Source organism: Canis lupus, chromosome 13, assembly GCF_011100685.1.
Source record: "Canis lupus familiaris isolate Mischka breed German Shepherd chromosome 13, alternate assembly UU_Cfam_GSD_1.0, whole genome shotgun sequence".
NCBI lineage: Eukaryota > Metazoa > Chordata > Mammalia > Carnivora > Canidae > Canis > Canis lupus.
In genome coordinates, this window is record NC_049234.1 from 23351132 (window position 1) to 23915024 (window position 563893).

Consider the following 563893-nt stretch of genomic DNA (forward strand, 5'->3'; position numbering starts at 1 on the left):
CCTCGGCTGGGACCTTTCATCCTGAGCCCCAGGGGCCCCACTGACATCTCCCCTCCACGGTGCCCACAGAGGCCAGTTTCTGGTCATGGAAGGGAAAGGGAAGCTCTATGCTGCCTCCTCATTGGTAATCTCTAAACCTCGAGGTTCCTCGAGGCCAGGCTTTTGACCAAACAGCCAAAAGTTCTTTCTGGAATTCTTTCCCTTTGCCAAAGCACAGATGTAGCACCATCTGGTTGTCTGCAGGAGGAAGGGGTCATAAGGCGTGGAGAAGCAGGAGCAGGTGCTTGGGGGGGAAATTGGTTGAGAATTCAAATTTACCATATCACACTGTCTTGTCTGCTAAACCAGGAGCTCCTTGGAGGCTGGAACTGTGTGTTCTTGTTTTTGCATTCGAGGCCTGCCTTGGGCCACATTTTGGGTAAGTATTTGTGAAATGAATGGTCATAGATGTGTATGGGAATTCTTTGTTGGACAACGTTCATCACTCACATTGGTAAGGCCTCTACAGATTTGTCCCCATTCCTTTGTTTATGCCTCAAAACAGTCTCAGTAAGGAAAGACAAGCATTGTTATTGCTCTATGGAAACCAGAGAATTGAGAGACTTGTCTAGGGTCCCCTCGCGGGCTAAAAGCAGGGCTGAGACTGAGACCAAAGTTAGCCTGACTCAAGGTCCATGTTCTTTCCATCAAGAGGGAGAGCAGGAAAGGGACAAAGGGTGTGTGCTCTTATCAGAGCCATGGGTCTCCTGTAGCATGCTTATCTGTCCCCTGAAGTCAAGGGCCTTATTTTAGGGTCATATTGAAGCCTGGAGTTGGGGAATAATCTGGAAAAGGATGACAATGTCTGTTGTATATGGAGGGCCCCCACCCACACCCAGGGTAGGTTAGATTTTGTCTACTTAGGCCACAGGCTCCTGGGGACAGTGGAGAGCACAGGGGAGCTGGGACCCCCGGGTAATGCATCACTTGCTCACAGCCACCCATAAGAACCTTCACTATTTTAGCATAAAGCAGTTCTTCAACTTTTTGGCCCCCTATATACATATTCCTACAAATTACTGAGGACCTAAAAGAGCTTTTGTTTATATGGGTTGTGCCTAGCGATATTTGCAATTAACTGAAATTAAAACTGAAGGTTTTAAAAAATGTAGATGTATTAATTTAAAAATAAAGATTTAGGGTAAAGATCATTTTACAGTTTTCGATCTTTAACATGAAAGATGCTTGGTGGTGGTGGTTGTCCAATTTGTCTCCAATGAACAACATCATCTGCCTATCTGTTTGGGAAGTGGGTCCAAACTAAAGAGGCTCAGCACCCTCTTTGGGAGTTAGAGACAGGGACTTGGGAGATCTTGGGCTTAGACACCCCCACCCCCTGCACTGGGGGGATCAGTTATATTTGGAGGGCCCACACCCCTACCTAGGGTGAGTTAGACAGTGTCTACTTGGCCATAGGCTCCCAGGGGCAGTGGAGAGCATGGGGGCACTGGGACCCCTGTCCTGGGATGGTTAGAAGTTTGGAAACACCACCCCTGGTCCCCTGGGCACAGCTGGAGATTAGGAGAAGTTGATTTTCACCCCTAGGAGGTGTCGGAAACTTCCCAGGGTCAGGAGGACAGAGACCATAGTTTGAGGAGGCAGTGGTTAGTTAAGCAGTAGACAAAATGTTCTGACTCTACAGGGAAGAGCTAGAAGTTACAGGGGGCTGGGACTGGTTGGGTCTCAGCTGTGCATCAAGCTGTCTGGCTTCATAGAAGACAGCAGGAGTCTCCACTCGGCTTCTGCATCCCATCTCCTCCAATGCGTTTTTTTCAGTTGAAATATGTGTAGAAAGTCCAGCCTCTTGCAGCTGGGTAGTGGGGAAAGCAAGGAGTGTTCTGATAACCTCTTCAGATAGTTGTGGATATTCTTCCCTGATGCTCCACAAAACTCAACAAGTGGAAGTTTCCCAAAGATTAGTTGCAATGTGGAATCTGAAACTGTATCAATGAAACATTCATACGTTGTTGTATAAAAACCCACTGATGGATCTTACACTTCAAATGGATCTTTGACCCGTGCCAATCTGATTTGCACCACCACCACCACGTACTGGTCAGTTGGATACTTTGAGTTTAGAGTTATGCAGCTCCTCTAAGTATAAGCACATTTCTTTATGCAATTTCAATAAATCGCATTTATTAATATTACCACTGATATTATTGGAAAGTATAGGTATTGGAAAGCTGTCAAGCTCAAAGGAGTAAATTAGCTTTTTTCCTTTTTTTTTCATTCAAAAGCTCTATTTTATCATTAACAGAAAATACTATCGATTGCTTTCCTTTATGTGAGAGCCTCACTTTGCTCATTTGTTAAGAAGCCTATGTCCAAGGCTGAATACCTAGTTTGTCACTCATTCTTTCTATCAAGTACAGATTATATTCTGTTGGAAAAAAAAGAGGATAGTTCAGCTTGCAACCCAAATCACTGTAGAAGCACCATTCCTCTTGCTTTGGTGTACAGCAGAAATGCTTTTTGTATAGTTCCCATTTAATCACAATTTTGGTGTGAAACTGGCTATATTTTCCCTCATGAGTGGATGGGAATGAAGACTACAGTGACAACCAGGACAGGTTGGTGCCACTGCCTTGATTCACACTAAGGTATTGACAGTTTTTCCCACCATTAGTTAAAATGTCAACACAGTGAAAAGGCAAGTAAGGTCTTAGTATTATTTGACCTTGAAGACCCTCTGAAAAGGTCTGAGGCACCTCAGGGGGTTTTTAGGCCATCCTTTGCAGACCATTGACCTCAAGCAACAATTAGTGGTGGAAACTCAGTGTCCACTGGTAGAGAAGAATAATTGTCACTCTTGAAATCAAGAGACTCATGTTTAGTCCCAGCCCTTCTCTGGGCCTCAATTGTATCTTCTGTAAAAGGGGATAATAATATCTTCCTTACAAATTGTTGTGAGAAGTCACGATGACGCCGTAAGAGCACATTGCTGTGGATAAAGCACTGGGGGAATAAAGACTATTTTTTTTTTCAGCGTCTTTGAGTATTCTTGAGGAAGGGAGAAGGTTAGGCCTGTGGTCATAATGCCAAGATAACCGTCTTCTGCGTCCATGTAACCTGAGCTAGAAAGGGAAGGAGCTTGTACTGTCGAGCCCCCTCCAGCAAGTAGAAAGTACCTTGAAGCCTCTTCATTCACCCATCCCTTTGCCACCCACTCCTAGTTCAGGTGGGCCATCAGTTCTGCTCTACATTTCTGTAGTCAGTTTATGCTTCCACTTCCCAACATGACCAAAGCAGACAAACTATGGGTACTAGGGCTAAGCACGGGGTTCTTAGGCTTACACCCAGAGCACAGTCCATAAAAGGAAAAAGTAATGAATTGGACCTCATCAAAATTAAAAACTCTTGCTCTGCATACCAGAAGAAAATATTTGAAGTCACTTATCTGACAAAGGACTTTTGTCTAGAATATGTAAAGAGCTCTCAAAAGTGAACAACAAACTATTAAAAATTTTTTCAAAAAAATAATGAGCAAAAGACAAAAATTTCACTGAAGAGGATATATGGATGGTAAATAAGAACATGAAAACTGTTCAGCAACCTTACCATTAGGAAAATGCAAATTAAAACCACAGTGAGCACTCATGGGTGTGATAGTGCACTTAGTTTAGCACAACGCTGCAGTCGGAGGGAAATGGGACAAAGGTAAGCAGGATTCCTCTGTATTATTTCCTATAACTGCCTGTGAATCTACAAGTACCTTGAAAGAAAAAGGAAAATTTAAAAATAGATGATGTCACAGCCCTGCTCCAAACCTTCCTATCACACCTACAACAAATCTCAACTACTGATCATGTCTCACAATCCTACAGGCTCTGGCCCCCTGCCTCCAATTCCATCTGCTACGATTCTCATCCGTACTCACTCTTTTCTTGGAACACTGGCTTCCTTGTGATTCCTTGAATATTCAGTTCAAGCTTGTTCCTACCTCAGGGCTTTGCATTGAAAGTCCCCTCTACCGCGACCCCCCCTTTCCTTAGATCTTTGACTTTCCCTCATCACTTTGCACTTGATCTTAGCCAAAAGGCCGAGAAGCGATCCCCTCATCACTTTGGTCTTGATCAAATATCAGGTCCTAGGCCTTTCTGGATCCCCACTGTCATTCCTGCCACTTTCCCTGCACTCTGATGGTGTATTTTGTCAATATTTGCTGATTTGTGTATTGTCTAGCTCCTTAGAAGAGGGGAAATGAGGTCCAATGCAGGTGGGGTCCTTGCCTGTCATATTCAGCACTGCATCCCACATACATGGCACATGGTAGGTGCTCAATAAGTTTTGTCGAATGAATGAATGAATGAATGAATATAAAAATGGCAAGTCGACGTATGCAAATGTTTGCTCACCACACATTAATTACTCTGTGTTAAGGCCTCCTTACATTTCTTGCAAAGTAAATCTGCTTAGACAGTAATTCCAGAAAAAAAAAAAAGACCTAGATTTGAGTCCCACCTCTGACACCATTCTGGCTAGGTAAATTTGAGTAAATCACATCAGCTTTTTGAGTCTCAATTTCTTCATCTAAAATTAGGATTGCTTTAGGGGGTCTAGGCGTAAGATCTTGGAAACTCTGCCCCAAACCTGTTCCTCCTCCTGATCACCATCTCAGCACGTGGCACCACCACCCAGCCATGTGCCTGAGCCAGGAAGCCTGGTGAATCAGTTCCTGTACCTTCCTTCTTCCCTGCCCCCCCTACAAACCAGCAGTTGCCAAGTCTTAACTTGTCTACTCATAAATCTCTCCCCCATGTCTCTTCCACCTTTCCCCCTCTTAGCTACTCATCATCTCTTGGCCAAACCATTACAACATCCTACCTAATCGGTCTTTCCCCTTCATCGTCCATACCACTGATGGATTAATTTTTCTACCCTGCAAATCTGATTATGTCAGTACCTTACTCAAAACCCTTGAAATTACTCCCCAGTCCTTTCCAGATAAAGAGCAAATTCCTTACCTTGGCACTGATCTGGCCCCTGCTTATCTCTTAATCCCATTGCTCATCCCTCCCCAGCACTTCCTGTAAACTCTAGCCAAATGCAGAAGCAAGTCTCTCTCAGTCACCTCTGCCTGACTTTAATGCATTGTTCCATCTGTCTGGATGCCCTTCTGTGCTGCCTGACCCCTACAAGATTGTCATGGTTCACTTAGCAGCACCTGGGGGTATCCCTGACCTGCCGATCTGTTCAGTTTCCCGGCCCCATACTTCCATGATAATGCATACACATGCCTAACCCCATCACAGCACCCAGCTTAACACACAGGAGACACCTAATAAATGTTTAGCAAATGAATGACTTATGTTAGACCTTAATAAGAATGTTAAACGTGCAAATCTTTGTATAAGCTGTAATGAGCTGTTCAGGATTTTCTTTTTTCCTCTAGCACTAATTTAAGATAGTTATTTGTAACCTTCTGGAGATAATCTGGATTTGGCCCTTCCTGGGGCAAAGGAATGGACAAGATGACCTCTGAAATCCCCCCACTTCAGATTTCTTCCAGTTCTGAGTGTGATCTTGATTAAACAAGGAAGTCTGGATTCGAAGAGATGTGGGTTTGAATCCCACCCTAGTAGCTGAATGACCTTGAACCTTAACCTCCATGAGGAAAATAATGGGATGTCTACAAAGGGTTGTCATCTGAATTCAACAAAAACCCTGCAGGAAGAGCCCACAGAATAGTGCTTAGCACTTAAGGGTTCAGTAAGTTTTAGTATATCTCCATCTAGTGGTCTTGGCACAAGAACAGAAAGAAAAAAAAATGACAAGGGGCAAGAGGCACTGGGGAGTTACATGGATGAGGAGGAGCAGACGGTATGTGAGGGGTATGAGGTTGGCAGGAAGAACCGCAGCTCCTTCAGTGCAAATGAAGTGGCCTTTCAAGAGCAGAAATGGAAATGGGTAGGAAGGAACTTTGTGGGAGAGGACATCACCATTTATAGGCGAGAACAGCTAAAGTTTAGGGGATTGGGAGGATCTCTGCAGCCAGTGGGTGGATCTGCAGCCACTGAGATATTTTCCGGAGTTAGAGGAAGGGGTAGTCTAGGCCCCCTGATCACCTGTGGCAGTCCTGTCTACAGATCGTTTCCCAGCCCTCCTCCTACCAATGTGTTCCAAGTCAATGCTGAGTCCTGGTTGTGCTGAAGGCAGAGCCCCAGCATGAGGACTAAAAGGGAAATCCAGAATGGTCAGCCAGAGAGCCCTGGCTTTGGAGTCCACACAGCCCGGATTCCATTCTGGGTGAGCCAAAGACCAGACCTGTGTGACACTGGCTGTATCATTGCACTTTTCTGGCCTTCAATTTTCTCATCTGTAATATGGGGATAAAGTACCTACTTTGAAGTCTTTTGAGGTATGAAACAACATAAAGATGAAAAATGCTTAGTACGAAATAGACAACCTAAATTGCAGTTCCCTTTTATCCATCTTGCTGTTCTTTTATTCTTAGCACTTATGACCGAATTTTTTATAAAATGTACTCGTTTATTTTCTGTCTCCCACACTAGAGCATAGACCTCACAAGGAACTTTGTCTAGCATCTTGCTTGCCACTGTAATCTCAACAGCTGGCAGGATCTAGTGATACTGAATAAATGAAGGAATAGATCATATTCCTTTAATTCTTCCCCTAGAATTTAAGCTCCATTATAATGGGAGTGTATCAGTTATCTAGCGCTGCATAACAAATCATCTCCAAACTTAGTGCTTTAAAATAACAAGAATCCTGGTATCTGTGGCTCAGGACCTTCCACATGCCATTGGGGCTGCCATTATCTGAAGGCTTGAGAGAGCCTGGGGAATCCATTTCCAAGGTGGCTCACTCACATGGCTCACAGTTGCTGCCTAGTTGGTTCTTCTTTTGGTTGGGACATTGGTTGGGGCTACATTGACTGTCTTCCTGATATGGCAGCTGGCAATCCAAGGGACCATGGAGGGAGCTGAAAACACTTTTATGATCAAATCTTTTTTTAAAGATTTTATTTATTTTTGAGAGAGAGAGAGAGAGAGAGGCAGAGACACAGGCAGAGGGAGAAGCAGTCTCCAGGCAGGGAGCCTGACGTGGGACTCTATCCTGGGTCTCCAGGATCACACCCCGGGTCAAAGGTGGCACTAAACCTCTGGGCCATCAGTGCTGCCCATGATTGAATCTTCTACTACAGAGCTTTAAAGTCACATAGCCTCACTCCTGCCATATCCTGTGAGTCATATAGTCCAATCTCCATTCAGGTAGGAGGAAACCATATAAGGGCATGAATACTGGAGATGAGGATCGTTGGGGGCCATCTTGGAGGTTGGCTACCACAAGGATAGTTTATTTGTTGGTGTGACACCAGTGCCTGGCACATGGTCGGCATTCAAAGAGCATTGGTTGAATGTGTGAGTGGATGCATGTGTTCCACATGTTCCTGGTTCTAGGCACAGAAAGGGACTCAGGCTCTGCCTTCAAGGAGCTGGCATTCTAGTGGAAGAGACAGACACATAAAGAGACGTAATAATTCTGTGTCTCATAACAGAAGATGGTCTAAAAACTCCAGGGAGACGTGTTCAGTCTCCCGGAGATCAGGTGAGTGGGTGATATGTGGGCTGGGTTCTAAAGGGTGAGTTGGAGGAGGAAGAATGAAAGGAAGGGGGAACAGCATGTGCAAAGGTCCAATAAAGCAAGGGAGAAGGAGCAAAGAGGGTGAAAAGAGAGATGTGTCATCAGAGTCATGTTGATCTCCTTTTCATATGACCCTATTAATGCTTTTGCCCAGAGTTACAGTATATTAGTAATATATTACAACAATATATTGTAATAATAGATACTATTCCAGAGAGTAAGTAATATATAGTAGTAGTAATAGAATAATAATGGTGTGACAAGTAATGAGGGAAGCACCGAGAACACATTGGGAGGTTGTGTGGCCGAGGTCCATTATCTCCCAGCGATGTCGATTCAACATGTAGGCAGTCCCCACCGGAGCCAGGCTCCATGCTAGATGCTGAGAATATGAAGGTGAGTAACACAGGCAGCTAAGGATTAGAGGGTGCAGGGCCAAGGCACATACACAAATTATGGTGATAAGAACCAGAGTAATACAAATTCCTTGAGGCATGTTTGCAACGGCTCAGAGGGCCAAGGGAGGGCACCGTTGTGGCCCTGTGGAAGAAGAATGGAAGGCTGAGATTATCTAAGAGACCAACAAGATGCATTGTCAACAAAGATAGGGCTCCTTGTAGAGACCGGCCCAGGGCTTTTGAGACACCCCTTCTGCGTGCCTCCACGAACCCACAAGAGGCGCAGTCCCGCCCTGCTCACCTGCAGCTGCAGCTGGGGGACAGATGGCCCGGGGGTGGGGGGTTGTGGCAAGGGGAGTCCAGGTGGGCGGCGGGTTCTGGACACCCCTCCCGCCTGCTGGGCTCCCTCAGCTGTGTCAGGCCTCAGGCCCGACAAGTGCAGAAGGAAAACGGGGACAGCATGCAGCCACGGTCCCCAGACCAGCCCCCGACAGCTTGGGCTTAAATTATGACTCAATATTCGTTCTCCGTGGAGTTTCCTCTACATCCTCGGTCCCGAGGAAATGAAAGCACTTCTTCCAGGTTCTCCCCTGGTGCCCACTGCTAAGTGTGCTGCATGGAGGAGCAAGGACGATTGCTCCCTTCTAAAATGAAGGACTTTAAAGCCAGGGACAGTAGCAGATTCGCCCAAGCAGTGAGTTCAGGAGTGAGGCACAGCTTCTGAGGACCAAACGTGGGGCGGGGGAAGGTCCTCGGAAGTGGCCTGGGAAGAGTCCCACAGGAGCTGGCCGGCTGGGAGAAGCCTGGGATGGGCCCCGACCCCACAGGAAAGGGACTGGCCAAAGCCACGGGACACTAGAGCCTGGGCCAGGAGTCCCCACCTGGCTCTCTCCACTGCATCGTGGAGCCGCTCTAGCTTCACAAGACCTTTGGGGGAATTTGAGGAATTTAGAACTCAAAGGACACTGGCTAGCTCTTCCCACCTTTCTTGGTCTTTCTGTTGGCCCGGGGGAGCCATTCCCCAGGCTCCAAAGGCCATCCAGCTCCCTCGGTTCAGTCTCCTGGAGATCAGGCAAGTGGGTGACATTCACACCCAATCAGTATTGCCCACACCACTGAGACAGTGAGAAACACCCTCTCCAGGCAGCCTCAATTAACGAGGCCACCAGCACCCACGGTAAATATCCATATAGCACTAGTGCATGGAGACCCGGCCCCTGCCCTGCCCGCTGGTGGTGAAGTCATAGTGCGTAGCCTGGTTACAGCCAAGCCCAAAGGAGTAGGAGGTCAGTTCTCCAAGGGATTGGGGGCAGGGTGCGAACACACTCTGGAAAGGTTCCATGGGGGGAGGCATGAACCTCCTTTAAGTTGAACTTTGGGAGATGTGTCTGCCACACAGACTGGATGGGGAAAGCATCTTGGAGGAACAAACAACTTGAACGAAGACAAGAACAGTAGGCATGGGTGCTCTGAGCAGTTGTAGGCAGCTCCTCAAAGCTGGAGCCCCAGAGGTCAGGGTGAAGTGTGGTGAGTGATAAATCCAGACAGAGAGGCAGAGCCTAGGTCACAAAGAACCCTGTGACCAAGCTGAAAGTGTGCATTTTGCCCAGAAGGTCAGTATTTGGGGGGAGTCACTGAAAGATTCTAAACCAGAGAGTAACATTGGAGCAGACTTTCCCTTTTAATGGCTGTGTGACCCCAGACAAGATACTTAACCTCTCTGTGTCCCAGTTTCCATATCTCTGAAATGGGGATAATGAAGGTCTTTTTCACATAGTTTTTAGGGAGGTTTCTTAAAAAGATTATGCATGTAAAGAGCTCAGCACAGTAACTCACATACAGTAAATATTCCACAAGTCATAAACTCATCAATGGCACATCTTAGATGACTCTAGTTTCAGGATAGAGAATAAGGTAGAGGGAGCAGACGTGGACCAAAAGGGCCACATGGGAGACTCTTGCCACAGTCTAGGTGTGAAACGGTCATGTCCTGAGCTAGCATGGAGGCACTGGGGGAAGGACAGCACAAGATTGAAGCAGGAGATGTTGAGGACAGAGAACCTTCTGGAATGAGTGGCTCTGGGCGAGTGGGGGTGGTGAGGGAGAAGGAGGAAGTGTGGATTTGCCTGCTAGTCACTGGGATAGAAAATCCAGCTTGGGAGACCAGAGAGGGGAATGATTCAGTGGTTGTTGACATGTGGAGTTTGAGAATGTTCTCTACCCAGGAGGAAGCAGGATAGCTCAGCTGGAGAAAGGTCATCTGAGGAATGGAACTGGGGGTCAGCAGTGTAGAGCTGGCACGGAAGCCATCAGAGGAGACAAGGTGGCTCAGGGGCTGGCTGTAGCCTCCGAGAGAACCCTGCCAGAATATCGAGGGGGTGGGCTGAGGACTCCCCTCACTCCCAACTAGAGCAGGAAATAAAGAGATGACCCTTGAAGTTCTTGGCTCGTCTGCCATTAAGAATGCTGGTTTTCTGTAAATCAAATTTTATTCCCCGTGTCCTAGAAGAGGCTAAAAATAAAAGTGAATAGTAAGCCCTGGACTTGGTCTATTTTCTAAATACAGATCTTCACATCTTGGGTAACAGGACCCCTTTAATGTCTGAAATCTGAAACAGGGCACTTCCCCATCCCATGGTTTTCACCGCATGCCCTCTGCGGTCAAGGTCATCAGAGAAGCACTTCCCCACTCTGCTGAGCCAGAGCATCTGGTCTTTCCAGACCAGACACAAATGCTACCACCTCTACCCACTCTTCCTCTCCCACCCACTCTTCCTCTCCCCCCCACTCTTCTTCTCCACCCCCCCCCCCACTCTTCCTTTTCCACCCAAAACAGCCACCATGGAAATAGTTCTGGATTATATTCCACAGCAAAAGCAAGGAGACATGATTTTTTTGTAATAAAACAAATCTCTTAATCTACCTGACATTAGAATTACCAACAGAGTTAAAAAAAAAAAAAAAAAAAAAAAAGCCCCACCTGGGCCCTTCTCTGCAGCTCTCAGAGTCCCTGGGCAAACTTGCCGTGAGGCCAGGATCAAGAACCTCAGGAACAGTTTCCTCATCTGAGCCGCCTGGTCACTGGTCACTCAGCGTCAGAGACCTGAGTTGGAGAAGGCAGCCCCCAGCTGCACCCCTGCTGTCCCCAAGGCCCTATGAGGGCGCTTCTCTGACCCCGGACCTCATGCCAGTAACCTGCTCTAGCTCCGTTTGCCAGGCCTGAGGGAGCTGGCTAGGGTTAGCTCTCCACATCTTTTCTAGACTACTAATGTCTCAAGTTGTGTGGAAAAGACTATGAGCTAAAGTTTCAGCTCCTTCTTATTCCCAGGTCATTCCTCTGTGATTAAAAACAAAAAAACAAAAAAACCCTCCCAGGAATATTCCTTCTGATTAGAGAGGTTCCCCTCAGTGATCTCTGTTGGACGAGCCTCCGGGACAATTGTCTTGTTTTCTTCTGCCTTGTGAGACAGTTGTCCTGTCCCATCCTCGTCACTATTGACATTTGGGGCCGCATCAATCTTTGCTCTCCTGTCCATTGTAGGGTGTTAGCAGCACCTCCGGCCTCTACCCACTAGGTGCCTGAGACACTACCCCGTTCAGTGTGACAACCGAAAATGTCTCGAGACATGGCCAAATGTCCCCTGGGGGCCCACATTACCCCTGCTGGAGAACAAGTCCTCCAAAGGAATAGTTCATTGAGGGCAGCGTTCAGAGGTAGATCAGAACTTGCCCTCACCTGTGCCCTGTGCCTATGAGGGGAACCCCTCTCCATGCAGTGGCTCATGTGGACAGATGTGGGGGAGAGGGCTCTGTGAGATGGTGATATAGGATGCCCTCCTCCCATTGTCACCCTTCCTTGCTCCCACTCAGGCATGTGGCAGGCCCTGCGTTTGTGTTTCTGAGATATTTGTACCCAGATTTTTATTTCTAAGACTCATTGAAGTGAACATGGTTTGAGTACAAAAGACTTTCCTATGGATTAAGAAGAGATTTCCAGAGACTTCGGCAAGAGGTAAGAGAGATCTCAAGTCTTGGTAGCCTGCCAAGCCTGTGGCTGGAAACAATGCACCAGGAGCCTTGGCCCTGGGCAGGGGCCCACAGGCTCGGCTAAGACCTTGGGTCCCAAGTGTGGCACAGAAGTGGCAGAGACCTTCTGGTCAGAGACCACAGACATCTTGGTGGGGGACTGATGACCAGTAGGACCCTCCAGAAACTGGGATGTCATGTAAGATGCCGGATCCCTGGCACAAACTCTAGAGGACTCGGGGATGAGAAACCAAGAAGGACTGAGGCAGTATGATGTCAAAGACAGAATCAAGTTGATTTGTTGAAAATAAAGAGATGCCGTCATTTCTGGCACTCCTGACTTTCTGGCCTGGGATCTGTACCACAGTGAGTCTAAAGCGCCAAATTAATCATAGCTAATATTTATTGAGTCCTTATTATGTGCCAGACACTCTTTTTCAGCTTGTGAATTGTCTCCTGACTTTCCTCATATTCCTCTTGGTAGGTCCCATTATAACAAGAGATAAGGAATCAGAGACATATTCCAGCTGGATGACTCGCTCAGGACCCAAGTGGTGGATGCAGAATAAGAATAGTAGCAAACACGTATAATGCAGTGTAAGGCACCATACCCTGAACCTTACAAGAATTGATTTAATCCTCACAGCAGCCTAATGAGGTTGGTTTTGTCACCATGCTCATTTGTAGAGAAACAAATGGAGAAAAAGATTAAATAAATTGTCCAAGTCAGCTCAGAGTTGGCAGGCTTGGAATTTAAACTTGGAAACCCTGGCTGCAGAGTTTCTGCATCTAACCACTAAGCCTTGCTTCTGAGACTCCAGGACCCAAGCACGTAACCATACTCTGCTGGATGGGCACCTAGATGTTCACTAGTGACCAAGTAGTGAAATGGGATTTTAGTAGGAACCAAACAAAGGTTAGAACCAAAATGGCTTGTTCATGCTCCAAACAGAAGAATCAGCCAAAGCCGTGAGTTTTTTGTGTTGGCCTAGCTCTGGAATTTATAACTAATGTTGAGCTGAAGACCCAAGACACCCACCCAAGAAGTTATTGGCTTTCCTTATCTCTAAGGTAGGGACACCAGTGCTGCTCGGAGGATTGATGGCTTGAGGAGACCATCGCCTTGTAGTGGGTCTGCTAAGGACATTAATCACCTGGAGAGTGTGGGCAGAAGACGATAGGGAAGGAGGAAAGAAATGATGGAAGAAACTGACAATATTCAACTTGGAGAGGTCTGAGGGGGAACACGGGTGTTTTAAAAAACCCCAAGGATCTGGGGTCAAACCCATCAGGAGCCGTATCCTGTGAGGCTTCAAGGTTTGTTTCCAGCCACCCAGTGTGCTTTGGGCTCATGTTCTCTCAGGGCATGTCCCAGAGCGGGCTCCCCCAAAGCCAGCGAGCAAACTTTGTTTAGACCCTGATTTGAACTAACAGTTAAAGACAGTTGTTGGGGTTTTGTTTTTGTTTTAGATGACAAAGGAATTATACATTTGGACTCAATAGTGCGTGATAGTAACAAATTCACGTTATCTTGAATAGATAGGTGTGAGAGTGACGTCATTCTGTGAGAAAATGCTCTACCCAGGTCCTTGCCCTTGACTCTTTTATTTTTATTTTTTTCCCTTGACTCTTTTAAAAGGATGGCTGTAAGAGTGAAATGGCGTACTATGTGGGGTTTGTGTTACAACTTCAGCAAAAATAGGTTGCACTAGGTAAAACAGGTGTGGTGAAACCAGGTGATGAGAACATTGTTTACTGTATTCTCTAGTTTTGTTCCTGTTTGGAAGCTTTCATCATAAAAAGTAACAAACTTACCCATATAAACTGTCGCCCATGGTTATTTTGACAAGGAACAGAGGTGAGGTGGCTAACTTTCACCCTTGATGAACCTCCTCTAACAGAATCCAGTAGCTGGCACCTGTGGAAAGGTGGAGGTTTGGGCCAGCTCCCTCCTACACTCTTTCTACACTGTGTCAACCTCTCCTGAGGCATCTTTATGAACACATCCCAGGCAAGTCTCGCAACATTCTCAAAAGGGATAGAAATACTTGCTTGTGGATATATACAACAGTGCTCTGTGTGGTAACTTTTGTACAAGAAAGGGGGTAATAAATATAAGTCAACATGCATATGAACACATATAAATCCATACTTATTTATATTTCCCCAACGTAATGAGAATGGTTGTTGTAAAAGAAAGACAGGAGGGCAGCCCGGGTGGCTCAGCGGTTTAGCGCCGCCTTCAGCCCAGGGCGTGATCCTGGAGACCTGGGATCGAGTCCCACATTGGGCTCCCTGCATGGAGCCTGCTCCTCCCTCTGCCTGTGTCTCTGGCTGCTCTCCTTCTCTCTCTTTCTCTATATCTCTCATTAATAAATAAAATCTTTAAAAAAAAAAGATAGGAACAGGCTGGAGACACAACTGAAACTTCTGTGACAGTATTGGTATTAAATATTACATTTTACATGATTTAAAAAAATTAAACTAGGGAAAAAAAACCTACCTGGCTATAAAATTTGACTTTGGGACAATATAAATATTTGATAAATATTAAACAAGTAAAGAGCTCTCTCTAAAACCTGAAAACAAACAAACCTATAGTTAAGTTGCCAGCATAGTCATACAAAAAAAAAATAACTTCAAAAGATGGTAAACTCAATATTGTGACTATATATCCCTAGAGCAGGAGTCTTTAACCTGGGACAGCTCCCACCCCCCCTCCCCCATGAACATTTGGCAATGTCTGGGGACATTTTTGGCCATCACAACTGGAGGGTTGCTACTGGCCTCTAAATGGGGGTAGAGGCTATAATGCACAGTGTGTTCCCATAAAGAGACTTATCCAGCCCCAAATGTAGTGATGGGGTTGGGATATCTTGCCCTAAATGAGTATATTGTAAAGGCAAAAAGAATGAAAAGTTATCTTTTCAAGATCACAATCTCAAATATTCTACTAACAACATTGGGATCACTCTATTTGAAGTGTTTATAGGTATATTGTAAGATAAAGTGGATAAGTGATTATGTTAATGCCATTAGGATTCAAGCTTTGGGGGGCATAGGAGAAAGAGATATAAGAATAAAATCATAGAAATTAAGTTATAATTCTGCATACTTAAATGTTCCCATGTCTAGTGCCTCAGGGCCCCATGGGACATTTCACTGTCAGGGCCTCTCCAGGTGGGCTTCGTGGGCTGCTCACAGCATAGGGGTCTCAAGGGATAGACCATCTCCTTACAGAGTGGCTGGCTGCCTTCCAAGAGGAAGAACCCAGAACCCTTCCAAGAAAGCAAAACCCAGGCCAGTGAAGGGCTGTGCCCGAGGTAGCACAGCATCCCTTGCACTAAATCCCTTTAGCCAAAGCAATCCTTAGGCCTGCCTGGCTTCAGGGAGGTGGCAAAACAACTCTACCACTTGTTGGAGGAGTGGCAAAGTCACAGAGCAGAAGAGTTTTCAGGATGAGAGGTATTGCATGGCCAACTTCTCAAAGCGCAATCAGCCACAGCAAGGCGGTGGAAGAGGATGGAGCAGGACCCAGCTTCCCCACCAGTGGCTACAAATGGGCCTTCTGACTTTAGGAACCTTGAAGAATAGCAAATTCCCAACCTACTTTCCGCCTGATATTAGCTTGCTAAAAACCCTTTAGGGTACAGTGAGTGTCTTTCAGAACTCTGTTACTCCTGATTTCCAGACACAACTGCATTTGCCCCGAGGGTGGTGGGTTGAACCCAGGTTGGGGGACTTAAGATAGGAAGCCCACAGCTGCCTCAGCATTGAAGGGGCCTGGATTTAGGAACCCCTACTCCAGAGGACTGCCTGCTTCTCATGATCTGGATCCTAACGGTGAGGCTGCTTTGGAGGGAGAAGTAAGACATGGCAAGAATCGGGAAAAACATCTCTCCAAGCCTCTCAGCACTTGTACTGCTCCACTGCACCTTCTCGCCCACATCTGCCTCTCACCATCCTACTGGCTGTGGGAGATGTGCCAAAGCACAGGGACGCTAGAGCCAGGCACTCGGGGCAGATAGGCGCAGGAAGCACGAGAGGATGGAGGGGCCCAATTTCAAAACAACAAACATTGTCCAAGGGCTAAATCATTATGACGGCTTCTCCAACATGTGGAGTTGGGCAGCTTTGTGGGCATGGTGCTCATTCGTGCTTGGAAATCTCTAGGGATGAACAGGTGGGTGAAGGGAAAAATCAGTTGGGAGAGAGTGGGATCAGGTGGGAGAGTGGGGGTGGGGTGGGGACTGTGGACAGCAAGTGGGGTCCAGGCCAGAACACTCTCTAGCTGGGCTGGTGCGGAAGACGGTGGCCTCCGCCCTCTCCCACCTCCCTCTGGGGATAAATGATTTTATTGTAACCCTGCTTGCTTTCTGCCAAGCCCAGTTCCTCTCCTCCAGCTGCAGGCCTAACCCCACACCCAGAGGCTCTCAGCTGCCCCGTCAGTGCAAGGACACCAGGATGAGAGACACCGTCTTGGAGAGGGAGGCAAAGAGAAGAGGAGGAGAGGCGAGAGGAACTTTGTTCCCGCTGCGGGCAGGACCAGGGACAGGGCCGTGGGGGGAGCACCACACCCAGGGGGACCACCAACGTGTGGAAGAGGAAATAACGCTTTCTTGTCTCTACGGGATTTCCATCCTGGTCCACCCTGTCCAAAGCAACAGGAGCTCCTGGTAAGGGACAGTGCAAGAGATAACGGCCTGGGTTTTTAACAAATCTCATGAAATGAAACTAAAAGTTAAGCGTGACTTGGTAGTTCTACCAGCTTTGCTAAGCCTTCCAGACCCCTGCTGGGTCTCTGTTATTTTTTTTCTTGCCAAACACAATTTCTTTCCTCTTCTAATAGTACCTCCCTCATTTTGGGTGGAGGGAAGCCATGGCAGGGAAGCCTACTGTTCTGCCCTTTATGTGGTCCTAGCCAGGTCCCCCAGTCATGATGCCCCACACTATGGTGCCAAATGACTCAGGCTAACCAAAGACCTCCATCTCCTGGGCATTAGCGACTGATCCAGGGTAGGCAGGAGACATAAATTGGGGCAATCAGCAACCTCCCTAAGATTTTATGCATGGACACCGGAAGCAATCGTGTGTGTGTTCCTCCTCTAAAATTGGTACTCTGTAGGCTTAGGAATGCTGGTGGAGTTGGCCTGGGTGGGAATAAACCCAGAGCACCACACAGTGGACAGACGGAGAGAGATCTGATGACGCCACGGGAGTCCCCTGCGGGGTAGGGTGAGCGGTCTAAGGAGCTTTAGCAAAAAATAAGACTTTGTCCCCAAGCTTTTCTCAAGCACCACTCTCCAGAGTTCCCTGCCACACGGCAGCAGCAAAGGATGTTGCCTTCCTACCCAAGCCTGTTTGTTCAGGTAGACTCGGGACAACGTAGATTGAGACATCGGAGCTGGGCAGAGCATGGAGGTTAGGAAATAAAGTTTTAGATGAACCTAGGCCAAATCGGATCTTGGCTGTTCTTATTTGAACAAATAGACCTACAGCCTACTTGGGCTTCTTGGGGAAATGTGTTGCCCTGGAAACTACAAGGCTGACTTGCCAAAAAGCCCTTGGCCCAGAGGCAGCTCCACCCCGACACCTGCAGGAAGTGACTGTGACAGTACTGTAGCACCCCCTGCACCAACACACACACACACAAAGGGCGTGAGCCTGGAATGCCATCTCAGGTGGACAAAATATATCCTCCCAAGGGGAGAGTCAATAGCCACAGAGAATGTCAGCCAAGAGAGGTTTCCCTGGGGGACAGAACCAGGATTGCCAGAGTGACTCCTCAAGTGATTCACTGATTGGCAAAAGAAGAAAAGTCTTTTCTGTTCCCACTCGGTGGGATTTGACCATTGCTATGATCACAGAAACGCACATGTCTTTTCTTTGTATTCCTCTTCCAAACGGTTCTTTTATTTTTGCAGGTTTCTTATTCCTACCTAGCATCGTCTATTGGTGTAGAAAAGTTGCAGGAGATCCCCTGTTTCTTTGAGTTGGGTTACCAACAGGAACTACACCTGACTCTAATGGCTTAGCACTCAGGAGTTCCTGGTTTTGAGCTAATCAAAGCATTTGGGATTTGTGGCTTATCTCCCTTGGAGAAGGGGTAAAAGTGTCTAGATGTGAGAAGATGAGGGCCCACAGTAAACATTTGGTGGCTGGAAGAATGGATAGTGTCAGACATGGTTGGGCATCACCCAAGTGCTAGTTTTCCCCTTCTTTTAGAATAATAAGATACTCGATGTTTGTCTGGGCACCTGGCTAGGCTATTTCCAGCCTCCCTTGCTGCCAGTGTGGCCAAGTGCCTGAAAGAAAATAAGCAGAGTGATATAAAGGACTATAGATCAAGCCCTTAAAAGTAGGAAGGGATCAATCTCCCTTCTCTCCTTCCCCTTCTCCCCACCCTGTGGCTGGAATTCAGATGTGCTGGTAAACCCTTTTGGACTATGCAGTCAAGGGGGACTCCAAGGAATGGCTGATTCTGTGCCAGAACTCCCAAACCTACAAACTTTTCAACTCTTGAGGCTTTTATAAATTCATTGACTCTGCCTAAGTCTAGAAATCATATCCTCTAAAAATTATTGTAATACTTGGGAAACTATAAATTGGGAGTAAAGATTAGAACAAAGAGAATAAAGAAACAAATGGAAATTCACAGTATTAGTGCTTGTTTTATACCAGTTTTAGCGGCGCAACTGTAGGCAACTTTTCAGATGGGGCTACACATTAGTAGGGGGAGATCTTTCTCATTCTTACTCTTGCTCTCCCTCTCTCTGTAAAGTTTCTAACAGAATTAGCTAAGGATGCAGAATGTCACCAGAAGTCTGGGGCTAGTAATGGGTAGGAGTAGCTAAACACATCTGTAGTGCAGCCCGTGGGCCCCAGAACTCCTGATAGAAGACAGTCCTTTTGAAAGTAATCTTTAGGGTGGAGGATGGACAGACCCAAGCTCATTCCAGCCCACCACAGCCCCTGTGTGTGTTTTGCTATAGGATTAAGTATTGTCATCCAGGAAGAATTTATGCCAACATACACGCGCAGAATTGAAAATATGCTCATAGACCACCTCCTAGATTCAAGCTACACAGCATGAGTAAGACGCCTTACACGAGAGAAGAAAACAGTGTCTTCCCTCTGGCTTTTCAGTGTCTCAGAAGACCATTTCCCCATAGTGTGATCACCTCTGTAATCAACATGACATTTTGTGCATGTGTTGTCTGCTTCTTAATGTGTTTAGTGCATGTAAGAGAATCTTGTTTATTAGATTCATAGTTTTAATTATTTGTTTGCATTAGATCTTGATTACAAATTTGTAATCGATGTTTAAATGTCCAGGGAAATTTAATGTTAAGTTTTTATGCTTCAGTTGATTATGTGTATATAGCGAATAAATATTTAGATATGGGAATGCTAAATATTAAAGGAAATGTTTTAGAGATTAATGAGGTAGCACATTCATTACATAAAAGACAGGTAAGTTCTTTTCTCTATATTAACAGCCACTTTGATATTAGAGTTGTACCTAGCCAAGAACAGGTGTGATAAAGCCTAGCTAATTAACTTCTGTGGGTCTCAGTTTCCTCATCTCTATAGACTGGGGGTTGGGTTTGATAATGGCTAAAGCTTTCATCCCGAGGATATTGGATTCTTATTGAAATTCAAGAACTGTTTTGTTCATGTTTATACTATATTTTTATCATCCTGGAACAATCAACTGCACAGAGAAATGGAAGTCATATCCTTCATAATGACTTAGACCTCTAGCATGCCTTTCCTTCTTTTATAATATCACAGCTGCCTCTGTGTAAATAGACTGTCAGCATTTTGTCAAGGCACATGTCTCATTGATAGGTTTGCCAGGCACACTTACAATCAAAAACTCAGCCCATCTTGCAGATAATTACCAGCTTCCACACATCTCAGCTGCTGTAGTAAACTTTGATTCTGTGCACCAGCTTCCCACAGCAATGGAAAAAAAAAAAAGGAAAACAAAAAACAGAACTGCCCACTTATGACATTTCCATCACATTTTTACAAAGGCTGAATATTTGAATAGTGTTTCACTGTTTACAGTCCTTTTCTTACAATTACCCTTGTTTTATAGATGAACTCAAACTCGAGAGCCCAAATTGGGCTCCCCAAAATCACACAGCTAGTAACAGCCCAAAGGCTTTTCCATAAACATGCCCCCAGTTTATAGGAACATCTCTGTATCATGTAGGGTTGTCATGAAAGCGAATTTCCACTGGGCTTGAATGTTTTATGCAGGTCTCTGGTTTTATAGAAACAGTGACACTAATCCTAATGCCTTCTCTTCACTGTTAACTCTGGCAAAGGTTGTTTCTAAAGGCTGAACAGAAAAAGAAAAACAAAACTGTGGGCCTAATCAAAGTGTATCAATCAATAAAGAGAACTAAGAGAGGAGCTTCTAAATGTTGGTGCCCTTCTGCCTGCTGTCAGTGCCTGGTGACTAACTCCGCGAGGACGCTATGGAGGAGTGTATTTTTCTTTCCCTTCCAACTGTTAACTGCCGACTGCTAACTGTTAACTGCCCAAGTTTGCTTTGCTGATGTCACGCCTGGCCATGTGACCCACCCTGGCCAATGAAATGTGAGCACAAATGACATGTGCCACATACCAGCAGAAGCTTTGGTACATTTCCGCTCTCTCTCTTTTCCTTCTGTCATGAGACTGGCACATTCTAGATAGAGGCTGTTCCCACTAGCATGGTCCCATAATGAAAAGGATGGGAAAAAAAAAGACGGGGAACAGAATTTCAGCCAACCTATAAAGATTAGGTAATTTGAGGGAGAAATAAACTTTGACTATTGTAAGCCACTGAAATTTGGGGGATCGTTTGTTACTGCAGCACGATTTCCCCTAAGCCGACAGATTCCAGCAATGATGCCATTGCATAGGAAATATCTGTCAACTCCAAGGGGACATGAAGCTCGTCAAGCTGGTACTATTGTTTAAGTATCTTTCCATCCCAGAACCTAGCAGAGGGTCCAGCGTACAGGAGATTGAAAGTGAGTCTTTGATGACTTACTGGCTGGATTAAAGGAAGGATGGATGACTGGGAAAATAGGACAATGATGCTAAGAGCTCGAAATAGAGCACAGATTCCTCAGCATAAAACCCCTGCTCTAGTAAAGCTCATGTGAATACCACTCTTTGCTCTGATCTCATCAATCCCACTGCTCTCCAAATAATCACGTAGGATGTTGCTAGTTCCTCAGACCTTAGTATTCCACCTTCTGTCATCCAACTCTGCATTCCCTAAAACATTGTCTCTGGATCTTGCTATTTGTGTCTCCATGCATCAGCAACTTCTCTTGACTTACCAGTAAAACCTAATAGGAAACAGGATGTCATAGCTGTCTACCTTGTCTCCAACCCCTTGAATATGGCTGCCCCTCTAACCTGCCATGCCCCTCTGTGCTTCTAGAGAAAACCAATCTCAGGCAACAGTTATTGCCTGAAGCGTTCACTAAGAAGACACCGTGATGTTTCTGCTTTCTTTCATTCCCTGCTGTTTTCTGCATGTTTCTGTGGCTGCAGAATAGCATAGTGATTTGAGTACAGTCTCTACAGAATCAGAAAGCGCTTGATCAAATCTTGATTACGCTTTCCGCAGGGCATTAATGCTGTGTGAAACTCTGGAGCTAGAATAGCCCTCCAGGAAAGTCCCAAGTTCAGTGGAGAAAAACTAGCCTTTATATTCCCACAACAAGCTGTCATTGGATGCAGGCTACAGCAGAGAGATCCATGTCTTAGACCTGCTTTTTTCCTCCTCCAAGCCTCTGGTTACATCTGCAGCCTTTCTGCAGAGCAGCTCGTTTGCTGTGACTCTGAGCTCAGAAAACCAGCTGGACCATGGTTTGGGAGCGGGAATATACAAGTGGGAAGGACCAATTTTAAAACTTGTCTTCTTGCTCTTTCTCTAGTTCTGACAGTAGACTGATGCATTTCACCATAATTTGCCATGAAAAACCTGACCCAACGCTTTCAGGACAGATCACTTGTCACCTGGCTATATCATAAAGTCCTTGCAGTATTAGGAACTTTTCATGCCTGGCACCCGCTTCCTAAACTACAACCCAAACAATTCTGCTGTTCCCAGGGGCAGTAGAGGTAGCCATATATCCCACTCTTTCCTGCTGCTCATAACCAATTGCCAGCACCTCTTTCTCCTCTGGATCTGTTCCAAGTCGGAGCTGTCATCTGTAGACTCAACCATTCCCTTTCTCGGAGGAGTGCTGTTGACAGACTATATACAAAACAATGTACCCAAACAGCACAATGCCACGTCTTCTCAATGGTTGGACACTGTGATCTAAAGTTTGTATTTAGGGCAGCCCAGGTGGCTCAGCGGTTTGGCGCCACCTTCAGCCCAGGGCATGATCCTGGAAACCTGGGATGGAGTCCCACGTTGGGCTCTCTGCATGGAGCCTGCTTTTCCCTCTGCCTGTGTCTCTGCCTCTCTCTTTCTGTGTCTCTCATGAACAAATAAATAAGGTCTTTAAAAAAAATAAAGTTTGTATTAAGGTCCTCAGACAGTGCTTTTTTTCTAAGGCAGTTCCACCAAGTTCCCCATGCATGAGGAAGCTCTTCCTGCAAGGGCCCTCAGAGGGGGGCCCCCTTCCTCCCATGCCCCCTCCTGGCACCAGCCTCTTCCCTCGCTCTGTCCTGACTCCCTTTCACAGGCTGCAGCCACTGTGGATATTCTCCTCTGACTGGCAATGGGGTAAGGAGCTCAGGCCATGCTAGTGAACATTGCCTCTGCACAGAAGCTGTGAGGAGTCGTGCCACAGGTTGGGGAGTGGCAAGGGGGCATGGGACAATGAAATGTGAGAGGACATCAAGGGTATGACCAATGGCCTAATACAAGTCTATTTTTTTAAAGATTTTATTTATTCATGAGAGACACAGAGAGAGAGACAGACAGACAGACACAGGCAGAGGGAGAAGCAGGCTCCATGCAGGGAGCCTGATATGGACTCCAGGACCATGCCCTAGGCCGAAGGCAGGCACTAAACCGCTGAGCCACCCAGGGATCCCCACAAGTCTATTCTTATAAAGCTTGTTCAACTTAAATTTCCAGAGACTTCATTGGAAATGTTGATCCATGGCAGTGTTTTTCTGAGGAAACAGAAACAAATGCAAAGGGCAATGCTAGGAAGGGAATTCTATTGACCTTTTAAAAAGATTTCGTTCTGAGAAACATGGAGAAGTCCCAACATGCATGTTGTGTTGTGTGTCTGGCGCTCTGGGGACAGGAAGAAGAAAACTAGGTACATTTCCTGTGGACCAGACCTTGTTCTCAGCACCTTCCACATATTAATCCTCCTCACAACCCTATGAAGTAGGCTCTATTATGATTGTCCCCAATTGCTGATGAGGAAACTGAAGCACACAGGTGTCAAATAGCTTGCCCAAGCATCAGGTTTGTCAGGTGGTTGCAAAGTGGCAAAGCTGGTTTTCACATGATACCACCATTCTGCTACATGGAAAGAAACTTTGAGCACCTGGGTGCTCAATCTCTTAAGTCTCTAATTGAACTCTCAGAAACTCTAGGTAAGTATCATCATCTTCCATTTTACAGACAAAACTGTGACTCAAAAAAACAAAACCACCAAACAAACAACTAAGTGACTTACCAATGTCACAGAGCTAGCAAGCCAGGAATTCTGAGCTGGAATTCCACCTGGTAAGGTGGCTAAGCAATAGAAAGAGATGAGAGATGAGAGGCAGTGGCTGCTTTCGGTACAATTCCTAGTACAGGCTCATGGCAGGAAGTGGAAATGAACCTGTCGGTGCAGACTGCCTTCTGGCTCCAGAGCCTTGGCCAACAGCACTTCTATCTTCGTGCCATGACCTAGTTTTGCTCACCCAGGTCTCTCTATGGCCTACTTCTTTCCTAAGAATTATTTCATAACTTTTGCCAAGTACCTATGACATGCTGAGCACAGCATCCGTGAACTTGGAGATGAAAAAAACCAAACGTTCCTTCAGATGTGTGGAGCAATATTTGCTATCCTGGTAGAAAGGCCAATAGGGAAATTAAGGAGTCTTGAACTTGCCCTTTCCCTTGTCTTCAGGTCGGTTGCCTTTTTACAACAGCTGCCCTCAATCATAGATTATTGGGCCCTGGATCACTGGACCAGCTTTTCAACTGGGCCCTCTGCAGACAGAAAGTTCTACAACCTGTTAGCATTAAGTCTTTTTTTTTTTTTTTAATGATAGTCAGAGAGAGAGAGGGAGAGAGAGAGGCAAAGGAAGAGGGAGAAGCAGGCTCCGTGCACGGGGAGCCCGACGTGGGATTTGATCCCGGGTCTCCTGCACCACCCAGGGATCCCCAGGATTAAGTCTTTTCTTGATCTTGCTGTTAGCATTACATCTTAAGTAGCTCAGGCTGGTTCCCTGTTGCCGATGAAATCCACTGTCCCTGTAGGGTCCAGGGGCTGAAATCAAGGAAAGAGCAAGTTCAGTGTTGGTAAGAGATGTAGAACCGTTATTTAGGCAATGCAATTTAGTGATTTTGAAAGGGCTGAGCCATAAAATGCTGTGATAAAGGGGCTGCCTATGCGACTAAGTGGATATAATTACATGTTAAAGCTTTCTTTCTCTCTCCCTTCATGCTCCTCAAGCCCAAACCTGCTGGTTCTGGTGTTTCCTCCCCACTCCACCCCCTCCCCTCTTTTTTTTTTTTTTTTTTTTTGCAACAGGCCTTGGGCACTTGACTGGTTTTTCTTCCCCTTGGCCAGTCCTCCTACTCTACTCCTTGAGGTTCCTTATCATCATCTCCACCTGATTGCCCCATTCTTCAGAAATAAATCCATGAGGCTTAAGAGTTTTACAGAACATGGGGTTACAAAAACAGCAAATATAGGGAAGATAGACAGTGAACAAATGTCCTACAGACATGGCCCTTTGTTTCTAGCTCCTGGCTCCTTCTCAAATGTTGACTGGAAGTCCCACCAGGCACTATAAAATGCAACCCTGAAGGGGCAGCTCACCCACTGTTCACTCTCCTGACCTGACACCCACCCTGGACAATCTTTTCAACATACAAATCAGAACATATCACCCCTCCCCCTGCCTCCTACCACCACCTCCCTGCAAAACCCTCCCTTGTTGTCCCATTGTGATTAGAGTATCTCCAGGCTCTTTCTCTGGGCCTCCGAGTCTTCCATGACCTCTGCTCCTCCAGCCTCACCTCTACTGCTTTCCTATTCATCCTGTGCTCCAGCTTACTCTGGTCCTCCTGCTGTGCTTTTTGGAGCTTTGCCCTGGCTAGTCTTTCTCCTTAGAACATCCCCATCTACAAAGCTAGCTCCTTCTCATCTTGTGGGTCTCAGCTGAAATGTCACCTCCTCAGAGAGGCCTTCCTGGATCACTTTATCTAATATGGGGACTCCCTCATCCCAGCCATTCTATTCTGTATCATATTTCCCTCTTTTTATTTTCTTCAAAGCACTTAAATATTATCAGACACTGTCTTGCTTAATTCATGTGTTTGTCTCTTGATGGTTTACTTCTACCACTAAGCTAGAAGCTGCATATGAGGGCAAAGACTGTCAGTACCACTCACGGTTGTCCCCCCAGAAACAGTGCATGTATAGGCCCTCAAATATTTGTAAAACAAAGGAACGTATTGTGTTATTTTTGCTGCCACCAGCTGGTTAACTGGACTCACCCTTCATGTCAACTGTCTCCTGTTCCAAGAAGTCATTGTTGACCTTGACCTTTATATCATACACTGGGTTACCTGGACTGCAGTCATTCATTTACTAAGCATCCACATTAGAAGGACATGTGCCAGAAGCTGTGTTAGACAATAATCTCACCAAGTCAAAGGAGCCATGGTACCTGCCTTCTAAAAGTCTCTAATCTACTGGGTAGACAGGCAAGTTAATGAGGGTGATCCGTGCAGGATGGTCTGGTAGAAGAAAAAACATAGACAAGAGGGGTATCTCAACCAGACCAGAGGGTTCTGGTCAAGCTTCTAAGAAATGACTCTTCAGCTAAGTTTAAGAGCTAGAAAGAGAAAGCAGTATATTTTGGTGTGAGGAGTCCCATGGGCTGAAAACTCTGGTGTGGACACGATGTGTGCTGTGTTGACCTAAGCAGACAGTGGGGTCCGGGGAGGGTATGCTGGGCAGGGAGTTTGGGGAACTGGTTCTTGCCTATTCTGCTTCTAATGAGCTGTGGGATCTTGAATAGGTTACTTCCCCTCTGAGTCTCGAATTCTCTCTGGCTGGCATTTAGTGAAACCTGAACTTGTCTTAACATTTCAGACCTTCTATTTAGTCCATAAGTATTCAGTCTCTATGCTCACTGCCCCCTAACACCAATTTACTGGGGGCTCAATTTATGCCCAGCAGAGCATTAAGTATTCTAAAACACAAAATTAATGGAAAATGCAGTCTTTGCTCCGGATGCAGTTGTAATTTGGAGAGGCGAAGAAATAAGCCATAATAGAATTAGGAAAACAAACAAACACACACACACAAACAAACAAACAAACAAAAAAGAATTAGGAAAACAAAACAGTTTAACACATCTCACATCTTTTGCTAATTGTTTCACACATACCTGCCTCATTGTCCCATTTACATGCCAACACCATGAGGGTCAGAGACCCTGTGTTCTAATTCTATTTAATGCAGTCTCCCACTTTCTAGCTGTAAAACAGTGGCCTACTTCTTGTACTTTTCTAAGCTTCCATTTCATTATCTGTAAAATGGGGGAAGTACCAAATGTATAGGGTTGTTTCAAGGAGTAAATGAGCTAGAACATGGGAGGCACATAGCACAGGGCCTGACACCTGGCATGCCCTCAATAATAATTGCATCCTCCATGCTGCTGGACATCGGAATGTGTAACAGTAGAGGTGAAGCATCAAGAACAAGGTTGAAGAATGATTAACGAAGACTGAGACTGCACACCTTCTAGAAGACCCTTGAGTGAGTTTTTTTTTTTAAATAGATTTATTTATTCATGAGAATACACAGGAGAGAGAGAGAGGCAGAGACACAGGCAGAGGGAGAAGCAGGCTCCATGCAGGGAGCCTGATGTGGGACTCGATCCCAGGTCTCCAGGATCAGACCCTGGAGCCACTGAGCCACCCGGGCTGCCCTTGAGTGAGTTTTTAAGGAAGTGAATTAACTGAATTGTTGCTGAGAAATCAGCGGGAACGAAGGTAGGAGGCTCTTGTTATGGTCAGGGTGTCCAGTCCAAGTGCCCAGAAGGTGGGGTCAGTACCGGAATGGAGGTAAGAAGGAGACACTGGTGAGTCAATAGGATCTTGGTGATGATGCTCCTAGTCAAGCACTTTGCTATTTTTCTCTGAAGGATCAGGCTACCAGCATATTTTGACCCTCCCATATTTTGACCTGTTGTACAGGCTAAATTCCAAGTGAGCACAACAGAGGCCGGGGGGCTGCCTGCTTCCACCCAGCCCCACTCATAGGAGAGGCTTAGGCACATCCTACATACTAACTTTCCTGTAATCTTCAAGGGTGTCAAGGTCATGAAAGTCAAGGGAAGAACTATCCCAAGCTAAAGGAGACTGAAGAGGCTTGATAGCTCAATACAGTGTATGATTCTGAACTGGAATCTTCTATTAGGATCACCTACAAAACTTGGGTGAATTCTGAGGACTGGATAGTCTTAACTAACAATGTAAATTTCCTGACTTTAATGTTCAGATTTTGGTTATGTAGAATTACTGACAAGCTGTACTGATGGAGATGAACAATGGTGGTAGCTTGTCTCCAACATGGCTGACTACCATGAATTCCTTCTCCTCTATGTACACCAGCCAGAGGGCATCCTGTTCCTATGCTCCCTTGAACGTGGCTTATGACTGCTTTGAGCAACAGAATGCTACTGAGGTCATGCTACATGGGTTCTGAAGCTGAGTCCTAGGAGGTCTTTTTGCGTCTGCCTGGGTCTCTTAGAACGCTTGCTCTGAGAGAAGCCAACCACTACCTAAGAAGTCTGAGTGCCCAGAAACCACCGTGCCCAAGGAAGCCCAAACTAGGTGCGTATGGGGAGGTTGGGTAGAAAGATACTCTCTGAATGTCATCATCTGAGGCACTTCTAGTGGAAATTGCCCTGCTGAACGCATCAGGGCCTAGAACCCTGAAAGACAGGAATGAATTACGTGAACCATGATGTTTGGGGGTTGTTTGTTACCCATTTATACACAACAAGACAGTAGCTATATTTGAATGGTAATGGAACTATGAATATGTATAAACTTCTTGGTAGTTTTCTCCTTTTTTTACACTAAGCATATGTCAAATTCATAATTAAAGAAATCACTTCTTTCCCCGCAGCACTTGAGTTAAGAGTAGCTTTGCCGAAAGTGTACCCTTCTGAGATATGGCCGTTTTCACTAGATGGAATAAATTATTCACCATGATGTCTATAGCATCCAACACAATGGCTGTCTGTGGTAGGTGCTTAGTAAATATTTATTGAATAATTGATGTATGTAAAAGTACTGAATAAATTCTCCAAGGATGGAAGGCTATTTATTTATGCATTCATTTATTTACTTAGAAGAGATTTATGTTAGTCTGGCATCATATTATTTTCCAAATAGTTCTGTGCTTTCTTTAAAGATACCAAAAAGGGAGGCCACGTGTTGAAGCTATGATTTATTAGGGGTTTTTTATCTACATTTATCTTTTCATGTGAGTTTCCCTCTGCTTCCCTCTGTGACTTTCCCTACTCTCTATGTGGGCATTTTGCCATCATCGTCCTCCTTTAGAACATGCCTAGGCAAAGGCGGCATGAAAAATAGCATTATAAATCTCTTTGGGGGATAAAACTTAAATCAAATACTAACAGCTCAAATTAATCAATATTTAAAAATATTACTCATGACCAAGTAGGATTAATTCCAAGAATACAAGGATAATAAAACATTAGAGAATTTGTTACTCTTGGGGCACCTGGGTGGCTTAGTGGTTGGGTGTCTGCCTTTGGCCGGGGTCGTGATCCTGGGGTCCTGGGTTCGAGTCCCCCATCCAGCTCTCCACGGGGAGCCTGCTATTCCCTCTACCTATGTCTCTGCCTCTCTCTGTCTCTCAGGAATGGATAAATAACATTTTTTTTAAAAAGAAAATTTGTTAATCTTAAGTATGTTTCACAGATCAAAGGAGAAAAAAATACGATCATCCTAGTTTTCACAAAAATTCTTAGTAAACTGGATCTTGAGGAATACTCCCTTAACATAATAAAAATTCATCTTAAATGAACACTTACTGAGATAAGCATAGGCAAGGCACTGGATCAAGTTTTAAGGATTAAATCATTAAAAGAGGCAAGTCCCTGCTCTGGAGAACCTAAAGCATGTACTATTAATCATGAAACGTTATGAGTCTCCTTTTCTGCAGTGGGCCTTCTATCTCACAAGTGGAAATTAATCCAAAGGAAATATTTCAAATCCAGATATTTTCACAATGTTCATTGCTGTACCATATTTAGTAGCAAAGCCTCTCACCCTTAATGATCAACAACAGGGGGATAGTTTTGGAAACTTCTTCATATTAACTCAGTGGAATATTATGCATTCATTCATAAGTTTCATTCAGTAGCTACAGCTCCGTGCCAACAACCTAACACATAGGCTAAATTAATTCAAAGATGTGTCATAATATTGAGCACCATATATGAAGTAAAATTAGTTGTTGCTCTCTCATCCGTGGGGTTCTCTAACTTGTCAATTAGCAGTTGGTTTCTCAACCTTGGTGTTACCCTTTGGATCAGGTGATTCTCTGTTGGTGGCAGCGTTTGCCCTGTGCATAGCACGATGCTTGGCAGCACCCCCTGGCTTCCACCAGCAGGCCAGTAGTACACCGCCTCCTGCTCAGTTTTGACAAACAAAGGCGTCTCCCCACATTGCCAAGTGTCCCCTGGGGGACAAATTTACCTCTGGTCAAGTGTAACCCATAGTCAACATATAAGACAACTTTATAAGAACCTGTATCTAGCGATGCCTGGGTGGCTCAGCTGTTGAGCACCAACCTTTGGCTCAGGGCATGATCCTGGAGGCTGGGATTGAGTCCCACATCGGGGTCCCTGCATGGAGCCTGCTTCATTCTCTGCTTGTGTCTCTGCCTCTCTTTGTGTCTCTCATGAATGAATAAATAAAATCTTTAAAAAAAATTGAAAAAACAACAACAAAATCTATACGTAAATGAATAAAAATTGGGAGAAACAATGAAGGAGCACTTGTAATACTGAGGGAATTCGGGTAATCTCTTTTCTTAAACTTTCGAAATGTTTGAACAGTAAACACAGCCAGTGTCTAAGATGTGCCTTGCAAACAGCCAGATGTAGGACGAGCTCTCAGTATGAGAATACCAGGAATACTTTCTGGCTGTGGCAATTCCCCTGGTGCGCTGATGCGTGGCCCTAATTTCCTTTATGTTTCCCCTGAGTTTCAGCACTCCACCAGAGGCCTCTGCTTGCTGAATGTTTCCTTATATGTGTGCTAGGACCATGGACGTCTGCTGACAGCAGTTCCCAGATGACTCTGTCATTTCTAGTGCACTTGTGATGCCAGCCATGATGGTTAATATTGTGGTCACAGTGGTGGGGCCACATGGTGCCTAGGTGTTTGGTCAAACATTATTCTGAGTGTTTCTGTGAAGATGTTTCTGGATGAGAGTAACATTTAAATCAGTAGACTGAATAAGCAGATTGCCTTCTAATGGGGGTGAAGCCTCATCTACTCGGTCGGAGGCCTGACTGGAACAAAAAAGCTGACCCGCCCCTAAGAGGGAATTTTCCTGCCTGGTAAACTAGAACTAGGATGCTGGTGTTTTCCCTTTCTGGCACTCAAACTGAAACATTGGCTCTTAGGTTTCAGGTTTTTGTACTCAAGACTAGAAGTATGCGTTGTCTCTGCCGGGTGTCCAGCTTGTCTCATCACTCTGTAGACCTTGGGACTTGTCAGCCTTTATAATTGCATGACCAAATTCCTTATAATAATCTCTTTACCTCCCTCCCCTCCCCTTGCTATCGGTTCTTTTCTCTGGAAAACCCTGACTACTACACCAGCAAAGGTTCACCTCCAGTCCCAAGGGCTGGGCCTTTCCAGAGTAGTCCACGACAGGTTGTCACCAAGCTTGGAAGTTCATCGGCATCAAATACAAGGACCCACTATTCTGGTTTCCACATCTAATTCTCAAATGACTTTGACCTTGTTTTGGCACCATGTTGCTTATCCCTACTCAGATCTGACCTTTCTTAATGGGCGAACCCACAGTGACCTCTCCCTTTGATTCTTCTTTTATTCTAAAGACATGATTTTGGCAAACTGTCCACATGTACCCTGGAAACAACTTCAATTTGCTTTTGTACTGATTTCACTTCTCCACTCTTGCTGCTGGAAGCTGATAGAAATCAACAATGCCCTGCCATGTGACTTTAAGAGGCCAGTTCTTTCCTCATTCATCCAACGTTTCTTGGAAATGCAGCAAAAATATACTCTGACAGATGCCTTTGGCTCCCTTGGTGTTTTTGCAAACACAGCTATATAGAGTGGGCTCAGAAAGGGTGGCTCCTGTGATGGGACATTGCTTTACTGTGCTGGTGACAGAGAATGAATGAGACAGGACACAGCACATACTGACACAACCAATCACCTGGCCACATTGCAGCCTTAGGATGCTGATGAGCTTTTGGGGACAGGCCTACTTGCTTCAAGGTTCCAGATATCCGAGTGTTACCAAATATCCAAGTGGCATGGACCAGGAGGGAGTCTAGACTTACAGGCTGAAATTAAGATCCTAGGTTTGGAGATGATGTTCTTAGCAGAACTCAAAGAATTCCGACCAGAGTCATGCTGTTGAAATACACAGGCTGGTTAACAAAGGGACATATACTGAGCCAAAGGTGCTCAGTTTTCTGTGATACCCATTTAATGTAGCTTGTAGGGTATTTGTGAGAATCAAATGAAATAAAAATAATAATAGAAAACACATAGCATTTATTACATGACAGGTACTCATTTAAGAACTTTCCATGTGTGAACTGCCAACAGTGGTAAAAACATTAAAAATGATAAATGCATTCTGCAAAGGAAATGTGCTATTACTAGAAATATAATTCCTATTCATGGTTGTCATGTACTTTTGCATGAGCTTGCACTTACCCAGAAGCAAGCTCTTGCCATAACAGATATCACAGGGACCACTGAGATATTAAAGGGGACCAGGAAACAAAAAATCTAGCCAGCCAGATGGGGCAGATTTCCCCTTCTAGGAAGCCTCATGGCCTCATGCCCATGAAAGAGTCTGTCTTTCCAACAGAAACACATGGACACTGATAATAACACCCAAGCTTCTTGCTGCCCAGCTGTCAGACCATGAATTGCTTGGGTTGTTCTTCCTGACTATTCTCATCAGCCTCCTGCTCTCTGTCCTACAGAAACCATTTCATCTTTCCTCTCTTTCTTCTTTTTTAAAATATTTTATTTTTTTAGTAATATCTATACCAAATGTGGGGTTCGAACTCACAACCCCGAGATCAAGAGTTACATGCTTCTCCAACCGAGTCAGCTAGGCGTCCCTCCTTCCTTTATTCTTGATTACATCTTCCAAGTACTGGCCATATTTCCTGAGCTTTTCGGTCCAAACTAATCAAACACGGTGACACAAAGAGAACTTGGGTCATTACATGACCCAACCAGGTCTGTTTACTGAACGGTGTTGCTCAGGACTGAAGTCACTCACTTTCAAAAGAAGATAAAGATTGATGTCTTCTGCCAAAGAAGCGCAGGTCAGTGTACAGGGAAGGGGGCCTGTCATCTTTACTTCTGCCCTATGATTAAGGTGACTGTTCATCCTGGTTTCCAGTTATTGTCTCAGAATAATTATTCATAGAGCCTCTTTCACTCTCCAAAGTGTCCTGGTTTGGGTGATAAATCACACGGTAACTTTATTGGTGACCCACCAGGGAGTGCTGCATCCAAATGTAGCACAAGACATATTGAAAGTGGGGGCAGGAAGACCAGAGTTTTAAAAACCCTGACTCCAGAGGCACCTGGATGGCTCAGTTGGTTGGGCATCTGACTCTTGATTTGGGCTCAGGTGATGGTCTTGGGGTCCTGGGATCTAGTACTCAGCAGGTGGTATGCTTGTCTCTCTCTCCCTCTGCTCATCCTCCACTCACTCTTGCTTGTTCTCTCTCTCTCAAATAAATAAATCTTAAAAAATAAATAAAAAACCTGACTCCACCACTGGCTCTATGGGCTTAGATAACTCACTTCCCTTTCAGATCCTCAGTTTTCCTATCTGCAAAATAGGCATGGTTCCTGCTTTGTTCTTTTCACAGACAGGTGGTGAGGAATAAGTCTGATATTGGTAGGGAAGTACTTGGTCAGCTTTGCACCAAGAGCAGATGAAAGCTCTTTCTATGATGACAAAATAGACTAGGAGCCCATTATTTCATAGCTTACTAGGAGGGTTTTCCTTTATGCAGATGAAGAGACTCCATTTTATTCTTTTTTTTCCAATATTAAAATTTATTTATGGAAAAGTCATACTAAATATAAAATTTAAATTACATGTAGTCACACGTTTAACAAATAGCATTCATGAAAAGGAATAAAAACACGTAAACCTAAAAATATTCTAGAAAATTTCATGGCAGGTGGACAGCACAGTGAAGATACTCCCTGGTATATATTTGTTAGGTTCCTCAGCTTACAGTGAGAACAGAGGCATTCTTTAATTTTAGTCTCTGGATTTACCCACTACATGTATTTATCAGCAAAATGCTTTCATAGCAAAGAATTTTTTTTTAACTTTATTTGACAGAGAGCACAAGCAAGGGGAATAGCAGAGGGAGAGAGAGTAGACTCCCCACTGAGCAGGGAACACAATGTGGGGCTCAATCCCAGGACCCCTGGATCATGACTTGAGCTGAAGGCAGATACTTAATTGACTGAGCCACCCAGGAGGTCCCATAACAAAGAAATTTCAACGATGGTTAAATTTCTATCTAAAGCCAGTAACATAAGTGTTGAACAAGGTCTGTCACATTGGTTCTACAGAGACCTTATTATCTTTCCACCTTAACTGAAATATTATCTAACTACATTAATTAGTCCCCTGAAAGCTGACCATGAAATTTTTCTTTCATAAAATACATATTTGTTTTCTACTAAAATGAAGTAAAGACATAGATCATACTTGGGCTGCAAGTTGTCCTTGTCTGAGTTACTTAATGTTTCTGCTTCTCAGTTTTTCATCCACAAAAGAAGGTTGGATGATACCTCTATTTCCCAACTGACTTTAGAGTTCTGTTTTTTTTGTTGTTGTTTTGTTTTTAAAGATTGTATTTATTTATTCATGAGAGACACGCAGAGAGAGACAGAGACCTAGGCAGAGGGAGAAGCAGACTCTGCAGGGAGCTGGATGAGGACTGGATATCCGAACCCGGGACCACGCCCTGAGCCAAAGGCAGACCCTCAACTGCTGAGCCACCCAGGCGTCCCTAGAGTTCTGTTAATTCTATAATAAGGAAACAGCAAAATGCTATATGAGACTCCACTTTAGAAAAGAGACTGTCCTAGGTAACAAATGACTTGTTCTGCACTTGCACTTGACACTATACAGATGCCATAATGTAAAGTGCCAGGTTCTTTGTGGATTCTTTCTCCCTCCTTCCCTTTCCCACCCTAATAAAGAATCACTGTGAAATTTATCCCGAAGGAATGTGGTTGATCTTTCTGGACACTGATAAACAAAGAACTTGATGGTCCCAATCTTTTGTGAAGATGCGCATTCTTGGTCACTCAGCTTGGCGTTTCCTTGGACATTTATTCTTTTGTAGCTAAGAAAAGCCCCAGAGCTGATCGCTAAATCTCAGTGACTGAATGCATTGGATATCCCACTAGAATTGTTTTCTAATGCAGAATCCTGTCTTCACCTTTTCACCCATATCCACTTCCCACATTGATGATGGGCAAGGAAGTATGACTTCCTTCCGTGACATGGCATGCTTCCTTGGGGCAGCTCAGCTGAGCCCTAGTGCCTGTTAAACCCATGACTGAGAAGGGGTCACCACTATCCATGCAGCACATTCCCAGGTTTGCTTGCCAGAAACGGGCAGGCACCCAGGGCATCAGCTCTATTTTCTCTATGCACTTCCTGAACAATTAGTGGCCCAATGCCATTAGAGATATCATTTGTTACACCCTAAACTCTGCGAAGGATTTCAAAGGAAGCAACTCGGGAGTGCAGAACAATGAGCAACGAGTCAGAAATGTGCCTGTCCTTAGATCTTCCAGGATATGATTTTATGAAGTCTGTTCTTAGGGTTTCCTCTTCAAGTAGAGGAAATCCAGTGAATGAGTTCAAACGCTTTGAAGATATCCTCTCAAATTAAATTATTTCTTCTTCTTCTCCTTCTTTAGATGTGGAAGGGAGATGAAGAAAAAAGAAAACTCATTCATTCATTCAGCAAATATTTATTGAACTGCCAGGTTCAATGTTTTAGATGCATGGAAGAGAGCAGTGAGCACTGCCTCATAGAGTTGACAGGCTAGTCAGGGAGAAAGACACTAAATGAAGAAACAAGCAACTATAAAACAGAATGTCAGGCAATCATAAGTGACTAGGGTACAATTTCTAGGCAGGGTGGCCAGGGAAGGGAGGAGGGGCACTGGCTTCCTGATCCCAGTCACTACTTTTCTCAATCTAAAGCACTCCAGCTTCAGCCAAAGGGCTTTGTCTGCTTTCAGGAAGCCCCTTCATACAGGAAAAACTCTTTGAGCCCCAAAGCACACCCTTCAGATGTGAGAGGACTTTCAACAATCCTCTCTCAAGACAAGAGCTTGGCAAAGAACGCCAGATTGTCTTGCAGCAAAATCTCATTTTTGAATGTCAACAGCTAAATATTACCCTAGTCTATCTCTTGGCAGTCTCTCAGTGACAAATGATGTTCCCCCAAGCAGATACATGGCTCAGGCGAACTGAGACAAAAGGTAAACTGAACATTTTAAAAGATATCACACCCTCACAATTGCTAAGCTCCTACTGAGTGCTGGGCGCTACGCTAGCCCCTTGCAGAACAAGGGTAAATAAGGTCTGGTGCCCTCTCTCAAAGACAGATATAATAGGGTCATCTATAATATGAAGAGTTGGGACCACACTGGTGTTTCTCTAGAGGATGCTATGTGCATTTAGGACAGGACACTTTTTTAGTGTGCAGAATCTGCCATCCTACACTTTGTAGGGCACTCAGCATTCCTGTTCTGTGCTGCCCTAGTTTGCCGGGGGTTTCTGTAATGAAATACCACAGACGACGTGGCTTAACCATCACAAATTTGTTTCTCACAGGTCTGGAGACTGCAAGTCCAAGACCAAGGTGTCAACAGGTGTGGTTTCTCCTGTAGGCCCCCCTCCTGGGCTTGTAGATGGCTCTCTTTTTGTTGTGTCATCACATGCCTTTTCTCTGTGCTTGTGCATCCCTGGCATCTCTTCCTCTTCCTATAAGGAGATCAGGCCTGTTGGTTTGATTTCCATTCATATGACCTCACATAACCTGAATTACTTCTTTAAAGGAAGGTCCTTAATGTCCCTTAAAGGAAATATGCTTCCAAATACAGTCACATTGTGGGGTTAGGACTTCATACAGGAAATTTAGGGGGATACGTTCCATCCATAGTACTTGCCCATTACCCTCTGGTCACATTAACCAAAGGAACCAAGGATAGTCAAAAAGTCCAGCTTATTCTCAAATGTGTCCTACAACTCAAAGAGGACTTCCTGTTCTGATGTTCTACAATATCGAGAATTTCCACATTTACCTTAAATAGTTACAAAGGCCTGTTTGCCTGTCAATTTGGGCTATCATTTTTTTGATAGCATTTTTTGGCAGCTAAGACAGTCCTCTAAGGGAAGTGCTTTCTTCCCTGACTCCAATGGAAATCCAATGCATTAGTTTTATCAGGGATGATAATCCTATCTCTTTTAGAGCTAGCCCAAAGCACTATGCTATCGGGGATGGGCAGATACACTCAGAGCTCTTATTTATAGAATGCCTGCCTAGATGGGCTCCATTGTTCACAAGTGACTATCATAAAAATCAGTAACATTCTGTTCTGAGGTCTAATGAGAAAAGGATTTAATGAGAAATTTAGAGGGGAGATGGGTCTCAGGGGAACTGAAAGCTGAGTTCTAGATAAAAGAAGAAAATAGAGGGGCACCTGAGTGGCTCAGCCGGTGAAGTGTCTGACTCTGGATTTCGGCTCAGGTCTTGATCTCAGGGTTGTGAGATCTAGCCCTGCATCAGGCTTCATGCTCAGTCCAGAGTCTGCTTGTGATTCTCTTTCTCTGTTTCCTTCTGCCCTTTCCCACCCCTAAAATAAATAAAATCTTTAAAAGAAAAAGAAGAAGAAAATAGAGCATGATCCCCCTGCCAAATTGCAATTATATTAAATTATTACATTATTAAATTTAAATAAAATAAAATTATATTAAATTATTATTACATTAACCAGGAGTCTTTTTGCATGTGATTTCCATATTAACACAAGCCCCACGTACTCAGTATTACAGTGCCAAGCATAGTCATATGAACCTTCCATATATGCTCTCATTTGGTTTAATATTGTTGAAAGGGCATTACAACAGATAGATATTTCTTCAGCTCTTCACTCTTCCTCAATACCCCTACCAAACCTCAAATTTCCAAATGGTGTCTTTCTCATCCAGGTTCCTGTATAATTTGAGGCCAGTTTTGTAGGTTTTGATGGCTCTGTGATTCTGAGAACTGGATCTGGCCCCAAGAACTAGAATTCTTCTCTATAGCCAGGAATGAGGTCTACCCAGTCTTGTGTTTTAGTCTTCTGGAGGAAGGTTTACAGCAGGGTGGGTGCCAAGATGAGGACATTTAAAGACAACTAACCTTAGAGAAAAATCTGTGTCCAAGGAGGAGAAGTGACCCCTAGTCTCTCTTCCTCTGTGGAGTAAGAGACAATAGTCTCTCTTCCTCTGGTAATTAATTCCAAATGATTCACATTAGAGAGAATCCATAATCCTCATAATCCTCTGTTATATCCAGCTTTATTCTTGTTAAACCTAATTGGTACAATAGCACTTAATGTTTGCATCAAGACTCTGAGATTACACAGGATTTGGTCACTGCAGTCACTTATATTTTGCGACACTCTCCAAACAGCTGTCTCTAGGGCCACCTGCTGACACAGTTTAGAATCCTGAGCGTTTAATATGACTAAGGAAAGATCCATCCAGAGCTATTAGGAGAGAGGCACAATCTAGGCTCTGCTCTGTTGGTCCCCTTGATTTGACTAGAATCCAATCATCCTGGACATTTCTTCCTCCTCCCAACCTCTACACCCAGTCTCCCACCTACCTTTGAAAAAGATGTTAGACTCTCCGTGGTATCAGTTCCAACACAGGCAAACCTATGCATCATGGATGGATGGCTCTTGGACCTCTGATTCTTTTGGTGCTCTGTGTCAGTCCATACTTTCTCTCTAAGCCAAGTCTCTGCTCTGTTTGACTCCATCCTGGAGGCACTAAGTGCAAAGATCCGAGGATTTGTGATTGTTGCAGTAACATTTCTCTGTATACACCCCCAGGCCAAGTAATAGAGGGAGAATTGGAAAGGAAGATGATGAAGAGAAGACAAGGAGCCAGAGATCTGCTGAAAGCACCAGAAAGCCTACCACTGAAAGTCATGAAAATAATTCTCAGAACTCTGGGGAAGATGGGTATCGCCCACACCTCGGCAAGTTACTGAGGCTTAGGGAAATCCAATTTCTTTGTAAAGGGTCATAGATCTTGTAGGTGAGGCAAATAATTTGCTGATTAGGACATCACACTGCCCCTCACAACTTGGCCTTGCAGCACCTGCCAATTAGTGATTTCATCATTCTAACCATCTTCCCTTTTAAAATGCAAATACCCTCGCAAAGAATAAAACCCGACAACTGACAATTTCGTGCAAGCTGTTACGATCACATCATCAGCTCAGTACTATACTGGTCAGCTCAAATAGAAGAACACCATAACAAAATGCCACAGACTGGGATGGATTAAACAACAGACATTTATTTTCCCGTAGTTCTGGAGCCTGGAAGTCAGATCAGGGCACCAGCATGGTGGGCTTCTGGTGAGAGCTCTCTCCCTGGCTTGTTGGGACAGCTGCCTTCCAACTGTGTCCTCACATGGTGGGGAGAGAGAATAAGATCTTTGTGCTCTACTCTTACAAGGGTACTAATAACCCCATTATAAGGACCCCACTCTCATGACCACCTCTAAACGTCATTGCCTCCCAAAGGCCCTATGGCCAAATACCAATACATTAAGGGTTAGGGCTTCGACATATGAATTTTGAGGGGATGTAACTCCATTTACAGCAAGTACCAAGCCCCTTTCTTAGACACAGGAGAATTTTTGGGCTGCTTAACCTATCCCAGTACCGCCTGCTTTAGACATTTCTTAAGTGAATAATAAAGTCCTTATGGTTTAAACAACTATAAGTAAGGTAGTCTGTAATGTGAAGCTGAAAACACTCCCAGAGAACCCAAGTAGGGACAGTTGCAACTGAGTGACATGGATGCCTGGAAACAACCGTGGTGGGGAAGGGCAGAGGCTCCCTCTGCTAGTGCCCTGTATTAGCCAGCCAGGGGTGAGGGCAAACTATCCCAACCCCTGCTCATGAGGGCCCTCTCAGGAAGTCAATAGTGAAACATTTGTTGAATAAATGCATGAAAGAACAACAACAACAACAACAAAACCAAGGGAAATGGAAGGAGAAATAAAAGGACTTGATGAATTTTTCCCAGCTCTGCAATAGGAAATACCCCAATTGCCTTCCAAACTTTGTATCCTAGGAGTTTATTAAAGCATTCAATATCCATTGGCTCCTACTCTGTGCTATGTGCTTGGAAAGTCAGAATGAGATGGGATTCTGTGCTCAGCTCACCTGCTACCCTGGGGGTCAGATATCTACACAGCCTACTACAATATAAGGATGCAATACAATTGAGCAATACATTTTGCTCATCTGATGAGCAAATTCACTCATTTATTCATTCTTAAATCCAGTCTCAGATGTGAAATGGAAGGCAAAAACCCAAGGGGAGGTTTGCTTGTGGCTGGAGGCTGACTACAGCTTCTTCTATCCACCCTACTGAGGACTTGTTCATAAGAGTTGTCTGCTTTGGGTGCAAAGGTCCAGGATTTTAGACTTCTGCCTCAGTCATTGTAGTGGGCTGCCTTGGAAGAGTGTGACTTTGGGAGAGGCTGTTCTCTGCAAGTGAGGCAATCCCTGAGGGGGGCTGACAGCTGAGAGCTCTCTGCTCATAGCACTCCCAGAAGTTGGACAACAAGGCTTTTCTATTTATTTTTTCTTAAGGGGGAGGAGAGAGAAAGGGCAGAAGGAGATGGAGAGAGAGAATCTTCAGCAGGCTCCATGCCCAGCTCGGAGCCTGACATAGGGGTGAATCTCACAACCCTGAGATCATGACCTGAGCCAAAATCAAGAGTTGGACACTTCACTGACTGAGCCCTAACAAGTCTTTTCCTAAAAGGGAATCTGAGTGACGCATTTCTGTGTTCATCAGTCATGAACAAGGGGTCTGGCTTCTCTGACCTATTTCCTATCATTGTTCATCTCACCTGTTTTGCTCTTACTGTTTCTTGAGCATGTCAGGCACATTCCCATCTCAAGGTCTTTTCCCTTCCTGTTCCTCTGTCTTAATTGCTCCTCCCTTAGATAACGGTATGGAGTTTGCTTTCTCTTCCTTCAGATTTCTGCTGAAGTATCTCCTTATCTGAGAGAACATTCATGACCACCCTAAATAATACACCTTCCTCCGCATGGGGGGGGGGCGGGGAGAAATATAGATAAATAGACATGGTTGTGTTGCTTATTGATGGACACTCCCACACTATTTTGTGTACTGTTAAATCCTCAGTGCCTAAGACTATACAGTAATAGGCATATAGTAGGCTCTCAACAAATATTTGTTAGAGTCAGATACTGTGCTAGGATCTAAGATAGAAAGGTGAGCAAAAACAGCGATGAACTCTGCCCTCATGGATCTTGACAAAATAACAATCATGCAAGTAAATATAAAGTTGCAGTCATAGATGGGCTAAAATGGAGAGAAATGCGGTGCTAAAAGGGCATATAAAGGGGATTTGACCCTGTCAGGAAGGACGTGGAGAGCTTTGTGAGGAAGTGATATATGAGCTGAAGTCTAAAGGATGGATAGGCTTTGACTAGATGAAGAAAGGTGACAGATTCAAATCTATCTTTGCAAAAGATCACTCTGAACTCATTGGAGAGATTGGATGAGAAAGGGCAATGATGGCCATCTGTAGGATTGTTAGTGTGCTACAGAAATCTTACAGGTGAGGGTGATGGTTGTCTGAATTGAGGGTGGCCCAAGTGGTTGGAAGAAGTATCTGGATTTGAGAATTCTGTGTGAAGTATATAACAGAGGAGGCTTATGGATTTTTTAACAATATTTATTTATTCATGAGAGACAGAGAGAGGCAGAGACACAGGCAGAGGAAGAAGCCGGCTCCCTTGTGGGGTGCCTGATGTGGGACTCAATCTCAGAACCCTGGGATTATGACCTGAACCAAAGGCAGACACTCAATCACCGAGCCACCCAGGTGCCCTGAGGCTTATGGATTATATATGGGAGGTCAAGGAAAAGGGAGGTGACAAAATGGGCTTCTGGTCTTCTGTACAACTAGTTAGAGGATTGGGAGAGAATATTGGAAGAGGAACAGGTTTATTTTGTGTTTGTATCTATATATGGGAGAAGAAAGTGAGAGAGAAGATCTTGACTTTTGACATTTTGATTTTGACGTGTTACTGAGACCTCTAAGATAAGGTGTCAAGTAGAGCATTGGTGATAAGAGTGAAGAGCTCAGAAATGTAGCCTGGGCTGGAGATACAACTTTGTGAGTTGTCTGAATAGGTGGTGTTTTAAGATGTAGAAGTGAATAAGGTTGCCCAGACAGAGGATATTTCAGGTTAAGAGAGAGGTCCTGGGATGGCGTTGAGGAACATCAACATTTTGAGAAGCCTGGGCTTGCAAAAGTGACTGTTGGGACTACTAAAGTGCTGGAGGACAAGGATGATGTAGTGTCACTTCAAAATAGTGTCTCTATTATCACCATATATAAGATACACCAATGTCTTGGGGTGGTTCAGTTGGTTGAGAGGTTGAGCATCTGACTCTTGATTTTGGCTGAGGTCCTGATCTCAGGCTCCTGAGAATGAACCCCAAGGTGGGCTCCAGGCACCGTGGGGAGTCTGCTTGTCTCCCTCTCCCTCTGCCCCTCTCTCTCTAAAATAAATAAAACAAATCTTAAAAAAAAATGATACACTGATGTTGTACGTCCATGTTGTTTTCTAAAAGTCTTCGTTTATTTTAACAGTAAGAATATAATATAGGGTAAAAGATAACTAAAGATTAACAAGACTCTGTTAAAATGAAAGTGTTTCCCGAAGAAAATAATCCTCAGCACTAAAGATTAACAAGACTCTGTTAAAATGAAAGTGTTTCCCGAAGAAAATAATCCTCAGCATTCCTGAAGGAGGATCTAGGAACTGAAAAATACCAACACAAAGGTCAGTGGTGATCTTAGTGATTTATTGCTTTTCGTGCAGGAGACATGAGTTAAAACTTCAGTAGGAAGCCATGAAATGGAAACATTGTGTGGGGGGGGAGGGGGGGGCGGGGAGCCCAAGAACTATTTTGGGATGGAAATGGTAGAACTGAAAGGTTAGTTGTCCGTGTAAGGATTCCAAGAAATTGGGAAGGAGAGTGAGTCCCAGTAAAGGGCTCGTTTTGAATGTGGACCAGCCCTCCGTGGTGACAGGAGGGGACAGTGGCTGGGGCGCAGACCTAAGTACACTTGTAGGCTCGATATGGGGGAGATGAAGGGATTGCCTTGCATTTTCTCTGTAATGAAAGACCAGAGGTTTAAATCCTTCTCCTTGTAAACTAATCGTTTTGTGCGTGGGTGGATGCGTTAGCTGTCCAACTGTTGCACAGAGAGCTAAATACATACTCCCGTTCACAGCGGTGGCAGTGGCAACCACAGGAGCTTAATTCATTTTTCTTGTCCTGGTGACGTTAAAGCGAACGATGCCCTGATGGCAAGGGAAAGTATTCGCTCCAATCGGGCCCCTAGTCTAAGGCGCCTGACAGGCGTGAGGCGTGAGAATCAAGTGGACAGACGTCAGACAGCGGAGGGAACGACATCCACCTGCCCGCTCCTTCTGGTCCAGGACCCGAAGAGTTAAGGCCAACGAGACCTGGCCATCCCTGCTTCCTAGAGGGGCCCCGGCGGAGCCTTGCGGGGGGCGGCTAGAGGGGCTTCCGGTTTCTGTCTTCCGGGCCCGAGAGTTTAGGACCCCGGGTTGGTGGGGTCAGAAGGAGCTGGGGGCTCCTTGCTCCGGGACGGCTGGGCCTGCTGGGGTGCTGGGCGCCTCGTGTGGCCCCCGGAACAGTGAGTCCCTTCTCGGGGGGAAGGGAGCCAAGGGCTGCGGGCTGGAGGAGTGGCCGCTGCACCACGCAGACCGCCGTTTCGGCCCGCAGAGGGGTCGCGCGGTGCGAGGGGCCGAGGGCCAGCGGCTCTCCCCTCCCCCCACCCCCGTCGCCCCCCCGCGCCCCCCCTCGACCCTTAAAGGAGCTTGTCGGCTGAAGAGCATCTGGCCTCCTGGACCTGCACCCCCGCGGGGCGCCCCAGCCTCTGCCACCTGCCCACGGTTCCTAAAGCTGAGCTTCAGGCCGTGCATTTTCTCGGGAAGACTTTCTTATCCTAAGCACCTCTCTGCAGGGCGACATCTCAGGGACGGCCCTGCAATACCATTTGTGGCCTGAGTTTGCTACCGTTTTGCTGAGCCAGTGGTCCTGAGCCCCCCCCCCCCCCCCCCCCCCCAACTACCAAAGTTAAGCCTTTCTGAGCAGGAAAATTGCTGCACGGGGCTCTGTTACTCTGACTTGTACTTCGTTTGTAAAGACTCGGTTGGAGCTAGATAACTCAGATAGCAAAACATAGTGCTCCCTGTGAACAATTTTCCTTTTTTTTTTTTTTTTTTTGCCCCTTTTAGGTATGTGGGGCGCCCCCCCTCCCCAAACGCTAGGGCTGTTTGTAATTTAGACTAGTTCTATCTTTTCCTGTAACATCCGTAGTTGCTGCGGGTGCTTAGGGAATGCCAGTTCCGTTTGGTATCACGTCTATAGATGCAAATCTTTTTTTTTTTTTTTTAAATCCAGTTAATGTTTTCCAAAATAAAGGTCCTCTTTGAGATTTATTTGCGGTTTATTTAGGCTTATGTCCAGCTCCGCTTCCTGCTCTGGTTTACTGCAGTGGATTAGAGTGTGAAAGTCCGCATCCGAACAGGCTTGGGACTGAAGTCGGCTCTGCTACTTTCTGGTTGTGTGACGTTGGGAAAGTTTCTTAATGTCTTTTTTCATCTACGTGCGGGTAATTGGTCATAGACCTCCAAGGGCTATTGTAAAAATCAAATGAGAAATATGTGTATTTAGCTCACTTCCTGGCACATAATAGGCAGTGGTAAAGTGAAAGTTACACCTTTTAAAATATTCTTCCAAAACCAGATTTTTTTTGTTTGTTTTCCATGTGTGCCTGTGTACATCCTTATTTGAGGCTCTTGTTTTTCCCAAATAATGCTGTTCTCTATATCCTGAAATGGATTGCAATTACACATATACCTACTTTCCAGTGATAGATCAGCCCCTAATAGTAGGTCAAAAATTGTAATTGGCTCCAGAAGATGAAGTGTAGCCTAAAAGGGGTATTGTGATTATAATAGACAAAGAGTCAAGGAAGAGCTCCCTCATTAGCTTCCCTTTTACATTTAGGGGCTATCGGCTATAATCATTCTAGCTCTGCTTTATCCTATCCTTTTTCTTTTTCCTTTCTTTTCTTTTTTTTTTTACTGGTTATATAAATTCTAACTTTCTTTTGAAATTGAAGTTCAAATGTTTCATCCTCTGTCAAGGGTCAGTTTATTCTTTCTAAACAGGGTGCTTTCTCTTTAGCTTCTTCTTATACTCTCATATCCCTTTTCTTTTTCTTTTTAATGGTGTTATTGTTACCTTTCCCAAAAAATAACCTTGGTGTTTTCAATTAAAAGTGTTTCTAAGTAAACAATGAGTATTAGTGTTTATTCTGTTTTTGAAGTTTGTGCCTCAGACTTGAATGTTAAGATTTAATTTTTTATTGTTATTTCCTTAGAAGAAGTAAATTGGGTTAACCCTTAATGCAGAACACTTGCATCTGAGATAAGATTTCTTTCCAAAAAGACTTATAAAGACCATGTTTCTTTTTTTCAGTCTGGTGCACAAAACATTTTGTGCCTCTGGTTGTTAGGTTGCAATGGTTGGGGAGGAGAAAGAATACATTTTAGCCAAGGTCCCAAGCATAACCTGTTTCCTTCCACAGGGTTTCTGATCCCCACCTTGGCTGTGACCACTGATGGAGCAAGAGCAAAAACTGTTGGTCTCAGATTCTAGTGGCTTCCAGGAGAGGGAGAGTTTGAAAAGCCCTTTTACAGGTGAGGGATCAAGAAGATTATCTGAATCCACTGGAAATTCAATGTAAGATGTGCCATGGAGTGCTATAGGTTGTGTAGAAAGAACAGGAAATTTGAATGGGACAAACTAATTTGATTCCTGCTCTGTTGCTTACAAGCTTTGTTAACTTTTATAACCTCAATTTTCTTATCTTTAAGAAAAATAAATATCTCATATTTTTTAGGATTAATGAGATACTATATGCCAAGCTATTGTTCTTAATAAATAGTAGGTATCATTGTTATTTCCGTATTTTCTCAGATTTTAAGTAAAGTATTGCCAAGTTTTCACTTTAGAATGTGTCTTACTCAGTTTCTCCCCTACTCAGATCCCCTTTTTTAAGTCTTCTAGAATAAAGCTTAATGTTTTTAGATCAGTAATCCCCTTTGGCAATTGCTGACAGCTGTTTAAATACTTCCTTACTGTTATTAAGCACAGAAAAATTCACCTGCTTCTAATCAACAGTAGAAAAAGTAAAACTAGCTTTAAACACTTTTTTTAATATAAAAGAATTTTTAAGTTTTTACTTTGTTATTCCCTCCCTTCCACTGCAATTCAGAATTTCTTTCCCTGGTAGAGACTAGGGAATATGTTTAGAATATTTGTTTATTCTTACAGGAGGTGAAAGTAAGAATAATTTGGAAACTGTTCAACACCATAACTCCAAGGCAGAGAAAGAGAAAGCCTCAAAATGGTCTAAAGGAGATGGTCTGCAAAATTGTAAGCATGAGGATACAAAAGAAATTCCATTGACATGGTCCCAAGGAAATGAGATCTGGTGTAATGATTCCTATGAGAATGATGGCAAGTCAGAGAATCAGGGAAATTCTAAAGGAAAAGAAGAAAAACCCAGTCACGGGGGATGGGACCCAGGAGAACACTGCAGTGCCTCTGTCCAGCAGAATTCGACCTTCAAAGACAAACCCTATAAATGTTCTGAATGTTGGAAAAGCTTCAACAACAGTTCCCATTTGCGTATTCACCAGAGGACCCACTCAGGAGAAAAACCTTATAAATGCTCTGAGTGTGGGAAATGCTTCAGTAACAGCTCTCACCTGATTCAACATCTGCGAACACACACAGGAGAGAAGCCCTACCAGTGTGCTGAATGTGGGAAAAGCTTCAGCAATACCTCCCATCTAATTATCCATGAGAGGACTCACACGGGAGAGAAACCCTATAAATGTCCTGAGTGTGGAAAGAGCTTTAGTAGCAGCTCCCACCTTATTCAGCACCACAGATCACATACTGGTGAAAAACCATATGAATGTCCTGTTTGTGGGAAATGCTTCAGCCACAGTTATGTCCTGATAGAACATCAGAGGATTCACACTGGAGAAAAACCTTATAAGTGCCCTGACTGTGGAAAGAGTTTTAGTCAGAGTTCTAGCCTGATTCGCCACCAGCGGACACACACAGGCGAGAAACCCTACAAGTGTTTTGAGTGTGGAAAAAGCTTTGGTTGTAATTCGACTCTCATAAAGCATCAGCGAATTCATACTGGAGAAAAACCATATCAGTGTACAGAATGCGGGAAGAGTTTCAGTCGAAGTTCCAACCTAATCACACACCGGAAAACCCATGCAGGAGGAAAGCCCTATGAAAGTTCTGAATACGAAGAAAGTTTGAGTCAGAACTGTAGTGTGATAGAAGACTGCAGAATCCAGCCTGGGGAGAAGCCATACAAATGTTGCGAATGTGGAAAGCGTTTTGGCCTCAGCTCCCATCTTATTAGACATCAGAGAACACACACGGGAGAAAAACCTTACAGGTGTTCAGAGTGTTGGAAGACTTTTAGTCAGAGCTCCACCCTGGTGATTCACCAAAGGACACACACAGGAGAGAGACCTTACAAGTGTCCTGAGTGTGGTGAGTGCTTCAGTCAGAGCTTTAATCTTATCAGGCACCGGAGAACTCACATGGGAGAAAAACCTTACAAATGCAGTGACTGTGATAAATGCTTCAGCAGAAGTGCCTATCTCAATCAGCATAGGAAAACTCACATAGAAAAGTCTTTCGAGTCTCCTGAAGTTGAAGCTTTTCCTCATGGGTGGACTTGGAAAAACTGTCCAGCGGAAATAGCCCTCATCTCTTTTTCGGTCCCAAACCCATCTTCCTCTTGAGTCCCAAAGCCTGTTTATTTATTTATTTTTTCCTTTTCTTAGTGGACCATTACAATTAAGGTGTTGCTGCGAAGTTTCTTTGGTGTGTTTGCCATAATGTCTGAAAAAAGTTAACCTCCCAGGTTAGAGAATGTGAAGGCCCTGGTCCCCTGTTCATTACATCTGCCCAGTGAGAGATGCTGCCAATGAATGAGAAGAAATGTTTTTTGATTAAGGTAAAATTGGAATAGTTTGAAAGGAAAATACAAAGAGAATTCCTGGAAATAAGGACATCTGAGAGCTTGAACCTGAGCTAGTCGTTGAATTTCCCTATTTCCTCTTGCCTGATTGGGTGGCAATAATTTGTTACTGGCCTCAGGGATTTATCCAGAGAAAGATTCTTTTTGAACAATTAATGTGAGTTCTTGGCTGTTTTGGTAGCTCTTAAGAAAAGACTCAGTTTTTTATTTTTTAAAAGATTTTATTTATTCTTGAGAGACACAGAAAGGCAGAGACACAGGCAGAGGGAGAAGCAGGCTTCATGCAGGGAGCCTACGTGGGGCTCGATCCGGGTGTCCAGGATCACGCCCTGGGCTGAAGGTGGCGCTAAACTGCTGAGCCATCCAGGCTGCCCAAGACTCAGTCTTTTTTTTTTTTTTTTAAGATTTTGTTTATTTATTCATGAGACACAGAGAGGCAGAGGGAGAAGCAGGCTTCATGGAGGGAGCCTGACATGGGACTCGATTCCGGGTCTCCAGGATCATGCCCTGGGCTGAAGACGGTGCTAAACTGCTGGGCCACCCGGGCTGCCCAAGACTCAGTTTTTAAATGCATTTTTATTTGCTGAAAATAAACCATTGGATTTAGAACTGTATTGTCTAATACAATAGTCACTAGCCACATGTGGATATTTAAGTAAATTTATATGAAGATCATATGAAATTTAAAATCTGGTTCCTTAGTTGCCCTAACCACTCAAGCACTCAAGAGCCACACATACCTGGTGGCTGCTGCTGTATGGGATAGCATATAAAGTTCCTTCTTTTAAGATTATTACTCTTTTTAAAAAGATTTTGTTTATTTATTAATGAGACGCAGAGAGAGAGGCAGAGATATAGGCAGAGGTAGAAGCAGGCTCCCTGCAGGGAGCCCGATGTGGGATCTGATCCCAGGGTTATCACACTCTGAGCCGAAGGCAGTTTTCAACCACCAAGCCACCCAGGCATTCCTCAAGATGATTATTCTTGGCATACTCATAAAGATTTCTTATAAGACTGTAGGAAATGTGCTATGAGGTTTCTGCTCTCCAAGAGGAATTGCAACGTAGAGTGGAAATGGGATAGAGGTACTTGGTCAAGAGATTGGCCCATCCTAATGCTTGTATGTCTTATGTTCAGCTGTCTTGGTAATCTAGTGATATGATCCCATGGTCTTGGCCAAAACCAGATTAAGAGGTAGAATTCTTGAATTCTGTTTTAAGAATTTTTGACCAATAGTCTTTTCCCCTTAGTTTTCTCATTACATAATTCTTGGTTAGATCAGATCCTGGGTTCTTTTTCTAATAATTAACCCTCTGCATCTGAGCCATGTGCAGGGACAGTTTGCTATTGAGATTCCTTAGTTCCAGTCTTGATGGTTTTCTTTTGCCTCCTGACTTACCGGGTGTGTGGATCTTACCGGTGTGTGGATCTTTGTCCAGTGGGAATGAGGATTTGTCAAGCATTAAGTTATTTCCTATGCTCTTAGCCCCTATTTTTTCCTGCCAGTGCAAGGAGTAGATGTGTAGCGAGGTTGAGACTCCTGAATTGCTCAGGATTTCTAGTCTCATTTTTGAATTCAAACTATATTTTATGAAGACTATGTGGAAATACAGATTAGGAATGTAGAGCCAGAAAGGGTTCATTAGAGTTGCTGCAAAGGGCTGTAGCTGGCAGATAACTGAATTGCATGGGGAATATTTCTTTTTTCATGATCGTAGTATGCCTGATACTGGTGAGGCAGTTACGTCATTTTGTATTGTTACAGGATTGAAAAGTAAAGCAAAAGTTAACAAAAGACTTAAGAAGCATTTGGGGTGATTTTCTGCTTTTGAAAAGAAGGAAAACATAATTGGGTGGCATTGGCTTTTATGTGACCCTCACCTAGGCTGCTTTTTACCTTTGTATGTTAGGAAGGATTGTCCAAATTATCTTCAATTGTACTATCTGAGGACAATTGTTTTCAGTAACTTTTTACCACAGACAACTAAGAGTCTGATTACTGTTTGATAATTAAATTTGGGCATTTGCTATTGAGGCCAAAATTCAGTGGCAAGGCAGGAGCTATTGGGGTGGTGTACCATCATCAACCACAGTATGTGTGGCAAGTGGCCACTCTACCTGCTTCTTCATCTGTAAAGCAGGGATAATGGCTGTCTCATGGGGTTCTGTAAAGATTAAATAAATGTTTGCAAAGCAGCTAGCACAGTACTTATGTCTAAATACACGGTAATTGGTTTTTATTGATTGAAATAAGTTGAAAAATGTCCTCCCCATATTTGCAGAAGTAGCAGTACTACCCCAACTTAGTCCTACTTGTGAATTCTTTATGACCAACTTCAGGAACTCTGCAGAATAAGGCTCAAAAATCACATAACTATATAGGGTTTCAAGTTTGCAAGCTTTTGAAAACCCATTTATTTTATTTGGCTAATTGGATTTTTTGTCATTCTTAAAGGATTCAGTTTAAGTCAGGAAAGAACAAAATAGCAAATTCAACTTAAGTTAATTCCTGTCTGAAGAGACTAACAACAGGTATAATTTATATCCTATCAGCATCACCTACTCTATGTATTATAATTGGCCATGATTACAAAAAACCTGTTTCACAAACCTCAATGTCTATAAACATCTATGTCTATAGAATCATATATGTTCACATTTTAGATGGGTTAAGGTAGGCTCCATGAGTAAAATGATTTAGTAAGCATTATTGTCTCTTTAGATTGAAAACTAAGAAAACAGAAGAGAGATTTTTCACTTATGAGGAGAACATAATAGTCAATAATATTTGATGCTTTTGCCTCAATTTCATTGATCAGCAGGTAGATTTTCTTATTTAGCTCCCCAAGAAGTAAATATTCTGTATTCTTTATTTTTCTTGCCAGCACAAAGAATAAAGCATTCTTTTTTAAAAAAAGATTTTGTTTATTTATTTGAGAGAGAGAGAGGGAGCACGAGCAGGGGGAGGGGCAGAGGGAGAAGCAGACTCCCCATGAACAGGGAGCCTGATGTGGGGCTCAATCCCAAGCCCCTGGGATCATGACCTAAGCTGTAGGCGAATGCTTAACCCACTGAGCCACCCAGGCCCCCAGTAAAGCATTCTTATTTAAGTGATTTGTTTCATAGTTTCTTTTTAACTAAAGGGAAGACTCATATCTTTTTTTCCTACTCAGAGAAGAGGCTTATATTTTTTTCCCTTCAGTAGAATGAGGAAATCCATGTCAATGCATATACTCACAAACGTAGTGGTAAATTCACTCCCTACCTGCTGTAGAGTCTACCAGAAGGCATGCAAACAGTGAGTTTCTTATCCTAGTACCTGAGGTGAAGATTTGCTCCCATCATTCCAAGTCATCCAAGTTAGATCTACCAAATGCGTCTTTTCCTTAGTGCTGTATGAATTTCCTCATTGATGGTGAGAGGTAGTGGAATATGGTTTGTGACTATTGCCCCTCATACATTAGTCCAGCATGTTCATCTTTGACAGTCTCACTTTCTGAAATCATGGTAGTGACAAAACTGTTATTGTTTCTTGATTCTGTATTTGAGTTTATATAATTCCTTTCAAGCAGTATAGTCGGTCATTCATTCAAAAAAATTTACCCGATGCCTAATATGTGTTTAGCAGAAGTTCAAATGACCTTGGGAGGGACAAATGTAAGTAAAGACAGGAAAATTGTGCAGCTTTTCAGATGACTGACATCTTGCCAACTTCTGAACTATAATTTATGCTGAACCCTCTGTCTTCAAATCTAATAATTTGATAATCCAGGAAGCTAGAAATCACAGTATATTAAAATGGGTTAGGTTTGCTCTGTGAAAACACAAGCTTAGTGAAGTTAGACACAGTGCTTTGCACATAGTGGTTCTCAGTAGTTACGGAGTGGATGTCCAATGCTCACATGTTTTAAGCTAATGCCCAAGAGTATGCTCTTCCAGCATATGCCTTCCCATTAGACTGTCAGTTCCTTGAGTGTAGAGAACACTACATCTGAAACTAATGATGTACTATATGTTGGCTAATTGAATTTAAATAAAATTTTTTTTTTAAAAAAGAACTACTTGGACTTTTCCTCCTGGGTCGCAGGCACAATTACAGTAGATGGCGCTAGAAGCTGCTCTAAGATCTAGGGTAGTGATAATGATGCCCAAAATTGTGAAGTACTAGGAGGAAAAATGGTTGGGAAAAGGGCTGGCTACTTAGTGCAGTACCTCCCGTCACCTGATTCAGAGAATGCACCCCAAATCTAGGAGATGAAGGTAAATTCAGGTTTGGCAAGTGGTTGAATACCTTTTTGTTTGTAAAATTGATGTCGTAAAAAAAGCACACTGGAAGCTTACAAAAATACCAGGTGACACCACTCAGAAGACTAGAATCCTCATCCTGCCCATCCTACTGCCAGCCACAATTCAGTGAAAAACTTGTATTGTCAGCTGCAGGGATCGATGTTTTACTGCCACACTGTTGGGGGGTGGGGTAGTGGAGAAATGTAAGGTGTGGTCATTACCATCACCAGAGGCTACACCTGGTCACTCCTACTAATTCTTCAAACCTCAGCTTAAGCATAACTTCTGGTAGGCCTTCCTTGACCTCCAGGTTACTTTATATCTTCTTACCCTCCGATACATTTACTTGCTCTTTTTTTTTTTTTGGATGCATAGCACATCCTTAATTACTTGTATGCTACTGTCTTCTCCATTAAACTCTGAACCCCCAAATGACAGGTACTGTGTCTTCTTGGTGCAGTGCTCTACTCCTAACACCAAGCACAGTGCCTGACACAAAGTAGACACTTGATATGTGTTTATTCCATTGAACTACCTTGATGTATATACTGTGGCTTTATGAGCAGTATTCAAGAAGAAAAAGAAAATGACAACAAAGGTTCAAATTCCAACTAGAATTTACAAAAGATTAAGCACCAAGGGGATGCAGAACAATTAAATGACTGGCATTAAAAATCTTTATGGACTGGGTGAACGGTGAGCAAGTAACTCTTGAACATTTTGATATAATATGTGACAAAAACATTAATGGAAAAGGAATTGCTCAGTTTGTACCAAAAAAAATATAAAATGAAGAAAATTGACAATTTTAAATCGGTGACTGCTATGGCACAGAGGTGGAGTTACAAAGAGAGATGATTGGTCTGGGTCTTTTTTTTTTTTATTAAGATTTTATTTATTTATGAAAGAGAGACACAGGCAGAGGGAGAAGCAGGCCCCATGCAGGGACCCTGATGTGGGACTCAATCCCGGGTCCCCAGGATCAGGGGCTAAACCACTGAGCCACCCAGGGATCCCTGGTCTGGGTCTTTAACAATGGATAATTGAAGAAGGGAGGCCAAGGCTTTTCCTTGAATTGAGAATGTCACTTGAAAAGGCCTAAGTCCAGTCCTGACGTGCCAAATTAGGGTAATAGGGAGAGCAGAGGCATCAGTGCAAGATCAGATACGTTCTTTGTTTTAAGGTAACTAGATCTTTGTATGGGGTGAAAAAAATGCATTCTAGCCAGACAATCCCAGATTCCTGAACCAGATTTTCTTTCTTTCTTTTTCTCTTCTCTTCTCTTCTCTTCTCTTCTCTTCTCTTCTCTTCTCTTCTCTTCTCTTCTCTTCTCTTCTCTTCTTCTCTTCTCTTCTCTCTTTCAGAGAGAGAGCACACCAGCAGGGGGGCAGAAGGAGAGAGAATCCTTAGCCAACTCCACATTGAGCACAGAGCCCAACATAGGCCTCTGTCTCACAACCATGGGATCATGACCTGAGCTGACACCAAGAGGCTTTAAGGCAGCACCACCCAAGTGCCTCTGACCCAGATTCTCTGAGCTTGGATTCCAGCTCTGCTACTTACTAGCTGTGTGACCACTTTTCTGTGTATCAGTTTCCTTATCTGTAGAATGGGGTTAAAAACAGTACCTTCCTCATAGTGTGATTGTGAGGACAAAAAGAGCTAATCTATGAAAAAAGGCATTGAGAATGCTGACTATACTCTTAACTCTTGTCATGATTACAAAGTATTTTTTCAAAACAAATCTAAAGGCTCAGTTGGTTAAGCATCTGCCTTCGGCTCAGGTCATGATCCCAGGGTCCTGGGATTGGAGCCCCACTTTGAGCTCAGCTTGCTTCTCCCTCTCTCTCTATCCCTCTCCCCCACTGCCCACGTGTGTTTTCTCTTGCTAGCTCTGCTCTTTCTCTCTCTCAAATAAATCATCTTTAAAAAAAAATCTAACATGGTGCTTTATTAAAAATTATACATCCTGATAAAGTTTTTCCAAATGATAGTAGGCTGATTAACCTTTATCAAATCTGTTAGTGTAAGAATTCACTACACTAAATTCACTACACGAACAGAAAAAATATACATATATATCAGTATATGCTTAAAAAGATTTGATTTTTTAAAATGGAGAAATTATAACCATCCTCTTTAAGATTGAAACATTAGAAATAATCCTACTAAAATCAAGAATCATAACGGAAAACCTGATATCCCCAGCACTCTTCAGTATTGTGCTTCAGATCCTCATCAGTATAACAATATGAGAAAAATAATCAAGAGGCATAAATATTAGAAAGTAAGCCAATTCTAGGTCTACCTGTACTCAAATCTCCTAAAATAGCTCATGCTATGCTCTGATTCACAGGTGGCCTGATCCCTGCAGGCTGTGTTTCTCAAACTTGCTTTTCTTTTTTATTTTTATTTTTTTTTTTTTATTTTTATTTTTTTTTCAAACTTGCTTTTCAAATGGTGTCTAGCCAATAAGTGAGAAGCCCCTAGTGGGAGGTTGGGCCCTGGGGGGAAGAGAAGACTCGATATTTCTCCTACTTCCTCTTGGCCTCCTACAGCTTCATGGCTGCAGCTGTCTCCAGCATGACTCCTACTCCCACCAGACAGGTCCACCAGGCTTCCGGTTTCTTTGGAGTCACCTGGTCTCCAAAGTCTCCTTACACTGCTTCTTCCCAATTACAAAGTATTTTTCATGGACTTTCTCTATAGTTTATTACTTTCTGCCAGTTAGTGGCTGATTTGTGTCATATTTCATTGCATTTGCTTCAGGACTGAGTGGCAGATATTTGTTTTGTTTTTTAAGATTTTATTTATTCATAGAGACAGAGAGAGAGGGGCGGAGACACAGGCAGAGGGAGAAGCAGGATCCATACAGGAAGCCTGACGTGGGACTCGATCCCGGGTCTTCAGGATCACACCCCAGGCTGCAGGCAGCACTAAACCGGTGCACCACCTGCGCTGCCCAGATATTTGTTTTTGAATGAGTGGAGCCATGCCAAGATTTAAACATCCTTGTGATCGTTACCTACTTAATAAGAAAAGAAAAATCCTCCTATGCTAATTCCAAGTACGGGGTAGTCCAGTAACATCCTGGTGATACTGTATTCTCATCTGTTAAGAGTCAGCTGCTCAAGCCTTCCATTAGCAATATAGGAACCAACAAGCAGTTTATTGGATAATTTAGCTTTAAGAAAACTATTTCCCACACGTCAAATTGTGTGGGAAAATTTGATGTAAATTTTAAATTTGATGTGTATTTCAAACAGGCAAATTTGTGGATTCCAGTGAGGATTGTTGTCAGGGAAAGAATTAAAGTCTTGATTTTATAATGGAGGAATGTTAAAGCAGTGATAATTTTAACAAAGAATATTGAGGAACACAAGATTTGGAGACCAGGAGCTTAACTTGATTTCATCAGGTATCAGCTGTGATCTGGCCAAGCCACTTCACCTAAGTTTCATTTTTGTTATTTGGGGGTTAGATGATGCCTGTGAAAGTATTTAGACACAATTATTTTTATCAGCAAGTAAGACATTTATTTGGGGTGAAAAATGAGGACAGATGCCATACTCCTTTTTTCCCAAGGTTTTAGTTTTTTGAGAGCGAGCAGGGGCCGGGGGAGGGGCAGAGGAGCCCCCCCTGAGGCTGGACCCCAGAGTCCTGACATCATGACCTGAGCCTGAGACAGACCCTTAACCCACTAAGCACCCGGGTGCACCGCCGATACCACACTTTTTTTTTTTTTTAAGATTTATTTATTCATGAGAGACACACACACACACACACACACACACACACACACAGAGTGAGAGAGAGGCAGAGGCCCAGGCAGAGGGAGAAGCAGGCTCCACGCAGGGGGCCCGACGTGGGGCTCGATCCCGGGTCTCCCGGGCCAGGCCCCGGGCTGCAGGCGGCGCTCAGCCGCTGCGCACGCAGGGATCCCCGACACCCCACTTTCTTAAACGCAGTGAGGTGTTAGAGGATGTAAGGATTCGACCTCACGGAAGCGGTTGCCCGCTCCCCCTAAAGGCTGACTGGCCTTTGTCTCGTCCGAGGTCACAAAGCAGGTGAGTGGCCGCCAGAGCCGGCAGGTTTCCAGTTTCTCGTCACTTGGCCTTCCCTCCCACTAGCCACCACCATCACCCTTCATCCTCCGGCCCGTCCCGGGTGCCGGACGCAGGTGTGCGGGGAGCGTGCCGGGTGCTGCGGGCGCCGGAGCCCAGCCGCGGCCCTGGCGGGAGAGGCCCCGGGCCCCGGGCCGGATCCGAACCAGCCTGTGCTCGGCGCAGCCCTGGGAATCCGAGGGGCCCCCGGTTTCCTAGCCAGGGCCGCCTCTCGTCCTCCCGTTTTCGTTCCCCTCGAACGCGCGTCCTGGACACGGTCCGGGGAGGGAAGCGCTGCCCGCGGCGCCTCCGATCCGAGCCGCGGCTCCGGGCGCAGCACAGAGCACCGCTGACTCCGGCCGAGGGGGCCAGGGGCCGCGGCGCGATGCGCGTCGTGGGGCGCGGGGGACCCGCCCGCCCTCTCCTCCCCGCCTTCCTCCCCACACGCGTCTGCCCGACTCGTTCTTGCCCACGTCCGGCCCGACGCGTCACGTCCCGCTGCCCTGTGCGGTCCCGCTCCCGGACCCCGCTCCGCCAACGCCCGCGGGACGGACGGCACCGCCTCCGCTCAGGCGGCGGCTCCGGGGGGCGAGGCGGCCGGGGCCGGGGCCGGGGCCGGGGCCGGGGCCGGGGCAACCCACCGACGGGCCCAGGGCAGGGCGCCACCGCCCCCCGCGCCCCGCGCCCCGCGCCCCACGCCCCCACCCCACACCACGCAACATCGCCCTAGCGCCTCACCCGGCGACGCCGCGCGGGCCGCGCCGCCCGCCATTGGCCAAACGCGACATAGCGCCATCTCGGCCTACCGCGCGGCGCGCGCCCGGATTGGTCGGCGGCGGCGGTGGGCGGGGCGGGTGGCCGGCGCCCCGCCCCCTGGTCCTCGCCTGGGCGGAGCCCCGCGGCCGTCCCGTGGCGCGGCGGGCCGAGGGTGGGCGGCGGTTACTCTGGTTACCGCCCAAGCGCCGCGCGGGATGCTGGCGGGGAGGCCGTCCGGAGCCGCCGCCGCCGCCGCCGCCGCCCGCTGAGCCAGCTCCCTGGACGCCGCCGTTGCCCCGCGGGGAGACTGAGGCGCGGAGCGGGAGGCGCGGGGGCCGTGACCCGGGGCGTCTGCGGGGCGGGGGCGGGCGCGGGCGCGGGCGCGGGCGCTCCCAGCCTCGGCGCGGGGCGGTGTCTCTCCGCGCTCCCCCCCGGCCAGGCCGCGCCCAGACGTCTCCCCTCCGCGTCCGCCTGCCGAGGGGCACCTGCTGCAGGTGAGCGAGGACAGTCTCCGGCCCGGCGAGCGCACGTCGCCCGCGGAGACGCCGGCGGTAGGTGACCCGGGGACGCCCGTCCGCCAGGAGGAGACCCATGGATTGGCGGCAGGACGGGGGTCTGGTCGGGGGCTGCGGGAGCAGGCGGTTTTTCAGCACTGCCTGGTAAGTCCGGACGACTCTGCCCCCTTGACATGCTCTCACACCAGCCCGCTGCGATTTCGTAGATTCCGCGGATTTGGGTCGTTACCCTGCGACGGTGCTTGCTGGACCCCGGCCGCTTCCTCCTCCTGCTTTTGGTGGCACGTTCTGGGGAGCACCTCGGATCGCCAGAACCCTACAAAGAAAAAGGAGGATCTCCGCTTTGACCCCGGGGCACCGGCGGAGGCTCCGAGCCATGTGGACCTTCTTGGGCATTGCCACTTTCACGTACTTTTACAAGAAATGCGGAGACTTCGTGTCTTTCGCCAACAAGGAGCTGCTGCTGTGCGTGCTGGTGTTCCTGTCCCTGGGCCTGGTGCTCTCCTACCGCTGCCGCTACCGGAGCGGGGCCCTCCTGGGGCGCCAGCGGAGCGGCTCCCAGTTCGCGCTCTTCTCAGATATTCTGTCGGCCTTGCCTTTCATTGGCTTCTTCTGGGCCAAGTCACCCCCGGGATCAGAGGATAAAGAGCAGCCTGCGTCTAGGAGGGTAGGTGGAATTTTAAGTGGGCAAACGAGCAGAGCGTGTTCTTTTAAAATTAGGATTGGGGATCGATCGCTCAGATGTGAATTTTCCTCTTCTCTCCAGGCCAATAGGCGACAATTTAGATACTCTGCTACGAATCCCCATTTAATTGTCATGTTTTTTTTTTTTTTGTTTTGTTTGTTTGTTTCTGTTTTTGTAAGCTCTTGACTCTTCTGGGCTTCGTCCTTGCCACCGGTAGGAGTGAAGGAGAAGCTTCATTTCAGTTAGTGTTGGTTGAGCCAGTGCTAAGTGGAATTGATTTGGTTATGAATATAGATTTGGTTATGAAAGGGGAAATGTTAGAATTTCATTTTGAAGGCAGACGGAATCACTTTCTGCCATTGGGGAAAAAAATGTTTTACTTAAATCCTTGGGTAAGGATCTTATGTGTACCTGGGGAGAAAGAAAGCGGCTGCAGGTTAAGCCCACTGCTTATAGATGACAGCTAGCTATGGCGAGTAACAGAGCAATTCGAAAGGCTAGTGGAGTAAAAAGCAGTTCATTTTATTAAAGTCGTGGGCAAAAATCCCCTCCTCTCCCGATGCCTGTGGGGCATTGAGGAAATCTATGTAGCAATGCCCTGAATCGTGTCGATAATTGAGTAAGGTCCACAGTTTGGTCATGTTCCTAATTCTGAGGCTAATCTTTAATCACATGTGAAATTATGCCTCCTGCAAAGACAGCAGAGGAGGACAATAGTAGGTGAGAGGGAGAAGAGGTCTGGCTTCAAAGCCAGAATATTTAGGGCCTGTTCGCTTTTCCCAAGAGCACCAGAAGATTTTAAGCAGGGGAGTAACAATACCTGATTTTAACTTTTTATTTATTTATTTACTTAATTTTAATTTTTACTTTTTAAGATTTTTATTTTTATTTATTTTATTCATAGAGAGAGAAGCAGAGATACAGGCAGAGGGAGAAGCAGGCTACACACAGGGAGCCCGACGTGGGACTCGATCCTGGGTCTTTAGGATCACACCCCGGGCTGAAGGTGTGATCTTCATACCGGGCTGCGCCACTGGGGCTGCCCTAATTTTCACTTTTTTAAATAATTTATTTATTAGAGAGAGAGAGAGAGAGAGAAAACACAAGCGGGGGGAGGGGTAGAGGCAAAGGGAGAGGGAGAAGCAGGCCCCTGCCCCCTTGAGCAGGAAGCCTGATGTGGGGCTTGATCCCAGGACCCTGGGATCATGACCTGAACTGAAGGCAGACGTTTAATCAACCCAGGCCCCCTGATTTTAACTATTTTATATTATTTTTTAAAGAATTAATTAATTACTTAATTAATTTATGAGAGACCAAGAGAGAGAGGTAGAGACATAGGCAGAAGGAGCGGCTGGCTTCCCACAGGGAGCATGATCAGAACTCTGTCCCAAGACCCCAGGATCATGACCTGAGCCAAAGGCAGGCGCTCAACTGTTGAGTCACCCAGTCTCCCCTGATTTTAACTTTTTAAAAAGAGCATTTCCAGTTGGTATGTGGAGAGTGGATTGCAGGGCCACGAGAATGGGAGCAGGGCTCTCAGGTGAGAGACTACAATAGGAGGCCAAGTGAGGGGTGGTAGTGATTTGGAGTTTGGGTGAGTGGCCTAAGAAAGTAGTTTACTCCTGGAAGGTTCTAGACCTGCATTATTTTACTGTATCCACAGTACAGATTAGTAAGGCCTATAGAAGGGAGGACTTGATTGATAAGTTTTGCTCCACCAACTTCTGGCTGTAAGACCTTTGGCAAGACCTTTGTTTCTATAAGAATCAGTTACCTCTTCTATTAGATGAGGATGGCACCAGTCTTGCTGTTAGTTGAGGAATTAATTTAATGTGGTCTGTAACTGACAGATAAAAAGTAGCTATTATTTGTCTAAAGGTAATGTAGACCTTTAAAGCAATCTTTTGACTAGTGCTTTGAGCAGCAATAATGCTGAGTATGGCTTGGAGCAGTGGCAAAGTAGGGAGAGGGAATCTTTAATCTCAGTTTGGAATCTTTAGTGTTGTCTCAAGTACCTAGGACACCAAACACTAGTATAGGTGGCTGGAATGTGATTACATCATGTGATGTTGAGACATTTTTGGGAAGGGAAAATTCGATTGCCAGCAATCAATGGTTGGTTTAAATGCCTCAGGCTTTCTGCTTACTCCTAAATACCAGGGAGGTGATAGACTGCATTGAGCACTGAGTTCCTATTAGTGCCTCTCCTGACCATTCTCTGGATGACTGAACTAACTCAGGTGCCCCTTTCAGGATTGTGTGTGTGTAACAGGGAAAACTTAGGAAGAAGAACTAATAATAAGTGGCTAAGATGACAAAAAGGGCTTATCTTGCTCCCAGAACAGTATTTTAAGTATAGTCAGTTATTCTGGCCATCAAGAAATACTTACGGGAAGTATTCTCTTGGTAAAGGACAAAAAGATCATTTCTCTAAGAGAAATTATAAAAAATGGAATGGACAAGCCCCCAGTCCCCGTAGAGTAAAGGAAGACCAAAGTCCCTATAGAGTTAAAGAAAGAGTAAAATCACAGAGAATCAAAGTTCTAAAAGATTTTAGGTTTTATTTCCTTCCTTTTTGTCTGAGGTCTTTTATTAAAGTCCCTTCAACATGGCATTTGGGCCTATCTTAATCATAGCGGTGTGTGTGTGTGGGGAGACCCCAAGGAAGATTGTTCCTTGAAATTCTGTATCTGAAATGTCTTTATATTTGTCAATCCACATACCAAGAACAAATACTTATTTCAAACCTGAATTACTCATGTTAAAAAACCCAACAAGCAGTGTTATTCTCAGTGGACATAGATCTCTCAAAACAGGACTTTTTCATCTTCTTATGAATAAAGTTTTCATTGTCAGCCCAACTCGTAATAGGTTTGATGTTTATTCCTAAATGAACCAACTGTCTGAGTAGGCTTTCTTAGAGTGTCAAAATGGCGCAAATTAAATATGTTCTCATATGGGTTTTTTTTTTTTTTTTAAGATTTTATTTATTCATTAGAATACACAGAGAGGAGACAGAGAGAGAGAGAGAGAGAGAGAGAGAGAGAGAGGCAGAGACACAGGCAGAGAAAGAAGCAGGCTCTATGCAGGGAGCCCGACGTGGGACTCCAGGATCGCGCCCTGGGCTGAAGGCAGCGCTAAAGCGCTGAGCCACCCGGGCTGCCCATGTTCTTATATGTTAAAGACTTAAATGTGAACAGGTCCAATCCTAAGGGACAGAATGAGTTATTTTGTCCTTTCAGAATTTTCTTGAGTTAAATAATTCTCAATTAATAGATTAATAGCCAGTATTTGACAGTCTTTTTGTTACATAAAAGTGATTTTAGGGTAAGATAGGTTTTTCAGATGAAAATCCAGAAGGAGAAAATAAAAATAAATATGGAAACATGTAAAAAGCGCTGAATAGTTTGCAACATGAAGTTGAAATAGAAGCTGTGTGTGATCTGCATCTGGTAGGTGTCTGGTATGTATTTGAAGACTTGAGTAATTAATGATAGAATTTTCCCTATAATAAGTCTTTGGAGCACCTTGTAAACATTATTTATATTTAGCTTGGTATGGTCTGTCTAACTGCATTTTCTAAATATATGTGGAAAATATATTTAATTTTATTGGGATATTATACATTGTAAATTTATTTTTAATTATACATTTTAAATGTTATTTAACTGAATATTTTGATATGCTTGGTTTTATATATGATCTGGATTTAAAAACAGCAGTGCATTTGGTTTGATAGTGTTTGGGATGTAGCTTTTGCCTAAGATGGGTAAGTCCAGAGTGTCTATATAGTAGTACCATGATTTAAGGATAGCAAATGTGGATATATAATTAACATTTTTTTTTAAATAGCACAAAAAAGGAACCAGTATTTCAGAAACAACCTTAATAGGAGCAGCTGCCTCTTCAATACCTTCTCAAAATGACCCAGAAGTTATCATTGTGGGATCTGGTGTACTTGGCTCTGCTTTGGCAGCCGTGCTTTCCAGAGATGGAAGAAAAGTGACAGTGATTGAGAGAGATTTAAAGGAGCCCGACCGGATAGTTGGAGAATTTCTGCAGCCAGGTGGTTACCGTGTCCTTGAAGACCTGGGTCTTAAAGGTAGGTTCATACTAATTTTGGAGGAGTTATGTAGTATAAGCAAGCACTTTTCACTTTAGACTATCCTATAACTGGTAAAAAGAGAATTCCAATTTATTTACATTTCTAAAAGTTACTGTTTACCAACAAATCTGCATGGAAATGAGAGCAAAGGAGAAAATAAGCATTTAGTGTATGAGGAGATACAATGAAGTGGCTACAAAATAGAAATGGTCAAAATTAAGATTGGAAAACCAGAATGAGGTCATGAAATTTAGTGAAAGGTGAAGTACAAAAAAAAAAAAAAAAAGAAAGGTGAAGTACATATTATTGGTGAAGTACATATTATGTCCCTTGTATAGAATCTTTTATTTAAGCATCATCTGTTAAACCAATGATTTTTAAGCACTGACTATTCATTTAGGGAATACTTACTCACTGTCTACTTTGTGTGAGGTGCTGGACTTGGTACCGAGGATATACTGGTGAACAAGACTGATTCATTGGTCGCTCTTAAGGAGCTTGCTTGGCTCATGTGGTAGGGAAGGTAATATAGGAAGTATGAGCCTTGATTCTGGAACTAGATTACCTGGGTTTGAATACCCACCCAGGCACTAAAAAAGCTGTATAACCTTGGCTAGGTTATTCATCCTACTGTCTACCAGTTTCTTCATCTGTAAAATGGGCATTTCATGTGAGTCCTGGCCTCATAGATTATTATGAGGATGAAACAAATTCATATACAGAAAGCATTCAGAACAGCATCTGGTATATAGTGGGCACTATGTAAATGTTTGCTGTTTTATACAAGGAGCTGAAAAGGTGAGCAGTCTAGCTAGGAAGTGTTAGGTGATGAGGAAAGGAGAATGGCTTGAGGTTAAAGTTGGAGAGATAGGCGGTAGCACATCATGGAGGGCTTTGCAGTCAGTGGAGCAGGAGTGTGACATGACCTGGCTTATGCCTGTATAAAATGGCTTCAGACCTTTGACATCTACTCAAAATAACAGACACATTTTACATCCTGACCCAGCACACACAGACATATATAAATTTGACGGAAATTCATTTCATTTTACTTTTTAAATACTTGTCACCCAAGTACATGATTCACAAGTTGGAATTCATTTCATAATTTACCATTGACTCACACCCTGTAGTTTTAAAAGTCATGTGGACCTAGGGTGGTGGATAGACTCTGAGATTGTGGCAGTGGGGTAGCAGGAATCAATGCAGAGTCCATTACAAACTCATTGCTAAGTCCAAGTGATAGATGATGGTGGTTTGGGCTGGTGTGGTGGCAGAGGATATAAAGAGAAGTGGACAGATTGATGTTCAAATTAAGAGACAGAAATGGCGTGACTTACTAAGGGATTGGTGTGAGATAACGAGGGAGGAAGGCAGTATTTTTTTTTTTTTTTCTTTTTCGGGATGGGAGAAGGCAGTATTAAAAATCATTCTGAGGTTTTGTTTGAACAGCTGGTAGATGGTGGTATCATTTGGTGATAAGAAGATCCAGAGAGGAATGGGCATTGTGGATAGTTTGTGGGACATGTTGAGATATCCAAGTGGAGAAGTTAAGTTGCATATATGAATCTTGATTGCAGAGGAGTGGTTTGGACTGGCTGGAATTAGACATTTCAGAGGTGTCAGCATATTTGTTGAAGTTAAAAGCCACAACAATGATGGAGAGAACACATAGGGAGAAAAGAGAAGACAGAGTAAACCAAGTCCTGGGAAACTGATATATAAAGATCAAGCATTTAATCCAAGAGAGAATGTTTCTAGTAGGAGGGAATGAGTATATGTCAAGAAAGGGAAGGACAGCTATGCTGTGGTTTGCTAATGAAGCTCAGGTTAGATGAACATAGAAGAATGATTTGGCAATTTGGAGGTTGCTTGTGACAGTGACAAGATGTTTTAGCAGAGTTACGGGGATAAAACCCAGAGGGAAATGACTGGGGTTAAAAACATTTGAGATCAGAAAAACACTCGAGTGTTTAGGAAATAGGGCAATAATGAGATGTAGGTGTGAGGATAAAGAAGGTGTATTTTGGGAGCGCCTGGGTGGCTCAGTTGGTTAATTGATTGGTGTGACTCTTTATTTCGGCTCAGGTCATGATCTCAGGGTTGTGCAGACACAAATTCTTTGAGGAGTGGGGAGGAGGATAGTGTTGACTGTAGTAGTATGAGTGAAGGGGAGAATAGGTAAAGAATGGTTAGATCACAGGGGTGCTGAATCCATGGGATTTTATAGCCCGCTATATGGTTTTGGCTTATGTTCAAAGGGAAGCCATTGGAGAATATTAAGAAGAGGAGTTATTCCATCTCACATTTTAGAAGTGTGATTAAAAATATTATTTAGAAATAATTATGTTACTCTGTAGAAAAAAGAGTAGATCATAAAGTGGCAAAGACAAGCAGGGGGACATGTCAAGAGGCTATTGCAGAATCAGAGTTGATGGCTTAGAACAGGATCATAGCAGTAGAGAGGTGGGAAGCGGTTATGTTCTGGAAACCCCTTCCAAAGGAAGAGTCATTTGGACTTGCTGATGAATCAGGTGTTAGGTATGAGAGAAAGAGGAGTCATGGTATTTACACAAGACTAGACATTACCAGGCCACGTCCAGACCTGATCCCTGTGGTACTCAGATGTGTAGAGATGAGTGTGGTGAGTGGGAGTCAGAAAGCTGGGACCGAGGAAGAGCAGTCAGTGAGGAGGAAAAGCAAAAGCACACAGGGCTGAGGACCGAAGTGGAGAGAGTATTTTATGAAGAAAGGAAGTTCCATCTCCGTCTTTTTAGGTTTCTTAACCACCACCTTACATGAGAGGTTCACTTGAGACAGATGGGGCAATACCCTGAGACAAGATTTTGTTACTCTTAGAGTTGAACATCAGGCAACCGGAAATGCTCTCCAACTAATGACCATACATAGAATCATTTAGAGATCTGATTTCAAGGGACATCACCAAGGTTGTGGTAATAAGCCTTAGTAGATTTTTATATGTAGTTTATGCAAGAGTAAGGAGAGCCTCTAAAGTATTTTAGCCAGTCCACATACCATGAATACCCTTAATAGCAAAAATAAGAGTCCTTATTAGCATTCATTTTTACTATTAATTTCCCCTGAAGTATGATGAGATGTGGATAATAGAAACACTTGGAATAGTTACTTTTTGGAGTATGGATTTTTAATATAATATATACTGCTCCTTCCTGAGTATGAGTTTTTATTTTTAAATTTTTAAAAATATTTTATTTATTTAGGGAGTATAGGAGCAGGGGGGAAGGGAGAGAGAGAATCCCAAGTAGACCACGCTAAGCGTGAAACCTGATGCGGGGCTTGATCTCAGGGCCCTGAGATCATACTTGAGCTGAAATCAAGAGTTGGGTGCTTAACTGACTGGGCTACCCAGGTGCCCCCTGAATGTAAGTTTTTAATAATTGATTGCCCTATGGCTTAAGCTTAATATCTAGAATTCTTAAAATTAACACATTATAATTTAAATGCTATATTTTAGAATGAGTCATAATATCTAGTAGTTTGACTTTAAAGTTGCTTTCCATCCTTAGCAGAGGCAGTTTTTTAGGTTTTTTTTGTTGTTGTTAGTTTTGTTTTTTCTTTAACTTGCCTCCTTATAGCGACTAATGCTGCATTTTTTTTAAATGTAGGAAGTGTTTTCCATGTCTTTTTTTTTTTTTTTAAGATTTTATTTATTCATGAGAGACAGAGAGAGAGGGAGAGAGGCAAAGACACAGGCAGAGGGAGAAGCAGGCTCTATGCAGGGAGCCTGACATGGGACTCGATCCCGGGAATCCAGGATCAGGCCCTGGGCCAAAGGCAGGTGCTAAACTACTGAGCCACCCAGGGATCCCCTTTCCATGTCATTTTATCTGATATATTGACCAGTAGTCTGATGTCATAAGTGTGGAGCTTTATGATTAATAGATAGTGAAAGCTGTAAGTTATGTCACTGGCTTCAAAGTTATTAACATCTAGTATTCATGAAGCATGAATTTCATTGAAATGTAGGATACTGTCTTCTTGTCTGCTTAAGAAAGTAAAAGTATTCTAAGTCTGCCGTATTTGATTTTATCAATGAGGTTGAGATAGGAAGAGATGTAAAGAAATCTTAAATTAGACCTTTTTTTTTTTAAAAAAAAGATTTTATTTATTCATGAGAATACACACACATGCACAGAGAGAGAGAGAGAGAGAGAGAGAGAGAGAGAGGCAGAGACACAGGCAGAGGGAGAAGCAAGCTCCATCCAGGGAAACTGATGTGGAACTCGATCCAGGGTCTCCAGGATCACGCCCTGGGCTGAAGGTGGTACTAAACCACTGAGCCACCCAGGCTGCCCGTAGACCTTCTTTATATACTTATCTTAAGATAGTTAATTAACCCAAGGGAAAATTTTGCTGTGCCACTACTATATGTTTTATATTTTCTGATGTGTTCTAAAATTGGCCAGTTTAAACATTTCAAGTACTTCTGTATTATAGTTATGGGTTAAGAAAAACTCAGCAGCTGAACAAAGAATTATAGAAATACCAGATGGGCTTCAAATATCTAGGTTGGAAAAGATTGGCAATTTCCTGAGATCCAAATTAAATATTACTGCCAATTGGCAGCTTTTAGGATATCTGTGTACTTTTCCCTGACTGAATTTTAACTGTAATAATTTAAGAACCATAATAAAAAACTAGTTTTGTTTCTGGGTCAGATGTATGACAGTATTCATCCAGGTTGTCCCTGCCTGGATTTTAAGTGCAATTAAAAAACATATCAGAAAACTAATTTATTTTGATCTTAGCCTAGATGTGTGACAGAACTGTTTATGAAGATTTTCTTTCATCTATTTCTTTCATTCTTCTAATGTACTTCATCTTAATATATTAACCACTATGATTTTAGGCCTATGTATAGTATCTTCTCAGTTGATACTTCATAATGTACTCTTTCTAACTTAGATTAATATTTAAGTTGTTTTCAGTTTTTTTTTTTTTAAGATTCTATTCATTTATTCATGAGAGACACACAGATAGAGAGAGAGAGAGGCAGAGACATAGGCAGAGGGAGAAGCAGGGAGCCCGACGTGGGACTCAATCCCAGGTCTCCAGGATCCTGGGTAGCGCCAAACTGCTGAGCCACCTGGGCTGCTCTTTTCAGTTATTCTTAATTAGAGATAACACTATACTGAACATACTCTTTCATATAACTTTAAAAATTATTAAAAATTACAAATTAGATCTTTAGGATGAGCAGTAGATGAATTTACAAGACTAAGATTATTACATCAAAGGATGGGAACTTCTTGGTTTTTGATAATTATTGCTACAGTTACTTTCTTAAAATGTTTTTATAGTATGACCAGTAAAATCTGCATTTATCAGTTTTATTATAATATCACTGGCAATTTTGATAGATTCAGTATCTTACTATTTTAATTTATTTCATTGATATTTTTAAATTAGGTTTTGAACATTTTTCCTGCTATGTTCAATATTTCCGTGTTGCTTTATATGAATCACCCATAAGCTTTTCACTTGTTATTACTAGGGTCTTAATACTTTTCCTATGGAATTTAATGAATACATTTTATATATAAATATTAACCTTTTTGGAGTATTACAGATTTGCTAAGAAGGTGTCTTCTAGACACATTAAGAATTCTGAAATAGGGGCACCTGGGTGGCTCAGCGGTTTAGCGCTGCCTTCAGCCCAGAGCGTGGTCTCAGAGTCCTGGGATCGATTCCCGAATTGGGGTCCCTGCATGGAGCCTGCTTCTCCCTCTTCCTGTGTTTCTGCCTCTCTCTCTCTCTTTCTGTCTCTCATGAATAAATAAAATCTAAAAAAAAAAAAAGATTTCTGAAATAGCTTTATTAATGTCCAGTTGTCAAAATGGTTTCATCGCATTGTGAAGACAGAGACTCATTTTTGATGGCTGCTTGTCCTCTGGTGCCTCATACAACCCTGGGCATGTCAACAAAATTGACTTTTTTGAACTGAACTGTTTTGCAGATGCAGTGGAAGATATTGATGCCCAGGTGGTAGATGGCTACATAATCCATGATCAGGATAGCAAATCAGAGGTTCAGATTCCTTACCCTGTGTCAGAAAACAGTCAGGTGCGGAGTGGAAGAGCTTTCCATCATGGAAGATTCATCATGGGTCTCCGGAAAGCAGCTATGGCAGAGCCCAAGTAAGACTACTTGGATATATAATGTTAGAAAGACGCATTTAAACGTGGCCCTTGCACAAATATGGTCTTGTCAATTGTCATTGATATTTGGGTATGGGCTGGAACGTAGGTGTACTAAACAGTAAGGTAGAAGAACGTTAGATCTTCAGTGCCTTTGTCAAGAATATCATATAGAGGATTTCTGTTTGAAGGACACAGAACTATTGAGATTTTTCCTTTGGCTAAATGCATTGTGCAGTTTTGTTTTTATGTTGTGGGACTTTGGAGGATGCAGTTATAACTGAAGTCTAAGTCCTTTGCCTGTTTTGGGAGTTGGGGTTTGTGCTTATGGTATTTCCTGTTAAAAGAACAGAGGATTTCTTTCCTCTTAATTATTAACTTCTATTTGCCCCTAGTCTTTAGGCACTATAATTGAGGAAGTTTAACACATGAGAACCCTCATGTCTTTGACAAAGGCTTAAGTGTTGAGAAAGCAAGTGAAGAAGTAAGTGGACTTACCTTGGGACTGAGCTTTCTACGTTCATGGTAGAAACATGGGAAAATACACAAAAATAGAAGATTGTAAAAATTACCCATGATTCTTCTGACTAGAAGTAATTATTCAGTACTCTGAATAATTTGGTGGATAAACTCCCAAAATCAGTATTTTCCCATTTGTGTATACATTTGTGTGGTGCCTAAAGTTTTTCTGCATGTATTTTTTTAATTAATTGAGGTAAAAATCTCATGTTACTTTAAAAAAATCATTACGTTAGTATATATATGTATTCAATTTCAAGAAGTTAGGAAATGAAAACCACACTTACTTCATTCCAGACCTTCTATATGTACATGTCTGTACACGTGTGTGTGGTTTACATGGGTAAACTGGAGATAAGGAATAAGGAATTTATTATTCCCTTTTTAAATTGTTCAAGTGTGCTACTGCATGCTATATTTCTGTTTATCTTTTAGTACAAAGTTCATTGAAGGCATCGTGCTACAATTATTGGAAGAAGATGATGCTGTGATGGGAGTTCAATACAGGGATAAAGAAACCGGGGACGTCAAGGTGAGAGATAGCAAATGTTAGCTCTTCCTAAGAGACGTTTTTCCTTCTTTTTCTCCTACTCCTTTGAAAAGTAGGCCCACCAATTTATTCATCTGATAGCCTGAGTTCTAAGTGAGCCATCTGCAGCAGAGTAGATTTCAGATGGCAACACGTTGCAGACATGCACCACTAGATCAGTAGTATTTTTAAAAAATATTTTACTTATTTATTCATGAGAGACACACAGAGAGGGAGGCAGAGATATAGGCAGAGGGAGAAGCAGGCTCCATATGGGGAGCCTGATGCTGAACTTGATCCCAGGACTCTGGGATCATGACCTGAGCCAAAGGCAGATGCTCAACCACTGAGTCACCAAGGTGCCCCTAGATCAGCAGTGTTAAAGATTGAAAGGAGAAATATACACTTGCAGAGAAGCAGAGGGGACCTGGAAGGTGAAAAAAGGAAGGGTTCAACATGAATGAAATGATTAGGATAAAATAAATAATTGTTTTAATCTGAAAGGAGGAAGTAAGAATCCCCGCAGAAATAGAGTAAAATAGTTGCTAGTACATGCTCACGCTGGTTTAGTAAGAATAGAGAAAGTGAAAGGCTAATCTGTTGGTTCTCCTGGGCTGATCCCTAGGGTCACCACCTAGAAACTCTGATGGGGGTGACTGCAGGGTAATATGGACGCGTATATCCATTCATACAAAATTTCTTTTAAACCCTAGCCACTGAGTGAAAACACCATGTAAAGTTAGAAGATTCTAGGATAAACAGTGGAGTCATCCTTGGACTTTGTGATGAGATTCAGTGTTCTGTGGTCCACACTTGCTTTGTAGTTGTTCATCATTAATCCCAGATGGTTTGGATGATAGTGCTTCCAAAGCAGACAGTCCATCTCTAGAGAGTGGTCATTCATTAACCTGAGGCCAGTAGCAGCTTCTTCTTTAGTGTTATCTTCTGTAATGTCCAATAAAATATGTGAATATTTTCCAAGAACGCACATTTATTTATTTATTTATTTATTTATTTATTTATTTATTTATTTATTTTATTTTTAAAGATTTTATTTATTTATTCATGAGAGAGAGAGAGAGAGAGAGAGAGAGATACACACACACAGGCAGAGGGAGAAGCAGGCTCCATGCAGGAAGCCTGATGCGAGACTTGATCCCAGGACTCCAGGATCACGCCCTGGGCCAAAGGCAGGCGCTAAACCACTGAGCCACCCAGGGATCCCCAAGAACGCACATTTTAAAAGAATGGTCCTTTTACTGTTTATTTCTGGCTGTTTAGCTGAGTGTTGTTTATCTTTGTTGTAGGAACTCCATGCTCCATTGACTGTTGTTGCAGATGGACTTTTTTCCAAGTTCAGGAAAAACCTGATCTCCAATAAAGTTTCGGTTTCGTCTCATTTTGTTGGCTTTCTCATGAAGGTACTAGAGAAATGTAATGGTAGAAAAATGACAGCAACTTGAAATTTGAAAATTATTAAAATATTTTGTTTTATTTCGTTTTCTTCTAGAATGCACCACAGTTTAAGGCAAATCATGCTGAACTTATTTTGACTAATCCGAGTCCAGTTCTCATCTATCAGATTTCATCTAATGAAACTCGAGTACTTGTTGACATCCGAGGAGAAATGCCCAGGAACTTAAGAGAATACATGGCTGAAAAAATTTACCCACAATTACCTGGTAAGAAATAGGATTTCATGCACACTGTAATCTGTAGTCTGAAAGCAAACATCACAAAAGGCTGTCCATCTCCAGTTCTCACAAAAGCTGGGTCTAAACTAGGTCAGAGAGAAGAAAGGCAGGTAAAAAGTGTACCCCATCGGTCAGGTGTTCTGGAGCTGAGCTGTTTAACTACCACATACAGAAATCTCCAAATTAAAAGAAAATAGTTTCTTTCTTTCTTTAGTTTTTAAATTGTGACTCAGAACAAAACTCAATTATATTTACAGGAATATGGAAATATTCGGCACTCAACAAGGTAGAATTCACAATGTTTTGCAATGAATCTAAAAAAGTTACTAGACAAACACTATTTTTGATGAGGAGAAAAATCAATTAATCTATTAAAACCAATCCATATTTCTTAAAAGTTAGGGACGGAGAAGATATTAAAAATACCGTATCACACCACTTTTTTAAAAAGATTCAAATTGAGCTTTTCGAAATGAAAATCACAGTGCTTAAGTTGAGAAATGTACCAGTGGGATCAATGACAGATTAGACATTGAATAAGAAGAGATCCATGGGTTTAAAGGCATACCAATAGAAATGATGCAAAATGAAGCAAAGTAAAGAGTTTTGTTTTGTTAAGAAAATAGTTTCAATAGAATTTTATATATTAATTTAAATCATTGTTTTCAGAATAATTATTAGTGTTGGGAAAGATGGCACTTTTTAAAGGTAGTCTGGATAGTGGAAGGTCTCTGAATCCTTGAACTGTCTCTCCTACTTCATTACTTTTGCGCTTGCTTTTTGGAGAAACTGTAGCTACCATTGATTGAATATCTACTGTAAGGAACCTTCCAAACATAATTTCATTTATCTACACAGTCACCCTCTGAGGTAGGGTTTATCATTATCCCAGTTTTATTGATGAGCAAACTAGGAGTCAGGAAGACCCTCTAAGGATAAACTCTTAGCCAGTGGTGGAGTCAAGGTCGAGGCCAGGCATGTCGGGCACCGTGAGCGATCTTCAAGATCAGTTTTAGTTTGGAATTGAATACAGAAAGTCTTCGTGAGATTTCAGACATATTTGTAAAAACACTCCTAAAAATTACTTTCTGGCATTTTCTTTTTTGAGAACGGGAAGATGTAAGTTAAAGTAAAAATTTAAGATATTAATTAAAATATTAAGCATATTGATAAAATTGAGGGGGAACCCTGCTTGCCAGTTATGATGTGATTGTAGTAATAGGAAACTGTCTTTGGTAGGAGTATATTTTGTTTAAAAATTGTTTCTTTTTCAAGAAGTTTTTTTTTAATCTAAGTGAACATACTCTGTTTAATAACAGAATATTAAGAAGTATGAAGGTATACATGGACAAACTTAGATTTCTTTTTTTTAAAGATTTTATATATTTATTTAGAGATTGAGAGAGAACGTGCGAGCAAGGTGGGGAGGGGCAAAGGGAGAAGGAGTCTTAAGCAGACTGTGCTGAGCGAAGAGCCTAATGTGGGGCTCCATCTCATGACCCTGAAATCACAACCTGAGCCAAAACCAAGAGTTGGATGCTTAACTGACTGAGCCACCCAGATGCCCCAAACTTAGATTTTTAATAATGATATTTTCAACATTTCAAATCATTTGCACTTCAGCCATTTTTGAAGCTTTCAGAGGAAAAATGACTTATTCACATTTAAGAAAAATAATATATTTTTAGCGTTTTTTTCTTTTGTTGTAGATTGCTTTTCCTAATCTAGAGGTTTAGAACAGACTGCTCTGAGATCATGGTGGGAAACCATTTATAGGTTTATATTAATCTTTTTAGGTTATTGAAATTCTCCTTGTAGGAATGGAATAATTTCAGCTTAGGCATTCTGTTCCTGTATTCCCAGATTACATTGGGAACTGTATAAAAAGACATTTCTTTTTCTTTTCTTTTCTTTTCTTTTCTTTTCTTTTCTTTTCTTTTCTTTTCTTTTCTTTTCTTTTCTTTTCTCTTTCTTCTTTCGTTCTTTCTTCTTTTCTTCCTTCCTTCCTTCCTTCCTTCCTTCCTTCCTTCCTTCCTTCCTTCCTTCCTTCCTTCCTTCCTTCCTTCCTTTCTTCCTATTTATTCATGAGAGACACAGAGATAGAGGCAGAGAAGGAGGCTCCTCACAGGGAGCCAATATGGGACTCGATCCCAGATCCCGGGGTCAGGCCCTGAGCCAAAGGCAGACACTCAACCGCTTAGCCAGCCAGGGGTCCCATATTTTGTTTTCTATATGACTTAGAAGCAAAGAACTTTAAAACTAGGGAGTATCTCAGAGATTAACTCTTCGCAGCATTTCATATTATAGATGAAGAAACTGAATCTCAGAAAGGTAGAGCTCTCTACAACTTACATTTTTTTCTGCCATACGTATCCACCTGCTGTTTGTGGACTGCTAGTATATTTATTATTCCCAGAATATGGTGGTGAAGGTAAATTAAGTGTTAAATATGATCTCATCTCCTCTGGATTTGCTTCACTCTTCTTAGCTTTTTTGTTCATCCAGCTGTCTGTGTATCTATTTACATTAAATTTTTCTCAGATTCCTTAGCATGAATAACTAGGTTCTTAATGAACAATTGTAGTAATAAAATAATTAGTTCTTGATTTATCACAAGGCATATGTAATATGTATAGGACATATATTATTATATGTAACATACAATAGAAGGTATTTTATACTTGATAAGAACATGTGACAATTAGAAATTGAAAGTTTATAAACCATTTATTTGGTGGGGTGGGATTTATTGCAGATCACCTCAAAGAACCGTTCCTGGAAGCCATTCAGAATTCTCGTTTGAGATCTATGCCAGCAAGTTTTCTTCCTTCTTCACCAGTGAACAAACGAGGTATTATTTTATTGGGGTGATTTTGTAAAGGGTGTCCTACGTATTCAACTTTAATATTCCAAATGTAACGTGATAGAATGTATGCTACTGGGAATCATATGTGGGACAGAGAATTGGTTACTGTGTATGAACACATTACTAACACCAAAATTAGATTTATGATGTCTTTGTTATTTAATATTGACTGTATGTCATTAGACTTGTTATTGGGGCTATAACGGTTAAGTGTAGTCCTAAATATATGGAAGGTAATTTTCCTTTTTTTTTTTTTTTTTCAAAAGATTTTATTTATTTGAGAGAGAACACAAGCGGGGAGGAGGGGCAAAGAGAGAGGGAGAAGTAGACTCCCCGCTGAGCAGGGAGCCTGATACTGGGCTGCATCCCAGGACCCCGAGATCATGACCTGAGCAAAAGGCAGATGCTTAAGTGGCTGAGCCACCCAGGTGCCCCTAGAGAAGGCAATTTTCTAGTTGAGGGGTATAAACTGGTAATTTCAGAACAGTGTTGATAAATGCTGTAGTAAAAGCCCACTCATGGTACCACGAGATTCACTGTGAAGGACAGTATACACGGCAGGGAGGGGAGCTTGTGAACTATGGGGTGACTGGGGAAGACATGTCTCAGGAAATAAAACTGGAGTTGGGACATGAGGGATTAGTGGGAGTTCACTAGGTGGAGTGAAATGAGGGACTTCTAGGTAGAAAGAATAATATCTGCAAAGGCCAGGATGGCTGAGAGATGGCAGCGTTTTCAGAGAAGTCCAGTGGTTTCCTAAGGCTGGAGCACAGGATAGGTGTCAGAGGGGTAGTAGAAAGGTAACGTATTTATTTAAAGCTTAGTTTTAATCTTGTAAGCAGTGGAAAGTCATTGAAAAGTTTTTTTTTTTTTAATATGATGGCTTTATTGAGATGTAATTCACAAATCATATAGCTCACCCATTAAAGTTTACGGGTCATTAGTTTTTCTTTTTATTTATTTATTTATTAAAAGATTTTATTTATTTATTCATGAGAGACACAGAAAGAGAGGCAGAGGGAGAGGGAGAAGCAGGCTCCATGCGGGGAGCCCGATGTGGGACTTGATCCCGGGTCTCCAAGATCACACCCTGAGCTGAAGGCAGATGATGGCTCAACCTCTGTGCCACCCAGGGATCTCATAGTTTTTAGTATATTCATAGATACATGCAACCATCACCACAGTCAATTTTAGAACCTTTATATCACCCCAAAAAGAAACCCTGTACCCGTCAGCAATCACCGCTCATTTTCTCCCAACTCCTAGCCCCAGGCATCCACTAATTTGCTTTTTGTATGTATAGATTTGCCTATCCTGGACATTTCCTATGAATGCAATCAGGGGATCCTTTGTAATTGGCTTCTTTGAGGTTCATCCATGTTGTAGAATGTCCTTCATTTGTTTTTGTGACCAAGTAGTATTCCATGTGTGGAAATACTACATTTTAACTATCCTAATTCATCAATTAATAGATATTTGGTTTGTTTCCACTTTTTGTTATTATGAACAATGCTGCTGTGAACATCTGTGTATGAGTTTTTGTGTGGATTTAATACTCACTTTTTTTTGGGTATAACTGTTTAACTCTTTGAAGAACTGTCAAACCAATTTCCAAAGGGGCTGCCCCATTTTACCTTCTCATTAACAATGTATGAGGGTTCCAATTTCTACACATCCTCACTAACTTTATTTATTTATTTATTTATTTATTTATTTATTTATACCAACATTTGTTATTATGTGTCTTTTTGCCCATACCCATTCTAGCAGTTGTAAAGTAACATTTCATTGTGATTTTGATTTGTATTTCTCTGATGGATAATAATGCTGAAAATCTATTCATGTGCATATTGGACATTTGTATTTCTTCTTTGGAGAAATGTCCATTCAGATTGTACATTTTTTAATTGGTCAAATTAAAAAAAACTTTTATTGTTGAGTTCTAAGAGTTCTTTATATATTCTAGACATAAACCCCTTATCAGATAAATGATCTGCAAAAACTTCTCTCATTCCATGGGATTGTCTTTTCACTTCCTTGAAGATGTCCACTGAAGTTTTTAATTTTCATGAAGTCCAGTTTATCTGTTTGGGTTTTTTTTGTCAGTTCTGCTCTTGATGTCAAAAGTCTTTGCCCAATCCAATGTCACAAAAATTTACTCCTGTATTTCCTTCTAAGTGCTTTATAGTTTTAGCCATTGCATTAAGGTATTTGATCCATTTTGAGTCATATTTTGTGTATGATGTGAATAAGGGGTTTAACTTCATTTGTATATGGATATCCAGTTGTCCCAGTACCATTTGTTGAAATGACAGTTCTTTCCCCATTGAAGTGTATTGGAATTCTTGTCAAATTAATTTTACTGTAAATGTAGTAAGAAAATGTATTTTTTCAACAATATTTTGTAGTTTCAGAGTATTTTACATCCCTTTTGTTAAACTTACTTCCAAGTATCTTATTCCTTTTCATGCTATTGTAAATAGACTTTTCTTAATTTCATTGTAAGAATCTTTATTGCTAATTATAGAAGTACAGTTGATTTTTGTATATTTATCTTGTATCGTGAAACCTTGCTGACCTCATTTATTAGTTTCTAATAGTTCATTGAAAAGTTTTAAATAAGATAGTGGCATGACTAGATTTTTATTTTAGAGATCTTACTCTGATATGTTGTGGAAGATGGTTTGGAGGACGGGTCAGGCTAAAGCTTATATTAAGGCTATGAATTGTTCCATGAAATGGTGATATAAGATTCAAACTCAGGTTGTGGCAATGGAAATGGAAGGAATGGAATCGTGTGCTCTATAGGATGTGGGATGCATGCAACTTGGTAACTCATTGGCTATTGTAGTAAGGGAGAGTGAGTTCTCTTGATGGGTTTCAGGTTTCAGGGTTAGGTAATTTTGCCAGCTATTTGCTAATATTGGAAATATAGGAAAAGGAATGTAAGTTTAGGGAAGTGTGTAGGAAGAGGTGAGGAGTTCACTTTTGGACATGTTGGGTATGAAGTGCCGGTAAGGCATTGCGTAGATATGTATAAATACCACTGGAAATGTGGGTGTGGAACTCCAAAGAGAGGTCTGAATGGGAGCTGTCGGTATACTGTTGTTCCTGCACATAAGCAGATTGAATTTGCTATGGAAAAACATGTGTAATAAACTACTAATCATATAAATAAATGAACACAGAGCAGAATAAAGAAGCCAATGCCAAATTGATATAAACAACATGCCAACAATAATTGGTGGGATTAGAAATGTTCTATGGAGAAGGAGGAAAAAAAGCTATTTGTAGTTTGTGTTTTTTAAATGAAGATATTAGAGTAATACATAAAAAATTTGAATTAATATTTAGAAGCTTCCTTTTTACAATATTTATTATATGTATTGTATAATTAGTTACAAATATAGTATATTGGGACATTGCAGAAAATTATCCATAATTTTGCCACCTTAACGTTATTATTATGGTTCTCTATTTCCCTTTCCGATTAAATTAAATAAATGCTTTGCTGAAATGTCCCTGTAAGTGTTGGGTCATTAACCACGCTGACAGTGGCCTGGGAATCTTAGGCAGCAAATATTGCTGACCTCTTCATTTTTTCTCTTGTGGGAGACTCGCTTTTTATGCCCCCAATTTTTTTTTTTTCGTGAAAGAGGCCTTATAAATATTTTGGCATTGTTTGATTTAAACTTAGATTCACATGTGACTTTCATGAGGGCAGGGACCGTGTTCTTGTTCTTACCGATCCCCAGTATCTGGGACATAGTCATTAATAAATATTAATTGAATTTTTGTCTCAACAGATTGTCGTCATGATTTGCTCCCTTGTATTTTCACGTTATTTTCTAGTTCACATTCATAATGTGTATAAATTTACAGAATTTTTTTGTCTTAAGGGATGCATCCAAGATGATGTCATAATCTAAATTCTCTCTTTCATTACAGGTGTTCTTCTTTTGGGAGATGCTTATAATATGAGGCATCCTCTTACCGGAGGAGGAATGACTGTTGTTTTTAAAGATCTAAAACTATGGAGAAAATTGCTAAAGAGTATCCCTGACCTTTATGACGATGCAGCTGTTTTCCAGGTAAGATATTAAATTATTCTTTGTCAAAAATGTCTCAGTGGATCTCTTTCTGAATCTAAGAGGAATGGGGACTTCTGGGGGGAGATCTGTACTTAGGAACCTGGTTCTTAGGCAGTCTTGTTCAGGTGTAAAGAACCTGTGGACCTGTGCAACCCATGAATCTTACAGAATTTCTAAATTTCTGTTTGAATATCATGTAACGTTGGGTTGCATGGACTGCTTTGCTTATAATGATAGTATATTTAGCTTCAGAGTCATGGAACTCATTCTTCTGGAGATCTTTTGTGTGTATATGTGAATGATAAACATAAGGCATAATTGTTTATAGATGGTGCTCAGGATAAACATCAGTTTGAGGGGATTATAAACATTAATTTATGCTTTCCCCCCAACCATGTAATAAGTGATCTTATTCCTTTTTAGGCCAAAAAATCATTCTATTGGGAGAGGAAAACATCTCATTCCTTTGTTGTGAATATCCTTGCTCAGGCTCTTTATGAATTATTTTCTGCCAAGGATGGTAAGTATAGATATTTTTTAATGAAAACTACCAAACTGCAGATTTTAAGCCCAGGAAGGGAACTTAATTATAAACAAGTTAGTGATTAGGCCAGAAATAGAAATGTTTCTCGAGTCTGCTAACTCCCAAGTGGTGGCCCTTTGTAACTCCCTCCTTGAGCAAGACTTTCAACCTCTAATCATCATATATTCACCACTTTGTGCGGAAGCATTAGAAAACCTTCCTAGCACTTCTTCAATGATGTATCTTTATTAATTCCTCTGGTGCAAATCAGCTCATGCATATCCACAAATGCACAAAGTTGTGATGGAGGATCTTTCTGGCCATGAATTAAAATGTAATATAGTTGTTAATCTTTCTCTTCCTGAACACTAGTTTCAATTTCTGTTCAAAGTAGTATTTTATAAAATGAGTATAAGCTGCAGAACAGGTTTAGATTTTATCTCCTATTAAAATACACAAGTAGCAGAATGCATCTACCTTTTACTCACCTGAAATGTTCCCATGCTTTTGTTTTTGTTTCCATATTGTAAAGTGATGATGGTCAGTCTGTATATTAAGGAAAATATGACTTAGCAAAAGCAGTATTAGAAATGGAGGAAGAGGCGATCGTGCCACCTCCCAACCCCAGCAATGTAGAGATTAGTTAATGAGACTGGACGTTTAGGTTTTCGGGAATAAATGTAACTCCAGTCCTGTTATTTCAGATATTTATAACAAAGCTACTTCTGTGAACTGGCCAGGGTCCTAGTGGTCTATGCTTTGGTGGCTTCAGTACAAAAGATAATATATTACAAATACCTTCTGTATGCATTATTCTTGATAAAAGAAAAAAAAACCCAACTCATTGTGATTTGCCAGTCAAACCTCTCTTGCTAATTGCCATGGGTGGATGGGTAAATAAAAAGACAAGAACCAAGTTTTGAGTTTTTCTAAGTCCTTCTTTTTAAGCTTTTCTTAAACTCTTGATTTTCTTACGTTTCAAATTTCAATCTGCCAACGTACAACTTAAAGAATGTTATGAAAGACTAGAGGAAGTTTATTGGAGTAAGTTTACCTATTACATCCTTTTAAAAATCTGTTCTAAAGAAAAATCTAGGTATACCTGAAAAGAACATTTATTCCAACTAAAAAAATTGTTAGGTGATAATACTATGTTGTGAGGGTTTAATGAGTCACTCTGAAAACCCATACAGATCTAAGGCATTGTTAATATTGACAGCTCTTCTTTTTACTTGATAATTTACTGCTCAGAGATGTAGGTTGAATATCTTAGAGACTGGGAATTTGGTTTCTAGAATTGTGTTCTTATGACAAAAAGAATTCACAAAATATTTGCATCACTTAATGAATTTACAACAGTCAAGGAAATAACTTTTAAACAACTTTTTAAACAACTTTCTTCCAAATTTTATTTTAGATTCCCTACATCAACTAAGAAAAGCCTGTTTTCTTTATTTCAAACTTGGTGGCGAATGTGTTGCTGGTCCTGTTGGGCTGCTTTCTGTGTAAGTTGCTTTAATGACACAGAGGAACCAGATCTGATTTTCTTTGGAACGCTGTTTATAATTTACTGCAAGTCTTTCCTCCCTTCTACATTTTGTCACTTTTCTATCCATTAGACTCCCAATCAGAAGGTAGCTCAGAGAAATGAAAAGCGCAACATTTAGCCCTGTGTTTTACTTCTGGGAGAACAGTCCTGATTAAAATAGGAGCTGGTTTTTTGCTGGTGGGTTTAACCACATGATCTGATCCATGGGGGCCATGGATTGTCAAGGAATTTGTATTTAAAATGTACTTCAATTAGGGTGCAGGGACTTGTGAAACTCACTCGTGGTTTTGACAGTGCAGACATTTGTAGAATTATTCTTGAAAAGTCTGCGCAGTAAATTTCTCTAAGTCAGGTCTGTTCATAATTACCTATAATCTGAATGTCAATTCTGTTACATTTTGAAAAACCTAATACTCCCACAGATTAGGCCATCCAGGTCCTTCTGACCAAGATGTCAAGATTAGTGAAAGAATACAGCTCCATACGTGCAGTTTATGTCGACCAGGCTAAGAAGAGTTCTAAGGGCTTTTTGTTGTCTAAGAACATTTACTTGTCCCTGCTATCAGAATCAGAGCGCAGAGGAGTCCTCAATTCTAGAGGAGTCCTTCCTCTAGAATGTAGAATATGTGTTTAGCTTTATAGATGGGACATAATTAGAACCTTTCTATGAGTACATTTTATTTTTATTTTTATTTTTTTTTTTCTATGAGTACATTTTAATTGCTGGGTCTTACTAATACATGTTTTTTTTTTTTTTTTTTCTATTACAGCCTGTCTCCTAACCCTCTCATTTTAATCGGACACTTCTTTGCTGTGGCCCTCTATGCCACATATTTCTGCTTTAAATCGGAACCTTGGATTACAAAACCCCGAGCCATTTTCAGTAGTGGTGCTGTATTGTACAAAGCATGTTCTGTAATCTTTCCTCTGATTTACTCGGAAATTAAGTACCTGGTCAATTAAGCTTACAGGGGAACCATTTGCAAATGAATATTTTGAACTCGCCAAGTCCTAAGAGACTTTTGGAAGAGGATGTACATAGCATAGAACTATCCCACTTCTAAAGTGGAAACTCTCGGACCAAGATTGGGGTTAATTTGTTTTTGAAGTTTTTTGTATATAAACATGTAAATACATACTTTGCAATTTAAAATGAAGGGTAAAATAGACACTTAAATGATTGTTATCCTAGATTAGTGCTAACACTGAGGAATTACAGTTTTTCTTTTGAATTTAGTAGCTGGGAGGAGTCATTGTGGGACTTACAAATAAAGTGAAGAATGAACTCTCATGTCTTTTTGTCTTTCGCGGACTTGATGAAAGTTTCACGATCCTGGGAAGGAAAACCAAAGCAGAGGGTGGAGAATGCGGAGGGAAGCCTGTTCTGTGAAATAATGTGTTGGGGAAGTTCCCTTAAAATCTCTGGACTTTATTTTCCTCATGTATCCACCGAGGCAACTTGATAAAATTCTCTTCTGAGTTCTTTGAATATACCCCTTTCCTACAGGAACGCAATCAGGGCTTTGTAAGTTCTACTCTAGAATATGAATTAGCCAGGCTAGGCTTATTTCAAGAAACAGTGGATGAACAAATTTGCACTCGTAATATCTGGCCTAATGCTTAGAAATCAGAATTCACTGGGTTTTAGTACATTTGAAGAGATTATGGACATCAGAAAGGTATCAAGGAATTTCAGTAAATCCCCAGGTACCACTAAAGGTGCTCCCCCTGAAAGAGCAATAAAACATACCCTGGAATGTTAAGTAACTTCTTCAGGTTATAATGATAAGGGCCAAAGGACTCAAAAATTTCTCTTTATCCCCTTGTAAGGTCTCTCCATTGACGACTGGTCAGTGGCCAAATCACTCGTGGCATCAGTCACCTACATCATTTGCCTCCTTTTAGCAGCACATGGTAGACGCATTTGTTTGGTTCTGTGAAAGTCCCCTCTAGGGTATCCCACACTTTTCTGGTTAAAATCTCACTTTCTTAGATTTGGCCTTTTTAGCAGCTGGCTTTCTTTGGGGGCCACTTCCACAGCCAAAGATCTCACTTCATGCAGTTACTGATTACAAGTGGAGAATAGCAAGATAATTTTGAGATGTGGCTGGAGGATGGCCAGGGACCGACTGGCTAAGTTTTCATGCCGTGCTGGCCTTCTCGGGGGCAATGCTTCTGAACTCATGTGTTGGGCAGCGATTTGCTTTTAAAATTCTGTGCTCGGCCTTGACTAGGCCAGGCTGCTGGGGTGGGGCTCAGGTTGCTGAGGGAGGGAGGAAAGGATGGAAGGAGCAGCTGAAGTCGGAATGAAGAAGGATGCTGGGAATGCCCCGGGGTCTCTGTGACCGGACGAGCACAGTGAGCCTCAGTCACCAAGAAACTTCCACGCGTGGTCCATGGACTGCGTGGTCTCTGTGTTTGCTACTGGTCCAGCTATTGCCACGTGCCTGCCAGCCTCTGGGGGGTGCACCCACGGGACCTATCCGATTCACCTCTTACCTTCCAGAGAACTTTTCTTTTTTACAGGATGAATATACGGATGAATATACAACTTTGTAATCAAACGCAGAAGGACAACTTTGGGTACTGGCAGTACTATTTTACTGAAAATCCAGAGTCGCACAAATAGTTCTTTAGAACACAAAACTAAATGATTTATACGTAACAATTACATTCAGCATTTATAAGAGGCAGTACAAAAGTGTGTTCTGCTTCTACATGATACAAATCGCATATAATACCATGATTGAAACCATTACATTAACTAGGGCCGTGAGATGCATCTTACTGAGAATATCCCATGTTTCTCACCACTGAGGGGGGAACAATGCAGTTCTGTGAGCAGCTGAGTCTCTTCGCTTCTAAATTCATTTTAGTAATGGGAAGATTTAAGGGCCATCCTTTGACTGAAGGAGCAGATGTCAAAAAAAAAAAATTACAGGACTGTTCTGAATTCATCAAAAATGAAATTAGGCACATGTGCTTCGGCAACCTAAAGAAATGAAACAGGAGCGTTAAGTGATTGCTAGCAGGAGAATTCGGAACGAATTCAGAATTCTACAAACGAAAGTTAAATGAAAATATCCTTTGGAGCAAGGCGAGTGACAGGCAAGGGCTGGATGCAGAGGTGAGTGGGCCACTCCATGAACTGCTGGCCTGTATTTCTGCTGTTCCTCACCCCGGGGTCAGATTTCCTGGCACTGCTGAGCAGAGGGGCTGCAGGGGCTGCGATGCAGCGCTCTCCACCTCCACACCTGCCGAAAGCCCGGGGCTCACAGGCACTTGGGTCTGCGGGGAACGTGTGTGCCCCTGGGAAGTGCCAACAGATCAGCTCAGCTCACTTCACAGTTGTGAAGTGTGATGACCAAAGAACAGCAAATGACAGGCTAGAGAGCAAAGAGGAGGGTGGGCCTCCAAAGCATGCCACCCTCCTTGCCTGCTCTTGGGGAAGCCCTGAGGGGGTGTGGAGGAGGGCGAATGGGAGAATGCAGGGCCACGGCACCTCCAACTGCTAGAAATGGGCAGTTTTTCAAAGCGACGTTTAATTTTTTTTTTCCGATTATGAAATACCACCTGCTATTTAGAGGAAATTTAGCAAATGCAGAGGAATGTAAAAAAAGAAATAATCTGTCAATCCCTTATAGAAAACAAACTGATACTTGAATAAATGAAATTACTTTATAATGAGTCCCTCTAGTTTGCACATGTGCGCACACTCAAAATCAGGATCACATTAAAAAAAACAAACTAGGATCACATAACCTTGTATCTTTTACCTCTGCTAAGTCTTACAAACATCCTTGCACATATATCTTGTGACCTTGCGCTCATATATCCAGCAGATATTCTAGGCGGTTGAACTGCTGGGAACAGGTGAGTTTATCCGAAGGTTTTTGTTGTTGTTTTTTAAAGATTTTATTTATTTATTCATGAGAGACAGAGAGAGAGGCAGAGACACAGGCAGAGGGAGAAGCAGGCTCCATGCAGGAGCTCGTTGTGGGACTCAACCCCAGGACTCCAGGATCATGCCCTGGGCCGAAGGTGGCACTAAACTGCTGAGCAACCGGGCTGCCCTTTTTTTTTTTTTTTTAAATAAAGCCAAATTGCCCTCCCATAGGATAAACAATCCACACTACCATTGACAGTACTCAGAAGTCCTGTTTCTCCAAACCCTTCCAGGCAGTGCGAACTCAACATTTAACTTTTTTACCAACTGGAATGAAAAACTGGATTAGTGGAAACAGGAATTTTTCTGTTATTTTGATTTGTGACACTTGAGGCTTGACACTTAAGGCTGAATATTTTTACAAATGTTTATTTGCTATTTGTATTTCTTTTCCTGAAAGCTACCTGTTACTATCCCTTGCCCAGTTTTGTTTTTTCTATTGGGTTGGTTCTTTTTCTTACTGATCTAAAAGAACATGCTATAAATCAAGAAAACCAGTCCTTTGTTAATAGTTTCCCCAATTTTGTTTTTAAATTAAGAGACATTTGACAGAACTGTTTAGTTACATTCAGCATTCTTAAGAGATCAAACCTCTAAATTTTCTTTATGATTTCCTCCTTTGGATGTTTACATAGAAATTTCTGAGAGCTGATACATATTTGTGTAAAATTTCTGAATTTATTGGTTCCATTTTCCATATGATCTGTAATTTATTTTGATACATGGAAGATGTGAAGAGACTAGCTGGCTGATTTTTAACCACATAGTGAACTAACTATGCCAGCACTACTGACTAAAATATTTCCTTTCTTCCCTCATTTGATAGGCTACTTTTCCTCATATGCAACTGTATGTGCCAGGATTTGTTCTTAGACTACATATTCTGGTCTACTGATCCATCCATTGGGTTTCATACTAGTATTACACTATTTTCATTTTTGTAGTTTTACAATATTTTAAAATATTTGATATGTTTTTAATATCTTATTTTTATTTCTTAAAGATTTATTTATTAATGAGAGAGACAGAGAGGCAGAGGCAGAGGCAGAGGGAGAAGCAGGCTCCATGCAGGGAGTCTGATGTGGGGCTCGATCCCGGGACCCGGGGATCACAACCTGAGCCGAAGGCAGATGCTTAACCACTGAGCTACCCAGGTGTCCCTAATATCTTCTTTTAAAAAAAATCCTACATTTGGCCTGAGTTCTTTAAAATTTTCAAAAATTTTCTCGTCCCTCAAGGTAAAAAAATTATCTAGGATTTTGATCACAGCTGTAATAATTCTTGAAATAATAAGAACTCCTATTTGAGGTACTATTTGAGTTTCCGCATTCAGAGAGATGGACTTCGAATTTTTATAGTTTTTTCTAAATTATTTTTTCTAAACTGCGTTTCTTATAGAGATTATTATTCCTGGCTATATTATTTATATGTTAATTCTGTGAATGGGATATTTTTCACATATTTTTGAATGGTTATTAGTGTTGTTTACCTTGTACATTGTCTAATCTGCTTTTCTATATGCTTATTATTTTAATAGTTTTCCACATGATTCTAGTGGAACTTCAAGGAAGACAATTACATCCTCAATAAATAATACAAATTTGTCTTCCTTTCTTTATGCATTTTTAAATGGTCACTTCTTGTTTTATTGCCTTGAACCTGTACGACAAAACTAGCAGTGACAGTCAGTATGGCCGTGTTACTGTAATAGTGCTGATTTTAATGGGAATGCTGCTAGTTAATTTTTAATACATCGGCTTTCATTATAAAAAAGTATCTTTGATCCCTAACATACTAATTAAAAAAAATCAGAATGGCTTTTCAGAAGCTATCAAAACTCTTTTATATTTTAGTATCAAGCTCTGTACTTTGAGCTAAAAACTTACCAAAGTGGAATTACTAGTGAAACAGGAAAAGGAAAGAATACCTTAGAAGGTAAAACAAAGCCATTATCGGAAACCCTGGTCAAATATAATTTTAGGTGTGGTGTGAACACAATCAAACTTGCTGTGGGAACCAGGTTTTTGTGGACAGGAAAAAAACCAAACACAAAATTATTTCCCTGCCCTGGCCACTTCTGTCCTGGACTGCCCATCTGAACTGCTCTGGAACCAGGACCAGGACCAGGACTGGGTGAGTGGCTCACAGGAGGAGGCCGTGGTAGACTGAGAAGAGTGGGGAAATGGTGTGAGTTGGGCTTGTGAAGCACAGGGTGAAGGGAGGCGCCCTCGCCGTGGGGCGGAGCAGGGGCTTGGGGCTGGGAGCATCCACTGGGACTAGCTAGCGACTCCACTCCTAATGAGGCCAGGGCCACGCATAATGCCATCTTTTTACAACAAGGGCTTTAGTAATGTTCTTTATCGCTTACCCTCCTAGGTAGCTTTGTGTACCGAACATAATCCTCCAGAAACAGAAGGGCGCCCACAACATCTGCAGGCATTTCAGGTATCTTCTGGCTGGAACGGAGAACAATCTGGATCAGTTAACGGCTTTGCACATGCTAGACCTCAGTCAAAATACTGAAAGACTAAGTAAATGACAGATTACTAAGTGAAGTCAAGGGAGAAACAAATCTCTAGAACATCCTCTTGATTCCTATCATCATCCTGCCGGCAGGTCTTTAGAACATGATCTAGAAGATAAAGCCTGCGGCAAATGATTTGCATGGGCCTCCACGACGTAGCACCCACCGGGTGTCCAGCCTCCTGTCTCTCACCCCCTCGGCACTTCATGACTCAATAGCTCACAGGTCCCCGAAGAGGCCACACCTCCCCATGCCACTGGTCTCTGCAGCTACATCTTGCTCTGCCTGTGCGGTTGAAAGTAAACTTCTAGGCATCTTTCCAGTTCCAGGTTCTGCCTCCCTTGGAAGTCCTCCCTGACTCCTCTGGGCAGGTGGCCTTTTCCTGTGTTATTACTATACTTAGGATCTTCCCCCTAGGCTCTCAAATTTTCAGTTGTCCATATGCTGGTTTCCTTGAAAGCCTGAGTCATGTCTTTATTTTCTGTTTGCAGCATGTGATTGCACCTGCACATTACTATATATTTGAAGGTCGAATAAATACAGCATCTAGTGACTTTCCATATGGGATCCTACTCACTTGTCCATTCACACAGCTGTGTTACCATGCACTGACCTAGAGCTGGGAACGCAGCAAAGTACACAACAGTCTTCTTACGGAGCGCACATTCCTACTGCACACCGGAAGGAGTTTTTAACACAACTATTTCCAATTTAGGTAAAGATTGGCATTTTCTGATTAACAAAGGATTTCATGGAACTGGATTACTGATCTATTTCCCTAATGATTCCTTAGGTCACTTCCCTTGGCCGAATCAGGAACACGGAGCTGCAGCCTGGCACCTGTCTCCTGATGACCTCTGTCAGGGTCCCCAGAAGCATGCGGCTCGAGAGCCACACTTCGTAGCCAGTAGTGAAGAAGAGCCAGGAAGAGGACTTGCCAACTCTTGAAGGATGGGGAGCTACGGCTGGGGGGGCCATGAGTGGAGGTTTCTTCCCAGTCATGCTGTACTCCCCCGAACTGCAGCCCATGGCTGCCTCTTCGTGGTCCAGAGCCAGAGGCACTAGGTTTTTAGGTGCCTGCTGCCTTTCTCTGCAACCGATCTCATTTTGTAATTGCTGTGATTTTGCTTCAGAGACTTCCCTATCCTTCTGAGCTACCTTCTATTTTTCAAGTGTTAAAAAAGTCTGCTGTTTGAACCAAGCCTCACCACATGTTCTAGTGAAAACATCCAGTGTCTGTTGTTTGGTCCATTAACTAAGATGGGGAAGAATGAGCCTGACTGAGGCTCTTGGGAAAAAGATGCGAGGATTTAAGAATTTGAGATCCCTAGGAGCCACGTGTGTACGCCAGAGGTTAGGAACCTAGTCCTGCGATTTCAGCTGCATGGCTCTCCACCCAGGACCCAGCGGTCCGCTCCAGGGGTCAGCTGCTTTTAGAGTCTCAGTACAAGCTTGGGAAATATTAAGATGGTCAATGGCAAACTGGAGCCCCAGGGAGAAGTCACAGACATGGTGAGCAGCCACAGCAGAGTGACCAGGAGCACGTGGACGCAGCCCATCTAAAGAGAAAGAAGCCCTAAGGCAACAACCTGACGTTCACAATGTGGGGTGAAGCAAAGGAAGGAGGCTGCATTTATTCTAATTGCAGGGCACCGAGGAAGGCACATGAGTGACATCTCAGAGACGGGAAGAGATTCTCTGTTTGTCACAATCAGCAACCCTCCCGTGACGAGCATGCTTCCAGCAGCATTCGGTGCTGTCCGGAGAGGTGACGGTGCCTCATGGGTGGGTGGATCCCTGCAGAGGCTGAAGGACTCCTGCCGGGGGTCCCTGAAATCCCATCTGGGGAGAGCTGCTTTGTGAGGCCCTGGAAGGTCATTCTCATTAGTCTTTAAGTTATGGTGACAAAAGTGACCAAGTGGTAATCTTCCAGACTTTGGATGTGCAACATGCCAGAGGAATTTATTTAGGGGCCTGATCCTTTAGGGTGACAGAGAAGGAGGCTCAGGACTCAGCACCTCATGCACATAACTTCTTTTTCTATCCTAGAAAAGCCACACTTTGGGGGCAGGGCAGAAAAAACAGTTTATGAGCATTTGTATCTAGTAGGAACTTCTGTGTGATTTCTGTTTCCTCATAGGCCGTGACCTCAGGCCTTGCCCGGGCTCTGACACGGGCGTGCCCCCTGACTCTAGCTGATGGGTATGGGGCCAGCCCACGCCAGTGGCCCCCCGGAGGGCTCGGGCTCCCTGAGCTCTGAGCACAGCACCCAGGACAGCAGAGGAACAGGCCTGCACTCTCTTCTCCGCGGGGGCAGCTAACCCTGGTCACGACTTCCTCATTCTTGCCAAATCACTGTGGAGTGCATTGAGGGGGCTCCCCCAGCAGGGGAGCTAAGTGAGGGGAAGGGTACCTTTAGTTGCTGCAATCAAGGTGGGCCCTGAATTGCTTCACACAGCAGGGGAAGCAGCCAGGTTCCGTCTCTAGTAGGGAGATGATAAGAGGACTTTGGGATGCAAGGTGCACAGCCCACCCTATAACATTTAACTAATTCCTTTTATTCTGGGCTGGCCTTCGGTACCTTGTACACTGCTCCACTGTGGAGCGGATGAACTGGCCAATGAGCGCCAGGAACTGCTCTGTGTACCGGGAATGGAACTGCTTCAGCAGGGTGAGCAACCCCAGGACGAGCGGCGGCCAGTCCACAGGGTCAGCAGGTTTCCGGCAGACCATTCCTGTGGGGAGCGACAAATTAGGAACCAGGCCACCAAGTGAAGCGCTGGCCTTTGGCAATGTTTGTGACTGTCACAATGTTTGGGGACCGGACCATCCCTGGCAGACGACTATCTAGGAGGGAATAACAACTCTGGACTACAGTGTGAATCAGGCCCAGGACGGGTAGAGGCTTCCAGTGGTCTGATGCAACATTAATAAAATGGTGATTGATTTTTATAATCACCATGTGCTGAGCAGGGAGCTTAACCGTGGGGCTCGATTCTGGGACCCTGGGATCATGACCTGAGCCAAAAGCAGACACTTAACCGACTCAACCACCCAGGCGCCCCTCTTATTACTTTTCATACCACACACCACTTGTGAGAATGGGATGGTAACCACAAGAAGTTTCTCTCACACCACAATCAGCTACTTGGACATTAAAGAACCAAGAGAAACAATGACCCTGCACATTTTACAAGTTGGTTAATCTTTGGAACTTAAGGGTGGCGTAGCCTTGGCTAATGGTAAATGAATGCACTGTCTACACTGCATGAAGGGATGCTGTACTTCACAGGGCCAAACAAGTGCCTTTTATTGACATGAATTTGACTAAGGAGAGACCTCACAGGTGACACAGCATTCTTCAAACAAAGAGCTGTTTGATTGGCTGTTAATCCGTCCCTGTGTTACTGTGACTTATTGCAAGGAATGTCACACGGTACCTAGGTTTTTGTTGTACTGAAGTTTTGGCAGCTGCGCGATCAAAAATAGGAAGTTGACAACAGGAAAGTAGGGTAAGCGCTTTGTTGTTATGTATATCTGCAAAGAGAAAGGAAAGAAAAATTGATAGTTTCTTCCCAATGCCCAATACCTCAGAACTGCATGTTCAAATGGAAGCTTCCATTTTTATTTCAATGTGCTCTTCGGACTACCGAAAACAAGGATGGCTCCATTAATTTGCCCCCTGCAGAGTTGGATTTAACACCACTGCCTCCTGCAATCCTAGGTACCTATATAAAAAATGAGCCCTTCTGGGAAGGGAGCAATTTTGCTTAGACATTAGCAGTTACTGTCCTCTGGAATCTTCTTGATGTGGTCCACAAAGGGAGAGGGAAACTGGTGATGAGCAAGAATGGGACGGAAAGCAAGATGCAGTCACTTCCAGCAAGAGCTGCAGGGAGAGGCTTGGGCGGTGGGGGGTGGGGGTGGAGGGAAAGAGCAGGGCAGGACCAAAGAAGGAAAGATCCACACAGCAGTGAGTGGGATTGCCCAGGTAGCAAGCAAGCAGCTGTGTGTCTCGTTTGTCATCTGCCTCCTCTTGTGCAATGTCAAGGAGCAGGCTAGTGACTCACTAGCTCCAGTGCAGACAGTATGGTCAGGACATACCTGGCCACGTCCTGCCCTCCCTGCTTCCCTCCCTCAGTTTCTGGGAGGCAGGGCAGCACTCTGGCTGGGAGCCCCAGCTCTGCTCAGACTGCCTGGCTCCGGCACTTCTAGCCTGGAGCCCTGGGGAAGTCATCAGCTCTGAGCCTCACTCATAAAATGTTCATCCCGGGACGAACGTGACACAATGGCACGTTTCATGGGGAGGCGGAGACCAGATGACCTCACCCATAGTCCTGGTAACTGTGCTTGGCCTGGGGTGGGCACTCAAAATGTTCGCTGCTATTCAGCTTCATCATCCTTTGTCCCAAACCCAGGAGATCATACCGATTTCCTATTTTACAGATTTTATTTATTTTTTTAATTTTTATTTATTATTATTATTTTTTTGTTTTTATTTTTATTTTATTTTACAGATTTTAGAAAGGTAATGAGGGTCCAGGGTAACAGCCTATCATCAAAGTCCTCGGTATTTCTGCATCAAAACCTGAATATTCACAGAAGTACAGCCAGCCTTATGTCAGTGCGGGACGAGGCCTGCCACCAAATGAGACCCGGCATCCGCTTGTGAAAATACTTTCAGCTCTCAGAGGTTTCTGGCGGGGGGAATCGCAGAAGAGAGTCTGCGGCCCTAGATGATGGGTGTGATTACCGTCAGCCAAGAGGGAAGCATCTTTGGGCACCAAGGATCAATGCCATAACTTAGCAGCAGTTCAAATACGAAACCCCAGACAAACCTAAAACCGATCTCCTACAGATGAGAGTACTTCTCACTTCCTAAGGAGCTGTGGCAAACACTGAATCACCCGACTGCCCCGGCCCGAATCAGGCAGGGGAGGGGTGATCATCCCATTACTTGCGGGAAGCTAGAACGCAGGTGGGGGGAATGCAGGTTCTAGGGTTAGAACCCAGGCTCTCCCAATGTTTTAGCAAGTGATCTGCCACCTGCACCAAATCTCCACGGGTACCACTCATCATCTCCCATCACTCGGCCTGTCCCACAACCTCGCCCCTCCCACCTCGTGGCTCTGCCCCGCACCCCGTGGCCCCTCCCCTCCCCCACCCCGCCCCGCCCCTTCCACCACATGGCCCCTCCCCTCCCACCATGTGACCCCCTCCACCACATAGCTCCGCCCTCCACCCCGTGGCCCCACCCCTCCCACCACCCTGCTCCATAGTTTGGTCGCTGACCTTGTTCAGTGGGTTGTGGATGCCAGCCGCCTCCAGATAGGCTGTGATTTCATACAAGAGCGTGTTGTCTTCTTTGGGGTAAGGAAGCGAAGGGTCCTGATAGTGGGCTTCAATATCTGCCAGGAGAGCCCTAAGTGAAGAAAGACAAGACACCACAGAACAGGGATCACCGTCAGGGATGAACGCAATTCATACAACAGTTAACACAGGCTACGATATGATCCTTCTGGGCCTCGGTTTCATCTGTAAAATGAGAGCTTGATCCTTCGAACTCTCCATTTCCGTGCCTGTGATTGGCTATTTAAAAGTGGAAAAACTGACCTAGAATTATTTTATCTTTTGGAGTTCACCCAAATCAAATGCTTGCATCATTCCAATTTTTATGAATTGACTGAACCATATTCAATAACTGCTCTGTCAATAGCGTGGACTTACTGACCAGCAAGAACAAGATTATTTATGTGGAAGCAGAGGCTGGGAATGAGAGCAGGTTGCTGGTGAGATGGAGGATGTGACTTTGCTCCAGGATGTGTGCCCACATTCACTCCTGGTAATTAGTACAGTTCGAACTGCCCTCTGGATGATCAGTGACTCAGTCCTGCAGAAATTCAGGCATGGATTTTGGTAATAAATGCTTTCTCAATCTGTACAAGGACTTAACATAATGTCTGATGTGTACTAAGTGACCAATATATGTTGACTGAATAAATGAATCCATCAATAATGAGTGAGTGAGAGAGAGACAGACAGACAAAGACCAAGGGACAAGGCTGAAGAAAGAGGCTTATAAAGACAGACTTGATTATCCCTGGGAAGGCAGCTATCAATTCAGAGAGTCTCCTTACCCAAAAAGAACATAAAAGACTAAATACTGAAGAAATTAGGGTTCTGATCGATAAGGAACAATCCAGGCCCCTGGGTGGTATTTCAGATGCTGGCACTCACTTATTGAGATTCTCCAGAGCGGCTGCCAGATGTTTGGAGTCAAACCGACATGAATAATTGAGTTCATTGGCAATCTGTTGTCTCAGAATCTGCATCTGTCCGACCTGTGAACAAGCAAGAGGAAGACCAGCTCGAACATACAGCGCTTCCAAGTGATGGTGAGGAGGCAGATACAAAGATGACAGTGTTTTACTGGAAGGGTCACAACATTTTAAGGATTTCCTGGACTAGTTCCATGGCTAAGACCAGCGTCATCCCTGATGGAGCACAAGGGACCCCGTAAGGAACGTCTGGATTAGGTCCAGTATGCCAACCTCAAATATCCCCAAAGTCTGATATTTTACAAAGTTAGAAGAAAAGAGAGGCCTTTTCTAAGAGAGAAAGAAAAAAAATCTTATTTAGATAAAAAGAGCTTGTAACAGTTAAAAGTCTTAACCTCAAATATGTTACTTCTGATCACTATTCTTACTAGGTTTTATTCCATTTATGTGTTATTCCATTTATGTGAAAAAAATAAAATCCAAAAAAATGTTCTCATAAGAAACTTTTCATTAGTACAAAAATATTATTATTTAAAAATGAAAAAAAAAATAAAAAAATAAATAAAAATGAAACCAGGGCAAGGCCAGAAAATAGTGGGTTCCCTAAGACAACTCAATAATGTGCTTCCAACCTTTTATTTGGCCCATGTACTCCTTGTTTAATTCTAGATACTCTATGTCCAGGATTCCCTCGAAATACCAGTCTAGGAGTAGAAGCAGAGATATAGGCGGTTTAACCTAACCTGCTGTTCTTTAGAACATATTCAATCTCAGTGACCAACGTTTTCTCTTTGGTTCTCATTTCCTACGAGCCATTAATAAGATTCTGGAGGCTGACCAGCCTGGGAGGTGGTGCACTCATTCTACTATTTTCCTGTCTAGAGTGACCTCTGGATTGTCTTTCTCCATTTCTGTTGAGTTGCACTGACCAGTACACCAGCCACAGCCGCAGGTGGCTCTTTACATTTAAACTGATTAAAATGAATAAAATTTAAAATTCGGTTTCTCATTCCCACAGGCCACATCCTAAATGCTCAGGAACTACATGTGGCTAGTGGCTACCATCAAATAGCACAGAATAACAGAAATCACTGGTCCAGATTAGCAAAAGACAAAAGGACAAATATGTCCTTGAGGCTTCATGTAGAGATCACCGACTTAGACAAATACTTGGTTATTACTGAATTACCAGCAATTACAACTCACAGAGGTCTGTCATAGTCCCTGGGGAACCCCTTCGAAGCCTCCCTATAAGTTCCCACAGAGCTGAGGCTCAGGTCTGTCCAACCTCAGGTAATCCTCTACTCCTCCTAAAGGGTTTTCCAACACTTGGAAACTTAGTCTGAGAAGCTCTCAATATTTGGAAATCATGTGGCTAAGGGACTGTCAGACATATCTAACAAGAGGACATCCAGCCGAGTCAAAAGGTCTGTGTTACCTAGTCTAAGTTAACTAAAAAAATCACTACAATTATGGGAAATATATTGTGAATCTGGCAGGGGCACCATTAGTACTCTCTCAATGAACAATATAATTGGAAACAAGAGAATGGAATGTCCCCATATTCCCACAGCTGCTTAGGCTTTTCCTGTGGTAGGTGATATTTTTATTTTTATTTATTTATTTATTTTAAAGATTTTGTTTATTCATTCATAGAGACACAGAGAGAGAGAAGGAGAGGCAGAGACACAGAAAGAGAACCAGGCTCCATGGTTGATCCCGGGTCTCTGGGATCACACCCCAGGCTGCAGGCGGCGCTAAACCGCTGTGCCACCGGGGCTGCCCTAGGTGATATTTTTAAGTGTGAACTGGATTTCTGCCAGGAAACCTACTCTTTCCTACTAGACTGTAAGTGGGCTTTCTGAGGAAGCAGCTAGAGCTCCCTTTGTCCCTGTGTCTCACAGTAAGTGACGATGCTTTGCACAGAACGAGCATTCAACAAAGCATTGTTGTCTTGGATCATCACATGATGAGAGAAAGACACACAGAAGACACAGAGGGTCCCTGGAAGTGACTCCACAATGTGAAGGCAGGAAAGCAGACAAGTGAATTCTAAAGTCACTGAGATTTCCATCCAACAAGTTAAATCGTCTCATTGTACTTTCTTACTCATTTCTCTTTTTAAAAAATAATTATTTATTTATTTATTCATGAGAGAGAGAGAGAGAGAGAGAGAGAGAGAGAGAGAGAAAGGCAGGCAGAGACACAGGCAGAGGGAGAAGCAGGCTCCATGCCGGGAGCCTGATGCGAGACTCAATCCCAGGACTCCAGGATCACGCCCCGGGCCAAAGGCAGGCACTAAACTGCTGAGCCACCCAGGGATCCCTTCTTACTTATTTCTAAAGACGACAGTGTTCTATCCATGGTGTAAGGATAACTTACGTCCCAGAGAACTTGGCTTTCTAAAATCTGTGCAGACCCAAGGCGAGACAGAGACAAATGTCCTGTTCTAACACCTACTTGCACCAGTTCAGAGTTGTACACTGATAGAGCAGTTCATTAAATGAACTTATGTCAAGATGGAGACCACTGAGGGAGGAAGATTTCCATTTCTTTGTGTGAAAGCACTTCTTGCCCGAAGTCAGTTTAAAAAGAAATGTTCTCAAAAAAAAAGAAAGAAAAAAAAAAAAAAAAAAAAAGAAACCTTCTCTTTGGTGACAGGAGGCCAATCAATGAAAACCAGACAAGAAGAGCTCCAGAAAGGACAATAAAGGACAAGTGAATTTAGAAATAACAATAAACTGAAGTGCTGTATTTTTGCTCTGATGACAAAGGAAAGAAGTGTGGCTTTCCTTGGATAGCAAGGTTGTAAGAAAATAATAATTTAAAAAACATTGTATTGATTATCATCCTCTCTCCCACAACATACCTTCATGATAGCCTCGAGATAAGCTGTCCAAATCTTCTGTGTTTTGGCAATGGCGGAAAAATAAATTTTATTCGAGTTTGCTGAAAGGGTAAAATATAATTTTCTGTTTAGTAAAAATGGAAAAGCTAGTGTTACCTTCATCTCAGGGTACTTTCAGAACACTTACCTACTATGCTTTTTAGGGGGCTGACAGCATTCATGAGGGTTTTCAAAGTATCCTGTACAGTTCTGTCTCTCAGGATAATTTTCTGAAACATACTGAGGAAATTCTAAAACAAGAAGACACAATCAAGGAACCAAACATAGTGAATAAAATGAATAATGCTCCAGTTAACTGAAGTGCTATATAGAACACAGCCTAAGTCATAAAACGCTATCAAGGATGACAGTGAGGCAGTAACTTCTGGTTCCTGTTAGAAACATCCTCCCGCTTGGAGAGAGTCTCAACTTCCTCACATGAAACTCCCCAGACCAGTCTACACAAAAAAATACTATGCTAGCCAAAGAAATTCTAGTTTATCCTCAGTTCTCATCTACCTAAAAAGAAGCATATATGTATGGCTGGTGTAGGCATAGGAAAGCATGAATGGAAAGCTAACTGATCTCCTCTCATTTCTCCCAGGGAAGCAGGAACCACACATCAAAACCCAAATGCTCACCTGTAGCTCTTTGACGATCATAAAGCACAGAAGCCTGTCTAACCCATTCAGACCAAAAGTCCCCAAGGTGGTTTGGATTTCTGAGAAGAGGCGGCTGCTTGTCACTTCTTGGTGAGTTTTCATATCGTACCAAGTGTTCAGCTGGTCAATGTGACAGGTCATTCTAAAAGAAAAACAAAAACTCAAAAGTCAAAAGCAGGTCAGAATTAATTCATCCTGAGGAGACGTGGGACGCAACAGGATTTGGGCATCAGACATGAGGAACAATGGCTACACGATCTGTTTAATAACCTCTGCATCTAGGCACCTAGTATATCTCACAGTGAATGCCCAAAGGGCCAGGAGGGCCAAATTCAGTGCAATCACTTTTTCCTGCCCTATGCCAGGTGACCAGTTTGACTAATTCATTTCCACTGGGTCGGGCTGTTCTTTGGAGTCGAGCAGAGAGGAGACAGAGCTGAGTTTTCTCTCCACAGGGTCTTTAGATTCCCAGAGACCAGGCAGTAAGAGTCTTGTTTCATTTCCATTTTGTTTTTCTTTTTTAAAAATTTTATTTATTTAATCATGAGAGACAGAGAGAGAGAGAGAGAGAGAGAGAGAGAGGCAGAGACACAGGCAGAGGGCGAAGCAGGCTCCATGCAGGGAGCGTGACGTGGGACTTGATCCCAGGAATCCAGGATCAGGCCCTGGGCTGAAGGTGGTGCTAAACCGCTGAGCCACCCAGGCTGCCCTTCACTTCCATTTTGATAAGAAAGGAACTTAGAGTCCTGCTGACCTAGTGAAATTTGTGACTATGACAACAAAGCCATTTCCTCTTTCCTCCTGGGTCTGGTCACCAATTAATGATTTTCAGACTCAAAAGTGTGCTGACAGCAATGATAACCACAACATTTACTGAGCACCTCTTAGGTGTCAGGTCCTGTGCTAAGAACTTTTTCTTTTCATCCTCATCATGGCTTAATATCCAAGCTGTGTGACCCTCATTTTACAGATGAAATAACTTAGTGAGGCCTGATTCTAACACCATATCCTTAACCACCATTTTACTGGTTTTCAAATGCTGGCAGAGGGTCCTTAAATCACTGGTAAAGTGTGTTAAAAATATATGCCCAGGGCCCATTCCTGGGGTTTGACTGGGCAGGTATAGGGTGGAAACCCAGGCTCTGAAATTCCAGTACACTCCACAGATGAATAGGCCCCCAATTCTAGGAACTAGGACATCTTTTTACTGAAAGAAAGCTTGGGAGGAAAGGCTTACATTTGGAAAGACCAAGATTTCCAGAAAGTGCATTCCACTTTTAAGCTTCAAAGTGTCCTGCCCCTATCACCCAGTGCTGGCACTCTGAATGTGTCGCCAGTGTCTCCCAATGTAGATGAATAAATCATTATTATGACGTGGAGATCCCAAACCCAATGCTTAATCCTTTCTGCAAGTCTTAATGTGGCACTAGGTGGAGAGTCTTCTAGAAGGGCTTCAGTGACCCACCCATGGGTACCAAGAAAGCAGGAGTTATAAAAAATTTTGGATCATTTACTCTTTTTGGTCCGTGAGTCATAGATAGAACTCATTTGTGCTTGAATTTTTGGAAGACGTTCATATATAGTGTGTCAAGTTGTGTAATTTCTGAGACCAAATAAGCTAGAATCTGAAGGCAGTACAGAAGAGCTGTGTCATAAGGACATTCAACTTACATAAATTCAACCATGCACACACTGCTGGACAGAGAAAGAAGAAAAGGAATCTTTTCCTGGGAAACCTCACCAGCCATTCCCCTCAGTGAGCATGTGCACGGGTATAAATATGAGTCGGCTCTTCCCTCAGTTGGACTTAGTACCCCTAACCTTAGTTGCCTCATCAGAAGCTCAAGTCAGAAAAAGGAAGAAAACCAGACACAATGAGAGAAGCAGCATGCAAGTCTCTCCCATGGGGCTCATGTAAAATATTCCTAGGGTGGTTTTCATTATATGAGATTTTCAACCATCTGACCAGATAGGAACTGTAATCCACTGTGTGCAAAGCTACACAGCTTGCCCTTGAATGGCTCAGTGTTTAAGAGTCCGGCTCTGGGGTCAGAGGGCTGGTGCCTGTCGTGGAGCTACCATTAAGACCCAGAGCTTGGACAAGCGACTGAGAAGTCGTGTGCAAGAGAAGTGCTAGAAAAGCAGATGGGTGTGGAGATAATCTTCAAAGGTCAGGATCTGACAAGTGGAAGGTTTGGTGCCTGCAATGGGGCAGTGTGCCACAGTTATACAGGTAAAGATGAGCAATTTATAATAAAAAAAAGTTTTAATATACCAAGGAGTCCACAGGCCCAAGTAAATAGAACATTAGCTAGGAAGCAAGAGGAGCATAAAACTAAAAGGTGGCTGAACAGACCTTAGATTTATTTTAATCTCTATTTTCTTGGACTGAGGTCCTCTCAGTCACACTGGGGAAAATACCCAGTCTCAAAAAAAGTGACTCTAAGAAACCCATTAGAGTGGATCCAAGTGTGGTAGGAACAAGGGTGTGATCTAAGGAAAATGTTCAGAGACTCCTATTGACCACAGTTGGTCAAGGCCCAATGGAATTCAGATACACCTACTTTGGATCTGTGATCCTCAAGATTTCTCTGCAGAGTCGACCAATAAATGTTACAGACTCATCCACAGGAGGAAACTTTGGTATTGGAATATGGGTAGACTGGTACATACTCTGCCAATCCTGAATCTAGAAACGAAACAAAACCAAACCAGAAGTATTTAGTACAGTTAGCCCTTGAACAACATGGGGGCCAGGGCACTGACCCCCACACAGTTAAAAATCCACATATAACTTTTGACTTCCTTAAAACTTTACTAATTAGTAGCTTGTTGTTTACTAGAACAGCCTTAACAATAACAATCAATTAGCACATATTTTGTATATATTTTTTAAAATTTTATTTACTTATTTGAGGAGGGGGGGCAGGAGAGAGCAGGAGAGCACAAGCATTGCAGAGGGAGAAGCGGGCTGCCCATCTGGCAGGGAGCCCGATGCGGGACTCGATCTCAGGATCCTGGGATCATGGCCTGCATCAACAGCAGCTGCTTAACCAACTGAGCCACCTGGGTGCCCTGTATATGTAGTATATACTGATTTGTACAATACCATAAGCTAGAGAAAAATGTTAAGAAAATCATACGGAAGAGAAAATATATTTTACAGTATCACACTTTGTCTACTGGAAAGAAATGTATAAATGGACCCGTGAGTTCAAACCTGTTGCTGTTCAAGGGTCCACTGTACATTTTTGATAAGATAACATAGTTAATCTTTTTCTATGTAGTTTTATAAATATAATGCTGCATGAACAGTGACAATAAAGGATCCTTGGGTTTGAAGAGGAAACACTTAAAAGTGCATTAATAACTCCCAGAAATGCCACATGTAACATTTATAAAAAAAAGATATATTTGTGATGAGTGAAGTGACTGAGAAATGAGAAGAGACACAGGGATTTTCTGGCTTTTTTTGTCTTCCAAGTTCACATGTATCAATGTAATGATAAAATTCCAAAATATATAAGGCTGGAGGATACTTATTCTATTAAGAATGCCACCTGAGGAATGCCTGGGTGGCTCAGCAGTTTAGCAACTGCCTTCGGTCCAGGGTGTGATCCTGGAGTCCCAGGATTGAGTCCCACATCAGGCTCCCTGCATGGAGCCTGTTTCTCCCTCTGCCTGTGTCTCTGCTTCTCTGTCTCTCTGTCTCTCTCATGAATAAATAGATAGAATCTTTAAAAGAAAAAAAAAAAAAGAATGCCACCTGAACCTTGTGAGTTCCCTAATTAAAAACTTACTCCTTGTTAAGTATTGACTAAAATCAAGCTTGTCAGTCATGGCACTTAAGAATCTGGTGTTCAAACAACCCCATTAACAACAGGACAAAGGACTTGAGTAGACCTTTCTCCAAAGACATCCAAATGGTAATGAGCACGTGAAAAGATGCTCAACATGATTAGTCATTAGGGAACTGCAAATCAAAACCACAATGAGGGGATCCCTGGGTAGCTCAATGGTTTAGTGCCTGTCTTCCGCCCAGGGTGTGATCCTGGAGTCCTGGGATTGAGTCCCATATCAGGCTCCCTGCATGGAGCCTGCTTCTCCCTCTGCCTCTGCCTCTGTCTCTCTCATGAATAAATAAAATCTAAAAACAAAAACAAAAACAAAAAAAACAAGCCCATAATGAGATACCACTTCAATCTACTAGGATGGTTATAACTGGTTTTTGAAAAGCAAAATAATAAGTGGTGGCAAGGACATGAAGAATTAGAACCCTCAGACATTACTGGAGGAAATGAAAAATGGTGCAGGCACTATGGCAAAGAGTCTGGTGGTTCATCTGTAATTGAAACCTAGAAATACCACATGATCCAGCAATTCCGCCCTTTAGCACATACTCCAGTCAGGCCAACCGAACTCTCAAGCCTTCTGAACTCCAGATCACTTGAGTTATACCATTTACAACAAGCAGCTTCTTTCTCTAGTCATTCAGTTATTTCTCCCTCTCCCTTAGGATGGTAAACTCCCAGAGGTCAGGTGTCATACACATTTTTCTGCAACCCTCATGGCTCCTGAGGGTACTCTGAAGGTATTCATGTCTATCTAATGCATACTGACTTTTACTATTTAAAGAAACTTTCTTGTTGGCATTTCTGAGGTTCAGAGCATGTATTTTATTTTTAAAGATTTATTTATTTATTTTATAGAGAGAGTGAGTGAGAAAGATCGTAGGGACAGAGGGAGAGGGAGAGAGAATCTGAAGCAGAATCCACACTGAACATGGAGCCTGATGCAGGGCTTGATCTTACCACCCTGAGATCACAACCTGAGCCAAAATCAAGAGTTTGGATGTTTAACTGTGCCACCCAGGTCCCCCTTGGGGCATGTATTTTAAATGTCAGAACAATAAATGTAGTCAAGAATTTTAAAGATTTAATTAGATACCTTTGTTCTTAAGAAGTTATTACACTCTTGTTCCACGTTATAATTTATAATACGAGAAACTTCTTCCTGCCAAATCTTCAGACCATAAATGTTGACATAGTCCTGTATGTACTCAAAAGAGCGATGGAATCCATCCATGGTGGCCCCCAACTCTTTCAGCTTGGGCATCAATTCACTTGGCTGTGCAAAAGGAGAAATACAAATCTATTACATTGGAGTAGGTGGTCAACTCCAATATCTCTGTTAGACTTTATTTTTTTATAAATTTATTTTTTATTGGTGTTCAATTTGCCAATATATAGAATAACACACAGTGCTCATTCCATCAAGTGCCCCCCTCAGTGCCCATCACCCAGTCACCCCCACCCCCCGCCCACCTCCCCTTCCACCAGCCCTAGTTCATTTCCCAGAGTTAGGAGTCTCTCGTGTTCTGTCTCCCTTTCTGATATTTCCCACTCATTTTTTCTCCTTTCCCCTTTATTCCCTTTCACTATTTTTTACATTCCCCAAATGAATGAAACCATATAATGTTTGTCCTTCTCTGATTGACTTATTTCACTCTCTGCTAGACTTTAAATGAGACCCATACTGTGTGTGAGACCACAGTGATAGCTGAAGACAGCTTTGGAAATGCTCATTTCTACCTCAACGAGTATGACTGGCAACTTTTGTCAGACATTCAGCAAAGAAGAGGTTTCATTCATTTGGGAAGGAAGTCTCATATGAAAGACTATAAAAAAATGAAAGTTGAAGATTTCTCTCACGTCATTTGATGAATATATCTAACCTGAAAATACTTAAAATATTTTAAATTGAATTTACTGGGGTCAAAGTACCCTAGATATAAATTTTAGGCCCATTTTTTTTTCCTCCTGAGAAAAATGAACATATTCTCTAACAGATCAAGGAAAATAAGAAATGACAGGCTTTATAGTTCCTATGTGCCTTGGGGTTTACGAATTCTAACTTTAAGAAGAAGAAGTAACTCTGGATCACAGTCATCAGTTCAGTTCTTAAACTTGGGGATCAACAGGTAAAGGAAAGGATGGGTTCTGGAAAGGATTTTCTGATCATACAAACAGATTACAATATTGGATCAAAGAACACATTGGTCAATTGTACTGAACATCATGCATTAGATATCTGTTAGGAGGAAAGGTCTTGCTCATGATAGTTAAAAATAGTGTGCTTGTCCATTATGCAAGCTGGACAGAGAGACAGGACAGACCCCTTCGGTCATCTGATACCTTGGCTCGGGGGTTGAAGATCAATCCCCTATGAAGAGCGAAAGCAACACGTTTAACTAGCTCCTTCCTTATTCCATCTTCCAGTAACTGTTTGGGATCCACCTGAGTGCAAATCAAAAAGCAATAAATGACAATGAGGAAAAGCGGAGGCATGAAGAAATCCAAAGGAAAAGTTGGTTTCCAGATGGTGGACCCCTTTCCTACCCCATTTCTCAATAACTGAGACTTTCTCCTTTCCTGTCCCTTTGATCATGTGCAGCCTGGAAAGAATGATTAAACCTGTAACTCTTTAGGACTTGGTTGACCTCAGTAAAATTCATGCTAATTTTACATGACATTCCAAAGACTGTGGGTATGAAAAGTTTTAAATTGCTGCTTATTTTTAATCATTTCATTAAAAGTAAAAAGTGCCTTTTCTCCGCATCAAGAGGAGGGTTGGAATGATGGGCCTGCCCTTGAATTGAGCGCACACCTTTCTTCCCAATGTTATCTCAGGGCATCTACACCCCCATGAGCAAACTCAAGCTTGTGGTCGGACAGATTTAACAATTCTCTTTTCTTTCAGCATTCTTGGAATGCTGCTTGTAATTAGGGAGATAAAATGGGAAAGCAAATCTGCTATCTGACGCTGTAAGCTTATTTGGCTGGTTCTTTTTTTCTGTAATGAGAAAGCACTTGTTATTCTAAAAGTCAATCTCCTACCAAATCCATAAAACATCAGATAGTTTGACATAATCCTTTGAATGCCCTGAGACTTGTCTCTTGTACTTTTAATATGTGCAACAAACCATTATTTTGAAAAGTCATAAAGACAAATGGATGGGGTCCACCTAGGTTTGATTACATCTAAACTTCAAGAATGACAACTGCAATGAAAGTTGCATGAAATACAAAAGCTAGAGAAACGTGTCGAGCTACATCATGATTGTGCCATCAGCAAAATCCAGACTGGAAAAACAACAGGTCAACAGCTGTGGGTTCCTCACCAGATAAACTGTAAGGAGAGAAACCTGAAGAATAAAAAAGGCTAGGGGCGCCTGGGTGGCTCAGTGGTTGAGCATCTGCCTTTGGCTCAGGTTGTGATCCTGGGGTCCTGGGATTGAGTCCCGCATGGGGATCCCCATGGGGAGACTGCCTCTCCCTCTGCCTATGTCTGCCTCTCTTTCTGTGTCTTTCATGAATAAATAAATAAAATCTTCTTAAAAAAAGACTTAAAAGGGATTCCTGGGTGGCGCAGCGGTTTAGCGCCTGCCTTTGGCCCAGGGCGCGATCCTGGAGACCTGGGATCGAATCCCACGTCGGGCTCCTGATGCATGGAGCCTGCTTCTCCCTCTGCCTGTGTCTCTGCCTCTCTCTCTCTCTCTCTCTGTGTGACTATCATAAATAAATAAAAATGTAAAAAAAAGGCTTAAAAGATATATTTTAAACATTTCTTTCTTTTTAAAGATCTATTTATTTATTTTAGAGAGTACGAGTAGGGAGTAGGAGCAGAGGGAAAGAGTCCTCAAGCAGACTCCCCACTGAGCATGGAGCCTGAAACGGGCTCAATTCCACCACCCAGGAGATCATGACCTGAGCTAAAACCAAGAGTTGGATGCTTAACTGAATGAGCCATCCAGGTGCACCTAACATATTTTTTTTTTAATGTAGTGTCCAGAGATTTACTTTTGGATAATAAAACTCTACACAGGGAAACTGAGATTAGGTCAGGGCACAGGAGGAGGGTCCTGGGGTAGGACCTGGGAAACTGTATTTCTTGACTTGGATGGTGGTTGTAATAACCCATTAAACTGCACAAGTGTTTCTACAGCTCTCAGTATCTGTGCCCTTTTTTACAATAACAAATTATAACTAGATGAATAATCGATGAGGGGGAAAAAATCAAAAAGTAACATGAAGCTTCCAAGAACATCTTAGAGAAAGCCTCCTTCCCACAGCCTCTTCCCTCACACTTCTGTCCTCTTCTGAAGTTAACAGTTAACAGTTTTCATATGGATCCTCCAGACCTTTCCCCATGAATTTGTATACATAAATATTATCCTTAATACATATCTAATTTAAAGAATCTAAATAGGACTATAATATGTACATACACACAAACACACACACATTGTTTTGTAATTTAACAAAGTTTTAAGGTTTTAGAAATCTTCCAGTGGTGGCTGCATGGGTGGCTCAGTTGGTTAAGTGTCTGCCTTCAACTCAGGTCATGATCCCAGAGTATTAGGATCAAGTCCTATATTGGGCTCCCTGCTCTGTGGTGAGTCTGCTTCTCCCTCTCTCTCTGCCTACCACTCCCCCTGTTTGTGCTCTCTCTGTCAAATAAATAAATAAAATCATAAAAAAAAAATCTTTCAGTGGCAAATGCTTTCTAAATGGCAGCAGAGGAATCTACAGTAGGAACGCACCATGATATGTTTAAACATTCTCTTAGTGATAAATGTTTGGATTATTTTATTCTTTTAAATTTTTTATCTATTATTTTATTTCCTTATTATTCTATCTTAAGTAGGCTCCATGCTGAGCTTGAACTTACCACCCTGAGATCAAGACTTAGGCTGAGATTAAGAGTTGGATGCTTAATGGACTGAGCCCAGGCACCCCTCTATTATTTTTAAAATATTTTTTTTGGCTACCTCTAACAATGAACATTTACACATACATGTCTGTGTAAATCTTATTTGTTTTCAGTCATATGGATTAAAGTCAACTTATACTTTCTTTTTAAGTAGGCTCCACACCCAAGGGCCTCAACTTATACTTTTTATAAGTGTCTGAAACAGATGCTTAACATTTGAGGGTTAAAGACTAGTGAGGGCCACAGGATCCCTTACAGAAAGCTATGAGTGGTTAGACTAGCAGAGATAGTCTACTGGGTTGAGTGTGGTCAAGGTGGTATTTCCTCTGCTCTCATCTGAAAGGCTATGGCAAAAGATTTGCATTTTTTTTCTATTTTTTTTTAAAGATTTTATTTATTACTTATGAGAGACACACAAAGCAAGGCAGAGACATAGGCAGAGGGAGAGGCAGACTCCCTGCAGGGAGCCCAATGTGGCACTCGATCCCAGGACCCTGGGATCATGACCTGACCCAGAGGCAGATGTTCAACCACTGAGCCACCCAGGTGCCCTAAATCTGCATTTTTCTTAAGCAGGCTTTCCTTTGATAATTATTGTTAATTATTAGGTTTTACTACATCCTTCTTGTACTGGTCATTTTGCATGTAAGATGCTTAATCTGGTCCTAGGATTTATCACCACTTTATAGATTAGTAAGAAATGATAACCTGCATGTGTACTCTCTGCATATCAACTGAATTAAACTGGCATCAGGCCTAAAGCATACTGCATAGATTTTATTAGTATTCTAGGGGCACAATGGTATTTCAGCATACTCACAGAAAAAACACACTAAATTTCCATTCCTATTTAGGTTCATTTCCTATATTTTCTTGGATTTTATTAACACAAATGTTAATCTGGCAATTCAATAGATAAGCATTTTTTTTAAATAAGAAATACGTAGTATCTGCTGATGTCAGATAAATGAAAAATAAAAGCACCAGGAACCTTGTGAATGGGCACATCACTAGTCACCATAGGATTACAAATTAAAACAACATTGAAATAACACTTTCTACTCTTTGGGAGAGCAAAAATTGGAATGTGGATAATAACAAGTATTGGTAAAAATGTGGGTAAGACATTTTGTGAAACACTTATTTCAGAAGGCAATCTGGTGGCATTGAGAGAAATTAAGAATAGGCACACCTTAAGACCCAGTGATCCACTCCTGGGGAGGCAGATTTCAGAGAAATTCTTGCACAAGTGTACAGTAGGGACATATTCAGAGATGCTTATGATAATGGGGAATGTTAGGATGAAAACAGACAATATGGGTGTTTGTGCCTTGGTGAATGGTTAAGTAAAATGTAAAATTCTATGCAGTAGTAAGAAGGTAACCAATTACCCAACTCAGAGACATAAATAAATTCTCAAAGTGATAACTAGTGAGAAGGATTGGAAAAAGAATGGGCTTTAGAGCACAATAGGATGCAGAGAAATCAAACATGCACACATCAAGTAACACCTCATGCTTAAAATACAGATACCTCTTTGGGGACAGAAATTGAACATAGAGAGCAGGTGCCACTGGGGATGGGAATGGCTGTGGGCATCCAGAGGAGAAAGAAAAGCATGCATCCTTGATGACAATGGCTAGACAATAGTAATGCCATAGGATTATCTCGGCTCTCTGCACCTGAGATGTAATATAAAAATACTAGAAGGAAAGAAGGTGGGAGAGACTGAGCCAGCTGTTTGGCCAAAGGAGTTGAATCATTTTGTTTTGTTATTACAAAAAATTCAATAATACGGATTTTTCTTAGATTTAAGTAACTCTTGGATATGGGTGAAAGATCAGGATTATAATGCTCTCTCTCTCTTCCTCCATCAAGAAGTGAGTAAAGTGAAGACCAAGAGCTAATTGTGAAACAGCAAGGGACACAAGATGACAATGTCATTCCCTGTTCCCTATGGGAGAACCACCACAGTAATCCAAACTAGCAGTCTAATCAGGTGGACCAGGACGAAAGCCATACCTTGATGATGCCGACCAAAGTTGTCTTCATCATTAAGATGCCTTCAGTAAAAATGGAAATAGCATGAGTAAGCTTGGCAACCTTTAACAAAGAGAAAGAAGTTAATGAAGTACTTCAGATAAAAGATCCATCGTTTCCACAGAAAGTGAAAATTGGCTGATAGTCCTGGAATGAACCAGGACAGCACGAGTGATGTGTCCTGGTCAGAAATGAGGCACTGTGATGGAACCGAGAGACCACGGTTCGACACACTGGGAACGGGGTCAGCAGACATTAAATTGTTCTTTAGATGCTGACCAATCATTTCCCCCTCTTCAGGCCTCAGTTTCTCATGCATAAAAAGCAGGGTTCCATGAGATCGATGGTCCTTTCCCCGTAGAAAAGGCTCATCAAGACTCTAACAGAGTAATCTCCCCTTTACTGCCTTCTACTTCTTTTTCCCCAGCAACATAAGGAGACACTGATAAGGTAGACCAATGCTATATTTTTGAGTGAGAATAAATACATAAATTTGAAGCTGAATGTCAAAATTCCTGATGTCATTTCTAGAGTTGTGTCAGAGGATGTAAAATTGACACTGGCATGATGTGAAGACAGTGGAGTTCATATTGTCAATTTCCACTTGATTTCACTTCTTCACATCTTTTAAGTTCAAGGGGAAAGAAAAGCAGAGGTATTTGGGAAGAACCACCCCCAAGGCTGCTTAACTATTGAGTGGGCTTAAAAGTCTGGCTGGAGGAAATGGTTAGGTTAATGGAACCCAGATTACTTTGAGCCACTGATTTGATGTACAAACCAGGAACCTGAATGAGAAAAGTCTGGGCAATCTTTAGCCCAAAAAGAAGATAGGCTGATTCTCCAGGACTGTTCGGGAGAAAAGTGACCAGGTGAGTTCCACTTCCTCTGAGAACACTTGGTGAGGCCTGGAATAACACCGGGACAAGGTAATGAATAAAGGCATGGCTACGCTAACATGGCACAAGCAGTTATCCCTGAGAGTAGGAAGAAACAAATCAGAATTGGTCTGCTGGTCCTAGGGATACAGCCGGCAACGCAGACTTGTGGCGCGTCATGGGTTGGGTGTTAAATATCAAAAGGCAGAAGTCAAAAGGACACGCCACCTCGTATCGTGGGCCAAGCTGAGCGTAGTCCCTTAGCTTGTCTTTGTCCAGGCGGGTCGGTACCTCAATGATATCATGGGTTTGAAGCTTTATGATCTTGAGAAGAGAAGTAAACATGCTTTCTGGAATGATCTGCAAAACCTTCAGTAAAAGAGAAAAGAGGAAAAACAGTTGAATATCTCTTTTTATTTTTCTTAGCAGATAAATGCTCAGATGGCAGTAAGACAGCCCCCAGAGTGTGCAAGCAGCCATTTGTCTACAGGAAGAGACAATAAGGGATTTCACGAGAGCTCTTTTAGTAATCTGCTCTCAGGCACACGGCTAAGTTCCTAAGTTATTTATTAAGCATTAACTGCTCACAGGATAGAAGGTTAATAATCGTCACACAGAGAGGTAGCAAAAAGGTGTATCTTTCCTACATTACAAACTTTTAAAAGATCGAGGATCAGAGGTGTTAAGTAACATGGCTGTAGAGCACTCAATTAGTGTGTGACACAAGTAAATTGTGAACACTGGTCTGTTTGGCTCCACGCTGTACCATATGTTCTTGAAACAGGACCAAAATTCCTCTAAAAATTTTAAGTTCTAACGAGGAGATGCTGGATCTAGATATAGCTCTTTTACCAACTAGCTCTGTGACTTTGTAGAAGCCAATATCTCTCGTTTTGTTTCTATACTTATACTTCATATAAGTGGGGGGTTAATACCACCAATATTTAGGAAAAAAACAGTGTAAAAGTTCCTTGGGAGTGAAAACACCTGCATATCCACAGGACCAGTAAGAGTAAGTTTAGGTTCAGTTACTGCAAATTTCTGGAATCAAGTTAAGAAGAAAGGAAGGGAGGGACACCTGGGTGGCTCAGTGTTGAGCATCTGCCTTCAGCTCAGGGCGTGATCTCGGGATCCTGGGATCAAGTCCCACATCTGGCTCCCCACAGGGAGCTGGCTTTGCCCTCTGCCTATGTTTTTGCCTCTCTCTGTCTCTCATGAATTAATAAATAAAACCTTAAAAAAAAAAAAAAAGGATGAGGGAAGGGAACATGTGTATACTTTTTATAGGGTCCCAAGCACCTTTTTGGTCTTTGAAGAGCAGTTAGTCTGCCAACAAAATCAGTATCACCTTGATGCATTTCTTACCTTTCTCACATAGGACACCAGTTCACCAGAGTAATATTGAGACACACTGAGAAGATCAGGACTATTTGCTTGATTAATTCGAAGAAGGGGAAGATCTAGGGCAGAGGCAAGCTGAAAGAAGAGTAGCTATGTTTGTTTCTCCATTTCAAAAAGTCCTACAAATCTCACTTCCCCAAAAGAGTAACATGTAACAGAGCTCCTGGGTTCTAACCAAGAGAAAACAGCAACCACTGAACTTCATCAAAGTCATTGACAGTTTCTGACAACGATACAGTTTTAAAAAATAACAGTCATCAGATATAGCAGTGGTTCTCAAACTGTGGTCCTCAGACCAGCAGCATCAGCATCACCTGGGAACTTGTTACAGATGCCAGTTCTTGAGCCCCACGGGAAAGGTCCTTAATCAGAAACTCTGGGGGCTGACGCCCAGCAATCTGTGTTGTAATAGGCCTCCCAGGTGATTCTGGTGCCCTTCAAGTTTGAGAGCCACTATGCTATGGAAGACAGCTACTCTTTATGGGTGTCAGACACTAGGATGGATGGATTACTGTACTGACTCCAATCTAAGACGTCCTGGCATGTACAAAGAGCCAATATTTTATGTACGACTCAGAAAAAAAAAAGAGAAAAAAAATGCTGATGACTGAGCTTTGATACGCTGTCAATTATAAAATCCATCCCCAATTACAGAGATTTTTAAATAGGAAAGAAAGTGCACCTAAGAACTGATATATAAGGTAACTCTGTCTTTAGACACTGAGTCAATTATTTGCTCATTTATCTCGATCTGAAATTACCTTGAGAGCAAGGGCCATACTTGTGTTGTTCACCACTATTCCCTAATCTTTAGAGGAAATCCTAGTTTACAGCAGAGGCTCAACAAGAATTTTTTCAATGAGAAAGTAAAAGGACTTAATTCACATCTAGAGAAAAAAGGACCCATATATTTCATATATTTGTAAAACTATAAAAACTTATTTTAAAAATTAAAACTATTTTCTGGAAGACATCCAACTTACATTAATTGAAACTTCAAATATGCATGGCATCTTTTGAAACTGTGCTCTCATGGAAAAACTCCTAACAATTTTCAGTCTATAAAAATGACCTTTCTCAAAGAATGAAATTGTGGGCTGAATTAATGCATGAGGGAATAATGAAGACCAATTCTTCCCTAGAGCCTGAGAATGTGATCTGTTCTTTGCTTACCTTCAGGAATGTAGCTCTGAGTTTAGTGACCATGGATGGGTTTACCCTTATGCTCTCTTGCATGATATCTGTGAAACTGTAAAGAGAGATCAATGCTAAGGAAACATCCATCCAGTGGCCTTCATCGAGGCGAAATGTTAGGCTGGCCATCTTACCTGTCAATTAATTGCCAAGCAAAAGAAAGGTCCCCAACGATCTGCATAGTGATCAGGACCTCCTCTTTAATGTTAATAGTTCGGATCATTTGATGAAGAAACTTGCGAGTATCAGCAAGAAACTGACATACTTGCAGATTTGACTCCAACTGGTGAAATTCCTGAACCTATGTCACATAAATACATTTAATTAAAAACTTCTGAATGGCTTGTATGGTGTTCCTTTTCCCTGAAAACACTTCAAAAAAGGCACAGCACTTGCTAAGAATTTCTTGGCAAAATTGCTATTTCAAATGATAATTTTAGAAACGTATGAGCCAAGTCATAATGTAATGCACAGGTTTCTAGGATTAGAAAATGTTCTACTCTTTTTACTGTGTACATATATGACAGAATGAGTGCATACTTCCATCTTCCATTTTAGCGTCAATAAACACGTATTAGAAAATCCTCAATTCTGAAGATTTGTAGGTTTGCTAAAAAAACAGAGTAAGTCATATCACAACCAGGGTGTTGGCATTTGTACATTATTCAGTTCTTTTGTTGGATTCCTTAAAACAAAATAATGGTTCTCCAGTGTCCTGAAGTTTTAATGTATCTAATTCAAGGTGCCTGGGCCATTGTCAAAATAAATATCACAAATGATAACAAGCACCTGACATTTACAAAGTTGTTTATGAGCACAATAGGAATAGTATAAGTCGGATTGTTGTCCGGGAAAACTGACACACCAACAATGGAGTACTGTTTTGTGTTGTCACTAATAGTGACCATAAAACCTTTCAGAAAAAAAAAAAAAAGCCTATAAGAAAGTATGCCAAAAATGTATTATTTATATCTTTAAAGACATATATTATACCAGTTAGACAGTTCCAAGTAAGTATGGATGATCTTTTAAATAGTTGATGGCTATTGCTTTTTTTTTTTATCATGCTTTTATTTTTCATTTTAAACCTAGTTAAGCATACAATTAAAATTTCAAGAGTGGGAAAATATACTAAGTCTTCTTTGAATCTGAGTAGATAATATTTGAGTAGATAAAAAACAAACGTTTTTGATGGAAAAGAAAACCCCACTTACAAGCATTTGATCATTATACAACATGGTTATTGCTGTGTATTCCGTTATAGTTTTAACCCCGAAACTCCTCCCCGATCTAGAATAGGTGCCTACAATGCAGTGCTGTTTTAGCTTTTGCTGCCTTATCACAATTTCCCCGATGTTTCTATATTGTCTTCATAATTGTCTTATCACAATTTCCCCGATGTTTCTATATTGTCTTCATAATTATTTTTCTAAGACTACATGTTTCTGTAAGTGGAAATGTCATCGTTTTTGTTGGCATTCTCTTCATGCTGATCAGTTCATTATTTGCCCAATTTTAGGGATACTGGATATAAGATTACAGTGATCAGAGTTTGCTTTTTGTTGCTTCTGATGAAATATTCTTTCAGATATATTTCCAGGACCAGATTGCTCGGTGGGTCGGAAAGTCTGATTCATGATCCAAGCATTGGCGTTTACAAAGGGTTTTCTTACCTCCTCCAAAGCTTGTATGAGCTGTACTGTTTTCCTGCCAGCAGCAGTTGAATCATCGTGATTTAAAGACAGGATTTGTTTTGAGATCTCTCTGAACCAAGCTTGTAGGTTTTCTATGAACACAGAAACAAGGAGAGACTGCTGAGATCCCAGAATTCCCATAGCTGTGGCTTTGGATTTATTCAGTAACCCTTTACAAATCTAGGTCTTATTCACAGAGCTCTCTCTGTGTCCCTGACATCGCCCTCGGGGATTCTCCACAAGATAACCACCAAAATGCTTTGGGCATGTGACCTGATAGAAGAGATGGAACTTTCTAGTCAGTGGCTAAGTCTAATACCTGGCAGGAAAAGCCTAAGGGCCCAAGTACATGGCTGTGAATGCAAGTGTGCAATGGTGGGCATGGGGGCCGTGAGGACACAGATGGGACACAGAGTGACTGGAAAGGGTTTTCTGGAGAAATGAGGATGGGTCAAGGTCTGCATAGGCAGAGAGAGGCACAGGGATAGCTTGTCCCTAGGGACATGGGCGGAAGCTTCAGGAAAAAATTACAATGGCATATCTCGGAGGGCAATGAGGGGCAGCACAAGTGTGAAGTAGGGGTTTGAACAGCTGAGGGTGTGTGTTTGCATTCACAAACCACTGGAGAAAAAGCACCAGCATGCCTTGAGGCCCCCTCACTGGGGCAGGCAAAGCTCTTAGCTCGTCTCACTGAATCTTCACAACAATTTATGGAGGCAGGAATGAGAAGGCGTTTCTCAGATCAGCTGATGCCCAGAGCGGGGAAGGATCCAGGCAGGGTCACACAGTTAAATGGCAGAGCCAGGCTTTTCTCAACTGTCTGGCCAGGTTCAGAGGCTTTGCTCTTTTACTTCACCAAATGGATTCCTTAAAGTTTGTTTTTTGTTTGTTTGATCCATCCGTGGGATGATTTCACTTGATAAGTACTTCAGGGCTTATAATCGAAGTTATTTCAAGAACTGGGATGAGGAACATTAGTAGTAATTTTAAAGTTGTTGTTTTTGTTTTCGATTTTGTTTCTGTAGAGTGACAGCTATGGAGTAGCGAAAGTACACAGGGTTCAGAGTCTGAGGTGCCAAGTTTGATCTAGGCTCTGAACCTTTGTTACCTTCATCAAGTGACTCCCTTTTACAGCTTCGAGTTCTTTATATGTAAAATAAGAATACAGATCCTTATCTCACAGCATTGTAAGGCTCAAACGAGAAATATTTGTGGAAGTATATCCTAAGCTGAAATATGCTATAGAGCCAGATAAAGTATAAAATACTGTTTTGAATGACCTTGGAAAGGATGCAGGGATTTATAAGAACCTAAAAGTGATTAGCACAAAGATGAATGTGCCTGATTCTCAAAAACTAATCTGGCTGCATTGTTATAGGTGGTTCCTTGTTTTCTAGACATAATGTAGTGAACTGCAAAACATGTTGCCAATTTTTATCACATGACTAAAAACACAAGTTTTCCCACTAGGAATATAAAGTAATCTGGAAATATATTTTAGGCCAACCATTCAGCATCAAATAAGTCAAGAAAAGCCAAATATAGTAATCACAATATCATATTGATTAAAAATACTAGTTTTTTAAAACAAAAAGCTATACTATTAACCTTTTTATAAACAAAAAGCTGTACTATTCTACTGTATAATTAGCCTTTCCAGAAATGAATTTCGCAGTTAAACATCAGGCATTAAAAAGATAACCTGTAGGCAGCGCGGGTGGCTCAGGGTTTAGCGCCGCTTTCAGCCCAAGGTGTAATCCTGGAGACCCAGGATCGAGTCCCACATCAGGTTCCCTGCATGGAGCCTGCTTCTCCCTCTACCTGTGTCTCTGCCTCTCTCTTTCTCTCTGTCTCTCATGAATAAATAAATAAAATCTTAAAAAAATAAAAATAAAAAATAAAAAGATAACTTGTGATCTTAAAATTCAGAATGATCATTCAGGGACATTTTGAAAGGTTTCTTGCTATTTAAATTTTAAGTGACACCATAATTTTCCTACAGATAAAATATCCTCAAAGAAGCAAAAATGCTCAACATTGCTTAGCATCAGGGAAATACAAACCAAAACTATAATGAGATTACCACCTCACACCAGTCAGAATGACTAAAATTAATAAGTTAGGAACAGTTGTTGGGAGAATGCAGAGAAAAAGGAATTCTCGTACACTCTTGGTGGGACTGCAAGCTGGTGAGGCCACTCTGGAAAACAGTATGGAGGTTCCTCAAAAAAGTTGAAAATAGAGCTACCCTATGACCTAGCAATTATACTACTATGTATTTACCCCAAAGATACAAATGTAGTGATCTGAAAGGGCACATGCATCCCAATGTTTATAGCTGCAATGCCCACAATAGCCAAATTAGGGAAAGAGCCCAGATGTCCATGAACATATGAATGAATAAAGAAGATACAGTATATATACGGTAGAATACTACTCAGCCATCAAAAAATGAAATCTTCCCATTTGCAACGATGTGGATGGAACTACAGGATATTATGCTAAGCAAAATAAGTCCATTAGAGAAAGACAATTATCATATGATCTCACTCATATGTGGAATTTAAGAAACAAAACAGGAGAGCATGGGGAAGAGGAGAAAAATAAAACAAGACAAAATCAGAGAGGGAGACAAACTCTGAGAGACTCTTAATCATAGGAAACAAACTGAGAGTCATGGGAGGGTGGGGATGGGGAGATGGGGTAACTGGGTGATGGGCATGAAGGAGGGTATACATGATGCAATGAGGATTGATGAATCACTGACCTCCACCTCTGAAACCAATACATATATGGTAATTGAATTTAAATTAAAAAAATACTTGCTAATTTATATTATAATTATGAAAAGAAAAGACAGAATCCCTATATAACATTTCACAGTAACATTTCATCATAAGTGTGTTTACTATTTTTTCCTGGTAATTATATTATTACATAATTATTAACAGAATGTCTCTTAATGATAATTATGCTTTTGTGTTAACTATTTACCAAAATGTGTAAAAACTGTGCATTACACAAAATCTGGTTAAATGCTAAAAAAACAGAATTAATATTAAAGACTTGAGCAATGTTGTTTCAAAAAATCTGCAGGTCCCCTCTTCTGCCACTAGATGGCAGGCGCACCAGGGAAAAAGCAGCACACAATTCGAAGATCAGAATCTTGCAGATCCTTTCTGTTAATAATAGTAATGTTCTTGAATGAAGTATCCTCAGAAGATCAGGACAGCTAGGTCCTTTTCTCCCTACCTTTAAATGCACACAAGCTAACACACCAGTGGTGCACCCTCCCATCACAGGCACCATAGTGATACTCTGGTAAGGGTAGAGGATGAATTATGACCCTATGGACTGTGAACCAGAGTATAACAACCCCTGTAGCCTAATCTCATACTTCGAAAGTCCAGAGAGGCTATGAAGATTGCCCAAGGGAGCATAGCTACAGGCAGCTAGAACTAAGCTTCAGATTTTCATCAGCAACCTCCCAGTGTCTAATGATGACAACGTAAGGGCTTTTTACTCTGCTGCTTCCCAGTAATTTGTGTGTACATTTCCAATACACCAATATTTCGTCTTCGGCAATTACCATTTTTTTCCACCCGAGTGAGGGGTTTCACTCCCGAAAAGACATCAGCAAGCTCCGTCATCCGCTCTGAACTCTCCTTCTTGTAATGCTCCCATTTGGCTTGCTTTTCTGAAAGCATTTGCTTGAACATCTGTTGAAAGAGACAGAAGAGATTTACTTACTTAAGAGGAATTTCAGATCAGGCAGTTTACCAAGAAAGCCTGAGTGAAACCCAATTTATTATAAAAATACATGCCTAAAAGCAATAGGACCCTGATGTCATCTCTTGAGCCATACTACTTTGTACAAACTGGGGGGCAAAGCTAGACCATTGCTAAGACAGTGGTTCTCAAACCAAATGCACATAAGCATCACCTGGATGGCTTTAAACTTCTCAGATTCCCAAGGCCCACCCTCGAAGATTCTGGTTCAGGTCTTGCGTAGACCCAGGAATCAGCATTTTTAATGTGACATGAAATTTGGCGGCCACCACTCTAAGGTCCTTTTCTAAGTACCAATTTCTGGAGTTGTATCTATTTTAAGGTCAGAGAAGGTTGAGCATTATCCTGTCTGATGAGTGAAGAATGAACTAAATTACAGAGTTCTTTCTTTTTGATCACACAGTTGATCTGTTTATTAATGCACTTCTTCATAAAATTAAAACCCTACAAAGGGTTGGGCAGAGGAGGAAATGTGTATCTCAAGGTTTTGTTTTGCTTTCCCTCGAAACAAAATTTAGAAACATACTTAAGGTATGTCACAAAAGTACGGACTTTATTTCATCGGGCTCTCTTAAGAGGCAAATAGGAGAGTATACTGATTTTTCTTTTAAGAAATTCTTCATTCCTCAGCATTAAAATGAATTTTAAAAGATGAAGACTTCATTGCAGATGAAAGGATCAAGACTGGTGGAATTCTGTGGGGCCATAAGAAATGGAATCTTAGTGATCAAGCAGGGATGATTAAGCAATGAAGAGTAACAGGATGAGGAATAGTCAGAATTATTTATAGAGTCTGTCCTATCTTTTTGAATGCCTGGGATCAATCAATGCCATGTGACAAAGCAGCAGTGACAAAAATAACCCTGTGAGGCCTTCATCAAGACCAAAAGGCTTGAAGCCCTTGAAACACTCATTCCCAGGTTGAACTCACAGGCTTCTTAACCTTGTAAGACAGAATTTGCAATAGAGGATGGTCCTTAAAGGAGATGCACCTTTATATAAAGATTAGAAGCAATATGGGTCCAATTAGTGTGTTTAGAGCAGAATCAGAAGGTGATTCTAGAAAATCTGATTCTGATTTTTTTAGAATCACCTTCTGACTGGGGTGGGGGGTAGGTTAACAAGCTGAGCTGAAGTGTAAGACATTAATTTTCATCTTTGTTCTGCTCAATGTATTGGGTAGCTGATTTTTTTCTTTCTACTGGATCTTCATCTTTTGAAGATCTTTAACAAGTTGAATCTTCTTTTCCCTCTCTTGGGACAGACAGAAGGAAGCTGCCTGTTCTATTCCAACAGATCCCCAAAGATTAATGATTAGAGATGCCGATGTGGTCAGGCATATGACCCACGCCTGTCCTGCTTTCCATGCAGCAACACTGAGCTACAAAACTCTTGGATAACTGGTGCTCTGGTCCACGATCCTCACTGGACTGAGTGCATTGATTCCTCGGGGGCGACTCTCACTTGCCTCTGAAGTTTGCTTTGACCAATAAATAAGATGCCTGGTTCCTGCTCTCGGATCTTTCTTCGTTTCTCACCTTGGCTTAATCTGTCTCTCTTCCTCACTGTACTGAGAGCTCCTTGGTGGTAGGGAAGGGACATGCCTTGTTCATTTTTGAATTCCTAGCACCTAAGCTGGGAACAGAGCAGGTATTCAATAATGATTTGCTATTCAGAGGGAAAACACTAACAGTATTAGAGAGATCAAAAAGGGGTAGTGTCTCTCTGATCTTAGAAAATGATACCCACACAAGTCACTGAGAACACTCGGCACATGCATTAGCATGACGTTGATAATCAGCATGTACTTTTCCTGAGCTACTTAGTGGGGGAACACAGTGTCCTCGCATACCTAGAAGATAAAGAAACATCTAGCATACCACACTGACCAGACTGAGGTGAGGCGAAGATCAGTTTGGAATGGGCCACTCTATATAAACAGCCAGTTCCTGGGCCTACCTCATCCAAATCCTCCAAAGATACTGGTTACAGAACTCAGGCATTCCTGGGTATCTACCATTTTTCTTATGGCCATAGGGCACCCCCCCCCCTTTTTTTTTTAGCCCTAAGACTAGCCAACCTCAGAATTTCTTGAGGGAATCTGAAATCCTTAAAATCCTTAAGTCTACCTTATGTAACTGCAAATCCTCCACCCTACTTAAAAGCCCTTTCAAACAGGTATCATGGCTTTTCAGATGAGAAGACTGAAATCCTAAAGGCCAGGCCTGCCCTAGTTCCTGCCTACCTTTTGACTTCATTTCATACCACTTTATCTCGTTCTCTCCTCTCTAACCAACTGGTCCTTCTGGTCCTTGCTGTTCTCTCCACAAGAGGACCTGGACATGATCTGCCCTCTCTGGCATGTCTCCATAACGCTCTTGACCTTTGCCTTAGCTAACTCTGACAGGCCCCTTCTTCAGATCCCTTCAGAAGCTCTTGTGTCTCTTCTCAGGGAAGTCAGGGACAGCATCTTTGATTTTAGGTACTCAGAGAACTGTGTTCCTTCCGTTAGAGCATGTACTGCAGTTCATATTTACATTTTCCTTAGTGCAATTCTCTGATTCATGCTCACATTCCTCACTAGATCGCCACCTCCACAGCCACTTTCCTCAGCACTGTATCCCCACTGGCAGTCTGACACTAAATGCCTGTTAAATGTTAAATCCTGTCCTTTTTGTGTAAGAACTATTTCAGCGAGAATCTATAGCCTGAATCAGTGACACAGTTACTGAATCCTAATCCTTTAAAAAAATTTTCCAGCATAAAAACACTTAAGATATTGGTGATTATTTCTTCAAGAGTTTTACCTCTTTGAGTATAAACTCAAATTGTGCAGTATCCAACAGCAACTGAAAGAGGATCTTGGGATTGTACCTAGAGTCTGTTAGAATCTGGTCCTTGATTTGACGAAGGCGTTTGTTGTTTGGGTCACAGGCTAGAAGGGGAAGAAAAGAAAAGAGATCCCAGCTTATTAAATGTGTAGAAAACATGAAATATAAGATGAATTCTGAAAAACTTTCCTTCATCTTAAGCATTCACAAATAAGCAAAAATATATATCAATATGATAAAATTATATCTATGTCATGAAATAAGTACATTGAACTTTTAAATATGACAATTGGATCTGACACAGAATGTGATTCATGACATACTATTGAAGGAAAAATAGGAAGCTGCAGAACGTTCCAATTTTGTAGGCATTCCGGGGTTGTTAATTCTCAACTGTGCAATATGGATGGTCAGAGCCTTCTGACACCATTCCATCAATGGGCAGCCTCCTTATCTCCTGTCTGGAGTTGCTATTGGTTTAGGCATTGTTCTCTGCCATTCAGGGCGGGCCATTCTCAGCTTTCGAGACTGCTCTCAGAAAGGCCTGTTTGCAAGCTGGCACATCTGGGAACTTGCATTTTGGGAGCTGCTATCATTTCAAAAACTAGTAAGAATGGGCCACTCTGCCTTAACTGTATGCACAACATGGTTTATGACGAACACCTGCTTTCCTTCCAGGAGGCTGGAATTCTGGTACATGCCAGGCAGAGGCTGCTTATGATCAGCCCGCAATAAAAACCCTGGACGTGGAGTTTCTAAGGAGCTTCCTGATTGGCAACACTTCACACATGCTGTTGCAATTCACTGCTGGGAGAATTAAACATCCAGTGGGACTCATCAGGAGAGGACCCCTGGAAGTTTGTGCCTGGTTTCCTCCAGACTTCATCCCATGTGACTTTTCCCTTTGCTGATTTTGCTCCCTATCCTTTGGCTGTAATAAATCACAGCCTCAAGTACTAGTACATGCTGTGTCTTCCTAGGAAGCAGTCATAACTACGGTGCTCTTGGGGGCTCTTGACACAACAGGGTGACAGTATTACCCACACACGGACACGGCACCTCCAAGCAGGAAGAACCAGACCTGGGAGCATTCTGTTCCTTGTAAAGGCCTGAGGGCATGGCAGACACTCAGAGCTTCCTCAATTATTTACTACTACCAAGGCCCAGAGAAATTCTGGCAACCAGGCCAAGGTGATAAAATTAGGCAGGAATGGACCTAGGGGCAAAACATCTAATATCCTGAGTCCCCTGCTTTTTGGTATTTCAGTTCTAGTGAAGCTTGCAGATGGCCATTTTCTATATTGATTTCTAAGAAATTCCATCATGAGGAGACTCATGACATCCTGGAGAAGGGCTCAGTTTTCATGGGAAACTTCAGGGCGGATTTATTACACATTCTTTACAACTATCCAGGAAGAGATCTATGAACTGGTGACCTTGACCCAGTGACAGTTTTTTCAGCTTCGTATCTGCCTATCAAACAAAAAAACTCAAACAGGCCGAAGAGTTCCACTTGTTTTGTATTCATTCTGATTTAACAAAAAACCTTCCAATTTAATGTGCTTTTTTTTTTTTTTAAGATTTTATTTATTTATTCATGAGAGACACAGAGAGAGCGAGAGGCAGAGACATAGGCAGAGGGAGAAGCAGGCTCCATGCACCGGGAGCCCGATGTGGGACTCAATCCCGGGACTCCAGAATCATGTCCTGGGCCAAAGGCAGGAGCTAAACTGCTGAGCCACCCAGGGATCCCCCGTGCTTTCATTTTTGGATAGGGAATAGCACCGTGCATTAATAATTAATTCCTTGGGATAAACCAGCTGTGGTTCCAGCGCTCTCAGGGCCTGAGTCCGTCTCCAACATCTGACCTGAGAGAATGCAGACTCAGAGAACTAAGGGGACAGATCTTAAAAACCTGGTAGCCTCAGGGTCAAACTTCAGGACCCAGGCAGGCCTGAATGCCCAGGGAATGTTGGCTATGAGCGTGTTTCTGCAGAAGCTGCAAGACACTGTGGAAGCATCCAAAGCCTGGGCGAAATGCCTCCAGCAGATCTATAGGAGGGGATAGAAAGAACAGGGATTCCTTCCTGCACATCATGACTGAAAAACCGTAAGAGCTAAAATAAGCAGTTACTTTTCCCACAAGGGACTCATAATCAGATAGGTAAATCATTTGTTTCTGGTAAATTATGACCTTGTGTAATCACGTCAGACAATTGCCAGGCACAAAAATGGAAAACAGATGTGGCTGACGAGAAATGCACAGAACACAGTCGGTTGTCCCCGCAAGGGTGCAGATCCGGGAGACTCCTGCCTTCCAGAACGCAGGCGTAGAGGTCAGGCGCGGTCACAGGGAAGATGATGATGAGGTTGAGTCACTAGGGACCGGCAGTCGGTTTTATGACAGGATAAAGTGAGGGCCTGAGTTGTTTACATGCTTGAGAATGTAAGACTTCAGTGAAAAGATTAAGCACTGAGTCAGTGCAGCAAAATCCTCAAATTAGAAGTGGAGTTTATGCAAAAAAAAAATGTGGCTAACTAAAACCAGATCTGTTAGATAATCCAATGGCAGGCATGGTATTTGTGCTGTAAATCCTAAGTTGGAGAGGGACGCAGGCAAAAAAGCAGAATGAAAAAAACAAACAAACTAGAAAGCAGTATTTTTGAGAAAGATTTAGTAGCTGGAGATTTCTAGTATGAAGAGAGAAGGCTGAGAAGAAAGTCCATGTATTTTCAAAGATACAGAGAATGAAGAAGTCCACCTGCTGTCTTCACCACTGACTCCCAGGACATGGAACCAGATGGAAGCTAGAGGGAAGAACATCTTCTCTGGAAGAGGTGGGATATGGGCTACTGTGTTACCATGGAAGACTGCCGAATAATCTGGAGTGGGCAGTTGTTTTTAGAGACAAAGCCTTATCCGAAAGCACGAGTGTTAAAAGCAGTACCTGTCTCAGGGTCGCTCTCAAGCAAAGTTTGCTGACAAAAAACAAAAAGCAACGGGGCTGCTAATGACACACCCCTTAGCGGGAAGTGCATGTGCTCTGGATAAGTGACATCATTAGTGAATCAACATTGATTTGCCCTTTATAAGTACAAGGAATTATGTCAGCTCTGAGCAAGCTGAGGTTCATCCAACATACTTATTTCTATTAAACCAGGAGTTTTTATTTTATTTTAAAAAAGATTTTATTTATTTATTCATGAGGGACACAGAAGAGACATAGGCAGAGGAAGAAACAGGCCCTCTGTGGCCCTGTGGGGAGCCTGACATAGGACTTGATCCCAGAACCCTGGGATCATGACCTGAGCCAAAGGCAGATGCTCAACCACTGAGCCACCCAGGTGCCCCAAACCAGGGGTTTTTAGGACCCTGTGGAGGCATTTCCTACAACTTGTGTTGTAGGAAACAACTGAACTTGCCGGCCCATAGCATCTCCAAGAGGACTGCGGGCCACAAGAGGTTAGACCCAATCTACCATTAGGCACTCTGGTTTAGCCTGTTCATCAACTCTTTTATGTACTTCCAAATTTATACTTTCTTCTCTATCACTTCCCCAGTCTAGAATATTTTACTTCAAAATCTGGGGCCAGTTCACCCCTGCATCCTGTGTGGAGCTTTTTCCAACCACCTTCACATCTCTACCCCAAGCAACATTTCTCTCCTGCTCTGGACTCAAATCCCACCAAGTGTCTGTTTGGTACATCTGGCTCTTATTTCCTGGATTGGCTCTCATATTTGTTTCTTGGTGTAACCAATCACCACAAACTTAATGGCTTAAAAAGACACAAATGTATTATCTTATAGTCCCAGAGATGAGAAATCTGAAGTGGGTCACACTAGGCTAAAATCAAGGAGTCAGCGACATGTGCTCCTTCTGGAGGCTCTGGAGGAAATCCTGTTTTCTTAACTTTTCCAGCATTTGTATTCCTTGGCTTGTGGCCCCATTCCATCTTTAAAGCCAACAATGGCCTGCTGAGCCTTTTTCATGGTGCTACCTCTCTAGTTCTGACTCTTTTGCTTCCCTCTTCCTGATTTAAGGACCCTTGTAATTATGCTCGACCCATTAGGTTAATCCCAGGCAATCTAATCTGACAAAGTGGTTATTCAGGTGGGCTGTTGACTTGTCCAAATGGACACAAAAATGGCCAACTTAAAAAGCAACTTGATTCTCAGGGTGCCTGGGTGGCTCAGTTGGTTGGGTGTCCGACTCTTGCTTTTGGCTCAGGTCATGATCTCATGGTCGTGAGATCCATGTCAGGCTCTGAGCTCAGCGAGGAGTCAGCTGTAGATTTTCTCCCTCTTCTTCCTTTCCCCATCCTTCTCCTCCTCTCTCTCTCAAATAAATAAATAAATCTAAAAAAAAAAAAAATAGCAACTTGATTTTCTTTCAAAGCCTAAACCATTTTTGCATCATGGAGCATATCTTAATTCTGAAAGTGTTTATATGGAGCCATGCAGATGGGCACACCTTCTGCACATTACCTGAGTCTGCTGTGTGAAGCATCAGCCATCGGATAGCAACGTTGCAGTCTCTCAGGCAGTTCAGAAGCCTTGGGATATTGTCCAGAACCATCTCCTCCCTTAAATAACCTTCTTTCAGAAATTGTTGTACTTGAGCGTGTACTCTTTCACTGACAGTAGCATATCTGCTTGACTTTTAAAATTGAAAAAACAGAACTTGATCCACATTTTCCAAAAGAAAAAATGATATTCTTTGAAAACAAATCACATACAGATGAACCCCTTGACAAATAATATTTCCATAAGATACGAATAACGTATGGAACATAGTTGGTAAGGCTCAAAGACAAGTGGTTTATTGGACATTTTTGAAAAGAACATTGGACTTAGAACCAAAAGAATCCTAAGTCCTACCTCTCTCTAGCTATGTTTGGATACTGATGTGAATTTGCACTTAATCTATCCCTACTGCTTCCTTCAAATGTCAACTGGAGAATTGGATCAAGTGGTTCTTGGGGCCCCTTCTATTCTTAACTTGGATGGAAAAGAAAGATAAAGACAAAAGCTCAACTGCCTATTCTTCCCATAATTTTGACAAAGGAGGCACAGCAGAAATACCCAGAAGAGACTTCTATAGGCAGATGAAAGCACAACAAAAATATGCCTCAGTAGATCAAAAGTGAATTTTCAAATCAGTCTTTTGGGAATTTGGTCATTCTGCTTTCCCTGAAGCAAGAATTAAATGTTAAACATCATTAGCCTAGTCAGGTTAATTTAAAACTATCACAGGTGCTTTGCTTCATCAGAGGACCCTGAAGACCTTCTTAAAATGGCCAAGGAGAAGACGCAAATTTGGAAAGTAATTTTAGTAATGAAAAATTAATGCTCTGATGCCAGGAAGTATTGGAAGCACTGCTTTCTCTAATATATTTCTAGGAGCCATGCCAAAGTTGAAATTATTTTGTGCATTATTTATGGAATTCAATTTACTTGAATAAAACATGCTGAAGTTCTTTGAGTCAATATTGTTGTATCTGGATTGGAACCTCAGAAACTCAGTCAGCCAGGCTGAGGAAGATAACTGTTTAGAAATGTCAAGGATACTGCCCAAAAAAGAGATTTTTTTTTTTAATTGCTCTATTTACTTAGGAATTTCCTTCTGCCTTGTGTTCTTACCCGAAGAGACAGAATATAGTCATTTAAACTTTAAGGAGATGAATGTCCCCAGTCTTGTTGCTTCTTTCACACATCAGAGATGACAAATTTAAATTACAATGACAGGACATACTGTGTACATTCAGTTACCATCCTCAATATTCATTCTACTAATGAAAACATTAATATTCCAGCTACTGGTGGAAGCCATTCTGTCCACAAGGACATGGTCCTTAGCAAGAATAAATGAAGTCAATTGGGGTCATGTGACATACTGATTTGTCTTAGGATGTTGAATCTTAGGACCCAAGTCTCCCACTTATATATACCATTTAAGTTACAAATTTATAATTACCTATCTTATTAGGATACACAAAATTTGCCTTTCGTGAATCACCATACTTACAATGTCAGTGTGGACAGTTTCCAAATGCCTTGGGGACTCTCATTTCCTACCCTATAAAACAGGCTTGCAGCTGTTAGAGAATCCTTCTGCATTGGCCAGCACCTACCTGTTCTCTGACGTTTGAAAGGTCCAGGGTATTGTTTAAAGCAGTTTTTGCAGCTTTATATGGTTCCCAAGCATCTGCTAGATTAACCGTGATCCCCATGTAAATACTAATTACCTGAAAGAGGACACATTCATCCGGTATGTTAAATACCTACTCACTTGGACACAAACTTACAGAAGACACTGCCCACTCCTTCCAGTTCAAACTCCATTGTAATGAAAAACCTGGATTGGCCAGAGATGTAAGCATTCTTTCTTAGGGGCTCAGGCAAGGTTGACAGAAAAGCAGACTAGAGCAGTGGTTTTCTCAAGTGTTTTCATGAACTCAGGCTTTCTGCAACTAAAAGTTACTGAAAACCCCAAAGGACTTTTTTTTTCCCCTAATGGGGTTATGCCTGTTGACGTTGATCATATTACACACTACAACTGAGACATTTCAAAAACTATTTAATTCACTTCAAATGACAATAATAAACCCACTATGCGCCTACAGAAAACATTTTTCACAAAAGAGATCAGACTAGAGGCTTCCCAAAAAGTTTTCTGAGAAGAGTGGCATCTCTTTTCTGTTTCTTTGAGTCCCTGTGATGGACTTCTACTCATGTCTGCAGTCGGTTTGCTCCAGTACTGTTTGTCTCGGGGCCCCTGGAAGTGCAAACTTGGGAAAGGATGAGAGGAGAAGGCACAGAGCACCCTGGTGTTACTAAAAATCCAATTTTATTTCACTGACCCTGGGCACGAGCCTTGGGGACTCTTAGGGTTCCCCAGTTCACATGAGAATCCACCAACTAACACAAACAAAGCATTTTTTGGTGGTTCTTCACCCACCTGCTTCAGTCTGTAGAAAATTGGGATTATCTGTCCCTTGAAATTTTGCTACAAGTTGCCTGAGAGATCCTGCGGTCCTGGGGATCCTCTCCCTTCTTGGTAGGAGAGGGTAAGCAGGAAGGTTGGATCCCCAGCTCCATTTCTGTAACAGTCACTGGGCTCGTCATGCTTCCTTTTTCTTCTTGAATCAAATTTGGTATTTATATTTTTGAGAAAAATCTCCAGTTCTTCAGAGTTTTGGCAGATATTGGCACAAAGTTGTTTAGAAGTTTTCTTACAACTTTAAAAGTTCTTTGTTGTATCTTACATCTGCTTTTTCAATCTTAATATATTTAAACTTGCCTTCAGTCTCTCTCTCTCTCTCTCTCTCTCTGGTGGGTCTTGCTAAATTATCTATTTTTTTACTCTTCAAAAAACCAGCCTTTGTTGTATTGATCTTCTTGCTCATTCCCTTTTTGTCCGGTTCAGTACATTACTGCTCCTATAGTTATTGACTTCCTTTCACTTGCTTTCCTAGCTTCTTAAGTTCAATATTTAACTTTTTTTTTTTTTTTAAGATTTTTTGTTTGTTTTAAAGATTTTATTTATTTAACACAGAGAGTGAACACAAGCAGGGAGCCCAATGTAGGTCTCACAGGACTCGATCCCAGGACCCTGGGATCATGACCGAAGCCGAAGGCAGATGCTTCACCAACTGAGCCACCCAGGTGCCCCCTTCTTTAAGATTTTAAGTCATCTCTACACCCAACGTGGGGCTTCAACCCACAACCGGAAGATCAAGAGTCGCACACTCCACTGACTAAATCAACCAGGCACCCTCTAACTCATTTATTTTGAATTATTCTTGTTTTTTAAATAAACAACTTTAAGATTGTACCTTTACCTGGAAGAACAGTTTTAGTCATTCCCACGAGCTTTGTAGTATTTCAATGTTGTGTGATTCTATGTATTTCTTCATTTACTTTGTGATTTCCTCTTGAACACAAAAGTTATTGGGGAGTATATGTTTTTTACCAAACATTTAAAAATATCTTTTAAGTGTTGGCTTCTAATTTAATCATGCTACACTAAGAGAATATAGTCTATAGACTAACATTGTTTTCTTTATAAACTTTACTGACTTTATGATCTGATGTTAACCGAGTTTCATATATATCCTTTCAAATACACATGGAACATCTATTATGGATTTCTGAAAGAGCAGGGCTACCCATAGAAAAAGGTATATTAAAATTTCCCATCATGGTTACGGTTTCATCAATTTTTACATGTTATTTTGTTTTTGCTTTATATATTTTGAGTATTTCACTGGGTTTTAATTTATGAATTGACCTTGGATGATTCTGTTTAAAATATATATGATCCCTCTTTATCCCTATTAGTGTTTTTCTTTAAAATTCTCTGTGGTGTGATATTAATATTTTCTTACTGGCTTTTTTTTTTTAAGATTTTATTTATTCATTCATGATAGTCACACAGAGAGAGACAGAGAGGCAGAGACACAGGCAGAGGGAGAAGCAGGCTCCATGCAGGGAGCCCGACGCGGGATTCAATCCCGGGTTTCCAGGATTGTGCCCTGGGCCAAAGGCAGGCGCCAAACCGCTGCGCCACCCAGAGATCCCCTTACTAGCTTTTCATTGGCTGGCATCTGCCTGGAAATCTGTCTCTCTTTTTAATAAAAAGATATTTACTTACTTACTTACTTACTTACTTTACTTATTTATTTATTTGAGAGAGAGAGCAAGCCTTTTATTTATTTATTTGAGAGAGAGAGCAAGCCTGCACAAGCAGAGGGAAGGGTAAAGGAGGAGGGAGACAGAGGACTCTGTGTTGAGCATGGAGCCCCACACAGGGCCAGATCTCATGACCCTGAGATCAGACCTGAGCTGAAACCAAAGGTCAGATACCTAAACAACTGAGCCACCCAGACGCCCCTAATTCTTTTATTTTTAGTGTGCCAGGGGTGGTTTTTAGGAGTGTATCTTGTAGCATATAACTGGATTGTGACTTTCCTGAACACTGAAAGTGTTTCTCTTCCTTACCATAGCACCTAATAAGCACTATGGTCAAAACTCTTTATTAAGCTTAGGCAAATGAAACCCAGACTGTCAGAGTTTTCCTCCTGGTTGCTCAGGTCCTAGCTCATAAGCATGATGTGTTCGTGGATAGGAAGCATCATCTCCTCACTGTGGGTTGTTCTTCCTACAGCTCCCTGATCACAGTCTGTGATTCAAGGGCCAGTAAGAAGTGAAACAGAATCTACTACCTGAGAATAGGATCCAATTCATTGTACTTTATTAAAACCTGTGTACAAAGAGAACATCTCATCTACATTGAGTATGTTAAGTCAGCTTTATTCTTTTTAAGAATCGATATTTTTGGGTGAACAATGTTTAAAAAGGCACAAGCATATCCCTGCAGTAATATAAACCTTCATAGCTCCATCAATATTAGCATACAGGTAGATGAAACTCTATCGAAGTAAAATTCCTGTTACTAAAATAAAGATTAATTCTGCAAGCTTAGAGTCATGAAAGAGGAATGAATAAAGAAATACTTATGAAACAGGTACAATCTCAGCAACTAAAACAAGATACATTAAAACACAGCTTTCCCTTGACAGTACTCATTTTGGAAAAATAAACTATGGGTTCTTCAGGAAGTTTTACTGACTTACTTCCTTCATGTTATGATTTATAAGATTCTCAACATACTTATAGCAGCTTTACTGAAGTGACTTTACATCTCATTATTTACAATATTAAGACCCCTAGGCTAAAGGCCAAAAGAACAGAAAAACTGGTTCCCTAATAAGGTTATTACAGAGGAAAAAAAGACTAATAGTAATACTTGCCCAATTATCTGGAAAGTACTTATCCACAATCTCTCTCATTTTTGCTTGGTGGGTATGAAGAATGGAAGGCTCGAAGTAGAGGATCACGTACAACATGGCAGCTTGAGTCGCCAGGGCTGTGCTGCGGTGTTCTGGCAAAGGATATGCAGAAACCTGCAAAGTACATACAACACCTCAAAGAGGCAGCTGTTGGTGACACGTGAATTTTCACATGTGCTGGTAAACTGATCTAGTTCTAGGACATATCGGTCTCCCAACTGGGGGTCCTGGACACTGGGAGCAATTCTCAGAAGGCCACATCGCAAGGAATACAACTATCAAGGGCCTGCCAGCCTACTGCTAACCACACAGTATTCTCTTCCTTCCTGCCCTTGACTCTGCTGAAATATGAAGTCTTTTCCTTAAAAAAAAAAAATAAATAAATAAACTGCTTTAACCCCATGTGTCCTGCTAGTTGTCTACCTCTGTGTCTTTCTATCACAGACGACCTCTCAGAGCTGATGGACCCCACACCCAACTGCCATTTTCTCACTTCCCGTTTATTCTACAACTTACTGAAACTTAGCCTGCCCCATCACCTGGAGTCTCAAGTCTCTCATCACCTCACAGTCACACCATTCAGTAGCCTCTTTTTTCACACCCTCCTTTTGTTTCCCTCTCCTTTAGTTTCCCAGACTCCACTCTCTCCTGTCTTTAGGTGCTGGTATGTCCCACGGGCTCCACTGCTTCATGGGTTAGGAACCTGGCTGCACATAGTGCGTATCACCTCGAGGACCACAAACAGAAAGGGAAGACATTGCTACGAGAACAGACAAGTGATGTGGCAGGAAATCTGCAGGCAGGAATGTGGCCAGGCCACAGGAAGGGTGTGCATCTGCGAACCAGAGAGCCTTCATCATTTCCTCCTGCTGATGTGCCCCTGCCCTCTCTCCCCAGACTGTTCTCCTTACACTGGACAGAATGAAGCTGCCCCAGACTCCAAATTTTGCATGTTGTGAGTAAAGCCACGTCCAGATATTGTTTCTTGGGCCCAATTTCAAATTATCGGGTGAGAGGGAATCTGATCCATCTTGGGTCAAGATGTCCAATCAGCCATGATCAGGGATGGGGGAGGTATATCATAGAGTGGGGTGGACACACAGCACAACCATGGCTTAAGCCCAGTGTTAATAAAGGTCAGGGGGCAAGGAGAAAACGAAAACACCTTGCCTTAAGACACAGACAAAATAGACCACATAGGAAGCAGAAGGGGCAAACAGAGGCAGTGAGGAAATAGCATGACCTTTGAAGTCATACAGACCTAAGTTCAAATTATGGTTCTGTTACCTAGTTACGTGGCCTTGTAAAAATAAACTCCCTAAGCCTTATTTTTCTCAACAGCCATGAGGATAATGTTGCCTACTTTGTAGGACTGTTCTGAGGAAAGAGAAAATGGTTTATGGAAAAACCTACTATGATTCTGGTAGATACTGAATTCTCAATAAATGGTAACAAATATTATGAAGACCCAGTATCTGCAGGTAGTTTCTGATTTTGAGCTGTTTTAAAAAAAAACACAAAAACATCTTTTATTTATACTTAATGTATTAATAAAGAAAACTAACAGGCTATCTAAAGAACTGTACAGAGCAGCTGTGCTCTGTGATTAAATGATACCTGGTTATTACAGGTCCAGTTCCTTATTCTAGTAAGAAAAATATATAGTACACAAAATTATGTTTGTTTTCTTAAGATATTTATTTTTAAGTAATCTCTATACCAACATGAAGCTTGAACTCACAACCCTAAGGTCAAGAGTCATATGCTCTGAGCCTGTAAGGTGCCCCTAAAATTATGCTTTCTTCAGGAAAATGAGTTAAATGATAATTTCCTTTTTTATTGTCTTAAGTCAGTGAATGATACACATACTGGAGAGAAAAGTGATGCATCTGGAAGTTACAGGGACCTCAGAGCTCTATGTAGGCTGTCTTTTTGCCTACACTGCCTTCACACCCCCTTCACCACCACAGCAATCTTGCTGCCTGTTGGATGCTCTATGGCACCCTCTGTTTCCCCTAAGCTAAGTCACCTTGCTTTACTTTAGTTATGTCTCCTTTCTTCAGCTACAAGCTCATCACTGGCAGGGGCCACAGCCTGCCTTCATCAGCAACGGACCCCAGCACCCAGCTCGTGGACAGGTTTCTAACACACACTCAGTAACTCTTCCTTGAGTGAATGACTGACAGAATGGATCTTTTTTCCAAATATAGATCAAATACCATCTTCTCCCTGAAATCTCTATTTCTGTCCAAATTATTGACTCTTTCCTCTACCATTCCATAGTACAGCCCCCCAAAATTTGAAAATTTTTAGTTGCTTTTATTCTTTTGAGGAAGAGAGAATGGAAGGAGTAATTGAGGAGGGGGGTAAAATCAATCTTTGAAACTACTAAAGATCTTGATAGATTTAACCCCCACCTGGTTGTAAATATCATCGGATCTCAGTCGACCAATGACCATACTGATGAAGGCTTCGTTGATGGGCACTCTCTGGAAATAAGTCTCAGGGTAGTTGGGTGGTCTTTTGGCTCCTGGTTGGCTAGAATAACCTGTACTTCGGAGCAGCTTACAAATATCATCCATATTTGAATCAGCAGAAGATCGAGCGGCACTGAGCCATGTTCAGAATGGGAAATAAAGGGCCAGACAAACTGCACGTTAGAAACTCAAAAATAAAAAAAATAATAAAAAAAAGAATTTCATTATAACTTGACTTGATGTAGTTTCAGATAAGACTTTTGGTCAATTTATATCCCTAAGATTCACAATTACATTTTCAAAAGCCCTGTCATAGCAAACTTATAAGATGTGTTCATATATATATATATAGTTAGTTAGTTAGTTCTATCTTAAAGTCCAGAATCCCTTTTCTAAACTCCCTAGGGCTAGATTTGTTTCAGATTACAGCATTCTTCAGATATAGTAAATTATTAGGGTATGTACAATATAACCCTCTGGTAGGGTCTCATTTGGCATTGCATTGCATGATCAATACACGTTAACATTTCTGCAGTGAAACTTATGATGATCAGGCAAGGGAGATAAATAAGGACCATCTAGAGCCTTGCATCTGCTCTAATTAGGTTTTGACTCCAGATGATTTCAGATTAGATCAGGCTTTGCTGCCCAGGGAATTACTATGTGGATGTACGTGTGAGTACTTATGCATGTATTTTTTTTTTTTTTAGAGCTCTTTGGATTTCAGAGTTGCAGATAAAAAAATATGAACCAGCACCAACATTTCAGGAGTTAAAAAATAATTTTAAAAGATGACATCAACTTCAAGTGGGATATGTAATAACTGGTTCTACAGAGATTTAATAAAAAAATATGCGGTTTTTGGGGTGGTGTGGAGAAGTAATCCCTCAGAGAGACTCAAAGAAGCTAGACTTGAGGATGACCTTCTATTTGATGTAAGAATCTTCTTTCCTACAACTCTGTCTTGCCATTGTTCAGTGTCACTTTAGTAATGGATGCTCACATTCTAATGAATTAGCTGTTGTACCCAGCAGAACAAAGCCGGATTGTCAAAGCTGGGCTTGATAAACAAACTTTTTTTCTCTCCTTCTTTACTGTTTTTGTTTTTTCAGGTACTTTTGGAAATACGGATAAGGCCAAATTTAAAGTTCATTTTTAAAAACATGGATGTTCAAACAGCTCATGGTCAAACCGATGTGAATGAGTTACATGTGCTGGTGAACACTCTCCTCACATAATTAAGGAAACAGGCTAGTTGAGTAACCTGAGATGAAATTTACTGCTGAGGAGGCAGCAGTACCAGCTGTTCCTGAAAACATGATGTCTCCAACAATCCCTCTCTGTTGAGATCTGCTCCTTTGCCTTATTTATTTTATCCTACTTTGTAAGTTTAAGAATGTTAATTCTGGTCTGTGCATCTTTAGCTCACGTTCCTAACTGATTCCTGCTTATCAACTGTTTCTTCCCTGAACCTGGACTATTTCTAACATTGATCTTGTATCCAGATTTTTGACTCATTAATTCAACAAACTGAAACTTGTGTGGTAGATACTGGAATTACAGAGCTTTAAGGTGGCTTCTGATTTAAAGACTCTACTTCTTGAAGTCACAGCTCTGTGCAGACATTTAGAACACAATTGTGATACGCACTGTTGTCTTGTTTTTGTTTCCACATATATATGGGTGAGAATTCACTTCCAATCTAACCCAGAGTGATACCTTTTCAAAGTCATCAACCTAAAAATGACAACTGAAAATGTATTCATTTCCCTACATCTGCCATGGAGTAATATTTAAAAACTTAGAAAAAGAACAACGTTCATTAGACTTCCAAAATTCCCAAATTTATCTTTAAGGTAAAGGAAATTCAGATTCCTTTTTTTAGAAAAATGAGGTACCATTGTGGACATGATAATCTGTATATCTCTAATAATCTATGATTATTAGAGGCTCCTTTACATATAACATATAGAGTATATGACACAATGAATTACGGTGATGATATATAATATAGGGTAATCACTACATTTCTACACTATGTTCAGAAGAGATAAGAATCACATACTATTCATTCTAGATCATATTGCTGCTATTCACAGTACAAGTAGTATGGAAACCTACACTGCATTTTACCAATAGCAGTGTTTTTGGAGGGTGCAGTCATAGCCCCGGGATACCTGTATCGATAGTAAGAGACCAGCATTCTTTCTCTGACTTCTCCTTCAATCTTTTGGTCGATAACCAGCAGCATAACTCCATATAAGTACAGCGCTTCACACTATGAAGAGAGGAAGAAGGTGGCCAAACTCACAGGAGTATACGTTCTTATGGAATAAAGTTGATGAGGGTTAAAAAGAGTCACTTTGTTCCCCTTCCTCCTAAAAGCTTTATATTATAAGGAGAATGCAGGTTTCCCCAAAGGGTTCTCACCTTCTGTACAGAATGGGCTTTGAAAAGTATATGTGAAATAAATTTTAATTTGCAGTGATTACCTTTTAGTTGGTCTATTTCTGACGTTTGGCTTGGGACCCCAAATGGAGTCCCTCTAAATCTTTTACTTATTTAAAAATATTTCTTGGGCGATTATTATATACTAGTTTCTAAGGCTACATTATCTGGGATGCAAAAGATAAAGAAGATAGGACTGTTATACTGAGGAAGCACATAACCTCCACATGATCTCTACTTGTATTTCTGTTCAAAGTCTACCACGTTCTAAATTCAGATACTGTCCATTGGAAGAAGATAACTGTCAGTTTATTTTGCTTCTCTTTAAAGTAGGGTACTTTGCATGTCTTTGGGACTTACAAGAAAACAAGTGATGCTGAGCTTGACATTCTTGACTTTCTATTTTAAATAGTTACTATTACTTACTAGAAGTTGTTTTCCATCTTCATTGAGAAGCACAGTTTCTAAAGTTTGCTGAATATAAACACCTTCATTGAGATCATCTAGATATCTAGAAATGAAACCCCAGAGCAAGTTATTCATTCTAAAGAAAACCTGAACACCTTTGAAGAAGGAATGTAAAGATTTTTAAAAGATAAGGCAAGATACCAGGCATTCTGGCCTTCAAATCATTTGTGGCCCTTTGTGCTCTTAAAAATGGGCTTGTGAGCTGGAACTCATAGCGATTAGGAACACAGTAGCCAAATACTGGCTACTCCAAGTAAAAGGAATAGTCCCTACTCTTGATCTATGAATTACAAATAACTTAGGAGTATATAGGCTATAAAAACATGGAACAGTTAGTTTAAAAAGCCGTTAAGTAGTGAATTCTTAAGGGCTGAAAGGAAGAGAATACTGGGTAGTTAAGGATAAGAAGGAAGGCTACGGTACCAATGCTATAAAAATAAGCTGCTTTCTCTCCACTTCTCATATATAAGATACTAAAATATGATAAGCTTACAGGATTGGAAGCTATATGGCTTAATATGTAAAACAATTTGATGGCTGCCAGAAGGTAGAAGGATGGGGGGATGGCCAAGTGAGTGAAGGGGAGTGGGAGGTACAGGCTTCCAGTTATGGGATGAGTAAGTCCTGAGAGTGAAAGGTACAGCACAGGGAATTTAGCAGTGATAGCGTGATAGTGCGGCATGGGGCAGATGGTAGCTACACTTGTGGTGAGCACAGCATACAGAGTCATCAAATCACTATGTTATATACCTGAAAATAATGAAACATTGTGTATCAATTATATGAAGGTGAAAACAAAGAAGAAAGCAAGCCATGTGACTTCGTACAAACCAAGATTATACTACTTCACAAGAGCAGGAAAGCATAATAAAACTCTAAAATACTTAGGATGACTAGTGCCATGGGAAGGAAAAGACAGTTCTGCGGGGTAGAAGTGGATAGATTATGCAGTAACTCAGAAAGATGCACATGTTCTAGCATGTGTCTTTTCCATTATTTACTATCAGAGTAAGCTATTGCTGAGTTAATCAATACCTGTTTAAGTCTACAATATATTTATGCACACTTTGAAATGCTAAATAAAATCTGGTCACAATTTCTATGTTGTTTTCACGAAATTCTTCATCTAAATCCTGTAGCTCCGGCTTAGCTTCCAGCTTGCTTTCCCATAATTCTGGACCCTGAGAAGAAAAACACATTTATATGAACTGTCAATAAAAGCCTACTTGTGGGCAACAATTTCTAAATAGTCTTTTAAAAATTTGCTCTTATGCCTTCAGAGGATATCAAAAATTGAGAGCAGAGCAATAGAAAGTAATGAAGATAAGAAAAGCCTAGATGTAAAATCCTTTTGAAAGAAATGAACTTGAACTGTAACCACAATTAACATGCTTTTAAGTGTGGGGTACTTTGTTATGAAATACATTATTCCAAAGTCATCTTTTTAAAGTTTGATTATATTACATTAGGGCTTCCACACAATACCTTTATATTATTTTCAAGTTAGTTAGCAGGTATTAAATTTGGTTTCCTCTTTAACTCTTTCTCCATGATTACTTCACCTTGCAGCGTCTCATGGTTTCTAGAGAAAGCATGCTTTTGTAGACAAGACAGTGGTAAAAGTGCTATAGAGGAAGATTACCTTAAAATAGCTGAAATCAAATATGATATCTCCATATTTCTGTTGATCGGCTCGGTCTTTTAACCTGAACACAGCAGGAATAAACTCAGAAAGCCTCAAAAGTTCAGCAATGATGGCATTGCCACAGGAAACAATCCTTAGGATTGCTTGGCCACAGAGGTTATTCTCAGCTAGAAAGTCCAACATGGTGAGGATGATGTACTACTCTCAGTGCCAGTAGGAATGTTTCACTGGCTTCAAAGCTGGGGTCTGTAAATCATTAGATGAAACCACGTCTGCTGACAGATTGGCTGCTCCATGAAAGAACCTGTATCCCAAAAGAAAAGTATAAAAATCTCCATTCTTAAAGGGAGCACATGTAACAGTACATATTTTTCTCCCAAACTCACTTTTTAAAAAATAAAAACAAACAATGAGGGGTGCCTGGCTGGCTTAGTTATTTAAGTGTCTGCCTTTGGCTCTGGTCATGAGCCCAGGGGTCTGGGATTGAGCCCCACATTGGGTTCCCCACTCAGCAGGGAATCTGCTTGTCCCTCTGCTTCTACCCCTCACCCTTCACCTGTGCTTCCTCTCTCTTGCTCTGTACTCTCTCTCCAATAAATAAACTTAACAAAAAAAAAGTGTTTCTCATGTCAAGTATAGGAGGCCCTTGTTATCAGGGCTAATACATGCCTGAGAAATCCTATTGGGAGACTCTAAAGTAAGGACAAGTATTTCATGCTAAGCCATGGAAAAGTTTTGATTAGAAAGGTATCTTGAAATGGTATCATTAAAATTTATGAAAGTAAATTTCATACCTAACAACATCTAGTGTAAAAGTGCAATAACTATGTCCTCATTCAAAGGACAAACCAAGAATGAGTCAAACATGGATTTCACCGAATTGTGAGTTTGATAATACAGTATCTTGTACTTCATAGCTGACTTTTATAGCATGATATTAGAAAAAGGTAATTTTTGCAAAAAACGTTCACAGCAGCATTTATTTTCCCAAAAGCTTCTTCCAACTCTTTTTCAAATCGTTATCTTCGGAAGTGTTAATTTTCTCATCATCTTTCTTATATTTCTCTCCTCTAATTGTTCATTTAGCTAGGTCATCGTGGTCAACTTCATGGAAGCCTGGATTATTTTTCAGCGTCATGAAGGCCTGTATACCTCCCAACATTTGCATTTCGCACTGGCACTGTGTTCTATCAACATGACATTAAGAAGACTGAACAACAAAAATAAGAATTCAACCCACTAGACCCTTTAGGACACAAATATCTGAATGAGAAGAACTAATCGTATAAGCGGTCAGCTCATTAAAATTTTTACATCAATGCCAACTTTTTCGTAAATATGTAATCTAGCTGTAGGGACTCAGATAGTGAACGATGAAACAATGAGGATGTCGCTGCACACAAAAACAGAATGTGGGAAGACTTTTGACAGAAGGCTTCCTTTGTAGCCCTAACAAAACATTCCCCAACCCTTGCCACATATATTCAGAGTTTGCTCATGTCAAGCTACCTAGTGTAGCTATCTAATACCTGGAAACTTTGTATAGCCCTTCAAGGTTTTCTTTTTTCCTTCTGTACGTCTCTTAGAATTGATTAAATACTTAGAAACGTATTAATTTACTGGCATGCTGTCGACTCCTCAGCAAGAATTTCCTCCTTCCTCTTCCTTTCTTCCTACAGAGGTGGAAACAAGTGGATCCTTATTTTTCCATGGCCCCTGAAGTGAGGTTAGACATGTGACTCAGTGTCAACCAATCAGATATAAAGAGGAAGTCTATGGTAGACCTCACAGGAAATATATTGTTTTTCCTCTTGCTATAAGGAGAGAAGCATATGAAGAGAAATTTCTCTATCTTTCCTCTGGCTATCCCTCTCCTTCTTGCCTTTGAATGTGGTCCCATGAACATATCTTGCCTGAAATACAAGATGACAAGCTAAAAGAAAAAAAGCCAAAAACCTGCAGATTGTGGTTTGGAAGGAATTTAGAAAAAATCTAAATTCTTTTTTTAAAAAGATTTTGTTTATTCATGAGAGACACACAGAGAGAGGCAAAGACACAGGCAGAGAGAGAACAAGCTCCATGCAGGGAGCCCAATGTGGGACTCCATCCCGGGAATCCAGGATCATGCGCTGGGCCGAAGGCAGACGCTTAATTGCTGAGCCACCCAGGCGTCCCAAGAATCTAAATTCTTGTTGATGTTATTGACTCATTGATTCAACTGTGGCACTTCCTGCCTCTGTAATCCTTGTAAAATGAGCTATTTTTATGATTTATTTACTGCTAGTTGGCTTTTGGATTCTTTACAGAATCCTACTGGTATAGATTCATTAATTCAACAAATATGTACCCAGTGCCTATTATGCGTCAAGCACTGTTTTAGGACCTGAGGATATTGCAGCAAACAAAACTAAGTTCTGGCTCTCATAAAGCCTGCATACTACTAGGAGTGGGGAAGAGATAATAAATAAATGCATTATGTATCAGGCTGTGATCATTGCTGTGAAGAAAAAGCATGATAAAGAGATGGAGTGTGTGTTGTTTTACAGCCTCTGTGATAAGATGTTTGAGCAGGGACCAGAAGGAAGTAAGGAAGCAAGCAGTAAGGGTATTTGAGTGTGGTCAGCAGCCCCTAGGACAGTTCCCAGTGACCTCCATCTCCTTGTTCATGCCCTGTGTATGAACCCTTTCCTTGAGGGTGACTTACCGACTCCTAAAGAACACAATAAGGCAGATGGAAAAGATATTACTTCTGAGGTTGGATCACAAAAAATGGTGACTTCTGGCTGGGGCATCCTTCCTAGCTAGTTTGTTCTGGGGGAAGCAAGCTGTCATGTTGTGAGTGTACCCTGTGATGAGGGAGTGAGAGGCTTGCCAACAACCACTTGAATGAGCTTGAAAATAGAACTACACACAACCCCAGTTGAGCCTTCAGATAAGACAACTTCTATTCACAGCCAGGCTGCAACCTCCTAAGAGCCCCTGAGCCAAAGGCACCTAGCTAAGCTACATCATAGGTTCCTGACCACAGAAACTATTAGCCAAAAAAATTTTTTTTGTCTTAAATTACTAGGTTTTGGGGCAGTCTGTTATTTTACAATCAGTAATGATCTGGGAGGAGGGCATTCCAGGAAGTGTTTAAATTAAATGCAAAGGCCACAGGGCAGCAGCAATGTGCTAGATGTGAAGGAATAGCCAAGTGGCTGATGTGGCTGGAACAGAGTGAGCAAGTGAGAGAAGCACAGATCAAAGGAAGTAGATGGGGTTGGTCCAAGAGCAGGGATTGCTGAGAAACCACTACAGTTGTTTAGAACTTTGTTTTATAAGGAGATCTTTAATACACATTAAGGATTAAATTATTAACAAGTCTTTTCGTTTTCTCATAATGTTTACTCATTAAGCCACATTGATCTCTAATAGGCTGAATTTCAGATCATCTCATTCCATTTTTTTTTTTTTTAAGGAAACTCTACCCCCAGTGTGGGGCTCAAACTCACCCTGAGATTATCAGCCACATGCTCTACTGTCTGAGCCAGCCAGGCACCCCAATTTCATTCCATTTTTTTTTGCACTGAAATGGTCTAGTTGGGAAAATGAGACAAGGAGAGGAGGAAAATAATGGCAAATGGACAAAACAACAACAACAAGTCACTGAATTCCTCTGAAGATCCAGGTCTAAGTAGGATGAAACTCAAGACACAACTGCAAGGTGAGCAAGCTACGTTTAACTGGTGTAACTGCTCCCAGATTTTGGATCCCAATATAGGATTGACAATGGGACCATGGAGAAAGTATCTTAAGCAAAACATTACCTGCCTTCTTCTCCTTACCTCACCCACCAAAACCCGCCCCCCCCCCCAAAACAAAACAAAACAAAAAACAAAAAAGAGATACACTCAGCTCCGGCACGCAGAGAGTCAAGTTAGCTTAGGCTTGGAATAATGACATAAGTGAAGACTTTTGTGTGTTTACCCCTTATTTTAATCCTTAAATCCTTACGTTGTAGGCAACATTTAAAATATTATTTGGTTAGAGTATTTGGTAGATAACCCATTGTTGGTTGAGAAACTTGCCCTAAAGAACAGAATCTAAAACCAACATTAAAGATGCCTAATCATGTTGCAGCGCTCTCAGAATCAGGTGGTTTCATAAGGTGCTAATACTTAGTTGAGATTTAAAACGAATGAGACCCAGATAAACACTGTAGATGAACCTATATCAAATCTTCCATTTAGTGGTTCTCTTGGTGCTAGAGACGAAGGAAACTCATAAAGACCAGTTTTCTCAATATAGGCTGTATTACTATCTGGCATGAAATGAAACCAGAGATCCCACTCGATTTCCTACTCTTCCTTTACAAGGCACCCCAAAAAGCAGCTGTTAACTTATTTTTAAGAATTTTGGCATGGAACTGTGGTTTTCAGTTTGGAAGGTAGCCCCAGACAAAAGACAACAACGTGTTTCAAGAACGCAGCATGGCATCACCATCATACCAATTACCCAACAGGTACAGAACTGAATTCTGAAGGAAATTAAATTGTCCTGGGACAAACCACACAAACCTGTGTGCCCTACTCAGAGGACAAAAGAAGTCTTTTTTTTTTTTTTTAATCCTTTCATAAAACCTCGGTTCCATAAAGAAGGAAGCACTGGGCTCCACCTATCCATGACCGGGAACAAAACAGAATGGTTGTTGATCAAAATAAAAGTGACAAATCTCTTCCAGGCAAGTTCGGAAATGGGCCTGATCTCTCTAGCCCCATTCATAAATCCTGGAAGACGGGAGAACGAAAAACGGGAGGCGTTCCTGGTTATGCGCAGAAGCAGGAAGACCTCTCCCTCCCTTGTCACGACCCCAAGTATCTCTGTTGGAGGAAACTCCGTGCACTTGGAATCCGGCTCCATTACCGGCACCGTGACTTGATTTATGTTTTCAACCGTGCGCCACAAACCTGTCGGGACCCTCGGAACTATTTTCCAAAATGCAAAGAACTTCGGCACCGGCGTGCCGCAGGTGAGGGAACTTGGGTGCAGAGAGGAGCAATGACTGGCTCAAGTTCGGAACCCACGGCGGAGCTAGAATTCAAACCCGGGTCTAGCAGACTCTCAAAGCCCTCGCCGAGCACCCCGTGTTCTCGAGAGCAGGGGGAGGATTAACGCCGCCCGCCCGGCGCGGCTCCTGGAAACTTGGAGGGGTCAGAGGCGGGCCAACAGCTGAGTGTCCGCGGCGGGGAGAACCACGGCCCCGAGAGGAGGTGGGAGAGCTGCGGCTGCAGCGCCGCCCCAGGCAGGCCCTCAGCCCTCCAAGCCCGACTCCCCGTCCACGCCGCACCTTCCGCCCGCGCGGCCCTGCGCGGGGCCGGGGCCCCGGAGAGCGCATCCCGCCCTCACTCACCTGTCACCCCGGCCGCGCCAGGGCGCACGTGCGGGGCCGGCGAGCGCGGGCGGGGTCGGCACGCGGGTGCCCGGCCTCCCCTCCCCGCACGACGACCCCTCCGGCCGCAGCCCCCGATCGCCAGCCGGCGGGACCCCGGCTTCCGCCTGTGGCGCCCGTGGCAGTCACATGACCAGAGGGGGCGGGAGCAGGGCGGGGCGTCATGTGACCGCTGGCCGGCGACGGCTGATGACGCTCGAGCCCGCGCTCGCGGTTTCAGCGACTGGGGAAGGGAGTTGAGGAAGGAGTTGGGGTCCGGGCGTGGGCGGTCCGGGTGCTGCCAGACCGAGCCGGGGCGCGCCTCCAGGTAAGGCGGAAGCGGGGGGTGGCGAGGGCGAGGGTGGCGACAGGTGTCGCCTCCCCGTGGGGCGCCCCGCGGGTGCCCTGAGCTGGGGTCTGTCCGCCCGGGCTGTGGTCCTGGCACTGCACGCCGAGCACGGAGGCTTGGGCAGGCTGCCCCCTCCCCGAGGCGCCGTCTCTCCATCCTCCCACCCGAGTGGGGGAAAAGTTCACGGTTCCTGCTGCAGATTCGTGTGCTTTGAGCTGTCTTTAAAAGCAGGGCCTCGGACGGGAGGTCTAAATGAGCTCCCTGGGCCTCAGTTTCCTTTTCTATAATTGGTTGTGAGCATCAGCGGTCCTGAGAAAGTAGCGCCAAGGGCATCAGTTTGTGGCGCACTGTGGGGGGCCTCGAAAGGGTGGTTGCTGGGGATCCCCGGGGGGCCCAGCGGTTTAGCGCCGCCTGCAGCCCAGGGTGTGATCCTGGAGACCCGGGGTCGAGTCCCAGGTCGGGCCCCCTGCGTGGGACCCGCTTCTCCCTCTGCCTGGGTCTCTGCCTCTCTCGCTGTGTCTCTCATGAATAAAGAAGTAGAATCTTAAAAAAAAAAAAAAAGAAAAAAAACCAAGAAAGGGCGGTTGCTGTTCCTGTCGTCACTCTCCTCCGTTCTTTGATCGCCTCTTTCGTACGAGGAGCTGTCTTATGTGCTAGCAGAACGTGTCAGGGTTGTGGTTTAAGCTGCTCCCGGGGTGAAGGAGTGGCTGCCGGGTGAACAAATAGCTGTGATGAGTTTTACGAAGAAGTGTGTGTGTGAGGGAGAGGGGGCATAGTAGTAGCATGAGGGAGGGAACGAGCAATTGCTCGTATAGGTAAGAGACGGTTTCATAAGGAAAGACGTACCCTTGCATCTTGAAAAAGGAGCTGTAGCTCTGGCTGGACTTGCATAGGCCCCGTGGTTTGAAGGACGTTTGGCAGAGTGTCTATAAATTGTTAGCTCTGGGTCTACCACCCTGCTGTAAGGAGAGAGGAGACGGGGGAAACAATATTTTCAAGTCAGCTGATAAGTGACCCTGCCTGAAGTGAATCAGACTTGCTGTGGTCTGAATATTTATGTTTTTCTGCGCCCCCCCCCCCGCCCCTTCATATGTTGAAATCCTAATGCCGTTGTGATATAGTATTAGGAAGTGGGGCCTTTGAGAGGTGCTTAGGTGATGAGGGTGGAGCCCTCATGAATGGAATTAGTGCCTTTGTAAAAGGCTCCTGAGAGCTCCCTCCCTTGCACCTTCTACCTTGTGATGACAAAGGGTGAGAGGGCTTGGGGGCTCTGAACGAGGTAGAGGGCCTTCACCGGAATGGGACCCTGCTGGCACCTTGACCTTGGACTTCCCAGCCTCCAGAACTCCAGGCATCAATTTCTGTTGTTTGTAAGCTACCCAATCTGGTATTTTGTTGCAGCAGCCTGAATGGCCTAAGACAAGGCTCGGTATGGGAAGGGAAAATAACATGCGTGGGAAAAACTCAGGAAATATATATATATATATATATATATATATATATATATATATATATATGATTTTTATTTAGTTATGAGAGACACAGAGAGAGGCAGAGACATAGGCAGAGGGAGAAGCAGGCTCCATGCAAGGAGCCTGATGTGAGACTCGATCCCGGGTCTCTAGGATCGTGCCCTGGGCTGAAGGCAGGTGCTAAACCGCTGGGCCACCTGGGTTGCCAGGAAACCTTGCTTTAATCTTTCTTGGAAACTGTAGGTACAGGGAACAAAGAGATTATTGTTACTAGGGAAGGCTTCAAGAGGAGGTTGATTTAAACCAAGGTTTCATGATGGACATTTTGGGCCAGATGATTCTTTAGGGGGGTGGGGTTGTCCTGTGAATTATGTACTTAGCTGTTCTTAGCGGGAGAGAGAGAGAGAAGAGTGTGTCTACTCCATCCATTCTCTTTGCTTCTCAATCCAAATCTTTTTCCTGAAAATACTCCAGAATTACAGAAGGAAGTTTCCCTCGGCTCTCTGCAAGCGTAGAGTTTCATTAGAGTAATGTGAATTTTGCATGCACATAATAAGGATAGCTACTATGTGGGAGACACTCATCACTTATCCTGTATTGTATTATTCCTTATATACGTTGTGTGTTTTGTCCATTCCAGGTGCTATTAAAAAATAGCATAGACGGGTGGCTTAAAGAACAGAAATTTATTTTCAGTTTTGGAGACCAGAAGTCAAGAGATTAGGGTGCCGGCATGGCTGGGTACTGGTAAGAGGCCTCTTTTTCGCTCTCATCAGCCCCCTTCTTACTATGTCCTTATTGGGTGGAGAGAGCGAGCTCAGGTGTCTCTTCCTCTTCTAATAAGGACATTAATTCCTTCCTGAAATTAGGCTCTACCTTCAGGACATCTAAACCTAATTATCTCCCAAAGATCTCGGGTCCAAGTACCACACAATGGGGGTTAGGCTCTCAACAATGATTTTGGGAGGAGATGCAGTTATCTCAGTGTTCTCCATACTTGTTTGATTCTGAGAATCCTCTGCAGCGATTCATAAAAATACAGGTTTCCCCGGAGTGTCCACTAGGGACTCGGGTTAGTAGGTCTGAGATAGCACTTACATATACATCTATATTTTCAATAAGCATTTCAACTGACTCCTAAGATCAGGCAAGTTATAGAAAATTATGAAACTTAATTTATACAATAATGCTGTGAGATAGATACGATTATTTCCATTTTATACAAGAACAAATTGAAGCTAGAGAAAGTAAGCAACTTGACCTATATTGTGCAGTTCTAAGTGGCGTGCATGGAACAGAATTTCCAGGCATCTCTGTCCTGTGTCCAATCTCTTAAGCGCCACTCCGTATTGTGTACAGTGTTAAAATGATGAAGTTGATGTTAATATTTGCTTCCACTTTTAAAGATTTATATGTTGGACATTATCCTGCGTGTTTCATTGTACACCTTATTTCATTCAGTTCTCACAGTAATCCTTGGGGTAGGCACTGGATGATTCCTGTTTTAGGAAGGGAAAAATGAAACACCAAGAGGTTAAATAATTTGCCTCAAGTCATTCAGTTACCTAAGTGGCAAAATTAGGTTTTGAACTCAGTCTGGTTCTAGAAGCTGCATACATGACCTCTACTCCATATTGCCCCTCTATTTTACTCTATAATGTAGAGAAATTCTGCTTTTATTGACACAGAATATAAAATCTAACCAAGTCTATAAATCTGTTAGAACCCAGAGGACTGTCAGGAATATGTGTAATATATATATATAATATAGATTTTTAAATTTATATTTGTATATATACAGTTTTCAGAATTCAGTATGCCTATGTTAGATAAGTTAAAAATTACAAGTTTCGAAGTTCTCCCTGTTAAACTGTTTTATTACTACTATTTCCAGTTTTTGGGAAAAGGCATCATATGAGTAGTCTGCTTTTTCTAACTCCTTTATGTTTTAGCTTTTTAAGAACTGTGCTGTTGTTGAATTCTTTAGGGAACCGAGGAATATTTTACCCAAGGGAGGGTATTCTCTCCCCTTTGAAAAATGAAAACACTTAGCTTCCCCATGTACTAAGTGCATCTGTGCACAGATGACAGCACAGTGCTTTGGTGGCCTCTCCAGGAGTATGGAATGTATATAATAGTGTGGCACTTGTGGGCCATTAGATACTTTCATATGGATGTTTATAGTAGTGTTATTTTCCTATGCAGTACTAATCCTGACTCCTAAATCTTATTTCACTGTGTTTGAAAACTTAGGTAATAATTTCAAGATGCCCGGACGTTCCAGTTCAAGTTCAGGTTCAACTGGTTTTATATCCTTCAGTGGTATAGAATCTGCTCTCTCCTCTTTGAAAAACTTCCAATCCTGTATCAGCTCTGGAATGGACACAGCTTCTAGTGTTGCCTTGGATCTTGTGGAAACTCAGAGTAAGTAACAAAATTTACTTCTTTTGTGTCTGCTTTTCGGATAACCCTGTGCAGAGGCATTATTCTAGGGATGTGAGATAATGCTCACCTTTCAAATGTTCTTGGGACAGTCATTTAATCCCTCTGGGCATCTGTTTTCTCATCTTGTTCTATATACTGTATAACGATGTACTGAGGATGAAATGAGATTGACTCATTCATGTGTCTTCAAATAGTTATGTATCAGTAGAAACGGCACTAGAAGCGTACAGGCTAAAACATGAAGGTTCCTGATGTGAAGGAGAGTGTGCAGTCCAAAGTGTGTGACATTAGTGAAGGTATGCAATAAGGTATGCAAATGCATTAATAACAGAGTTACAATAAAGTTGTTTTGCAGTAGTTTAACTCTGTTCATGCTTGATTGCCCAGTAAACAGACAGACTAGCTTATGCTAGGGGTGCCAGCAAAGGAAGGCTTCTACCAAAATAGAAAAATTCCATTTTGATGAACTATTAACATTTTTCAATCAGAAGATTTAGAAAGATGCTAATTTGCTTTCTTTGGATTGGGGTTGTTTTTATTTTATATGTGTATGGAGGCAGGGGAGCAACAGTATTTTTGTGTTGTTTTTAATATCACTGGTTTTCAGTGATTTGATTGTGATGTGCCTTTGTGCGATTTTGTCTATGCCACCCAGTGTTCTTTAAGCTTTATGAATTTGTGGGCTTACAGGTTTGATCAAATTTAGAAAAATTTCTGCCACTTTTTCTTTTTTTTCTTTTTTTGTAATTTATTTTGAGAAAACGCATGCAAGCGGGGAAGGGACAGAGGGCGAGGCAATCTCAAGCAGACTCCACACTGAGTGTGGAGCCTAATTTGGGGCTTGATCCCACAACCCTAAGGTCATGACTTGAGCTGAAATTGAGAGTTGGATCCTCAACTGACTGAGCCACGCAGGCGCCCCTGCCACTATTTCTTCAGATAGTTTTTAAGTCCCTCCCCTCCTCTCTTCTTCTGGGACTCCAATTATATGTATATTGGACAGCTTGATCATGTCTCGTAAATCACTGAGGCTTGGTTGATTTTTTTTCATGTCTTATTTTCTGCCTGGCTTCAATTTTAATACTGTTTGTTGCCGTGTCTTCAGGTTCATTGATCTTGTCTTGTTAATTCTGTGAAATGAATTTTAAATTCAGATACTAGATTTTTCAGCTCTAGACATAAAAAGTTTAAATGGAATCTTCTATTTCTCTCCATTATGTTCATGTTTTTCTCTATATTCTTGAGTATATGGAGCGTATTCATAATAGCTGTTTTAACATCCTGATCTGCTAATTCTGTCATTTCTGTCTGTTGCTGCTTCTTCACGTGGACATTGTGTGTATTATGTTGTTGAGTGCCTTTTTTTTTTTTTAATTTATTCATGAGAGAGACGGAGACATAGGCAGAGGGAGAAGCAGGCTTCTTTTGGGGAGTCTGATGCGGGACTTGATCCCCGGACCCTGCGATCACAACCTGCGCTGAAGGCAGACGCTCAACCACTGAGCCACCCAGGTGCCCTGAGTGTTTAGATTTGGTGTCTTCCAATAAAGAATTATGGCATTTGTTTTGGCAGGCATCAAAATAATTTGTGGATTAGGCTAATCCTTTCCAGGCTCGCTGTTAAACTGTGTTAGTGAGGGTCAAGTTCAGTATCGATTTATTTTAGGGCCAATTTAGCCTTTTTACAAAGTTTGGCCTTTCTGCATCTCTGTTGATTGCCCAGAGAGTTTGCTGAGATAGCTCCACTCTGCTGGATGGAATCGGAAGGTCTTCCAGTGCTGTGTGAATTCTGGGAATGATCACTTTACAGCTTCCACCAGTTGTTCCTCAGCAGTTTAGGACTTGGGGGAGCTCTGCAGATTTTTAGAGGACTCTCTGCATATCTCCTTCCTGGTGCTCTGTCTTAAAAACTCCTGTAATCTTAGCTTCCCTGAACTCCAGTCTCTGCCTCGTGGGTCCTTCAAGACTTTCATTCTCTGCTTGGATTCCTCCTCCATTGTGCACAGAGGCAGGCAATTGCAGGACTTACCTAACTTGTTTTTCCCTTTCTGCAGGACTCATGGTTCTGCTCTTGCCTATTGTCTCACTGTCTGAAAGCAGCTGTCTCATTTATTTTGTCTGGCTTTCTAGTCGTCACTGCAGGAGGGCCAGTTCCATACCAGTTGTTCATTCATGGCCAACAGCAGAAGTCACCCATAATTTTTAGTGGGTCACCTCTCAAGGTCTTAACCCTTCCTGGCCTGATCTGCAGTCTATTATTTTTATCTTTGGCTTTGGTAGGTGACCTGGAGAAAAATCATAATAGGATCTTAAGCCATAAGAGAGAAGAGCTGGAACATAAACTAGTTGATTATGTTGTTGGACAGCAGTGAATGGATTGGGAGAAATTAAAGTGCCGAAGAGCACGTGGGAAAGGCCTGAATCATCTTCATAGCAGAAATATTCCCTTTTCCTTTTGGCCTTATAGGATTACCACCCTTTCTGTTTACCTTTTGGGTTATCCAGTTTCATCACAAATTAAAATGAGCTTTGTTTAAAAGAGATGGTAGTGATCACTTAGGTATTACTTTCTCACTTTGTACTGCATTTCTCTTGTTGCTACATTATTAAATTGGTGGTAAAGGGGATGCTTGTTCCCTAGAACTTGGAAGGATGTGCATTGTTTTGTTTACTGGTGGTTGCATATTCCTGTACCAGGTTGCTGTCTCTATTCAACTTCCAGCTCATTTGAAGTGATCACCTTTCCCTGCTTTCCCTGGGGCTGCTCTTACTGAGTTATGTTACGGTATGTAGTGTCTAGGCAATTAGACTTTTACTGCTACCATGTCTATTTTTTTTTTCTCTAAATGTGTTGGTATTCTGGGAATACTTTCTTGTTTACCTAATTGGAGAATGAAATTTATTACCTTAGATTTTTCAGGGGCTTATTTTTCAGATTTTTATTTAAAAAATTTTTTTTAAAGATTTTATTTATTCATGAGAGATACAGAGAGACTGAGGCAGAGACATAGGCAGAGGGAGAAACAGGCTCCCTGTGGGGAGCCTGATGTGGGACTCGATCCCGGGACCATAACCTGAACCAAAGGCAGATACTCAACCACTGAGCCACCCATGCGTCCCATTTTTCAGATTTTTAAATTTATTATATACTTTTGTGCTTTCTGAGGTGGAAGTACTGACTTATTTTACCATAACTGTTGTTGTGATTATCATCTTTAGGCAATTAAATTTTCATAAGCCCTTTAAGTTTAAATAAAATTGAGGAATGGCCGTGTTCTAAAACATTAATGAACCTCAGGTTGTGGCCTCTCCTTATGCCTCTGTGCCAGTAAAGGAAAGGTTTGAAAATAAGAGTTTTGTTAGAAACTCATCCTATTAAGGGCAGTTGTTCTTAAAATGTTAAAATTAAATAGTTGGTCTCTGTATATTAAAGTAATATTTTAAAAGTACAAAATCAAAACTAATCAATAGAGCTAGTGTTTGAACTTCCTTTATATATTTAGGCCACCTGCATTCATGCCTGTAATGTTACTTATCGTAGTAGAGGCTTGGGTTTGCAAGGCTAGCTTTTCAGAGTTGATTTTCTCCTTCCTACACGATAGGTTTACAGTTTGAGCCACAGAGTAAGGGATGACACTTAATTGTGATGGTGTGGACCAGTGGCCCTACTAGTCTTTTGATCCAGTTTTTGTTTTAACTTCAAATATGTAACCCTTTAATTTTGAGTAAATAGATACCTACTAAAATTCAGAGGTCTTTTTTTTTTTCTTTCAAAGAAGGGCATACTATAAGACTGAATTTAAAGAAATGCAGACTTGTAGATAAATTATGGGGCTGCTCTTACTGAACCCTAGGAGTTTTAAGTTGCTATTAGATAAACAAGTTCTCCTCTAAGACCTAAATAGAAAATAAACAATTTAGCAAGGCCTCATCAGATCTGCTTTTCTCCTGATTATAAGTGCACAAGGCACATATATACAGTGGACTTTTCTGTGGCGTCTTTCATCATTAGGGTAGACGACTCTTAACTTACAAAATCATCAATATTCAGTGACTCAGTCAGTTAAGTGTCTGACTCTTGATCTCATCTCAGGTCATGATCTTTGGGGTCCTGGGATAGAGTCCCATGTCAGCTCTGTGCTGAGTGGGAAGTCTGCTTGAGGATTATCTCTCTGTCTCCCTCTGCCCCTGCCCCAGCTCATGCACACACTTGCACACTCCTTTTCTATCAAATAAATAATTTTTTTAAAAAAGCCATATCTTTAAAAATCACCAATATTTTACCTCCTTGGCTTTTCATGTGTTCCCAGATGAACCCTACCCCCACTTAAGATATAGTAACATGCCATATCCTGATGTCCTGAAACAGTTGGTGTCTTTTCTTTGTTTTGTGGGGTGTTTTTTGCATTTATATCATATTTTGCTTTGTTAATATGTCTGATCTTCCCTTTGAACCTGGTCTCCTAGGGACAGAGACTTCAGGATGCTCATCTGACGTTTTCAGAGGTTTGATGTCTTGTCAGGTGTTGAATGTATATAAATTAGTTAATAAGTGTCTTTGAAGACTCTTCTCCAATACAGATATTTGGATCCACTCTGTAGAAAATTAAATTGTTTTCCAAAATTCGAAATTGATCACTTCTGTTAATTTGTAGGCCTAATTTTTTTTTTAGGACTTTGCATTTAATTTCTGTGTAAGAGCTAATTAATCCAATGGTTCTCAAACCTGAGAGTGCATCGGAACCACTTGGAGGTCTTGTTGAAACAAGATTGTGGGACCCCCTCCCCCCCACCACCAGCGTTTCAGTTGGTCTGTTGAGCCCAAGAATTTGCATTTCTAACAAGTTACCAGGTGATGCTGATGTTGCTGCAGGTCCACTAGAACCAGACTTTGAGAACCTTGGTCTAATCCTCATTTTCCTATTCAGCAGGAAACATACACCGCTAGGTGGCACCAGAATACTCCTTATGAGGCAACCATCAACCTTAGCCCTCTCTGTTGAATGCAGAGTTCAGAATTGTGCAAAAGGAACAATCACTAAATTGTTGGAATTTTGTAGCCTAGAGCCCGAGTTATTCTGTATATCTAAAAAAACAAACATATGTTGACTGTATCAGGACAGAGAAACTATAGGACTATTAAGGTTACATTTTAAGGTGAACTCTTCCGGTAATGAGAAATAATCAACCGCGTGTTTCCATTACCTTCGTTTTCAATTATGTGAGTTACTCATTTCCTTCCTTCCTTCCTTCCTTCCTTCCTTCCTTCCTTCCTTCCTTCCTTCCTTCCTTCCTTCCTTCCTTCCTTCCTTCCTTCTTTCTTTCTTTTTTTAAGATTTTACTTATTTATTTATGAGAGACAGAGAGACGGAGGCAGAGGGAGAGGCAGGCTCTGCAGGGAGCCTGTTGTGGGGCTCCATCCCAGGACCCCAGGATCGGGGCCTGAGCCAAAGGCAGACGCTTAACCACTGAGCCACCCAGGTGTCAGGTTACTCATTTTCATTTACTAGTGGTAGATGTTGATCCTGTCACAAGATAGAAATATATACTGCAGCTTTATTATTTATTATTCTAAGATAGTGGATCTTGATTTTGTTGTTGATTACATTTGAAAACCACTCTAAGAAGGTTTACACATTTTCTTCACATAAATAGGTCAGTTTGTCCTACTAGAGAGCTAATTGTGTTTGGGACAGTTATAGGGGGTTAAAAGGTAGGAAATGTGCTTTTCTTTCCTATCGGCTTCCTCAGGCAGAAAGTTGAGAGGTTTCCTTTTTAAGAGCTGAGGAGAGGAAACTTTGGGCAATTGTTTGCCTTGCCTTACCTCTTGTGGCCCTGCGTTCTCACCCCATAAATTTCCAACCATCCCAACACCTCCAGATTTTCTTTACTCCATTGACTGTAACAACCTGAAAGTTGGCATGGTTTCTCCACATGATGGAATGTGTTGGAAATGATTGCTTGCTCTGCTCTCTTGTTTGCTAAGCTCTCCTATTCACAATGGGATGTCACTTTCTGAAATAGTAAATGAGTCATATTTTAGTTTTTAAACAATATAGTATCTGAATACTGACTTCTAGACTCTTGAGAATAATCTTTCTGTTGATTATCATTTTTGTTTTTTTTTTAATCTCGAGCAAAGATGAGTTAGGTTTTAGTGACCAGTGTATGAAAATGACTAATACAGAAGAAAACTGAGTTGGAATCACTTGATCAGAATTAAAAATTAGACTAGCATTTTATGATGTATCTTTGATCATTGGAAAGAATTAAGGCTAGTTTAATATTAGGCAGAGATGACAACTCAAGGCAAAAGTACAGCAGATTTTAGGATCGATTTTTAAAACCTCAGTTTCCTTTTTAGAAAATAAACTTTTGTCGGTAGCAAGCAGAAAGGAGCTTTTATTAGGTTGGTTATTAACAGTTGAAATCAATTTGATTATTTTAGAGAGGATTATTTATCATTCAGACCTATATCTCCTCTCTGTACTTTACAGCTAAAGTTATATATTTGTGTTTTACATAAATGTGAAGTTTGCCACACTGTCCCATAAAAATACAATGTGAATTGCATGTGAAATTTAAATTTTTCTATTATCCTCATAAAAGATAGAATTTACTGTTAGTAATATTTTATTTAATTCTGTATGTCTAAAATATTATTTCAACATGTAATCAGTATAAAAATTGAGTTCGTTTTTACATTTTTATTTTTGTACACAAGTTCAGAATCCTTCAGTTCATCTCATTCTGGCAACCAGCCGTGTTTCATAGCCACATGTGGCAGATGGCTGCTGTAATAGGCAGCAGCAGGTATCCGAGGAGAGCAAGAATCTGTAAGGGTAGTTACATCAACTAGTTTTGCAGCTTTTTAGTAGTTTTGGGAACTATTCAAATCAAACCAGTTGGTAAAACGAGGTAATACCATTTACTGATTTTGTGTGTGCCTGCTTGTCGCTCCTCTACCACTGGTATGATTGGTATTTTAAGTTCTTCCCCAGATTGTTTAACCAGCTTAAAATTGCTTACTTCTGGAGATCCTATTAATATTTGATGCTGTTTGAAATGTCATATGCTGATTTGACTCCATTCCTACAGTACTTTGATATTTTGTAGCTAATGTGGTAAATTAGTTTCTTATGGTATTGGGCAAGCCAGAAAGGTCAAGCCTCTTAACTGCAGCAGCCAGAATCCTTTAGTTGCTGTAAACAATTAGGCCTGTCAGCAATTGACCTTGGAAATGCTAATTTGCTTGTCCCTGGGTGCTGCTTCCAGAGACAGGCTTTCTCTTAGTTCTCTTAGGAGATGGGAGTTAAAAACTCAAGTTTGGAGAAGTACTAAAGCACTGGGCTAGCTCCACCCACGCCTGCTTTTTTTTTTTTTTTTTTTAAGATTTTATTTATTTATTCACAAAAGACACAGAGAGAGAGAAAGGCAGTGACACAGGCCGAAGAGGGAGAGGCAGGCTCCATGCAGGGAGCCCTATGTGGGACTCGATCCCGGGACTCCACACCTACTTTTTGCTTGGTATTGACCAAGTTCCTTGCAAGAATTTCTTTGAAGACCTTGTAGAATTACGTCTAGACTGACATTGAGAGGGAGCTTCATTGACTTGACTGCCCTTTCCCTTCATTCTATGGCACCATTTGCCATAATAATGGTTGATTAAGAATGATTCCGTCACTGTTTCATTATATTTCTGAAGTTTATTGAAAAAGGACCTGGGAGGCATCTTTTATCAACCCCTTTGGTTTTGTATTTATTACTGCTCTTGTAGTGTCAGATCCAGAAGAAGGTAGCTGAAAAGTAAAGAGAAACAAATGTTAGTTGGAAAAGTTATACCCAGTGAGAAGTTATAGGCAGTAGTCAGTAGATAGAGGAGGTGGAGAGAAAATATTTGTAAAATCTAGAGTTACTGTCTTTAAACTGGTGGTGGCAGCAGTGGTGGGTTTTACTTTAAGACAAAGATTTAGGTTTCCTTTTCTTGGGGCAGTGCTCAGGCGAAGTGATTTTTCTCCCTCTCCTGTACAATGCTGATTCAAAACAGTTACTTGAGTTTGGTTGGTTTTCACTTTTTTTAGCTTAATTGTTAGCACTTTATGTTGATCAATCACCAATTATTTATTGGCTCATGCCCTTAAGAAGCTAATAATTGAATTAGCAGATAAGACAAATACATGTAAGGATAAGGAGAGCTTCATAGTAGTAAATGATTTGTTCGCAATGAGATTATGAGCGTATCTGTCCCAGTCATGACTTTTTACATTATGACCTAGCAGTCTGATTTTATATCCAGTAGGCATATGTCTTTCGTAGACTGTACTTATTAGGCAACTTAATAATAGTGGACACAGTGCTTTTTGTGGACCAGCTGTGTTCTACATGCCTTATGGGTGTTCATTCATCTAATCTTTACAACAATGCTATAGGGTAGGTAGGTAACATAATTCATGACTGTTTAACATATGTGTACACTGAGCCTTGAGGTTGACCAAGGACTATGTACCGTTCTCTGAAAGGGTTAATTTATCACAACAACCTATTTCAGATTGGGAATAACACATTTTAATTATTTCTTTCATATTCTCAATCCGTTGTTGCTTTTTTTTCTTTTAAAGATTTTATTATTTATTCATGAGAGAGGGAGAGAGGCAGAGACGTAGGCAGAGACACAGGCAGAGGGAGAAGCAAGCTCCATGCAGGGAGCCCGATGTGGGACTTGATCCCGGGTGTCCAGGATCACGCCCGAAGGTGGCGCTAAACCACTGAGCCACCCCAGCTGCCCTCAATCCATTCCTATGTGACTTACCCCTTCACAATTGCAGGAAGCTTTGAGATAAGTCCTCTTATCTACTCAAGTATTGCAGATGCCTGTGCTCGTTGTAGAGACAGGCCCTATTTTACTGGGCTGTGTCACCATTGTACCTGAAGATGAGAGTTTTCATTAAAACAATTTGGAGAGTCCATTCTGTGCTAATTCTCATTATTGACTTACAAGGTTCTCTTACTGAGCTTACTAAAAAAAGTTTTTCCTAGGACTGTATTTATAAATCTTGATGACAATGGATTGTCTCTAGATCATCCTTGTTTGATCATGTCTCGAGCCATGACCAAACCATCTGGCATTTACTCTCTGCAAATAGTAGCTATTAATTTCTATGCCCATTTTAAACCATAGAGCATAGTTTACAAGAATGTTCATGATGTCACTGGCTACACCCCTCTTCGTATTCGGTCTGTGCCAGAGACTGACTGGATTTAGTTCCACGAGTATGCTCTGTCAAGCCTCCTTGCTAGCCAAGCCTCCTTGTGTTCACATGACTTCCTCTCCCTGTTGACTGCTTAGAGGGCATCTATTCGTCTTTCAAGGGCAAGCTTAAGTATTCTCATTTTTCTGCAGATATTCTCCTACCCAGGCCAAACTGATCTCTTTGGTTTCTCTGTGTTGGCCAAGCATTCATCCATCAAAACAATAGAGCTCTTCTTTGCATTTAATTATTTATAAAGTCTATACTCCTACCACTAGATATGGGAATTTGAAAAAGTCAGTTAAGAACATCCTGTTTCCTAATCAAGTTATGGCTTTCTGTCTGTGTTGCAGCTACCCAGTTCTGCCATAAACAATAATAAATGAACAGATGTTGACCAGTAGCAGGCTATACTTTACTGACTGACCCCTGGTCTAGACAACAGTCAATTTGTGATAGTCTCTTTTCATATATATGAGGTGAAAAATGAGTTAAATTTTACACAATCAGGGGATCCCTGGGTAGCTCGGCGGTTTGGCACCCTGTGGCCCAGGGTGTGGTCCTGGAGTCCCGGGATCGAGTCCCGAGTCGGGCTCCTGGCATGGAGGCTGCTTCTCCCTCTGCCTGTGTCTCTGCCTCTCTCTCTCTCTCTCTCTCTCTCTCTCTGTCTATTATGAATAAATAAATAAATAAATCTTAATTTTTTTTTTTTTTTTTTTTTTTACACAATCAAAACGAAGAAGTGAGACCTGAAAAGGCATTGTGGAGAAAACAGCAGAAATGTTCTTGCAAGTAACTTTTTTTTTTTTTCTTGGCTAATTCATTAAATCACTGGTAGGAAGTAATTTCTAATTTCACATAAAAGCATAATGTGAGCCTTGATAGCTTCAATATCAAGGTACTATATATATGTGTATGTATATATACATGTATATTCTGTATATATACATATATATCATGTGAAAAATCTACTTGTAAAGGTTTTCAAATCTTGTATGTCCATATCAAAGTGCATGTACTTAATTATATTTTAATTTTCTCCTTTCCAAGGGCCATTTGTTTTGTTTTAAAGTTCCATAGATATTTACTAAGTACCTGTTATCTGACAAACACTATGCTAGAAATACAAAGATAGGAAGATACCCCTCAACAGATTTCTAGATCTTGTTACAGATATTTTCTTTCTTAGTAATCCCATGAAAATGAAGTCAACATGTGACAGATGAGAGAGCTGAAGCTCAGGGCGGGTTAAGAGATGTGCCTGAAGTCACAAAGTTTAGTTTGGCTAGATGGTACTCAAATCCAAGACAGCTTCTGTTATGTGTGCGTTCGCCTGCACACACACACCTACACACTGTCATTCTTGTGTATGCCCTCATGTCCTCAGCCAGTCCTAATTGCCTTTATATCTATAGTTATTAGGTTTGGTGCCATAAATAAAGAATCCCTCATTATAAGATACAGTTAAACTGTAGTGAAATTTATTTCAGTAACTTAGGGTTTATCACCTTAAATTCACCTTAATGGAATTTTACTCATTCTAGCTTAGTTTTCTTTTTCATCCTTCCTAGTTAATCACCCCTCTGATCTCCATTAGCTTTTTTGTCCTTTTGTTTGGTGACTTTTTAAAAATAACAGCTTTATTGAGATACAATTCAGGTACAACATAGTTCAAGCATTTAAAGTGTGTAACTTAGTGGTTTTTAATATATTCACAGATACTTTAATTTTAGAACATTTTCATCAACTCTAAAAAAAGGAACTCTAGTACCTTTTACTGTCACCTATCTCTGTCTCCCCATTCTCCTCAGCCCTAAAAAGCCACTAATCTTTCTTCCTCAGACCTGCCTATTCTGGATACTTAAAGTAAATGTAATCATATATTACATGGCCTTAGGGATTGGCTTCCATCACTTAACATGATGTTTTCAAGGTTCATCCATGTTCTAGTATGTATCAATACTTCATCCCTTTTTGCATTCATCCACTGATGAACATTGGATGATTATTATTAATAATTATCTGGATATTGTTAAGAAATCCTGCAAAGATTTGTCTATAAGTTGGTATCTCATTGTGGGTTTGATTTGCATTTCCCTGGTGACTAATGATGTGAAGCATCTTTTGAACTTACTGGCCACTTGTATGTTTCTTTGGAGAAATGTCTATTCAGATTCAGTGCCCACCTTTTTTTTTTTTTTTCAGGGCCCATTTTCAAATTGAGTTATTTCTGTTTATATTTTTGAGTTATAAGTGTTCTTAATATGTTCTAGATACAAATTCATTATCAAAAACATGATTTGCAAATTTTTTCTTCATTATTTGGGTCATCTTTTTATTTTCTTGGTAGTGTTCTTTGAAGCATAGATGTTTTTAATTTTTATGAAGTCCCAATTGTCTACTTTTTCTTCTGTTGCTTGTGCTTTTGGTGTCAAACCTAAGGACCCATTTCTGAATCAAAGGTCATGCAAATTTATCCCTATTTTCTTTTCTAAGAATTTTATAAGTTAGCTGTCACATTTGGATCCATTCTGAGTTAATCTGTAGTTTGAATTAAGGGTCCAGTTTCATTCTTTTGCATATGGCTATCCAGTTGTCCCAGCACCATTCTTTCCCCAGAGATCTTGATACTTTGATCTTTTACCCAATGATCTTGGTACTGGCTGGCAAATCAGTAGACCATAGACACAGTTTATTTTGGGTTCTCAGTTCTGTTCCATTGATGAAATTCTATCTACCTAGCTTTATGCCAGTACCACCCTGTTTTCTTGCTTTGGAGTTAGTTTTGAAATTAGAAAGTGTAGTCCTCAAATTTTGTTCTTCTTTTTAAAGATTGTTTTGGGTATTTGGGATCTCTTGTAATTCTGTGTGAATTTTAAGATCAGCATGACAGTTTCTACAAAGAAGCCAGCTGGGATTCTCATAGGGTTGCATGAATTATAGATTAATTTAGAGAGTGTTACTATCTTAACGATATTAACAGATCTTTTGATCCATGACCATAGAAATTTTTTAACATTTATTTAGATCTTGAATTTCTTTCAAGATCTGATCAAAACAGTGTTTTCAGAGTATTAATTTTATACTTCTTTATTAATTTCAAAACATTTCGGTTTTTTGATGCTATTATAAATAATTGTTTTCTTAGTTTTTTTAGATTGTTTATTGCAATTAAATACACTTGATTTTTATCTGTTGATCTTGCATCTTCCAGCCTTGCTGAACTCTCTTAATAATGCTTAAAATTTCTTTAGTAGATTCCTTAGGATTTCCTATATACAAGATCATGCCATCTGTGGGTAGACATAGGTTTATTTCTTTCTTTCCAATCTATTTGCCTTTTGTTTATTTTTCTTGCATAATTACCCTGGCTAGAACCTGCAGTATGATGTTAAGTAGAAGTGGCAAGAACGGACATCTTTATCTTGTTCCTGATCTTAGGGCAAAAGCATCCTGTCTTTTCATCAAGCATAGCATTTGCCAGAGAAAGCTCTTCCTCCTGCAGTTTCCATCTAGCACCCTCTATGGGGAAAGCTTAACATTATGCTGACTGTAAGAAGAAATGCTTAAAGCAATTTCATCCATTATCACAGAGTATGTATCAAAAAATGAATTTTGACCTGAAAGGCAATAAATTGATTAACTGGCACAGCACAGAAATAAGCAAGTGAAATAAAGTTTTAAAGGTGCTGTGAAAGAAACCTGTTTCAGGAAACAATGGGGTGAGGGCACCATGGAGGTAATAGTCCATACTAGCTGAGGACTTTTAGGAGAAATTTCATACAGGAGATGTTGACAAAAAGATGAGTAAGTATTTCCTGTGGAGTGGGAGAGGGTATTTCTGAGGGAAGCAAACATGAGAAGAGGTGTGAAGAGCATGGTGTGAAGATCTGTAAAGCCTCTGAGGTTTTACCTCCCTTTCAAGCTAACAAGATAGTCTACCACAGTTTCATGGATGCTGGCAGAAGACAGGAGACTCCCAGATCATAGACAAAGGTCTTTCTTACTTGTTGGTACACATCAAGTGGTGGAAATATTGTGTTTCCATAGGTTTGCCTTGCTAACTCCCAAGTCCTTACAGGGTTGATATGGAAGGGTCCAGGGTGATCCTGTAGTCTGTGTCATGACTGAGGACCCTTGAGCTCCAGGAACCCAGAGTTTTATAATGGGCAATAAACATCCCCAACTTTTGGCCCTAGAGGAAGACATTATCTTTAATACACATCCCTCTGCTCTGGAGGAATACACTGACTCAGTCTTCTAAAGCTTTGTGCATGATACAGATATCTTGAAAAGATAGTCTAGAACAAAAGGGTAACGAGTTAGTGTCTCTGCTTGCAAGACACACAGATGTGATGAGACCCCTAAAGAGTTGATTCCCAACACCTGACAGATTCAGGGAGCTGCCAGGGCTTTAGGTGGAAGATCAGCTTTGATTTGGGCCTTTCTAGTATTTTCAGCACCACTTATGGCTCAGCACTTAGTCCAGCACTGTGTAGTACATCTCTCAATGTAGCAAAGCTGTGGTTGCTGCTGGGTTCCCTTCTTCTTTCCCTTTTTGGGCCAAATTAGGGCAGCACAGTGCTTTGGTTGGCCAGCCAGAGTAACTTAGGACTTTAAGAACCAGTTCTGGAATCAAGTAACCTGGGTTCAAACCCAGCTCTGGCAGTTATTAGCCTTGTGACTTTAAGTAAGTTTTGGTTTCTTCACTTGTAAAACGGGGATAGTATTGTAAAATAGCAACTGGTATCTGATGAATATTTAACTATGTGCCTGCATACACGTGTTTCTCACTTTCACCTTATTTAAGGTTGACATAAGAGTTAATACATATAAAACGCTCTCCGCTATGCTTACTTAGCACATAGTAGTCACATTTTATTGCTCAGTTATTTTGCTTTTGTTAATAATTGGGCCTCTTGCAGGTGAGAGACAGATCCTTAAGAGCTCTTGGTGTAGATTTAGTACTATACAAAATTAGAATCGTACAGATAGCCATGAGTTAAAAATGCAAGTTCTGCTTTCTACTAGCTGTGTTGGTTTGAACCAATTACTTTAGATCTTCAGCTTCCTTTTCACTGCATGTAAAATATGGACAGTGTCTTCTTTTCGTGGTTGTTCCTATTTTGAAACACTTTATGTGCTTTGTTTACCTTGGCTGGTCAGCCTGTAAACTCTTGCTTTGGTAATAAAGAGAATTAGTGGAAAACCACCTTAAAGTGTATGCCTCAAGGTTAGGATGGGGAATGGCACTGACAGTGTGTGGAGTGAGTGCTGTGTGTGTGTGTATGTGTGTGTGTGTGTGTGTGTGTGTGTAGGGAAGGGTGGGCATTACCTCCCTAATAGGAAAATGACATTTCTGATAGGTTTAAGAAGCAGAAATAAGTTCTAGTTTTAGAAAATTAGTATAGGATTTAATTTCAAGCGAAAAGGATCAGAGTTCCTATGGGGCAGTCTAAAATAGACATTTTAACTAGTTAACAAAGAGAGATTATGTAATGTGTTACATAGAAGATGCAGTTTTTGTCAGTGTTCTCTATTCTCTTGAAATAGAGTCTTCCAGAGTTTCTTGGTAGTTCTGGAATTTCTCAAATTTGAAAGAATTACCCTGTATCTGCCTTTTCTTTGTTCTCTCAATGCTGATAAGCTTATGAGAGTGTCTGGATCTTGACCGGAACTTAATAATAATGAAATTGGTAGTGTTGTTATCTGCAACTTGTTTTAAATTTTATAATTTCTGGAGTACACTGTGCACCTGTGTTTAGATACTTAATAATTGCGAAGCAGAAAACAAATAGTTGTTCCTGTAAGAAACCCTGCTGGCTTCACACATCACATCCTTGTAATACCTAGAAACCTCTTGGACCCAAATCATATGAGACATGACCATGCAGGGTCTAAGAGGTATCTCAAATGCTCAACTATGCAGTAGTTTCTTTCCTTTTCCTCTTTTAGTTTTTGGTTAACTAATCATATGTTCCAGTAATTTACTTTTCACTCAGATGTTTAACAAATATTTGCATATTCACTCCAAGAATATTGATTTTGCTTCTCATCCTTACCACTCTTGGCCATATTATCAGTGGGGAAACCTGTCAGAATATGAGCATAATTCTTTACATAATCTGCCCCTCACATTTTAATATAGTTACAACACAAGGAGACCAAGTGACTGCTATGTGAACAGAGATTTTAACCTACTTTTGTTCTGTATTTATTTAATGGTTTTGGTTGAGCCTAGTTGTGTCCTTGGGAATAGATTTCTCAAAAGAACCTTGAGGAGATATATTTGCTAAAATTTGATACCATCTTTTAGAGTTTAACAGGTGACTTCTTTTTTTCATCAAGAACACATTTTAAATCTAGATTTGAAAAAGAAAAATGAAGTTTAAAATATAGGATGGGTGTGCATTACAGGTATTGCATATTTCTCATGTGCAGTAGTAACTGTTCTCCAGTGATGCCACCTTGTAAGTCCTCCCATCACAGTATTTGCATGGTGTTCCTCACATCAAGATATGGAGCTTATTGGGGTAATTTGTTAAGTACCAATAGATGAAATTGGTACCAGGAATGAGATTTCAACCCATAATGACATGTGCTCATATTGCTGTGAAACAGACTGTCTTAACCTAACACTTAATGTGTTTGAAAGCCACAAACTTTTTTTTTAAGGTTCCATGATTCTCAGTGGGTTGACTGAACTGGGCTGAGAGGCTCTTCCATTCCCAAGTCATATAGTTAAGATGGTGGCCACTTATTTAGAGGTATTGCCTGGGTTGAAACTTGCAGGGTAGCTCACTTACATCGTTGGCAATTGATGCTGACTATTGACTGGATACTCAACTGGAGTTGTCGATCAGAGCCTGAGAAGTCTCTCCATGTGGTTTGGGTTTCTCCCAGCATAGTAGCTGTTTTAAAAGGAAGGAAGCGGAAGCTGCCAGATCTGTTAAAACCTGGGCTCTCAAGTTCCCAGAAGATCACTTCCAGTGTTCAGTTTTTTAAATCCATCACAGGGCTATTCTTTATCATGGATAAAGAAAATAGAGTCTATCTCTCACGGAGGAAGTAGCATTCACATAGGGATCAAAGAATTAATACCACCTGAACTTGTTATTGGAAATACAGCAGTGACTAAAATAGACATGGCCACTGGGTACTGAACAGAGCCTGGAGAGAATTAAGAAAGTATCAGAATGGGGTGAGCTCTCATAAGTCAAATTAATGAATTTGGACTTTAGGGCAGTAAGAAGCTATTAAAAAGTTTTAAAAATAGGAATAAGATCATTTATATTTTGCATTAATTCTGTGGATATAATATGGAGAATGGCTTCATAGGAACAAGTGTGGAAGTAGGCCACCCAATTGGGAGGCCGTTGCACTCCATCCTCTGGCATTAGATAATAGTGACTTGGGCTTGGACTAGGAAGGTGAACTGGGTGATTAGTAGTAGACTTTTTTTTTTTTTTTAAGATTTTATTATCAGAGAGAGTGTGTTAGTGCATGTGTACACATGCAAGTAGGAGGAAGGTACAGAGGGAGAGGAAGAGAGAGAATCTCAAGCAGACTCAGTGCTAAGTACAGAGCTCAACAGGGACTTGATCTCAGGACTCTGAGATCATGACCTAAGCTGAAATCAAGAATCAAATGCTTAACTGACTGAGCCACCCAGGCACCTCAAGAAATAGATTCTTAAGAGACAATAGAGAAATAATTAATGCAGCTTGATGATTTATTGAGTATGAAAATTGAGAGAAAGGAAGAAATCAGTGATGTTATTCAAGTTTCTGTCTTATGCATCCATATTAATAGAGACCTTGCACTGTCCACCAATCCATTCACTTACTCTTTGGACGCCAGTTACATATAAGACAGTTTCAGAATTATTAACGTGTACCCGCATGACAAAAAGCTTCATCAGCTAGTATGCAGTGCCTAGGTACAGGTCTTTAGCCTTTAGTCTTACAGTTTTCACTCAAAACATTGTTTAAGATTACTTAGGTCTGTTCCCCCTCTCTCTGCAATGAGGTCAACTCAAACATTTGTAATAAGGCTATATTTCTTTGTTATAGTCTGCATTCTGTCCTCCATCCCTGATCCCTGATTGTTGCTTTGTTCTTACTGCTTTATATACATTAACATTTTTGCGAGTTAAATTTACATGTTTTTTTTTTTCAGACTTTATTGATTTAGAGAGAGAATGTGTGAATGAGAGCACAAATAGTAGGGAGGGTCAGAGGGAGAGGGAGAAGCAGACTCCCTGCTGAGCAGGGAGCCCGATGCAATGCAGGGCTCAATCCTGGGACCCTGAGATCGTTACCTAAGCCAAAGGCAGATGCTTAACCAACTGAGCCACCCAGGTGCCCCTGTATGGGTTTTGACACTGTGTAATCTCTCTTTGAAAATGTGCCCTATAATGAGAATAGGCTGTGATGTCTGCTGGTGGCAGTGTTGGAAGTGTAACACTGTGCTGAGACCAGGACTATGAATGAAGCCATGATCAGGTTTATAGCTCAGCAATCAGGGTTCATGAATCTTCTGTTTTTAAAGGTCAAGAATAGCCCTTGTATCAGGAACTTTCATTAGTCATGGGTTTGTTGGGGTTTAGAGGAGTAGTAGATCTTATAGGTGCAATAGGTAGCCACAGTGAGTTCTGAAATGGAAAAAAATGCTTAGAGATTGTAGGAACTTGAAGGAAGAGATTCCTTCTCTTTGAAACTCCTGCAGAAATGTTTCTTAAACTGCAGCCCTCCCTCAACAACCTGCCTTAGAAACATCTGGGAGGTTTATTTAAAAATTGCAGACTTGGAGCTTCTGGAAGCAGAGCCCAAGAATCAGCATTTTAAACAAATCTCCTAAGCAGTTCTTGGTACATTCAGAAGTCCGAGAACCCTTGCCTCTATAATGAATGGTGAGATGACTTGCACCAACCAGGTGGATCCTTGTGTATTTATTAAATTGAATTGCACTTTTGTTCTGATAACTTCTGATTAGAGGGCTGACTTAGCAAGTAATACTAATAAAAATCCTAATGCCTACTGAGTGTGTATTCTGTGCTAAGTGCTCTTTGTCGATTAGCTCAATTAATTTGTGTGAAAGAGATACTATTATCATTTTCTCTTAACAAAAGATTGATGTAAAAAAAAGTAAAATTGAGAAAGTTTAGATAACTCGCCCAAGATCACAAAGGTTCTTCAATGGTAGGTGCAGGATTCAAAGCCAGGCATTCTGCCTCCAAAGTCCATGTTATTTATGACATTGTGAAATCTTTGCCGTTGGGGGTTCATACTGTGTATCCCCATAGTCTCAGATAAATAAACCAATCTTAGGGATAAGAGACTTGAAATCACACTAACTTTGCAGTGCTTTCACAACTTAAAGTTTGTGTGTGTTCATATTTTACTGTATTCAGCTCTCTAAGGAGTAGTAATAGTATAGTGATGATGTTCTTGAGTCCTACAGAGAGGCATGTTTCTTAAGACAATTTTAAATGATTAAAAACAAGTACAACATTTAAAGAAGGTTTGCCTATGTCACATTAATGAAAAACTACAGTACCCTAGAGCATAAGGGTAAGAGCACAGATTTTTAAAAAAAATTTTTATTTATTTATTCATGAGAGCCAGAGAGAGAGAGGCAGAGACATAGGCAGAGGGAGAAGCAGGCTCCATGCAGGGAGCTTGATGTGGGGCTCGATCCCAGGACTCCAGGATCACGTCCTGGGCTGAAGGCAGATGCGCAACTGCTGAGCCACCCAGGGATCCCTAAGAGCACAGATTTATAGACCTTTAAACTTGAAATGGCCTATTCAGGTCATCTACTCCAGCTCCCTCCTACAAATAAGGGAACTGAGCCCCAGAAAACTCTAAATCTCTGAGCAATATCGTCAGCCCCAGATGTCCTGATTTGGTCCAAACCATTTCCGCTTTCATTCTGCTTCTATCTTAGGTCTCTTTATGAAACAATTAAAATTTATAACTGGAGTGATTTTAAAAATCCATTCCATTTCGATGAACCTAATTAAAAGTTGTACAGATATTCACTGGAGGATGACAATTTGTAGCTGAAATTAGAAGCAAATCTATTCTGGTAAATTTGGAAGGAATGTTGGGTGCAGTTGCAAAAATAGATGTGAGTAAATGACTTAGGATATTTAAGTGGAAAAGTTTGTTTTAAAACAAAGGCTTTTGTAGAATGCATTATTTATGGGATCTTAGATTTAGTTTTGGTTTTCTAGCTTTTTAAAAGGCCTAAAATAATTCAAGAGTATAAAAATAGGAAAACAGCTGGTTGAGTTCTAGATTCCTTGAAAATGTGGATGTGAAGTAAACGGTTCCTCTTGGTCTTAAAATACTGTGGATTCAGAAAGAATCTCAGAGAAAAGGCAATCTATGATTTAAACTTTAAAACATACATTAAAATAGTGGATCTCCAATTTTACCATGCTTCAGAATCACTTAGAGGACTTGTTAAGATACAGATTGCTGTTAACCACCCCAGAGTTTCGGATCCCATTGTTTGGTGGAGGGCCTGAGAGCTTGCATTTCTAGCAAGTTCCCAGGTGGTGCTAATGTACCTGGTCTGGTGACCACACTTTGAGAACTACTGGATTGGAGAAAACAAATTATAATAAAAAGCAATCATAATTTTGTGAGGTAATTATAGACTAAGAACTGGTTTCTTTGATATCTGCTACATAAAAAATTTCTGTTGACTCATGTTTTCATACTTTATAGTAACAATAAAACCATGATGACACTGAGAGACTTTATGATATTTGAAGTCCCTTCTGAGTCATTATGATAAGATGAAATTATATTAAACGTGGCCTATATACTATGTGGTAGAATGTGCTTTTTTGGTAGTAATAGTTGTCTGGAAATTAGGAATCTGCATCTGGAATACGTTAGGGTAGCCCCCTCCACATCCTCATCACTTGATATGGCAGTCGTCTTTAATAAGTACGCAGTGGTATTATATGGTGTTTTAATTTGCATTTCCCTACTGATCAGTAATGTTAAATACCTTTTTGTCAGCTTATTTGGCATTTACCTCTTTGGTGAAGTATTATTCAAATCTTGTTCCCACTTGTTACAGCATTTTATGATTTTATGATTATTGGATTTTGAGAATACATATATGTATATATTCTGAATACAGTTTTTTGTGAGATTTGGGATTTGTGAGTATTTTCTCCCACTCTGTGCTCTTAACAGATTTGGAGGAACAGAAGTTTTAAATTTTGTTGATATCTAATTTATCAATTTATTGGCTTGTGCTTTTAGTGCTGTATTTAAGAACTCTTTTCTTAACCCAAGATCTCAAAGGTTTTCTACATAATTTTTCCCCTGAAGTTTTATAGTTTTAGGTGTTACATTTAGATTTGTGACCCATTTTGACTAAATGTTTGTGTTTGGCTCAAGATATGGATCAAAGGTGTTCTATTTTGTTCTGCTTATGATAGCCAATTGTACCAGCAACTTGTTGAAAAGACTATTCTTTCTTCACTGAATTGCCTTAGCTCCTTTGTCAAATCAGTTGTCTGTATACATCTATTTGTATTTCTGGACTCTGTTTTGGTCTTTTGATCTGTTTGTCTGTACCCCAACACCACCCTATTTGGATTACTGAAGCTTTATGGTAACTCTTGAAACTGAGTAGTGTTGGGCCTCCAACTTGGTCATTTTCAAGGTTGTTTTGCCTATTCTAAGTCCTTTGCATTTTCCGTATGAATTTTAGAATCTGTGTCAATTCTACAAAAAAAAAAAAAAAGTCAGGTGAGATTTTGATTGGTATTGTGTGCCCTGCAGCCTGCAAACACTCTCAAGACAGTAAGAGGGGGACAGTCACAGGTTTCACCTCATGTTTCCTATCACTCTAGTTCCTCTTCTTGCATGACGTCTAGTGTCTTGCAAACCGTTATTTATTTATTTTCAGTTTGAATATTTTTGTTTCAAGCAGGAGAGTAAATTTGGTCCCTGTTATGCAGTTTTGGCCAGAAGTCGTTTTTGTAGGTTTTTGACAAATAAGAGAGTAGCCTCAGATTTGTTCTTGGGCATTGGTAACAGCATGGAAGAAGCATTGGAGGGAAAAAAGGATGAAAAAGGAAATCACTAAGGAAACAAATCAGTAATTTGAGGAAGAAATAATAAGGATTGAAATTAAGGAGGCTGTGGAAAGGGAGGCAAGGAGAGAATAGTTGACTTGAGTGGGCTGAATTGATGGAACTGGTGAGTTGTTAGATCAGGAAGTTGCTAGGAGGGAGGAGGGGTCTAAGGTGACTTCAGGGTTTGGGTTTTGCATGTGGTTTAGTTCGCTTTGGGTGCTGAGACTGTGTACCTATATGTGGGATGTGATTGATTGGTACCTCCCATTTTATAAATAGTGCCATAGTGTTACAGAACCAGTTAGTTACTCATTGAATATTAATAGTTCTTTATTTCTTACTTTGCACTTCATTATAAGTGTCATCCAGAAACAAATATTAGTGGGGGATAATTCCCATTACCAAAGTAGTTTACTTTCCCCAACAGAGTTCTGTGAGCCATTTCTAGTAGATTTAACTGTTTATGGATCATTATTTCTTTGTTAAAGAAGATACAGGTTTTTTAAAGAAGGCAAGAGAAACAATATGGGGAATCACTAATGATTTAAGTCAGAGTTATGAAAATAAAACATCTTAGAAGTGGTAAGATATGTAATGAGAAAAAGAATTCTAAGATCTCAAGAACTTGCATTATGTGTAGGTACAAATATAAGGAAGCACACAGTATCAGGATGGTTATAATGTTTGTGGTAAATTATGATAAATTTATTTTCTGGAGCTGTCAGTGATTTCAGTTTTAACAGATTGATCTGCCATTGTTTTTGTGAAATCAAATTTCTTTATTTTTATTTGAGTCTAGTTGACACAATGTTAGTCTCAGGTGTACAATAAAGTGACCTGACAAGTTTTACGTTATGCCATGTTCACTACAAATCAACTTTATTTTATTTTTCTGAAAATAACAAGCATAGGAATTATCCTCTGACAGGAATGTGACATACAGTTTTTGTGATTGTGCCTCTCTTTCCTTAAAGAAATGTTTCTCAGAACAGATTACTTTAGACCAACATTTGAGAGGTAAATAACAGATTATCATTCTTGTCATCGTAGATCTTAAAATCTAATTTCATATCAGATCTCCTCAAGCTTATTTTTTAATACTTTTTTTTTTTAAAGTGGCTCCACACCTAGTGTGGAACCTGATGGAGGCTTGAACTCAAATCCTGAGATCAAGACCTGAGCTGAACTCGAGTTGGATGCTTCACGACTGAGCCACCCAGGCACCCCTCAAACTTACTTTTATATTTTTGAGGACTTAATTTCTATTTAGTTAAGGTGTTTAATTAAATTTATATTTTAAAGTAGGCTGACCCCATTTGAGATTTTTTTTCCTGATATAAATTTATTTAAAATGAGTACAGAGGTAGGCTGGTCTATGGCATTTGCTATCCACATGTAAGCAAAAGATCATTAACCTTCTTTTTTTTTTTTTGATCTCATTTTTGAACTTGATTACCCTAGTTCCTCTTCACTCATGACACCCCCGCCTTTTTTTAATTGTGGTGACTTCCCAGGTACAGTAGGGATGCTTTTTAGTCTAATATGAATAGATCTTAGAAAGGCATTTGGCAAAGTCTTATGACATGGAGAAATGGGTTATGCCCACAGGGTGATGATTATTGAGATAGTTAGAAGAATGGATTCTGTTATTTAATAGACCCAAATTTGAATGTTCCCTCTACAGCTCATTGACTATATAACCTTGGTTCAGGGTACTTAAACCCTCTGAGCCCATTCTTTTGTTCTATCACATGGGGGTAATGATGGTGTCTCCTTCACAGAGTTATTAGAAGGATTGAGTGAAATGATGTGTATAAATGGCTTAGCATAGTGTCGGGTACACAGTGAGTGCTCAATAAATGTTATTATTTAATTTCTTGAAAGAAAACTAATAACCCATTATCGCAGCAGTACACATGCACTAATAGTGTTATCATAGCCTTCATTGGTTAACCTGTGGCTGTAATTGTTTTTAATTTCTGGAGTCCATCTGTAAAAGGGACACTAGCAAATGAAGCATGGTTAAATGAAGGCAGGTCGGCTGGGTTGAATGAATTTGGTGATCATTATTTATCCTGGAGAAGCAAAGACTCACGGATAGGGAATATTAAAAGCCACCTTCAGATCTTTGAAAAAGTATTATCTGGAAGAGTTGACTGTTTCTGTGTGACTCCCTAAGTAGCTTTTCTGCAGCCCTGCTGTTGAGAACTAGGATTCAAGCCCTAATTCTGATATTGGGGTATGACTTCAGTGGAAGCACTTAACCTCTGAGCCTCAATTTCCTCAGCCATATAAAACAGAGTAAGATCACTCTATATGGAGGTTATGAAGTGTAAATAAGTTAATGTGTGTAAAAGAGCAATTCAAATTTATTGTTCTCACTGCCTAGAATTGTTCTAGGGTGGTGATGAATCAGCTCTCTTTTTGGAAGGGCTCTAATAATTAGAACTGTTTGGCAGAGAACAAGCTTTCCCACCATACCAAGAGCTAAACAAAGGCATGATAGTCATATCAGGGCTTTTTAGAAATTTTTGCATGGAGTGGAAATTTGTATAAGCTGTTTGAGAAAAGGTACAGGGTTTACCTTGTTTGCTGCTCTGTCCAGGCCACCCAGCAGTGTGTCAGACATCTACATGCTCAGTGCTTGGTAAATATTTATTCAAGGAGTGAATGGAAGTTCCCCTCTAACAGCCATATTGTATTCCTTGTTTAGCATCTCTCCTTTCTTGTTTTTAATATATTCATGTTGTTTTCCCTGGTATATTGGTTTGCCTTAATTTCTGTTGTTCTTTTTAAAAGTGAGTGCCTTATATATAGACTATTTCCATGGAATGAGAACCTCGTTATACAAGGTTCTTGTATAAGAACCTTGTATACAAGGTTGCTTCTGGGGAGGGAGTTTGGGGATTGGAGACACCGCATTATTATAGTGTTTGAATTTTTCAGCTGTGTGTTTAATTAACTTCTCAACTATATGCTTTATTAATTTTTAAAAATAGATGAGATGATCCCATGATTTACTAAGTAGTAGTTTAAGTAAAATACAAGATTTGTATTGAAGCATACTGGAAAGCACACTCAGTTAACAGCAAAATAGGCTCTATTTATTAAGAGTCTACAGTGTTTAAGACATCATATTGGGTGCTTTACCTAGGTTCTCATTTAATTTGCTCAATAATCACATGAGGTTTAAGTCTCACTTCAAACCAGGTTAAAGCCAGGCTCTGTCCCTTAAGCCTCCTGGGCCTTCCAGCCTCACATTTTAGCTAGAATTTGGACACCATGAAGGGCTTGAAGACCAAGGAGAAATAGCAGTCACTGAAATTACATTGACTAGAAATGCTCATATATATATTACTTGCTGCCTTGAGTTGACTATTTCTTCGAGTCTGCCAGGGATTAAATAAGAAGAAATGGGCAAGAAGGGTATAGAAAAAGAGTTTAAGTCATATAGAAGACAGACTTGACCTTGAAGATTCAAGGCCTTATAATAGGCAACCAAAAAAGGTCTGTGAGTATGTTTTAAAATGATAGCTACCCATAGCTGGGATTCATAGTGCTTTTGATGACTTGTGGAGACTAGATTGTATCTACAGACTATTTCTATGATTTTGTGGACTTAATCCTTCATAGAATTTATTTCAGGCAATATTTTAAGTTACCTTTACCATGGTGGTTTATGGAATATTAACTATGTATTCTAAGGAAATACCTGTCTATATAATGAAAGATGGTCTCTATTACTCTGGTGTAGAACTCTTTAAGTCAATTTTATTTTCCCTCTTTCTTACAAGAAGGTAATGTTTAGGAGAATTCTTTTATCTAGAGAACTGGTCATTTATTACTCCATGACTTTTGCATGAGTGGATTATTTGCTTCTGTGTAGTAAGTCAGACCCACATACCGTGCTACTTTAAAGTTAGACCTGAGGTCAGTTCCTGTGTGACCTGGGGCATATGATTTAACCTCTATGAGTATCAGTTTCCTTATCGAATTATGTTTAATAGCTCCTAATTCACATTGTTGTACCGAAGGATAGAATGAGTAGTATGTTCAAAGTGCCTGGCACATTGTCAATTTTCGGTGAAGATTTGTTCTTTTTTTAAAATCTATACCTTTCTCCTCTTTTCTTCTCCTCAGTATTTTTGAGAATTTAAACTCAAAGTCAGCCTCCGTAGAAAGGGGTGAAAGCATTCGTTTAGCCTCTCCTTCGGTCTGGTGAACATCTGGTACACACATACTCATCTTTCAAGATCAAGTACACGTGTATCTCCTCACCTGTTAAACCTTTCCTACCTTCTGTGGGCAGGAGTAGCTGCTCCTAGCTTAAAAGCATTTTCCCCCTTGCCTGGCACATAATAAGGCCTCAAGCATATACTAATAAGTAAATGGGTTTCTGGACATTAATTGGTCAGGGGAGGCTTACAGAGCTTCTCATTGAGCACTGCAGTTTTGTGAGTTTGAGTGCTTTGTTCTCAAGTTAGAAAAACCACTGCGTTAAGGAGGGGACCTTCACTTGATACCTTTTGGTTTAAGGGTAGAATGCTTTCAGCATTTAGACTAATTCCATTTGCAGAGTAGTTTTCCATGCTGCAGTAATTATAATGACAGAATCTTGTTTGTGCTTACTGTGGGCCGCCCTGTGCTGACCATTTTGTCTGTGTTTTCTCATTTTGTTCTGTATTGGCTTTATGAGTTACTGTGCCCATTACACAGAGGAGGAAACTAATACAGTGACTACTCAAAGACCACATAGCTAGCAAGTAATAGAGCCTAGATTTGAATGTAATCTGACTCTAGAGCTGGCTTTTTGAATTACTGTATTATACAACTTCCTTTTGTATTATTGACAAGAAAATTGTATAGACGAGTAAAGAGGATTATAAAGGTCAATATTTCTTGAAGATTTCCCCCATATTCACTGCATTTATAGTCATGTACCAGTTTGTGCCCTACACTGTTCTGCTCTTCACTGTTATTTCAGTGGATTATAGTTATAGTATGTGGATTCAGTTTTAACTTTTCCTCCACACTAATATGTGGGGAGGAATAATTATGGCTAAAGTACAGTGTAGGGAGAAGTAACAAGTTTCTATTAAATATTGCTCAAGCAGTGAGTAAGTCATTAAATTTGACTCCTGATGAATATTAAATGATTGCTTAATACTAGGCTACCAGGAAAAACATACACACACACCCACTCAAAGAGGTGGGTGTGTATGTAGGTATATGTTACTAGAGATAGTTGGAGCTGTATTTTAAGAGAGGAATGGGTTTGGTTTAGTTTTGTATTTTGGTCCTTTTTTGTGGAGGGAGGGAAAGGTATGATTTATACTGTCATTTGTTTCAATTCATCCAGAAAGAAGAAATTTCTTGTTTGTAAAATACAGACAAATCACTGAGGAGATTAGGAAGAGATTTCTGTTTTAGAAAGTAAAAATCTCTCTATTCCAGGTCCCATCTGTTCTAGGAAATTTAAAATCCAATCAGGCGATTCCCTGCCTCATTTTCTTCTCCTGCTCCTTGCCAAAACAGACATATGTACTTTATGGCATGGATATTTATCAGATCCTTCTGGGTGTGTGATTCATGTTGAATTGGAGTCAGCAACCCCATAAGAACACTAAATGGCTGCTTTGTCTTAGACCAGCATTTTATTGATAAAATATATCAACTATATGTAATTGGTATTGTTCCTGTTCAGACATGCCTGTATATGACTTTGTAGAATAAAAAAACACCCGGTTCTGCAATTTTTATTTGTTTAGGACAAAATTGGAAACAACTTGGCCTATACAGTTGAATCAGGAACAAAAAGTTGGAAGGGAAAAGTAGATGAAATTTGTCTTAAGGGCGTGCCCCCCAACACACACATTCACATGTGTCCTAGTTGTAAAGGTAGAGAAGTTTTATGGACCTATAAGGCATGAAGCATTTGGTCCCATTCTGGAGATTAGGGAGGATTCTGGAAAGGGAATCTGTGGCTGAGATCATAGAGAACAGCAGAGCAAAGCAAAAAGACATCTGGTAGTGTAGAGAGGTAGTACAGAGATGTGTATGGACATGCTAGGGGAAAGAGGAGGGAGAGTGCCTTCTTTTTCATGTCTGTTTCACTGAAGACAGTTCTACTGAGGACCTGGGGCGGGTGGGCTGCTGAGAGTACTGCTTGGCTCTAGGTACTACATGTGCTTGGCCCTGTTTCAGCTATGTTTCCCAAACCTCAGGGCTGGGCCTTGGGGGAAGAGACTTTATTTTTCTCAAGCACATAAGCCTTAGGCTGCAGCTCTAGGCAGCTGTGGCTAGGGAGGGGCCTTATTTAGAATAGTTGGTCTAAAGGCTACATCCCTTAGCTGTATCACTTACCTTCCTCTTTTTTGCCAAACTGGTTGCTGGTTTTAACAAGAGCTTGATTGGTTTCCTGACCATGTCCACCTGAACTTGGAGAAGCCAAGATAAAGAATCTTCTCCCCCATTTTTAATCTTGACCTAAAATGCCATTATATTGAGCAAATAATATGTGAAGAGACCCTAGACAATCTTGGAAATCACCCTGGGTGATAAACTCTCATGAGTCCATGCTGTGCTCTGTAAAAATTACCATATTGCTACAGGCGTATTACCTATATCTTCTGGTCATAAATAGAGGACTTGCCATTTGTCTTACGTGAGTCTACATCTATAAAAATAGCTAGTTTGTCATCCTCCATTTCTTTCTCAGACCTATCTTTTCACCTCATTTTGCCCTGGTCTTTCATATTCAAGACAACTGGCATTGATTGTTACTATTTTGCTTTTATAACTTGTTCCTACCATCACCTTTCTCTCATTGAAGCCTCATGAATTTTAAGTTGCAGTGATTGCAACACGAAATCACCCATTTCTTCTCAGTGTTGTACAGATCATGTAACTTTAATGCCTTATTCAACACTTCAAACAGGGAATAGTAATAGTTATAATATTGCTGTTAGTGCATTTTGACATTGAGTAACAGATGACGTGTCTAATGAATAGCATGGCTGCTTAGATTGCATAATTATAGGTTTGCTTGACTTTAGGAAAATTATACGCAGTCCAACTGCATCCATTCAGACACTATTTTATAAAAATGTCAGAACACTTCAGTCTAAAAAGAAGTCGTCCTTCAGTGTGACTATCATTATTTTTGTAAGGTTTGCCACTGAACAGGAAAAAGAAAGATGAAAGAGAGACTGTCTTTTAAACATGGGTTTAATTCTATGGCCCTTTCTGGTCTAAATAACATTTTTAAAGTTCTTTGGGTACCATTAGCAGTCCCCAGTGTTCGAGATGGGGCTGACCAAGATCCCTGGGTATAGACCTGGAGATATGAAGGAAGAGAGCCCTGGTATTGGCATACTTACAGAAACTTATAATTTTGTAATGTAAATCAGAGATTATCTGTGCCTTCTAGACTTGATTTGCAGGGGCAAGGGTAGGGGGATTTATTTAAGCTAGTTACTGTGCTTTTAGGAAGTTTCCTAATTAGTGTGCTATATGTGTTACACAGGCCTTGCAGACTCCCCAAGCTCTCCATGAGACTTCTTTATGTATTTATTGGCTTGTAAGTGAATGTTCAAGTATGTCACTTAGGTTCATTTGATTAATACAAGCAAAGGTTGATTGTAATAAATGCTTATTGAGTGGCACATTGAAGAAATGTGAATATTCATAGATCCTCCAGACCCCACTGGGGGAAGGCAGTCAGAGGCATTGACGCTAGAAATGGTTTTGATACTGGCTCCACTGAGAAGTATCTCTGCAATTCGAAGACTTCCCCTTGAACATGTCTCTGCTACTGCGTTTGCGTGGCTGTACTTCCATTTCTGTGGCCTAGCAGCCAGAATCAATTTCCTTAATCAGTTTCCTCTATGTAAGGAATCTGGAAAAGCTTTTGTGGGACCCAGTCTGATAGCATTTGAGTGGCATTACCTAGTGTCTTAGGTAGAATGGATCACATGGGGCTGAGATGTTGGAGCTGGGGGCCAAGACTTTTCACCACTGAGGGTTTGTTCCCTGGATATTCATGGAGGAGTTGGAGCTGGTTGTCCTTCTTGTCACGTTTGTGCACCTGTTAGCACAGGCGGGCAAGTTTGCAAACTTTGTCACTAAAAAGCCTGACTTGGCAACCTCACTGTGCCACTCACTGCTCTGTAGCACAAAGAGCAGCTTCCTTCAGCTGCTCAGTTTTTCCCTTCTCATAGGTGAAGTGCAGATAAAAAAGTTGCTGTGAGGTTTGCTGTAAATGATGTGCTCAGTATAATCTTGGCACAGTATAAAGTGCTTACTAATTATTAGCTATAGCTGTTATTGTTATATATTTCTTTTTCATTGTCGTTACTGCTTTCCATGCTTTGTCAGCTGCATCAGTCTCCTGTAATGCCAGGCTTTTGTGGTACAGTAATAATTTTCTCTCTGGGATTGTCATTCTGTGAATTTTAACATTATTTGTGTGCTTCCCTCCCCTCACCTCCCTTACCCCCACGTGCTGGTGCCAACCTTTTTCTGATGGAAGAATCACCATGAAAATATAGTAGACAAATGAGTTTATCTCACATGACTTCATTACACTTTAATTCAGTAGGATATCTGAGGCAGGACAAACTTACAGTTCAGTGAAAGTTTAATTTTCAAATTTATCAAATAATGCCATGTGAGAACATTGAGGGAAGAGATGCTGTAATTCTTCATTGGATTCCAAGAACACTAAAGCAGCATTTTTGCCCTCAACTGGGTTAAAATCTGTTTGGAGAAATGAGACAAATGCATACAAGAAGACAAGACTGTTTATGGTTGCAGGTGCCAAAGTATCAAGTACAGCTGTTAAAGATAAATTAAGTGAAGGAGATCTTTCTCAGTGGGTATGGTTTAAAAGTAGGTAGGGCTTGAGCTCAGCCCTTGAAGGATGTATAGGATTTAGTTTGGTGTAGATTGTTAGGAAGTTTTCCTGCACTAGTGGGGGAATTTTGGTGGTGGGATTCTGTACTATGCAGTAAAGGAGCAAGGAACCTTGGGCTGGTCAGTCCCTCTTCAACACCCCCCTCCTACCCCTGCTTTCTCTGTGCTCATTCCTAGTTCCTCTTGAATCTTTCGGGGACTTATTTGGCCTGTTTGCCTTTTTCGTGCCACACCGTGCTCCTTCCTCACCTCGATTGTTTTGTAGGGCCAGACACCAATTCACTATGCCTTCCATGGCCAGGTGCTTCTGAAACATAAATACAAATCACTGTTTTAAAAGACATTAGATCACAGTAGGGAAGTAAGAGTTAACAAGAACAGAAAGAGTCACCAAAAGAATCTTAAAATAGCTGTAGCAGGTTGCTCCTTGACAGGGATGTTCTCATGGCCTTTCTTCCAGATTCCTTTTGCTATGGGGCTCCTTCTCATGCTTAGGTCTCTGGCCTCAAGCCCTTTTCTGCTGTGGACTGAGACACTGACGTTAGCCAGAAATTATCTGACTGGGCTCACCTCCAGGTGGGGTGTGAGTCTCCGTTCCTCTCCCGGACTAGCTTCCTGATCTTTTCTAGTGTTTTCCCTCTCGCCTCGGGCTGCACTGTTCATGTTTAGGTCCTTCAGCTAAGCATTCTGGGGCCCTGGAGCCTTAGCTGAGGCTGCAGGAAGCCACAGATGGTTTCCAAAGATTCTTGCCTTAGGCTTCATGCCATCAAACCTGACCCAGCCAGTCACTCATTTTCTCCTTCGCAGGCAAGGTCTCCTTGGCCTTGTAATTCGAAGTTGCCATCTGGTTCAAGTCTTGCTAACATCCTTGGGACCTTGATAATGAATACCATGATCCCATTTATTTTATTTTGCAAACTCTCTCATAGCATTTTTAATGTCAAAAGCACGTTTTTATGTGCCTTCAAAAATAAACTTGTTTAATTCCATAGGAAGATTGCCAACACTGTATTGATTTCCACTGATTAATTAAATACAGAAAAATGCCTGCCTTTATATAAGTCATAAACCATCATATTCGGATATAAATTGCTTAAAATTCCCTTTCTGATCATCAAGTAATTAATATGATTTTTAACAAACTATTGATATCTACATAGCAGATACATGTTGCTATATCAGCAACACCTAAACAGCTTGTCTCCCTTGTTAACATTTGGACATTTTCACGACATGGACCTGTGATTGACACTCTTGACAGTTTTATTTGGAATGTGGCTTGGGTCCTTTCTCACACACTATTTTGTTAAAAATGTTATATTTAATTTGGGGAATGTAAATACAAATTTTTCTTATGAAAATACTGCCCCCTTCCCCTTCCTCAAAAGCAAAAAACTTTATATTGGGATACACACACACACACACACACACACACACTCTGTGAAGTGTGAAGTCTGGGTGTTATAAGCCAAGAGACATTCTACTAGAAGCAGGTTAATCCAGGAGATATTTTCTGAAATGTGTTTATAATGAAGTCCAGGAAAATCCCTTTCAAAACCTAAATGTAAATGTATTTTATATTATTTCTTGACTTTGGGATGATCTGTTGTATCCTGCGGAGTAGACAAGAAATCCTGACATTTGTCTGAGCTAAGGTATTTGAATGGAGAATATTTGAGTGTGTGCATTCCCAGGTGACTTACTCAGCTTTATTTTTCATTCAGCTTTTTAAATAAAATTTGTATTATTTTGTGTTCCTGATCTCCTGATCTATTAAATTGTACGTTTAGAGCTTGAAAATAGTTTAAAAACACTTAAAAACACTACCTCGCCTTTCCAATCCGCTAATACTCTTTATCGTCTCCTGTTAAGCCGGAGTATTTTAATTTTTAATTCAATTTAATTTTTTTAGTATTTTATTTTTTAGACATAGTAAGCATAATTGTTTCATTCTCTAATTGATTGATAACTCCAGTATTGGAAACATTTGTGGATCTGTGTCTGCTGATTCTTACTCTTGATGTTTGTTTTCTTGTATTTTTTTTAGGGTTTGTAAGGTTTTTCTGTTGATTTTGTTTTACCTTTCCTCCTCTAATCTCATTCTCCTTCACGATTATTTGTGCAGATGAGCAGAGGCCTAGGATGGTCTTCTTCAGAGGGGAGTACCTAGGGGTACTTCTAGGGGGAAACCAGCTCACACCAACATCAGAACTGAGGTTCCCCGGACCACTCAGGTGACGGGAACCCAGGCTGAACATCCTTCTGAAAGCCTTGTGGCCACAGGTTTTCAGAACCAGCTTTATTTTCTTTCTCTCTTACCTCTTCTCTGCCCAGTTGCCAAGGCCAACCCCACTGCAGCCTGGAGGAGCAGAGCGGCATTACTTTGGTTCCTCTGTATTCTGACGAGTAAAGACCCAGCTGGGGTGGGGGCTGGGGGATGGGGGGGGGGGTGAGTTGTATGAGACTATGGTGTTCTGGCCCTGTTTTTCTTTTTCTGTTTTTGCTAGGTTTGTCCCTGATTGCTTCTGTCCCGTAACTCTCTTGTTTTTAAGGAGTTTTCTTTCTTCCTTTCTTCTTTTCCTCCTTCCTTCCCTCTTTTCCTTCCTCCCTCCCTCCCTCCCTCCCTTCCTTGTACCTTCTACTTTAGCTGTTTTTGTGGTTTTCAGTAGAATTGGTACACGTAACCTAACCTACTAGAAATGGAAATCTTTCTTATTTGATCTTTAATAATCCCGTGAGGTGCACGTGCAGATACATAGCTGGGCTGCTTTAACTGAAAAGGAAACGGAGGCCGAGTGAAGTGTAGTGGCTGATTTACAATCACACAACTAAGTGGCATAGCTTAGAACTCCTAAGTCTGAGTCTTCTTCTTTTTTTTTTTCCACTCCAGCCTTTGAGCTTTCTTCGACTGGGTGTATTCTCAGAATTTTGAATGAAGCAGGCCTATGTTAAGGAAGTCTTTAAAAAAATCTGTAATACCTTTTATAAAATTGTTTAGATCATAGACTGGTAAGGATGATATTGGAGCAATTTTTTTCCAGAGATGGCATTTTAAATGGAAAACAGTAATTACTTTCTTTTTCTTTCAGCTGAAGTGAGTAGTGAATACAGTATGGACAAGGCAATGGTTGAATTGGCCATGATGGATCGGGAACTAAACCATTATGTAAAGGCTGTTCAATCTGCAATAAGTCATGTAAGTTTATACCACTCACCTGGTAATATTTGGTTATAACTACTGACCTGAACACAGAAGCACATCATCAAAATTCTTCTCTAACTGTTAATAGTTCCTTATCATTACTGTGGCCACTGTTAATTTCATCTTAATTAAGACGTTTATAGAAAAGGAATCTTAAGTATTTTCCCAGCTGGGCCACCTAGGTTTATTTAGAGTATTATGCCTATTTTAGATTTTCTTGCTTTCCCCCCCACCCCCACTTTGGTCTTGAAATCTTTTTTTTTTTTTTTTTAAGATTTTATTTATTTATTCATGAGAGACAGAGAGAGAGAGAGAGAGAAAAACGCAGAGACACAGGCAGAGGGAGAAGCAGCCTCCATGCAGGGAGCCCGACGTGGGACTCGATCCCGGGTCTCCAGGATCACGCCCTGGACTGAAGGCAGCGCTAAACCACTGAACGCTAAACCAAGACCTGGGCTGCCGGGTCTTGAAATCTTTAGTGTAAGCAAGCTCCCTTCGAATGTGAGATTTTTATAAAATGCTAAAAAATTGCATAGAACATGTTTTTATCATGTTTACTGCAGCATACAGTTTAGACCGGCTTAGTTACTCATTCTCCAGCTTTAACTAATATGCAGCTATTGCAAAATTCATAGAATCAGATAATAGGGGAGAGTTTTAGAGCAAGTTGAAAAATAAAGAAGGCTGACATTTTGGTTTTTCCAGAAGCCGAACTTATCTTTGTTGACTCCAGCTGTCACAGAAACAACACATAAGGCAGCAAAGGTGGGAACATAGCGACATCCTTTTCAGCAGTACCAGGTTGAGTAAGAAATGAGCAATATGATTGCAGTAATATTTCTGAGAAGTCCTTTGTCCTCTGAGCAATGGAAACTCCCCTTTGAACTGATTTCAGATACCTGTGTAATAGGGTGTCTTATACTTCTGGTTTCTTTATTTGCCTTTTCTTACTTCTATCTCTGGGAAAGTTCCAAAAATCAAGTCTTTTATAAGATTGGCTACTATTCAGTGGAAGATAAATTTTTAAAAATGGCTTATTAATTAAGCCATACTTAAATGAGCATTACATAATTATATGTTCACAGATGAAGTTCTTCTGTGTTTTTCAAAAACAATTTAATTTTTTTCCTTTTTTAATGGTTAGTATTTATTAAGTGTAGTATTTGTGACTTAAGAATGTCTGCTTATATCCAAGAAGTAGTAGACTTGTTCAGCTTGTAAAAGTCTGATTTTCTTACCACTGTGGCTGTTAGTCCTGGGACTGTGAATATTCCTTCCATAGGAAAAATGTGAAAGTGATCTCATCACGTTGGGTCATTTGAAAGTGGATAACAGAAAGCACTTAGACCAGAGGTTTTCAACTCCTGCTGACCTTCAGAACCAGCCTGTCCTTATTCTAATGAGATTCTGATTTCATTTCTGGAGCAGGATTAGGGCACCAGTCTTTTTTAAAAACTCATTCTAATATGTGTCCAGGGTTGGAGACGACTGACTTAAAAAAACACTTAAAGTGTGTTTGCTACCAAGATCAGAGTTAGGCCTCTTACATAGATTAATCCTGCTTTGACCCTTACATTCTATGGAGGTTATTTGATAGGCCTTTCTATCTTTAACTTTGATGTTGTGCAGATGTAATTGCACAGTGTACATTAGAGATAAGAAAACAGATTTGGGAAGTTAAAAAACTTTATGTGAATTTTTTCTCTATTAAACTCTAGGATTCACAGATGTTTAAGGTACTTTTACCTAAAGAATGGACCTCTTCCCCCTTCAAAAAACCAAGTCACTTATGAAAAAAAAGATAAACACTCCCCCATATTCAGTAGTTAATAGCATTTTTTTCTTTCTTAAGACCTCATCCCATTATCCCAACCCTACTAAATAGGAAAGACTGTACTTTGAGTTTTACCCTACTTTTTAGCCCTAACTTTACACTACAGACTATGGAGCAAGTTGGATTTAGTGATTCTGATCTTTCATAAGAGGAGAAAACATGTTTATTGTCTTTCTGATGCAAAGTTATGCCCTCTATATAAGCTTGATACAAGACCAAGAATAGCAAATCATAATTGTATGAGGTTTCTAAGACCTGAAACCATGTAGGGGCATAGCAGGGATAGGACATTGTGAATATATAAGATAACTGGGTTTTTGCAAACTCCAACTTCCAAACATATTCCTTAAAAAGGTGGAACAAGATCTTTCTTAAAGGCAAGTAGTACTTCCATTACTATAATGTTTGCCAAAATTCTGATCCACCTTGTGGTCTCTTTATGAATTTTCATATAGTCATAGAAAGTTGAAAGTTTTTAATCATCACAGAGCATTAGTGAGGACTGTGTAATAAATGTCTCTCTCCTACTCTCACCTTCACAGGATTCTGAAGGTCATACACCTCTGAAAAGGTTTTAGAAGTTTACTTTGGAACCTTAGAGGTGTGGATCCATTTACCAGCAATCTCTGGGAAGTTCCTTTGGCATGCAGCAGAAGCTCTCAGATTGCCTCTCTTTGTCCTCTGAGAAAATAGAACTACTATATTCTACAGTGCCTGAAGATTTTATTTAGAATTGGTATTTCTTTCAGGGCTCTGCAACTTAAAAAAAAAAATTAAGACTTTGTCCCAGCTAGTTTGTAAAGGGGATATTATGCTGTGATCCCTAAAAAAAAATTCGCAGTCTGTAAGTGATACGTTAAAACCTTCAGCATAGTATACCTGTCACAACTCTTTAGAATATTTCGTGTCATACCACAGAGGGTTGTGTATGAACCCTTTGGAGACTTACAGTTATGAACTACACACATGATGGAAGTGCTTTGAAATCTATAAAATGGCACACAGACACACAACAATACAGTTACCTCTTTTATCACTGTGACTACCAGGGCAAAACTTCTTAGTTTCATACTGAGAACAGTGATGTTCTGAACATTATGCTTGATGACCTAATGTTTTTTCCCCTGATTTCTAAGCTTTTATTATTTGAGTATATTGAAGGGGCACCATTGTTCTCATTGTTCTCAAAAAGGGGCTTCTTTGTTTTCATACAGTCATTGAGTAAATATTTACTAAATAACCTGGGTGCCAGTACTTCTAGGTGCAAGACATAGGTAGTCACCAAAGCCTACATGACCACCACTTTCAGGATGTCTGGAGTCTAGAGAAAGAGACGAGCATTTAACAAAGAGCAATACAGGTCTTATTCAATGACTTGTGGTGTGTACAACAAAGGGAAAATCAAGCATTCAAGGAGAGTTAATAATTTGGGGGGCATAATACTGCTTGGGGGGGGGGGCTGCTGGTTGGGGCACTCCTTCCTGAAGAAGTGGTGTTCAAACTAGGATGAAAGTCAAATGAGCCTCAGCATGAGGATCATGATATGTAACTTCTCTGTCTCTGTCTCTGTGACTTCTACATGAAATGAAAGCATCTTTTTATTGGTTGTGTTACTGTTAGAGTTTCAGACAATTTGAAAAACTAGGCCGGAGAAAGCCTGCTTTTATATATAGAAAGCTTAAAATAGGGATCCCTGGGTGGCGCAGCGGTTTGGCGCCTGCCTTTGGCCCAGGGCGTGATCCTGGAGACTCCGGATCGAATCCCACATCGGGCTCCCGGTGCGTGGAGCCTGCTTCTCCCTCTGCCTGTGTCTCTGCCTCTCTCTCTCTCTCTCTCTGTCTCTGTGACTATCATAAATAAATAAAAATTAAAAAAAATTAGAAAGCTTAAAATATGCAGAGTAGTTGAGTAACCTATGTAAGGCTGGTCAGTGATTCATTCATTCACAGTAAGTACCTACTATGTGCCAGAAACTGTGAGTAGTAATGCAAGTCATGGCAGGAATTGATTTAACAATCATTTTATTACTGATGTTCTGCTTCTCAAGCCATTTGATGAGTCAAGCAGGAGATGGCTCTCAAAATGAAACTTTGAATTGGTATTGAATGAACAGTGGTAATACTGTGTGTTTCTGTACTTGTGTGTTTTAGTGTGTATGTGATTGGTTAAAATTAAACCTGTAGTCCCATCTTAGGACTTCAGATTCCAGAGGATAGGTATCAGTTTAGTTCAAGAAATCTTCAAATCCATTTTCAGGTATGTGTTTGTCCAAATAAGAGATGATAAAAAGTCTAACCACTGTCATGGGGGTGGTCCTTGCAACTTTGTTATCACCTTAATTTTGGTGAAAAAGGATCAGCACTATGAAGCTGAATGATAAATGTTCCTAATAGGCTCAGATTAGTTCCTCACATTATTAGCAGTCGGGGATAAAATATGCATCCTGTGTGCTTTCTGATGAGCAGTCCAGTCCTAAAGCTTAGCAGAAGTACTACGGTATAAGATTCACATTATACAAAAAAAAAAAAAAAAAAAAGATTCACATTATACTTTGGTGCTAATTTTTTTGTCATGATGCTTAATTAAATAATTTCACTTTAACAAATTTTAAATCTTTGTCAGATTTTACCTGTATAATGTTCTTTTAGTAGATGCTGCTTCCATGTGTTAATTTATTGGAAAATCAGATTATTTGTATTTTCCTCACTTTACTACTACTTTCTTTTGTGCTACGTGCATCTTATAGATTGTGTAGGATTTTTAAAGTATTTATTTATTAAAGATTTTATTTATTTATTCATGAGAGACAGAGAGAGAGAGAGAGAGAGAGGCAGAGACATAGGCAGAGAGAAAAGCAGGCTCCACACGGGGAGCCCGATGCGGGACTCAATCCTGGGACTCCAGGATCACGCCTTGGGCCAAAGGCAGGCACTCAATCTCTGAGCCACCCAGGTGTCCCAATTTTTAAAGTATTTAAATTTGATTGCTACCAGGTATTTGTCTTTGTTTTCCTAAGTCATTTATTTTATAGCAATTCGTACCTGGGGAGGGAAATTATTTTTGTTAACTGAACAGGAGCAACTAAGTGCCAGATTGGTCTATTTGTGTTGTTCCTTATAAATCTCTTCATGGATATGCCCTGTGTACTGTGGTTTTTACATGATAAGCTAACCTGAACATTTAATCTGCCCTTTCAAACTAACTTGGTAAGAGTTAGAAGAGTAGAAATGTACCCCACGTAAGCTGTTGAAACCAACACAATCTTAGGTATAATAAAAGAACAAGGTGGGTCAAAGGTATAGCTTACCTCAGCCTTCTCATTATGCAACTACATGGTTTGGAATGGTTTTTGACATATCACTTCCCTATGGTTTCTCACCCTTCACCCTTCATCAATTGGCAAGCTTTGCCTTTTGTAAATTATGAAGTTATCTTAACATCCACTACTTTAACAGGAAATCATATGAGGTATCTTGCAAGTTGGGAGTTACTATTTTAGTGTAACCAGATTTGGGGAGCATTTCTCCTTTAGAAAGTGAATGTTTTATAGTATTTGAAGGAAGTTTCAGGCCAGAGGATGTAATTTATTAGATATGATCCTCTACAGACTGAATGTAAACAGGTATTCCACATGGTGAGTCATTGACAAGGGGGAAAAAGGGAAGTTAGTTTGGGGGTTAAAAACTTTGGTGACAGAAGATTCCTGAGCTTGAGAGAAATTAGTGTTGTCAGCAGAATAGCAAGAGGTGAGAGATGATTGTGGAAATAGTGAAAATCTCTTGGAGCCATTTAGGAAAGTACTGGAAAAGACCCACTTCTCTACTCCCTGTCCTCCACACTTGACATAACAAGATGGCACATGGTCTTTTACCACCTTTCTTGTCAAAGGTTTCTTAATGCTTCATATGAACCTTTTTGTCTATAGGAATGTTGTCCAGGTGTGGGAATTAAGCAGTTAAAAAAAAAAAAGTTGACTAGGTATTCACTCTTCAGCCACTTGACCTAGAATGTGTCTGTTTCTGGGGTTACTGGCAATTAATTTCTATGTAGTGCTTTTAGAACTCCCTGTGCAGTTATTCCCAAATTAAGGTTGTGTTTGGTAAGCATTTTGTCTAATACACAGAGTAGTCAGGTGTGGATATAGTATTTCACTAACTGAGTTGCTTCTGTAGGGAAGAACCCAGATGTAAATCTTCTAGGTCACCGAGTAATATAGCTGCTCATAGGTGAACATTCTGCTCTGTGTTATGAGACCAGTTTTCATGGGTGGTTTATAGAAATCCATCTTAGAGTTTTGTAGGTATTAAATGTTGGATTTTAGTCAGAATTATAAAATGTTTACACTCTCCTGAGACTTAATGTGTCTCTAGTGCAGCATTTTCAAAAGTTTCCTCCTTAATACTGATTAATCAGGATGTGAATAAGTATAATAGGAAAAAAGGATTTTGTGGTCAAATAAGTTTGGGGAATGCTTGATTAAAAGAATTTCCTTAAAGACTCCAAAGCCTTTAATATGCTTTTATGCACTGTGATTTTCCAAAGGAAGTACATTTAGTAATTTCTTAAACTTCTTTAACTAGAAAATCTCTTTGAGGGAAGGACTGACATTGCACCAAACCCGCTTTGGGAACTACTTCTAAATTCTCCACATTCGATGTTACAGAAGAGGCTGAGATAGGCCCAGCTGTTTGTGGTAGTTTCTGTGGCATCCACAGAACTTGGGAGTACATCAGACTCCCTGTCTGAAGTTCAGAAATAGGCCTAGGAGGTGTTTTTCTGTAGATCAGGAGAGGCCCAGGCCTCTGAAAAAACTATGAATTATTCCAATGGTGGAAAAGAGGAAGGAAAAGTTTTTGAAAATATGCAGTGATTGCTTGTCTGTCAGAGTCTGAAGTAAACAAGACCCCTGTGTGGAGTGTTGATTCAGGATTGAGGAGGGAAGGAAATGTTCTCAAGGAAAGGAAGAGAGGAGGGTACAGAATAGGCATGAGGGACCCAGTGGCAATGTGGGCAGCAAAAGCATACAGACACTGAAAGGCCTGGCTCACCACAACACTCCAGACACTGAACGCTTGGGCCTCAGTGGCCCCTGGCAGTCGTGGCAGCTCATTACTTGTGTTATTTAAATGATGTGGGTGTTCTTTAATATAGCCAGCTCCTGTTAATTTCAGACATTAAGCGTGGTCCATATATATAGTGTCAAACCCTTATTTTAGATAGTCACTTTAGCTCCTTTCTTATCAAACTTTTCTCCATAATTGTTAAGTATGAAAAATAGAGCTGGGATTTAGGCCTTCCCCAATTACCCGGCAGTGGTGCTAGTGGGCAGCTGAAGAGAGGCCGGGAACTAGATTGAATGGGGGATTGGATCACCAAATGTTAGTAAAGCTTACTGTAAAATGAATGCATTTTCAAAGTGTGGCATTGAAAGCAGTTGTTTATTAATCTTGCAGTTAAGTTTTTCAGTTCCCGCCAGCAGTGTGCTTGGTCTAATGAAGATACAAAAGCCTCTTGACATGGATATACAAAATAGCTACAAAATAATATTTACAGTGAAATTGGCCAACATATACTTAAGAAATTTAGAGTAAGAGCATAAAGACCTTTGCTTAAATTCTGGCTTTTCTCCACTCTAGCCCTGAGCCTTGGTTTCTTCTTAAAGTGGGGGTGGTAGTAGAGGTTGTAGAGTTCTGGCAATGATGGAAAATGATAGCAGGAGAGCGCCTGGAATAGGGGTACTAATTTCTAACATTTCCCAGAGCATTCTGTAAAGGAGAAGTCATTTTCTTTGATCAAATTTAAATGGCATCTAACAGGGAATTTTGAGTTAAAATTCAGAGAGGAGATGAGACAGTAGAAAACCACTGGGAAAGGCCAGAGATAATGTTTCCTCAGAGGCTGAAGGCAAGGCCTCTCTCCTTAGAAGGGGTCTTGTGGTGAGAGGAACAGAGTGGATATTGAGGGGAGCTTAGTCCTCATGATGGTGTGACCAGGAAGTGTTGGGTAGACTTGGGGGGATGGGGTCCATGTGGATGCTAGCAAGCAGCATGGCATTGGCCAGCTGGATTTGAAGTTCCCTGGCCATTAAGTATAGTCAATATCTGTAGCAACGAGAAAGAGATTGAACCCTTTGACAAAAGTTAGTTAGTGGTGACCTGAGGGGGGTTCCTACTAGAACTTAAGAATGAGACAACTGAGTAAAAAGCTTGGTAATTCAGTAACCAAAAATTACCTAAAGATATCAGCAAGATAGTGCAATAAATAGCATAATTATATATCCATGCACACAGAGAAATAGTCCTTGAGCTACATTTCCATCTTTAAGTAATTTGTGTTTACTTTGTTAGTAGCACCCACTTGAAAAAATAGCAGGAGAGGAAAATGCTTTGGATTTATTGCTCTGATGTGTCAAATGCAAGTTGTCGGCTATATTTCAAACGTGTGATCCCCATAAGTTGTTGACAAGTGAGAGAATAGAAAGAGGATGGGTGGAGAGAATATAAATAAATGGGTTTATTTTTTCAAGCCCTATGTAAATTTGCGATTGTATTGGTACGGAAAAGCTCTTTTGTCCTTAAGTGGAGCCAATGCCCAGTGAACTGTCACTGAGAGAAAACTTTTTATTCTGTTTCTCTTTTAAAGCATTAAGCTTCTGGCAGTAATGGCACTGTATTCTTCATTCTTTTGTGTTCTGGCCAACCTGATATTTTAACCACTGGAGCTTTTTGAATTTCATTTCTTTCTGGGCTGCTTTTCTTTTCTTTTTTTTTTTAAGGAAAATTTATGTCACATAATACAGCATTCTTTAAAACAGTGAAAATCCTTGTGTTCGTTTCTTATGGGCTAGAGTAATGCAGTCAATTGTCATGAACAGTTTCTAATTATTCTGCATTTCATCTTTAAAAAAAAAAAAGATGATTCATTTTAGGGAGTGAGAGAGAGTATGGGTGGGCGGAGAGACAGGGGGAGAGAGAATCCTGAGATATCCTTCCCAGAGCACAGAACTCACTCACAGGGCTCAGTCCCAGGACTTTGAGATCACAACCTGAGGCTAAACCTAGAGTCTGCTCCCTAACTGACTGAGCCACCCAGGCACTCCCTATGCTTTATTTCATCTTAAAGAAGTCATTTAATTATCTTCTAATAGAAAGTGATATTTAGAAAGACTGAATCACCGTTACTTAAAATTGGACACAATAACCAGAACTAGTGTAATATGATGACATCATACAATTACTCTCTGTATGTCCTTGACTAGTTTGCTTTCTGCCTTCTTCCCTTCTGCTGCCAGCCAGGGTCTCATGTGCTTCAGTGGCTGTCTTCTCGTTGCCTCAGCTGTCTGTGGTTCTTGGAATGGTAGTGGCACCAAGGAACAAACCCTCTCTACCCGTCACAGTACTCTCTGCCACCCCGAGGTTTACTTTAGCCCCCAACAGGTAACAGAAGCCAAAAACATCACGTAAGTTAGGAACTTTAAATTGACTACATCCTGGGTATGCTTAGAGCATCCTTCTTGTAAAATCAGAAATTAAAGTTGATGTGTAAAGTGGCTAACACCATGTTTTAAAAAGCCCCAGCAGAAACATCGAATGCTCACGGTTTTCTTAGAAGAAATTCTTAAGATATGACTTAAAGCGCCTATAAATAATTTAGATGACTATAGGCTACCACATTTTCTAGAATGCTAATGGAATTGCTCTGCGGAAGTAGGGAATTCAGGTGTTTTGCCTTCGTAGTGTAAAATGTGTGCAATCCCATTACAATGGTAAATTGTTTGATGTTAATTGAATTATTGAAGTTTCTTCAGCACTTACCTACTCAATAGCTGTGTGACCTTCAACAGGCTTGCCACAATAGCTCAGTAGTATGTGTCCCTTCCTATCTCAGTATTTTCTCGATTATACACTGAGATACCGTCTGTGAAAGCACTGGAGAGGGAAGAGGGCCGTATAAAGGCATGGTCTTGGCATTCTGTCCTTGTTAACTTTTAATTTCTTTTTCTTACCATAGAAACACCCACTACATGGTAGTTTAAGTTAGTGAGCTCTTCTAAGCCACCAAATGGTGGCTGATATTAATGGTGAGGGGTCACTTATGTCTTGTTCTCTCACGCTTATTTTCCCATACCACAGCTTAAACTGGAAAGAAAAATGTGTAAGTTTTACATTCACTTTTTGTCCTTAATTTAGTCATCTTTTTGGTAAATGTTTATTTCTGTCTCCCCTCCCCGCCCACTTCCCAAGAGTTTTGCATAAATCTCTTGTAACAGTTCAACAAGTGACTCATGTAGATGGGCCTCACTCAGTCCCTGAGTCACTTCATTATGAAACACTTAAAGTTGAATATCTATATATAACAATGAGGAAATAATTTAAAACAATTTATAATTTCTGATCTGATCGTTTTAGTGACTAACTCATCAGGCAACAATGAAGAAGGAAATTAATGAAAATTCACAAAGCCAGACAAAATTAGTCTAAAGATCAAGTCTAAATAAATCATAATCACCTTTACTTCCTTCTCCCCCTTTCCTGAGCAGTTGGTGTTTGATTGATAAGAGCGTTGGGCTGGGAAATAAAGATCTGGCTTTTAGTCCTCATTCTGCCATGAAGTGACCTTGGAAAATCAGGCTAATTCTGTACTCCAGCTTCTTTATTTCTAAAGTCAGAGTGATAATAGTATTTGTCCTGCATACCTCACTGAACAGTGGTGAATAAAATAAATTATAAACAGGAATGTGTTATGGACTCCCTCCCTCCACAAACACAGTGAAAGGTAGTCCTGTAAGTTATTACATCCTGACAGCTCCCATTTGACATTTTCATGTCCAAATGGCCACAGGGGATGAAAGAGCAAAGGATACTTCCTGATTCTGCCAAAAAGGTTGGGAAGGGAAGGGAGTCCCTGTTAGCTCTTAGAGCTGGGAAGAGGAAGATAGAGTCCAAGTGTTTGGATTTCGGAATTGAATCATGTAATACCGTCTCCTATATAAATAATGTTCAGTGGCTAGGGTTCCAGTCTAGGCACATTTTCAAAAATGTTTTAATCATAAATAGTTAATTGTGATCCAAATTCATAAAATTATAACAAAGCCCATCTGTAGTATGGTATCATTTTGTGTTTAAAATGTTCTAAAAGATTTAGCCTAGGTCTGGACAATAATGAATTTATTTCTCTTTTGGCTTTCCTGAATATTTGATATTTGCCCAGGACTATTGATGGTTTGCTTAAACCAGATTTGGAAATGTCCCCTGGTCAGTCCCCTGGCCCTTTGACTAACAGTCTGAGACAAATTTCCTTTGCCCCAAGTGAGGGGTGAGAAGCCCTCTGGGCTCCTTGACCTCTTTAATAATCACAACAACCTTCCAACTAAGAAAGGTAGATGTGATAGACTCTGAGCCGCAGGGAGGTTAAGGGACATGTTCAAGTCATGTGGTTATTCTCAAGAAGTTATTCTGAACCTCGGTGTTTTTCTTTTTGTTTAAATTTTATTTATTTACGTAATCTCTACACCCCATGGGGCTTGAACTCAGGAACCTCAAGATTAAGAGCTGCATGTTTCTTTGATGAAGCCAGCCAGATGCCTCTGAAACTTGGTGTTCTGATCTGTAATTCAAGGCTCTTGTCCGGCCTCAAGACAGATGGAGTTCCCTGAGTTTCTTTGAGCTGTAGATTTCTTTTGGGAGTAAGAATGCTTTTGTCTAGCATCCTTTATAAAATACGCTTCTGGTCTTACACCTGTCTTATTACCAAGTTCCTAAAGGTAAAAGTTTGGGACATTTCGTCAAAATAAGAAGTGACTCTTCACATTGATTCAATGTGCATAAGGGAGAGGAGTTCTGTTAGTAATGAAGAACTGCTTGAGGAAAAGAATATTGTTATATGGAACTGTTGTATCAGAAAAAAAGAGCTTTTAGAAGGGTCCATAATACTGAACCAGTATTATGGACCCTTCTAAAACTTTTTGTCTGTGTTGTAATTTGAAAGTGGCAGTGGTGTGACTATGAAGGAATTTTAGGGATCTGAAATAAAAATGAAGTAAATCTTTTTTTCCAATTTTTATAGATACTTTGTCCTTTCAGTCCTTTCCATAACAAAAGTATACCTAGCCGACATTTCTCTAGTGCTTGTTCTTGTGCCACTTAGTGTTCTGTTGTGTTAACACAGGCTAGGTAACTTTTTTTTTTTCTTCTTGCCAGGTTAGCCTATAGATTTGTTCATGATTAATTTTTTTTATAGTTTTTTTTTATTTATTTATTTATTTTTTTAATTTTTTTTTATTTATGATAGTCACAGAGAGAGAGAGAGAGGCAGAGACACAGGCAGAGGGAGAAGCAGGCTCCATGCACCGGGAGCCCGATGTGGGATTCGATCCCGGGTCTCCAGGATCGCGCCCTGGGCCAAAGGCAGGCGCTAAACCGCTGCGCCACCCAGGGATCCCTTTTTTTTTTTTTTTTTTTTTTTAAGAAGCACTGAGGGAGATATGTCTCCACAGTCAGTGTGAGGCATTTTATGGACCATGCAAAGAATGGTCACTGGGTAGTGGTAAGACATTGCAGTTAGAATTGGAACACCCAGCCTCATCCTTGCTTCCTCACTGCCTGACGGTATGACACCAGACTAGTGACTTGTCTTGAAACCCTCAGTTTCCGTATCTGTAAAAAGAGGGTAACACCTCATAGGGCTATAACAAGGATTAAATGAGATAATGTAGGAAAAATGCTTCATGCCTTCGCAGGAAGTGAGGTTTCACATAGTAGGCATTCAGAAAATATTACTTGGCTCTTTCAACCTCCATGCACAAAGTGGTTGTGTGAAATCAAATTGGGAAACAGTATGAAAGCTGTTTTAGAAATGTTTAAATACCATCTCAATGTAAGGAGGTATTTTTTTCCATTGACTACTCCCTTCTTTAGCACTTTGAGGGCAAAACATGAGAATCAATGAAAATAAGTTATGGCTAGAAGATCTGGATTTTACAAACTGGCCACCAAGTCTGGGAATTTAGGTGAACACACAATACATAGCTTAATTATATAATATTACCTGCATTAGGAAATAGTATTATCTGTGTTTTCAGACTTGGTGGCTACCCCTTAGCCTCAGTTCTGTCCCCTATTAGGTGTTTGTTTCAAGGAAGTTAGTTAATCTCTGAACATTGAGAATCAGATTATTGTAAACTATTCTAAAAAAGTATTATATAGACTATGAAGCATCTGACTTTTTTTGTCTTGGTTATTTTAATTTTCCTGAGTATAGTGTCTTTTTTTTTATTAGGTTTGTGATGGATAGAATTCATTTTCATTTAGTCAGGAGACTTCCCTCATAGGAGATGAATTGGAAGGCAAAAGCAATTTGATAGCTTTAGTACTGGGAGGTAATTTCAAATATTAAGAGGCCATATTAATTATAGAGAAGACAGCCTCAGAGAATTTGATAGGCTGCTAGACCGGAGTGAATGGAACAGGTAAGGATAAGGAGCATTAATGCACTACTGGAGTATTAGTAATTCCATAGTCTTTATTGTGTTGGGTGAGATGTGATAACTCAGAGAAAGATCCAGCTTCATATCCATGGATAGCCCTCATTCCATGCTGTAGATACGTGATATGGTACAAAGACAAGGGATTTGAAGTCAGACATCCTATTTACCAGAATATTTGTGGTAATTAAGGATGTTAGAGGTTATGGCTTTAGAGGAGAAAGGCAGTATTTCTGGAATAGATATTTTGCCTACTTTTTAGTTCCTACAGCCATATTAAATAGGTTTTCTGATGTATACTTAGCAAGAACAGAAGGAAAAAAACAACTGGCATTTGCCTTTCTTTTAGGTGATAACAGAAATGGTGAATTTGTTCTCTCAGTTATTAAGATCCTCTCTAGCTCATGGAGGATGTGACCGGAAGAACCCAGAGAAGACGTGGAGCATGACTCACTCTCCAGTGGTTCCAGCTGTTAAAAGCTGGTCTCCCTGGTTCTGAATGCTCAGAAAGAAAGCACTTCCATCAAACTTAGCATTCTCTGTTCTCCTGTCAAGTGTGCCTTCTTCAGGAGGGCTAACACCAAGTACGTGTAGGTATCTCCTCCACCTACTGCCTCCCCTCCACACACTCACACAAACGCTAGAGCGAGGAATGCTTCTTTCATTGTTTAGATTCTAAAGCAGGGTGCCTCTTTACCACCAGAGCGCCCCGGTATCACCACCTACTGCTCAGGTTTATAGAAAAGGGGAGTTTATCCAAATGTGTGTGAGAAAAATTGAGATCCTTGATAATTAGGGCTTTTCCAGGAACTTTGAATTTGATGGATGTAACACAGAATAAGCAGTTAGGGAAGGGCATATAATATAGGCTTCGTGTGTTGAGGGTTGCATTGAAAGAATTACAAAGTCAATCTCAAAGCAAAGAGGCTATGAAAGAAAATAGTATGGAAATGGTTATCATATGGAAGAAAAATCAGTGAATTCTTCACAATGTTTCTTACAAGAGAAATGCAAGTGTTGGAGATGTTTTTTTCAGTTGTAGCTGTCCCCACATCTCTGAGGAGGTGAGAGCAAGGAAGGGTTTACCTTAATCCTTGATAGGAAAGCTTTTGCCACCTAGGAAACTTCTCTGTGACTCTGTGTCGAAACTAACTTGAAAGTCCATTTGGTGGTCAGAGGTCTCCTTAATCATGTAGTTAGAATGTTTCATTTGATAAACATTACCTGGCTTATCATTTCAAAAACTGTTAGAAGAATTTTTGAACTCACTAATTGATAGATTTAATCTCCCTGGGACATTTATTTATCTCTGTGCATCCTGCTCATGAATTTATGCTGCCCTTCTTAAGAACATAGCCTCCAGATTACAAATTCCTGATAATTTTAATAGAAGGCTGCAAAAACATGGATCTTTGTGTAAACTCTAAAATAAAGTGGCCAGGTCCCTTTGGCAGGCTCATGGGAATGACTGCATTCTCAGCTGCCTTGAGAAGGGAGAGAAGAGGCAAACCTCAGGAGGGGGTGGAAGAAAAGGGAAAAGACTTACTCTCTTCTGCCGCTTGCTCTTTTTTCAAACTGCACATGGGACTTCATGGTCACTGGTTCCACTGCTTCATGTTTCCCAGCTCCGCTCTCTCTGTTACCACGACCTGACCTGCATGGCAATAAAAATAGTGCCTAGCACTTGGTAGGCATCACCTCATATCCTCACGGCAACCTGTACGGCAGCTAATGTAATGTCCCTGGGGAGGTGAGGGAGCTAAGGCTGACAGTTAGGTGACCTGCTCCAGGTTACACACCCTGCGAAAAGCCCAGTAGCTGTTGGTGGGTTGTTTTCTTACTTGGTTTCTCTGCCGTTGATAACACCCTTCTGCCCAACCTCCCCTTATGAAAACACATAACACTTCTGTTTTTTCTTCTAGCTGCTGGCCACTCCTCCATGGTCCCTTTGGTGAACCCTACTTATGTCTCTCCACCCAGTAAATCTTTGTATTCCTACCCGTTCTTCGACCCTGTTCTCTTCCTGGGAGATGGCTTCTAGCTTCTAGTTTCTAGCTTGCATCGCTGTCTTCATTCGGCTGAGGCCCAAATCCTTATTTCCAAGCCTGGGCTCTCATCCCAGAGCCATACTGACACCCCCACTCAGTGCATACATACCCTTTAAATTCAGCAGGCATCAGGGAGGACATTTCCTGGTGATTTCCTTCTGGGGTGCTAGAATTTGGTAGCTGGCGATACCATCCACTTAGCTTCCCACACCGGAAAGCTGGTGGTCATCCTTCCTCCACTGAGCTCCTCGCAGCATGTGCTCCATCACCAGGCTTGACCAGCTAGCTCTCAAGTAATTTGATGGCCTTATCCCCATCTCATGCCCTAAGTCTCCCATGGCGCGTTTGCTGTAGTGTTTTGCTCCCTTCCATTGTTTTCTGTCGTGTAGCCCAAGTGATGTTTCTAAATTATAAATTTTCATTATTTTGCCTGCTCTTTATGCAACTTTATTTGCTTCACTTATTATTCCTTATTACTCTCAGAATTAAATTCAAACATCTTTACCTGGCATGTACCCCCCGCTTACACCAGAGTACATATTTACTCTGTAGGCTGTCTCCCCTCACTCACACAAATGCTAGAGCAAGGAATACTTCTTACATTGTTTAGATTCTAAATCTAAAGATTACATTGTTTAGATTCTACTGCACCCTTTGCCACCAGAGCACCCTGGTATCACCATCCACCACTGAGTTTTATAGAAAAGGGGAGTTTATAAACAGCAGGCGGAAGAGATAGGTACTTGGTGTTACCAACTCTTTTGTCTCACCTTTTACCATTTTTATGTAGTTTTTGGAATGTTCCCGTGTCTCTGGCCTCAGTACACACTACTCTTTCTACTGGAGGTGCTCTTCTCTCACTTTGACATAGCTAGCCCCTTCCTACCCTTGACGAACTTTAATCATTTTGTTCATCTGCTGCTGTCAGCCTAATCCACACCACCATGAGCCTTGTGTAAATTATTGCAGTGGCCTGCTTCTATTTGGTCTCCTGCTTCCCGTTCTTCCTCCCTAAAATCTGTTCTCATCATAATAGCCCGAGTGATCCTTTAAACAGAAAATCAGATCTTCTCACTCCTGCCCAAACTTCCCCACCTCTCTTAGAATAAAGGTTATTTAGGCCACACCCTGGCCTCTTTGACCTCTGCTCTCCCTCCATCATTACTTCTCACCTCATCTGCTTTTACTTTGCTTCAGTCTCTTTTTTCAAATGTCATTTTCTCAGTGAAGCCGCCTCTGACTGTCCATCACAGATGAGCTCACCTACTCCACCTTGTTTAATTGTTTTCCATAGGTAGCACTCATTATCATCTAGTTATTTTGCTTACTGATTTTCCCAACTAGAATGTAAACTCCATGAGGTCAGGGACTTGATCTCTTTACTACTGTATCCCAGCATCTAGAGCAGTGCACAGCCCTTAGTGAGCACTCGGTAAGTATTTTGTGAAGTCTACAGTAGTAGTTAAGTCATGGACTTAGACGTTTAACAGACCTGCCAGTACAGTGAGTCCCACCCCTGACACTGGCGAGCTCTTTGACTACTCCAAGTTAGATTACTCCTTAGCCTCAGTTTCCTAATCTGTAATGTAGGGATGTGTTAGTTCTTACCTTTCTGGTTGTTTGTTTGGAGGGGGATTAACTAAAATAAGTCATGTGAGGTGCTTAGCTCAGTACCTTGCCCAAAGTAAACTGTAAAGGAAGAGCAGTTGCTGCTCTTGACACTGCTACTGATTCTTACCTAGTGACATTTAGTTGCTTTTCACTTGTCCATCTCTTCCCCCAGATTTTAAATTGAGCTGAAGATTAAACTTGCCTTTATAATAATAATGATAGCATGGTGGAGGGTAGAGGGGATTAATTGAAGGTGGTCAGAAGTACCAACTTTAAGATAATAGATAAATAAGTTCTGGGGATGTAATGTAAAGTAGTAAGAACAATGACAGCATGGGGGTAACAATACTGGTAATAGTGACAGTAGCAGTATAATTTGAGTGCTTCCTGAGTGCTAGGAAGTATTCTGTAAATTATCACTTTCTGTTAGAACTTTGAACAGAATGTAGAAATGTTCTACTGCACTGTCCAGAAAAGTAGCCACTCGCTACTGGCATTTAAAATGTTACAGTGTAACTGAGGAACTAAATTTTAAATTTTATTTAATTTTAATTTAGATTTAAATAACCACATGTGGGGGTGCCTGGGTGGCTCGGTCGGTTAAGGGTCTGACTCTTGATTGTGGGTCAGGTCATGATCCTCAGGGTCTATGATAGAGCCCTCAAGCCTCCATGCTTAGCGGGACGTCTGTTGGAGGATTCTCGCTCTCTCTTTCCTCCCCTCCCTCATCTTCAATAAGTAAATCTTTAAACAAACGAACACCTGTGGCTAGTGGCTGCTGTATTTGAATTTCAAAGCTCCAAATTCTTTAAATATAATAATTAATTTAATATTCATGACATCCTCTGGCTTGGGTAGAGTGTAGATGAGGAAATTGAGTTTCTGAGTAACTTGCCCAAGATCACACAGCTATTGGGAGACAGAGCTGAGATTTGAAGGTCAGATCTCTAGGTAATTTGGTTCCCGAGGCTCTGCTGGCACTGCACCTCCTTCATGTCATTCTCAAGAATTGAAGTTCCACAGGGCAAGGGCCAACATGACATCTGTGTTCTTCCTGCAAAGGAGGCTGAGAAAACAAATTTCTGGTTCCTCCCCCTGTGAGGAATCTTTCATAAGGTGGGAGATTCCCCAAACATAGGAAAAGTGTTCAAAAGGTTCTAGACCAGTGAGTTTGGCTGCTCAATCTCTGAGTACACTTTTCTACCAGACTTAAATTTGCAAACAGTGGGAACAGTAACAAAATGTGCCCTACTAACATATTGCAGATCTTTCTTTCCCCAAAAGGTGGAACTATCAAACATCTTATTAGTTACCGTTTCCAAGACAAGGATATTTAGGTCATGCTTATTTTTTTTATTGTTCCTGTTCTGTTATAGTACTTCAACTTTTTATAAAATATAAGAAGAGGAAAGGGAGAAATTAGTTAAAACCATAAGCATGTATATGTCAAATTAAGGAAGAGACGTGTGGATACTTCGGTCTTAGCTTTTGCCGTTGGTCCTGAACCCGTAGGTGGAATTTTTAACTCTTTTTCTCCACAACCTGTTCCATGTTCTCTTTGTCCTCAGCCAACTCTCAGATGATTGTAGATTTTTATCTGACTGGAACACCTTGACTTTCATTCCTGGAGTATCTGTGTTCTTGATGGTCCTGCCTGTAGGGAGTTATTTCTGACTTCCATTATCCTTTACCATTAGAAGTGGCAAAATCAGGAGGTCTTTCAGGTTCTTGATGCACACCTCCCTTTTCTCACTCTGGAGCAGCTGTCCTTGTTACCCTTGACAATCAGGATTCATTGCTCTAGTCAGTTCTGTAACCTCATTTTTTGTCTGTCTTTTTGGTGTCACGAGGAGCTCAAAATTGCTAGGTTGCAGTTTAAGCTTCCAGATCAGTGGAGGCTTTGTTGAGTCCCTTGGTGAAATCATTCTTCTCTTGGGTACTGAAGACTGTTAAACCAGCAGAACTAGAGCTGCAGCCGTGGGGAGAAAAATGCAAGTTGGTCATTAGGTCTGATGACAGGGAGGAGAAATGTGTACTTGTCCCTTTGCTTCCTGGCCCATGTGTTCTGGCTACCGGAGAAAGAATGTCCTATATTATTCACTGGTTACAGGCATCCTATGGGACATTCCTCTAACTTCATGAGGTGTTGTCTCCCATATAGCACTGACACTGAATTTCCAGTAAAGGATTTAGCATTCTGGAAGATCATCTTTCTGGATAATGGAGTACTTTGGTAAGATCAGAAATCCCATTAGCATCAACCCATTGCTGTACTTTTTTCACTGCAAAATCTTGAGTTAAGTACCATAAAGATAAATAGGTATTTAGTAATTCTGTGGATGACAGAGGCATGGCAGACAGGAACAGCAATTTCAAATTCAGAATAAGTGTCTTTTCATATAAGAACTAACAAAAGACTGCTAAAGATTGAGGGTACATGTGTGCAATCAAGTATGTCTTCATAAAATGGAATATAAGTTCATTCCGAGCTGTTACTTGGAGGCACAAGCAAAGCAAAATTAAGTTGAAAGGGGATTTGAGTGAATTCAAACCATTGGTCATTGACTCAGTGTGATTAGCATCAGATACATTTCCTTCACAGGGCTTATCACAGTTGGTGATAGTGTATTTGACAGTTTGGATAATGCTGGTTTCCTCCACTAGACCTCAAACCCCATGAGAACAGCAAGAGTGCAGGTTAGTCTGTTCACTGTCACATCTCCAATGCCAGCTCAGTGCATGTGTGTGATAGGCATTCAGTAAATATTTATTGAATGGATGAATAAGAAGTAATACATGTTTCCATGAATTCTGCCAAAACAAAGCAAAAAAAAAAAAAAAAAACTCGAGGCAAAATCAGTAGGTTGGTTCCCCAGCATCCCCCATACAGGAATCTAATGCTGTATTCTGTATAAATAAATAAGTGATTCCTGTTGGTCATAGTTTTTTAGTGGGAATGGTGCCATGAGAAATTTATTGGAGTAATTTTCAACAGCATAAATGTTTAGTAACAGATGCACATACATGGCAAGTTGCCTCATTCAGCTGCCATCTGTTAAACAACTACTCTAGCAGGACTGGTCCATTAGAACTAGACCAATAGTACTCTCACACATGTTTATTTTCAAAATTTTTCTGAAAGCCTTGAAGAAGGAGAGGTGTTTCCATGTCTGGTAGGCAGCTGCTCAATAATGGCATATTGCAACACCTTGGCAAACTGTGAAGTCCATTTGATGTGTCATAATGCTCAACAAGGAAGTATTCTCTCTTAAGTGTTTTGTCAGAAGTCAAACTAAATAATGGCACTAGGAAACTCACTCAACTACAAATAATTGGGTCCAACAGAGTTCACTGTGGATTGTGCAATTGACAACAGAAACTGGCATGAGCTGAAGGCTATAATCCATGCCGGTCATCATTAGTGTGTGTGATACAGGCCAAAGACAGTATAGTAAACTCAGTAGAAAATATAGTTTGTCTCCATATGTACATGCAATTAGATTTTGCCCAGTGAAAGCGTAATGATTCTTGGCCTGGACATGCCTTTCAATAAAAATGTTACCAAGCTTTTTTGTATATAAAGGTGGAGACAGTGTTGGCCTATATAAACTTACCTTGTGCATGACCAGTTAGGTTGGTGGTGTGTCATAAATGTGGGCCAGCTTCCATAAATGTCTCAGTGCTTAGTATAATGCCTGGTACCCAGTTGGGACTTAGTAAATATTTGTTAAATGAATGTTCTAGGATCAATCGAGGCAATTGATTCTGGATCAGTTGGATTGGATTGGATTGGATTCCCAGCATGAAAGCAGGTCCTGTAGCTTAGATCAAGCTGAACATGAAGTAAGAGCTTGGAGTACTTAGTGTACTGAGCAGAACACGTAAAATTGCTTATCACTGCTGTGTGCCCATAATAAACTTCTAGGGTTGTGTGATTTCCAAAATGTAAATCATTAGGTATGTATTATTTTCGGAGCCAAACATATAACAGTGGTTGTTTTAGAGAATAAATCCATCTGAGTCTTGGTTTAGTTACAAGAATGACTAATTTTATACTAGATTCTCACATGATTCAAAGTGTGTGAATGACTCAGCCCATTAATATCCTTAGCTCCTGTGATCTCCCCTCCTAGTGAAATGATAGCTATACGGCAATAATGATTATTGGAGGAGGAGAAGACCTTGACTTTGCCCTAGGGCAATAAAATGACATACCTTGAGTAATTGCATATGTATACAACACTACTTGAAAGAAATGAGGTATAATATGTTGAAAATGACACGGGTAAGGACCAAATTCTGCCTTTTGTTTCAACCAAAGTCCCTTTCCCTAAAACAAATCCATTTCTTTGTAGATAAAGAGCCACCCGAGGCCCAAGTTAGTTGTTGACAGCTCACTGATTGCCTTCTCCTTGCTGACACAAAGAAATATTGCAGGCACAAGAGCTCTGGGCCCCAATTCAGTGGAATTCCACATTCACGAATGATTTTGAGCTAAAACGGAGCACTTGGAGAGCCTATGGAATGTTGGGGTATTTGTGTGTGTTTTCCCTATTATTGTTCCATCTTTTTGAAACAATGAATTGAACAAAGGTCTGGATATTTTAGAGTCTCTCTGCTTTTGCTAAAGTCCCCAGTGACCCAGTCCTCAAGTCCAGAGCACACTTCTCAATCCTTATGTAGCTTGACTTCTTTGTAGCATCTGACAGATCTTGAAATTCCTTCCTGGACTTTTGGGGTATTTTCTTTTGTTTGTCTTCTTAACGCTTGTCCTTTTTCTTTTTAGACTCCTCTAGCTGCCCCATAAATATGATATACTCCATTGGTCCTTCTTGGTTTCTATTTAGTCTTCTTGGTAATCCCATTCATTTCCATGGTTTCTACTAAAATCTACACAGTGATTCCTCAATGTGGATGTTTTCCAGCCAGGCTGCTGAGCTGCAGACCTATATATCCAGGCACCCTAAAGATAAGTGTGTGATGACAGCAACAACCTCAGCTACTCATTGTTGAATATTCTCTGCGGCCTATAGCTCATGCCTTGTTGCTTCATTCCATCTCTTTCTCAGCAAAACTCTGGCAGATACCATTAGCATTTTCTGTTAAGAAGTGAGGAAACTAAGGTTAGATGCATTTAGGAACTTTTCTGAGCTCATTCAGTGAGGAGTAGAGCCTCATTTTTAATCTCAAGGGTAGAGCCTACATTTTTCATCATAAATACTTTGGGTTAGCACATCAAAATGGAATCCTTTACTTTCCCCTCTCGTTTTTGTTATTTTTTTCCATTATTCTCTGTCCTGCTTGAAAGGACCATATTTTTATCCCTCAAGTAGAAATCTGGGAGTTTCACTGGACCCCCAAATATTGTGGATCACAGAAGTACTTTTATTTTTATGTCTTAAACTACCTCCTTTGCATTGAATAGAAGTTTCAAACTCATGGACTTTTAGTCTGATATATTGTTTGGACTATGCATTGTTTTAAAAACTAGAAAATGTGTCACAAAAAAATCTAGATTTCTAATTTTTCTTTAAAACTTGGACTTGCTCTTTACATGGCCACAGTCATCTGGAGCTGTGTAGCAGCTTCCTCTCACCTGGGGCTTGTACTGTCTACTTTACCATGGTCTTCACCACTTCCTGTTGTCCTCTTATTGGGGTTTCCTCAGATCTTTGTCCAGCCCTGTAGGCATTCATGACACCTGGTAAAAACTGTTGTTGTGCTTTCCCAGCTGGTCTTCCTTCCTCTCTAGCTTTTGCCCTAGTACTTAAATGATTTTCTTTAATGAAATCTGTCACTCCCTTTCTCTTAGCATTTTTTTTTAAAGGTTTTTTTTTTTAATTTTTTAATTTTTTATTTATTTATGATAGTCACAGAGAGAGAGAGAGAGGCAGAGACACAGGCAGAGGGAGAAGCAGGCTCCATGCACCGGGAGCCCGACGTGGGATTCGATCCTGTCTCTTAGCATTTTTGATTTATGTTTCCCCACTGGCTCCTTCTTCTTAGTCCACAACCATGGTCAAGGTTGTATGCTAAAGGTAAAAGGAAAAAAATAAAGAATTTTAACATCCACTATATGCCAGAGTGAAATACAAACATGATTTAATTAAGTCTTCACAGCCCTGAAGTGGGTGTTTCTAATTCCTAATTAAGAGGTAAGAGAGGGCTGCCTGGGTGGCTCAGTCAATTAAGTGTCTGCCTTCGGCTCAGATCATGATCCCACAGTATCAGGGTCGAGCCTTGCATCAGGCTCCGTGCTCAGCAGGGAGTCTCCTTCCTCTGACCTCCCCTTCTTGTGCTCTCTCTTTTTCTCTATCTTCAAATAAATAAAATCTTTAAAAAATAAATAAATAAAAAGAGATAAGAGAAATCCAGGACCTGGAAGGATTGTCCCAAGGTCCATACATAGGGTGGTTCCAGATCTATCTGATTGCAGGGTCCTTTTTCTTCCATAATGTCACCTTGATTTCAAGCTCTTCTTATACTCTGTGCAAACAAATGAGTCTCTCTTTCCCATGATCTGCTCCCATCTCTCTCTTCCTTTGCTGCCAAACTTTAATCATCTGTTAACACAAAACTGCTGTAGTCTCTTCTCTCATCCCAGTACGGTATAATCTGGCAGCCCCATAAGTTCACTTGTTCCTCAACATCTTTTGAGCACCTGCTGTACAACAGGAAGTACACTAGATGCTAGGCAAATAGTCTGTCCCTGAGAGAAGCTTCAGAAGCAAGTGGGTTGAGACAGGTAACTAGTTCCACTGCCGTCTACACAGTACCTAGTCATGAAATCAGTCTCCTTTTAGAGTTCTCATGGATCATTTTCCCAAAGGACAAGCACCTCTATTAAGGAAATTTTCTCTTTATCTTTCTTCTGTGGCATTCCTCACCCTTGGTTTTCTTCTTTGATTCTTTTAGAGTTCATTTTGCATCTCTTTTCTTTCTTTTCCCATCTTCTCATTTTGAATGTCTTTCCTGCTGTGTACTAGATCTCTTTAAAGTCCTATTTCATAAATTTATTAATGTGTATGTGCTGAATTGTGTTCTCCCAAAATGCATATGTTGAAGTCTTGATCCCCAGTACCTTAGAATATGATGGTTTTGGAGATAGGGTTTTTAAAGAGGTAATTAAGTTAAAATTAAGTCCTTGAGATGGGTCTCGATCTGTTAGGACTGCTGTTCTTATAAGAAAAGGGAATTTGGACACAGACACATAGAAGGAAGACCATGTGATGACATAAGGAGAAGATGGCCAAAGACTTCCAACCTCCAGATCTGTACAAAAAATATTTTCTATTGCTTAAACTACCTCTGGTTCATTGTTGTGATAGCCTTTTAGCAAACTGATACACCCTGTGTCTTTTAATTTGGTTAGGTTTTAAGTCCTGTATATAGGGACTTTATCCTTGAGAAAGGGATGGACTGAGGATCCAATAAAATCTCTTCTCTGATCTCAGATTTCTTGGGAGTATTTTAAATTTGTCCTGGGGAAAGAGGGCCTTCCTTACCCTTTTCAGACTAGATAGCATTCACGATCAGCTACCCAAAGAATGTTTTTTTCTTCTCATTTTGGGATTATAGATCTTATTTCTCTTGAAGATACAAACAGAGCAAGATTCCATTAAAAATATCATTAAGCCCCATTTATTGCATTGATTTAAACAGATAAGGAGTTTAATATTTTCCAGGCTCTTATTTTAATAGCTAGAGTACAGTAAGTTCTCTGTGTCATGCATAGTTGTACCACCCGCAGCATCACATTTCTAGAGAAGATACGTGCCGCAATGAATTCATGTGCTTTGCACAGTTCTTTTGAGGATCTGTCCTTGGGGGAAAAGATTATCTCTGAATCACTAAATTTGGTTTATTCAGGTTTTCCTAGTCCTATTTCAGGTTGCCATGTTGTCAGCCTCAAAATACCTGTCCTTTCTGCATTTCTTCCACCCCACGTTCCAGACAGCTCCTCAGCAGTGGTGGTAATGAAGCTAGGGAAATGAAGTATATCTGAGTGGGTTAGAGACTTTATTGGAAAAGAACTTTTATGTTTACTGATCATCTACTCAGGTCTGCTCTGATTGCCTCAGATTAAATAATAATTTCAGCCCCATTAAAAACCTTGAAAAGGTTCACCTTTATACCTGCCTGTAAAATCACCATTAACATCTCAGGTGGATCTGAGTCAATTTTATTTTATAAATCCAGAATGAGAGGCTATAATTCTTTTGTGAGATCTTGTCATTTATTTATTTATTTATTTATTTTGAGATCTTGTCATTTATTTGCTGTATCTAATCTGAACTTCATGCTACAATCTTGAACTTGTTTCATCTTGTTCTATCCATGGTAGAGGTGAGGATAGCTAGTCACCATGTGTAACAGCTCTTATTCTTGAGACATGAGGCATTATTACTAAATTACCTCTCTACCTTCTCTTTTCGAAACTGAGCTTTATTGGTTCCTTAGCCTTACAGGACTTATTTATAATTTTTAATTACATATAAGATGTGTCATTAAAGCCTCTCCATATTTTTCACAACTCTCTTTGATGATGGATCCACCACTGGTTGAATATCAACCATACAGTGAGAAGATAGTTTCTACACTCAGTACTATAAATACACATGTAGGCATTTTGGTTTTGTGCTTAGTTTTCGTTTTTGATTTAGCTAATTAAAATCTATAGCTGTTAAACAAAAGAAGATGATATAATTCTTCTTTCCATGACAAAATATTATTGAAACATAAATTGCAGGTCATCTTTTGACTTCACATGCATTGATACTCAGATTCAAAGAGATAAGAAATACATTCCATTGACTGGAACCAAATGCAAGAATTTTCTGTATCTATATTGCAGTCTTAACATTGCCTTCAACCAACTGGATTATAGTAAACAAGTCATTTAATTCTTTCTATATAATTTTATTTATGAAACTGAGGAAGGTAGACATCAAGATTGGAAGACCTCTAAGTTGTCCTCCAGCTCAGAGATTATATACTTGACTAATGACAGGAAGTCGATCAATTGTGGATTTGAATGGGAAAGTATATTTGGAGCATGTAAGAGAATTCACTTGAAATATATAAAGCACATACACTGAATATTACCTACTACATGCCAGGTGCTGGCAAACACAGTGATAAATCATTTTTCAAAGAGTGTATTTTATGAGGGAAAAGAAACATGTACAAATAAATGCAGTTGACTATTACAGGGGCTGTGATAGATTCTGTGTTAAGGCGTGTTGGGACACGAGGGAGAGTTTGGTGAATTTTGCTTGGGTGGCAGCAGCATCAGGAAAAGGCCAGTGATCAAGGGGCCAAATATGAAGGCCCGAGGAAGAGCAATTACAGTGATGTGGGGGTAAGGTGCACAGGGGCTGGGGAGCAGCCTGATGGCTGTGGCTACAGTTTGAGGTTGAGGAAGTGGGAACAGTGGGTAGAGATGATTTTTTCCAAGCAGCTAGACAACAAAGAGAAAAGAACTGGGGAGGGTGGGCAGGGATTAGAGGAGGTTGTTTATTGTTCAATTTGGGAGTAAAGAGCCAATGTAGAGGTTTTAGGGGAAAAAGCTTCTCGAGGGGAAAGTTTGTTTTGACAGAGGTTAAGAAGATGAAATTAAGAATGAATTTGAGGGGATCCCTGGGTGGCTCAGTGGTTTACTGCCTGCCTTTGGCCGAGGGAGTGATCCTGGGGTCCCAGGATCAAGTCCCACATCAGGCTCCCTGCATGGAGTCTGCTTCTCCCTCTGCCTGTGTCTCTGTCTCTGTCTCTCTCTCTCTTTGTATATCTCATGAATAAGTAAATACAATCTTTAAAAAATTAAAAAAAAGAATGAACTTGAAAGCAAGGTTGAGTGTGGAAAGAAAAACACAGATGGGACAGATACGGTGATAGAGCAAACCCAGTAAAGTGTTAATTGGGGGCACCTAGGAGGCAGGTGAATGGCAAAATACAATTCTTACAAGAGCTTTATTTTTTATGATAAAATATTGGGAGGAACAAAAGGAATATAGATTGAGAATTTAGCTTTGAACAGAACAGGGAACTCATTCCTAATTGTGGCAGCAGAGGGTGAAGTTCAAGATTAAAGCCTCAACTTTTTGATGAAGTAGCAGTCCACTCTCCCCTGCTGGGGCAGAGAGCGGAGCAGAGGAGCGAGCCCTGGGGAGAATGAAGGCTGGAATCTCCACTTGGGTAGTAGGAGAGGGGACTGAGCAGACTTGGCAAAAAGGAGGAAGCCACGAGGCTCAAGTTCCGTTGAAGGTGGAGGGCACAGGGTTGTGCTGGTGTGAGATGTTTCCCTAGTAGCTGTCAGGAGACAGCAAGTTAATAGGGCACTGGGGCGTGGGTTTAAGAAAAGTGATGAGTAGACGGGTCGAATGGCTCCCCCCACTGTTTACCAGCAGCCTGTTCTGGAACAAGTCTCAACCTCTCTGGTTCTGTCGGGATTCTGTTTTCTACCTCACTGTGTTTTTTTTATTTGAATGAAATGAGGTAAAAATAATGTTAAAAAAACGGTGTCATTGTTAACATTGAACTGAGACCAATGTTTTGTCTTCCTCAGGTAAAAGAAGAACGTCCAGAAAAAATACCAGACCTAAAATTGTTAGTGGAGAAGAAATTTTTGGCTTTACAGAATAAGAATTGTGATGCAGACTTTCAAAATAATGCAAAATTTGTACAGTTTAAACAACAGCTGAAAGAACTAAAGAAGCAATGTAAGTCTGCATGCTTTGCTTTGGTTGGCCTTTTTGAAATTAGGGAACTGACCTGATAAACAGCCCCAGAAAACTGATTTTTAGAAAGTTTGCCTCTCTGCTTGGCTTGATCCTCTTTCTAAATTGCTTTTAATTGTTGTTGCAATTCTGTATTTTGTCTAACTTTTGGTTCAAATCAGCCTGTCCATTTCTGAAAGCCAACAGTTTCCACAAAGTGCTAAGAAAATTTCCCAGCGGTTCGATAAAGTGACACTGTATTGTTCCACTGCTGGAGAGGGGGAGTTGGGAAATTAAAATGGAACTATTTTATTAAAATAGCAATGGTATTTTACATTTTAAACTGCTGTGCCACACTTTTAAAATGATCAGTCTGAATTCTGGTTTTGCTGCCTTTTGAGTAGTAGCAGCAGTGTTTTCTCAAACTAGTTTTCTCTTCTCAAATATGGACCAGGATCTTCTGGATCCCTTTGGTCTTTTGTGGTAGCATAAATTCCAGGTGATTGTGATTGTGATTCGAACATAATTTTGATTTAAAAATGAGACTGGGAAAGATGATTCATTACACGGAAAAATTTTTGTAGACAGTATTTGACAGTAGATCTTTTCTCCACGGTGAAGTACATCCATCCTTACCTTTCCTCTTTTTTTCTGCATAATCCACAGAACAATTTAATATAATTTTGATAGTTTTTACATTAGCACAAGTTGTCATTCTTCTAGGCTCCCGACTCTTATTCCTTAAAGAATTGGGTAGTGAAGGAAAGAACTTTTTTGTAGACTTCAATTTCTCATCATCTTCATTTGCATACTCGTGGAGCACTGTCTTATTAGATGTAAATTTCCTTCATGTCCTTATTTGTCCTTAGTGTAAGGATTCATATTTTGAAATAAGCTTTCTTTTAAATATAAGCATTTTCTTTAAATTGATGCTGAGGTCTCAAAAAACGACTGAGGAAGCAGCTCTACTTTTGTCTATTTTACAAGTAACTTAAGTTTCACAATTTGGAATGTTTTGCAATCACGATGAGACTTTTGCTTTTACGTGGATTTAAACAGTAAGCATTTTCTCCACGTTTTCGTCTATTTTTTGTTCTTCTTTGAACATCACAGCTACCAAAATCCTTCTAATATAAATTACATCGTCCCCCTACATGGGTGATAATTCTCCAAACAGGTAATATAATAATTTGCTAGTGTCTTTCTGATTTAAAGGCGCTAGTGAATTTCAGTTTTGATGTGGGCCAGACCAGCTAAATGTATTTTGGTTTTCTACTCACAGCCAGTAATGACAAATTATGGCAGATTTAGCATCTAATCATAATTCTTGATTTTTCAAAAGATACTCGATAGTATAGGTTGAAGGATAAATATCCAAAAATATGTATTTCTTCTACTTTTGTTATTGTTTACAAAGTTATTATTCTGTAAGAGAAAGCTTATAAAGGCTTTTAGAATTATATACTTAAAAAAAGAATTATATACTTAAGAGGAAACACTTTTGTATTAAGGATATATAATTCAACAAAATGACAAATGTAGGAATCATAGTTGTTAATTTCTTTAATGTTCTAGAAAATGATCAGGAGTGAGGGGTTTGAGACAGTTTCCCCAGGCCAGCAATACTACACATCATTTGGATAGACAGTTAAACTTTATCACAAAGTAATTTTATATTGAAAGAAATGCTTCCTTATATAGGGTTTCCCTATATATGGTAACACTGGAATTAAGACAACTTTCCCTTTTTGTTTCTCCTAAAATATGCTTTTAAAAAGTTTTTAAATCTCTAATGTCAGAACAAGCAAAATATTATATGCCCTCTTAAAATGCTCTTTAAGGCACATGTACTTTACTTGCAAGATACAGTGTTTATTACATTATTAGTACTGTCAAACTAGTACCATGTATGATGGATTTTACTGCTTTAGATGTAGCATTGCTGAGGATGCTGATTAGCATCGGGAGCCCACAATTGAAGTGAGCCAAGTTGAAGGGACTAGGATTTATACAGGAGCCAGTGATTGTTTGTTTTGAAATATGTTCTAAAGGCAAGGAATTACTTTTTTTTTTTTTTTTTTTTTAAGATTGGAAACCAGAAGCCAGAGAGAGATTCTTGCTTCTTGGTACCTATTTTGGCAAAATAGAAGCTGAAACAGTTTTAAGGCCTGTGTGTATCAGAAAGGTTCTTTCATAAAAATCACCACCACGCTCTCACCAACTTTATTTACACACACATAAACTGCATGGGATTAAATTTTGCCGAATCAGAATCTAATCACAGAAGTGCTGGGAAGCTCTTTGGTGGGGAGAAGCCAAGTGGGGGATTGAAATCAGGTGGTCTGAGGAAGTGGCCTGCATGCTGCCTCCACGCACCCTGCCATAGGAGTAAGTTAACTCAGCTGTGGCTCAGCAGCTGGCTCTCCCAACTATTTGGTCTTCAAGATCCCTTTACATTTTTAAAATTTACTGAGGGCCTCCAGAGAGGTTTTTTTTACATGGGCTGTGGCTATTGACATTTATCACATTAGAAATCAAAACTGTGAGAAATTTTAAAAATACGAATCCATTTTAAAAATCAATAATAAACCCCATACATGTTACCATAAAGAGGATTATGAAATACAACTACGTGTTTTCCAAACATAAAGAAAAACTAGGGAGAAGTGTGACATTGTTTTCCATTTTTGTAAATCTCTTTAATTTCTGGCTTAATAGAAGGCAGCTGGATCCTCATATTTTCTTCTGTGCTCAGTCTGTTGTGGTACATTGTTTTGCTGGATGTCTACAAAGAAATTCTGGCCGCACACATAGGTAGTTGGACTTGCTGAAAGGATCTTGCAGACCACCCGAGTTTCGCATTTTGAGAACCAGAGATTTAGGCCAGAGATCAGTAAACTAGAGCCTGTGGGCCAAGTGCAGCCTGCCTCTTTTGTTTCTCTATGGCCTAAAAGCCAAGAATGGGGTTTTTTTTTTTTCCCATTTTTTAAGTTGTCTGGGGAAAAGTTAGGAGAAGGGGATAGTATTTTGTGATGTGTAAAAATTCTATAAAATTCAGAATTCACTGTCCAAAATAAAGTTTTATTGGAATGTAGATACACTCATCTGTTTCCTCATTTCTGTGTGTGCTTTACACTAATGGCAGAGTTGAGTAGTTCTATCAGAGACCATCTGGCAAAAAAAGCTTTTAATATTTGCTATCTGGCTCTTTACAGAAAAGTTTGCTGACCTTTGGGCTAAACCATAATCAGAAGCAAGGACAGTTTTTTGTTTTTTTGTTTTTTTGACTTTAGATTTCTTTTCCATAAATACTATACATTTGTTTTAGGTACATTCAGAACACTCTGAGTGACTGCTGTATATATGAATCATTGTGTTTGGTGCTCCAAGATAAATAAAAGGCAGAGTCCCTGTACTTGAGAAAGACAATAAATACATACATGAAATAATGGAGAACCATCAATAAATCAAAAGCAAAGAAAAATGCAAGAAACAACCATTATACAATATAGGAGAGGGTCAGAATGGGAAAATGCAGCTTTTATTTGTAGCTGATACTGCCAATCAATGGATAGGGGCTGCGTAGAGCTATATGTTCAGAAAGATTCAGAGGCTGGGTTCAGGCCCAGCAAGGTAGAGTGTGCTGAAGGATTATGAAGTGTGCTGAAGGGATAATACGAATACCTGGTATTTGCTTAGAATATAAATATAACAGGTATGTTGTACTCATTTGAAGCTATGATTACTCAAAAGGCAACATACTTAAGTTGCATACAGTAATTTTTTTAATAGTTGTTTATGTCTTATGGATATTACCAGCCATTAGATACAACTTCTTTGAACAGTTTACTGATTCCTGGTCTAAACCACAATCAGAAACAAGGGCAGGTTTTTGGTTTGGGTTTTGTTTTGTTTTAAGGTTTTTCCATAAATACCATACCTGGGGACCTGTTTGCTGTATACAAGAGATATTATGTCTGTTGCAGCTTCCCAAGATTATTACCAAGATCAAATGAGACAGTGCAAACTTTGAAAGCCTGCTTGAGATTTTGGTTATTACTGAGAAAGGGCCTGTAGTGGCAAGAACATGAGCTTAGCAGCCGGAAGACCCGGGTTTGAGTCACCTACTGTCTGTATAGCCTGGTTTCCCTGCCGGTGCCCATTTTTCTTAGTTGTAATTCTCAGAGGAGTACAAATCAAGATTGAAGATTATTTTTACACATGGTGGCAGTGATGATAACTGAGTTAAGGAACAATTCCAGAGAAAAGGATTCCATTCCCCTAAATGGGAATCGTGTTCTTAACTTAACTCAAGTTGTGAAACCAACAATATGATTTGGTTTAAGGCAGATGTAATAACCATACTTCCTTAGATAAAGTGATTGTAATTTAGCCCAACAATATGTTCAGGTAATGTCTCTCTTCTTTGACTGTTTTACTTTAACTGTCTTCACTGTGCCAACTCATGGCTTCCTGCACTTTAGCATCAGGAGAACTTAATGAGAATGTGTAGATAGCCCTGAATGGACACTTTCTCAAGTCATCAAGCAGTCGTTCTCCTATACTTTATTTGTTCACCGATTACATAATTAGCAGGTTGGAGAAGTTTCAGGGCAGGTCAGCAAGGCAGAAATTGACATTAGACAGTAACTTGATATTCAGAAACCTTTGAAATATAAGGGCTTCACTTTGTGATCAAAAATAGAATTGACTGAATCTGTGATCTTTAGTATTAAAATAATCTAATATGAAATGTAATTTTGTTGGCACATTTAAATGCTTAGAGTAAGGATAAGCGCTTTTTTTTAATGCTAATCTGAAGACTTAGCAGAAATTTAGACCATGTATTTAGGTCACATAGGGAATACATAGGATATAAGATATGGACATAATTGAATCCACAAATGAACTTAGAAATCCACTTTCAGTCCTGGTGATATTTTATACTGTAATTTCATAATTATCTGGACTCCCAAATCATCAACTCTGTACCTTCATTTTAAGCACACTTCATTTAAATATCAAAACTGATAGGCTAGGGATTGACCATTTACTTAGCAAAAGGTGTCCCTCCAGCCATTAAATAGAGAGCTCCTCAGGGAACATTAGAATACCTTCACTTACAAATATTCTTAGTGGGTTGCTTTCCCTTTCCTTCAACACCCATTTAAAACCACAGTGCAGTTCCACAAAGGTAGATATTTTGATGTTTTGTTTACTGCTCTAGTCCCAGTCCTTAAACTCCAGTCTGATGTCTAAGCACAGAGCATCTACAGCATAGCTTCTTGATGATCACAGGAATCTTCAGGAGAACTGTCATATACTTGAGAGCTTATCCTCTATCTCAAGGAGACATCTGCCACCCATGCCTGTCCCTTGTTGCTGTGAAGAGGCATGGAACCCACTGTGGCCAGATCTTCAGGTTCTTTTGGGAAATGCAGAAATCTAGCTGATTATTTTTCCATTACTATATTTTTAAAACACTATGCAAATAAAACTGTCAGCTTGTGACGTTTGGTTTTACTTTCTCATAATACCATTTTTCTCAGTGCCTTGTTTAGGCACTTGATGAGGAATATCAGCATTAATTTGGCCAATTAACAGACTATGATTTCTTCAGAGAAATGGGTAGTCTTGCTTTCAGGATACTCCAGACTAAGGCCAGGTTGTGCATTTCATATCATTTGGGAGTGGGTTCTGTTGCAAAGCAGATGGAGATTTTGTGGTGAGGGGCTGGGTGTGGAAACCCCTCACCCAGATGTATATAAGCAGTAGGGTTATAGAGAAGACTAGCACCTTCGAAGGTTGATAGAGGGCATATGTGAGTGTTGAAACCTGAAAGGAAAGAGATGAGGAAGAAGCAAAGGTGGTGCCAAGAGGGAAAATGTTTGGCTGTGCCTAGAAATATGTTGAGTGCATTTCATCTGGGCATAGTGTTGACCAGCCTGACTTAATCCTGATACTCTTCAGCACATGAATCTCTTTGTCATATGATATAACGTCTATCCAAACAATGTGCATTGCTGGCCTGCAATTAACTCAAAGCCCAAGACCCTTCAAGGCAGGAATGATTTTGTAATCATCCCTATATTCCTTTTGTTACTCACATAATCAGAGTTCGGTTAATATTTATAGAACAGAATTATTCAACTAGATAAAGAGGGTCAGAACCTAGTTAAGGCTTTCTGATGATTAAACTCATGCATCATGAGTAAAGGAGAGAAGAGGAAAATTAGCATTCATAGCATTGGGATTTAAAAATCAGCATAGGTTAACCATTTCTATTGTCTTTGAAAATCCTTTCACTTGCTCAGAAATCCAGCAAATAATTTAGTGTGTATAACCCTTTATATGTTGGTACAAATGCATGGTATATATAATACTACACAGTTTTTAGTGGCACAGTAGCATCATGCTTAGGAATTAAGTAAGTATGGCTCACTTTAAATGTGACTGCTTAGAACATTTATTAAAACTTAAGTTTGTTGGCTCTTCTGCAGGTAGTTTTATCATCTCTGTGACCCTCAGTTGATTTTCATGTTTTCCTTGATGATGATCAAGCCATCACCATTTACTTGCAGATGACCATTAATTGTTGGGAAATGCTAAAAATCATAAGTTTCACAACAGAGATTGACTTTTTTTCAATTGGATCACATCCCCAGCATGAAGGGTTACACTTACTGAATGAGATTTGGGTCCTATGCAAATTTTTTATTCCTGTATGTCTGCCTCCTTCTCTCTTCCTCTTCTCTGAGTCAGTGTCTCTGACTCTTTTCTATTTGTCTCTCCTCTCTTCTGCTTTCTTTGTGTTTCCCACCCATGTATCTTCTCTTTCCCGGACATCCTTAACTCACATCAGCAAAGCTAAATGGTACCATTCCCATCTTCATGATGAAGCAGCTTCAGAGAGGGTAAGTGACATGCCCAAGGTTGCAAAGCCAGAAAACAGTGGAACCAGAAGAGAGGAGGTGCCAGGGATAAAAAGAGAGCATTACAGACAGGTGTAGCTGTCCCACCTCTTCTAACTCATAAATTTGTTACTTCCTAGGAATTTTCACGTGTCAGGGCAGATTTGCAGTACCAAATAAATTGAATAAGTGAAGAAGAAAAAAGGTTAAGAAAATTAGATCCATTCTGTTGTGTTTTAATCAGAGCATTAAGCTATCAGGGAGCTGTTGGGCCGTGAGAACTGCCCTTTATGTGGAGCAATAAAGACACTACCATCTGTTCTTCTTTCACCTTAGATTTGCCCTAGTCCTCTTAGGAAATAGTAAAAGTGATGACCAGGCTTCATATAGTGCCTAGTGTATATGATACTTAATGAATGCTTGTTGAATTAATGCATGACTACAAGCATTGTTTGAGTGCCCACCTATGCATAGGATATGCTACCTGCCATACTTTCTCTACATTACTATTTATTTCTTACCCTTCAAGATAACAACCCATTTTATAGATTAGAAAGTATGCAAATAAAGGTGGTATAGCTTCCCTAAGCTCATAAATGCTGAAATTTAGATCCTGGTTTGGGTGACATCAGAGCTTATGTTCTTTTCCCTGCATACCACACCAGCTCTTTGAAACACACCTATTTGGTCTTCTTTTCTCTCAAATCAACCATTTCATTCTTGACTTGATTTCTCATAAGACTGTTAAGTAGTGAACCGTTTGTTAAACCTCCCAGGTCATAGATCTACACTGATATACTCTGATGACACTGGGGGAATCTGTTTCATCCAGCCAAGAGTGAATCTCTTGGTTGGTCACTTCTATGTAAAAATCAGAGAGTAGAAATTGTACCAGACATTATATAGTAGTTTATTTATGTGTGCCTCGTTTTGCCTTCAAACTATCCCCTAGAGAAACACATACTTGAAGTGAGACTCACAGAAGGTAAGTGGCTTACTTGAGCTCACAAAGTTACAGATTGAGACTCCAAACTGGGTGCCACTCTTCCAGATCCCATGGTTTTGGCAATACATTGAGGAAACAGTGACTAAGAATGCCATTTCCAGTGTGAATACTTGCTGTTATGGCAGAGAGGAGGAGGGTATTTACTGTAATTACAAGTTTAGAACAAATTCCATGAAATTTATTTCAAGCATAACAACAGTAATCCCATGCCTGTACATCACCTCTCCTAATCTTCACAACATCCATATGCGAGAGCGGAATGCACAAAAAACGTAGGCTCTGTTTTTAGCACACTGAATCCCGGAGGTGGCATATTTACCCAGTGTCTCACAGTCAGGAGGTCACAAGGCTAACAGTTATGTTCCCGGGGAAAGGGGCAGCTTTAGGATGAGAGATGGCTATAATTAAAGTTATTAGGAGAGAAAGGTTCAGTTATCAAGGGCAAAATGAGTCAGCTGCAAGTTTAAACACAAACTGTGAGCCATGGGTGTTTCTCTCCTGGTGGCTTATTTTGAGAGAGTGTGATGCCATTGGTGCTCAGAAAGCAATCTGAACCTAGAGTAGGAAAATCAAATCATGTGTCCTGGGGACGATGTAGATCATACTTAAGAAAATAATTATCTTGTCAAGTTCCTAATTCCTGAGGTTGCAATGATTTCAGTTTTATAATAATAAGATGCATGTAATGAGTGGCCCTTCGTAATCAACACCGCCCCCCAAGTTTTAGCCTCCGGCAGTGACTATTCTGTGCTTTTAATTTTTTTTCTCTATAGTTTTAATTTTTGTTGTATAAATGGATGTTATACATATATGTATGTATATAACATATATAATGTTATATACATGGATGGAATCATACAGTATACAGCTATCTAAGTGGCTTCTTTCATGGAGCAGAATGCATTTGAGATTCATCCATAGTGTTGTTAATATGGGTAGTTCATTGCATTGTGTGTTATGAGTACTATTCTACTGTATGGATGTATCATAGTTTATCCACTCACCAGCTGAAGGGCATTTCAGTTGTTTCCAGCTTGGGGCCATTATAAATCAGGCTGCTGTAAACATTCCTGTGCAGATTTTAATGTGATTATAAATTTTCATTTCTCTTGGATTGCCAGCTAGTCTGGTAAGTACATGTTTAACTTATGAGAAACGGACAGACTCTTCTAACCTGGCGTACAGTACTGTTTTCCCAGCAGCAGTGTGTGAGAGTGGGAGTTGATGTGCATCCTCATCAGCACTTGTGTTATTGTGGTTTTGTTTTTAATTTTAGCCATTATAGTAAGTATGTAGTGGTATCTCCTTATGGATTTAATTTATGTTTTTCTAATGACCAGTGATGTTGAGCATGAAGTTCCTTTTATATGTAAATTTTAAATATTTTTTTCATGTTTTCCTATCCATGTATCTCTTACATTTATTCTTTAATTCAAGAAACGTTGTAGATGATATACAGCAGTTATTCTTCCATTGGGCTCCCCGCCCTCCCCATCAGGGTCACCTGGATGTTAAAAGTGTGTGTTTTCAGGCACCACTCCAGACCTAGGGCATCTGACTCTCTGGGGGTGGGACCTTCTGGGTCTCCTGTATACCAGAGTTTGAGAACTATTGGTTTACAGAAGTGGCACTCACCTATTGCTGGGTTTCAAATGTGAACTTTAAAAAAAAAAATCCAAGTTCTGTCCCCACCCTCAGAGATTTAGATTTAGTTGGTGTCTGGTGGGGCTCTCTAGGCATTTCTTTCTAAGCTCTCCAGGTAATGCTAATGTACGGTCAGGGTTGAAAATAACTCTTCTATTAAAGGTTGCTTAACCAGGCACTCTAGAGGGTACAAACCTGACATATTTCCAGATCTCGTGCAGCTTATTACCTACAAGGGAAGAGCATATGTGCACAGCATAAATTATAAGCACCTACCTACAGGTTACTTAGTAATTACCTAACGAATTAGATTGCACTTGGTCTCTTGAGTTTGAATATAAACTAACTTTATTCTTCTATATCTGAGAGCCTCATTTTTATAGTCCATGTTATACTTCATTTTCATTTGTTCAAGTGTTTATTGAGTGTACTGAGAATGCCTCAGTGAATAAAATATACAAGTCCTTGTGCGCATGGAGTTTACAGTCTGACCTTTGGTACCTACCCATCATCTGCTTATATTCTTAATAGCTCTAAAAGGTATCTATTCATATGTGTAGTTGATAGCCTTAAATAATGATTATATTTGTGTATTTGTCATAGTTAAGTACTGTCCTTGTATTTGTTAAAATTCATATTAGTCCTATTTTCTTGATAACTTCTAAACTCATTTATCTCATCACCTATGTATGTTGATAACAGTGTTTTTTGTTTTTTGTTTTTAAGATTTTATTTATTTATTCATGAGAGAGAGAGGCGGGGGGTGGGGGCAGAGACACAGGCAGAGGGAGAAGCAGGCTCCATGCAGGGAGCCTGACGTGGGACTCGATCCTGGGTCTCCAGGATCAGGCCCTGGGTGGAAGGTGGTGCTAAACCGCTGAGCCACCCGGTCTTCCCAAAAACAGTGTTAAGGATGGAAACTGTCTAACCCATGGAAAGATCCTAGAATTTGGAATCAAAATACAGATTCAGATTCTTGCACAACCAAGTAATTAGTTTGTGCTTTTGATCAAATCAATGGAATTTTACTTTTTCTGTAAAATGTGGGTAATAATCTTCTTAGCCCACAGAGTCGGTTAAGGATGAAATCATATTTTAAAATGAAAAGTGAAAGTGATTTATCAGCTGTACAGTAGTCTGCATACATTAGTTACCTGATCTTCTTTAGCCTGTTTAAAGGCATTTACTTCAATAATTTTTTAAAGGATATACATTTTTTTTAGGATATACATTTTATGTTATTAGCAATTGGCATAAATTTTTGAGTGCAAGGGAATAAGCTTAGGGTGTTTTAGTCATTTTGTTAAAGTGTTGAGTTTAAGTGAATGATCAAATTGCTAGAATATCATGTAATTAAGTAATACTGACAAGGATATGAACAAAAAACATGTTGATAAGGTAACTATTCATTTTTCAGTACAATATTGGTTTTGGCAGCCTTTCTTGATAGGGAAGCAGAGAGGGAAATGTCAGAAAGAGCACTGTTCACATAATGAACCATCCTGTGTCCAGTAAAATCTATTCATCATGAGCAAATATAATGGAGCATGTGTTATAGACCTACAGCTGTCCCTGTGTGCTGCATGGGCTTTTCATATGTTAGGGATTCTCCTGTATATACATTAGATTTAACTGTAGAAAATTGGCTCTGCTGTTTGAGCCAACCTACATAGTTAGCTTTTTCTTTTTTAATAAATCACCCAGTGACTTACTTCAAATTATGTTTTTTTGTTTTTTGTTTTTTTAGTAAACAGTTATCTCCTATTTGCAGAGCCCTGTGGTAGGTTCAAGGAACACAGGAAAATAATTAATGTTTAGGAGTGCGAGGAAAAGGAAACTGGCCACCTGCGATTGCAAGGTCCTAGAGCTTGACATGCAGACTTTGGAGAAGAAACAACAGAGTGAGATGGAAGGTTGATGGAAATTGTTTAGAGTAGAGTTTTCCCAAAATAAATGCAGTCAGTTTATTTAAAAAAAATAAAATAAAATAATAAAGATCCCAGGGTCAGATGAGTCAGTCAATTTTCTTTACTATGGGATTCCTTAGTCTTGCAGTTTGGTTAGAATGTCAATCTTATGCAATTTGGTTAGAATGTGGATTGAGTGAGAGAAGGCACTTGTCTGCCTCAATTGATCCTGTCTACAGGGCCTAGAACAGCCCCTGGCATGGGACCAGTGCTTCCTATGAATTGGGGAAATGAATGATGGACTAAGAAGGGAGTTAAAAGTTAGTTCCTGGAACCTTTTTTTTTCTCCAGGGGACAAATATTCCATAACAGATGCTGTGACACACGCTAGTCCTAGAATGAGACGATGGGATAAGGTGTGGTGTCCCTTTTCACCAAGATTGTTCTAGCACACCCTGGTGACAACCATGCTCTGCGTCCAAAGTGTGGCTGCCAATTGGCTGGAGGTGTTCTAGACTTTCTGGCAACTTTCCTCGCCCCCTTTAACCATTAGGTGCTTACTGGTGGAAAGTACTTTCTTTCTCTCTCTTTGGGCATTGGGGGTACTATTATTTGACTTCGTTTCAGTTGTGTAAAGCAGGAAACTTCCCAAGTTAGACTCCAATGATTTTAATTCCTTCCCCAACCATCAACCCTAACAACCTTCCTCTCCTGTTATGTGGTAGCATTTACTTCCCTCCTCACACGTTATTAGGCTGACAGTGCTTCTTACCATGGGTAATGTAGAGCAAAGAAAATAACAATAGTAGTTTCTTTAGGTAAATTTTCTTTCTGCTTCAGAGCAGGGTGGTTTTGTGTTACAATTACCAGAAATGAAAAATTGACTTCTACAGAAAGAGAACCAGGAATTACCGGTCAGGTAACAAGATGTGCTGGCTAGTTCCATTCCCAAAAACCTCTGCCAATCTCTCCATTTCTTTTTGCTCCCACTGCTCCTGCTCCTCTATTTCCAATTTCACTGTCAGCCTCCCACATTCTCCCTGCTTCGACGCCTCCCTCCAGTTTCCGCCAGACTGATGGATCATTCTAAGATATGGGTCATGGTTGTTTGCCACATGCCCTTCCTTTCAGACTCCCCTAGCCTTCCAGAATAAAAAGACCCTTCTGGCAGGTTTCTGTTCACTTTCTCATCACTCTGCTCTCTAGCCCTTTGATCTGGATACTTGTAATTTCCAGAGGGTATTGTGTTCTCTTTCACCTGTGGACTTTCACACTTGTTGATCTCTTTGTGGCATATTCTGCTTTCTCCCCGTCTGTCTCTCTCTCTCATCACTTGTAGGACAAACCATCTTTCTGCCTAAATGCAGATACCCCTGACCTTGGGGTGGGATGAGGGGGGCCTTCCCCAAGGTAAGATGGAGTGCACATCTATAACATGGGACCTTTAAAGAAGTTTTAATCTGAAGGATATCTAATGTTAAACATTAGGAAGATTAGGATGTGCAGTTGTTTGCAAGAAGAGGAATTTGAAGGAAAGTTTATGGTGGCTTTGAAGTATGCTCATGATTTGTTTAAGTAGTGTGCAGAGTGGAAGCCAATACTAAAAGACCCAATTTATAACTTGGTATTTGAAGAGGCATTAATAATGCTATCCTTTAAAATGAAATACTCCCATATGCACTGCTCTTGGTGGTGGTACATGCCAGCACAGACATACTTGACTGAAATACATTAACTTTCTCATCTTGATTGACTCATTTGACCTGAATAGCAAGTTCCCCCATAACCCCACCTCTAAAAGTAGAAAGTGTATTATTATGTTTTCAAAATTCCAAGCTTTGAGAAGCGGTGAGCCATTCTTCATGTTTACTCTGATAGTCATTGGCCTACAGCTGAATTCTGATAATTGCATGGGCTGGAGGCTGCAGGTCAACATTGGAGAAGAGGAGGTCCTGAAGGAGTAGAGGGTTGGGAGAAGGATTTTAGAATTATAGGTTATACATATCAACATTGTAGTTAGTAAAGCATACCAAATATAGCCGAGGATCAGGCAAAGCTTTGATAATGCAATGATAATTTAAGAAAACTAGTCAGCTGAATATTGAAAGTACAGAATGTGTGTCAAGATTCCTTAAAATGTTTTACTAGTGATCGTTCTTTTGGGAATCAAGTTTACTAAAATAATCCAAAATGCAAATGCTTTATGTACAAAGATACTGAAGCTCTTGAGATTTGTAGAAATTAAAAAAGTAAAATGTTTAGAAAATGCCTTATCGTAAAATGTTAAATTAAAAAAAATATTTATCCTGGAGATAGGGGTGGAGGGGCAGGGGGGAAAAGGAGAGAGTCTCAAGCAGACTTTGTGCTGCGTGCAGAGCCTGACACGGGGTTCAGTCCCATGACCCCGAGATTACAACCTGATTATTTAATCATAATTAGAATGTTAAGAGTATTTAAAAATAAAATATTACACATATAGGAATGATTTGCATTGGCTATACAGTTCAAACTGCTATGGAATAGATATTAATATTGTGATACCATGTGAGTGTTCAGTATTAAATTAAATGGTGGTGAGCTAGCTTTTGTTGTGGAACACACTACCCCAAAACTTAGTGACTTAAAATGACCACTTATTTGGTTTGTGATTCTGTAGATTGGCCATTTGGACTGGATTTAGCTGGGTGAATCTGCTGCTGCTCCAGCTAGGCTCACTCCCACATCTGCAGTCAGCTGCCTGATTGGCTTGGAGCTTCTTGGCCTAGGGCATCCTCAGCTGTGAAACTTGCCTCCTCCATGTGGTCTCATCCTCCAGCATGCCAGTTCAGGTTTGTTCACATAGTGGCAGAAGCGAAATAAGAGCCTCAGGACAGAAGCAGAAGGTCTGTTGAGGTCTCAGCTCGGAAATTGCACAGTGTGACTATTGGCTAAACCAGTCAGTCACAAGGCAGCTCAGATTGAGGGGTGGGAGAAGAGACTCGCCTCTTGATGGGAAGAGGCGGAAGTACCATGGCCAGATTTACAGTCTACAGCACCAGTTCATATTTGTTCATTTTGAATACTCAGATATCAGATTTTAACTACTGAAACAGCATTGGCGCTGTGTGTGTGTGTGTGCGCGTGCGTGTGTGTGTGTGTGTGTTACTAACCGCCTCTTCTTAATATGCAACCCTCAAAATCAAGGGGTATTTGAAGTAACCTCACTTTTGTGAGTCATCTGTTTGATCAGGGACATGTTTATTCAGATACCAAGCAACTGAAGAGATAATTTAATGTAAGTAAAACTAGACTGTAACTGGTTTACTTATATAGTACTTGTTGAATATCTTTGCATGGCTTGTTAGTGCCTAGCACTGGGGTAGGTATTTATGAACAGAGAAAAAAGAAACATGGCATAAACTTTCAAGTTTATATTCTTATAGGATGAGCAAAATTTATATCCATTCAGTCCATTCAATCCAACAAGTATTTATTATTAATGTGTCAAGGACTGGGCTTTAATCAAAGATAGTACACAGATGGATATGACTTAGCCTCTTCAGTGGAGCAGAGAAACAGATACTTAAAACCACTGTAATTCAAAGCGAAATAATAAGTTCCAGGAGAGAAATATAAACTGAGCGCTATTGAATTAGAAAAAGAATAAGAGGCACATGATCAACTGCCAGGATGTGTGATTCATATAATTAACACCTGAGAAGGAGAGATCTTTGAAACCACAGGTGATGGCTTCATAGAGAAAATGAGTTTTGAACGAGACTTTGAAGAAGAGGTAGAATTTGAATAAGTGGAGAGGTGAAAATCCTACTCAATTTAGGACTGAGTTGTATTTTCCCAAGAAGGTAATTATTTAATTAAAGACCGAGCCTTTTAAAGTGGCAAATATTAAAGAGCATGAGATAATACTGTAGAAGACTGTAGAAAACATCATGCTGGGAAGATGGCTGGCAAATTTTTTCCCTCTGATGGTGCCAAGGTTTCATCTTTTTTTTTTTTTTTTTTATCAGATATTTGTGTCAGTTGGTTGGAAAATTGAGTAGGTAATATTTATTTTCTTTCACAAGGGCACTGAGCATTTTCGTTTTAATTAAATAGCACTCTCTGTTGTGCTATATTGGTTTAAAAAATAGAAACAAATATTCTGTGCTCCTGTTCACAAGGAAATCCAAAATTAACAAAAGTAAGGAAACCCCCATTGAGTAATGTCAGCTGGTACTTTCTACAAGTGTGTCCAGATCTGTGTAAGAGCTAAGCTGGTAGAAAGAAATTGGGGAGATTCCTTTCTTAACTTTGACAGGTAAATTTGCTTTTCAATCTTTCTGTTCTCATTTGTCCTATTTAAACAATGGAAACTATTTCGAGAAGGATTGAATAAAATGCATTTTTTAAAGAATTTTATTTATTCATGAGAGACACAGAGAGAGGCAGAGACATAGGCAGAGAAGCTGGCTCCATGCAGGAAGCCTGATACGGGACTTGATCCCTGGACTCTGGGATCATGCCTAAGCCAAAGGCAGATGCTTAACTGCTGAGCCACCCAGGTGTCCCAGTATTTCACTGTTTAAATGTCATTTACAGTATATGAATCCCACTAGCTAGTCTGTCACTGCTTTTCTCCTCAGGTCTTTATCTCTGGAACTCCTACTCTCCTCTCTTTGTTTTGCATTTTCCTCAGAGAGCTCATTGAGGACAAAGGCTGAGCCTCACTGAGTTTTATGACCTCAATATCTTGCAGAATTCCTGGCTTATAATAGACATTCAATGTGTGGCTAGATGACGTCGTACACTCATACTTCATGCCTGGTTAATAGGGAGGTACTCTAATAGAACTGTGGAAAGGGGAGTAGCTTTCAGTGTTTGCATAACGTTCGTCTCTCTTGAGCCACTTTACTTTGCAGACAAAAACTGGCTGCTTCTTGTTACTCTCTTCCTCTCCAGTGTGGCCCATAGGGCACCTCCCAGCCTTCCTGGCCACCTCCCTCTCTGTCTACTCAAGGCTGATCCCATTCAGAGCGCCTTCCATGGGAAATCTTTGTAACCCACTTCTGCTCAAGATAGCCTTTCTGTAGCATTTTTTACACACACACACACACACACACACACACACACACACACACATTCCTTGCCCCTCTTTAAAGTTGTTCTCTTTTTGATTGGGTAATATATCCAGGTAGTATAAAATTCACAAAGTACATAAGACTATGTAGTGAAAAGTAGGGTCTTTGCGTCCCTGAAGGCAGTTAGAGTTACCTGTTTCTTTTGTATCCCTGTAGAAATAGCTGTGTGTGTCTGTGTGTCTCAACAGTAGCAGGTTAGCCATACTGTTCTACTTTGCTTTTTTCACTTAAATATTTTGGATATCTTTTCACATCACTACAAATAGTACTTCATTATTCTTTTTAATGGCTACATGGTAACTCATAATTTTTAACCAGTTCCCTGATGATGAGGATAATTGACTATTACCCACAATCCTGCAATAAATAGTCTTACACTATACAGACAGAATTCCACACAAGTAGGCCTATATCTGTAAGAAAAATGCTGGCGAAATTGCTGAGTCAAAGCCCATGTGAATTTTTTAATTGTACTATGGAGGACAAATTGCCCTACATAAAGATTATATTAATTGTTGAAGTCCCATCAACAGGTGTGGGAGAGCCTGTTTACTACATACTGGCCAACTCAAGTTTAACTAAAACCTTTTGGGTCTTTGCCACTTACATGTTCCTGATAAACTGTTCTTACTCTCTTTCCTGTCGTGTGTTGTCCTTTAGAACACTTCCGCTGATCTCCCTTATGTTATCAGTTCTTTGCAATTTCAGATAATATGATATTCTCATGGACTCTATATTCCTTAACTTTCAGGAGAGTTCTTGTTTCTGATGTTTGTCCCATGGGCATGTGCCTGCCACTCTCAAATTTTGGTGTAAATAATATGGTCACTCTAAAGCATTTTGCATTGTTTCCCCGCTGTTACTTCCACGTCACAGTGCCCTGTGAATGTTTATGGATTGTCTTAAGTGGGCAGACTCTATCTGTGTATGTCATTTTGAAGAAAATGGAGTTATGGCTTTCTAAATATTTTACACTGGTTCCTGCCTTTGTGTTAAATATTTTAGATAACGTTAGCCTTTGTTACTGTATATATGACTCTCAGTGCTCAAACCCAGCCTATTTGATATTGACTTTTTTTTAATTTAAAAATTTTTTTAAATAATTTAAAAATTATTTTGAGAGCAAGCACATGCAGAGAGGCAGAGGGAGAAGTAGACTCCTTGCCAAGCAGGGAGCCTAATGCAGGGCTCAATCCCAGGCCCCTGGGATCATGACCTGAACCAAAGGCAGATGCTTAACCGACTGACCCACACAGGTACCCTCGCTATTGACTTTTACCTTGTTAGAGATGCTAACACTTTCACTTAAAGATACTGATATGGTTTTATGGCTTGTGTCCTTCCTAGTAGGCCTAGATAAAACCTTTCTGGGTCTATTTTGCAGAGCTTGGTGAGAAGGTGGGAAGAATCTTTTTGGATAGTGAGGAAACTCAGGGTCTTGGCCATGCTAACAGGGTGCCCTGCAGAGCTGAGATGGTGAGAGTCAGGCAGCTATGCAGGGAGCCCTCATTCATAACCAGGCTACTGTCACCTCTCTCGACAGCAAGATGAGAAGAACAGAATGGGCAGCAAAGTTTTTAGGCTGAAATATTTGAGGGGAGGGAGGATTCAACTTAGTGGTTCCATATTAAACCATTGAAGATCACTGCAAAAGTATGAATTATTTTGACATGCTGTAGGTTTGGGAAGATGGACCAGGTGAAGAGACACAGTAGGCTAGCAAGTACTGATTCACAGAATCTAAATACTTCTTTTATTAAAATAACATTTCTAACCATGGGGTTTCAGTTGCATACTTGAGTATGCACCACACAAAGCAACTGGTTGAAGAAGGGAGGCTTGGTTAAATGCTAGCCTGTGTTGTTATCCAAGGCCTGTACCCAGTGTGCTTTTTTCTGACTCATCTAAGTTAAATGCAAGGGTAGTCAAACAGAGGCTTTGTTCCAGTCACCGCATGTCATAGACTTAATGTCTAACATTCTCTGATCTATTAAAAAAATCTTAAGATCAGTGTGTAATAGTATTTCTGATAATAATATTTCTGATCCAAAAATTACATTTAGCAGTATATAATAACAACTGGGTCATAGCTCTCTTGTAGAAAATGACAAGAGGAAAGAAAAGAACTTAGTCGGCTTTGTAAGAGTATGCCCCTTTCTGAGAAAGGAATTTTGGATGTTTGTGCTCCCCCCGCCCTTTTTTTCTTTTTAAAAAACTTATTCTCTCCCACTTGATTTTCCCTTTGAGGAGACTGGAAGTAAAATGAATCAGCCCCTAGAAGAATGTCCTCTGCATTCGTACAGTTGGTTGTCTGCATTTCCATATTCTACATGTCTACATTGTCTATATGAAACCAGTCATGTTACTAATTACATTCTCACTTGGCCAAAGGGTTAGCTGTTCTGAAATGGGATTTGAATGCCCATATCTTTCATAGGCCTAAGCTTGTCTCTGGTATTTTAATAAATAAACATTTTTACAGAGTGATTCAGCTCAAATTAATGTCATATATAGGAGAATCTACATAAGGCACTCATACTTACCCTTTCTTGTTTCTCTCTCTCAGTCTCTCTCTATCTCTGTCTCTGTCTCTCTGTCTCTCTCTCTCAGTGTTCCAAATCACACAAAGGTCTGGAAGTCCACAGGCCATATTAGCCTGAAATGTGAGTTTTCTTTGGCTCACACAATGTTGAGATTTGTTGTTTTTTCAATGCAGTTGAAAAACTGCATAGGTAGGAGTTGTGCTTCTCATTTAATGCCTTTCTGACCATTAGCTTTTGTTCTCTGTCTAGTTATACTTTCACTGTCTTTCCCTGGTAGGCATCCACTTTTATAGTTGTTGCTTTACATTTAAGACACCCTGTGAACATAGAATAAGCACAGGAGATTAGGAGGTAGAATAAAATTCTGCCCCTAAGAGCTTTATAGAGAAGCATTTCACATTGAATAAAGAACTCTTAAAAAAAAAAAAAAGAACTCTTTTATTTCTGTTTTAATAAATGTTTTTTAGTATTATCATGTCATACCAGTATCATCCCCTCCCACACTCCTCAGATTTAATTACTATTAGGCTGGGCTGGGCCTTAGAGCGAGATAAATACAAGGTTGGTAGAGAGAATTAGGGAACCGTATCAAGGTTTAGAGTACCAAGGGTCAGTAGTAGGCCAGTCTACTTCCAGCCAGAATATACACAAATAATGAGGTCAAGACAAGTCACAGGTCATAGCAAAGTAGAAAGACTGGGGAATAGTAATAGCATCCTGGGCCTGTAGGGCAACAGAATGCAGAACTGGGGCCTCCATGAACTAGTATGAGATTAGAAAGGCAGGCAAGGAGCCTGAGTGGTCGGGGCTCAGGGTCCCAGATAAGGAAGAAAGTCTCTGGGGAAACAGTACAGGGCACCACAGAACAACCTCCTTTGTTTAGATCTTTCTTTTTTAGTTTACAGACTTTGGTTTTTAGAGAAGTTTCAGGTTTGCAGAATAATTGAGTGGATAATAGATTTCTAACATGCTTTCCTCCCACCATTTTCCTATTTCAAACATCTTGCATATGAGTGTGGTGTATTTGTTATAATTGATGAAACAATATTGATAGAGCACTGGTAACTGAAGTCCATCATTTATATGGGTGTTCACTCTTTTGCTAATAGTATGGTGGGGTTTTTTGTGGTAAAATGTAACATTCACCATCTCAACTGTTTTTCAATGTTCAGTTCAGTGACATGTAGTACACTCGCATTGTTACACCCACACTACCACCATCCATCTCTAGCACTTTTTTATGATCCTGCACTGAAACTCTGTGCCCACAGAACAGTCACTCTGCAGCCCCACCCCCAGCCCCTGATAACCACTGTTTTATTCTATGTCTCTGTATATGACTCTTGGAAGTACCTCATTCATACAAGTGGAGTTAAATAATATTTGTCCTTTTGTATCTGGCTTATTTCACTTAGCACAGTGTCTTCAAGGTTCATCCGTGTAGTAGCATGTGTCAGAATTCTCTTCCTTTTAAGGCTGAATAAATACTCCATTGTATTTTGTTTATCCATTCATCTGTCAGTAGACACTCGGGTGCTTCTCCCTCATGGCTATAATGCTGCTAATGAAGATTGGTATATACAAACCTGTTTGAGTCCCTACTTTGAATTTTTTACACCCAGAAGTGGAATTACTGGGTCAAATGGTTTGTGGGTTTTTGACTAATGCAGAATGTCATGTATGCACTATTATAATATGTAGAATAATTTCACTGCCCTGAAAATCTCATGCTTGAACTATTCATTCCTCCCCATCTTTGCCTTTGCTTAGATTTTATTATGTTCCTTCTGTGGAGATTTAAATACTGTTTATACTCCACTAAGGTAAGTTTTCAGGTAAAGATGAGGAGGATCTTAGAGCTATTAGTAGATGTAATGAAACAGTGATCAAGGGACTCAGCAGAAAATTCTGATAAATTATAGTCCTTTGGGCTTTCAGATTTTGAAGTTTATCTATGCAATAAACATAAGGTAACAAATACAGAGCTTTAGAATGTGTTGGTCTTATATATTTATTTTAAAAGCTTTTATTTATTTATTCATGAGAGACACACACAGAGAGGCAGAGACACATGCAGAGGGAGAAGCAGGCTCCCTGCAAGGAGCCCAATGCAGGACTTGATCCTAGACTCCGGGGTCATGCCCTTAGCCAAAGGCCAGCCGCTCAACTGCTGAGCCACCCAGGTGTCCCAGAATGCCTGGGTTTTAAATTCAGTATTTGTGGGTATACAGTTTTGTATTTCATCTGTTTGTTCCACAAAGCTTTATTAAGCACTTACTATATGCCACACCCTGGGCTAGATGTCATTCAAGAAAGTTAGAGACTATTTTTAAGAGCTTCTACCTTATGCACCAAGGAACCCTTTTGCACTTGTTCTCCCAGAAACATGTATTGTGTTTTGGAAGATGTCATTATGTAACTATACTTGTGCTAGGCTTTCCCAGTTCATTGAAAATAGCTTTTGAACCTCCGCAATAATTTTTAGGGAGTCCTATTAGTTCTAGATGTCTTCAGAAGAACACTGGTCGGCTTTTATGCAGAGCGTGATTAGGTAGTGTGACCGTCTGTGTGCCCTGTTCTGCCATTACAGCTGTATCAAGGTACTTTATGTGGCTGTTTTCCAGACTTAGCATGCTCACATTACCATTTCTCTATCTTCTCCAGTTGCTTGCTGACCTAGCCTTTTCCCCTATACTTCCTTTGTGCCAGTGACCATTTACATGTAAAAAACATAATGGGATAGAACATGAAGAGAAGAGAAAGCTCCCTCCTTTGGGAAGCTGTGTTCCTGAAATCAGGGGGCTCCATGCCTTTTTCACTGTACTTCCTTATCAGAGGTAGCATATGCTTTCTGATATTTTGTATATTCATACATGTTCTGCATGCAGTCTGTACTTATGTGAAGCCTAATTTTTGTTTCATTTTTTGGATAAAAGTTATCTTTAAATAGAAATTCTAAGATGTTACATGCCACAGTGCATGCATTCTACTTTGAAAACCTATGCTGAGATAACTAGTTTAATATTTTCTGCTGAGAAAAATACCTCACCACTGCGTATGACTGTAGCATAGAGTCTATAGATAGTGCCAAGGAATCTAAAAGCTATAAATAGACAGGTCCATTTCATTAGGGGAAAGTCCTAGCATCTATTTCTAATTCACTGTGCTACTGAAGTTTTACTCTATGTGCATTTATAATAGAAATAGCATATTCTGAAAAATTGATATGGTTTTAGATCAGATGGCAGCCATTCATCTCCCACAACCAGTATTTTTTGGAGACCTTCAGAGTGGTCACATTACCATATTACTGGACTCTGACCATTCACCGTACACGATACTATATGATGATTCCATTTGACATCTGTAGTCCACGTTTTTTCTGTTTTTGCTAGATACTTTTTAAGCATTTTAGTCTCCTGTGGCTATACTATCAGAGAAATGACTCCTAATACAGAGCCAAATGAAATCCATGAACAGCAATCCACTGAAGTTACTTCAATGGCACAGGCTTTTAAATGAATCATTAATGGTATATACTCTATGTATTTGCTATTTGGTCTCGGGAGGGTCGATAGACAGAAGGAGATAGAAGAATAGCCTAAGTTGCATTTAGTGTTTCCAGTGTTCCAAAGCCTGGATATAAATGAAAGATGATCATTTCTATTTAACTTATCTGGCTGGATTCCTGTGCCTAATGGCTGCATATATACCATAAACACTGTGGAGAAGCAGCCATGGAAACACTTGTTTTCTTGTTGGGCTAAATTTACTCTGGGTTGAATATTAACACAGTGCCTGGCAGTACTTTAAAAGCAAAAATAGCTTAAGCGTGACTCACTCTGAGTCATTTACTGCTAGTGCTGCTATACTGCCTAGAGCTTGACATTGAACAAGTTGGCAGCCTGTATTGCTACATTTTTTCTAGGAACTCTGAACAGATTTCATTCTTGTGAATTCGCTTGTGCAACGATATTAAATAGAGTAATATGTTTATTTTGTTTCAAAGTCAAATGAATTTGAGAATGGTGAAACTGAAGTATTTTTCTTGGGCTTTCTGGAAAAGCAAGATTCTCAGAATTCTCCTGTGGTTAAAAGACTTACTTTATCTTATAAAGAATTAATAAAATGTCATGAAGGTTTTGTTTCAGATGCTTGGGCTTTTCTGATCAAAAACCTCATATTTCCTGAAAATTATTATAAAAAAAGAGCTTAGTAGTACTATCAAGTAGGATTCATTAGTTTTCTGACATTACCTGACAAGATGGAAACATGCCATCCTAAAAACTTTCTTTCTTCTTCTTCTTCTTCTTCTTCTTCTTCTTCTTTTTTTTTTTTAATACGATGAGGCATGTAACATAGCCTGCCTTGTAGTTAAGTTGGGTGTATGACTTGTAAAGTCCTCTCTTGTTATTAAAGGTTATATAATGGGAAGTTCATTGGTTTTGAAAGGCAGACCAAACCCACCCACGGGATTTCTATTGGCCCTTTAAATAAATGTAATTGCATGCCTTTCCCTGAGTAACCCGTGTGGCTGAAGAGGGAGTGAGCAGCTTGTTGGCTGACTGTAGAAAAACCTATGAAGGATCAGTTGGTCTCCTCTGGGCTGGGGTCAGGAATGGCTGAGAATCTAAAAGTATATACATGAGGATAGTTTTCCCATGGTGTTGCAATCTTTTATTTTAACATGTTTTTGTGTTTAGTTTTTGGAGTTGCCTAACAGTATAATTTCAATTGAGGCTTAGTTTCAACTCTTTTATTATAAACTGTGGGAACATGATTTTTTTTTTCTATTTAAAGGCACTATCATTTTGCCTTAGGATTTCAGTGATTTATAAAGAAAGTTTTCCTATGACAGCCTAAAACCAAAATGAGCCTAACCTAATGCTAGATATTATTTTGAAATTGTTTTACCATAAAATTCTTACATTGGAAGATGTAACTCTGGCAGAGAATTTCAACATAGTTGCATAAATTGTGTTTCATATTACAACTTGTTCTCTACTTGACTTCATTGAAATTAATAAAAGGACTCTTTCAGAAGGATCTGGTGAGTTAGCATCATTATTTAAAAAAAAAAAGCGAAGAACTTACTCATAATGTATCCTGTGTTGCTAAGTTTTCAAAGTTAGTGATCTCAGCCACACCCTGAGCCCTTTCAGAAGACTGAAATCCACTTATTCATTTGTACTGGCTTATTAAAATTTTCTTCCCAATAAAGTAAAAAGTAAAAAGAGTGGAGATTGATATGAATCTTCCCTGAGATATTTGGTGATTTCATGAAAACCTAACGTTTGAAAATTGAGTTGCTGCCAAGTCTTGAATGTAAAACGTAGTTCCTTATTCTGTGGTTAGAGAGGCCCTTTAAAGCAGGGCTTTCTGACTTGGGCACTGTGGGTGCTAAAAATATCCCCAAGGTGCTTTTTGCATCCCAAAGGGGTACCATCATCCTGCCTTAGATCCAGAGGAGAGAATGCCAGGTCCTGCCATAACATTCCCCTGAGTTGTGGTCATACTGACTGTCTGCTGCTGCATTTTGGAGATCTATAAATGAGTTATTTGTATGGCTTGAAAATTAACTCAAGATTTAGTTAACCAACACTTTTCAGGTTGTAAACAGAGAAGTCTAGTCTAAATGAATCTCAATATAGCTTAGTAGCCAGTCTGTTATTACAGCAGTTAAGTCAGTGTGTCTTGTCCATAGGAATGTGTGAAGATAACCTAAAGACTTCATGCAGGGCTCAGCATATAGTATGTATTCAATAAAAGCCCATTAAATCTAAATTTGCTTCTATGGCCAGTATTTCAACTGCTCTCCTTAATTTGGTCGGTCAAGCTTGGTTCCTTTCCTCTCATTCATTTCTCTACTGAAACATTTATTGAGCTCTTATTATATGCCAGAAACTTGTAAGATAGTTGAAATAAAAAATTAAAAAGCCTTCAAGAAATACAGTCTTCACTTGGAGAGGCAGATAGGCAAATTATTAAATACATTCCTCATATGCTTTTTTTTTTTTTAAGTCTAGGTTCAAGGATGTCATGACCTTCAGTAGTAACATTTCAAAAAACAAACAAACCAACAGCAACTTTTGACTTTTGACATTCTTTGACATAGTATACTAGGTCTGTTCAGGGTACTGTGAAGTGTAGGTGGTAGCATCAGTCCCATTTTACAAAGGAAGATATTGAGGCTCATAGAGCGTGAGCAGTTTGCCCAACTTCATATTCATGATTCAGACCCAGGAAGTCTGGTTGCAGAGTCCATGCCATTACCCATTACATAAACTGCCTCTTGTTGATTGACGTTACTGAAGAAAAAGAAAGAACTCTTAGAATAAGTAAGAGAAAATGGGAGATCAGGACACAAGTGATAATGGGATCTCTTTTGTGGAGCATTCAATTTTTTTTTTTTTTTTAATGAGTGATTATTTTGGAGTACTTTTGCTAAAATCCGTGTTGCTAAAACAAAGTGCCTTCGTAAGTAGGCTAATTCCGAGAGTGATTTACCACATACCCAGCATATCTTTCTTAGGCTATATGTGCTAATCCCTAAAATGAGCTGAGTCTGAGGACTTAATGTTCTTTCACATGACCTCAGAGACTAAAATGAGCTATTAACCCAGTGCTGCCATTCAGAGAGCAGGGCTCAGAAACAGCTCAGCTAAAAGGAGAGCTTTCCTTCAGTGGAAGGCAGTGCGCCTTGTCTCATCTTGTGGCTCTTTTAAGTTCTCTGACAACCTCTTTCTGCCCTTTCAACTTTGTTCACCTCTAACCCAACATTTTTTTTTTTTTTTTAATGGTCACCACTACTAAACAGTTATTCAGACCCTGCTGCTCTTGTTTCTTCCTTGGCTCTGTCCAGGCTTCCAATAGCTGCTGCAGCAGCAGCAGCAGCAGCAGCAGAAGTGAAAGCCCTGTGCCCATATCCTGCAGGTGGGGCAACCCCCTGAAGCAGGGCCCAAAGGGACAGTGAGCAAAGACGCTTCTCCAGGGAGATCCCCTGTCATTTTTTTCTGTTTCATTGTGTGCTTTGGAGGACCTTTGTTTTTATTTGGTAGGGTATTTTTAAATTTCTTGGCCTTTTTTTAAGGAAGTGTTTCATGGGAGCAAATTGTACTTGCTGAATGAAGCTATCTACAAGGACATTGCAGTTTTCACCTCCTTCCTGCAGCCCAGCATGGGGCCATTGAAAATTAACTCAAGATTAGGCAAATTATCATTCTGCTTGGTGAGTAGGAAGCAGCAGAGAGAATGCATTTCCAGATACACTATTAGTGAGGTTTTTTTTTTTTTAATTTTCAAATAATCATTTCCTGAAGATGAATTTTAATAGACTTGTTACAGCTTAATCAAAGAGTATCATTGCATCTGAAGTTGCCTTCACTTAGCACCCACATATGTAACACTTAGTAATTATTTACACTTTTGATTCATTACAAACTTGAGATTTGTTTAAAAAAAAAGTGCATATGATTTTCTTCAAGAAAATGAGAATCAAATATTTTGTCTTGAGCCTCTTTGCACATTAAACTAGCATCTTGATAATTGAGATGATGCACTGTGGAAAGAAATGCAGTTCTACCTTGAGGGCATTGTGACTTTTGACTAAATATTCTTGTGCCGCAGCCCTTGCTGTGAACTTCTTTTAAACATGTCTAATCCTGACATTCTAAAATAACATTTTATAAACCACCGGAAAGATAAGGTGACCATACAATTATCAGATGGTGAATTCTAATCATGGGACATTCGCATGGGTCATCTGTAATTGAAGACTGCATCCTTTGTAATTGACTATAGTGCAAGTAAGGACGTGGAGACGGCCGGCAACAGAAAGGAGAGGAGTGAACGGCTGCTTCCTTGGCCCTGAGCCCACTCGTATCTGTAGCTGGGATCAGTTTTAGATCTCATCCTTTTTTTTTTTTTATTTTATTAATATCTTTCACAGAAAGAGAACACACAAGCCCAAACAGAGGCAGAGGGAGAAACAGACTCCCCACTGAGTAGGGAGTCCATTGTGGGGCTGGATCCCAGGACCCTGAGATATCATGATCTGAGCCAAAGGCAGACGCTCAACCAACTGAACCCCCAGGTGCCCCTAGATCTCATACTTGATGCTTGGAGGCCTTGGGGGTTTGGAAAACCAGTTTGATCATTTCAGGCAGCTCTAGATTATTGTTTTCTGAGGTTTTCACTTCCTGACTCTGGAGGATGGAGTGCCGTGTGTCATAGAGGGAATGGGGGTTACTCTTGAGAATAAAAATGTAGCTTTGGATATGAGGTTGGGGTGGGAGGAGAAAATTTGTGGGGAAGATAAAGGAGAGGAAGAGACAACTTTCCCTCTCCCCCTTTTTCCTCCCTGTTTGAGAGTCTGGTTATTTCTGCTTTCTCCCTTGGCTTCCTCTTCTCAGCCCCTTCGATGGCACTGTGCTTCAAAACTTGTTCTCTCCCCCTTCTCTCTTCTTTGTGTCCCCACCCCTATCACCTTCTTTCAATGGCCCATCCCACTTCACAGGGGGGTCCACCAGTCGGTGCCACATTCACAGCATGGCTGGTGCAGTCTGAAATACCTTTGGGCACTCAGGGTCTTTTTCAGCCTTTGCCACCCAGCAAGCTTAGCCAGACTTTTAGGTTCCCTTTGAGTCAGGGCAAGCCCCTGTACTCATCCTCATCTGTCTTCCAGTCTGGCAGACAGTCTCCAGATCCACGGGACATGAGATAGGAGAGGACCTGCCAGATCCTGGACATTGGTAGTAGAGATTGCATAAATAATGTCAGTGTCTGTTCTGCAGGTAACAGTAAGAAAATAAGGGGTTTTTCCCTGATTTGTGGATGGGTTAACTACAGCTCAGAGAGAACAAATGACCCGGCTGCCAAGTGGCAGAGCTGGAAACACCAGCTAAGCCCCTGTCCAGACCTAGTGCTTTGCTCTACCAAATAACTAGTCAAATGCTTATTTGTTCTACTTTCTGTTTACAATTAAGGAAGACTTTTCTTAGCATCTTCTTCTAAACTATGGCATTAATTTTTTATTTTTAATGTCTACCTGAATATATTCAGATTAATATTAATAATCAGGAAATCTTTTACTAGACTAGTAAGCCTCTTAAGTATTTGCAAATCTGATTAAGCTTTAATTAGAATTTCTTTATAGTCAATCTTTTTTTTTTTTTTTAAGATTTTATTTATGTATTCATGAAAGAGGCAGAGACATAGCAGAGGGAGAAGCAGCCTCCCTGCAGGGAGCCCGGTGCAGGACTCAATCCCAGGACCCTGGGATCACTCCCTGAGCCAAAGGCAGATGCTCAACCACTGAGCCAGCTACCCAGGTGCCCCTATATTCAATCTTTTTTTTTTTAATAAAGATTTTATTTATTCATGAGAAATATAGAAAGGCAGAGACACAGGCAGAGGGAGAAGCAGGCTCCCTGTGGGGAGCCCGATGTGGGATTTGATCCCAGGACCCCCGGATGACGATCTGAGCCATAGGCAGACGCTCAACCACCGAGCCACCAGGCATCCCTATATTCAATCTTTCTAAAATTACTTTGCTAACTATATAATTGTGTATATTGTAGAAAATTCAGATAATATGGGGGACAAAAAACTAAACACCTAGTCTCTCACGACTCAGAGATAGCCATGTAGTAACATCTTCTGTATTTCCTTAGTCTTTTTTCCTATAAAATATAAATACAGTTGCAATATTGAGATCAGCCCTGTGTCTTGATTATTTCACTCTGTATAGTGTAAGCTGATTAAATATTTGAAAACATGATTTTAAGATGATGCCTAATATTCCATTTTATTAAGGTATTGTGATTGTCCCTCTTTAAATCATACCTCTATTAATATTCACTGATAGACAATCAGTTGATAATAATGGATATTATCATTTTTTAAAGTCAGTTTGGTAGTTTAAAAATAGTATTTTATGCATTGAGTCTACACTATCAAAAGGCACCGTTTTTAGGTCATTTCTTTGTTTTAAATTTATATATTGTAAAGATTAAATAACAGTATATTTTTCAGGGAGAAGTTGTTTTCTAAAACTTACTTCAAAAGTTGGAACAAGTGATTGGTGTTTTGTTCTGGTAAAAATTTACTCCTTTTGAAAGTGTTTTGATACATCTATTTGTTCAATCAGCAGACATTTATTAAATTCTTTCCTATACAAAGTGTTAATTGCTGAGAATAAAAAGAAGAAAAGCATGCTTTCTGCCTTTAAGAAGCTTGTAATTTATGCAGGTAACATATACGTAAACATAATTTTGTGTTTAACATAAATAATGGTAATAGTATGACTCTGAGAAATGAATACTAAAGTGAAGCTGCAAGCAGCTTGCAGGGAGAATACAAAGGAAAAGTGGTTAATTCTGATCAGGGGAATAAAGGGAAGACTTCCTGGAAGAGTTGACATTTGAGCCGGGCCTTGAGGCATGAGTAGAATTTCTCTCCCACAGAGAAAGCAGCAAAGGGCATGTGAGGCTGGGAGTATAGTATAATCAGACCCACAGGTGGCTGGGAGTGCATGTCATACTGAAGAAAGCAAATGTTCCACAGGGGTTGGTGTGGAATGCGCCAGGATGGGGGTGGGGGTGGGGGGTGGGGCGTATGAGAATGAGGCAGGGGGCAATAATAGCAAATAAACCTAGAGCTAGTAGAGGGTCAAACAGTTGATGCACAATTTGTGTGTACCTGGCTCTGTGCTACATTCCTTCCCATCTGTAATCTCATTTGATTTACATAACAGTTTTGTGAGCTATTAATAACCCCATTCAAACATGGAAATAAAAGCTCAGAAAGCCTCAGTAATTCTCCTTCGCCCCCCGGTCACAAAGCTTGTAAGAGGCAGGACCAAAACTCAAATGTAGGCCTGAAGTTCATGCTTTTTTGCTGTTTTTCTTTTTTTTTTTCATGGCTCTACTTAAGAGATAAGTATAGAAAGCTCTAAAAACTATGTGAGGTGTTTGTGGGCATTGCTGTTTTTTTGATGAGTGATAATTATCTGACTAGTGAAGATAATATCTTGACTAGTGAAGACAGAGTGAAAGGTGAGTTGGAAAGAGATACTGCAAGAAATGAGACGAGACTGACAACTATGACAGAAATCCAAGCAAGATGTGGCGAGTCTGACTACCGCAGTGGCAGTGGGAATGAAAATGCAAACACGGGGAAAAGAGATTTGGAGGGAGAATTTAAGCTCTGGGGAGGCTGGTGATCTAAAGGCATTGAGGAGGCTGAGATTAGGTCATGGGCTCAACTTGGTGGGTTTTTGTTTTTGTTTTTTTTTTTTTTAATTTATTCATGAGAGACACACAGAGAGAGAGGCAGAGACACAGGCAGAGGGAGAAGCAGGCTCCATACAAGGAGCCCAATGTGGGACTCAATCCCGGGTCCCCAGGATCACACCCTGGGCTGCAGACGGCACTAAACCGCTGCGCCACCGGGGCTGCCCTGTTTTTGTTTTAATCACACACCTCTTTAGTAGTTAAATACTTTTCAGTCTGTATCCAGTACAGAAATTTTACTATTTTATTTTATTCTCCTTTTCAGTGGATTTTCTTGTGCCTATCCATTTTAGAGCTCACTGGAATTAATTAAGAAGAATGTGTATTCGGGAAGGTTGGTAGGGAGAAAAGTTAGCAAATGAGAGTTTCATTTTGGATACACTGAGTTTGAGGTGCCTAAAGGAATGCAGTCATTTGGAGATGTTTCATCAAAGTCAGAAGTGAGTAGTGAAGATTTTAGGAAGTAAAATCATACCAAGCTTATGTTCTAAATGAAATTCAGATTTATCCTCAAAACAGAGCCCAGTAAATTTTTTTCCTAGTTCTATTTTCTGTATAAGAATGATTATATATTAAAGTTAGGAGTCTGTTTTATATTATTTTTAGCTACATATCTTTGGTTGATTGTTTTAGTGTTTTATCATTTGATTCTCCACTAAATATTTACAGATTTTTGAAAATTGTATCCTTGGTGGTCTAAAGAGTCAGTATTCTTAAAATAACTCTTTTGTGTAGTCTAAAACAGGAAAATCTTTTTTTAAGACCTTGTAGATTGTAACTCATTCGCCTATTCAGACTTCCTTAAAATATTCAAAGGTATCAAGCCTAAACATGTCTTCCAAACAAGGAGATTCATCCAAAGATTAGAATGTCTTTATAAATGGCTTATGCTTTTCAGTAACTTTCTCAAAAGTATAATTTTTATTTCCTTCTGGCTAGTCCTCTGTTACTGAGTGAATACCTATAAAGCCTAGCTCAAAATACTTTCCATTTATTAAGACCCTACAATTACATGATTAAAGGCACAGATGCTGGTTGGTGTTTTGGGGGTGGCTTAGTTTGGTTTGATTTTAATTAAGAATGCTAGTTTTTTCAATCTTCAGCCAACAAAATCTTTTATCCTTAATATTCAAAGCATATTTCCCCTTGGGGAAGTGGGGATGAAAAACAGCCGTAGTTCCTCCAAATCTCCTGAAGTTCAGTTAACTTTCTTCCTTTTGTCTATTTCCTATTCAGCATCAATATCAGTGTTCTTGATGAATATTTATTGACTACCCAGTGAATAGTGGTGCCATTGTAAGTTGATCACATGCTGATGTGGGAAAGCACCTTTTCTTTTTTAATATTTAATGAATAAAAGGCACAAAGAATTTAACAGACTAGGTCAAATTCACAAAAAGAGTCTTTGGTGCACTTGGGGAAGTAGATTCTCAAAACACCTACGTTAAAAATGGTAGCATTCCTATTGGAAGAAATGGCATGGCTAACTGAAGTTGATGGGTCTCCTTGATCTTGCCCCTGTCTGTCTTAGACAGCAGAGGGCAGCAGCATGAGATACTAGTTCTCCTGGAGCCATCAGCTTTTACTAGCTAGCTCTTTCCTTCACTGAGCTCTGCACACACCAGGTACAGCTGCCCTGCAAGGACAGCAGATATTTGAGACTCTGAGGTAGAGGATTAAAACACTGAACAAAATCACAGTGTAGATGGATAGTTCATAAAAATGACAGTATCAGATTTTACATTCTAACACACATAATCCTGGTCTCTTGCTTTTTCTAGAGCACTTTTGAGAGAACAGATATTTAGGACTGTTAGTCATAGAATAAACCTTACAGTCTCAGGATGTTTATAGTGTTTAACAGGTAGAGGCAGGATGAGCCAATCTACAGGAAGTGCTGCCACAGTGAGGATTTAGTAAATATGAAATGAATGATTGCTGACATCCCTTCAAGAAAACAGCTTGTTTCCATAGCTGATCTGGACTCACAATGTATTGCTGTTTTGTATTTGGACAGCCTAAAACAGCAGTTATTGTAAAAAAAAAAAAAAAAAAAAACCAACAAAGTGACTAAGGCATCTCAAGACCTTTGTTCTAGTTCTGCCACCTTAATATTGTTAAGTGCTGGGGATCCATGGGTGGCTCATCGGTTTGGCCCCTGCCTTTGGTCCAGGGCGTGATCCTGGGGTCCCGGGATGGAGTCCCACATCAGGCTCCCTGCGTGGAGCCTGCTTCTCCCTCTGCCTGTATCTCTGCCTTTCTGTCTGTGTCTCTCATGAATAAATAAATAAAATTTTATATATATATATATATATATATATATATATATATATATACACATACACACACACACACACATATTGTTAAGTGCTCACAGAACAACCTCTTGAAAGCTTTTTCTCATTCCTTGGAGTAAAGTTTGTATTTCCTTTTGTGTTATCTCCAAACTCTGATCATAACATTCTGCACACTGTATGTCACAACCCACTAGTGAATAATGACATCATCGTAAAAGGTTATGACCAGCATTTTATTGTAAAAGAAAAGATAGTGAACAGGGTAGATTAGAAAATACCACATGCATCATGCATAGGAAGAGTGTCATTTCATAAAACTTGCATTCATTTAAACATAAGTTCTATACACTAGGTTGTAAGGTAAAATGTATTTCTTACTGCAGATCATGGTTAAAAATTTTTTTAAAAACACTTCATTGTAGTATGTATCACATCTTCATGTCATTCTGTGTGTAAATCTGTCCCCTCTACTAGACTATGTACCTCTTGAAAGAAGGAATCACATTTTCACAATTTGTCTCTTAATTCCTAATACCTACAATAGATCTGCCTGACATATACAAGGTGTTCAGTAAATGTTTGTGGAATGAATGAATGAGTGCATAAATGAAAATCACTTAATTCCTCTGAGCCTCATACTTCTTTTTCACGAATTAGAATGTTAACCACCAGATCTCACAATGTTATTGTGAAGATCAGTTAGGAGATAATGTATGTGAAAATACTTTATACAAGTGTTATGAGCATAATCAGCTTATTGTCTAGCATAATTTTTGTTGTTGGGCAGATAAGCCTCAGGAACTCTGGAAATCTTAACACAGTGTTCTCAAGATGGCATTTTTTTTTGTTGTTCTGTTATAATACTATGATGGGCCTTTTTAGATACAGAGTTAGACAGTCTTGAAAAATTGGTTGTATGCCTTTTTTAAACTTTTTATCATGAAATGTTCAACATACAAAGTAGGTACGGTGGGGGGGATTTTTTTCCTCTACCCTTCTAGTTTCTTTGGGCTGGTATATTTATTAAATTGAGTAAGATTAACAGGAGAATGAAAGGTTTAAACAGGAGAAGAACAAATTTAATTGCATAGGTAGAGGAGCCCCAGAAAGTCATGAGAGGCTCAGACACAGGCAGTTAAGGCTTATATATCATCCTGAGCCAAAGAGAAGGTACCAGGAGTCTGAGGCTTCAAGGGAGAGGAAGACAAATTCATAGGGAGATGGAAGAGCCGATGTTTGGTAAACAAATGTTTGTCATACTTTGCAGAGACTGTGGGACACAGAGAGGACTTTGAACAAGTAGGCTGTATCAGCTCCCCTCAGCTTACCCCACCTAGCTCACACTCTTTGTAGTTCTCTCTGGTGATAGTTCTCTTCCGGGACCAGGCCCTCTATTTAAATTGTTAGAGTCAGTTAAGTGGGAGGTAAAAAGCTGACTCTTCTAGGCCTTGATTGTCTTCAGCTCAAAATAATCCCCATGCCATAGTGGCACATTTCAGAGAGGCTCAGTCTGAAGGCACAGTAGAAGATAGACTACTGTGTACTCATCCTACCTTTCACAAACAGTTGACTATTTATAGCCAATTTTGTTTATCTTCATCCTCTCCTACCTTTCCTTCCCATCTTACTGTGAAAGAATAATGGATTTCTTTTCTCCTCCTCCTTCCCCCCCCCCCCACTTTTTTTTTTTAACCTTTTCAAGTATGTAGAACTTTTTCTTTTCTTTCTTTTTTTAAAGATTTCCTTATTTGGGGGAGAGAAAGAGAGAAAATATGAGTGCATCGGGGAAAGACAGAGGGAAAGAAGTGCCCAAGCAAACTCTCCACTGAGTGTGGAACCTGATGCGGGGCTCAATCTCACAACCCTGAGATGACCTGAGCCAAAACTAAGAGCCAGACACTTAACTGACTGAGCCACCCAGGCACCCCTAAAGTATGTAGAACTTTTCTTAACAGTCTTTTAAATGAGTTGTTCTCTGACAGGAACTAGCAGGTAAACAAGATATATTATTTCCCAAGATTTTCATATGATGGTGACCAAGTATATTGCAAAACATGATCACATTCCAGAGTTGTAACTAGTTCTGGAGGCTCAGTTACACAATTGCCAACTTTGTCATCTTTTGCAAAGATGTGACCTTACAGAAAAGCAGAGTCTGAAGTGCGATAGATTACTTTTTAGCTTTTTAAATTTTTCTTTTATGTCATGTAATAGTCCTCAAGCCTTTGACTTTTAGCGAGGCAACAAAGTATAACCAACTGAGACTTCTGGAATATTGTAAAGCTCTAATAAACTCTGTTTTAAGCCTACAGCCAGGGTTGTAACATGGACCTCAGAAGTCATAGTCCACTTAGAAGAAAAGATTTTTTTTTTAAAGATTTTATTTATTCATTAGAGACAGAGAGAGAGACAGAGAGACAGAGAGAGAGACAGAGAGAGGCAGAGACATAGGCAGAGGGAAAAGCAGGCTTCCTGTGTGGAGCCTGATGTGGGACTTGATCCCAGGATCCCAGGATCATGACCTGAGCCAAAGGCAGATGCTCAACCACTAAGCCATGCAGGCATCCCAAAGAAAAGAATTTTTAAAATACTATAAATAAAACTAAAATTTAAGAATTTTAAAATAGCACTTATGTTGTTATTTTTTTATTGATCTTTTTTTGGTTTCATAATTTTGTGATTCAGGCCTTAATATGATATAAATACAAATAATTTTAAACTGTAAAGATGTTTAATTCTACCAAATATTTTACGTATGAATTATGTGGAATTTTTCTTCCTGAAAAGTCAGAAGCTCATTTTCATTTTTAATAAGATACTGCTAAGTTTTGCCCATTGCAATAGATAAGTAGCCAGTGACTTTGCATGTCTCCATTGTCTTGAGGTTTTTAATGTATCCTTGAAATTTTTTTCCAAAATAAAATAAATATAAGTATACTTTATTTTAAAATATTTCAAGACATATTTGTACTAATGTAAGGAGGTTACCCCAAACCCAAGTGGGATGGGTTGTGGGTCAGGAGTGCCAGATTGAGGAGGTGAAAGTCATGTGGTATGAGTGTCCTGATTCCATAGATGTTATAGATCACCAATCTGGGTAGATTTCTGTTTGGGATATTACCATTCCACCAGATTCCCCTGCTGGAAACCTAGAAATCATCTTTTCCTCTTTCATTCCCTTCATCTAAGAAATAGATCCCTATAGGTTATTTATTTAGAAAAAAATCTCTGTCTTTATCTTTTATATTTTTCATTCTTTAAAGACTATTTATTCCAGAGGAGGGGAGGGGGACAGAAGGAGAGGGAGAGAGAATCCTCAAGCAGACTCCCTGTTGAGCACGGAGCCTAACACTGGGCTTGATCCCACAAGCCTGGGATTGTAACCTGAGCCAAAATCTAGAGTCAGCCACCCAGGCACCTCTGGTTTTATCCTTTTCATTCCTGTGACTAGGGCATCCGTTCTGACCTTTTCAACGTACATCTGAACTATAATAATAGTTGAGAAGAAATGAACTAATATTTTGTGACCATGCCATTTTATGTGCATTTAATCCCTAACAAACCTGAAAGGCAGAATAATTATCCACATATTTCAGGTTGTGAAAACTGGCCAAACTCTTATGTTTTATGTTGCTAAGGAATCTCCTTGCCCTGAGTCTATCTGCCCCTGTTGTTCATTCTGTACCAAAATATCATGCTAATCTCCCTAAAAATTTAACTCTTGCCTAATAAATCTTAAATTGCTGATCAATCACCTTACAGATTACTAGGGATTTTTCACATTTGATTTCATTCTGCACAAACTGTTCCATGAAGTTAGTATTATCTTATATTACTACCTTGTTGAAGTAACCTGTTATAACTTCTGTTTCAGATCAAACCAGCGATAAACTCTTAGTATTGATGACATTTCACTCTTTGTGCTATCGCTCTACCACGTCCATTTTATTGTATCTCTCAGTGTAAACTGGAGTTAGTTTTAGCCAGACGAGCTTCCTTATGGTCCTCCTTAGTTACCATTCTCATCTCTTCCCTAACATCTGTTCAGACACAGCTCTTGTCCATGTCACCCGCTTCCCCTCAACCCTGTCCTCTCTGAATTCTCCAAGCCCTATGGGGCCCATTTCAAGTCCTACCTTTTTTTTTTTTTTTTTTTAATTTTATTTACTTATTTGAGAGAGAGAGCACAAGCAAGGAGGAAAGGCAGAGGGAGAGAGAGAAGCAACCTCCCCGCTGAGGAGGGAGCCCGATGCTGAAGGCAGACACTTAACTGACTGAGCCACCCAGGTGCCCCAAATCCTACCTTTATGAAGAAACTTTCTTCAGTAATTTATGTCTTCCCGTCTGTTTTTTCTTCTTGATTTCCTTTGTCAGTTATGTTTACCCTTGAATGTAATTTAAAATTTTCTCCCTTAACTATAAAAGTAATACATTGCTTCATGTAAAAATAATTACATAGGGTATTTAAAAGTGAAAAGATAACTCCTGGTTTCCCAAACCCAGTTCATATAAGGAACCACTGTTACATGTCTTTATAGTCATATTTCTGTGCATAAACAAGAATGTGTGTGGCATGTAGACACACACACACACACACACACACCTATTTACACATGTGAGAGATACATACAGATAGATCCATTTTCTACACAGACACCATCCTACAACTTTCTTTTTTCACTTGACAATAGATCTTGGAAATCTTTAAATGTTGGTGAGTGGAAGTGATTTCATTTAAACATATTGCTTTATTTCTTCGTTGTTTTAGGTCAGATCATTTTATGCATCTACATTCTTATCTATCTTTAAAAAAGGAAACCAACAACCCCTCAAGAGCAGGAGTAATCATATTCATTTTCATGTCCATCCTTTGCTCTTTGCTCCTCGTTGCATTTATTGCATATTTCACTGTGCTGTGGAAAATTGAGACTGTTTGCTTCTCATAACCCCTAAGGATTAGGATCTAGTAGGTCAGAATCTACATTTATAAGTACAACTGTAACACAGGAAGAAATTGAAAAGTGGCTTAGATTTCTGTTACTGGAAATACGGCCCATCGGGTTATTTGAATGATCCTTTTGCTGAAAACCATCCAAACTGTTGAATATGTATAAGAAAACATCCTCAGAGCAGCAGAGAGCTGAAAATCAAAGGAAATGTAAGGAACAGTGAGAGTCTATGGGGGCTTTAAGAACCAAGGTGCTGTAGCCCTGAGGGCATTTGCCAGTACATGCAAATTTGAGCTTTGCCTGCCTTATAGGTAGTAGAACTGTACAGAAAGCTAGAAAATGATTAACATAAAATTCAGCATGATGATTTGGTGGGGGGATGGATGCAGGGAGTTTCTAGGGTACTTGGGATTTTCTATTTATTGACCTGGTGGGAGATCTCCAGGGAAATTTAGTTTCTAAATAGCATATTTTTTTGTATAATTTTCTATATACATGTTATTATAATTGACAACAAAGAATTAAATGTAGAAGAACAAGTTATAAAACAATATATATAGTATGATCTGTGTGTATATAACATAAATGGATGTGTGCATGTGTATTACATAAATGGGATGTGTAATATATGTTTTGCATGTTGATATAATAAATATATAAATTTATGTTTACTGTACATGTATAAGTACATATGTTTGGGACTGCAAGTGCGTGCGCATGAGCGTATGTGTGTGTGTTTTACATATATATAGAAAGGATCTAGAAGAGTATTGACCAAACTACTGAGGGCAACCTTGAAAGGTAGAATGGGGTGGGGAAGTAGAAAGGAAGGAACCTATACTCTGTGCTTCACTGTTGTTAAATTTTAAGTAATCATTGTTATTTAGGATTTTTTTTTCTTTTTTTAAAATCAGACTTACTGAAAGATGTGGCTTCTGTCTCTGCCCATAAATATAAAAAGTACTGCCACTGCCATGCTTCATACCTTTGGCACAGCACCCTTTTTTTTTTCCAACACTTACCTTGTTCTTTTGCTAGACTGGAGCTCTTAAAGGGAACAAGACAGTGTTGTGCTTATCTTTATATTTCTTGTACCTTAAAAAAGAGCAAAAGTCTGTAAGCATCCAGTAGATACAACATTTCTTTAGAGGCTCTTTTGAATATTACTTTGTACCTGGGACAGCAGTGAGCATAAAGTTGGCACAGTGAATACAGGTTGATTTGAATTTAACTGACACTTTGTGGAACCTGTAGGCAAATGTGGAGTCCCCCATGTGGTGCCCCTTTTGATCTCAGAAAGCAGGAAAATGAAAATATTCTCTGAAATTAAACTAAGAAATGAACATCTAATAGATTAAATCCAAGAGAGCCAGTGTGATCCTAAGAAACATAAAGACTGCTTGGACAGTAAGATTTGACTATCTTTCAGGGTACTGGCATCTTAAAAATACCCAAACATATAAAATTTCCATCAGAAGAGCATTTTCTCTGTCTCTAAAACAGAGAAAAAGAAAAGCAATCAGTTTGATTGTTGTGATACCCAACAAAGCAGTGTCTGACCAGTAGTACCTGCCAGGTTGAGGCAAGCATCCAGCCTGCCTGGCAGGCAGATAATCCTGTTGTAGAAAGCTGCAGAGCTTCATGCTATTTTGTGCTGGAATCCTGTGTAATTAACTCCACTTGCTCTGCTTCCATGCCCACCAAGCTTCCTTCTGGTAATTTGCCTTCCCAAGGAGATAATTCACTATCAGGCTGATGGACATTCAGTAGCCTGATTGTTCTGTTGTTCACTGTAAATAATAAAGTCGCCTTTTTTTGTTGTTTTTTTATACATCAGTGTCTTGTGAGTTTTGTTAGCATGAGTCTGCATTCCTGGGTCCAAAGAGACGGGTATCAGAGTCTATGAGGCTCATCAAGGTAAATGCTACCTTGAGGGCATCTGTTGGAGCGGACTGCTGGATTTCCCAGGTGATGCCCATCCATGTCATCATGCTTCATGTTGCCTTTCCATTCCACACGTCACCAGAATAATTCTTCCCAGAAGTAACCTATTAAGAACATCTTCATAATGTGCACATTTCAATTAGAGAGTATCAAATATTATCTCATTGAGGGTAGACTCCTTTCTTTTGGGTGAGTATTACTTGTTTGGTGGCAAAGTTCACACCTGTATAGAGGGATGGAGTATATATTGTAGATGCCATATCATGAGGATCTCTGACGACTCATTTCCAATTCTGGCTTCTCAGCCTCTTCTGGCTTCACTCTGGCTCTCATCTCATTGTCCACATTGATCCTGGCATCATTCTCAAGTCACCTCCTAATCTGGGTCTCTCTTGCAGCAGCGAAACCTAAAGAAGATGGAGGACACAATGAGGTCGACAAGATTAAGGATAAGGATGCACGTAGAGCAGGCAATGAACGAGGTTATAGAATTTTTTTCTTCCGTTCTCATCTTTCTCTCTTTCTTCAAAACAGCCCCAGTAGCATTTGAAAGCATTTCCAATCACACACGCTGCTATGGGAAAAATACAGCACAGGTTCCCAGTGACATGTTCAGCTCATCTATGAATATAACGGAACTCAGACCGGATTTCAATAAATTGTTAACAGCAATTTCTTGCTAAGACGGATATCAAAGTAGATAACAGGGCAAAACCTATTACAAGTCTTAAGTGAATTCCGGAATTTTTCTCTACGTGAATACTACCTCAAATATGACACTGTCAGATGGGAGGGGACTTTACTAAGTTACAGTTTTCCCCTTTCTTCTGTTCTTCCCCTTTCACCCCAGCTTCCAGCCAGAATAACTGACCACTGAATCTCACTATAAATTTATCAGGAATTTACCCAGAGCAATCCTCAGTTGTCACTACTATTTAAAATAATATATTTTTATGAGAGAATTAAAACCTCACAGAAATTCCAGATAGATTAAAATAGAATCTTAAAAAGATGTTTTTGTAGACTTGGTTTTTAAACCCCCCCTTTTTTTTTAACATTCACAATTTTGTTCATTTCTACAATTGGAGCTCTGCAGCAGAATTAGACACTATTGGATTATTAGTATGTATAATAAATTCATGAGACCCTTATCTGTACATCATGACAGAGCTGTTCTTGTGTGTTGACATTAAATGATATGGGGCTGTGTTGCTAGACAGGTAGCTGTGGACCATTCCTGATTACCTAGATGCTAATTAATTAATGAATTCATGAGTTCTTTTGGCCCAGTTCACCAAATGGGCTTTCATTTTCTTTGGATGAAAGATGATGTTCATGAGGACAGGGTCCAGTTTCCATCCCCCTGTAAGCAAGGTTTGTTTCACAGCCAGAGACATCTTAGATGTAAGAGCAGTAGCCACTCTATGGACTCCACAGTAATGAAAGTTAGCCAGGTGGCATTAGAACACAAAACAACCAAGCCTATCACCATTCTGAGTTACCTGTCCTACCTTTGTGGATTAGTACAACCTCTTAGACGAAAGTTAGCATTTTCAAAAGCAAACCTGGGAGTATTATATGCTGATGTGAGAAGTTACCAAAAAAAGAAAGATCATATCCCCTTCCTTTATTAAATGTTTAATTAAATGGGGAGAGGATGCATATGGTCCACATTTATTTAAAGAACAAAAAACAACTTTCAAAACTACTTTTATTTTTCAGAATTTACATACATCTTATTTCACCAAAGTGACTGGTATGTTATCAAGATTCCTACAAATAGGGAAGTACATAAACTGTACTGTGAATAAAGGAGTAGAGTGAGCCAGGGAAAGAGGGCCCCCTGAGAAATAATGAGTGTGTGACCCTCTCTTCCTGCCCCTCCTTTGTCATAAGCCCTGCCTCTTCCTTTTTCTCTTTCCTTCTGCTGACGGTCAGAGTCTAGATAGAGATTCACTAGCCAGAACTGAAAAGACAACCTGGTTGTGGAACAGAACGTCCCTGAATTTGGGTAGCATTATGGCAAGCTGAAGTTTGCAGTTTTCAAAATTAATACACATCTCTTCAGATACTGGCATGCCTTTTTTATGGAAGCCCCCCTTTCACACACTGACGGCATGAGGACCCTGTGTAAAATGGCCAAGGAGTTAGAAGTTTCTTTTCTCTCTGAGTTCTTTTCTGGCATGTGCTTTCATTCAGCTCTTCTGCAGCCTTCTGACTCTCTGACTCTTGTCCCTTTGCAGTAAAAGTTTACCCTACAGCTCGATGTTTTGAGGTCAATCCCTGTGTTTGTCTGTATGTTGTGTGCACGTTATCTACGTTGTTTTTGTTAGTTTGTAATACGCTCTAGAATCATTCTAATAAGCGTTTCTTGAATTTCTAGGATTGACTGTTCAGACAGTCTAAAAATTACCCTCAACAAATGCATATACACATAAAATATTGGGCACAATTCTCTGGTATCCATGCACTTCTAAGGTCTGTTTATGGATCTCAACTGGATTCAGAATCCCTCTCCCATGATGGAATTCCAAAGATCTCTACTTTCGTGGTCATTTGTGGGATTTGAAAATACATTCATTCACCAGATATGCATTAAATGCCTACTCTGTGCCAGAATTATGCAGGGCACGGAGATACTGTGAAAAGGATAGTGACCCACCCATCAAAATTTCCAGTGTAGTTGAGGAGACAGACAAACAGACAATTACAATACAGAATAGATGCAGTAGTAGGGGAAATATGGGATACTTGGGGAACACATCAGATGAATATTTAATTCAGCTTTGGGGCATCAAGAAATTCTCCTTACAATGATACCTGGATTATTCTCCCAAGTAGAAGGAATGCTGTGTACAAAGCCAAGGACATTATTGACTTGTATGTCATGTTGAGAAATTCAGATTTGATTTTAAAAGGCCTTAAGTTGAGAGGATAAAAACTGGTATGCGAGGAAGATAAGTGACTATAGCCTGGAAAGAATGAGTTGGGAGAAGCAGGATTGGAGGCTGGCAGACTTTAGCAGTAAGCCAGGCAGACAATAATAGTGATTTTAACTAAAGTACTGACTATGGATGAAAGGAAGAGGATGAGCAGAAAGAAAATGAATTGGAAACCACAGAATTTAGTGATTGACTGCATTCATTCCTTCAACAAATATTTGTGGTGCTGCTGGGTATTAGGGACCTCTTCTTTTTTTTTGCTGGCCACCCATGAGCCCTTTGATTCATGATTCCGTTTAGCGAGGGTGTGAAGATTAATATGTAAGCTCAGGTTACCATCTTGAACCAGGAGCCTCTCCAGTACATCCTGATGAATGATAGTGAAGTAGACGAGACACTATCTTTGTCCTCAAGTCTAGTGGTGATGACTTCTAGGCTTCTGGAGCAGACAGCTCGGTGGATGATGGTGCTATTCACCAGAGATGGAACAGATGAGTCTCAGACCAAAGTCCCTGGGCAGGAGAAGTACTTCCTCAAGCTGTAAATGCCCCTCCGGAGATTTCAGGATATCCCTGTAGTTGAGAGTCACCGTGCTTAATGACAGATGTTGCTGATGGGAGGAAATTTCTATATAAACAGTATTCAGAGAGGGGCCAGAGAATCACTGATAGAGATGATAGGAAGAGTATGTAGAATGAGAGGAGGGGCCTGAGGTTTGGACCTGCCAAAACTATGGAGAAAGAAGAGGAATTTGATGAGAAAGCCAAAGAGTATAAAGAATGTAAAGGATGTTCCAAGATGGAGCCCAAGAGACAGAAGGGAGGAATAGCATCGTGGCAGCAACAGTCAGCTTCAGGATGTACTGGATAGACTTCTGGTTCAAGATGGTAACCTGAGCTTACACATTAAACCTCACATGTTCACCACCGCTTTAGCTAAAAGGAATCATGAATCTTCACATCAAAAGGCTCAGAGGTGGCTAATGAAATTTTATGCTCTGTGAATTATATTTCAATAAAGCAGGTATTAAAAAGAATGATGAAAAATTCTCTTTCAAATTTATACTTTAAAAATGTATTTAAGTATCCAGATGTGTGGAGGTGGGATAGGATGGAGTGAGGGAGATGTCCACAAAAGAAGGAGAATAAATTTGTACCCAGTTACCTACTAACATCATATGTGAAAAGCAGTGGAGACGCACGTTAGACATTAGAGGGACTGTGCTGTTACTCAGATTTTACAGCCAGCTGAGGCATCATTTCTTGAAAGAGCAACAAAAAGATCATCTTTGACATTGAACAGCTTGCAAAGCATCCCATTCATGTACTTGTCCCGGAAAACAAAAATGCACAGAGATCTAGAGCCAACCAAATAATTAGAATAAAGAGCCCAATAGGGGAAGAAATCATAATAGAGTATTTTTTTAGTGGTATGAAATTACTTATGAATAATAGTTGTTAATACAGGCATAAGCCATAATGCTAACAATAAATAATTCCTCAAAAAAATTAATATAAAAGACCAATAATAACGAGAACCCACAATTATAAAATGCATCAACAGTTTGGCAGGCAGAAGGAAGGTGGACTTCAAGGAGCCTCAGTGGTGTCTTACTGTTGGCTTCTGTAAAGAAATAGAGGTTGAAGAAAATTCTAAGTTAAGCAGTACTAGTGTGGAAACGGGTTGAAAATTTTCTTAATTGGCTAAGGGACAGGAGAAGGTGATAAGGAGAAAACAATTTGGAAGCATAAAAAGCAAAATATAGCTTAAATTCAAACAACATATTCATTACCACACAATAACTCCCTGATTCTGTCAGAAGACAAGTATTCAAATTAATTTTTTTTTAAAATCCAACCATAATATGATCCAGAGTCACACTTCTAAAAAAAAAAAAAAAAAAGAGTATATAACCGTAGATGCAGAGATTTTGTAAAAAATGTATTTGAAAAAATATATTTGATAGGGTAATATTTTTAACCCTAAGACAATAAATTTAACCTACAAAATTAATGACCAGAAATAATTTTTTTTAACAAATTGACTCTAAATGGCTAAAATTGACAAGAATAAGATTAAAAGAAAGACTCCCCCCCCCCCAAAAAAAAGTACAAATTCTACACATATTTCTCAGTAAATTCTGTCAAATCTTAAAGGAGCAGGTATTTCCTGTGCTTTCTAATCTACTTCAAAGCATGGAAAAATATGGAAAATGTTCCTGTTTATTTTATGAAGCTAGAATGGCTATGACCAAATTTTGTGTTTTTTCTTTCTCTTCAAAGTTAAGAACATGTCACTTACGACTAAAGGTTTGAAATCAGCAGTCAAATATTAGCAAATGAGATCTAGGAGCATATTGAAAGAAGTGGAAAATATGATCAGTTCGGATTTGTTTCAGTAACATAGCATTTGCTTGTCATTAGAAAATCAGTTGTATAGTAATCACATTGAGGGACCCAAAGAGGAAAGCCTTTTTCCTTCCTGTGAGCCAAGCAGTACTCTGGTGATCCATCAGTGAACCAAAGTAACCAACTCCCTTTCTTTGTGAAACTTATTTTCAGTGGGAGAACAACAATAAGTAGATAAAACCTTGTATGTGCTTAGTGTAACAGTTGACATATGATCAATTTCAAATCAGTAGGGAAAAGTTGGCCTATTCCAGAAAAATTTTTGGAACCATTGGCTAATGTTTTATGACTCTATTTTAAATCCCAAGTTTATAATTTACATTAAAATATATTCCAGATGAATTGAATTCAGTGTTAAAAATTGAAATGAAACTGTGGGAAGAGATAAACAGTGACTACTTATACTACATTACATTCTGTTAGACCTTTTCAATCATGTCAGAAGTAAAAGTGCTTGGAAAGATTTATGACCTGAAGGATAATGTTGCATCGCTTCAGTACAGTAAGGACAAAAACAGCTCCTTCAAACTTGCAAACATTTAGCAAAGCATGACATGTTTGTAAGATTTATTTGAAGGTTTCATCTGGGAAGAACTGAAATATCCAGGGGTCTACCCAACATCATTACTTGATACATAAGTCCAGCTGTACCAGTAAGACCAACGTTTCTGGAGTGCTTCCTGTGTGCTAGATAGCATCCTGATGCTTTGCCTATAGTCCTCAAAACAGTCATCTGAATTAGTTACAGGTAGAATTTTACGAATTTTACAGGTAAGGCTCACAGGCACAGAAAGGTCTCTAGCTTGCTCTAGGCACCCAGCTCATAATTGGCAGAGCTGGGATTCAAACCCACTCTGGTGCCAGAGTCCATTATCCTAACCCTTATGTGGTACCAAACATATCTCTTAATTTTCTGACTTACTAAAGTTCTCAAAAAACAGGTTTCTGAAGATGAATTCAAGGAGGGGAGAAATTTAACTTAATCTATCCTAGTAAATTTGGGTGATGGCTTCCCAAATCAGCTTAAAGATCCCATGGGAGCCTGTGAAGGATGCTTTTTTCACCTACATCCAGTCTGTGAGAAGATCTTTGTGAGGAGTGTTTGGAATTCAGATTTCATTCAGTTGCCAAAATAACTCCCAGAAAAATCACCCTGAAGAATTTTTGAGTAAAATATTTCCCTGTTTACCCCAAAGCAAATGAATGGACTTTAAATGTCACTCCTTTCATCAAGATGTATTTGCAAGGCTGATTTTTCTCCCATTTGTGATCCTGAAAGTAAGGCAGTGTGCTCCATGTGGCCTGTATGCCCTTCTCTTTCCCACACCACTAAGGCTAGGAGGCAGAAGATTGCATCAAGCAAGAAAACTCAGTGCTTATGAAGCAACACTTTTAAGCAAATCTCACCCCCCCCCCCAATATCTGCCATTGTTTATTTTAAGTATGGGATTTTTAAGTTTTTTTAAAGGTGGCATATACTTTAAAAACACCAAGGAAACTCTGTCTACACGTGTACTTATATTGGTGTGGGAATGTTACGATGTTCAGAAGGTATTTTTCAAAAACAGCACACCTTTCTGTATCCTCCTAGATCTTCCTAGCCCTCTTATTTTAATTAACTTTAAACGGACAGAAATGCTGTTACAGTCTCATGATGCCGTTGAATTTCTAATTATCCTTCTGTTTTTAAAAATAAGTTTAATGTTTCTCTGTTAGTAGGAAATGTGGAAATGTTCATAGCGTAAAATATCTATTACTTCCTTTTTAAGTGGGTACTTATTAATGAAAAATACCCCAATTTTTTTCACTTTTATTCTCACGAATTCAGGTTTGTCTGAAATTATTATAGCTCTTATTTCTTTTGATTTTCATTTATTTTGTCATGTCTCTTTCAGCCATTTATTTTTATATTTTAAATCAATCTGAATCCTGATATGAGACTTATGTTGACAGCTGATAACAATGTTGATTATAACATTAATATTAGCCTACATATACTAAGTGTATATGTATGTTACAATAAAACAGCATGTACAATATCTCATTCTTATAAAATATAATACATCTATGATAATGCCATATGGAAAAGAATCTAAAGGGATATATATACACAGCTATTAAGAGTGGTTACCTTTGATGGTGAGACTACCAGTGATTTACATTTTTCTTTATATGTATATTCAAATTTTAATAGTAAAAATGTTTTATTTCCATAAGTTAAAAGTTAAAATAATTAGCAGTGGAATAAAATAGTCAGCTAGAGGACAAAATAGACAAATGTCAGTAGCTAACCTCTATACCAGCCATACCGTTTAGAAAGTATAATGGTGGGAGGGACAAAATAAACAAGCAAATAATCTTATTCTCAATAGTGACATAATACATAAAATGCCCAGAAATGAATTTAAGAAACATTTAAGCAAACAAATTTTCCCGAGAGATTTGACATGGTGGAAAATTATATTACGGGCTTCAATAGGAAGATGTGATTTTTTTTTTTTTTTTTTTTTTTTTTTTTGCCAGTGCAAAGAGAAGAAACTTCAGTCTTTCACACAATGCAAGGGCTGATAGTTCTTTGAGTAGAATCAGTAGCATTTGGTGCCCAAGTAGATAAGGAGCTCAAGGAAGTACTAGGCAACAATGCTATTTCCAAATTTCCAGCTGAAGCTGTACAGAAGACAACAGTTATTGAGAGCCTGTTATGTGTTGACATTGTGATAGTTATTTTAATTAATTAGCTGATTTCATCTTTACCACTACTTGAAAGTTATTAACCCCACTTTTCAGATAAAGAAACTGGCTTTTTAAGCAATGACAAATCAGTTGCCTCAGAGCTGACAGGGACAAAGTGTCAGAGCTAAGATTTGAACTTAGGCCTATGGTCTAAAGTCTTTTTTTCCCTACAGAATACTACACTATACCTTCACTACAAGACAAAGACCCCAGAAGGAGAAGCAGACTTGGGTTAGGACACTGAATTTAAGAAGGATTTTTGTTTGTTTGTTTTACTATTTACTTAATCTCTGATCTGTTATAAGGGATTTTTCAATGTCTCAGATGTTATATTGGATAAAAAGTAGTAGCTGCATAAACATTGGGTAGGCAGTACAAATCATGTTCTAAATATCCCTCATGGTTTGTCTTGTAAAAGCAGCATCCCATCTGACTTCTCTTATAGAATTGCTAAATTAATATGCCCTTCCTCCAGATTACCTAAAATGAAGTCATCTAGGCAGTCTGATTTACAAGGTAATTATTGCATGTAGGAAATTACATTTCCTAAATGTTCCACCATACAAGAAGAATCCTGAGGAAAAAGTTCACTTTTGGGGAGAAAACTGTTTGTACTTTCTTGGTAAAATGCTACGATGTATTCAGTTAATTGACAAATCCCACCATTTTTTTTTAAAGATTATCTATTGTTTTAGAAGCTTCTCAGAAAACCTAGAAGAGATTAAATATTTTCAGGTCCATTTAAGTGTGTGCTTCTAAAGCTATAATTAGGTATCTCTCTGAATTCAGCAAATTAATTTATTATTAGTTTTTTATTTAGTCCAGATTTACCTTTTGGAATTTGGTTTACAATCTGATCCTTACTAATGTCAAATTATTTCACTTCCTTTAGTTTTAATAATTACATTTAATAATTCAAACTCAGATACCTCTGTTCACATTCATGATTCAGTTGTGTGTAAAGATGTGTGATTACTAAGGTCTTATGCATTCTTTCATACTCTAATGGCTAGATGCGTGTCAGTGCATAGTATTTGAGTCATCAGTGTGCCACAAAACATTTTACCAAGACATGTAGTGCATCATCAAATAATTAAATTACAACTATAGCTGTAAAAGGGGCCCAATTTGTAAAAGTAAGTAACGTCTGCTTTAAAAAGGAAAGGAAAGGCTAAGGAAGTAAATAGTATGTACTTCCTATACATAACAAATTCTGAATCATTGTTATTTTTTATATAACTGAAACATAGATTCTTTGCTGTTTTTTATCTGTGTGCCTCAGATTTTGTTTGTTTGTGTTTTATTTGGCAAAATGAAGGGTGTAATTAGCTCATAAAATCCTCTTTTTTAAGATTTTCTTTCTTTCTTTCTTTCTTTCTTTCTTTCTTTCTTTCTTTCTTTCTTTCTTTCTTTCTTTCTTCCTTTCCTTCCTTTCCTTCCTTCCTTCTTTCTTTCTTTTCTTTTCTTTTCTTTTCTTTTCTTTTCTTTTCTTTTCTTTTCTTTTCTTTTCTTTTCTTTTCTTTTCTTTTCTTTTCTTTTCTTTTCTTCTTTTCTTTTCTTCAATTGAGGGGAGGGAGAGGGACAAGCAGACTGCAGGCTGAGCATGAAGCACGACCCGGGGCTCCATCTCATGATTCTGGGATCATGACCTAAGCCGAAATCTATCAAGAGTCCAATGTTTAACTGACTGAACCTCCCCAAACCCTCCCATTTCTAAAATGCTGTGCGACTTTAACCCTTAATTTCCTTTGGAGCTTAATCCATTTACTAATCAATGTGGCTGACTTGTCTGGAATAGAATCTCTGTGATACAAATGACTGATGGAGACCAAAGTTCTGTGTAGACAGTAGTCCAGGAATGAACCCATTCACTCAGCACATCCGTGCCATATCTGTGCATCCTAGAAGAGCTCACACACCCCAGTAGAGAAAGGTGAAGGTTTTAAAATAAGGCTCCCAAAATTCTTTGACACTCCTCTCATCACTTGATGGAACATCACCCTCTCCCCTTGAATCTGGACTCTGTGCTCCTCCAAAAGGAGACTATGGCAGAGGTCTAATCAGTTTCTACTTAGAAACTACCAGTTTCTGGGCATAGGCCTTAAGAAACAAGCAGCTTCTACTTCCTATTCTTGGGAATACTTGCACTTGGAACTTAGCTACCACACTATGGAAGAAGCCTAAACTGCCATGTGGAAAGACGCAGGCAGAGAGGTTAACAGCCAGCACCTGCTTGTCAGCACAGGGAGTGAGTCATCTTGGAAGTAGATTTTCCAGCTCTGGGAGAGCTGTACCAGCTGACACTGTGTGGAGCAGAGACAAGCCATGCGCACTGAGCCCTGCCCAAATTGCAGATTCCTGAGCAAAATAAGTGGCTATTGTGTTAGCCCACAAAGTTGTGTCACCAGAGCAAGGAGATAGTCACATAAACAAGCAATCTTAAAGCATTGTAGAATTATGATGGCAATGGTATGTACTGGGTATCACAAGAACACTGAGGAGAGGCAGCTAATCTTCAGATTCAGACAAGTGAACTGAGTCTTGAGTAAGAGACAAGTGGAGGGAGCAAGGGTGAGATGTTCTGGACAGAAGGAACAAGTATAATCAAAAGCAGAGGCAGGAAGCAGCATGATGTGCATGAGAAATTAGGAGCACTTAGGAGTTGCTGGAGCATAAAGCCGGAGATATGAAGTAATGATTGATCTAACCAGAGACAGCAGGGTTTGAGTCCTGGAGGTCCTTGAATGCCAAGTGGAGGTATATTGTAGTCAGACAGTTGGATGTTTTTGTTATGGTCACAGGTATTATTGGATGGAGCAATCTGATCCCATTTGTGTTTTAGATCCTTCATCTGACTGTGGGGAAAGTGGATTTTGAGGGTGTTAAAACTGGAAGCAGGAAGATCAGTTAGTTAGATGACCATTGTGGTAGTTCAGGCCAGGACAATGAGGGCCTGAATTAATTGCAGTGATGGAGAGCAGAAAACGAAAATACATTCGAGAAATATTAGGGGGGTTAAGAGGAAAGCATTTAGGTGGTAATAGAAAATATTTAGTAACTAACTGGGGAGAAAGGGCAAAGTGAAAGAAGACTTAGATTTCTAGTTGGTGACTGGCTCGATGCTAGTACCACCAGAAGGGAGCAAAAAAAGAGTAGAAGTAAAAAATGAGAGGAAATTTAAGATATAAATAAACAAAAAAAGATATAAATAAACATTTGGGACAAGTATTGTCACAAAAGTGACAACTAGAATTATTACTGGATCAGTTCTCCAAGGAGAAGAATGAGAAGAGGTTGGAAGATAAAATTCTGGGAATAGGACCCTGACATTTAAAAGATGGCCAAAGGAGAAGAAACCCATAAAAGAGATGGAAAAGAAAGATGCAAGAAGTTCCAGGAGAACCAAGAAGGAGTTGTCTTGGGAACCAAAAAAGTAGTTTCAAGTAGGCAGTAAATCCTTTATGTCAAATGGAAACAACCAGGCCAGTAAAATAGGCATAGATGAGAAGTCATTTCTGACTTTAGACAAAGCCAGGTCCCAATGGACAAGTGAGTGGGAGGGTAGGAAGTATATACAGATGAAACAACCACTGGAATGGAGACTAGCTGGAGAAGAGCACAGAGCATGAGAAGGTGGGGTAGGTGGGAAATATGTAAATACTTTTATAATCCAAGCTATTCATGGCAGTAGAAGGAAGAGGTTGAAGAGAAGAATAAGAAGATAGGATTCATGCAATAACATTCACTTGGAGACAGAAGGGTATGGAGCCAAGGGCAGTCCTTTGAGATTGGAGGAATGTAGTAAGGATGGTTATAGTTGTACATAATTTTATAGGAGTGGGTCAGGAAATTGAAGATCATAGTTGATGGACTTAATTTTTTTCTGTGAAATAGATTTGTCCACTGAGAAAAGGGAGCAGAGCAGGATTAATAGTTGTACTGAAGAGAGTGATTTGTTTAGAATAATGTTTTAGAGAATTGGAAACAAAGACTGTCTTACAATAGGCAAGAGGGATTGATAGGAGACCCTGAAGGCCCAGTTGATGTTGAAAACCATAGTTTTGTACTAGTAACTGTCTGCATAGTCATTTGATTTTATCCAGGAGAATGCCCTCCCCCTCTCCCCCTTTAACAGGCTCCATTGGCAGAAGTGAGGAAAAATATGTGGTCTCAACTATGATCTTCAGTTTCCACAGAGAAGGAAGCAGGGCCTCCAGGAAGAACGACGTTTTATTTACAGCAATGAGATTGAGCACTCTGGGTAAAGCTGGGGAATGATTTGCTTTGGGGTTTTTGTTTTGTTTTTCTTCTTTTTATAATGACATCAGGGTTCCCAGTGGCAATATAGAAAAGATCTGAAAAGGAATCAAGAATGAGAAAAGCCACAGATGAGAAAATGCCAAGGAGTGAGAGGTTGGGGTAAAGGAGAGAGGTTGGGGATGTGCAGTGGTGATGTGATTTCCTTTGATTTGGTGGCCAGAGGGTTATTTGTGACTTGGTTGGAACAGAATACCTGACATATCTTTTATATGAGGCATTATAGTGACACAACTGACCAGTGGTCCCAACCAACTTCTGGCCTTCTTACAGAGCTTTGTAAAGAGAAAGTGAGAGTCCTGTACCCCCCAGGGACAGACTTCCGATATTCATAGTAACATTGTGGAACCTGATTGAGATGAGGGCTCCGCTCCCTCTGGGCAAGGGCTGCCACAGGCGTTGCAGTAGGGTGCCAAGGGCCTTGGTTAGGTTTCCACAAATTAGGGAACAGCAGCATTTCACTCCTTGCTGCTCTTGCTCCTCTCACAAATTTAACAGTAATGATCCATGAAAATACAGGTTATATTAATACAGGCTTTGTCATTTGTAAATGGATGCCTTCAACAACTGATAGAAAGGGTAGATAATATTATTCCAATTTAACAGACTAGAAAGTGAATCTCTGGGGTTAAGTTCATACTGGTTGTAAGTGGCTGAAATAAAAATAGAAATCAGATCTTGTAACTTTTCACTTTTTTCAGTAATGCCACACTGCAGTTATGGAGCTAAACCTACACTGGGCTTAACTAAACCAACCTCATCTGTTAGAGATGAAGCGACGGAGTCAGCACCTGGTAAAGTGGAAAACAAACACACACACACACAGATGCCACAGGTTGGGTATTCTGGGAAGCCAGTTCTGAGCTAGAGATTGGGATGTAGAAGTCTGCTAGGGAGTGCTCTTGGGATCAACACTTGTGGAAGGGAAGGGAAAGGAAGGAAAGCAGGTTTGGGCAGGGGGAAGTCAAACTGATGATCCAGTCCCAACCAGAAGCATCAGCAGACTCTGCAGGGAGTTCTGAAGATGGATGGCCCTTCAGAGCTGTTCCTAAGTTGAGAACATAAGACCAGACCTTTATATCTCTTTGACCAGCCATCAGATGCCAGTCATTCCCAGAAGGAGCATGGTTTCGGGCAAGGTGACTCCTTAACTAAAGTGGTCTCCAAAGGGGGCTGAGCAGAGAATTTGCTGCCAGAAGCATCCTGGCTATTTGATTCCTGAGGAGCATCTGGAAGGCACCTCACAGTGTCTGCCATGGTGGACTCAAGGTTAACTTATCTGGACACGGTTTTAAATCATGGCACTGCCACCTCCTAGCCACTCGGTAAGCTAGTTTTGTTACACAGGTTCTGGGTAAGGATTCTTTAAGCCTCTGGATCCTCTACTGTAAAATAGGAAGAATTACGTGAGAACTAAGCCTTCGTTTCCTTATTTATAAAACAGAAATAATAATTGTACTATCCTTTGGGGAAAGTTGAGAGGATTCAGCAAGATCATAAAGTTCCCAGAGTAACCATCACTTTCAGAAAATTAGTTGTTATTGTTATACCATATGTAAAGTGTCTAGTTGAGTGCCAGATACATAATATTTGCCATGAAAGTTGCTCAATAAATAATTGATTAAAAATGTTCCAGAAAGTGTCAGCAGCTTCCTGGAGGCCAAAGTCAGTGTCAAAACCAAAGCTCGAATGCATCCTACTACACTAGTCTCTGGTTTGGATTTCAAATCAAGGAATGTGGGAAGAGATTTCTCTGTGGAAGTCAGAGTAGGTAGTGGAAAGGAGCGGGCCTCCACATGTGACTTCACCTGGGAGAGTCTGACTCTTTGGGCTAAGTCACTGGTGTTAGCACAATCTGAAAAAGCGTTTTTCAGAATAGAACCAAGAGGATAAAATTAAAGATGAAGTCATCTGACTAGCAGGACTCCATCAAAACAGCACTGTAGCAAAAACAGTGATTACAGTTTGGGACAGGTTGCTTTGATTCATTGGAGCTAAGTATGATATATATATCTGCGTATATATATAACATATGACTGACTTTTGTGCATCTCCACCATTTCTAGTGGTTTTCCTCAGCATATCTGGATTCTAGTCCTGCTGGCTCCTTCACTTCTTAGATGTTGAACCAGGGATAATTCACTCTTTCTGGGCTTGAATTTCTTTTCTAAAATGAAGATTTGGATCTTGGTGAGCCACTTCCTCTTCTAGCATGGTTTAATTCTTTAATTTCCACTATACCCTACAGCACAGCTATTTTAAGACAAAACATGAGCACACCATCCCACAGATAAAGGATTGTATTCTGTGTGTGCAGAGGAGCACAGTGTGTTGAACAGAGCCCATAGAGAAAATTATTCAGTAGCTCTGGAAAAGAAAATCCTGATGTTTATATTTCATTGAAGAAGGAGAGAAAATCATGGTTTTGTGAATCAACCAAAGTACTCCATAGTGATCACAGAATCATGTTCTTACCTGTGTTTTTCTGTGGAATTATCCAGATTCATCCTGCGACATTTATTGGCAGTCACTTTTGTGCTGGATCATGTGCAGAGCCAGTTTATGCAGGCTGAACCCCAACTTTATTCACCCAGGGAACTTCACTTAAATATTCAAATGCAGTCTAGATCCAATGTCCTAAGGCTTTTGTTGTTTATGGAAGCATCTGGTTTTTACTTTTTTAGTTTGGTTTCTGTGTCTATTAGTCTTCTTATGCAACTGGGTTTATGACTTGAGTGGCTTTTGAAATACCAGCAACTAAACTTTCACTGGAGATTTATCACACATAAGGCATTTTAATATAACTCTTATTAGTATCTTTAATTCTGGGAATTTAATCAATACTTAACTCTTTTAAATTTTTACTTGCCTGAACCACTATATTTTTTTTTTTTCAGAACAGATACTTAGTTCTTATTTTATGAAACCAAGGAATTTAAAGCTGAGCTTTGAAGATAGATCAGGGAAAAACATCTACTTTGGTTTAAAGCTGGCCAGGTAAGGCAGTTATAAAAGCCATTTAGGAACTTGCGAAAAGCATTTGTGAAGTCAGTTTTTTGCAATTTTATGAAAGCTGTCATCTGTATACCTAAAGTGTGAATCAAACCTTCCTTTAGCCTTGTCAGTCACTTATTCATCCATTCATTATTATTCATCTATTCATTGTTCACTTATTAACTCACCAGATGTTGCTCTAGATATTGGGGTAACAGAGATAAATAAGAAAGCCAGAGCTGGCTGTGTGCCCGTTCTGTGCCAGGCACTTTGAAACTTGGGAGCCCAATGCTAATAGCTACATAGGCTGGCATAATAGGATGAGTATGACAACTGGAGTCCAGTTGTTTCCTTAAACTCACTGGTAACCTGTCTGACTTTAAGCGAGACCAATTCTGTGACTGGTTCCTCATCTCTGAAATAATTTTGCTCACCCTACTTACATCATAGCTTTGATAGAATCAAATGAATTAGTAATTTTGAAAGAAATTTGAAAATTGGCATTACTTAAAGACAAATGATTGTGGCAGTGGTTTTGACCATTATGTTGCCTCTTTGGACAGGATTAAGGATGAATCTATTTTTATTGTTCTCTTGCACTAGATCTGTGCGTTTCTGATGGACAGACTTAACCATTTTTTCCATATGTACAACCATGTTACCTCCCATCCATGGGGCAGAGACTTGCTAGTGATGTAGCTGGGGGATTGATATCTATAGCTGGTAAAACTTATTTCAAAAATATTATTCCAGCCACATATTGCATTAAGTCATTAAGTATGGGTTCGGTGTCCAAACTAAGTGGGCAGAGAGAAGCCTAAGGGATTGAGTTGGCATCTGTCTTCAAAGTGGCCAAATAGAAATCTTGCCTTAATTGCAGTGTCTTAAGGATCTGTACAGAGATGTCCAGTTGGCCCTATAATGTTTCCAGCATCCCTTTCTTTTAGATATTGGAATGCCCATGTATCCCTTTTGGATCATTTTGCAGAGCATCTTAGGAGGAAAGTAAAAAAAAAAAAAAAAAAAATTACTTCCAGTTTCATGTTTGATGTGCTGCTAGGTTTTAGGTCTATCATGCTGATGGGATGGAGTATGAACCTTGTCTCAGATGAGACAAGAGGTCCAGTCTTTTCTAAATCAAACCCAGTAATGGACTAACTCAAGAATTACTCTCATATACCAGCTCTAGATTACAGAGAGATTATTGTGTTCTATTCATTGCTATCTCCGAGTGCCTAGAAAAGTGCCAAATGACTGGCTCACTAAAAATGTTTTAAATAGGGCAGCCCGGGTGGCTCAGCGGTTTAGTGCTGCCTTCGGCCCAGGGCATGATCCTGGAGACCCGGGATTGAGTCCCACGTCGAGCTCCCAGGATGGAACCTGCTTCTCCCTCTGCCTGTGTCTCTGCTTCTCTCTCTCTCTGTGACTATCATAAATAAATAAAAATTAAAAGAAAAAAATTTAAAAAAATGTTTTGAATAAATAAAAGCCTTAGTCTACCATATAGAGTTCTTCTGATACTGTGATAATCCCAGATGGCTTCTTGAAAACAGAGGCTATTCATCTTGATTCATCTCAAGATGTCCAGTGTCTGGCACATAATTGATGTTCTGGGTTTTTGTCAAATGAACACATAGATAAGCATAACTAGGACTATGATGGATACCCCATGATGAGGATCTCCAGATCTCTCCTTAGAGTAGACCCTAAAAGAGAAAGTGACTTATTCCCAGGAAGTCTGAAGCACCAACCCAAAGTGCCCTGCTACATTTGTGAAGTTTCATTGAAGTTTCCTTGTTCTGTTTTCTTTCATAAGTTTTTGTTTTGTTGAGCTATGGTATGATTGACACACAATGTTACATTAGTCTCAAGGGTACAACATAGTGATTCAACAGCTCTACATAATGCTTTGCTCACCTCAAGTATAGCCACCATCTGTCACCATGCCATGCTATTACAAACCATTGACTGTATTCCTTGTGCTGCACCTTTTATTCTCGTGACTTACTCATTCCATTACTGGAAGCCTGTATCTCCCTCTTCCATTCACCAATTTTGCCCGTCCTCCCACTCCCCTCCCCTCTGGCAACCATCAGTCTGTATTTATGGATCTGTTTCTGTTTTTTTGTTTGTTCCATTTCGTTTTTTAGATTTCATATGTAAATATAATCATATAGTACTTGTCTTTCTCTGACTTATTTCACTTAGTATAATATCCTCTAGGTCCATTTATGTTGTCACAAACATCAAGAGCTCATTCTTTTTTATTGCTGAGTAACATTCCATTGTTTATATATGTATATACCACATCATCTTTATCTGTCCACCTATCAATGGACATTTGGGTTGCTTCCATGTCTTGGTTATTGTAAATAATGCTACAGTAAACAAAGAGGTGCATATATCTTTTCAAATTAGTGTTTTGTTTTCTTTGGGTAAATACCCAATACTGGAATTACTGGATCCTGTGGTATTTCTATTTTTAATTTTTTGAGGAGCCTCCATATTGTTTTTCACTATAATTCCACCAGTTTGCATTCCTGCCAGTGGTGCACAGGGTTCCTTTTGCGCCACATCCTCACCAACGCTTGTGATTCCTTGTCTTTCCGAATGTACCCATTCCAACAGGTATAATAAAATGGTATCTTGTGGTTTTGATTTACATTTCCCTCAAGATTAGTGATGTTGAGCATCTTCTTAGGTCTTTTGGCCTGGAGTTTCTTTTCTGATCTTTGCTGTTTTATTTTAGATTTTGTGCTCTGTTCTTATTCCTTTCAAAAAATAATCCTCAAGAGAATAGATAACATTGATATTCCAAGAAGATACCTTGGGTGTCTCCTCTGCCAAGTCCCATCCGTGTCTGTTGCACCCAGTGACACTTGTCCGTGGGGCATGGCACAGAACAGGGCAAGTGCAGGCTGTTCTTGCTGTTCTGTTCTTGCCACTTCAGAACTTCGTAAGAGACTAAAAGGCCCAGAGAGAATTGGCACAGGAAAGAAAAGAGAAGTGAGACAACCAGCCATGTTACTTTCTGAGAGTTTTATTACACCATCTCTCTGCCTCATTGATTCTTCCAAGTCTTCCTAAAGCAATAATAATACTAAAAAATGTCCTTACTTCTTCCTCCAGTACCTTGACATTTGTAAGCATCTCATTTGATCTTCCCAACAACTCTGTGAAAGTGATTTTGTTTGTTTTCAGTGTTACTTTTACACAAATGACAAATCTCAGACCAGGAGGAGGGCTGGAACGAGGGTGAAGGGACTGCCAAAAACTCAGTAATCAGGATAAATAACATTTTGTGCAATATTTACACAAAATTTACAGGATCTGACAGGGCCAGGATTAAGGTAAGGCATATGGTGTGAAGTATGAAGTAAGTGCAGGATTGGTGTCACAATTGAAAATTCTACTTTGTTCATCATGGATTTGGGGGGGGGCATTAATTTTGATGTTTGGAATATCGCATTAAAATATGGTTTGTTCTGATTGGTGAATTTCTCTGTAGCCTCTTCAGTTTGCCCCTGAGGCCACTGCCTCAGTCACCTCCCCCTGGATCCATCCAGCCTGCCTCCCAGATAGATGCCCTGGGTCATACACCTGTAGGTAGCAGAGCCTGCCCTGGAAACAAGGCTTTCTGCCTCTTTCTGACCCACCATGCCCCCACTCAAAACGCCTAATTATCTTTGTGAACATCTATTGGTCTATTATTGTTTTTTAAATCTTTAAATTTTCTTATGCTTTTTTACCCTGTTATTTGAGAGTCTCTGTATTACCCTCACGGTGAGCTTTCCACATATTTTTTTCAGTAAATGGCTCTTAGGTACCCTCTCTTGTTTTTAAGTTATTTGACTTCTAAACATTTCTGGATGAATCTTATCTCAAGGGCATACTTTGAAATTGCTACCTTGCTTAGAGCTAAATTCTGCGATACAAATTAAGAACCTCTGAGTATAGCTAATTCTTTTTTTTGTTTTTTTTTTTTAAGAAAGAGATAAAGCAGGGGGCAGAGAGAAAGAGAATCTTAAGCAGGCTCAACCCCAGTGCAGAACCCAATACGGGGCTCGATCTCACAATCCTGTGACCATGACCTGAGCCAAAACCAAGAGTCGGACGCTTACCCAGCTGATCAACCCAAAGCACCCCAAGGATAGCTAATTCTGCATGAGCTGGAGGAGAGAGACTTTATTTTTTAAACACCCTCAAATTGTACAATTAAACACCCTCAAATTGTAGTGATTAGAATAGCAACTAGGAATTTAGCATCATGTCCCATAAACTCAAAATTCCTACAGACTTTGCTCTTTAGTGAAGATTCTTAGATAATGAGAACAGTCCATGAGTAAGAATTAAAAGCACTGCCCATGTTCACTTTCTATGGCAGGAGGGTGCATAGGACTATATGGAAGTATAGATGATCTTTTTCTGTGAAGATTTTGTTTTTCTAAAGCGTCCTGCTTAGAAAATTAGTTGGTCTTGCTATCTAGTTGGGAAAAACAAACCAATTTCTTTGTACTTGGCCTTACTTCTCAATAATTTACAAGCATCCCTGAGAATGCCAGGTCCAGTATACTTGTTGTTGGTGGGGTCAGCAGGTGAGTGGCAAACAGACAAAGTACTGGCAGTTTGAGATTAAAAATGGAAGGTTAAAGAAAAGACAGCAGTAATAGACTTAGGAGTGTTTTGTGGTGATTTTGTTTTTTGGGTTTTTTTTTTTTTTTTTTTTTGCACGTAAAGGTAAGTCTTACCAGAGGTAAAGAGAGTTGAGGGCAAGGAAACATACCTTTGAATTACTTATGCACTGGTGTCTATTGAGAAGGAGGAGTGATGTTAGGAGTTACTGTGGCCCTGGGAATTTCATCAGGTAAGAACTCCGATTTATAAATAAAGGCAGTGAACATTTGATTTGAGGACCAGATGAGCATGTTTTCTTTGTTGCCTTACTCTAGTGAGCACAAACGTGTATAGGGGCTTCTATCCATGGGGTATTTTTATGAGAGATTGTGAGAAGTAAGACTATAATGTCAGGGCCAAACTGCTGAGGGAGTGGAATGCTGAGCTGGGAAATTGATGTCTTAAAAGTGATAACCAGGGAATCCCTGGGTGGCCCAGCAGTTTAGCACCTGCCTTCGGCCCGGGGCGTGATCCTGGAGTCCCGGGATCGAATCCCACATCAGGCTCCCTGCATGGAGCCTGCTTCTGCCTCCCTCTCTCTCTCTCTCTCTCTCTCTGTCTCTCATGAATAAATAAATAAAAATCTTAAAAAAGTGATAACCAAAACTATAGGAAGCTTTTGATATAAACCAAAGTGGATACCAAGAAAAGTTTATATATACAAACAGTTTAATCTGGTAGCATTATGAAGGCAAGAGAAGAAACTGGAGACAGGGACGGTACTGATTTGTATGTTAAAAACAAGAAGTATTTTGAGCACTATTTTTGGTTGATTCAATTAGAAGGGTAAGGAAATGTGAGATAAGTGGCAGAGGAAATTGGCATTTGTCACCAGGCCTTATATTGGTTATTAGAAGGAAAGAGAAGGGACCTCAAGGTTTTATCATGGATGTCCAAGAAAACAGTCAATCTTTACCAACAAATACAAAAGGAACTGATTGGCAGTGAAGGAGAAGATGGTGTATTAAGTTCCACATACGGAATGAGCCATTAAACTATGCCTTCCGAGGGGATCCCTGGGTGGCTCAGCAGTTTAGCGCCTGCCTTTGGCCCAGGGCGTGATCTGGGAGTCCCGGGATCTAGTCCCACATTGCTCCCTGCATGGAGCCTGCTTCTCCCTCTGCCTGTGTCTCTGCCTCTCTCTGTGTGTGTGTCTCTCATGAATAAGTAAATAAAATCTTAAAAAAAAAAAAAAAAAAAACCTATGCCTTCGGTTGTTGGAGATGCAGACCTGGGACTGAGAGAAAGACGAAGGCTAAAAATAATTATTTGGAAGTTGCCCACTGATATAATGTTGAAGTTTTAGCAGGAACAACAGAGGGCTGAGATGCACACACACCCATTGGCTAGAAAGAGGAGGAAACCGTGTAGGAGGTGGTCTGTGATGGAAGAGGTACAAGATCCCAAAGTAGGGTAGGAGCCAAGGGAGGAAATGATTTCGGGAGTGGTGTGGCCAGCAGTGCCAGAGCCTGCAGATGAAAACCAATGAGTAATCACAAGAGTAGTCTTGAGCTTAGAAAATAAAAATTGAAATCCAAGAAGAGGAAGGGTGCCAAGAAGTTAGAAGCTAAAATAAGAGGTGATCCTATCAGAAGACCATTGGGTGAGCTTTTTTTTTTTTTAATTTTTTTTTATTTATGATAGTCACACACAGAGAGAGGGGCAGAGACACAGGCAGAGAGAGAAGCAGGCTTCATGCACCGGGAGCCCAACGTGGGATTCAATCCCGGGTCTCCAGGATCGCGCCCTGGGCCAAAGGCAGGCGCCAAACCGCTGCACCACCCAGGGATCCCTGGGTGAGCTTTAAATGAAGTTAACTTGATTGGGACGCCTGGGTGGCTCAGCGGTTGAGCATCTGCCTTCGGCTCAGGGCCTGATCCCGGCATCTGGAATCCAGTCCTGCATCGGGCTCCCTGCAGAGAGCCTGCTTCTCCCTCTGCCTATGTTTCTGCCTCTCTATCTCTCTCTCTCTCTCTGTCTCTCATGAATAAATAAATAAATAAATCTTTTTTTAAAAATGAAGTTAACTCAATAGATGACATTTAAATCGCTGGTGTTTTATCAATTTCAAAGATTTTTTTTTATATAACTGGTAGATTCTTGGGAAGAGATCTTTTGTATTTCCACAAAATACGAGCTTCTTTTACAAAGACTATCTTTGGTCATTCCCCAAAATAGATTAATATTAATTTGGCTCTTTTACTTTGAGTAAGAGAAGCTGGTTTACCTGTGGCTGACTTGCTTTTATGTGGACATATAGCATTCCAGAGCAAGGAAGTAAGATGCTGTTTTCTTTCATTTTTTTTTTCTATCTGTGGAGCAAACAAAACCATACCATCCTAATATGGCATTCTTCCATATTTCGCTCACTGTTTGATTAATTTATTTCCTGTCCCTGACATAACTTTGGAAGAGGAGGTTTTTTACAGCAAGAGTTCTGATAGATGTGAATATTCCATGATCACAGCTTTCTACAAAATCATTAACACTCTTGTTTTATGCTTTGAGTGTTTACTACTTGGCAGTAGTTCATGGAATCTGACTGTATCTAAGAGCTGAAAGGCAAACTTGAATCACTTGGGTCCGCATTACAAAGTATAAGTTAATTCACTTGGGTCTTAATAACAAGACATCCTGAATTAGTTACTGTCGTCATCATCTATAGTTAAAAACAATCACGTTAATTGATCAAGAGTCTTTTACCAAGCTGAGAGCGCAACAAAATAAGTTAGCATAACTGGTTAACCTGTGCACGGGAAGCCTTTGTTAATGCATTCTGTCATTCGCTTAACATTTATTGAGTAAATAGACACTTTATGCCAAGCTGAAGGAAATGCCAGTCACTACCCTTAGGGCCCCTCAGGACTGGTATCTTTACAAAGAACAAATATTTCAATATGATGCAGTAGTAGATGTTAAGTAACAGTAAGCAGAGGGAGAAGAGAAAGTGTGAGGAGAGCATGATAAAGAGAGAAGTAAAAAATGAAGTTGGAAACAGTATATGGGAGACAGTTTATGCAAATCTTTGTCACTTGCTAAAGAATATGAATTTTATCCTGAAAGCACTGGTGTACATTGAATTGTTTTAAACAGAAGCAAATCATGATCTGCATCATGTTACATTTTGGGCAGAATGGCAGATTTAAGGAGAAGGGAACACTGAAGGCAGGAAGACTTTTTAAGGTACTAGTAAGGTGGTCATGGAGAGAAGGAATTCGAGAGATATTTGGGAGGTAGCAGCAACCGGCTGAATGGAAAAAAAATAGGAGGGAGAAAAAGAGACAGGACAGAGTCAAGGACAAGTTTGCAGCCAAAATACCCAGGGAATGGGGAGTGAGGGGTGGAAGAAGGGTCAGCCTTTGGCTATCTCTCCTGTGAGAGATTACAGAAGCTGAGTCATCCAAGGCTGATTCAGTCCCGGACATGAATCCTTACCTGTTCATCTTTGAAACCAAGCATGAAATAAATGGCTTTTGGCCTCTCTGAAACTGAGACCTTTGGAACAGTGCTGAATAGGTATGAATCCGGTTTCAGAGGCAGGAGCCTCTGAGTTTCTACATCAGGGTTCTGGAGGATGCATCCTTGCTTCTATTGCAGTAGGATACCCGTCCCATAGTGGTTTTCACTCGTCCTTTTTAGCAACTCTGTAATCCTCTGTTTTAACAGTTCACCCTGATAATGGTTATTATACTTACTACTTCATAACTTCAAAAAACCCAACAACATTGAGTAATTAGTCTGCATAATATACCTGTGTGTTAGTAGGTGATTATTGCCCCATTTTCCAGATGGGCAAACCCAGTGAGAGACTCAGTGAGCCACCTGCCTGAGGCTGCACGGCCTCATATTGACAGAGCTGGATTCTATATCTGCATTACCTTTATCTTATCACACCCATACTCTGTGCTCATTGTCAGTCTTAACTTATTAGATCACGTTTACCATTTCACTTACTCAGAAATCTCAGCATTCAGATACAGAAAAGGGCAGGCAAGATACAGGAAGGAGTGAAAGTGGCCAAATGACTCAGCCCTGCCTATGTGGAGGCGGGGAGGGGCCAGGAATAGGAATATAAGCAAGTCTTAACTCCAGTGTCTCCAGGGAAGGAATGCCCACTTTCCAATGGAGCAGTGACATCATTTCAGCCAACAGACCAGCCAGTCATTATGTCAGGGAGTCTCCTATGGCACTTTGGTGCAAACTGAACACTATACCCAGCAGTAAGAAAACGATTATTATAGAAATTGCCTCTGTGTGTATATATATATGTCTATGTATATGTTTTATATGTATATATAAAAATATATGGCTGTGTGGTATGATGCATAGAGAATTGACTTTGGACCTACACAGACCTGGGTTGAAATGCCTTCCAAGAGGGAGCTGGGTGACATTGGCTGGCTCCTTCTCCCACGGCTGTGTGGGAAAAGATCAGATGGTGACGTATGTCACCATTCCAGAGTGCAGACTGACAATTACTGCTCCATACACAGTTGCTGTTAATTTTATTCCCAAAGACAAGATGTAGTGCTGGAAGAGCCCTCTGACTTTTCTGCTAAATGACAAGAGCAGGTAAATTCAACTTTTGAGGAATTTACAGACTCTGATGAAAGGAGCCATTGAAACATTTCAATATTGAGTCAACGAGATGGGGTATCACCCCTGGTCTGCTGACAAATATGGGAAGGTAACTTCAGTAGGCCAGTCATCAGCGTGTGCCTTCCAAAACATTATAGTCATGTTACAGTAAACTTTTTATATTTGTTGCGTCACAAAGATTTATTGAAGCGATAAAAGTTATTATGGAAAACAGTGTGCAGTAACTATGGTAACAGTTATTTGATCTCTCAGTAATTAGCTAAGCATTTCGTTGCACAATACTTTCACAATGCCTTCCTGGTTAGTTCATTAAACAAAATTAGCTTTTGTTTCAACTGCCTTCCTACAGCGTCTCAAATTTGATTTTAGTTCAAAAGAATTGGAAAAGTGTATTTTAAAACTACCTTTCTGACTTCCAGCTTAGGGACCTATTTTGAGGTTGCAACTGGTTTTTATTTCATTCCTTCTTTAGACCACAGTATGATCGTGATTCCTCAGATGATCCTCCAAAGTGTGTCTCAGCTTAGTTGAGTGGGCTTAGAAATGAACAGGGTAGAGTTGGAGACGGGTTTCTTATTTCTGGCTCCCTTCCTGGCTCAGATTGCAGATTGAGGTCAGCTGATAGCTTTCCTGTGGCTTAGTTCCTATACCTGTGAAATTGGGTTGCTGAATTATAAATCTGAGAATCCTAAGATCTCATTAGTGGGGTCATTTCTGAAGGATATTTTGCAGTCTCCTGATGGTTCCTGCAGGGGACCTCCTGCAGCTGGTCCGTGCCCAGGTTTTCCAAAGCACCCCGTTCCAGGTGCCTCCTCTGCCTCATTCAGTATAACTCATGCTACGTTCAGGTACCTCTCCTTTTTCAAGGTGGAATGCGTTATAGATGATTCACCTCAGTGATGATGTCATTCTCCAAGGACTTCCAGAGCTCTTGAGACAAGGGTGTCTCAAACTGTGTTTAAGAAAGGCGTATCAGCTGTACACCCCCTCCCCACCCACCTCCACTATAAAGGTGAAGCTGAACCCATACATACTGTTTGGTAGATGGGAGGTCCTAACTATAAGGGAAGGCTTCAAGCATTCAAGATTGCAAAACAGAAAAATACTGAAAATGAAACAAAAAAATGTTTCAACTTACTTACTAAAAATGAGGCGGTTCTAAAGTAAGTTAGCAAAAGAGGATTTTTTAAAATTCAGTGCAAGTTCTTGTATTTATTTCATTTTAATTCCTGTTAATTTAGTGATTTTAAGTTCACTTAAGTTTTTAAAGACAGTACTAGCTTTTAAAAACTAGTTGGCTTTCTGATCTGTGAGTCAAGCACTTCTCTCGATTCACTGGATGTCACCTACCAGTTTTCAGTTGGGCAGGTGTTTACATATGGGCCATAACATTTCCAGTTTCCTGCATATTTATTTGCCTGATTAGATTGTTTTCTATGTAGGATAAAGGCTTGTTTAGTTTCACTGACTAGGGTTAAAAGAGAGGAAGGCAAATCATAAGCGTCTCCTAACAATAGAGAACAAACTCAGGGTTGAGGGAGGGAGGTGGGTGGTGGATGGGTTAAATGGGTGATGGGTGTTGAGGGCACTTATGATGAGCACTGGGTTTTGCATGGAAGTGATGAATCACTGAATTCTCCTGAAACCAATATTACATGGTATGTTCACTAACTAGAATTTAAATAAAAGCTGGAAACAAAAAGAATCTAACGATAAGAATCTATTTTGTTCTTGATTGGCTAAAAAAACGTTAAGACCAATCTGAAGAAAATAAAAATAACAACAAGCAGAATAAGTTATCATAGGTGACCTCATCACCTGACTCATTCCCCCACCCCCCCCCCCCCACCCCCACCCCCACCATCTTCCTCATTCCTGCCGCAATCCTATATGATTTTGGCATCTTCACTGAAAAGGCCCCTAAAACTCTTCACACTTAACTTCTCTTCCACATACTCTTCCCTTCTTCATAGAAGAATGTTTTTCTTTTACTGCATTTGGAAAAAAAAAAAAAATCGATGTTTTTTGCTGCAACTCTCATTGAGGCTTCTGTGAAACTTTCCCCAATTTCTCCCTCACGTCATCCTCTGTTCCCTAAGTCTCTCATGTCATTTGTGCCTAATTCTTGGGTACACTTAGTATAATTTGTGGTTAAAAATGATCTTCCCAATGAGCTGTGAACTCCACCAGCAGAGTTCCACTCTGTATTTCTCCCTGTATCTTTCTGCATAACATACAAGACCATGCCCATGGACAGCCAGCCAGCCAGCCAAACCAGTGGTTTCTCATCTCACCACTCCCTGACTTCTTAATTCTAGGCATTTGTCATTTTTATTTGCTGCCCAGCCCAGCCACACTGGATATTTACCTTCTAACTCCTTCCTTTTCTGTAGACCTACACAATTTCCTATGTATGGACCACCACCACCCCAACCCACTGTTACTTTCAGGAAAAGAGGAAGATAAGTACTGTTAATTGAGTACCCAATGTGTTTTAGGTACTTTACAGTGTATTTTAGTCATTCCCACAACCCTATGAGGTAAGTATTAATAACATGAGAAACTAAGGTTCAGAAAGATTAAATGGCACAAGAAGCTAATAATTGCAAGAGCTGTAATTTGAACACGGGACTCTGCCTCCAAAATGCAACCTTTTTCATTTTCCCAGTTCGTTGGCTCCATTTTCATGACTCAGCCTAACATGAATTCCACACTAAGCCAATTCATTAAAGCAGTCACCACCACCCTATGTTCCTCTGATCTCTTGGCCTTCTGCTGGGTCATTAGTCATAGGTCTGTGTCCCCCACTGGGTCTTCTGTCCTGCTCTTGTGCTCTAGGTGTGTGCTGAGGAAATGACACAGATTCTTCCAGATGTGACTCTTTACAAAGACAGTGCTTAATTTTGTGTAGACAGAGATTGCCCAATCTGCTGCTCACGTATCACCCCTAACTAACCCCTACAGTGTCTGTGATGGACATTGACATTTATGAGTTCATTTTCAATCTGGCCTTCCAGGAAGCCATTACCAATGATGAGAATTGCTAAAATAGATACAACCTGTTTGCCACTCTGCTCTACCCCCTACCTTGCTGTTGCTCTGTGGTTTTCCTACTCTTTGTTAGACTTAACCACTGAAGAGTAACAACTCCCTAAAACCTTCTTCCTCATTCCTGAAAAACTGAATGACTGGTTGCTCTCTTGACACACCTTTGCTTTTGCTCACATTGATTCTTCTATGTGGCCCACCTTCCTCCTATCACTGTAGAGTACTTAGTTATAGAATAGTCTCTATTATATATGTTTCATGAAGGCAAACTGGTGTGCATTGTCCTTCATTGTAGAGACAGTGCCTGGTAGAGTGTCTGACACATGGTAGAAGCTCATTTAAATAAAGGAAGGAAGGAAAAATGGAGGATGCATTCGACACAGGTAGTGTACTACAAAGGTAGTGTACCTTTGTTTATTTGATTCCTTACCCAGTGAAGTGAGTAATAGTATGCCAATTACAGATGAGCAAATGAAGCTTATGGTTACTCTACAAGTAAATGGACCTGCTCAAATGCTGTCTCTTCTGGAAAGCCTTTTATTATCCCTTCTGCCATGACCATAGCACTGCACAACTGTGGGAGACACCATTCACGTAGACGACAGTGTGAACGATGACCCCTGCCCCTGGTGTTGGTGCAGTTTGGTGGCTCTGGTGACAGCTTCCTCCTCCATGTTTTCATGGTACCTGAGGTCTTACAACAGTTTTCACACCTTGCCTTATGTGCTGTATGAAGATCCTATTTCCCCTCCCTTCCCGTTATGAATTCCTGGAGAGGAGAGAAAGTGCTTTCTTCGTCTATGTCTCGTGTTAGACCTATGCAAATTGATTGTGGAATGGCCATAAATTGTGTCTGCTGTTTTACTAAGTTGGAGCCTCTGAGACATGGATTGTCTCAGTATGTTTGATGTGATGTTGGGGCTTGGGCTCCGAAAATTAAATGTACTTGATATCTTTAAGATTGTCTGGGTTCTCAGTACTGTAGCCCAAGAAATGTTTGCTGGATATTAATTGATTGTAGTTAGATAATGATGCTCTTTATTGTTCTTATGGAGGGGAGGAAGCATGGATGTTTTGTTATTCTTTTATTTTATTACTTTTTTATAAATTTATTTTTTATTGGTGTTCAATTTGCCAACATATAGAATAACACCCAGTGCTCATCCCATCAAGTGCCACCCTCAGTGCCCATCACCCAGTCACCCCCACCCCCCGCCCACCTCCCCTTCCACCACCCCTAGTTCGTTTCCCAGAGTTAGGAGTCTCTCATGTTCTGTCTCCCTTTCTGATATTTCCCACTCATTTTTTCTCCTTTCCCCTTTATTCCCTTTCACTATTTTTTATATTCCCCAAATGAATGAGACCATATAATGTTTGTCCTTCTCCAATTGACTTACTTCACTCAGCATAATACCCTCCAGTTCCATCCATGTTGAAGCAAATGGTGGATATTTGTTGTTTCTAATGGCTGAGGAATATTCCATTGTATACATAGACCACAGCTTCTTTATCCATTCATCTTTCGATGGACACCGAGGCTCCTTCCACAGTTTGGCTATTGTGGACATTCCTGCTATAAACATCGGGGTGCAGGTGTCCCGGCGTTTCACTGCATCTGTATCTTTGGGGTAAATCCCCAGCAGTGCAATTGCTGGGTCGTAGGGCAGGTCTATTTTTCACTCTTTGAGGAACCTCCACACAGTTTTCCAGAGTGGCTGCACCAGTTCACATTCCCACCAACAGTGTAAGAGGGTTCCCTTTTCTCCGCATCCTCTCCAACATTTGTTGTTTCCTGCCTTGTTAATTTTCTCCATTCTCACTGGTGTGAGGTGTGAGGTGGTATCTCATTGTGGATTTGATTTGTATTTCCCTGATGGCAAGTGATGCAGAGCATTTTCTCATGTGCTTGTTGGCCATGTCTATGTCTTCCTCTGTGAGATTTCTCTTCATGTCTTTTGCCCATTTCATGATTGGATTGTTTGTTTCTTTGCTGTTGAGTTTAATAAGTTCTTTATAGATCTTGGAAACTAGCCCTTTACCTGATATGTCATTTGCAAATATCTTCTCCCATTCTGTAGGTTGTCTTTTAGTTTTGTTGATTGTTTCTTTTGCTGTGCAAAAGCTTCAGAAAAAAAGAGTGAAGGGAATTCCCCCCACTTAGGCAGAATAAGTGCCACATTCCTATGGAGACGTTGAGCAATTTTCGGGGCCCTCGGGTGGTACCAGGAAGAGTGTCTTGAATGCTCTGTCTTGGCTCTACTCTCAGGTTTACTTGCTACCCTGTCTCGTTCCTTTCGAGGATAGGCAGTTGGGGGCGGCACAGAAGGGAGAACAAAGTGCTAGAGCAGATGAAGCAAAGAGATGCCATGGCTAGGCCCTGGGAACTGTGCAGGAGCAAAGGAAGGCAGCCTTTCCATTGTTTGCTTTCCCGAGGCATGCCAGAACTGACCTTTCCACTTGCCCTTTACCTTGGGGGTGACTCAAAGTGCTGAACCATTGTTTTAAGTACTGATTATGCAGTGATCATGTGAACAATATGGAAGAGGTATTTCCTCAGCAATAAGCTTTGAACATTTAAAAGTTAGGTAGATTTTTGGTATGTTTTTGCTTCATTGAGGAATTCCCCTACCATCTTTTTCTTTTTTTTTTTTTTTTTTTTGATGTTCTTCTGTTTTTTGTTATGCCATGTAAAATTGGAGTCCCAGAAGCCGATTTGCTTTAACCTGTTCAAAAACTGCCAGAGACCTTATAGCTTTCACGAGTTGTGTATCATGTTGGTAGGCCAGTGCCACTGAAGGCTCTTACCTAATATTGTCTCCCTACTACCCACCTAGCAAGGATCTGGCTCACAGTGAGAACTTGGATGGGATTAAAAATGAGGCACACTCAGCTGGAGATCAGAGCCATAGTCAAAGGTGAAAATGTAAAGCATATTAACTATATTATGTGTTTGTATAGTTGTTATAATACATTAACTCTAATCACCATGGGGGAGTTTTGTTTTGTTTTGTTTTTTAAATAAGTAGATTCAGGTGATCTATCATCTCTAAGAGTTTAGAATTGCTGGTTAAGTACATATGGATTTTTCAAAGGAAATCATCAAAAAGGACATTCCACTCTTATTACAAAGCTATTTTAGGGGTAAATATTTTGATAGATGTGGTTCAGCGCACCTGGGAGCTGAGACATGGTTGAGCCCCAGGCAGTTAGCACAGATGGAGCCCTGAGATATATCAAGGGTTGTTTTTTGTTGTCACCCCCTCCCCACCCCTATATAGTGCGAATGGTTGATTGTGGCAGCATGAACATTAACATTTTCTACGCCACTGCCAGAAGAATAACTTCCTTGTGAAAACTAGTCTTACTATTTAAGAATGATAATGACCATGCTGACTTCTCACAAATAAATTTGTAATGGTGTATGTTAGGATACAAGCATTTTGTTAAATAAGAGTACTAATTAGAATCAAGTCACTAAATTAGTGTTAAGTAAAGGTCTGCTTAGACTTGTAGCAGATACAAGGTGAGTGTTTGGGGTTGGGGCATTTGCTGGTCATAAGGCAAAAAGAATGCATTAAGATGGGAAGATCGCTACTTTGATTTTTCTCCTTTTTTTGAAGAGTTGAGGCCCTACACAGACTTAAGACATAACTTATAATTTATTAAAATAATCAAGGACATCATCCAACTTTGTTGTTAGGAAATAAGCATGCACTTTTAAAACATTGGCTGCTTACCATCCTTGCCTATCTTCTTAGATAGGTTATATTAAGTGACATTTAAAAATTATTACACTTTTTCCTCTTTTGAGCTGAAGTCCTGTCTTCCATCAGCCTTAAAAAGTCTGTCCTTATGCAGGTGGCATTATTAGCAGAGGAATGACAAAGTAAAACCCAGCAGCCTTTGGTACTCTTCATCAATTAGCAAGAAATGGCTGGGATTGTATAACAATGAGCTTGTATTTTATTTGTCATTGTCTGTTTTCCTGGTGGAGCATAAGTTCCTTGAGGGCAGGAACCATCCTTCTGTCCTTCCTCATCTAGAGAGTATTTAATAAATGTTGAAGGATTCATTGCTAAGAAAGCGACAATTTTCTTTAATACCCCAAAGCTGTCAGCAAATGGTAAAGTTTTTGTTTTTGTTTTTGTTTTTTATAAGAAACCAGCAAGATGTCTTTATTAGCAACACAAGCAGGAGCTGTGGGGATGTGAGCTAGTTAAAGGAGTTCCACTGCCTCCGGCCTGCTTTTTGCTGGAAGCTGGTTCATTATAAACTCAGTCTTGTGTTTCTGCTAGAGGAAAATAGGTCCAAATATTCCCTCAGAGAGAGCCTGCATAAATTCAACAACTGAATTTGATTTTCCAAAGTGTGTTTCTAAACTGAGGAAATGTCCTTTTAAAACCATTTACCTAAAATGTTCTGTGATTGCAACATCTGCTAAGCCTATTATGTTCTTTTATTAAACAGTTTTATTGTTCTGTGTGCAAACTGCTTATTTGAAGCAATAAAGCCGAGTTGATTGCAGACTTTCTAACAAGTAAGAATTATTTTTTTAACAGTGAAAGAAACTGCGTATTTCCCATCACACATAGCATTAAAAAAAAATCCTATTCAGAAATGATCCCATTAACTTTATTTTTAAGTCTCTATTTGAATTATAGCTGATTATAATATAAAAAGTTACTGGATATGTTATTCTGGCAATACTTTTGACCCCTTACAGGTTTTTAGTTTTTTGCTTGGGACCCACCCAGATAGGAAAAAGCCCTTAAATGTCTGTAGATTATTTAAGGCATAGGATTCAACAGCAATCCACTGACTAATTGAGGAAATATTTTTCTTCATTACAAAATCCAAAATTTCAGTCATGACAAATCCCATTTTATACCAGTGTAGTTCATCTTTGACTATATTTGGATTATATAAACCTGTTTAATTTAATAATTGAAGACTTCTCTCAAATGCATATTGGCCTCTCTGCTTGCTGTGCTGCAGACCTGTATAGCACAGCTGCAGAGACCACAGAATTTTTCAGAAAGAAAACACTGCTCACCTGCCCAGTCAGCAAATGCAAATATCAACTTTTTGCTTACATCCTTGTGATAATTATGACCAGATTAAGATGGCTTTTTAAGAAAGATTCAGTGTTTTGCCCCATCTGTGTAGTACACAGCAAAACAACAGTATGGATCATTTGACCTGCATCCAGTGAAGGGATGCTGGCCTGGTTTGTAATTTTTGTGGTGGTGCTTAAAGCTGGGGACATTCTAGATTTGGAGACAACTAAACCAGGTTGAGTGAGCAATCAGTTTATTTTGTCATCTGAGGCAAAACAAAATCTCATCACTGAATGAATAAAATGTACTATACGGCCAGCCTGGCAGAGTCAACTGTTGGGTTAAAGCAATGATTCAAGAATCTTAGGATGTTGAGATGTACTTCCAAATATTCTTCTTCCCTTCCCTTCCCTTCCCTTCCCTCTATGTAGCTTTATAGTTTGCAAGCTCAGAATCTAATAGGGGCCAAGAAGGAAAGTAAATAGATATGACTGGTCCCATTGTAATTGGTTAGCTAGCAAGCAGATGCCCCATCTAGGGTCACGTGTTCCAATTTTTCTTGAGAAACTGGAAATTTGGATTTTTTAATGACATCTCTTAATGTTTAAATGTATTGGCTATTGATTAGAAACTTAAAGGCCATGCGTAGCTGAGTAAAACCAATCTACAGAATACATGTAGTTGGTCTCACTCCTTGAATCAAGAGTCATGACTTACCTTTTGATTTCAGGCTTTTGTCTCTTAATTTTAAACTGCAGCTATAACCTTGAGAAAATCTATATTTCAGTCTGTGTTGATGAAGACTCGGTAATTTCCATTGAGTTCCACTGACACACAGCTGCTGTGAATCATCTATATGTAATACAAGTGTACTTGGGCACTGGCGATAAAGCTATGCAGTCTATGCCCTCAAAGTATCTGTGGGCCATACAAGAGCAAAATGCCCTGACACCAGTGATTTGTGTCATATGTGACTGGCAGCTCCAGTGAAGAGCCATACTAGGCAACCCTAGACTTCTTGCAAATATCTCCTCCCCCTGAATTATGGCTGGAAACTGTAATGGTAGCAGCTGTCTATCCGGCATAATTGTTGAAAGAGCAAGTGAGAAAGCAAACTGCCTGAATTAGAATCTTGATTGTCTTCCTGACTGTTGTGTGACCTTTGGCAGATTATGTAACCTCACTGTGGTCTCACTTTCCACATCTGTGAGTGGAGATCATCATAATATCTACATTACAGAGTTATTATGATGATGGAATAAGATAACCTTATAGGTGGGGCTCTTTGCTCGATGCCCAACACACAGTAAATGTGCAGTACTGATTCACCACTGCTGCTACTGTTGTATTTGATTCAGAAAGCACTGAACTAAGAATCAAGAGAAATGGGTTTAGGCACCCATTCTGCCTCTTAGTAGCTATGACCTACTGGAAATCACTTAGCCTCTGTGAACATCAGTGAGATTCAGTTAATATGAAGATGAAGTGTAATTAAGTATTATAACACATAAAGAGATGCACAGATGAAAATTGCAGTTTGATGGTGGGGGCGGGCTATCAACATAACCACCTGGAGGAGGCACGCAGCCCTCGGGACACGGCACAGTTAACCTGTCAGCCACTGGGGAGGAACCTGAGGCCAGTATGCTCCTCTCTTGGTTTCTTCCACTCAGGCACACTGGGCCACAGCACAGTGTTAGAATAGTATTGGCTTTAAAATGACAAAAATACAAATTCACAGTGAAAATTTGACTTTTGGGTGCTCTCACTTTATTTAAAAAAAAAATACACCCTAAAGAGAGAAGACTTTCTTAATTTTATTTGCCTTGCTTTCGAAAAGGTCCCTGCTGTGGCTAAGACTCAGAGTGGCATGCCAATGCAGAGCCACGACTGTGGCCCACTGTGGGCACAAGAGGTTCTAGCAAGCGGCCTCAGATCTTGAGACCATCCAGTACATGAGTCCTTGTTTTAGAAATGAGGAAACAACTAGAGACATTCCAGCCTTGCCTGGTACCATTGAACCAGTGGCTGCCCGCAAGATACTTAGATTTGGGTGTTTTCAGGATTTCCAGCTGTTTCTTCTAACTTCCCACATGTTTGAAGACAGGTCATTCAAATCTGTTTTGGTATCTTTAAATCACTTAGGGAAAAATAATATAGTGGATATGGAAGTACTTAACAGAGTTCCTGTGCAGTGCTTGATCAATAGTCCTTGAATCTGAATCCAAAGAAAGGACTTTATTCTGTGATAATATTAGAATAAGTACTAACAACAACAAGATAATGTGTAGTGCCACAGTCCAGGGAGAACTTTATTTTTGTTTTGCGGGAAAAAATAACTTAATGCAACCAAATGAAAACAGATTGATCAAAACAATGAAAACTCTGATTCCTGTCTTTGAGCTTGGGGAAAGAGGGCCTAATTTGTACATATTCTTTTTATATCTAATGTAGCTAAATTGACTCAGAGATGACACCTGTGTAACTTATTTTTTAAAAAACCTTACTAAAATCCACGTCTCAGTAAGATTCTAGGAAAGAATTAGCAGCAGCTGTCCTCACATCTGCTTGAATGATGCAGTGTGAAAGGGATTCTAAATATAGTTGGGATTTGAGGCAAATGTACTTCTATGCTGTACTACAAAGTATCAATGGAACTAGATCTGAAGGAGCTTATCATTAAAATCACCTAAAACTAAAATGGTATGGTTTGCTCTGGCAAGCAACAAATATTTACCTTAAGCCATCTTTGTTAGCAAACTTGAAATATAGCTGGTCCGTTCCCACTTGCCAGATGGAGAGAAAGCTTATACAGAGCTTAGAGGAGTAAAATAAGTCACATCAGCACAAAAAAGTGGCTTTTTTTTTTTTTTAATAAGAAGCCTCCGTCCACTCGGTAGCTCAGAAATGGCTTTTTTCTATTTTCATCAGTTCCTGAATTTCATAGCACCTGAGTCAGTTCTCAACATCCACTCCTCCTTCCCTCTTTCCCCTCCACCTTTCCTGCCCTTTCCACCCCCCCTTCCTTCTTTCTTTCAACAAAATTATTATTAAATTATTTCTTAAATACACACTCTGTGCTAGATACTTGATTATACCCAGGGATCCCAACAAAAATAGGATCGACATAGTTTTTATTCTCAGAGTTTTAAAGTTCAAGTAGCATAATAGATTTTAAAATTTATATATTTTTTGCTTTCAACTAACATCTCTTTTTAAATTCAATTTCATTAAAGTTTTTTTAAGATTTATTTATTTTAGAGAGTGTGTACACATATACACGGGGACAGGGAGGGACAGAGGGAGAGGCAGAGAGAAACACAAGCAGGCTCTGCACTGAACATCGAGCCCAATGCGAGGCTTGATCTCAGAACCCCTAAGATAACAACGTGATCGGAAACCAAGACTCGATCACTCAACCGACTGCACCACCCAGGCACCCCATCAAGTGGCGTAATAGATTTTATACTTTAAACATGTATGTTTAGTTAACACTGCACCTGTAAAGCTCTCAGTGAGTTTCAACAAATAACAGCTGGATGTGAAAACAAGCTTCTGTGAATCCTACAACAACAGACCCAATATAACAGCTACCATTTCTTGAGCACTTACAATATGCCAGGATTTATCCACACACACATTCACGTGTGTGAATGCATACTTACACAGATGCAAACATGGTGTATGTAATCATTGTAACATTCTAAAGGTAGATGTTGTCATTCTCAATTTACAGATGAGGAAACTGAAGCTCAGTGAAATTGGGTTGTCTAAGGTTACATGGCTAATAAGTGGCTGAGGCATGATTCGAACTCGGATTTTCTTAACTCAGACTTGAGCCCTTAACCATGAGGATGTACCTGGGAGTCCTATATGTATAGTCTCCATCGTGCATTGCCTCACACTACTTCGAGGGATGGTGCCATGAGCAGCCCCAGTTTCCCCAGGCTCCAGTGCCTGGGATAACTCATTTGTATTCCCCTCTCAACACGTGACCCTCTGGCTCCTCAGGATTGCACGACTACCAGAAAATTCAAAGGAGTTAGTTATCAGTGAAAGCTGAAGATCTTTGCTTTAACACTTTCCTTTGTATTTACAATGGTAACCACAACAAAAACTATGTACAAGCAGTCTCTTCTAGCTTTTCCCAACTTTCTGAGACTTAAAATAACACCTTAATGTTTGCATCATGCACCATATATTTGCATCGAGCATTATATCTTACAAAGCACTTTCACGTCTGTGAACTTGCTCCAGCCTCACAATCTAGTCTGTAGCATGAATCACTTTGCTCCATTTTGTAAGTGAAGAAACTAAGGCCTACAGCAACAAAGTTGCCCAAAGCCAGTAGCACATCTCTAACAAACCTGTGACTCAAACTCAAATCTGACTCCCTTTCAGCCTCAGAAAGTCATATTTGTGCAGTGATTGTAATCCCATGGACTGAGGGGTCTGTTCTGTTGTTGGTTACAGATTCGGGAGATGCAGATGAGGGGATGAACCTTCTCTAATCTCATGGGGTTTTACTAAGCAAGTCAGAAACCTTCAGGGTTAATAAGATACGGAATTTGTCTCCTGTTCCCTGGTGTTGCTCCAAGCCCAACACCACTGCTTCCTGCCTGCTACTACTACTTTCCAGAGATACTTGGCCTTGGGATGCATATTGCTTGACAACTCTCCTGGCTAGAGATGATTAGAAGTGAAAACTTGTTAAAGTAGGTTACCTCAGGGGCACCTGGGTGGCTCAGTTGGTTGAGCCTCCAACCCTTGATTTCAGCTCAGGACATGATCTCAGGGTCCAGGGATCAAGCCCCTGTGTTGAGCTCCATACTCAACAGGGAGTCTGCTTGAGATTCTCTCCCTCTGCTGCTCCACCTACACATGCACTCTCTTTCTCTCTCATAAATAAATAAATAAAATCTTTTTTTATAGGATAAAGCAAATTACCTCATTAGGACAGCTTTCTCCAGGACCATTTCCTTGAGTTATGTCCTCTCACCAATATCATTAGTCTTTCCATATCTGCTGGCTTTCCTTTCAGCCTGGAAACCCACTCAAGTGTTTCCATCTTTTCCTTTAAAAGTATTGATAATGAAGAGAGAGAGAGAGAGAGAGAGACCTGCATCAACTGATGCCTCTTCTCTCACTTCCCCTTTTTTCTGCAGCCTTCTTAAAAGAGTGGTCTGAATACCCAGGGACCGTGTCCTTTCTTCCATTCACTCCTTCATCATGGCAGCCTGATTTTTCCACTGCTCCAATGAACCCTCTCTGGACGGTCTCCAGTGATCTGCAAATCGCAAAATTTTTCAGTCTGTATCTTAGCCAAGTATCTCTGCTTCATTTAAAATGGACTACTGGGGACACCTGGTTGGCTTAGCGGATGAGTGTCTGCCTTTGGCTCAGGGCATGATCCCAGGGTCCGGGAATCAGGCTCCCTGTGAGGAGTCTGCTTCTCCCTCTGCCTGTGTCTCTGCCTCTCTCTGTGTGTCTCTCATGAATGAATTTTTAAGAATCTTTAAAAATAAATAAAATAAAATAGACTACTGAATGCTCCTAGAAACTCACTGCTCCCCACTTCAGCTCCTTTGTGAGCTTCTACTATTTTTCAAGGATTCTGCTTCTAGCCAATTGGCCTCTTTTTACACTGGTTTTCTCCTTTTTTCATTTTAGTCATCAGAACTTCAACTTCCACCCCCTGTTTGTGCTGCTGAGCGAGATCCCTAGCCATAATCCTATTTTTTTGTGTGTGGAGTTTTTTTGTTTTTACTTTTTTACACAGCTCTTCAATTCTGTTTTGTTTTGTCGCAAGTTTTTATTTAAATTCTAGTTACTGGGCAGCCCAGGTGGCTCAGCGGTTTAGCACTGCCTTCAGCCCAGGGCGTGATCCTGGAGACCTGGGATCAAGTCCCACATCGGGCTCCCTGCATGGAGCCTGCTTCTCCCTCTGCCTGTGTTTCTGCCTCTCTCTCTCTCATCTCTGTGTTTCTCATGAATAAATAAATAAAATCTTTAAAAATAAATAAATAAATAAATTATAGTTACTTAACATATAGTGTGTAATACTGATTTTAGGGTACAATTTAGTTTTGCTTTTTTTTTTTTTTTTTAAGATTTTGTTTATTCATGAGAGACACAGAGAGAAAGAGGCAGAGACACAGGCCGAGGGAGAAGCAGGCTCCCTACAAGAAGCCTGATGTGGGACTCGATCCCGGATCCCAGGATCACACCCTGGGCCAGAGGCAGATGCCCAACCACTGAGCCACCCAGGAGTCCCTAGAGTACAATTTAGTAGTTCATCACTTACATGTAACACCCAGTGCTCATCACAAGTGCCTTCCTTATATGCATCACCCATCTAGCACATCCCCTACCCATCTCCCTTCAGAAACCCTGTTTGTTCACTATCATTAAGAGGCTATTTCTTGGTTTGCCTCTCTTTTCCCCCCATGTTCATTTATTTTGTTTCTTAAATTCCACTTAAGAGTTAAGTCATATGGTATTTATCTTTCTCTGATTTGTTTCACTTAGTGTAATGTACTCTAGCTCCATCCATGTCGTTACAAATGGCAAGATTTCATTCTTTTCACTGGCTGAGTAATATTCCATTGTACATATACCACATCTTCTTTATCCATTCCTCAGTCAATAGGCACTTGGGCTCTTTCCATAACTTGGCTATTATTGATAATGCAGCTATAAATACCAGGATGTGTGTACCCCTTCGAATCAATATTTCTGCATCTTTTGGGCAAATACCTCATAATGTGATTGCTGGGTCATAGGGTAGTTCTGTTTTTAACTTTCTGAGGAACCTTCGTCTGTTTTCCAGAGTGGCTGCACCAGGCCATAATCCTGTTCTTATTACTTCTCTTTCCACTTGGATGTGGCTGCGCTATAGTTTCAACATGACCTTTTTTCCTTCCAAAATTAGTTCTTCCTTTTGCAATCTCTGTCTAAGTTATTGGATCATCCACTCAAATGAAAAACCTGGAGTCATAATGGACTAACCCCCTCCTTTGCCCTTCGTCATCCCATTTCAATTATATTGCTTCTTAGCTATTTCTCAAATCTGTCCTCTCCCTGTACCCTGCTCCTTTTTCCTGCCTATTGTTAACTTATGTTTTCCCCTGTTCTAAAATGCCTCTCTCACTGTTGTTATTGTGCACATGGCTAGTGTGTTCTTATTCATTCTTAAAGACTCATTTCGGGTTTAATTGTCCCTTGATTTATATACAAGTGTCCTCTTTAACCCTCTCCAGATGCCACATATTTGCCTTCCCCACTAGGCTGAGCTTCTTTAGGAAAGTACTGTTCCCTAGTCTTACTCAATCTGTGTACTCCCAGGGACTAAAAAAAAGTACCTAAAACTTACTAAGTTCTCAATAAATATTTGTTGAGTTGAATCAGAATTTCTAGAGTTATCAGAACACATGAAAAGCTTTGGAAACAGGAGCTTTAGAGGAAAATATAGGCAATTCTCCAAAGCATCTTGTTCGCACAGCTGTTTTACTGGATATTAACATGTAGACCCTCTTCTGCCTCACACAGTGGCCATGCACCTGAGCATTATATGCTCCTTTCTCATCAGATCTGTGTCTGCCTCTGCTCTTACTCTGCCTACCTCCTGCTGATTCTCTAGGACTCAGCCCAAAGGCTTACCTCAGGATAGATTAGATGCCTCTCATCCGTACTGGTATCTCTGGCATGGCACTTATCAGAGCATGGCATGACCGTTTCCTGTTTCCTGTCTGTCTTTTCCAGTAAACGGGGCTCTTTTAGGACAGAGACCAGGTCTTACTCCCCTTACATCCACAGTGCCTGACATATCTGTGAGGAATAAAGAAGAAATACGCTTTAAAAAGTAGCAGATGTTTATGGGTGTACTGTTACAGAAATCTCTAGAGTATATCAACTATAAAGCTTAAGTAGAAATGTAACATAAATATTAATGTGAAGCTTAAGTTCCTTTTCTTGAGTAGGACCTTAAAGCCACGTATTTTAGGTGTGTTCAGATTCTGATGGCTCCAGTTAACAGTTGTTAATCAGACTAGCCGATCAATTTACTGAGCTGAAATCAAAGCTTCCATTATCAAAGCCTTTTTGTTTATGAATACAAACACAGCATTGATGTTTATAAGAAGAATTAGTTTCTTCCCTGAATGTTAACTAGCCACAAAAGATGGTGTACACATGTGATAGTGTTTTTCACAGAGTTTAAAGAATGTTGGCCTTTGATGTTCTGCCCTTGAATAGAAATGAGTCTGCATTATAAAATCACCAGTGAGGAAACATGGAAACTTCTAGGCAAGCACCTGAGAAGCATTGCTAGTTTCCCAAGTATTAAAATCCAACAGATGCAATGTTTATAACCTAGGGGGGGAAAGCTACATTTTTTGGTGATAGTACATATGTCTTACACTATGAAAATGAGTGAGATTAAGTAGAATTGTTAATAATTCATATCAAATAGAAATGTCTTATTTAAGACATGATGGAAAACATAAGACACTAACAAAAAAGGTTTAGGGGAAAAAAAGAGAGAGAAAAGCTATAAAATACAGGTGTCTCATGAGAAAAGAGATTTGAACCAGCATATGAAATGGGCTTTCAGGTCTTTCTCAGACTATAAAATCTCTCATCTTTACTTCTTTCCATGACTTGCTTCTTTTGTCTCTGTCTTTACACTTGTGTTCTCAGTTTCCCCGGCCATCTGGCAGGAGATGACCACTGCGTAGCACTCTAGGTTATAGATCCTCTTTCAGTTCAACTAAAGAGCTCAGACTAAATTAGAATCTCTTAGTTCCAATTCCATTGTCAGAAGAGAGAAGTTGGTTGATGCAACATAGGTCAGATAGGTCAGTAGTCCACTGTGGTCCAAGCAATTGTGGTGAGGGGACAGAGCCAGGTGATATAAATATGGTTACATTCACACACGTATAAATGCAAAAGAGACAGTTCTCAGGTAGGTTGAACCACCATGAGCTGGACAGACAGCCCACTACCACCTAAAACCAGGGACACATGAAGTGAAAAGTACAACGTATGATTTATCCCGGTATATATTATTTATAGGCTTATTGTCTGTTTCCTCCACCTAACTATAGGCACCTTGAAGCTAGATACCATACCTTATTTATCTTTAATTCCTTAGTATCTGGAGCAGTGCCTCACAATAGGCATTCAGTAAATATTTATTGGATGAACAGAAACAGATATAAGCTCTGCCTTCCTGGGAATTACAGTCTGGTAATGAAAGCAGTCAGTTAACAAGTATATGTTTTATAGCTATAATTGTAGTGAATACTAAAAGCATTTTTAAAAGATGAGAGAAAGGAGGAGTTACTGAGTAAGAATAGAAACTTTCAGAAGGTAGTTGATGGCATTAAAATGCAAGGTAGCTGTATTGACTTTGATTATTCATCCCAAGAGCCTGGAGATAGTAATCATAAAAGATTCCTCCATTCCATTTATAAATTGAATACCAAAAAATTGATTTATATTAAATACATGAGCTACTAAAAGATTACTATAAAGAGCTACCTGAAAATTATAAATTAATGTAATTCATGTGTACTGGTATCTTTTAATTTTTATCTGACAGTTTTAAATTGGCTGACTTCTAGCCCAGAGCTTGATGTAATTATAAAATAATTCTCTGAGATAGTGAATGATGAATTAAGTGCACAGTAGCAGATATACTTTGCCCAGCTCTGCAAAGAGATCTGGATTGAGATTACAAATAACACAATGCAAAACACATGTTCTCTGAAAAGGAATGTGGCAAGATCAGATGGTTCACCAGGATGTGTTTCGTCAGTACAATGGAAAGGATGTATCCAGTGATCTTGGTGATAGTAAAAAAAAGACTAAAGGCAAAAGGATTTAAGAAATGTGTTTCATTTGGGGCGCCTGGGTGGCTCAGCCGGTTAAGCATTCTACTCTTGGTTTCGGCTCAGGTCATGATCTCAGGGTTGTGAGATTGGGCTCCATGTCAGGCCCCACATCAGGCTACGCTGCGCTCAATGGGGAGTCTACCTGGGGATTCTACTCACACACCTATGCTCTCGCTCTCAAATAAATAAATCTTAAAAAAAAAAATGTGTTTCATGAGTGTACTTGTTGCCAATATGTAGCAGAGATAGAAGTATTCTAGGAGCAACCCAGATCACCTAACCAATAATCAACAAAGCTTTGACCTAGCTATATTCATTAGAGTAAGTAACAGGAGCTTCTGTATAAACAACCCCCAAACCCCAAAACACCAGAGGCTTATTACTGTGTATTTTTCCCTACACAAAGTCCAATGCAGATAGGAAAGGAGGGGGTGAGGTCTGCTCTATAAAGTTATTCAAGGACCCAGGCTCCTTCAGTCTTGTGGCTTTCTCCTCCTGTGTTACAGGGAAGGCTGGGAAAAAGGTATAGTTAGAGGGAAGAAGAGAATGTGCATATGTAAGTATACTATCTCTACCACGCTAGCAGTACATAGATTCGAGAAGCTGTGGGAAGGGAAATATTGTATAAAAGGCCTTTGTTTTCAAAAGAATTTTGTTGATAAAATTTGAAATGATTTCACACAAGTTGTCTTTCAAAAAAAAGTTTCCATTCCAAAAATGGAATTTAGGAAATGTCTCTCAGAAGCCTCTTACTACTGGTAATATTGCTGACCTCTACAAACCTCCTGTGATTCCCTGTCAGTGATGGAAAGTCCACAAGAAAACTAAGAGCATACAGATTCTGAAAATTACTGGTCTCTGATCCCAGAGGTGATAGTTCTTTTCCTCTCATACGTATCAAAGAGTACCCTCCTCTCCTCCGAGAGGGTTCTGCAACATGAAAAACAAAATTTAAATGTTGGTAGGCTGTATTTGTCGAACACTTCCTTTAGTCTAGAGTCGCATTTCCCAACCAGGAATTGAGGAAAGAGTATATTTTTTATAGGTTTTACTTCAATTTGTCCCAGTGGGCCTGGTTTATATCTGATAACATGTGATCCTCTCTAATAACAATGGCTGTCTATGCCTGAGATCTGTGTTAGGGATTCGTGTAAGTTCTACTACACTGATGGCTTTTACCACTGAGTATATATATATATTCATATTCCAGGCACATCCTTCCAAGTGTTCTGCACCCTCACAGAAATCTCAGTAGTGTGTGTTAGTATTATCCTCATTTTACAGGTGGTGAAACAGAGATGGTACAGAAGCATCTGTGCTCTGAGGTACAGAGATGCCATAAAACTTGCACCAAGGTTGAGCAGCTAATAATGCATAGCAGAGGTTGAATTTAAACCTAGGCAGACTAGCTCTAGAAGTCATCCTCCTCAACACCAAGCTATATGTAGTCTAACAAACCAAGGGACCACCTGGGGATTCCCTGGCGTTAAATATCAGAGAAACAGAATGCTGCCTTCCTTGTACTCTCCAGGATCTTGTCAATTAATCCACATGAGAAGTAACTCCTGCCCAGGAATTTTCAGATTTTATCAAGGGAGATACACACAGGGCAGTTGAAGAGCATGAATCTTATTGTTGTAACCAGAACTAAGATTTGAGGAACATAATTGCATTTCAGATGGCCCAGATTGAGTTTGGCAAGTAGCTGTTAGTTTCTGATCAGCTGTCCCCAAACAGGGCAAAGTATTTTTGGTTTGATTTTAATTACTGACTCTAGTTGGTTATTTTTGGACATGTATTAAATTGAATGGAATAAATAAGTGAGCATCTACTATGTGGAAAACTCCATGCTACTTACTATAGGGAATACAGAATACAAACAAGAGGAAAATTTAATCATCAGTGTACTGATTAGTGGAAATAGGATTATATCAAACACTAGTGAGGTCGCTGAAACTCTGGAAGACCCTTCTTTAGTTCTTGAGCCTTTAGCTGATAGGTCACACACTGAATGTTGTGAAGGAGGATGGCATTAGGATCCCCAAAGAAGCAGTCCTTGCTTTAGTTAAGTGATCCCATTTCCTTCTATCTCATGTGTTAATATCCCTTTTCATAACTACTTTATTGAGATATAATTCACATACCATAGAGTTCACCCATTAATAGGGCACAATGAATGGTTTTTAATATATTTACAAAGTTCTATAACCTTAACTGCAGTCAATTTTAGGATACTTTCAAAGAGAACCCTATATCCATTTGCATTCCTTTCCTATCTACCTCCCCCCCCCCCTCCCGTAACCACTAATCTACTTTCTGTCTCTGGATTTGTTTATACTGGACATTTCGTGTAAATATGCATATGTGCTCTTTTGTAACTGGCTTCTTTCACTTAGCATGTTTTCAAGTTCATCCATGTTGCCGCATGTACCAGAACTTCATTCTTTTTCATCCTGAATAACATGCCATTGTATGGATATACCACATTTTATTTGAGTTGTGTCTGTGTTTTGGCTGTTATTAATAATTCTGCTATAAACATTTGTATACAGGTGGGCATATGTTTTCATTTTCATTTCTTGTGGTATTTGTCTGAGAGTGCAGTTGCTGGGTCATTTGGTAACTCTATGTTTATCCTTTTTAGGAACTGCCAGACTGTTTTCCAAAGCGACTGCGCCATTTTACATTCCCACCAGCAGTGTGTGAGGGTTCCAATTGCTCCACGTCCTCGCCGACACTTGTTATTATCTGTCTCTTTGATTGTAGCCATCCTAGTGGGTGTGAAGTGGTATCTCATTGTTTTGATATGCATTTCCCTGATGGATTAATATTGTAATATTTATTTTGCCAACCTAAATCAACAGCTTCGCTCTTATACTTCCTTAAGCACAAAATGGAAAGAAACTGTCTTACTTTACTGGGTTGACTTTCTCAAACAAACCATAGTTCTGTACAACAAGACAAATGTCGCTACGAGGTTAGAGTTATACCTGAAAGAACACCAAGTAGACTGACATGGAGTTAAGATTATGGACTCATCTGGGAAATTTGTTTTGCAGCATGAATTCATTCACAGTGTTCTGAGGCCTTTATCTAAGCTACTCGAGTACTATTATGCGACATTTACTGGATAATCCAGACCGCACTTGGGTTAAATCGACAGAGTGATGTCACCCAGTAAACACTTGAAAGTGGAGATGTGTGTCTCTTCTAGTTCTATCAGTTGAGATTAGCCATGGTTCACAGCACAGCGAGCTTTTTCTCCTCTGTGATCCATCAATCTGTGTCTTGTCCTGGGCCAATAATCTGTCACCTGAAACTACTTAAAATAGGTTGGACTTTCTTAAATGCCGCGTTGCTGTGATGACTTCGGGTTTTGGCTGCAGAAGAGAAAGCACTTTTAATGACTTTTGTTTGCCTCCAATATATCCCTTGTTTCCAGGACAAGCTGTGTGATTTTTAGCTCCCTCGCTTATATACCTAGAATTTATTCTGTACCAGCTGTACCTTCCATCTTTTTCCCTTGCGGAGGCTTCCAGTGTGCTTCTCTTTGTGTTTCTGTCAAGGGAAGAGAAAGATCTGGGGCTTAGAAGAGGTGTCAGAGTTCCACCATCTTGATTACACCAGCTAGCAAGTGTGTACAAAGGGCCTGCACAAAAAGCCGTTTGGTGAGAAAAGGAGAAAATAAAAAGTTGATCAGAATTCAGAGGATGTTTTCTTCAGAGAAAGTCTCAAGATCTAGAGAACATCCCTCAAAGGAGACCCTAATGGTAGACTGGTCATCCTCCCTGACCCACAGAGAGAATGCCCACCCAGATCCATGGCCTCTACACCTCTGTCTCCAGTAAGCCCAGCTTTGAGAAGGTCTGGGAGGGGTGAAGTAAAGAAGGAGAAAGAAGAGTGGATAATTAATCCCTTCATGATATATCATCATATGTTCTGCCTTCTTTACTCCTTTCAATATGTATTTATATAGCTAAGTTTGGCAGGGATGGGGGGAGGTGGTATTGTTGGAAGAATCAGTTAGGTTTATGGGAAGAGCTTGAATTTTGTCTCTCCAAAAGAGAGGGTAGGTAATAACTTTATACATTTACAGAACTGGTTTTGATTGGGTTTTTTGTTTTTTGTTTTGTTTTTTGCTTCAGTAAATTATTTTGAACATTCTGTTAACTAAAATATTATTTTGGTTATCACTTCATGACTCAGTGATCATTGTTGCCTCTAACAAAGATCCTAAACTACTGTACAACCCTGACACATGTGCCTTTAAATTCATCAAAGAAGAACTCAATGGTATTTACTAAAATATTAGTAAGAATTATAGTTCATATTCTTATTTTTGTAAAATGATTAGCCCTTCAGTAATAATTAGAAAAAAATCATAATTAGCCCTTACTGAGCAATGACTGTGTAGGACATTGACTAATAGCTTTGCATTGGTTATCTCGCTTCATAATTCTTTCTCTAGACCTTTGGAATAGGTACTGTTATTATCCCCATCCTATAACCTGAGATTTAATGACATTTAGCACTTGCCTTATCCGGAGCTTACACCCTTAGCCCCACAGGCAAACAACCTTCCTTGTGTATGTGGCATACCTAATGCATAGCCCCGCCTCTCCTCTATCCTCTCACAAATGAGAAATAGAGGAGTGGTAGGACACAGAATATGGATGACAAAATGAATGCATGAGAGTTAGCACACTTCAACGAGCAGAGCAAATTAAGTTTTGCTGTGGTAGAGTTTTTACTTTTATTTTTGTCATGGTAGTTTTTGTTAAAGCTTTTAAGGTTTCCTTTTCCTCCTTCTTACTCTTGCACAGAAACATGAGGCAGAAACTGCTGAGGAAAGGCCCCAGGCTGATTATTCCTGTAGGAAAATGGCCAAGATGTATATTCCATGGACCAACAATGAATCAGAGATGTTGCTTGTTCTTTTCTGTTAAGAAATCAGAATAAAGAAAATTGCTTATACCAGTTTTCCTTCAGAAAACCAAACACCTCTGATGACTTATTTATCATAGAAGATGGAATATATTTAGAAATCCAGGAAGTATTTGCTTTCTCATCGCAAGGATAAAGTTATTCATAGTCACTTGTTCAACTAAATTGCTCTTAATCACTTCCCCGGCCATTTTACTGTGAGATATCCCCAAACCAGTGAATGAATTCATATCACACACACACAGTGCCTACATGCCCATCTTTCACAGCCTCTGTATCATACTTCTCATGCCTTTTGTCAAGGTAAGTGTCTGAGTGTAATGTAACGAAAGGCAGGTAGTTCTAAATGATGGAGGTGATATCAGTCATTAACATTTTTTTTGTGTCCTTTAATGCCTGCGCTAACACGAACACTTCCTCCTGGCCTGAAACACAGTGAAAACTGGGGTGAGATCTTGATTCACAGACATGTGTCATTTGCTGACAATATGCAAAGCAATTACGCTTGGAGATACTACTGTGTGCGCTTCATAATATTAACCCTTGATGTGGAAGAAAAAGCCTAGGCTTTGAAGTTGGATAAGAACAAAATAATGCTGACTGGATGCCAGGCACTTTATATAAGTGAACTCATTAATTCTGACCACAGCCCTCTGAAGTGCATACTGCTAATATCTCCATTTGACGGAGGAAAAGATTGAGTCACAGAGTTAAGAAACTTGCTCAGTATTACCCGGCCAGTAAGGGTCGGAGCCAACAACTGAAACCAGGCAATCTGGCTGCAGAGAACCTGCTGTCTCTCCCTTGGCTACACTGACTCAGCCAGAGCTTCAAATCCTGCAACTGCACTTGATTAGCCAGGCAATGCAGGGCATTTCCTTGAACTGCCTTTCCTTTCGTTTCCTCGTCTGTAAAATGGGCAAGGTTATTATGAGAATTAAAATGGAATACCACTGAATATGACCAGTAGTTCTCAACATCTGTGCTTCTTTCCTTTTTTTGTTTAAATTTAGGCCCCATCCGAACCTCTGATTCATTTAAATACTTTGTGGTATGTGGTTTGTTGTCACCGATTTGAGACTTATGTCGACGTTGCTTCAGAATAGGCAGGTTTTTTTTTTAATTAATCTTCTTGATAACTACAAAATTCAGTACAGCATTAAGTCAGCATTGATAGGATTAAGTTTGGGGTGATATTAAAGAGTCTGACTTCATAAATCCCATAGGGGTTGTTTCTCAGATACTTCAAATGCACTCTGTTACCTCTTTTATTGCTGAAATATTTATCTGCGTGCATGCTCAAGGCAGCACATTTCATGAATAGCTGATGCTAGTAAAAAGGAATGTGTTGTTATTCTCTCTGTATGTGCTGTTTCTTTACTGAGACCCAGTGGACTATTCTAAAAGTAGACTCTCAAAAATATTAATAGCATCACCTACAAACATTGTACATTTTTAAATCTGTACACAGTGGGACTCAAGAGGTTATAAATATTCTGGTTGATACCGGCTTTCTTATCATTACATGTGTTGGCTGAATCAAAAGGAGGTAATTTGTCATCGTGCAGTGCTTCCTTTCTCTTTCAAAGAGAAAGGAAGAGGCTTATGGAAAATGTAACGACTCCTTTAATACATATATTTCGCAAGAAATAGAGGTGACTAATTTCACTGAGAATAGTTGGTGAGCTTTTGAGTGTATGGCAAGAGAATACCATGCAGTTTGAGGACTGTGACTCTGATTACATAATTTTGGCTTTCTTAAACTGGAACCTGGTCACTTTAAGGGCTATGCCATTTACTTCTCAGTCTGAGTCAGACCACAGATGACAGGGCAGATTCGGAGATCTAAGAGGTTGTATTACCTCAGTAGGGTGGTTATGTTCCATTCAACAGTCATCTGTTGAGCACCTCTCATTCACTAGGCTTTGGGGATACAAACACACAATGGACACTGTTCCTGCCTTCCAGTCTGTGGTCTGTAGGGCACTAGGAAGACACAGGGTGCTTTGAGAGAGGAGATCACCTAATCTAGCCTGAGAGTGCGAGGCAGGAGATTGATGGAGGGGCTGTCTAGGAAGGCTTCCTGGTGGGAAGAATGCTGAGATGAGTCTTACAGGATGGATTGATGTGAGCAAGGTAAAGTAGGGATGGGAGGGCATTCCAGCTCGTGTCTGTATCCTCTTGAGCAGTTTTTTAATCATCCTACCTAACCAGCAGCAGCAGCAGCAGTAGCAGTTCCAAGTAATGTCCTGTCTGACCCACTGACTTCAAATCTATTATTATTTGTTCAAGAAAAGATTCATTTCTGTGTCTTAATGATTAGCTGGTTCTGTGAGATACAAGTTCTAAGGGAAACAACAATAACAAAACAAAACTGGGGTGTTTCTGCACTTGCCATGCCTTACCCATTTGGCCTGACCTCCTCCATCATCACTTGAACAGGATTGACTAGGGAGTGTGCTGGAACCCCAGGAGCATGGGCTGGTGAGAGAGCAGGTCCCTGGGGAAAATCCCCAGCCTGTAAAGCTGGCATTCAAAGGGGAGTGGGGGACATAAAATCAGTGACAGTTGGATAGTAAGCAGCATCCAGAGTAGTCATCAACGCTGCAGGTTATTTCCTGGCCAAAAGTTATAGTCTGGCTCGTGATACCCAGCCTGCATCACGTACTAGCTTTTTTTTCTCTAAAATGAGGACTAATAATAGTACCTCACTATACCACCCAGCAGCAGGGTGGAGGGTGGAGTTAGGATTCAAGTTACTAATTTAGGAAAAACCCTTGAAAGTATCTGTTAGCTGTTAGGGGGCAGAGTCCCAGGTCACTTAGGAGACCCAAACACATCAAGACCTCTGCCACGAGTGAAGTACTTAGCACAGAACTCCCAATCCTCCGAGAGGTATCTGTTTACCACACAAGCCAACTTACCCATTGAGCACTCATTCAACGTGTATTTAGTGCATGTCTCCTATTTGCCAGGCACTGGGGAAGAATTAGGTAGAACAATGGGTCTATATGAAGGTCCTAGTATAGGAGTGTGCTTGGCGGGTTCCAGGGACAGCAAAGAGGTCCATATGGAATGAATAAGAGGTAGAAGAGGAAGAGATGAGATCAGAGAAGTAACAGGGGGCAGATCTTGCAGCGCCTTCTAGATCATAGGCCATTGTGAGGACTTTGGCTTTTACTTTGATGTCACTATGGGGTGAGAATTGAGAGAGGAATCCTAACAACTATTGCTGATGTTTGAGCTTATAGAATATAGCAGGCACTGTGCTAAGTGCTTGACCTGTGTTATCTGACTTAATCAGATACAAAAAGTAGATTAGAGCAATGGTAGAAAGCAAATGACACTGTCCCCAGGCCTTGGGAGCTTGCCTGTGTATTCAAACCCAGATGGTATTACATTGTAATATAGTGAATATAGGCAATGTGTTTGCCACCAGATTGATTGTAGCAAGACTAATTTTAGACTCGTCCACACCACAAGAGCACTCTGAGGAACTGGGTACAATCTCGGTGCGTGTGCTTCTGAAGGACTCTGGAAATCAGGGACAAAGAATCTAGGTGGATGGGGCCCACCACACAAATGTTTTTTCCTAAGCTGGTAGACACAGGATCAAAGCTCAGGCTTCTTGCATCTTCTGTTTTTGCCAATGGACACATTAAATGTGCAAACTCCTTCCGCATTTAAAGACCCTCCCATGTTGCTGGGTGCTTTTTAAGGGCAGAGAATCAAAGCCCAAAATACCGAAGGTTCAATTTCCTGTCCCTGACCACACTGAGCCAGAAATGAGGCAGCTTTCAGAGCAGCTGTCCCCACCCATGAACCTGCAGTTCAGTTTTGACTCAGGAGCCTGTGGGAACTGTTGTACTCCTTACTCTGCAAGATGTTCTCAAACCCCAACATCAGCTTGATAATTTGTTTTGCAGGATCAAATAAGGACCTAACTGATCATCTTAGTTCATATTCAACTAATTTGAAATGTGTACTGACTGGTAGCAAAACTGAACTGTAAGATAAAGACGAGAGGGTCTTAATTTTTTTCCCACATGCTTGTAAATGAGCTGCCTGTTGGCTGCAGTGTACAATGCTGCATGCTAAGAATGTGAGGTCAAGTAGTCTCTGACCCCCCTTGTTTGGGGGTCCCGGTCATTTGCAGATACTTTGGGTATACCCTAAGCACTCTGTTAGCCAGATACTCTGCTTACTAGACACGGACCCAAGTGCACATACTCTGCAAAAGTGGCGTGAGGAAAAGACCACTGTTAAATAGTGTGGGTGTTGCATGCCGGCTAGTTCTTCATCCTGCATCAGTTAAAGAAACAGCATTCTTTCCAACACCGAAAGAAATACTGGCTGCGTTCAGCCTCCACTGGGAGGTTGTCTTTGATTTATACGGGATTTTCATTTTATGCTTTGACTTTACTGTATATTCTTTAAGTAAGATGTGAGCTCATTGTACTGCCAGATGTACAGGCTAGAGTTAAACCAGCTTGTGAACTCCAGGCTCTGACTGATTGAGGCTCAGGTGAATTTTTTTTGACTAATCACTAGCCTCATTTTTTTTAATCTATAAGACAAGGATGATTATATTTATTTCTTTGACATTGCTGCAGTGAAGTCGGGTGGCGGGGAGAGGGAAGATCCTGATGAGTTATTTATCATAATAAGTGGTAGTTCCCACTCCATGCCTAACAAGCAGTAGATTTTACCTGTGGGAGCTATGGCAGGTATTTTATTTAGGCCAAGAGGTACCATGATTGATGGAGGTTTAAACAGAGAGGACTTTGGTGTCACTGTGACGTACAGGCTGAAGTATAGGGAGACCAGAAACCCAGAAAGGAACTAGCCAGCGGTGACAGTGGTTTAGATCAAGACAAAGGCGAGAATGAAAGATGCCATGGGTTCAGAGAGGAGGAGCCAGCCCACTGGAGGAGTTTGACCAGTAGAATGGGCAGAGTTTTGAGGGACTGTTTGAATTGAGGCTGTGGAATTATCATCAGAAGTAGAGGAAGGTTTTGAGTTTTTCTGCTGAGATTGGGTAGATGGAGATAATGAATTCTGATAGAATCAATCAGAAAAGGCCCTTTTTACTGCAGGCTGACACTGCATACCTGGTACAGAGCTCAAGAATTTAATATAGTTTTGTTTTTTTTTAATGGACAGGACAGCTCTATGGGGTAATATCTGGGCCATTCTACTATTATAAAATCTTGAACAAAGAGAAGCCCCATGTCATATGCAGGGCCAGCCCAGTGTCTCCCTAGGATCTGAACATGGATTTATCTGACTCCTCTGAGGCCTCACTTCAAACTACAGCAGGAAATAAGACCTCACTCTGGAAAAGGGGAAGTGGAGTAGGGTCGGGAGGGTGAAGATAAAGCTTAGTTCTGGAAATGTTGTTCACCATGAGTTCACCTCATTTATGTAAGGCAGTTGGAGATATCTTGAGGACGGTTGGAAAATCGGACCTGTAGCTCAGGGGAGTGGCTGGGGGGAGATACGCAAATGTGGGTGGTGGTGTCCTATAGTTGATGTAGGGGAGCAAATGCGATCACCCAGCAAGGCACATAGAGCTAAAGAGAAACACACTGGGTAAAGGAAGGTTCAAAAGTTCATGCTCTAAACTCCTGGTTTAGGAGTTTGGAAACACTCAGATAGCTATATGCAACAGCCTTTTTCCTGACCAAAGCATTGCATTGTGGTTTGGTATATAAATTTGCATGGCATTTCATCAGTGACATATTGAGTGCTCAGATTGTGTCACTACAAGCACTACACAGAGCTTGTAGTCTTATGGTGAGCCCTGAGTTTAGAAAGTGATCAGACCATATAACAAGCCATTATCAATTACAGCATGGGCTTCAGTGTCGTTACAGGGTGCTCTTTTAGGGTCCTCTGTAAGACTGGCTCCAAAGCCAGACTACAGAGTCAATAGCAAGGGAATTAGGATCACAGGTCATAATACGGAATAAGTTTACATTTTAAAATAACAATTCCTGGGCTCCCAAATCACCGTAGATTATATCTGTAGAGGAATGCCAGAGAATGATTGTAAGACAAAGGGAGATCATCCATACTTAAATTAATTTGGTTATGGTTCATGCAGGTGGCTGGGATTTCTAAGAGTAGAAGGCAAAAATTAAGTACACTGCAGATAACTTCTGCATGCCCCTGAGGAGGCTGAGGTACCATCTCAAAGTCAATCCCACACAGACATTTTGTTCTCAAGTGTTGCAACTTTTTTTTTTTTCAGTTAAGCACCAAAGAAGTGGTTGGCTTGCCTTGAGGAACCAGATTATAAGAAAAGAAAAACTCTTATCTTTTAAGAGTTGCGCTCCACCCAGTTAAGAGTGTGCACTATACAGCAAGGGAGATTTGTGGAGAGCTGAGAAACAGCTCTTCCCTGTCTCCCACCCCTTCCCCTTCTGGGACCCCACTGTGCATTTCAATTCCATCTCCTTGTCTCTCTTGCTCTCTGTTCCCCACAATGAGTATGCTTGAGTCTATAGGGATAATGGGGTGATACAGCTCCACTCACTATACCAAATACTTGAGCCAGACGTACATACTGAAATTTCTTAAATTTCTTTTCGCCCTGAATGCATAACTGCTCCAAGACCTGCATAAAATGTGAAAGCAGCACATTTCTCTTTTACTAACCATCAGAACAGGAAATTTCCAAGCCTTCATGTTGTACAGCTAGTAGCCCAGTCTCAAATTATGGCTTTTACCTTGATAGTCAATGTTCTGAGAGGTGGTCTAGCTTTGTGGTTAAGAGCAGAGGCCCTGGAGCGAGACTGTCTACGATTCAGTTCATATTCCCCCAGTCATTAACTGTGTGACTTGCGCAAAATATTTAACCTCTCTGTGTTTCCGTTTCCACATAGGTAACACACAGAACACGGAGGTAATAATAGTACCTGCAGCCTTAGGATTTGTGAGGAATAAACAAGTTAATACATGTAAACACTTAGAATGGTATCTTGTATGTGTGTGTGACTTAATATATATATACATATATATTAAGCAGTCTGTAAAGATTAGGTATTAGTGCTAACACTTGATTATGCCAGGGAATGAAAAAACATGTCAAGATGGTAGCCAGGCCAGTGAGGACAGAGTTCCCCAGCCTACTCTAAATCAGTCATAGGTCGGCTCTCCTTTCACTTAGCTTGGAGGGAAGAGCCTGGCATTTGTCGCCTCTTCCTCTTTGAACACTGAGGATCACTGATCTGTGGTAGAACCGAGTGAGTTCTCAGTACTCAAGCCCCATAACCAGAGACAAGGAAATTTCTATACTTTAAGACAGAAACCCCCTTCTTTCCCAACACATGTGCAATGGCTATGTTTAGAAATCCAGTATGGGAAAGAGAGCTGAAAGTGTGCTGAGTGGCGTGATGCCTTGTGTGTGATAAGGAAGGTAGACAGGCAGCCAAATTGTTGTCTCCATTCGGTGATCTGTTGTCAGATCAGAGGGGGATCTGATTGTTTTCTCTGTAGCTAAACTTCTCCACCAGGTAATCGGAAGACCTTGGTTGACACATCTCTTGGGCTCACTTGTCTCTAGCAAGCAGTGAAGAACAAACCCTGGATTTTTAACTAGGTGGCATGAGTTCCAGTCTAGAATCAGCTGCTCAGACCTCAGGTTGTGATGCCATTGAACATCTCTCCCACCAGCCACCTTCCCCAACTTGCCCTGGTGACTTCCTGACTCCCAACCTCCTTCCAGCAGGAAGCTGCAAAGTTGTAGACTGAATATTATTACTAGAATAAAGTCGTCAAGTGCTTCGACTTACTCCTAGAACCCCACACAGTAGCATTATAACGGGCTTTTGGACCAAGCAACAGTATCATTTACTCCCTTGGAGGATGTGTCAGATCCTGTTGCTTTTTAACAGCTTAAGGGTTGAAAACCATTACTGTGATCACGGAGGTCAGACACCAGAGTCTGTGAACTGGATCCAGCCCACAGATGTGGTTGTATATACATATGTCAGTTAGTTGCAACATAAAAAAAATTGGGAGATTTCACATAACGATCTGCATTTCCAACTTCTCGTCATAAAAACACAAGATCTGACAACCCTGGGGCTTCCCTCCTCCTCATGTGGAATAGTCTGCCGGGGGGAGGGGGCAGTGCCTCTTGGCCCCTCCACTTTGCTGGGGCCTCCCCACCCCCTGGCCCACTTCCTCTCCGTGTGCTCATTTCCTAGCCCCAGAGGCATTGGAGTTTATAAATCTCTTCAAGCCTGGTGCTATTTTCTTTATAGTAGAATCCCAAAGGAAAAGTGAAAATTCTTCTCATTAGACTCCATGACCTCAATTGAACAAGATGCTAAATACTGAGTCCCAGGCCTTTGCTCTCTGAGGTAAGAGGAAAAAATCCCAAATAAAGCATTCTTTGTGTAATTTATTTCAAAAGTTACACAGTTGAAAATTATCCTCACCTGATGTTTTCCTGAATCAGAGAACAGCCTTTTTCCTTTGACCTTTTTCATGGTAGCATTTTATGCTATTCTGGTTGCTGCCAGTAATACAGGCAAAACAAGTCAAAGATGAACCCTCTGGCCTTGTCCTTCATCAACTACTTTTGGCTGCTGAGAGATTTGGGGTTGTAGGCTATATCTGGAAGGGAGCACGAAGATCTACAGGGGAAATAGATGGCATAGAGCTGAGAACTGAGTCATGGAGCCAGATGCTACAAAGGTACGTTGTGCAGAAGTAGTTGTAAATTGCTTGTACTGGGGAGCTACTGGACTCTCTCCTTCTGAGCTGCATAGCCAGCCTGTCCCCAGCCTCTGTAATCCCCTGACTCAGACTACTATAGTTGGTGGTATCTGCCCAGCTCTAATTCTCCCTTCTTTGTACCATTTCTTTATTCTGAAGATGGAAGGAGGAGGTCATTCCTTTTACCAGCGCAGCGGCCAGCCACCTGAGGGCGAGCTGAGTGTGATAACTTGAGGTCAGCCTGTGGCAGTCCAGAAAAGAATTGGGTAGTGAATGTACAGAGTGTAGTTAGTACTATGTAAAAGTTTCATCAGTTTACAGAGATTCAGTAAACACTTTGGGGGCTTTGGATAGAAAGCCATCTATGTATATTATTCATTCCATTGTCATGGTTGTATCAGTTTACCATGGAAGTGTTTCAGTCATTTGTTCAAATTCCCACGACTCCAGTTTCACAGAAGGTCATGGAATCCTCAATTGAAAAGTTTTTCATAGCTTTGGTGGGTCTGAAATTTCAGAGTATTGAGCAAGGCCTATGCTGAGCGAGAGCATGATCTAATAAGACCGGACTGTCAAAACAAGAAGCACCCTGCTGTGGTCACCAGGTTTTGAAGAAGGAAGTGTTAAAGCTCTATGGAGAGGACCTCAGAAAGATAATAAAACACATGAGGTTGGAAGCTGGTTTCTTTTCCCTTCTTCCTGTGACAGGTGGGACATTAGCCTATTTAAGCAAGGCGCTAAGGCAGAATGAGGTGTGGTTGAACTGAGACAATAGATGCTATCTTTCTTTTGGGAAACTCTAATCAGAAAACACTTGAAACTTCTGGCTAGGATCCCAAAGGGTCCTCGGAGGGGAAACTAGCTCCAAAATGGCAAAGTAGAGACGATACATCATCAGTTAATAACTCAGATGAGTTAGCCAGGAGTGACAGTTTGATTCCTAGCCTGCCAGCTGTGAGGTTTGAGGCAAGTTATTTAACCTTCCTCCCCCTCAGTATTTTTATCCCTAAAAATGGGAATTGGAACATTATGGAATTGTCATAGGGATGAAAGGAGATAACATGTGGAGTATTCTTGGAGCAGTACCTAGTATCTACTAGCAAGTGCTATCAGGTTAAATGGAAATGCACAGTCACTTGTTTGGATATTCAGTATAGTTTTCAAACTAACCACTAATATCAGAGATAGTGTTATTTCTAAGCTTTCCATGATTCCATTTAAATCCTCAAGCCTGTAAAGTCTCTCTACTCAATCTTCTGTATATCTGCCAGTATCTCATTCCCTCTCTGCAGATTTTTACTATCTCAGGCAGTGCTATTCTGATGAATAAATGCTTACGTGAAGTGAAGGAAGGTTTAGGCTGATTCTGGGATGAGTCACTGAGATCTCTTTCAGCCTTCTGGAGCTTTTGTTGTTGTTTTCTACTCATTTACTGAAGATGATGGTTTTTGCATCATACCTACTGCTGAATTACAATGTAACGATTAACGAGATATGTTTATGAAATGCCTTGTGTTTGTAATCACTTGTAATAAAGCATTAACAAAGACTGTAGTTTATTGATGAATTTTATATAGACTACAAGGGGGAAAACCCAGGTCTCGTGGATGGTGATCTCATTTTTAATATGTTACATAATTACTACAATTGAAACCTAATTGACTTTACCAGATAAATTGGGGGTCAGAGTTACATCCTGGTAGTTACTACCTTCAAGCTGTTTCTTGAAGTAGCTGGGGCTGGGAGGAGGATTTCTTCTGGGGATCCTATTGCAGTGTTTGTCTTTGCCCACCTGCGGAGAACTTTGATCCTTGTACCCACAGCTAGAGGCAGAAGCAAATCATTTCTTTCCTCTACCAAATAATAGAAATCACAAAGAAAAGTGCTCTCGTCAGTTCTGGATAGAATTAGACACCAAATAAGAATTCCCTTTAGCTAAGTTCTTTGCTTCATTTAAAGCCTAGAATCTTTGTAGAAGTCTCGTTGGGGGGGAAGGAGGTGGGATGTGGAGAGGAGTTCACAGATTGTTTGATGTTTCATTTTTCCCATAAAATCTCCAAAGAAGGGAATCTGACTGCACCTTGGACTGTCAGGAACACAGACAATAGAACTAGTTCATTTGCTCTAACATAGTTTATGATGTCACTAGAAATTCTTGATAAAATTGTCAGCATGAGTATGCCATTCAATTAATAAACCATGCTTTATTCATGGTATGTTGTGCAATATGTCAGCATTTCCCCTTTCTTTCCTGTAAATTGTAACTTTTCTGATGATTAGCATTTAAAGTCTTTTCCTGATTAAGGAATTGTCAGCTGAAATCATCAGAGATTTCCCCATAGCTATTTTGAAAGAAATCTGAAGAATTTAATGTGTTGCTTGGAAATTAAGAAATTTGGAATTGTTCATGTGAATCTAAATGGTGCAATAGAATCAGGACATGATTGTTTTCCTTAAAAAAAAATATATATAATGATAGAGTCACAGAGGGAATAGTAACAACGTTAGAAATAAAGTCTAAAACATTTAATAAACTGCAGTGTCTCTGTCCTGTGCTTTTCAATCAAAAGATATATCTGTTACCTTTTAGGAGCTAAACTGAAATAGAAATAGTGTAAAATTTCAGATGCTTGGAAAGTTTTTTTTTTTTTAATTTGATGTCTTGATTACTCAGTTAACAGAAAACCTTTTTTGTTTTGTTTTAAAGAATTGTTAGAAAAGCTTCTGCAGTACGAATCCATGTTGCAGTCATAGTGCCACCAGAACAAGAATGGTGCACCACGGTAGTAGAGAATATACTAACAGGGTAAACGGCAAGAGAGATCCATTTTAGGTGTAAGGGTTATGTAATGAACTTTCTGCCCAGTGGCAGGATGGAGTAAGGGAAGTAGGAGATGGCTGGTTGGTATGATAGATACTGTTTGAGAAGAGCTGTTTGATACTGTTTAAGATACTGTTTGAGAAGAGGGTCTCAAGGGAGACCCCTCAGAAGAAGTGACCTTTCAACTGAACCGGAAGGAACCAGCAGGGAAGAGCTCAAATACACAGGAAAGGAGACCACACATATGCAAAGGCCCTGGGGCTGGAGTGAATTGCTGTGCAGGAAACAAGCAGGCAGTTGTAGCTAGAGCATAAGGCAGGAGTGGTGGGATAGGACCTGAAAGGTAGGAAGGGACAGCTCAGATAAAAGTCTGTTACAGAGAGATGAAAATTAGCAGGTGGGTGCATTTCATGAAAGCTTCCTAGTGTGTTTCAAAATTCTCCCCACTCAAAAAATGGCAGGGGAAAACCACTTTGAAGAAATAGTTAGGGCCTGTATGCCAAGGCTGACCCAGCTGCAAGCTCCAGATTTGTATTCAATGACAGGCTGTGTACTCAACGATAAGTAACAGGACCTTACCATTTGCCAGCTAACACCCTTCTTGTTGTCACCTTACACATAAACTAAGGACACTGAGACATCCTCAAAAGTGATTATCTTGTGGTTAGTCCCCTGCCTGCACCCTCAGCCCCAGCATAGCAGTCTCCTAATGCCCCATATTCCTTCGTGGACAGTGTGACACTGGTAGCAAGTCTGGTGACAAAGGAGAAGGAGGGGAAAAAATGCACAACTTTCCTTTCCTTCTCTCAACAGGTAAGAGAAATTGGTTTTGCAGGACAAAATGAAAAATCTAAGGAAGCCCAAATGATAGAGCTGAGATCCCGTCTGCCAGCTATTACACTGAAATAGTGGTAGAAAAGTGGTCATGCTTTCTTTCTTACTGTTACCCCCAACCACTAAGTCGTCCTGGGCAGCCCCGTGTGACCAACTCCAGGCTCCACAGCATTTCCAAGATAGTCATTTAGAATCATGGGAAGTAAAAACGACAGGTATCAGGTATTCAAAAGCATGAGGGGTTCAAGGACTGGGAATCAAATAGGGTAGCAAACATGCAGAGATCTGAATTGCATGTACATAGATGATTTATTCATCATAATTTAGCAATGAGAAGAAAAGTCTTTAATGCCTAAGTGGATATTGAAACAGCGGGCTAATTCCTCCCTGCCACTAAAAAGCTTATAGCGATCCCATAAGTCAGTAATGTGCTTTGCCAGGTTTGTAGTTTCCTTTCAAGAAGCCTTGCATTTTTCAACACTCATCCCCTCACTGACAATAACCAGACCTAGGTGGTGGTTGTCTGCCAGTTATCTTTTTCACATCTGAAGAAGTGGTACTGTGGTCTGGCAATAGCTTTCTTCTGTAATAGTAAGCAGTGTGTAGAGACCTACGGCTTTCATTCAGGCTATCAAGTTCATTCATTGTGCTCCAGGCCTGAACAGTGTGCCCACTGTTAGTGATACTGCAATTAAATCAGATGCTATGGGATACCTGGGTGGCTCAGTGGTTGCGTCTGCCTTTGGCTCAGGGCGTGGTCTTGGGGTCCTGGGATCAAGCCCCTCCTCAGGCTACCTGCAGGGAGCCTGCTTCTCCCTCTGCCTATGTCTCTGCCTCTCTGTGTGTGTGTCTCTCATGAATAAATAAAAATTTTTTAAATAAATTAATTAAATCAGATGCTAGGTGGAGTCTAGTGGGAAAAGGGGCAGAGCAGGAGAGGTACAGTAATAGTAAACTGTAAACAAAGTATGTGAAGGCAGAGGGAGAGCAACTGATTCAAGAGAGGGATCCAGGAGGGACTCAAAGGAGTAACTAGACTCCCATTGAATGGTTTAAAGGAAGGAGATAGAATTAGGCACAGAGAATCACATGAGCCACAACAGACACAGAAGAATGACCATGCATGACTTTTTTCATGTGATTAGACTTTTCTTCTTTTTCCTTTTTGAGTAGTATGTGTGTATGTTTGTGTGCACATGTGCACACATGTGTGCTGGGAACAGGTGGAAGGAGAGTTACAGGGATGGGTAAGGATATGTGGAATAGAATAGGGAATGTGAAGCTCCATGTATTGAATCAGTAACATATGAGCTTTAGAGTCAGAAATACCTGGACAATGGCGATTCCGTTCCCTCTGTGCTCACAGACACCATAGGAAAACTTCTGTCTGGTCACTCTGAGGATGAAATGAGGTGCACCATAGCACCATCAGGGGCTGTCCTTGGAGTCTGCTAGGCCTGTGTTCAAACTGCTCTGCCTTCTTGTGATACCTAAGTAATTCTGCATATTCCCAAATCTCCTGTTTTCTCCCTTATAAATTAGGAATGATACTACCTTGCTCACCGGCTTGTGAGGATTCAATGAGCTCATTCATGAGAAGTGTGTATTAGGACCGTCTAGGTACATGAGAAGCAATAAATGTTAGGTCTCCTCCTCCTTCTTCATCATCACATATCATAGACCCTCAGTGAAGGCTAGTTCCTTCCCCCTAAAGGAAAATGATACTTTTGAGATTTTTTTTTAAGTCCCTCAATAATTTCTTCATTAACTATGCCAAAAGAACCTGAGAGAAAACTTGACCTTTTTCAACAGTCATATTTTCCAAGGAGGGATCTTCCATTCAGGCCTCACTGCATCCATTTTTTCCTTTTCTGGGCAGTAGCCTCATCTTGTCAAATGCCAGAGGATGACAAATGCCATCCCCAGGCAAGTACATGAACAGCATACCCTCCTCCTGAATTCTGTCTTCTAATTTGAGGTAGCTTATACACAGTTTTCCTACCTTCAACAGCACATGCTTAAGCTCAGTACTGTGGAGGGCATATGGCCCAAAGCTCAAGTGACTAACTCCCTTGTTAGGGAAAATAAAACTTAGGCAACAATATGAAGAAAGTATGTAACAAGGTACAAAGTCTATTCTAAGTATATTTATGGCACTAGCAGTAAATACATTGGTCATCCAGTGGAGGGAGAATTTGCTGGAGTTTTCAGGGGAGGCTCCAGGCTTTAGGAACCAGCTTATAACCAACCAACATGTCTTAGAATAACTCTTGCTTTTGGTTTCATATCATCCCTCCACCTTTCCAGCAAACTCTAAAGATCAGTCCATTCTAGGAAAAATAAGGCCTTGATTTAAAGCCAGTAGTTCCCCCAAAGATTCCTTTTTTATATCTCTGCTTTCCTTCATACTTTGAAATTCTCCCTTATTAAATAAACTGGATTCATAAGTACAAATTTTGTGAAGTAAGTCAATCGGAGAAAGACAAACTTTATATGTTCTCATTCATTTGGGGAATATAAATAATAGTGAAAGGGAATATAAGGGAAGGGAGAAGAAATGTGTGGGAAATATCAGAAAGGGAGACAGAACATAAAGACTCCTAACTCTGGGAAATGAACTAGGGGTGGTGGAAGGGGAGGAGGGCGGGCAGGTGGGGGTGAATGGGTGACGGGCACTGAGGGGGGCACTTGACGGGATGAGCACTGGGTGTTATTCTGTATGTTGGTAAATTGAACACCAAAAAAAAATAAATTATTATAAAAAAACAAGTACAAATTTTTATCTTCCATGTTTTATTAATCAAAAAAGTTGCCCATCAGAGATCTTGATCAGCATAAGTTACATGAACTCATTGTAGCAACACTATTACCTAACTTCAGTTTATAGGAAAAAAAGAAACTACATTATCTCACTTAGTAATTAATGAATTTAGTATATAAATTCCTATTACTATCATGTACATATATACTCCAGAAAATATGCAAAACCCAAAGGTCACAGAGGAAAAGGTTGATAACTTAGACTACATACAAAATTTAAAAACTATTCATGGCAAAAAACAAACACCCTGAGGAAAGTCAAAAACCAAAACCATTAGCCGAACAGGGTGGGAGGAGTTGTAATTCAAATGTTAGAGAGTTAATGTCCTACACCAATTCTTACAAATCAATAGGAAAATGAAAAACCAATTTTCTAAAAATGCAAAGGACGAACATAGTTAGTTCCAGAAAAAACAGTGCCCATCACCACTAAGCATGTAACAAGATGTTTAATCGAAACATCTTACAAAAGAAATGAAAATAAAATAACCTTTTTTACCTATCAAAGTGGTAAAGATGTACACATTTGATGATACTTAGTGTTATAGAATATATGGAGAAGTAGGCATTCTCAAAAACTGTTAGTAAGAGTATTGATCTGTAAAATTTTTTTGGAGGGCAATTTGGCAAAATCACTTGTGTTTAAAATGCACCTATCCTTCAGTCTAACAGTGACACCTTAAATAATTTATTCAATAGATATATCCACATATTGACCAGAGGTATATATGCAGTGATGTTTACTGCAGCATCTATTATATCAGTCAGAACTAGAAGCAAAACTTCAGCTTCTGATCAAGATGAAGTAACAGGGACCACATTTAACTTCCACCTAAAACCTTAAAAAAAAAAAAAAAACGGAGTGGGTGGGGAGAGAAGAAACAAAACAGGATCATAGGGGAAGAGAGGAAAATATAAAACAAGACAAATCAAGGAGGGAGAAAAACTATAAGAGACTCTTAACTGTAGGAAACAAACTGAGGGTTACTAGAGAGGTAGGGGGTGGGGGTACTGGGTAACTGGATGATGAACATTAAGGAGAACACATGATATAATGAGCACTGGGTATTGTATAAGACTGATGAGTCACTGACTTCTACCTCTGTAACCAGTAATACATTATGTATTAATTAACTGAATTTAAATAAAAATTTTTAAAAAGGACAAAATGTAGGAAACAATAGTACTCAAGACATTGGATATCATGCATCAGAAGGCAATCATCTTTGAAGACAGGAAACAAAATGAGCCCCATGATTGCTCTAGCTAACTGCCTAGGGTAATCCCCAGGCCACAGTATAGGGAGGTGGAACATAGGCAGATTCTTATGGTCTCCTGATTGGAAGAGATGTACCTAGGAGTTCAGGAAGCCAAGATGGCTAGAGTAAAATGGAGAGCTGCACAAAGACAGAAATCTGGAGAGCTAAGGAGGTCTCCCTGGGGTATTGAGTTGAGTACAGATGAGGGCATTCATGTAAGGAAATGATGCAAGGCCAGAGCAAGAACATTCTCAAGGATTAGAGAGAACAGTGCCTGAAACTCACAGAGGGATGGAAATGGTGTCCTCAACAGCCAGAAAGGAAAAAATTACATAATTAAGGGGTGTTAGTTACTAAGTCTTGCCTCAGTAGTGGAGAAAAATTAATCATAGATTAAACGCAGCTCTGGTCACCCTGAACAAATCTTAAAAGCAAGACCCAAAAGGATCAAACTGTTTCCAATTAATTTAACTGCATCCCAGAGCAAAACATAAGAATGTTTACAAGAAGACAAAAATAAACATCACCCCACAATGCCTGGCATCCAATCAAAAATTACCAGTCAAGCATAGTAGTAGGAAAATACAACCCATGAAGGGGGAAAAAATCGATCCATTGAAACTGAACCCATAATGAGGGGAAAATCCATTGAAATTGAACTGAACAGATAGAAAAATAAGTAAGCAAGGTCATTAAAACAGTTGTTATGACTACATTCCATATGTTCAGAAAGCTAGAGGAGAGACTGCCCCTGTTAAGTAGAGACATGGAAGATATATATGTAGTTATATATTTATAATTTTTATGTATTAATATATAAATATATAATATTTACTATATGTTAATATGTATTAAATATAATAATATGTTTTATATGAAAATTATAAATATATATTTAAAAAGAGGAAGCCTACAATGGCTCAGATTTAAAAGAATGGGATTAGCAACTGCATAGACATCACAGAAGAAAAGACTAATGAACTGGATGACATTACAATTAAAAAACTATACACAATGAGATACAAAAAAAAAAAAAAAAAAAACAGGGCACTAGTGATGAGGGACAACTTCAAGCGGTAAAATATTTGTGTCACTAAAATTCCCAAAGAAGAGGAGAGAGAGGGGAAGACTGAAAAAAATATTTAAAGAGGTAATGGCAGAAAATATCCCAAATTTGATGAAATCTGTGAACCCACTGATCCAAATTCAACAAACCTCAAGTACAAAAATCAGGAAAAAAACAACACCAAAGCACATTATAATCAAATTGCTTAAAACAAATGATAAAGAGAAAAATCTTAAAAGCAACCAGAAGAGCAAAAGACATGTTACATACAAAGTAAAAAAAAAAAAAAAAAAGTTAAGATGACAGATATTCATAAAAAATAATGCAAACTAAACAAAAATAATAATAATGCAAAATAGGAAATAGAGTAAAATCTTTAAAGTACTGAAAGGGGAAAACTATTAATCTACAATTCTATATCCAGGAGATATATTATGTGGGGTTGTTTTTTTTTTAAGATGAGATCAAGGATTTTTCAGACCTCCAAAGTGTGAAAACTCATCACTTACAAACCTGCATTGCAAGAAATGTTAAAGGAAATTCTTCAAGGAGGAAGAAAATGTATAGCTGAATCTACACAAAGAAATAAAGAGCGCTATACATGATAACTAATATAGGTGTATATGAGGATCTTGTCCAATTATTTTAACCTCCTTAGATCATTGACTTTTTTAAGGCAGAAATAACAAATTTTATATCAGATACAGAAGTAAAATATATGACATAACACAGAGGCCAAGAGGGGAGAAATGGAAGTATACTATTTTAAATCTTTTATATACAAAGTAGTATATTACCACTTGAATGTAAACCGTGAGAAGTGAGATATGTACTGTGTCATCTAAAACAATCACTAAATACCACAACAAAGGATTATAGCTAATAAGCCTACAAAGAAGATACATAACAAATATTTAGTTAATCCAGTGGTTACTAGGCCAAAAAGAAAGAAAACAAGAAGTAAAGAACAGATGGGACAAATAAAAAACAAATAACAGGATGGTAGATTTGAACCCAGCCATATTGTACTCATTAAATGTAAGTGGTCTAAACATAGTAGGTGAGGGGCAGCCCGGGTGGCCCAGAGGGTTAGCGCCACCTTCAACCCAGGGCGTGATCCTGGGGACCCAGGATCAAGTCCCACGTCCGCCTCCCTGCGTGGAGCCTGCTTCTCCCTCTGCCTGTGTCTCTGCCTCTGTGTGTGTGTATGTGTGTCTGTCGTGAATAAATAAATAAAATCTTTAAAAATAATAATAATAGATAATAATAAATATAGTAGGTGAAAGGGATTATCAGACTGGATATAAAAACAAGGTCTAAAAAAAAAAACAAGGTTTATTATATGCTTCCTATAAGAAACCAACTTTATTTTTTTTTTAAAGATTTTATTTATTTATTCTTTTTTTTAAAATTTTTATTTATTTATGATAGTCACAGAGAGAGAAAGAGAGAGAGGCAGAGACATAGGCAGAGGGAGAAGCAGGCTCCATGCACCGGAAGCCCGATGTGGGATTCGATCCCGGGTCTCCAGGATCGCGCCCTGGGCCAAAGGCAGGCGCCAAACCGCTGCGCCACCCAGGGATCCCAAGAAACCAACTTTAAATATAAAGACACAGACTAAAAGTAAAAGAATGGAAGCACATGCTGACACTAATTAAAAAAAAAAAAAGCTGAAGTGACTAAATCAATTTCAGAGCAAAGAATATTACGAGGAATAAAGAGGGTAATTTTACAATAATAAAAGGATCAACTTATCCACAGGATGTATATTGATGTATCGAATAACAAAGCTTCAAAAATCATGAAACAAAAACTAATATAACTACAAAGAAAAAACATCTATGATTATAGACAGATTTCAACAGCTAATAGGCAAGTATTCAGAAAATCAGGATATAGAAAACTTGAATAAAACCATCTCTAATCTTCACCTAATTGAAATTTATAGAACTTTTGACCTACTGACAGCAGAATGTGTATTCTTTTAAGATGCATTTGCAGCATTTACTAAAAGACCACTTTCTGGGCAATGAAACATTTCTCAGTCAATTTAAAGGATTCAAATAATATCTGGTGACAGAGTTCTGATTTCAATTAGAATTTAATTAAAAAAAAGTTAACAGAAAGATACCTGAAAATTTTCCAAATATTTGGAAATTAATTTCTTCTCTCTCTTTTTTTTTTTTTTAAAGATTTTATTCATTCTTGAGAGTCACAGAAAGAGAGGCAAAGACATAGAGGGAGAAGCAGGCTCCTGCAGGGAGCCTAATGCAGGACTCAATCCCAGAACCCCAGGATCACCACCTGAGTCAAAGGCAGATGCTCAACCATTGAGCCACCCCTGCACCCCAAAACTAAATACTTTTAAGTAGCCTGTTGGCAAAGAGAAAGCAAAGGGGAAATTTAAAATTATTTTGAAAACTAAATGAAAATAAAAATACAGCATATCAAAATGTATGAAGTGCAGCTAAAGGGATACTTAAAGAGAAATTCATAGCATTAAATACGTGCACATATTAGAAAAGAAGGAAGTCTTGAATCAGTCACCTCAGCTTCCAGCCTAAGAACTGGAAAAAGAGAGTAAATGAAATCCAGAGTAAGCAGATGAAAAGAGAATTAAAGATTAGACTGGAAATTAGTCAAATAGAAATCAGAAAATCAGTAGAAAAAGCCAAAAAGCAGGCTGTTTGAGATGATCAATACAATTGATAAGCCTCTAGCCAAGACTCAGAAGAAAAATGAAAAAAAAAAAAGAAAGAAAGAAAGATTACTCTAATTACCAGTATCTGTTAGTGAAAGAAGTTACATCAGTATAGGTCCTACACAGATTCATGACAGGTATCATGAATTAATATTATGAACAACTGTTTGCCAGTAAACTTGGCATAGATGAGGTGGACAAATTCCTTTAAAGGCTCAAACTACCTAAGATTGCTTAAGAAGAAATCAATAACCTAAATTGTGCTTTATCTATTAAAGAAAATAAACTGTAGTTAAAAACACTTCCTACAAAGAAAACTCCAGGTCCAGATGGCTTCAAGGTGAATTCAACTAAATATTAAGGAAGAAATAATACCAATTAAACAGAAACTTTTACAGAAAATAGAAGAGAAAATTAACCAATGCATTCTATAAAGCCAGCATTACCCTGATAGTGAAACTAAAGTTAATATAAGATCACAAACCCATATCCCTCACAAGTATAGGCGCAAAAAACAAATTTTTAGCAAATGGAATCCAAATATATATAAAAATATAATAATACATCATGACCAAGTGGGGTTTAGTTCAGGCATATAAGATTAATTTAGCATTTGAAAATTGATCAGTGTAATTCATCATATTGACAAACCAAGAAGTCATATGATCATCTCATAGATGCATTAAAAGTATTTGACAAAATCCAATATTGATTCTTCTATTAAGTTTTTAAAATTATAATTCCAGTATAGTTAACACAGTGTTATGTTAGTTTCAGGTATATAATATATGATTCAACAATTCCATATATCACCCAGTGCTCATCATGACAAATACACTCCTTAATCCCCATCACCTATTTCCCCCATTCCCCCACCCACCTCCCCTCTGGTAACAATCAGTTTGTTCTCTATCATTAAGAGTCTGTTTCTTGGTTTGTCTCTCTCTTTTCTTCTCTGCTTCTCATTTGGTTTGTTTCTTAAATTCCACCTATGAGTGAAATCATACAGTAATTGTCTTTCTCTGTCCAACTTATTTCATTTAGCATACCCTCTAGATCCATCCATGTTGCAAATGGCAAGATTTTGTTCTTTTTATGGTTGTGTAATATTCCGTGGTATATATACACCACATCTTCTTTGTCCTCGCATCTGTCAATGCACACTTGGGCTGCTTCCATAATTTGGATATTATAAATAATGCTGCAATAAGCATAGGGATCCATATATCCTTTGAATTAGTGTTTTTGTATTTTTTGAGTAAATACCCAATTGTGTGATTACTAGATCATGCAGTAGTTCTAACTTTTTACTCCATATTGTTTTCCACAGTGGCTGTGCCGGCAACAGTGCCAGAGGGTTCCTTTTCCTCCACATTCTCACTAACGTTTATCGTTCCTTTGTTTTTTTATTTTAGCCATTCTGACAGGTATGAGGTGATACTCATTGTAGTTTTGATTTGCATTTTCCTGATGATGAATGATGTTAAGTGTCTTTTCATGTGTCTCATGGCCATCTGTATGTCTTTTTTGGAGAAATGTGTGTTCATGTCTTCTGCCCATATTTTAATTGCATTATTTCTTTTTTGAGTGTTGAGTTGTATAAGTTTTTTTAGATTTTTGGATACTAACCTTTTATTGGATATGTCATTTGCAAATATCTTCTCCCATTCTGTAGGTTGCCTTTTAGTTCTGTTGATTGTTTCCTTCACTGTGCAGAAGCTTTTTATTTTGATGTAGTCCCAATAGTTTATTTCTGCTTTTATTTCCCTTGCCTTAGGAAACATATCTAGAAAAATACTGCTATGGTCAATGTCAGAGACCTTACTGCCTGTGCCCTCTTGTACGATTTTTATGGTTTCAGGTCTCCTGTTTAGGTCTCCAATATTGATTCCTGATAAAAACTCTCAGCAAACTGAGAAGAGAATTTCTTAAAACTAATAATGGATGTTTATGAAAACCTATAACTAACATCATACTTAAGGGTGAAAAACTGAAAGCTTGTCCTGAGAAAACAAGCAAGAGCATCATCTATTCTCACCACGATATTTAGCATTGCACTGAGGATTCTAACAAGTGCAATAAGACAAGAAAAATCTTTAAAAGCATCTAGATTAGAAAGATGCAGATTACATGATCATCTGTACAAAAAAAAAAATCCCAACTTACAAAAAAAGCTACCAGAACTAATAAATGAGTTTAGCAAATTTGCAGATACAAAATCAATAAAAATCAATTGTTTTCATACCAGCAACAAACCATGAAAGACTGAAATTTTTCAGTGCCATTCATAATATCAGAATGAGATACCTATGAAAAATATGACAGAAAAAAAGAAAAAAGAAAAATATGACAGAAGATGTGCAAGGAATGGACATTAAGCACTACAAAATATTGCTGAGAGAAATCAAAGAGGACTTAAATAAATGGAGAGATATATCATGGACTACTTGTTATACTTAAGATATTATTTCTCACCAAATTGATCTGCTGATTCCAGCGACCCCAATCAAAATCCCAATGAGTTTTTTTTTTTAATATGGCTACTAACAAGTTTATTCTGTAACCATATGGGAATGCAAAGGACCTAGAGCAGCCAAATAACTTTGAAGAAGGACAAAATTTGAGAATGTCTCTGCCTGACTTCCAGACTTGTAAAGACTGTAAAGTAAGCAAGTCAGTATGGTAAGATAGACACAGTTAGACAGATTAATGGAACATGAAAGAATCCAGAAATAGATCCTTAAATAAGCAGCCAATTAATTTTCGAAAAAGGTGCAAAGACGGTTCTGTGCTTCTCCACAAACATGTAAAAACAATTCAGTGGAGAATTGTTTCTCAACAGATGGTCGTATCGCAATTGGATATCCATATATTTAAAAAATAAACCTGATCCAAATTTCACTCCATCTATAAAAATTCAAAATGGGTCGGAGATCTGAATGTAAAACCTAAAGCAGTAGAGAAATCCTCCTGGAAGAAAACAGGAGAAACTGACATTGGTTTAGGCAAAGATTTCTTAGATACAGCACAAAGAAATAAACCCCGAAAAAAAATTGTAAGACTTTATCAAACTTTCTGCTCTTTAAAAGATACTCTTGGGATGCCTGGGTGGTTCAACGATTGAGCATTTGTCTTTGGCTCCGGGCATGATCCGGGAGTCCCAGGGATCAAGTCCCACATCGGGATCCTTGCATGGAGCCTGCTGCTCTCTCTGCCTATGTCTCTGCCTCTCTCTCTGTCTCTCATAACTAAATAAATAAAATCTTTAAAAAAAAAAAAAAGACACTCTTAGCAAAATGAGAGGACTAGTGACAGACTGATATATGTTATTTGCAAATCATGAATCTAATAAAGAACTTATATCCAGAATGCAAAAAGAACTCTTAAAGCTCAATAGTAAGAGAATAATGCAGTAAAAAAAAAAAAAAAATAGAAAAAGAAGAGAAGATATGGAAATGGACCAAAAATATTGAAGTGAATAGATATTTAAAATAACAGAAACAGGTGACAAATAAGCACAAGTAAAGATTCTCAACCTCTTTAGTCATTAAGGAAATGCAGATTAAAACCATAATGAAATACCACTATACACACTTATTAGAGTGGCTGAAATTTAAAACAAAACAAAACTGACTGACCGTACCAAGTGTGGTAGCAGGGATATGGAGTAGCTCATCCACAGCTGTTGGGAATGTCAAAAGATACAACCTCAGAAAGCTAGTTCAACAGTTTCTTTAAAAATTAAACATATACTTACCACATGACCCATCCATCCGATTCCTAGGTATTACACAAAAGCATTGGAAGCATCTGTCCATACAAAAACTTCTACTGCACAGATATTCCTAGCAGCTTCCTTTATAATTGTTCAAAGCTGGAATCAATCCACATGTCCATCAACTGATGAATAGATAAACACTGTATCTGTAGAGTATCATACCAGGTAGAAAAAAAAAAAAAAAAAGCAGGAACAAAATTGTTGATACCTGTAGCAAGGAGATAGACTCCAAAAAAAGGCCATGTAAGATACGGATTTCTATGTAAAATTCTTTGCATGCATTGACCTAAAGTGTCAGAAAACAGATCAGTCATTGCCTGGGGGAGGGTCAGGGGAGCAGTAAGGTATGCAAAGAAAGGATTATCCAGGGCACATGGAAGCTTTGAAGATGATTGATATGCCCACTCTCTTAATTGTGCTGATGCTCTCATGGCTGCATACACACATCCAATTAATCAGATTATACACTTGAAATGTTAGTTCATTGTAGGTCAGTTATACCTCCATAAAATAGGGGTCAGAAAGCTACTTAAATGTTCATTATTAGGGGATTAATTAAATGAATTCTGGATGCCTATAAAAGAGATTAAGCAGCTATTTTTAAAAATGAAGTATCCTCTATGTGCCAACATGAAATGATTCCCCAGATATATTATTAGATGTAAAAAGCAAGGTGTAGAACAGTATATATTAACATGTCCCTTTCTGAGTAAAAAATAGACATTGTATATGTGTGTGTGTACATACATGATATTCAATATATAGAGAGTATGTATATACAAGTACATGCACTTACATGTATGTATAGTGCGTGCCTCTGTGTGTGTGTGTGTGTGTGTGTGTGTGTGTGTGTACGTAGAGGATTTCTTGAAGAATACACAAGAACCTAACAGTAATTTCTGAGGATTGGGATTGTGGGTTTGTGGACAAGGGAGCAAGGCTTTTACTTCTCATTTTACTCACTTCTTGTGAATTTTTTTAACCATATGCATGCACAGTTCTTTTTTTAAGTATGAAAAGAAAATCCTGGTTTAAAAAGATGGAAAGAGAAGGAAAGACAAAAACAAGTGTTGTCCATTGAAATAATAATCTGGTTTGTTTTTCATTCTTTTCAATCATTATAGAATATCATTTTGTGGGGAGATTTTAAAGATTATTCTAGGTTAAGCAATTGAAATTGAAATCTATGGGTTTGCCCCAAATAACTAAAATATTTTATGCCTCTCTTCTTGATCAGATTGAAGTAAGAGAGTACTATTTTTCAAAAGGCCTTATAAATTGAGCTAAAAAAGTTTTGATAGTATATGAGAGCTACTGTCGTATTACAAGAGAGTAAGCATGGAACTAAGGAGGTGAGAAGTATTTTACATACAAGTATTGGGCACAGAATGTAAAGAAATAAAAGGTGTTGAAAGGAAGATTTCTTTGGGAATATTAATAGACTTGAGTTTGTGACCTGTAGGACCCCATTTCTCCATTATGGTATGAGTGACCACAAAATATATGTGTGTAATTGTTCAAGGATTTAAAGGCAAAATCATTTTTAGGTAACTAATTATCATAGGGATTATCATGACTGGGTTTGCAAAGATTTTCAATCTCTCTAAGTAGGTCTGAGTGGATTAATGACTAGATAATCTGGCAATCTGGAGTCTTTTGGGATTAGTATGTATCGAAGAGCTCCTCCTTATTAAAAGATTGCCATATTCAAGAATTAGAGCATTGTGGGTAAGGTTTTCCAGCACAAGGGAAAACATTTCGTTAAACCGTTTGCTTTAGGGGGATTAATTTTTAAGGAAACAGCACCTGGCATTTTTTCCAAGTTGGACAGTGACTTTTAAGAATCAGACATCACACCTATTTTTAGTTATCACATTGAAACTGACTGTCAGAATCATGTCTACAAGTAGTATATGCTAAACCTGGTTGTAGGAACCTTCAGGGTGTCTTTAGAAGAGATGCCTAAATTATTTACAAGATCATGCATTAGTGCAAGGTGGAGCTAAGTATAATCAGTATATTCCCCCGTTAAGGATCAATTTCCATGCCCATCACATCTGCTTCTAGTAAAAAGAAGTGTATAAAAGCATGTGCAGAGCTATGGACGTGTAAATGACTGAGCATCTTGAGGCCCGGGCAGGACTGGGTTTGGAGCCAGGCACCAAGAGTATTTCAGTACACATTTTCAATGGAGAAAATGTGTACACTGGGCCCTGCTGGTTTGGGAACTTGATTCCCTGCCAAGCCAGAGGTGGGTGATGAGTAGTTCTCTTGTGAGAGCCCAACTCAGGGATTTTCAAAACGTGGTCTTGAGGATCCTTATGATTCAGAGACTGGTGCACAAAATCCCGACCTCACTGTTTGGTTTCTAGCATGAATCAGTGATAGGATATCCATCCTCGGTGTTTCATCAGGAATAGTGTCAGCCTGTCCATCAATTCTAGTCAACTGGCTTTCCATTTTCTGGTGTTTTGTTTTTTTTTGTTTTTGTTTTTTAATGGCAGGGTGTTATCATCTTAAAATGCTAAAGCTGGAAATAATATCTCAGGTCACCCAGCCCCAACCTCTCATAGATGATGAGGAAACATCTGGTTGCTGTCTCAGTGGGACCCAGCATCAGATCTCCTGGCTCAAGCTCAGTGCCTTCTCGAACGCCCACATGCTCTTGCCCCTCAGTCTGCAGACCAAAGATGTGTGAGGTGCACTGTCCAAACCCATCCAAGACTGAGCTGTGAGTCTAGATCCAAAGAAAAACACCCGAATCCTGCTGCAGTGACATCAGGGCAGGCGTCCTACCTCAGTGACACCCCCACCTAGGACACTTGAACTGAAGTAGCACAAGGCCGGCCTGACCTCAGTCCACAACAGGGCGCCCTTTCATAATAGGACAGTAATTAAGGTGTTGTTCTTGGACATATTTAAAAACCTGATGCAGCCCTGCTGTCGCATGCCCTGGCTCATTCAATCTGGGGATGGCAGCCGCTTTGCTGCAGGAGCCTGTGTCCCCTATAGGAGTAGGGCTGGCCATGTCAGCTTGGCTCTTCCTTCAAAGTTGCCACAAAACCTTTGATTTGCCATTGTGTGTGGTTTTTTTTTTTTTTTTTTTTTTTTTTATATCCTGTTTCCTTTCTTTTTGGTTAATAAGAACATTTCCTTTTGAACAAATACTTTGTTTACATTTGGGGTTAGGTGTTCATGTGGATTTTTACTTGGATCCACATCTACCTTTGATTGCAGACAGCTCACTGCTAGATGATCTAATTGTCCAGCAACACACCTCTGGCTTGTCCTGATAGCCCTGGACAAACTCTGGAAGTCTGGTGGCCCTTCTTTATCTTCTGGTCACTTCATAGTAGAAGCTGGGAGCGAGGGTGGCCTCTGGGACCATATGTGTGAGCTGTGTGTCGTTGGGTAAACGTACCTCTCTGCGCCTCAGTTTCTTTGTCTGGAAAATGGGTATAATATTTGTAACCTGCCTCATAGAGTTAAAGCAAGACACGCTGTGAATTGGGCTAATTTCCACAGAGTGTTCACTTACCACAGGGTCTGGAAACATAGTGAGCACTCACTAAAATGATGGGTTGCAGTGGTCCTGATGGTAGTGATGTTAGTAGTAAGAATGTTTGTTACTGCTTTTGTTACTGCTACTTCAATCTGGGCCTGTCCAGATACTTCAATCTGGGCCTGTCCAGAACTGTCACTATCAGGAACTTTTGACCTCTGACCTGGCCTGCGAGGTTGGGGCTTAGAGCTGAAAGTAGGGGAGGGACTTAGGAATGGGGTGCTGAAAAAAAAGGAATGGGGTGCTGAAAGGCAGCTCTAAGTGTTCAGAGCATGTGGCTTTCAGACCAGTGGAAATAAAGCTTCTCATGATGAGAGGAGAAAACAGAACTAGCTTTTGATCCACTATAAAGAAGTGTGGAAATCTATACCACCACCCATCCTCAAACCTCAGGGAGGAGGCAAGCCTCAGAAAAATACAGATCAAAAAAAAAAAAAAGAAAAGAAAAGAAAAGAAAAATACAGATCAACTCTAAAGGTCTGAGGAGTTTATGGGTGGAATGGTAAGCTGTCATCCAAAAAGCTCTAAATTCAGTGCCACATCTAGTGGTTCATTTCTGAAGCCTCATGTGCGTAGCAAGTGCTACAGAAAACCGAATGTAGCTCTAACCCTTCAGAATTGCCCATCCCAACAAGAAGGTACAGTTGACTTGGGAATCTGTGAGTCACAGATTTGGATGAGCAGGGGGCACCCTGACACTGGATCCAGTGAGCCGCGGCCTCACCTCTTCCCAGGGCCCGTGTGCCAAGTGCACAGTTTGCACCAGATGACCCCAGGCTCTTTTCAGGTGTAATGTGATACTGAGTCCACTCAAAGAGAAGGCCAAACCTTGTTCCCTTCATGCATCGAGTTTTTGTGTTTGTACATAATCTATGGAAGAGGTGGTAAATGTCATATATGAAGGAGAAAGGTGCTGGGGCTCCTGGCTGGCTCAGCCATTGGAGCCTATGACTCTTGATCTCAGGATCATGAGTTCCAGCCCCATGTTGGGTGTAGAGAGTACTTTAAAAAAAAAAAAAAAAAGAGAAAGGTTCTCACAGTTCTGAACAAGTTATTAGATTTCTCTATTTCCTCACCTACAAAGCAGTTATCAGGCCCCGGGGCCCTCCCTCAAAGGGGGTGCCCATGAATATCAGGTAGTAAACAGATCGTAAAACACTGTGTAAATGTCAAGTGCTGTGTAATAGGAAAGAGTAACCTCAAGTGAGGTAGGAAAATTCAGCAACCGATGAAAACTATAAATTCTCTACTTCTAACATTTAAAAAAATACGTATTTTCTTTACTTTTTAACAAAAAACAATTGAGCTCCTATTATACACTTTTTTTAAAAGGGTTTATTTATTTGAGTGAGAGAGAGAGAGAGCACAAGCAGGGGGAGCAGCAGAGGGCAAGGGAGAAACAGACTTCCCGCTCAGTGGGGAGCCCGATGTGGGGCCTGATCCTAGGACCCTGAGATCACGACCAAGCCAAAGGCAGACCCTCCAGCAACTGAGCCACCCAAGTGCCCCTATACACTTTAATTAATGCTTTATAATAGCACAGACTGAGGACTACCTTCAAAATAAGACCACATTGTAAGAACGCACTTCACTGTTTGAGAATCAAATTTTCCTGCAAGGAATTTAAGACAAGCTTGCAGTATTTCAGATTCCAATCAACAGCAGAGTTGCAGTTGCAGTGGATACGATGGCCCACTATTTGCAATCACAAATTCATTTGCAGGGATAAAATTTAGAAAGTTCATGGGCGCCTGGGTGGCTCAGTTGGTTAAGTGTCCAATTCTTGGTTTTGGCTCAGTTCTGGATCTCAGGGTCCTGGGATCCAGCCTGCATTGGGCTCCCCACTGAGGGGGAAATCTGCTTCTCCTTCCCTCCCTGCACCTCCCCCTGCTTGCACTCTCTCTTTCTCAAATAAATAAATAAATAAATAAATAAATCTTTTTTAAAAATTCAGAAAGTTCAGAGAACAGTAGAGGAAATCTAGTCTCCAAGGTGCCTCTTACAAGCTTCAGTCAATACAGCCTTTGCAAGGGTGAGCAAGAGTTCTGTACCCATTTGTTTGGTACCTTTCTCTAAGGAGATCAGAGTTGCTTTGTGGACATAAACTGTTTAATCTCACAGCATCCTCGCCTTGTGAGTAGCTCCTATCATCCTCACTCTGCTGATATGGAACCCACAACCAGATAGGAAAACTGACTTTTCAAGGGCCCAAACACAGCAAATCAACATCAAGAATGGGAGTTGGAGTCCAGTTTTCTCAGTTATATTTATTAGCCTCTTCCCGTTTGCCAAAATTCCCCTAAATAGAGCACATTTGAGAATTCCGTAAAGGACATCCTTTTGTTTCCAATTCACAGAGTCTTCCAAAATTGGCAAACTTGCTGAGCTTTGTTATTGCCTGTTTGGTTTTCTAGAAATTTTGGCATTAGGTGCATTAGATATTAAGGTCGTGTTTGTAATATTGCATGATTTCTGGAGACAAACATACCTGCGTTTGTTTAGCTCTGTGCACTTAGGTTTTAGTAAGATGTCAGTAATAGTACTTGCAACAGGGATGCCTGGGTGGCTCAGAGGTTGAGTGTCTGCCTTTGGCTTAGGGTGGGATTCTGGGATCCTGGATCAAGTCCCACATCAGGCTCCCTGTGAGGAACTTGCTTCTCCCTCTGCCTATGTCTCTGCCTCTCTCTGTGTGTCTCATGAACAACAAAAAAGCATTATAAAAAAAAAAAAAAGTACTTGCAGCAGAGTCGTGTCAATGAAAGGAAGCAATATGTGTGAATGCCTAGTGTAGGGCCTAGCACACACAGTGAGCTTTCAATAGACGAGAACTCTTGTGTTACACAAGCAAACAGGTTCTTAGGTGGCTGCTTCTCTTGTTCCTAAGACTTTTTTTTTTTAAGATTTTATTTATTTATTCATGAGAGACACATAGAAAGAGGCAGAGACATAGAGGGAGAAGCAGCTCCCTGCGGGAAGCCCAATGTGGAACTCGATCCCAGGACTCCAGGATCACAACCTGAGCCAAAGGCAGCCGCTCAACCACTGAGCCACCCAGGCCTCCCAACTTGTTCATAAGACTTTAACTGAATCTTTAAGCTCGGGTCAAGCAAAGCCAAGTATATTATAGATTTTCTTTTTAAAGGAAGCTTTGCAAATGGCTGTATAGCAAGGCTACTGCCTTGACCCCTTCTCATCATTGCCCGATGTTCGGTTACAAGAAGCTTGTTCAGGGGGGAGTTCCCACACTTTCACTTGGATTTCTATCAAAATAAGATTACCTCTTTCTTGCCCTGGAAGTCGTATGAACCAACCTTTGATTTCAAAATTCTTTGGGTTCTCATGAATGTGCTAAGCTACCATGCAATATGCTTGGAAATAGTCCAGTTTGGGTTCTCCTCAAGAGGGAGCAAAGACGACAATCTAATGGGATCTGGAACTGAGAAGGGACAATGTTGTCTGAGTGAGACATGGAACTGCAACTCTGGTGTCAGGCACTTATTGCTGCCCTCATTCTCATATTGGGGGCTGGGAGCTGGGGAGGTACATATACAGAAAATAGAGTCCTGGCCCCACTCCAGACCTATAGAATAAGAATCTCAAAGAAATAAATGAATGAAGGAAGGAATTTTCAAGAGTGGACCTGAGAATGCAGATTTGTTTCTAATATAGTTTTCCTGGTGGTGTTGATGCCTTGCCAGGCTTGGGAACTGCTGCCCAAGGCCATTTTCCAGATGAGGAAAATGAGGCCTGAAAAGGGCTTCCTCCAAGATCACACACATGGTTAATGGCAGAGGCTGGCCTGGGACTCACATCTCCTCACTGTCACTCCTTGGTTTTTTCCACTACGCCCTCAGGCCCCTGAGTCCACTGTTGACTCAGGAGAAACGGATGAGGCTGTCTGTTGTCTGTACTTTCTCATCTGTATTCTAGAGATAAAAACTCCTGACCTTAAAGGGCCATTGTGAGGTTACATTAGTTAAAGGGTGTTCAGTTCACTTCGTTCTTAGAGTCTGTTCTTTAGACAACTGAAAGGGTGCTAAATTAAGCCATTTTGCAGAGAGGTCTGAGTCATCTGGTGGCAGCTGTCTGTGCCTCACTGGAGGTGCTTTGATCATTGTCATCTAAATGCATGCGTTAAGTACTGTCTGTAGCACAGCGAGTGCTCCAGGCTGTGCTAAGTGAGTTACCCAGATAATGGTCTCTGCCCTTGAGAAGAGCCTCCGAGGGTAAGGGACCTAAAAGGTATCGCAGCAGCAACACAACAGTGATGGGCAGAGGAGAGAGGGGACCAGTGTATACCACATTCAGAGAATCACTGCATTCAGAGAATCTCACCTTCCAGGCTAGAAGGAGCTCGGAGAGACCCAGTCTACCTCCCTGGCTTAGAGAATTTGAAATGCTTTGGCTCTGGTCACATAGTGAGTTGGGAGCAGGTTTCCTGATCGGGCCAGAGTTCTTCCTCCCTCCCCATGCTGGAGTAGAATTATTTTTCTCAAAGGTCGGAATCTAACCATGTCCATTATATTTAGTCAGAAAAGGTTTTACTTGGGAGTTCGCATTTCAAAGATATATTTTTTTGTTGGTTCGTTGCTTTATTTGAGCATGGGGTGGGGGGCAAAGGGAGAGGGAGAAGCAGGTTCTCTACTGAGCAAGGGGCCCAATGCAAGGCACCATCCCAGTACCCTAAGATCATGACCTGAGCCAAAGGCAGATGCTTAACCTACTGAGCCACCCAGGTACCCCTTCAAAGACATCTAGAAATAAGGCTGTTAGAGGTAAGGATGTGGCCTAGAGAGTGGTGAGCAGGGTGTCCTTGAGAGGATTTGGCCAAAAAAGACTATGAAATATCTTGAAGCAACCTAGAAGAAAGTCTTGAAGCAGTGGATGAAGTTCTTGAACATGTTTTGTCCTGCAGAGGAGGTCATGATATGGGATCTCGAAAGGGAGGCCAACCCTTCAAAACGATCACTGGTGTAAGGACTGGGAAGGGGCATGACGGAGCTACTGGCTGGCAGGAGGTAGCTCCCAAGGGTTAAGAAAACACTTCGTCCTCATTTCTTGACTGCTGCCATGTGCCAAGCCCCGTGGTTAGCATTCTACGTAAAACATTCCTATCCTCCAAGCAGCCCTTCCAGACAGGTGGTGTTTTCCCATTTGCAGATGAAATAATAGAGAGGCACTGAGGGAGGCAGGATTTGAATCCATGCTGTCTCTCCATGAGGCAACTAAAATCTTCCCTTTTTCTCTGTAAGTAAGCAAAGAGAGGAGCAAAATGAGGACTATTCCACAGGCCAGGGGGGCTGGAGAGCCGGTGGGGAGGGGGCCACACAAGCTCTGGCAGTCATCCAAATTATGATCAAGAAAGGACAAGTGGAAAATGACCAGAGATCGCTTATTTGGTAGATCATTGACATGGTGACGTGACCCAGTGAAAACGAAAAGAGGAAGGCTCAGAAAAGAAAGATAAGCATATGCCATGTATAAAAAGAGTTACTAATGATTTAGGGTGTTTAAGTATTGAGAACCAGGTATTGCTTCACCAAAGGGGAAAGTTCAAAGTAGGTAGGTAGGTTGATGTGCCATCTACACAGATAATGTGGTGGCACTGGGGGAGATAGATCCTCAGAAAACATCATTTATGGCTCCGTGTGTGCTGACGGTCTAGCAAGAAAATAAACAGCCAAGACTAGGAAAATAACCAGCTGGGCGAGGCCATATATTATCACACAGCACCTGGTAGCCCAGGGAGGAGGACAGAGAAAGTTAAGGATGGCGGGACCCCAAAGCCAGCAGGAATGGGTCACTGAAATGGTTTTGAAGAAGATACAAAAGACAGAATTGAAGCAGAAAGCAAAAGCAGACACATCCAATATCTTAGAATATAGGGAACAGGAGCTGTTCAGTGCTTTATTGTGGGCTGAGTACATGAAATAATCAATGACTTGATTAAATTAAAGTCGGCACTCAGTTCAATACTCAGTCCTTAGAACAGTCCCATTTTACAGATGAGGAAACTAAGGCTCATGGATCTTAGTGGTGACTTGCCAGAGGTCAGACAGCAGCGGTAAGCAGGACTTTCCCCAGGTATGGCTCTGAGCTCCAGCCCCTTCTGCACTGCACATGGCCTCAGTCAGAAGCAGGGTGGGGGGCAGAGGGGACGTCTGGTCACATGCACATGCAGTGGAAGGCTGGTAAGGATCAGCATGGACTCAGAGCAGTGAGAAGGATACTGGTGGTCCTTGTTGAGTGAAACCACTGTGGAGCAAAAATGGGAGAAGCAGCCCACCAGGGAATTCACATGGTCAGTAATACAGTTTCATTGGCCACAGATGACGTTTTACCATCTGGAACATGGAGGATTAAATATTAGCTGCATGCAGGTTGCTCTTCTGGGGGATGAGAGTTCCTCGTTTGAAAATTCTTTGTAAGCCACATGTTAGTCTACTTGGGACTATGTTGGGCTTCCAGGTTGGTGCATCTTTAAATAGTAGTTCCAAGAAAAACACTGGCTCCAGTGTGTGGTTTCTTTCATATTTTTCAACTGTCGGTCCTGCTGACAACATAGACATTTACACCAGCAAGTCACCTGGAAGCTAAGGGAACCGTCTGCCCCGATTACTACCATGATTTGGCCATCTACATACAGTGCTATCCCCACCTCTGATCTTCTTGCCCTTTTCAGTGACCGATGGACCAGTTAATATTTGTAAGATGATGAGTTTGCATGGATTGCAACTAGTTCCTACAAGCCTTTGAAAACATAATCATAATTTAGATAAATGGGGTTAGTCTATATGAGGGTTTTGCGATAATGAGGAATGAAAAGAACAGGCAACTGTTTTGCTGTAAGGTAAGAGTCCATGGCTCAGTAAGATGTTTGCTTCATCTCACTGGGAAAGCATATTCCAGCCACCGATTTAATTTCTGTTACTGTTGCTGACTTGCAACCATCCTCTTCCTTTAAGTGAATGACGGGTCTGAACATAATTCTTCTTTGTAGTCCATTGACTCTTGTAAAATAACGCCGTGATTATAAGGTTTCCTGAACACAGTTTTCAAAATGTTAGTAATAACCACATTGCACCTACCTGCTATACTTGGGTGACCATCTCTGTTGCTCAATTTATACTTAAGATTGGTCATAGTGAAACATGTTTTCATCACTTGAAATCCAAATTTTATTTGCTAGGTTATTATTGGCCATATATTTCTGTAGCGTAAATCAGATGTTGTGCAAGTTTGGTTTGCAAATAGATCGACTCTTAAAAGCACAAGTTAGCCTTCAGATCAGTGTGAGAAGTCATTTGAGTTGATGACCTCAATATTCAATAAAACCTTTTTTTGTTTATTTGTTTAAACATAGTCTGATTCCTCTGTGGGTAAAACTCTGATAGATTGTAAGAATGAAGGGTTTAAAACTGGAATAGGTTTTTGAGACTACAGAGTCTACCCTCCCTCCTATTCTTATCCCCTTATTTATCAGGTAGTAGAGAGAACAAGGTCAAAAACAATATATAAGTGGCACAACCTCCCAGGTCACTTAGTTGATTGGTGGCAGAGGTGGGAACTTCCAGTCATTCCCATGCACTTTCCACCAAAGGGCTCTTTTCTTATAATTGGCAAACAGTTGACTTGGAGCCATTGTGTCTTTCTACCCTAGATGTTGGTTGAAAAAAAATTTACCTATTATATAAAAGCTCTTGAAAATACTTCTTATACAATCAGATCAACAGAACCCAAAAGTTTCTTCCTGCCAAATTTCCCAAAGTCCCCTTTGCTTGACTTTTCTTCTCTCTTTTCCTCTGAAAAGCCACGTCCCCTTTGCACTTAGGAATAAGGAATCTTACTTGTTCTGACAGCAATGTGCAAACATCTATTGCATCAAAATTCCCAAGCGGAGTTAAAAACCAATGGTCCTTCTCTGAATTTCATTAGCAATGGCAGCAAACATTCCATCAGAGTCTCAGAAGCAATACAGAAAAGAAAGAAAAATCAAGTTAGCAATTATATAGTTAATATTGTACAAGATGAAAGCCTGCATTATAAAATCCTGAGTGTCGTAAACTCCTTTTAAATCTGCCTGTGGGCTGTCTGTCCTTTCAAAATACAATGTCTGTAGTCAGTAGTAGAATTGTAATAAATGTATTACAGGAGTAATAGAGTATGTAGGGTGAAATTGCATGTTTATAGAAAAGGTTTGTTGATTAGGATCGGATCAGACCATCACAGTGCTTAAGACATCTTCGGATCTGAAATCAGACCAAAGGTTTTTAAAGGATTCTCTTTATAGCTCTAGCCCTGCATTTATAGTTGATATGAAGGACAAGGACGAGCCAACAAACTGGGGAGGGCACAGAGCACCTCATCACCAGACATGACTTACCCTGAGATCTTGTTAAAAATATTACATGTTCATAATTCACATACAGAGAGGATAAATTTCCAAAAGTGCCCTGACACCTTGCTGCTGCAGAAGGGTCTCAGCTTAGCAGCATCTGTGTCATTCAGATCTGCCTGTGTCCCATCCGCTCCCAGTTTCCTCTCCCCCCGGTGTTCCTGAGCCCACACTGAGTTGTCCAAATTGCACCTTAATCTCTTGCCTGTGGACCTGGCAGGAGCTCCCCACCCTGCTGAGCATTGCTTTTTCTCCTCTGGAGCCCATGCCTGAAGCTCACAGAACGTAGCCCACCGGATTTGAATGGCACTTTCTATCTCAGCAATAGACGGTGAGCCCCTTAGATCATGGGTTCTGTCCTACTGACCTTGGTGTGCACAGGGCCCACCACGCACGGTGGACATCACTCAGTGGTGGCAGGTGGGTGGCTGGCGGAGGAAGCAAGCAGACAAGCCCCCTGCATAGCACACCTTTGAAGAGGCATTTACATAGTAAGAATACTGGGAAAATACCAAGTAATATTAGAACACCTGACTCTAAAATGCTTTTCTTGGGATGCCTTCAGCTCAGGGTGTGATCCCGGGTCCAGGGATCAAGTCCCGCATCAGACTCCCTGCCTGGTTCTCCCTCTGCCTATGTCTCTGCCTGCCTCTCTCTCTCTCTCTCTCTCTCTCTCTCTCTCTCTCTCGCCCTCCCCCCCCCCATTAATAAATAAGTAAAATAACTTTTCTTGGGGCACCTGGGTGGCTCAGTGGTTGAACATCTGCCTTTGGCTTGGGGCATGATCCCCAGGTCCTGGGATGGAGTCCCTCGTCTGGCTCCCCACAGGGAAGCCCGCTTCTCCCTCTGCCTATGTCTCTTCCTCTGTGTGTCTCTCATGAATAAATAAATTTTTTTAATCTAAAAAAAATTAAGAAATAAAATGCTTTTCTGGCTTAATTTTTCACCTTGTTCAGAGCTCCAGGTTTCAGCTACCCAACTGCTCTGAGGATGGTACTAGATGTCATTATGAAACTGGGGTTCAACTTTGAAAGCTAATGCTCCTTCCCGCTGACTGATGGTGATGAGGCTAAATTGGCGTCTTTGTATGAGTTCCGAAAAATCCAGTAACTGAACTCGTTCTGGAAAGTAAGAGAAAACAAGCCCTATCTTTAGTATTCCCTTTTAGTTAGATCCCCTCTGTAAATCCCTTGTAAACTGAAGCATGTCTGACTCTATTCCATTCTTCTTACTTGTTCTTGTGTTGCCAGTTTTGATCTCCTTAGATGTTGAATCATATTTCTGGAATGAAATAGTCATAGGCCTTTTTATCATTTGCTATTTTACTATTTAATTTAGAAGAGAGAACAGAGTGATAAAATTAGATACAAGAGGCCTCTGTGTGTCATCAAGTAACCTAGTCTCTTGGTAACAAAAATAAAATTCCCTCTCAATAATTTCTAGCTCATTTTGAACCAACTTCGTTCAGATGAATGGCCTCCGGTCTGTGTGAAGACTACAGGAAACACCTCTCCCCCAGTGGGCCCAACAGCGTCTTTCCTGACAATGAACATTTTCCTTTCCTTAATTTCATTCCATTGCGCCTTGTGATGACCCCTATAATTAGTGTGCTCATTACCTCCCCTACATAATTTCTCTGCCTCCTTGATGTGTTCTGAGGCTGCCTCCTTTATTCGCTCTTGAATCCCCTGCTACCTTTTCCCTGGGGAGGCTCATGGTCAAGGATGTCAGAGTGAGAGTCTTCTCCAGTCACCCAACAAGTAGCCCCACCGTGGTTTTCTTTTGTTTTCTGTTTTTTAGGATTTTATTTATTTGAGAGAGAGAAAGAGAGAGAGAGAGAGATCGCAAGTTGGGGGTGGGGGGAAAGAGCAGAGGGGGAGGGAGAAACAGACTCCCCACCAAGAAGGAAGCCTGATGTGGGGCTCAATCCCAGGACCCCGAGATCATGACCTGAGCCAAAGACAGATGCTTAACCAACTGAGCCACCCAGGTGCCCCTTCTTTTGTCTTAAGAGACCTTTTTAGCTGAAGAAGAAAATTGTAGTCAGAGAAATGGAACAGCCATCACATAGGTTTGTCCTGCAATGTTGGGGAGGATACAAGCCACTCTTCGGTGGTCTCTCACCACTCACCCCCGATCTAGATTAGACCCCCCACTCCAGGCAGGAGGGTGTGGCTGTAAGCCAGCAGCAGCATCCTCAGCTCAGAAAGGGAGTTGTTTGAGATCTTTGTATTTTCCTGTCGAGTTTGTAAAGCAAGTCCCGAGAGCTTTCATTTCTCTTCTTACTCTTCTTCCTTCCTTCCTTTGTCTTGTCACTGCTGGCCACTCTCTTCGTTCACTCACTTTAATGCAATCTTCTGGAGCTTATGAATGGATTGTGGGTTGTACACAGGAGTGCAAAGACTTGCTCCCCACCCCTCCACGGGCTTTGAAAGTGAAAACCAAGATCATCCAGTCACCCTGCTTTGTGCTTTCAGAAACGATCTCCTTACGTAAGGTGTTTTTGTTACTGTCTTGATGCATTATTAGGGTTTTTTTTTTCCTCTAATGAGGGCAAAACATTTTATCTCATCTTCACTCTGTCCTAATAAATAGACATCAAGAGCGATAGTCTGCAGGAAATTTAACACCTATCCTTCAATTGATGACAGAGCCAAGTGATACCTACCTCTGGACTTGACCCACCGTCCTGAAGTCCAAGCCTTACAGAACTCCTCTCTAGGTTGTGCATAGAAACCCTTCTCTGCAGAAGAGCTAGGCAGTGAGCAGAATGATTTTTAAGCCACCAAGGGCCCCTTAAGATTGGATTTCGTGTCCTGACACAGCCCCTCCCATGCACCACGAACTAGGGATGCAGAGATGAACAGAAGTGGTCCTCGTTTCTGAGTTGTTTATGGATCAGTGGGAGAGACAGTGGCGTAAACAGATAATTACCGATGATGTGTAAATGTCTGGGGTGGGGGGCTTGGGGGCCTCTGAGTGAGAAGACTCCCCAGAGGAAGGCAATGTCCCTAGTAGAACACTCTCCTGGGCTGCTCCTCAGTTCTCTGCGCTCCTCTGTGGCTCGGCCTACATTCATAGACACCACAGCTACTGTGCATCCTGCTTCTGCCTCCCTGTCATGCTCCCCCTTATTTTTTAATTAAGATTTTACTTATTTATTCATGAGAGACACACAGAGAAAGGGGCAGAGACATAGGCAGAGGAAGAAGCAGGAACCTGATGCTGGACTCGATCCCAGGACCCCGAGATCATTCCCTGAGCTAAAGGCAGACACTCAACCACTGAGCCACCCAGGTGTCCCCCTGTCATGCTCCCTCTTGTCACCTGCCCTGGAGGATGTGAGCTCTGGGTGAGAAAGCAAGTCTGTCCCTCTTGACACTTTGGGTGTGGATAAGGAAAAGAGTCAATGTTCCATGCTAAGCATTCTGTCAAGTGCTATGAATGTCATGAAGGAGGAAGTTTTAAAAGTGTGATTTCTTCATGTTTACAAAATGAACAAATGACTCAGATGTATTGTACACACTCACAAGAGCTATGTCCTAAGCTGATCCTGATTTTGAAGTCATGTCTTCCTTTGCATGTGGGAAAGGTTGGAAAGTGGGTGGAAAGTGAAGGGGGGTGGGTGGAGTGGGAGGAAGGAAGCCTTACAGACCAGCCTTGGTGCTAGGGTATGGTAGCGGAGGTGCCTGTCCTTGGGCCCTGTGGTATTGAGGATTTCCCACATCCCTTAGCTTCTTCCTTCTTGTCTTGTCTTCTTCTCTCCCTTTCCCTCCCTCCCCACCTTCTTCCTCCTCTTCTTTCTCCCTTTCTCTCCCTCTCTCTCCATCTCATTTTACTTCTTTCCACTTGGCAGCCTTTTTTTTTTTTGGTATGTTTTCTGTTAGACTAACTTCAGACAAGACCCTGAAAACTAAAAACAGATGTCCAGGCCGACCAGAGCGTCTATGGATTCATTACTGTTGGAAGCTTGGGTAGCCCTGCCCTGATTGGCTCTGAGCACTCTGCAAGCTGCGGAGCTGAGCTACATTTGGGTGGCTTCGCTGACTTTTGTTGCTGACAGCATTGTTAAGCCTCACTAGATTTGGACCCTCAGGCTCTGACCTTTTTAAATTTCTTCCATACTGAGTGCACTTTGGGGATCATTCTCCTTTCTTTCTTTCTTTCTTTCTTTCTTTCTTTCTTTCTTTCTTTCTTTCTTTTTTTTTTTAACATGACTACATTGTGCCATCACAATGAAGAATCTTTAAATGTATCAAAAATAAATATTGATATCCTCATCAAAGGCAAGTAAAAAGGGGGCATCTGGGTGGCTCAGTCAGTGAAGCATCTGCCTTTGGCTCAGGTCATCATCTCAGGATCCTGGGATCAAGCCCCACATTGGGCTCCCTGCTCAGTAGGGAGTCTGCTTCTCCCTCTGCCCCTCCCCCTACTCATGCTCACTCTCGCTTGCTCTCTCTCTCTCACTCTCTCCACCAAATAAATAAAATCTTTATTTAAAAAAAAAATGTTGGGATGCCTGAATGGCTCAGAGGTTGAGTGCCTGCCTTTGGCTCAGGGCGTGATCATGGCGTCCCGGGATCGAGTGTCACATCAGGTTCCCTGAGAGGAGCCTGCTTCTCCCTCTGCCTATGTCTCTGCTTCTCTATGTGTCTCTCATGAATAAATAAATCAAATCTTTAAAAATAAATAAATAAATAAATAAATAATAGTAAAATAAATCTTTTAAAAATGCAAGTGGTAAGAAAAAGTAAGCATATTTAATTATCACCAAGATTCTGTGGCATTTTGTAATGACCACGCTGAGTAATCCTGTGGAGTCAGGTATGTGACCCAACTCTAGGCCCGGTCTCACTTAGTGACACAAGAGCTTCCCTTTCTGAGCTTTATCGCTAAATGGATGGCTTCAGTGGCTCTTTACCTTCTATCCTTGGGGGGATAAAAATGTGTCATTTAATTTTAAGAAACTTTATAAAACAAAGTACGGTATTAGCACTAGCTTTATTCTACATTAAAGCCTTCTGTTCTATTCAGGTATTTTGTTATTGTTTTGTCTGGAGCTCTGAAATGAGAGGCCATGGGGAAAAGATATGATAGAAATTAAATTGCGATGTATTGCCTTGTAGGGGAGCAGACAAGTTTGAGATAGTATAAATGTTAGGATAATACATCTAGAAAATACTAGGGCTAGAAATGGTGTCATAGTCCCTGTGTTACCCAAAACTGAAACTCTGCAGTTTTAAAGTTGAGCAAGGATAAATTCTAAAGTTCCTTTTTTTAATGTTATGATCTCTGGACTTGATTTCATAATTTGTTTCAGTTTGACAAATCAAATAAACATCCGTCCCATCCCCATTGCTGTCAGCCCTACTTATACGTATTACTTGGTCTCATGAAGAGTGCTGGATATGGAAAGGAAGAGCTAGATAATTATTCTTCAGAAATCTTAGCTATCCCCATTGATCCCTGTACCGTCAGCTCACAGGTACAGTAGTTAATATCAACTGGACACAATGGGCTACAGTATTTTGTCATTTTCTTTCAGTCTTTTGTCTATATCCCCTTTTAAAAAAGTAATCAATCAATCAGGGCTCCTGGGTGGCTCAGTCGGTTAAGAGGCTGCCTTTGGCTTAGGTCATGATCCCAGGATCCTGGGATCGAGCCCCACATTGGGCTCCCTGCTTGATGCGCAGCCTGCTTCTCCCTCTCTACCACTTGTGCTCTCTCTCTCTCTCAAGTAAATAAATAAAATATTTTCTTAAAAAAGTAATTAAGCATACTACATATACAGTTTGGATCTCATTTTTTCCACCTCATGTTATAACATAAGTGTTTTCCGATGGTGAAGATTGTTTGCAATTACTATCAGATCTTGTGAGTAGTGATGCCATAGTTCACTTAAATTTAGTCTGCCAGATAAGGAGATTTCCCCAGTGTTTCTGTTATAAGAACTGCTCTACTGGAACATCACTGCACATACACTCTGCCCGACCTGGGTAAGCTCAACAAATGCAAGATAATTTTCACATTTTTGATGACTGATTATCATACTTTCCTATCAGTGTAGATGGCTTAGAGCAAATAGAACCAGAACCGATCTAAAGGCATAACGTGGAATAATTCATTTCTTGGAATATGACCTCTATCAGCTTGCATTTTGGTAATTTGCTTTTGCACAGAATCGGAGCAGAAAATGTAGAGTGGCATGATTCTAGGCAGTGTCACTTGGCTCCCTTCTAGAAAATTAGTAATTCAATCAAGAACCACGTTGTCTTATTCCACAATATTAGCCTTCAAAACAGTCTTCTTCACTGCTTTCATCTTATCAATTTCTATGTAACGATAGTCAAAGCATTCTCTTGTTTTAGCAACCATTCACTGAACATATTTATTAAGTTTTTGCACCTTGCTTGGCTCATTGAGACAGAGTTCCATCCCTTAAAGGGATTCAGTGTGAAAGGAAGATAGAGAAGGAAACAAATGATCACAGTATGTACGAAGACACTAGGGAAGCTGAAGGAGGGATCACCTTTGTGTTGGGACTTCACCAAGGAAATACTTGCATTGAGTATTGAAGAGTGGTCAGAAGTAGATCAGTGAAGGGCTAGCAGATGCGCAGAACAGCATGACAAGTGTGGGCAGTCACTGGTTTGGGGTGGACATGCGGATGCGACAGAGGTGGGTTGCAGAAGGAGACCAAGATGCTTTGGACCAGCTGATGAAGTCTTGCCACATTTAAGAGTCCATGGTTTTAGAAAGATAACTACCTGGAGTAGGGGGACTAGACTGGGGAGAGGCTGAGGCAGAAAGACGAATAAAGAATAGAGAACTTTTTGCCATATTCTAAATAAGAAATGGCTAGGGGCTTGAATTAGGACAGCTGCACTGGGAATCCCTGGGTGGCTCAGCGGTTTAGTGCCTGCCTTCGGCCCAGGACGTGATCCTGGAGACCTGGGATCTAGTCCCACGTCAGGCTCCCTGCATGGAGCCTGCTTATCCCTCTGCCTGTGTCTCTGCCTCTCTCTCTCTCTCTCTGTGTCTCTCATGAATAAATAAAATCTTTTGGAGAAAAAAAAAAAGGACAGCTGCACTGAGAATGGAGGGGAGGAGACGGAGTGAAGTTAGTGTAAAGACAGAGATAGGAAAGGATACACACAAACAAATCGCACATACCGTCTTAGGTGCCTGGATGAGTGATATTTCCAGCCCTCTAAAATAAGAATACATAGGATGAGCCCGAATGAGATTTCTCGCCTTCTGATTTGCGCTTGCTTTGTACTCTACCATGGATCTAAATAACTAAGAGTTGTAGACCCTCTCAGTGCCGACAAGTCAGGGTTTCCCTATCCTTTGGTTTTCTAGTTAATCGCCCAGAACAAAGAAATAGAATATGTGTGTTAGATTCCCTGCTCTTTCTTGGTAACCTAGAGAAGATCATTAAACCTTATCCTATACAAAGCCATAAATCCAAGTACAAAGTTTGAGGAAATTTTCAGTATTTATTGGCTTGAGATGGATACTGTATGACCAGATCTTGACTGATTGATTTTTGCCCCACCAATGCAATGCAATAGGTTCTGTTATTTTAAAACCTTCATTTTTTTGTGTGTGTGGGATGCCTGGGTGGCTGGCTAGGTTGGTTAAGCTTCTGACTTCAGCTCAAGTCATGATCTCAAGGTCCTGGGACAAGTCTACTTGTCACTCTGCTCCCCACCACCCCCCTTTCAAATAAATAAAATCTTTTAAAAAAAATAATAAAACCTTCCTATTTGACATGACATATTTTGACGAAATAAATGGAGGCAAATTAATACATGATGTCAGCTGAAGACAAAGGATATGTCTGAAATAAGAGTAGGTAAATTAACAAGTACATGATAATGTGGAAGGGTCCATCTTAATAGTGTCAGCTCATTTGGAAGAAATAATCTGAAACTGTTCATTCAGTTTACTTTCAAGATCTTGAGAGAGTGTGTTGAAAGAGTCATGGAAGTGAAAACGGACAGCAAATTGAAGATGTTGATAGTGCTGTGTCAGCTAATTACGAGTGAGCTCATTTAGGCCTCACTCTGTCCTGGGCCATGGAAAGATTTATCCCATTTAGAACCCTGGATTGAACAGTCATGTCGTTTCTCTCTGGGTGATTCCATAGCACATGATTTTTACTTAATTGAGCATATATGTTGCACACATGCACTTCATGCTAGCTCTATGAAATTCTGAATAATAATATTAATAATCATAACAGTATTTACTGTCACCTATTTGCCAGATACTATTCTAAGAACTTCCCTTTTTTATTTTTTTAAAGATTTTCTTTATTTGAGAGAGGTGGGAAGAGAGAGCATAAGCAGGGAGGAGAGGGAGAAACAGGCTCCCCACTAAGCAGGGAGCCCAGTGCAGGACTCAGTTTCAGGACCCTGGGATCATGACCCAAGCCAAAGGCAGACACTTAACCAACTGAGCCACCCAGGCAACCCTCATTCTAAGAACTCTTCATAGATTAACTCATTTAATCCTCATACAGCTCCATGAAGCAGGTATGATTATTGGTTCCATTCGACAGCCGAGAAGACCGAAGCAAAGAAAAGATAAAGTAACTTGCCTAAGAACACCCAGCTAATAAAGTGATACAACTAGGATTTGAACCCAGGCAGGCCATCTCCAGCGCCCATGTTCCTAATTACAGTAGTTCCCACTTCTTACCACACCTCCCAGCAGAAGAACCTAGCTTGGTCATCACTTTGTCTGGAGGTTCTTCTTCATTCTTCAACCCCCTTTGGAGAGCCACCGGATTACTTGTGTACTTTGTTCAAAACACACTTATAATTTCACATTTATTATTATTACATTCATTGTACAAAATGTTTAGTATTTGCAGTGGTCTCTCCTATCACACCTGATCTTAATCCTCTTTGCATCTACACCTGGCATTTGTATGGTGTTTGGCACAGAGCAGGTGTTCAATAATGCACCATGAGTTGAGTCAGCTTGACTTGAACACACAGCAGTTCTCCTCAAGGAGCTTTCTGGAAAACAATTCCTATCTACTTGAAACAACTGAATAATGAAGAAGTTTTAGCTAAGAATACAGTACAGACAGCAGGTGTTACCGGATTTCAAAGGAGACTGGCTGCAGGGACTGTGTTGGATTGGGTTGGATTGGATAGCTTCTCCGAGTACATGGAATCTGAGATGAGTATAGATGACAGCTCTGAAAAGGAAGAACATTGATTAGAATGTTGACCTGGGGTGGCTGTGAATGAAAGGCTCACATTTAAGGAGGCAGCAGAATTGCATCAGAGATAGAGGTTGAAAGAGCCTTCTCAGTGACGCAGATCAGTATTGAGCTCCTTAGAGAGCCCAGACCTGTTCTCTCCTAGAAGCTGCTCCCCCACAGTATCTTGTATATGCATAATCCTCATCAGACTGTTTTGCACTCTATACACATAGTCCTATGTGACTGAGCTCCCTGAGGGCAAGGACTGTTTTTTGCCCATACCAAGGACAGTACCTCACACACACTAGTGACTAAAATAATAATAATGGCAGTAACAATTTCCAATTATTGAAGTATGTAACATTAATTATAATAAATAAATATATATGTATACACATAATGAATAACATTTATTGGATCCTTATTGTGTTCTAGCCAGTGTTCTGATTGAATTGTATTCATTCAGTCTTTGTTGAATCTTGCCATCCTGTGAAAGTTATGACATCTTGGAAATCTTTAATTATGTAAGCCCTTTCTGGTCATGATCTGCATCTTTTGTTTTAAGATTTTATTTACTTATTCATGAGAGACACAGAGAGGCAGAGACATAGGCAGAGGGAGAAGCGGGGTTCCTGCAGGGAGCCCGATACAGGACTCGATCCCAGGACCTCAGGATCATGCCCTGAGCCAAAGGCAGACACTCAACTGCTGAGCCACCCAGGTGCCCTCATGATCTGTATCTTATTTCTGCAAAACTGGCACACACAGCAGAGCCAGAGACTATTGGAAACTAGGAATCCGTGTGTTCAGTGGCAAGTTGGCCCAGCCAAACAGCTAGCATTCAGGGCAGCCCAGCAGTCTCAGAAAGAAACTGAGATACAATGCTGGACAAACAACTCTATAGGGGAGGGGACCACAAAACAACACACACAAACACACACACACGCTGCTCCTAAATTCCAAGCCAAAGTGACTGAGCCTGCTGACATCTTTTTCTGCTTAGAGTCTCAGCCCCAGTTCCCAGGTGGGGCCACTCCTGACCCAGCTATAGGTTACTGTGTGGGAGAAATAGTCAGAAATTGCAGAATTGCAATCAGGAAATGCAAAAGCAGTTTGAAGCTCTGTAGTGACTGAGCTATACTGCTTCAAACTTGGAATCTGTGTTCTTTTGCACATTAGGGGAGGCCCCCAAATCTTCCCTGTACCAGCTCAGCCTCTCCAAATAGGCTGTACTAGAATAGTGCAAGTAAAAGAAACTGGACAGTGCAATAGGCATCTCAAGCAGGCAGTAAATATTTGTAAAGTATTTTCTTCATATGTTACCAACGTTCAAGAGAAAAGAACTTTTAGTAAAATGTTCAGGCTTAATTGAAAAAGCACACAGTAATCAACTTTTATTCCCAGCTGGCATAAAACTGTCTTACTGGTAGCCAAATTTGGGATGCCTGAAGACAGACAAATGACTAATACTAGGGCTGTGTGTGGCCAGGACCAAATGTATTTTCTGACCACAAGACCATGTCTGGACTCTCCTTTATAATTACCACACGGCCTACTATAATTGTAAAACTTATATTTACTTCCTGCCTTTGACATGTAATTCAGGGTCCGGGGCTGCACCCCAAGCTAGAGTGAAGTCCTCTCTGTTATTTGCTGAAAAGCTATCAAATCATCATTGTGCAAGGATGCGTGTGTGTGTGTGTATCTATGTGTTGCCACGTCTGTTAAATCCGTTCAGTACATCCTTGTGAAAAATATGCCCACTCTTGCCTTGTCAGATGAAGCGCTTTACTAATCAGATGTTTATTGAACACCTCCTCCTACATACCAAGGACATTTAGACTCTAGGAAACACCCGTGAGCAAGACAACCAAGTCCCTGCTTTCCGGGAAGAGAATGGGGAGGGCAAGGGAGTGAAGGAGGGAGATGGAGAAAGCTGTGCGTAAAGATTGGTGCCCTGTGGAGTCACAGCCTCACAAGTGAGTAATGTGACAGCAAGCCTGGGTGGCCCCTTGCAGCCTGGGACATCTGAGAAGGCCTCTCCAGAGAGATAACGCTTAAATTAACATTTCAAAATGACAAGGAGTAGGAAAAGCAAAGATCAGGAGAAAGAACATTCCAGTCGTGTTAGTGTAAAGGCCCAAAGACAGCCTGGATAGTGGCACGTTCCAGAAACAGAAAAGACCAGTCGGAGTGGAGCACGGTGGGGGTGGGGGTGGGGGGAAGACTGGTCAGGGAGGTTGGCTGTGAGCACTGCTGTGAGAAGCACATGGGAGCATCACGACCCTTGTCAAAGCAGAGATTCTAGGTAGGAGGCTACCGCAGAGGTCTGGGCAGGAGGCCATAGTGGTTTGGATATGGTAAAACTCGAGAGAAGGGGCTAGATTTACTAGATTTAGATTTAGGGACTATCGTTTAGAACCAGTCAACAGAACATGCCAATGGTTTCAGATGTGAAGAACGAAGGAAAATGAGTGATTAAGAATAAATCCAAAAGTCTTGGCTTGAGCAAGCATCTAGAAGGATGACGGCCGATTGGAGACAATAAAGGCAGAGGCCTTTAGCTCTTCATTACCAGTCGTAACTAGCTGACCATGAACCCACATCTCGGGGTTCAACAGATGCCCTCACCACCCCCTAACTTTACATCACAGGAAAATATTCATAGACTTCTAGAATTCTGTAATTGTATACTTGGTTATCACTTCAAGCATTTCCATGGTTTCTCTTTCCTCTTCCCGTTCATTTCATGACATCTGAAGAAATCACGACCAAGTTACTAACTCATACCCTGACACATCCCTTATGGGGACTATGGAAACATTAGTTCCTGTCTGCACTTCCTCCCTCAGCCCATTGCTTGGGTGCCCTGGGCCCAGGCCGGGACGGGAGGGCATATTTGAGATTTGCCCACCAGGTCACAAGGTGACAGCCAACCAGGTACTTCCTTTTTTTTTTTTTTTTTTTTTTTTTAAGATTTCATTTATTTATTCATGAGAGGCACAGAGAGAGAGGTAGAGACACAGGCAGAGGGAGAAGCAGGCTCCCTATGGGGAGCCTGATGTGGGATTCAGTGCCAGGACCCCAGGATCATGACCTGAGCCAAAGGCAGACACTCAACTACTGCCACCACCCCCGGGGACCATGTACTTCTAACAACATACCCTGAGTGTGTATATGGAACCCAGTATGACTCATTTTCTTGTGTTTCACTTTATGACAAGGAAAACTTTTGTGATCTCTTTAATAATGACTAAGTTGCTTTAATCCACTTACTTCTTTATTATAAGATCGCTATTTCCTACTTTTGCCTTAAAACTATTGTGGGGCTTAAGTTTTCCAGTCTATACAAGAGGAATAATAATAGCAGAGTTGTTCTTCAGGGATATTTTTGTGAGGATGAAATGCAATAATGTATATAAAATGCTCAGTACAGTGGCTGCTGTGTAGCAGTCAGTAAACCTGAGGTGTTATTATTAATAACATAATAATCTGGAGGAAAGGGTGGCTCCCAGAACCGACACACTGGTTTTTGTGTTCAGACTAATCAGACCAAGAAATTAGACCTAAATTTACTAAACCCCTGCCTAACTTCGAACAAAATCTGTAATGTCTTTAGATTTCAGATTTCTCAGATGTACAAGACAATTAAGGATAGATAACCTCAGGGTTTTTTTTTTAGATTTTTATTTATTCATAAGAGACACAGAGAAAGAGGCAGAGACATAGACAGAAGGAAAGCCAGCTCCCTGCAGGGAGCCTGATCCGGGACTCCATCCCAGGACCCCAGGGATCACGCCCTGGGCCGAAGGCAGATGCTCAACCACTGAGTCACCCAGGCGTCCCAGATAACCTCAGTTTTAAAACTTATGTGGTTCTACTTAGGTGATCTATATTCTTCTCTCCAATCTTCCTTTTATGAAGCTTATCAAGAGGTTTTATCTTTGGATCAACTAAACAAGTGTGACTGATATTTACTGCCAGATGTGACCTTTTGTTAGCACATCGTAGATCCCAACATTAATATCACTTTCTATAAATATAGGTTTCGGGTGAGGAAATGTTCTATCTCAAGAGGTTTAGCTGTTGAGGATCTTTCTCTTTTTAGACTCTCGGTCCGTGGACTATTACTCACTGTTGGCATTCTTCCTCCGTCTTACTTCTGTTACCTTCTTTCATGATCACGGATGTTGAAAGCCACCTACAGGTTCTGAGTTCCCCACTCCTCCCTCCCTAGTGGTCGGCATTGCGTTTCCCTTGTGCTTTGCTGCTTCCTCTACCTTTTCAAATTTAAAAATAGAAAATAAGAAACAAACCCACAGCCTTTCACATTGGCTGAACTCTGTTATTCATCTACCAGATTTTCTGGTGAATTCCACAGTATCACATATACAGTCAGATTTCTGCCATCAGGGAAAAAAAAATCTGCCATGAGTTCAGGATAAACCCTGTAAGAATGGACAAAGAGAGACCCTAATTTTGACTGTCAAACACACAGTAAGAAATTACCAGGAGCCACCCACAGAAGGAGGCTTTAGAAGAATTAAAGAGACAGAATGCTCTTAGCCTGGCTGACTTGGCTCCTTGTCCAACCTTCCTGAGCCATGGTGAGCAACCACTGGGCTGATGAAGGATCCTCGAGGAGTCTATCTAACTCTTGCTCTGTGTATACCAAAGACAGGTCCTGGGAAGTCCCTAAACTCTTCACAGGCCCCATCCCACATCACAGTAAGCATACTAAAATATGGCAACCTCCACATTAAATATACTTTTATTGCTGACATAAAATTTTGAAAAATATCTTTAGAGTTTGGCTTTGGAAATAGGTTGGCTACAAGTAACTTATAGTTGGCTATTCATTTATCAGCATGTCTCTTTGCTTCCCTGGGAATTATTAAGTTCAATCCTAACTCCAGCCTACATATGGCTTTCAAATGAAATATTTTTGATTACCAAGTCAGCAATCAATGAAGTTAGCATAATATTTTGTTGACCTTTGGCATTTATTAATTCTGTTTCGTAGTTATCCTATTCTGAAGCCAACAAATGACTTTCGAAGTCTCAGACAGATTTCTACAGGTCCTTGAAAAGCCAGAAAGCCCCAGGTACTGTACCTGAGTGGCCAGTGCTCTGCCTGAGAGGTCTCCACTCCTGCCTTCTTCAAGGAATGAGAGCTTTGAGGGATGTTTCTCTAGGAAAACACAACAAGCTGACATACAAATAACAGTAGTCTGCTAAAACAAGGTGAAACCCCTACCAAAAAAAAAAAAAAAACAGAGTAATTAGGAGCAGAATGCCTGGGGGCCAGCTATTAGTTGACTGGGTGACCCTGAACTAGCACTCTGTGGCCCTTTCCCTGCCCCCAGTAGGACAGACACTCCATCTGGCCAAGGTGGGAGGCCAGGGCTGTCAGTTCTAGGAACTGAAACATGTGCAGAACCATCTGAACCTGAGACAGGGGTTTTCCTCCCACGTTAAAAACAAAGCAGTTTTTAATGTCAATGTTATTTTGCCAGAATGAAAGGAGGAAGGGAAGAGAGAAGAGTGGAAGGACAGGAAAGGGGGGGCAGGAAAGAGAGGAAGGAAGACACTGTCAACATTTGCTTTTAAAAAGCTATTGATCTTTGATGTTTGCACAAAAGGACATCTCCCTTCCCTGGAAATAAAGGCTTTCACGGAGCTACTCAGTCTCATTATCCCATTCAGAAACCATCCATCATCTGTTTGCCCTCAGTGAGGAGCAAGTTGTGATGAAATAAAAAAGAACGGAGATTTCAGAATCAAATGGGCTATCCAAAACCTTTACCATGCACGGGCTCAGCAGTTCTCAAAGTGTGGGACCCCTAGGGTTCTCTGAGAGCCTTTTTGGGTACCTATGAGGCCCAAACTATCTTCCTAACAATAGTAAGGTGTCACTAGTCTTTTTCACTCTCTTTCCATAAGTGTACTTTTTCCAGAGGCTACGTGACGTATTATCACAACAGACTGGATGGATATACAGATATCAAAATCCAACTATCTTCTTATTTAAAGATTTATGTATTTATGTATGTATTTATTTATTTGTTTATAGAGAAAGAGAGAGTACGGGGAGGGGTAAAGGCAGAGGGAGAGAGAGAGAATCTCAAGCAGACTTCCTGCTGAGCATGGAGCCCAACACAGAGCTCAATCTCAGGACCCAGAGATCACGACCTGAGCCGAAATCAAGTGTTGGATGCTAAACTGACTGAGCCACCCAGGTGCCCCTCAAAATCCAACTATCTTCTATTAAGCCAAACAGTAAAGAAGAGTTTCAAAGATATAAAAACAAGGCCATTTTTATCTCTTTTTTGTTGTTCTGGAAAATATGATTACTCTTAGTTTTTTAGATATCATTTATGTTAACATTTAATAATGGAGGTGGTTTTTTTTTTTTTTTTAAGTTTTATTAATCTAAGTAATCTCTCTACCCATCATGGGGTTTGAACTCATAACCGTGAAAATTAAGAGTCATATGTCCTCCAACTGAGCTGGCCCAGGTGCCCCTGGAGTTATTTGTGTTCTGTTTTGTTTTGAAAATTTTATTTTTAAGTAATCACTCACCCAACATGGGGCTCAAACTCAACAATCCTGAGATCAAGAATCAGATACTCTACCGAATGAACCAGCCAGGTACCCCAGGAGTAGTAGTATTTTTTTAAAGATTTTATATATTTATTCATGAGACACAGGCAGAGGGAGAAGCAGGCTCCATGCAGGGAGCCCAATGTAGGACTCAATCCGAGGATACCAGGATCATGCCCTGAGCCAAAGGCAGACACCCAACCACTGAGTCACCCAGGTGCCCCAGCATTTTTTTTTTTAATGAATTGGTTAATGCATATTTTTTAAATCCTCAGTCTTAATGTCTGCGATGGCAAATATCGATAAACCATAACCCAAACAAGTTTTTTGGGGTCCTTAATATCTACAAGTAGTAAAGTGTTCCAAGACCAAAAAGTTTGAGAACCCCAGAGCTAGCTAACGTAATTACCATTTATTTAATGTTTCCTCGTGCCAGGGACTGTGCAAACATGCTGCATTTTTCATCTCTTTTACTCTCTCTTTTAAAATTTGCAACAAAGCTGTAAAGTAGAGGCTTTACGAAAAAAGCATCTTGCTAGTCCAAGGTCTCACAGCTGGAAATGAAAGAGATAACTGGGCGCTTCTGACTCCACAGCCACAGTCTTGATTACTGGATAGTATTCCCTCACAAAGTAATTCTTTGAAAAAGTTATCTCACTGCTCTGAGTCGGTTCCCTTATCAAAAATGGGGAGAATCGGGAATCCCCGGGTGGCTCAGTGGTTTAGTGTCTGCCTTCGGCCCAGGGTGTGATCCCAGAGTCCCGGGATCGAGTCCCACATCGGGCTCCCTGCATGGAGCTGCTTCTCCCTCTGCCTGTGTCTCTGCCTCTCTCTCTCTGTGTGTGTGTGTCTCTCATGAATAAATAAATAAAATCTTTAAAATTAAAAAAAAAATGGGCAGAATCCATCCTACCCTGCAGGATTTTCTTAAGAGAAGAGTTAACATGCATCTAACTGCCTAGCAAGGTTGCCTACCACCCAACAGACCCCGAGAAAGCAGTAACCTCCTTCCTTCCATTCCTTCCTTCCATTCCCTGCTGTCCTTGGCACAGTGTTAGACCAACGAGGCTCAGCGATTTCCCTTCTTCCCTCTAGATGGTCTTCAAGCCGACAGAGAGGCTGATGGGACAGAAGGAGTTGATGAAGACATGATTGTGACCCAAAGTCAGACCAATTTCATCTGCCCCATTACTCAGGTACTGTCGCCTTCCTCCTTTCCGGAAAGACCAAGCAATCCGCTTTATAGAGGCAAAAGACTCCTGTTTGCTTTCTAACTCGATTCCCCATCTAGGGTAAGGAGGCAGGAAAGGAAAGTGATGAGGTCCAGGAGGATATGGGGGAGGTTCCCGGGCTGGCAAGACTGAAGTCCACCATGCCCCATGGGAGGGGTGGGGTGCGGTGGGATGGGGGGTGTCAAGCAATTCCTGGCTCACAGGCCAGCTGACATGGGTGCCCACCTGCATTTGCCTCCGTGGCCGTCTGCCCCCACAATGATCTAAAGCCACGAGACTGCGAGGTTGAACACAGGAAGCCCCCAGATGAGGAAAAAAACAGTTCCAAATAATTGGTGACTTGGAGAAGTTACTGGAAGTGGATCATTATCATTCCTGAAAGCTGAATGTCTCCTTGATTGCAGGTGGAAATGAAGAAGCCGGTGAAAAATAAAGTGTGTGGCCACACCTATGAGGAGGAAGCCATTGTACGCATGATTGAGTCCAAGCACAGGCGGAAGAAAAAGGCCTGGTGAGTTGGCGCCGGAAGGGAAGTGAGCCTTTCCAGTGGTGGTCATGCCAGAGGAAAAGACACCTCCATGGCCCCCCTAAAGCCCATTCACCTCCCTCAGTGTAAACACAGAAGCTGGCTTTCTGGAAAAACAATCCACCACGGGAAGATGAGTAGTCTGCTCAGGAAGAAGCTGAAGCCACTTGAGCCACACCTTCGATGAAACAGGAGAAAAAGGAATTGGGTGGAAGTTGCATCATTGAATAATAGGAATATTCATGAAATTGCGTGATAGCCTGAAAAAAGAATTAGGGAAAACTGTGATACTAAAAGATTTCTTTTTTCCCTTCTGTATCTACTTTTACACAAGAAGGAATGGCTTTTTTTTTTGTTTGTTTTGTTTTGTTTTGTTTTGTTTGCCATCCTGTATTACAGGTAATTTGTTTAAAACATTCTGAGATAAGATTTGTATCCAGAGGTCTTGGTCAAGATTGAATAGTCAGGGGAAACCTTGCATCTCTTTAATTATTTAAACAACTTTCCCAAAGGGTCAAGTAAATGTGTGCATCACTTCAATGAGAAATTTTTTTTTCCATTGGAACGTTTGGAGAATCTTCCTTTTACGTATATTTTCTATTTATTTCCACCTCCTTCACACACACACACCCCAACTTGCACATTCCCACCCCCGTGGCACACAACTTTGGAGGACCGTGGCTCTGTTCCTGTGATAATGTGGAATCCTTGGGTTGGCTAGACTCAGTATAATTCAGTTTGGCATTTCTTGTGCTCTTATCGCACATTTGTCGTAGGAATGGAATTGCAGGTGTGACCAGTTCTCAATGGACTTCTGATAACAGCCACTTTGATGTGTGGCTCACTTCTCCATCCCCCAGAAATTTGCTGGTCCAGACCCAGAATTGGAATTCCCCACCACTCCTCCTGTGGGCGTGGACTTAGAGATAGGGCTTTGGAGGCAGTAGATATCTTGATGGTCATTCAGTCAAGTCATTTACCCTATTTATTCCAAAAGAATGCCCTTGTGGTCGCAGAATTAAGAGTGTTCAAGTACATTTTTTTCTGTTTTGAGTCCCAGCTCACAGTTGAGATGTTGTATTTCCCTAGTGAAACGTCCATTTTCCTTGTGGATATAATTTCCTTTGTTTCTGGACTTCTAAGCCTTTCCTTTTCTTCTTTTTTTCCTGTGCTCTTTCTCTGAAAAACCACCTTTTCATTTGTGAAAAGGGATAATAGCTAAGAATAGATATTCCCCAATAGTTCTGTTTCACAGCTCTTACTTTTCTTAAAGTTTGCCATAGTCTCCCAGAGTCAGATTTGGAAAAAGCAGGCACTGATAACAAAGCACATTTCTCACCAGTTCCAGGATGGCGATAGTGACTCCAAGAACAGGGTCGCATGTAAATGGATCTTCTTAGTTACATATTTGACTTTCTAAGTGTCCTGTGGCTTTTTTGAATTGTACGTGCTATTTGGAAGCACACACGTAACATGTCATTTAGAAAATTTTCTTTTTTCTGTCTCATTTCTATTACATGAGCGCAGATTCTGCAAACTGCAAATTTTCATAGGTTGATAACAATTAAGTCCAAGTGGATGAAGTATGGGAGGTTCGCAGAGAAGGTAGTGTTTTTCCTGCACCTTGAAAAAAATGAGAAGAATTTCAGAGAATGATGAAGAGTCCTTTTAGCCTACAGGCTCGCTCCATTCAGAGCCTGTTCTGCTTGGTGGTCAGAGGTCAGTAACAGTTGGGGTTACTGTGTGTTAGCAGGAGAATAGAAGGATGCTGTAGACAATAACAGTAAGGAGAGTGGCGTAAAGATTCATTATAGAGATGTTAAATGTCATGATTTTATTAATTTCCTCATCTATAAGTTGATGATAATGATTGTCATTGCCTCCCTGGTATGTTTGAAATTTGATTAAGATGTATGTGAAGTACTTTCAAGTCCCTGGCACATGGTAAAACTCGGTAAACAGTACCCCCACCACCACCACCCTCATTTTTGCCACCATTATTCTATAGGCATGAGACAACATTGCAGGGTTTTGAGGGAATAAGGTGAGTCCAACTGGAGGTTAGGAAGTTACTCCAATACAATTCAAGAGATGGATTAATAAGGCATGAGGTGACGACGTCAGTGAGGAAGGGTTTGCAGGAGATTAAGTTACAGATGATGGGAGCCTGACTGAGGCAAGAGTCATAGGCAGAAGGGAAGAATGACGGCCCTTGTGGAGGCACAGCTGGCAGGGTTTGGCAACTGAGGGCTGAAGGGAGGAAGAAGGAGTGGAGGATGACTAGCACTTGTAAACCGAATGTCCAAAAGGGTAGCAGGATTGTTAGCCAACAGAGAGGGCAGGAGCAACAAACACGTGTAGGGAGGATGCTGAGAGAGGCACAGCTGGGCTCGTGCTAAGCGTGGGGTCCTAGCAACACAGCCATTTGGAAGTATCCAGGAGACGCAGGAAATGTGGGGTGTCAAACCCGGCAGAGAGCTATGAGCTCAAGATGTCATGGAGAGGTTATTGGTAGAGGAGTCAGATCTACTCGCCTGCCCCACAGGGGCAGCTCTGGACAGCAGGTGGCAGCCAGTCTGAGAGCCACCAAGGACGGGACTGCGGCCTGGCCCCCGCCTCAGGGCCCCACGTGGACCCCCAGAAAGACATTCCACTCATTAAAGAGAAGGCACTCAGAGGAAGAAGACCCCAATGAAGCCATCTGAGGTGTAGCCCAGCAAGACAGGAAGAAAGAAAGGGGAGTTGCGGATCACGGGAGCATCGGGGTGGTGGGCACAGCCCTGAAGCCAGGCCGCATTTGGCAGCGGGTTACATACCTCAGGCCTCTTCATCAGCTACGCCGGAGCTTCCTGACTGAGTAGCAAGTAGTGTCATTCCCCATGATGCATGTGCACTAGATGAGCAGTTCTGGGTCCCCTTTGTTTAAACACGCCTGTGACACATCCAGTTTGAGAACTCTCGGTTCTGCTTCCTAGATGGTTCTAGTTACGTTCTGTCAGACGGGAGCTCCAGGTACGTTGCATTACTCGGTGCTGACTGGATCTTCCTGTCTGTGCTGCGGTCGCCGCGAAGATCTCTCTCCCGTGGATTGAGTCAGGATAAAACTGTGGAGACTTCAGCCCTCACCAGACACAGCAGTTAAAACAACGTCCCGGATAGTTGGGCTGTGCGCTTTCTCCCTAACAGAGCCGCCTTATGGCCGCCATATTAACAAGGCATCTCCAGTGTCCCACGGCCATGCCGTTCCTTTTTTGCTGAGGAATGGGAACCGTGTTTAACAAACAGTCCTATTGAACGGCCTGGGAAGGAAAATGAAGTCAAGTAGGAGTGTGTCATTGAAGAGCGGAGCGCCAGGACTGTGCCCACAGCCCCCATTTCACTCTTGGCCAACCGGCCATCTAGTCTCTCAGAGCCTCCATGGCTTCATCCGCGGAGTAGAAATAACAGCAGCATCTCACGGGACCTTAGGACTAAAGAAACGGGGAAATTCCAACTGAGGCCCAGACCAGCACATTTCTTGGCAGTGGAGAAGCAAACCACTTAAGAGGAAAGCTCCTTTGGAACTCCAGAACGCTAAACAAATCCCAGCAGGGTCAGAAAGGTCAGGGCTGTCCGTGTTGTTATTACTTACCTCACCGCTTCGTGACACGTTATTTTAGACTCAGAGGAGGGAGGACAGAGTTACTCAGCGTGTTTAGGTACGATGGCGATCCAGCCCACTCAGACTTCCAGAGGTATCTACAGACCTCCTCCTAAAGCAGGATTGGACCTTGGAATTCTTGGGACCCAGATCCAGGAGCTCACAAGACTCAGAATCTTGTACTTTTGAGCTGAGGCTGAGGCCAAGGTTCCCTGCAGCCTTGTGGGCCCCCTGAGACCCAGGCTGCCCTTGTTCAGCAGACACTGTCAACACTTGCTTGCTGCTCCGGTGGAAGGCTCTTCCCTACCAGTGACCTGAGTTGAGGACCCAGCCTCTCCTCAAGGCCGGTGGGTCTGACTCCTGCACAGCAGTGACTCGAGAGCTTAGGATTGGGTATTGCCACACCTAACTTGCTCACCAGGATGTCCTGGGGATTAATGCACTAATGCTTATACAGAGCGCTATTTCTCCGGAGGAGGAGTGCCCTGATTCAGTATCATGTCATCAGTGCCCTGTCTTATCCTTTGTAGCTTAAAAACCTGGGTTGGTTGGTTTGAGATCAGGTGAGAAGCAAGGTTCTCCCTCTGCTCCCGGAGCAACCTCTCTTCCAGGAAGTCTTCTGTAGCACCGTGTGCACCGTAGCATGCCCATGGCCCGCCAGCGTCATCGGTGGGGCTGCCTCCCCTCCACGGGGGCTTCTTGGGAGCAGAAACTGCACATTGTAGCACCTGAGCCAGCTCCTCGACCCGTCACACATTGTCCTCCTTACTTCTCACAACGACCCTACGTTCTATGTCATCTTTACGGCAGAAGAGACTGGGGTACACGGAATTAAAGCCACTTGCCCAGAGGGTCACAGCCAAGGGGACTGAGCCCACATCTCTTTCACTCTTGAGGCTGTATTTGTGTCAAGAGGCCATCAGCTCCCCTAAGGAGGAGTTTGTGGTTAAAGCCTCTGTCCCCAGAGTTGATCCCTTAAGCAAGGCAGACTTCTTTGTTCGACACAGGCCACCCTGGGCTCCATCCTGCTGCCCCATTGTGAGGCATGAGCCTGCAGGCTCAGCACTGAGTGTGGTTGACCCCATCAGACATCCTCAGAGCCCTCGCACGCCGACAGGGCCGCTGACATCACCAGGAAGTCCTCCCCACCTCGGTCCCCACTTCCCCTTCCACGCTTATTCACTGTCTGGCTGTCGGTGCTGAAGACTGGGTCCTAGGGAGGGGGGAGCACTCCAGACTTGCCATCACAGTGCATGCTCACCGAGTGACAAATACAAAGTGAAGGTGACCCCAGCGCATGTCATCCCAGGAACCTACACTGCGTTGCATTTCCGTGTCACAGAAGTTGAAGAGATGAAAGATGCCCTTTCTAAAGTCACAAAAGTCTCCATTTCCTCCTCATAAGCTCATTTATTTATTTTCACAATTAAAGAAATGAATCCCTTGAGAAACCAGTGTGAGACATTTCTCGGGCACCTCCGGTCCTTACCCCAACACAAAGCCAAACCGTCAGAAGGGTGCGTGGTTGGACAGACCACCTGATCCTCCTTCCTGCGAGGGCCTTTTTAGAACCAGATTTTAATCCACATACCTGCACATTTCAGCATTTTAAACGTGAATATTGTCAGCAAGCCTATTATCCATTACAGTGACGAATGCCCTCCTTTATAAAGATGCCTTGGTCCAGAAAGCACAGCCAAGAGGACAGTTCTCCCTCATGAAGAACGGTTGGGCTTCCTACCACTGGACAAATCAGAGTTCCCATGATCAACCTTCTTCCCCTTCTGGTTTCTATCTGTTGTCTTCTATTTGTTATTTTTTATCTTGTCTTATAGCTGTTATTATTATTATATATATTTTTTTGGTCTTAATATACCTGTGCTGTTTGGAGAGTTTTCTCAGATCACTGGGCCGGAGCTCTGTGTGGGCAGGAATCTAAATTTGTATTTCACAGTTGGACGCTCAGAACCCAGCACAGGGCCAATCACACAGAAGGTCAAGTGCGTGCACAAGTGTGTGGATGGGTACATGGGGTAAATGCAAGATACAGACAGATGAGCAGCTTTAAAATGTATCAGAAGAGTGATGACCAGGGACGCTAGTCACAGGAGATAGGGAAGGGGACGCGATGCCTGTAGCCCTGGGAAATAAGGGTCCTGCCTCTACTTCAAACCCGAGGGGAGTAGGGGCTCGGGAAAGTAACATTTGTCACCTCTGTTCTCACAAGTAGCCAAGAGGCGTTGGCCATATTCAGAACCAGGTCACCCTAACTGCCAGACGCTGGGCACTGTACCCTACCCAAGTCTGTTTCACGCTGAGAAGAAATCAGGTGACTTCACCCAGCCCACTGCCTTCAGAGGAGACCACATCTAACAGAGCCGTGGCTTTGAGTACCTCCCCCCCAACCCGTGGGTGACTCACGCTGATTTCTTCAGCCACAGCTTTCCTCTGAGTCTCCACCAGCCCACGCAGTCTCTCCACTGGGAGGACTGGTGGGCATTTCAGAGGGAACACAGACCAACCGGAGCCCTGACTCCATCCCTGGCATGACTTGGCTGGCTGCTCCCTGTGGAGATGAAGGGCAAACTCTGATGATGCTCCACTGTGCCCCTGGCCCAGCAGCGCATCCTAGAGGTCCTGTTTCCGCCTCCCCCCTGAAGCCGACCACTGCCACCAGCCTCCCCCCTGCGGCCCTGTGCCCCGGACCTTGGGCCCTCCTGCCTTCCCTGCTTCCACTCTGCCTGCCTTCTGCATTCAGCAGCCAGAGCCAGATTTTCTAAACAACAGAATCGCACCCCTCCCCTATCTCCAGCCCTCCAGGGTGTTCTCTTCATACTTAAAATCTGAGGTGGGGGTGGGGGGATGGGGGAGAAGAATGGGGGGACTGGATGGCCCAGCAGTTGAGCATCTGCCTCCGGCTCAGGGCGGGATCCGGGCTCCTGGGATCGAGTCCCGCATTGGGCTCCCTGCATGGAGCCTGCTTCTCCCTCTGCCTGAGTCTCTGCCTCTCTCTCTCTATGTCTCTGATGAATAAATAAATAAATCTTTAGAAATAATAAATAAATAAATAAATAAATAAATAAATAAATAAATAATAATAAATACTTGCCTGTGAGGGAAGTTTATGCTGAAGGCATCAAAGCTAAGTGATCTTCTTATTGTTTACAGTTGCCCCAAAATTGGCTGTAGCCACACCGATGTGAGAATGTCTGATCTCATCCAGGATGAAGCACTTAGAAGGGCCATTGAGAACCACAACAAGAAGAAAAATCGCCACTCCGAGTAGGAAAAACGCACCTACCTACAGGGATGTCCGCAGCCTACCTCCTACCCCAGCCATCTGGAGAGAGCAGTGCTCATCCAAGCACTTCGACTGGCTGCATAGCATACTTTGTTGGGGTAACACTTGAAGGTTTTAAGTGTAATTGGAAGCATTTTTCTATGTCACAACAAAAATCCAAGCATATTATATTGTTTATTTTTGAGTGTTCTATAATTTTAAATAAAATTTTGATTATCTGCAGTGGCTCCTATCTGTGCACCTCCCAGGGTGTAAATTGTTCCAGCGGTGCGAGCATAGTGGTGGTGCCAGGACTTTCTAATATTTCGGGCTGTTTTTTATTATAGTTTTAACTAAACAATGTCTTTCAAAGGAAATTGAACGGGGAAACTGTAGAAACCCCCCAGCTGCAAGCATTTTCTTCATAAATGATAGCACGGGGTAATAAAGCAGAGCCAGTTTACTTACCTATATTTGCTTTGTGTATTGACAGTTCCAAATATGTAAATGGTTTTATTTGTCATTCTGACTGACCGGCACAGAATGCTCCAGTTAACAGGCTTATCAGTGCAATGATAGTTGGTGCCCATAATGGAAACTTCACGACAGCCCTCTGAGAGCCTAAAGTGTCATCAGAAGCAACCACATCCTGGCGGTCTCTGTCTTACTCCGTGGCTCTCTGCAAGTGGCTTCATGCTCCTGGGCCTTGGAGTCTTCAACCGTGAAATAAAGATGTTGAGCAAGATATTCTCTAATGTCTTTTCAGCCCCAAAAGTCTGTGGACTTAGGACCAGCCAGGTCTTTAAATTGAATATCTTTGAATATATTCTAATTGTGTGAAGAGTGCTAATCTATTAAATAATCTCCCATAGCAACCTTTTACCAACTTTTTTTTTAAGATTTTATTCATGATAGACACAGAGAGAGAGAGAGTCAGAGAGAGAGAGAGAGAGAGGCAGAGACACAGGCAGAGGGAGAAGCAGGCTCCATGCAGGAAGCCTGACGTGGGACTCAATCCCGGGTCTCCAGGATCACGCCCTGGGCCAAAGGCAGGCGCTAAACCACTGAGCCACCCAGGGATCCCCCCAACTATTTAATTAAACCTGACGAAGCATACCCTGACTACACTAGGAAGCCAAGGAGAACTAACAATAGCTAACATTTATTGAGCACTTATTGTGTACCAGGTGCTATTCCACACACTTTACATATATATGTTGACTCCCATAATCCTAACTTCCTGATGAGAAAGGTGCAATTGTTATTCCCTCTTTACAGATGAGTAAAATGAGGCACAGAGGGGCAAAATAACCCATGGAAAGCCACAGAGCTCGTAAATGGCTGAGCTGGGACAGGACCTCAGGTAGCTTAGTCTCAGTCTGAATTCTTAATCCTGTACTCTCCTCCTCCCTATTGTTTAGATCTAAAAATATACTCAAAGTGCACATTTTAAAGATGAAACTTCTCTAAATAAACAAAAGAAGTTCATTAAAATGCTGGAAACAAATGAAGTTGACATCTACTAGGGAGAGAAGGCCATGAAATAATATATATTTGAGTTTTTAAAAGCAGAGTCAAGGGCAGCCTGGGTGGCTCAGCAGTTTAGTGCCGCCTTCAGCCCAGGGCATGATCCTGGAGTCCTGGGATCGAGTCCCACGTCAGGCTTCCTGCATGGAGCCTGCTTCTCCCTCTGCTGGTGTCTCTACCTCTCTCTCTGTGTCTCTCAGGAGTGAATGAATAAATAAATATAAATAAATAAATAAAAGCAGAGTCTAAGAGGTGCCTGGGTGACTCAGCTCAGGTCATGATCTCAGGCTCCTGGGATCGAGCCCTGTGTCAGGCTCTGCTTCTCCCTGTCTCTACCCTTCCTTTCCTACTGTGTGTGTGCTCTCTCTCTCTCTCTCTCAACTAAATAAATCTTAAAAAAAAAAAAAAAAAAAAAAAAAGAAAAGCATAGTCTAAAATGACAGAGTTCATTTTGAAAACATTTTCTTGGAACTCAGAAAGTAGGGTGACATTCATTTGTCTACAAACTAAGTCAATTTGAATTTCTTAAGATGCTTCATCTGAATCAGACTTCCTGAGGAAATGATTATGTTTAAGCCAGAACAAACATAACTTTTCATGGAATGTGGTCCTTTTGTGAAATACTTTGTTTCCTAAACAGATAGCGAGGAACATGAAATACTTACCCAAGATTGGATTTGTGTTTCCCCCCACTCTTTCTAAAGAGAATTCCGGAATATTGGTGTAGACACCAGTATCAGCTAGAAAAAGGCAAAATAACACCATTCCGCTGTGGAAATGGTACAGCCTTTGTATCCTATAGGGTTTTCTTCCTTCTTTAGTTTTCAGAAGCTGTGGTTCATGACTTTGTCTAGCCAATTAAAGATTTGGAAGTTTTATATAGAATTTATTTTCATTGAAAACTTACCTTTTGGTTGTCATTATCAGTCTGGCATATTTGTTAGATTTCTGTTACAGGAGCTTCCCCAAAAAGTGAAGCCTTTTCTTCAAATGAAGTTTGTTTGTTGAAAGGGGGGCAGCTGGAGTCAGAGAGGAGTTTCCACCCTCTTCTGCCCAGGGCAGTCCCAGAGTCCTGAGATTACGCAAGACCCCACAAGTGACAGTTGAAAAACCCTACTAGACTCTGTAACTAAATCAATTTTTTTTTCCCAGATAGGATTGATTTAAGACTTGGAAATCATACCCACAAGACACTTTTTTAAAAATGCTATTTCCTTTAAAAGAGCCTTCCATTAAGTTTAAGATACTCCTACAAACTCCAAAAGATAAGATAATTTATCTGTCGCCTTATATAGAACTTCAAACCTGGAGGGTCCAGCTTAAAGCAGCTCCTGTAGCCAGTTCCGCTCCCCGCTGAACACTCCCCTCCTGAGCTGGAGGGTTTTGGGTTTTTGTTTTTATTTTAAAGGTTTTCTTTCTTTATTCATGAGAGACACAGAGAGAGAGGCAGAGACACAGGCAGAGGGAGCCCAATGTGGAACTCGATTCCAGGACCCCGGGGATCATGCCCTGAGCTGAGCTGAAGGCAGATGCTCATCCACTGAGCCATCCAGGCACCCCCCCACCACTCCCCCTCACCTCCCCACCCCCCACCCTCCCCGGGGCTGAAGCTTTATATGAGCACAGAAAACAATCGCAGGACGGGCAGGCTCCAAGCCCTCTATGAACTGGTCTCTGGCTACACAGTAGGCTCGCATCTAAGTGACTCAAATGTACCCGCTAAGTTAATCCTCCCTACAACCCTAGGAAGCAGTTATCACTGCCCCTATTTTACAGATGGGGAAACCAAGGCCCAGAGTCATGAAGTCGTTTGCCCGGGGTCACTGGCTTGTGGGTGGTAGAGCCCATGTTGGAACAGAACAGTGAGGGGCACCTGGGGGGCTCTGTGGATGAGCACCTGCCTCCAGCTCAGGGCGTGACCCCGGGGTCCCGGGATCCAGTCCTGCATTGGGCTCCCCGCAGGGAGCCTGCTTCTCCCTCTGCCTGCGTCTCTGCCTCTCTCTGCATCTTTCATGAATAAATAAATAAAATGTAAAAAAAAAAAAAAAAAAAGGGGGGAGCAGAATAGTGAGTGCAGAGGCAGCCCTCGGACACGAGGCTCGGGCCCCGGGCGGCAGAGGGCACAGAAACCATCAGACCTGCACTTCTCTCCCGTCTTCCTATTCCCATTACTGAGACCAGTGTTTCCGGCTCGCAGACTCCCATCCTGCCTTCCCCAGGCCCCCCTGCAAACACCTGCCAAGTCTGGGCCCTCGCTCCCTGTTCCCTGACCTCCCATCTCCCCCCCTTGCCATATTCACCTACTGGAAAACCAATGGGGTCTTCTCACATCCTCCCCAAAAACGTTCCTGTTCTCAGGAATGAGGCTCAGGCCTGGCACTCCAGATCCTGCCACAGACCAGCTCCACTCCCCTTGCCGCCAGATGCCCGGGTGTCCCCAGTGCTCAGGTCCTCCTCCCTGGCAGGGTTTCCTCCAGTACGGGCTCACCCTAGTACTCCTGGCTGGCACACACAGGCCACCTTGGGTGAGTCGCTCTGTCCTCTGGGCCTCAGAGTTTGGGGTGCACTGAAAGATTGGGACTTCTCCCCAAGGGTTCTGCAAACTCTAAGACTCTGCATCATATGTTCAATGACTAGGTCCTAAGGGAAGGAAAACAGGCTGACGTGGAAAGTAGTATATATTTGAACCAAATGTGTCCATTGCCTCTTCAACTATCCAACACTTTAAGGCCCCCTTGATGCCATGTCCTGTGTTACTCTCTGTATATACAAAAATCTCCCCTCCGGGGGGCTTACGGTCTCCTTGGGGCAGACAGATATTCGAAAAACAAATTCCATAAAAGGTTATGCAAGTGCCATATCTAGGGGACAGTGGCACAAAGCTAGGAAATACAGGAAAATTCTTGAGTAACCCAAAACTGTGTTTTAGGAAATCGGGTAACGAGATTCAAAACAAGTCTGTGAAACATGATTGGGAGAATAGGGAGTGAGTCATGAGGGTTTTATTGGAAATCCATGATGTTGGGGGATCTGCCGACCAGCTCATGTCAGACTCGGGGGAACGGACCAGCCTCTGACAAGGGGGCCGTTAACACAGAGCCCAGGAGCCCTCACCACGCTTAGGGAAATGCAAACCGGTGCAGCCACTCTGCAAAGTGACTTTTTAAAAAAGTGTTGAACATAGACTCACTGCACAACCCAGCAAATCTACTCCTAGGTATCTACCCAAGAGAAGTCAAAACATGTTTACGCAAAGACTTGTGTATGAGCGTTCATAAGCAGCATGACTTTTAATAGCAAAAATGTGGAAGCAATCCAAAGGTCCAGCTGGTGAAGGGAGAAACAAGACTGGGACTTGGTACAGTGGGATACCACCTGGCGATCAGAAGGGATGAGATACTTAGGAACTCGTGCTGTGACGCGGCTGGACATGATGCCAGGTGAAAAAAAGCCAAAGAGCATATTGTGTCTGAATTAATTTCATTCTATGAGATGTCCCAGAAGAGACCAATCCATAGGGGCAGAAAGTGGTGGCCTGGGCCTGGGGGTGGAAACGGGGAGTAATTTGCACAAGGGATCACTTTGGGGTGAGGGATGTGTTCTAAGACTGGATCGCAGGGGTGCCTGGGCGGCTCAGTCTGTTAAGCATCTGCCTTGAGCTCAAGTCCTGATCCCAGGGATCCAGCCCTGCATTGGGCTTCCTGCTTGGTGGGGAGTCTGCTTCTGCTTGTGCACTTTCTCTCTCGATCTCTCTCTCTCTCTCAAATGAATAAATAAAATCTTTTTTTTAAAAAAAGCCAGATTGTACAATTCTGGATTTACTAAATGTCCCTGAATTCAAACAGGTGAATTTTATGGCATATAAATGATACAAACAAGCCAAGTGGGGATTGCTTTACAGGACAAGGAGGAGAGAGCTTTCTTCGTGGTCATTCAGAGAGAGCAAGCAGCTGCACGAGAGAGTGAGCGCTTGATGCCCTAAATTCAACCCGTATCCATATTCTCGGAAGTGTTTTTGAAGCTTAATCTTAAAGATTAGAGTGAAATAAGAGTTCTATTCAAGCCTCAATCCCTAATCACAGGATTAAAAGTAGCAATTACTAAAGAACTGTTAAGGGACGCCTGGCAGGCTTGTCGGTAGAACACACAACCCTTGATATCAGCCAAGGTCGTGAGTTCAAGCCCCACATTGGCTGTGGAGCCTCCTTGAAAAAATAAAGAACTGTTAAGGGTTAATGAGAAGATAAGATTAAATCGTGTCTGGTAGCTCTAACACACTTAATTTTACCTATTTTTAAAAATATTTTATTTACTTATTCATGAGAGACACACAGAGAGAGAGGCAGAGACATAAGCAGAAGGAAAAGCAAGCTCCCTGCAAGGAGGCCGATGTGGGACTCCATCCCAGGACCCCAGGATCACGCCCTGGGCTGAAGGCAGACGCTAAAGCGCCAAACCACCCAGGCATCCCTACCTATTTCTATTTTTTACGTCCCAACTGTACATGCATTTTATATGCAATGATCACTAATAGTCACTAAAAGTTCTAATTAACTTCCTTTTTTTTTTTTTTTTTTTAAGTATAATGGAGTGAAACATTCTGGCCATTTCTTTTCTCTGTTCACCCTGCTATTGAGAAGGAAGAAATTCAGTGATGACCTCATAATCATTCAGCAGTGGGCAGAACAACCCCATATAACCATATCATAAACATTTATGACCACAGAAAGGAACATTTAGTGGGGATTTTTCTAATGAACAAATGCAGAATTGGTCTTAAAACAAAAACAAAAAGAAAAAGCAAGATACAATTAAGAAAGGAGTCGACCCAAGGACCACCCTTCGTCATAAACAGAATACAAACCAGAAGCGCAGTGCCGTTAAGAAAGGAGTCAGCATGCTGCTGGAATGTACTGGAAACGCTGTCATTCACGGTCAGGGCAGTCAGGCCAGGAGGCTCTGGGTGGGGGCCCCAGCTGAGTTTCGAGGCTGCTGATGGTCACCACAGTTCACAAAGAATGTAGAGACTCTGATGAGCCCAGAGAAGAGCAAAAACAAGGCTGAGGATGATGAAACATGGACACTATCCTGAAAGGAATTAAGGATGTTTTTGCCACAGAGAAAAGACTGAGACTTCTGTTTTGTACAAAACATGGGACTCTGAGGAAGACACCACATGGCAATTGGCAGGGCTAATTAGAGGATCTCCGATGCTCAGAACACTTATTGTTAGCGCTTAGCACAGGGCTCTCATCTGGGAAACCATGGGCCCCCAGGGGATGATGGATAAAATTCAGGTTTATGAATCCATATGGGGGAAAAATTACATCTTTACTTTTACTAATTGCATTTCCTACAATTATAAATGTAGGCAACACTCTACAGTCGAATTCATGGGACCTGTGGTTTTATCACCAGTAAAAATGATCAGTATTTTCATGTTGCGTTCCTGTTGCGGTAGAGATAAATTTACAGTCACCTCTTTTAAGATATAGTGCATAGTTCCCTGCTGGCAATGATGGACTAACCGAAATGGGATTTGCCCTCTCACCTTTTTTTTTTTTTTTTTTAAGATTTTATTTATTTATTTGAGAGAGACGGAGAGCACGAGCAGAGGGGAGGGCAGAGGGAGAAGGAAAGTCCTCGCTGAGCAGGGAGCCCGACGTGGGGATTTGATCCCAGGACCCTGAGACCATGACCTGAGCCGAAGGCAGATCCTTAACGGACTGAGCCACCCAGGTGCCCCCCTCTGATCTTTAACAACTAAAAATCTGGACCACATACACGAAAAGGTGGTTTTCAGACATTGGACAATAGGACATCGGACACTGCCCTTGCTTAGTGCCTGGAGGGTTCCCAGGAGGGTCCCAGGGACCTAGCGGGTGCCTGGTGGGCAGTCTGAATCGAGGTAGAGTTGAGGGTTCAGGGAAGTAGGATTTGCAGAGCAGAGGACCAGAAAGGAGACAGCTGCCCAGAGGGGGAGCTCTGGAGATGTGCAGAGGGTCCCCCTGGAGTCCTCAGCTGGGTTGTCACCAGCTCGAGCCAGTGAGGAAACTTTCTGAGGCCAGGAAAGAACATTCCATATCAGAGGGAACACATAAATATGAACTTACACAGGCCCTATAATGTTCCTTCTCCCACCAGCCGGAGTGGGGCAATGTTAGCCCTGGGCTAAAGAATGTTCTCGATCTGTGTAACAATACCTGGCAGCATGGAAGCAGCACAGACGATATGTGAATGAATGATAGTGGCTGTGTTCCAATAAAACTGTATTTACGGAAACTGAAATTTTAATTTAATATAATCTTCACATGCCACAAAATACTATTCTTTTTTCCCCCAATACCCTTCACCGAAATGAAAGATAAGATCCTACACCACTGAGGGGCTCAGTCAGTTAAACATCCTACTCTCAGTTTCAGCGCAGGTCATGACCCCAGGGTCCCAGGGTGGAGCCCTGCATTAGGCTCCAGGCTCAGTGCACAGTCAGAGTCTGCTTGACCATCTCCCTCCCCCTCTGCCTCCCCATCCACATCTGGATCGTGCATATTTCCTATGCATCAAGGTTTGGCAGAATGAGCTCCAGGAACACCTTTATCAGACACTCTGAAGAGCTTGTTAAAATGCAGATGCCCAGGCCCCACTCCAGACCCACTGAGTCAGAATCCTGGGAGGTGGATCCACAGCGATCTGCATTTTAACCATTTTTCCAGCTGATTGAGTCACACTCCGTGTGAAGACTCTATGCACACGGCATGCAAACAAAAGCCCAAATAAGGGGCAGCTGGGTGGCTCGGTGGGTTGGGTGTCTGCCTTTGGTCATGGACCCAGGGTTCTGAGCTCGAGCTCCGAGTCAGGCTCCCTGCTCAGCGGAGACTCTGCTTCTCCCTCTGCCTCTGACTCTCCACCCCCACCCATACTCTTTCTCTGTTCTCTCTCAAATGAATAAATAAATAAATAAATAAATAAATAAATAAATAAATAAATAAATAAATATCTTTAAAAAAAAAAAAGAAAATCCCAAATAAATGAATGTTGAGGGATCCCTGGGTGGCGCAGCGGTTTGGCGCCTGCCTTTGGCCCAGGGCGCGGTCCTGGAGACCCGGGATCGAATCCCACGTCGGGCTCCCGGTGCATGGAGCCTGCTTCTCCCTCTGCCTGTGTCTCTGCCTCTCTCTCTCTCTCACTGTGTGCCTATCATAAATAAAAAAAAAAAAAATTAAAAAAAAAATGAATGTTGAGTTCATAAAGCAAAGCAGAACACACACACACACACACACAACACACTAGAATTACAGCTGTCTAAATACCATATTCTTTTTTTCAAAAATTTTTAAAGATTTTATTTATTCATGAAAGACAGACAGAGAGAAAGAGAGAGAGAAACAGACACAGGCAGAGGGAGAAGCAGGCTCCATGCAGGGAGCCCCATGTGGGACTTGATCCCGAGTCTCCAGGATCACACCCTGGGCTGCAGGCGGCGCTAAACCGCTAAGCCACCTGGGCTGCCCTAAATACCATATTCTTAGGTCAAAGTTCCAAAAGATCTTAGGTAAATCAAAGAATTACACATATTTTCTTTTCTTTTCTTTTTCTTTTAACAATATTCTGATGAGTCAAAAACCTGGTGACCCACTTCATCCCAATTCCACTCATCATTCCCTCCCCACCTTTTCAGATTTCACTTCATGGATTACTTTTAATTACCCCGTTTGGCAGCATCTCTTCATCTCCAATCCCCCCAGGGCCTCGGATAGGCTAAAGTCTCAATTAAAACAAACCATGAGAATACAAAACCTCTCATGCACCTTTCCCTTTCCAAAAGTTCGTACACATCGAAAGCATGAAGATGGACTAGTGTGATTCCCGAGAGAGATCTCTCACAATTCTCCCCCTCAGCTGGATCTAGGTTCAGTTGATCTTTTTGGCATAAATACTGGATTCCCTAAGAAAGTAGTGTTTCTGAAACTCCAGTGGTTCAAACTCCCTCATAAGAGTTTTTGCCATATTGACTTGTGGCCTGTGTTATTATTTGCCTAGTTTTTTACTTTCATCAAGTCACCTTTAAAAAAAAAAAATGTTAAGCCTTCTCCTAAATAATAACATACATGAAATTACATAATTACATGAAATTACAGGTTAGATGTGCTAAGTATATTTTAAGCATATTAAAGTAAATATGTAATTACTAAAATAAAAGAAATAGATGTTCTTGAGGCACCTACAATCCTCTTGGGTGGCCTTTTGGGAAACTCCTTCATGGTGTCCTGCTAGGGGTCCAGGCCAGCACCCAGAGCCTTCCCACACTCACCAGGTTCTCTTAAGTCCCTCCCTCCACACGCTGCCAGCACTAAAATAAAGAAGTCCCTTGAGAGTGCATGGACACTAGTATAAAGCTTTGGCTATTAATCATCAAGGCACACCCACCCACCCACCCACTGTGGTTGGGATTTCAGCATGGACTGGCAGAAAGGACAGGCCCCCCCCCCAAAAAAAAAAAAAAAAAAAAAGAAAGAAAGGACAGGCCTAGCAGGGGGGGTTGTGCTGACCAACGATCCCAGTTTCACTTGGGAAGTGTGAGCCGGGGAATATTTCTGAGCCTGTGGGGCTGCCCGTCCTGGTCCACGCCCACAGAGCTCAACCAGGCATTCCTCTTCTCCCCTGGGTCAGTAACTGTGAGCTCAGCAGCATGTCCCATCTGTTTCCTTGAGGCAGGTGACACCCTTGTCAGCCATGGGAGCTTCCTAAGGGAGAAGCCAGCTCTTGGCACTGGGAACACTTGCATTCTACAAATCGATTTTTCCTGCAGGTCTGTGTTTGCCTTTGAGGCAGTGTCATGCATCTAACCGCGTGTCCAAGGTGACTATTTTATGCCAGCAAAAGAAAACAAGCTTCACACCTCACCAAGCTAAAGGTGAGGCGACAGCTGGCTGCCGGTTCATGATTCACCCAAGTGGATACTGAACCACAGGCGTGAAAGGGGCTGTCGCCCAGGGCACATATCAAGTCACAGATGAGAACCCAGGTTTGGCTACTTGGACAGGGACGAGGGATTGCAACATGTTTTTAGCTAACCTCAGCTCTGCAGAGCCGGGCACTCCGGGAGTAAGGTTTAGGGAAGTCAAGCGTCCTCCAGTGCTTTTCCCAGAACAGCTGGGCATGTCAGAAGACACGAGTTCCAATTTCACTCTCTTTCTTACTAGCTCTGTGACCTGAGGTGACTCCATTAACTTCCCTGCACCTCTGCAACCTCTCACCTGTGAAGAGGAGGGATTACCCCCTCCTCTGCATGCCTCCTGGAGCTGTCCAGACCCAGGGGGACATCACCTGCGGAAGGCATTGAGCCCTAATAGCAGAAAAGGCCTGCTGGACGTCTCAGCTCCTGTCCCTGCTTTCGAGGCGATTGCATTTCATTTGAAGAAGCGTGAAGAATGCCTGGGAGTTAAATAACACGAAGAATCGACCGAAGTCAGAGTGGGCTACCTTGGGGATGCGCGGCGGCGGGAGGAACCGGGTTTGAGGGTGGGGCAGTTCATTCTCCTGAAATATATATTCACATCTTTACAATTAATTTAGTCTTTTCCAGAGACGATCGCACAAAGGTGAACTACGCTACTAGGTCAACGAGGCAGGCACGGTCTTTTAGGAGGGGGGAGGAATGAGAGGGGTGACAGTGGTCAGAAAAGATTTTGTTGCATGGAGAAACTTGCGTTGGGCCAGGCAGAGACCGATTTGGGTAAATGGGAGGGAGCAGAGCCATTGTCCCAGGGGACCAGCATGAGCAAAGGTCCTGAGGCCAGTCCGCAGAGGGGCAGTCAGGAAGACGGGAACCCAGATTCATACTGGGGATTCACACGCACAGGGACACACTGGTTGCCAGGTCAGTGTGTACTTACTGTCTGAGTATGCAAGGTCTGTAGAAAATACTAGAAATGTTAGCACTTGTTTCATTTAAGAGACAATGGAGGAAGAAAACTCTCAGATTTATAGAGCTGTGGGGTGCGGGGAGGGGGGGGCAAAACCATAAGCAGAAAGACCCAGGGAGAGTTAAACCACAGAAAATGTAGAAAGAAGCTGTGCTCAGGGATTTAATAAAATTTCCACATCTTCAAAGTGCACTGGGTGGGGTCTGGGAAGTGAAAGATGGAGTCATTTGTATCATCCTTTTCTTCCCCAGGAAGCCAACCCAGAGCCACTGTAAATGTGGGCTTTGGCTGAAGGAGGAAGCAACGGGCCAGCCGCACGTGTGCAGGGGCGACCGACCTCTCCCGGCCCGGCCCAAGCTGCTTTGCAGGAGAGGCACTTGGGGCTCCAGACTGACAGCTTCCCACCTTCCCTCCCAGACTGCCAGGGGACGCAGGGTGGAGGGCTGGCCTTCTGGGCGCCCCCAACTCCAGAGCCCCGAGAGACGCACCTGGGGCCAGTCCCTGGCCCCTCGCAGCCTTGGGCCTCCGTCCCCGGACAGGGTCTCTTGCACCTGGGGTCGTGGTGGGCAGGGTGACAAAATGAGCCCAGGCCTCGGTCAGGGCACCACTGTCTGGGCCCTTGTTCACAGCACGAAGCAGCAGCCTGGATGCGGCCGGGGCCATGAGAGCAGGTTCCTGGGGGGAGAGAGTGCTCCCTCTGTCAGGTGCCCCTGCAAGCGGCCTCTCATCTGGGCCTCCTGGACTCCCGGCCTCACCAGGTGACTGTGAGACTCAGAGAGGGATGCCGGGCCTAGCTGGCCTGGGAGCCGCCCCCACGCGGGCTGCGGGAAAGGGCTCCCGTTCCCAGGAGTCCCACCCACAGATTTACCAGCACACTCGTGCCCCACGTGTGTGAGGTTTATGCCAGTAGCTCAACCAACGCCATCACTTTGGTTGTGCAAATCCGTCCTCTGAATTCGAACAGGCAGTGGTGGGAATTCGTGTTTTCGCACACGTGCGTGCGCACATGGCTGTGAAAACACCTGCCCTGCCTAGAGCCCGTCTACTCTTGCAAAGGCTAAAGCAGGTGTGCCCGAGAGAACTGGCAGCAACGATCCCAAATCCAAGGGTTTAAACCCCAGCTTTGCCCCTGGCTAGAGACGTCCTTGGGCCTCTCTGCATCCTTCAGCCTCAGTTTGCTCATCTGTAAAATGGGGGCCCACTGGGAGGATGAGGGAGAGAGGGGACGCGGAGTCTGAAGGCAGGACCCCGTGAGTAGGAGCCACTAGCAGTTTCATCCCATAAACACACTGGTGTGCCCAGCATCTAGGCTCGAGGGGACGCAGACAAGAAGCGAGGGGAAATCCACGATGAACAGACGAGCAAATGCAAGGGTGTGGGTGGGGAGAAGGGCCGAGGAGAAAAATCCAGCAGGCGGGAGAAAGAGTAGACGGTGCAAATACAGTGCAAATATGGTGCAAATACGGTGCAAATACGGTAATGGGTGTGGGAGGAGGTGATGCTGGCAGAAGGCTGTTCAGGCCAAGACCTGAAGGGGAGAGGAGCCCTGGCCAAACGCATAGGAGGGAGAACCCCCACCCCCCCAATGCTGCTGCTGTCCCCTCTGGGCCCCCATTCCCACAGGGGTTGGGGGAGGCCGGGCTCTGCTCTGGGCTCTTCCCAGAGGGGCTTTGTCTTAGGCCGTATTTTATTCCACACACTCCCAGGACCCAGATTCTTCCGAAGATGCCCCTGGTCTCGGCCCAGCCCCAGCGGCCCCCTCCGTCCCCAGCTGCTGTTCTGTCCATGCGCTGGCCCGTCAGCCTCTAGGTTGCCCGTCCCCCTGCCTCCCCCAGAGCATGGATGCAAGTGGGTGCAGAGGAGTCTTCTCCCATCTAGAAGGAGAGCTTCTAGGTGGTGATCCCGTGCCTGCGGAAGCCAACAACTAATGCACTTGTGCGTCACAAGGGACTTCTGGAGGTGGGTTCCTGGTGTCCTAAGTTGGAACATTCCACAGAACAGTGAAGGACACAGGGAGGGTGCAGAGCAACCTTCGACCTTGCCGTGGCTGGATGGTGCTCCTGACACACCCTGCCCAGGACCCAAGCGCTCATTTCCCCAGCTGCCAAGGGCGTTGGCTGCTGAGAGGTCCAGCTGGGCCTCTCTGCCTTCCCCAGGGGCGCCTCCAAACAATGACCGCTGGCTGGGGGGTCACCACCGCGCCAACTCTTTAGGGCCACGCCAGCCCCAGAGCTGAGATAGGCTGAGGCGTCTGTTGTGGCTGCATCGCAGATCAATGTCTTAATCTGCTTCCTTTCCCCCCACCCCTCCCCAGGTGCTGTCCCCAGGAGCACTCTCCCCTCACCCCTCCCCAGGTGCTGTCCCCAGGAGCACTCCCCACACACCTCCATGCAAATTTCCATCTCGAAAACTGTTTTCAGGGAACCGGACACAAAGGAAAACCTATATTTCAGAACTGCCACCTACACTGCACATCAACTCCATCAAGTGCGGCCTCACCTGGGAGCCCCTGTGACTGTCATCACGCACCTGGGAGAGGGCATCCAGAGGGAAGAGAGAGAGTCAAGGCCATCACTCCTCCTGGTGGAGATGTGGACCTCAGGATTTCCAGGCTGGAAATGTTCTCATTCTTTCTGGCAGTTTTACCCAAGGCTTGGCAGCCTTCGCCATCTGGAAGTTCTTTCTTACTTCAAACTGGAATCCTTCCTTCTGTGATGTAGCTCCACTTCCTCTCCCCTTTCCTCCATGGAGCTGTATTCTTGCCAAGAAGGAAAGTTAAAAGGGAACAGAGACATATGGTTTTCCTATTAAGACTGACGCCCACATTTAGGAGGAGAGAGGAAAGCGTTCAAATTAGGGCAACGGAAATACATTTGCATGGCACCAACACTTGGAATCGTTGTTTTAAAAAGGTTAACCAAAACAATGAGTGCCTCTTTTTGTCCAGCTTATTAACTTTTTAGAGAATTAAGCAGATACTGGAGACCCTTCCTCAGAGGCAGGGTAGCCTGGAGAGCCCTGGGTTTGCAGTCCTGACACCTTGCAGTCAAAAGCTGGTTACTACCACCTGCCAGCAGGGCCACACCGGCAGTGTGACCACGGGGAGTGCTCTTCGCCTTTGAGGCCCCCTTGTCCTCCTGCCTCTGTCACAGGGTTATTGAGAGTTAATGTGAGGATGTGAGAAAGCCCAGTAAGCCGTGAAGCCTGGTTGTAGCGTGAATATCCAAGACTGACATCCCTCAGATTTCCTGAGCAACTACCAGGTGCGGATCCCACCATAGTTCTTCTTCTTGACAAATCGACAAACGGACACAAAATTCATATGGGAATGCAAAGGACCTAAAACCACCAAATGACTTTGAAAAAGAACAAAGTTGGAGAGCTAGCAGCTACCTGGTTTCAAGTCCTGTGATGGAGCCCAAGTGGTCAGGTGGGTGTGGTTTTGGCATAATGATAGACAAATCGTCGAGAAATGGGCCTACACATATAGGGTTAACTGATTTTTTTTTCCCCACAAAGGTGCAAAGGCAGCTCTGTGGAGAAAAGATGGGCTATTAATAAATGATGCTAGGACATTTGGATATCCCGTATGCTAAAAAAATTGAGCTTGGACCATACCATGTGCCGGATACAAAATTTAACACAAAACAGATTGTATGCATAAATGCAAAACCTAAAGCTCTGAAATTTCTAGAATATAAAACATAGGAGGGAAACCCTGTGACCTTGGATTAGACAAAGATTCTCAGATGTGACTTCAAAAGCGTAACCCATCAAATAAGTGCATTAATTGAACTTCGTCAAAATTTTAAAACTTCTGCCTCTTAAAAGTTGCTATTAAGAGACACGGATAAGCTGGGCAGCCAGGGTGGCTCAGCGGTTTAGCGCCGCCTTCGGCCCAGGGTGGGATCCTGGGGGCCCGGGATCGAGTCCCACGTCGGGCTCCCTGCATGGAGCCTGCTTCTCCCTCTGCCTGTGTCTCTGCGCGCCCGCCTCTCTGTGTGTCTCTCATGAATAAATAAATAAAATCTTTTAAAAAAAAAAGAGACAGATAAGCTAAGTTACAGGTTGGAGAAAATATTTGCAAATCTGAAAAAGGACTTGCATCCATTAGATATAAAGAGCTCTCAAAACTCAAAAATAAGAAAATACGCAACACACATGTTAAAAAATGGGCGAAAGATTTGAACGGACACTATCTTTGCCAGCAAAAGATGCCAAGCGAGCACCTTGAAAGATGCTCAATGTCATCAATCATTAGAGAAATGCAAATTAAAACCACAGTGAGAGATCATGACACATATTTCAAAATGGCTGTGGTAAACCAATGTTTGTGTTCCCATAAATTCATATGTTGAAGACCTAATTCCTGGCGTGATGGTTTTTGGAGGTGGGGTCTTTGGGAAATGATTTAAGTTAGAGGAGGTCACATGAGAATGGAGCCCCAATGTGGGATTGGTGCCCCATTAAGGGGATGAAGAGACCTTTGCTTGCCCCTTCATCTCCCCTCCCCCACCTCCCAACCAGGTGAGGACACAGAAGGTGTCAGTCTGCAAACCAGAGAGTCCTTACCAGAACTGGACCGTGCTGGCACCCTAATCTCAGACTTCCAGCCTCGGGAAATATAAGAAAATAAATTTCTTTCTTTTTTTCTTTCTTTCTTTCTTTCTTTCTTTCTTTCTTTCTTTCTTTCTTTCTTTCTTTCTTTCTTTTCTTTTTTTTTTTTTTTAGTATATGTGCAGCCGAAGTGAGCACTTTTTTTTTTTTTTTTTTTTTTTAAGAAAATAAATTTCTGGGGCAGCCCGGGTGGCTCAGCGGTTTAACACCGCCTTCAGCCCAGGGCCTGATCCTGGAGACCCGGGATCGAGTCCCGCATCAGGCTCCCTGCATGGAGCCTGCTTCTCCCTCTGCCTGTGTCTCTGCCTCTCTCTCTCTGTGTGTCTCTCATGAATGAATAAATTAAAAATCTTTAAAAAAAATTCATTAATTAAAAAAAAAAGAAAAGAAATTTCTTATGCTCTCTTCTTTGTTTATACCGCCCAGTCTGTGCCATTTTTTATGGCAGCCTGAGCAGATTATGACAATGGCTAAAAGTAAAGACTGCTGATACCAAGTGGTGTCAGGGAAGTCGTGACTGGAACATTCATACACTGCGAGAATATAAATGATACAACCTATTTGGAAAACACGTTAGCAGTTTCTTACAAAGTTCAGTTATACCTGCCATGATCCACCCATTCACCTCCTAGGAATCTACCCAAGAGAAATGAAAACATATGCCCACACAAAGACTTGTAAACAAATAGTCACAGCAACTTTATCTGTAATAACCACAAACTGGAAACAACCCTACTCTCCATCAACATGTGAATGGATAAACAATCTACGGTACTTCTGTCACACGGAGTACCAGGCCCAGACCAAGGCTGGGGTCCTCTGGGCAGTGGGTTGAGTGCCCAGCACCCAGGGTGGAGGCTTACAGGTTCCAAATGGGCCAAATGATCTAGAACTGGCCCAATCCTGCACAACTGGACCCTCGGTGACTGCCCAGGCCCTAGAGCAGAGGTGGCAGCCAGTGAGGGGTCTCAAGCATGGCTCTGAGGGCTAACCTGGCCACTACTTTTCCTATGACCTCAAGCTGATCCCTGAATCCTTCTGGACCAACAGAAATACGTTTCCAACTTCAACTTAACTTCCTCTGGAATTCCCCCTTGACCCCTGACCCTCCCATCAAAATTTTCTCACTCTGGGCTGTGTCTGCCTTGTTATCCAGTTGCTCCATAAGGGTAGCTACCTGTTTCTTCACCAGTGTCCCTAGCAGTTGGGACACAGTAAGTGTTCAGGACATGTTTGCCAAGTGATCAAAAACATCTGTTATTGCTAGGCACTTGGCATACGACAGCTTATTTAATTTTCTAAACAATTCTGCAGCCTGGGCTTAATCATCCCCATTTTGGAGATGAGAACACTGAGGTGGGGGGAAATGACTTAAGGGATTCAGACCCACAGGGTTATAAAGAGGTGGTGCTGGAATTAGAACCCGGCTCATTAGACTCTGAAGCTCCTGAGTTTGCTGTCACACTAGGCTTCCCAGCCTCTAGTGAGGGGACGACTTTGCCTGACCTTTCCCCCTCACCACCGGACCTCATGAGACCGAGCCTACAGAGAGCTTGGCAAGGCTCCCTTTGCTCCTAGCAATGTTGCTTCTGAGAGGGCTTTGTGGACGATGAGACGATGAGCTCACTATGCTGAGTGGAATGTGTCAGGCTGGTGGCTGGCCTGTGGCCTCTAGTTCACCTGACTGGCTCATGGTTGGGGTGTGTCACCTCTGAGCCTCGTTGGGTTTCTTGTAGGTTCCCACGGAGATCGGCCTCCTCTGGGAGGCATCTGATGCTGCCTTTCCTCCCTGACCAGGCGACGACTCCACTCACTCTTCCCAAGGCCTCAGCCTTCAGCCCAACCGGATCACTCAGGGGAAGTCAGAGCTCGTAATTATTTGACTAATCCTCATGTGGCAACACACTGGAGGTTGTTTTTTTAGTACAAGGCAGGGCCCAAGTGAGAGCTTTTCTCCCTGCAGCCTTGCCTTGTCTGGGTCTGCAGGCAGGGAGCAAGGCGCCTCCTTCCCTGGAGCCCAGAGCTGTGGAAATGTGGTGCTGGCTCTCCCAACCCCGGGACCCCATAGCAATCTGTGCATCATCAATCTCCTGGGGCTGCTGTAACAAATTACCATAGAACTAGGGGCTTCAAACAATAGAAATGTATTTTCTCACCAAAAGTCCAAAATCAAGGGCCTATCGGGATGATCCAGGATAAGCTCATCTCAAGATGCTTAGTAACATCTGCAAAGACCCTTTTTCTAAATAAGGTCACATTCACAGATTCTCAGTGAGCAAATGTTTTTTTTTGGGGGGGGGAGTCACCATTCAGCCCCTACACCCCAGAAGTTGCCTCTGCCAGCACCAAATACTGGCAAGACACTTCTCTCCTTGCTAGATGCCTCTGCCATGTGTCCTTTCCTCTCCATCCCAGGAACCACTGTCCTATTCAGGCCCTCTCTTCTATTGCTGGGACTAGTGTAGTAGACTTCTAACCTGCTCCACTTTCAGCTTTCATTCTTTTTACTGCTCCAGAGTGAGTTTGCTAACCACCAAAACAACCTGTATCGTTCCTGCCTCAGATGCTTCAAAAGAGTAAGTCCAGTCTCCTGGGTGTGGTGTTTGAGGCCCTGACCAGCTGCTCAGCTCCTTGTCCCAGTCTCAGCCCATACCTTCCACCAGATCCACCAACACTGTAAGACCTTTAAACAGACTGTCAAAATAAATAAATAAATAAATAAACAGACGGTCCTCTCATTTTGAAATGCCTTTTGCTCATGCTCATTGTTCATTTCCCAGCCCACCGGCCAGAACTTCTGGGAAGTCACCCTGCCATGTGTCCTGAGCGCCTTCCCCAACCCCAACACTTGTCACTCACCAGTGTTGTTCACTGACATGCCCAGGGCCTCCTTCAATAGAGTTGGAGCTCCTTGAGGGTCAGGGTGGCACAGCCTTTCCCTTTGTGGTCACCATCATGCCCAGCACAGAGCTCAGCACATAGCATGTGCTGGATAAGGTTCACCGTGTGAATGGCCAAGTACATTGGCTTCATTCTGACAGCCTGTCCCCGCTCCTCCCCAAGCCCACTTTTCTTAAAGTCATAGAAATTGAGCTCCTACAATGCACAGTGGAGTATGTTGAAAAGCTTGGCTTTTGAAATTGGTTGTAATGTTAAGGAAAGCCTTTCTTGGCTTTCCACTCATGCTCTGTACAACTTGGGCAGGTCACTGGGTTTTTTGGAGTCTCTATTTCCTCATCTGAAAACTGATTTTTATCTCCCTCAAAACAGTAGCTGTGTAAACATAGTGACGATTGGGCCCAGAAATTCTTCTCCTATGTATCTCCCAAGAGAAATGTGGCCACCAAAAAACTTGCACATGAATCCTCCTAGCAGCCGTGTTCCTAACAGGCAAATGGTGGAAAGAACCCGAAGGCCCATCCAAGGATGAATGGATGCACAAAATGTGGTGAATCCACACAATAGACGATTACGGAGCAATGGAACCGAATGAAGGACTGGTTCACACCATGACCTGATGAACTTTGAAGACGTTATGTTAAGGAAAAGAAAGCAGCCACAAAAGATTGCGTATTATATGATTCCGTTTATGCGGAATTCCCGGAATAGGCAAATCTATGAAGGCCCAAATAGAGTAGTGGTTCTGTGGGGCCCGGAGGGCATGGAGGGAGTGGTGGAGGGGTAGGGGTGGTATCTAACGGGTATGGGGTTTCTTTGGGGGATGATGTAATTGCTCCAAAATGGACTGGCGTGATGGTTGTGTGACCCTCTGAACCATTGCATTATGCACTTCGAAGGGTGAACTCCATGGTATGTGAATTCTATCTCAACAAGACTCTTCCAGAAATAACAAACAGTGGCAATGAACAGAAGGGTCAGGGGTGAGGCTCTGGAATCTGTCAAATGGATCTGAGTTTAAATCCCAGCTCCAGGGCAGCTGTGGTGGCCTAGTGGTTTAGCACTGCCTTCAGCCCAGGGTGTGATCCTGGAGACCCGAGATCGAGTCCCGCGTGGGGCTCCCTGCATGGAGCCTGCTTCTCTCTCTGCCTCTCTCTCTCTCTCTGTGTCTCTCATGAATAAATAAATAATTTTTAAAAATAATAAATAAATAAACCCCTGCTCCAGCACTAAGCAGACATGTGAGCTCGAGGAATATGAATTAACTTTTCAGAACTTCAGTGTTGTCACCTATAAAATGGAGACAATCCACATACCACCTTCCAGGGCTGTTTAGGGGATCAGTTAGATGAGGCTCAGAACACAGAAAGGGAACCCCGGAGAGGGGCTTATTACTAGCCCACTCTGGGTCATCAGGGACCCGGCAGCGCCTGGTCGAAGGGAGGGCTTGGCGGGTGCTCAGAGGTGTGGGCTCCTCCTCAGTTCTGGGCAGTGGGCCTCACCTCCTCAGGTAGCAGGTGGGTTCGCCCCGAGTGCCCAGCCCCACCTCTGCGGCCCCTCGTCCATCGTCCCAGGGTGGTGCCCACCATCCAGAGGCAAGGCGGCCCTGGCTGCGGCCCACTTCTTCCCTTGATGCCTTAGCTCAGGTGGGCGTCCTCAAGGATGCTGTGTGGGCATCGGGACACCTCGGATGCAGGGAGTTCATCGCTCACCGTGGTGTCCACACCCCTGTTGCAGCCCCTGCCCGAGGGGCTGAGCCCGCTCCCCCCGCGGACCCCCGCCAGTTCTGTCCACTGGGCCGTGAGCAGAGAGCGGGGGAGCCCCTGCCACTGCGAACACACAGCACCCCCCAAACCGAGACACCCCCCCCCCCACTTGTCTGTGCTCCTGGTGTCCCTCGTTCATTCCCCAGCTCCTCGCTGAGCGCTGACTGCCCGTGGAGATCAGCAGGTGCTGCCCCAGATCCCCAGCAGCACTCGGAGCTGCTCATCCCCCTTTCACCGGACTTCAGGATTTCCAAGAGATCTTTTTTAAAAGGCATGATGTGGGCACCTGGGGGCTCAGTGCTTGGGCGTCTGCCTTCAGCTCAGGGCGTGATTCCAGGGTCCTGGGATCGAGCCTTGCATCGGGCTCCCTGCATGGAGCCTGCTTCTCCCTCTGCCTGGGTCTCTGCGTGTCTCTCTCTCTCTCTGTCTTTCTGTCTTTCATGAATAAATAAATTAAAATCTTTAAACAATAATAAAAAGCACGATGTTCTCTCTGCATTATTAAAAGTATTTTTATTTGGGACGCCTGGATGGCTCAGTGGTTGAGTTTCTGCCTTTGGCCCAGAGTGTGATCCTAGAGTCCCAGGATCTAGTCCCACATCTGGCTCCCTGCATGGAGCCTGCTTCTTTTTTTTAAAAAAAGATTTTATTTTTACTTATTCATGAGAGACACAGAGAGAAACAGAGGCAGAGACACAGGCAGAGGGAGAGGGAGAAGCAGGCTCCATGCAGGGAGGCTGACATGGGACTCGATCCAGGGTCTCCAGGGTCAGGGCTGGGCCCAAAGCAGCACTAAACCATTGAGCCACCGGGGCTGCCCCTGGAGTCTGCTTCTCCCTCTGCCTGTGTCTCTGCCTCTCTCTCTGTGTCTCTCATGAATAAATAAATAAAATCTTAAAAAAAAAAAAAAAAAAATAAATAAATAAATAAATAAATAAATCTTTTTAAAATTTATTTGAGCAATCCCTACACCCAGTGTAGGGTTCGAACTCGCACCCCCGAGATCAAGGGTCATGTGCTGTTCCACCTGAGCCAGCCAGACGCCTCTCTAACGCTCAGGGAAACAAACACACACACATGTGAAAATGAAGATGAGCCCTTCAGGCACCACCTCCAATCAGGTGGAGGAGCCCTGGTGGACACAAGTGCCCCCTCTGGGGAGCTGCCCCTCCCCTGGGCTGTCCCTCCTCTGGGTCCTCAGGGACTCCCTGAGCACCCACCCACCCGCCCGCAGGCTGCAGTGAGTGTGCCCGTGGGCCAGGAAGCTGGGGGCTCCGCACAGCCCCCCACCCTGCCTTCACCCGGGCTTCCCAGCACCAGGAAGGGGTTTGCATCTCGAGTCCCGCCTTTGGACACAGTCTTTACAATGTGCTGCCCTTGGGACACCTGGGGGGCTCCGTGGTTAAGCGTCTGCCTTCGGCCCAGGGCATGATCCCGGGGTCCTGGGATTGAGTCCCGCATCGGGCTCCCCGCAGGGAGCCTGCTTCTCCCTCTGCCTGGGTCTCTGCCTCTCTTTCTCTGTGTGTCTCTCATGAATAAATAAATAAAATCTTAAAAAAAAAAATAAATAAAATGTGCTGCCCTCCCATTAGAGTCCGGGTCTCCTCCGTTGGGCCCCTGCTCCTGCATCTCACCTGCCCCCCTCGGTTCTCTGGAGCTCTGTGAACTTCTCAAGGGGCCCCCTCCTCTGCACCCCCCGCCAAGCCAGTGTCACGGCCTTGATGGGCCCCGGGCTTCCGGCTGGCGGGCCTCTTACAGCGGCTCCCTGGGGACCTCCGGGTCTCCCACAGCCCTCTGCCTTCCTGGCCTCCCAGAAGGTGACCGGAGTTAGTCCTGGACTCACAGGGCCGGCATCCACCCCTCCCCACCGCCTGGCCCCCAGGGCCCCTCGGATCCCCAGCCCCCGCCCCATTGCCTCCACTTCTCCTCGCCCTCAGCAAACTGCCCAGCACCCGGAGCCCCAGTGCCTCCGAGCCTCTGCTCGGGCTGAGCCCTCTGCCTAGAATACCCTTAACTGGGCTGCATCCAGAACGCAGCTCAGCTGCCCCCTCCACCAGGAAGCCTTCCCTGACCTCACCCCCACCTACACCTATCTCAGCTGGGTTTTATTAGGTGGCCCTGCTCTGTGCTTCCACGGCCCCCTGCTCCTCTCCACGCTCTGCTGAGCTTGTCTCAAATGACTCCGGGGTCCTGACTGTGCCCAGTCAGCGTCTACACCCCAGAGTCTGGTACGTATGTTGGCGGCACCCAGTAACTCTTTGAAGTGAGCAGACTTTTTGCAAGGCCCCAAGACTGTGGCAGGAAGCAGGTTGTCACCACGGGCCAGCAGAGGTACGCTGGGGCCAGCTGGGAAGAGAGTGTTTCCAGGGCCGGGGAGGGCGGTGGGGGGGGTGCGGGTGAGGGGAGCTTCTCACATCCTTAGCAGGGGGTGGAAATGGCTTTGGGTGCATGTAGGAAATGTGACTAATATGCGGGTTCCACGCTGCTCCCCCCTCCAGCCCCAGCACCCTTGCATCTCCGCTTACCCAGGTCCAGCTGCAGGGGCCGGGCCGGAGCGCACCTTCCCACATGGGTGCTTGGAGGGACCAGATTCCCAGTTTTGCATGTTCTCACAAACGTCCATGGTGCTTAGAATATCCGTTCTGCCTCGGTCTGAGGCAATGGAGCCCATGCTTCACCACGGAGGCCTCGTGAGGGTGGCGGGGAAAAGGGCAGGGGAAGGGATTTCGAGAGGCTCCGCCGTGTGGTCAGCTCGGTTCCCATGACGCTCTATGTGGGTCTTGGGGCAGATAAACATCTGCAAGAGGAGTCCCGACCGTGAGCACGTCTTCGAGCAATGAGCTGAAAACTTGTCACCTCTTTCCTCAGTTCATCCTCACAAAGGGGCCCCAGGAGGTGGGTGACCTTGGCTCACTTTGGATTCACAAAACTGAATCATTGAGGCTGAATCAGCTTCCCTGGGAGAAGGTGGGAGACGAGACAGGGCTGTTTGACTTCGACTGTGTTCGTTCTCATACGCTCTCCAAATAAATAATGGTAATAGCATAAGCTTGTTTTTTTTTTCTTTGGGATTTTGTTTATTTATTTTGAGAGAGAGAACTTGAGCAGGGACAGAGGTAGAGGCAGGAGAGAGAGAATCCCAAGCAGACGCCCCACTGAGCGTGGAGCCCGACGCAGGGCTCGATCCGGTGACCCTGAGATCATGACCTGAGCTGAAATCAAGAGTCGGACGCTCAGCTGACTGAGCCCCCCAGACACCCCCAATAATAACATAATCTTGTCAAAATGCACAGACCGGCATAGACATAGGGGAAGAAGCAAAGAGCGGGCTCTGATGTTGAAGAGCTGTGTATCCCCCCAGAAATCTGAAAGAACCACCCAGCCCTCCTCCACCCCAAACGTATGTGGCCTACATGGCTGTCCGGAACCTTCTCGCACCAACCAGGCTGGACCTCCCCTTTGAGGCTGGACCTCCTTTAGGTGTGCAGGAAGCTTCTGTGGCTCAGGTTGTGGGTCATGGGGGTCATCTCCAGGGTGGGATCCCGTGGGATTCACATGGCATGGGGGAGCTAGCCCAGGGTGCTCTTTTCCTGGGCCCCTGGTGCACCTACCGCTAAATGGGCAAGCCCTTTTAGATTGCTGAACCTCCATTTCTGTATCTGTGAAAAGGTGGGTAGAACCATCTGCTGCACCCACCTCGGGGTGTGGAGGTGATGAGGCTCCCTGGCCAGGAGGTGTGGGAAAGCCCTCGGCGGACCACCAAGGGGGAGGCTCCAAGCCCTGAATGCCCTTCCTGGTCTCAGGAAGGTTTCCCTAGAAATGGAGTAATGGGCCATCACTTAAGGAAGGGCAAAGTCCCAATGCCCTTATAGGGGATTCAGAACACAGTTAATTAGGGAAATATGTAACTCATTCGGAGGACGCCTGCCCCACCCTCTGTCACCCTGAACAATTCCCAGGTTGCTGAGCAATTGCTGGGACTCTGAACCACTTGGGGCTGGGGAGCCCTGTGCTCGATCAGCCACAAAAAGCCAGACCGGCTTCTCCATGTGGCCCAGGAGACAAAGCCTGGAGCCTAGGATACTTATGGGGGCCCGCAGAAAGGGTTCAATTTTCATTTCTTCTGAAATTAGAACAAAGGGGAATATAATAATAATGCATATGTAATAATGAACCCAGCCTCACTGTGTCCATCGTTATACCAATGTAACCGTAAAAGATAATATCCATCTGTCTATCTATCGTCTATCTCTCAATCTCAAGGAGGCAGGGGCTCATGGAGGTAAATGCACTGAGGATCCAGGAAAGTCCCAACGTGCCCCTTGGGGTGACTTTTTTTTTTTTCAGCAGAAGTCTGACTCCCCCCCCCCCAAAAAAAAGTCTGACTCCACTATCTGTTCTGAGGAAGGACATGTGCATGAGGAGGGACCACCCGTCACCGATGTGAGCACGTGTGATTTTAAATGATCTAAAGCTTGTGTCTCTAAAAAGTGCAGAGAAACAGGGAGGGATGGGTGCCTGGGTGGCTCAATCCGTTTATCATCTGTGTTGGGCTCAAGTCATGATTCCAGGGTCCTGAGTTCAAGTCCCACTTCGAGCTCTCTGCTCAGAAGGGAATCTGCTTCTTTGCTTCTTCCCCTCCCTCTGCCTGGTGCTCTCTTTCTCAAATAAATAAATAAAATATTCTTTAAAAATATTTTTTAAAAAAAGAAACAGGGGAGATGAATGTTAATATTATATTTTATTTAACCCAGTGGATCCCAGATATTAACAAGTCAACACCTGATCAATGTAAAAATTATTAATGAGCTATTTTACATTCTCTTATTCATAAGAAATCTTTGACATAGGTGAGTATTTTACACCGATAGCACCTCTATATTTGGACCAGCCCCGTTTCGCATGTTCGACAGCCTCTTACGGCTACTTGCTACTGTATTGGACAGCACAGACCTAGGCTAGCATTTCTGAATGTTTGGATTTCCCTAGCCAGGAAATATTTCCCTCACAATTGTGGAGGCAATATTGCCAAATTTCTATTTGGTTAAAAAAGATGTTTAAAAAAATAAAAAAGCTGCCACCATCTGTTGTCATCACATCATCCCAAGAGAAAGGTCTTAAGCTGCTCCAAAGTATAGAAAGGATATAATCTCAGATAAAGGGTATCTTTAAATTGAACACACTTATCTCTAAGGGAAACTTAATGTGCTCTGGACATTTTTCTCATTTTGCCACACATAATAGAACATTTCACTCTGCTCCTGAAACCACAGGTCTCGTCCCTTGGCCCTTAGAATCAGCTGGAAGAAGCTCTAATGGTATTTTTTTTTTAAAGATTTTATTTATTTATTTGACGGAGAGAGAGCAAGAGCACACAAGCAGGGGAAGCGACAGGCAGAGGGAGAGGGAGAAGCAGGCTCTCCCCTGAGCAGGGAGCCCAATGTGGGGCTCAATGTAGGGCCCTCATGACCTGAGCTGAAGGCAGATAGATGCTTAACCCATCTCACCCATTGAACCACCAGGTGCCCCAGCTCTAATGGTAGTGATGCCTTGTTCTAGATGGGGGCAGGCATAGGTATTTAAACAACTTCTCCTCTGAGTTCAGGCTTCACATTGGGTGTAGAGATTACTTAAAAATAAAATCTTGGGGGCACCTGGGTGGCTCAGTGGTTGATCGTCTGCCTTCAGCTCAAGTCATGATCCTGGGGTCCTGGGATTGAGCCCCACGTGGAGCTCCTCGCTCAGCAGGGAGCCTGCTTCTCTCTCTCTGCCTCTGCCTGCTGCCTCTCCTGCTCATGATCTCTCTCAAATATATAAATAAAATCTTTAAAAAAATAAATAATAAGTAAATAAATAAATAAATAATCTTAAAATAAATTGGGAGGTGCCTATCTGGCTCAGTCAGAGGAGCTTGGGCTCTTGATCTCGGGGTTGTGAGCTGGAGCCCTATGTTGAGTGTAGGTGTAAGATTGCTTAAAAATAAAATCTTAAAAAAAAAAATCTCCCCCCCACCTTCCCCCACTCCCACCAAGTAATTGTAATACGTACTTTGAGCGGAAGACTGCTCCTATAGTTTGAAATGAAACCCATTTCTTTCAGAGATAGGGAAAGTAGTTTAAGAGAGGGGAAGAGAGTCAGGGCCAGCGCAAGGGAGGAGGCCCAGGACTGCCAGACACCCCAGCCAAAGCCTCCTCCCCAAACATTTACCCACCCAACAAGGGAAGAAGGAATCGGGGCAAGGCTGGAGGGGTGGGGGGGTGGAGGGGTGGGGGACGAGGAGGGGCTGCCTGGGTCCTCAGAGCAGTAGCTTTAAGGGAGCCAGCTGCTGAGCTCAAGGTCAGCGGGCTGAGCAAAGAGGCAAGAAGACAGCGCTCTTCTGCAGAAGTAGAAAATCCTGACACAGCACAGCCCACTAACCCCCACCTTGAACACCTAAGTGCCTTTGTTCCCAGGATCTCTTCTGGCTCAGTGGTGACTGTGCGACAGAGGGATGGAGCAGCCCTCTGCCAGGGCACCTTGGCTGTGGCTTGAAATAAAAAAGAAGTTGGGGAACCCCTTGCCACTGGCCTGCAGTGACCTTGAGCAGGTCACTTAACCCCTGTGGGTGGGTTCCCGAGTCCGGGAGTTCTTGGGAGACAGAAGCCATGAAGGAAAGTGCTAACCAGAGCCAGGCAGGAGGTAACTTCAGGGGGTGACAGCTATGATGATGTGCGTTATTTTACAAACATGGCTCATTAGGTGCCAGGTACTGTTTTAAGACTTTTATAAACATCAAACTCATTCAATCCTCATTGCAACCCCCTGAGATGAGCACTTCTGTTGTCCTCATCTTATAGATGGGGAAACTGAGACACAGAGTGGTTCAACCGGTCGCTGTGGACACACAGCACAGGACGGCTAAGTCATGTTCCAACATAGGCAGGACTCTAACACCCGCCCTCCTCAGTGCTCCCTGCAGCTCCCCACACTCTTTCCTCCCCTGCTTGACTCCCCCTTGGGCTCTCCCTGAGTGCAGTGACACCCCCGGGGAACGAGGCCAGAAGAGGGTGAAGGGGCAGGGCCTGGGAGAATAGGTAAGATGCCAGGTAAGATGCCAGGTGCCCCAGGGCCACCATCCCAGGCCATGTCCTAGCACTCAGCGTCAGTGGAAGGTCGGTGCTTTATGTCACTTTGCAGAAGAGCCAAGAGAAGTGAACGCTCTTGTCCCGCAGGCTGAGCTGCTGTGGGGCAGAGCTCACTAGACCTGCTTGGAAAGCGCTGCCCAGGCCTGGGGCTCACCTGGGGCTCTGGGGAAGGTGGGCCTGCCTTTCTCTGCTCACCCCTCCCACCCGAGGTACTGCCACCAATGCACCTGGCAGGGCTGCACGCTGTGGGGACGGAGGACAGCAGACAGGGTCTGTGCTTCGTGGGGCACCAGTGCCGCTCCCATGCAAGAGCTGGCCCCATTCTGCTGCTGCTGGCCAGGAGCCCTCCCTCCTTCCTCCCTCCCTCCTTCTTTCCAAGCACCCCCCATTCCATGGAAGCCTGCCTGCTTTCATCCCTCCTTCCCTTCCTTCCTCTTTCTCCCTCCTTTTTAACTTGTTTCCTTCTCTCTACCCATCATTTCATTTAACCTTCCTTCCTTCCTTCCTTCCTTCCTTCCTTCCTTCCTTCCTTCCTTCCTTCCTTCCTTCCTTCCTTCCCCTTTTCTTAGCAACAAAGGATGGCTGGGGTACACGGTAATGAAATACATATGGTTGCTGGCCTGCAGGCACCCGTGGTCTAGTGGGGTGGGGGTGGGGGAAGGGGCGGGCACTAAGGAGATAACTGCACAAATAATTTTCCTGTGACCATCAGTGATATAAAGGAAACACGACTGAATGCTGGGAGCAGGAGTAACAGAGTGACCCAGCTAATTCAGTTCTGGGGTTCAGGGAAGGTGTGTCTGGGGAGGGTACATTTGGGCTAAAATCTGAACAATGGGTGGGAGTTGGTGGAGAGAAGAAACGAGATGGGTGGTGAGCAAGAGGCTTTTGGAAGAGGATTTAGCATGTGTGCAAAGGCCCCGGGGACAGAAAGCCTCTGCCACTTTTATATAGAGAAAAAGGCGTGGTTGGAACAGGATGAGGAGATGAGGTTTCAGTAGGCAGGGGCAGGGCCAAGCTGCCTTGGAAGGGTTTGGATTTTATTACCTAAGGATTTTATATATATATTTTTTAAGATTTTATTTATTTATTCATGAGAGACGCAGAGAGAGAGGCAAAGACACAGGCAGAGGCAGAAGCAGGCTCCCTGCGAGGAGCCCGATGCGGGACTCGATCCCTGGACCCGGGATCACTCAGCCGCTGAGCCCCCGGGGTCCCAGGATTGTGCGTGTTTTGGTGATGCTCTCGGGAGTAGCGCTGGGCCCCCCCGGGGAGCCCCCTGAGCCATGGGCCGCTGAGGCCGGCCAGGCACGCGGCCTTCACACTTGGTCCCTGTCCCCCGGAGGGTGCACCGACTGGCTCAAGGCTGCCCCTGCCCTGGGAGCCTGGGCCACGCGGGCCTGCCTGTGGGATCAGGCTGCGGGGCAGCTGCAAACCTGGACTTGGTCATCTGGGCCCCAAGCGCAGCCCCACGGCCCGTCCCCTTGTCCCCCTTGTCCCCCTTGTCCCCCTTGTCCCCCGGATCTCCGGTCGCAAGGCACCCTCTGGTAACCCTGCCTGCCGCCTCCTGTTTCCCGGGTCCCCGCCTCTGCCCACGGAAGCCTCGCCTCGACCCGAGCACCCCACTCCCGCTCGGCTGCCCTGGGTCTGCACCGGGTGTGCTCAGAATCTGGGTGCAGGGCACCCCGAGGCCGCTCTCTTGTGTCTGCCCCAGGGTTGGCACTCGCCTGTGTCCCACGCGGGGACAGCGTGGAGGGCCTACAGTCGGCCCAGTGTGGCCTGAGTCACCCTCAGCCTCCCCGCCGCCCCTTCGGGGAAGCGCGTGCACACCCCACATCCTGCCCAGCCGGCCTGGGAAGGGACAAGAGAGGCAGCAGGGCCCGGATGAAAGGCTTTGTGCTCAGATGGACATGACACAGTGGGGCCAGCCCTGACCCGTCACTTCCCCGCTGTGTGGCCCTTGGCCATCTCTCCGAGCAGGCTCAGGGGGGCAGGGAGCAGTGAGCCCCCCTTGCAGGGCTCTGGGAGGCCTGAGGGCCCCCATGCCTGCCCATGGCCTGCCCCAGCCGGGGGACCCCTGCCAGGAAGGCCCCACAGACAGTGGCCAACAGGACGGCAGTGGGAGGGCATTCGGAGCCCCTGCTCTGCAGATGGAGGAGGTCATCCGATGGCCCAGGGGCCTCTGGGAATGTTCTCAATGCCCCCCTCCCCCCGCCCAAATTCAAGGGACCCAGAGGAAGCAATGGCTGCTCTGGGGTAAGTGACTGAGGCCCCCAGGCACTGCCCTTGCCAGGGATGGAACCTGCCCGAAGCGCATGAAACCACCAGGCAAGGGGACTCCATGGGCTGGTCCGAAGGCAAAGGGGAAAGAGGCCTCCTCGCGGGAAATCCCTGCCCTAGCCCCCAAAGACATGTGCAGAAGTGTCCCCCTGCCATCTCCCCAGGCTGTCCGCAGTCACCCCAGTTCCCTGCAGCAGCCACCCACCCTGGCCCCGCCAGCGTCACCTCTTGTTGGGGGGACACTCTCCCTGGGGCAAAGACAGCTAAACCTCACCTCAGAGGGTCTATTTTGTGGGGGAAGACTTAGTTTGCTCCTTCTGGTAGGCTCAGGATGCTGGAAGGAAGGAGAAGCTGGCAAGAAGGTGGGCAAAGTCCATTTTTGAGCAGTTCAATTAAAAGTATTCACGCAGGGGCGCCTGGGTGGCTCAGTCAGTTAAGCATCTGACTCTTGATCTCAGCTCAGGTTTTGATCTCAGGGTTGTGAGTTCAAGCCCTGCATTGGCCTCCATGCTGGCGTTAAAAAAAAAAAAAAGCATTTATCGAAAACCTATGTCTATTTCTCTTTTCTTGTTTGGACAACTCTGCAACAAGCCCATTTTGCAGAAGAGAAAACTGAGGCTTAGGATGAAGAACTCGCAGTGGAGAACTTGGGCTGGCCTCTGGCGTGCCCTACTCTAATGCTGACGGCAAAACGCAGCTCTAGCTTCAATCTCAATGAAACGACGAGACAAAACAAAGACAAAACCTAAAGCTCATATTTGGCTGAGTTGTCCCTTGGGAACCCTGGTAAATTATAAGCCATCCTGCTTCTGGGCTCTAGCGAAGCTGTCCCCTCACCTCGAATTCCTTCCCAAACCGGGAAAATCCTACCTAGAGCCTCCCGGTTTGTCCTTAGGTATCTTTTTCTCTCCAAAGAAGCCTCTGGAAGAAGCGGCAAGTTGCATCATCTGAATTTGGAAACTCTCTCTTCCCCAACATATCGTTGAGAAGCTGGTGGAAGGTCTCAGAACTCTTTGGGCTCGCAGCTGCCCCCCTCACCCCCCGACGCTGAGTGCTCCTTAAAGGCTGACAGTGTTGGGACACGGTTGGCATCACATCCAAGCCCGGTGGCCCAAGGGTGGCAAGACGAGCAGTGTCCACCTGCCCTCCAGCCTCCCAGTGCCTTCTCCTTCCTGAGCAGGCGACTTGCTCTGTGTCCCAGCAGCCGAGGATGCTGGCAGGTACAGAAGCTGGCAATCACCAGGCCTGGGCCGGGGCCCGAGTCCTGCCAGTCCTAAGCTGAGTGACCGTACCAGTCTTGCATGACCTCCCTAGGGCCTCAGTGTTCTCCTCGGGAAAATGGGTATCAGAGCCCTTGGCCTGCCCAAGCCCACATTCAGGTGGAGTGAATCCATGGGGTGAATGAGAACCGTCTCCCCAGCTCTGCCCCTGGGGCTCCACCCCGCTGCTGACACCTCTCTAAGCACCCATGGCAGCACCAGTATGATGTAAAGACAGCAGGCTCCTGCCGCTTTGTGAAAACTGGATTATCAAAGTCCCCCATCAAAGCTGAGAGGAGCCCCCCCAGCAGACAAATCAGTGGAAACCCTCAGTTTGCACAGAGGGGGGAGGACACGCCCCTGCCCAGCCTGTGGGCCTTCTATGCCCTCCATCATTCCCGCTTCCCTCAGCAACCCAGTGAGGGAGGCAGGCCAAGGGCTCTGATACCCATTTTCCCGAGGAGAACACTGAGGCCCTAGGGAGGTCATGCAAGACTGGTACGGTCGCTCAGCTTAGGACTGGCAGGACTCGGGCCCCGGCCCGGGCCTGGTGATTGCCAGCTTCTGTACCTGCCAGCATCCTCGGCTGCTGGGACACAGAGCAAGTCACCTGCTCAGGAAGGAGAAGGCGCTGAGGGGCTGGAGGGCAGGTGGACACTGCTCGTCCTGCCAGCCTCGGGCCATGGCCCCTTCTCCAGTCTGGGCCCCTGATGACCCCCTTTTACTGAGCTCCTGGGACAACTGAGTTTTTGCCCTTCACTTGAGTTTCCATGCTCTAGGGCCTCCTGCAAGCTGGACACAAGGACGTCCACCGGAGTACTAATGACATGGAATAATGAATGACGTATGGGACCCCCAGGGTGGCTCAGTGGTTGAGCACCTGCCTTCGGCTCAGGCCGTGATCCTGGAGTCCCGGGATCGAGTCCCTCGTCGGGCTCCCTGCAGGTAGCCTGCTTCTCCCTTTGCCTCTGCCTCTCTCTCTCTCTCTGTGTCTCTCATGAATAAATAAATAAAATCTTAAAAAAAATAAAAATAAAAGTTAAAAATTAAATAAATAAAATCTTTAAAAAAAAAAAGGCTCGCCTGGCAGACTGCCCTTGAGTGATGTCCTGATTCCTTCGTGTTAGCTCCTCAACGAGTTGGTAGGTTTACAAGAAAGTTTTTATTATAAAATATTTCATATAGATTCGCACCCAGGGAATGATATAACCCGTTTAGAACTATTGCCGTGTAGCCTTCTAATCTCTCTACTTTTTTCTTTTTAAGGGATAAAAATTAGCGCTCCAGCTACATTCCCATCTCCTCCCCTTCTCCTCCCATGTTTACGTCCTTTTACTACTACCTGTTATGTTTCCATAAGCAATTTATGCCATCGTTTTATGATTTGCAATTCACATCAGTGATGTCCTACACCGCACATTATTTTGCACCTTGCTCTTTTCACTGAAGATGTGTTCATGAATTATTCACGTTGATGTGTAAGGACCTGGTTCATTATTCTAATTACTATAAATGGGCCCACCATATAAGGAGTTTCTTTACCCTCTTCTGTTGGACTGTTGCTTCTGCTTTACGCACTTCTAAAAATAGGATTGCAGTGAAAATCCTTGTCCAGGCCTTCCTTGTCCACGGAGGAGAGTTTCTCCAGGGGCTGGTGGCCTCCGTGAGCACAGGGTTTATACCACCTTCCCCTATACCAGCCCTGCCCAGAAATGGGCACAGGGCAGATCCTTGATATTTGGGTGTATATTTGTGAGTGAACCCTATGCCTTCAGGACCCCCCGACCTTTGCTAACGGCCTACTCAGCTCCTACTCCCGTTTCCTGGCTAAGGGAGCGTGCCCGCCAAGTGGCAGATCGCTGTTGGCCTAAACCAGGCAGGATAATCCTGTTGCTGCCTCCCCGACTCCCCACGCAGCCCAGTTCTGGTCACTGAGCTTGAAGGGATGTCTTTTGGAAAGTCTCTGGGGAAGCTCTGATCCACTTTAATCGATTAAATGGGGCTCTGAGAGTGTCTGCAAAGACAGGCACAATGAGATCTCCTGTGCACACCTTTGCGATGTGACCCTCTGCTCCTCCATGAAGAGGGGATCTATTACTGACCTCTGTGACTGGCCTTGGGGCTTGCTTTGTTTGACCAAAACGGAGAGCAGGTGACTTTGTGGGACTTCCAAGCCTTTGAACTTCCAAGAACGTTGAAGTCAACTCCCGTCCTCTTGCTAGTCTGAAAGCACCATGCAAGGACGCCCGGGCTGGCCTCCTCAAGCAGGGGCTGGCGAACGTTCTTTGTAAAGGGCCAGAGAGTAAATAAATATTCTAGGCTTTGTGGGTCATCCGGTGTCCATGACAGCTACCCTGCCGCTGCGGCACGGAAGCAGACATAGATAATATGGGAATAAATGGGCAGCTAGGTTCCAGTACATCTTTATAAAATCATTCAGTGGGACCGTAGAGAATGAAAGAGCATCAGAAGGAGATAGTTTGCTCTTGCTGCTGCAACAGGACACCACAAATGTAGTTTAGCACAGATTTATTATCATCCAGTTCTGGAGTGATCCAAAATGGGTCTCAATGGGGTAGAATCAACGTGTTGGCAGGATTCGATCTTTCTGGAAATTTTAAGGAAGAGTCCATTCCTTGGCTCTTCCAACTTGTAGGGGCCACCCACACTCCTTGGCTAGTGGTCCTCTTTCAGCAATGCCATCACTCTGGCCTCTGCCTGTGTCATCGCATCTCCAGCAGCAGCAGCAGCAAGTAGCCGACATGTGAGTGAGGCTGTCTTCAACAACAGAGTCGCTGCTGAGCCATCACCTGACTGCTGTCCCATGAGGGAGCCCAGTAGACCAGTAGAAGAACTGCCACCTGCCAGCCCAGACTCTGACCCTGACTCATGAACTAATAAATAATTGTTTTGAGTCACTAAATTATTTTTTTAGGATTTTATTTATTTATCTGAAAGAGAGAGAGAGAGAGAGCATGCATGATCAGAGGGAGGAGGAAGGGGCAGTGGGCGAGGGTAAAAAGCAGACTCCTTGCTGAGCAGGGAGCCTGATGCGAGGTTTCAATCCCAGGCCCCCGAGATCATGACCTGAGCTGAAGACAGACGCTTAACCGACAGAACCACCCAGGAGCCCCCAAGTCACTAAATTCACGGTGGTATTTTATGCAACAGTGAATGATCGAATGATACAGGAATAGATGCGAATAGCGCCACTATTCTGGGCCCTTCTCTTACTTTTCTGCCTTGAGAGTAGTTGCGATTATCTGGAGCTGTAGCAGCCGTTTGGCAACCTTGAGGGAAAGCAAACAGAATCATGATATGATTGGCTTTGATATCACTGTGCTGCCAAAATAACAAGTTTTTGTTCAGGTTTGAATTTCTTCTTATGTGAGACAATAAACCCCCATTTATTATAATGCTTTAATTCTAGTTATTTTCAAACTGAAGATTTTCTAATGAGGGTGATACGTGGAATTGTTAAATCGTCATATGGTACACCTGAAACGAATATTACACTGTATGTTAGTTAACTCACCGGAATTTAAATAAAAACTTAAAAAAAAAAAAAAGAAGAAGAAGAAGAACTTCCAATGAATACACAGCATGTTGCCAGGCCTCGGAGGCTGCTGGGAAAGGCCTGGGGACAGCCGAGCATTGAGAAGACAGAAATGCTGTTTGACCTGGTCATGTTCTGTTTCCTGTCCCGGGCCTCATGTGGCATCAGCAGAACGACCAGGGGACATGCTTGCGGGGGGGGAGAGCGCGTGGACAGGGCCCAGAGGAGGAATGCTCGCTCGAAAGGCACTTGGGCCCAGCCTCACTGATAAGACTTGGAGCTCCTGTCCCTTTGCCATGTCTTCTGTGAAGAGGGGTGACTCATGGCAGTTATGAAACCCTGAGGCCCGTGTGTATTTACATTTTGCCCTTTCACTACTCTGCCCAGGAAGGTTTCCAGCTTGAGGTAGTTCTCCCAAGGGAATCGTTGCTGGAACCAGGAGTGGCTGGGAGGACACAGCGCTTGACTCATAGGGAAGAGTTGAAAGAGCACACAGGTGAAGGCCAGGTGGTTGCTTCAGTGAAAAACATCCCAAAGCAGGCCCAGGGCCAGCCTGGGTCCCCTTCTCCTGCACCTTCCTTCTTTCTAGAAGGTTCCAATTCAATCTGTGTAGAAAATCCCCCATACTTCCTTATACAGACGCACACACACTCACAGACACACACATAGACTCATACACACAGACTCACCACACACATACAGACACACACATAGACATACACAGACTCGTACACAGGCACGCAGAGACACACAGAGACACACACAGACTCATACACACAGACTCACACACACACACAGACACAGAGATACACAGACTCATACACAGGTACACAGAGACACAGACACACACTCACAGACACAGAGACACGCATAGACACACACAGACACACACACAGAGACACACATACAGAATCATAGACACACACAGGCACCCAGAGACACACACAGACTCATACACACAGACACAGAGACACACACAGACACACACAGACACACACATAGACACATACACAGACTCATACACATACACAGAACCCCCCCCCCCCAGGAATGTGCTCTCTTTTAATTGTCAAAAGCTCTTTTCTTCTGCATTTTGAAGGTGGTACTAATGGCTAATGTTTATTGACTGCTTACCATAACCCAGGCCTGTGCCAAGAGCCTTACTTGCATTAGCAAAGAAAATTCTCACAGGAAGCCGTAGGTAGGGTTTTTAAATGCTCATTTGACAGACAAGGAAACTGAATACAGAGAGATGTGAATGCAGAGACTTGTCCAAGGTCATATGGGCTGTAAGCCATGCAGCCGGATGAAAAATCAGGCGTTCTGGCTCTGGAGCTCAAACTCTCCTCTCTTTTTTAAAGATTTATTTATTTACTCATGAGAGACACAGACAGAGGGAGAAGCAGGCTCCCTGCAGGGAGCCCGGTGTGGGACTCGATCCCAGGACCCCGGGATCATGCCCTGAGCCAAAGGCAGACGCTCAACCACTGAGCCACCCAGGGGCCCCAGATCGCAAACTCTTAACCACAACCCCACCTCGCCTGCAGAGGAAGAAAGTCAGGCTCAGAGAAGTTAAGTGACCTGCCAGATGTTGCAGGGTCCTGATGTGCCCTTGGGTCAGTCTGGCCACGAGGTTCCTTGTTCTTGCTCCCTCGCTGAGGCGTCTGTTGCCTCTGAACCCACTTGACAGCACCCCTTGTCCCCAGCATAGGCCCCCATCTGTGGTGAAGTGAGCCCCAGACCAGGAGTGTGAAGGTCAGATCTGTGCCTCATTTCTGTCCTTTACTCATTCCGTGACCTTGGGCAAAACAGTTTTGTCATCTGTAAATGGAGACTTGGGTTGGCCCCTCCCAGCCGAGAGGATTTTGTTGATCAAATGCAGTTAGGGGTGTGGACAAGCTGGATCAACTGTGGGGTTGTTGGTGGTGTTCTTGTTGCTTTTCTAACACCCAGCCTCAGGATAACTGTTCTCTGGACTAGCATTTGACCTGCAGGGCCTTGTTCTGGCAGCTAGGTGACTTTGGGGTTTCCTGCTGCTGCTCAAAATCACCACCCTCCATAAAATGCTCAGGGATGCAAGGGTTTAGCAATGGTTATTGCGTCAGGAAAACTCACTGAATAGCCCCATTCTATCCTCTTCCCCGCCCAGGTGCTGGCTGGGAGGCCAACAGGAGGTAGAGCACCCAGGGGGAAGGATAGGTATTTCCTTTCCCACCACCCAGAAGGGCCTGTGGCAGGGACGGTGGGACCTCGGGTCTATCCCAAATGCCCCCTGCGAAGTGCTTAGTCCTCTGGGAGATATGAGGAGAATCAGGAAGCCAAAGCCAGACTGTGGAGTGGGGGAGTCGGGGTTGGCAGGAATGGATTGGGCCGCAGCCCTCCACCCCCACCCCACCCCAAGGAGCTCGAAGTCCTCCCTTGCCGCTAATCAGCTGTAACCCAGGGTGAGTTGCACACCCTCCCTGAGCCAGATGGGAGCCATAATTCAGCCCAATCCCATAGGGAGGTCACTGTGCACACGGACCTGCACTTTTTAAATTTAGTCTTGGGTAAAGGGTTAGCCACGACTGTGGTTGTTACTACTCCATGACTCTGTCTGGCCTGGTGGACCCCAGATCACTGTGGAAAATCCATGGCTTCAGTCACTTGGGTCCTGCCACCATGACCTTGAAACAGTTCCTCTGACCTCCGTGAACCTCCTTTTTGGGGACGGAACTACACCCACCAAGCCTGTGGGGGCAGTGGTGTGAATTCAATGAGAAAATGGGTCTGCAGGACCCAGCCCAGTGCCTGGTGCAGAGGAAGTGCCCATCAATGGTGGCCTTTATTACGACTCGGGCTTGGACAGGACCCTGAGGGAAGCCGAGCTTCTGGGAACAGAGGAAGGATTGTGCCGAGGTGAATGGGGGAGGGGGCCCGGGGCGGTGAGCGTCCTCGCCCTCCTAGGCCGGCCAGCCCTGCTTGCACTCTCCTCTTTAGGGTGGCATTTATTCTCACAGCCTGGGAACAGCGAAGGAGAGGGACCCTTCCAGGATGTGGCACCCTTGGACTTTTCCCATGCCCTCTGTTCCTATCCAGGGGCTGGCAACACATCTGTAACCCTATCCTACCCCACGAATCATTTTCCCACAATCATTTGGGATGTGGACTCTCAGATGATTGTCACCCCTGAAGGCAAGGGGTGGGTGCCCCCAAGCAGAAGTGTGCCGGGGCTGCCAGGGTGGGCCTCTCTTCCCCGTTCCATGCTCAGCGATCTCCTGCGGGTTCTTGAGAATGGTACTTACATCATGGAGATCAACAAATATAACAACCCAGCACCGATGGTCACAGGTTTACCAGCACCCCACTGTCCCCCAAGAACTTGGAAATGAGGTTGTTAGAATTAAAGCAGGATGGTCATCATTGGTGGAGACCAGAGGACAGACCCATGCAACCCCCCAACTCCTAGCAAGGTCAACTGGGGGGTGATGGTATTTCGGTGGGCAGGAATCTAGTCCAACAGTTGGCCTGATGTCTATTTGGAGAAAGACAGGAATGGGCTGGTGTGAGCAGAAAGGGAGCCGGTCAGAGAAGAAGCATCGGGCAGCGTCCATGGGGTGAGGGGCAGCCGTACCGACTCTCACAGGTGTTGCCAGCTGACTGCCCAGCGTCCATCCCATGGACTTCCTTCTCCAGAACCCCACTTCCCTCTCCCATGCAGCTGCGCGCTGCACTGACTGCACGCCAGGGGTGGCCTGGTCTGATCTAGTCCAATTATCGGCCGTATCAGCCAGCTAGGGCTGCCATAGCAAGACACCACAGACTGGGTACCTCAAACAATGGAAATTTATTTTCTTATGGTTCTGGAAGCCAGCAGTCCAAGATCAAAGTGCTGGCAGGGTTGGTTTCTTTTGAAACTTCTCTTTGGCCTCCAGATGGTCACCATGTCCTCACAGGGTTGTCCCTTGGAATGTTTGTTATCTATGTCCTAATCTCCTCTTCCTAAAGGACACCAGCCATACTGAATTAGGATCCACCCATGTGACTTCATTTTAACTTAATTACCTCTTTAAAGGCCCTGTCTCCCCAGAGAGTCACGGTCGGTCGTAGGTACTGGGAGTTATGGTTTCAACATGTGAATTTGGAGGTAACACAATCCAGCCCATAGCATCGGTCATTGGTTAGGGCATGGGCATGTGACCCACATCTGGCCAATGGTAAGAGAAGATGACCACTGGGGGTGGCGAAGGGGCCTCTGAGGAAGCTGGCTTTCCCCCTCAAGGCTAGCACAGGGAGAGATGCTTTCTTCTGCCTTTGACCATTGTCCTACTGGGGTGTGGCATCTGCGTCTGCTGCAGTGTGCTGAGGCCAGCCTGGGGGTGGAGCCAACACGGGGGCTAGGGACATGGAACTAACTCTCCATGGTTGAGTTGGTGAATCAGCCAACCTTGGAATCTGCCCCAAATCGTCCGTTGGGTTTAAGATGATGCAAGTCGAGGTTTTGGTTACACCTGCAAACCTCCTGATTGCTGTCTAAAGCAGAGATGGCCAGGGATCCACCTACGTCCCCTCTTTCCATCAACCTGTGCACGGCTGGACACATTCCCCAGCTTCTCCGGATGTTGGGGGTGGCCTTGGGACCAAACACTCACCAGTGTGAGAGAATGTGAAGGGGAGTGGAGGGCACATGTGCCATTTCCGGGCTGAAGTGGGTGTGCCTCCTTCGCGCCCTCCCTGCTTCCAGCCAGCCGGAACCTGATGGGGCTGAGCCCAGGAACCCCATGTGGTTGAGGCGTAGGAACCCCAACAGGGAGAGAGCCCGTATCTCTAAATTTTGCCAGCCGAGAAACTCCTCAGCTCAGGAGGGGACAGGGGAGAGAAACAAGACCCTGCAGTCCTTTGTGGTCTCGTGTCCACTGTCATTGTCATAGCGGCAGAGCTGTGCCCTGACTACCATCCTTGCTCTGTGAGCGGGGAGGGAGTTTTGCCAGAACAAACTTGATGACCAATGTTTCCTCAAGAAGACTTTCCCTCTAGGGTCAGAGATGGCTTCCAGCTACCGGCCTGAAATAGACTTCTTCCTATCTGCCAAGTCCCCTTTGTGGATCCCGTTAGTGTCCGCAGCTTTCCGATAATGTGGCTTCCTGTGGGTGGCTCATCTGGGCGAAGCGAATGTTTTCATTGATCTGCTGATGCATCCATCCTGGTCTCTGGATGCCTGCTGCTACCCACGTCACTCTCACACAGCAAGTTCTGGGAACCCTGCCCCAGTGGATCTGTCCCTGCTGGGGACCCACACGCTGCAAGGACAGCGTCGGCTTCCAGGGTCTGGTCTACACGGGGCCTTCTGGCACAACTGACCCTTCCCCCTCCTGTGTGTCCCTCTTCTAGTATTTACTTCACTCTGCTCATGTTCAGTGCTCTGCAACACGGCCTTCCTCACCGTTCTGCTGGGAGTTCGCTGGGGACAGGGCTGCTCCCTACTTCCGACCTCTAAGATGACACTGGGCACACAGGAGGAGCTCAGTAAACCTGGGCCCCCTGATGAGCAACTCTGGCCAAGGACAAAGACCCCCTTCTAGAGCCCTAGGCCAGGTTCGTCCCAATGTACAGAGCAGGAGCACTCTTCCAAGGGTTAGAGCAAGTTTTGATAAATGGAATTGTGTTTTACATGAGCTAGGTAAGGCCTCCCCTCCGAAACCTACAGGTGAGGCCTTTTGTGATCTCATCCCACCATTTAAGCAGAGGCACTTACTCTGTAGTTTGTTTGTTTTGAAGATTTTATTTATTCATGAGAGACACAGAGAGAGAGGCAGAGACATAGGCAGAGGGAGAAGCAGGCTCCTCGCTGGGAGCCCGATGTGGGACTCGATCCTGGACCTCGGGATCATGCCCTGAGCTGAAGGCAGACACTCACCTGCTGAGCGTCCTTACTCTATAGTTTCTTAAAGAGAAGGAATGAGGACAGAGAGAAAGAGAGAGAGAGAGAGAGAGAGCGAGCACGAAAGCGCCCGAGGAAGGATGTGGAGAGAAGGAACAAGAGGAGCACAAGTGCCCTGACGTGGGCACCCTTGGGTGTGAGTCCTGGCTGCCATCTTTCTAGCTGTGTGATCTTGGGTAAGTTCCTTAGCTTCTCTGATCCTCTCTTCCCTCAGCTGACAAATGGAGGTGATAATACGGATTTGTAGGGCTGTTGTGAGGATCAATGAGATAATGTTTGCAGAGCACGGTGGTGACAGAGAGTGGGCATCATGAGCGCAGGTGGCTTCCCTTCCCCAAAGAAGCAAATCGTCTCTGACCAGGCATCCTCCCCAGGAAGGAGGTTGCCTGAACCCGCAGACAACTACCCCTCAGCAATCTTTCACAGGGCGCCAGACTGTTGTCTACCAGATTTATGTAAAGTGAGTTATGGTATCTGTGCCAACTGCTTGTCAGCTGTCCCTGCAGCCCCAGTTCCTCAGATCAGAGAAGAGATGTCCATGCTGAGAGCAGGGGGGCCAGAGCCAGCGGGGCCAGGAGTGGGGTGCGGCCCACCATGGCCTCCCTGATGACTGGCCTTCCAACCTCTCCGCGATTCCCATTCCCAGGAACTGGCCATGAAGATGTGCCGCAGCAGCTGGTGACCTGATGGGATGTGCCCCCAGACCACTCTACCCTTCGGATCACAGTCTGCAACCATCCATCCTCGGGAGCCTTGCAGAAGAGCCGCAGATCTAGAGGATGTTTTTGCTCTTGTTTTTATTTTTTAAGCGGAAAGCCCGGAATCTGAACAGTCCTGTGCACAGGGCCAGCTTCCTTTGAGAATGAAGGGAGACGGGCTTGGCTGGCTTCCACCACGGGCTAGTTCACGCTGAGTGAGGGGAAATGGTATGTTCGAAGAGGCAAGGTGAATTACTGCAGACCTCAGATTAGATCACGGCCCGTTAGGAACTTTTTTTTTCATAAAAAAGAAAAAGCAGGCTGTAGGATACGTATGTATGTACGCGTGTGTGTATATAGATCTTTGTATGCATATTTTTAATACACAGATTTGTATATATAGTTTATATATATGTATATATATTTTTATTTTATTATTTTATTTTTTTTAAAGAATTTATTTATTCATTCATGAGAGACACAGAGAGAGAGGCAGAGACTCAGGCAGAGGGAGGAGAAGCAGGCTCCATGCAGGGAGCACCATGTAGGACTCGATCCGGGGACTCTGGGACCATGCCCTGAGCTGAAGGCAAATTCCCAACTGCTGAGCCACCCAGGTGTCTATATTTATATATAGATATATATATAGATATATGTTTATGTTTTGGGATGATTCACTGGTGAGGCAAAGTAGTAAGGTCTGAGCACAGGGGCCTCCCCAAGTTCTGAGAGATGCTCCAGGGACTGTGGGCCAATGATGTGAGTGTTGAGAAAATGCTTCTGTTCCCATCAGCAGAGCTTACCCTGATCCTGGCAGAAGATAAGAAAGAGTCTCTGAGGGATTCCTGGGTGGCGCAGCAGTTTGGCGCCTGCCTTTGGCCCAGGGTGCGATCCTGGAGACCCGGGATTGAATCCCACGTCGGGCTCCCGGTGCATGGAGCCTGCTTCTCCCTCTGCCTGTGTCTCTGCCTCTTCTCTCTCTCTCTCTCTCTCTCTCTCTCTGTGACTATCATAAATAAATAAAAATTAAAAAAAAAAAAAAAAAAAGAAAGAGTCTCTGATCACATGGTCGTGAAACCTGGCCTGCACTCTGCTGGCTGAGCCCTCTGCCCAGGTGTGGGGTGGCGCCCATCCGGAGGTCAGGGCATCCTTTTCTAGTTAGCATCTACAGGTGTCCTGCGGGCAGGCGGGGCCCTGCCTTATAGATGTCCTGATTTATATGGGACGGTTCCAGAATGTTGTTCTAGTCATCTACTGCTGTGTAACAACCCGCCCTAAAACTAAGGGGGTTAACAATTCTGTAGATCAAGAATTCAGAAAGGGACACAGTGGGCATGGCTCTTGATGTTCTGGGGGCCTCGGCTGGGAAGGCATGGATGACCGAGGCTGGAGGATCACCCTCAAGGTGGCTTCCTCGCTTACCTGTCTGGCAGCTCCGCTGGGTCTGTCAACTGGAAGGCGTACTGTCCTCAGGGAGACAGAATTACTATTATTATTTTTTAAAGATTTTATTTGTTTATTTGAGAGAGAGAGACAGAGCACAAAGGGAGAGGGAGAGAGAGAAGCAGACTCCTTGCTGAGCAGGGAGCCCAACGCAAGGCTCGATCCCAGGACCCTGAGATCATGACCTGAGCTGAAGGCAGACGCTTAACAGACCGAGCCACCCAAGTGCCCCAATTCATAGCTGGCCACACAGGGCTCCTGTTGCCAGGGTCCCAGTGAGCAAAGCAGGTGCTGTGTGACCTTATATTAGAGGCCTCAGAGAGGCATTTTCACCATACCTGATTGGTCAAAGCAGTCATCAACCTGCTCAGATTTGAGACTCTCTGCCTCTTAAGGGGAAAAGTAGCGGAGAAGTTGCAGTGACACTTTTCAAACTGCCACAGTAGTCTTCGGGGCTGGGCGGATGGGAAGAAAGTGGGGCAGCCATCATATCTAGACTACCCCGCTCCCTCTAGATTGGGGACATCTGCTTCTAGGCTCCAAACCCCTCTCTTTTCTGCCTTCTGGGGTGTAGGAGGGTGTCTCATGGGAATAGAGGACCTCAGGGGAGCATTTCTGAAGAAGCAAACTCAAAGGCCTCCGGGGGCCAGGCTGCTAATGTAAATGTGAGTTGGCAAATATTCTACAAAAAAGGAGTAGTGGGGACTGTGGTGAACTAGCCAGGGCACGCCACACTCCCCGGAGAGGCATCACCACTGCAGTGGCCTCTCACAAAACATGGCTGCGGATGGGATCTGGCCTGTGAGCTCCTGGCTTGTGACTCCTAGCCATAAATAAAAGAATCAGAGAGGGGTAAGGCCTCAGAGATCATCAGAGCAGTGATTTTCAAACTTGTTCTCTCTAAAGCAGTGGAAAACTTTCCTCAAATAAGATCTTACAGAAGAAGCATGATGTAGAACACCTGATAAAAACTGGAACGGGTAGCCTGGAATCCCACATCGGCTCCTGTTCGCTTCCTAAGGTGCCAACCTGGAGCCCAAGGGTTCCAAGGAACCCAGTTTGAAAACCACCAGTTTACATCTTCAGGCAAGATAGGAGAAAAGCGAGGCCCAAGGAAGGGAAGAGACCTGCCCAGATTCATACTGGGAGTTAGTGGTAGAGATTATTTTGAATGTCAAACAAGAAATTAGTTCAAGGTCTAGTATATGGAAGGAGATTCGTAAATGTTTATTTTTTGCCTGGCTCCATGCCCAGCATGGAGCTCAGTGTGGGGCTTAAACTCACAACCCTGAGATCAAGACCTGAGCTGAGATCAAGAGTCAGATGCTTAACCAGCTAAGCCACCCAGGCACCCTGGGCTCTTGTCTTAAGCACTAATACTATCTTCCTTAGATGTGTCCTGATTTTTTGTTGCTGTTCATTTGTTGAGAAATTAGGCTCAGGGAGCATAATGCATCCTGTGTGTCGCTGTGAAGCCTCATGTACCATGAAGCAGGGTGTCTCAGCTCCAAGACTTTCCCAGCATTTTGGAATGGCAGCATGCTGAGCACGTTCCCAATATCGCTGCCAGACACTTACCTGGGCATGAATGAAAATGAATCAAGCCTGAGCTCATGATTAGTCCAATCTTGTCCAGAAAAATCAATACAGGTTTCCCCATATTACGTAATATGTGAGTTCCTGAAAAGTTGGACATAAATCAATTTTTTTCCCCAGTTCAACATGTCCTGAGCATCTGGTGTCAGCTGGGTGTTGTGCTGAGAGGCTAGGTGTGTGCACACGCACAGCCATGATTCTTGCTTCAAGGTTCCTACGTTTTTACCAGCCACATAAAAATACACCAAAGGAGCTTGCTAATGGCATCATGTGGTAAACCCTTCTACAAAATGGGAGGAAGTCCTTCCTAATTAACATTATTTATTTACAAATATTTGTATTTGTAAACTTGGCTTTTTAAAAAAGATTTTATTTATTTATTTGACAGAAAGAGAGAGTGAGAACAGAAGCAGGGGAGTAGCAGGCAGAGGGAGAGGGAGAAGCAGACTCCCTGCTGAGCAGAGAGCCCCACACGGGACTCGATCCCGGGACCCTGAGATCAAGACCTGAGCCGAAGGCAGACGCTCAGCCAACTGAGCCACCCAGGCGCCCCAATTTGGATTTTCAGGGTAAAGGCCTTTTACAGTTCTGGCATATGGTGAACCTTTCATGAGTATTTGTTGACGAAAGGAACACAGTTCAAAGTCAAGGAATACCCATACTTGATAATCACATTCGTGGGTGGGAAGATACCTCAAAGGTACTTTTCACATACTGGTACCTGTTTGTTTCCATAAGAACCTCACTGAGGAGGAAAAGGAAGCCTTTATAATGCCATTTCAAAGGTAAGATAACTGAGGCCCCATAATGAGCGTCCTCAAATCAGTGTCTGAGAAAAGTCTGATGGAAGTTCTGTCCAGACTCTGCCAGCAGAGAAAGCCCCAGCAATGAAATCAAGACAACTTTAGCTCACTTCTCCCCTCGGCTGACCTGATCTCAGCCCCACCAAGGGCACAGGTCTATCCTTCCAGCCGTATGGGCTGGAGGCCCCGAAAGCTTAAGCCCCCCTTTTTCCCCGCCAACCACCACATCCTGTTGCTTTCCAGGGCTGGGCATTCAACTCTGAAACCTGAGCCCTACTCTGCAGCCCCCATCTCTGCCCAAAAGCCTGTTCTCCACCACGCCACCCTCCCTGTGGGTGACCCTCTGCCCTTGAGTACGGTTATCTGGTTGACGCTTACTCAACGCCTCCTTTACAACGGACACTGGGCTGAGGACTGGAGATCTACTGCCCGGTAGAAGACGGTCTCTGCCACCTGGGAACACAGGTGCGTGGAAGGTGCCACGAAAGCAGGCTGGATGGGGGACTCAACAGCACCCAGGAGGACCTTCAAATCTGACTGTGGTCCTGAGGGAAATTGGAGTGGGGTTTTGAAGGATGAATAGAAACTTCTCAGATTGGCAGGGGCCGTGGAGGGATTTAGTGAGAGGAACCGGCACAGGCACAAATGCAGAGGTAGGAATCTACAGGGCCTGTTTGGGACCCTGGCAGGAGCAGACAAGGGGAGAGTGGAGGTAAGGTAAGGAAACAAAAAAGGTGTGGCTGGAAGGGGAAATGGGGCCCATTTGAACACTACGGTCTTTGACTTTTATCTGGGGGGGGGGTCCCTGCAAAGTTTTAGGCCAGAGCCTGATATGATCAAATTCAAATATTAGGGAAAGTACTCTGGTAGGTGTGCAGGGAATCGATGAGGAGATAAAGGACACATTTTGTTTTGTAGACACTGTATCAGGACCTGACAGGCACGCTGGCAGAGTGGGTGCTCACTGTTTGTCCAAGAAGTGAATGAAGGACCCAGTAAGTAGGCAGCTTACTGCAGAAATCCCGGGGAAGGTCCTGCCTGAAGATCCTGAGAGTGGAGAGGAGGGGATGGACGTGGGGAAAATATGGGGTTTATCTCCATGGGGGTGCAACAGGCCAGGAGGCTCCACGAAACAGATGAACGGTGGAGAATTAGTTACAAAGGGATGGGGAGAACAGAAACAGAACAACATGGTTTGTCTGTGTTGGGGGGGGTGGGGAGGCAACCCAGAGATTAGCAACCTCAGGAACTGCCCCCCCTCACCCCCCTCCCCACCGCCAAGGGCTGGAGGGACGAAAATGGTGTCCTTTGATCCCAGGAGCCAGAGTCCCTATAGTAAACCGGGATTGTGAAGAGGGAGGGGTGCCAAGGTTCCTGAAGAAGCAGAGTCAGAGATGGAGACTAGCCTGCAGGGGGGCTTATCAGGGAATGCTCTGGAAGGGAGGGGAATGAAGAGGATTGGGCAGGGGGAAGAGCTGGGCTGAGTGCAGTGCAGTCTCAAGGACGACATCAGGTGGGACGCCTTTGGCCCAAGGCGTGATCCTGGAGTCCTGGGCTCAAGTCCCACGTTGGGCTCCCTGCATGGAGCCTGCTTCTCCTTCTGCCTGTGTTTCCGCCTATCTGTGTCTCTCATGAATTTAAAAAAAAAAAAAATGGCCTTAGGTGTGCCTAGATGGGAGGTCTGAAGCTGAGATGTCCTTCAAATTCCAAGGAGGGGTGAGGGCTCTGGGACAGGGAAGCTGGACCCGTTATCATCCAGCCACCGGATGATCACCTGCCGCTGGATACAGACCTCCTGGGAAGGGAGTGTGACCTCAGACTGGGCAGCTCTTCTCGGTCAAGGCAATTTTCAAAAAGGGCTCCCAAAATGCAATCCTGGCAACTGGAGGAATAAATCCTTGGGTCCAGAAGGGGGAATCTGGCCTCACAGCGTCCCAATAGTTGGGGCTGGAGCCGCAGAAGAGCCCCAGCCCCAGTGCCCCAAGCAAGGAGAAAGGGAAGCAGTCTCAACTCCCCACCTTCCCATCTCCCTCTAGGGCCTTCCACTGGGAAACTAGGCTGGAAGCCAGTGGGCAAGAGAGCATGGGAAACAGTTTACCAGGGGCAGCCCCAGAGAGCCGGGCAGAGAGGATGGGGGAATGGCTCTGAGAGGTCTAGGATGGCCCCAGAGACTGGCTGTGGGGAATGGGAAAAGGGCAGATTCAAGGGGAAAGGAGTGCCCGGGAGGGCGGGTGGGGTGGGTGGTGGTGGTGCCTTTGTCTCGGAAGACAGTGAGGGGAGTGTACCCCGGGGATGGAGGTGCTGATGGCTCATGTTGGGTTTGCCATCTGAGTGCAGATGTCCAGCTGGCAGCTCAGTGGATCTTAAATACTGGCACAGAATACCCCGAAAGCAGGCAAACCTAAGGTAGGCTCTGGCCTGGCCACAGGACCGAGTGCAACCTTCCCGCATGCCAATGGAGTCCTTCACGACTTCTGCAGGCTCAGCTCCCACCAACCTTGCAAGCCCTTTGGCCTGAGCCAACCTTGCTTCCCCTGCTACCCACCATTCATCCCCCCTCCCCCAACTCCCCCCAGCAAAGATCTCACAATCCCACACATCCCCCAGGACAAATGCTGCCTTCTAGCTGGCACTCCTCCCTAGCCCTCTTTTCTCCCAGACTCTAATCTCTCCCTTGAGTCCCCAAGAGCGCTTAAGAGCCCGAAAGCTCCACTACTCACTAGCTATTGGACTCCAGCAAGGAACGTACATCTCTGAAGTCTTCTTCCATGAAATGGGGCAAAAACAAAAAACAAAACAAAACAAAAAAACCCCACAGGCTGGTTGTAAAACCAAAGCAAAGTATTATGTGTAAAGAGCTGAGAACAGTGCCTGACACGTCATAGTCCTCAATTAATGTTAGCAATTATTATTCACATTTTCATCTTCTAATCCCCAGCATCTGGCCTTCAATAGATGCATAATTAGTGTTTGTGGAATACATGGAGACTGAAGACGTAAGAGGACTTATCCTTGGGGCTCACCCTCGTTTTAGAAAATTCAGTGTTTAGCAGGAGGGGAAGAGGCTCTCTGCAATAGTTACCTACGTTGGGTGTCCCGAGACTTCAAACTGACCCAGCTCTCTCAAGAAAAAGGACAGATTTTTAAGTTCCTTTCCCAGGGGAGGTTTTCCGCTGCAGGGTCTGGCACACATTTCGTGCTCACCCAAATCACGTTGCACGAATGTAGGCACACAAGCTGGCAGGGGCGCCCGGGTGTAGGCAGCATCACAGGCGCTGGCCAGGGGTGACTCTACTCCCCTGCCCGCCCCCCACGGAGCCGGGGCTGGCCCCGGGGCCCCAGACCCTGCCGCGCGTGCGGAGGCCGGGGAGGGGGCAGCAATCCGGCGGCAGCCACGTGGGCCCCTTCCGCCAGCTCCCCACATCCTTTGTTTCCCACCGGCCCCGGGCTCAGGAAGCTCTTTCTGCGAGTCACCGCGAAGGGGCGGCCGGGGAGCCTGGAGAAGCTATTTCCGTGCAATCCGGGAGGGCGGCAGGCGCGGGAGGGGCGTGGAGGTGGAGGCAGCGCAGAAGGCCCCGTGTTTGCTTTTATTTCATCCAACAGAAGGTTCTATTTGTGGAAGCGAACAGACGCTGGGGATTAGAGCCGGGAGGGGGAAGGAAAAGGGGGAAAAAAAAAAAAAAGCCACATCCACTACCACGCACAGGTCTTCCCCGGAACTACCGCGTGGGGGTGAATGACTGATTCTGGAATCCATCACCGTCCCTACCCTCCCTTCCTCCGGCTGCAGCCGGGCCCGGGAGGCGCCCACGGCCGCAGCCGGAGGTCTCCAGGCGCGGGGCGGTGGAGGGATCCCCGGGGCGGCCGGCGCGACCGTCCCGCCGCAGCCCGCGCCCCGCCGAGCCCCGTGGCGCGCGCCCGCAGCCCATTGTGCTCGGGGTGAATGGGGAGCGCGCACCAATCGGCGGCCGCCTCTCCCCGCGCGGCCCCGCCCCCGCCCCCGCCCCCGCCCGCTTCCCCGGACCCTGACGTCACGGGAACTCTTCCTCCGCCCCCTCCCGGCTGGGGGAGCCGCGCCGCCGGCCTGCGGGAGGGCGCGCGCCGCCTCCGGCCCGTCCCAGCCCGTCCCAGCCCGTCCCAGCCCGGCGCACCACCTGCGCCCACCTGCGTCCCACCTGCGTCCAGCCCGTCCCAGCCCGTCCCAGCCTGCGTCCCAGCCCGTCCCAGCCCGGCGCACCACCTGCGCCGGAGCGCGCGCAACCCCGAGCATCCCCGGCCTCCCGGCCGCCCCCGGTGCCCCCGCCGCCGCGGCCCCGCCTCCTCTCCCCGCCCCCCGGCCCCCGCCTCCTCCCTCCGCGTCGGTGACTGCTCGCCGGGCGGCGGGGCCCGAGTCGTCGCAGCCACCTCATTGCTCAACCCGGCTTCCAACTGTTTACACGGCCCGGCCTGTGAGTGTGTGTGTGTATACAGCGTGAGTCACCGAGAGGCGGAGGAGGTGGAGGAAAAGGAGAAGGAGGAGTGCACTGGCCGGGATCGCTGCGGCGCACACACTCGCTCGCTCACTCACGCTCAGCCGCTCGCTCACTCGCACGCCGGGAGCCCCGGGGCGCGCAGGACCCCGAGCGCCGCGGGAAAGTTGCTCGGGCTTCCTCTCCGGGACCCCGCGCTCGGGAAGGGCATCGGCCCCGCGGCTCCGCCGAGCCTGCGGAATCCTGCCCTCGCGGCTCGGGACGTCCGCAACACCCGGCGCCGCCGCCGCCGCCGCCGCCGCCGCCGCCGCCGCCTCCGCCTCCGGGACTGTCGGCGGCCTCGGCAACAATAGCGGCGGCCGCCCCCGGCCAGGCGCCCCGAGCCGCCGCCCGCCGAGGTCCCGGGACCGCAGCCGGCCTCTGCCTCCCGCCCCCGGACGCGCGGCCGGCGTGCTTCCCGCGTGCAGCGCCAGCTCCCGGGAGCCGCTGCTGCCTGCCCCGGGGGGCCGAGCCGAGCTCCGTCCGCAAAGCCCACCCCGCCGGCTGGAGGAGGTCGCGGCGCCCGCGCCGAGCCCGGCCCGGCCCGGGACGGGATGCGGGTCGGTCCCGTGCGCTCGGCCATGAGCGGCGCCTCGCAGCCCCGCGGCCCGGCCCTGCTGCTCCCGGCCGCCCGGGGCGCCCCGGCCAAACGCCTGCTGGACGCGGACGACGCGGCGGCCGTGGCGGCCAAGTGCCCGCGCCTCTCCGAGTGCTCGAGCCCCCCGGACTACCTCAGCCCCCCCGGCTCGCCCTGCAGCCCGCAGCCGCCGCCCGCCGTTCCGGGAGCCGGCGGCGGCTGCGGGAGCGCGCCGGGGCCCAGCCGCATCGCCGACTACCTGCTGCTGCCGCTGGCGGAGCGCGAGCATGTGTCCCGGGCGCTGTGCATCCACACCGGCCGCGAGCTGCGCTGCAAGGTAGGCGCCCGGGGGGGCGGGGGCGCGGGGGCCCGCCCAGGTGCTCGGGGTCTCGCCCGCCGGCGCCGGGGGCCTCCGGGGCCACCTGCGGCGACTTGAGCGTGGCAGCGGGCTCTGGGCCAGCTTCGTCCGCCCCTTGGGGGATTTCGGCTGGAGAGGCGCGGCGGGGGCTCGGCGGGCAAGAGGAGGCGCGGTGGGTGCTCAGAGGCCGTGCCTCCGTGACCTGCCCTTAGCGCCCGGCGTAGCGCCCGGCGTCCCAAATAAGTTGTGGGATTGACATGGATCCCAGGGCCCAGCCATTCCCCTGCTCTCGTTCCCCCGGCTTCCCCCGCCCCCCGTCCTGGAAGGACGCCCTGCAGTGGGTGTCCTCCGCGGAGCTCGGAGCAGCCGGCAGCTGTTGCCGGGGCTGCGAGGCACCTGGGCCGGGCTGTGGGTGGTGAGGGGGGCGGGGGGCAGGTGGGAAGACCGTGCCGGGCTCGGGTCTTGGGGATCCCGGCCCCAGCCCGCGCCGGGAGGAGAACCCCGTCCTCCGCAGGGAGCGGTCTGAGGTGGGCTCCCCGGCGGCCCGGGGCCTTCGCCCGGCGCAGAAATGTTGGGAAGCCCACACCGGCTAGGAACCCTCGCTGCCGCCCAGCTCTCTCTTTTCCGGCCCGCGGTTTTTCTTTTGAACATGAGAGATTCCGTTCCGGGGCAGATAGGGCTCCTAGGAGCAGGATCCTCCGCGTGCACCCCCGGCCCCGACGTCCCCCACGAGCCTCGGGGCTGCTCCTTTTCAAGCGAGAGACGGGGTCACCCCTCCGTTAAAGTGGCTCTCGGGTTTTCCGCAACTCACCTGAACTCCACCCGCCTCCCCCTCCCTAGGCTCGCTGCTGCCACCTACTGTCCGACGGGAATGAAATTTCCAAGGCGGGCTCCAGCCCGGTGCACGGGGAGGGGGAATCCTTTCTTCCCGGGCGCTGGGGCGCCGGGGCTCAGAGCGGTTTGGGGAAGATGGGGGGTGGGGGGGGGGGGGGGGGGGGCGGAGCGGCTCAGAGATTCATCTAGCCGGGGCCGGGGCAGCCAGGCCTCAGAGGTGGGGTGGGTCTGGCCATTGTGCAACCCCTTCCAGTTCCTCTGAGCAGATAATAGCTGAATCCAGATGGTGACAGCCCATGTGTCACCGTTTCCAGTTGAGTCTAGGATATGAGTAACCGGACTAAACAAAAGGCCCTTAAAGAGACCAGCTAGCTTCTGAGAGGAGAGACTACCCATTTCCCTGGTGAAGGTGGAGGGTGGGAGCTCTGTGCCCCCCACCCCCCCACCTCGGGGTGGGGTGGTGCTGGAGATAAACAAACAAATGTAAAAACCATACAGAACATCCCATATCCTGTGCTAATTTTAACTCAAGGCCGTTTCTACCTGAGTCAGACTGTATAGGCAGGTTGTTTAAGGCTCTGTTGTCACAGTCTTTCTGCGAGTCATCTGTTCCTTCTGACTAATGACAGATCTGCATGTTCCCCAGCCCCTGCTTCCACTCGGAGGCTGCAGAGTCACCACATTCTGTGCTCTCTGTGGTGAGAGCTTTGGGTCTGCAGGGGGTCATGCATTTTCAGCTCCTGGAGATCCCGGGAGGGGTGGGGGGGTGGGGCTTCCTGCAGCTACTTGCAGCAGCCCCCACCTGCAAACAAGGAAGGGCCACATAGGGTGCGAGCTTTAGGGCTCAGCCCCCGTGAAAGGAGGCGACATATATAGAAGACAGCTCTTTTAAACCATCCGTAGAGTAACCCAGTGGGCATCTGCTAGCCAGAGCCCTCTATGTTGCTGGTTTGGGGTGTTAGAGGCAGCTGAGGCTTCTTGCATAAGGTGTGGGGTGGTGGTGGTGGTGCAGAGATAAATGAAGGGAGCCGTACTGTCAACCCAAGGCCGAAGGCCGAGAGCTGCAGTCCGGCATTCAGGAGGCAGCCTCTGCTTTTCTAGCTTCCTAAATGGGGTCACCGTCTCTCTGCAGGTGTTTCCTATTAAACACTACCAGGACAAAATCAGGCCTTACATCCAGCTGCCGTCACACAGGAACATCACTGGCATTGTGGAAGTGATCCTTGGGGAAACCAAGGCCTATGTCTTCTTTGAGAAGGACTTTGGGGACATGCACTCCTATGTGCGAAGCCGGAAGAGGCTGCGGGAAGAGGAGGCTGCCCGGCTCTTCAAGCAGATTGTTTCCGCCGTTGCCCACTGCCATCAGTCGGCCATCGTGCTCGGGGACCTGAAACTTAGGAAATTCGTCTTCTCCACGGAGGAGAGGTGAGCAGCCTTCGCAGCTCCTCCTGTGGCCTTGCGGGGCAGGTTAAGCGGTTAGGTACAGAGTGTTGGTTCGCATCAGAGCCAAGGGCTCGGTTGTCCCAGAATGAGTATTTAGAAAGGCCGCTCCCCAGGAGCCACGGCCAAGGATGGCTTATTCTGCACTGTCGTGGATGTGGCCCCGGGACACCTTGGTGCTTCTTTCTGTGGGATGTCACATGATGACAGGATGCCCTCCCCACTTCCACTCCAGGATCAAGTTTATCCCCATTGTTATCAGAAAGGTCAGTTCTTCTCGGGTAACAGATGGTCAGTCCGGCCTCACCGCATTGACTCCTAAAGGAAGTTTTCAAATCCTGGCTTCTACCAAGCGGGGAGCTTTTTAATTTTTTTTTTTTTTTTGTACCTAAAAAGTATGACAGAGCTAAACTGTTGGATTAGCCCTATTCTGCTCTCCTCCTTTGTACCCTACTCCTGTTCCACTTTGGGCTGGCCCCCAGTACTGCTCTTCACATTCTCTGATGACTTTTCAGACCTCTTGTTTGGATACATCTTGAGAAAGTAGCCACATTGAATAATAAATGGATGTTGGCTGGAATTGGTTCCTAAATATAGATGGTGACTTTCCCTCATAAAGGACAAGATGAGCTTGATAAGAGAATAACGAGACGCTAGGATTCAGAGTTGAGGTTTCAGGCAAGGGAATTCAGGAAGCCGCGGGGAATAGACCTTACTTGACTTTAAGAGGTGGGCCGGATCTCTTCTGGAAAGATAAGGAGGGAAAAACCCCCTGTAGAATTGTGGAGGGGTGTGTATTATTTTGTTGCAGTTATTTGTGTGTGTGTGGGGGGGCTGCCCCCAGCTGTGCATTTTTACCCTTGCCTCCAGATCCGTAGGAAAGAGTACAGGGTTGAGTTGCCATAAAGCATAGCTTTATATCTGACCTTGCAAAACTTATTGGAACATAACCGATTAGCAAAGAAAAGCAAAGTATTTGCAATGGAGAAGTTTCCAATTCCTGGAACATGCTCCTTTGATATGTTGATGTATTTTCTGAAACATGCCTTACACACCTCCTTTACTAGCTTTTGAAATCCGCATTGCACAGGCGAATGTCATGTGCACGGGGTTTGGCAACCCGAGGGTTAAGCAATGGCAGGCTGACGCTAGCCGGGGAACCAGCACAGGTGCAGGGTTTTAGTACTACAGCAGCCAATCAGGGGCAGACAGTGTGGGTTGAGTCATATTTTCCGTTTACAGAACCAATGGGTATTTTACATAACGACGGGGAGGTCAGGCTGAGGACATACGAAGTTAGCACATGTATACTACACTCCAGGGAACAGGAAGGCAGGAAGAAAAAAAAAAAAAAACACAACCAGACCTTTGAGAGGAAAAGAAATTGACCCATTAGCCAGCACCAAATGTTTGCCTTTGACTTCACAACAAGTGACTTACTGAAACAGGGCTATTTCAGAGAAGCAGGGAGGGGCACGGTCTGCCACCAGATGATAGAGGTTCCCCACAAGGCTCTGGGCTTTGGGGGACCCATGACCTATGGGTAGGTGCGTCTGAATAAGGAGGCACCTGCAGCTTCAGAAGAGAGCCTCTGCCTAAAGATTTTTTTCAGAGCCCCATATAGAAGATAAGCCCCCCCATGAAGGAGATAAACCCCCCATGAAGGAGATAAACCCCCCCCCATGTAGAAGATAACCCCCCATGTAGGAGATAACCCCCCCATGTAGGGGATAAAACCCCCCATGTAGAAGATAAACCCTCTATGTAGAAGATAAACCCCCCCATGTAGGAGATAGCCCCCCATGTGGAAGATAAACCTCCACAAAGAAGAAATAGGTTCAGGTGTCGATGTGCCATCCGTGGGTACGGATGTTCGGAGGCCCCGCATCCTTCAAATCCACCAGCCACTTCTGATTGCCCGTATAACCTCCAGGTCCCGGCTAAGTGTTCTTTGCAATGAAACACCCCAATAAATGTAATTAACATTCCTGGCACCTTTCCCGTCACGGTTATCGTGCCCTGGGCTCAGGTAGACAGAGTTCCCTGTGTGTGTCTATCACGCAGGCGTGAGCAGGAGTGCTGACAACGTGAGCATGATAGCCTTGACTCTGGGCCTCGTGTTCTGTAATGCGGAAGGGGGGCCCATGTAGCCCCAGCAGTCAGTGGCACGAGAAGAAGATGGGCCTGTAGGATGCTCAGCTCCCCCCCCCCCCCCACCGCCCCAGAAGGAGGGATATACTGTTCTTCCCTGACAGCTTCTGTATAAAAATGTCAGCATTCCCCTGAGACAAGCTCCCACTTCTGCAATGTGAACTTTGTAAGTTGTGTAACCCTATTAGGATATCTCTTCTAAGCTCTAGCCTAATGAATAGTATTTGGGGCTTTGCATCATACCCTCCGCCCCAGGCGCTCTTGATACTTTGCGAATGTTTATTGCAGTTTGTATTGGTTTGTGAAATCCTGAGTCCTGGGTGGTTGCAGGGCCCTGCTTAGTGGATGAAGGGGTAAATGGCATTCCTTGGGCCTTTGCTTTTAGTGCCTGTGGGTGCTGTTATAGAGGAGGCTTTGTTTTTTCATAGCAGCCGATCTGGAAGTAATAGCTTGTTTCCTCTCCTGCAGAAGCCAGCTCAGACTGGAAAGTCTAGAAGACACACACATAATCAAGGGGGAAGACGATGCTCTGTCAGACAAGCACGGCTGCCCGGCCTACGTGAGCCCTGAGATTCTGAACACCACGGGGACCTACTCCGGAAAGGCGGCAGACGTTTGGAGCCTAGGGGTGATGCTCTACACCCTTTTGGTGGGACGATACCCCTTCCATGACTCAGATCCCAGTGCCCTCTTCTCCAAAATCCGACGTGGACAGTTCTGCATTCCTGACCACATTTCCCCCAAAGCCAGGTGCCTCATTCGCAGCCTCCTGAGACGGGAGCCCTCCGAGAGACTCACTGCCCCGGAGATCTTACTCCATCCCTGGTTTGAGTCTGTCTTGGAACCTGGATACGTTGACTCAGAAATGGGAACTTCAGACCAGATTGTTCCAGACTACCAAGAGGACAGTGACATTAGTTCCTTCTTCTGCTAATCCCCAAACCTCAGAAACCTCATAATTCTCACACATGGCATTTCCATTTCTAAAGATGGACAGGCCTTTCGGCGTGGTGCCAACCAGATACGTGATGGCGTAAAGCTGGTAGCTGCTGAACTCGACGTGGCACCCCCTCTTACCTGTTGTGACGAGTGACTGTATTGATCTGAGCAGCACACATTCGGATCGATCGGCCGCCCTGCAAAGTCGTTTCCCTTCTCAACGAACCCTGGCCGGCTGTCTCGAACCCTGGCCCGCTGTCTCGCTGTCAGATGGGGCGGGGCGGGGGTGGGGGTTCCTGCATCTTCAGGGGTGGCAAAGAGTATGGATATCCTACAGCGTGTGGCCAAGTGAAATGGACGTGAACATTTTAAAGGGAGAGGAAGTGAGTCGCACAGTGGCGTTTTGGGCAATAACCATATTTTAACAGGGTGACAAATCACGTTGGCCAATAAACCTGCCATCTTTGACCTTGTCTCTGGGAGCTAGACTGTCGCTCCCCCGGCTTCTCTCTTGGAAAGTTCTTGGTTTGGTTTGGTTTAATACGCACCCTTCCTTCACACTCACCTCTCCCAGTGACCCTGCGCCCCCGTCGTCGTCGGAGCGGACTTTTTGAGGAGCAGAGGAGCCTGCACCACGAACCCAGACGCTCTCCTCCATTTCCTGCCAAGACCTCATTTGCACTAATGCCTTCCTTCTGACCTTGAAACGGCTCCTTCTCTGCTCTCCAAGCACTTACCAGCTAACCGTGGAGAAGTATCACAAAAGATTTGAACTCCTGGCTGTTTCAGAAACTCTGAGCTCAGACTGAGGGACTTGGAGATTGTTTAAAGTCAATTTGAGCACTTGGAAACCGTTAGCTCTGTTGGGTCAGCAGTTTACCCTTTGTTCCCAAGACCATCTCAGGGTGGAACATTCTGTCTAGGAGGAGAAAGATAAGGAGAGGCCCTCCACGCCTCTCCCGAGAGTGAATGTCAAACATCTCTGTGCTTTAAGAGAAAGTGAATTTTGGATAGGCTTAGATGATTCTCAGACCCACTTCCAGGATTGTACTTTAACCCCTCATGGGTATGGTCTGCCTCTGGCATTTGTGTGTGCGGCTGCATTTTGCATGATGGGTTGTTCGTATTTCAAATTTGGCGTGGTTTACGAATACATCTCTATGATCGACATCTAGAGTGAAAGGGCCCCAAATCTTTAAAGTCGGGAGAGACTTTAATGTAGTCCAACCTTTGTCCTCTTTCTGCCACCTCCCAAAGCAGAAATCCTCCCCGGCCCCTCCTCCCTTCAGCCTCCTTCAGGTGGGAATGCAGCACCTGCTTGAATGCTTCCAGAGATGGGGAGCTCACTACCTACAAAAGCTAGAGCTTAACAGAGAAAACCAACTCGCATTAAAATCCAAGAACCCATGAAATACCAGTAAGTGTCTCAGTACTGAAATCAGGTGGTTAAACGGGTAAACCAAACATACTGTATTTTGAACAATGGCACAAAAAAGCAGGCAGTCATCTTTTAAGGGCTACGCCTAGGCAAACAACTAACATGCATTGTGAGAATGCTGTGTATACCTCACGTACTGTGTACTTTGTATATATATTTTACCTTTTATACCTATTGTCCGATACTACGTTTTTGTCGTTTTGGCTCTGAGGCTTGTTTTGTTGTCTGTGTCTGTCTGAATAACCTGCGTGTCTAAAGCCACGTGAAATGTGAATGATTATCGGCAATATGACCTTGACAGAATCATGGGACTCGGAGAAGAGGGAGGACAGAGGCCCTCTGTCATATTCAACGCGCTCGTGGTTGCTCGACTGTTGTATCTGTGATACATTACCCGGCGGAGGACTCCTGGGCTGGCTGGGGCTTCTGCCGGGAAAGCTCGAAACACTAGATCCTTCCTGTACATGTGTATATACGTGAACAGTGAGACGACCGTTTCTGACTTGTAGAGAAATTTTAATAAATCTGGTTTCGTAAATAGGCGCAGTGAATTTCTTCGGAGTCCAGTCTGCCTCTGCCTTGTGCCGTCTCATGTGGGGGATGCAAAGGTCCCCGGCCTCCGGGTTTGGAATATCACAGGGAAACCCAGAAGCAAACATGATGTTGATGATGATGATGATGATGATGATGATGATGATTATGTATGACCTTTGGAAGGGTTGAGCCCATTCACTTTTTTCCACTGAAGTGGGCAAATTCATTCTGATGGGTGAAGCCAGCTTGGTGAAATGAGGTTGGTGAGGGCTGCAGGTTGGTGCAAAGCTGAGAAACATGTGGAGAGAAGCAATGGAACAAACCCTCCAGCTCTGGGTCTTTTTTAGGTCAGGGACCCTTGAGAATTTGATGAAAGCTATGGCCACTTAGAATAGGGGACTCAGGCAAATCCCACAGAATTTTGTTACAGTTAGAAGTCTGCATGTGTCCCTGAGGGCATCCGGGGCTTCCTGCTGAGAATGAGGTTCCCCCACCCTCCCCACCCTGTGTTAGATTTAATTAAAAAGGCTAATTGAGGCATTTCCTTCTGTCCCTGTAAGTGGAAATAAAGGAAGGAAAAACTAAAGCGACATTATTTTGAATCACAAAGGTAAAGAGAAAGCAAGGATTTTGATATAATTAGGTTTATAGCTTCACGGTTACATCAGAATCTATTCTAAGCCAAGTAAATTAGCATCGAGAGTGATTTTAAAAAAACCCTTTACATTGTCAAGTGTAACGAATATACAGAAAAATGCACAGAAGAGTGTTCAGCTCTGAATTTTCACAAAGCCAACCCTGGAAGGCACTGGCATGACCAGCAGCAGGATCCAGAATGCAAAACACTGCCAGGATCCCGGGACCGGCCTCGGGTCCCTTCCCGGCCCTGTCTGACACCCCCTCCGAGGGTCACTCCCGTGGGGGAGAATTTTAACTCCTTTTCACGGTAAAAATTAGAATGGAATAAATCAACTCTGGGTTTAAATGAAGAGGCAGACAGAAGTCCCAGATGACACAACTGCCTTTTTCTAGGACTCAGGCTGAGGTCACCCAGGAAAGCAGACCTATGACACCAAAGTAAATTGCAACTCAGGCCTTGTGACCCAGGACTTTAAAAGAAATGGAAAAAAGCACATCAGAAGCAGCTGGGTGGGTGGGGGTGGGTGGGGGTGGGGGTGGGGATGGTCAAAATGCCGGAGCAGCTTAGAAACCGGGGAAGCTGGGGGTTGGTCTAGGGTCATCCCACGAATAGAACTCTTAAGGCCCGAAGTTCCTGGGACCTCAGAATATGCAATGTCGTGTCCCCTTGTTCCAACGCATCTGGGCGAGGCTCCACGTAACTCCTTGGGCATACTGAAGGCTAATACTTTGGACTTCACTGAGCTTTTTAATCTAAGGATTTCAAAACACTTTGCAAGCAATTAAGGTTACAACACCTCTTAGTACTGTTGTTACATGCACCAAATGGAGAGAGATATGGGTCAGGATTGGCTGGGATGGCATGTGATGCCACAGATACATAAATGTAATCTCTTCCAAGGTAGGAGCAAATCTGGGGCAATTTCACCCAGTTACATTCTAGAAGTTTGGAACGAGGGTGTGTGAGCCTTTGGCTGGAAAGTTGATCGCTTCTATTTCCCGTTGTGTCCTCAACCTATTTGTCATTGGAGTAAATCATGCAAGTAATACCTCGATAACCTTGTATTCATAGCATACTTTCTAGAAGTTTTACTCTTTCCCTCCCCGCTCCCCCTCTTCTCTTCAGAGCAGCTGAGTGAATCTGGCAAGCCAGATATTATTTGCTCCATTTTGTAGATGAGAAAACGGAGTCGCAGGTGTCTTTCAGTAGCTACTCAGGGGTAAGCTGCTTGGAGCTGGGACTTGAACTCGGGTCTTTAGACTCCTTGCTCGGTGTTGTCTTTTGTGTCTGCACACTGCAGCACAAAGGCTTCCGGCAGATGGTGATTGGAGAAGGTGGTTTGAGATAAATACAAACACTGAGCCTTTGTCCCAGTTAACCTCTTAGAAAAGACCCAGTACCTCAGTCATAAAGGTGGGAGCATTACGCAAGATGAGAGAGAGAGAGACGACTGAATAAACACCGTGCCCCCACCATGTGCCAGGCACCACAGACCCTTGGGAAACGGTTGAACCCAGCTAGCAGTCCTAGCTGCATGGGGTCAGGGACTGTGATAGTAGTACTCACCCCCTGGTTCCCCAGCACCCTGCACAGTGCTTACCACAAGGAGGGCGTCCAGTGCCAACATGGATGGATGGATGGATGGATGGATGGATGGATGGGTGGATGGATGGATGGATGGGTGGATGCGTGGATGGGTGGGTGGATGGGTGGATGGATGGATGGGTGGGTGGGTGGATGGGTGGATGGGTGGATGGATGGATGGGTGGGTGGGTGGATGGGTGGATGGGTGGATGGATGGATGGGTGGGTGGGTAGATGTCTTCCAGCAGCTCAGAGAGCCACAAGCAAGAAAACAGAAAGCTTGTGACGGAGGTCTCTGCCACCGTGGTTCTTATTCATCTTTCAACGGGAGTCATATTCCTTGATGGATTTCTTCTTCGGTCCCTTCCGCTGCCGTTCTGGGAAAACAGCATGATGCTGCGATTCTGTGCAAATAAGTCCCATAGCCATCTTCCTCGGACTGACCGTGCGTGGGGCTAGTCTTGTGCTTCCTTTTAAAACAGCGCAGCACGCTGCATGGGTTCCTTGTCTAATTCCATCCTGGGCAAAGAGGGGCATTGCGGGAATGAAGATTATGGAATCGGCTGGTCAACAGGCCTTTGGCTGGGAAAAAGAAAGCAAGGGTTTAGTGAATCACCACACCCCCAAAAAAGAGAAGAACAGGATGTCATTATCAACTGCGCCGAGCCGCCCCTAGCAGGTTTTCTGTAATGACCCCAACTACAGTCAAGGACTTAGCAGTTCCTAGAAGAGGTACAAGGGCAGGATGTAGCCAACACCCCACCTCGGTCTTCCTGGAGGTGTTATGGCACGGACCTCATTCTATCTTCTCAGCATCCCTGCGAGGTGGGTGATTTGTTCCCATTGAACAGATGTGGCTGCTGAGGCCCAGACACTGGACTGTCCGCCCAAGGGCCCGCAGTGAGTGGGGAGAGGGGCGGACTCCAACACCGGCCTGGTAACTGCAGGTCTTGGTCCGGTCCTGTCCTGTGCTTGGCAGATTGGGTCTGGTGCGCTAGACCAGCGACACAGTGTCTTCTTTTTGGAGCTGGCATTTTGCTGGGACAGTTTTTTGCCGGAAAGTATCAAGTGTGCTGGGTTAGTCCCAGTTCCAGGCTATGGTTTCTACCAGCTGAGATGTATCAACAGAGGGCTCGGGGTACACTGCGAGCCAGGTGGAGTGCGTCCCATGAATTAGCGAAGGATTACCTCCCGCACCCCTATAAAGGAGTATGGCCATTCTCCCCTTTTGACAGACGGGGAGCTGAGCTGGAGGTTCAGAGAAGGTAAGGGATTGGCCCAAAGTCACACAGCACAGCTTTCATTTGCTAATTAACACACCCAGAGCCCTTAAGGCCTATTGTCCTTTTGTTTTTAGAACTGGGAGGGCACTTTTTAAACTTTCTAAACTCTTTATTTAGTCTTAAATGCTGTGTGGTATCCTGGAACAGGAAAAAAAAAGATGTTAATGGGAAAATGAGTGAAAGCTAAACACGGTCTGGCGTTTAATTGATAATAATGTGCCAGTGTGGGTTTCTTCCGTTGTGACAAATTTACCACGGAAATGCAGGGTGGCAACATTGGAGCAAACTTGACTGAGGAACTCTGTACTATCTTGGCAACTTTTTCTGTGAATCTAAAATTATTCCAAAATTATAAGCCTATTTTTTAAAGATTTTATTTATAATAAAATAAAATCTTTATTAAAGATTAAATCTTTAATAAAATCTTTACTTATTTATTCATGAGAGACAGAGGCAGAGGCAGAAGCAGGCTTCCTGCGGGGAGCCCCATGTGGGACTCGATCCCAGGACCCCAGGATCACGACCTGAGCCCAAGGCAGATGCTCAACCGCTGAGCCATCCAGATGCCCCCAAATTACAAGCTTATTAATAAAACATTAAGCCCATGCTGCCCCCACTTTCAGCCAGGGGAAATCAAGGCTGAGACCTGGAAGCCACAGGCAGAGAGCAGCAAGGACACTGGGGACCCAGCCTCCCCAGGCCCTGCTGCTTGGGGTGCTGGCTGGCTGTGCTGTGTGTGACCTTCCAGAATGTGTCTAGAGCAGAATGAGGTGAATGTGAGCTGTTTCCATGGAACAGGTCAGAGACTTTTCTTGCCATGGGACTTGACATTTTGAAAAAAAAAAATCAATGTCTAGGTCTGACCTTTAGACCAAGTGACTACACAAGTGTCTCTGTCCGTTTCCTCATCTGGTCGTGGCTCTGGGTCAGCCAGCCACGGAGCCAGTCTGGGGCTGGGCCCGTCCACCTTGAACTTGAATTGCACACCTCATTAGCTCGAGGACGGCGGGAGCCAGTCGGGGGATTATCCGTGCAAGGGAGGCTTGCCCTCTGTTGGAAGAGGAAGGCCCGTGGGGCTCGGGGCTCCGGGACGCTCCAGACACATTTCTCATCCAGGCCCTGAGTCCAGAGGGTGTCTGGTGGCTGGGAGGTGAGGACCCAGTGGACCGGCTCCCTGCCTCCCCCTGAGACGGTTCCTCACTCTGTGCCCTGCACCCCTGGGCAGGTGCCGCAGGCCGGCAAGCAGCTTAGCCCAGTGTCACCCCCCATGTGACAGATGGGGAAGCCACCCTGGGGAAGGAGAAAGGACAGCCCCTTCACAGTTGAGGCTGGTCTTGTATCTGGAAACTTCTTTCTCCATAGCCCGTTTAGGGTTGGTTTCCTGAGTTCCTGCCAATGAGCATCTTTCTTACTTCTTCGCTGGGGAAGTGAATCTGTAGATGACATTTCCCCGGCAGCCCCCCAACACTCAGGATTTCTCAGACACATTGTTCCATGGCCGGTGCCTGCTGCAAACACAGAAAAGGAAAAAAAAAAAAAAAAAAAAAGGAAAGGAAAAATGTACAGAGGATGTAGTGTTTGCCCAACCCTGCTGTTGCGCTTTATAAGCACCTGCCCAATTTCATTCTTAGGACAACTCTGTGGGGCAGACATTCTAATTTGTCCCATCTTAGAGGTGAGTACGTGAAAGCCCAGAGAGGTTAAGTAACTTGCTCAAGGGCACACAGGTAGTGAATGGGATTTGAACATGAGGAGCCTCACTCTAAAGAATATGTCTTTAACATGTGGGTGACCCGCTGCCCCTGTTTTGGCAGGGGTCAATATTTTATTTATATTTTGTTCCTTTTATATTTTATTCTCACCATGAAAGTCCAGGCATGCCGGTGTGCCCTGCCCTCCCTTGAGGGAAAATGCTTTGCTTTTGACACTTAAAAGTTTGAACTTCAGGGTTAGAGGGACCTGGGAGCAAATCCTAGCTCTGTAGCTAATCAGCTTTAGGAAGGAGACAAGTCACCTGACCTCTCCCTGCCTCGGTTGTAGCAACAACGGAAATAGCACTGGGAACACGTCCTCCAAAAGCTGTGGCAGTGAAGGTTCTGGGAAGTAACGCGTGTCCAGGGCCAGCCCCAAGGTGCCACACAGCTGGCTTGAAAGTCAGGCAAAATCACTTCGAAGTGGAAAGAACCCAGGCGGGGACGTCAGACAGACCTGGATTTGGATCCCAGCCTAGCTACTTATTTGCTCTGTGACCTTCAGCAAATTGCAAAACCTCTCTGACCCAGAATTTCCTCATCCATAAAATGGTACATAACAATAAGTGTTTTGCAGAGCTGCAGATCTGCAGGCAGGCTTGGTGATAAATCACACCAAGGAGCTGGTCTGGGATTGCAGTCAGAGATTACAGTGTTCCTCTTGTCATTCTTAAGCACTTCCTCCTCCCTCCTTTGTCTTCCCTGCTCTTTCCCTTCTGGTTTGCATGCTGGCCAAAGTCAGAGTGTTGACTGTTCTGAGGGAACAGCTTGAAGGGGAGGGTCAATGGCTGGGAACAGGGCCCAGGGGGTCAGCCTTCCCACCACCTCCTACCTGGGAACCTGCTGATGTTGACCCTAGTACCCTAGTCAATTCAGGAGCAAGCAGTCTGACTTCTCTGACCTTGTCCAGAAACTCACCCTGGGTGGGGTGCTGGGGGTGGGGTTAGGGGGCAGGGTGGTAGGGGGTGGGGGGTACATGACTTGCAATGGCCACTTTGCAGATACTGCCTTGATTCCCAAAACAGAAGTCTCACTGGGATCCCACAAGGAGAGATAGGATTAAAAAAATTAACACATGGCCAGTTTCTGCTGAAACAAGGGGGAGCCTATCGGGTGGCAAGGAGAGGAGCCTGGAGTCACAGAGGCCCAGGGTTTAACGTGTGGCCCGAGGACTTAACCCCGGTCCCAGCCTCAGTTACCTTGTTTGAGAAATGGGTTTAGTAAGAATTCTCAATTCCTGAGACTGTGTCGTTGAAATGAGATCTTTCCTGTCAAGCATTTCCCTGACATATACAAAATACTCAACAAATGTTGGCTGCCGATAATCGGTGTCCAAGATGGTCAAAAGTGGTAAGTCAGTCCGTCAGAAGAATGTACTAAACAGTGCTTCCCATGACTGGGCGTGGAGGACCCCGTGAAGATACAGATTCTGTTCCTTGGGGCTGGAGCGGGGCCTGAGAATCTGCATTTCCGACCAGTCTCAGGTGGAGTCTATGCTGCTAGCTCACCAACCACAATCAGGGGAGCATGGGGTTGAAACCCATTTGCAAATGGAGACCTGTTAGGGCTCAGGTAAGATGAGCCAATTTCTGAAAGCGGGTCCAATTTGGGGTAAATCTGGGCAAAGGGGGGTGGAAAGAAAGTACTAGTTAACAGCTGCTCGGCATTGAGTGTGTTGAATGAATTATCCTTGGGATCATCACAGCATCGCTGAGGGATGGTCTTGTGTCCACCGTACAGGAGGGGGAACTGGCACTCGTCCAGTGTGCGAAGTCCCCAAAAGATGGGACTGAGATCTGGCCTTGCGTCTGATTGCCTCCAATCCATCACCGAACCTGTCTCTCTGTACCTCAGAGGTAAAGACAGGAGCCTGAGAACACAGCCGAGACAATCCTACACAAGCCACGTCCTCCCTCTCGACCTCAGTTTCCCTGTTGGCAGAGAGTGGCCTGGGCGTAAATGACCCCTAGCCCTACCCCTCCCCTCCGCCCTACCTCCTGTTGGAAGAGTTTATCTGTCCGTGGGTGCTCCAGTCTTGCTCAGCATTCCCTTGGCTGCGTCCCCATTTCTCTTCCTAACTTGGTGCTAATGTTCTAATTGCAGACATATCGATGTCACCCGTCCACTTAGGAACACTGGCAGGGCTGCTGGACACGGGCATCTTCCTCAAAGCAGGCCAAGCAATGTAGCGGTAACCAGAATAAACTTAGCACCTGGTCCAGAAAGAACATTCTTCTACACCCCAGAGATGAGCCTCTAGGCGTCCGCAGGTAGAGAAGGCCACTTGCGTCAACTTGAAGTCATGTGGGATCTAGTTTCACCTGGAGCACAGGCTCGGAGTCTTAACCCTATAGGGCCTGAGTGCCAGAGAGACTGGTTTGAACCTACACACGGAGAGACAGGCAGACAGGCCTAGGTTCCCCAGGCAGAAGGAGGGGTGCTCCCATATACCCCCCGGGCTCATAGAGAACTGGGCAGGATTTCAGAAGAGCATGTTGGCCAGAGCTCAAGTCTCTGCATTCCAACCTTGGGGTAGGTCATTGGGCAAGTTATTTATTCTCTTTGATCCTCAGTTTCCCCGTCTGTAAAATAAGGCAGATGTTGGTAGCTGTCTGCTGGGGTTCTGGTGGGAATTAAATGAACTAATACAGGGGTGCCTGGGTGGCTCAGCCAGTTAAGCCTCTGACTCTTGGTTTCAGCTCAGGTCATGATCTCAGGGTCATGAGATTGAGCCTCGTGTTGGGCTCTGTGCTCAGCATGGAATCCACTTGAGATTTTCTCTCCTTCTCCCCCTGCCCTTTCCCTACTTGCACATGCACACTCATTCTCTGACTCTAAATAAATAATCTTAAAAAACAAATAGGTGAATGAGCTAATAATACATGCAAACCATCCCATGCAGGCCATCCCCATAAATGTGAAATCTGTTAAGAGTAGTGACTTCTCTCTTCTACTTATTATTGGATACCCAGTATCTGGAACAGTGCCTCGCACATGATAAATGTTTACAGGTATTTATGCAACGACTGAATTAGGGAGCCTCTAGAGTATTGGTTTTCAAACTGTGTTCTGAGGAACCCCAGTGTATCTAGGGCCACTAAATGGTGAGATGGAGGGAGTGTGAGAGAAAAACTAGAAGAGGAACCAGCATCATCCTGCTCCCTTCCCTTGCTCAGATTCCTCTCTGATTTATATGTTATATATGTGGTTTTCTGGGTAAAATTTTACTTGGAGTAGGATTTTTGCAGCTGAAAAATAGTTAAGAACATTATTAATACCAAAAATTTATTTCCTAGACCACCTACCTTAGATTGTCCTGGGTGAGTGTTAGAATACTGTTTCCCTGACCCCACACATAATCTACTGAGTCATATTTTCTGGGGAAGGAGCATGCATTTTTAATCAGTTTCTTTAAGCATTCCTATTCATGCTAACATTTGAAAAACACACATCTGAATCATTTTACAAGTGGGGGAAATGAGGCCTTGTTAGGTAAGGTGCCTGGCTCAGGATCTCGAGGGCAATGTTGGAAGGGCTGGTGTAAAGGTGTCTTAACCCCTAGACCAGTAGTCTTTCTAGGCCACAGCTTCTATGATCCTAAGACAGGCAAGCTCCTTGTGGGCCCAGGTGATGAGAGGGGTTGCGGGAGGGAGACAGGAACCTGGTCAACACTTTCTTGGCCTTGGGGTGACCATCCGCCTCTGGGAGCTTGGGCTTTGCCCACACATGCCCCAGGGTGGACACTCAGTAGATGTTGGCCTAATGGAAGAAGCGAGTGAAAGAATGACATTTTTTTAGGGAGACATGTAAACAAATGGTATATGATATGATAGCAAGAAGTACTAAGCTATGGAAAGAAAATAAAACTAGGTAAGGGATAGAGAGTGATACGTTGAAGAACTATTTTAGATCATTTAGATGCTGTTTTGGAGAAAAGGCCTCTTCTAAGGAGGTGACATTTGCATAGAGACCAGAGGAATGTGGGAGATGGAGTTGTCTGATGGAAGGTAAAGGGGACAGCAAGTGCAAAGGCCTGGAGACAGGAAAGTGCTTGGTGTGCTTGAGGACCCACAAGGATCGTTTGAGGCTGACATGAGACCATGTGGGAGAATTTCTTGGGACAGTGCCTGCTGCACTTTGGCTGTTGCTATTATTAATGTCATTTTATCCTCATGATGTGAAGGACAAGTACCATCAGGTGTACCTTTATTTTGCGTTATTCTATTTTCCATTATTTAAAAAATCATATTCATGAAGATATAATATCCCTATAGTAAAATTCACCTTTGTCTAGTGAAGAGGTGGGTGAGATGTGCCAAATGCTTCCATTTGTCAAGCAAGTGGATATCCAACATCAGATGTCAAACGTTTCCTTCACAAAAAGTTCCCTTGTGTCCTTGGTAGCAAGTCTCCTTATTTACCCACAGCCTCTAGCCATCACTGATCTAATTTCTATATCTAGAGTTTGGGAATTATATGGATATCATCTTTGTGTCTGTGTCCTTTCACTTAGTAGAATGCTTTTGAGATTCCTCTGTGCAGTTGTACGTATACCAGTGTGTTCTTTTTTTATTGCTGAGTAATATTCCATTATATGGATATACCACACAGTGTTTATCCTTTCACTGGTTGAAGGACAACTGGGTTGTTTCCATTTTGGCTTTATGAGTAAAGCTGCCAGATCTTTGTGTGGATACATGTTTCCATTTCTCTTGGGTAAATACCTGGAAGTGGTTTTGAGGGATCATATGTTGAACTTGATATGATATCACTTAATTCATATTTTAGCCATTCTGGTAGATGTGTCCTGATATCTCCTTAAGGTTCTAGATTCCATTTTCCTAATGACTAATGAGGCCCAGCATCTTTTCCTGTGCTTGTCGGCTACCTCCATCTCTTCTTTGGTGATGTCTCTGCTCAAATATTTGGCCTACTGCTCAATTGGGATGTTTGTTTTCTTACTGAGTTGTGGGAAATTTTTTTATATTCCAGATGCAAGTTCTTTATCTAAGAAACATTTTGCAAATAGTTTTTCCTTGTCTATGACTTGTCTTTTCATGTTCTTGAAGAGTACCTTTTGAGGAGGTGAAGTTTTACATTAAGAAATTAAAAATTCCAGTATAATCAATATACAGTGTTATATTACTTTCAAGTGTACAATATTGTGACTCAACAATTCTACGCAGGACTTGATGTTCATCATGATAAAGTGTACTCTTCATCCCATCACCTATTTCCCTCATCCTCCCACCCACCTCCCCTCTGATAACCATCAGTTTGTTCTCCTTAGCTGAGAGTCTGATTTTTTGTTTGTCTGGATAAAGAAGATGTGAGATACACACACGTATACATATATACATGTACATATACATATATACATACACGCACATATACACACATACATATATATACTCATACACACATGTGTGCTTGTATGTGTGTATAGATATATATAATGGAGTATTATTTGACTGCAAAAATAAATGAAATCTTGCCATTTGTAACAACATGGACGCATCCAGAGGGTATGATGCTGAGTGAAATAAGTCATTCAGAGAAAGACAAATGCCATATGCTTTCACTCATATGTGGAATTTAAGAAACAAGACAAATGAACAAAGAAAAAAGTTTCACATTTTTGTTAAGCCCAATTTCCTTCTTTTTCCCTTACGGTTTACCTATTTTCTGTTGTAAGAAAAGTTTTGCCTAATCCAATGCTGCAAAGACTGTATCTATCCTACATTTACTTTTTTTTTATAAAAGCTTTAGAGTTTTAGGTTTTATATTCAGGTCAATGATCTATTTTGAGGCCTTGAGTTAACTTTTATATGTGATATGAGCTGGGATTTGAGATATATGTATATATATATATATATACATATATCTCAAACCTACTGTATATATATATTAATGTCCAATTGTTCCAGGAATATTTGTTGAAAGATCTATTTTATCGTTAACAAGATAGGAAGAAGGGATAGGGCTTGGCCAACTGTTCCGTATAGAATAGAATTTCCAATCCATTATGAGAGATGGCAGAGAAGGGGTGGAGGCACAGATTGGGAGAAGCCTCACGACAGAAATGGAGCTCTAAGTGGCCCACCAAGTGGCCCGGATGGCAATGAACAGTCAACGTCTCCATGATGAAACCACCAGTGCCAAAGTGGGGTACAGGCTGGCCCGGGAGGTGCCTGGTGGGGTGTTTCTCTTGGTGTTCTCAGAGATTTGTACTCGTCTTGCGTAAACTGCAGATTAGGAAAGCATTAGGTAACGAGAGGGTGGCCAGAGCATATTACACACCAGGCTGGCATGGGGCCACGGAATGCAGCCTGCAGGGATGGCCTTGCCTAGCAAATCAAATACAGCCGGAGCCAGGACGGGGATGGCTTCCTCTCTCCCTGCTGTAGCCAGAAGGGAGGTACTGCTGGGTCTGGCTGGTGTCTGGAGCTTCCGTAGAGCCTCCCAGCCTCTGCAAGTGGCAGTGGTGAAGGACACTGGGAGCCCCTGGGAGTGCCACCACGAATGCCACTTTCAGAAGGAGAGTGTTGCAGAGATTTTCCCCAGAGGCAAGTTAGTGACATAAAATTCATTCTAGTCCTCCTGCCCCCCCACCTCCCAAGCCCCCACCTTGCCTGCTTTTCCCCAGGGTCGCTTAGATGTTGACCCTAGCTGCCCTGACCCAGGGACTGGGGAGGGACTTCACAGGAAACTGCTTTTTTCCAGCTTAGTCCAGCTGTGGCTCACATGTTCCTTGACATTTACTATGAGTGCACGTAACCTCTCATTTGTCGGACCCAGACATACTCCCTGGGTGCTTCCATTCAAACTGCAGAAGTCATGAATTCAACACGTATTAAAGGCAGAAAGGAAGTGATCTTTGTTGGGGTCTCTTCTGTGCCGGTTGCTATGCCAGGGTCTCCAGCCATTATTGGATTTGTTCCCATTGCAACTCGGTGAGAGTGAGATGAGCGTCCTTGTTCCTAAGGTAGGAATTGGGGCTCAGAGAGGTAAAGTAACTTATCCGAGGTTGCACAGCTAGCAAGTGTCGGAGGCAAGGTGTGAACTTGAGACTGTCAACTCCACTTTCACTGATCATGATCAGTGATCATATGATCATTTCACTGATCAACTGTCTGATTGATCCAACCGACACCCATGGCTTCAACTACTCATGCAGCCACACACACGCCAGAGCTCTGCTGCGGGGTGTGGGGGGTCCCGGAAGGGAATGAGCTGCAGCGTCTAACCGCAGAAGCTTACGGTCTGCAAATGGGTGAACAGCAGCCACTATGGTCCTGCGATAATGCAGACAGTGCCCCGGGTCTCCAGAGGGGCCGGGTGGCACCTGTGAAGGAAGTGGCATGTTGCGAGGGGTCTTCAAGGTCAGAGGACTGTGCTCTGCGGACGTCAGTGCTGGGGAGGGAGGTGCTGCAGCCAGGGAACAGTGGTGCCCAGCATTATTCTGTGCCCAGCCGTGTTATACTTTGCAAGCATTGACTCATTTCATCCTTGCCACAGTCCAAGAGCTGGATACTATTACCATCCTTATTCCTCTGAGGCCCAGGAAGCTTCAGGAACTTGCCAGCGGTGACATGGCTGATAGATGACAGAGTCAAGCTCTGGAGGGGAAGTGAAATCAGCCAGAGTGTTCTGTTTGCGGGGGCAGCAGAGCAGAGAGTCAGATTGAAAGGATAGGTTGGGGCTAGCTCAAAGGAAGTTCATATGCCAGGCCGAGGAGGCTGGCTTTTGTCCTGTGGCCTTGCTGAACTCCGGGAAGTTTTTGGGCAGGGAGGCATGTTGGCAGACCTGCGTTTAGGCAGATGGCTTTGGCAGAAGGGCTGGAGATGCACCAGATTGATCGGGAGAGGAGGCCAAGATTGTGGGTGCGAGATGGGTTAGGGGGCTGCCGTCCTTGCCCCTGAGGGCGCTGAGGGCGAGGCCTGCGCAGGGTCAGGCAGTGGGGCAGTAGACAGGCCACAGACTGGGGGCTCGCATGCAGTAAGGTATTCAGTGGGAAATGGATGAGCTGCGATGCATGCCCAAACCCAAAGGAAAGGTGAAAGGGCGCAGTGTGGATGTCCATGCAAATGTCACAAGAATCTGGGACCTGGAGGTCAGAACTCTGTGGGCTGGGCAGGTTGGAGGCAGCTCCAGGACAGAGGAGGGAAGTGGGATCTTCCTGGAAACTGAGCAGATGGAAGGAGGGAGCCAAGTACGGCGCCTGCTTTGAGGAGGGAAGAGTGTGGCCAGAGGCTGAGAGGCCGAGTCCACAAGGGCCGGTGTGTCCTTACTTCTCTGGGATTTTCTCAGGGGGAGGAGGATAGCAGGGGCCCTACTGCCTCCATACCTGGAAAAGGAAATTTGGCTCAAATGGTAAAGCCTACTGTTCCCAGAGGAAAGGCCTCTCCAGCTCAGAGCTCAGCTTCCAGCTCCGGGTCTGTACATCTAGCTCCGTCTGTGTGTCCATGCTCTCCACCTGGATGATCAACCATCTCACGCCAGCCTTGGAGGGCCCAAAGCTACAAGCATCATCATCCAACCTAATGCTTCTCCCACTTCCAAGTTCCCTATCTTGGTGAGATGCCCATTTCAGCCTCGTTGGTTGCTCAACACAAAACCCTGGGAGTCATTTTGGAGTCTGCTTTTCCATAATTCCCCATTTGTTCAGTGTCCACCCACTCATTCAAAGTCCTGTTTCTTCTGCTTCCCAGTTGTCTCCGGTGTTAACCATTCAACACACACTTTGTTGGTCACTCAGCACATATTTATGAGAACCCACTGTGTGCCAGGTAATGGGCACAGAGCAGTGAACCACAGAAAAATCTCCGTCCTGTGGAGCGAACATCCCAGTTGGCTCCATTTTCTCAGAGCCATAGCCAACTCCGCGGTTCAGGCCTTTCTTGTGTCTTGCCTGGGCTTTGACCACATTTTTGTTGTTGTACTTCCTGTCTCTGGCCTTGACTCCCTACAAGTTGTGCTATATAGTTTTTCTATGTCGAAAATTGTGATCATATCATTCTCCTGCTTAATCCTGCAATGATTCCCCAGTGCCCGTAAGAAGAAAGCGAGACTCTCTCCCCTGACATAGCGGGTCCCTCATGATGTGATGTGGCCCCTGCAAACCTCTCAACTGCCCAAGTACCTGGCCTGTCCTCGGCCATCTGTTCTATCTTGTCGCTGTGACTTTGTACCTGTTGCTCCCTCTCTACGGAACATATTTCTCCTCCTCCTGGAAAACTCCTGCTTATGTTCCAAAGCTCAGAACAAATGTCTTCTCTACTTGAAAGCTTTCCCTGATATCTCCAGGCAGAGTCAAGAGCCTCCTCCTCTGCATTCTTGTATCTTCCTGTTCATCTCTATTTTCTTTGTGCACTGGAAGTGTCTGGCCTGGAGACAGGCTAGGACTGGGCTCTGTCCACCGCTGACAGCTAGAGCATGGGGAAAGGAAAGCCTGGCGCATGGTGGGTGTTCTGATACTGTTTGCTGAATAAATGAATGAATGAATGAGTGAATCAGTGACTAGGACACTCTGTTCCAGCTACCAGGATTAGGTCTGGGTAAGGGAGATGACCCATAGTCAGGTGCTGAGGGAACTGTGGGTGAGGGAGGCAGGACACGCAGGTTGGGACAGAGACAGAGCCGGTGACAGTGGGAAGCCGTGTGGTGTTGGAGGATGAGCACTGGCCTCCAATTCCTAAGCCCCAAGTCTTCCTCTTTCTGCCTGCGTGCCTTTGGCCAAGTTACTCGACTGTCCTTATATTATTATGATCATCGCGGTGAAATATATGTGACCTAAAATTTACCGTCATAACCAGTTTTACTTGTACACTTCAGTGGCAGTCACTACCTTGACCATCACCACCACCCATCTCCAGGATGTTTTTACAATCTTCCCAAACTGAAACTGTACCCATGGAAGCACTAAGTCCCCATTGTCCTCCTCCCCCAGTCTCTGGGAGCCACCATTCTACCTTCCGTCTCCGTGCATTGGTTGCTCCAAGTACCTCACAGAAGTGGGATCGCTCAGTATTTGTCTCTTCATGCCTGGTTTATTTTACTCAGCACGATTTCTTCCAGATTCTTCCATGTATCAACCCCATTTTGTTTATCCATTCATCTGTCAACGAACACTTGGGTTGCTTCTACGCTTTGGCTGTTGTGAACCATGCGGCTATGAACATTGGCGTGTAGCTATTGGTTTGAGTCCCTGCTTTCGTATCTTCTGGATATATACCCTGACGTGGACTTGCTGGATCAGAGAGCAAGTCTGTGTTCAACCACCATACTGTTCTCCACAGTGGCTACACCGTGTTGTATTTTTACCAGCAACGCATGAGGGTTTCCGCTGTCTCGATGGCCTCAGCTGCCCGCTGGGGATACTGCTACCTGCCTGCGTCACACGGTCCACAGGCATGTTTTGAAGATGAAATGAAACTATGCTTGGAGAGCATTTGCTGGATTTTTGTTCTTGTGCCCACATATGGAAGATGCGTGGTCCCCAGGGAAGCAGCTGGCACCTGTGGGCATTTCCTTACCTGCCAGGAGACACATTGCCTGCTGGTGACTTGGAAGGGGGACTTGTCTTCTGAAGACAGCAGGCTCCTTCCCTTTTCTACAGGAGCAGTGACCACAGGAGGACTTTCTACCTTGGGGCCACATAAACCTATGTGCTCCAGGCCAAATTTTTTTTTTAAGATTTTATTTATTTATTCATGAGAGACAGAGAGAGAGAGGCAGAGACACAGGCAGAGGGAGACACAGGTTCCCTGCAGGGAGCCTGATGCAGGGACTCGATCCCCAGATCATGCCCTGAGCCAAAGGCAGACGCCCAACCGCTGAGCCACCCAGGCATCCTGCTCCAGGCCAAATTAAAGAACTCTCAGTCTTGCTTCATTCATCAAGCCTCAAGGGCGTGATGCCAACCGAGGGAGTGTGGCTGTGGCTAGTGTTTAGTGCTCCCTTGCAGAGGCTATCATTTTAGTGGCAGATGCAGTCCATTTGCAATTATTACTGCCCCTCTTTCAGCAAGATTGCAGGTCCTAATGCTCAGCAATATTCCCCAAAGTGGCTGCCACTATCCAGGTGGGTTCCAGAGTGAAGCAGAACAGAAGAGCAGCCAATCTGTGCTGGACGCGCAGGGTGGAATGAGAAATAAACCTGTGTTATTGAGAATTGGGTCTGTTTGTTATTGCAGCATAACCCAGCCCATCCTGACTAATACATCAGCAAACAGTTTATCCTAGTGGTGAGCAAAGTGCTGGGAAGGACATGAATAGTGTTTTATGGGAACCTAGAGGAGGGGAGGTGGGGAGAAAGATTAACCCTGTAGGGAGAGGTCTCTGATGGCTTCTACTTTTAATCTTGTACTCATTTACTCCTTCTAATAACTTTGTGAGGCAAAATTATTATCCTCATTTTTCCGGTAAGGAGCTTTCAGCTCAGAGATGTTAAATTTCTCAGAGACTTTCAGCTTGTCTCGAATGGAGATAGCACTCAGATTTAGGTCTCTTTGATACCTACTTTCTGGATTTTTTGTGTTAATGGTAGCTGAAACTTAGGTGGCACTTTTTCTGAGCAAGTGTCTGATGATGCTCTAAGAGCTGGGAATGAATAAACTCAGTTAATTAACCCTTATATCAGCCCTATGGTAGGTATATTATAATCCATTTTATGGATAAGGAAACAGACGAACTGCCCTTGCCCCATGTCACACAGTTGGCATTTAAAGCCCAGAAGTCTGGGTCCAGAGTTCATGCTCAGCTTGGTTCTTCTTCCATGTTTACGGGAGAGACAGACGAGCACCCAGTAACTCTTCACTCTGTGCTCTGTCTGGTTGATCCAACCAACACCCATGGCTTCAACCACACTACATTCTAACTGTTAATTTAGCACAAAATCTTAAAATTATTATGCTTAGCCTGCAGTGGGCTCCTCGCAGGGAGCCCGCTTCTCCGTCTGCCTCTGTCTCTTCCTTTCTCTCTCTCTCTCTGTGTCTCATAAATGAATAAATGAAATCTTGAAAAAAAAAGGAAGTGTACACTTAAAAACAAATGCATTTGATTGATGTAACTGATTTCTCAATAAAGGTGACTTTTATTTTATTTTATTTATTTATTTTTAAAGATTTTATTTATTTATTCATGAGAGACAGAGAGAGAAAGAGAGAGAGAGAGAAGCAGAGACATAGGCAGAGGGAGAAGCAGGCTCCATGCAGGGAGCCCGACGTGGGACTTGATCCCGGGTCTCCAGGATCAGGCCCTGGGCTGACAGCAATGCTAGACCGCTGAGCCACCCGAGCTGCCCTAAAGGTGACTTTCAAAGAAGCCTCTGCTCAGGGGATCTGGCTGGGGGAAGCCTTGAGCGCCTCTGCTCTCTACCTTAGCACTCCCCACCCTGTATTTTCATGGTCTGTTTTCTGGTTTATGTCTGGTGCTTGACTTTGAGCTTCCTGGGTCTTTTCTCACAATCTAAACATCTTCTAGCACAGCAGAAGATACTCCCTGGACACTCAAGACATATTTTTCTGATGAGTTATTAATGACTTGTCAAAGTAATGGGGCCACCATTAAGAAATCTTTCCTTGCCTTTAAGATAAGATTCAGGACCCAAATCACTAGGACTGGAAAAACCTCTAACCTGAATGCCACAGGCTGTATCAGACTTCAGTTAACCATCTTTCTGGTCCAAAAAGAGGTGGAGCCAAAGGGTGCAGATGGCTCCTGACCACCTACCATTGCACCTGGAACAAACCCTGAGCAGAAATTCTCTGTTACTATCACACCCTCATCCCTTTATTGGCTCACCTGTCTACCATGCATCCTAGGATATAACTATAAGCCCCGGGAGGGAAGGGATCATGTTTGTCTCTCTCATGGGTATTTCTCAACGCTTGGCACGCAATGACATCGCCATAGTTTTTTTACATGACTAACTTGTCAAGTTTGGATACCTAGCATAGGCAAATTGTTAGTTTGTGACTAAAAATATCAGAATCATTTTGATTTTTGAAATAATGAAATAGGGGACAGGATGGGCATGGATCATTTCCTCGAACTGCCCCCCACTGTCTTTAGCTGTAAATGGAGGTCTGGCATTTCAGGGGAAGAAACACAACGCAGGTGAAATCTCTGTTGTGTTAGGCTTGATGAGCTGGTACATTGTGGAGGGGTGGTGAGTGGGACAAGGTTGTTGACATTTTGAAGAATGCAGTGATTTTTATATATAAAAAAAAAAAACCACAACTTTATTTTTAAAAATAGTTTTTGGGTTGCAGAAAATTGCAAAGATAGTACAGAGTTCCCATATACTGTGCAGCCAGTTTTCCCTAGTATTAGAATGGCACTTCTTTTCTTTCTTTGTTTCTTTATAATTAATGAATTAATATACCAATATAATGGTATATTATTAATAACTAAGACTCATAGTTTATTTAGATTTCCTTAGTTCTTGTCTAATGCCCTTTTATTATTCTAGGATTCCTTCGAGAATAGTCCATTATATTTCATGATGTGGCTCCTTGAGCTCCTCTTGGCTGTGATAGTTTCTTGGATAGCTACCCGGGTGGCTCTGTCGATAAACGTCCAACTCTTGACAGTCTTAAGGAGTATTGGGCTGCTATTTTGTAGAATGTTCCTCAGGTGGGATTTGTCTGATGGTTCTTACATGATTAGTCTGGAGTTATGCTCTAGGGAGGGAAACCTTGGAGGTAAAGAGTTACATTTATTTTTAAGATCTAAATTCAGTTAGTACAGATGAAAATGTGTTGTGATTGGCATTATATGATTGCAAAATGGCCATGCTTAAGGGGTAAGACCTGAACCCATGATGGAAACAAAAACCATCATAGAACCATGTTTTCTGCACCGAATTTCATCCTCCCCTCTGACTCCAAGCCAATAATTACTGCAATTTCTGGATCTTGATAATCCTTACTAAATGGAATCAAACTGACTCAGAAAGAGCCAGGAAGCTGGTGTACTTCCCCCCTCTGAGACTGGCCTCTTTCTGCTTCAGTGTTTCCTTCCTGAACAAATCATCTTAGCATCAGAGGTAGGGAAATGATTCTGTTTTCAAGGGTCTGCCCCACCAGGGAGCCCCTCACTCTCTCCCTCCAATCCTCACGTATCTGTTAATTCTCTGTGATGTTCTGGGAGCTAAGCTAAGCTGGAAAGGTGGTAGACACAGGGCTCATAAGTCCCAGGGAAGTGAATATGTCCCTGGGACACTGTGATCCAACAGAGAGGAGTCCATTCTTTTTGGTTTATGTGAAGCTTGCCAATCAAATGTAGTTGGGCAATGTAGGTTGCCCTATAAAGGAGATATTAGGGACACCTGGGTGGCTTAGTTGGTTGGATGTCTGACTTCGGCTCAGGTCATGATCTCAGGGTCCTGAGATCAAGTCCCGTATCAGGCTCTTCATTCAGTAGGGAGTCAGCTTCTCCTTCTCCCTCTGCCCCTCCCTCTGCTCGCTCTCTCTCAAATAAATAAAATCTTAAGGAAAAAAAAAAGGAGCATAATAATTGTTGGGATGGTTTCCACCTGTCAGCAGGTTTTAGCAAGGACAGTCTTTCCCCAGAGGTGACTTTTCCCTTTCAAGTTCTGCCTATGTGAGGGTAAATGGTTTGCTCTGTACCCAGACTGGCCTGTGGGAGGTAACCCAGCTAATCCGGAGGCTGTGCTGTGTTTTACCAACCTCTAATCCTTAAATCCTTGGCTCTTTTCCCCGACACTTATGTGAAACCAACCTCTTGAGTGGGCAGGGTGGTGCTTTGCAAAGTGCTTTGAATCTTGAGCTCGAAGGCTTGGGTCTAGTTTAATATTCATGAAAATTGCCTCTATTTGGGGGATATTTATGAAAAGGCAGCTCTTATACTAAATGTCTATGTGCATCGTCTCATTCAATCTCTAAACAGTATGAGATAATAATCATACTAATGATTATTACTAATTATTGAGTATTTATTTTTGAGATAATTATAATATTCTTATTTTATGTCACTTGTTTTAATTTTTTCCTAGTTTTATTGAGAAATACTTTACTTACATCAATGCATAAGTTTAAGGCATATAGCATGATAGTTTAACTTCTATATACTGTGAAATGATCACCACGGTAGGCTCAGCTAACATCTATCTCCTCATAAAGATAGAATAGGAAGCACTGGGGCACCTGGGTGGCTCAGTTGGCAAGCATCCAACTCTTGATTTCGGCTCAGGTCATGATCTCAGTCTCCTAGGATTAAGCTCTACCTTGGGTTCCACGCTCAGAGGGGAGTCTGCTTGTGGATTCTCTCTCTCTCCCTCTGCTCCTCCCCTGCTTGTGCACATACACTTTCTCTCTTTCTCAAAATAAATGAATCTTAAAAAAAAAAAAAAAAGAATATTGAGCACTTATGTGCCAGGGCTGATTTAAAGAGCTTGCCATTGGGATGCTTGGGTGGCTCAATGGTTGGACGTCTGCCTTCAGCTCAGGTCATGATCCCAAGGTCCCGGGATTGGGTCCCACATCCGGCTCCCTGCATGGAGCCTGCTTCTCCCTCTGCCTATGTCTCTGCTTCTCTCTCTGTGTCTGTCATGAAAAAATAAATAAATAAAATCTTTAAAAAAATAAGAGCTTGCGATGGATTACCTCATTTCGTTATTACAACAACCCTCCAAGTGTGTAAGTCTCAAGCATGGAACTGGATTAGTTTTTACTCACTTGACCACCCACCACCTAGATTAAGATACAGAGCATCTCGCAGAAGGCTCCCTTGTGTCCCATCCCAGTTATTACCATCTTCTCCCCAACCTCAAGTAACCACTCTTTTAACTTCTAGCCTGCACGTGAGTCTGGCCCATTGAATAAGTAAGTAAGTAAATAAATAAAATTTTATTAAGGTGAGAGTCGCATAACAAAATTAACCATTTTATTTGTTTGTTTATTTTTAAAGATTTTTATTGCTAAGTAATCTCTACACCCAAGATGAGGCTTGAACTCACAACCCCGAGATCAAGAGTCGCATGCTCTACTGACTGAGCCAGTCAGGCGCCACCCCCACCTCCTTAACTGTTTTAAAATAAACAGTGTAGTGGTATTTAGTACATTCTCAGTGTTATGCAACCATCACCTCTGTCTAGTTCCAAAGCGTTTTCAGCACCCTACAAGAAAACCCCAGACTCGTTAAGCAGTTGGACTGTTTTTGAACATCAAATAAATGAATCATCCAGTGTGGGCCTTTGCGTCTGGCTTCTTTCTCTCCACGTTTGTTTGTGAGCATTACCCACGTCGTGTGCGCGGTGGGTACCACTGTCCTTCCCATTTTACGGATGGGGAAAGTTAAGGCACAGAGATATTAAATAACCTGCCCAGAGTCCTTCAACAGGCAAGCTGGTTGAGCTGTGACGCCTGGCAGGGTGGCCCTGGGACCTTGTTCCCGGAAGGCGCTCCATCCTGCAGAAGAGGAAGGGAGCTCCAAGGAGCCAGCGAGTGAGCAAGCTGAAGGCAGCCGGCTAAGATTTCAGAGAGATTCCTGACTGCAAAGCCCAAGCAGTTGGCCATCAGGCATTTCCCCCTCGACTAACTGTGTGACTTGGGGCCTTTTTCTGGGTGGAGAGCCCTAGTAGACCATGAGGTGCCATACAAACGCAGTGGTCGGGGTATGGTTGACTCTGATAGCTCCTGTTCTTTGGGAAACTGGCAGGGGCCGGATGGGCCCTTGGGGAGACCTGGCACTGCTTGGGCGTGGGGGTGGGGCAGGGGCCGGTGGGAGCCCAGCCCTCCTGTTCTCTCTGTTTGTACAGCTTTAGTATTTCCTGTGCTTTGCTCCATCCAGAATGATCACATCAGACGTCCTACAATCCAGGGTTTCTGCGTTTAAGGAAGGTCCCCCAATGGAGTAGCCCTTCCCAGCCTCGTGGCCGAGCACATGCCTCCTCTGGACAGCCCCAGCTGGAGGTCTACAGGTGGGCCTTAGCACTAAGGAAATCAGTCCTCTGTTACTCCAGGAGTCAGATTAGGGGAAAAAAGAAAATCACGTGGCCAGACGTGGAACAGATATGCTGTCTGAGGGGCTGGCGCTTTGTTGAATGGTCCCCATCGACCGCCCAGTGTCAGAAAGCAGGTTGTTGTCTTCGGTAGCAATGACTTTATAGTTTCAAACCTATGAATGAATGAGAAGTAAGGTCACCTCGTGGAATGTCCTAGTGCTGAGGAGCAGCTCTTGTCCCTGCCGGGTGCTGGGATTTGCATGGAAGTCTGAGCTTCCCTCTCCGAGTGGGAGCTGTTCTGCGTGTACCCCAGCAGAAAGGGACGTGGGGCGGGTGTCCTGATGGTACAGCCCTCCTATCCCTTTAGGCGTCACGTCTTCTCCTCTAGCCTCGTTTAAATCCCAAGGTTTCCCTTTCCAGATGGCTTCTAAGGGGGCAAATAAAAAGAATGTTCCAGAATGCTCTGCTGGCCCAGGGATGATTTGTCAGAGCAGTTTCCTGGATTACGGCCTCTTCCCCATCAGCAAATCATGTGAAACGAAATCCTGTCAGCTGTAAACCCTGAATGTGGGAAAAAGAGCTGACACACAGGACTCGTTTTCGTAAAGTTGACATTTCTCATGAATAGCAAATTCCTGAGTGTGGGCAGTTGACCAAGGCCAGGAATTCTCATTAGCTGGTGATAATCAGGCATGACTCGGACTGCGGAACACAGCTGGGAGGAGAGGTCATCCGTGTGGGCAGGGACGACCCACAGCTGATAATTGAGCACGATCCAGCCAGAGTGGTGGCTAAAATCCTGAAGTGCTCTGTGTGGCCTAGTAATGCTCCCCTCCTCCCCAGCAGAGCTATGCTCTCTTGGGGACCCCTGCCACCCCTCCAGGGGTAGTGTTGACCGGGGGTAAAAAGGCCTTCCAGACCAAGTCCAGAAGGGGTCTGACCCTGGTGTGGATGAATCGTGGCAAACTGGTGGGAAAAGAAATGACATTCCTCCCCTGGCTCTGGGGCAACTGTTCTTCCCCTTGGCCCTGCAGAGACACAGGCCCCCGCCCCAGCCTTCTTCCTGCTTCCTGAGACCACGACCTCTTTGGAGTTGAAGGGCATCTAGGAAATGAGTTAAGCTGATTGTTTCCCATTCAGGAGCCCGGTGCCACTCCTCGTACATCCACACTCCTCAAACAGCCAGCATTAGCTATTTCTTTTCCCTACCCTCACCTCTGGAGCATTTCCTGGTTTTCCCAAACAACATTAGTCACTTCCTTCTCTTCTGTTCCCAAGACACTTCCAAGCCATCATCTCTCTGTGATGCAACTTTATTTTATGAGCACTGTGATGTTCTCTTATGGACACAGGAAAGCCCGTGAACCTTTCTTTTTCTTTTTCTTTTTCTTTTTCTTTTTCTTTTTCTTTTTCTTTTTCTTTTTCTTTTTCTTTTTCTTTTTCTTTTTCTTTTCCTTTTTCTTTTTCTTTTTCTTTTTCTTTTTCTTTTTCTTTTCTTTTTCTTTTCCTTTTCCTTTTTCTTTTTCTTTCTCTTTTTCTTTTTCTGCTTTGCCTACCGGGAAGCTCAGCCCGGATTCGCAGCTTCTCACAGTCGAGTGATTCACGTGAGCTTGGTGAGTTGACTTCCTCCTGGCTTCATCTTATGGTCAGTATTTCTTTCCTCCATTTCTTTCTTTATATATATTTGGAGTATAGCCACCTCTGTGACTCACTTCAAAATAAAAAATATATGGTTTTTTTTTTTTTGCATTTTCAATTTTAATGAGGTGAAATTTACCTAAATAAAATGCATCCGTTTTAAGTATACAGTTTGATGAGTTTCACAAATGTATACACCCATGTAACTACCACCATAACGATGCCATGAAACACACTTCTATCACCCCAACATTCTCTTGTCCGGTCCCAGCTACCACTGATATGCTCTCAGCCACTAGACATCAGATCCACCTTTTTCTAGAGTTCCGTATAAATGGAATCATATAGTGAGTGGTCTTTTGCATCTGGCTTTGTCCACTGTGTATAATGCTTTTAAGATTTATCCATGTTCTTGTGTGTACCAGCAGTGGCTCCTTTTTATTGCCTTAGTAGAATTTCATCGTATGGATAGAACATAATTTGTTTCTCTATCCCCTGTTGATGGACATATGAGTTATTTTCCATTTCTGGGCTAATATGAATATAGCTGCTCTTACCACTTATATACAGTTTGGTGTAGGAAATAAAGGAGCTGAGATTAACCATGGTTTTCCAGAGAAACAGAACCAATAGAATTTATCTATTATCTATCTATCTATCATCTATCTATCTATCTATCTATCTATCTATCTATCTATCTTTTATTTATTGGATTTGGCTCACATGATTATGGAGGATGACAAGTTCCTAGATCTGCAGTTGGCAAGCTGGAGAACCAGGAAAGCTGATGACGCTGTTCTAGCCTGAGTCCAGAGTCTTGAGAACCAGCAGAGTAGATGGGGTGGTGCCTGTCCAAAGACTAGCAGGCTCGAGACCCAAAAAGAGCTGATGTTTCAGTTTGAGTTTGAAAGCAGGAAAAAAGTTGATGTCTGATGAAGGCAGTCAAGCAGGAGGAATTTCCTTGTATTAGGAGATGATCAATGCTTTGTACTATTCAGGCCTTCAACTGATTGGGTGAGGCCCACCACATTAGGAAGGGCAATCTGCTTTAGTTTGTTACACATTAATTTCTTCTGAAAACATCCTCACGGAAACAGCCAGAATAATATTTGACCAAATATCTGTGGCCCAATCAAGCAGACACATAGAATTAACCATTGTACCTAGGAATCAGTAAATACACAAATATATAATTGAATTGGATTATTGATTTTAGCTTCAAGGCTTGCCTCCTTCCTGGAGTGGGCCTATTTGTGAATTAGGAATGTATTTATCTGCAGGCAATAAAATGTCTGGTGACGGTGGCTGAGGCAAATAGATGGGCTTTCTTTTCTTACAAGGCTCGAAGTCTGGAGGTGGGGGGGTGCTGGCATTAGTTCAGTGCTCCATGGTGCTGCCAGAGAGGTGAGCTTTTCGCCTTTTTCATTTTCCATATCTTGGTGGCCTCATGATTACAGAATGCACGGTCACCATCCCCAGGCCTTGGGTCATAAGTGAATCCCCAGGGCTCAGGTCACAAGCAAGGCAGGGGAAGGAGCATAGTGAAGCAGAAGAACTGGGAGAGATAGCTGAGTCTGTCCATTTTTATCAAGAAAGCAGATCTTCCCAGAAACCCCACCTGGCAGATTGCTCCTTAGAGCTCATTGGCCGGAACTGGGTCATGTTACGACCCCTGAGTTGTGAGGACACTGGGAAGCAGGATTGTCACGTCTGGTTTATTCCAAAGGTATATTGTTCCCCCAAGTGAAATAGGAGTTCTGTAGTGACAAAGAAATGTGGGGTGGGAGCTGGGCCAAGAGCCAACGCCTCTACCACTCAGGAAATCTGTCGTTTGTGCCTTTGCGCGGCACCTAGCATGCAAGGTGCTTAAGAAGTGTGGGTTTGCTGGGGTTGATTTCAGAAGTTCCCTGCGTGGGGGGATGGACCATGAATCACAGAAATGGGGGGCTTGGTCCCAGTCCTGCCATCCCCAGCTGCATGACTTTGAACAGGCCACTGAACTTTTCAGAAATGGTTTCTCAATTCGGTAAAAATGGGACCGATTCTTCCCAAATTCAGATAATGTCAGTGAAAGCACTTCACAAAGGACAAGACAGGTACCATAAAAGCCACTGTGGCCGTGGAACCCTGGGGGTGGGGGTCCAGCTTTTGGCTCTGGTCTTAGGATCTCTGCTCCTCTCCTGATGCTGCTGCCCCTCCCCAGCCCCTGTGGTGTTTCACGGGTCCCAGGAGAGAATTGAGAGAGTACCCACCCTCCTGACTGGCCTTCATCCTCACTCTTCTTTGAGAATCACGTGGCCCCTGTAGTGATTCTCCAACTCTCTGATCCCCTGCTCTGAGCGCACTGCTAGAGGCTGGGACATCAGGAGGAGTCCTGTGCATTGCCTGATCCCCTCCGGGGCCAGCGCTGTGTCACACGCTCACTAGAGCTGTTTACCTCCCTGACCTCGCTCGCTATCACTCACGAGTCAAAGTTGTGCAAGCTCATCCAACAGCCCCTGCAAAAGACTGTACCAAACACCACCGTGGCCGGGACGTTGGCTTCCATGCAAGGATCCAGCAAAACTCCTGGTTCCTAATGGTTCTCTGTCACTGTCCTGACTCCTTTTCTTCCAGCAATGTATTAACGTGCCAAGATCTTCCCTGTCTTGACATTATCACTTGACCCCACTGGCTTTAGCTTTTGAACTGTTGTCCTTTTTCTGTCCCTGTACGCTGAACTCATGCACCTGACTACCTCAGAGTTTCCACCACCTTCATCCCCCATCACTTATCCTGAGATACTAGACTTCCCCAAAGCCAAGCGCCCTGACCGTGTGCTGGATCGTCTCTTCCTTGGTCCTCTGTGGTGTCCCCATTCTCCTGGTCACCAAAGCCACCCTTTGTGGTCCTCAGCTGTCATCTCCTCTCTCCAGCTGACCCTTGTAAGCTGGTGTGTCCACCATGTCCACTCTTTTTTTCTCGCTCCACCTGAATGATTGCTTCTAATTCCGTTTGGTGATGTCGTCCAGATCGATAGTTCCAGCTCCAGGTCTCTCTGGTTCAGAGCATTCTCTGCCAACATGGAAGTTGAGATGCACAGATGTTGAGAAACCTGTGCATGCCCACATTAACCCCAGCTGTTTACTTCATGGACTTGCTCTCAAACTATTTGTAGGTAGAAGAAGAGGAAAGGTGCCTGCGTGAGAGCCTCACTATATGCCAGGGACTACCTGTGTAGAGCACTTTTTGTGTCATCCCATGTACCCCTTTGTTATTTTATTAATCCCTGGTTTATAGATGGGGAAACGGAGGACCAGAGAGGTAGAATGACTGTTGGTCACACAGCTAAGAAGTGGTGTGGCCAGGCTTTAATCAAGCTCAAGCTTCCTGACACCAAAGTGAAAGCACTCTTCTCATGATACCAGGTAGCTCTCTCTGGAAAAATCCAGATTTGGATGGATGGCCTTTTAAATCCAATTAGTCCAGACCAGGTGACCTTTTATGTCATCTTGGAGCTGCAGAATGGGCCCATAAACCAGCAGCAGGCACGGACACGGTCTCGAATTAGACTGGGTCAGCAGTTGGAGGCTTGGGTGCTAGCAGCCATGTAATATCATGCGATGTCAACCCTGAAATACCTCGGGCTGGCACCAGTGAGCCCCAAGGCCAGCGGGACACTGAGAAAGCCATGGAAAATATGTGATCTACTCTTGTCCTTTCCTGGGAAGCTGGGAGTCAGATTGTTCCAGAATTACCTGGCTGGTTGTAACCACGGGGTAAGGAAGGGCCATTTGCAAGGAGCTTTGTGCTTTGGTTATGAAAGTCTGCCCAACATGGGAGGCAATAAATGGCCCTTGTGGGAGTCCAGTTAAGCAGTAGAATAGTTTTCTCTTGGACAAGCCCAGGTTGGGGGTTGGCCTGTCCACAGGTTTAAGATGACTAGTGCCAGGCCCATGGATCTTGTCTGTCACATTCTCCTACTCATTTGGCAAGACTCCTTCCTCTGTTATTTTTTGCAGCAGGCTTCTGCCAAGAGAGTCTCGGGCTCACAAAACTTCTGAGCTGCCTTTTCAAATTGCCTTACTTTTCTCTTTCTCATTTGGTGACCCTTGACATCAACAGAAATTTCAAAAAGTCACAATGCCCCAAATGAAAACCCAGTAAACCCCCCCGCCAAAGTAATGTTGATGTGTAAATGAAACCTAAAATCATCCAGTGTCATCCCGCAAAGAAAGCTCTCTCTAGGCGAGGCATAAACACAATTCTAAATCATTAAAAGATAAAACTCAGCACAACAAACTCAAACCACAAAAGAAAAAAATGATTAATTTTACTTCACCAAAATGAAAACTTAATGCTTTTGGGAAGACATTGTTAAGGAAGTACGACGTCAAGCCGTAAGCGGGGAGGAAATATTTGCAAGATAAACAATTCAAGTAAGAAATGGTCAAAATATTTTTTCTTTTTATAAACACTACCAGAGAATATATATGAATGGCCAATAAGTCTGTGAAAAGATGCTTGGTGTTATCAGTCATCAGAAAAATGTAAATTAAAATCATAGTGGGATATTAGTACATAGACACTGGAATGACTAAAATTAAAAAGGCTGATAATGCCAACTACTGGGGAGGATTCAGAGCAACTAGAACTCATGCACATTGCTGAGGGGAAGACAGAATGGGATAACTACTTTTTTTTAAGATGGTAAAAAAAAAAGAGGCGTCGGGATGGCTCAGTCAATTGAGCATCTACCTTCAGCTCAGGTCATGATCCCAGCATCTTGGGATCAAGCTCCACATCAGGCTTCCTGTCAGTGGGGAGCCTGCATCTCCCCGCTGCCCCATCCGCCTTGTGCTCCCACTATCTCCCTCTCTCAAATAAATAAATAAATAGAATCTTAAAAAAAAAGAGAAAAAAGTTAATATATTTAGAATTAGCCAACTGGGCTCAGTTTAAATGATCTCAATTTTTTGGCAACACCCAAAGTATTGTAGTCATGGATCAAATATGTGCCTTCTCACCATGAGGACTGGTTAGAGTACTGGCTTTGGCCAGTCAAGGTTGCAGAGCTTCTTCACCCCTGTTTGACCTGGTGTTTGTTGACCTTGGTGTCCATGATGAACACCAGTGTGACTTGATCATCATGGCCAACTTCGCGGTTGGGAGAATTTGATGGTGGCATAATACTAAAGCTTATTCTTTCTAGGGATGCGCTTGTATTGCTTTTGGAGCCACAGCACCTTGTAGACACCTTTTAACACTGTCTTCCTAGTCTTCAAAGTCTTTGGTTTGGGTTTTTGGTCATGACAAAAGTTTCATTTTTCACTTTTGACGCTGCCAAAATCTCGGAGACTACTTTGGAAAACAGTTGCAGTTTTTTTTTGTCAGGTTAAACATATACTTTCTGTATGACCCATCAATCCCTAGAGAAATGAAAATAGAAGTCCATACATATACCTGCATGTGAATGTTTATAGCAACTTTACTTGTAATAGCTCCAGCCTGGAGCCAACCCAGATGTTCATCAGCTAGTGAACGGACAAATAAATAATGGTACCTTCATGCACTGGAATACTACTCGGAAAAAAATTAAGTACTGATATATGCAATAACATGAGTGAATCTTAAAATTATTATGCTTAGTGGGACACCTGGGTGGCTCAGTCAGTTGAGTGTCCAACTCTTGATTTTGGCTCAGATCATGTCGGGGTCCTGGGATCGAGCCCCATGTCAGGCTCTGTACTTAATGGGGAGTTTGCTTAAGGATTCTCTTTCCCTCTCTCTGCCCTTCTCCCCCTTCCACCCTGTTCACATTCTCTTTCTCTCTCTCTCAAAAACAAAAACAAAAACAAAAACAAAAAAACTTAAAAAAATCATTGTTTATTTTTTTAACTTATTTTTTTAATTTTTAAAATTTATTTATGATAGGCACACAGTGAGAGAGAGAGAGAGGCAGAGACATAGACAGAGGGAGAAGCAGGCACCATGCACCGGGAGCCCGACATGGGACTTGATCCCGGGTCTCTAGGATCGTGCCTTGGGCCAAAGGCAGGCGCTAAACCGCTGTGCCACCCAGGGATCCCCCCCAAAAATCATTATGTTTAGTGAAAGAAGCCAGACCTGAAAGGCCATATACACATACTATGTGATTCTAAAAGTATAGAGACAAAGGTCAGGTCAGTGGTTGCCAGGGGCTGCCTAAAAGCACAGGAGACCTTTCTGGAGATGACAGAAATGTTCTATATCTTGATCATGCAGAGGGGTATATGACTGCATTCATCAAAAGTTAGGAAACGTTGCTCTTAAAAGGATCAATTTTATTGCTGTAACTAATACCTTAATAAACCTGCCTAAAAAATAAATCACAAGAATTATTTTGAGTCTAGGCTTTGGAATCAGTGGGTTTGAATCCGAGTCCCACATATTATCCTTGTGACAAGGAACAGTTGTCTTGACCTCTCAATGCGTCTGTTGCTGTATTTATAAAATGGAGTGTGTTGGTTAGGGTAGACTAGCTGCTGTAACAAATAGACCTCAAATGTATAATGGATCAAGAAAGATGATTGTGGGATGCCTGGGTGGCTCAGCAGTTGAGTGTCTGCCTTCAGCTCAGGGTGTGATCCCAGAGTGTCGGGATTGAGTCCCACATTGGGCTCCCTGCATGGAGCCTGGTTTTCCCTCTGCCTCGTCTCTGCCTCTCTCTCTCTCTCTTTCTCTCTCTTTCTGTGTGTGTCTCTCATGAATAAATAAATAAAATCTTAAAAAAAGAAAAAAGGAAAGGTGTTTTCTGTTACATAACAGTCTAAGATGGTTCCAGGTTGGTGGGGACTGTGCTCCATGCAGTCATTCGGGGACACTAGCATTCAGTGGCTTTGCCATCTTAAATACATAGCTTTTAAGGTCACCCTGGGGCTCATTTCAGCCACTCATTCCACCAGTTGTTAAAGACTTTATGGAGGTTTTATGGGACAGGCTTCAGCATCACCTCTATTCACTGCACTGGAGACAACTCAGTCACATGGTCACATCTCACTGCAGGGGAGGCTGGAAAATATAGTCTAGTTTAGCCGTGTGCTAAGGATGAAGAGAAGAGCATGAGTTTGGTGAACAGGAGATGGAAATAAAAAGCAAATAGGAATAAAAAGATACGGCATGTAATAGAATGTGGTAAGTGGTAAGATGGTTGGGATGCATCTCAGGCATAACTTTTCAATAATATTTCCCAGCCTCAGTAATTATTATTATAAGTGATATTATAGAACAAGGCCTCCAGGTTCAAATGCCTACAGTGGCCAAGAATATGAGACAACTATGCCAATTTGGCCGGCGTTATAGAAATTGGGAGCGGTGAGCTCTGTGGCTGAACTGGAAAGAACATACTCTGCCTAATGGCCCATCGAGTCCCCCAGATTGTGAACCCCTGTGTTGGGTCAATCAAATGTATCTGAGAACCATCTATGGTGACTTACAACAAAGTCTCGTATCCGGGATCCCTGGATGGCTCAGTGGTTTAGCGCCTGCCTTCGCCCCAGGGTGTGATCCTGGAGTCCCAGGATCGAGTCCCACATCAGGCTCCCTGCATGGAGCCTGCTTCTCCTTCTGCCTGTGTGTCTGCCTCTCTCTCTCTCTCTGTGTGTGTCTTTCATGAATAAATAAATAAAATCTTAAAAAAAAAAAGTCTTGTATCCTGTGGATGGTTGATGGCAGCCACTGAGGCAGTTGTTACCTGCGAGTTGGTTACCAAAAATCCAGTCTTCTGCTTTTCTTATTTTCAGAGTTGTAGCTGGGCTTGTGGATGGACACTTAGACTGCATTCTCAACATCTCAGCAGTTAGGCATGCCCCATGCCTGAGTTCTTGCCAGTGGGAGTTATGTGTGCCACCTGCAGGGCTGAGACTTCTGTCATTGGGCAAACCTTCTCCCTTGTTCTGACAACTGGAAGCCAGCCATGATAGTAGCACAACTTCTGGCATGCAGACAGCAATGATATTCCAGCCCAGGGAATGGTGAAGAAACCAGATGTGGGAACCTGGTCCCTGAATGACCATGTGGAGCAGAGCCTCAACGAAGACCTGGATGGCTCATCTCGGGTCTGTCTCATGAAAGAGAACCTCAGTATCGGGTAAACCATTGCATTTTGGGGCCTCTTTGTGATGGGAGCTCAGTGTCCACCTGAATCATATGATGAGACTCTCTCACTAGCTAGAAGACTTGCTCATCTACCAGCTTTATTGCTTCTGCCATCCGAAGCCAGGCCTCCAGCTAAATTCCAAACCACTGCATGTCAGAGGTCTTCAGGGTTGCTCCTGAGTAGTCAAAACTACTCCATGTGGAAAATAATAAAGGTCCAACCGATCCATCGATCATGGATTGATGCCTGTGAATTGCTTACTTTCAGCTGAGGAATAAGCAGGATGCATCTCAGGGAAAGAAGGGAAGGAACCTCCTTGATGGAGCTTGTCCAGTGGGCTGGGCGCCAGAGTAAGGCATTTACAGACGCAATCCCAGGCTGCTGCTCGTAAGAGCAACCACAGGGCTGCTGTTACCTTACGATGCAGATGAAGAAATTGTGGTTCTGAGAGATAAAGCTGCTTGGCCAGTGTGTGGCGTGGAGTCAAAGGAATGGGCTGGCCACGGTGGCATAAGGGAACGGGGCCCTTCACTGAGAGGTGCCCCTAGCCTACTGCGGACTCTCTCTTGGGGATGGGAGTCCAAGGAAGCCTGGATGTTGGGGGGACCGGTGAGCAGAGCTTCCACAATTATAAATCCAATCCTGTCTTTCTCTAGTTTACAATCCTCCCATGGGCCCTCATGGCCTTCTGCATAAACCCCCCAGTTCTTAGCTCGGCAGCAGAGCCTTTAGCCCCCTGATCTCTATCTTCGTGCTCTACGTTTGCATATCCCTTTTGTATTGTTTGTAGCCTCTTTGTTCCCCTGGTTCTGGCCCCTGCTGTTCCTTCTTTGTGTACATCTGCCCCTTTGCTGACTCCTTACATTTTAAGATGCAGACATCACCTCCTCCAGGAAGCCTTCTCTTCTGAACAAACCCTCTCTGCTCCTGCTAGGGTGCTCCTTTGTGCTCCCCTCTCTTGGAGCAGTTGATTAGCTCTGTGACTCTGAGCCTCAGTGTCTGCAGCTGTAAAATGGCCATGATGGCCATCGTACTCAACATGGAGAGAGGTAGCCAGGAAGAAAGAGAGGCATGTCCCATGCCTGAGTTCCTGCCAGTGGGAGTTATGTCTGAGTGGCTCCTCGCTTAGTGCCCTTCTGCAGCAAGTACTCCATGTGTGTTGGCCTTTCAGCATCTTCAGTGGAGCTTTTTTTTTTTTTTAAAGGTTTTATTTATTTATTCACGAGAGACACAAAGAAGAGGCAGAGACACAGGCAGAGGGAGAAGCAGGCTCCCTGCAGGGATCCCAGTGTGGGACTGGATCCCAGGACTCTAGGATCATGACCCGAGCCAAAGGCAGATGCTCAACCACTGAGCCACCCAGGTGTCCAAGATTGGGAACTTCTAGAAGGCCCCCTGCGCAGCCCTGCATGTCCAGCATCCAGCCCAGGGCGGGACACAGTAGTGATCAATACATGCTTGTAGAATGACCAAGGCTTCAGGAACTTCTCTGGCTATTTCCTTTGGGGCAGGCCCAGGTAGTCTAATTATGTGAATGACTTAATTGGTGGAGCCTTTTACCAGCGACTGTGGTTTGGGAATATGCGGTGACCTGCCCAAGGCCACACACAGAGTCCTTGGCAGCGCAAGGACTTTTGTCCTCCGTACACTAAGGCTACCCCTCCCACAGCTACCCGGCTGACTGAGGGAAGGAGATTTTTGTCTGGGTGTTGGGGGAATGAAGAAGTCATCCCCACTGGCCTCTTTCTTCATTTTCTTCTCCGTAGCACCAGCCCGGGGTGCTGAGCCCTCAGAGCGCAAGTGCGTGTGCAAACGGAGCAAGAGCAGCCCTCCCTGGGCCCCGGGCCCGCCTTCCCATGAAGTCTTCGGGGGCCTAACCTTGCTTACCTGCACAGGAATCCTTTTGGGTGGGAGCTATTTTAATCTCTATGTTACAGGTAAGGGAACCGAGGCTAGGTTACTTGCCAAAGCCACCCTTCGTCAGCTGCAGAGCTGGAAATCACGCGCAGGCTGTGGGGCTCCGAGACCCACGCACAAAACTCTATGCAACGCTGCCTCTGGCTTTCCCATTCAAGTCACATCCGTGGCTTAACCCATCTTTTCTGGCACCTTCTGGAAAGGGCGTTATGCTAATGCAGAAATGCAGTGATTCCCAGAAGAGGGAATAAAAGAAAAGCACACGCAATAATTAGCCATTGCTCATGCTGTTGCGGTACTTATGAGGTGTGAGTGTGAGGTGTTATTCTCGAGATGATATGCCTATTAGACTTACTGAATTGTCACCACGAACCTTTGTGATACTCCCCGTTTTACAGACTAGGAAACTGAGGTGCATAGCTCCCAAATGGTAGCGCCTGGATCTGAACAGCAGAGCCGCTAGCCCATGCTTCTATGCGGGGTGGAGGATTGCCAGGGGTAGCATTTGGAACGGGCTTTGAAAGACAGAAGGTCGAGGGGAGATGGGTACAGCTGGGAGAGACACCCCATGACAGGGTATCCAGCAAATCTTTCCTGGCTCGAACTCAGTCCATGCGGTCATCCACGACCCATGTCTGATATCTTGGGAACTGGCCCGGGGTCCCCGTGAGAAATGGAGCAGATAGCTGAGCAATGAAGCTTCATCTCCTAGCAAGCGGACAATTCTGAAAAGGAAGATTCTCGGAGTTTGGAGAGGCAGAGCCACAGGTCTGAGGTTCCCTTTAATTTTCTTTTCCTTAAACGTACCCTGGCTGTTTCTCCATGTCAGAGCCTTTTCTGTTGCCTAGACCTATAAAAGACCCATAAAACCTCCCCCTTTTCTGCCTTTCAAGGTCCCTCATCACCTGTGACCTCCCCCGACACTCTGTCCCCAATGCCGAGCCATCCCTTCCCTATGTCCAGTGGCCGTGGGCACCATTTTCAGCATCATTCTCAAAGAGCCAGGAGAGCCTGGGTGCCATGTGGTCTCTGGAGGCAGACCTATCTGCTCTGAGGTTGGCAGAGAAATTAAGGTGGTGACTTAGCTAGTCCTGGATTTATCAGGATTGAAGGTTCAGAGAGGTCAAGCAAATCACTTCAGGCCACACAGAGTACTCTTAGAGCATTCCTGTCCTGGTCCTGCTTAACAAATCTGAGCCTTTAAAATGGGGATAGTGATACCTTTGAGGGGCAGCTTTTCCCTCCTTGCTCAATCAGCGTAGACATCAGCCCTGCTCCCTACCCACTCCATTTGTCTGTTCCGATACATGTGTCTTATGTCATGAAAGAGTAGGAAATTGGACACCAGGGGACCTTCCTTAGAGCAGTTTAGTATCCCCTATAAAAGGGCTTTGCCCATAAAAAAAAAGTCTCAAAAGATGCTGGTTAACAAAAAATGTCCAGAGCCAAAGCAAGGTCCAGAAGCCCTGGGGTTGTTTTGGCCTTTTGGCTGCCATGTCAAAATATTGCTTTTTTGGCTCATAGGGGGCAGCTTTCTAGAAAAGCCTGCCCTGGCTGGTAAGGTGCTCAGGAGCCATCCCAGAGCAAGACCCCGTTTTTCTACACTCAGCTGGTTGGAAAGGAGCTGAATAATCATTAAAGCTCTCGTTGCAGGAGGCGCCCAGGCCCCGGGTTGAGACAGGCGGCCTCAGACAGGCCGGGTATTAATGTGGCTAATTATGTGGATTGCTTCACTGGGAGATGGCAGATAGGATCAGGCTCTGGGAGTCCTTGTGGGAAGGTGCTGTGGGACCCAGCCCTCAGTGTGCTCATCCATGTGCTGTCTGGGAAAACCGAGGTGACCTGGCCAGTTCCTGAGGTGGCTGGTCCCTCACAGTTGCTGCCTTGTGACGGTCTGTGTCTCCAGGAGGATCCTCACAGCTGCTGCCTGTGACAGTCCGCGTCTCCAGGAGGATCTTGGCGTGGCTGGAGAGGGCGAGATGGGCCTCTGGGGAGGGGAAGCTCTGGGGCCAGGTAGAGTGGCTGCTGACAGATGGCTTGATAATGATCAAAAGGTGCACCTCCCAGGTAAGGAGAGAAATGCAGCCCCCTGGAAGTAGAGAAAAGAAAGGAAAACTGCCAATGCCACATCCTTGAGGAGCTTTTGATCCCAGAGAAGGGCCAGGCAAGTCCCATTTCACCCTTGATCTTGGTTTCACCATATTTCTGGCTCTGAAGGGGGGAAAGTTTAGGCTCTATTTCCTGTTCCCTATGGCTGGAATCGGCCACACCTATTAAAAGAAAGGAAGAGAGAAAGGAAGGAAGGAAGAGAGAACCAAAGATTAGCATGTCATTGACAAAGCTACCCACCATACTTTATAGTGAGCAAGCGAGTACAAATTATCAAAACAAACCCAGTTCATTTCCCTGAATCTCTGCATTCTTTGCAGGTGCTCAAAGCCCAGGGAACCTTCTAGTCAAAGATAGCAGAATTGAGATGTGAGCAAACCCAGCCCAGCAGCAAGTCCAGCGTGGCGTGGTCAGCCAAGCAGAAATGAGGCAAAACTCTGGAAAGAATCGTCTCAGAAAACCAAGTGCTGTGTCTCCTACCTATTTAAAGATCTGTCTCCCAGTTCTTGTAAACACTCATAACTGGCAAGCATTTGCTGTGTTTACGTATGTTAAAAGCTTTTTACAAATTCTGAGAGGACATTGAATTTGGTCAGACTGTCATTTCTTTTTTTTTTTTTTTTTTTTCCAGACTGTCATTTCTGCGGTGATGTTCGGGGGTGGGGGGGTGGCGGAAGCGGGGAGGAGGGCGGGTGGGAGCTGAGGGATGTGCAAAGTAAACAGAAGGAAACTTTGCTTTTCCTCTTTTCCAGCTGGAGAGCCTGTTGCTTATCAGGAATCAGGCTCTGGTCCTTTATCATGCTACACTGGAAAAATGGATCTCCTTCCCTTATAAATCTGTCCCCCACCAGCTCCTGATGTTTGATGAGATAAAGTGTGAAGCTTCAAGCGCAGAGCTTGGTCCGCAGTAGATGCCTGAGGACCACCACCTCTCTTCCCGAGCCTTTCTCTCCTGTTGTCACCCCAAAACCCGCCCCGCCAATTGAGTATAAGATGCTGTGTTGATTTAGTAAGGGCCTCTATTTATTTATCTTTTATCTTTTTTTTTTTTTTTACATTTTAAAATTTAAATTCAATTTGCCAACATACAGTATAACACCCAGTGTTCATCCCATCAGGTGCCCTCCCCAGTGCCTGACGCCCAGTTACCCCAACCCCCCACCCCCTACCACTCTCCTTCTGCAACCCTTTGTTTCCCAGAGTTAGGAGTCTCTCATGGTTTGTCTCCCTCTCTGATTTTCCCCACTCTGTTCCCCCCTTTTCCTTATTATCCTGTTCACTATTTCTTATATTCGCCGTATAAGTGAGACCATATGATGATTGTCCTTCTTTATTTACCTGTTGGCAAGGTTGGTGTGCGTGGTGGGGACAAATATTGATAGCAAGGGGTGCCCTGATTCCCGCAATGTCAGAACTTGAAGGAGAAAAGCGAATCTTAGAATTGAGGGCATTTAATAGCTTGTCTGAATAGAGAGGCCAGATGACTCAGGAGAAGAGCCGCGTGGAGCATTTGGTGAAGCTGACCACATCTGTCACCTGGAGAGGTTGGCTTCTCTTGGTTTCCAGCCCTTCTCTCCCAGCTTTAATGAGATAGGATTGACATCCAACGTTGTGTAAGCTCAAGGCACGCAACATGACGGTTTGATGGGTGTCGTGAAAAAATGGTCACCACGGTAAGGTCAGTTACGTACATCTGTCACTTCACAAAGTTACTTTTTTCTTTTTTTTTTTGGTAAGAACTTTTAAGAGTTACTCTCTTAGCACCTTTCAAGGGTACCACGTGGCGCCGGTCGCCGTAGTCACCACGCTGACCGTTAGTGCCCCAGAACACTTTCTTCTCATAACTGGAAGTTTGCACCTTTTGGTCACCTGCACCCATTCCCCCGCCTCCAGACCCTGGCAACCACCAATCTGTGCTGTTTCCGGGAGTTCATTTGTTTTAGATTTCCACACCGAAGTGAGATCAAACAGGATTTGTCTTTCTCTCTCTGGCTGATTTCACCTGGCATTTTTAGACACTTTGTGCATTTTTTATAGTTCAAGCGATATTATTTAGGATTAATCATTCTTGATAAATACCCGATTACTTGACCCAAAGCCACCCTGATGCCTGGAACAACAAGGGGTGTGATAAATACTGAATGAATGGATGTGCAGTCCTGACCCAGAGACCCAGATCTAATCTTCTATGTGACCTTGGGGTATCCTTTTTGTTCTCTGGGCCTTGGTTTTCCCCTTGGGCCAAAGCTATAGCTGAGTTCCAATGAGGCAGTCATGAGGTTTTCTATTATCTTCTCTTTTATATAGACAACTGCTAATCCTAAACCGCTGACATGGTCTCCTGACTTGCTAAGGGGTTGAGATTCCCTGTTGGAAAAACAGCTTCCAGCAATGTCAGAACCGCAAGGCTCTGCTGGCTGCTGGGAGAGGGCCACTTGCTCTGCACAGGGAGGCAGCCGTGCTATGGCACCAGTTAGGGACCGTCAGGGTCTGCCCCAGGTGGAGGTGAGCAGGAGATGGTGCTGGGGAGAGGAGGGCCCAAAGGAGCACACACACACACACACACACATACACCTGCTGCTTTCATCATCAGGCGAAGGTGGTGGTGACGGTGTGGGCCCGGCCCTTTCTTTCTGTAAGTTGCTATTTTATTCATTTCCTGATTAGGACTTTTAAAATAACCAGCATGTATTACTTTCATATTAGTAACTATAATCATTTTAAAAAAAGTCCTACCAACCTCAGTGAAGTTTTCGGCAGAAAGGTAATGTGATATGTGTGTAAATTCCCTGGTGTCAGGCTCAGAGAAACTTCTAGATCCATATTCAGGAATTCTAGGTATCGCTCTCCTCCTCACAGCCCAAGAAGACTGGCACAGGGCAAGGGAGGCAGCAGTCAACCGAACCCTGTAATTCCTTCACTCTGCCTAGGCCCTGAATGATCTTATCTCTCTGCTTTGCCTTAGCCATGGCCCTGACTTTTTAGGGCAGTAGCATCCTCTGGGGGAAGGGGCCCGAGACCCTTAGGGAGAAGTGGAGAAGCTGTGCGGAGGCCACACAGGCGGGCTCTGGCTTTCCATCTCCATACCTTTGTTGACTGACTTTGTTCCGCCTGGAATGCCCTTCCTGCGTATCCCCTTGTTGCAATCCGTTCCTGCACGCGTGCAAACAAGGATTTGTTAAGCCTCTATGGAGGGGCAGGTGTCAATGCCTTTGAGCAGGCCAAGCCTGGGATAGACATGGGGAAGGGGTATGGTGCCCACATGACGGACAGATTGATTCCAGCCTGGCTTAGGCAGCTTTCTCTTCAGAGCTCACAGTTGCTGGAAGGCAGGGGCCTTCAAAGCCAGGTCTGGTCCCAGTGGCTCCCTACCTGGCACTCTGGGCACATCATTTGCTCATTTCTGAGCTCACCCAAAGTCTCCCATCTCCTGAGCACAGACCCGGTAGGTGCTTATAGAGCATTCGTTGGAGGTAATGAACCTGTCTGTGCCTCAGTTTCCTCAGCTGCACTGTGAGGAAGATCCAAGCAGGAGGAGGGCCGGGATTATTTACTACCTTCCTGAAGGGAACATGGTTCAGAGATGTTTAGAGACTCACCTAAGGTTGCACAGCAAGCAGGAGGCAGCGAGAAATACTTCTCTGAACTTTGACATACAACCACCCTCCCTCCTGCTCCTCCAAATAAAACCATGGCAACAAGAGTGGCATGTCCCTCTTGTTGTCCACTTTCGTCTTCGGTGATGCCCTTTCTTCCCTGAGTTTGGGGCCAGTCTGGAAGTTTGGGCAAGGTGGCTGGGGCTTTGTGTCGCCCGACCAATACCCGCGGCCTCCTCCTGGCTTCCTGTCTGATGGCTGGGGTAACTCCTCCCCCCAGACTCCCAGCTCTTTTCTCAAACACATGGAAAAGGGTCAGGAAGATGGGTTCTGCTCCGGCTGCGGATGTTTACTGGGTCAAGGCTAACTGATTGCAAAACGGAGATTGAGAAAGTGTGCGTGGGGGGTAGGGCCTGGGTTGGTTAGGACTGTGGTTGGACCCCACAGACCCTCTGACCACAGCCAAGCGATTCTCTGGCCCCCCCGTCTCTGAGGCAGCAAGCATCTACGTGCTCTGGTGACCCCACGGCCCGGATGGATGCCAGGCTTTGAGTGCATAGGGCCATGTGGGGCACATAGCGCTCAGCCCTTGTTAGCTGTTGATACTCCTGAGATGTCCGAGCCTGGCCTTGCTGGGTGCTGGCTCCCTTAGGACGTGGTGCCAACCACATCCCCTGTCCTCCCTTGATGACTAGTCCCATCATCCACCCGGGAGGGTAGTAGAACTGGCTCTTGGGACATCATGAGAGGGGCAGGCAGGGGAGCTGGCTCTCTGGACACCTCAAGCCCTAAAATAGTGGGCAGCCAGCACTTGACTTCTTCCCTCTGGCACCAAGCATCCTCTGGGCCACCTGGAGCTACCAGACTTGACACGGAGCAGGTTTCAGCAGGATAACGGCTGCTTCTCCATTCCAGAAATGAGAGACTGGATGGACCCAGTCAGAGGTCAAGAGGCTGGACTGTCATACCCATTGCATGACCCTGCATGACCCTGGCCACAGTTGCTGGCGAGTCCTTTTGAGGGTCCTGGAAAGAATCAGACGAAGCCAGGGGCAGAAGCTGAGGGTGTCACTCTGAGCTCTGCTGTTTCCTAGCTTTGTGGCTTGGGGCAGGTCGCATGTGCCCTCTCTGAGCCTCGGCGTCCCCCCCTGGGCAATGGGGTAATACCAGGCCGGCAGCGGGGGCCGGCTCGGGCTGTGGGCAGACTCCCAGCACAGCAGTGCATAGAAGAAGGAAGGTGGAAAGCATTAGCCACGTCCTGCCACGAGTAACCAGAAACCAGAACTGGTCAAACTGGAGCACCTGCCCTCCCGCCTCCCAACCCCCGCCCCTGACCACTGGTTATGTGCGCTCCTGTCCCTCTGTCCAGGCAAAAGGGCAAAACTTCCACGAAGCACAAAGCGGGTGGTCCCAGGCCCAGGCCCCAGGGTGTGGCCTCAGGTGGACTGGGCACTGGACTCGGAGTCCATAGATCCAGTTCTGGGTCTGGGTCTGGCTTTGGTTCTGGGGCAAAGTTCTGAAAGGTCTCTGAGCTTCAGGCTGCCCTTTGGTAAAACTGGGCTTGTCATCAATATACCTTGGAAGCAATAGATGCAAACACTAATTATAAACAAGAAAGTTCAGTGTGTTTAGAGCAGTGGGTAAGGGATGATCACTGAGCAGAGCTTCCAGGGTGTCTGGCAACTGTCCACCAGATTTCTGCACAGCCTGTCCCCGGGGGATGTACAAACCTTCAGCTCATGGGGTGGAGGCTCCGGAGAACCTCACTCGCTGGTGCACCTTCACAGGTAGAAGGCTGGTCTTGGGCATCTAGAGGGGTGACCGTCCGTATCCCCGCTCTGTAGTCAGGAGACCTGAGTTCTTATGTGGTCTCCTACTGTGTGGCTCTGGGCAGGTGACTTTCCTTCTTTGGGCCCCACGTTCATGTTCTGTGAAATGAGAGGATGGTGACAGGAAGCAACAGAGTGTGGCAAGGTATAGACCAAGTAGGTAACCTATGTGAAATGCTTTTGCAAACTCTGAGGGGCTACGGCATGAAGATAGCACTGGCCAGAGCTTGGGGCTATAGTTCTGCCTCTGGAGCAAGCACGCTGTGTGACCATGGGCGAGTCACTTCTCTCCGAGCCTTGTTTTCTTCATCTGACAAGGGAGTGTCTAGGGCTCGATCAGTAGTTCCCAACTGGGTACACATTATAGTCAACGTGGGGGGATGAGTATGAGAGACACAGGTGCCCCACCCTGGCCCAGACCAACTCAATCATAATATCTGGGGTGCCCCCTCTGCCCCGCATCATTTCCAAGCTACCCATTTATCTCCAAGGTGTAACATCTTGTGGGAACATCTGTCCACTTGATCCGGAGGCCCCTTTTTGCTTGAGCTTGTTTGGGTTTTAGGAAGCTCGAGACAGATGGTGATCCCAGGTGTTGCCGACACTGAGGCCACCATCCTCCCTACCGGGAATGGGCCATTCTCTGACCCTTTGTTCTCAACTCTGGGCACTAGAGTTCCCTTGCAGAGATTAAAATAAACAAAAAACAAAAAACCAACCCATGAGTGGGCCCCACCCAGAGCAGATGGATAGATCTTTGGGGTTAGGGCACCTGGGTGGCTCAGTGGTTGAGCATCTGCCTTAGGCTCAGATCGTGATCACGAGGTCCTGGGATCGAGTCCCACGTCAGGCTCCCTGCAGGGAGCCTGCTTCTCCCTCTGCCTGTGTCTCTGCCTCTCTCTCTGTCTCTCATGAATGAATAAATAAAATCTTTAAAAAAAAAAAGGTCTTTGGAGGTAGGGCATCCCTAGTTAAAAGAGCTCCCCAGGTGATTCTAATGTGCAGAGCTGAGAGCCACTGGTTTAAGAACAGTGAATGACATATGTGGAATTTAAAACAAAACAGAGGAGCATAGAGGAAGGGAGGGAAAAATAAAACAAGATGTCATCAGAGAGGGAGACAAACCATAAGAGATTCCTTTTTTAAAAAAACATTTCAAAAAAAAATTTCATTTATTTATTTGAGACACACACACACACACACACACACACACACACAGAGCATGAGGGGGTGGGGAGGAAGCAGAGAGAGAGGGAGAAGCAGACACCCTGCCGAATGGGAAGCCTGACATGGGGCTCGATCCCAGGACCCTGAGATTATGACCTGAGCCGGAGGCAGACATTTCACCGACTAAACCACCCAGGTGCCCCTCTGTAACAGACTCTTAACCATAGGAAACAAACTGGAGGTCGCTGGAGGGAAGGAGGGAGGGGGATGGGGTAACTGGGTGATGGGCATGAAGGGGGGCACATGATGTGACGAGCACTGGGTGTTATAAAAGACTGAGGAATCACTGACCTCTACCTCTGAAACTAATAATACACTATATGTTAATTAATTGCATTTTAAAAACCCAGTGAGGATACCACAGAAAGCAGAGACCCCAAACTCATGGCACTTTATTTGTTTGTTTGTTTATGTATTTACTTACTTCCTGCCTGGGGTGCTCATGGCCTGATGTAGGTGTCGTGGATTTTCAGCCTCTTTGTCCTGGTTGATGCGCTCTGAGAGAGGCAGGTGTTCCAGAGGTTGAGCGTATGGGCTCTGAAGCCAGGTGACCTGGGTTCAAATTCCGCTTCTCCATCTTTACAGGTTGTGTGTCTTGGGACAAACCCCATAACCTCTCTGAACCTCAGTTTCACCTATTTGTAAAATGGGGTTCATGAGAGTACCCGTCTCAAGGAGCTGTGGAGATCAAATAGGGTGATGCATGAAAAGTCTATAGGACGGGCCTTGGCAGGCAGTGAGTGTCAGCTATGATTTGACAGCAAAGACTGCATCTTCTTCACTCCAGACCCACGTTAGACTCTCCTGGCACCCACAACGACCTCCTAGGCAGCATTTTATCCTGCTTTGATCTCATTCCCCAGAAAGCTTGTTTGCCAACCCAGCTTATCCCGGTTGTGGATCAGAATCACTGGGAGAGCTCTTGGAAATGCAGATCACCAGGCCCAGCACCCCCTTACTGCCTTCATATCCCTAATGACAGTTCTGATCCCGGAGGTCTTGGGTGGGGTCCAGGGAGTTGGGATTTGGAAATGCCTCTCAAGTGACTTTAATGCTCAGCCAGGGCTGAATAACTCAATGTGATAAGTTATAACTTGAGTATAACCTCGTGTATTACTCGACGTGAGCCCATCGGCTTTTATTTGCACACACATTCACCTAGCAGACAAAAGTCTGGGAGTCTTGTTTTTTTTTTTTTTAAGATGTTATTTATTTATTCATGAGAGACACACGGAGAGGGGCAGAGACACAGGCAGAGGGAGAAGCAGGCTCCACGCAGGGAGCCCGACGTGGGACTCAATCCCGGGACTCCAGGATCACGCCCTGAGCCGAAGGCAGATGCTCAACCACTGAGCCACCGAGGCGCCCTGGAGTCTTGGTTTTTGATTCAGACAAGATAACTTTGCCGAATTATGTTCTAGTGGTAGGGGAGGTTTTCCATGAAGACATTTATATTTTCTCTCAGTCTACCCTGTGGTAGCTGAGAAACATAATTTGCAGCAACTCCAGGCAGGAGGCAGAGTCTATTCTCCTACCCCTCCCTCCCCACCTTGAACCTGAGTTGGCCTGTGAGTGTCGTTGACCAGGTTGTGTGAATTCTGGAGCCCAGGTCTCCATGTGACCTGTGGCTGTCACCTTCGCCCCTTGGGATGCTCTTCTGAGACCACCACGTAAGGAAGCCATTTAGCCGACTAGAAGGCCCCATGGAAGGTAACTGGGATGCCCCAGCCGGTGGCCAGATGCACGAGTAAGGCTGTGTTGGACCTTTCATTCCAACTGACCACACTCTGAACACAGTGGCCTGAGGGAGTGAGCAGACACAGTCAGCAGAGAAACTGTCTCGCCAACTAGCAGAACTGTGAGGAATCATTAGTCATTATTGTTTCATGCCACTATGTTTTGGGCTGTGTTTTTTTTTTTTGTTTTTGTTTTTGATTTTTTTTAAGACACACACACAGAGGCAGAGGGAGAAGTAGGCTCCATGAGGGAGCCTGATGCAGGACTCGATCCCAGGACCCTGGGATCACGCCCTGAGCCAAAGGCTCAACCATTGAGCCACCCAGGTGCCCCTGTTTTTTTTTTCTTTTTTAAAGAAAGATTTATTTATTTGAAAGAAAGAGAGAGAGAGAGAGAGACAGACAGACCATGGGAGCACAAGCAAGGGAAGAGGAAGAGGCAGAGGGAGAGAGAGAATCTCAAGCAGACTCCCCCCTGAGCACAGACCCTGACACAGGGCTCAATCTCACGACCCTGAGATCATGACCTGAGCTGAAACCAAGAGTCGGAGGCTTAACTGGCTGAGCCACCCTGGCACCCCTTTGGGCTTGTTATTTATGTAGTAATAGATGCCTGAAATAAGTCTTATCCCCTCCTTTCAACTCAGAATCTCCATCAGTAGGAAAAGTCTCTAGAATAAGGGGCCAAACCGATGGAGTGGAATGAACAACACTTGTTCCCCCAACCCCATAGGGGTTGACCCTGGGTCTCAGACTTAGCCCAACGAGCTAAACAGCCCCAGAGGCACACACGGGAGCTACTGGGGCCAAGGTGATATAGACCCCAACTGGCCCATTCATCCCGTAGGTGGCCTGAGTCTCCAACTGTCTCCACCATCCTCTGCACCGTAGCAGTACCCATTCTGTAGCCCCAGGGCCTTGGAAAACCTGGCGCAATCATGAATGAGTTAAATGCTATCTGATCATAAGCCAGAGGGCCTGTTTTCATTTTCAAAACTCTGTGTGTCAGTGACTCTAATGCAATGTCCAGCAATGTCTTGAGCAAGTGACCGGCAGGGGACATAGGATGCTGTTTACTCAAGATAGCCCCATCACGCAAAAGCAGCTTGCCTAACCAGGTTTGTAAGTGCTTGTTACGAGACCACCATTGCAACAGGGATGGCCCTGGGTGATGGTCCCAGGAAGGGACTGGTCCCCCCAAGGCCTCTTTTCAGAACCCTTGGGACTCTGGGTCTCTGCGAAAGAGCAGAGAAAAAGCAGAGTTGGGAAATCCCACTCATGAGAAATGGTCCTGTTAAGGATGAGTGTCCTGGGGAGAAAAGCTTCATGCTGCCCTGGAAAGAGCTAGCCCGCAGGTCACAGGAGGCTGGAGGGGTAGCTGGGACTTGTGGAAGGTGAGAACAATGTGGTCTGGCCCATAGACCAGTTAGTTGCTGAAAGGGTTCTGGGAACGGTTGGTCTGGGTAATGGGTCTATGGGGTTGGGATGGTCTAGAAGGTCATTCTCTAGCACCAAAACCGTGGTGAGTCGATAGCCACGTGCCCAGCCTACTCTCAGGGCAGGTCTTGTGGGTGTTTGCCTGACAGTCCAACTTTCCAACCCTTTATCCTTTCTAACCGTTTCTCTGGGCCAGAATCTGAATTACCACCACCACCCACCCCCTCATTTGAAGAGTTCTTTATGATTTAAAAGTGCTTTCCTATGTTCTCTCAGTTAAGACATAGGCATTATCATACCCATTGTGCTGTGGGGAAAATTGAGGCTCGGAGAAGTTAAATGTCTGGTACGAGATTCTAAGTCTGTGTGTCCTGGAAATAGAAAGTGCGTTAGAAACGGGTACTCACATTTTGAAAGCATAAAAATAGGGGCACCTGGGTGGCTCAGTTGGTTAAGTGTCTGCCTTCGTCTCAGGTCACGATCTCAGGGTCCTGGCATCGAGCCGCACGTTGAACTCCGCATCGGGCTCCCTGCTTAGTGGGGAGTCTGCTTCTCTCTCTGCCCCTCCCTCTGCTCGTGCTCTCTCCTCTCTCTGTCTCAAATAAATAAATGAAATAAAATAAATAAAAGTAAAACTAAACAGGTAACGTTAATTTTAATATATTTTAACCCAATATATCCCAAATGTAATTATTTTAATATGCAATCAATATAAAAATTGTTGAGCCATGTTATATTCTTCATGCATATGAAGTCTCAGAAATCTGGGGTGTATTTTATGCTATAGCACTTCTCAGTTTGGACTTGTTGTGTTTCTAGTGCTAAGGGGTCTCTACGACTATTGGACACTAAGTTCTAGAACTTCTGACTCTGTGGTCTTTCTCCTTCCCTATAGCTTTTCTGCTCTCCTGTAATATTCATCCTGTCTCCCCATTTCTAAAAGGAGGTTCTTGGGCCAACGTATTTCCACAGTCTTTTCCAACTCTGAGGTTCTCTGAGTCCAGAGCGAAGCCAGGGTTCTCTCCAGGCATCTCTTAGTCTTCTGTGACACAGAAGATCCTGGAAACACAGAGCACGGACCCTGAAACCCGCCACAGGCAGCTGTGCTTCTTCCTCCGTGGCCTGCAGGGGTGGACAGGGAGAGCCACGCAGATGCAGGGCCACGGACATGAGTCCCCCCAGATTGCCAGATACAGATGCCCGGCCCACGGTTAGAAACCCAGAGACACAGCCCCGGTTGAGGGAGAGTGGGGACAGTGGGGACAGCTAGCCCGAGCGTCTCTTTCTGTTCTTGTACGCGGAACCCACTTGCCACCAGGGGCCATCCTGTCCCTCGAGATCCAGATGAAACTACCACAGACATTCCAAACCCAAACCCTAGTCCGTCTCTTCTAGTTTTTTTCTGTGCACATATGTGTGCCTGTGTGTGCGTGCACGTGTGTGTCAGTGTGCACACGCAGGTCACTCCGTACACGTGGCTATTGGGTTACTGGGCTAGAAGTATTTCTGACCATGGGCTGTGGTGCAGCAGAGTTTGACAGCCACCATCCAGAGGTTCCCATGGCCCCTCCCAGCCTCGCCCTGCCTCCCACGTACCTGTCAAGGTATTTCTAACTCTCCTCTCCCCACACCCTAAACAAAGGCAGTTGTTTCTTGCAGAGGAATCCTGGTGTCAGCTTTTAATTCCTATACTTTTTCTGTCTTTAATCAGTGGCTTGAGATTATAAGTGGGCAAGACTTTTTTTTTAAGATTTTATTTATTCATGAGAAACAGAGGGAGAGAGAGAGGCAGAGACATAGACGGAGGGAGAAGCAGGCTTCTTTCAGGGAGCCCAATGCGGGACTCGATCCCAGGACCCCGGGATCACACCCTGAGCCAAAGAAGACGCTCAACCACTGAGCCACCCAGGTGTCCCTGGGCAAGACATTTTAACCTGGTGTCTCCAGCTCCCCAGCCATCTGCCCAGCTCTGCTCCCTGGACGCTGAAGACAGGTGTCTCCTGGGGGAGGGGAGACCTTTCTACCTGCTGCCGGGTGCCTGTCCCCTGTCCCCTGTCCCAGCATCTGTATACCCACATGCACGAAGTGCTCTTTCCAAGGTATCACCTGATCTCATTGCATTTTCAAAATAGTCTCATGAAGTACATACTATTATTATCCAGATGCTAGGAGAGATACAGCTGAGACGGGGAAGTGAGTAAGCCGCCCGGGATCATGCACCTTGGAAGCGATGTCCCTGGGATTCTGTTCCGGTTCTGTCCTGGTCTCCATCCCCGGCCTTTTCAGGGCTTCCTGGCCTGGGCCTGTGAGTGAGTGACCCTGGCTGGGCCACCTCCAAGCCCTTTGTAACTCCGATCGCTCACCCCTCCATGGAAGGATGTTCCCTGAGTGTCTCTCTCGGCTCCTGGAAGTATTGCCCAATGCCCTGTTTGTCAAATGGTCGACATGGTCCAGTGTTTTGAAATAAAGTTCTTTAAGAGAAGGCAAAAGGTTTTTGTTTGTTTGTTTGTTTCTTAAGTTTTATTTTTCTATCTATTTAGTTTTGTTTTTCACGCAGAGCAGAATCCTTCTGCACTGTGGGAGGGGTGCGTGATCTCAGGTCGCCAAAGAAATCTGTCCCGACTCAGAAGACAGAAACCTGACTAGACTTTCAGGGGCTTTCAGGAGAAATCAGTTCTCTCCCCAGAGTGACTGCAGGAGGGTGGAGGCAGTTCATGAGGCCCAGCGAGGAGGGAGGATGAGATAGCTCTGGGGCGGAAAGGTTGGGGGGTGGGTATCAGGTGGGGTATAGGATAGAATGAGCCCTCAGCTCCCCGTGGAGAACATTCGGTGTGGGGTCCTGTGTGCAGGTAATGGATGCTGGGATTGGGGTGGGCTCTTTGGGGTGGTGCCAGAAGCGGGAAGGTGATTACACAGGTTAGTGGTATTCTGGGGCAGTGCTGGGGTGGGACATGGGGTTTGTCCCCATGTTTTGGTTGGAGTGTAGGATTACAGTTTGACTAGTGTATCAAGAGTGTGTTCAGCACAAGTAATAAGAGAACTCAGCTTACTGCAGTTTAAATAATGAGGGGGTTATTTTTTTTCTCACAGAGGAAGACGTCCAGAGGTGAGCAAGCAAGAGCTGGTGCAGAAACTCAACAGTGTTGTCCGGATCCAGGCTCTTAAATTTTTTTTTGACTTTTCTAAATCTTTGTGCTCTGCCATCTTGGTGTGTTGACTTGTGGCCTTGGGGTTGGGAGATGACTGATGTGCCTTGTTGAGGCATCATGCCCACGGGCCCCGCAGGGGGAAGGAGGGAAAGATCACACCAGCTGGGGCTGTTGCCTTTTTATTGGGAAGTCATAAACTTTCCCAGATACACTCCCCCCCACTTCCCGGCAGACTTCTGCTTATATTTCACTGGTCAAAACCATGCCATATGGTAACCCCTGAACTGCAAAGGAGATGGGGAAGTTGATGATTTGGCTTTCCCGCCTTTCTACTAAAGGAGGACACGGGAGAAGGAGGTTGGGGTCAGTGTGGGTTGGCCAAACCCTAGAGCTGCCCCGAATGGGAGATGGAAGTGCATGGGGGCATGGGGTCTGCAGGGTAGGTACCATGGTGGTTGGGAAGGTGGTCTCGAAGGAAGAACACCACCTTTTCATTAAAGGCCCCGTGCAGTTCAGCTCTGCTAGCCATGGAGCTCTTGGCGGGCTACCTACCTTGTCCAGGCTCTGGTTCCCATGTGCGTCTGCACCTTCCTTGAGGGACACGTGCACTGCTACGTGTAAATACCCAGCATGGGGCTCAGCACTTAGGAGGTGCCTAGCAACGGGGATTTTGTCATTATACGTGTGAATGTGTACGAGGAGGTGTGGTAGGTTCAACAAGGTGCAGGGGGGATGGTATATTCAAAGTCTGCTTCCTCCATCGCTGCCTAGGCCAGAAACTTGATCTCAAGAGTAAGCTTTTAAGTCTTAGGTCACTTCTTTTTGCGTTTCAGGCAGGCTCTCTCAAAAGGCTTATAGGGTAGGGGTTGGCATTTGGCCCCTTGCAGGGCAGGAACCCCACCCCCCTACCCGGGAGCACAAGGGAGGCCGCAGGAAGGGGTGGGGGTGTGGGAGGCAGGTGGATTGCTCCCTTTCTTGAGGACAAGTTTGTTCAGGTAGGGTGCTTAGCACTTCCTCACTGTTCCTTCCAATAGTCCTAGAAGGGGAATGTCATCACTCCCATTCTAAATGCCAGGAAGCTGAGGCTCAGAGAGGGGAGTTTGGGTGTCCAGGATGGCACAGCTTGCACTGTGTGCGGGCCCTGGAGGGTGAGGACAGCCCCAGAGCATGCAGCGTTGGAGTTTGAGAATCCCCAGAGCTGGAGTCTCTTGGAGTGGCTGGACATGGGGTGCTGTGTGAGGAGGAGGACACCCAACTTCTCAGCCGCAGGCCATGAAGAGACTGGGGCCATAGCCTTGAAGAAGCTTCATGGACTCATTTCCACCTGGCGTACTGGCTCCCCCCGCCTCCCCCCGAGAGCTCCAGGCTCCAGGCTCCAGGCAGCCCCAGGAGGATCCTACTCAGAGTGTTCTTGCAAAGCCTCCCCAGGGCTAGTCTCCTCGGCGCTGTTATCCCTGGGCCTTTGCACATGACATTCCATCCCTCAGGTGGTCTCTTCCCCTCTGACGCCAACTTTCACAAACGTGGCACCCATGTTGCCTCCTCCAGGAAGTCTTCTCTGACTGTCCCCACCCACCACACACACCTGCTACCCATCATCAGCACTTAGAGGGCATGTGGCTTCTGCAGGACCGTCCAGCTTTACACAAAATGAAAATGCAGATGATCAGGGCAGATGAATAAAGGAAACCCTTCTTCACTTTACAAAAGATCCAACACCTGCCTCTGTTACATGTCAACCATGCGTAGAAAACAATTTGATGTACGGACATTAGGTCTATGCCCCGACCACCGTGAAGGCCGAAGATGAAGGACACTTGTGCTTATATTCAATCATCCACATGTTGTAATTTAAAAAAAAACAAAACACAAGTTGAATTCTTTCCCCGTCCCCTCGTCCTCTTTTTGATGGGAAAACAACATAAAAATAACATAAAAGATTTCTTTTTTTGGAAAAAAGAGAAAAAAACCTTTCCGCCCATAAACACTCTTATTTTTGAACATTCCAGTCCCTGTTCACATGCATGCCGATTTAAATAGCTGCAATCGTGGAACTTTACTTGGCTGCCGGGCCCTGAGCTTCCTGAGAGGAAGCGGAGACTCATGTCATTCACCGGGCAGCCAGCAGAGTGCCAGCCAGTGTGAGACGCCGGGCACGGGGCTGTTACTGTCGCAGGTACTACTAGCCTGGTTGAGTTGAGCCACCGCTGCCTTCATCTGGCGATGGCAGGCACCCCCCGACCAACGCCCCCACCAACGTGACCCTCATGACAATCTTGCAGGGTAGATATTTTTCCTCCATTGCACAGAAGGAGACAGCCCCTTAAGGGACCTGCCCCTGCTTACTCATGGAATTAGACAGTGGCCGGGCTGGGATTTGAAACCAGGACCAGCTTAGAGCCTCATATTTTCATTGCAGTAAGTTTTTTTTTTTTTAAGATTTTATTTATTTACTCATGAGACACACACACACACACAAAGAAAGAGAGAGAGAGAGAGAGAGAGAGAGAGATTGAGAGAGAGAGAGGCAGAGACACAGGCAGAGGGAGAAGCAGGCCTCACGCAAAGGAGCCTGACGTGGGACTCGATCTCCGGTCTCCAGGATCACGCCCTGGGCTGAAGGCGGCGCTAAACCGCTGAGCCCCCCGGGCCGCCCTAATTGCAGTAAGTTTTCTCAACCTCAGTTCTAGTCACATTTCGGGTGGATAATCTTGACTGTGTGGGGCTGTCCTGGGCATTGCGGGATGTTGAGCAGCATCCTCCGCTAGATGCCAGTGCCCCCCCCACCCCATGTGACAGCAAAACGTGTCTCCAGACACTGGGAACTCATACCCCAGGGTTGAGAACCACTGCGGTACAAGAGAGGCTAGCAGCCTGCTGTTTCCCTGATGTCCTTTCCCCGTGTTCAGGGCTGCATAGACAGCGGGTGCCGATCTGTGCGGTTGCTGGCCGGAGCCCCTGGCTGTGTGGGTTTGTGGTGGGTCCAGAGGGAGGCCCAGGCTATGTAAGAGGTGCTAAAATAAGGGCTCCTGTCCAGTCTCGGCCATCCTACCTGCCCGGCTGCAGAACCTCCTGGCACCCTCGCCAAGAATTGGGGACATGCCTGCCCCTTGCTACGTAAAGCTGCATTTGGGGGGATTTGCACCTCCGGGGTGAGGCCCTGGCAGCTGTCGGTCCACTCAGTGGCATTTTGCAAAATTAGAAAAATGCAACCCCTCCTCAGCCCTGTTCCAGGGCAGAAGGATTGGTGAGCAGAACATGGGCTGGACTCCTGCTTCTACTTACCATCTCCGTGGTCCTTGCAGAGTCCACAACCTGCACAGCCGTTCACGGCCACTCTGACTTAGAGAATGTTTTGCTAGTTCTCTTTCGCCTTCATCATCCCTTGGCAAACGGAGCCAGGGTAATGGAAGCCCATGGATAAAGCCTAAACCTGCCTTTTGACCTAAAACTCCCCTTTGCCTTGCTCAGCTTTGACTTACTCATTTATTCATTCAACAAACATAATAAACATCTACTGTGCGGCAAACCTCACTGTAGGAACTTGGGGTTGGAGCATCAGAAATGAGGCAGTATACATAGAGCTATGATTGTCAAAGTCTTCTTTAGGGACACTTTTAGGGGATTTTGTGAGATCCTAGGATTTTTTTTTTTAATATTTTACTTATTTATCCATGAGAGATACAGAGAGAGAGGCAGTGACACAGGCAGAGGGAGAAGCAGGTTCCTCATAGGGAGCCCGACGCAGGACTCGATCCCATGACCCTGGGATCACAACCTGAGCCAAATGCAGACACTCAACCACTGAGCCGACCCAGGCGCCCTAGGATTTTCTTCCTATACTTTAACTCATATAGCACGTTGTAGCCACACTGAATGCAGAAGCAGATGTGGAAATCCACCTGCCTTAAGTTCAACGTTAAGGAAGTTTGCCAAATGTAAAACAGTGCCACCCTTCTTACTAATTTTTGTTTTGTTTTAGAAAATAGGGTTATTTTTCACGAAAATATACTGTTTATGCTAATATAAAATGGGTTTGTTATTGTTAATAAAGACAAACTTTTCCTTATTTTTATTTTTATTTTATTTTATTATTTTTGTTTACATTTCCTTATTTTTAATTGCTAATGGAGCAAATATGAATGGATACAACCCACAAAAAGGAAAGCTTGCAGGGGACCTCAGTTGGTTTTCAGAGGACAAGTGTGCCTGAGGCCGAAGGTTCAGAACTGCTCGAGTGGTGGGCCGAGCTCCGGGCCCGGAGACCGGCTGGCCTGGACTAGCGAGATGGGAACCTTGGGCAAGGTTACTTTAATTTCCAGAGCGGGGAAGTACTGGATGGAAGAAGGAAGGAAGGAAGGAAGGAGGAGGACAGAAGTAGGACAGAAGGAACGAACAGAAAGAGGGCGAGGGGTGCGGAGAGGGGGAGGGAGGGAGGGGGAGGGAGGGAGGTAGGGATGTCTGATTTCGTTCGTTATTTATCTTTCTTTCTTTCTATGTGTATAGGATTAGCTTTCGGCTCGTTTATTTGTTCTCTCGTCTTCTTTCTTTATTTGCTTTTTCTTTCTTTCTTTTTCTCTTTTTCTTCTTTCTTTTCTTTTTAGCTTTTCCTTATTTATTCCTGAGAGACCTGAGTAGAGAGTGCGATGACAGAGCAGAGGAGAAGCAGGGCTCCCTTGCAGGGAGCTCCGAATGCATGACTAGGATTCCCAGGAACCCCCCGGGATCACACCCTGAACCGAAGGCAGACACTCAACCACTGAGCCACCCAGGTGCCCTCAGCCTCAGTTTTCTCATCTGTAAAATGGGAGCCCCATGCACCCCAACCCCGCCTGAGGGCGATGGTGAGAATTTCTGCTTGCTCCTCGGAGCAGAGGGGCTGGGGGTTCTCGAGGAGAGCTGGGGGCTGGCTTTCACGGGGACGTGTGGAGTGAGCACTGCCACGGGGCTGGGGGGTTTAGCAGCCTCCCCCGCAAGGTAAATACGTGCGGATTGGGAAAGTTGGTCAAAGGGGAGGAATTCAGTTTGTGAAATCATTTCAAAGGGGAATGGGAGACGACCTGCTTTGCCCTTGATTATTTTGATGGTAACCACTTTTAAGTTCTGGAAAACTCAGCTCACCGTCTCTGTCTCCCTCTCCTTCTCCTGGACAGAGAGGCCTTCTCAGGGTGCAGAGGAGCCGGGCCTTGCTGGGGTCACCCGGGGGAGCTGGGCGCCGTGGCCTCTAGGTGCCCAGCCCTGGGAGCAGCCTCGGAGGAGTCCAAAGGCCCAGGCAAGGCTCCGGCCCACCCTGGGGGAGGGAAGGGGGGACCATGGATGAGCCCTGACCCGGCCCACCGAGGTGGGACCTCGTCACCCTGTGGGCCACCCTGGGGCAGCCAGATGGTTCCTCCATCAGCCGGTTATGGGACTCAGTTTCCACCACGTGAGAATTCTTCCTCGGGCTGAGGTTCTTGTTTACCTGAAAACACCTACCGAAGTATAAATAACAGAACAACTTGTCACCAGCCGCTACACCTTCTGGTGGCCTTAGTTATTTGATAGACAGCAGGGCTTTGGGCCCCTGGGATGGAGGACAGCTCTGATTTGAATGCCACTTGGCTCTACTGAGCTTCCAGCCTCTGTCTCTGCTGCTCCTTCTCCTGGTGCCCCTCAGGCCCATCCCGGTGCTACGACCACTCCTGACCTGGAGGAGGTGGGTCTCAGCTTTTCAGTTTCCTGCATCCGTTCTCCCCATCTCTCTGCGCCCTTTTGCCTTATTGATTCCAATTCTGGGTTCAAGCCTTTTATGGCCTGAGCCAACTTGGTTAGATCCCGGGAAAGGCCAAATCGGAAGTTTGCATCATAATATTTAGGAACCTGGTCTCTAGTCTAATCCTGATGCTGCTGCTTAGCTGCTGTCCTCCTAACGAATTTCTGGCCGCTTACCCTCAAGCTCTGGTTGATGCGGTAGGCGAATAAAGTTCTCCCAATATCCACGTCCTAATCCCCGGGCCCTGTGCATTTGTGACCTCACATGGTAAAAGGGACTCCGCCGCTGTGATTAAGTTAAGGCTCTTGAGATGGGGAGATTATCCTGGATTGTCGTGTGGGCTTGATGTAATCACAAAGGTCCTTCTAAGAGGGAGGCAGGAGGGTCTGAGTCAGAGGAGGAGGTGTGATGCTGAAAGCAGAGGTTGGATTGATGTCATTGATGGTAGGAAGATGGAGGAAGGAGTCCCGGGCCAAGGAATGCACGTGGTCTTGAGCTGGAAAAGGCAAGGAAACACGTTCTGTCCTGGAATCTCCAGGAAGGAATCCAGTCCTGCCCAGAGAAACCCATTTCGGACTTCTGACTTCCAGAACTGTGATATAATAAATTTGTGTTTTTTGAGCTGCTAAGTCTGTGATCATTTTGTGATAGTAGGAAAAGGAAGCGAGCACAGTTAGGAATGGGGGTTAGCAGCGGCCGCTGCCGTGGCAGGTAGATACCTCTCAGGTGCCGTGAGGTCTCCTGGTGTAAGTGGTGCTGGGCTCTATCCTGTCGGGGCTCACAGTCCGGCTGTGACAATCGGGCTCAGGGCAAGTGACTCCAATGACAGGTGCGGAGCCGTAAGCACCAGGGCGAAGCTGCAGATCATGTGCAGACGACGGAGATGCTGCTTCGGGTCAGTGGGTTTAAAGGGGGATCAGAAGTGGCGCTCGAGTTGGTCCTGAAGGGAAGGGCAAGGTCCCCGCAAAGGGCGGAGGGAACAGTCTGCACGATAGCGCGGAAGTGGGAAAGCATAGTAGGAGTCTGGAAGCGGGAGGAGAGTTGGGTTCGGAGCCAGGGATTTGTATCAGGCTCCGGCTACGAGCAATAGGAAACCCCAGCTCCCGGCACCCAGAGAGCAGTCCTGAGGCAGGGCGCTTCCAGGTTGGCCAATGTGACGGCTCAACTCTCTCGCCAGGCACCTGCGTTCTTTCCCTCCCCTGTTTTGCCACCCTCACCTCACAAATTTTGCCATGTCCTGTCCCCCCACGATGGCCACAGGAGGGTGGCTGCTGATTCAGGTGCCACATGTAGATCTGACCGTCTAGCAGAGGACAAGGGAGTCCCTCTTCACAGGAATGTCTATTTATCAGCAAAGAAGCCTTCTCTGGAAGTTCTCACTCTTCTCTGCGTGTTTTCAAGGCCAGAATTGGACCGGCCTAGGGAAGCATATGTGCGGACCTGGATAGATTATCAAACACTGGGGTTCTGTTAGCTAAGAAGATGAGGAGACGTGGTTTTTTTTTTTTTTTCTTTTTAAAATTATTTATTTCTTTTTCTCTTATTTATTTTCTTTTTTACTTTTTTTTTTTCCCCCTTAGGAGATGTGTTTTGGATAAGCAACCAAAAATGTATGCCACAAGAGATACGGAATTGTGGATGGGCAAGGGAGGACGGGTGGGGACTTGCATGTCAAGAGGGTCTTGTCAGTTAATTTTCTCTGGCTTGGGGAGCCATGGAAGGTTCTAGAGGAAGAGTGTGACCTGACGAGAGGTGAGCTTTTGAGCGGTCACTCTGGCATCGTTACGGAGTGGAGAGGAGTCCTTGGAGGCGGAGAGGCCAGCTGAGAGACTACTGTCTCACCTGTCCAGGTGAGAGGGCAGTGGGAATGAAAAGGACAGGATGGAAGTGAGATGCATCATGGAGGTAGAGCAGTTGGGACTGGGCATCAGTTCCTTCTTTCCCCATGTTGAACCCATCACCAAGTCCTGTTGGCATGGATCTGTCTGGTGTCTCTGTCATCACAGACGATACCCTGGTTTCTGTCTGCTGCTCCTCCTGCCTGGCTCTTGGCATTGGTGTCTACGCCACCCTTCCTGCCGCCATTTTTGCTTTCCTGTGATCTAGGGTGTCTCCAGTGGACACTATTGACATCTTGGGTCACATAATTCCTTGTCATGGGAGGCCGTCCTGGGCACTGCAGGTTGTGTAGCAGCAGCCTGGCCTCTACTGGGACGGGTGATCGATGCCTGTAGTACCCCCACCCCCAGTTTCAACAACCAAAAATGTCCGTGGACATGACCACATGTTCCCTGGGGGCAGAGTCACCCCGGTTGAGAACTGCTGCTGCAATCCTTTCCTCCATAGCTGTCTGATTGTTCTTTAAGATGGCAAATCTGAGGGAGTCACCCCTTTGTCTCCCATCTTACAAGTCTTCAGAGGCTTCCTCTACACTCCTCACCCTGTGGCTTCTGCAAGCCCTTTGACTTTTAGGCCCAGCTCTTCCTCCCTCTCTCCAAGCCTGCTGCCATCACACCGGTCTCTCTGCTCCCCTAGGCTTCCCCCATGGAGTTGTTTCTTCTGCCTGAAACATCTCCCATCTCTTTGCCTGGCTGCCCCCAAGCATCCCTCAGACCTTGGTTCCACTGTGACTTCTTCTAGGAAGCCTTGTGCGGTTCCTCCCAGTCTCTCACTTCAGGAGGTGTGTCCTCCAGTAGTGCTCAGGTCGGTGGTGGTGGTGTGTGTGGGGGGTTGGTGGAGAAGCATCTGGGGAGGGGGCCACTGCGACCCTAGCTCCTCGGCCTTTGAGAGTCAGGGCCACGCTGACAGCTCGGTGGCCCTGCTTGCCCACATCTTGGCACCTCACCTCGGGTGGCTGGAGGCAGCCAGTTGGGAGTCGTTGGGTTTTTCACAATGAGTTTCCTGAAAGTCACCCCGACTCAGGGCTGGGGATAGCTGGGTGCAGGCCAAGGGGGGAAACATAGAAAGAGAAAGATACTTCCTGTTAGACCGCGGAGGCCTGGGAGGGGGGGCCGAGGGGACAGGGCACCCAGGCCCAGAGCCAAAGGGAGTGTGGAGGGCCCTCCGCAGACCCCCGGGACCCTCACCCACAGTCCTGTGGCTGGGGGTGGGCACGACCTCCCGCAGGCCAGGTCTGCCCAGGTCTGCCCAGGCTGGCTGGCACGCCTCTCCCCTGTCCCTTGCCCAACCCTATCCCAGGTTGGGGTCCTGTTCTCTGTCCACTTGACTGAACTGGCTGCTGCTCTCGGCTCCCCCCTTACCCCTGTTAAGACCCCGGAGTGGTTGCTTTCAAATCTGCTTATGAGAAAAAGGAAGGAAGGGAGGACTTCCCTCTCACAGAGGCCACCACCCCAGGGAGGCCAAGCCACAGGAGGTGGCTGCTTCTAGCTCCCCTGGAGCTCCAGGAATGAGGGGCCTTCCTGCCTATGCAAGAGCCCTCCCCGACCCCACAGAGTGCTCTACTCTCCTGGCCACCCATGGGCTCCTTTCTCGAGGGGGGGGGGGTGAGGCAGATATTAGACATATTTAATAACCAGCCTGCCATGGCTACTGCTCATTCGTAATGGACTCCCATCAGCCGTAACGCCTCCGCCAGGTGGCCAGACCAGTTGACTATGCCCTGCCTTTTGTTTCTTCCTTCAGGCCCCAAATTTTATCCGCTCATCCCTCATTTTGCAGCTGCCTGCCAGCAGCTCCAGGATCTTGAGCAGGCTCTATTAAACCCCCTGAGCCTTAGTTAATGAACCCGTCCAATGGAGATGTAAAACTAACATCCATTTTTCAGGGTTGATCTGGCAATTCGGTGACGCCGAAAAGCTACTCTCACCACGGCTGGCACGTCACAGGCTTATGGTTCCTGTGACCACACGGCCTCGTTTGCCAGGGACAATCTGGTCTATGCCTGCTGTCCTGGTGTAATTATTCACAGCATCCCCTTTCACTCTCGAAATGGTCCTGGTTTGGACCATAGATCACATACTTGCTCTCTGTTCTCTTCCCCTGTCTTGATGGCTGGAGTCTCTCTGCCTCCGGCCAGTGACAGCCTGTGTGGAGGAAAAACACGGGATCCGCTCTGAGTTCTCGTCCCAGCATTGCCACCAAGCGCGATGTGGACAAGCGGCCTCCCCTGAGCTTCTGTTGCCCCAGCTGTGGGCACAATGCCACCCACCCCCTGCAGGCGCGGCTCTGCGTTGGTCTGGGCTGCGCCCCCGAGGCCTGGCAAGCAGCAGGTGCTTAGCTGGGTAGATGCCCCAGTGACGGGGCCTTAGCTGGGACTCCTGCCCCTGCTTCCCACGCACAGGGATCCCCAGTCCCTGAATCAGGGCCAGCATGTGCCTGTGGTCCGTGCTCCTGAGGCGCCCCAAGCCAGGCGAGGCAGGAGAGAAGGCTCCAGGCACAGGGCCCGGCTTGGGTCCAGTTGCTCCCGACGGTTACCCCGACCTCTCTGAGTGCTCACTCCTCCAGCCTCAGGCTGAGAGATTGGCCAAGTTGGTCTCTCAAGCTGCTGCCCATCCGAGCTGCGTCTCTAGCTTCAGGGTGCCACATATTATAATGCGCTTAGGGACACCAAGACCCTGGTTTGGATGCCGACTCTGCCTCCCAGTGACGGTAGGAACCTCGGGCAAGTCACTTAACCTCTCAGACCACCATTTTCTCAAGGGCACTTAACATCTGTCCCTCCTGCCAGGCTCTGCTGGTGACAGGAATGCCGCTGCCAACCCCTCTCCGCCTGACATCTCTCCGCCTGGGGAGGGAGGGCAGGACCAGGTGTCCTCAAGAGGTGGGTGAGAACCTGGTCACCCATCCCCTCACCGTGTCTGAGTCCAGAGAGGTGTGGTTTGTGGCCTAAGGAAGATGTAGAATGCAACCTACCAAGAGGGGAAGGTTCAACAAAAAAAATGCCCCTGAAAGTGCCAAATGTGGACACAAAGTAGGGCCAGCCCCACTGGTGATGTTCCTAATTTCAGGACACACGTTTCCTGAGCACCTACTAGGTGCCAGCAGTGGCACATACGTGGCTCCATTTCATCTTTAGCACGACTCTGAGAAGTGAGCCTTATCACTCCCACTTCAGGAGGAAGCTTAGAGGGCTTGCCTTGCTCAGGGAGCTCACACTTGTTCTCAGCTGAGGGGAGACTGTCACCTTCCCCATCTGGGGTGTGCGGGACCTCGTGCCCCTGTTCCTCCCTGCCACTGGGGACGGCTCCTCCTTCCGTCCTCCCCATGTCCTGAGCCTTGCCTCCCACCTGCTTCTCAGGGATGCTTTGAAGATGGTTGAGAGTGTGCTTTCCCAGAGCTCCCAAGGCCTCCTGGGGCCTCACCTGGGCAGTGTGTTATTAGCTAAGGCACAATGACAGCCGCACAGCAGCCTTAATGAATGCTCTCCGAACATCCTGTCACCGAGGCCGGAGGCAGGCATCATTAGCTCCATTTTAGAGATGGGAAAGCTGAGGCAGGGATCATCATTTGTGACCTGCCCACAGTGTCACGATGAGTCAGTGGAGGCCTGATGCAGCCCTTCTCGCCGTTCGTTCTCCTTCCTTCCCGAGGAAAGGAGGGTGAGAAAGAAGAATTGCCAACCATGGGAACTTCTGGCCTTTCCTTAGAGAGGCTGGGGGGGGGGGGGGCCCAGCTTGGCAGGGCCGGGCCCTAGGCTGGAGCAGAGACAAACGAGGAGGAGTCCGGAGCCCCCTCCCTCCCTGGACACCAGCCCCCCACCTTCTCCAGCTGTTATGTTGAGACTCAGACCATGGCCAAGGTGGTGCTTGTGTGTGTGTGTGTGTGTCCCGGTTCTAGCCTGCAAGGGACGAAACTGATAGGGAGGAGGGAGGTGGCGAGGAGGGCAAAGGACTCACATTTGTTCAGTGCCTTTCATGTTCTCTGTACTTTACGTGCAGTTTGCCATCTCATTCCCATTCTACCGATGAGGCAACTGAGGCCCAAGGGCGTAAGCAATTCATTTCAATTGCACAACAGGTGAGAGGCAAAGTTGAGATTCCAACCAAGGCTCATCTGGCTGGAAAGCTGTTGTTTTGGAAGTAGCCCACCCTGCCCTTTTGGAATTCCTCCGGGAGAGGTGTGGCCTACGCATCTCGGTGTGCACACACACACAGTGTGCGTGAGTGTGCACTGGTGCCGATCATACGGGGCCTGCGTCCAGATGGGCTGTCTTTGCTTTAGTCAGGCTCTGCTTTTACTACCTTGAAATTCTTATTCATTTTTGAAAAAGGGGCCCTGCACTTTCGTTTTGCCCCGGGCCCTGCAAATTCAAATTCTGTGGCTAGTCCTGGGTCTATGCCCCAAAGGCTGTAAGATATGATGCTTCTTCTTCTTTTTTAAAGATTTTATTTATTTATTCATGAGAGACACAGAGAGACGCAGAGACACAAGCAGAGGGAGAAGCAGGCTCCCTGCGGGGAGCCCGATGTAGGACCTGATCCCGGGACCCCAGGACCACGACCTGAGCTGAAGGGAGGTGCTCTATCTCTGAGCCATTCAGGTGCCCCAAGACGAGATGCTTCTAAGTTGCCAAGGGTCTTAGGCCAGTCACCTCAGCCCAGAGTCCCCATCTGCACCACAAGGAGTCTGGGGGGGAAAGGGCCAGGTCAGGCTCGCATCAGTCACAGGCCCTGAGCCCCAAGGGCCTAGTGAGGACCCTGACGGAGGGAGGTCCTGGGGTTCTACCTGGAGAGACCTGGTATAGGTAGAATTTTTGAGTGATTGAGAGATGCTGGAGAGCAAAGAAAGCGGACCAGGAGGCCTCTGTGCTGCTGCAGGGTGGTGGAGGGCCCGGGTCTAGCTCTTAGTTGAGGAAGTTGCTGAGAAATCGTTGACCTGTAAAATTCTGATTCTTTGATGTCCAGGACGGCAAGGGAGGGGTGGCCACATTTTCGTTCAAAAAAACACACTTGGACTACTTCCAGAAGAGACTGTGGCCAAAGTTGAAACTGTAGGGGAGGCTCTGATGCCCTGAGCACATCCCTGCAGTCTGTCTCTGTTTTTCCCTGCAGTTGTGGGGACTGGAGGGTTCTGGGTGAGTTCTGACACTTGTTCACAGCTTCTCACCTCAGGCACCAGACACACAACTCTGATTTTCTGCCTCAGGCCCAGCTCTCCAGAGCTGGAGAGCCCATTCAGCCTTGTTCAAGGGTAGCCCAGAAGTCATAGGTCCTATAAGAATCTAGCTCCTGTGAGGGCAACTTCAAGAGCACACAATTTTATAGACTGTTCTTTCCTTCTCAGACGTAAGCCCCTCATTCCTGTTTCTTGGGGTCATCTCCTAAGTAATCTGTGCAAACCCTAATGTTTATCTCAGGCTCTGTGTTTGGAGGACACATGCAGTTGAGTTACTTACAGTGACTCCCTCTTCTGGATTGACCTTTTGGATTGACCTTCTTGGTGTTTCCTCCTTTGGATTGACCTTCAGAAGCTGACACCTGATCTGTTGTATCTCCTTGAGCATGGTAAGCCTTTCATCTTCCAGGAGGGGGAGATTTCGGGCAACAGCCAAACGTGATCCAGAGTGAAGCTTGGGCCTGAGGTAGGTGACCAATCATGCCTGGTGTGGAATAGCTGCTGGCGCGGAGGCCAGAGTAGAAGACTGGCTTTTGCCAAGACTTGGCTTCAAATCTGATTTTGGTTGTGTCCTTTGCTGTGTGATTTTAGGCCAGTGACTTTGCTTTTCTGGGCTTCATGGGCTTCATCTGTAAAATGAAGGGCAGTTGCACCCGGCTCCCAGATTTGCTGTGAGGATCGGGCATCTTTGTGAGATCATTTTGTGGTCGCTGAACAGCTATACACGCAAGGGTTCTGACTGGTTGAAAACAAGATGGTGACAGTAGAGAGTTTGGGGCCGGTAAACTGTGAAGACTAGTGGCCCATGGGAGTCTGAACACATTTGATCAGTGGGAGCATCACCAGAAAGGCCTCCCCAGGGATGCCTGGGTGGCTCAGCAGTTGAGCATCTGCCTTCGGCCCAGGGTGTGATCCTGGGGTCCTGGGATCGAGTCCTGCATCAGGCTCCTTGCAGAGAGCCTACTTCTCCCTCTGCCTGCGTCTCTGCTTCTCTCTGTGTGTCTCTCATCAATCAATAAATAAAATCATTAAAAAAAAAAAAGAGAGAGAGAGAGAAAGGCCTCCCCAAAGGGCTTCTGGGTGGGGACCACCGTTTTCTGGTTGTGGTCACCCTGGTGTGCGGGTTACGAAGCAGTCCTTGGTCCTCCCTGGGCACACCTTGGAGATACTCTCCTACAGAGGAATGGTCTCTACAGAGGAATGGTCTCTGTTCCGAGCTTGTTCTGTGGGCGTTCATGAGCTGGTCCTTGAGGAGAAATACGTGACCCCAGGGCTTGGCAGACAGTTGGTACAGTGGCCTGGTGGGTGTGGGCTGGGGGCACTGGTGTCAGTGTATACCCTGTGCTGGGACCCTCAATCATCCGACAAATATATTTATTGAGCAATTGCTGTGTTCCAGTCACTGTGTGGGTGCGGGGTGCACAGCAGAAAGCCCCGGCCGTTTGGGGAGCACATTCTAATGGGAAGAAAAGCTGATAAACAAACACGGACATGAGATCAGGTGGTCTTCTGAGGGAGCACAAAGTGAGGGGAGGAGCTGGAGGGCCACAGAGGGCTGCTGGCTTAGAATCATGAAAGACGGGATGAGCACTGGGTGTTATTCTGTACGTTGGCAAATTGAACACCAATAAAAAATAAATTTATTATATATAAAAAAAAAGAATCATGAAAGATTTGGGGTAAAGTCAGGGGCGACGGGGCATACAAAGGCCCGGACGTGGGAGAGAGAACAGAGAGGAGGCGACGTCAGAGAGAACGCAGAGAGGTGACAAAGCGGGGGGAGGCCGGCTCATGCAGGACCTCATAGGTCAAGGCAAAGTTCTAGTCCAATCTTTGCACGAGCTGCTGTGTGACCTTGGATAAGTCCCTTTTGCTCTCTGGGCCAATTCTTCTCAAATGCAAAGTGAGGGCTTGGCAAGTATGTTCCAACTCTACTTTGAAGACCCACCCCAGCTGATCGATGGGGCCCGAGCATCCACGTTCATCCCACCCTCCCTCCCCGCCCCCCAGGTGCCAGAATCCAAAAAGCCACCGGCCTAGGTCTTGGGGGGCCAGCCGCAGGAGCTCCCCATGGGCACAGTCCATCCCTCCGTCTACACTGCTGCCGGTTTTCCTAAGCCCAGACCGGCTCCGGGCCCGGCCAGCAGCCAGCCTCCCCACCAACCTCGAGCGCGCGGCGGAGCAGGGCAGCCCCCCAGACCCTGGTTCCAGCCGGGACCCCAGGCTGTGAGGGCAGCGGGCAGCGGCCCCGGGGGCGCGGGGAGATTCTGTTTACGGTGCACATTTCACTTCTACAGGAGCCGCACAGCTGCGATCTTGCCTCAGAGCATTGCCAACAACGGGGGGCGGCCTTCACCCCGCCTGCCAGTTTCCCAAGTTCCTCTTTTGGGCATGTGCCTGTCCCTCTGCGTTCCCGTGGCTGCGTGGAAGTGGACCGAGGCCCAGAGGGTGAGTAAGAGGGGAAGCCCCTGCGCCGCGAGGCTCCCAGCGGCTCCGGGATTGTGTAAGGCCTATTTCTGAGGCGGTTGCAGACCAGGCGATGAATCATAGCAAACACACATGGCCCTGGCGGGGGACAGTCCTTCCTCCTGCTGCTGTGGAAAGAGGAGCTTCTGAAAATGAATCAGCAGCAGCCGAACCCCCGGGCCCGTGGGAGGAGGATGAGGGTGCGAATTACACATTTCCAAAGTATTGGGGTGCGGCCTGGGCGCGGGGGCTGCGGGGACTCCGGCTGTTGGCTTCCTCAGTGACTCAAAGGGCCTCCCTCACCCACTCGAGCCCACCACCCGGAACCCGGTGACACCCCATCATGGAACAGAGTCCCATGCGCTGGCCGGAGGCTGAGGGAGGTCAGGTCTGGGGAAGTGCGGCCTGGGGGGGTTGCCCGTCGGGGACCTACGGGCCTTGAATCCAGAAGTCTCCAGAGACCTGCCCTTGACGGAGTGGCCCTGGGTGAGAAAGCCCTGACTGTGTGGCGAAGGCCCGGACCACTGCTCTTAGGCAGAGGGGAGGCCTCTGCTGCTGGCCCAGCTCCCAGGCGTGTGAGCGGGAGGGCTGAGTGGTGGTTGGGAGCCCTCCGACTCTGGAATTGGACAAGACTGGGTTTGAGGTGGAAATCCACTGTGGCCATGTGGAACAAGTGCGGGGGGCAGCCGGAACCCGCCTTCTGGGTGGTAAACTCAGGAAATAATATCTGCCTGGTGAGACTGTTATTAGGAATACGTAGGGATGGGGCACCTGGCTGGCTCAGCGGTTGAGCATCTTGCCTCTGGCTCGAGGCATGATCCCGGGGTCCTGGGATCGAGCCCCACATCGGGAGCCTGGTTCTCCCTCTGCCTGTGTCTCTGCTCTCTATCTCTCATGAACAAATAAATAAAATCTCTAACACACACACACACACACACACACACAGGGGTTGCATGAGGCAGTAGGATATACATGCTAAGAACCCAGATTCTAGAGCCAAAGGTTGCAATCCTTGCTCTGTCACTCTCTAGCTGTGTGTCTTTAGGCAGGTTACTTAACTGTTCTGTGCCCCAGTTTTCTCTTCTTTAAATGGGGACGATATAATAGCACCTGCCTCATAGAATGGATAAATAAGCTAATATAAATGAAATTGAAAAAAGGATGCCTGGTACATAATGAGCTGTCGGTGAGTGCTAGCCACTGTTCTATAAACTGAGTATCTTTGCAAGTTATCATGCATAGATTAATGACCGCCAGAGCTCAAGGAGGAATAGTTGTCATCATTGTCGTTGTTATTTATTTTTTTTTTTTTGGAGAGCTGGAGTGGATTTGGATAAAAGCTGGGGCCAGAGTTGGCATTAGAGAGAAGCAAATCTGAAATCAGAAACAAACAATCCTACAATGTGTATGAAACTGTGAAAGACCCTAAACAGCCAAAACAATCTTGAGAAAGAAGAACAAAGCTGGAGGTATCATGCTCCCTGATTTGAAACCGTACTACCAAGTCATAGTAATTAAAAGAGCGTGATATTGGCATAAAAACAAACACATAGATCAATGACACCAAATAGAGAGCCCAGAATAAACCCACACGTATATGGTCAATTAATTTACAGCAAAGGAGCCAAGAATATACGGTGGGGAAAGGGTAATCTCTTCAATAAATGATGTTAGGAAAACTGGGCAGTCACAGGCAAAAGAATGAGACTGGACCACTATCTTACACCATACAGAAAAAATTAACTCAAAATGGATCAGGGGCGCCTGGGTGGCTCAGTCAGTTAAGCATCTGCCTTCAGCTCCAGTTATGATCTTGGGGTCCTGGGTCCAGCCTTGCATCTGGCTCCCTGCTCAGAGAGGGAGTCTGCTTTTCTCTCTTCCTCTGCCCTTTCCCCCACCCCCAGCTCATACTCTCTTCCTCCCTCCCTCTCTCCCAAATAAATAAAATCTTAGAAAAAATAGATCAAAAACTTGAATATGAGATCTGAAACCATAAGCCTCCTGGAAGAAAACATAGATGGTCAGCTGCTTGACATGGGTCTTGGTGAAGATTTTTTTATGAATCTAACACCAAAAGTAAAAGCAATTAAAGCAAAAATAAACAAGTGGAACTACATCAAACTCAAAATCTCCTGCACACCAAAGGAGACCATCAACAAAACATAAAGGTAACAGATGCGATGGGAAAAAATGTTTGCAAATCATGTATTTGGTAAGGGGTTAATATCCAAAATATGTAAAGAATTCATACAATTCAAAAGGAAAATAATACTCAGCCATTAAAAATGACAAATATTCACCATTTGCTTTGACATGGATGGAACTGGAGGGTATCATGCTGAGTGAAATAAGTCAATCAGAGAAGGACAAACATTATATGGTCTCATTCATTTGGGGAATATAAAAAATAGTGAAAGGGAATAAAGGGGAAAGGAGAAAAAATGAGTGGGAAATATCAGAAAGGGAGACAGAACATGAGAGACTCCTAACTCTGGGAAACGAACAAGGGGTGATGGAAAGGGAGGTGGGCAGGGGGTGGGGGTGACTGGGTGATGGGCACTTGATGGGATGAGCACTGGGTGTTATGCTATATGTTGGCAAATTGAACTCCAATAAAAAAAAAAGGAAAATAATAAAAAAAACACAAAAACCCCCAAACACATAAAAAAAAAAAACCCAAACCCCAAACCCCACCCTAAACAATATTAAAAAATGGGCAGAGGATCCAAATAGACATTTTTCCAAAGACACACAGATGGCCACCAGACACATGAAAAGATGCTCAGTATCACTTAGCATCAGGGAAATGCAAATAAAAACCGCAATGAGCTATCATCTCACACCTGTTGGAACGGCTAGCATCAAAAAGACAAGAAATAACAAGTGTTGGCAAGGGTGTGGAAAAGGGTACCATTTGCTGTGTTGGTGGGAATGTAAATTGGTGCAGCCACTGTGGAAAACACTATGGAGGTTCCCCAAAGAATTAAAAATAGAACTACTCTAAGATCCAGCAATTCTTCTTCTGGGTATTTATCTGAAGAGAACAAACACTCATTTGAAAAGACATATGCATCCCCATGTGCACTGCAGAATTATTTACACCAGGCAGGAAAAGGAACCAACCTAAGTGTCCATCAATGGATGAATAGATACAGAAATTGTATAACACAATATTATCTAGCCAAAGAAAGAAGAAAGTCTTGCCATTTACTACAACATAGGTGGAGCTTGAGGGCATTATGCTAAGTGAAATGAGTCAGAGAGAGGGACAAATACTGTGTGCTCTCTCTTGAATGTGGGATCTTAAAACCCAACCCAACCCAAACCAAACTAAACCCAAGCTTATAGATACAGAAGATTGATTGGCAGTTGCAAGAGGTGGGGGTGGGGTGGGGGGGAGGTGGGAAAAATGGGTAAACCTTTTGTTGTGTTTCTTTTTTTAGTTTAAATAAATTGAATATATATATTTATTTATTATTATTATTATTATTATTATTATTATTATTATTTTAATCTGAAGTCAGGATGATAGTGGAAGTTGGACGTTGGGCCTCCTTTATAATTCTGTTTGGTTTGGTCCAAAGCAGAAGGAGACTTTGCTTAGCTGGACAGAGGGAGGAAGATAAGGGGGGAAAGTCTGCCTTGGAGGAGACTGGAGTCCCAGGGTGACCCTGTTTATCTGCTTGCAAAGATGGAATGAATGACTTCCGCAGATTGCCCAATCCATATCGTGCAGAGAAGACCCCTGGAGATACCCTAGCAGACCGCCTGGCCCCACAGAAGAATCAGGCTGCTCTGGTTGAGATGAGACTTTCCACTTAACACATTTGTCAGAACAACACTCTTTATTGGGCAATAGCTGAAAATTCGAGAGATTTGTTCCCTTACAGACGTGCTGTTGGTAGGGTACGAGGTTCTAGCTGGTAGCTCTCCTATGCATAAGCCTTACAGCTGGGCTTGAGGTTAACCTAATTTCTATAACCGGAATGTCCTAATAGAGTGGTTCTCACCCTCGGCTGCAAATTTGGATCACATAGAGAGCTGTAAAGAATAATGGTGCCTGGGCCCCACCCCAGCCTAATTGAATCTGAATGGGTAGATCCAGACATTGCATGATTTAAGAGCTCCCCAGATGGTGCCAGCGTGTATGGGGGATTGAAAAGCCATGGCTCCACTCCATCCTACTGTTCTGAATTTAGTTTCGTTCTCCTTTCTTTCATCCTGAGCTACCTGCCCCTCCCTACACCATTCTACCCTGGCTCACTCCACTCCATCTTCCCCCTTTTATGTTCTACTCTCCTCCACTTGGTTCTACTGTGGTCCATTCTCTTTGCATACATTCCAACAAGATTGGTTCGGTGAACGGTTCAGTCGTTCAAATAGTATTTATTGAACGCCTGCTGTATACCAGATATCGATCTAGGAAGGGCAGGCAACAGCAGGAAGCTGGCAAAGACAAAGTTCCTGCTCTCATGGGATTAGAAGAGGAAGACAGAAATAAGTCAATATATAGAGAATGTTTACAAATGGAGATTAGAAAAATAAATCAAGGAAAGGGGTGTGAGAGTTGATGGGTGGCCAGAGAAGGTGACATGTGAGCAGAGATCTGAATGACGTGAAGGAGCTGCGATAAGGTTATGTGATGATAAAGCATTCCAGAAAAAGAAAAGAAATTATGAAGGCCTGAGCAGGGAGCATGCTGAGCACATTTTCTTCCAGTTCAGTCTACCCCACACATTACATCTTATCCTGTTATTGATTGTCCACCCTATCCCAACCCCTTAAGTGCTCTGCTATTTTATTATGTTCAGTCCTAACTAGTTTCTTTTGAACTCAGCTTAACCAACTAGGTTACTAGGCTAATATGAGGTAACAGGTGGAGGTACAATAAATGCTAATCCGGAGGTATGCTGATAAAGGCAGTGCTGTCTCATCGGGCTCAGCTCAAATCTGGACAGTTGTTCGACAGTTTTAGCCATCTGTTAAAACCGTGTGCAGTTTTATTTATTTATTTGTTTGCTTGTTTATTTATTTTAAAGATTTTATTTATTTGACGGAGAGAGAGAGAGAGAGAGCACATGTCAGAGCACAAGCAGGGGGAGAGGCAGAGGCAGATCAAGAAACAGGCTCTGCAGGGAGCCTGACAGGGGACTCGATCCCAGGATGCTGGGATCATGACCTGAGCCAAATTCAGATGCTTAACCGACTAAGCCACTCAGGCTCCCCCACTTCCCCCATGTCCAGTTTTAGAGAAAAAACAGAAATTGATTGCCTCACATCTATTTCCCCACCTGTAGTCCTACTGATTTCATAGGCTTTTCATTTGATGATATACTCCAAATATAGGGCCTCACTAGGCCTCAGAAACCCATCAGGATATTGAAATTATATTTTCTTATCTCCTTTTCTTACCTGCCACAATGTCTGAAATTGCCTTCTTTGGGTCACTCAGTTAGAGACCTTTTAGAGATGATCATGTCCAAGAGGGATCAGGTGTCCAGTTATTTTTCATTAGGATCCCTTGGAATCATACATAGGCTGAGATCTTGAGTGAATAGGATGTGGGACAGGTGTCTTAGTGTGCCTGGGCTTCTATGACAAAATGCCACAGACTGGGGTGGCTTAAACAACAGACATTCACTTCTCAGAGTTCTGGAGACTCATAGTCTAAGATCAAGGTGCTGGCAGATTTGGTGCCTGGTGAGAGCTCTCTTCCTGGCTTGTAGACAGCTGTCTTCTTGCTGTCTCCTCACATAGTGGAGAGAGAAAGAGCTCTGGTCTCCCTAGCTCTTTTTAAAAGGACCCTAATCCCATCACGGGGGCCTCACCTTCATGAACTCACCTAAATCTAACCACCTTCCAAAGTCCCCGTATACTGATACCGTCACACTAGGGATTAGGACTTGAACATATGAATATTGGGAAGGGGGAAACATTTAGTCCATAAGAATAGGCAAGGTTTTATTGAGAAGAGAGGAACTAATAGGAAAAGATCTAGTAAAGTAAGGGGCATCACGATATATGTGTGTATCCCAGGATAGTAAAAAGGGCATTGAGGCCAAAGAGATGGAGTGAACACATGAGTACATCACTGTTCTATCAACTGGCATCTTATGTGGCAATTTTAAGACCTGTCTGCAAGTTCATTGACACATCTGCCATTGAAGGGTGTCCCTTCCTCTTAAATCTGAACTGGCTTAGTGCAGTAAAATGCAGTAGAGGTTTTTTGCATGACTTCCATAGACTAGGTCATAAAATAAAAACTAGGCCCCTATAGAGGGGCACCTGGATGGCTCAGTGGTTGAGCATCTGCCTTTGGCTCAGGTCATGATCCCAGGGTCCTGGAATCAAGTCCCACATTGGGCTCCTCGCAGGGATCCTGCTTCTCCCTCTGCCTATGTCTCTGCCTCTCTCTCTGTCTCTCATGAATAAATAAATAAGATCTTAAAAAAAAAAGCCTATGGAGCTTCTGCTTGGTCCTCTGGGGTCGCTTGCTCTAGAGGAAGCTGGCTGGCATGTCACAAGTCCAAGTACCCTGACACCACCATGCTGGAGAGGCACATCTGAGCACCTAGCCAAAAACCGGCTTCCACTGCCAGCCATCTGGGCCTGGACTGGATGCGACTGAATAATCTTAGGTGTCCAGCCCCACTGAGCCTTCAGATGAGTGCAGCCCAAATCGGGATAGACTCCAATCTCATGCAAGGTCTCAGCAAGGACTGCCCAGCCCAGCCCTTTCTGAATTCTTGACTCACAGAATCCTGAGCAACATAAAATGGTGATTGTTTTACACTTCTAAGTATTGGGTAATTTATTTCATAGCAATAGTAGCCAGAACACCTTGTCCCCAGCCAGTTCTTTGTTGACTGTGTTTCTGGGCCAAATATCCAGAAAGATGACAACAGCAACACACAGTGGGCTGCCCTGGGGTAGTTGGAAGAGAGAAAGGGGAAGAAAAAGGGCTTATAGAGCAAAGAGCTTATGGACTTGGAAGTGATTTTAGAGAGTATCTTGCCCAATACCCTTCATTTGAAAGGCTAAGGGAAGTAAGTGACTTGTCCCAGGATCATATGCCAGCGACCCTGGGCTGGAAAACAAGTTCCCACACCTAGACCACTATTTTCCTTCTTCTGTTATTCTCAGCCAATACAGGGCTGTAGGGATAGGGGTGGTAGGGAGTTTGGTTCTGGTTCCCTGGGTGGGTTTGGATTTCATTCATTCAACACCTTCCTAGACCTCCTGGAAGTGACTTCTCATAGAATTCCTTGCCTAGGATTCCTTGCCTGTGTGCATCTGGATCTTCCCCTGAACATCTTTTTTCTTTTTCTTTCTTTCTTTCTTTTTTTTTTTTGTACATTCACTGATTTCATATGTAAATATTTATAAGGTACTTCTCATAGTCCAAGAGCTGCACTGGGCTCCCTTGTTGAATCAGGTAAACACAGACCCCACCACTCTGATTGCCTCATTTGGAAGAAACAACTCTTGCCTTGAACCCCAGGCCTGTTGCCTTTACTCTGAATAAGATGCCATCTCTCTGTGTAATAATGGGGTTTATGACTCATCTCTGGAATCTAAGCTCCTCCAGGGCAGGATTAGTGTCCAATTTGTGGCTGCCTCTTCTAAAGCATGTGGCTCAGCACCTGACCCAGCTGCCTTTGTGAGGTTGTTAGTTCCCTGACGCTTTCAGATTGGGGGTGGGCGTCTAAAGTGTCAGAGGATTAGACAGGGGATCCTCACTCCTCCAACTGAGAGTGTCAGTTCCTCATGTGAGATCATAATGACACCTGACATTTGCGGGGTGCTTACGATGGCCTGGCATGCTGCTTTGGCTTTATGTATATATAATCCTCACATTCACCTTCTCTAGAAGTGGGTCTGGAAATCTTCAGGTTGCAGGCTGGAATCAGAGGCTGAGAAATATGTTCGACTGGCCTCAGCTGGGAAGTAGCAGCTAATGAATTCAAACACAGGTTTATTTCTATGCCTGTAGTTTTCCAACTGGAAATTGCTCATTATTAGTGGGTCATGAAATCAATTTAGTGGATCATAATCAGCATTTGAAAGGGAAATAGAAGAGAAAACATGGGCATATTGTTTGTAGGATGCCCTAAGGATTAATTTTTGAAAATATTTTGTTTCAGATACACACATACACACTGGATACTGTGTGTGTTTGTGTGTGTGTGTGTGTTCTGTGTCATTATGCAAAACGCATTTCACAGTCAAAAATACTTGAAAGTCGCTGTTCTTAGGCTGTATTACCTCGAAAGACACCAGTAACAACATTTTATTGAGTACCTACTGTGTGCTAGGAATTACTTCTGAAACTGTGAATAGTCCCTTCTCAGGAGAAGTGAAGTCACTTTGACAGTGCTTCCTGTCTTCTTTCCCTGTCCCACGGAATTCGCATCCCAGGCTGCCCACCCCCACCAGGGGGTGACAAGAGAGCTGCCCCAACAGTCTCCCAGTGAGGCCACCGTAGAAGGTGCTGGGCTGAGTCTGAAGGGCTCTCTCTCCAGGACGTGTCCTGGTACAGACAGCCAACCCTCTGTGTGCGACACGGCAGGCTGAGGTATGAAGGCTATGCATCATTGAGCTGCTTGGGGTCGGGCCCCCCATCCCCACACCTGCCCCAGCTGGGAGGTTACTCAATCTGCCAGGCCTCTCATTATTTCAGGGTGCATTTTTTCATTTCTTTCCCTTCTTGAAGCACACACACATTGACATAGATCCAAGATTGAATGCAGGCAGGTGATTGTAATAGGAGCCACAGATGAAGGGGAGACGAGAGGAAGCTCTTTCCCTGACTTTTCAAGTTGTGCATCAGAGAACATCAAGACAGACAGATTAGGTCTACCGCCCTGATTTTATAATGGGGAGACTGAGGCCCAGAGAGGGGAAGGCGTTTCCCAGACAGCAAAGCCATGATAGACTTAGACCAGTCGTTCTTCTTCAACTGGGTTCTATTGGTGGGTGATGGGATGCTGGCTATTGTCAACGCAGGGTGCCTTTGGATGAGCTCTCCCTCCAAGGCACCAGCATCGCCTGCAACAGAGGCTCTCCCTCAGTCTCATCTCCACCCTGCACGTCAGAGGAGGCAAGGTTCGGGGCAAGACAACTAAACTGTGGTCTGGGATTTACACACAACACACGGCCCCATGCAAAAAATATTAGGTTTTGCAAACCAACGCTAGTTAGCTTCTGCAGTTAAAGCAAAGGCAGAGTCACGGGAAAGATCTCCAGCTCTTATTCTGACTAGAAACACTTTGGCAGTATCCCTGGCTGGCACTCTCAGATAGCCCGTTCTGAGCCAGAACTTCTCAGATGAGAGCAGTGGGGAGCCTTTTCCTGGGCAGCTGTTGGCCAGGCACACAGACAGAATTGGCCCCCAGACAAATAGGACCTATATATACCTGGGCTTGAGCAAACCCAGGGTGAGAAGGACCTACAGAATCTGAGTTGGAGGGAGTCTTGAGAGTGCATTACTCAGTGGTTCCCAAAATGTGTTCCATGGCACCTAGGGGTTCCCATCCCCCTCCCACCCACGCAGCTCTGCAGCAGGAGTATGGATTATGAGTCTCCCACTAAGGCTTGCCATAAACACCACACAGCACCTTGCTCCCTCAGATTTGCCTCTAATCCCATTGAGGCTGCCAGGGCTTAAGGCTCGAGTGCTTGGGCCATTTGTGCTGCAGGCAAGACCTGCTGCATAGCACCTTGCTCCTCTGGGCTCCATTCAAAGCTGGTAGGCTTTTGTGCTATTTGGGGATGGGCTTGGAGCAATATTCTTATATGTGGGATATACTAAATCTGGAACTGGAAGAGGCTTTCCAGGTGTTGTGCCTTCATCTTCACGGTGTGAGGTGCAAGACGTAATCATTTGCCTTCGATTTTGGAGGGGATATCCTGGCCTTTCCCAGAACCCATTAAAACTGATATGGACCCTAAATCTTCATGGGGTCTGTCTCCATCCTCCAGAGCGCTTGCTCTTATCAAGGTCTTATCGAGACCTCCAATGTACTTGTCACTTCTTACTCATTACTCATTAACAGGAAGTCATAGGAATGAGATATAGTCAACCAATGTAACATTCTGTGGAATGTCCAGTTCTCTTCAAGTTGTATTATGATGGGGAAGAGAAAAGTCAGTGTAGCCCTGGGGAAAGACTTACAAATGTACAGTGTTGTCCATTCCACATGAACGTGAGCTCTTTCTGGTCGTTCCTCCTGAGAGAGATGTAGAGGAACACACTCATCACCTCAGTGGCTATATCCATCCTGGGCTGGGTTAACCTACTCAGTAGACATACATTATATATAAATTATATAGTTAGAGCCACTGCTTGGTTGTGTTGACATCAGTGTCAGCCTCTAGATCCTTCTAGTCATTTTTCATGGCCAGACTGGCATCTAAAATGAAGACATGGTGGGAACTACTATTCCTGTATCTTTTAGATCTTTAAGGGTGGCATTAATCTCTGTCATGATGCAATATTGATTTCGATTCACTATCTCAGCTAGTGGGGGGTGGGTGGAGGCAGCTTCAGAAGTTTCTACTTGCCCTTCCCCACTGTGATAGCTCTTACCTCACAGGCCAGGGAAACAATATGGAAGTTCTGCCAACTGTCAAGTATTTTCCATTCCACTTGTAGCTTAAGTGGAAATGACTGCTGGTGAATGTGTAGACCTACTGTGAGCTGAGATTCCAGTTGCTACCTGGCTCCCAGACATTCTCATTCTAACAGGAGCCACGATAGTATTTTGGGTATCATGTATTAACTCATACCCTGTATCCAACAGTCCTCAAAATTGAAAATGGGCTGAGGTCTAGAAACTTGGCCAGAGATCCTGATCCTTGATTTATTCTGATTGTATAGATTGAGCAATTCTCTTGCTGGCTGGTCATCTAGCACGCCTTTAGGAATGTCGAGTTTTATTAACATCTCCATAGCTGGCTGTGGCTCAGGCCCCTAGCTGCCTCAGTGATTTTGTGGCTTATCACAATATTTGCCCTCATCTCGCTTCTGATAGGTAAGTGCCATCTGGCATCTATTATTTTGAGATCCTATCATTCTTATTCCTATCCGGGAAGCCTGGCAGACCCAGTGTTTTCTGGCTGAATAATAACAATGTGGCCTTAGTTAAGAGTTTGGCAGTTGGGGGGTGATGTGTGTGTGTGTGTGTGTGTGTGTAGGGGGTGTGTGTGTATCTCTTAGGGGCATCATCTTTAAGCTAGGTGGGAGAACTGGTGTTTACTAGAAGTCCTAGGCCACTTGTGCAGGCTTAGAGAGTTCTGGATGTTCTGGGGCTCCAAGGATGTTCTTGAGCCATCCACACTAATGTCCTTCTCCCAAGTCACAGGGCTCTCTGCTGCTTTCTAATTAAAGCGCGGAATTTAGCATAACAGAATTGCCAGGGTTGAGAATTTTCTGGTGATCTCTTACCCTTCCGGTGAAGGCTTCAGCCTTTTCTACCTACCACTGTATCAGCTGAGAGCTGTTCAGATCGTGCCAAAGAGCCCCTGTGACTTTGACACTGTGCCTTACGTGGGTGATTTTCATTGTCCTTCTTTAGAGCATTCATGGCATTCAGTGAGAGCCATCAGTTTTATTGTCATTATAATTGGTACCTCATCCAAGCCTCTCAAGAGCCTGGGATAGTGCACCCACCAGTTCATTCCCTTCCACAGATAATCCGTTCCAGTTTGCCACCAGGACAAGGCTTCATGTTTACACTCCGGGAGCTGTGCCCTTATCTCCCTCTCCCCGAATGCTGGAGTACTCACTGTCAGCCAGTCAGCAAATGGGCGATCCAGCTTCCCTAGAGCACCCCACTTCTTGTACCAAGTCCCTAAATTCAGACACTCTGGGAAATAGATTCTGGGACAGAAACTTGAATTCAGGGTGTTTAATGGGAAGTATTTTTGGGAAGAACACCTGCAAGGGAATTGAGAATGTGGGATTTAGCAGGAGAAGTGGAACTGGGACGTAGTCACAGCAGAAACCTTGGAGCTGTCCCACAGGGTGCTCTGAAGCTGAGCCGGCCCTGCAGGATTGTCCCCAGCTGAGCCCTTGGAACGTCTCTAATTGACCTGTAGGCTGCTTGCACGAAGGGGACATAATTCTGTGTAAGGTGGGCCCTTCTGTTAAGAGTAGTTCCTGTGGAGGGACAATCCCTGGATGAATGAGGACCTTGGTCCTCCTAAAAGAGATCTGGGCAGACACCACAGTGTAGTGATACAGCGGTGGTTCTCAAAGCGGGGTTCCCCAAGCCGGCAGCATCAGCATCACCTGGGAACTTGTTAGACGGACGTGCAAACTCGTGGGCCGCATCCCAGACCTGCTGACTTAGAATTGGGGTACAAGATCCAGCAGCCAGTGTTTTAACAAACCCTCCCATTTAGTTTGATGCAGTGGGAGTTTGAGTTCTGTAGTCTTACGGGGAGCAAGCTCTAGTGGATCATTTATGAAGGAAACGATCATGGAGAGTGTATGCCCAGCGATCACTATTTATAGACAGTTTCCTTGATCTATTCTAAAAACTGCGTGCATGTCAGGGACCAATGCATGAGGTCATCTGGCTCATTTGTTTTACCTGCTTGGGCCCCGTGGTGTTTCCCAAAAAGCCTTTGAGAGGGCTGTTTGGGAGGTCCTAAGGTTCCAGCAGCCTTCGGGAAGAACCTAAATCCCAAATAGCCCACTGGAAAGGGCATGGACATGGGCAGCAGGAGAACCTGGGTTTGGAGCCTGACTCCCCGGCTCCTCCTACCGTGTGACCCGAGGAGACCATCCATATTCCCTTTCTTCTTGGAAAAAGAATGGGTTTGATGTGGAGTGAAAGGAAATCATAATGCTAACTGTGAAAAATTCAGGCTCCACTTTCACTTGCAGGGTCCCAGGTTCTAGGTCTGCCCAGCTACAGCCACACGGTGAGGTGGTGGGCATGCCCCTTCCCATCACGGGCCTGTCCCCCGACCTACAGAGCAGAAGGGTATGGATCTTGACAGATCCTGAGATTCCTTGCGTGTCCTACTGTCCGGGTGCCTGTGTTTGGGAGTCATACTGGTCACCCTCGTCCCCCAGGCTTTTGGGGCTCCAGGAAGGGAAGGAGCTTCCAGGGTTCTTTCAAATCTTTCTTTGAATATAATCCAAGCTCCTGCGGTGGCCCAGGAGGCTCTTCTTTCGTGATCTGGTGTCTGGAGACTTTTCAGATCTTACCCTGCTCCTCATCCTTTGTGCTCCTGCCACGGTCACTTCCTCATCTCCCATCTTAAGGCCTCTGCATTTCTGATTCGTTCTCCTGGAACAGTCCACCCCAGCTCCTCACATGGCTGGCTCCTTCCCACCTGCTGGGTCTCAGCTCATGGTCACCTCCTCAGAGAAGCCTTCCTGAATCACTCCACTCAGCACGCACTCCCGGGACTCATTGCTGTCATATCAGCCCATCCTGTTTCCCTCCAAACACTTCTCATGATCCGAAGCTCTCTGGTTTTGCTTTGTTAGGAGTTTGCTTGGCTGTGCTAAGCCACGACAAGGTACAGCTCTGTGGGGCTGGGACCTCTGATCCGGCCTTCCTCGTGACAGTGTCTCCAGCTAATGCCCCTAGCACACAGTCAGTGCTCCAGAGCTCTCTCTGAATGGGTGAGAGAGTGGAGACACATTTCTGGGAACTCCGGCTGGAGCTCTCCCTGTCTCTCATCTCTGAGAAATGGGTTTCATCAGGCAGGCCCATTTCTTCACACCGCCGTGTTACTGCACCCACGGCTCCTGCCATCCAGCCTCAGGAGCTTATGGGACGAGCTGGCTGGGCTGGGCCTGGCTCTGGGGCTGTGCGTGCCCCCACCCAGCTCCTGGCTCCTGGTAGCCTCCTCGGGGCTCTGAGGCCCGGAGAGATATTGAGAGAGAGAGAGAGAGAGAGTGAGAGAGAGAGAGAGAGCAAAGAGAAAAAGAGGCTGGACTTGGCTTTGCCCTCTAACAAACCAGCAAACCAACACGCAGTATCTGGTTTTGAATTTCAGTGAGGATGTGTCAGCAGAGCCCGGGTTACGCCAGCCTGGGGTGGGTGGGGAGGGAGATGGAGGGGGTTATGTCACTGGTGAGGTGTGGTGGTGTAATGTAGGGTGACAACATGCGGCCCGGATGTGGTGTCAACAACAGGGGCAGGAGCCAGGCGGCTGGCTGGGAGGTGGGGAAGTGTTGGGGTGACCCCTCAGGGAAGGGAAGAGAACCGGTCATTTCCGGAGCAGGCCTACCAGGCGCCAGGTGCTTTCACATGAGAGTTCCATGAGGCAGGGCCCGTATTCCAGATGCCACTCGTACCTGTGAGGAAATCGAGTTTAAGAGTTGAAGTAACGTGCCCAGGATCCTGTGGCCCAGGAAGAGAGCGGGATACAGAGGCAGCCCTGTCCCAGCTTCGTTGCCTCTTCCTCTGGACTCCAGGTGGACGTTGTCCCTCAACTACTGCCTAGCCCTGTGAGGTCAGACAGGCTCCTCAACCTCTCGGTCTCAATTTTCTCAGTTGTGATGGGGGTGTCACTCCCTGACCCAGGTGGGGTGAGGGTTGAATGAATGGTGCTTTGAAGGCCTTCGAAGATGGACTGGTGCTCTGTGCTCCAGCCAATCTTCCTTCCTGGAAGTCCCAGGCCAGTGTGTATGTGTGTGTGTGTGTGGGGTGGGGGTGGCGGTGAGGAGCCCAGGAAAGAGGGAACGTAGTGGTGGGAGATGAGACATCCTCTGAGTGGAAGCTGCCTTTGGAGCCCCTGCCACTTTTGCTGGCAAAAGTGGGTGTTCTGTTTTCTGACTATCCCCAGGGACCAGGATCTGAGCAGGCTGGATGCCTTAGCAGGTAACACTTACCCCGCTGTGGGGGACACCCAGGTCCTTCCGCCTCCCACCTTCTCACTCTGTTGGCAATAAGAGCAGAGGGAGGTTGCAGGGGGAGCACTGGCCAACAGTCCAGACCAAAGGAATAGGATGGGGAGAGAGCACCCACCATGGACCAGGCCCTGGGCGAGGCACTTGAGATCTTCAGTCTCACTGACCTCACCTGAGATGTGAAGACCAAGGCAGTGTCATCCTTGCTCTCCTTGCTCTCCTTCTACTGACCAGCAAGATGAAGATGGAAAGGGTGAGGTCAGCCAACAGTCACATGTACTCCAGTGATCCAGCCGCGCTTGAACTCATGTCCACTAGGCAAACGCTCGCAGGGCTTCTGGCTCTGCTGCGATTGATCTGCTGTGTGGGCCAGTGCTTCTCCTCTTTGGGGCTTAATTCCTCCATCCATAAAACGAGCGAGTGGGATCAGAGGACCTCTAGGAGGCCTCACAGCTCTGACACTCCCTGGGCCGGCATCTTAGAAATTCTGGCCCAGTGCCTGCTTTGTTTTTTTTTTTTTTTTTTTTTTTTTTAATTTTTATTTATTTATGATAGTCACAGAGAGAGAGAGAGAGAGAGAGGCAGAGACTCAGGCAGAGGGAGAAGCAGGCTCCATGCACCGGGAGCCCGATGTGGGATTCGATCCCGGGTCTCCAGGATCGCGCCCTGGGCCAAAGGCAGGCGCCAAACCGCTGCGCCACCCAGGGATCCCCAGTGCCTGCTTTGTGAAGTTGTTTGTTTGCTTATCTTTCTTTTACTGCAGAGCTTGGAGGTCCTTTAGGGAGGACCCAAATGGCAGTACATGGCCCAGTTATGCTGGGACAAAGACTTGGTGTCATTTGGGGCAGTCTCTGGGTCTAAGAAGGACTCCCAGAATTCCCACTCCACTGAGCACATGGTATCTTTTTTTTTCCTCCATCCTCCCATTTAGCCAAGAGATGAGTGGTTTTTTTGTTTGTTTTTTAGAGATTTTTATTTATTTATTCATGAGAGACCCAGAGAGAGGCAGAGACATAGAGGGAGAAGCAGGGAGCCCGATGCAGGACTTGATCCCAGGATCCCGGCATCACACCCTGAGCCAAAGGCAGATGCTTAACCACGGAGCCACCCAGGTGCCGTGAGAGGAGTGTTTTTCCAGTTATTGTTTACTTTTTTTCAAGGGTGAATTACCCTCTCTTTCTCTCTCTCTTTTGAGTGTGGTAAAATAGACATAGCATAAAATTTACTTCTTTTTTTCTTTTTTCTTTTTTTTTTTTTTTTAGAGACAGAGCACACATGAGTGAGGTAAGGAGGGGCAGAAAGAAAGGGAGAGAGAGAATCTTAAGCAGGCTCCACGCCCAGCACGGAGCTCTGTCTCACAACCCTGAGATCATGACCTGGGCCAAAATCAAGTCAGGCACTTAATCTACTGAGCCACCTAGGCACCCCTAAAATTTACTATTTTAACCATCTTAAAGTGCACAGATCAGTGGCTTTAAGTACATTCACATTATTGTATAACCGCTACCACAATCCATCTCCAGACCTTTCTCATCATCCCAACTGAAACTCTGCATTATGCAGTAACTCCGTAATACGCTATCACAGCCGCCCCCCTACCCCCAGCTCCTGGTTGCAGTGCTTTTACATCAAGATTCCATGATACTCAAGAGTCCTCCAGGTTCAGGGGGAAGGAAATGACCCCAAATCTGACTGATTTCTAAAGGGTCAGGCACATCCGTAAGCACAGGGCAAGAGGATGTGTGTTAGGTTCCGTGGCTTGAGTAGCGCAGCACAATCTTGTAGCTCATCAATCTTAAGATATCTCTGCTCAAAAGGCATACCAAGTGTGTCCAGGTGCATCATTAATTTTCATTTATTTCTTTCCCAGGGGGATTTTCTCTTGCAATGTCACTCCTTCTGTTCTTTGGTTCTTGGAAGCATAGCTGGTGTTATGAGAGCGTTGGGCCACTGTGGCTCAGGAGACCCGCTTTCTAGTTCTGGCACTGCTTCTGACTGTATGATCTTGAGTAACCAGCATGGCATCTGGAAGCCTCACAAAGCCAAGTGGGACTAAGGACCCCCTCCTCTGTCAAGTGGGGTAAGAATATCAACCCTTTCAGGGCTGAGAGAATCAAATAAGGGACTTCGTGTAACGGGGTTAGGTGGAGTTCAAGTAAAAGCGAGAATGGATTCCAGCTCTGGGGTTAGCCCACTTCTTTCTTCTCATCTCAGGAAGATGCTCTGAGGCGGGTGGGGTGGCTAATTTCTGACCCCTGAGGCTATGGGAGGCCCCAGAGCCCACAGGTTCTGGAGATGTCTCATGGGGAAGTTTTCCAAAAGTCAGAGCTGGTTGTCAGCCTCTCTTGTTACCCACCTTCCTCATGGGCTTGGGAGTTTGCCAATTTTAGGCAACATTTCTCTAATGCCTTTGAGGGATTGGATCCCCCAACCCAGGGACCTGCCAGCGTGGTGAGCTGTTTTTACCTATAACACTTCTGACTCCAACCTTGTGGGGTTTTTTTTTCCTGCCACAAACCAGTTCTCCAACTCTCAGACGGCATCTCAGACGGCAATCTGGTGTCCTACATTGACTCAATTTTGACACTAACTACCTGGAGTTGGTACCAGGCTCCACAGGTTTCAGGGCTCAGTCTCATAAGATTGTCATGAGTATTGAGGCCCTAGGTTATCCACACTGCCATCGACTTGGTTACAAAGTCAGAGGGTCCCCCCCACCTTCTCCTTTTCAGGTTTGATAATTTACTAGAATGGCTCACAAAACCCCAGGAAATGTTTTACTTACCTTTGTTGGTTTATTATAAAGGATACAAATGAACAACTAGATGAAGAGGTAAAATAAAGCAAGGTCTGGAGGGGCCTGGGCACAGGAGCTTCTGCCCTTGTGGAATTGGGATGCGCCACCCTCCGGACACATCAACGTGTTCACAACTCAGATGCTCTCTGAACCCTACTGTTTAGGAGTTTTTTATGGATGTTTCATAAGGTAGGCACAGTTGATTAAATCATAGACCTTTGGTGGGTGATTAACTCAATCTCTAGCCCCTCTCCCTTCCCCCAGGGTTGGAGGGTGGGGCTGAAAGTTCTAGGCTTCTACTCAAGATTGGCTCTTTCTAGTGACTAGTCCCCAGCCTGGAGCTATGTAGGAGCCCACCAAGATTCACTTCATTAGAACAAAAAGGCTCCCATCACCTTATCACCAAGAAATTCCAAATGCTTTGGGAAGCTCTGTGCTAGGGACAGAGATGAAAAATCTTTGTATGATCCTGCAGGGAGTGAGAAGAGCCCTACTCTGTCAAACACAAGGCTTAGCAAAATAGGGCTGGGATGTCATCCTATATCATGTTTCTTATTTAAACCACCATTCACCGAGGGTGTAAGCTACAGGGAGGCTGAGTTTTCACTCCCCTTCCCCATGTGTAAAACAGATGTATAAGTTAACAGTTGCTGCATAATGAATTACCTCAAAACAGTGGTCTAAAACAACAAACATTCATTACCTCACCATTTGTGTGGGTTTGGAATCCTTGGTGCAGCTTAGGTGGGTCCTCTAGCAGCTGCTAGAAAAGCGGGCCCCCTGAGTAGGGAGAGCCTCACAGGGCACTGGAGCTGGTGGGTTTTGGATGGATAGAGGGCAGAAGACGTGCTTAGGAAAGAAAGGAAACATTCATTCATCAAGTGTTTCCTATGTGCAAGATACACATATTCTTCTTTAATATCTACTATAGCTCTATGATATAGGCATGATTGTCTCCACTTTGTAGACGAAGCTCAAGTTCCAAGAGGGTGAGTGCCTTTTGATGAACCACCCAGCTTAGGATATGGAGAGCTGGATTTAAGACCAGGCCCATCCAACTCAAGAGTCAGAGCTCTTTTCACATGAAGAATCTTTGAAATTTGTAGGTCTCCATCAAGTGCTAGTTTTAGTACCATGCACTGCAAAAAAGGAGAATGTCTAATTATCCATCTGCTTATTTATTTGACAAATACTTAGAATTCTGACTATGTGTAGGACAATGTGTAGGGTTGGGGGCAGTGCAAGGATAGAGTCCATCATTTAGCCCCCTAGTCTTCCTCTAAGAAGTTGTGACTATTCATTATCCACCCCATTGGTCTATCCATCCATCCATCCATCCGTCCACCCACCCATTATCCATGTATTCATTTAATTGCTATTCTTTCCCCTCATGGATTCATTCAAGTGCTTAGACATTAATTCTTTTATTCGCTCACTCATGTATTCATTGTGATTCATTCTACTATTCTCTTGTTCCCTTCATTGACCTCTGTAGTGGCATGCTAATTCATTTACTCTCACATTCATTTATTTTTTTTCAATCGTTTACTCATAGAATGTGTATTAGGTCTTTCTAGACTCATCTGTGAGTTCCATAGAAAGACTGTTGTTGTCCTTGTCCTCCCTGATAAGCCAGTGAAGAAAAATCCTCTGTGGTATCCATCTTGCGGGAGCCACCAGGGAGCTGTGGAGGGCATGGGTGAGAGCGGCGGCCCACCCTCACTGTTCCCCAAGCTGGGGATCCTCTCAAGTGAGGCAGCCATATGCCCACAGAGAGTTGCCTGTTGCCACCTCCTGAGAAGTGATCAGTGGGACAAGTTGCCACTTTCAGCTGTCTTTCCTCCTTTCTCCTCAGGGAAGGCTCCCCTGAAGCTACTGGTCTTCCTGAGTCTGGTGGGGGTGGGGGGGTGAGAGGAGGTGGTGCTGAGGAGTGACTGGCAGCGTGAAGGCAATGTCCAGGGAGATATGAAGCCTGTTCTGTGAGGCTTATCTCAGGCCTGTGTGGCAACCAAAGACAGAAGCCACAATTGGAGGAGAAGCTGGCGATCTTATCAGCAACTGTTGTTTTTGTATTTATCTGGGGATAGGGGTGAGGCAGGGGGTGGGAATGGGATTGAGTTGTAGCAAAAGGAATTTAGATTAGACACCTGGAAGTACTTCCCAGCATCACTGCTGTAAGGTCAAAGGGAGATCCAGCAGCTGCCTTTTATCTCAATTCCTTGGTTCAATACTCATTATGCACAGGTGTTCAATAAATGCTTATTGAACACACAGGCCTAGGAGTCTGGAGACTTGGGGCAGCAGCCCTTCTCGTTCATTCCCATGGGGGCCATTGCATCTCTCTATTTCACTCCTTTCAGCCTCTGTGTCTTTATCAGCCTTGTAGGGATGTGGAGAGGATTAAATGCCGCAATATGTCAATGCCTGGCACCGTGGTACATCCTGGAGAAGTATCTGTGGCATCTGAATTCTGGAATCTCTGTGCCTCGTGGTAGTCTAATAAAAATAGATCTAATAAATCACTCACATGATTTAATTTATGGGGGCACAGAATGTTCACTTGTGTTGGTGAACAGCCAGCGGGTTTTGGAGTGAGACAGATCTGAGCAATATTTAAAGTTGGGTGTGGGGTGGAGAGTAGATTAGGGAGTGGGAGGGAGAATGGACTGGAAGAGTCAATGAAGAAGTCGGGAGGACACTTAACACAACTCCCAAGGGACGCCTGGGTGGCTCAGGGACGCCTGGGTGGCTCAGTGGTTAAGCATCTGCCTTCGGCTCAGGTCATGATCCTGGAGTCCTGGGATCAAGTCCCACATCAGGCTCCCTGCATGGACCCTGCTTCTCCCTCTGCCTGTGTCTCTGCTTCTCTCTCTCTCTCTCTCTCTCATGAATAAATACATGAATCTTTTAAAAAAAAACACACACACACACACACACACACACACCTCCTGGCCTAGAGATAGGAGAGGTTTGGGAAGGGAAAAAATAGCCATTGAAGAATTTTAAATAGGAGAAACATGTTCAGATTTTGCTCTGGCTGTTAGGAGAGGATGCATTTGAGGGGGGTCAGAAGTGGATGCAAAGGGTTCAGTCTAAAGCAAGACGCTGTGATCAAGGGGGAAGCTCAACGTGAGCTGGGTCTTAGATGCCTGATTTCTTTGTGAATGGTGAGTGGGCGAAGTATTGGCAAGGGGATTAGAAATGGTTCTACCCGCTCTGCTATAATACTTTGACCAGAATGAACTGTGCACTCCTCTTGAAGAGGATTTTGTACTACAGATTCAAGGTCTTACTTGTCACCACTCTCTTTGATCCAGTAATTTCTCTGGAAGAGAGTGTAAAGAGACGATCTGAATTATGGAGAAAAGTTTTTGCCTGTCAGGGTTTCTTCACTGACACCTGAGGGTATGTACCAGGGAATATTTCAGGGGGGGGAAACACACCTGGGAGAGATGATGAAGGGCTACTGAGGTCTTCTGTCTCGACATTCAATAAATGACATTTACTAAGCACCTGTTATGTGTCTATATCCTTCAAGGCTTCGGGTTTACCATAAGGAACAAGACAGGCAAGGTGTCTGCCCTGTTGGAGCTCAGAATGGTGACAAGCAAGGGATAGTGGGCCTGCAAAATTTGAGCGTTTGAAGCAGGCTTCCCTGACCCCACCCCCGTAACCCTCAAATTATATTTGGTTCTTCTCTCCTATGTTTTCCCATCTCCCATACTCACACAGGTAGGGAACTCAACTTTGTTTCCCAAATCCCACTAAAAGTTATCACGCAAGGTCTTTGTATGTGCAGCAAACTTTACTGGAGGTTTAGGGAGATAGAGGGAGATACATGACGAGAAGGCAAATATATTAATTTTGAATAAATTAACCATGATGTCCCAGAAAAGGGTTCGGCTTCCATCCTTCCCTCACTTTTCATGTCTCTGCTTCCTGGAACATCCTCCTAAGTGGCAGAAGAGTTCCAGTTGTCAATGGCGCTTCTCCCCCCTTGGCCATGCTGGTACAATCACTTGTACGAAGTCTGTTATACCTGCTACATTGTAAGCTCCGTGGAGCACTTCGCTCAGGGCCTTGGACATTTTGGAAAGACTTCTTCAGTGAACAAACAATTGGATGGATGAGACCTCCTTCAGATCACTGCAAGGAAATTGTGCTCCCACCTCTCTGAGAGAAAGGACAGCAAGTTTAATTTTATCAAACTGATACCAGTTGGGATTCTCGAGTTACAAGATGAAATTGAAATATCCGGGTTTAACATTTGCCCTTTTGTCTTCCCTATGGGCTTGAGAGTCGGATGGTGTGGTTTGAATCTTGGCCCTTCTGTATCCTTGGGCAAGGTATTGATCTCTTCTGCGCCTCAATTCCCTTACATTAATAGATCCACATGTAGTGGGGTGGCTAAGTGAAGACTCTAGAACTGGACTTCAGACTTCGAATCCCAGTTTTACCACTTGCAAGCCATGCAATCTTGTGTAAATAACTTATTCTCACCACCATCTTCTTCAAAATAGAAATAATAATAGTACTTACCTCATAGGGTGCTGGCATGATTACATGAGTGCATGTACGAAAGGCACTCAAACGGGGCCTGGCAAGTAGGAAATAGCTCACGTTATTACTTATTCAGAGAGAAGATAGAAGGTAACACATAGAATTTACAAGCTTAGTGCAGTTCCTGGGATGTTCGTATTAGCTGTCACTATTCCCTATTTTATGTGTTTAAATGCACACTCTCTTTCTTTCTATCACCTACGAAGATGGGATGCATTGATCAGTCATTTTTGGGATGGAGGCATTCGCGATGCACTTCATGTGTGGCAGAGTGATGTCGGCAGGCTGGAGGACCGCCCAGCAGACAAGAGTGGGGTGTTCTCTGAAGAAGTGCTGCGTCCTTCCTGTGACTGTCCCTATGCTCCCCATGGCACAGCGGACAATGATGTGGGCAAACCATATAGGTGGGCAACTCCGAACCAACAAGTGATTCACAGGATGTGCATTCTCAATGTGTCAGTTTTAGGATTACCTTAAGCAATTTACCTTGCTAATGCTTTCCTTTTCACGCGTGTGTGAGATGGATGGAGATACAGTAAGAACCCATTCTAAAGAAATCTAAAAAAGCTTTCAGTAAGTATACAATGCACTTTGTAAGTAATGAAGATCCACTGTGTCATGATTTAGTAGGTAACGTTTTTTTCTAGGTGCAAAAAATCCTGGCACACCTGGTGACACCCGCACCCTAGACAGATGCACTGTGGCACAGTGTGGATCCACGTGCTAGTCCGTGTGGTCCGAGCAGTGTGGATATAGCAAGTGTTGTCTGCAGAGAGTCAGAGGTGGGAGGAGGAGAAACAGATGCTGAGGTTCCTGCCCGGAGCTGGCAGTGTAGACTCTTCCTGTGGATTGGGGCACTGCCTGGGGCATCCTGGGCCTTCCATGTTCTCCCCTTAGCATCCTGCTACTACACTGACCCGCTCTGGGTTTTCTTGAGTGGCTTGGTCTTGGCTCACCATCAGCTTTCAGGCAAGTCAGCTTGCTTCTCCTGAGCAGGTTGGAATTGCCTGGGCTGAGCTTCTCCCGTGACTGCACCAGAGGCAGGTCTGGGTCGGGCAGGCAAGTAGGTCTGATAAGGAGGATGGGGCAATTTCTGACCGGCACCACCTTGTAGGGAATCTGGGCTTTCCCTCCGGGGCTCAGGGCATGGGCAAGGGAAAGAAGGGTGGGGACTCGTACCCAGTGAAAGTGACAGGCCTCTTTGAACCTCATTGAGACAGGGCAGGACCTGTTTCCATATGCCCAGGGCTTATAAGAAACCAGGCAGTGACCTTTGCTTCCCAAGCCCTAAAATGAAATTCTCTAGGCTTAGGCTTTCACCTTTAGCTTCGAGAGAGTTCCTTGTGGAGAGGAGATTTTGTTTGTCAAGAAGAATAGGTGATCACTTCATTTGGTGACATTGGGTACAGGTGGTGGCATGTGGATGGCAGGGAGGGAAGGGCCCAGGATGGGGTAAGAGGATGAATGAGGTGGCTGATTGTAGCCAATGTTCCCATTACACGTGGAGGAGAATTGCAAGCACCCACTCTTTTCTGAAAATAATTCTCAGGGTGTGAGCACATATGATTGTGTTTTTACTCCTAAGTCCAAGCTCTCTGGCTAATTAATGATAGTTTGAATACACTGGGCACTGTGAACTCACTTCCCAGGAAAAGGATGATTGATTTGGTTAGCCATTTCTAATCTGAGAACAATTCAAAAAAGGAGAGAAAGAGAAAGAAGGAAAAAAAAAGAAAAAAAATCCCACAAGAAGGATTCCTTTCTGTATTATAGGTGTAGGATATTGCTACCTTTGCTATAATTTATGTATTTCTTGATTGGTTTTTGATTGATTAATCCATTGAGCAAATAACTATTGAATGCCTAACCCAAGTCAGGTGCTGTGCTAAGAATAAGGGGTGTATAGTAATGAAATGGGGGGGGGGCCCTGGCTTTAAGGATCTTTCAAGGTAGTAAATAAGCAAAATGCTCATGATATGAAACATTTGCTTGAGCAACCTGATCTTCACAACCTCCTTTGAAGTAGGCATTGTTATCTCTCTAACAGATAATGAAACTAAGACTCCCAGAGGTGAAGAAACAAGGGTAGATAGAGGACTCTGGGAGTCCAGAGTGGTGAGAAATGATTTCCATTTGGGAGTAGTCTGGAAAGGCTCTGGGTGGGGGGGTGGCCTTTGAGCACAAGGATGAAGGCAGAGCTGGCCTAGAGCAGGTGGAGAGCAGGAGCAGCCTGCTCCAGGGCTTGGGGCACAGCCAGGATGATGGTGAGGGGAGGTTGAGCCACTCAGACAGCAGCCAGGGAGGCTGTTGGCTGGGTCTGAGCCCCTGGGACCTTCTAATGGGGGAAGTCTCATTGCAGGAAAACAGATCAACACCCCAGGCAGACAAGGAGTAGTCATTGCAAAGCTGCGTTGCATAGAATTGCACAACTCCAGTGGGATGAGCAGCTGTGTTGGGAGGGAGAGCTCAGAGTTGGGAAGAGCAAAGGCAAAGTTCCTCTGCCTCACCACTATCTCTCCTGAGCGAATCAGCTCAGCCACATGGGTCCTGAGCCTAGCAAACCAAGGTGAGCCCAGAGAAGCTCAACTGTAGACAGAGGGTTCAACAGAGGCTGTGGCCTCTTCTGCTCATTCATTCATGTTGCAAATATTTACTGAGTCCCTACTATGTGCCAGATGCTGTGGTAAGAGAAAATTAAGAAACCATCTCTGCAATCAAGGACTCAGTCTAGTGAAGGAGTGGACCAGAAAAACAATAGATGACTGTACTGATAAGTAACAAACCCTTGCTATGTGTCAGGCATTGTTTTCAGTGCCTTGTATGTATTAACTCATGGAATTTTCACAACCAACAGATTGGTTATATTCTTATTCTTGTCTCAGGGAGGGAGAGACAGAGGCACCAAGAGATTAAGTGATTTGCCCCAGGTCACAGAGCTAGTAAGAAGCAGAGCCAGGATTTGAACCTAGGCAGACTGGCTCCAGAGCCCAGGCCCTTAACCACTATGCGACACCACCTCCTGTTCCTACAACCAGATCAGTAGTTTATTTGTTGCAGGATGACAAGGGGCAGCAGGGAAGGCCCCAAGAGAACCAAGGAGGGGTCCGCAATCTGGTTGGAGCTCTTCCTAGAAGAAACAAGACTACTTGCATGAGGGATGAGTGGTGGGCACTCAGGCCCAGGGAAGGTAGGGGGAATTTGAAGCAGTAAAGGAGCCAGAAAGAACAGAAGTGATGGGGAGCGCAAGAACTGGGAGGAGCCCATGGTGGCTGGAGGGGAGGTAGGGGAAGAGTGGGATGAGAGGGGAGATAGGCAGGGTCATGTTTGAGAGAAGCTGGAAGTGGCTTCTTCTGGCCAGGGTGTTATCCAGAGTTCCCAAGAACCCAGGGCCATAAACACACTAGGCATACACAGGCCTACTCTGAGGGTTAATTGCCTTGGTGTAAATAAACAATCCCTTGCATAAATCTCTGCTCAAAGTGACAAAGGTACCTACTGAGGCCATCCCTGTAGGCTGACTTGGGAAAGCAGAAATGCAGTGACTTAGCCTTTCCATACTTCAATTTCATCATCCATAAAATGGGATTTTGAAATAATCTCAGCCAAGGTGGAGCCTGATGGGAAGTTTGTGGAGGATCCAGATTCCTTAATTTTTTTTTCTGCACATTTCCAGACAAGAGACCTAAACAAGTTAGGCGCTTTGTGGGAGATTTTTTAGAACAACAGGCTTTCATATTGGGTTTTCAAAGATCTTTGAATATGCAGGAATATGCTAATAAAAACAACATGATTATTTCTATTATGTCACCATCTTCCCCAGGAACAGTGTCCAATTGTTACCAGGGGAGCGTGCCTTAAAACTTAGATTTCGGATTGGGATGTCAGCCATGGCAAGGGACCAGCCCGAGTGGGTAATTCTGATGGGTGAAATTTCATCAGTAAAACACAGCCTATGTCTCATCCTTCGTGGTCATCTTCTCCAAACACCAGTGGTTCCTTCCTTCGAGCACCATCAGTTTGGTTACTAAGTCACTCTTAATACCCATCAAGGGCTAGTGCCCTTCACAATATGTTCTGAGATGCTGTGGGATATGAAGAAGCATTCCTGCCTGCGCCAGTGCTTGGAGGCATCGAAGCAGAATGCGGTGGCTCGAGACATCAGAGCATTCTTGAGAAGACCATGTGGAACAACCGGTATTGGTTACATCGATGAAGTTGCAAGGGAGATTAAGATTTGCATCACTCTGAGGAAAATGAAATTACGGCACCATCTGTACATCATATGCACATCTACGTTCCTGAAAATTTCTGTTTCACTTAATGGTTTATTCCATATATGTTCATATCCATGCATGTACTTATGCAAAATCTCAAAAAACTCATTTTATGCTTCCGTTCGGAAAATGTAGATGTAAATTTAATAATTAGGCGTCCAATCCTTAGTAATAAACATCACTGTTATATTGTTTTCTGAAAGGGAAAGGAGAAAAAAAGGACCATCTAAATTCCCATGATATTTTTTTCTTCCAGGGTTTTTTTGGCTACTCATTTGAAAGGAGGATTTCTTAACTATGAAAACTTCCCTGGTTATTTTTGGCATGATTCTACATGGTCCTAAATAGTTTTGAAATGTTTATTGCTTTACTCAGATGATAAATAATGAAGAAAGAAGAAAAGTGTCTATAATGATAATTTCATTTTGCAGTCCTTTGAAAGGATTCCTGAAATATTTCATATATGATACATTTCAAACAAAAGATAAACTGCAAGTTGGGAATTAATCCCAGGACCCTGATCAATTTATCAGACACTTGATCTTTTAAGAATCATCAAATATAATCCCCTAATTTCTGTAATCTCTGGGAGGATGTTAAACCCAAATGGACACTGCATACCGTAATGGATAGGCTGACATTTTCAAGAAATAACACGGCTTCCTGCCTGCTGCACTTCCACTGTGCATGGGATGCTTTGAAAAATTGTCAGCTTTTTCTCAGATGCACGATTGATATGATAGCTTTGAGAGGTTTTTGGAATTCTTTTCTTCACTCACAAATGAAAACGTACTACAACTGAATCTCAAATCTCGGTGTAAATGCAAGTGTGTGGAATGCTGAGCTACCTTTTCACCCGTGTTGCTGTGAATCCATCCAATTTCCTGCTCCTGTTAGCAACACTATGATAGGCCCGGCCAAGAATTTTATTCAGAGCGACTCCATCCTGCAAATCTGTTTTTGCAACCATGTGCAAATTGGTTCCAGTTTTCCCTTCAACCTTGATGAGCCTAACAGCCTTTCTTTGTTGATGCTGGGCCTTGAAGTCTTCTTGGATCTCTTTTGCACAAGCTGAGAAGTCTTCTTTCATTACACTGTCAGTGGGTTCATCATATATTATTGACTAAGCCAGGGAAACACTGATCTCATTCTTAAGGCCCTGCAAGATTTCATCATTGTTCTTTTAAAGATTTCATGAAAAAAATATGTGCACTTTTATAGTGATTAGCTAGTAAATCCCTCAGTCCAGGTAAGTTCTGTGAGTACAGGAACTTTTCTCTGTTTGTTTTGCTTTTTACTTTTTTTGCACAGCTGGACATACAGTAGGCACTAATTAAATATTCATGGAATGAACAAATAAAGTTCTTCTTTCTTTTGTGGTTCACTCTGATTTCAAACATACTCCTAAACACTATTTTGCTTTTGAGATAACATAGCTTCATGTTCGTGTTTCAAATTTGGGATTGGCAAAGTTTTTCTGTGAGGTGCCAGAGAGTAAATAGTTTAGGCTTCATGGGCCATAAACTCTCTGTCACAAATACTCACTTGTCATTGTGGCCCAAGGGCAGCCAGAGATAATGCATGAATGAATGAGCGTGGCTGTGTGACAATAAAACTTTATTTACAAAAATAGATGAGGGGCTAGATTTGTTTTTTTATTTTTATTTTATTTAAATCTAATTAATTAACATGGAACGTATTATTGGTGTCAGAGGTAGAGGTCAGTGATTTATCAGTCTTCTATGACACCCAGTGCTCATTTTATCACGTGCCCACCTTCATGCCCATCACCCTGTTAACCCATCCCCTCACCCCCTCCTCTCCAGTGACCCTCAGTTTGTGTCCTATGATTAAGAGTCTTTTAGGGTTTGTCTCCCTCTTTGATTTCGTCTTGTTTTATTTCTTCTTCTCTTCACTTATGATCCTCTGTATTGTTTCTTAATTTCCACATATGAATGAGATCATATGATAATTGTCTTTCTCTGATTGGCTTATTTCACTTAGTATAATACCCTCTAGTTCCATCCATGTCGTAGCAATGGCAAGACTTCATTTTTTGATGGCTGAGTAGTATTCCATTGTATATGTATCACATCTTCTTTATCCATTCATCTGTTGATGGACATCTGGGCCTTTTCCATAGTTTGGCTATTGTGGGCATTGCTGCTATAAACATTGGGGTGCAGGTGCCTCTTGGGATCATTACATTTGCATCTTTGGGGTAAATACCCAGTAGAGCAATTGCTGGTTTGTAGAGTAGCTCTATTTTTAACTTTTTGTGGAACTTCCATACTGTTTTCCAGAGGAGCTGCAACCAGCTTCCATAACCACCAACAATGTAAGAGGGTTTGAAGAGCTAGGTTTGACCTATGGGTCTTAGTTCGTTGATCTGTATTTTAAAATACTAATTAAAAAAAACCAAAAAACTCTCTCCTGTAACTTATTTTGGCTGAGCTGATGACACTCTTCCTGCAATGGTTTCACTACATATAAATCATTACTAACTACAATTGCCATATTATTCCTCTCATGTTTACTGAAAATTGTTAGCTTTTTTCCCCTAATAAAAATAGAAAGTCCCCTTCCCACTGCTCAATTTTCCTGTTTGCACAATGAGTCTGAGGAATAGAATGCTATTGAACTCCTGCCTTCAAAAATCCATTTTCCAGATACTTTACACCTTGCAATTTGCCCTGGACTTTCTGTACTTTGAAGGCCCATTTGGGTTGATAAAGTGCAGCCTTTTCTTAGGTTATGAATTTCGAATCATGTACAGGATCTCAACCTGAGATAGCACAGTATCCTGCTCCCTTATGGATCCCAGATGTCCCCTGATGCAGTGTCCTATGGGGATGAAATATGCTGTCACTCAACCATGAATGACAACCACCATGACCTGCCATAGCCTCTAACTTGCCCCAGAAGCTCTTAGCAAGTTTTCTGAAGAGTGATTAATCAGGCCTTCAAATAATTACAAGCATCAGGGACGAACCGCAATTTATCACATGTAAAATAGCAGAAGTCTATAGAAAGTAAATTTTTTAAAAAAAGATTTTATTTATCTCAAATAAATAAAGCTTTATTTGAGAGAGAATGAGCAAGCATGAGTGGTGGGAAGAGGCAGAGAGAGAGGGAGAGGCAGACTCTCTGCTGAGCAGGGAGCTCCATGCAAGACTCCATCCAAGGACCCCGGGATCATGATCTGAGCTGAAGGCAGATGCTTAACTGACTGAGCCACCCAGGTGCCCTTAGAGAGTAAATATTTTAATTTTTAAATTTTTTGCTAAGAGACACAGAGTACTGACAGGAACTAAAAAAAACTCAGTGGGCAACAGGCCCTCCCTTCCTCACTCTCCCTCAGGACAGCACCGAGGCCTGATGAAATATCACCATGAGCTGACTGGTATCAATATGCTCATAGTTTTGCTATGATGATGAAAGGTGAGGTTAGTACTGTTATGATCAAATAAAACTGTGACGTACATTTCACAAATTGGAACTGATTCCATATAATAAGACCACCAACAAAATAGTTACATTTATTGTGTATTTACTATGTGCCAGGCACTGTGCTAGACTCTGGGCATGGATTATCTCACTTAGCCACCACTGTGGCCCTACCAGATAGGCACTCTGACTGTTCCCAGTTAGGTGTGCTTTACAGACACTATGCATCCTGCCGAAGCTCATGGAGTTAGTGTGTGTAGAGCTGGTATGTGGGTATCTGATGGGCACCATTTTCTTTTCCTATGAAAAATTTGATTACAGGAAACAGTAGGGTAAGAATAGGGAACGTCCAACTCTAAATGGACTCCCCACCACATCCTGTAATCCAGCCCCTCCTCGTTACACCCGGAATCTTTCCCCTCTCTGCAAAGATGAGAAAACTGGAAGAGAAAGTTCCAACTTGATTTTAGGGGTGAAGGATTGGTAGGGGCAGGAGTGTTGTCAAAAGGCCCCCAGTTACACCCAGAGCAGCCCAGCCACCCTGATGAGAAGGGAAGGGAAAGGAAGGGAAGGGAGAGGAAGACACTGGAAGAGCTGTGGGCAATGTGGTAGGTTCATCTAGGTCTGGACAGGCTGAGAGATTTACAAGGTTAGCTTATTTAGGACTTATCAGTAGAGAGCCAAGCCATGCTCTGGGAATGCACTACATCTTCAGGGGGCAGATGGCACCTAGAAAATAGGTTCTATGAGTGTTATGCCAGTCAGGGTCCTCCAGAAAAACAGAACCATTAATATATATATATATATATATATATATATATATATATATATATATATATATGGAGAGAGAGAGAGAGAGAGAGAGAGAGAGAGAAAATTTGTTATGAGGGGATTGGCTCAAATGATATGAAGGCTGAGAAGTCCTACAAGTCCTACAATCAGTCATCTGTGAACTGGGACCCAGGAAATCTGGGGAAGGGGGGTAGTTCTAAGAGATCTGAGAGCCAGGGAAGTTAGTGGTGAAAATCATGGTCTGACTCTGAAGTCTTGAAAGCCACAGGCATTGAGATCCAAGGCAGGAGAAGACAGATGTCCCAGCATAAGCAAAGAGAGCAAAATTGCCCTTCCTCTGCCTCGTGCTCTGTTTGAGTCCTCAGCAGATTGGCTGAGGCCCACCTGCATTGGGGAGGACCCCCTTCTTCACTCAGTCTACCAACTCAAAAGCTACCCTGAGAAACGCTGTCACAGACATGCCCACAGTAACATTTTACCAGCTCTTGGGTGTCCCTTCGCCCAGTCAACTTGGCACGTAAAATTGACCATCACAAAAAGCCAGGATGCTGACCAGGTGCATGGTGCTTTAGAGGGAATCTCGTGTATATGAGAACTTTTCTAAGAATAAGGCCAACCACCACTTCCTGACTACTGTACCAGGCACCCTACAACCACGCTGCACGCAACTATCGTCATCAACCTCACTTTGCAGAAGAGAAACCCAAAGCTCAGAGAGGTAAAGTGATTTGCCCAAGACCACACAGCTAAGAAGTGACACAGTCAGGATAGCAGGACAGCGCAGAAGAAATCCGATGATTGACGGGGATGCATCCTGTTCAGTTCTTTCCTGACCGGTGATTGGCCGGGGTGTGGCTGGCCTTGGAACAGACTGGAGCGTAGGGGCTGGGAGTTAATGACCTTTGTTTCCTCTGCACCATGTTTAACAAGCCTTAGTTTCACTACTAGTGATTAATAGAAGTAACTGCTTGGGCCTGTAGATTGTTAACAAACACTTTGACCTCTTGCATTGTGTTTAATCCAGCACATCTATGATGTGGGGTCTTTTTATTGCTTCCATTTTACAGATGAAGAAGCTGAGGGAAAGTCCTTTCCAGACCCATGTTCCTGTGAGTTGAGACCTCCAAACCAGGTCCAAGCAAGGAGAGCAAATATATCAAATATGTTTAGGAGCAGGAATCTGAGGCGGACTGTCTGGGTTGGAATCTTGGTTCTATTGCTTCCCCAGCTACACAGTTGAAGGGAGGGAGGAGGGGGGAAGACAGGATTTGGAGGGAGGAAGAGAGAAAGACGCTACCCCAAACAGTGAGGGGGGTAGTAGGGGCCGTTGGTTAAGAACAAGAGACTTGGAATGATTTATTTACGCTTGATCATGCCTCTTGTTAACTCGGATGCTTAAAATGGGGTAAAAGAACCCAAAACCCGTCCCACAAGGTGGTGGTTGTGAGCAGCAAATGAAGACGAGGGAGGGCTTCATCCGGTGCTTAGCTTGTGACCACACGTGCTGGCACTAGCAACCCTGAGGCTGAAATGGGTCAAGGCTGGAGAAGCTGGCCTGTGTGTTCGAAGCTGTTGGAGTCTGGCGACCAAGGGTGTCTCCAGGAGAAGCTCTTAGGGAGGGCTGATGAGGTTCAGGGCCCCTTCAGGAGGCATGCCAGGGCTGGAATTCCTGAGCCGGTGCCCCACCACCAAGATGCTCACCACCACCAAAGCTTGGCTCCTGGAGGCCAGGGACACACTGCTCCTGAAGACACTTTCCTTACCTCTCCTTCCCTATAGGCATCTTCATGGGCTTTAGTGACCCCTGTGAGTACAGGCTACATGATTTGTGGGGCCCAGTGTAAACTAAAACCAGGAAGCCCCTTTGTTCAAAAATTCAGAACTTCAAGATGGTGACTGTAGAACATTGAACAAGTGGAGGGAACTTACTGAGCACGGGACCCTGTGCCACTGTACAAGTCACATGGCCGTGAAGCTGGCCCCAACTCTTGGCCATGGACATCTGAGTCTCTTCCTGGACATCTGAGTCAACCCTGAAAACCTCAGTCAGCTGCCTGGGTGCTCCGATCACAAACCAAGCATGTGGGCATTTAGAAACATCCATTCTTCAATGCGTTCTCCCTGAAGCCATTTGTTAAATACATGGGAAGGCCTTGGCAAGACCCACGCCCAATACTTTGAGACATTCAGTGTCTGATGGGAGACACGCACACACACACATACACACACACACGCACAGTACTTAACAAATCAATTATTCCATTCATTCAGTCAACACACAGTTGTTATTGCATGTCCTGTGCCAGGCTCTGTGCTGGGCATCAGAGACCAGACACGAATGGAAAACCATTCAGAGCACAGAATTTGAGGCCACGCCATTGGGGTAAGAATCCTGATTCTACAACTTTAGGGCTGGATGACCTCGGGTGAGTTTCTGAACATCTCTGGGCCTTAGGTTCCTCACTTGTAAAATGAGGGTGAACGCAGTACGTTCCTCATATAATTGCTGGAGGCATGAAATGAATTAATATTCATAATTAATAAGCTCCTGGGAGAAGAGTTTGAGCACCATGCCTGGCATATAGGGCAATCTATGCAAATTATTATTTCCTGGAGGAATTAGTGGCCGGGAGTGACACCCACGTACACAGAAGGCGCGTGGTCATTAATTTTCTTTCACCAATAGTTGATCGTGCTGACCCCGTCCCAGGCTTTGTGTGTGGAACAAGGGGGGCATCTGGAAAGGTAAGACGTGGTCTCTTCTCTCCCCATCTCCCCGAGGCCTGCAGCCCTGTGAATCCAGGATAGCAGAGCAGGACCTTGTTACCGCAAAACCACCGTTTCAAAATGTGTTATTACTTCTCTATTTTATGCTTCGTATAGTGATGTGGGGCGAGCAGATGTGCAGGCCAGGAGTTGACCAGGTCCTCGGAGAGGACAGAGCCAAGTGCCAGCCGCTGGGCAGGGAGGGGGAGAGGGGTCGGAGAGCGTGGAAAGCTTCTCCTCCTCATCAGGAACCTTGCTGTCATGCGGAGCAGACCCAGCCTTTGGCCTCTGGCAGCCCGAATGGCAAGACGAAGCAGAGCAGAGCCCCATATTTGGCCAGAGAGAAGTTCACTCCACTACACACCCTCTGACTCACCCTCCCAGCCCAGCAGCCCCAGGGGCTGAGCTCACAGGTCCTCTGACTCAGGCACCATGGGGTGTCCTCATTTGGGCCAGGGGAGGTGGCCGTCCTGGGCTCCAGCTCCTCAGCATGCTCTCCCCTTTCCATCAGCCCCTGTTCTCTCGGGCATGCATGCTGGGTACCTGACCTTCCCCCGGGCCCCCTTCCACCCAGGACTGACACCTGCATGCATCCAGGAGCAGATTTGGCCAGAGCTGACTTCTCCATGGGGAGCTGCGCCCTAGCTTCTCCTTGCAAAGTGAGCTAGCAGGTGCTGTGATTGGATGGCTGGGTGAAGTCACCTGGCGGAGGACGTAGCCCCGTGTGGCAGGAAACAACAGAGATCAGGGCTCTGGGTGGTTCGAGAAGCTCTGGGTCGCCTTGGGCTGCTCACTGCCCCTCTCTGGTCCTTGCTGCCCAAAGCACTGATGAGGCTCCAGGAGACGGGAGCTGGGGAGACCGGCCTGCTCAGGTGGGAAGAACGCAGAGCTAAGGAGGTGCTGTCTTTTGGTCCCTTGCCTCTCAATGTGTGGTCCCCGAAAATGCACCATTCCCATCATTTTTTTTTTCATTCCCATCATTTTGGAGCTTGGTAGAAATGCAGACTCTCGGGCCCTACCCTGACCTCTTGAATCAGAACCTGCATCTTAACAAGGTGTCCTGATGATTCATGTGCACGTTGAATCTTGGGGTGTGTGCCAACCTGGCTGCACAGTGGAATCCTGGGAGTTTTAAAGAATTCTGCTGGGACCCACTCCCAGAAGTTCTGATTCTATTAGGTTGAGGTATTGGGGGCACCTTCACAGGCCCCGCCCCCCAGGTGATTTGAAGGTGCGGAAGCCCTGACCTAGCGCATCAGGGTGATGCCGTGAAGCCGGGTCCCACACTCAAATGTCTAGTCAGGCGCAGAAATGGGCCCAGCTGGCTGAGATCAGTGCATGTGACACTGCACGTGTATAGTGGGGCCTAGAGGGTCGAGGTTGGCTCTTGCCAGGACAACAGGGCCCAGTGGCTACCTAGCAACACCTGATTGTTCCCCTGCCTAAATGCGCACCCCTAGGGCCAGATCTCTCCCCCAGTACAGCTGTTGATGTGATGCCTTCAGATTTTTAGATGTTGGCTCTATTTTTCTTCAAAATACTGCGTGGTTCAAACAGAATGGGTGCGAGGTGGCTTGGGACCTGCTGATTCATAATCTCTGTTCCAGACAAGGTGTTCCTCTGTCCTGGTTTGCCTGGAACTGTCCTGTTTTAGCACTGAAAGTCCAGCATCCATGCAAACATCTCAGTCCCAGGCAAACCAGGACAGGAGTTGCGGTGCAGCAGCTTACTGGCTTGGGAGTCTTGATTACTGAACTACATTTCCCGGGTTGGAATCCTGGCTCTGTCTCTTATTTGCTATGTGATCTCGGTCACCTCAGTTCATCTCTATATATCTTAGTTCCTTCATTAGTAAAATGCAGGCAATCTGAGTCCCTACCTCTAGGCCTGTGAGGATAAAATGAATTCATGTACATAAAGTGCTTCGAGTAACACCTGGCATTCAGCAAACACTACGTGAATGTTATCAATTGATTATTGGATGCTCGGGGTAAACTCATCTCACTTCCCCAATGACACCAAAGTATCTCAGAGCATGTGTGGTGAAGTAATGAAAATGAGAGATCTGGATGTAGAAGACCTGGCCCTGAGGCTAGCACTATCAGCTATTTGCTGTGTGGACTTGGGCAGGTTGCTTAACTTCTCTGGGCCTCACTCTCTCAGTTGTCACATCGGAATAGTCATACCTATCTTCAGAGGTGCGGGGAGGAACAAATGTGGGGATGCGTGTGTTAATGGGAAACCCAGCCGCGAAAGGTATGTCCTTGCTAGTGGGTTGACTCTGCCTCTTTATGCTTCAGGAATGTCCAAAGGAAAAGGTTCAGGGTAATTTTTAAGAAATGACTTCATCATGAAGATATATAGATATTCCATGAAATTATTTTATTTTATTTTTTAAAAGTTACTTTCTTTTTTTTTTTTAAGATTTTTTATTTATTTATTCATAGAGACACAGAGAGAGAGGCAGAGACACAGGCAGAGGGATAAGCAGGCTCCATGCAGGGAGCCTGACATGGGATTCAATCCTGGATCTCTAGGATCAGGCCCTGGGCTGAAGGCGGCACTAAACCACTGCACCACCAGGGCTGCCCCTATTCCATGAAATTTAATCAGTCACTTTATTACCTATTGTATCATCTCAAAAGGAAGCCAAATATATATTATGCCAGGGTGAGCGTTGGTTCTTCTTATGATCAGAAAGCTAGGGCCCTTAATGCATTATAATCTTATATAATATGTAAAAATACTATATGTGAGAATATAATACAAAAATATTATGGGGATGCCTGGGTGTGGCTCAGGGCGTGATCCTGGCATCCCGGGATCGAGTTCCACAGCAGGCTCCCTGCAAGGAGCCTGCTTTTCCCTCTGCCTATATCTCTGCCTCTCTCTTATGAATAAATAAATAAAATCTTCAAAAAAATATTATGTGTAAGAATATTATATATCTTAAAAAATTAAAAAAAGAATATTATATATCCTTACATAATATATAAACTACTACTATATTACTATATTCTCGTGTCTGTTGTCCTTTTCAAAAGGCAGCCCCCAATATGATACAGTTTCATTTAACCCAAAGGGTCCTTTGCAAATACTTGGTGGTGATTTTGCTGCATGTTTTTTATTTATTTTTTCCCCCATTTGAAAAATCATATACAGTTGATCACTTTGTTTAGAAGCCATGTGACTAAAATAATTTATGTTGGTTACCTGTTGTTCTGTGGCAGACCGCAAGTCACCCCAGAAATCAGTGGCCTCGAAATAACAGCTATCTATTTAGGTCGTCATTGTGCCAGGTGCTTCTCTGGGCTAGGCTGAGCTTGGCTGATCTTGGCTGCCTGTGCTGGTTCACGTGTCTGCGGTCAGAGGGGGCTGTCTGGTGTCAGATGGCTTCACTCACATGTCTGGTGGTTGGGTGGCTGTTGGCTGGTTGTGGGAGTGGACTTCCTGTCTCTCATCACTCGGCGGACTGGCTCGGGCCTCCTCACATGGTGGCAGGGCTCTGACCCCCAATTACAAGTGTTTTGCAAGCCCTTAATTTAGTCATGTTTGCTAATTTTCCAAAACCCTGCGCAGGGACAATGTCTGTCACTACTATTGCTTTTACTTGCTTTTTCCAAGGTATCAGGCTCCTTGTAAAAATATTTGTTACAGGAAAGTAGGATTTAAGGAGGGTGAATCCTTCATAATCCTGCCATTCCGGAGATAACACCTATTAGTAGTTTGGTATATATCTTTTGAGTTTCTTTTTCTCTGTATATGTTAGCAAAGGCCATACACATTTTTTTATTTTTACAGGAATTAATTCTTTCAACAGCCATTTATTGGATGTTGTCTATATACCGAAGGGCACATTTTAGTGAGCACGGTAGAAAAATACCTGCTGAAATGAGATAATATCATAAAGATAAAAGGCCATTTGCCTCCTCCCCCCTGCACTTCATTTTTATTTATTTATTTATTAAAATATTTTATTTATTTATTCATGAAAGACACACACACACACAGAGAGGCAGAGACACAGGCAGAGGGAGAAGCAGGCTCCTTGCAGGGAGCCCGAAGTGGGACTCGATCCCAGGACCCCAGGATCACGCCCTGAGCTGAAGGCGGACACTCAACTGCTGAGCCACCCAGGCTTCCCCCCTCACCCCCACCCTCCACACTTTAATATAAGCTTGATATCAATCCATGGGAGTATGACTGTTACTTACTGAATACAGTGCTAAGTTTGTGGCAGGCACTGGGGTAGGAATATTATACATATCACTTTATTCAACTACTCTCTAGAATCCTGTGAGGAACATATTGTCATTATTTTCTTTTTATGGGAAGGAAATTAGACAGAGAGAAGTTAAGGAACATGACATAGCTTACAAGCGGTAGAGCCAGGATCTGAACCAGATCTAGTATCTAAACCCAATATCTAATATCTAATATCTAATATCTAATATCCAAAGCCTACATTCCTAAACACTGCCCAACTGACTCTTGATTCCAACCTTTTCTTTTTAGTGGTTGTATACTATTCCATTACAAGAGCATCTTTAAATTCTAAGTATTCAATGTATGTGTTTGTTGTGATTAAAACTACGTACCCATCCTGGGGCACCTGGGTGGCTCAGTCAGTTGAGCATCTGACTCTTGATTTCAGCTCAAGTCATGATCTCAAGGTGGTGGGATTGAGCCCTGAGTTGGGCCCTGCGCTCAGTGGGGAGTCTGCTTAAGATTCTCTCTCTCCCTCTGCTCCTCCCTCCCCTTGAAATAAATAAATAAATCTTAAAAAAAAAATCTACCTACCCATCTGACCATATTGTCCAGTGTGCTGGATGGATTTTGTTCTTTATTCCTGAAAAGCTTTTTCCCTTTTCATCTTCCTTTTAAATCTATTCTATTCATCTCTCAAAAGTCCCTGCACATAGCACCTCCTTAAGAAAGCCTTCCTCAACATACCATCTATGTCAGGTATCATATTCTATGGTCCCATAGTTTTCAGGGCTTTTCTCACTTATGACGCTAATTTTTTCTTGCTATAAATTTATTTGACTGGCTCCCCCTCTTGACGATGAGCTACAAGAAGGCAGGATCTCTGTCTTAATTTTCTTTTGTGGATACACATAATCCCAAGAGCTAGCACTTGCTTGGGGGCATAATAAACCCTTATTCAATGTTAATTGAGTGAATTTATAAATGGACTTTGTATACATGGCACATGTTCTATTAAAATTAATTAACAGAGTTAATTTACAAGTGAATAGACCTGCACATTAATTTTCGCTATGGAAATAATACACATGGTAAAAATGTAAAAGCCAAGGATACACAAAGGAAAAAATAATTTTTTTTCACTTTAGACTCTTAATTCTGTTTCCCAGAGGTAATCACCTTCAATAATTTCTACATATCACTACTCCAGTTTTCCACGTGTAAAATCTATAACTGCATAGTCTCAGAAACACCACACAGGGTAGCATACTATAACATTGTTTGACATCTTGATTTTTCACACTTAGTTTATCGTGGGTGTCTTTCCAAATCAACAAAACTGGTCTACTCTTTTAAAGTAGCCCCATAATGTTCAAATGTAGGAATTATACCATATTGAGTTTAACTTATGCTTATAAATGGAACTTTCATTTGTTTTTAACTTTCATTTGTTGATTTTTACTATTACAACATGTACTACAGTGAATGTTCTTGTGTGTCTATTTGTTTTCATGTTTGAGTTTATCTGTAGGGCGAATTCCTAGAAATGGAATAGTTAAAAAAAAAAGGTAAAAAAATAACCTCATAGAAAGGTTATAGGAACAGTGACTGTAGAAAGGAATCACACAGAGCACTGACACTGAGTTCCATTCCTGAATTTTCCACTTTGCCTTTGCAGAGAGCATAGGGCATTTCAACTGCCCAGTGTCTGAACCTCTTCTAAATTTTGGGTGTTATGTGGTATGTGGTGGGAACAAGGCCTGGCTGCAAAAAACTAAAGGGGCCGATATTTTCTTCCTGCCTCTTGGCAATGCTGCTCTTGGACACTGGGGTTTAGGATCTTCAGGTTTTGGAATAAAGACACAGGAATGATTGGGAGCTATTCTCTGGGCAATCAGAACCTCTTTGACTTTCCTGAACCTTCCCCCCATCCTGCCTTTGCTATGGCCTCTGTCCAGAATGGAGGTCCCACCTTCCCATCTGGGGAAACTTCTACACATCCTTCCAGACTTACTTTAAATATCACTCCTTGAGACGCCTGGGTGGCTCAGCGGTTGAGCGTCTGCCTTCAGCTCAGGGCGTGATCCTGGAGTCCCAGGATCGTGTCCCACGTTGGGCTCCCTGCATGGAGCCTGCATGGAGCCTGCTTCTCCCTCTGCCTATGTCTCTGCCTCTGTCTCTGCCTCCCTCTCTCTCCCCGTGTCATTCATGAATAAATAAATAAAATCTTTCAGAAAAAATCACCTCTTCCACAAACCCTCCTATACTTTCACATTGAATCATTCGTTCTTAACTTTATGCATTCAACTTACAGGTATTTTTATTTTAAACACCTGCTATATTCCAAATACTATTTGAGACACCTTGTACCGCTTTGAATTTTTGCTTTCATTCTGTGTTAAGGCACCAGTGTGTAGACCTGTGATTAAGAGCTCGGGTGCCAGAGCCAGACTACTTCGTTCAAATCCTAGCATTATTGCTGACTCCAGGACAAAGATTTCCCAGCTAAAAGCAGAGCTTCTGGGTAGAAAGAAGGCTGGGGCCTGGGTCCCCACCTCCTTGCCCTTCCATCTCTGGGCAGTGGCCCTTGAGGGGTTGTTACAGAACCCGGGGTTCTGGAAAGATCAGTTTGTAAACAACTACATCACCCCCTTTGCTTGTTCACAGGAGGAGTATGTGGCCTATTGAAGATTGGTGACATACCCAAGATCACACAACAAAGGCCCAGCTGGACTGTAAAACTGGGTCTCTTCACATCCAGGGGAATATTTGTTCCAGTGGGTCACAGCTTCCATGGAGCGAAGCAAGAAGGGGGAAAGGATCTAAGCTATCCTTTAGTGAACTGAGCAGAGTTCACTAGCAGTGAACTTGCTCCTTCATTCACTTGTTGCATGTATGTAACAGTTCCTAGGATGTAAGTGTGGTGCTGGGTACTGGGGATGCAGCAGTGGCAACACACATGATCCCTGCTTACAGTCTAGTGTGGAGATGGAAGATAAACAATTATTCACACATGCATATATGTTTACATAGACTGGGATAAGTCTTTTGAAGAACAGGAACAGGGCGAGGGGTGAGGACACCTGCCATGACCCTGCTGCCCTCTTCTTCCCTCTTGTGGGAGGTGCTCTGTACTCAGTGGCTCTGGGGATGGTGCTGGGGCTGGGGTGGGGTTGGGAACCACTCGCTGCTACCAAGAACATGAGCACCAGGCCTGAAGGAGTGCAGAGGAGAAGCCACCAGCTCACACCCCACTCAGGTCTGGGTGGTGGAACAAGGTGGAGTCTAAGAAAGAAAGGTATAGGACACAGCCATCATACACATTCAGGGACATGTTACCAGAAAGCTAATTTTGAGCTCCAATGTAGGAATTTCATGAGCTCTATGGTGACTGTATGATTTCAGGCATGCCCATAATTAATTACTCCATATGCAGGGCAGTCCTGAGAATTTGGGCCAGGCCTGGATATGAGCAAGGCAGTTGGGAGCGTTGACAGTGGCATGGGCAGAAAGCAGGGGATGCAGAAGGAAGCTGGTACCAGAGAGAGGCCCTGTAGTCTCTTTGAAGGGTCTACGATGCAGCAGGTCCCGGAAGGGACTCCGTGTGTACAAAGGGTTGGCAGAGATGATGTTCTCCAGGATCTCCACCCTAGAAGGATACACAGTGAGGACTTTTTGCTGGAGAGTGGTAGACTTCCACCTAATATTTGACCTTTGGCTTTGCCTTCTGATCATGGCAACTGCCAAGTTCAGAGGCTTCAGGTTTTCTTCTGATCTCCCAGTCTTACCTTAAAGCTAAAAATGGAGGTCAAAGTCTTCATTCACAGATTTTCTTTTCTTTTTTCTTTTCTTTTCTCTTCTTTTTAAAAAGGTTTTATTTATTTACTCATGAGAGGCACACAGAGAGAGACAGAGACAGAGACATAGGCAGAGGGAGAAGCAGGCTCCCTGCAGGGAACGTGATGTGGGACTCAATCCTAGGACCCTGGGATCATGCCCTGAGCGGAAGGCAGGCAGTCAACCCCTGAGCCACCCAGGTGCCCCTCTAGATTTTATTTTTTATGGATAACTATTGAGCAACTACTTGGCACCCAGCCAGGCAATGGACATACAAAGATGGGGTCCCTGTCCTTGAGAATGTTCCTACTCAGTGAGGGGACAAAAGGCACCCCGACATTTTCTGTTTGGGGCCACAAAGGGGTTGCAGTGAAGAAGCAAGTGAGTCATCCAAGGCCTAAGAAGTACCATGGGTCTGGGAGCCCTTTTAAATACAGTCTTTTTAAGTTGTTAATTCACCCCATGACAGGGGTAACCAAACTCTTAGTTTCTCTGTTTTGGCTGCAATTAAATCATGAATGAGGGATGTCAGATGCTTAGATTGGCTGTTGATTACATCCTAGGCATTTTGGGAATATGATTAGCAGACCAAACACATGATAGTCATGGGTCCCAAAGTGAGCATATCTGATTGGAGGTCACACACATACACATACACACACACATGCGCATGCACACTCACAACCTTGATGAAGAAGTGGGGAAATGTATTTGTTATTGCTCAACAAGTGCAGTTTGTTTGTTAGACGAAATCTTTCAAAACATGAAGTCCAAAGGGAAAAATTATGAAAGGGTCCCTTGAGAGTAAAAAGTGTGGGAATTGCGGTAGTCGTCTGCTAACAAATGATTCTTCATATCTTCACCAAGTGATTGGTCTCTGCTTGCCTCTCTCCAAGTGACATGGAGCTCACTACTCTCTGAAGCAGGGCAGATGTCTCACCTGAGTTCAGGCCCCCAGTCTCACCACCCCCCCTACCCACCCCCACACCATTTTGCGTTCCTAGTTTCCTTCCCAGCCCTGTTGCTAAATGGCTGTGTGCTTTAGGCTACTTAGTCCCATGTTTTGATTAGAAAAATCATCATCTTCATGATGAAGGGATTAGACCATGTTGGGGTGTGGTGGAGAATGTTAAAGTTCACTGACATCCAGTTCCCTCTCCTCTCTGGCACATGAATAAGCCACACTTCCCACCCTCTTTCACATCTAAGGGTTGCCATATGACTTATTTTGCCTCATGGAGCGTAGGTGGAAGTGATCTATGACATTTCCAGGCTTCGCTGTTTACACTAGAAAACATCCTGCAGCATTGATCTTCCAGGCTTTCCTCATCTCTCAGGGCTGGAAGATTCCGGGTTGACTTGGAAGACACATAATGGTGGCAACACAATATGGAAGCAAACCGGGTCCCCAAGTTCCCCTTGTATGGCAGAGTCACTTGACCAGAAACACCGTCATTGTACTTTGTGAAATGAGAAATATCACTTTGTAGTGGTAAGATGGTGAGATTTGGGGGTCATTCATAACAGCTGTCAGCCTTAATTATCCCGAGGAGCCCCAAATAACTTATTTCTTCACTTCTTGATCTCTGAACACAGAACCAAAAGACAGATGGAGATAAAAATATGGATTTTCTACAGATAAAAGTGAGCTTGAAAGATGTGGCATAGGTATGTGATCATAATGAATGAAATTCATATGCTGCTTCCCAGAGTTACACAGACTTGATCACCCAATCAATGGATACTCTGGACATCTCAGGGTTCCCTCTCATGATCCTACTGGTGGACTTTAAGGCAAATCCTAAAGAGAGAGAACCTGGAAGTGCTTATCTATTTCTTTTCTCAAATTCATTGATCAGATTAGTGGCTCCACCTCTCTTGAGGAGTGAGCCTTGTGGGGAAATGAGGCAGGAAGTGTTACGCTGGATAAGATCCCTCCACATGGAAATATGAGGCCAGGAAACCAAGGTTGTTTGTGAGAACCTGTGAGTGTAAGCTCTTTGAGGACAGGAGCCACATTTTTGTCCTCACTGTGCCTCCCCACACAGTCCACACAGCTCCTGGCACCATGCTGGCACAGACGTGAGGCTGAGATAATGCTTGATGATTGACTGGTGACACCTCACGAGCATCTGTGACATTTCCCCCACTGGATCACTCCAGAAGGAGTAGAAGTTGCTGTGGTTTGACCCCTCACACTGCCAGTCCTTGCCTAACCCAATAATTTGGGAGTGTGAAAGCCAAGCTGATGACCCAATCCTTCCTTGGGGAGATACCAGTGCTCTCCTTCTGCCCACCAAATCCCACACTGGGCAAAACACTTGACTCTGGTCAGCCTCTTGCCCTGGGGGTCACTGAGTGTGTCTGAAATCCATTGTTGGTGGTACATTCCTGGAGTCGCAGACTCAATTGTACTTAGAGTATCGGTTAAGTTCAGCGGGTAGTAACTGAAAGAAGTCAGTGAGGTAAGAAGATACGCCTAGAATGACAGGTGCATGACATCACTGATGTCCTAGTTTCCTTTTATCTGTTTATTTTACCATCCTTAGCTCATGGCTCCCATCCTTAAGATTGACTTATTGTTGTAAAATGGCCATGGCAGTCCCAGCCCTTATGTCCACTATCCAGATAGCAAGAAAGAGAAGGAAGAAAGAAATCCCAACTAAAGCTACTCATCCTTCAACTAAAGTCCTCCAACTAAGTCTACTCATCCTCTTTAGATATTTTCCTGGAAGCAAGAGAAAACAAAAAATTCCTATCCTACAAGAGGCCAGAATATAGCCAAATAATCATCTCTCTCTATAAGGATACCTGGGAAATGGAGGTTTTTAGCTGGTTCCACTGCTTCCCCTAAAAAATCAAGATTGTGTTATTAAGGGAGAAAGGAAGGGTAGATAATAGGAGGCAATCCAAAATCTCTGTCTCATCTATCTCCATCCCCTGCAGCACTGACCTTGCAACAGGCATGTACACGTTTCATTCATTCACTCACTCATTAATTCATTCTTTCAAAAAATATTCAGTATCTATTCAGGTATCTGTCTATATATTGGGAGGAGGAGAAACAATACAAAATAAGCTAATAAAAGTATAATATAATGTTAGGTAATGATACACGCTAAGAAGCAAAATAAAGCAGGGCAGGGGTCAGGATGGAGAACAATGTTAGATTGGGTGGTCACAGGTGGCCTTACAGCTGAATCAATCAGAATGAAGCAAGGAAGTAAGACATGCAGGGTCCTGGGGGAAGGATGCTCCCAGAAGAAGCCCTGGTGTGGAACATGCTTGGTAGATTCTAGAGCAGATGGTGAGGCTGGAGAAGTAGTTGGGATCTAGATCATGCTTGACTTTGTAGGCCATGATAGGAACTTTGTAATTTCCCCACAAATGAGAGACATTATTGAAGATTTTGAGCAAGGGGTTGATGTGCTCAAGTACAACTGCTTCCTTAATCTCTTTCACTGCTTCTTCTGGCCACCAAATTAGACACATGTTAGACCCCTCATTCTATCTACCATGTCTGTTTGTTTCTCTTGGAAATGCAGCCTGGTTAATTTCTTTAGATTTGTTTTCACTAATTTTCCCTTTAGATGTGTCAATATTTTGTTTAAGTAGTCCACTGGCTTCTAATTTTATTATTATCCCTTCTTGCTTCTAGAAGTTCTATTCGGTTCTTTTTCAAAAATGCCTACTTGGTTTCTAATACCTTTATTGTGTGTTCGGTTCTTTCTGTTATTTCCTTACCTGCATTAAGCATGATTGATTTACATGTTGTATCTGTCAATTCCAATATGTGCAGAGTTTATAAGGTTGATGCCATACTTTGTTGATCCTGCTTCCTCTCGCTTAGGAGGATTTGTTTATTTGTGTGCTTATGATTCTCAATTGTGAGCTTATCCCTGGAACAATATTGTTGTAAGTCTTTGAGGCTTAGCTTTAAAATGTACACCTCCAGGGAATACTTGCAGTATTTTTACTAGGTCCTAGGTCTATTTGGATTTTTTAGGCCACATAGGAGATGTAAATAATGACCCCAAACACTGAATTTGGATTTGTGGTTAGGTGTTTCTAGGAAATAGTCTTTTCTTTTTCTTTGTGTAGACTTCATTCAGAGCTGAAGCCTAGACCAGCAAGTTTTGCTCTGTGGAGTGAGTCTTGGTTCTTTATTCATCCACCAAGGTTGCCATTTTATTATTATTTTTGCAAGAACCTGTCCTATTTTATGTTTATTTTTAAATTTAAATTTAATTTGCCAACATGTGGTATAACACCCAGTGCTCATTTCATCATGTGGCCTCCTTAATGCCTGTCACCCAGTTACCCTACCATTTACATTGACGTAGAGGTTGCCATTTTTGAGGATACTTTTTAATGGGAATCTCCAATTTAACCTCCCACCTTGCTAGGGTCCCAGGCCTTGTCTCTTGTTCCCCACCATACCTTCTCCTACCCCTTTGTATAAGATCCATTATGACTTCCTTTCTGCCTGGGGATCATGCATGCCTCAGGCACACGTCAACCCCACTGTTTGCTCACCGCTATGGATTCAAGCTTCCTTGTTGTTTCTGGTCTTTAAGAGATTACCTTTTCTGTTCTATTAGCTCAGGCATTTATTAATTATAAAATTTTTTAACCCATTTCTCCCATTCATCTTCCCTCTGATAATCATCAATTTGTTCTCTAAGAGTCTGTTTCTTGATTTCTCTCACTCTTTCTTTTTCCCTTTGCTCATTTGTTTAGTTTCTTAAATTCCACATGAGTGAAATCATATGGTATTTGTCTTTCCCTGACTGACTTATTTCACTTAGCATAATACTCTCTCTCTGGCTCCATCCATGTTGTTGCAAATAGCAAGATTTCATTCTTTTTATGGCTAAGTAATATTCATATATATAGTATACTATGCCTGTGTATAGTATATATATACTATATGTATATATATACACATGTATATATGTATATATATATATACATATATATATATATATATATATACCACATTTTCTTTATCCATTCATTAGTTGATGGACACTTGGGCTGATTCCATGTCTTGGCTATTGTAGATAATATTGCTATAAACATAGGGGTGCATGTATCCCTTTGAATTAGTGTTTTTGTATTCTTTGGCTGAATACCCAGTAGTGCAATTGCTGGATTATAGGGAGTTCTGTTTTTAACTTTTTGAAAAATCTCCATACTGATTTCCAGAGTGGTTGTACCAGCTTGCATTCCCACTAACAGTGTAAGAGGGTTGCCCTTTCTCGGCATCCTTGCTAACACCTTTCTTGGATGCTAACATCCTTTCTTGTGTTGTTGACTTTAGCCATTCTGACAGATGTGAGGTAATATTCATTGTAGTTTTGATTTGCAGTTCCCCGTAGTTAAGTGATGATGAACATCTTTTCATTGGTCTGTTGGCTACCTGGATGTCTTCTTTGGAGAAACATCTGTTCATGTGTTCTGCCCATTTTAAGTCAGATTATTTGTCTTTTTTGGGGGGTATTGAGTTGTGTAAGTTCTTTATATATTTTGGATACTAAACTTTAATCAGATATATGATTTGCAAATATCTTCTCCCCTTCTGTAGGTTTCTTTTTAGTTTTGTGGATTGTTTCCTTAGCCACACAGAAGACTTTTATTTTGATGTAGTCCCAATAGTTTATTTTTGCTTCAGTTTTCCGTGCCTCAGGAAACATATCTAGAAAAAAGTTTTTTTCGGCTGATGTCAAAGAAGTTACTGGCTGTGTTCTCTTCGAGGATTTTCATGGTTTCAGGTCTTATATTTAGGCATTTAAGCCATTTTGAATTTATTGTTGTGTCTGGTGTAAGAAAGTGGTCTAGTTTCTCTTTTGCATGTTGCTGTCTAGTTTTTCCAACCCTATTTGTTGAAGACGCTGTCTTTTTCTCATTGGAAATTTTTTCCTGCTTTGTCAAATTTTAATTGATCATATAGTTGTGGGTTTATTTCTGGAATAGGTTTTAAAAAGAACTCATCCATCACTTTTATTGTGTTAACCCAAGCAAGTTTCTGCCATATTCTAGGAAACTCACACGACTACATTTACATTTTAGAGGGACATTCTGGCTCTGGGGAGAAGAAGGATTGTAAGAAGGAAATCTCATACCAGGAGATAGATCATTTAGGGCACTGTTGCCATAGCCCTGGCACAAGATATAGTGGCTTGGGCTAGGGTGGTAGTAGTGCAGTGAAAGAAGGTTGGGTTGAGTTGTATTCTGAAGTGGCTGATGACAAGATTTGCTGATGCTTGGATATGGGGAGTAAAAGAAAGAGAGGAGTTGGAGTTAACTCCGGAGTTTTTGGTCGGAGTATCTGAGTTCAGGGTATATCTCAGCAAGTGAGGGAATGAACAAAGACGGTGGCCATGGATGTAGGTGGATGGATTGTCTTTTCTAGGGTCTGGTCATTCCCAGGTATGTTGAACAATGGGTTTCTAGAACCCCAGAGAAGAGAATCAAATCTTGAAGTGTAGGGAGGCTTCCCAGGCCTGAAAAATCATTCTTCATCATATTACCATGTTCTTCCTCAGTTAAGTCTGCCCTTTTGTTGTCATCCAGGATTAAATAGAAACCATAGGATAAAGTCCTGGGGAGGATAGGGAGTGAGTACCCCATCACTTAAGCATGTGCACACACAGGATCAGTGGTGCTAGGTTTTTGGATTATGGTGACATGTAAAATTAAACCAAGCACCATCAATAGATGAATGGATAAACAAAATGTGGCATATACATACAGGGTAATATTATTCAGTCTTGAAAAGATGGGGAATTCCAACACATGCTAAAACATGAATGAAACTTGAGGAAATTAGGTCAAATGAAATAAACCAATACAAAAGAACAAATACTATTTGATTATACTTCTAGCAGTATTTACAGTAGACAAATTCTTAGTGACAGAAGGTAGAATGAGGTTACCAAGGGCTGAGGGTGGGGGAGTCATTGTTTAATGTAAACAAAGTTTCAGCTTGAGATGATGGAAAAGTTCTGTACATTCATAGTGGTGAAGGTTGCAGAACAGTGTGAATGTACTTAATACCACTGACCTGGGGGCGCCTGGGTGGCTCAGTGGTTGAGCATCTGCCTTTGGCTCAGGGCATGATCCCTGGGTCCTGGGAGTGAGTTCTGCATCAGGGTCCCTGTAGGGAGCCTGCTTCTCCCTCTGTCTATGTCTCTGTCTTTCTCTCTGAGTCTCTCATGAATAAATAAATAAAATCTTAAAAAAAGAAACACTGATCTGTATACTAAAAAATGGTTTAAAAAAACAAAAAAGCCAACCAAACTAACATCGTAAAGTCGTCACCTTTTAATTTTGTCCACTGAAGGCATTAAAAGTCAAACTTCAATTTGTCATAGCCTTCATGTAATCCGAAAAAAGAATATTTTTAAACTTTAAGAAAGCAAGAAAGACATGTTCTCAAGGCACAGGCCCTAATTCTTCAAATGGATAGTATTGGTTTTACAAAAAGCCAAATAATAAAAATGCATTGCTCTAATTTCTTTTACATTCCCTAGTGGACAGTGTGATCATTGTCTGTGAAACCCTGAAGTGGCCCAAGTAGCCCAGTGACCCTTTGTTGGGGAGAGTGAAGAGGACTCAAGGATCCTACAGTAAAGTTGGATTCCAATTCTTTGAACATATTTGCTCTGGGCGCTGGGTGGGTGGTTGGAAGGCGGGCTACAGCTAGGGTGACACATGAGACATTTGTACTTGGTGCTCATTGCAGTTATTAATAATGCACCTGGCCATGCTTAGCATGGCTCCGCTTTGGATGCTGGATGGTATGGTCACGCTGCCTCTTGCCTCCTGTGCAAGACAAGCACCTGGGCAGGGGCCGCTCTGCCGGGAACATCTGCTTTGTGAGAATCTCAGTGTGACACTGTGTTTGTAAAGAGCTTTCCTAGGACTTGGCAAGTAGTGGGTTCTTAATAAATGGCAGTTATTTTTATCCAGGCTGTCTAGAAAAAGCACTGGCTTCTGAGTCTTCAGATTTTGGATTGAATCCCTGTTTACTAGGGCTTTGACCTTCAGCGAGTTACTTAATTTTCTGAGTTTCAGTTTCTTATCTATAAAGTGGAGTCAATGAAACCTTTCTCACAGGGTGGTTTGGAGCAGCAATTAAATATGACAGTAGTTAATAATGTGTGTAAAGGAGGTAGTTTGGTGCCAGGCACATAGTAGGTGCTTGAAAAATATCCACCCTTCCTTCTTAATTTCCTTTCTTCCATCTTCCATTTTTTCTGCAACCCCATCCTTTCCTTCTTTCTATTCTGCCTTTCTGCCATCTACAGATAAATAGCATGTCTGAGCTTCTATGCCTGATCCCAATCTCTTAAGTGTCTCCCCAGACGCAGCAAGGGGGAACCATCTAGACTGGCCAGGAGAGATTCAGCTCTGTCCAGGTGTCTACCCTTCCTGTTTAGAATGACTTCTGAGTGGGCTGCTATAGCAAAATGTCATAGATTGAGTAGTTTATAAAAAACATTTATTTCTCATAGTTCTGGAAGCTGGGGAGCCCAAGGTCATGGTGCCAGCAGATTTTGTGAGGTGGTTATTGAGGGATGTCTTCCTGATTCATGGATGGGGCCTCTTGCTGTGTCTTCCCATGGTAGAAGGGACTGGGTATTATTCTGGACCTCTTTTATAAGGCACTGATTCCATTCATGAGCATTCCACCCTCATGACCTAAGCATCTCTCAGAGGCCTACCTCCAATACGATCAACTTGGGGAGTTAGGATTTCAACATTGGGATTTTGAGGAGACACAACATTCAGACTATAGCAAGTATATTCTGTGCTATAGATGGCCCTGCTGAGAAGTTAAGTATGAGCACCGTGGTGGAGACGTGTGGCTACCCAGACTCAGAAAACACCAACCCTCTCTTCTCAAGGGTCTTGGAGCTAGCTTGCCTGGGTTCAAACACTGGCTCACACTTGAAGCAATCCACGATCCTTTTGAACTGGCATTCTCAGGGAGGATAAACTTTCTCTTCATCCCTAATGCTATCTATAGTTTCCTATGAACTTCTAAATATGACCAGTTGGGCACCCAACTGAGGACAGGAACACTGCTTCTCTTCTTGGAGCCTAGTACCAGCTGGGGGAGTCTCTTAGAGCTCTTACCTCCTCTAAGCTACTCTTGGGCCTCTACAAATGACTTTTGGTTGGTTTCATGAAAAGAGCAAACTAAGATCATGGGTCCAGAAGAGATGGTGAGTTAAGGGCTGGTGGAAATTGGAAAATGGTTCCTTCCAGGACAGACTTCTGAGCTGGCATTTGAAAGGCTGGCAGGCAGGCCGGGTGGGGAGGGTGGGAACAGAGCTGGGCTGGAATCCCCCTGCATCTGGCACACTGTCCCTGGCCAGCTTTGGCGTTCTTCCCGGGGCCCAGCAGGCGCTTCACAAACACGAGTGAAGCAGAGCTCACCCTTCAAGGCCTGGCTCACAGTTCACCTCTTCGGAATCCTCCTGGGATTGTCCAGACAGAACAGTCACTCCTCCTCTGGGCTCCCGGAACTCTGGCGTTGTGGCATCTGTTATACTGTATTATAATTCTCTGTGGGCTCTGGGGAGAGCAGTCCTTGAGGGCAGAGGCCGTGTCACTGCACCTCTTGCCCAGGCTCCTGCTAGTCACAGGGGCTCAGCACATGCCGAGTGGCTGAGAAACACGGGTCAGCCTGTCTGGCACTGGGAATGGTCAGGAGGGTCCTGAGGATTTAGGGGCTGGCTGCCTACCAAGGGCCACTGAGTATCAGGCTCCAGAGCTATGATCTGCTTGGCAATAACTCTATTCCACATTTTCCAGAGATTGTTCTCGTAATACACAGGCAGCATGCCCAAGCCAGGCTCTGACTAGTTCCTAAAACAAGTTAAATCTTTCCTTTTGGGACAATTCCATCAGCGGGCAGATGAGCATGCTTCTCTGACAACTGTGGCTTTCACGGTCCCGACTGTTGGGCCATTTCCCACTGGGTTCCTCACGGCCCCTAGCAGCAGCCTATTATGCTTGGCTGGGCTTCTGGCTGGTGAGGAGATGAGCTCTGTCTTCCAGATCTTGGGGTGGAAGAGAATTACATCCACACCCCCACCCACAGCCGCCTGTGCATGGCTGTGATGGAAATTGGCTCCTCATCCAACAGATCTCAGTGGAGATTGGAAATGCTCGTTGGAGGAGGGTGTTGTGTCATTGTTGGTACATGGAGGGAAGCCAGGCTACAAATGAGACCATAGTCTTCCTATCACCCTTACTTTCCACTCCCGTGGAAGGACAATGCCAGCTGCAGAGAGCCTGGGCACTATCAGCCTCGGATGGCCAAGTTTCATCAGATGAGGGTCATGGAAGTAGGGTGGCCAGATAGTGGAAGGTGGGAATATCGGTGGAGAAGTCATACTCCTGGGAAGTTCCCATCTGCAAGATGGTGCATATTAACCCTTTAAGTCCCACTCAACATAGCTGGGGTGTGAGTATGATTTCTGGCATGTGCATCTGTAAATTAGCTTCAACCTGAGTCATATCAACAATCTCCACTCTGCACATGTTCCACAAGAGCCTGAGATTTGAACCTTGAGAGTCCTTTCTGTTGAATCCTTTAATGAGGTGACATACAAGGGTCTTCCTGTAATATGTGTGTTTGAAGGGAGTGCACAGATAATTTTAATCTCTCCCTGAAAACAGAAACACAGATTTATTTTAAGCAGGATAGAGGGGTGTGGAAGGATCACTGGATCAGGGGTCAGTTCCAACTAACATCTATCCAGTTCTGTGGAACTTGGGCCAGTCATATCTCTGTCTTCTGCTTTGTTTCTAAAATTCATTTAACAATGAATAATATAGTATTTAAATAAGTGTAATGAATTATTTTATGTGCTTTACAAACACTAACTCATTTAATCTTTGTAATAGTCTATGATGTAGGTATAATAATTAAACTCACTTTATAGATGAGGAAAGTGCAGGACAAAAATGTTAGGTAATTTGCCCAAGGTCACAGCTTATAAGTGGTGGAGTAAGTCTGAGCTCTCCTGGATCTCAGAATCATAATCTATAATGGCGATACACTGTTACCTCGACCATCTCAACATTTAGTTCTTTTTTTTTTTTTTTTTTTTAATTTTATTTATTTATTCATGATAGTCACACAGAGAGAGAGAGAGAGAGGCAGAGACATAGGCAGAGGGAGAAGCAGGCTCCATGCAGGGAGCCCGATGTGGGATTCGATCCCGGGTCTCCAGGATCGCGCCCTGGGCCAAAGGCAGGCGCCAAACCGCTGCGCCACCCAGGGATCCCCATTTAGTTCTTTTATGTCTCCATAGAGCTTCACGTGCACCTCTGTGATCATTGGAATAAAATAAAATAGCCTTAAGATGTAAGTAGGATGAGGGCTTGGCTCACTAGCACAAATGGGTGGCACGGTCCCTGATGTGTGTAGTGGGCACTCAACAGGTATCAGATGAATGAACAATTGACCCCATTTCTCATGCTGTGCTGAAAGGGGACCCAGCTCATCCCAAAACATGGTTTTCTGATGGCACGGACTGTGTCTTATTTGTCTCTGGGTCTTTAGACTGTTCCTGGGGGATAGATGCTCACACTGAATGAAGGAAGCCACATACATTACTGCCCTTTGCCTTAGGTAGTTAGTCATCCCTAATCACAAAGGTATGAGCACACTTAAATGCCATAAGCCAATGGACATTGACACCTGTGAGTTATGGAGTAATCTTTCGTGGTGAAGAAAAGATAAGGTGGAGGAAATGGGGTTCTTTCAATTGCCATGTAACAAATTACTCCAATGTGTAGTGGTTTAAAATAACGAGGATTTATTATTCCTCCCCCAGGTTGGGCAGTTTTCTGTTCCATGTGAAGTAGCCAAGGATAGTCAAGTAGCTGCACTTGGCTGGGAGCTTCCCAGGGCCGGGACATCCAAGATGGGTTCTCATTCAGACCTTTCTTCTCCATGTGGTTCACCGTCATTTGTGGTCTAGCAGCTGGCTCCTAAGAAACTGGAGATGGAGCTCTGCACTCTCTTAAGGCCATGCTCAGGTGTCACAGGACATCATTGCTACCACACTGGTTGGGCAAAGTAAATCACAAAGCCAGATCAGATTCAAGGGTAGAGAAAATAGACTCTAGCTCCTGCTGGGAGGGGCAGGATGTACGAACCGAAATGGGAGAAACCATTGGCAGCCCTATTGGACACTCTACCAGGGGGGTGGACAAGGACTCATGACAGGAACCTTGGATTATCTGCGTGCAAATGAAAAGCTGGTGAGAGTTAGGCTGTGGTTTGCCTGCCAGAAAGTTACTGGTCTTCCACTCAGGTGATCCCCTAGGATGTCCAAGCTTCTCACCTGTCCTGGGAGGTCTGAGCTGAGCAGGTTCTTGGAAAATATCAAGTTTTTTCTTCCTCTTTTCCACGTGAAGAAACAGAAGCATCAAGAGAAGTGATATGTGAGCTCATACTGCAAGTCAGGGTAGGGTGAGGGCTGCTATTGCCACGTGGTTAAGAGTGTGGATGTTGGGTTCAAATGTTGGTTTTGCCGTCAAAATGACTGAATGACTCATATAATCTGCCGGACCTCTACCTCTTCATTTATTTGGTGTGGATAATAATGTCTACTTTATAGGGCAGGATAGATGGTGGTAAAGAGCATGGGTTCTTGGGCAGCCCAGGTGGCTCAGTGGTTTAGTGCCGCCTTCAGCCCAGGGTGTGATCCTGGAGTCCTGGGATCGAGTCCCACATCGGGCTCCCTGCATGGAGCCTGCTTCTCCCTCTCCCTGTGTCTCTGCCCCTCTCTCTTTCTCTCTCTCTCTCTCTGTGTCCCTCATGAATAAATAAATAATATCTTAAAAAAAAAAAAAAAAAGAGCATGAGTTCTTGAGCCAGACTGCCAGAGTTCAAATCCAGGCTCTTCCATTTGTCACCCATATGATCTTTGGCTAAATCCTTAATTGTTCTATGCCTCAGTTTCCTCTTCTGTAAAATGGGGCTAATAATACTACTTATTGTATAGAGTTGCTATAAGCATCCAATGAATTTAAACATATAGAAGCATCTAGAACAATGCCTGGCACGTGATTCACAATCGGTGGATATTATCGGTGATTATGAGAGTATTTCTTTTTTTTAATACTAAATTTATTTTTTATTGGTGTTCAATTTGCCAACATACAGAATAACACCCAGTGCTCATCCCGTCAAGTGCCCCCCTAAGTGCCCATCACCCATTTCTATGAAAATTACAAGGAGATACAGCTTACAGAAGCCTCGGATATGCCGTGCCCATGATGAGAGGGACATGAGCCTTTCAATCCATTCTGCATCTTACCATGCTCACATTTGGGGAAGTTTAGAGCAAAAAATCCCAGTTTCTCTCTAATTGCTGTGCAAGCAGCCAGTGTCTTATTTCATTTGTTACAGTTTGCTGTTCCCCGTGCTGCTGTTTCCTAGTGGACACGGAGACTCTGCCTCTTATCAAATAGGAAAAAGCGAGTCATTCCTCCCTGCCTGTGCTCACTTCCTGCCTGCATGGGGAAGTCCACTCCAAAAGAGTCCTCCCGCTGGAGGAGGCATATCTTTCTTCCTCTCTGTCCCAGCCTCACCTCTGACCCGGTAGATAAGTCCCAGATAAATTTGGGATTCAACCCCTGCTTCGACCATTACTGGTTTGTCATTATTGGAGCTCAGTGTCCTGAGTTCTAGAGGCTGTAATGAACCCATTCTCTTCCTATCTTCTACCAAAGTAACAGCCGCTCCTTGGCCTCACACAACCCTTTGGGATGCCCTTTTTGGGATCCCTTTATCCCTTTCAGCCTGCTCGGGCTGTTTCTCTCCGTTTGACCTCCTCGATAGTCATCCTCGGCAGGCTCCCCAGGCAAGGAGAGAATGCTCGAGCACCCTACAGTTGTCGAGCTTTGGGCCCCCTCACCACTCTGCCTCGTTTCCCTTTGCTGGAAAACGCTGCTCTCACTGCTTTGCTTGGTGTCGTGGGATTAAACAGGATCATATGTGTCAAAGTGCCTGGCAGACAGTAGGCCCTTCCCAAACATAATTACTATCCTCTGGCTATGCCCTGAGATTTACTGCACATGTCACAGGTGTGCTAATAGGAGGTGTCCTGCTGGAGATTTAACTGGGGTTTTTGTTCTCTACTTTCATGAGAAGGTTACCAGTCACATCAGGGTGCAGGCAGGAGAAGAAAGGAACCAAAGGCAGCTTCCCAGAGACGGGCAGGTGCAGAGCAAGTAGCCCTCACGCTCTGCAGAGAAGGATACGAAAAGGTGTTTCCCACTCCGGATATTTAAAAGCGTGTTTCCTGTCAGTGCTCACAGGCCAGGGAAAAGGGATTTGTCTGGGGTGGAAAGTAGAATCGGTCCTGCTTTTGGGTTCCTGCTGTGGTCTTGTGCCCTGGGAAATAACGAAGTATGAGAAAATGAATGAGAAGAGTCATGCTTTCAGAGCTCTGCACGGGGCCCCTGGCTGCCAGGCAGGGGCTTGGTTTCCGCCTTTCTATGGATACAAGAAATTGTGCAGGCATGAGTTTCAACAGTGACACTGTGTGGTAGCAGGAATTTGTGGCAGAGAGAATCCTTGGCAGTTCTAAACCGAACAGACTGCAGTTCCTCTCTGCCTGGTATGTGCGAGGCTCATTTTTGTTTTTACTTGGCCTGTCCCCAGGGCTTTGGGACAATTTGTTGGAAGGGAGGGGAACCTCCAGAGGGAGATGCTGGACTTTCTGCTTTTAATGTAGATGTGTGCTTAAGAGATTAATTGGAAAAATAAGTGGAATGTGACCATATTTGTGCTCTGACTTTACGAAGCAGTTCATACCAGTTATATTAATTATCCCAGAGGGCATTGTGAAATGCTAAGAGAGATTTGGTCTTAATTAACTTTTGTTTTTGGGATTGCGAGATGAATAGTTCTTTTGAGGGCAGAGGAGAGTCTGTTTCCTGGGGATGGAAATGGTGGAGAAAAGGTATGTTTGGGATCCAGTCAGAGTCTAGTAAGTCTGGGTGTTGGTGTCTGTCAAAGAGAGTAGTTGGAGAAGATGGAAATGCAGGTTACTTCTGGACTGTGGAAGGCCCCAGGTCTGGAGTAGCCCTTGGCACTCTGGAAGGAGTAGTTCCATCTGGCTATAACCCTAAGGGGCTTGAGGACTGAAAACCTGTCCCCTGAGGGCTGATGGCCACCCACCTAGGAGTCCTAGCGCCCTCAGCCCTCAAACTCCTTATCCACAGTCCATGCTCAGAAAACAGCCAACGCGGCAGCTCCGGGTGGCCAGGATTGCGACACCAATGTGTTTGTTCCCCGTGTTTGTGAAATACCTCAGAGGCACTGTTCCAGTCCCACCTGACTAGTTTTCTTATTGCCACATGGCCCTGGCTCTATCTGCCAATACTCAACCAGGGCTGACTAGTCAGAGATTTTGAGATGTTTATGGGTTCAGAACTTAAGACACCTCATTTCTCTCTGCCTGAGTGAAGAGACTTTACTTTCCAGATGCTTCTGAATATCTAGGACTCTGGAGTGAGTAGGGTGACCTTGGGCCAGTCACTTGACCTCTCCAAGCTTTTGTCCCTTTAAATGCATGATGAGGATAATTATTCCTATTTTGCAAGATCATGACCCACAGGTATACCACCAGATGGAAGGTCAGGTACCAGGTCACTTCCTAGGCTTCCTTTCCTTAAAGGTCACTGAAAGCAAAGTTGGCCTCGAATTTCTGAGTCATTAAAATTCAGTCTTGCATTTAATTCTTGCAAATGAATTGCTGTCAATCTTTGACTGAAATCAGGGAGAAGAGGCTTAGCTAATATATAACATAATGGGAACTCAGAAGCCTCTGGAAATTGGCTTAAGAATATGGTCAGTGGTCTGAAACCATAAAAATTAGAAGAGAACACAGGTAGTAATTTCTCTGACATCAGCCATGGCAACATTTTTCTAGATAGGTCTCTTGAGGCAAGAGAAACAAAACCAAAAACAAACTATTGGGACGACATCAAAATAAAAAGCTTTTGCACGGCGAAGAAAATAATCAACAAAACTAAGAGGCAACCTGCAGAATGGGAGAGATATTTGCAAATGGCATATCTGATAAAGGGTTAGTATCCAAAATATATAAAGAACTTACACAACTCAACACCCAAAAAGCAAATAATCTGATTTAAAAATGAGCAGAGGACATGAACAGACATTTCTCCAAAGAAGACATCCAGATGGCCACCAGACACATGAAAGGATGTCCATCATCACTCAACAACAGGGAAATGCAAATCAAAACTACAATGAGGTATCACCTCACACCTGTTAGAATGGCTAAAATCAATAACACAAGAAACAACATGTGTTGGCCAGGAGGTGGAGAAAAAAGAACCCTCTTGCACTGTTGGTGGGAATGCAAACTGGTGCAACCACTCTGGAAATCAGTATAGAGGTTTTTCAAAAAGTTAAAAACAGAACTCCCCTAGAATCCAGCAATTGCACTACTGGATATTTAGCCAAAGAATACAAAAACACGAATTCAAAGGGATACATGCACCCCTATGTTTATAGCAGCATTATTTACGGTAGCCAAATTATGAAATCAGCCTAAGTGTCCATCAATAGATGAAAGGATAAGGAAAATGTTGCCGCCATATATACATATATAATGGAATATTACACAACCATAAAAAGAATGAAATCTTGCCATTTGCAAGAGCATGGACGGAGCTAGAGAGTATAATGTTAAGTAAAATAAGTCAGAGAAAGACCAATACCATATCATTTCACTTATGTGGAATTAAAGAAAACAAAACAAAGAGAGGGAAAAAAAAGAGACAAACCAAAAAACAGACTCTTAATTATAGAGAACAAGCAGATGGTCACCAGAGGGGAGGTGCGTGGGGAGATGGGGAGCATAGATGATGGGGGTTAAGAGTACACTTACCATGATGAGCACTGGGTCATGTACAGTATTGCTGAATCACTACATCGTACACCTGAAACTAGTATAACACTGTATGTTAACTGTACTGGAATTAAACTTTAAAAATAAAAAGGAATATGGTCAGTGGAATTCAGCCCAAAGATGCCAGCTGTAGGAGATGTGATCTTATGCATCATTTCCTTCATCAACCTCTTTCTACTCCAGGGTATAAAAACAGAATTTGGGGAGGTGTAGAGCTAAGGCTTATTGGGCTTCTATTACGTGTCAAGCATTGAGAGAGTATGAGAGTAGTTATGCATGTGTTTTCTCATTTTGTCGTTTCCTCAACCCAAAGAAATGGGCAGCTTTATCCTTAAATAACAATTGCTCATTGAATCAATACTTATCGAGTGATTATTACATACCAGGCATGGCTTTGGGAGTTAGAATAAGTGAGAAAATAGGCCCAGTGTGATGAGGCGCCTTGCTCAAGGTCATCCAGCTGGTATGGTAAACAGCTCTTTATTCCAGAGCTGTTCTCAATCTGAGATGCTGCACAAGCAGATAGACAAATATGCACACATGTGCACACTTGCATGCACTCTCACACGCAAACGCACATACCATGCAAATGCACACATTATCACATATGCACTTGTGCACACCCACAAACACACACATGCACAAATACACCCACAGGTGCACACACACGCACCATTCTAGCACACACACCGGGTATGTATCTGCTTGCTTCACACACATCAATCTATTCAATGGGGAAATTTTTTCAAACGGCTGGAAGCTCTGGATATTTCAGATCAGAAACATTACAGATACCATCTCCAAGGTTTCATTCTGTTGGCTTCCCTCCCTTCCCGCCTCCCTCCTCAACTCCGTTTTCCTCTGCTCCCTCCCCACTCTGTGAGCAGAACTCTCTTCCTGATTTTCCTGGCAGTGACGTCTTAGGGAATTATTAGGACTACCAGGCTCAGGCTGGAATACTCAACTAGAAAGGAAAGACTCTCTAATGTCACCAAAGGCTGAATCTATTGGCCAAATTTGGTCTTGGTTGGGCTTTCCCCCAGGCAGCTACGCTAATCTCCCGATGTCCTCTTCCCGCCCCATCCTCTGCCTCTCCACCACTGGGCGGTATGCTCAAGTTCAAGTGCAGCCAGGGTGTCCTCAGCCCCAGCACCCACCTCCCTTGCTCTCTCAGGCATGTGCCAAGTGCCTGTGAAGGCCTCTTCCAAGTGTTTCATCACGCCTCGGGGTGGGGATGCATCTAGTTTTGTTTCAACACTGTGCTTCCACCTGGCATTTCATTTGCTAACTAATAAGTGAAGGACCTCCTCCCCCATGCTGGCTGGTGGCCCTGGAGGAGGGGAGCTGTGCTCTGGTCTGTAAAGCGCCAGTGGGGGCACCACGGGTCCCACCCATCATCCTTTGTGATCACCTGCAAGGTAGGTTGGGGTGCTGGGTTTAGCTCAGCTCACCAGTAAAAGCAATTCAGACTCTTCAGAGTATTTCATCATCCAGGCAGCTCAAGGTGGGGGTGATAGGATCTGAGAAGCTTTGGCAACTCTCGTGTCTCAGTCCCCGAGGAGTGCCAAGAGCCACCTTACCCGACTCATCTATCGCCCTACGGTTTCAGGGATCTCTCTTCGTATATATGCCTAAAGCACCTTTGCCTTCACCCTTAAAGGATCTTGAAAGTGTGCTTACAAACTCCAAATACTCATTGAAACCTTTGGACTCCAGGGGTGAGCATTTACCCTCCCCATTGGCCGTTTGGCCACATTGCCCAACTGGGTGAACTTGCTGGAGGCAAGCTGTTGAGTGCAAGCACTCATAAATAATTCCAAGGCACGGGAGGCAGCAAATTCTGCAGACAGCCCAGGATTGGTTTTGGCAACATGCACTTGGTCTGGGGCAGGCTCACTGTAACTCTCTCTCTCCACCAGAGGAGATAAAAAACGAAAAATGCAAATAGGAGATCCAGCGGGGACGTGAACACCGCTCAGTGAGAAAGGGAACCGAACACCCAGGTGCTCATGGGCGTGGGGCCAGATTTGGGGATTATTCCCTGATAAAGACGTGGAGTTCCGGAGGTGGGGTTCTCTTGGCACTTAGCTGATAGTCTTCTATGGTGATTGCTTGTGATCAGGTCTTATGTTGCAACGTGATCATAAGGTCTTAGCACCCCGGGATCGGAGCGTCAGCTTCTTTCCTGTGTAGGGAGTGTTTGATCAGTGCAGAAAAGGAAAGCAGGCGAGGCTACATTTATAGGATGCGATGTCATGTTCAAAACCCTTTACAGTGAGTCATCCCCTTCTGGTGGCTGAGCTCACTTTCAGGCATGTGCACCCCTCACCTCCCTTCTCTGCTGCCCATTTTTGTGTATAGCAGCGTCGGGACTTGGTGAGCTGGCTTGTATCGGGGTGGGGGCAGGTTTACACAGAGCAGAGCGTGATCACGAGGATTTTCTGCAGCCTCGGGATATTCAGGCAACATGTCCTACGGTGGACATTTAAGAGGAGCCTCCCCTTGTGTTATAGATCCCAAGGACACCTTCTCAAAGCTGGTGGGGCCAAGGCGGGCTGTGGGCAGGAAGGGAGGGGATGGTCCAGGCAAGAGGAATCGTACAAGCTAAAGTACGACGCAGGGTTTGCACACGCTTTCATTTGCTCAGTCGTTCTCTTGTTTACTCACTCATTCACCCCCAAAATGACTTCATGAGCCCCACTCCGTGCCAGGCACTGTTTCAGCCTCGGGGAGCAGAGCGGGGAACAAATCCGGCTTCGGCAGCTGTGAGGAGCCAGATCACGACCAGATTATTAGCAAGAAAAGCATCGGCTGGGGAAGACCAGAGTGTCATGGGAGTGGGGGACAGGCAGGGGGGCGGCAGGAGGGTCAGCGAAGGCTGAACCCTAAAGGATAAGGAGGGGGCGGTCACAAGAAAAGAGAGCCAGGCGCCGGTGAGACACTCAGTCAAGTCCTGTGTGGCCAGAGTATAAGAGGTCAGGGTGCAGAGGTGAGCAGAGCACGAAGCGAGTCAGTGAGACGGGTTGGGAAGTGAGGAGCAGACCCAGAACCTTCTGAGCCAGGAGAGGCATTTTGGACCTCATCTAACGCCATCTCAGCAAGGGATGCTATTGACTTGCTTGAGGGCGCTGGAAGCCTAACGGGGTGGCAGTCTGGCAAATTATGCAGGAGGGGAACCCGAAGATTTCCCATTTCCCATGAGGTTGTTCCCAGCTTGGCCCTTTGCGATGTACTCTGTGCTGGGCTGGGCTGCCTGTGGGGGCTTTGGCTCTCCCTGGGGGGCAGCCTGCTCCCCGCAGTGGGGGGGGGGGCACCCACCTATTGCAGCCTTTTCCCCCATTGCCCTCTCCAAGTGGTTGATGCGCCCCACTCACCTCGGGTCCCCCAGTTACCCCATCACTTTACCCCAAGGAGCCTGTGGCTCCTCCTCCCCTCTGACTAAATGACCCTTCTAGCCTCAAAATAAGTCCTTATATGGCATTAAAACCTAGGGTGCCTGTGAGCCTGCTTTTCCCCCTCCTTGCTGGGCAGCCTGTGTGTCCCTGACCCCAGGGGTCTTCAGTAGAGAGAGGGTGGTAACAGGGCCTCCTAGGTGGGGCGGCCCTGAGGGTTTACAAAGCTGTCACTGGGAAAACGCCTTGCCCTGGCCTGGCTCACGGAGGGTTCTGGAAATGCTGCCGGTTGGTATCATCATGGTAGACCAGACCCTTCTGGATCACCCCCACTCCACATCAGCATTGTTTCTCTCCCTTCCTCCCAAGTGCCTCACCTCCCCGGCCACAGTGGACTCCCCCGCCCCCCCCCCCCGCCACCCCACCCTGCCCCAGAACACTGATTTCTTTCTTGCCCATGCTGTTCCCTCAGCCGGCAATGCCCTTCCTTCTCTAAGTACCCTGAGGCCTAGCTCCTGTCTTGTTCCCTCTGGAGGACCTTCCTGGGCATGCTCCTGCCAGTCCTATTCTAAGGCAGATTGAAGTCTTCTGTTGAGTCTCCCCAGCTCTTGGGGGCATTGCTTTACTACAGCACACATTGGTAGGGATTTCTGTGTTGTTTGGAGGGTCTGTCTCCCCTCATAGGTGGGTTTCCTTGGGTGGGGACATGTGTCATTCACCTGCCTTTCCCAGAGCCCAAGGCTCAGAGCCAGCTGGGTGAATGAATGAATGGGCCCGGTGCACTTACCTACTTCACGAGCAGGACTGTGTCTAACTGATCGTTGCCCACCCCCCCAATGCCCCCTGCCACCCCAATGCCTGGCACCCAGTGGTTCACTCATTCTCCTTGCCCGCTAAGCAGTCGGGCAGGTGTGGGTAGATGTGGGAAGCGGAGACAGGTGTGGAGGGCTGAGAGGAAGGGCAGTTTGGGGGATAGGATCGGGGACCAAGAGATGGTTCCGAACTTCTTTGAGGAGGACCTGGGGCTGAGGAGCTGGAGTGGGAAGGGAGGCTCGGCCTCTTTCCCCTGGGCTGGACCCTTGCCTAGCCCTGTGGGAGGGATGACACCCTACCCAAGCCAAAGGGGAGTATTCACATGTCAGAATGACTCGCAGAATATTTCCCGGTCTTATCTGTTAATAATAAAAATGAAATTATATTAAAAAATATAACCATGTGTGGGTTGCAGAACGAGTTAATGATTCCTCATGTAGTTAGATGCGTACCCCTTTAATTGAGGGAGGTAATGACTGTGGTAATAATACCCTGGATCTGTTTATGGGTTCTTTCTTCCGAGAGGCTCAAAGCACTTTCTCTTCCTATCTCATCTCTCTCCCCAACTTCCCAGGGAAGTGTGTCTTATTATCCCCATCGCTTAGGTGTCTGTGTGCTGTGACTCACTCTGTGGCTCTGAAGCTCACCTCCTTGTCCCCCGGCCTGGGCGGGGCCCCCGTGCCTCTCTCCTCCCTGGTTCTGGGCCTGGAGCACCCCATTTCCTGGACAACCAAGAAGGCTGGGCTCGCTGTGCGGGGCCAAGGGGGATGCTGAGGCACCAAAGGGAGCAGAGAGATGGGGACTGGGGAAGAGGGAGGGAGGAGCTGAGGGATTTCTGGCAGAGAAAATGGGAGATTCAGAGAAGGCAGCGTGCTGACTCCCAGCATCGTGAGGGCAAGGACTGTGTCCTATGTATCTTTCTTTCTTCTGGATCAGATGTAGAACTTGGCACTTGGTGTGATAGATACCTGTACCTATGGTATCATTCAAAACCTAGCTCAATCGTCACCTCTTCCGAGAAGCTTTCCTTGGTTTCCCCCCCTCCCCGTGTCCCCATCACACACCACTGGGCTCTCATAGCCCTTGGAACCTCTGTTTATCCTTCTCAGGAAGCTTTGTGCGTAAGTTAACTCCTTATGTATCAGCCACCCCCACTCAGGTGTGAGCTCCTAGACCAGGCACGGGTCTGACTCATCCTCTTTCCCTGGGCTCTGGTAGCGCAGGGCTCTCTCACAGTAGGACTGCACATAAAGGGTGCAGGCGAGTGTGGGCTTTGAGATCAGAAAGACCGGATTCAAACCCTGGTTCTGCTTTGCACCAACTGGGTGTCTCGGGAAGCCCCTTGACCTCTTGAAGCTTTCCCTTCCTTTCAGAAAGTGGAGTTGAGAAAGCCCACTTTGCTGAGTTGTGGCAAAATTAGCCACAGTGACACGGCTTGGCACCTAGTAGGTGCTCATTATTCATTTCCTATGATTAATTTTAGTTTTGGTGGTTCCCAGCCCTGGCTCTACATCGGAACCACCCTTCTCAGGAAGAGACATGCTTGGAAGCCCCCTGGGAAATTCTTAGCCTGTGGGTCTGGGGTGGGGCCAAGGCAACCGCCTTTCAAAAAAGCTTCTTTGGTTCTTCTGCTGTCCAGGGTCTTAATGTTTGTCAAGTGGAACTTATGATTCAAGGTAAATAGTATAGGAGTCGTTGACTTCTCTGATGTCCATGGTCCAGAGAAGGGATAGTAAGAGGCAAAAATGGGACCACAGGTGGGTTGCCTGTGGAGGCAGGTAGGGTGGAGGGACGAAGGTCACCCTGACTTTACTTCACACTAGCTCTGTGACCCCAGTAAGCTGTTCATCTTCTCTGAACTTTATCCTGCTGCTTTTTGGGGGGTGGAGTCCCGAGGGCTGATTTCTTCAGCTAGTATTATTCTCCTTGGCTTTATATCTGTGGACAGGATCTGGTGGACAAGAGAACCCTGTAGGTGCCATGACCATCAGTCAGTGGGGTCACGAGGTATTGTGTGGTCTTTGCTAAACTTTGCCAAGTGTGTGAATTAGAGGTGGAAATAAAAGTCCATAACCACTTATAGCTGGCTAGCAGCGGAGAGACCCCTAAGGGACTTTTGTGCAGCCTGGGCAGCGGGGCCGGAAGGGGAGGGGCAGCTGAACCTTCTCTCTGAACGGGGGCCTGGTACATTCTAGCCCCGGGAGGCGATGACCCTGTAGAGGACAGGGGTCAACACTGCAGGGAGAGCCCACGCTCTCAGCCCTCGAGACATGAGCCAACAATGAGAAAGTCTATCTCTGGGGCTTATAATCCTGAGAAAGAATTTGATGTAAGGGCAAAAGACATTTGTCCCAGGGATGATGGATGAAGTGCCGGCAATGGAAGTCCGGAAAGACCTACTCCTGATTGTTCAAGGCAGGAGTCATGGGGCACTGGGGATGCTGAGTCTGGGCGTGAGGCTCATGGGAGGCTGCAGGGTCACGTGATGAAGTGGCAGCCGAAGATGGGCAATGGGATTTGGACAGAGTGCCAGGCATTTTCTAGGTGCTGATTTCTCCAGGTTTTTTTTTTTTTTAATTTCTCCAATTTTCATACAATCCTGAGAGGCGTTACTGCGTCCATATTCAGCACTCCTGATAACCAGCTCTGTTTTACAGATGAGAACACAGAGGCTCAAGCAACTTGGTGGTGTCAGAATTTGAAGCCGCATCTGTCCGACTCTGATATCTGTTCGTTTTTCCCCACCACATCTTACTATGGGGATGGTAACCCCCACAGCGTTTGGGTTTATGTAGATACTCTAAATAAACTTGGGAAACACCTGGGGAACCATTCCAGAGAGTATCTAAATCAACCCATCCTGGGAACAGGCCACTCTCAGGGCTGGGAAGGTGGCGAGGTATTTGGTGAAAGCCATCACCGTGCCGGCTTCCTATTATTATGGGTGGGAGGTGGGGTTGGTCTTCACTATCCGGGGTGGGGACTGAAAGTATCTCCCTGCAGGCAAGACCTGGGGGATGGCCCAGGGCACCGATTGCTGAGCAGGACCCTGGACAGGTTTGAGGTCTTAAAAAGGCACACATTTCCAGACGGGGTATCACCCAGGAGACCCTAAGGACAGGGGTGCACAAAATTGACCTTGATCTGGGCCCAGAAAATAAAGTCTGTGTCTTTTCTGTGAAAGGTGAATGAATCACTTTTCTGAGAAGCCAACCCATCCTTGGTCCACAGCGCCCCTCACGCAGGTCCAGAGTGGTAGCCCTACGGGGGCAGAGTGGAGCTGGGAAGATGGGGAGGTGCCAGTGCTATCAGGCCTATCCTCCGTCTTCCCTTTCTCCACTGAGAGCAAGGAGGTCAGAGGATGGGACTGGGAATGGACCCCTTGTGGTGGCTGAAATTCCCACCCCTGACGTCTCCTGCTGTCGTGCGTGGCTGGGGGGTGGGGAACTAGGCTGAAAGTGCAAAATACGGGGGTGGTGGTGCATAAAAGCCACAGAAGCCCTGGCACAACTGAAGGGCAGAGAAAAGCCTCTGTCCCCCAATCCCGTCTTCCCTGCCTGTTGTCAACAGGCTGCAAAGTCAGAAACCTCACTTTGAATCCTTGCTCTCCCCTTACATTCCCTCCTCTGCTGCCCTCAGATCTCACAAATTGCACAGCAACCTCGAGCAAGTCATTCTGACTTTCCTGAGTCTTAGCTTTCTCGTCTGTGTAATGGGGATAACACTGCCTGCTTTGCAGAGTTGAGAAAATTAAGCAGGAGTGGCCTGGGTGTAAATCATAATCTGGGCCTCAGGCCTGACTCTCTGAGCAATCCTTACTCTCTCCAACGCTCGATCTGCAAATCCATAAAATACAGCCCTGCCGGGAGTTGTTGTAAGGATCAAACGGGAGAACGCTCCTGGCATATACAAGGTGCCCAGGAAAAGTATTCGTTGTCTTCTCCTTCCATGCTCATTCTTTCATAATTTTGCCAAGAAGCGATATTTGGATCTGAAGATGTCAAATTATTCCAGGAGTCGATCTTTTCTGGGTCCCTCATTCATAAAGTGAGATAGGAATAGGGCATGTCTCATAGAGCTGTTGTAGGGCCGAGGTGATGAAAGTACCATGCTAGAACAGCTCCGTCTACACAGGAAGTAGCCCATAAAGGTCAGCTTCGTGGTTGGCTCTAGATCATTCTTCCTTCTAGTGTTGGAACCCTGGCTGGTGCCTTGGTCTCAGCGGTCAGGTAGGGCTGAGCTGACTCAACCAGAAGTGACAGGCTCGGGCAGTGACAGCCCAGCCTGGTTGAGTGGGAGCAGCTGGGCTCCTCAGTGGGCCCCCAGGAACAACTCGGCTATTATTTTGTAATAGAGATTGCCTTTGGCCTTGACCAGTCCTAGAGATGGTGGGAAAGAGGGATGGCCATGACCATTGGAGGCTTCTACATTTTCTCATGGCTAAGGAAGCAGATGAGAGCAGTGGCAGGGCGGGCTGTGATCTTTTTACTGGATGCTGACCTGGTAGGAGGCCACACAACTGATGGCAGTTGGAGGGGGACCCTTCCATGTATGGGGCAGTGAGTACTGGCCAGGGTCCCAGAACCTGTTTCTGACCAAGTCAGACAAGATGTGCTTCTTTCTCAGGAGCTTGGAGGAGGTAGGCTGGGTGGTTTTTTAGGCTTCCAGCCCATGTTTCTAGACTCTAAGTCCAGTGCTCTTTCCATGGTATTGTATATGTCCAGTATCACAGACCCTGGCCCTGAGAGCTCAGCCATGGATTTGCGGCAGATGGCCAGCTGGATGCTCAGGGAGCAGAGAAGAAGAACAGAGATTCAGAGAAAGTTTATGGAGGAGGTGACATTTGAGCCAGGCTTTTTAGGGGGAGATGAGGGAGAAAGCAGAGGCCTTACTTCCTCATCTCCCACTCATTTCTCCAGCTCTACCCATTGCAATCTGGCTTCTCCCATAACATGGAACTGCTCTCACCGAGGTCATCAGTGACCTTCTTTTGGCAAATCCAGTGGATGTCTCATAGCCCTTCTCCTAACTAATGTGGGGGTCACATTAGACATTGAGCTCACTTCTCCTTTGACTTGTGGTTCTCCTGCTACCTCCCTTGCTGTCACTTCCCAGTTTCTCTTGTGATCTCATCTTCCCTTGCAACCTATCTATCTGCCATCCATCCAAACTATCTATCCATCATTCATCCATCCATCCATCCATCCATCCATCCACCCATCCATCCATCTACTCCCCCACTCGTCCCTCCACCCACTCACCCATCCATCTAACTCATCCATTCATCTACCCATCCACTTATCTATCTATCTATCTATCTATCTATCTATCTATCTATCTATCTATCATCTCCCCTCCATCCAATCCATCCATCTCTCACCCATCCAATCTATCCATGTATCCATCATCTATCTATCTATCTATCTATCTATCTATCTATCTATCTATCACCTATCTAATTAAGGAGGGTATAATGAAGGCACTCTTTAAAAAGTATGGAAGAATTAAGAGAATGTACCAGGAAATGGTGCAGCACTCTAGCATGAATAATATCAGGGAACCATTACCCACTCTAGGCCCAATGGGAAGGCCAAGTGGTTATCAGAACCCAGAGAGTGTAGCTACAAGAGGGGCACAGCCAACCAGGGGCATAAATACCCTTGACTCTCCTCCTGCCCTCTGATGCAGTTCACACGGGCCAGCTTCCCATGCTCTTTATCCTCTGATGTCAGCCTGCTATGCTGCATGAGCCCCTTCCCCCTTTCTCTGTGTCCTCACTCTGAGGGCTCCTCTTCTCCACTGGCTGATGCCCCTAAATTGCTGTCGCCTGACCACCTGGTCACCCAATGTCTACCTCCTGGACATCTCTAGGTATCCTTCTGGCATCACAGACTCAGCATGACTGCAGAGGACCTCATCACCTTCTCATAAACTGTTTACCTTCTCGTATTATCTTCCTGCATGGACGGCATCTCCACTCACCTCACCATCCAAGTCAGGGCCTGGGATTCATTTCTGACTCCTGCCCTTCCTTTCCTCTCTACACCCCTCTCCAAGTTCTGCCAAATCCATACCCAGGTGTTTGGCACGCACAGTTCCTCTTCATCCACCCCTGCCATTCCCCTTGCTTGGATCCTTCTCATCTCTCCCTGGATTATGACAACTGCTTCTGAATTAACCTCCTGGCTCTTCCTCATATCTTTGTGACAGGGGCTGATAGCTGCCTCTCAAGGTCCATTCTCTTTCCCTTCTTAGCTATAGGGTGCCTACTTTTAGTTAGATACATGGCCAATGAGCTAAAAGACAACATTTGCCAGCCTCTCTTGCAGCTAGGAATGACTCTGTGCCTAAGCTCTGGCCAAGAAGATATAAGTGAAGTGTCATGTGGACGTGCTAGACAGTTTCCTTAAAATGCAGAGCATGCATTCCTCTTTCTCCTGGCTCTATTCTGCTGCCTGGAACTTGGTTCTGATGGTTGGTGCTCTAGCAGCTACCTTGGGCCATTTGGAGAATGGCCTTTGGAGAATGCCCTTCAGGAAGTATACCAGCCATAAGCCACTATTTCTGGACGTCTTTAATGCAAGGATGAACTAAAAATCTAACTTGATTCAGCTACTATTAATTTTGTTTTTCTGTTAATTGCAACAGAAGGTAATTGTCATGGATGCATCTTATACCAAAGGGGATAACTGCAGATGTTTCTGTGCCCCCCACACCTTCCTTAGACCACCGGACCTCAGCACAGCAGTGAAGATGGTTTCATGCACGCTGTAACTGTCCTATTTCACACATGCCGGGCTTGTTCAAAACCACAGCCAGTGGAAAGCCAGTCAGTGTCTGTGCTTGGAAGAGCAATGGGTGGAGAGAGAATGAGTGTCTCCTGAGGCAGACTTTAAATGGCAGGGAATGGGGATGCCTAGCTGGCTCAGTGGTTGAGTGTCTGCCTTTAGCTCAGGGTATGATCCTGGGGTCCTGGGATTGAGTCTCCTTCTACCTCTGCCTAAGTCTCTGCCTTTCTCTCTGTGTCTCTCATGAATAAATAAATAAAATCTTAAAAAAAAATGGTGGGAACTGAAAGTTGGTGACAATGTCAAGATCATTAATGGTTTCTCAGAGGGTCCCCAATGGGACTGAGTTCTGCTGTTCACAGGAGTAACCAGTTCAGTAACCCCCCACCTCTTCTAGTCTTACCCCTATCCCCAATCCACTCTCCTCATTCTGTCACTGCTGCTTCCTGGGGTCACCTCACAAACCACTGCCACTCACTTTCGTGTCTCAGGCTCTGATGCGGGGGAACCAACAGGGTTTGCTCTAAAATGTAGCTCTGTTTGTGCCCTTTCCCTGCCAAAGTCCATCTCTGGAGCCCATTAGCTCCTGAATAATAGTACAATTCCTTGTCCTGCCCCACAAGGCCCCACCAGCTCTGGCTACTTCCTCCCCCAAAGCCCTATCCCTTGCCTCTTGGCCTCTATATGCCCTTTGCTCCAGCCATGCCAGGCTACATTTCACGCTCTGGTGCCTACTCACAGACTGGAACATTCCTCACCTTACCCTATTGCGAAGGCTCAGGTGCCCTTCATCACTGTGCTCACATGTCCCATCTTCTGGAAAGTCCTCCCTGACCTCCCATGTTCCGCTGGAGCTGCTCCATGTCCAGGGTCTCTCTCTTTCTTTCTTTCTTTCTTTCTTTCTTTCTTTCTTTCTTTCTTTCTTTCTTTCTTTCTTTCTTTCTTTCTTTCTTTCTTTCTGTCTTTCTTTCTTTCTTTCTTTCTTTCTTTCTTTCTTTCTTCTTTCTTTCTTTCTTTCTTTCTCTCTCTTTCTTCTTTCTTTCTTTTTCTTTCTTTCTTTCTTTCTTTCTTTCTTTCTTTCTTTCTTTCTTTCTTCTTTCTTTCTTTCTTTCTTTCTTTCTTTCTTTCTTTCTTTCTTTCTTTCTTTCTTTCTTTCTTTCTTTCTTCTTTCTGTTTTGTCTCATTCTTTCTTTACACCACTCTCAAGCGGCTCATTAGTTGCCCCCTCTCCCTCTCAACTTTGTGCTTGCTTCTAGAGCAGAGACTGTGTACATCCTATCCAGTTTTGTATCCCAGGCCTAGTGCTGAGCTGGAACAGAGTCAAAACGTGGCAGTGTGAGCCGCCAGGACAGGACCAGAATAAGCAAGGCCCAGAGAGGGGCACATGCGTGGTGCATTCCTGGACTAAGTGCTTTGCGTCCCTGAGGCCTGTTTCCCCAGCATCCCACTTCGCCAAGATTTGGTCTCTTGTCCTTTCAGCCTCTGGTTCTACAACCTCCCCTTCTGCTCAGAGCCTTAGCCACACCCAGTGTTTGCCCAACGCCATGGGCTCTTCAGCCACCCTGACCCTACTCGTGATTCTCCCTTTACTTGGATTTCTACAGCTTCCCCCATGCCCCAGGAATTTCTCCCTAACCTTCAAGGCCCTTATCAAGTTCACCTGTAACCGTAAGCCTTTCCTGCCAGGAACTGTGCTTTACACATCGCAGGTTCTTGAGAACGCTTGTCGTTGTTGTGTTGGCTGTGTTGGGTAGAGTGGAGAGCACGTATATATGAATTTAACAAATACTTACGTAGGACTTAATATATGCAGGCACTACTCTGTGTGCTGTACACATATGAGTGAATTTAATATACAAAATTCTATAAGGGAGGTCTTGCTATCACACCACCACCAACCCCCAGAGAGGCTATTTAACTTTTGTGCAATTGCATAGCTAGAAGAGGCTAGAGAAAGTATTTGAACCCAAGCAGTTTGGGGAGGACCAAATTTCTTTTGCAGGCATGTGAAACTGTGGAGGGCTTTGGGTTGTCCCAGTGTAGAAGCACTGAGGGTTGCTCTGAAGAGGCCTGGACTAGACAGACGTGAGCTGCCCTGGCCTGGCCTTTGTAGGCTTAAAGTGGATATAGGACAAGGGGTGCAGGTGCTGCTCCACAGGCCCCCAGGGCAATGGCGGTGGCTCTCAGGTCCTGGGAGGCATGTGGGGTGGCAAGAGGGCCCTTTAAGTGGACACTCTCTGAACTGGAAGGAGAAAAATAAGATGCTTGATATTTCAATCAAATACCCCTTCTGGGAGCTCTGAGGTCAAGCTGAGTGACCAGGGCATCTTGTGCACCCCTCACAGGTGGCTGAGAGCAACTTTAGAAACTTGGCATTCACTGAGCAGGACCAGGGAGGAGAGTGACTGGCGGGAAATCTGCTCCTGTCTCCCATCAGCCTACCTTCTGCTCTGCAGGTGAGAGGGGTTCTCAAAATAGCAAAAATGGTGTTTATAAATGGGTGTGGGGGTCACAGGAAGACTCGTGGGCCAGTAGTCAGAAGCTTTGATGTAATTTGCTGGATGATTTTAATGGCAAGCTATTTTCCCTCTATAAGGTTCAGTGTTCCCATTTGTGAAATGCAAAGTTTGGGCTGGAAGCCCATGAAGGGCTCTCCCAGACTGATCTTAAATGATTCTAGCTGCATGTAGGTTACCTTGGGAAGCGGGAAGGAGGGAAACTGAGGTCTGTTATGGCCTGAATTGTGTCCCCCACCCCCACCCCAATCCAGATGTTGAAGTCTTAACTTCAGAATGTGACTGTTTTTGGAGATAGGGCCTTTAAAGATGTCATTAAAGTAAAATGAAGTCATCAGGATGGGTCCCAATCCAACCTGACTAATGTCCTTATATGAAGAGGAGTCTAGGACACAGACACACACAGAAGGAAAACCATGGAGACACCAGGAGAAGATGCCCATCTAAAGCCAAGGAGGGAGGCCTCAGAGGAAACCCTCCTGCCAACACCTTGATCTTGGACTTCTAACCTCTAGAAGTGTGAGAAAATAAATTTCTGTTGCTTACGCCACCTAGTCTGTGATCCTTTGTTGTGACAGTCCTGGTAAACTGATACAGGGTGACACCATTGGTGGATGCAATGGCTATGTCTCCCAGCCATGGTATCTGGGCTCCTCTGGGGTTAGGCAAGAAGTGCAGGCAGGACAAGGGGAGGGATTCAGAGTAGGCCACCTTGGACAGCATGTATTAAGCCTGCTGTGTTGTCAGGATTAAATGAGTAAGCCCTAGCTCTGCCCTCAGGGAGTTTCTAGTCCCATGGGGGAGACAAACACACAGTGCAGTGCTTGTTCAATGGGAGGCTTGCAATGATGAGACATACATGCTACGCAGATGTAGGAAGCCCAGGATGACTTCACAGAGGGGATATCTTGAAGGGTCAGTTGTAATACTCGCCAATCAGGAGTGGAGGGAAGAGCGTCTTAGAGAGGTCAGAATATACAAGGATGCAGAGGCACACATGATCCCATGAGGAGGGGGAGACATGATGCCGGCAAGCAGGGCTGGACTTCCTCCTGAATACCTTATGGGTTTGCCACAAAGATTAAGTAGGTGCTCACCTACCGCAGGCTTTCAACAGTGCCTGGCATGTTGATGGCCCTTAAGATGCTCTGGCTGTCAGCTCAGCCTTGGTTTTCACATCTGCTCCACCACATTGGGGCTGAAATGATGATTTCATCAACCCTTTCCATTTGGTGAAGTGGAGAATGAGGTCAGTGTAGGAAATCAGTCGTCACAAAGTGGAACCAGGAACTGAGAGGTACAGAGGCTTCTGGAAATGCAAGGAGAACTTGCTAGGACGCATTTCTGTAGGGTTCTAGGAGTCTTGGGCCCCAACGGGGCATCCTCTGAGGCCTTATAGGTTTGTGACGCACGTGGGGGAAGGAACTGAAAAGGGGACCTGAAAGATGTGTTTTCTCAGAAACAGGCAAAGGGGGCAATGAAGCTGAGGTGGGGCCTGGGGGCAGAGTTGCTGCCCATCAGGACCGAGAGGTGCCCAGAGGTTGTCTGGTCTGCGGAGGCTAAAATGCCAGCCACTGGATTAGCCCTGGCTTGAAGATCCGCTGTGTTTAACTTTATGGTGTTTGAAAGTTTGAAATAGTTATCTTTTTTAAAAAAATATAATTTAAAAATAATTTAAGTTGTTGTTGTTTTTTTTTTAAAACAAAAATTCCAGATGTCTAGCTTCTGTTGAAAATCAGAATAATTGGTAAAAGTAAGTCAATGTTCCCATCTGGCACTGTCAGCAGCAACCGTGACATTAGGTTCCCTTGGCTCATTTTTATTTTCTCCTCGCCCCATTCCTTTAGGCATTTGCTGGGAAGATCGCCAGGTCTGGGCTAGTAGTATTATTTTACAGATGAGGAAACTGAGACCCAGGGTGGGGTTAGGAGCCATCCAATTTTACACAAATCAGTGATCGGGTTCAGAAAGGACCCCAGGTCTCAGCACACTCAGCTACTTTCCACACTCTGGATTTTCTCCTTTGCCTCAGTACTCTGGGGGAAGTGTTGGGGAGCAAGGGGACATGGTCTACGTTTAGCTTTAATCAACAATAATCTTCATAATAATAGTAGCCATCTACTAATGGCCTTCAGAATATCAGGGGCTTCATACGCATTTAATCCTCATAACAAACCTGGAAAATAAATATTGTTCTCCATGTTTTTCAGACAAGGAAGCTGAGGCTCAGAAAGCTACAAAAAGCTTGCCTCGGGTCACCAGGCCACTGTGTGGTGGAGCTGGCACTTGATGCTAAACACACCTTCATCGCAGACCTATTATCGAGTGCTAGGTTAGGCTCCGCAAGATGCAAATCTTGGAAAGCTCTGGAAGCTACAGTCTGAATGGTTTACCGGTGGGCAATTTGGACAACTGAGGGCATGTCACAGGAGGTTTTCAGTTGCTGGGTGTCCCGTGAGCTTCATAAGGCAGGAGTGACCTTATCCCCACCTCCCAGGGTCTGTCCACCTCTGTCCTCTCAGGAGGTCCTCATCCTGGGAGGGGGTGCCTGGAAAGGAATCAGGGCACCTGGCTGGGGCTTCTGTTTGTGAATATAGAAATCCTGCTTGTCTTCAAGAGTCCCAACTTCCCTATGCTGGGTTAACGGTCCCAGCTGAGGGCTCCCCAGCACTGTGAGCTGACCTTGAACATGGCAGTTGTCTCTTGATGTGAAGGTTTCCTTTAGTCTGTCTTTCTCCCTCTTTACACTTCATCTTAGACAAGAGGCCAAGAAGCGATTGTCTCCCTCTTTAGATGGTCTTCTCCCTCTGGCCAAGGACCCCATCCTATTTATGTCTATATCCCCACCGCATAGCACGGGGGCACAACTCTCTGCCTCTAGAGTGAGTGAATGCATGAATGAATGAATGAACAATGAGGGAACTGTTTCTTCTTTTCAGGCTTAGTCTTGGGGATTTTTTTTAAATAATTTTTTTAAAGATTTTATTTATTTATTCATGATAGAGAAAGAGAGAGGCAGAGACACAGGCAGAGGGAGAAGCAGGCTCCATGCAGGGAGCCCGACGTGGGACTCGATCCCGGGACTCCAGGATCATACCCTGGGCTGAAGGTGGTGCTAAACCGCTGAGCCACCCGGGCTGCCCAGTCTTGGGGATTTGTATCTTGTCTCTACACTTACTAAGTGACTTGGATAAATTATCTAACCTCTCTGGACCTCAGTCTCTACATTCCTAGAATGAACATGATAATCATGCTTAGCTCATTGTTCTTTGTTAGTATTAATTTATTACCCATCAAGTACTTAGCACAATACCCTGTACTGTGCTGTCTAATATAGCACCCTCTGGTCGCATGTGGCTATTTAAATGAACTTAAACTAAAAAATTCAGTTCATCAGTCGCACTAGCCACATTGCAAATGCACACATGGGGCTAGTGGCTGGTGTATTGGACAGTACAGATTATACGATGTTTCCAGCATCACAGAAACTTCTATTGGTTGGAGCTGGTCTAGAACATAGTAAGTTACTATTGTCCTCACTGTTGCTGTTACTCTCTCTCTCAGCTCAAGATGGAGCAGAGCCCCCGGGCTCTCTTTTGCACTAAGTGGGGAGATTTGCCCTCATGCCGGAGCCGGCTAAGACTGGACCTTGCGTGCATCCTCTTCCTGGAGGGCCTCCCCGCCGACCATCCCCTGGTGATATTCTACTGGTGCCAATGCTTGGGTGTCAGGCTTTAAGAAGTCTTCTGAAGGGAGGGGCTAGGATCCTCTATGAGGCTAGGCTCCCTTCAAGGGCAGAGATGGGTCTCATTCATGCCTGTGTCTCCAGTGCTCGGCTTTCCAGCAATCAGTCAAGATAAGCTCACTAGGGAAATGGACTGGCTGTGCCTCCGGGTTCCCAGGGATCTAAGGTTTGCTCAGCTTTGTGACTGTGTCAAAGAGGTTCCAAAACCATCTGCCTGACTGTATAGAAGAGAGCGGGTTAGACAGCGGGCTGGCTCGCTGGATGGGAAGCAAGAGCCTGGGAACTCCCAGCAGCGTGAGGAGCCCTCGATGGAGGCCACTAGGGATGTGACCAGGGGCACAAGGTGAGTGGCAAAGGGAAGGTGAATGACATGAGTGGATGAAGGGGAGCACTGTCTTGTGCACAGGAGGCGTGCCAAGGCCTCCTTGAATCTGAGAGAGGGGGACGGAGGCTTCGACTGGCCCTGGTGGGTCTAGTTTCCAGACCATGACTGTGACCCCATTGGTCTTCACTTTGGTCTTGCCTGATGGGGCTCAGGGAAAAGAAAGTTAACCAGATACGCAGATTTCCTAGTCTGTAATCATAGAGACTCTTTAGTTTGGCTTCTCTCATCACCGGAGCTGGTTTCTTTTATGGGCGTGTTTTCTCTGCCAAGTCTGTATTGTTTCAAGGAGAAGCGGGACATCTGAGGTAAACTGTTATATTTAACTTATGGTGGTCAGGCCCAGTTTTCTGTAATCAACCCACAGATCTAGAGGCCCAGCTTAGGGGTAGAGATGTGTCTTTTGCTCCCTACAGTCACTGGAAACCACCACTGCCTGCAGGTCCTCTCCTGCCCACATCTGCCCCTGGTCCTCCCTGCCTTAAAGACCCCTCGTGCCTCCCCGGATCTATTTCCTTTTGACCCCAGGATAAGCCTCAACTCTGCACGGGGGCAGGAGGGCACATGGCCCTGTGGCATCCGGCCCCGCGTCTGTCCACCTTCACCCCTCACCCTCTCCTCACACCCCCCCTGCCACACCAGCCTCACTCAACTTTCTGTTTTCCCAACCATCCTGTTCTCCATCATTACTGGGACTTTGTATGTGCTCTTGCTGTTTGGTTCACTCTGCCCCTGCCTCGTCATCTGGCTAACTCCTGCTCATTTGTGAGAGCTCAGCATAGGTGTCATTTCTCTAGACCTTGCCCTCTGCATCCTGGGACTCCTATAGCGGGCTGGCCCACACCTGCCACCTGCCACTTGCAATCCATATTGCAATTATCAGTTGGGGCCTGAGTGTCATCCAGATGGTAAGCTCTGAGCAAGCAAGGCCTTGACCGTCTTACTAATGATTGTCTACTCAGTGTCCAGCCAATGGCATAGAGGGTGCTTGGTAATACCTGTTGAATGAGTCAAGAAGATGAATTAATCAATGTCACCGTCAATTTCATAAGCCACTCTCTGGTTACCGGTTCTGACAGTCTTGATGATGCCTTTCAAGTTGAATGGTGAAATGACTTACTCATCACAAGAGCTTACTCATTTACTTACCCCCAAAAGAAAATAAAATCATACCAATGGTTTTATGTCCCTTTGCCTTTACAGCTTAGATGTTAATGGCATGGACTTTGGGGCCAGACTGCCTGGATTTGAATTCCAGCCCTGCCCCTCAGAAGCTGTGGGACATCCTGCAAATGACTCAATTTTTCTGTGCTTCAGTTTCCCCATCTGTCATACGGGGATCGTAATAATACTTATTTAACGTGGTTGTTGGGAGGATTAAATTAGTTTACATATGTAAAGACACAGCCCCTCCTGACCCAGAAATGTGTTATATAAAATTTGTTAGGTAATATAAATAAAGATAAATCCCAGACACAGTATGGAGGTCTCTTTGATGATAACCTCCTTTCAGAGTAAAGCTTTGGGATGGTCCCAGCACAGAGTAAATTCATGACAGAGGTGAAGTTCATTTTCAGTGTGTGACAATCCTGTTCCTACCCCTTTCCCACCCTTTGGTATTTCACTCCACTTGTAACTCCCAGAAGTCTTGTTCTTTCCACCTTCTCCATCTAGCAACTGCTTTCAGATCTGTTAAAAAAGGCCGATTCATCCTACAGTGTAAATGATTTCTAGGGTTGAAGGTATCTCCTCTCCAAAATATTGTCTTAACATAAAGTGTCCTAATTCTAGGAATCCAGGAGGGTAGAAAACCCATGTTATACACACGATACACATCTAAGGGCGGCAGACTTTGGCCAACTTTATTTATAACATCTCCCAAAATAAGGAATCGAGAGTGGGAGGAGGGTTATACCCATGGAGCTTAACATTGAGAATCTTGGAGACTCATTGGGAAGAAAGAGAAAAATGTACCACTGGGCATATAATAACAACGGATGAGTTTAAAATAGAAAATCTGAGTTCTAGCTGGCCTGTACTTCACTTCAAGGCTACGGAGCCCTCAGATGCCACGTGACTCAACCTCAGAGGAGAGCTGCGGTTTCAGGGTCAGAATGGCAGCAGCCAATGATTTAGACAGCAGAGCTCACCATGGGACCCATGGCGGGAGGCCGCCAGGAGCCTGTAAATGACGCCATTGTTTGAAATTGCATGCAATCAAAGAAAAAAAAAATCAAGAAAAAGAAAGAAAAAAATCAAACCACTTAAAATTTTTGGGAAACATCCCTTGCCAAACTTTTTTTTTTTTTTTTTTTTTTTAAAGAAAAAAACCAACCTGAAGCCAGTGAAGCAAAGAGGAAAGTGGCGTCTGGGCTTGCTCTGAAGGCAGATGCAGCCTCTTGAGTTTCAACGTGAGTCAATCACTGCATAAACAAGCTGGCCTCTGGGCAAGGGTGGTCCACTCCACTGGAGCTAGCCCCTCATTGAGCGCTGAGCTTTTGGTATCATGTTCATTCAGCTGGAAGTGCTTTGTCCCATAGCCCTTTTGACTTAGGCATTGCTGGGTAACTTGCCATGTGTCGTCATGTTGGTCTTATTCCCTGTGATGATCTGCTAGGGTGGCATGAATTATCAGACCCATTTTATGGAAAGAGTAATCACTGAGTTCCAGAAAAGTGACCTTGCTTGTTCAAGGTCAAGGGGTGAAGAAGTAGCAGAGGCAAGTGTGAGACATGGGCTTCTCTTTTGCCATTTGGCCAGGCACACATAGACAGGAAGGGAAGAGGAAGGCATGCCTGACCTTGGGGAGCCCTGAGAGCCTTAATAGTAATCTCCCCTGGAGTTTGTTGAGCGTGCCGAGTAATAACAAGCATAGGCTCTGAAACAAAAGAGGGAACTCAAATTCCAGATCCATGTCCTGCTAGCTGTGCAAACTTGGGCAAGTTATTAAATATTTCTGAGCTTCTGCTTCCTCATCTGTAAACTGAGGATAATAGCAGGGCCTGACTTCTGAGGTCATGGTGGGGAGTGGATGAGCTGTACAGCATGTAAAATGTGTCCCGACACACCATGAGCGGCAGGTCTCATTACAACATCCTTTACATAAACTCTTTGATTTTGAGTTTTATATTTATGATGAGAGGGAGTTATTTGTTTTTATTTCCATCTTGTGGATGGTGAAATGAGGCATGGAAAGGTTAAGCTATCTGTAAAGTAAGGAAGCAGAGCTGGGTGTTGATTTCAATGCTAATGCCATGTTGCTTCTGGCTGGCCATGTGGGTTCTCTGTAAGTTCTTGGACTTTCCTACCACTGTTGATCTCAGGTGTCCTGATAGGACCTGCACCAGGTCCAAACACTGAGCAGAGTCATGACTAGAGCACCAGCATCCTCAAACTTCCTTTTCTGCCCTATTCCCCTGTATTAATAGAAGCCTCCAACTCTGCTTCCCAAGTGCTTGGTGTTCTTCTGCACTTGCCTTGTTTTCTGGCTTCAATGGATATAAACTCTTTCCCAATGTCTAGTAAATGTTAACCATCTCTCCCTACCCCCAGCAGTCAGAGTCAGGAGGCAGTGGCAGTGGGCCAGGTGGGAGCTGACAATACCTTGGACCAGAGGGGAGGTGATGACAGAGATGGATGGGTTTGAGGGCTCTTAAGGTGAAATAGATGTGTTCCAAGCCCTGTGATAGAAACTGGAAACACAAAGATGAATAAGATATGGAAACCCATCTCTAAGGAACCTATAGTCTGAAGAGAGGGAGACATGTATATAACATATACAGGTGCACCTATGGTTGAAATAGTCACAATTCCTTGGTTCATGCTGTAGTCACACTCTTGGTGATGTGGGTTTCTAGTTTCTCCTCTTAAGAGGCTGAAGCTATTTTCTTACCCCTGGGACCTGGGCTGATCTTGTGATATGCTTTGTCAAATGAAATGTGGTGGAAGTAGTGGTGTGCCAATTCTGAACCTAGGCCTCAACTGACCTTGTGTGCTTCCCCCATCTCTAGGGATTTTGCAGAGCTTCTAGGAGGACAAACCCAGGATAGCTTCCTTGATGACAAGAGACTCATGGCTCAGTCATCTCTATTACCTTTGCTGATAGCAGGCCAACTACCAGGTATGCATATGAGCATCTTAAACCAGCTAACCCCCTGGGCATCTGGACAGCTGAACACAGACGCATGAATGAGCTCAGGCAAGATCAGCTGAGCCTGGCCCAGATGAGTAGATTGGTTTGGCCAACTCATAGACTCATGAACAATGATAAACACTTATTGCTCAAAGCATGGATTAGCCAGTTATGGCTTGTGGCCCAGTAAGCTACCACTTTTTGTAAAAAAGTTTTATTAGAGGGATCCCTGGGTGGCGCAGCGGTTTAGCGCCTGCCTTTGGCCCAGGGCGCAATCCTGGAGACCCGGGATCGAATCCCATGTCGGGCTCCCAGTGCATGGAGACTGCTTCTCCCTCTGCCTATGTCTCTCTCTCTCTCTCTCTCTCTCTCTGTGACTATCATAAATAAATAAAAATTAAAATAAATAAATAAATAGCAATCCCTTAAAAAAAAAGTTTTATTAGAACATAGATGTACCCATTTAGTCATGTATTGTTTACAGTTTCTTTGAGCTATAAAGACAGAGCTGAGTAGTTGTGACAAGTAGTTGTGACAAGAGACTAAGGCTTTGAAGAAAATGTTTTCTGATACCTGATTTGAAGCCATTGAGTTTGGGAGTGGTTTGTTACACAGTGATAGCTGACTGATGCGTAGGTGCTGGGACATAGAGGCTTTGGGAGCACAAAGGAAGGATTGGTTAGCTGTCAACTATAACATGGAGTGGTCAGGAGCAGTTCTACAGAGGAGGTGATGTTAAATGTGCCTTGAGCTAAGTGTACACTTACAGGGAAATGATGAGGAAATCAAGAACCAGAGTGATTATGACCAGGCCAAAGTCACATGGCATTTCTCCTGGTTCCTGTTTGGAGAATTTTTCTCTTATTCAATTAGGAAATTCAACTCTTTGGGTAACAGAAAGGGCCATGTGGCCAAGCAGAATTGAGTTTGGATTCTACTTCTACAATTTCTGAGATGTGTGATCTTGGGCAACTTAATTTTTCTCTACTTAAATTTCCTTATTCATCAAATGGGGAAAATGATACTGATCTCATAGAGTTGATATGAAATTAATTGGATGATGGACACGGGTCCTGTTAGAACAGAACCTTTATGATTATAAAGAAAGCTGTAGAAATAAAGATAGCTTAGAAGTACTTGCCCTAGGGCTTTCCTGGAACCACCCATGAAACCTCAGCCACACAGGGCCACCTGCTTTCCTCCTGGAATCATCTTGCCCTGGGGAGTCCCACCACTGACAGCTTCTTGGGGCCCCCATCTGGGCTGCTTGCTCTCTGTTTCTCACCCAACACCTGGGAGGGTTAGGGAACTCAGTCACTTTGTACTTATCTCTAGGCTCCTGTTTTCTCTGGGCCCAGGTTGGGCCAATTCATGTGCCCATTTAGAGGATGAAGGCGAATGAAGGGTATTGAGCCAGCTTCTACAAAGTGCTCCTCGGTGCACCGGTAATACACCCTTCCCTGTGCTGGGCTCTGGGCATCAGGATGAAACCAGACGTGGTTCCTCTGTCTTCCCAGAACTCAGAACTAAGAGGTAGACCAGAGGGCAGATGTTCTCAACACAAGGTGGTGAAGGTCGGGGCAGAGGGAAGCTTGGAGGTTCCAAGGGGGTGCCGTGTAGCTTGGGGCTTGGGAAATGATGCTCAGTGTGAGTGCAGCATAAGGAGGATCTCACCAGATAAAACCTGAGGGGGAAAGGCATCCCAGGAATAGAAAATACTGTGAGCCAAAGGTAGAACAGCCTACGGAAGGCATAGCAGGAGCCTGGTGCCGCCCAACGTAGAGTCTGAGTGCAGGAGCATCAGGCGAGGCCAGCAGAGTAAGCAGGAGCTCATACCCTGTGATCACTGAAAGGATGGAAGCCCAGGGGGGGGCTGGTAGATTGGTGATGGGCAAATTCTCATGCAGCCTAAGGCATCAGAGGGAACCCTGCTGCTGGGCAGCCAGAAGGGGTGATAGTTTTGGCTTTCTTGGTCTCCAAGGGCAGGGAGTAAGGAAGTGTCCAGCTTCAGCATGTTCCCGTTCAGTTCTGAAGCCCATTAAGGTTTCACCATCGGGTTACATTCTATTTCTTACCAAATCTAACAGGAGATTTTATCATGTTGCTTCATAACGTATGGTGGGACGTGGAGGGTGCTGATAAACTGTGCAGGGTGTGTGAGTAGGGGTCAGGGGAGAGGAAGAGGAGGTGGAGACATCCCATCTTGTGCCACACGGTTGTAAGAAGTGACAGGGTCTGGGAACAGGCCAGTCTTTGGTGCTCGGAAGAGACATTCTGTAAGCGTTTGGAAATCCTCTCTGCTCTTCCAGATGAATGAAGAAGTGAATCCAAACCTAGAAGTGGAAATTAAAAAAAAAAAAGTCCCATCATCACTTTGGGAGCTGAGATGTCCAAGTGTCACAAAAGAGAATTTCTCAATGAGGAACTGGCCAGCAAAGGAGAAAAATACCCTTTAAAAATACTTCCTGCTAGAAGTCAAATGGTAGGCAAACAAGAGTTGCACCATCAACGCAGTGTTCTTTCTGGGTTCATTTTCTGAATTTGGAGTAGGTGGGTTTCCACAAATCCTGCGCTCTGCCTGGGTTGCCAGTCTCCCTCCAAAGTGCAGACACAGAAGTAAAACACTTGCCGCTGATGAGCTTGTGCGGCCCCGGGTAGGCGCTGACGGGCTCCCCCCGGCTCAGCACTCAGTCACCGTGACTCAGGGCAGCCTTGGAGGCCTGTGCTCCACTCCTCAGCCCTCCCATAGGTTTGTCTCAGCCCTGCCAGGGCAATCCCATTTTACCCTGAGTGACTCTGGATTGGAGACACAGGATGTTCAGAGCTAGGCTCCTAACCTTCGACCCCCACGCGGAGACGCAGGGCGAGTTCCCTGTGGCCTCTAGTCACTGACCTCTCGGCCCTGCAGGCCTGCGCTGGGTTCAGACACCCGAGCACTGTGTCTGTTGGGAGGCAGGGGGTTTGCATTCGGCTCCGCCCCTCACGACTTGAGTTCTCTTTGGAAAAGCTGTCAACCTTTTGGGGCCTCATTTTTCATATCTGAAGAACAGGGACACCATGAATGTAAAGGCCCTCAGATGTGCGCAGCACATAGTGGGCGCTCAGGAGGAGCGGCCTCTCGTGCCACCCCCATCATTGCACTCACGTGCCAAGTTCGTATTAACACAGCCAACAATAACAAGCTGCGGCCCCTACCCTCGGGTTGCTCCCAGTCTGGGGAGAGAGAGACAAGGGCGAGGTTACTCATAGGGTGTTCTGAGAACGTAGTGAACACAGGCTATGAGCCCACGCTCAGCTGTGCGGGTCTGTTTGTGGAGGTGTGGATGTGTCTTGTGTGTGAGGATGCATACAGATGTGCATGTCTGTGCATGTGTGTGTCTGTGTGTGTGAAGGTGCATACGTGTTGTGTGACAGTGTGAGAGTGCGCAGGTGTGTGAATGTTCATGTGTATCTGTGAGGGTGCGCCTCTGAGCACGAGTGTGTGTCATATGTGTGCATGAGACTGAGCATATACGCATGTATAGGTGTGTGTGCGCGTGTGAGTGTGTCGGTGTACGTGTGAGAGTTGTGTATGTGCTGCATGTGTGTGTGTGTGAGAGTTGCACAGGAGCTTGTGTATGTGTGGATGAAGGCTTTTCTTTTTCTTTTTTAAATTTTTTTATTTTTATTTTTATTTTATTTTTGATGAAAGCTTTTCCTACGCATACCAAGGCTTTGGTGCTTGTGGGGAGCACTGGAGACTGAGAAGTTTGCAGAGGGTGCTGAGTGTTGGGCTGGGGACACCTGGCAACCTTCAGTGAATAGGGACCGAGGGCCTTGTCTGTGGCCTGCTCCCCGCCAAGGGCTGGCCCTTCTCTGCGGTTCACAGAGTGCGTCCCTGACCGCCTCGGTGCCCCTCCGGCTGACCCTGCCGACCGCGTCCCCTGCTCCCTTGTCCTGGCTTCTGGTGGAGCTCAGCCACGGAGGGTCCTAGCAGGGACCAATAGGCAGGAGAGGCTCGTCTCTTTGGCTCTGCTCCTCCATGGACTCTTCCCATCACCCTTTCAGTGTCTCCTCCCCATGTTCCAGGAGCTTCGGCAGCAGGCCCCCATCTCTGAGCAGCCCTGTCTTCATTTGCACCCTCTGGGGTAAAACCCATAAGTCCATAAGGGTGTGTACACCCACTGTTCTGCTTATCATCAATACCCTGGTAGGCCCAAGTTTCCTTTCCTTGGGATGAACTTCTCGTCTCCTCCTTTGTTTCATCTTTTTTGTCCTAAATAAAGCAGCGGGTCAGCAAACCGAGACTCGAGGGTTTGCTTCAACCCTGAAGACTCTAGGTTTGGCTTTCAGTTCTCTTAGCCAGCTCTGGGGCTGGGCTCAGCTCTCGGTGGCTCTGGGGTGCTCTTGCACTTTGGGGAGGAGAAGGGGGAAGATGAGCATATGCACTCAGCTGTGCCCTGCTAGGGGCACCCACGGGCAGCTGTCAGCAGCCCGGGCTGTTCCTCCTTCAGAATGGCTCTGCTCCCCCTCTGCTCCCCTTCCCACTTTGCCCAGCTTGCTGCTTTCTCTGCCCGGGATGCAGAGGAGCTGAGGAGATCATTCTCTGGTGCAACATATATGCACAGAGCGCCTACTGTGTGCCTGGCCCCGTTCTCGGCAGTGAGGCTCCAGCAGCGAATGCTCATATTCCAGGGGAAAGAGACAAGACAATAAGCCAAGTGATGCATCATCCTGATTGGTCAGGTGGGGGTGCTTGTTTAGACGGGCAATCGAACCGGATGAGGACATAGAGTGTGCTTATAAAGGGTGGTCATGGAGGAGCGTGTCACTGAGAAGGTGACGCTAGAGCAGAGACTGGGAGGAGGCGAGGACGGGGTCCCTGCTGATGTAGGGGGGACAGTGCACTGGACAGACAGGAGAGCAAGAGCAAAGGCCCTGAGGTGGGAGCTCACGGGTGGATCCCAGAAGAGGAGGCTGGAGCCTTGTGGCCAACGAGGCGGCTGAGCTGGTCTTGTATGGCATTGAGGGCCTCAGGGGTTGGCTTTGGATTTTCTCTGAGGGAAACTGGAAGCATGGGGAAGTGCACAGGGGTGATCAAGATTTAAGGATCACTCTGGCTGTTGAAAGGGGCCACGGCGATGACAATCAAGCCCAGTCCAGTGCCACCACTAGCACATCCGAGACACAGGACAGCTTATAGAATTTGCCCAAGGGCCACACGGGGAGTTGCTTGCTATAGTTTTCAGCAGCAGCGGCGGCAGCAGCACCATGACCCCACCAGCTGTGCAAGCTAATAGGAATAGTGTTTTTGCCTGAGGTTCAGTTCCTCATTTCTAAAATGGGGACCACACTATCTACCTTTTAGGGCTGTTGTGAAGATTGTATCATCCTCATAGAGAATGAATAGATAAACGGGACTATCATCCCATTTCAAGGAGGCAGAAACAGAGACTCAGATGCTTAACTGAGGCCGTAACCTACCCACCTGATTCTAAACATCCAGGCCTGGGGAAAAGGAACAGCCTCAAATCTGGGGCCTAAGGTAGGGATGTACCTCAGGTCTGTACCACGTGCCCCCTTGGGGCTGAGGTGACCTCATAACCCTATTCTCCTTGTCCAATGAGATTCCAGGCTCCTCCACCCTCAAGCCAATGAAACCCCGGGTTCCCATTCTCCTTGACCGCCACACATCATAAGTCTTTCTTGTTGGCTCTGAAGTAGTGCTCATCACATCCAGAGGGCCGATCCGCCTTCCCTGTGGTCTGTGCTTCCAATGGGCGTCGTGGCGTAGGAGTAGCCTGTGTAATGATAGCTTCTATTCCATGTTTCCTGGGTGTCAGGCACAATGCAAGGGCTTTTATATCATTTAAATCCCCCACAACCCTATAGGATTACCATTCTCATCTGTACAGGTGGAGAAAGGTGGAGTGATTTTCCCAAGATCGTGTCTTCATGGGAGAACCAGAGCTTGAATCCAATGCTTCATAGCTTCAAAGTCTGTGCTCTTTCCATCAATCTCCTCTGTTTATTATTCTACGGAGTAGCCTGACTTGGTCAGACTCTTCGTACATGGATTAGTTAATTAATCAGTTAATTAGTGAAGGTGTTCAGTTGCATGCATAAACTTTGCTGACTTGGTGTCACTCTTGGGAGAATGGAATAGAGCCAGGAGTGAATGCCCGATGGAAATGAGCTAGGGCTGGCAGGGATCGGGGCTCCTGTACCCGTTAGCGATGGGGTCCCAGGCAAAGGTGGCCACCAGGAGGAAGGCCTGCCAAGACGCCCACCCTTAAATCCCTGGAACCTGTGAGGGTATTACCCTACGTGGGGAAAGGGACAGGATTGTAAACACGATCAAGACTATGACATTTGAGATGAGACTACCCTG

The 563893-nt window shown here is 43.8% G+C and overlaps 5 protein-coding genes and 9 long non-coding RNA genes across 27 annotated transcripts in view; 9 read left to right on the forward strand and 5 right to left on the reverse strand.

Annotated features, from left to right (window-relative positions):
* The window catches only part of LOC119864496, a 23809-nt gene extending 13049 nt beyond the window's left edge, over window positions 1-10760 (reverse strand). Inside the window, exons 1-2 of the long non-coding RNA XR_005368621.1 lie at window positions 9029-10760; window positions 1-1979 (exon numbers count right to left, since the gene is read on the reverse strand). The exon at window positions 1-1979 is cut by the window's left edge and continues 6607 nt beyond it. This is a non-coding gene — a long non-coding RNA (uncharacterized LOC119864496). The remainder of the gene's footprint in view (window positions 1980-9028) is intronic.
* A 12919-nt stretch (window positions 10761-23679) lies between these two features.
* On the forward strand, window positions 23680-39975 carry LOC102156610. 2 transcript variants are annotated; one of them, XR_005368623.1, is made up of 4 exons: window positions 23680-27040; window positions 27898-28119; window positions 28418-28536; window positions 34431-34490. It is a non-coding gene; the product is annotated as an uncharacterized LOC102156610 (long non-coding RNA). The 2 variants fall into 2 exon arrangements; XR_005368622.1 differs by lacking the exon at window positions 34431-34490 and adding an exon at window positions 38707-39975 and having other exon boundaries at window positions 23681-27040.
* Window positions 39976-43486: 3511 nt separating this feature from the next.
* ZNF572 (zinc finger protein 572) lies at window positions 43487-47959 on the forward strand. 2 transcript variants are annotated; one of them, XM_038555096.1, is made up of 4 exons: window positions 43487-43606; window positions 44431-44587; window positions 45569-45680; window positions 46318-47959. In XM_038555096.1, exons 3-4 carry the CDS (start codon window positions 45602-45604, stop codon window positions 47820-47822), a joined length of 1584 nt encoding a protein of 527 aa, XP_038411024.1. In that variant the 5' UTR covers window positions 43487-43606; window positions 44431-44587; window positions 45569-45601; the 3' UTR covers window positions 47823-47959. The 2 variants fall into 2 exon arrangements, with proteins under 2 accessions (XP_038411024.1, XP_038411023.1); XM_038555095.1 differs by lacking the exon at window positions 44431-44587.
* A 9618-nt stretch (window positions 47960-57577) lies between these two features.
* On the forward strand, window positions 57578-81753 carry SQLE (squalene epoxidase). Of its 2 annotated transcripts, none has more exons than XM_038555498.1 (12): window positions 57578-57701; window positions 57929-58389; window positions 62260-62509; window positions 68511-68691; window positions 69646-69742; window positions 71047-71160; window positions 71250-71421; window positions 74189-74284; window positions 78248-78390; window positions 78814-78910; window positions 80331-80418; window positions 81233-81753. In XM_038555498.1, exons 2-12 carry the CDS (start codon window positions 58099-58101, stop codon window positions 81423-81425), a joined length of 1722 nt encoding a protein of 573 aa, XP_038411426.1. In that variant the 5' UTR covers window positions 57578-57701; window positions 57929-58098; the 3' UTR covers window positions 81426-81753. The 2 variants fall into 2 exon arrangements, with proteins under 2 accessions (XP_038411426.1, XP_038411425.1); XM_038555497.1 differs by having other exon boundaries at window positions 57610-57758.
* Window positions 81754-83044: 1291 nt separating this feature from the next.
* Window positions 83045-141774, reverse strand: WASHC5 (WASH complex subunit 5). 2 transcript variants are annotated; one of them, XM_038555499.1, is made up of 30 exons: window positions 141638-141656; window positions 139740-139823; window positions 136243-136549; window positions 135636-135781; window positions 134559-134643; window positions 133862-133962; window positions 131625-131817; window positions 129169-129321; window positions 125488-125601; window positions 123842-124013; window positions 119332-119459; window positions 116325-116454; window positions 112715-112827; window positions 111176-111342; window positions 111021-111096; window positions 109812-109922; window positions 108675-108815; window positions 107554-107634; window positions 102954-103055; window positions 101707-101886; window positions 99324-99448; window positions 96739-96901; window positions 96246-96348; window positions 96080-96159; window positions 93170-93273; window positions 92225-92354; window positions 90373-90469; window positions 89514-89667; window positions 86777-86864; window positions 83045-83454 (listed from the first exon to the last, which is right to left on the reverse strand). In XM_038555499.1, exons 3-30 carry the CDS (start codon window positions 136426-136428, stop codon window positions 83398-83400), a joined length of 3480 nt encoding a protein of 1159 aa, XP_038411427.1. In that variant the 5' UTR covers window positions 136429-136549; window positions 139740-139823; window positions 141638-141656; the 3' UTR covers window positions 83045-83397. The 2 variants fall into 2 exon arrangements, with proteins under 2 accessions (XP_038411427.1, XP_038411428.1); XM_038555500.1 differs by lacking the exon at window positions 139740-139823 and having other exon boundaries at window positions 141638-141774.
* Window positions 141775-141828: 54 nt separating this feature from the next.
* NSMCE2 (NSE2 (MMS21) homolog, SMC5-SMC6 complex SUMO ligase) lies at window positions 141829-355005 on the forward strand. Of its 5 annotated transcripts, none has more exons than XM_038555501.1 (9): window positions 141829-141983; window positions 145730-145900; window positions 179278-179384; window positions 206930-207083; window positions 258908-259033; window positions 259791-259883; window positions 347180-347280; window positions 347721-347827; window positions 354651-355005. In XM_038555501.1, exons 2-9 carry the CDS (start codon window positions 145744-145746, stop codon window positions 354766-354768), a joined length of 963 nt encoding a protein of 320 aa, XP_038411429.1. In that variant the 5' UTR covers window positions 141829-141983; window positions 145730-145743; the 3' UTR covers window positions 354769-355005. The 5 variants fall into 5 exon arrangements, with proteins under 5 accessions (XP_038411429.1, XP_038411431.1, XP_038411430.1 ...); XM_038555504.1 differs by lacking the exon at window positions 141829-141983 and adding an exon at window positions 155910-155961 and having other exon boundaries at window positions 145777-145900; XM_038555503.1 differs by lacking the exons at window positions 258908-259033; window positions 259791-259883 and adding an exon at window positions 247088-247171.
* On the reverse strand, window positions 280872-292999 carry LOC111098547. The gene is made up of 6 exons (XR_005368624.1): window positions 292862-292999; window positions 287121-287288; window positions 284653-284748; window positions 284409-284535; window positions 282199-282278; window positions 280872-281172 (listed from the first exon to the last, which is right to left on the reverse strand). It is a non-coding gene; the product is annotated as an uncharacterized LOC111098547 (long non-coding RNA).
* Window positions 327149-355519, reverse strand: LOC111098548. Of its 2 annotated transcripts, none has more exons than XR_005368626.1 (4): window positions 355231-355519; window positions 339375-339475; window positions 329714-329828; window positions 327149-328908 (listed from the first exon to the last, which is right to left on the reverse strand). It is a non-coding gene; the product is annotated as an uncharacterized LOC111098548 (long non-coding RNA). The 2 variants fall into 2 exon arrangements; XR_005368625.1 differs by lacking the exon at window positions 355231-355519 and adding an exon at window positions 344596-345519.
* Window positions 355520-391921: 36402 nt separating this feature from the next.
* On the forward strand, window positions 391922-397267 carry LOC119864907. 2 transcript variants are annotated; one of them, XR_005368296.1, is made up of 3 exons: window positions 391922-392159; window positions 396282-396561; window positions 397130-397267. It is a non-coding gene; the product is annotated as an uncharacterized LOC119864907 (long non-coding RNA). The 2 variants fall into 2 exon arrangements; XR_005368295.1 differs by having other exon boundaries at window positions 397127-397263.
* A 7280-nt stretch (window positions 397268-404547) lies between these two features.
* TRIB1 (tribbles pseudokinase 1) lies at window positions 404548-412960 on the forward strand. The gene is given in 3 exon segments (NM_001313808.1): window positions 404548-405597; window positions 407585-407877; window positions 410512-412960. Coding segments are annotated over 3 exon segments (1119 nt in total). The 5' UTR covers window positions 404548-405237; the 3' UTR covers window positions 410978-412960.
* A 35531-nt stretch (window positions 412961-448491) lies between these two features.
* LOC102157314 lies at window positions 448492-449541 on the forward strand. Its single transcript, XR_005368297.1, has 2 exons — window positions 448492-448917; window positions 449280-449541. It is a non-coding gene; the product is annotated as an uncharacterized LOC102157314 (long non-coding RNA).
* Window positions 449542-484799: 35258 nt separating this feature from the next.
* On the forward strand, window positions 484800-497419 carry LOC102157370. Of its 2 annotated transcripts, none has more exons than XR_005368630.1 (4): window positions 484800-484890; window positions 493971-494180; window positions 494907-495086; window positions 497258-497419. It is a non-coding gene; the product is annotated as an uncharacterized LOC102157370 (long non-coding RNA). The 2 variants fall into 2 exon arrangements; XR_005368629.1 differs by having other exon boundaries at window positions 497276-497419.
* Window positions 497420-530335: 32916 nt separating this feature from the next.
* LOC102151251 lies at window positions 530336-537454 on the reverse strand. 2 transcript variants are annotated; one of them, XR_005368632.1, is made up of 3 exons: window positions 537207-537454; window positions 535735-535792; window positions 530336-530869 (listed from the first exon to the last, which is right to left on the reverse strand). It is a non-coding gene; the product is annotated as an uncharacterized LOC102151251 (long non-coding RNA). The 2 variants fall into 2 exon arrangements; XR_005368631.1 differs by lacking the exon at window positions 537207-537454 and adding an exon at window positions 536913-537033 and having other exon boundaries at window positions 530338-530869.
* On the forward strand, window positions 537019-549814 carry LOC102151170. Of its 2 annotated transcripts, none has more exons than XR_005368628.1 (3): window positions 537019-537173; window positions 549094-549204; window positions 549644-549814. It is a non-coding gene; the product is annotated as an uncharacterized LOC102151170 (long non-coding RNA). The 2 variants fall into 2 exon arrangements; XR_005368627.1 differs by lacking the exon at window positions 537019-537173 and adding an exon at window positions 537553-537758.
* The last annotated feature ends 14079 nt before the right edge of the window (window positions 549815-563893 follow it).

Bases quoted from the DNA above. Each gene is read 5' to 3' on its own strand.
- SQLE (XM_038555498.1), top strand. From the start codon at position 58,099: ATGTGGACCTTCTTGGGCATTGCCACTTTCACGTACTTTTACAAGAAA. The intron at 69,743-71,046 runs GTGAGAGATAGC...TCTTTGTTGTAG, and splicing joins AAGAAACCGGGGACGTCAAG to GAACTCCATGCTCCATTGAC. The intron at 78,391-78,813 runs GTAAGATATTAA...ATTCCTTTTTAG, and splicing joins ACGATGCAGCTGTTTTCCAG to GCCAAAAAATCATTCTATTG.
- NSMCE2 (XM_038555501.1), top strand. From the start codon at position 145,744: ATGCCCGGACGTTCCAGTTCAAGTTCAGGTTCAACTGGTTTTATATCC. The intron at 145,901-179,277 runs GTAAGTAACAAA...TTTTTCTTTCAG, and splicing joins GGATCTTGTGGAAACTCAGA to CTGAAGTGAGTAGTGAATAC. The intron at 207,084-258,907 runs GTAAGTCTGCAT...CCCCTTTAACAG, and splicing joins GAAAGAACTAAAGAAGCAAT to GCTCCATTGGCAGAAGTGAG.
- ZNF572 (XM_038555096.1), top strand. From the start codon at position 45,602: ATGGAGCAAGAGCAAAAACTGTTGGTCTCAGATTCTAGTGGCTTCCAG. The intron at 45,681-46,317 runs GTGAGGGATCAA...TTATTCTTACAG, and splicing joins TTTGAAAAGCCCTTTTACAG to GAGGTGAAAGTAAGAATAAT.
- WASHC5 (XM_038555500.1), bottom strand. From the start codon at position 136,428: ATGTTGGACTTTCTAGCTGAGAATAACCTCTGTGGCCAAGCAATCCTA. The intron at 134,644-135,635 runs GTATTGATTAAC...TTTCATTTCTAG, and splicing joins TATATTGTAGACTTAAACAG to ATATCTAGATGATCTCAATG. The intron at 116,455-119,331 runs GTAAAACTCTTG...CTCTTTCAACAG, and splicing joins TTGAGTTTATACTCAAAGAG to ATGTTCAAGCAAATGCTTTC.